General features: G+C 37.3%; 1 protein-coding gene across 6 annotated transcripts; it reads right to left on the bottom strand.

Moving 5' to 3' along the window:
* Window positions 1-4,053: 4,053 nt before the first annotated feature.
* Window positions 4,054-431,980, bottom strand: CNTN1 (contactin 1). 6 transcript variants are annotated; one of them, XM_088836972.1, is made up of 26 exons: window positions 431,848-431,980; window positions 310,371-310,418; window positions 187,425-187,562; window positions 185,347-185,379; window positions 182,733-182,783; window positions 176,833-176,965; window positions 173,060-173,232; window positions 170,409-170,504; window positions 161,112-161,318; window positions 158,475-158,574; window positions 158,148-158,329; window positions 155,141-155,265; window positions 154,378-154,495; window positions 149,628-149,778; window positions 146,270-146,397; window positions 145,787-145,962; window positions 121,815-121,935; window positions 98,756-98,914; window positions 85,889-86,038; window positions 74,631-74,701; window positions 67,913-68,147; window positions 65,205-65,308; window positions 56,958-57,144; window positions 52,588-52,700; window positions 51,636-51,792; window positions 4,054-7,717 (listed from the first exon to the last, which is right to left on the bottom strand). In XM_088836972.1, the coding sequence occupies exons 7-26, from the start codon at window positions 173,223-173,225 to the stop codon at window positions 7,641-7,643; spliced, it is 2,823 nt and encodes a 940-aa protein (XP_088693098.1). In that variant the 5' UTR covers window positions 173,226-173,232; window positions 176,833-176,965; window positions 182,733-182,783; window positions 185,347-185,379; window positions 187,425-187,562; window positions 310,371-310,418; window positions 431,848-431,980; the 3' UTR covers window positions 4,054-7,640. The 6 variants fall into 6 exon arrangements, with proteins under 6 accessions (XP_088693098.1, XP_055250021.2, XP_055250019.2 ...); XM_055394046.2 differs by lacking the exon at window positions 182,733-182,783 and adding an exon at window positions 262,203-262,304; XM_055394044.2 differs by lacking the exon at window positions 182,733-182,783.
* Window positions 431,981-576,716: the final 144,736 nt, after the last annotated feature.

Genomic DNA, 576,716 nt, shown 5'->3' on the forward strand with positions numbered 1-576,716 from the left:
GAATGAGCATCGGTAGCGTGAAAGATATACTTATGCAGTCTTTTAAGAAATGATGCATTTACAAATACCACCAAAGAATAATATTTTGTGGCAAAATACAAATATCAATTACTCAGAGTTTAAGATTGGTTTAGATGAATTATTTTCTGAATATGGAAATATTTAAGACTATATTACACTATTTCTTTTGTACATAGTTTCTTTCTTGTGTGTGCATGAGAATCACGTCATAAGCATTTTGTTTAAATAAATATTTCTATAAATATACAAGTCTATATGATAAACATTGTATTATAGTTTAATTACAGGTATTTTTTCTTTCTTGATGGTAAAATTAGCGGCCTTTGAACCAATGGGATTTGGTAAATATACGTGATAGATTGCATCGTTTGGTTCCAACTTATCAGTATTCCTTTTATCCACACCCTTTGCCTGTAACTTTAAGGTGTCCACCCACCTATGTGGGTGACCTGCCCTGCTCCTTGACTCTGAGCTTTATAATATAACTTGATTCAGTTAATGAGATATTAGTAGTCATGGGGCAAGCAAAGGCTTGAAAGAGTACATGCACATTTCCATTTGATTTCTTCTACCTCTGCCATTTGTCATGACAACATGCCAGAACTAGGCTGCTGGAGGATGACAGAAAAGTGGAGCAGATCCAAGTTGCCCTAAGGGCGCCAGCTATAACAGCTGATAGTCAGCCTGCTCTCAAGTGTGTGAGAAAGTCAAGCTCACATTAGCAGGGCCACATTTCTGATCCACTGCTGATCTTATGTGTGAGCAATTAATGTTTACTGTTATATGTTACTAAGGTTTTGTGACTGTGTTTCTGCAGCATTATTATGGTGATAAATAACTAATATAGTTCACTTTAAATGGTATATGTGTTTTCACCACCTTAATGTGCTATGCCCCTTCCCATTGATTCATTGGATAAGTGGATAAGATTTTCCAAAGAAGTTCTCAAGTCCCTTGGAAACTTGTAATATGCCTGGATATGCACATCATTCTTAGAAATAATGAAAAAAGTATAGGCAGGACTGCTTGACAATGTTTTCCCCCCACTCCTCATTATTGAAAATGTTATCCATTTCAAATGAAATAAAAGGAAGTTTTCAGAGCCATCAGACCCTTGGCCCTGTTCTTTTATATTCTGCTGTTGCATTCACTGGGGCTTTCCTGGTGGCACTAGTGGTAAAGAACCCACTTGCCAAAGCAGGAGACATAGAGATGGGTTTGATCCCTGGGTCTGGAAGATCCCCTGGAGGAGGGCATTACAACCCACTCCAGTATTCTTGCCTGGAGAATCCCATGGACAGAGGAGTCTGGCATACTACAGTCCATAGTGTAGCAAAGAGTCGGACATGACTGAAGTGACTTGACAGGATTGCATTCATTTCAACTAAACCAGCTCTGCCTTACCAAGGATAGCAGATCTTGATTTGACTGTGAATGCTAAGCTCTAGCTATTCAATCACCTGAATTAAGAATTTTAGAAGTCCTATATGTTAATATGCATACATATGGTGAAAAGTTATGGTGGGAGGGGAAATTTAAGATTTTGGGGGTATTTATTATACACTAGGCATTTTAACTCTATCATATATTTAACACATAGAATTTTAGGAAGAACAAGTGGAGTGGAGACTGTTTTTGCTAGTCCAACACCCTCCTTTTTTAATAGCACCTGGTATCCCATTTAAGGGAATCATCCTTTTCCATTTCATGTGGTTCTGGTGAAACTTCTCACAGTGCTTTTGCCACCATCCAGTTATCTAGAAAGACAGTCAGGGGTCCCATGACAGCCCATGATGGCCAGCCTCCTGGGGATAATATGAGTTTTTAATGAGCTTTTATACCTGTAATAAGTAGGAAAAAGAATCTCTAGTGCTTTGGGGCTACCAATCAGTAGAATGTAGGGTTGGACCAGTCAGCATCCATGATTCCTGCCACAAGGAGAAAGCCTGTCTATGAATGAAACATGTGCATAGGGAGAACCAGAATCATCAGATGGAGAGATGGTTCTCTGAGAACACTATTTAAGCCCTTACAGCCAGCTCTTGTATCTCATAGGTGCAATTATTTGAGTCAACAAAGTCCTTGTTTGTCTTAAACTTATTTGAGTGTTTGTCACTTGCAGCTGAAAGGATTCTAAATGATGCAAAAGTATTATTCTCACTTTATGGTAAAGGAAACTATCTTCCAAATGTCAACTTACTCATCCAAGTTTTCACAAGGTATCTCACAAGGTAATAAAAGAGTTAGAATATGATCACAGGTCTGTCCAACATCCATGATCTTTGCATAACTACATTATAAAAATTTCTAAAGGGTACATACAGTAAAACTCACTTTTTTGTTGTATAGTTTTATGAGTTTTGATAAGTAGATTTGAGTCATGCCATCAGTTTTGGCACCCTTGAGAAGCTCCCTCCATGTTGTCCCTTTTAGGTCAAACTCTCCTCCTTACTCTTAACACTTTATCACCACTGACTTGTTCTCTGTCCCTAGAATTTTGCCTTTTCCAGAATGTCATAAAAATGGAATCACACAGTCTTTTCAATCTGGCTTTTTCTCACTTAGCATAATGTATTCTGTCCCATACTGTTGTATATTATCAACATAAATGTTTTATGAAAGCGTGCCTAGAGTAGTTTTTCAGTCTAATCCTCATTAGCATGAGTGGGGTGTGTGTGTGTGTGTGTGTGTGTGTGTTCAGTTGCTCAGTTGTGTCTGACTTTTTCCAATCCCATGAACTACAGACTGCCAGGCTTCTCTGTTCATGGAATTCTCCAGGCAAGAATACTGGAATGGGTTGCCATTTCCTATTCCAGGGGATCTTCCCGACCAAGGTGGGAAACCCACGTGTCTTGTATCTCCTCTATTGACAGGCAGATTCTTTACCACTGCAACTGGGAAGTCTGAGTGGGGATATACAGGTTTTAAAAAGAGGAAAAGAGACATATACTGGGGTGAATAGTATTCTAGATTTATATTCAGCTGGAATCTATGAATGTGACCATTTTTGGAAATGGGAACTTTTTAGATGTAATCAAATTAAGATGATGTCAAATTGGATTAGGGTGGGCCCTAATCCAATGACTGGTGTTTTTATGAGAAGAGAGAAAATTATTCCTTTATTTATATTTTTAAAACTTTTTTATTTTGTATTGAGGTATAGCTGATTAGCAAACAGTGCTGTGATAGTTTCAGGTAAACAACTATGGGATTCACCCTATATATACATGTATCCATTCTCCCCCAAACTCCCCTCCCATTCAGGTTGCCACACATCTCAAACTCTGTAATTATCCCTTCCTCCTGTCCTTCACCCCAGCAACCATAAAATGAGAGAAATTTAGATACAAAGGGAGAATGTCACGTGACAACAGAAGCAGAGATTGGAGACATGCAGCTGCAAACTGAGAAACACCAAGGATTGCCTCAAACCACAAGAAGCTACAAGAAAGGCACAGAACAGATGCTCCCTTAGAATCTCCACATGAAACCAATCTTGCTGACACCTTGAATTCCAACTTCCAGCTTCCAGAAATGTAAGAGATAGATTTCTGTTGTTTGAAGCCACTCAGTTTGTGGTCATTTGTTGTGGAAAACCTAGGAAACTAATACAAGAAGGTATGAAAGTTAGGGGATTGCTTTTAAGGCAGCTTTCATAAAGCAAAAGAGCCTGACTGAGGCCATAGGATAGATTAAGACCAAGTTTCTTCACTTCACAGTTTTGCCTTAGGATATGCCCAATTGAATTCAAGAGTCAAATAGTAATAGCATCATGGGTACTGATGCATATAATTTCCCCAAGCATCAAATTTAGTAGTAGTAATTGAAAATGAAATCTGTTTTTAAAATGTGATATACAATGTAGAAACTAAATTTGGCCTCCCTACCCACGAATTTTGAAGACAACTCTCTCATAATCACTCATGTTTCAATTGTGAAAAAAAAAAATGCTCAAGTTGGGGAAGGGGCACCTTTCAACAATCTTGATATTAGCCGTCTCCAGAAAATTAAGAGACTCAGGAAATTAGGTATCAAAATTTAATTAACTTTCCAAGTTACAAAAGAGAAAAGAAAAAAAAATAAAATCCACATTCCTCTAGAGAGAAAACCTGAAATGCATTTCAGTCTGTTGCATGGATTTTAGACACAAACAAATTAGGGGATAATTTTAACAGACAAAAAGTATATAGCATTTTGACACTTAAGAGATAGAACCAAAAGACAACAAATGAACAAATTAACATTTTAGATAAACCAAGAAAATGGATTTTTAAGAGAATTTAAATTATGTATCCATGATGTTTATATTGTTGATTCAATTTAAAATATCAATTAATCTAACTTGTAATAATGATGAAAACCTGTGATTCTCAAACCTGGATCCCTTTCAGACTCTCATGAACAACCTAAAAAGATATAGATCCCTATGCCTCACTGCCCAATTTTGATTTGGTAAGCCTGACTTTGGCCTTGGAAATCTATTTTGCTTTTTCAAATTCTCCAGGTTGTCCTGAAGGACAACCAGGTTTGAGAACAACTAACAGGGAAAATGCACTCACAGAAAGAAGCTTTGATCTCCCAAAGCCTGGAGAATTAGAGATGGGGTCAGTCCTGGGTCAAATACCAAAAGTAAAATATTAGAATGGAAGTAATATAATACTTAGGGTCAAGAAACAGAGGCGGGGTCCAAAAGGGGAACCAGGGTGCAGTGTGGAAGCAAACCTCATGAAACAGGAAGAGAGGTCAGAATGCCAGTGAGAAATCACAATCAGAACACGGGGGAGGATGTAAGGCAGAAGGCAGAAAGCTCTGGGAGTCAGCATTTGAGGTTCGGTCTGGCTCAGGACTCAGAGAAGGCTTCACCTGCACTAGATTCCTGTTTGCACAGCTATGCTTTTAAGTAAATTCCTCTGTTAAGGGTATCAGCTCATTCAGGGTCCGTCTTAGTTTTTCAGTATCTAACAGCTTGCATTAGTGTCTAGCCTAAGACTGAGTGAGATGCACTGACCTCTCCATAAATTGAAGTCATCTCCCACGTATGTCACTGTAATGCCTGTGTCTGCACGTATATGTTTATATGTATATTTTTTTGTAGAAGCTTCAAACATTGAACTGTTGTTTAACATGTAATATTTTTTCCATGTTATTAAATTTTTTAATGAAAATCCTCTAAAAATGAATTTTCAACTTCAGGTAAATTGAAAGGACAGTTGTTATTTCTTGGGTAACAGTAAGACATTTATTTCTTTATAATTTTTTCATTCATAAAAAGGTCAAAGCACAGTCTTATGCTACTCCATTGAAAAAAATGATAAAAAATAACTAAAAAATCAATTCAATATTTATCAGTATCAAATAAAACTACTACCACCTTTCCTTGAAATACAAAGAAACAACAGATGTATCTATCGCTATATAAAGTTTAATTAAGAATCTTGTGTCTTAAAGCAGATGATGCATTAGTTAGCTTGACAACAGTTTAAACCTGATGGTCCCAGTCAAATTTGTACACATGTATGAGGAAATGAAAGCTTGAATTATCAGTGTTTGAGACATTTTACTCTATTTTATCTCTGTCACAAATTTAAAATTAAACAAATGACCTTCAAAGTCTGTTTTCTTCTTATCTGTCAGAACCATTTCATGCAAAATCTAACCAGTTTTGCTCTTTATTACCATACATAAGAAAATAAAAGGCAAGCATGCATTTGGCAAAATATTTAGTTGTTGATTATATAAAAATGCCCAACATGGGTCACATTGCAAAAGGAAAACCCCAAAGTGTAACAGTGAAAACACAAACATTTGTACAGAAGGCTCACAGAGTATTTGTTTCCCGAAAGTATGAAGAGATTTTGTTTCTTTTTCAAATAATTAAATATTTTATGAAATCTGGCAATGATCTCAGACCGTTGACATACGTCTACTGGGGAATCATCCCTTTCACTTGTTTTTAAAAAGTTTCATTTTATAACAAAGAGTTAAATGTAAACTAATGAAATATTTATTGGTATTTTCATAATGAAAGCTCTAAACATTTACACATAGATATATAGTACAAAAATTATACAAATTAAAGAAAAGGGGGTAAAATAGTAATAGATCTATTTTGCTTCCTGTAGATATTTTTATGAACCTATAAGGTAGCCTTTCTAAAAAGATAAACTCTATCTCTAATTAGCTAGCAAGTTTGTGCTAATAAAATAGGATTATACCTCTTGAAGCATCAGACATTGCACTATTTCATTAGCTAGCTAATCCTTTATTACTCGACTTCTTTCACATCCACACTCAAACACATGTCCGTGCACACCATGGAGAATGAAGAAATGTGCATCTTCCTTTTCAGGACTTATACAAACCTAAAATACCAACACTTGGGAGATACCACTGCACAGGCAAGCTATTTGTCTCCTCCCAGCCTTCTAGTTTTGGATACTCTTCAAAGTACCATTAACAAACCTTGATTTGGTATTTTTAGCCAGTTTTCAGTATTACATTGAAGCAGGAAATGAATTTAAAACTAAATTTAAAAAATAATGGGGAATACTGTAGTTTTTCCAAGCTACAGGTGATTTCTTGATCCCGCACATTTAATAAAGAAAGGTTTTACTTATAATGAAGCACAAAAACAAAGACACTAGAATATTAGATAATTCTGATATTCACTTAACTGACATTTATTCCTAGCTATGTAAAGCCTGTCACATCTCAATTTAAAAAATGGGAGCTCTCTACTTTTTACAATTGATCATTTTACATATGAATAAATACAGCAACATGATGATACTCTACCACAAGAGCTATGATTTTTGAGGTTTGAAATTGATAATAAGAAAAGCATAAAAGAACATCAGAGTAGAATACAAAAGTAAAAAAAAAAACTTCATACAGTATGTTAATTTTACTATTAAAAAACTAACTTAAAAGAATTACTGATTCTGAAAACCAAATGTTTAGAAAATTACTTGCTTCCAAAATAGGAATACTGATCATAAGTTCTAGAATTTGGTTTTCAATATTCAAAATTTTCCAACTTATTCAATAAAATGATTTGGTATTGGAAATTATGTCTAATTCTTCAGTTCTATTTTTTTTTCTAAGAAAACTCAAAATGTCAAGAATGATAGGGGCCATTCAAAAATATGCAGGACCCAAAACAGAGAGGATAGTACAAGAGACTATAGTACTCTTACATTTACCACATACGATCAACACTTCAACCTCTATTATATTTCACAACTTGTTATTAAATTTAAAGCACCTGTGTATGGTGATTTCACTTTCACTCTACAGCCTATAGTATTGAATTGAACACTGTAACTTGTCCCATTGGATTAAATCATGCAACTGTCACAGAATCAGTTTAAGTGGTTTATAAGGCATATTGGAACGAGTTAAAAATCATTTTATATTCATTTAAAAGTTTATTCTTTTGGATGAAGGGGTTCCTGAATGCCTCAGTCATAACATATGTTGTAAATCAGTTGGATAGTTTGTTAAATTATGATTTATTTGGCTTAGCGTGGAGCCGCAGGGATTGGAAGGAACTGTAGTCATCATAGGGATGAAGGGTGTTCTCTGAGCTGGGCTGGGAAAAGCAGGTTGTCACACCACATTCAGAATTCCAAGTAGACAAGGATGCCAAGGGCAGGCAGCAGGAAGCCGAGAAGACATGGTGATAGGAAGGATGCACCTATAATGCAAATCAAACACGTGCTTATTAGTTCATTGATAACAGTCACTATTGCTCATTTCCCCTGCTTTGGGGAAGACCATATTATGTAACCCTGAAAAACATGTGTTTCCTTTGAAAAAAATACCAGTTTCTCTTAGTCTTAAGTGACTTAGTAAAAATAAAAATGGTTGATCAAGGATTTTGTGTGTGAAAGTGTATGGACTATTTATACCACGAGTTCATATAAATCATTTAAGATAATAAGATCACAAATGTTTCTATTTTTCCTATGATCCAGCAGTCCTAAACTTCTACTAGAAGGCACTAGGTCAAGAAACATACATAAATAAGTGAAAAATCATCAGTTGTGACACAATAAGATGAAGAGACGCAACAAAAATGCTAATAATGTTAAACCTGGGGCAATGACATTGAGGAGGAGAAGGGGACAACAGGGGATGAGATGGTGGGATGACACCACCGACTCGATGGACATGAGTTTGAGCAAGCTCTGGGAGCTGGTGATGGACAGGGAAGCCTGGCATGCTGCAGTCCATGATGTCACAGAGTCAGACATGCTAAGCAACTGAACTGAATGACATCATATGTATACTGGAAGATATTGCATGATTTCATATCCCATATATCAATAGTTTTAAAAAATTTAGGGACTTATACACAATGATTTGATAAATGTATTTTTGATACTAATAATCAATTCAAATTTGTATGTAAAGAAACAATTGTCCTGAAATATTAATGCTGTGATTTAAGAATAAAAATGATGTGATTTTCTATATATTTAAAATACATTTTGAGTGCCATCTAGAAGGGCTCTTCCTGTCCTAAGGAAATTTATGGGTCTAAGTCCAGCATCACTGGAATTCTTGAGAAAGGGTTGAAAAGTGGGATCAAAAATGTATAATCTTCCTTTCAACTCTCCACAATTATTAAGTACTCTTTTCAATGAACACATTGCTGGGAAGAGTGGCAGGCTAAAAATACAGTCAACAGATTGCAAGTATGATAGATTTGTGCCTATTTGTGTAAATATAATAGATTTTTGGAAGTTCTTTAAATTTGAAACTTTAAGTCATCGTTATCAACTATATCAACAGCTGTCTAAATATTCCTTTCTTTGGAATATTCTCCTTACATTTTGAAAGACTCAAGATTGAAAAGAAGAGACTTTTCAATTTGGTCATTGGAAGCACAGTCATACTCCTGGTAAGGTGGACAATGATTGTGTCTACTACATTCCGCTATTGCACTGTTAGCAGCATTTTGTGCTGCATGGAAAATGTAAGAGAGAAAACATTATGAGACACGCATAAAGAGGTTCTTAGAAGTGAGCAGGGCAGTGAGGGTAAAAGTGAGGGCAGAACAGTAGGCACAATAAACAGCCCTCATGTAGCTGTCTCATTATGGAGATGCTGCGTAACAGCACTACCAGTAGCAATGATGACACTAATAATAACTATGATAGCTGCTATTCACTGCTCTATAATTACAAGACAGACACCACACTAGCCATTTATGTGCATTGTGATATTTATACAGTAGCCTAAGATGGTAAAACTTTTTATCCTGACTCTATAGACTGATGCTGTTCAGTCACTCAATCATGTCCAACTTTGCGACACCATGGACTGCAGCATGCCCGGCTTCCCTGTCCTTCACTATCTCCCGAAGTTTGTTCAAAGTCATGTCCATTGAATTGGTGATGCCATACAACCATTTCATCAACTGTCACCTCCTTCTCCTGTCCTCAATCTTTCCCAGCATCAGGGTCTTTTCCAACGAGTTGGCTGTTTGCATTAGGTGGCAAAGTATTGGAGCTTCAGCTTCAGCATCAGTCCTTCCAATGAATATTCAGGGTTGCTTTCCTTTAGAATTGACTGGTTTGATCTCCTTGAAGTCCAAGGGACTCTCAAGAGTCTTCTCCAGCACAGTGTGAAAGCCTCAATTCTTCAGAGCTCAGCCTTTTTTTGTGATCCAACTCTCATATCCATACATGCTGCTGCTGCTGCTGCTAAGTCACTTCAGTCGTGTCCGACTCTGTGTGACCCCATAGATGGAAGCCCACCAGGCTCCCCTGTCCCTGGGATTCTCCAGGCAAGAACACTGGAGTGGGTTGCCATTTCCTTCTCCAATGTGTGAAAGTGAAAGTGAAGTCGCTCAGTCGTGTCCGACCCTTAGCGACCCCACGGACTGCAGCCTACCAGGCTCCTCCATCCACGGGATTTTCTAGGCAAGAGTACTGGAGTGGGGTGCCATTGCCTTCTCTGCATATCCATACATGACTACTAGAAAAACCATAGCTTTCACTACATAGACCTTTGCCGGCAAAGTGATGTCTCTGCTTTTTAAAATGCTGTCTAAGTTTGTGACATAGCTTTTCTTCCAAGGAGCAAGTGTCTCTTAATTTCATGCCTGCACTTTATAGATTATGTAACTCAGATTCAGATAAAATTACTGCTTAAGACCAGTAGCCAGTAGAAGGCAGAGCCAGGATTAGATCTCAGACCAGCCTGTCTCCAAAGTCCATCCTCTTTCTACAGATCACTTTGGAAAGGAACCAGGTCTAGAAAAGCACTAGAATGCTACATCGTGCACTTCAAGTGTCAAGGCAAAAGCACTGAAGGAAAATAAATGGCACAGGGGAAAGTAGAGCACCTAAGCTGTTTCCAAGGGTATTTGCTCTTGTAGTTTTCCTTCTCTTTTTCTACATAGATATTTTAAAACTATGCCTCAGCACACATATTTTATTCAATACGATGACCAATAATAAACCTCAATCACACAGAAAAATATTAGCTTTCAATGTTTGACCTAATTTAAATGATCTTTCCTATTGACCTTTGTCTGAGAATGACAGCAGGGTCTCTGAAATGCTCTGTCCTTTGACCACAAATTACATTAGTGATGGGTACAAGTTCATGTATTTGCCTGAATATGTGGGTTGTCTCAGTACAAACTGTGGCGACAGAAAGAAGGTTAGTCAACTGTGAATGTCATTTTGAAGTTTTGGTATTAGTATGAAAACCAAATATAATTTCATAACTTGTGGCTACAACATCAGGATATTTGATTTATCTAAAATAAACTCTTCAAGTTTATGTGTGTTATATTTAATTTCTCTAATGGCTCAAGCCTATGTAATTGTGGTCTTCATCTTCAATTCTCTTCCACATTCCAAACACAAATTACAGACCTCACTGAATTGCTATTTAAAGTCATTTTAAATGTGGGATCCCCATATTCTTGAGGGGTTTTAAACATATATTCTTTTTTTACCCTACAAGATGTATATAATATTGCTATCAAGAATAATTTCAATACTTACATGGTTTGTTGTAAACATGTATTTTGCATCAATGCAAGGAGACCTGGATTCAATCCCTGGGTTGGGATGATCCCCTGGAGAAGGGAAAGCCTACCCACTCCAGTATTCTGGCCTGGAGAATTCCATGGACTGTATAGTCCATGGGGTTGCAAAGAGCTGGACACAACTGACCAACTTTCACTGAATATCAAACATGAACAAATCATCAATATGGTTAATTACTTTTGCCTATAAGAACTCATGTAAAGCCTATTTAGAATACTATGTCACTGGGTTTCTGGATTTTTTTTACCCTAAACTGCCTAGTTACACATTGAAAAGAGAAATTTAAGTAAAAAACAAGCAGTACTTAACAATCTTTTCAAGTTTTATGGTAAGTAGATGGTCACTCTAGGCTGCCTTGGTGGCTCAGTCATAAAGAATCCACCTGCCAATGCAGGAGATGAGGGTTTGATTAGTGGGTGGGGAAGATCCCCTGGAGAAGAAAATGGCAACCCACTCCAGTATTCTTTCCTGGGAAATCCCATGGACAGAGGAGCCTGGTGGGTTACAGTCCATGGGGTCACAAAAGAGGCAGACATGACTGAGCGACTGAGCGCTGAGCACGAGCACGACAGTCACTCTAGTCATCTTTTAATATGTCTTTTCTGATGCTTGAGTTTGGACACGCTTCGGCCCAAATTGCTGGCGTTTGTTATAATTTTCTCCTTGTGGTGTCATGTTACATGTTCCCAATTTTTAACATCTCTAGATTGTGAACAACTTCAGGACAGGGATTAGATCCAAATTATAGTTTCAGCTGCATTGTCTAATACCAAGCCCAACATATAGTAATTTAACTATAAAGTTATGATATAAATAATTCTTACAGTTAAAAGCCCTGAATCTTTCCTGATTGAGGAGTACAAGGTCGGAAAGACAGGAAAGGGGTAAGACATGCGGGTTTAAAGAAGAAGAGAAAGACAACCACTGTGGCCTGCATCTCTCATCAGAGAAACAGTATTAAAAATCTGCAACATCAGAGAGCCCACGCTTTACTCCTCAGCCCAAAGCATTCTCCAACTTGTCTTGGTAGGATGCTACTTTGGATTCCTTCAGAGTCTAATCCTTGGCCTTGGGCTGGCGGAAGAAAGTCTTTTGATAAGACGATTTATCCCCCATCTTCATATATATTAGGTGTGTTAGGTATACATCAGTGTGTGTTTGTGTTGAATTCAATAAAACTCCCTCTGGGATAGCAGCAAGTTTGGAGAACATAAAAATCTGTCTGGGATTGACAGTAAAAATCAGCTCAGAGGGGAAAAAAAACCCAACAAAGTGACCTATCTTTATTCAGGCTAGTAGAATGAGAGACAAAGATAATGCCAACTGTGAAACATTTCTAAGATCATGCAGCAACTAGAAAATTCAAGAACGACCCCACCATTGAATGGCTAGTGTTGACTTACCAATACTATTCCATACCTTCTTTACTCTTCCTATCTTTTACTCAGAACATGCAGCTGGTAAAGTACTCTCCCCTGGCATGCTAACCCTAACCCTAACCCTAATTTCCAGACTGGATGGTGTCACTTTAGTCACGTCCAGCTCTTTATGACCCCATGGACTGTAGCCCACCAGAGTCCTCTGTCCATGAGATTCTCCAGGCAAGAATACTGGAGTGGGTTGCCATTTCCTTTTCCAGGGGATCTTCCCAACCCAGAGATTGAACCCATATCTCCTGCATTGGCAGGTGGGTTCTTTACCACTAGCACCACCTGGGAAGCCCCATGATGGGTCCCAACACTAGTTAATTCCTGATACTCCTGGCCTTATCTCAGAAACAGCAAATGACTCAGAACTGATTGCTTCTTCCCTTAGACCCTCCTCTGGATTATTCAGCAAGAACTCAAATCTTACATAAGATGTTTCTCCTTCATACTTGAGTGGTGCTCCATGACTGTGTTGAGGTGTGTTTCCTTGTTACATCTAGTTGATTACAGATGGTCTGATTGCCTGTCAGAGTATGACTTTGTACTTGGTCTTTGGATGTTTAGATTTTGAGAACAAATAGGCAAATATGAAGATCTGTAAGCAGGCCACTGTCCTGCTGGGAAATGTAAGGGTGTACTAAGAATAGTGTCATGGGGTTCTAGAGCCAAGCAAGGACAAGAAGTCCACATTCTGCCTCTGCTTTCAACTGGCTAGGTAATCCTGAGCATATTCTTTAATCTTTTATGTCCTAGTTCCTTCAAGTAAGAATCAGGGATAATATATCTTATGTCTTTATTGTGAGAAGACATGGAGAAGATGTGTATTGATGGTTCTTACATGTGTTTTAGCAGCATAACCTTTCTTCAGAAGCAATCACATGTGGAAGCTCTTTAACTGAACAAGGAAGGAGAGGGGATGCTTTATTTAAGCATCCTGGGGCAGGGGACCACAGATATTTTTTACCACCTCTACATTCATGCTGATTCCTGTACTCCCCCAAGCCCATCACTCCAGTAAATGAGTGGCGCTTTGCTTATCACAGTTTGAAAATAGTTGTTTTCTGTACAGCAATTCAAAAAATGCATGGCTGATAGAAAACTCCCATAAATGACAGTGATTCACACATTTGATGTTGTTCATCTCTTTATATAATCCTACATTATATTTTTGAAAAATAGTTGGATAAAAACAAAGGAAAACAAGAGAGAAAGCAGGTGTGCCCCCTGCACACAACTTGCATTGAAAACCTATATGCCTACTTCAGTTCAGTTCAGTTCAGTCGCTCAGTCGTGTCCGACTCTTTGCGACCCCATGAATCACAGCACGCCAGGCCTCCCTGTCCATCACCAACTCCCAGAGTTCACTCAAACTCATGTCCATCGGGTCAGTGATGCCATCCAGCCATCTCACTCTCTGTTGTCCCCTTCTCCTCCCGCCCCCAATCCCTCCCAGCATCTGCTCCCCAATCACATATTGTGTCCTGTTAGATCACGAACATCCCTGAAATGTCCTTTTACATATCAACACTAGGAATATTGCACTTTTCTGAAGTAGTCTAGCTCAAGGTGACCTCCTCTGTGACATGGTAGTTGGGGATTCTTTGTTTTAATTCACTGGAACTCAATGAAGAAAAAGCTAATTTTGCACTGCTTTGGGACAACTAGAGCAAGTTAACTGAACATTTGTGTCTGCCACGGTTTTGGCTTTTATCTCTTCTTGCTTCACAGATTGCCTCACATTCTCAGACTGACTCCTCAAGATAGACCAGAGTGTGAAGCTCACAATTATACACTCCTAAAAGCAAAGAGATGATTTTTTTAAATGCCAACTCCAGTGAGAAAACTCTCAAGGAAAGATTTTTATTTGAGAAGTCTGAGTCATATACCTACTGTCAGACCAATATTGTGGCTAAATTAGTGGATTTGTGTGATTGAACTAGATTAGAGCAGGAGCCCATCCCATCCCTCCGTCAATCACTCTGGCCAAGAAGAAGGATCACTTCAGTTCAGTTCAGTTCAGTCGCTCAGTCGTGTCCGACTCTTTGCGACCCCATGAATCACAGCATGCCAGGCCTCCTTGTCCATCACCAACTCCCGGAGTTCACTCAAACTCATGTCCATCGAGTCGGTGATACCATCCAGCCATCTCATTCTCTGTCGTCCCCTTCTCCTCCCGCCCCCAATCCTTCCCAGCATCAGAGTCTTTTCCAGTGAGTCAACTCGTCGCATGAGGTGGCCAAAGGATCACTTAAGATGACAACCTTTCTGATCTCAGGTACTAATTAAGAGCTTTGTTTTTGGAGTTAGCTTAACCAGTTGGGCCTCCTGAGTCTATCACTCCTTGGCTGTGTACACTTTAGAAAATATTTTGTGTCTGTTTGCCAATTAGATGTTGTGAGGATTAAGTGAGAAAATGGCATTTATTTTCCTAAATTTTGTGACAGAGATGGATGAAAACAAAGTTAAAGGAGGAAAAGCTGTTTCTTACTTTGAAAACCTGACACATAATTTAATGTATGAATGAATTTTCTGACCAAGAGACCAAGATCATTTTTTTTAAATATCACAAATGCCCCAGGATGCTTAACACGAAGGATTTGAAGTTTTTTGAGGTCCCCCCCCAAAAAAAACAACTATTTAAAATTTGTCTTGACTACTTGGATTTTATTAAATGTCTGAGACAAAACAATTATAGATTTGTTATTGGAAAATTAATTTCTGGGCTTTCCATTTTATACGTCTCTTCTCCCTTTCATATTCACTCTTACATTTCTAAAGAAGTAGGTAAACCAGTTTTAAAAGTCCTCATAATTATAGCCTCATCTTCCCCAAAAATCATATCTAAATTAAGTTACTTAGCATGTGCTTGTTGGCCAATAATAGACCATATATTTATATTTCCCAGCAAATAACTAGACATCACCCTATGTGCTTGCTCCTTTCTCAAGGAGGAAGTGCATTCTTGCAGTTTAGCATTTCCTGACAGGGGAAGGACCAGAGTCAACAGTAAGGAAAGTATACAACTGCCAGGATAAATAGCTGGCAAACCATATACCCTTCTTCCGGCCCTTTTCCTGATTCCCACCACTTTTTTTTTTTTGGCTGACAAATCAAGGGATTTTATTGGGAAAGGGTGCCTGGGCAGAGAGCAGGAGGGAAAGGAAACCCAGGACTGCTGTGCCACATGGTTCGCAGTCTCAGTATTTTATGGTGATAGGATTAGTTTCCTGGTTGTCTCTGGCCAATTACTCTGACTCACGCATGCATTGCTCAACCAAGATGGATGCCAAGGAGGATTCTGGGAGGTGGTAGTATACGTGGAGTCTCCTTTTGACCTTTCCTGGATTCTTCCAGTTAGTCCACCCTATTTTTTATCCTTGCCTAGAATCTGGTAAAGAATTTTCAATAAAACTCCTGTGACTAGTGAGGTTAACCTTAAAATTTACTCTGGGCCATATACCAGAACAGCTATTTTTATAAATTATTTAAGAAGAATTAAAAGAGATATCTTTTTAAAAGTTAGTTCACTCTGTTAACTCTTGGGGGAAATGTTGAGAAAGTTTTCAATGTTATCTCAATTATTGTAAGCATAAATACCTGCCTTTGATAAAATGGAATAATCTAATCTATTTTTAAGAGTTTCTGGAAAAGAAAAACAAAAAAAATAAAAAATTAAAATGGATTTTTTTCTTTGAGATACTGTAGACTTTTTATATATTTGATGATTTTTTTTTTTGCTTTGAGATCTATTTTATTATAGTGCCTATGTTGTATCAGTTTGCTTATTTTGTGTTTTATAATTTTTTCTCTTTATGTCTCTTTCAGATAGCAAAACATGAAGCTGTGTGAAGAAGAAAAAAAGACAATTTAAGACCTATTTACAGTCCTGTCAATAGCTGGTTGTGTAACTTTGAGAAAAGAGAATATTTGGACTCAAAATATGGCTCTGAGGCTGGCATGATATTTGGGCATTTTACTTATCAAGGCTATGGATTTTCCTTCTGTAAAATGATAGGGTTCAATATTATAAGTCCTTGGGTTCTTAGTATGGCTATTAGTCTGTGATTCCATGCAAACAATGATTAATTTAAGAATGTCAAAGATTGAGCCATAAATTTTGTAAAGATATTTATTATACTTCTCCTTATCTATGGTAATCTAAGTTGATATTTGCTTATATATACATTAAAAGCTTGATTATGTAAGTGATAGTGGTTATGACGGTTTTTTAAAACTGGTGAAACCCACTAATCTTGCTACTCCTATTTGTTTGGCAATTATAAACCCATATGTCAAGCAAAATGGTGTTGTTTTTGGCAAGGGTATATGATTTGCTGGCAGCTTATTCCGGTAGTTGTATACTTTTCTTACTGTTGACTCTGGTCCTTTCCCTGTCAGGAAATGCTAGATCGCAAGGATGCATTTCCTCTTTGAGAAAGGAGAAGTATTTCTAATAGAGTGATGACTGGTTATTTGCTGGGAAATGTAAACATCAGTTCAGTTCAGTTTAGTTGCTCAGTCGTGTCTGACTCTTTGCGACTCCATGAATCACAGCATGCCAGGACTCCCTGTCTATCACCAACTCCCAGAGTTCACTCAAACTCATGTCCATTGAGTCAGTGATGCCACCAGCCATCTCATTCTCTGTCATCCCCTTCTCCTCCTGCCCCCAATCCCTCCCAGCATCAGAGTCTTGTCCAGTGAGTCAACTCGTCGCATGAGGTGGCCAAAGTATTGGAGTTTCAGCTTTAGCATCAGTCTTTCTAATGAACACCCAGGACTGATCTCCTTTAGAATGGACTGGTTGGATCTGCTTGCAGTCCAAGGGACTCTCAAGAGTGTTCTCCAACACCACAGTTCAAAAGCATCAATTTTTCAGTGATCATTGGCCAACAGTTCAGTTCAGTTCAGTCGCTCAATCGTGTCTGACTCCTTGCGACCCCATGGACTGTAGCACACCAGGCTTCCCTGTTCATCACCAACTCCTGGAGCTTACTCAAACTCTTGTCCATTGAGTCGGTGATGCCATCCAACCATCTCATCCTCTGTCATCCCCTTCTCCTCCTGCCTTCAATCTTTCCCAGCATCAGGGTCTTTTCAAATGAGTCAGTTCTTCCTATCAGGTGGCCAAGGTATTGCAGTTTCAGCTTCAACATCAGTCCTTCCAATGAATATTCAGGACTGATTTCCTTTAGGATGGACTGGTTGGATCTCCTTGCTGGTTAGGATTAGGGATAATAATCACATGGTACATAACCTAATTTTGATATGACTTTTGGGTAAGATGAGGCTATAAGGATGTGAGAGTTGGACTGTGAAGAAAGCTGATCGCCGAAGAATTGATGCTTTTGAACTGTGGTGTTGGAGAAGACTCTTGAGAGTCCCTTGGACTGCAAGGAGATCCAACCAGTCCATTCTAAAGGAGATCAATCCTGGGTGTTCATTGGAAGGACTGATGCTAAAGCTGAAACTCCAATACTTTGGCCACCTCATGCGATGAGTTGACTCACTGGAAAAGACTCTGATGCTAGGAAAGGTTTGGGGGGGGGCGGAGAAGGGGATGACCGAGAATGAGATGGCTGGATTGCATCACCGACTCTGTGGACATGAGTTTGAGTGAACTCCGGGAGTTGGTGATGGACAGGGAGGCCTGGTGTGCTGTGATTCATGGGGTCGCGGAGAGTCAGACACGACTGAGCGACTGAACTAAACTGAACTGAACTGAACTGAGGCTATAATGCTGAGGACTTTCCAAACTGGTTTACCTACTTCTTTAGAAACATAAGGTGAGGCTTTCACTAAAGCATGAGACTTGGCATTAAGAAAAATTCCACTTGAATACTGTTATCCTCACTTGAGTGTGTAACCTCCTGCAAGGTAATCTCTCAGAGTCTCCATATCTTTATCAGCAAAATGGGGAATACTTCCATAGCACAGTATTCATGATAATTAAATGAAAAAAAAATTAAAAAATACATAGTAAGCACCATCTGATAATTATGAATTTGAAATATGACATTTGGTACATTCATTTAAAAATTACTACTTAGTGAATATGTATGAGAATAAACTGAGCATGGGATGAGACCAAAGAGACTCAGCGCTCTCTTCTCTTCTATGCTATAAATTGTTTGACGTACATATGATGGATTTCAGGGGGTTAATTTTTTCCTCAAAATCCTTAACAAATAACCTTCAAGCTTTTGCTTTTTTTCATCACAAACAACCAGAGCCAGCTTACAGGATCACCTTTGCTTTGGGGCCTAGAAATAGCTCAGTGGCAGAATATTCTAGTATGGATAGCCCTGAAATAAAACTAAGTGGTCATGAAAGTCAATTTTTCTTACACTTATCAGTGTATATAATCAAAGAAATTCAAATGAAGAAATCCAAAAAAGGGAAGTAGGTAGATACATCTTACTACAAAGCCCACTGAATTTGTTTTAGTTCTTTTTTAAAATAAATTTGAGTAAATAACCGGTTGCTGATTTTAATACTCACACTTACGGTCATGATAGGCAAAATGTTTGCTTAAAGGTGAGATCATGGAACAAAAAAGCTTAGTCATGCTCCTAGACATCATGACTATTTATTCATAGAGGATCTATTCTGTTTCAGTTCAGTTCAGTTCAGTCGCTCAGTCGTGTCCGACTCTTTGCGACCCCATGAATCACAGCACGCCAGGCCTCCCTGTCCATCACCAACTCCCGGAGTTCACTCAAACTCATGTCCATCAAGTCGGTGATGCCATCCAGCCATCTCATTCTAGGTCGTCCCCGTCTCCTCCCACCCCCAATCCCTCCCAGCATCAGACTCTTTTCCAGTGAGTCAACTCGTTGCATGAGGTGGTCAAAGTATTGGAGTTTCAGCTTTAGCATCAGTCCTTCCAATGAACACCCAGGATTGATCTCCTTTAGAATGGACTGGTTGGATCTCCTTGCAGTCCAAGGAACTCTCAAGAGTCTTCTCCAGCATCGTTAAAATTATAAGACAGATAATCTATTTTTAGCAGATACATATTTGCATGCCTATTTATGGTACTAATATTTATGGGACAAGTCATCCCCCAGTTGTAGGAAAGGTTAGGCATTTTGCCTTTTAAATTTGCTTAGAAAGTAGAGTTTTCAAGAGAAGAGTGCTGAGTATGACATAGAAAATCCTCCGTCAACTGGCACTGTGATCCCTATAATGGGAACTCTTTCAGTCTTATGTAACTGCTTTGTAGGACCCTAACTAGGCAGCCGTCTTTCATCTGGCTGCCTACCTGGGGGTGGTTTCAAATTCACGTGTCAGGTTTCAACAAAGAATAGATGCAGGTTAATTTAAATTTAAGTATTACCTCTGCTTTTCTTTTCAAATCAAATCTTCACCTAACAATGAGAAAAACTCCAAAATTTAAATATACAGATAGTGGTAATATAAGAATAAAAATGACTTCTTTAAAATTTATTTATTCATAAGTTTTCTTAAAACTGGCCCAAGTAACAATATTTGTCATTAAAAATATTTGTTGAAAGGATTATTTTTATTTAATTTACTAAGTGCCTGCTCTGTCCAGGAAACTTTTGCAACATGTTATTTTGTTTAATTCTTATAATACGTTAAATTATGTCTCATTATCCTCATTTGCAGGTGAAAGGTCTAAGGGTCAGATTTGTCCACCTAGCAAAAGGCAAAATTGGTTTTTGAACTGAAACCTGGTCCCAATGTTATTTTCTCTACTCCAAAAATGCTACACGAATGCTTCCTTCCATAATGTAATGATTTGAAGGTTAGAAAATATTACCAGTATCCAAACATCTCCATGCCACAGCAGTCAAAGACCCTAGTCCCCTCCTGGTGAATGTGGTGGTTCAGAGTCACAAATATTTAGACACTTTCCCAGGGCAAAACCAGAAAAAATTCTATTTGATTTTTCTTTGCTTTGGGGCTATGACAAACAAGTGACTCACCTGTTTGAGGTGGTATTTTTATTTAAGATTTTCCTTTTTAATTTGATCCTGAACTGATATGTTTGTCAGACCTTGGGGCCTTACTGCAGGATTCAGTGTCACCCATCTATCATCAAGGATTAATGGGTGCCTCGCTGTTTTTCCACATAACATGAAGTTCTTATAAGAAATTGTCTGAATTCATTGAACCTTCACAATTATTAAAAGGCTCATAATCAATTGAAACTTCTTTTTGTACCTTCACAGAAGAAACAATTTCTCAGATATCTTAACAACAGTCTGAAACATCTAAGGAGTTACTGGCTGAAATCAGCACTAATTACTCTAAAGGATTTAAAAGTGTTTGTGCTCGTTCAGTAGAAGATATAAAAAAATTCAATAACTTTGGATGACATCTACATGGAAGTTTTGTTCTGTTTATATATTTTTCAGAGTGGTTCCCCTGCCCCCTCCCCCCAGAAGGCTCATTCTTAGTTATGTTTCATGGTGCTAAGCCCTGAAATTTTAAGCTCTTCTAAATTCTTTTTAAAGGTTCACAAAGGACAGGGAAGCCTGGCATACTGCATCCATGGAGTCACAAAGTGTTGGATAAGACTTAATGACTGCACAACAACAAAGTGGAAGAAAAGAAGATTGAATTTCATCACGTGCATGAGGAGTTTATTTTAAAAGTCAACCTAGTAGTTACTCCTTGCTAACCAACAGGAATTCTGGGAAATGCCTTAAGGAACCATTTTGTTTATACTGAACAAGTCAAATTCTTATACAGTGAGTGGAAATTGAAGTTCTTTTGTCAACATTATTTTTCTAACCAGTATTCTTCCAGTCACTTTATTACAAAATATCTGGAGTAATTATTGACTTTTTCTCCACAAGACTTGTGTCTTGTGTCTTTATGCTTCATGAGAGTGTATTTGTTTTGTGACAGTGTATTCTATACAAAGGCACTGTTAGATGTTGATTAATGATGATATATGAATATGCTTAAAATAACATATGGAGAAGGAAATGGCAACCCACTTCAGTATTCTTGCCTGGAGAATCCCATGGATTGTAGCCTGTCAGGCTCCTCTGTCTATGGGGTCGCAAGAGTTGGACGTGGCTTAGTGAATAAGGTTCAAATAAATAACAAAATAACATAACCGTCAAAATATTAAGAGAAATATTATAAAATCTAGAAAGAGGTGTGAGCCTACTAATTTGCTCTGATATTTATTTCACCTGGCCTGTCCTTCCTCTTGCTCCCTTTCCCTGGCTTTTCCATGCTAGGTTCCACATAGGAGCACCGCCACTCTTGTCCTCTACATTATCTGCTCTGACATTAGTCTTTCTGCATCCTTCTGAATTACTTAGCTCAGTTCATCATTTGCCATTCATTTTTAATTACTCAGAATGGAAAACACAGGATCATTTTCAAAGTGCTTTTCTCTCTTACTTGCATACACCATCTTGGTCACCACATATAACTGATTCCATCTCTAAGAGAGCTCTAGACTCTCTCTGCTCCACTGTCTCTCCAGCTTGTCCTATAGTTATCCAGGACTTCATCACCTCTCACTTAAACACAAGAAAAAGTGAACAGATGAAAAAAAACAATCTACCTCCTTTTCAGTCTGTCTATAACCTATACTGTATTTACCTTCATCTACTTATGGAATCCTCCTTAAAGATACACTGAATGAGATGCCATTTTTATGTGTGCTCAGAGTCAACACTTGTTTCCTCAAACTGAAGTGCTATTTTACCTCCTTTTATACCTGGAAAACACTCACTGATCATAAAAGAGTCATCAAAGTATCATTCTTTTAAATAATTGTGCCTGGATTTAATTATTTCCTCCTAGGTGTTTGCTGGTGGCTCAGATAGTAAATAATCCACATGCAATGAGGAGACCTGGATTCGATCCCAGGGTTGGAAAGATCCCCTGGCAACCCACTCCAGTGTTCTTGCCTGGAGAATGCCCATGGACAGAGGAGTCTGGTGAGCTACAGTCCATGAGTAGAGATTATCAAGCCTCCTGTCTGCAAAGAGTCAAATAGTACTGAGCAACTAAGCACAGAGCAGAGCTTGCTTCTACAACACTTAATACATTGTGCTGAAAATTATTTTCTCACCTATCTTATTTTTCTAAGACTTTATGTTTCTTTAAGAACAGAGACCATATTCTTATTCATCTTCCAACTTCTAGGGACAAAGTCCTACCTAATAAACATTTGATGTTCAGTACATTTTGAATGAGTTGAATGAGTTACACTAATGGTCCTGCTTTAGAGTGCCCCTGCCCCACCACTGTAGTTCTACCCATGATCTCTCTCTCTCTAGATATATCTGAGAAAGACCACTCCTGAGAAGATATGGTATAACAAATTAGTTTCCCTATAAAGTCTCCATCTGTTTGTAGACACAAAATCAAGCAATCATGCCATTTAACCTATGCAATAAAGGGCTAAAAATGTGTATATGAACAAACAAGATCTTTCACTGATAGTCCATTTTCTGAGAATAACCGCTAGCCAGAAGACTGTTAGCACTATTTTATAATTTGGATTAAAAAGGTAATAGAATTCACCAATATAACTTAGCTACACAGTAAAACTTTACTATTTTTCCCTCTTGTGATAGTTCTCCTAATGAAGTTGTGAGATTTTTGTGTTAATATCTTTCTTGCTTCCTATAGTGTTTTGGTCATTTTTAAGTTGTGAATATATTTTTAATATAATCTTGGACCAGGAAAGGAAGACTGTTTCTTTAAAGGAACATATTTAAATATTTTAATTTGCATAATTTGTGTTTTAAGAATTTTACCTTTAAATCAAATGAATTTCCACATGGAATCTAAATAATTAAAACAATTTGAGTTTATTTACTTCTTCAATGATTATTTAGATACTGTCTCATTAGATAATGGTAAAGACTGTGAAGGTCGTTTCTATATAAATAACAAAATATGGTTTGGATTTGGCTGCTGGAAATCTCACTTCTTTCTCTGGTATTTACTACTTGTTCTGCAATGAAGAATTACTTATGGAAAGACCTAGATGTTTCTGTGTGTCTTCGTTTTTCCTCCACTGTGCCACGCAATTTCCCAGAATCAGGATCTTGTTAAAAATTGCCACATGAAATTAACCTCCTCTGGATGTAATATAGAGACCAAGAACACATGTAGAAAAGCTAAATCATCTGAACCCTGAACCCTGAACTTGATTTTTGGCAAGTTACTTAAACTCTCTGATCTCAGTTATTTCATCAGTCAAATGAGGATAGCTACATTTATCTACTTGAGTCTTACAACAATTAAAGGTACAGAAAGTACATTGCAATTATAGAGAAATACTACACAGTCGGTAGTTTTTCCTACTGCAATTACTAGAAAGTTCTTTTCCTGATCTGCTCCATTTGTCAAAGAAGAGATTGCCACTCATCTGTGGTCTCTGCTGGTCACATTCCACAAAAAGTTTTTACTGGACTCAGGAAGGAAAAGACACTGGGCCAAGTCCAAACTGTAAGGCATTTGCTAGGTAACAACTAAGATTTAGGAAACCATTCAAGACAAGCCAAGGAGGATCACACTCTTCTGACTACAATTTAACCACTCTGGATTTCCAAAGTTGTACAAACTTGAATCCGGGCCTGGGTACAGAAGTGAGGAGACCCAAGGCTGTAATGTCCCAACTAGAAGCCAAGAAGACAGAAAAGGAAGTCACTGCTGAGAAAGTTACACAGGCACGATCTACCTTGTAGACAGAGTTACTGGATATTTTAGCGAAGTAAGCAGTAGACATCTGGATGTGGTTAAAATTTAACCTAATAAATTCTGCTTTTTTAAAAAGATAGGTCTCTAAGTTTTCATGAATTCAGTTTACACACAATGAGAACCTACTACTATTCTACCTAGTGCTAGTGCAGAAACAGCCATTCTGCCCCCTAGAGATCACAGCTGAATCACAAGTCAACCACGCTGTACTGTTTGTTGCACTCAGAATGCCTAAGACCATGGGAGCAAAAAGTGGGAGGCTGCAGGTGGTGGCCCAAAAGGAGTTTCTGGGAGGAAAAGGGGCACAAGCTAAGAAAGAAGAGTTGGGACAAAATATATGTGTGTGGTTCACAAATGCCCTTTGTGATAATAAAATATTTACCAATAAATGTATACTAAAAAAATCTAATGAAAAATAATCCTTGATAATCAAAAGGAAATAAAGTCTTATTCTAAGCCGTGGCTTTATTACAATCTAATTTAAAGTTCTAATAAATCCCCTAAGCAATATCAACTTCCATAATTAATCCATAGAACAGTCCAAAATAATGAAAGCATGCAAAAGCTTTAAAATTTAAGGAGATAGTTTATCATGATCTTTTTTTATCATAAATGTAATATAAATATACATTCTGTTAGACTGTATTTCAAATATAGTTGTTCAATGTCAGAGAAGTTATTAACCTAGGAAAATAGCCACAACAAAAATGTCTTAGTTGGAATAATGAGTAACCTTTAGTTTTAAAACCTGAAATGTTGCATGCTACCTACTTAAAAATGGCTGAGTATAGCCACAGAAGATATACTCTTCACGGACCACATAGCATATTTATAAAAAAAATATATTGGTGCAACATATTCATTTTAAAATGTCATGAGACATCATATTTTAAAATGAATACATATAAATAGGAATTTATCAAATTTTCACAAATGCATCCTTAGACATGATAATCTCTACGTATAAATGTACTTGTATATGAATATATTTAGTTCATTTAGTAAATAAAAATTAATATTTTCCTGTAAAGCACACTATCCATGTGATGGATTGTTGTGTTCAATGGTGACTGCTAAAGATTAAATAAAATTATTAAGCAATTGCTATACACTCTGATAAGTACTTTTGCCTATATAATAGGTTAATTTTAAAGATAAGAAATTTGTACAAATTTAAAGTAAGAAGACATATTATTTTGTTCCTTGCCAAAGCAAAAACTGTCTAATCACATTCTCACTGTGATTTTCCATCTTTTGTCTAGCTAAACTTGCCTCATATATCTGATGTAATGGATACCAAGAATTGACAACAATCTCTAATTTACAGAGAAATGCTTATAATAAAACATGCCCCAGGAAATACTTAAAATAATGAATTTAATATTGCCTGAAAAATATATGGCTTATTTTTCTTTCTGATATCAATGCTGTAATTCTTAGCATTATTTATTACTCATATTATTAATCTCAAATTTTAGTAAAATAAACATTCATCCAGAAAGAATAACAAAATATTTTAAAATATAATTCCAAATGATCATCCAATAATAAAAAGCATCCTTGTTTTCATTTTAGTTTCTTTGAGAACAATGTAAATTTCCCCATCTCCAAGTTAGGGAACTATTTTTAAGAAATTCAGATATAGAATATTTTAAAAATTTCTTTCGTGAAAGTCTCTCAGTTATACCCAACTCTTTGTCATCCCATGGACTATACAGTCCATAGAATTCTCCATGCCAGAATACTGGAGTGGGTAGCTGTTCCTTTCTCCAGGGGATCTTCCTAACCCAGGGACTGAACCCAGGTCTCCCACATTGCAGGCAGATTCTTTACCAGTTGAGCCATTTTATGTGACATAAAATACTGATTTTTAAACAAAATTCTCTGAATATAATTAATAGTTTAATAGTTGTGACTATAATTAATAGAAACTATTTCTAGAAGATTAGAAAATAATAAGACAATAGAGTTATGGGGCTCTAAATTTAGTGATAAATTATATTTAATTGATGAATGGGCAAAAAAAAATTAAAAATCAGAACAAGAAAATTTTATGTTAAATGATCTTCCTATTTTTTAACTGAACCCAATGTTCAACAAAAGTGTAATAACAACAAATATAAGAGTATCTTTTTTGTAATATTATTTTAATATATCAATAATCAGCTAAAATTTATTGATAAAGACAATTTTTTAATCCTAACAAAATAATATGTGGCTTCAGAGAACTGCAAAAATATGTGTTCAATTGTCAAAAATATCCAAATAAAGGGAAAAGTTATGCACAAAATCATAAAATAATTAGAATTCCTCAGAAATGAGCAATCTTTTAAACGACCAACTCTATGTTGCCAACAGAAAAATATATTCAGTGAAAGCACAAGAGGCAGAAGCCAAAAAACTTATCTGTGCAGTACTTCATTCTTTACATTAAATTCATATTGGATGTCAGGCACCTGTGTCAGTGTATTTATATGCTTGGAGTGTTGTTGTTGCTGTTGTTTAGTTGTTATGTCCAAATTTTGCCACCCCATGGATTGTCGGCCACCAGGCCCCTCTGTCCAAGGTATTCCCAGACAAGAATACTGGAGTGGGTTGCCATTCCCTTCTCCAGGGGACCTTCCCCACCCATGATCAAACCTGCATCTCCTGTATTACAGGTGTATTCTTTACTGCTAAGCCACTGGGGAAGCCCTGTTTGGAGGATTAGGGAGCCTCTTATGGTGACAGTATAAAAAGAAAGAACATCTTTACATTTATAAAAACTAAAGATTTCTTAAAAACCTCAGAATGCATAATGGTACTAAATTACTTGAGGTACTTGGAAGAATATAAGAATTTGACTATTCATAAGAATATTAAAATTTTGACTATATAAGAAATATGGCTATATATTTTTAATGTGATGGCATATTTTTTATGCTTCCAATCTTTTTTACTTTTAAATTTGTTTGCTTTATGTTTGGAATTGCTCCTTGGTTTACGGTCTCTGAAATTTAAGAATCCCATGTGCCAGGTCTCCATTGTCCATGAAAATTATTATACTAATAACACAAGCAATTTTAAATTGTGTCCATTTTTCTTCATTTTAAGCTTTTTTTTCTTTAGATTTCATAGGTTCTCACATTTTAGAATACATTGTTTATGACTTTAGGCGTACATGTATGCTCAGTCGCTTCAGTCATGTCCGACTCTTTGTGACCCTAAGGACTATAGCCCAGCCAGGCTCCTCAGTCCATGGAATTCTCCAGGCAAGAATACTGAAATGGGTTGAGATGCCTTCTTCCAGGGCATCTTCCTGATCCAGGGGTCAAACTAGCATCTCCTGCATTGCAGGTGGATTCTATACTGCTGAGCTACTGGGGAAGCCTTTCAGTTCGGTTCAGTTGCTCAGTCGTCTCCAACTTTTTGCGACCCTATGGACTGCAGCACGCCAGTCTTCCCTGTCCATCACCAACCCCCAGAGCTTTCTCAAGATCATGTCCATCGAGTCCGTGATGCCACCTTCTGTCGTCCCCTTCTCCTCCTGCCTTCAATCTTTCCCAGCATCAGGGTTTTTTCAAATGAGTCAGTTCTTTGCATCAGGTGGCCAAAGTATCAATGTTTCAGCTTCAGCATAATCCTTCCAATGAATATTCAGGACTGATCTCCTTTAGGATGGACTGGTTGATCTCCTTGCAGCCCAAGGGACTCTCAAGAGTCTTCTCCAACAGCACAGTTCAAAAGCATCAATTCTTTGGTGCTCAGCTTTGTTTGTAGTCCAAATCCCACATCCATACATGATTACTGAAAAAACCATAGCTTTGACTAGATGGACCTTTGCTGGCAAAGTAATGTCTCTGCTTTTTAATATGCTGTCTAGATTGGTCAAAGCTTTTTTTCCAAGGAGCAAGCCAGGGTTCTGGCCAGGGAATGCAAATAGAGAAGTAGCTCAGTCATTAAGTTTATTATCCTAAAGATACAAACAAGTACTGTGCTCAAGAAAAGTGTCTTATTTCTAGGCATTAGACCAGAGAAATGATGCTAGTTAAGGGATAGGCTAGCAGGGCAGTACCTGGGGTAAAGGATGCTATTCAGTACTGGAAATGCAACAAATTAAGAAAGCACATTTATTGGAAGTGTTGATTTTCTTCTCTCCTACCTATCACCCCTAGACCTTCAAAAGGAGAGTACTGTGTTGAAGGAATATATTGATAACCTATTTAGAGCGTGTTTGTGTGAAGAACAAGTTTCTATTAAAAGTGCCCCAATAAGTAATAAAATGGCAGCCTACTCCAGTGTTCTTGCCTGGAGAATCCCAGGGATGGGGGAGCCTGGTGGGCTTCCGTCTATGGGGTCACACAGAGTCGGACACGACTGAAGTGACTTAGCAGCAGCAGCAGCAGCAAGCTGCATACAGAGTAGAATGGATTTATTTAACTGTAACAATTTTGTGTGTGTGAAGCAGAGGGTGTCCTGAGGAGATAAAATTTTCTAGAAATTTAAACAGAAGTGGACTTCTTTCATTTCTTTCCTCCGATGAGATCTCATCTTCTCTATTAAACTATATATAAAAATTGTTTAAATAATGATTTAATATTAAGTATCAGATATTTTATTTAAGCATTTATTTATTGGCCTGATCTATTGTGTTCACTTCTCTAGGTTCAGCCTCACCTGATAAAACTTTCAAACAATAAAAGGAGGACTACAGTACATAAACAGATATGTGGTGTTTCTAAAGTATTAAAATTTCATGAGCGGCAACAGCTGCCAAGGGGAAAAAAAGCTGTGTAAAAAGGTTTATCAGGGAGACAATAGTGAAAAAGGTTGAGAAACACTGATATAGACTATTATCTCTCCCAATTATTCTTCTGTTTGGAATTGGGTGGCAAAGATGTAAGGTACATGAAGACTGGTTTTAATTTATTCATTTATTATTCACAATAATAGTGAATAAGTACATATTCATCATTTACTACTCACAATAATAGAAGGTAATAATTTACTCATCATTTATTACTCACATAAAAGGTAGACGCTATTGTTCCCATTCTACACGTAAAGTACAGAATATACCTATGTTAAATGATGATGCCATATAAATAACAAAAATATATACAAATCTAAAGGAATACGATAGGTATCTTGATTAGAGGAATCAAATTTTCAAATCTGTAGAACATTAGAAAGTCAATTTAAAATCTCACAGAAATAGATTTTTTTTTTATGAATTAGAGTGTTAAGGTCAGCATGGTTGACAAATAATAAATATGAATATGATGGATTTCTGAAAAGGTGGAAAGTCATTGGAAGTTTTTGCACAGATGAGACCTGATATAATTTTAAATGATCCCTGTGGTCATTCTGCTGAGAATGAATTGTAGGGTTGTTCACACAAAGTCAGACACGACTGAAGTGACTTAGCAGCAGCAGCAGCAGCAGCTAAGCACAAAGCAGAGAAAACAGTTAGATGACTAATCTATAATCCCGGAGAGAAAGCATGAAGCCTGGACCATGATGACAGGTCCAGCAGAGGTGGACATTTCTGGATATATTTTAGTGGTAAAACCAATAGGATTTCTTGATGAAATGAAACAAACATATAAGAGGAAAAAGGAAGTCAAAGATGATTTCCAGGAGATGCATTGTTGAGACAGGCAAAACTGTAGGAAAAGCAAAGAAATAAAAAAGTTTAACTTAGGTATCCAAGTGGAGATAGCAGTTAAACAGTTGGATAAATCAGAGATATATATTTGAGAGTTTTTAGCATTTATAGCCTTGACACAATAAGATTGCTTAGGGACTAACAAGGACAGAGCTATTGAAGTACTGAGTTATTGTCCATTTTTAAAATTTAGAGGTTGGAAGGATTATCAGGAACCAGTAAAAGACTGAGAATAGCATCCTATGAAGGAGGAGGAAAATCTAGACTGGTGCCCAGAAAACCAAGAAGGAGAAAGTGATCAACAGTATTCACATAGTTAAGAAATGGAGTAGGAGAGAAGCACTTAACTCCTGCATTGGAAACATGAAGGTCATTGGTGATCTTGACAAGAGCTATTTTGATAAAGTGTTGGGATGGCAGCACTGTGGGCCCAATGACATAGCATAAATTCAAAGGAGTCAATCTTAATTTGGGGTATTTTTCTCTAGCCACTGTTAGCTGTGAAAGTGTAGGTTTGGAATAAGTGGACAGTTAGATTTAATCTACAATTTATCCAAGTGAGTATGATGAAGTGAGAGAAGTAAAAGAGTATCAATGTCTATGCTAAGGAGTAATGATAATTTATGACTGTGGGATTCCAGTTGGATATGTAGAGACTGAGAAAAGTAGGAGACGTAGGAAAAGTGGTAAGATAAAGAAAGGGCTTGTGGTTTCTGGTGGGTCAAAAATTTTCAGAAATCTGAGTACTAGAAAAAGTGAGAAGAAAGATGGGTGGAGGAGAGAGACGAGAATATTTGAAATTAAGGAAGCAAAAACAATAGAGTAAAAGTGGAACCATGGGAAGGACAACATAAATTGGAGGAAGTGTTTCAAAGAATTGAGAGGACAAGGTAATGTAAGGATCATTGACATGTATATGGAAATCATCAGAAGGTACGAGAGAAGTAGTGTTGGAGAGAGTGACTGATCTGGGCATCAAAATCTTCAAGGAACTCGTAGCAAACCTCAGGAAGATAAAATGAGTCAGAGAGGCAGATGACATGAGGTTCTAAGCAGGGAACTTGGGGCAAGAAAGAAGAAGAGTACAGTGGAAGCAGCAACAGAAAGGAAGAGCACCTATCCTGCCATGGGGTCCGGTGTTCAAGGCATACGAATAGACTATAGGAGATGAAACGTCACTGGGATCGAGGGGTGGGGTTTCAGATAAATAAAGAAGGTGCAGGAAACATTCAGTCAGTGCAGAGATGGACATTATAGGAGACTACCAATGACTGCCAATAATTCCAGAGGCAGAGTAGGAAGGTTTAAGAATTAAGTTTGGAGACGAATGACGCCTTAAAATGGGGCACACAAAGTGGTGCTTATCCGTTAGACCTGAGGGTCTCCAGGTAGTGCTGGGGAGGTGGTGATTGTTAGTAATGGTGATTGAAGAGGAGACTCTGGTGGCAACACAGGGAGCTCTGCTCCTATACAGGCAAAAAATATGCAGAAAGCTTTTTTGAATAAAAATTTGGATATGACCATGTGAGGAGCATAAAGAAAGAGTGAGACAAGGTACAGATAAGGCAGTGGTTTTAATTATGAACTATGGAATCTGAGCTCTTTAAGGACATAACTGAGGACATGAAGGAGAATGAGAGAGAAGAAAAACAAGAAAAAAAATAGCAGTAGGTTTGGGGTGGGAGTGGGAGAACTGTTGGAGTTGGAAGGAGATTTGAAGGAATAAATTGGAAAGATAAGAGTGGTCAGAGAATAAAAGCTTAAAATTTTAATCTTTTGTATCAGTAATGTCAGGATTTGCAAAGACTTTTAATTACATTATATGTCATAGATACCTTGGCATTCTGTGAATCTCTGAGAACACTGAAAATAATGCTTTTATATACATAAAATACAATACACAGAGTGAAAAGGAAATACATTATATTAAAATGATTTTTAAAATATCAGAAAAACAAATATATGCTTATTAACATATAAGTAGTTTGCTTATATGAACTGTACGGTCCATTGGGTTGCAAAGAGTCAGACATAACCGAGCAACTTTCACTTTCAGTGTGCTTATAACATTACATAAAAAACCAGGATATGGTCTAATAAATATCATATTTTTTGAAGAAGTGATATGGCAACAGGTGAAATATTAAATGAGAATACTTGGGATTGTTACTGGTGACAGATTTGTTACTTAAATTCATATTTGAGAAATAACACATTTTAGTTAAAAATTAGTAAAAATTACAATGTACGTTCTTCTCTGTCAAGTTTCAGCAACCACTCAACTTCTAATTCATATGCAAGTTTGTGAAGCCCTGTCTAGATGTAATCATGGCTGGGTGGCTGAGCCAGACAGAGGGCAAGATCATCAGGAAAGAGGAATTAAGAGGCTAGGATATCAGAAAGAATATCTCTGGATCATCTCCAGAGGGATTGATATCTAAAGATTTCAAAACTTCCAGCTATTAATATATTTGGACTTTGAGGCAATACCTATGCACTAAGCATCTTGTTGAGCTGCTCCTCTGTAATCTACAATATCCTTGATTCTTCCTGAGTCCTCTGTAACCGATGACAAACAGTCTTCCCTCTACCAGCTTCTCATGGCCATGTGACCAAGGCTGGTGACGTGCTTTAAAGACTCAGGGTCTGTTTTGGAGTGATAGGCTATAGAAGAAAGACTACAGGATGGAAAAATTGAATATCTTGGAATATGTCCTAAATGATTTATTTTCTCTTTGTCTGGCTCATCTTTCAGAAGGTATTCAAAGAAAGTGCCTCTGGACCACCGTTTGCTTCATTGCATTACTTTCATACTGTGAATAATCTAGCAAGGAACCTGGTTTCTAGCCTTACTCAACTATGAGAAGTACTTTGAGACCTCAACATTGTTTCATCAATCAGTAAAGTTGGTCCTTAATGTAGTATCAAACGGATCATTTTAATATGTTGACATAAAACATTCCAGTTTAAGTGCTATATTCCCTCTTATCAGAGCATTAAAGTTTTCTAGTTCTATTTGTGAAAATTTGCAGGGTTTTGTTTTCAACAATGACAAATATTTTCTTTTCTAAATGGTTTTCAAATTTATATTACAGTGAGTATCAAACCTCAGGAGAGAAAATTAAAAACCCAACTTTCTTTCTCACCACAGACAACTGTCTCTATATCTTCCTAAGAACATCACAAATTTCAACAGAGCATATAATTTTTCATAGGAAAATTAATTCCAAAATGGTATTTTAATGGTTGATGTATATATCAGTTTAAGACAATATAATTATTTTAATTAAATTAGTTGTTGCTCTTAATTCAAGAGAGAATAGGAAGTAATAGCCAGTGATTTGAAAGGAGGACATTTATCCTAATATTCTCACCTTAGGATCATAGGATATCTCCAAATCATCTGTGTGTACAGAATATATACCTTAATGTAACATTTTATGCCACTAATTTTTTAAATTTTTATTTAATAAATGGTACAAAGCACAATGCCAAAAACATTAACAGTTAAAATTTCACCAAATGAAAAAAATACTATAGAATACACAGTTGTAAAAAGCTACATTAAATTATTTTACAACTGCCTCAGGCTGCCAAAAGGAAAAAAACCCAACGCCATACCTAAGTTATCCCTCTCTCAAAATAATGCCATTTATGTTATAAACCATGAGCACCCCATCAAAAGACGGGAACTGCTTTTGTTAATTCATATATATATATATGACTGTATCATTTTGCTATACACCTGAAACAAACACAACACTGTAAATGAAATATAGTACAATATAAAAAAAAAATAAGTAATAGACCTTTGGGGCTTTACACAGAGTGAGAGATCCTATCAGAGGGATAACAGCACCACAGCCGTACTGAATCCTCATGAAGGAGGCACACGAATGACTGGATTACAAGAGTTACAGGAATGAGAGCTGCTCACTTCCCAGAAACTACAGTTCACAGAAAACCGACAAAGGCACGAGATACAGACCATTTACTGATGAATGTGTAAAGCTCAAGAGAGTCCACATTATTCCTACAAATGTTGAAAAGTGCTTCAGAATTCACACAATACTAATTTTCTTTTGGTTCTGGTTAAATTATATATACCAGTTTATCACAAATGATAAAGTCTGTAACTCTGTTGAAAGTTGATCTATGCCACTAATATATCAACATTCATAACATGCAAAATTGAGTTTACTAAAAATTAAAATTATATATTTAAGATAGACCATTGCACAAGATAATCCATTTTATGACTAATTTATTGATGTATAATCTTATGACCCATCATAATATCTATTGAAACTTTATTATATTCCACAAAGCTTGGTATTATGCAAATATGATAAAATAAACAGATTAATATTTACTAAAACTGTAGTTTTGCTGATACTCAAAATTTTAAAAAAAGACCATTCTGAATGGACCATTGGTTCATTTTTTGCAACTTCTTCAATGCACTTATATTCTTCAAAAATGTTTAATTCCTTAATTTGCAACTCTGTTTTGGAAAGCACTGACTATATAAGGAAACCTCTTGCAAACTAGGTTCCAATTTTAGTTACATCAACAATATTCTTTCCAGATTCCACTCTCCTAATATAATTTTCTAAGTTTAGAAAACTTCGCTAAATGCAACTCCTGAGGGGAAGGGTTTGTCTCACAGATTTGAGTAGGGTGGAGTATCTAATCTAAGATGCGAAACAAAGTAGACATTTATAACTCTTCTGTGACAGTAATGACTTAAGCTGTTCCTTTAAACATGCCTATTTACCTACTTGAAAGTGTGTATTAGTCGCTCAGTCAGGTCCGACTCTTTGCAAACCCATAGACTGAAGCTTACCAGGCTCCTCTCTCCATGGAATTCTCCAGGCAAGATTACCGTAGTGAGCAGCTATTGCTTTCTCCAGGGGAATTTTCCTTATCCAGGGATCAAACTTGGGTCTCCTGCATTGCAGGTGGATTCTTTACCATCTAAGCCACCAGGGAAGCCCATTTACCTACTTCAGTTCAGTTCAGTTCAGTTGCTCAGTCCTGTTCGACTCTTTGCTACCCCATGAACCACAGCACACCAGGACTCCCTGTCCATCACCAATCTCAGAGTTCACCCAAAATTACGTCCATTGAGTCGGTGATGCCATCCAACCATCTCATCCTTGGTCATCCCCTTCTCCTCCTGCCTTCAATCTTTCCTAGAATCAGGGTCTTTTCAAATGAGTCAGCTCTTCACATCAGGTGGCCAAAATATTCAACATCAGTCCTTCCAATGAACACCCAGGACTTATCTCCTTTAGGATGGACTGGTTGGATCTTCTTGCAGTTCAAGGGATTCTCAAGAGTCTTCTCCAACACCACAGTTCAAAAGCATCGATTCTCCCGTGCTCAGCTTTCTTTATAGTCCAATCCTCACATCCATACGTGACCACGGGAAAAACTGTAGCCTTGACTAGACGGCTTTGTTGGCAAAGTAATGTCTCTGCTTTTTAATATTCTGGCTAGGTTAGTCATAACTTTCCTTCCAAGGAGTAAGCATCTTTTAATTTCATGATGGCAATCGCCATCTGCAGTGATTTTGGAGCCCCAAAAAATAAAGTCAGCCACTGTTTCCACATCTATTTACCATGAAGTTATGGGACCGGATGCCATGATCTTAGTTTTCTGAATGTTGAGCTTTAAGCCAACTTTTTCACTCTTTTCACACTTTTTCACTCTCCTCTTTCACTTTCATCAAGAGGCTTCTTAGTTCCTCTTCACTTTCTGCCATAAGGGTGGTGTCATCTGCATATCTCAGGTTATTGATATTTCTCCCGGCAATCTTGATTTCACTTGTGCTTCTTCTAGCCCAGCGTTCCTCACAATGTACTCTGCATATAAGTTAAACAAGCAGGGTGACAATATACAGCCTTGACATACTCCTTTTCCAATTTGGAACCAGTCTGTTGTTCCATGTCCAGTTTTAACTCTTGCTTCCTGACCTGCATACAGGTTTCTCAAGAGGCAGGTCAGGTGGTCTGAGATTTCCATCTCTTTCAGAATTTTCCACAGCTTATTGTGATCCACACAATCAAAGACTTTGGCATAGTCAATAAAGTAGAAATGGATGTTTTTCTGGAACTCTCTTGCTTTTTCAACGATCCAGCGGATGTTGGCAATTTGATCTCTGGTTCCTCTGCCTTTTCTAAAACCAGCTTGAACATCTGGAAGTTCACAGTTCATGTATTGTTGAAGCCTGGCTTGGAGAATTTTGAGCATGACTTTACTAGTGTGTGAGATGAGTGCAATTGTGTGGTAGTTTGAGCATTCTTTGGCATTGCCTTCCTTTGGGATTGGAATGAAAACTGACTTTTCCCAGTGCTGTGGCCACTGATGAGTTTTCCAAATTTGCTGACATATTGAGGGCAGCACTTTCACAGCATCATCTTTTAGGATTTGAAATAGCTCAACTGGAATTCCATCACCTCCACTATCTTTGTTCATAGTGATGCTTCCTAAGGCCCACTTGACTTGGCATTCCAGGATGTCTGGCTCTAGGTGAGCAATCATACCATCATAATTATCTGGGTTGTGAAGATCTCTTTCTGTGTATTCTTCCCACCTCTTCTTAATATCTTCTGCTTCTGTTAGGTCTATACCATTACTGTCCTTTACTGAGCCCATCTTTGCATGAAATTTTCCCTTGGTATCTCTAATTTTCTTGAATATATCCCCAGTCTTTCCCATTGTGTTCTTTTCCTCTATTTCTTTACATTGATCGCTGAGGAAGGCTTTCTTATCTCTCCTCGCTATTCTTTGGAACTCTGTATTCAAATGGGTATATCTTTCTTTTTCTCCTTTGCTTTTCACTTCTCTTCTTTTCACAGCTATTTGTAAGGCATCCTCAGACAGCCATTTTGCCTTTCTGTATTTCTTTTTCTTCAGGATGGTCTTGATCCCTGTCTCCTGAACAATGTCCCAAAACTCTGTCCATAGTTCATCAGTCATTCTGTCTACCAGATCTAATCTCTTAAATCTATTTCTCACTTCCACTGTATAATCATAAGGGATTTGATTTAGGTCAGTTTCCTTAAGAGCGGTAGTGCCACATATATAATTTTGAGAGTAAACGTGTTTACCAACTTTGGATTAGAGTTCTCTCAGTTTATTGACATACTCTTCAGCTACTTGTTTCACATCCTAAATCCTTGTTTAAGTCTCAGGATCCTTGTTGGTGAAGTCTCATTATTATTTCAATTAAAAAAAATAATCTTGCCTAAATTTTCTGCTTTTGAATCTAAATTTCTATCCTTCCTGTAACTTTCCTTTCTCTTTTTCTGCATTTTTATGAAGTGGTTCTTTGACTTAGTTTCCTCTTCTTCCTGTCCTTATTTCCATGTATATTTACCTTGTTAGTTAACTTTGAAAAGTAAGCAGAAATCTCTTTGCTTCCTTGTCAACACATTTCCATGTTTTGTTCAGATGTTCACCCCTCAAAGAAGATATTTTTTATCCCCAGATGTGTGGTAAACTTTTTATCACAGTGAGCAATCATGAAAAAGCCATTTTATTAGTTTAAAGGCAGATTTGTGACCCAGTTCTAGACAATATGGAAAGATTTTCTGAGGTTCTTTGGGGAAAGATCCTTTCTTTTAAAAATGAGTTTCAAAAGAAACAGAACTCTTCTTTATTGGAGGTCATCAGGTCTGTATGAAATAATTCCTAGCACTGTGGCAGCCATCATGCAACCACAGAGAGTCTTAGATGAGCTTTAGAATGAACCTAATTCTGAGACCTCCCAAGAAGACAAATCTGCGAGATTGGGGTGACTGGCCCTTGATTATATGTTTGAGACACTGATGTCACAAAGGTGGAAGGCCTACCTATCTCTCAAGCAATTTTGAGTTGAGAGTTTGCTTCTGACAGCTGAAAATATCCTAATAGATATGAACACTCTGTCCAGCTATTTAAATTCTTCTTTAACTAGAAGTAATACACCCTTGTTTCCCTTGATCTCCTATTACCATGCAATGCACCAGCTTTGGGCAACACCAACAACTCTCTGCTATCTCTATTTCTGTATCAGGCTGGTATGGGCTATAGACACTTACACAATTGTGCCAATTGATTTTCTGACAAATTTGTTATCTGACCTCAGCTAGTTTCTGTTTGGCTAGATAATTGCTTTAAAATCTATATACCTGGATGTCTAATAGACATAACATAAACTAAGATGTCAAAATTTGAACTCCTAATTATTTTCTCCAATTATCTATTTTCAGTAGTTGTTTTTGTTGGCCATTTCAGTAGATGATTCCATTGGTTAACCTAAATTCTTAAGAGTTATGCCAATTCTTCTTTCACCCTCCCTCTCATCAGAAAATATTGTTGGGTCTTCTTCCAAATAAATCCTGAGTATAGCCATTTCTCACTTCTTTTACTGTGACCATACTAGTCAAATTGTGTGGCTCAGATGGTAAGGATGCCATGTGCAATGTAAGGGACCCAGATTCAATCCTTGGGTTGGGAAGATCCTCTGGAGAAGCAAATGGCAATCCACTCCAGTATTCTTACCTGGGAAATTCCATGGACAGAGGAGCCTCGCAGATTACAGTCCATGGGGTCACAAACAGTTGGACATGACAGAGGGATTAACACACACACACACACAAAGTCAAAGCTGACATCATCTCTTGCTTAGACTCTCACCTTTAGGCTGCTATTTCCTGCCCTCCTTATTTCCTGATATTACAGAGATTTCCTCCATATTTCACAAAATTTCTACCTCTTTCCAAAGAATTGAAAAAGTAAAACTTGTAAAACATAAATTTAATCATGTCAGTCCACATCTTAAAATGCTTCAATGGTTTCTTGTCACATTTAGAGTAAATTCCAATGTCCTCAACCAAGATCCATAAATCGAGTTATGACTCAGGTCCTATCTAACTCTCCAGACTTGTTGTGTCCACTCTCCCCATAAATTGCTCAGCCCCAGGCATGTTGATCTTGCTTGCCCTTGAGCTATCAAGTATACCTTCTTGCTTGAGGCTTTTTATCGTTACTGTAGAAATACTTTTCCGGCATGGACCATTAATTCATTTCCTCACTTCTTTTGATCATTTTTTCCACTGTTACCCTGTCAGAGCCCATTAATTGCATGGATCAGTTCCTCACTTCATTTGATTATTTTTTCCACTGTTACCCTATCAGAGCAGACTTTTCCTGCCACGCCCCATTGAAAAACATGGTTCAAAAGGAAACATGTACCACCATGTTCACTGCAGCACTGTTTACAATAGCCAAGACATGGAAGCAATCTAAACGTCCATCAGCAGATGGATGGCTAAAGAATATGTGGTACATACATACAGTGGAATATTACTCAGACATTAAAATGAATGGAATAAGGCCATTTGCAGCAACATGACTGGACCTAGAGATTACTGCACTAAGTGAAGCAAGTCAGAGAAAGACAAACATCAGATGATATCACTTATATGCATAATCTTAAGAAAAATATTATCAATAAAATTATTTACAAAACAGAAACACTCACAGACTGAGAACAAACTTATAGTTATACCAGGGGAGAATGGAGGTTGTAGATTGGGAGTTTGGGATTGAAAATAAAAGCAAGAAAACATAGGCCCTAGCCCTAGCCCTCTTCCACCTTACCACCTGCTTCTGCTTTTGCCACCTTTCTTTAGAATGTAAGTTCTGTGTAGATTGCTCAGAGAAATAACACTTTCACACATGCTATCTTATGGAGGCTTTCCTCTTGAAATAACAGTGATTTTTTTATGGACTGGATTTTACTACTAAAAATTCATATCCTGAAGCCTTAATCCCTAGTACCTCAGACTATGACTATATTTGGATATGGCGTTCTTCAAGAGGTAATTAAGCTAAATAGGATTATGTTATTAGGGTGGGGTCTTGTCTAATATAATTGGTATTATTATAAGAAAGGGAATTTAGGACACAGATATATACAGAGGGAAGACCATGACGATGCAGCAGAAGATGGCCATCTACAAGTCAAAGAGAGAGGCCTCCAAAAAGTCAGACCTGTCAACACATTCACCTCAGATTTCAGAGTTGAAAGAAAATACATTTCTATTATTTAAGTCACTCAGTCTGTGGTACTTTGTTATGGCATCCCTAACTAACTAATATAGACCTATAAAATACCAAATGCAATAATCTTTAGCTGTGCCAAAACTCTTTTTAGTTTTACAACTTTGAAATAAATTATGTAAATTAATATTTTTAAAAAATGCTTTTTAGAAAAAGCAAAAAATGTATGTATACCTATCAGTAGGCAAATAAATAGCATTGTCATCATTCTATAAACCTCTTTTGATTGCCCTTTGAAGCACTGTGCTGAATTTTGTGCTAATCAATCTCTTTGGGGGGAAGTTTTACACATATACCTTTTTAAAAATTGCTTTATTATATTCTTTCTGAATTTCATATAAGTAGATATACATATATTATTCTATTACTTCTTGTTCATGTACACTAAATATTTGAGAATTTTTATAATAGCAATTAATTATTTTGTTCAAAAATAAAACACCAATCTAGTGTTAATAATATTTAAATACAAAGGTCCGTCTAGTCGAAGGTTTTTCCAGTAGTCATGTATGGATGTGAGAGTTGGACTATAAAGAAAGCTGAGCACCAAATAATTGATGCTTTTGAAATGTGGTGTTGGAGAAGACTCTTGAGAGTCCCTTGGACTACAAGGAGATCCACCCAGTTCATCCTAAAGGATAGAGTCCTGAATATTCATTGGAAGGACTTCTTTAAGTTTTAAAAAAACTTCTTTAATGAAGAAATGAAACTTCTTTAATGAAATGTGGGCATTACTATTTGGGTAGCAATTTGACAATTGTCAAGTAGGGGCCACCAAGTCTTTGAAAGATCCTTCCCTTTAATTCTGTATTTCCATTTCTGGAATCTTTTCTAATAAACACATGGAAATTAAAAATAAAAAAAAATCTGTATACAATTATTTCCATTATGATACTATCATAATACTGTAAAAGAAAATATGGGCGTGACTAAATATGGTAGCCTCATTGTTATTTCTGAATCTTAGTGATCAAATGATATTAATCATTATTTTCCATATCTTGGGCAAATCTCCCTTTTAGATATTTTCAGATACAGCTTCAATATCTGCAGGTTTACTTATCCTATAATTTTAATGGTTTCGATAATATGAATTTCTATACCATGAAAGCATTTTAGAATTAAAACATATTTATTTTTTTTAAATTTAATTTTAATTTAATTTAACATTTCCAAAAAACCATATTTAACATAAGGACTGGGATAACCATGATGGTGTGGTCACTCAACTAGAGACAGACATTCGGGAGTGTGATTTCAAGTGGCCTCTAGGAAGTATTACTATGAATAAAGCTAGTGAGGTGATGGAATTCCAGTTGAGCTATTTCAAATCCTGAAAGATGATGCTGTGAAAGTGCTGCCCTCAATATGCCAGCAAATTTGGAAAACTCAGTAGAGGCTACAGGATTCAAAAATGTCAGTTTTCATTCCAATCCCAAAGAAAGGCAATGCCAAAGAATGCTCAAACTACCACACAATTACACTCATCTCACAGGCTAGCAAAGTACTGCTCAAAATTCCCTTAGCTAAGCTTCAACAGTACATGAAACAAGAATTTCCAGATGTTCAAGATGGACTTAGAAAAGGCAAAGGAACCAGAGATCAAATTGCCAACATCTGCTGGATCATGGAAAAAGCAAGAGAGTTCCGGAAAAACATCTATTTCTGCTTCATTGACTATGTCAAAGCCTTTGACTGTGTGGATCACAATCAACTGTGGAAAATTCTGAAAGAGATGGGAATACCAGACCACCTGACTTGCCTCTTGAGAAACCTGTATGCAGGTCAGGAAGCAACAGTTAGGACTGGACATGGAACAACAGACTGGTTCCAAATAGGAAAAGGAGTATGTCAAGGCTGTATATTGTCACCCTGCTTATTTAACTTATATGCAGAGTACATCATGAGGAACGCTGGGCTGGAAGAAGCACAAGCTGGAATCAAGATTGCCAGGAGAAATATCAATAACCTCAGATATGCAGATGACACCACCCTCATGGCAGAAAGTGAAGAGGAACTCAAAAGCCTCTTGATGAAAGTTTAAGAGGAGAGTGAAAAGGTTGGCTTGAAGCTTAACATTCAGAAAGCTAAGATCATGGCAACTGGTCCCATTACTTCATGGGAAATAGATGGGGAAACAGTGGAAACAGTGTCAGACTTTATTTCTTTGGGCTCCAAAATCACTGCAGATGGTGCCTGCAGCCATGAAATTAAAAGATGCTTACTCCTTGGAAGGAAAGTTATGACCAACCTAGAAGCATATTAAAAAGCAGAGACATTACTTTGTCAACAAAGGTCTGTCTAGTCAAGGCTATGGTTTTTCCACTGGTCATGTATGGATGTGAGAGATGGACTATTAACGAAAGCTGAGTGCATAAGAATTGATGCTTTTGAACTGTGGTGTTGGAGAAGGCTCTTGAGAGTCCCTTGGACTGCAAGGAGATCCAACCAGTCCATTCTAAAGAAGATCAGTCCTAGGTGTTCTTTGGAAGGACTGATGCTAAAACTGAAACTCCAATACTTTGGCCACCTCATGCAAAGAGATGACTCACTGGAAAAGACTCTGATGCTGGGAGGTATTGAGGGCAGGAGGATAAGGGCACTACAGAGAGTGAGATGGCTGGATGGCATCACCGACTCAATGGACATGAGTTTGGGTAAACTCTGGGAGCTGGTGATGGACAGGGAGTCCTGGCGTGCTGTGGCTCATGTGGTCACAAAGAGTCGGACATGACTGAGCAACTGAACTGAAATGAACTGATTATCTATATTAGCTTGTCATTTTTTCCTTATGGGCCTTAATAAATCTATATCTAGATAAACGTTATTATTTGTCCTTAGTGCTTTATTTTCCTGATATCTGTTAGCATCCTTATTTTCATAAATTGATTTACAATGTTATGTTAGTTTCTGGTATACAATAAAGTGATTCAGTTATGTATATACATGTACACACATACATGTTTTATATTCTTTCCCATTATAGTTTATTGTAAGATATTGAATATAGTTTCCAGTGCTATACAGTAAGTCCTTGTTGTTTATCTGTGTTACATATAAGTAGTGTGTATCTGTTAATCCCAAACACCTAATTTATTCCTTTCTCATTCGCTTTCCCCTTTGGTAACCATAAGTTTGTTTTCTGTGTCTGCAGGTCTTTTTATGTTTTGTAAATAAGTTCACTTGTGTCATATTTTAGAATCCACATATAAATAAAGTCATAAAATGTTTGTCTTTCTCTGTCTGACTTATTTTGCTTAATATGATAATCTACAGGTCTATGCAAGTTGCTGCATGCAAGCTTCAGAAGGTCTTGCAAATTGTTGAAACCAGTAACCTAGCAATTGCCTGACATAGTGCAAGTGTTCAGTAGATGTTCATTTAATGAATCAGTTTTCTGCAGAGCAAATGTGTTATACAAATATGGAATTGATTCGAGAGTAAATTTTATCAGAGGATAAAATTATTTTCACATTATAACACTAAAGTATAGCTTCAGAGACCAAGACCAAATTTCATAAACTAAAATTATTTTGGTAGTAAGTAAATATTGGAGGCAAAATGGTTGTCTGAGGAGGCCTTACAAATAGCTGTGAAAAGAAGAGAAACAAAATGCAAAGGAGAGAAGGAAAGATATACCCATTTGGATGCAGAGTTCCAAAGAATAGCAAGGAGAGATAAGAAAGCCTTCCTCAGTGATCAGCGCAAAGAAACAGAGGAAAACAGCAGAATGGGAAAGACTAGGGATATCTTCAAGAAAATTAGAGATACCATTTCATGCAAAGATGGGCACAATAAAGGACAGAAATGGTATGGACCTAACAGAAGCAGACAATATTGAGAAGAGATAGCAAGAATATGTGATCACTCACCTAGAGCCAGGCATCCTGGAATGTGAAGTCAAGTGGGCCTTAGGAAGCATCACTACGAACAAAGCTAGTGGAGGTGATAGAATTCCAATTGAGCTATTTCAAATCCTAAAAGATGATGCTGTGAAAGTGGTGCCCTTAATACGTCAGCAAATTTGGAAAACTCAGCAGTGACCATAGGACTGGAAAAGGTCAGTTTTCATTACAGTTCCAAAGAAAGGAAATGCCAAAGAATGATCAAACTACCACACAATTACACTCATCTCACATGTTAGCAAAGTAATGATCAAAATTCTCCAAGTCAGGTTTCAACAGTACATGAACCAGGAACTTCCAGATGTTCAAGCTGGATTTAGAAAAGGCAGAAGAACCAGAGATCAAATTGCCAACATCCGCTGGATTAGTTAAAAAGCAAGAGGGTTCCAAAAATACATCTACTTCTGCTTTATTGACTATGCCAGTCTTTGACTGTGTGGATCACAACTGTGGAAAATTCTTAAAGAGATGGGAATACCAAACCTGCCTGAGACTTCTGTATGCAGGCCAAGAAGCAACAGTAAGAACTGGACATGGAACAAGAGACTTGTTCCAAATCAGGAAAGGAGTACGTCAAGGCTATATATTGTAACCCTGCTTATGTAACTTATATGCAGAGTACATCATGAGAAATGCTGGGCTGGATGAAGCACAGCTGGAATCAAGATTGCCGGGAGAAATAACAATAACCTGAGATATGCAGATGACACAGCCCTTATTGTAGAAAGCCAAAGAACTAAAGAGCCTCTTGATGAAAGTAAAAGAGAAGAGTTAAAAAGTTAGCTTAAATCTCAATATTCAGAAAACTAAAATCATGGTATCTGGTTCCATCAGTTCATGACAAGTAGATGGGGAAACAATGGAAACAGTGACAGACTTTATTTTTGGGGGCTCCAAAAATCACTGCAGATGGTGACTGTAGCCATTAAATTAACAGATGCTCCCTCCTTGGAAGAAAAGTTATGACCAATGTAGATAGCATATTAAAAAGCAAAGACATTACTTTTCTAACAAAAGTTCATCTAGTAACTAAAAATAAAATAAATAAAAATCCTTGGGGAAGATTCCAGATTAGTTTAGATGTAGAGATGGTCTGAAAAAGTGACAAATACTGCTCCTAGAATTACTGCCCAAAGCTTCTGAAAGGTAAGTAAAACTCTGAGAACTTCTTTACTGGGAGTCCCTAACCCTGTCCATCAACTGCGGAAAAAAAACATGGATCATTCATACATTGACAATGATCAGGGCACTGAATCAATCTCCAAATCAAATATAAAGATGTGAGAAAGTATTACTTTGTTCAGATACCTTCTCATTTATTTTATACCTATTACAAAACTAGGAGTGTCAAGCACTGCAATAGAGTCAGAAAACATTTGAAGTGGGTAGTCATGACTGAATGATAATAAAAGGTATATTTTAGAGGTAATTTTAAATGCAAGATATTTGTCAGTCTAGAAATACACAGGTTGAATTCACCCTCTTGCATCCCACACAAAATGTAGCAAAGGAAAACAAAATATTTGATTATTTCAAAATGGTTTGAGTGATAGCATTTCTTGAATGACAATATTTGATTGTTTCATAGTCACAAATATGAAACTTTAAAGTTATGATGATGAACCTATAAAAATGGCATTCAACTATAACTTTATTGTGATATAATATACTATTTCAAAATTTTAGGCTAGTAGCTAATTTATTTATTGAAATTTATTTTCCAAATGATACAGAACATTTACAAGCTTACAGATATGGAGATCACTTAAGTATATGGCATCTTGTCATTAAATAAGACAGGATAAATTAAGCCTTAGACCACCATGTATATACAGGCTATTGTATAAAATTAGACACCCAGACTATTTTTGGTTTGAAAATGCTTACCAAGATGACGAATTTTAATTTCATGAAGTAGGAATTAAACAGACAGTGGAGAAGGGAGCATGTGAGTAACACAGTCAGACATCTGACTAACGGTTTCACTAGAGAACGGTTTCTTAGCCCTTTAACTTCTGCTATTGGGAAGAGAACAAACCGAAAAAACAAAATGTGTTTTTCATCAGTGTTGAAGTCAGTGGCTTTGGTTATGTAGTTTAACTTAATAGCTTGGAGTTACCAAAAGTAGTAGGTTAAATGTTTAGATCATATCATCTATGGTAACATCAGGATAAATTGCAGATTTATTAGAAGACATAAAGTCAACAAAATAAATATATAGTAACTTTAAATCAAGCAGAAAAGATGTCTTGTTCTTTTAGAACCTACCCTAGACTTTACCACTGCCTTCTTTACAATCCAGACCATCATATTAATCATTCTATGATAACCTTGTAATTCATCTCCTTATATCTTAGCTCTCCTACTGTATATATTTTCCACAAACAACAAAGTAATTTTTCAAGTGCAAATATCTGGTCATATTACTACCACTTTAAAGGGTTCAATGACTACTTCTTTTTATTTTAAGTAGTTCAAACTCTAAAATGTCCTTGAAAGTCTTGATTTGACTAAGATGGCTTTAGTGTGTTTAAAACTAAAAGAAAAATAAAAGCTCAAAATATACACATTGACAAATCAATAATGAAATACTGCTTCTCTGTGGATATGTATTGTCAATTTATATTCTGAAATTTTATAAGTGTATATTTCATGAAGAAGTGAAGTGAAGTGAAGTCACTCAGTCCTGTCCAACTCTTTGTGACCCCATGGACTGTAGCCTACCAGTCCAATCCATCCATGGGATTTTCCAGGCAAGAATACTGGAGTGGGTAGCCATTAAGATAAATTACTTTGTATTAAAATTTATAGTTAAATTTCACCTAATTCTTAATTTCATTAACAATTATCTATAAAAACAAAGGATTCTTAAATGACAATATAGAATATATCGGATATAGTATGCTTGTGATGAAACATTTGCAGTGTTATATTTGCCTCTATGTGAACTATAAGCAATCTGATAGGGAATAATTTATTAAGATAGCAGATGACAGTGTTCAGGTCAGAGATAAGTAGAGTTACAGATTACCATGTCTGATAAAATTTCTAGAATATCTCTAATACAAAGTCTTGATCTTTGTAAGAATCAAATTTGTAGATTAGCATGGCATAAATCATGTGCCCAATAGGATAGCATATCAACATTCTAGATATCTAAATTACAGTTTAAGTTGCTCCAATTATTCTTATAACTAAATCTTCCTCTATACAGAAACCATGAATTAATTAAACAATTATTTGTTAATACCCTGTTATGTGCCAGATATGTCCCTTGAGTTCTAAGGATTTAAGGATTGAACAAGGCAGGCAAGAACTTGCTCCCACAGAGCTTAGATACAAGTAAGGATACAGACAATAAACAGTATAAATTAATAAATAATTCTAATAGCTATAAATACTAATAAATTGAAAAAATGATGTGATATGAAAAGCACTACAGTAGGGGGCTATGTTATATTGATGGACATATAATAATTCTTCCTTGAGAAGGTGACATCTGAGCAGAAACAAAAATGACAGAAATAACCAGCAGTGCCAAAATCCACAGAATTCCAGACAGCAGAAAGAGCAAGTACAGAGGTTTAAAGGTTGAATAATGTTTAAAGGTTGAATAATGCTGGTATGTTCAAGAAGCAGAAAGTTAAAGGAGCACAGGTGAAATCAATTGAGGGAAGAGTGTTTGGGAGGACCAGGTTACACAGGCCAGTGGTGAGGGATTTTGATTTTATTCTATGGGATGTTTTTCTAAGAGGAAAGCTATATGATTTGAGTTATGTTTGGAAGGATCAGTCTGGCTGTTATACAGAGAATGGACTATATACAGGAAGCCAAAATTGGAAGTCAAGACAAATTTTAGAATTAGAGTAGAGCCAGAAGGGGATGATTGTGATGTAGACTCCAAAGCATGTGGAAATATATAAATGGTAAAACATTTTAAGTATGTAAATTATGCCTGAAGTATTTTAGGCATTTAATGTATATTTTTGAATGAGAAAATGAATGAATAGCATGATGCATATAGACATGAAAATGTAGCAATGTATTATATTCATAGATACATATTTTAGGCACAAAAACTGAAACAAAGGAAAGTACTGGGAGTCTTTTAAACTTAATGAAAAGTCTAACGTTTTCATATGTATTCAAATGCTTTTCCCATTACAAATAATTTGAAAATAATAAATGAGAAAACTCTAGAATGGTGCATTCATAAAATATCTGATATTTCTTAAAATTAATTCTACAGGTTTTGGAGGGTTTTTTGGTACAGCTCTGACCAAATTAAGAGATAAATAATAGAAATTCTGCATTAATAAAACATTTTCCATTGTTTAGCAATAAAAGGAAACTATTCTGAGTATATTTCAAGTCTCTAAAAAATCATACTCTGTATCTTCTGCACATGGGCTATTTACACCCTGAAATCAGACTATAAACTTGGTGTGCTGCAGCTGGTCCCTACTACCTGCCAAAAGGTGACTGTTACATTTTAAGGAAATTTGTGAGTGGGTTGTTAAAAATGCTGTTATTAAAATTGAAACTATGTAAATTTATTAGTTAATTGAAAAAAATTAGAACAAAGATAGTAAATACTCAGCTTCATCACTTTGGTTGGTTTTAATCAGTAAGTCATGTTCAACTCTTGCGACCCCATGGGCTGTAGCATACTAGGCTCTTCTGTCTGAGGGACTGCCCAGGCAAGAATACTGGAGTGGGTTGCTACTTCTTTTGCCAGGGGATCTTCCCAAACCAGGAATCGAACCCCGGGTCTTGGGCATTGCAGGCAGATTCTATACCAACTGAGGTAGGAGGCAATCCCTTCCCTGGGTTTCCCTGGTAGCTCAGCTGGTAAAGAGTCTGCCTGCAATGCAGCAGACCTTGGTTTGATTCTTGGGTGGGGAAGATCCCCTGGAGAAGGGATAGGCTACCCATTCCAGTATTCTCGGGCTTTCCTGGTGGCTCAGTTGGTAAAGAATCTGCCAGCAATGTGGGTTACACTTTCACTGCTTTAGTGCGGTTCATCTTCATCAATGCTCATGAGTTTATGCCTATTGCATCTTGATGGTGACAATCCTATCACAGTGTGCTCCTGAGCTTGTTGTTTAGTCGCCAAGTGTCCAACTCTTTGTGACCCCATTGACTGTAGCCCTCCAGGCTCCTCTGTCCATGGGATTTCCCAGGCAAGAAGACTGGAGTGGGTTGCCATTTCCTTTCCCAGGGAATCTTTTCCACCCAGAGACTGAACCTACATCTCCTATACTGTAGGAAGATTTTTTTACCATTGAACCACTAGGGAAACTTGTGCTCCTGAGCACCTCCTTGCAACTACACGTTTAGGGACATCATGTAGCAAGCTTGAAATCATACACGATGAAAATATTTACATCACAAAAATTGGCAAACACTATACACCAGAGCTTCCTCCCACCTTCAGAGGGTCAACTGTTTAACATTTACCAGAACATCACAAGTTACAACTCTACTGATGCTACTGTCACTGCAATAGCCTTTGTCACTTCTACAAGCTTCTGTAGTTTAAATCCCAGAAACTACCTTTTGCTTCACATTAGGAACACATCAAGGGTAAAAATGAAGAGAACAACAGTATGCCACTATATGGCTTCTAGAGAGGGAAGGTCAGTTTTCAAAAGTAACTTACTCAGGTTTTTTTGCATTTTATCACACTCAAAATAATTTCCTTTTGAGAAACAGCCTTTCTAAGTGTAAAACTATTGAATCTGTGTGCTATCCAAGTTTGAAATTTAGAAAACATTTCAAAAATACAAAGATGCCATGTTCTCCTATCAAAATAGTGATGACTTAAAAGATAGAGACTAATGTTGGAGTGGTGCAGTAGAAAATGCACTCATACACAATAATAATAGGAACATAAGTTGATACATATTTTAAAAGAAAATTTGAAATATAGAAGTAAAACTCTTTAACTCATTGTTTGAATTTAACCTTCAGGAAGATTATTTAAATTTAACCTGCAGAAAGATTTATAAAAATGCAGTGAAAATAGTATTATTATATGATAGAAAAAACTGACATGGGTAGATAATTTTGCACATTTGTTTGAGAGAATAGTAGTAGCTGCAGCGTTAGTCACTCAGTCGTGTCCGACTCTTTGTGACCTCACGGACTATAGCCCACAAGGCTCTTCTGTCCGTAGGATTCTCCAGGCAAGAATACTGGACTGGATTGCCATTCCCTTCTCTAGAAGACCTTCCAGACTCAGGGATTGAACCCAGGTCTACTGCAATGAAGGCAGATTCTTTACCGTTTGAGTTAGAGATTTAAAATAAAATTCATGAATTTTTCAATGTTCATGAAACATAATTGATAAAATTTGGATATGACAGGATATATTCAATAAAGGCCAACACATGAAATTATAAATGTGTATAGGGTAACTTAAAGCAAATTCCACTGAACATTAGTTAAGCAGTTAGAATGTTTGGAATATGACTATTTATTTTATTTTCCTTTCATTTTTTGGAATTTGTAAATTTTTAAAAAGACATAATAACAATGTCTAAACTAAAATTGTTTTTAATGTAAATAATTTAAATTCGTATGAAAACCTAAAATTTCCATTTGTATTCATATGCTTTTCTCATTGCAAATAATTTAAATAATTTGCAAATAAATGCAAACTTATTTTTTTAAAGTCTCAAATTGTACTATTTACCTAACATCTGACATTTCATGTTAATTCAACAGTTTCTTTTCTTTGTATAGTTATGTTTGGACAAAAAATGCTGGCATTGTTTTAAAGGACTTTTTATTAGGTTAATGTATAACATATTCATCTATTTAACTATATATCATCAAATTTTCTTCTAAATCAGTTACTTCATCTTTGATTTAGCATCTTCTAGAATTTCATAGTCTCATAAAATTCTCAAAATAACATTGATTTTAATCCAGTATAAACTAAACCATGTGTACAGAGTAAGAGAAAAGCAATAAAATTTTAAAAATTAGTAGAATTTTACAAATCCAAATAGAGGAAAAAATCACTGCCTTACATATCTATTTCAAATTAACCAATGCTGTGAAAATAGAGTTTTCAGAAAAGGAATAGCTGTACTGAGACAAATAGATATGTTGGTAAAGGAAGGAGTTGTCATCTACGGTCTTTCTGATCTTCAGTTCAGTTCAGTTCAGTTTAGTCGCTCAGTCGTGTCCAACTCACTGTGACCCCATGAATCACAGCTTGCCTTTTCATACCGTTCATGGGGTTCTCAAGGCAAGTATACTGAAGTGGTTTGCCATTCCCTTCTCCAGTGGACCACAATCTGTCAGACCTCTCCACCGTGACCCGCCCGTTATGCTAATATGTGTAAGGTAAAGAAACAGTGTTTAGGAAAATATTTATAGTAGTCCAATGAATTTTCTTTTGATATTAGAGAAGTTTGGATATTGTTATCTTTGGATAATATTATTTGTGTCAGTTTAGATATTATTATTTGTTATTTTAATAAATACCATTGTATTTTGATGTTCAGATAATAATCAGTAAGTATCTGCTATGTTGCCAATGTACTTTTGTGACACATAAGGGGACAAATAACATCTTTGCCCTTTGTTAAAGGGCATCTTTAACATTTCAAATCTACTTACAAATAATACTGATATTAGTGGGAGTATCAGTCCCACATTTATACTTGGGATCCCATATGGGCCTAGAAATTTATATGAGTACTTAATTAAAATGTGTCTTAAATGATTGGCTTACCTGAAATTTTGACTTGAGATACCACTCCATCTCCTCCATCACTGTGTGCACGAACCTCTACAACATATTCTCCATCCCTGGGGATTGGGACTTCTATGGAGTGTTTATGAGTTGAATACAGCTTGCCATCATGCTGGCCATCAGGTCTATAGAGTACCTTTAAAAGTTTCAGAATATGACTACTTAATAAATGGGTAATAGTGAACCAATTCCCTAATACTAAATTTGAATAAAGATGCTTATATTTATAATAATTAAAAAAGTATTAGGGAGCTATGTGTAAACTAGCTGAAAAATCCATATTATTTTTAAATCACATAGTTAGATTTTATTTATTTTAGGCTAATCCAAGAGGACACATCGTAAGCATCTGAATTTCACTTTTTGAAACTAGAAATAGAAATAGAAAATAGAGATAAAAATGTATTTTTTAATGAAAAAGGTATAAAATGAGGGCTCTTTCAATATATTGAAATAGTCTAAAAAACTACCTCACAATTAGAATTTTTTACACTATTCCAAAAATTTGGTATCCATTGAAAAATGTGATAGTGATATAAGGAATTTATAGAAATAGTCTTTTTTTTCCATTTTTGTTCAGTTACAGATGGTGCCTCAATACATCAAAGAATTCACTATGTGCCTGGAAACACTATCTTAATCACTGCCAAGCAAAAATCGATTCTTTCTTCCTTAAACACTAATTATTCTAACAATTCTATTCATTAAAGTAGTTATTCTATCTTGTTCACTTGACATTGTATTTTCCTGGAATTCACTGAAGATCTTTTCTCATTTCAAAATTTATCATAGCACTATGTCATCTGATTCCACTACATAACTAGAATAAGAGCTGCATGGGTTTTGACAAAACAACAATAAAAAAAAATATTAATCACTCTTTGTAAGAATGAAGCTTGTATAGGAAATAATCTAGTAATCTTTTATATACCTTATATCCCGTCACTGTAGATTCATTTGACAGTGCAACCACATGATCCCAGGTGATGATATAGCGTGAACCAGACCTTATGGAACTGATAATCCGCGGAGGCTGGCTTGGAGCTGTGAAAGTAATAATATGCTACTGATGGTAACCACATGCAACTTCAGTTCTGCAAGCTGCATCACATCAGGAATTATAATACTGAAAGTCATGTGGCAATAAAAATAGCTAATTTTGATGTCTGTACTACATGCCTGGCCCTATGGTCTGCATCCATGGTTTCATTTAATGTACCTCGTGGCCCTGGGAGGTAAGGCAATATAATGATCTCTTACTCTCTTCTCATCAACCTTCAGTTGATTTCCATCACTCTTTAGAAACTGCTATTCTCAAGGTCATCACTCACCTCCAGTTGGCCGAATCTTATGTCACTTTTTTATTCTTTTCAAATTGAACATCTTCACGGCATTTCACAGAATTAACCTTCTAATTCCTTCTTGAATATCTTTTCTTAAATTCATAATCTCTTATTATCTTTCCTCCTGTCTCTCAGGTTGCTCCTTCTCATTAATCATTCTTTGCTAGCTCCAGGATCTCTGCCAAGTTTCCCAGTGTTGGGATGACTTAGGACTTGATCCTGAGCACTCTTCTCTCCTCTATGTATAAATCTCCCCAAACCTTACATCTGGGCCTATGGCTTTAAATACATACAATTCTGTCTCAAGGTAATCTTTCAAGTTGTACAGATATGTGTCCAACTTCCTATATCCTCCTCAATGTCTAAAGGGTTTCCCAAATGCAATATAATCAAGACAGAACATTTACTATGTACCCTTCAAATTTGTCTTTCTCTATTTCCCAAATTTATTAAATGGCACAACCAAACTCCCAATGTTGCAAGCCAAAATCTATTCAATCTTCTGTTTCATTCATTGCCAACATACAAATTAGCTGAAAACTGTCAACTCTGCCTGCAGAAAATTTTCTGCTTCTTTCTATCTCTGGTCACCATCAGTTCTTCCTTTAATATTAAAAAAGGCCTCCTAGTTGGCTATACAGCTCTCACTCTTATTCTACCATGTTCCTTGTTTACCCAGAAGGCAGAAAATTATATATATATATATGATATCACTCTCTGCCTTAAAATTGTCCAGTGATTTCTTATGACACTTAGAAAGAATTTACACTCCTATGATCTGTAAGACCCTGCTTCATATGACTCCTCCACAATTCAGAGCTGGAACCATTGTCTTTTCTACACTTAAAACACACCAAACTCCTCTCAAGTAAAGGCTTTGTACTGGTTATTTTCTCTGCCTGATAGAATCTCCTCAGCAAAGTCCTCCTTCTTATTATTCATATCCTAGGTCAAATAGGATCTTCTCTAAAAGGACATTCCCAACTATCCGATTAGAATTTGGCTCCCACCCAAGTCATTTTAAATGTTCATATTTGGTTATTTCTTGGATTTTATATATTACTGATCTTTAATTGAATTGTAATTGATTTACCATATTAGTTTTAGGTGTAAAACAGTGATTCATATTTTTTATTATACCACTTTAAAATTTATAAAATAACAGCCATGTAATTGTATATCAATGTCATACAATATATCCTTGTAGCTTATTTATTTTATATATAGCAGCTTGTACCTCAGAATCCTGTAACCCTAGTCCCTTTTAGTTTCCATTTGCATGAAATATCTTTGCCATTTCCTCACTTTCAGTATATGTGTGTCTTTAGCTCTAAAGTGAGTCTCTGGAAAGTATCAAATACATGGGACTTCTTTCCTACTTAATCAACCACTCTATGCCTTTTTTTTTTTTTTCACTCTATGTCTTTTGATTAGAACATTTGAAGTGATTATTGATAGAAATGTACTTAATGCCATTCGGTTACTTGTTTTCTGGTTGTTTTTGTAGTTCTCTGTTCTTTTAGTTTCTTCCCTTGTGGTTTGGTGATTTTCTTTATTTGCGTGCTTGTGTTCCTTTCTCTCTAGTTTTTCTGTGTGTATAATTGTGGGTTTTGATTTGTACTTACCATGGAGTTCATATATGTTGACCTATAACTACATCTACCTGTCTTAAACTGATAGTCATTTAAGTTCAAACACATTCTAAGAGATCTACTTTTTAAATCTCTTCTGCAAGTTTTGTGTTTTGATGTCATATTTCACTTCTGCATATTTAACCCTTAATAGTCTATTGCGGTTATAGTTAATTTTATAATTTCTTTTTTTTTAATCTTCATAGTTGCTTATTCAAGTGCTCAATCCACAGCCTTTACTATGTATTTGACTTTACTAGTAGGATTTTTTTCTTTTCTATCAACTCTTACTACTTGTTGTAGACTTCTCTTTTCCACTTGGAAAAGATTCTTTAAAAATTTTTGTAAGGTTGGTTTAGTATTGATAAACTCAGTTTTTGCTTATTTTATCTTTCATTCAATTCTGATTGATAACCATATTGAATAGAGTATCCTAGTTTGTAGGTTTTTCCCTTTTAGCACTTTAAATATATTAGGTCACTCCCATCTGGCCTGCAGTTTCTGCAAAAATGTCAGGTAATAGTCTGATGTAGGTACCCTTGTATGTGATTTTTTAATTTTTCTCTTACTGACTTTATAATTCTCTCTTTAACTTTTGCCATTTTCCTTATAATATGTCTTAGGTTTCTTTGGGTTCATCATGTTTGGAATCCTCTGTGATTCCTGTATCTGGATATCTCTTTCCTTTGGAAATTTCCTTTGGACATTTTCAGCCATAATTTCATCAAATATATTTTGGCCCCGTTCTCTTTTCTTATTCTGGAACCCTCTATAATAAAAATGTTGTTATGCTTGATGTTGTCACAAAGGTCCCTTAAACTAGTCCCTTAAAATCTGTTTTTCTTTTGCTGTTCCGATTGGGTTATTTCCATTATTCTGTCTTCCAGATCTTTTGTATCACATAGTTTGCTGTTAATTCCATCTAGTTTTCATTTCAGTCATTGCATTCTCCAGTTGTGACTTATTCCTTTCTAGATCTTCTAATTCCAGTCCTGTGGCTACTGCTGAGTTTTCCAAATTTGCTGGTATATTAAGTGCAGCACTTTACTAGTGTCATCTTTTAGTATTTGAAATAGCTCAACTGTAATTCTATCCAGTTCTTGAAGGTGTGTTCCTATGTTGTAGTGGCTCTATCAGTCAGTGTATGCCCAGTGGCTTTGGTGGGAGAGCTGGATCTATAATTAACACAGGTTACATATTTTCCTAGGGCATGCTGGTGGGATATGGGGCTGGAAATGGAGGGGCTCTATCCAAAGGTAGATGGGAGCTGGAACTTTTCCTATGTTCAATGGCCATCACTATTCTATTGGGTGTAGTTTTGGGTGGCAAGGTGCTGGAGCAGAAGCCTTGAGGGTCAAGTTTCAGCTGGTTTCATTCCCTTTAAATGTGCTCTTCCTCTCCCCCCAGCAATGGCATCTTTGCCCCCAGGGCTAAGCAAGGGAATTCCAGAAAAAATATTTACTTCTTCCTTGACTATATGGAACAATGGACTGGATCAAAATTGGGACAGGGGTAGGTCAAGGCTGTTTATTGTCATCCTGCTTATTTAACTTCTATGCAGAGTACATCATTAGAAGTGCTGGGCTGGATGTGTAAGTGATAGAGACAAATTTGAAATCCCTCTCTGATACCCAAGTCTGGATCCTACCTCCATGCTCTGTTATACCATTAGGACTATCTTTTCACCCAAATAAATTTCCAAACTCTAATGGTAATAATGTCTTCAAATTCTTGTGAAACTTCCCAGGATTCTGAATATAAACTTCTTCTATTTGTTCAACTTAATTTCAAGAAGGAGCTATCATAGTGAAGCCAGGGAGATGAGAATGAGCAGAAAATGTGCGCAGGGCAGGAGGTCTTATTATATTAACAATGAGAACATAGAGTAATAAGAGAGTGAAGATAACTCTTCAACATTTAACTTACATTTGCATTGTACAATGATGACATAAATCAAAGCATAATAAAATTAGATAATTTTCATTTTCTCATGCTGTTGATGCATTCTTATAAAACCAAGTTTAAAATAATAAACTAATTATCTAATGATGCAAGATTTTATGGATAGTCTTTAGAAAAGGAGGTTCTGCAATTTTATTTCTGAAATGGATATTATGTGAAAGTATTTGCCATGTTTTTTCATCTACAATAGCTAACAATATTTTTGTTTGTTTTTGTTGTATTTTAAAACTTGTGTGATTTTAAAGGCTAAAATTGAAAACCAAATGTGCTCAGATTGCTAGGTAGTAAATTTCTCTCACCTGTACCTGTATCATTCAATCAACTGGGAATTTTGGCAAGTATATAATGCAAATATTGAGACTCACGTGCTTTCTTGGTGAAGGTTTCAATCATATCACTGGGAGGTCCACACCCTGCACTATTGCAGGCCCTGACTTCCACAAAATACTGGGTGTCAGGCAGAAGGTTCTCCAGCCTGGCCGAGTATTCTTGGCTAGCAACTTGAACTCTATGTGCAGCTGCTTCTTTGTCATGGGAAGCCCAGTACCGAATCTGCAAACGTGCAAGTTGAGTAAAGTTTTTTCATGATTCAAACACTTCAGTTGTAAAAAATTCTTTTCAATTTGTTATGACACCATTGATGATGGCTGGGCATCAGATTCTCAAATGTTACTTACTGTTTCATTTCTGTCAGTCTTAGACTATGGCAAAGCATACAATGAAGATCTGATTAAAGATGTCAAAAGCAAATTAAAGCCTCACATCAAGGCCTGAAATAGCCATACACAGATGAAAAAAGAGAAAAAACCAAAAAACTTTGCATAAGGTTTGCTCTCAAAACATAAAACTGGTCTCTGTTTAGAAGCATTTGACACAATAATTTATGTTATTGGTTTTCTGCTTTATTTCTGTTTATATGATTGCAAATTTGTTAAGGGTCACTGATAAAAACAACCATGTGGTCTAAAACAGGCTAGCATAATTATTTTCTGCTAGCTTATTTCAGAAACATGTAAAAGTATCTTCTTTGAACCTAGACAGAGACCAGATATCAAAGAAATATTACACCTAATAACTGGTTGCAGAAATTATTTTTCTTTAAAATGTTTTTAAAATTTTCATTCATGTTGTGATTAAAAATGATTACTTTTATCATCTAGCATATCAATGATAGCCTTCATAGTCTCTTAAATTTTAAGTTAAAGCCATGAATTATAATTTTCATTCCTCAAATAAATTTTTGGTTAAAAAATCTATAATTATATCTAAGTTATAAATAAAAATAAAAGCTTGTTTATAAATTTACCTCTATTTTATATTTTAAATGTCCTATATATAAAACAATGAGATTCTAATTTCATAATTAACCAAAATACTAGAAGATAATATTTAATATTGATATAATTCTGAAATTTTTTTACATAAACATATATGAAGCCATTATTAAATGGAACTGGACAGCTCAGATTTCCATAGTAACAAAATGGGGTTTATATGCAGAATGAGAACATTTTTTAAAAAAAGGCTAGTTACTAATTTCTGATTGGTTTCCTTTGATTTATTTTTATCTTGTTGACTAGTGCTCATTTTTTCTGATGCCAATACATTTTTTCCAAAGAGTTTTGATAGAATCTCTTTGGCTTTTCTGCTCTCTGACCAAGGATGGCTCAGAACTGAGGAAATAGAATTATACCAAGTGGTTCCAAAGTCAGATAGCAGAGAAAGATTTATGAAGGTAGGAGTATCCTTGTGAAGGCATGAGTTTCCTCATGCTGGGAGCATTCAGGCAGTGGCTACTATAATCTGGGAAGGAGGAAGACAGCCTACATTTTAGTGGGCATTTGAACCGTGTGACATGTAAGGCCTCTTCCACTGCTTGGCTGAAGAGAAATAAAATGTGCATTTATATTCCAATGAAATGCCAGGTACTAAAGTAGGATCATTCACGTGTATTATTTTCTCAACAAGTCTGGAATGGTAGCATTTACCTTGTTTAATGCTGCAGTCCATGGGGTCACAAAGAGTTGGACACAACTTAGTGACTGAAGAACAACACCTTGTTATATAGCAATCAAAACTGAAGCCCCTGAGCTTCAGGTACTTTTATATGGATGCCTGTTGACTGAGACCACCTTTTACAATCTTCATTCCAATATCACAACTTTTCTATACAGTTTAAAGAGGAGAAACTTTTTTTTTAGGCATTGTAGATTTATATTATTGTGACAACCTGCTGTACATCAAAGTGACTCAGTTGCATACATATGTACATTATTTTTTTATATTCTTTTCCATATAGGAAAAGAGAAGATTTTTAACTAGATATTTCTAACATACTAAGCACTAAAATGAGGACTTAAAGGTGACAAATTTTTTGACATTTAACCCAAAATTCCATGAGGCGTTTTGACAATAGAGAAGGAAAGAACAAAATTTAATTTACTTTTTGCATCTATATCCTAAGTGTCTAATTACTATATTATTTGATTTTGACACAGATCTATGTTACACGGTCTCCACTGAAATTCCTAATAAACTTAAGAATTGTTTTAGTTATACTGTGGTAACTAGGGAACCCAGAGAGTTTTTAAGTGTGCAAAATAATCTCTGATTTCCTTATTTTATAATATGAGATTTGAATGACACTTTTACAGTATTTCAAGCATTTACTAATTAAAGCATCTGATATAAAATTACTTTGGTTGAATAAGCTCTCTCCTTAACTCAAATCATGCATTTACATATAAATTGCAATATTTTCAAACAATTCTAAATTAAACAGTCTATATAAAATATGGCATTGCTATATTTTTATCTGAACTAGCCATTGGCCATGCACTTAAAGATAATTTCCAAATAGACAGTTTGGGCAACTGCATTTTGATCCTTGCAGTGAGTTTCCCATTGAGGTGAAGAACCAACTTTAACCTGACAGAAAATTGCTTGGAATGAAGTGAACCCGTAGTAATGGAGCAGAACAAATGCTTGGTTTTGACTAGTCACTAAGGAGACTGAAAGACAGACTAAATGAACTAGTGTAAAAATAAATAAATAAATGAAGCAGATTTTGCTTTAAGGACAGTAGACCATAAATTCATTTTCACATGCTAGAGCAACATATGGCATATTTATTTCTATTGCATGCTGTGGTAGTATATAAATTTAACTCTTTATTTACATATTCCTAAAATCTGCACAACACTCCATGTCTAGTGTTAACTTATCTTAGTGTTTATTAAACAATTATGGAATTACATCATTACTGGTCTCTACTATTACTAGATTATAAATTGCTTGAGAATGAATATTAATTATTTTGAACACAATGTACAGAGGACTGCATTTGATATATGGCACTCATTCATTCATTGAATAAATATTTATTGTGTATATACATTGTACCAGCTACTGTGCTAGGTGCTGGGAATATAATAGTGAACCAAGCAAACATGTTTCTGCCTTCATAGATCTTTAAAGAAAGAAATCAAAATGTTTAAGTCCACATAGATTACTAACATCTTTGATGGAATAATCTAAGTGTATAATTTTACCCCAAGAAAATTTATTCTTTGTAACAATATTGGAAAGCTGAAAAGAAAAGCCTCAGAAAAAGGACTAACTCATACTTTAAATAAATAATAATTATACTTTCCATACATTTATGAGCTACAACAACACCACTTTTGAATAAAGATAGTAGTTATATTCCTTTCAAGGGAAATGTAATAAATTTTAATAAATAAATATATAAAGACCTAGATGTTACAATTATGGTAGTGCTTAAAAACATTTAGCACTTTTGAAAATTAGAATTGATCCATTGTTATTTTCTACTTCAGTAGTAAACTTTTGTTGCAGATTTCCAAATTCTCTCCTTCAAATTCTAAATTTTCTGAAAAAAATATATCTGATAACTGAATATTCTTCTGTTATAGATTTAATGGGCTTTCCTGATTAGATCAGTTGGTAAAGAATCCGCCTGCAATGCAGGAGATCCCGGTTCAATTCCTGGGTTGGGAAGATCTTCTGGAAAAGGGGTAGATTACCCACTCCAATATTCCTGGGATTCCCTTGGGGCTCAGCTGGTAAAGAACCTACCTGCAATGTGGGAGACCTGGGTTCAATCCCTGGGTTGGGAAGATCCCCTGAAGAAGGGAAAAGCTACCCACTCCAGTATTCTGGCCCGGAGAATTCATGGATGGTATCACAAAGATTTGGACATGACAACTGAATGTTCTTTTGTTATGGATTTAATAGTTTTCCAGAAAATAATCTAAATGTGGTTACTTAAATAAAAACTGAAGTTCTGCAACAAAAAGTTCAACCTCTAAAAAGATGTTATATAATAGCTTGATATCATCCAGATCTCAGACTAAGTCGTGTATTAGTACATTCTATGGCAACCCACTCCAGTACTCTTGCCTGGAAAATCCCATGGAGAATCCTGGTAGGCTACAGTCCATGGGGTTACAAAGAGTCAGACACGACTGAGCGACTTCACTTCACTTCATGGGTTAAGAAGAGCAGTAATATAAATTTTTCAAAATCTGTATTCTTACACCTCTTGGAAGCTATTCAAAGTTCATTTTTATTCTAACCATTGGTGCAGGAACTAAACGGTCCTATGCAGGCTTCAACCAGTTTCCCATAAGTACTACCTGCATTTTTCCTCTGCTATTTCCACTAAACTCTCACTTCCTGTCTTGGATCATTCTTGATGCTGCAGTGTGAACTTTGCCCTGCAGTTCAGCCGGGGAGGGGAGATGGTGCCCCTGGGGCCATTCTTAACCTGTGGGCAATTACAGTGGTTGAAAGCTTCCCCTTTCATCCCATGTGGGTCAGTTCTGAACCACATTTATGATGTTCCTCAAAGATCCCAAGGGATGGAGTATCAGTTGCCCACAGTGGTTGCCAACATGGTAAAGCATTTTTCTAACCAAGCTTCTCCCTCTTCTGTTCATTCTGCTTTTTCCTCTTATTTACTCCCTGGGATAATATTTAAAACAAATAAATAAGCAACAATCAGTTCAGTTCAGTTCAGTTCAGTCGCTCAGTCGTGTCCGACTCTCTGCGACCCCATGAATCACAGCACGCCAGGCCTCCCTGTCCATCACCAACTCCTGGAGTACACTCAAATAACAACAGCAAAATCACTTTTTCTACACCTGTGCGTGACTTTCCTTTAAGGAGATCAGATGAAGATACATGCCTTCTCCAAATAAGAAAATACCACACTTCCTAACATGAGCTTCTGCTCTCCACAATAATTTGAGTTTTTAAGACATCTGAGTAAACTACTGAGGACTGATAAACTTTTAAGAATAATCAATCATCTTCATTAACTTCTGATTCAGCTGCTAAGAGGCTTTCTGTTATTCCTGATAGCACACAGTGCTTGTTTTCACTAAGGGAATTCTTTACCTGCTGGGTAAGTAAACTAAGTCTTTTGTGGATTACTGGGCAGGATCCCAAAGTTCTAATACGCCTTTGATAAGAAACACTTCTTGAATTCTTCTAGTTCACCTACACCGCAGGAAATTAAGATCAAGGTTACAAGCGGTGAGCTCTTTAACTAGCCGAGGTGGGGTGGATGGAAGCAGGGAGGAAAATAAAACTTGAAATTTCTACAAGATAAACTTAAAACCACAAGGGTTTATTTTTAAATCCAACTGCCTACAATTCTCACTTAAATCTCAGGAAATTAACCTTGAGATGGGGGTCAATCACACAGCTTTTTATTTATCTTATTAACTTGCTTTTTTTCTGCTTCTTTATAATTTAGACCCATAGTATATTTTCATGGGAAGTGCAGTGGAGTATTAGCTTTCATGATCATCTGTCTTGTTAAATCATTGACTTTTTCCTTCATATTTTAAAACAGAAACAATAACCATATTGAAAAGCCAAGCTTTTCCCCCATAAAGAACATTTTCTTAGAGGAGAATAAATGTTATGAATTGTCTCTTTTAAACTGTCGTGCTTGACTCTTTGATATTCAAGGCTCTGTGTGAAAAACTTAAAGGCTTTTTAAGAAGGAACAAATGGCTATAATAATTTTGTGATTTACTTCCACCACTTTTAACTATTCTCTGGAGAGGCAAGACCTAGGTTCAAGTCAGGATATACCAATTATTACTCACATAAATGTTTTTAAACCTCCAAGTTCTTCATCTTTAAAATGGAAAAAAAAAATAGTATTTATCCTCTGTGATTGTGTGGATTCAATACGATGAGCTTAATTAAATGTTTAATAGAATAAGGATTAACAAATATTATCATCAATTATCATTATTAACATCATCATTGTCTTTTTCAAATGTCCAATGACATAAAACAGGGAATGACATTAAGTGCAGGTTATTTAATTTCTTCCACACGATGGAAGGATATGAGGCAGTGATTACTCTCAGCTTTGTAGGTGAGGAAATTAGGGCTCAGACAATTTGAATAAATTTTCCACAAAATTCCTAAGTGACAGAGCTGAGAGATTAAACCCATGTCTGCTCAGCAACAAAGCTCATAACTTTCTAGTGTGGAGTTGCTAAATACCAGAAATCTATGAAACTAAACTCGCTAGCATACAGTTTTTTATCATTTGAGGAAATCATAGCTGTTAAAGATTATTTGAAGATTATTTTTTGCTGAGTATTTAATTTGGCAATCCTTAATTTAGCTAATTTCCCCATCAAGAGCATATATTCTGATTATTGTCTAAATTCACTGGTGCCAGGGCATCATTGGGCTTCCCTGGTGGCTCAGAGATTAAAGCGTCTGCCTCCACTGCGGGAGACCCGGGTTCGATCCCTGGGTCGGGAAGATCCCCTGGAGAAGGAAATGGTAACCCACTCTAGTATTCTTGCCTGGAGAATCCCATGGACGGAGAAGCCTGGTAGGCTACAGTCCACGGGGTCGCAAAGAGTCGGACACGACTGAGCGACTGAACGGAATGGAACGGAGGGCATCATTTACTATCTTGTATGTCCTTTGTATCTGCATGTCAGAAGTTATAAAATAGTTAATATATAATTATTTGACAAAGACAAGATATATTTCAGTAGCATATTTTTAACAAAGTAAAATATATCTTCAACATTTTGACAATGCATGGGGTATATATTAATCTTTTTTCTCTTATTACTTAGCAATAATATTTTAAAAAAGAAGAAAATCTGTGTCTAAAATATAGCTTGAAAACTCTAAATATTGATGTGTTCTCTCAAGGTACCTTGGACTAGTTTATTACAGGGGCTTGTAACATTTAGTGAATTTCTGTTTCCCATTTCTTTTCTACCAGCTGTAAATGGAAGTTTAATACGTTATGAATATTGGATCTTACAGTCCACTTCTATAACTCCACAGTCTTGATGATATCTTCAGCTAAATGTTTGGAAGAATAATCTGAAAACATTTTGACATCTACCTACCCCAATCATAACCTATGATACCAAGAAAAATCTTCCTGTTAGGTTGTGTGTTTGCAACTTAAAACCTTAGGCTGCTCCTGTGGTTACATGGTCTTGAGAAAGTTAGATTGCAGCATTTTATTTGACCATACTTCGGTATTTCTATCAGCACTCAGTGAATATTTCATTAATGCCTTTGATATGCCCACTGTTCTTGACACTGAGAGCAAAAGAGATAAAATGTTATGCTCATGACATGAATAGTCCACGGATGTATGATGAAGCACAAGAACTGAGGGCAAGTTGACTGGGCAGCTCACCAGCCATGGCTCCAGAAGGTCAGTTACTGTCCACTCACTGAATAAAATAAAGGGAGTCTGCGATTTGGCATAAAGCATAGCACTTGGAATTAGGACATTTGAATTTTAGACAGTCTCTGACATTTTCCCTTGGTGCTAACTAAGACAAGTCATTGAAACACTTTGGCATCCATTTGCTCATTGGCAAAGGTAGGATGATATCAGTTCCTCTTAATTTTCGGTCTTTGTGTTATGAGATGACTTCAATTTTCCTACACAATTGAGTCTAAATTTCATAATGAAGATCCCAACCGAACTAGCTTTAATTTCCCAGGTCTTATTTCCTTTGACTAAAACAAGTCCTCCCCTTTCCTGCTAGCTAATTCCCACTACTCTTTTAAGACTTATTTCAAAGGAAGTTACCTTTGAGATATGTTGAGTTTGCTAATTTTCTGTTTTCATATATAATATAATGGGATACATATTTAGTATATTTAGAAGTGTTTCCTTAGGAGGGTCTTTTGGAAGTGGGACTACTGAATCAAATATGATAAACATTTTAAATTACCAAAATGATTTCCAAAAAAACTTGAGATTTACCAGATGTTATGAGAACATTTGTTTCAAAATATCATGTTTAAGCCTGAGTGTTATTACTTTAGTTTTTATTTTGGTCAATTGTTTACTTATACATAGGACTCTACATCTCTCATAGATAAGTTAGTTGGAAATCTCTGCTCTACTCATAATAATTAATTAATAAATATCCAACATATTGAATACAGAAAATATAGTGTTAGTTGTCACATAAATCAGAAGGACACAGAACATTGAAAGATGCAACATATTTGAAAACATATGCTGATAATTATGAGTAGATGTATTTCAGTTTGATAAAAATTGAACTCACCTGATAGCTTTCTACTATTTTTTCTACAACATGCTCCCAATGAACAGATATCTCAGAAGATGATAAGACTTTTACTCCTACTGCTGTTGGGGCTTCAGTGGGAGCTGAAATTTGATGAGAACATTGCATTCTTACATAAGATGCTTACATTAAGAAACAAATAGCACCATTTGCTGTATGAATGGATGAAACTATATTTTAGTATTTAAAATAGTTTTAATATTTCCAAAATAAATAGTTCAATAATTTTATTACTTCTTCCTCTATTTTTATTTATGTCATGGCCAACAGTATTATACACACACACATATTCATATATATGAATGCTAATATAGAGACACATATTCATACATATGTACACTTACAAAATATGGAAATCTATAAGAATTTCTCTGATATCCTTGAGCAAGAACCATACTAATATTTTATATTTCTTTTAATTAACTTGTTTATGAAAGCTTGTGAATGCAAATCAAAATTTATTATTAATATATTCAACTTATCAACTATATATTATTAAAAACAGGAAATTAGGTATTTCTTACAGAAAATTATTCATTAACAATAATTTTCAACTTTCTTACACTATTTGTATGAGCTAAAGATACACAGCAATACTTTCTTCTTTTTCTTTTATGTTTAAGCTAAGTTTTTTTTTTAAGATCCTTTGAAACAAGTTGTGACATTCACTGCTTCTTGGGCTCAGGAAAGCTTTTATAAGTCTAATCTTCCAACTGGGCATCAAGTCAAATATGTATCAAAAAGGCTTCTGCTCAGTGAAAAAGAGTACTCAATATCCCTTACAAAAATTACACAAAGAAACTAAGGAAATCTTAAGCAGGAATGATCAGGAGTGATCAATTTTTATTGTCTTTTACTAACAAGCCATAATACTCTTTTATGCTAAAGTGTCCTGCATGTGAACACTGTTGTCTTTCCAAAACAAGGTAAATGTGTGGTACTGTGATTGATTTCTTAGCAGTAAAAGAGAAAATGAACATTTATACAAGTTTCGGCACATGCAGGTTTTATGAGGCTTATGAAACATTTAGGAAAGAAATGTAATTAAATACAGATGGCCATAACTAAAGACATGACAAGCATGGTCTTTACCTTATTACTTTAGCATCAAATAAAATATTAAAAATGATACTGGGTGAGAAGATAACTTGTAAAATGTTTTATATTTTCATTTTCTCTGTGAGTTGTACATATGTCATTCAAACTATTAAGACTGAGTCAAGTTATAATATTTCTCCAAATCAGAGCAAGTTTTGAAAATGTAAAATTCATTACCTAGAATTAAAAAGTCCTGAATTGATTATAAAATTTAAAATTTCTACTTGTTTTGCTATGTGTTTAGTCTTTCAGAAAAAGTGTGTGTACATAGATACATATATAAGATAGTTGTTCGTGTTTGTATTGGAAGTAAAGATCATGGAATGATTTGAATATATAAATTTTTAACAAATATGAAAGCTAATAAATCTATGACAAAAGAACATAAACTTTAAGGGATAGCTAAATGTTTCTTGTGGACCAAACATAATGTAAATTGGGTAAACTAACAAATAGTGCTTTTCCTCTAAGAAATCATAAGAATATTTCACATAGCTTAAGTTTTAAAACACATCCATTGTTGCTTGTCACACATGTGGAAAGTGAAACTTATCCAAGCACAAATGTGTTAGGTCAGAAAGCAATGAAAATTTTTATTTTCTCTTTTGTTATTAATTATTTACCTAGTGCACATGAGTACAAAGGTATAATAAGGAAGTATTATCTTTTCAAATAGGAAAATAAATAATAAAAATGTAGTAACTTAAATAGGAAATCATAGAAATTAGTGTAATTATGTTTAAAACTATGTATCATTTATCACAGATAAATAAAGTTCTTCAGGAACATGATCGGTTCAATTAAAGTTTCTAGAAAAACAGAGAACCAGTATCGGTAATTTTATCCCTTTCATATATATTTTATTTCCAAGAAAAAAATTTCAATTGGCCTTCTGACCCCTTTTTCATAGAATTATGCCTAAATTCCCTTTAATAAAATTCCAGGATGCTACTGTTGATAAAGAATCTGCTTGCAATGCTGGAGACCCCGGTTCAATCCCTGGGTAGGGAAGATCCCCTGGAGAAGGGAATGGCAACCCACTCCAGTTTTCTTGCCTGGAGAATTCCATGGACAGAGGAGTCTGGTAGTCTACAGTCCATGGAGTCGCAAAGAGTTGGACACAACTAAGTGACTAACACTAATACTAACGAACATGCTACTGTAATGACAAAAAAAAGTTACATAGATGCTACATTACACATTTTTTAGTTAAATGGAGAAATTTTATCAAAAAATAATATTATTAATTAAATATTATTAGTATATATTAAAGATTTGGTAAACTAGTGAATTTTATGAATGAACAGGCACACTGAGGTTCTCAAATCTAGAGAATTTCTGACTGCAAAATTATAATTAAGAGATCAGGAATAGGGTCTAAGCCAACGATTTTAGTGGCAATTTACTAACTACCATAAACACAATCTAAAGGATGAAAAAGATTTTGGCAACATTCTTGTCATTTAGATAAAGAGACTGACATGCTGATTTGGCTCAAAATAATACTGAAAAGACTGCAAACAAAATGCTTACTAGAGAACCAGGTTTTTAATCCCTCATCATGTCAGTGGGGCCTTTCTTTCACCTACCATCTTGTGCGGAGTGGATGACAGCTGTGAGACTGTAGGGCCCGTCTCCTTTGTTGTTGAAAGCTTTGACTTTGACTTGAAATGCAGTGGAAGGGCGCATGGTCTCATCTTTATGGACATAGCGGCCAGTATCTGGATTAGTAACTGTCACTTTTTTCCATTCTTCCCCATCAAATGGCTTAAATGCCACTATGTAACCAAAATTGTTGCCATAGTGGTATTCTCTTGACAAAGGCTAAATAGAAATTGAAATGTTAAATAGATTTAAGCAATACAGGTAACAGGGAGAAAATCATATGCAAACAAAAATGCTACAGATGGAAGCATGCTTTCTTTAAAAACATTTTTATTTCCTAAGTGAGAGCTGCCTACAAAAATAAGCACGAACGAGCTGCAACACGTGAGGCTTTGTTTACCAAGTTCACTATTTCTGAAACACCCTGGGGGAGGGGTACCTCTCACTCTGGGTCTTTTTACTTTGAGTTTCTTCCTTCAAAGCACCTTCAAGGGTGCTTTCCCTGAGTCAAAAGGCCCTTCCCTCACTTTCTTAAGGTTAGAAAGATTGGAAAAGAAGAAGTAAAACTCTCACTGTTTGCAGATGACATGATCCTCTACATAGAAAACCCTGAAGACTCCACTAGAAAATTACTAGAGCTAATCAATGAAGAGAGTAAAACTGCAGGATATAAAATTAACACACAGAAATCCCTTGCATTTCTATACACTAAAAATGAGAAAACAGAAAGAGAAATTAAGGAAACAATTCCATTCACCATTGCAATGAAAAGAATAAAATACTTAGGAATATATCTATGTAAAGAAACAAAAGACCTATATATAGAAAACTATAAAACACTGATGAAAGAAATCAAAGAGGACACAAATGGATGTAGAAATATACCATGTTCATGACTGGAAGAATCAATATAATGAAAATGAGTATACTATCCAAAGCAATCTATAGATTCAATGCAATCCCTATCAAGCTACCAATGGCATTTTTCAGAGAACTAGAACAAATAATTTCACAATTTGTATGGAAATGCAAAAAACCTTGAATAGCCAAAGCAATCTTGAGAAAGAAGAATGGAACTGGAGGAATCAACCTGCCGGACTTCAGGCTCTACTACAAAGCCACAGTCATCAACACAGTATGGTACTGGCACAACGACAGAAATATAGATCAATAGAACAAAATAGAAAGCCCAGAGATAAATCCATGCACCTATGGACACCTTATCTTCGACAAAGGAGACAAGAATATACCATGGAGAAAAGACAATCTCTTTAACAAGTGGTGCTGGGAAAATTGGTCAACCACTTGTAAAAGAATGAAAATAGAACACTTTCTAACACCATACACAAAAATAAACTCAAAATGGATTAAAGATCTAAATGTAAGACCAGAAACTGTAAAACTCCTAGAAGAAGACATAGGCAAAACATTCTCTGACATAAATCACAGCAGGATCCTCTATGACCCACCTCCCAGAGTATTGGAAATAAAAGCAAAAATAAACAAATGGGACCTAATTAAACATCAAAGCTTCTGCACAACAAAGGAAACTATAAGCAACTATATTTTCAGAATGGGAGAAAATAATAGCAAAGGAAGCAACTGACAAAGAATTAATCTCAAAAATATACAAGCAACTCCTGCAGCTCAATTCCAGAAAAATAAAGGACCCAGTCAAAAAATGGGCCAAAGAACTAAACAGACATTTCTCCAAAGAAGACATACAGATGGCTAACAAACACATGAAAAGATGCTCAACATCACTCATTATCAGTTCAGTTCAGTTCAGTCGCTCAGTCATGTCCGACTCTCTGCGACCCCATGAATCACAGCACACCAGGCCTCCCTGTCTATCACCAACTCCTGGAGTTCACTCAAACTCATGTCCACAGAGTCGGTGATGCCATCCAGCCATCTCATTCTCTGTCGTCCCCTTCTCCTCCCGCCCCCAACCTTTCCCAGCATCAGAGTCTTTTCCAGTGAGTCAACTCGTCTCATGAGGTGGCCAAAGTATTGGAGTTTCAGCTTTAGCATCAGTCCTTCCAATGAACACCCAGGATTGATCTCCTTTAGAATGGACTGGTTGGATCTCCTTGCAGTCCAAGGGACTCTCAAGAGTCTTCTCCAGCACCACAGTTCAAAAGCATCAATTCTTCGGCAATCAGCTTTCTTCACAGTCCAACTCTCACGTCCATACATGACCACGGGAAAAACCATAGCCTTGACTAGACAAAATCAGTCATTACCAGAGAAAAGCAAATCAAAACCACAATGAGGTACCATTTCCCTCCAGTCAGAATGGCTGCTATCCAAAAGTCTACAAGCAATAAATCCTGGAGAGGGTGTGGAGAAAAGGGAACCCTCTTACACTGTTGGTGGGAATGCAAACTAGTACTTCCACTATGGAGAACAGTGTGGAGATTCCTTAAAAAACTGGAAATAGAACTGCCATATGACCCAGAAATCCCACTGCTGGGCATACACACCGAGGAAACCAGAAGTTCAAGAGACACATGTACCCCAGTGTTCATTGCAGCACTGTTTATGATAGCCAGGACATGGAAGCAACCTAGATGTCCATCAGCAGATGAATGGAGAAGAAAACTGTGGTACATATACACAATGGCATATTACTCAGCCATTAAAAAGAATAGATTTGAATCAGTTCTAATGAAGATTTGAATCAGTTCTAATGAGGTGGATGAAACCGGAGCCTGTTATACAGAGTGAAGTAAGCCAGAAAGAAAAACCCCAATACAGTATACTAACGCATATATATGGAATTTAGAAAGGTGGTAATGATAAACCCACATGTGAGTCAGCAAAAGAGACACAGATGTATAGAACAGTCTTTTGGACTCTGTGGGAGAAGGCAAGGGTGGGATGATTTGGGAGAATGGCATTGAAATGTGTATATTATCATATGTGAACGTCAGTCCAAGTTCAATGCATGAGACAAGGTGCTCAGGGCTGGTGCTCTGGGATGACCCAGAGGGATGGGATGGGGAGGGAGGTGGGAGGGGGGTTTAGGATGGGGAACGCATGTACACCCAGGGCAGATTCATGTCAATGTATGGCAAAACTGCTACAATATTGTAAAGTAATTAGCCTCCAATTAAAATACATAAATTTATATTTAAAATAAATAAATAAAAAGTTGATGTTTTCCCTGGCCACAGGATCTGCCATTTTAAGACTCTTTGTACAATAATCCATATAAAACATCCCGTTATTTTTCCTACTTTAACACTATTATGACCTACACTATATATTTACTTATTGTCTACTTTATTGTCTTTCTTGCCTAGTGAACATAAGTTTCATGAGAACAAGGTTATTGATAGTTTCATTTACCTCTTTATCCCTAAAACCTAAACAAAGTCTCAAGCAGTATTTATTCAATGGATAAGTTAATTAATTTCTTTAGAGTTGAAAGACTATAGTAAGAAAGTTAACTATACACTGGAATATCTATACTGTTCGTATCTATACGAACAGTAGAAACTGGTCACAGAAAAAGAAAGAAGGAGAAAGAAGAAAAGGATAGCATTGCCTCCATCTGCAGGTGACTGGCTAGGCACTCTCTCTGACTCTAATACTGAAAAAAGACCTCTGTTTTACATTTTCTTAGAGCTATTATTACATGTCAATTACTCAATAAGTATGTCCATGTCAGCCCTAAATTCTGACTTAAATTCTCCCAGAATATTGGAAATAAAAGCAAAAATAAACAAATGGGACCTAATTAAAATCAAAAGCTTCTGCACAGCAAAGGAAACTCTAAGCAAGGTGAGAAGACAACCTTCAGAATGGGAGACAATAATAGCAAATGAAGCAACTGATAAAGGATTAATCTCCAAATTATACAAGCAGCTCCTGCAGCTTAATTCCAGAAAACTAAGTGACCCAATCAAAAAATGGGCCAAAGAACTAAACAGACATTTCTCCAAAGAAGACATAAAGATGGCTAATAAACACATGAAAAAATGCTCAACATCCCTCATCATCAGAGAAATGCAAATCAAAACCACAATGAGATACCATTTCACACCAGTCAGAATGGCTGCTATCCAAAAGTCTACATGCAATAAGTGCTGGAGAGGGTGTGGAGAGAAGGGAACCCTCTTACACTGTTGGTGGGAATGCAAACTAGTACAGCCACTATGGAGAACAGTGTGGAGATTCCTCAGAAAACTGGAAATAGAACTGCCATATGATCCAGCGATCGCACTCCTGGGCATACACACCGAGGAAACCAGAATTGAAAGAGACACATGTACTCCAATGTTCATTGCAGCACTGTTTATAATAGCCAGGACATGGAAGCAACCTAGATGTCCATCTGCAGATGAATGGATAAGAAAGCTTTGGTACATATACACAATGGAGTATTTCTCAGCCATCAAAAAGAATGCATTTGAATCAGTTTTAATGAGGTGGATGAAATTGGAGCCAATTATACAGAGTGAAGTAAGCCAGAAAGAAGAACATCAATACCGTATATTAACGCATATATATGGAATTTAGAAAAATGGTAACCTGAACCCTGTATAAGAGACTGCAAAAGAGACATAGGCATTTAGAACAGTCTTTGGGACTCTGTGGGAGAGGGTGAAGGTGGAATGATTGGAGAGAATGGAATTGTAGCATGTATATTATCATAAGTGACCAGTCCAGGTTCGACGCATAAATTTTCCTCTGTTCATTTCAAAAAAAAAAAAAAAAACCTTTTTTGTTAAAGACATTTTCAAACATAAGAAAAAGTAAAGAGAGTAGTATAATAAGATGAATCCACGTCATCCTGCTTCAAAAACCATCATCTTGTATCATTGATATCCCCACTTACTTTCCCCCCTATGCAAATACCAAATCCCAGACACTGGGATTTCATTTCATCCTTAAGTGTTTTTGTATACATCTCTAAAGCATAAGAAAATAAAAAATTACTTAAAAAAAAATTCTACTGGGTATTCATCATTTAATCTTTTTTAGCCATTATATATTTGCTTTTTACACAGGAATATCACAAAGTGTCTTGAAGGAAAACCTTTAACTAAGTACAACATAGTAGCTTGAATATTCTTATGTTAAACAAGGATGCATGTAAATGTACAAAGTTCAAAGGAAGAAGAAGTTGTTCTTGGTTGCACAATATAGAAATTGTAAAGCATGATCACAAGGAGGTACCTAATGTAATTTTACATTATTAACAGAATAGCCTAACATTCCCACCAGAGTTTAAACATTTCTTTTTCTTATTGATAGTTCTATACTTAATTTTTGCAATTTAGTATATCAGAATTGGGCTTCCCTGGTGGCTCAGATGGTAAAGAATCTGCCTGTAATGTGGGAGACCCAGGTTTGATCCTTGGTCTGGGAAGATCCCCTGGAGAAGTGAATGGCAACCTATTCCAGTATTCTTGCCTGGTAAATTCCATGGACAGAGGAGCATGGCAGGCTACAGTTCATGGTATCGCAAAGAGTCAGACATGACTGAGCGGCTAACATATCAGAATTAGCTATGAAGATTTCAGAATGTAGTGACTCTCTGGTCCTATTCTCAGAGATTTATTTCAAATTTATGGAAAATGAGTTCCAATCTGAATGTTTTGACAAGCTTCTCATCTTATTGTGAGGCAGATATCTACACATGTTGAGAAAATAAAACCCAAAGAAGTAAAATGTTCAAATTTTCTAATATCCTCACTTTTTGTGTATCATACTGTCACTAAAACTTACAAATCATTTGAGATTCAAATGAAGAAGAGGCAATCTTTTCCTAAATCCTACTTTAAAATATGATGTAATGCCAAGTATAAAATATGACTACATAATACAGAGTGAAGTCAACTTTGGCTAAATATCCATTTATTGTATAAATTAATTTGACTCTCATAAAGAATAAAACCTGTTCATTAATTCGGTAGTTTTCAGAATTATTTGGAGTCCTAATTATGTTCTTTGACCATCAGCAGAGATTAAATACTAAAAGTATTTAATGGATACAATAGAGCTATATAAAGCATGTTATCTACGTAAATGCCAGATGTCTAATTCAGACACATTTATGATACCAAAGTTTTCCCCACACCCAATATCTCTGTCACTTCAAAAATCCAGCTAAGATGCATTATTTTCCAAACATTATAATCTCTGATATAGAGCTCCTTTTGGGTTGTAAAATTTTAATAAAATGTTTTGGATACCTTAATAACAAGTCATTTATGGGGATTTCTAAGACTGACCTATAATAATAAATTACACGTGCTGATCAAAGTAAGTTTCAAGTCAGAAAGCAAGGGCCAATTTAAAAACAGATGCTGATACAAAAGATTTTTTAACCTAATCTTTGAAATTTTGAAAGCCCAAAGCAAAAATTATGAATTGCAATTGGGTTACCAGGCCACAGTGAGTACAGAGTACATTCATCTCTGGAATAAAAAATTGAATGTTTATTTAATCTTTTAGGCCTAGGCCTATAGATACTATAGCATCAATAATTTATTTTTGCATAGGAATGGCGCACTAAACCATAGTAAATTAGGCAAATCTGGCATGCATTAGAGAAAAAAATTAATTTTAGTAATTTCTTCTTATTTGTTTTTGAGGCATTGTCTTTTATTTTATTTCAGGAAACAAAATGGGTTTGAAACTAAGTGTAGGTAAATCAACAAATAACATAAGCAACTTTTTAACACTTACCGCCCATGTTATGGTCAGTTCTCTGTTGCTTCCACCCCCACCTCCTACATCTGAAGGAGCCACATTAGGTGCTGAAACAAACAAACAAAACCACAAAAGAGAGGCCATGTAATTTTTTTCTGATGTTAGATTTCTTATACACTTAGAAACCATACACATTTTTTTTCTTTTATTAGAAAAGACAAGCTGCACACAATATATTCAATTATAATGACAATGCCCCAGGTTGCTGTAATAATCTGATTTTCTGCCAAGATAAAAATTAATTCAGTGCTACAGCAAATGTGCTGGTTTCCTTCAGCAAAAGGTAGTGAAGCAAATTTGCCTTCCCTTTTTAAATTTTTTCTGTGTCCTTTCATTTAACATGATTTTGAAAGACTGGACACATTTTGTTGGGAAAATATTTCACAGCTCTTGTTTTGAACTCTATAAACTTCTAACAGCATACTGTTGGGTTAGTTTCATGCCTCAGTCTACAAATAACTGTTAAGAAATGGTATATGCACATTAACATAGGATTGTGCTTCCCAAAGATATTCGGAAACATTACAAATCTAATACTGTTCTGTGTTCTCATTTTCAATGCCTAAATATCTTCGGGAACCCTGTCCTGTCAGGGTTCTCCCTTATTTCTATCTTTTTATAACATCCAGCTATAAAACTTCAGTTCTCCATTATTTCATTTTATGACATCATTTGATTTTTCAGTCTCTCTGCTGTAGTGACTATAGTTTGTAATCTCTCAGCCTTAAAAATCATCCTATAATACTGCTTTACGCTTAATCTCCAAGCCATTTTACCCTTTCCTGTCACTGAGGTGCAAAGGAGAAAATATGACTATTTTTGTACTTCACTCTATAATTACTTTTTAACGATGCATAATCTGTTTTCCATGTCTTCGTATTACTGAAATCACTCTTTCAAAAATCACAAAATTGATTTTAACTACCAAGGCCAATGGCTTCTTTGTTTATCTCCAAGTTATTCTCTCTCCTTGGAAGTCCTTCAGGGTGTGTGCTATATATCATCAGATTTGTAGGTGGCTCATTAGTAAAGAATCTGCCTACAATGCAGAAGATGTGGATTCAATCCCTAGGTTGGGAAGATCCCCTGAAGAAGTAAACGGCAACCCACTTCAGTATTTTTGTCTGGGAAATCTCATGGACAAAATGAATGTGCTGGTTTACTTCAACAAAAGGTAGTGAAGAAGAGTTGCCTTCCTATGTTTTATTTATTTGAAAATCTATAGTCCATAGATTACAAAAAAGTTGAATACAACTAAAAAATAAGATTAAATACTGTATATTACTGTAGGCTACATCTTATTGGATTTGCAATTGGAGTTGTACAGATAAATAGTAAAACAGTTTATTCCTGTACTCCAAGCACTTGGAGACCAGCTACCCAGCTGCATGAAAGGAGACTGTGCCTTTACTGGGAACACACATTTTCCCACACAACTGCTATGACTCAATCTGAGATATTATTCCCAGTTCTCTTGACATTTTAAAGAACAGATGAAATGTCATTTCTTCCTTGGCTTTCCAAACAGTCCTCTCAAAAGGAAACAGCAACACCTTGAAGAGAGTATTTATTTACAGATCCTAATGTAACATTTCATGCAAAGAAAGTTATGACCAACCAAAGATTGGACACATGCTCACGACCAAGATAATCACGATGGTGTGATCACTCACCTGGAGCCAGACATCTTGGAATGTGAAGTCAAGTGGGCTTTAGAAAGCATCACTATGAACAAAGCTAGTAGAGGTGATGGAATTCCAGTTGAGCTATTTCAAATCCTGAAAGATGATGCTGTGAATGTGCTGCACTCAATATGCCAGCAAATTTGGAAAACTCAGCAGTGGCCACAGGACTGGAAAAGGTCAGTCTTCATTCCAATCCCAAAGAAAGGCAATGCCAAAGAATGCTCAAACTACCACACAATTGCACTCATCTCACACGCTAGTAAAGTCATGCTCAAAATTCTCCAAGCCAGGTTTCAGCAATATGTGAACAGTAATCTTCCAGATGTTCAAGCAGGTTTTAGAAAAGGCAGAGGCACCAGAGATCAAATTGCCAACATCCGCTGGATCATGGAGAAAGCAAGAGAGTTTCAGAAAAACATATATTTCTGCTTCATTGACTATGCCAAAGCCTTTGACTGTGTGGATCACAATCAACTGTGGAACATTCTGAAAGAAATGGGAATACCAGACCACCTGACCTGCCTCTTGAGAAACCTGTATGCAGGTCAGGAAGCAACAGTTAGAACTGGACATGGAACAACAGACTGGTTCCAAATAAGAAAAGGAGTGTGTCAAGGTTGTATATTATCACCCTGCTTATTTAACTTATATGCAGAGTACATCATGAGGAAGGCTGGGCTGGAAGAAGCACAAGCTGGAATCAAGATTGCCGGGAGAAATATCAATAACCTCAGATATGCAGATGACACCACCCTTATGGCAGAAAGTGAAGAGGAACTCAAAAGCCTCTTGATGAAAGTGAAAGAGGAGTGAAAAGGTTGGCTTGAAGCTCAACATTCAGAAAACAAAGATCATGGCATCTGGTCCCATCACTTCATGGGAAATAGATGGGGAAACAGTGTCAGACTTTGTTTTTTTGGGCTCCAAAATCACTGCAGATGCTGATTGCAGCCATGAAATTAAAAGACACTTACTCCTTGGAAGGAAAGTTATGACCAACCTAGATAGTACTGTGCCAACAAAGGTCTGTCTAGTCAAGGCTATGGTTTTTCCTGTGGTCATGTATGGATGAGAGCTGGACTGTGAAGAAAGCTGATCGCCGAAGAATTGATGCTTTTGAACTGTGGTGTTGGAGAAGACTCTTGAGAGTCCCTTGGACTGCAAGGAGATCCAACCAGTCCATTCTAAAGGAGATCGGTCCTGGGTGTTCATTGGAAGGACTGATGCTAAAGCTGAAACTCCAATACTTTGGCCACCTCTTGCAAAGAGTTGACTCACTGGAAAAGACTCTGATGCTGGGAAGGATTGGGGGCATGAGGAGAAGGGGACGACAGAGAATGAGATGGCTGGATGGTATCACCGACTCAATGGACATGAGTTTGAGTGAACTCTGGGAGTTGGTGATGGACAGGGAGGCCTGGCGTGCTGTGATTCATGGGGTCGCAAAGAGTCGGACATGACTGAGCGACTGAACGGAACTGAACTGAATGTAACTGTGATTCTCAAATACTTCAAAATTTCCTCTATGTTAGTCATAAAAATTATTTGCTGAACTATGTATAGTATTATACAGAAACAAACAAAATGGAAGCTATATTTTATATCTATAAAATTGTATGGTTTACTTTCCAGATTAAGAAATTAATGTTAAGTTTGAGAGACTTTTTTTATTCAACTGTCACAGCATGAGAGTTAGAAATTAAATTTAGTGCATGGGGTGTTAAAAGTTAATTTACTTTGTAGCACTTTATATGAAATACATATTGAAGGAGTCCTCAGGACTAGAAAAGAAGATAATGACCTCATGGGCCTTTGCTGAACCACCTGACTTCCGGGATGACAAAACTAATATTTAAGTCCCACCCTGATATGCAGGGCAGATTGCATCAGCCTGGGACCCCCCACCCCACACCCACTCCCCCTCCCCTTTTTATCTGCAAACTGCTATCTCAGCTAAAGATTACCCAGAACGCCATGCCTGACTAAATCTTCCAGAATCACTTCTGCAAAATCTTCCCTTACACATGAAGCCTCCCTAATCCCGCATGCGCTCAGCCTGGTCGTTAGACCATTACCCCTCCTTGCCTGATAAAGGTAACCTGTCTCCGTCGAGGCTGCTTCCTTTCTTCATTGCCTCGTCTGGAATTATACCTTACACATACTGAAGGCTGAAACATTAGAATACTCTTGGAAATTCTTTAAACTCCATAACGCATGTTATGAAGCCTAAACTCTATGTGCTATAGAGAAACAAAAAGTATGTTGTCTTGTAATCAATGAATAAATCAAATTTTGTGTGTTTAAGTATAAATATTGTGGTGACAGGCAAATAATTTCAAAAGTAACTGTTTGCCAAAGTATTTCACTATCATCCTTTTTATTATAATCAATATGAACCCTTCTTATTTAGAAAAGATCTAAAAATAGTCTTCTTATGTTACAGTGAATGTTTTTCCCATTTCATAACACTTATTTTAAAGATAATTTTGCTCTTCAAAGATCATCCATTGAGTTCATTATGCTGAAAACAAGACAAACAAAGACTCAGAAATAAAGGTAGCTGTATCTCTTAACAGAGTCTTATATTTACTTGGAATAATAACTGATTTAATTTCCTTCTTTGAGCTTTGAATGTTTAGTTGTAAATTTAGCAGCTAAAGGACATTTTTTTCACAAGGGAATTGGACATAGAGCCTATATATCTGACATGAATCTGAGCAACTAGCTGTTCTGTATTTGTATTTAGTCCTGCAGAAACAGGAGGACTTGGCCAAATAGTGATTCCGTTCAAGGAAGTAAATTACCCCGAGCACAAGGAAGTTTATTTAAATTTAGGCTCCAGGGCATCTAACAGTGAGCAAACTAGACGTTCTCTTAATGATAAATCATTAAAAATAATTTAAACAAATATTTTGGAAAAATACAAAGTTCTTGAATTAATCACAAATAAATAATTAAAAGTAGTGAGGTTTTTTAACTCATGCTTTTGCCATGATTTCAGTCTAATAGTGATTCCTTAATGATGTTTATAGGACAGCTCTTGAATTTTAGTTGTAGATCTGCTGCTGCTGCTGCTAAGTCACTTCAGTCGTGTCCGACTCTGTGTGACCCCATAGACGGAAGCCCACCAGGCTCCCCCATCCCTGGGATTCTCGAGGCAAGAACACTGGAGTGGGTTGCCATTTCCTTCTCCAATGTGTGAAAGTGAAAAGTGAAAGTGAAGTCGCTCAGTCGTGTCCGACCCTTAGCGACCCCACGGACTGCAGCCTACCAGGCTCCTTCATCCATGGGATTTTCTAGGCAAGAGTACTGGAGTGGCTTGCCATTGCCTTCTCCGAGTTGTAGATCTAGAAAATATTTAAAAATAAAATCAAGCCAATAGCATGATTCATCTTTCCTATGATATGAAACTAATGCTGTCAATTTTACTTTTAGATTTAGTGCTTAAATAATTTGCATAGAAGTACCTTTTATTTAAGAATATGTGAATCACCTTGGGACATATTCTAAATTATAAAAATCATGGAGTAGAGGCTCTTGACTTAGGATATATTGATTACTCAGTTCTTGTTAATTATTGCTTTAAATTAAATAGCTATTTTTACAGAGATAAAGTTATCATGGATATATTGGGTTGATCAAAGATTTTTCCATAATATCCAGAAAAACTTGAATAAATGTCCTGGCTAACCCAGTAGCTTCTTATTTTAATTTGCATCAGAATTTCTTTGTGATTTAAAACAAATTTTTTAGTAAGAAATTAAAAATGGGAAGTAAAGAGTCTAGATAAACAAAGGGATTAAAGTCTTACATTTGCTTATTCTTTATCTATAAATATGCTTTCTTTCTGAAGAGATTAATAAAATTAATAAAATCAAATGAACTGCATATTTGGATATTCAAATGAATTGCCCATAACTCATGATATACTGCTCTGATGGTGGAGCATATTACTAACAATTTTAATGCATCTACCATGTTAAATTGATGCTTTTTTTTCAGGTGAGGAAGATCCCCTGGGGGAGGGCATGGTGACCCAGTCTAGTATTCTTGTCTGGAGAATCCCATGACAGAGAAGCCTGGCAGGCTATGGTCCATAGCACTGCAAAGAGTCTGACAAAACTGAAACAATCTAGCACACACACATCAGATAAAAGAGATATAGGGTCTGAGATAGTTCACAAAATTATTAATGTCTTTAGGGCTCATCAGGCCAAATTTGTTGTTTGCTTATTAATCTAAATTTTGCTCTCAAACAGGAAATTTAAAAGCATGTAGCAGAGTAAATTTGTTAATTTCTCAGAGGAATGTTAATCTAAAAACAAGTAATCTGGGGAAAGTTCAGATGGGCAGAAAAGAATGCTACAAACTGAAATAATCATAATAAATAATAAATTTATTATTAATATAAAGATCTCAGACCAATTATGGATATTTCATTTAAGTGAAAGAATGAACACTTCCCAGTTTATCTCACTGTATTAAAAACAAAAGCATCTAATGCATATGTTAACTTTATTTTGAATAAAACAAATTAAATTTATTAATGGATTTGTCTACATTTTAATACACAATTATCACTGTAGCTTTGATCACTACTTTTCTTTTCATTATCCTCTATTACAATTTCCAGAATGATCCTCTTTTCCTTCTTATTTCTCTCTTTTCCTACAAATAATTTTAAGTACCAGTTATAGATACTATGCTGTACTAAGCACTAAAGTTACAATATGGATAAAATCTGATTTCACTCCTGAAGATGCTAATATAGTACAAGCTAAGTATGTACAACTAGTTTTAATTCATATGCTAAATATCTACAATGTATTAAAAAAATCCCCAGTAACAGTTCGCTGGATGAATGTATGAAGTGAAAGTCGCTCAGTCGTGTCCGACTCTGTGAACCCATGGACTATACAGTCCATGGAATTCTCCAGACCAGAATACTGGAGTAAGTAGACTTTTCCTTCTCCAGGGGATCGTCCCAACCCAGGGATCCCACATTGCAGGTGGATTCTTAACCAGCTGAGCCACAAGGAAAGCCCAAGAATACTGGAGTGGGTAGCCTATCCTTTCTACAACTGGGGTCTCCTGAGTTGCAGACAGATTCTTTACCAACTGAGGTATGAGGGAAGGACTAGATGAAATATGGATGAATGTAAGAAAGTCCAGCGTATTAAGACTCATCTAGAACTTCAAAAGGATTTTTACATATCACACCTAACTGGATACTCAGGTTAGCACTTTCAAGAAAAGATTTTTCTATTGTATTATTAGTGCCAGCTACTGAATTTAATATAGCATCTTACTGGCTATTAAATATGTTCTTGATACCATTCTTCTCCTTTATCAAACATATCTAAAAAATAAAAGTATGGGAAAGAGCAGAATAGCTATATTGGACATGAAATTAAAGTTCTATACAATAGAAAGCCCAGAGATAAATCCACCCACCTATGGACACCTTATCTTTGACAAAGGAGGTAAGAATATAAAATGGAGAAAAGACAATCTCTTTAACAATTGGTGCTGGGAAAACTGGTCAGCCACTTGTAAAAGAATGAAACTAGAACACTTCCTAACACCATACACCAAAATAAACTCAAAATGGATTAGAGAGCTAAATGTAAGACCAGAAACCATAAAACTCCTAGAGGAGAATGTACGAAAAACACTCTCTTACATAAATCACAGCAGGATCCTCCAAGAGCCACCTCCCAGAATATTGGAAATAAAAGCAAAAATAAACAAATGGGACCTAATTAAAATCAAAAGCTTCTGCACAGCAAAGGAAACTATAAGCTAGGTGAAAAGACAGCCTTCAGAATGGGAGAAAATAATAGCAAATGAAGCAACCGATAAAGGATTAATCTCCAAAATATACAAGCAGCTCCTGCAGCTCAATTCCAGAAAAATAAATGACCCAATCAAAAAATGGGCCAAAGAACTAAACAGACATTTCTCCAAAGAAGACATAAAGATGGCTAACAAACACATAAAAAAATGCTCAACATCCCTCATAATCAGAGAAATGCAAATCAAAACCACAATGAGATACCATTTCACACCAGTCAGAACGGCTGCTATCCAAAAGTCTACATGCAATAAATGCTGGAGAGGGTGTGGAGAGAAGGGAACCCTCTTACACTGTTGGTGGGAATGCAAACTAGTATAGCCACTATGGAGAACAGTGTGGAGATTCCTCAAAACTGGAAATAGAACTGCCATATGATCCAGCAATCGCACTCCTGAGCATACACACTGAGGAAACCAGAATTGAAAAGACACATGGACTCCAATGTTCATTGCAGCACTGTTTATAATAGCCAGGACATGGAAGCAACCTAGATGTCCATCTGCAGACGAATGGATAAGAAAGCTTTGGTACATATACACAGTGGAGTATTACTCAGCCATTAAAAAGAATGCATTTGAACCAGTTCTTATGAGATGGATAAAACTAGAGCCTATTATACAGAGTGAAGTAAGCCAGAAAGAAAAACACCAATACAATATACTAATGCATATATATGGAATTTAGAAAGATGCAAATGATAACCCTGTATATGAGACAGCAAAAGAGACACAGATGTATAGAACAGTCTTTGGGACTCTGTGGGAGAGGGTGAGGGTGGGATGGTTTGGGAGAATGGCATTGAAACATGTATATTATCATATGTGAAACGAATCGCCAGTTCAGGGTCAATGCATGTTACAGGATACTCGGGGCTGGTGCACAGGGATGACCCAGAGGGAGGATAAGGGGAGGAGGGAGGTGGGAGGGGGGTTCGGGAGGGGGAACTCATGTACACCCGGGGCAGATTCATGTCAATGTATGGCAAAACCAACCAATATAATATTGTAAAATAATTAGCCTCCAATAAAAATAAAAAAATAATAATAAAGTTCTATACATGGTATGAAAGCGTCGATTCCAGTGTTACAGTATTTTTTCTCTTTTCCTTCTTAGTTGTGTCTGGTAAACAAATGGCAAAAGCTTTTAAAGCAAACCTGAGTATACCATTTTAGGATACTGACTTGCCAACTGTACCTGCAGAGCTATTAACCATGAGGGTTTGGTCTTACAATGACACATCACTTTGAAGGATGCTTTTGTTATCTCTCATTTACAGTCAAAATTAAATGGGTCACAAACGCATCTTCTAATTCTTCATTTGGGACCATCCATTTTATAATGCACTTGTCTGAAACCAAAGAATATACCCAACTGTGCCTTGTGATCTTAACATTAAGTAATTGGACAGATAAGGGTGTATGCTGCACTAGATAATGTCCTGTCTTTCAGTCAGCATAATGAGGCACACAGTACCCTTCCCATCAAATGGGAACTAGCCTTTATCTCATATAACAAATGTTGGCATCTCTTAGAGACTTGATATAATGGTACATGACAAGACAAATAACCCCCTGTTTCAGAAAATATTTTTTGTAAGGGTAAAAAATATAAATGTCTAATTTTATGAATACTCAATTTTCCACTTGTATTATTATTTCTAAGATCATGGCATTCAGCCCCATTACTTCATGACAAATAGAAGGGGAAAAGGTGGAAGCAATGACAAATTTCCTCTATTTTGGCTTTAAAATCACTGTGGCCAGTGACCACAGCCATGAAATCAGAAGACAACTGCTTCTTGGCAGGAAAGGTATGACAGACAGACCTAGACAGTGTGTTGAAAAGCAGAGAAATCACTCTCAGACAAAGGTCAGTATAGTCAAGGCTATGGTCTTCCTAGTGGTCATGTAGGGTTGTGAGAGCTGGACTGTAAAGAAGGCAGAGGGCCAAAGAATTGATGCCTTTGAACTGTGGTGCTGGAGAAGACTCCTGAGTGTTCCTTGGACAGCAAGGAGATCAAACCAGTCAATCTTAAAGGAAATCAACCCTGAATATTCATTAGAAAGACTGATGCTGAAGCTGAAGCTCTTATTTTGGTCAACTAAGGTGAACAGCTGAATCATTGGAAAAGTCCCTGCTGCTGGGAAAGCTTGAGAGGAGAAGGAAAAGAGGGCCTCAGAGGATGAAATGGTTGAATGACATCTCTGATCAAATGGACATGAAGTTGGGCAAACTCCAGGAGATGGTGAGGGACAGGGAAGCCTGATGTGCAGCTGTCCATGGGGTTGCAAAGAGTCAGACACAACTGGGCGACTAAACAATAACAACAATATAATACCTACCTCAAAATATTATTAGGAGGATTTACTGAAATGTCTGTGAAAATACTCAGCACAGATCAGTATTTTAGTGTTTCTATTCTTCTTTTCTTATAGAATCATCTATTTCATTTGGTAAATTACATGAAGTTACATGAAACTTTAAGAGAGAGTTTACTGATGGCAGTCTTCGTGAATAATTTAGCTTTAAAAACTAAAGACAGTACAATTCATAATTGTATTTAGAAGTTAGGCCAAGGGATTGATGTAGCCAGAAATGTGGATAAATGTTATTAAGATAACACAGCAGAATTTTAATGGCGTTCTGTCATCCATTTAAAATATTTTTCCCCAAATAAAGCACTGAAGTTTGGCAAGGCATAGTAAAAATAAACAAACTCAGAGAGTCTACAAAACATTTTCTTTTTCATAGACAAGGAATAATAAAGAAAAGTTATTATTAGAATCAGAACAATATTTTTGCCCAGAAATGAAAGGGAGAAGGAAAACAGAGTGGAATATTTCTTGTATGAATGATTATTAAAATGGAGTTGGTGTTCAGCATAAAAACTGAACCTAAATTGGAAGAATAGTTATGGTTGAGCTGAAAAGAGCACACTTAGAGTGACACCTAATACTCAAAAGAACACGTTATAACTATTTCTAAGGTGCTCTGACTCCCCAGGTGTACAGATCTGAGAGTCTCCTTCACTTTCTCTCCACAGCCTGCTCATCCTACTCTCCTGCCCATACTTCCATCCATGTGACCATTCAATTATAAATGTCTCTGAAAGACAGAAAAAACTGTGAGTCTTCTAGATCATGGAAACTGTTTATGTGACTCTGCCTGGTTAAGATTCACAATTTACATTAAAATTTATATTCTAAATGGGCTTCCCTGGTGGCTCAGATGGTAAAGAATCTGACTGCAATGTGGGAGACCAGGATTTGATCCCTGGGTAGGGAAGATCCCCTGGAGAAGGGAATGGCAACCCACTCCAGCATTCTTACTTGGGGAATTCCATGGACAGAGGAGACTGATGGGCTACAGTCCATGGGATCACAAACAGTCAGACATGACTGAGAGACTAACACTTTCACGTATATTCTAAACCCCAAATTCATTTAAGTAGTGTTTAGAGGATCACAGACTTGCCTCTATTTACCTCTTTCCCATTAATTACGTAAAAATATTTTAAAGCTTTATATCCTCTTTTGATTTTTGACATCTTGGCACATAATGTGTACACAGGTGTGAAATACATATATATGTACGTTTTTAATCACTTACTTCACAGCATTATTTCCAAATATGTATTAAAGTGTCACTGAATTTATAAAACTTTTAAATTTTAAAATGTTTCTTCTACATACCAGCACCATCTGTTTTAATTTTGTTTGATGGTATACTGGGCTCTCCTATACCCAGTGTATTGGTTGCTACCACACGAAATTCATATTCCATCCATGGGATTAAATCCACTGCTCTTGCTGCCTCCATGTTTCCTTCAATAATTGGGGGATCTAAATAAAACAAATATTAAATAGAAAATATTAGTTGAGTAACATCACTCATAATTCCCTATTTTTATTTTATTCTTTTGAGAAAATGGCACATATTCCACTAAGTCAAATAAAAATAAAAACTAGGATCACAAAATTTTAACTACATTTAAAGAAGTAAGAAGAGAGGACCTTAAGAAAATCTTATACCTTGAAAGACAGACGCATATGTATCATTTATTTAGTAAGTATAGGTCGGGAGCACTGCAATTCTGCTCTTCTAACTGACTCCCAGTTCAGGTCTTTGCTGCTAGTCCACCGGCTACACTCTGAACACTGAGAATATGTATTTTGAAGACAGAATCCAGAAAAATTCTTGACACGAGAGTATGATACAGGAAGTAAAAATTTTTCTGGACTCATACTGATATAGTGTATGGGTAGCAAATGATTGATTAGTACAGTACCTATATGTTTATTCCCTTTTGTTGTTAGCTTTTTAGATTTTAACACAAATCATTTGGGGAAGTTATTAATAAATGTTAAAATAATTCATTCAGATTTATTTACCATTCAGAATTTATGCTACTAGATATTAACAGGAAAATTATACCTTAGGGGTAAGATATGCTTTAAGATTGCTTATTTAGTTGAGGTATTAGAAAACATACAACCAAGGCAGGACCATACATTATTTTAAGTTAGTTCTCCTAAAATATTTTTAGGGCTTCCCTGGTAGCTCAACAGTAAAGATTCTGCCTGTCAATATGGGTTCAAACCCTGGATTGGGAAGATCCCTTGGAGAATGAAAAGGCAATCCACTCCAGTATTCTTGCCTGGGAAATCCCATAGATAAGGATTATTTATTTATTTATCTATTAATATTTATTTATTATTTATCTATTATTTATTTATTTATTAATCCAGGTGAGCAATAGTTTGTTGGACATGGCTTAGCCACTGAACAACAACAACAACAGAATACTTTCACATGTCTTTAATAATCAACCTACATATACGTATGCATATAAAACAGCTGTATATCATTGATTTGAAAAATGTGTTCCCTTAGGCTTGCATATGACTCATTATCTCCTTACTTAGGGAATTCTGAAATTTTTATCTAACACTGCAGACCATGAATATGTAGCTTTTTAAGATACTGTACCAATTGCCACAATAAATGCTAAGCATCACAGTGTCAGTTTCTACTTTTGGACAAATTCCTCTATGGCTCAGCCTATCCCATGTGTCACGATGCCACATGTGGCAGAACTCTCCTAGACACTAATTTTACCATCCAATGTCTTATTTTGTTAAGGACTTGACATATACATGTCAAATATATATTTGACATATTTTTAACATTATGAATAAAACTTTGGTTTTGCTTTTGCCTTTATTTTAATACTGCCTCTTTATCTTCTGTATCCTCCACCATACCCTCACACCATATCAGAATCTGTTTGTCTTATTTCATACACATAAGAACTAATTTTAGGTAATTGGAAGAGGGAAGATGAAGTTTTGAATGTGCAGAACTCTTCACAGAGAAAGGGAAAACACAGGGCTCATTGTTATGACACTGGGTAGAGTCTTCCTCACTAGATGCCTTTTAATGATTTTGAGCTTCCATGATTTGAATGGTGATTGTCCCTCCCCTGCCAAAAGATATGTCTATGTTCAAATCACCAGAACCTTGACTGTGACTTTGTTTTGCAAAGAATTTATTGACCATTTTAATTTTAAGACTAAAATCAGTTAAAAATCTTTGGCTAAATCATCCTGGATTATCTAGATGGATCCTAAATCCAATGACCAATGTTCTTATAAGAGAAACACAACAAGGAAACACAGAGAAGAGGAGGGTGAAATGTGACCACAAAGGAAAAAACTGAAGTGAAGCAGCCACATGCCAAGGAGTATGTAGAGCCTCTGGAAGCTGGGATAGGCAAGGAAAGGGTCGTTCCCTGAGATCCTTGGAGACGGTACAGCCCTGCCAACACCATGATTTTATACTTCGGTTGCTGTAAACCACCAAATCTGTGGTAACATGTTATGACAGCTGCTGCTGCTGCTACTGCTAAGTCGCTTCAGTTGTGTCTGACTCTGTGCAACCCCATAGATGGCAGCCCACCAGGCTCCCCCATCCCTGGGATTCTCCAGGCAAGAACAATGGAGTGGGTTGCCATTTCCTTCTCCAATGAATGAAAGTGAAAAGTGAAAGTGAAGTCTCTCAGTCGTGTCCAACTCTTAGCGACCCCATAGACTGCAGCCCACCAGGCTCCTCGGTCCATGGAATTTTCCAGGCAAGAGTACTGGAGTGGGGTGCCATTGCCTTCTCCGTTATGACAGCCCTAGGGAATTAGTACAGAGATTTAGAGGCAGAGACTGATGGAAATATCTGTGCGTTTGTGAGTCTGGAAAGTACAAGTTACAAAGTGTAACAGAAGGGTCAAGGAGGCAGTTGGATACTCTCCTCTGCTACTTATGCTGCAAAACCCGAGCCCTATTTAAATGTCTGAAGAATGGAAATGTTGAAACTGTTCTAAAGGGCCAATTCTTGGCAAGGGCATGGTGCTCTTAAGATAGTAAAACCTACACTGGGACTTTTCCAAGCAGCTGGGCAGTCAATAGGTAGGGGCAGGTGAAGTCTGGGTCAGAACAGGAATACCCTGATGGATGTGCAGTAAAAACTGCAGCTGATAAACTGACTCCAAACATGCATGAAGGTCCAATACTACAATATCTCCAAACAAATGGAAGCTCAGGAGTATGTCCTGAGTAGAAAGTCATACTTGACTACAGAAAATATTTGGAAGAATGGTGAGAGATAAAGAAAAATCAAATGGAGTCATTTTAGGGTACGTTTTAGATTCCAGATGAAGATGTAAGATCTGTGACTAAAGATCTGAAGTCTGAGGTGAAAAAAAGTACAACCCTGAGAAGACAGGCCTCAGTGGGAAACCCTTGGCCCAGTGATGCAAATGACCTTCAAACAGAAAAATGGGAGTAGATGTTAGGAAAATAGACTTTCAAGATGTACCTTATGAATAATTAAAGATGGAATGTGATATCAATAAGCTAATAATATATCTATAAATATATCTAAAGGTATAAAATCTCCTCTTTTTAAGAACAAAACCAGTCATGATCATTCTTATTGATATACACTAACATTAGCACCTATGAGATGTTAAGTATCTAAAACAAAAAAGGTTTTGGCATATCTTTACAATACCCCCTGTATAAAACCATTTATATAAGTAGTAGGGCTAATCTGGCAAAAATGACTAATACCAATCATTTTAGAAAAATGTATCTAGAATTAAATGTGGTTCTGTATATGGCCTGCTTTCCTTCCCCAGAAGGGATCAGGACTCTTGACTCATCACAAGAACAGGATTTAAAAGTTTGCTTTCTTATTTTTTTTTTTCCTGTCCAGTCTTGAACTAAGCAGCCCATAGCATCATTTTACAATTAGAACCTCAAGATTGGCTATGTCCATACCAGGCCATACTCATAATATATCTCTATGTCCCACTTATTTACTCCTATTTCTCATTTGTGTATATATCTATATATCCATATATATGTTTGTGCTGGGGCCACTCAGGGCCTCGTATACCTAGTATGATGTCTTGTAGGTAAAAGTACTTGATAAATATTTGTAGAAATCGTAAATAAAATACAAATACAGAAGTTGTGCTTATCTAGCGTCTACAATGTCTCAGCACAACCGTGTGTACAACAATCACTTTATTTTCTCCTTCAACCCTGAATCAGGCAGGCTACTGGTAGTAGAAAAGAGGGCATTACATTACTTGAACCCTCCAAAAAATATCCACGCTTTATGGCTTTTATATCTATATTCAACTCATAAATTATTCTACCTGTCTAAAGCAGAGGATAAAGCTCATCTCCATCCTCTTAAGCTCTCTCCCATTCTCTTTAACTCTGAATTGGTCCTTTCTGACTTCTCTCCTCCACTGCTACTGTGTTTTACCTCATTTTTATTTATTTTATTCACAGCCCGAAATGTTCCTATAAAAGGATTTGTACCTCTTGTAATTTTATCCAATCCTTTTAGCCTTGGTAGAAGCTACTGGATGTATTTTATTTTTCCAAAACCACCCACACAGATAAGTTGGAAGCACAGGTCATCTTTCCTTTGGAAAGAGTTTCAAGCTCCAAGCCAAATGGGCAATAATCAGGAGCAGAGGGACTTTGTGTCTCCTTTCTTCAGCCAAGTCTCTTGCAACCTGTTTGCTATTTCTGGAGTCAGAAAGAGAGGTGAGTACTTTGCATAATAGGGGCAAGTACCCGGAATTAGGACTGAGAGCTCAAGTTCCTGAGTTTCAACTGAGTCAGTTCTGAGTCAGGTCACATTTTACAGATATCAGGGTAAAAATCAGATTTTTAACTGTAAAAGGTCAGAGGCTTCTCTCTGTTAAAAAAAATAATAATAAGGTAAAATGTTGTATATTAATCTGACAGGTATTTAGATTGGTTGCAAAGGGATATAGAATAGGAGACATAAATCTTACTTTAATACTCAGATCAAAAGACCTTTCTTTAGGAGGGCTTATTTTGAAAACCAGCCCTAGCAGTAACATAGTGATATATTTTCAAATAATTTTAGCCCATAATGCTCAGAATTAAAAAAAAAAAAAACAAATTCCAACTGTTCTTTGGAGGAAAAGAGAAGCAAGTCTTATGGGTATCCCAAGGCCAAAAGTTACAAGGTTTTGCTTTGTGGTGCTTTGTCATATGCTTTGTATTGCTGTGCCTTCTAAACCACATTGACTAATTCTTTGAGCAGCTCAGAAACACACAGACTAAGAAAAAGTAGATGTTTCAAAAATAACTCCAGGCAACATAATCACCTGCTCTAGATTCTCCAATGCTGCCATAGTAAGTGCTGCTATTTCCTCAGGATTTAAATACAATCCAAATCCTCAGGATCTTCCATTTCAATCTAAAACACAAGTTTTTGAAAGTACCTGGAAACAATTACCCACTTAGGAATTCTAGCTGAAAAAGCTAGTCCATCGTTTGAAAATGAAAATGGGCATTTAAAGGCCTCTCTCTGGAGAAGGCAATGGCACCCCACTCCAGTACTCTGGCCTGGAAAGTCCCATGGACGGAGGAGCCTGGTAGGCTGCAGTCCATGGGGTCGCTAAGAGTCGACATGACTGAGAGACTTCATTTTCACTTTCACTTTCATGCATTGGAGAAGGAAATGACGACCCACTCCAGTGTTCTTGCCTGGAGAATCCCAGAGACGGGGAAGCCTGGTGGGCTGCCGTCTATGGGGTCGCATAGAGTCGGACACGACTGAAGTCATTTAGCAGCAGCAGCAGCAGCTGGCACTGACACAACTACTCTGTGTGATGTTAGAGGCTCTAGACCCAACACATAGACCATTTGGCAGGACTCAGGAAGGAGCCAGAGGTGTGAAAAAGTTCCTTGAAGAGAAAAAGAAGTAGACTGTGCTTTGGCATCCCAGAGTGTATGATTCATTGATTCTTCTCTAGGGAAAATTTGCATGTAGCCTCATAAAAACCCAGAAATTTATATTTGAAATGAGAACAACAAAAGTGAAGCTACAGAAAGGCAAACAAGAAAACAGTAAATTTTAAAATGCAAATCTCCTACAAGGAGCCTAATTCTTTTTTCATTTTTTAAACTATTTGGCAAAGATTAAAAAAAATAATACTAAATACTAAGTAGACATATGGTAGAAGAGAAACTCATATACTGGTGGTAGAAATAAAAACTTATACCTTTCAACAGTGTAATGTTGCAGTATAACTCATGAGCTTAAGCATGCTTACACTCAACAATTTAACTTATGAATGTTTCTTCTGAGGAAATAATCGAAAATTCAGAGAAACATTTATGTACTGAGACGATAATTAAGAGATTTATAACAATTCTAGTCTTCCACATGATAGAACTTTAAACATAAAGACATTTTTCTTCCTTTTCTTTTTTTTTTTTTTTGAGAACATATCCAGGGTTCTCTCAATTGTTCCTTGTAGCACAGTTCCCAGGCCCATTTTATGTTCTGGCCAACATTTCTCTTCCACACAAACATACACACCATCACCAGCAGTATTCTATAATTTTTCCTCTGAAAGCAGTAGCATAACATTCTAAATCTGACCTTAGCATCTTGAGGAACTCTAGGAATGGTATCAAATTTATGCCATTCATCCCCAAAAATGTTTGAGAGAAGTAATACAGTAGCTTGTTTTAAAGATGTTCTTTCCATTATTTCATGTCATTATTCTAAATTTAATCTTTAGAATTCTGAAAGCTGGTATCTTAAAATACCTAATGGACACCTAAAATAATTACCTTCATAAAACTGAATTTAATTTGGAACCTCCTTTCTTCAGTAGACACCACTATAAATAAAAACCATGTGATTTTTATTTCTGCTTTGGTTGCAAAAATTATTTTTCACTTTCACTTAGTGAAGGAGGAAACAGAATAGGCTCCATCTTGAAAGCAGACTCCATCTTGGGTTGGACTGTGGACTTTGAGCTATATGCCCAGTATCTGTGGAAACGACATACCAACTGGAAAACCAGACCCCTGGATGGGAGAGCCCCAGGGCTCGTACCTAGACTATCCATCGCCTAAAAGAATACCCTAATTATCTGTGTAACTGAATAGAATCATTAATTCTATTTTACTTATTGGGGTATGACCACAGGTCTATTGATAATTGTCCACTGTTAACTACCTAGGCTTAAGGCATACGAATCACGGGTTTAAAGCATACGAATCACGGGTTAACTTTGACTGTATCTTTCTTTTCCTTTGTTCAGACTAGTTTCAGAGAATGGGGGAGGTCGGTTTGAGCATGTACACTTAGGGTATATAAGGTTTTCACAAAAACTGGTCAGGGTCCTTAGCTAAGAGGAGACTCTGCCTTGGGCCCGCCGGTATAATAAACTGCACTCCACTATCTTCATTGTCCTTCCGAATGAGTTTGTTTCCCGGAATGTGTGGCTACAGCATTAGGACACAATCACAAGAGAACAATACTGATACAACTAACAAGAAGAACATATAAAATAATGTAAATAATAAATAGTTTTTGCAGAGCCCATCAGAGGGTTAAAATTGTGAATAAATCTAATGAACTAAATCATCATTGATAGAGTCATGGGGAAGAGGAGGAAGTATTCACAAATGTTCATAAGAAAAACTCAGTTTAACTTTTCATAGATATTTAAAGACAGAGTGGATGCTGGCATGACTTTTTTGAATCCCTGGGAGTTAAAGGAGAGTCTTTTCCTGTTGACCAGTTCTTTTTTGTAGGCTTCACCAGATGTATTCAAAGTTTGGAAGCAGAAGAGTGCTGAGACCACCTTCAAAGGCATTTGTTTCTATATCTCACTGATATTGTTGGTAAAAATATGAAGATAATTCTGATAAACTCAGGTAAATCAGGTAACCTCTAGAGTAATCATTAAGTTTTTATATTTAGAGAATTTCATTACATTAAATTTTTATGCTAGAAAATATTCATCATACAAAAGAAAGCAATAAAGAAGGAATCAGTTCAGTTCAGTTCAGTCGCTCAGTCGTGTCCGACTCTTAGCGACCCCATGAACCACAGCACGCCAGGCCTCCCTGTCCATCACCAACTCCCGGAGTTCACTCAAACTCATGTCCATCGAGTCGGTGATGCCATCCAGCCACCTCATTCTCTGTCTTCCCCGTCTCCTCCTACCCCCAATCGCTCCCAGCATCAGAGTCTTTTCCAGTGAGTCAACTCATCGCATGAGGTGGCCAAAGTATTGGAGCTTCAGCTTTAGCATAAGTCCTTCCAATGAACACCCAGGATTAATCTCCTCTAGAATGGACTGGTTGGATCTCCTTGCAGTCCAAGGGACTCTCAGAGTCTTCTCCAACACCACAGTTCAAAAGCATCAATTCTTCGGCGATCAGCCTTCCTCACAGTCCAACTCTCATATCCATACATGACCACGGGAAAAACCATAGCCTTGACTAGACGGACCTTGGTTGGCAAGGTAATGTCCTTGCTCTTTAATATGCTATCTAGGCTGGTCATAACTTTCCTTCCAAGGAGCAAGCGTCTTTTAATTTCATGGCTGCAAATCAGCATCCGCAGTGATTTTGGAGCCAAAAAAAATACAGTCTGACACGGTTTCCACTGTTTCCCCATCTATTTCCCATGAAGTGATGGGACCAGATGCCATGATCTTCGTTTTCTGAATGTTGAGCTTCAAGCCAAACTTTTCACTCTCCTCTTTCACTTTCATCAAGAGGCCCCTTAGTTCCTCTTCACTTTCTGCCATAAGGGTGGTGTCATCTGCATATCTGAGGTTATTGATATTTCTCCCGGCAATCTTGATTCCAGCTTGTACTTCTTCCAGCTCAGCGTTCCTCATGATGTACTCTGCATACAAATTAAATAAGCAGGGTGACAATATACAACCTTGACGTACTCCTTTTCCTATTTGGAACCAGTCTGTTGTTCCATGTCCAGTTCTAACTGTAGCTTCCTGACCTGCATACAGGTTTCTCAAGAAGCATGTCAGGTGGTCTGGTATTCCCATCTCTTTCAGAATGTTCCACAGTTTATTGTGATCCACACAGTCAAAGGCCTTGGCATAGTCAATGAAGCAGAAATAGATGTTTTTCTGGTACTCTCTTGCTTTCTCCATAATCCAGCGGATGTTGGCAATTTGATCTCTGGTGCCTCTGCATTTTCTAAAACCTGCTTGAACATCTGGAAGTTCACGATTCACATATTGCTGAAGCCTAGCTTGGAGAATTTTGAGCATGACTTTACTAGCGTATAAACATGAAATATTTAGAAGGCAAAAATATCAGGCAAATATAAATCCAACTACACCAGTGATAATATCAAATGTTAATGGATTACTCTAATCAAAAGGCAGAGATTATAGGGCTAGATATAAAATAAGATCCAACTATATGCTGTCAACAGAAAATATACTTTAGGTTTAAAGATACAAATAGGTTGGCAATTGTAAAAGATATATAACACGAAAACAGGAACCATAACAAATAGAAGGGGCTATGCTAATATCAGAAGCACCCTATTCAAATGCAACTTTTGCTTCCCTATCTCCCTTCTCTGTTGTTTTTCTTTAGAACTAAACACCATGTGACTTACTTCACATTTTAGTTAGTTGCTTACTACAATCTCCCCTAGTAGAATGTAAGCTCTTTAAAGATATGGCTATGGCTTTTGGCTTTGGGTTTGTTTTTTTTTTTTTTGCTTTTTTTTTCCTGTCTCATTTACTCACAGTTGGTCAATTATGAATCCAGCATCTAGGACAGGTTCAGGCACACAATGGGAGCTCAATATGTATGCATTTAATGAATGAACTCTATGAGCCCTAATTAGTTGCTACAGATAGAATAGTGAATCAAACAAAAGTCTTCCATCTCATGAAACATAATTTATAATAGAAAAATTTTTTTAGTGAGAAGCATATTTTATTGAGCTACACAGTAAGCATACACAATTAATGGAGATGAATGATTGCAATTATTATTCCTTTCTCAAAGCCAAACCAAATTTTAAACAGGTGTGTATTTCATTTGCTCTCCAGTATCTGTAATTAACATCAATTTGACTGGATATCGAAGATCATCTACTGTTTCATCACTGTCATCCATTTTCATCTATTTGGAAAAGCAGAAACTGCTTGTACATTATTTTATCAAATATCTAAATGGTTTAAAAAATTGTTTTTCAAATGGCTGGATTTTGCCAAGTATGTTTATAGATAATTCTTATACTCACAAGCACAATGTAATAGAAATGTTTCACTTGTTTCTAATTCATTTGAGCTTCATAGACTTATGAAGAGCTTCGTAGACTTATGAAGAACTTCGTAGATTCTTCATACAGAATTGCTCAGTTGTGTTCAACTTTTTGTGACCCCATGGACTGCAGCACACCAGGCTTCACTGTCATTCACCATCTCCCAGAGTTTGCTCATACTCATTTCCATTGAGTCGGTGGTATCATCCAATCCTCTCTTCCTCTGTCCTCCCCTTCCCTCCTACCTTCAATCTTTCCCAACTTCAGGGTATTTTCCAATGAGTCAGCTCTTTGCATCAGGTGGCTAGAGTATTGGAACTTCAACTTCAGCATCAGTCCTTCCAGTGAATAGTCAGGCTTAATTTCCTTTAGGGTTGACTGGTTTGGTCTTCATGCAGTCCAAGGGATTCTCAGGCGTCTTCTCCAACACCACAGTCTGAAAGCATCAATTCTTTGGCATTCAGCCTTCTTTATGGTCCAACTCTTACATCCATACATGATTACTGGAAAAACCATAGCTTAGACTAGATGGACTTTTGTCAACAAAATGATGTCTCTGCTTTTTAATCCTCTGTCTAGATTTTTCACAGCTTTTCTTTCAAGGAGAGTCTTTTAATTTCTTGGCTACAGTCACCATCAACGGTGATTTTGGAGCCCAAGAAAATAAAGTCTGTAACTGTTTTCATTGTTTCTCCATTTATTTGCCGTGAAGTAATGGAGTTGGATGCCATGATCTTTGCTTGAATGTTGAGTTTTAAGTGAGCTTTTTCACTCTCTCCTCTTTCACCTTCATCAAGAGGCTCTTTAATTCCTCTTTGCTTTCTAACATTAGGGTGGTGTCATCTGCATATCTGAGGTTACTGATATTTCTCCCCAGCAATCTTGATTTCAGCTTGTGCTTCATCTAGCCCGGTATTTTTCATGATGTATTCTGCATAGAAGTTAAATAAGCAGGGTGACAATATACAACCTTGATGTACTCCTTTACTAATTTTGACCAGTCAGTTTTTCCATGTCCAGTTCTAACTATTGCTTCTTGAACTGCATACAGGTTTCTCAGAAGGCAGTTTACGTGGTCTGGTATTCCCATCTCTTGAGGAATTTTCCACAATTTGTTGTGATCCACATAGTAAAAGGCTTTAGTGTAATCAATGAAGCAGAAGTAGATGGTTTTTCTGGAATTCTCTTGCTTTTTCTATGATCCAATCAGTGTTGACAATTTGATCTCTGGTTCCTCTGTCATTTCTAAAATCAGCTTGTACAGCTGGAAGTTCTCGGTTCAGGTATTGTTGAAGCCTAGCTTAGAGGATTTTGAGCATGACCTTGCTAGCATGTAAAATGAGTACAATTGTGTGATAGTTTTAATGTTCTTTAGCATTGCTTTTCTTTGGGATTGGAATGAAAACTGACCTTTTCCAGTCCTGTGGCAACTGCTGAGTTTTCTAAATTTTCTTTCTTCAGACTTAAATTGAAAAAAGTAGGGAAAACCACTAGGCCATTCAGGTACTGTAGAGAATTGTTTAATACTAAAATATATCCTGTGCTGTGCTTAGTTGCTCAGTTGTGTCCAACACCTTGCAACCCCATGGATTGTAGCCCACCAGGCTCCACTGTCCATGGGGATTCTCCAGGCAAGAATACTGGCATGGGCTGCCATGCCCTTCTCCATAGGATCTTCCCAATTCAGGGATCAAATCCATGTCTCCCATATTTCAGGCAGATTCTTTATTGTCTGAGCCACCAGTGAAGCCCAAGAATACGGAAGTGAGTAGCCTATCTCTTCTCCAGAGGATCTTCTCAATCCAGGAATCGAACCAGGGTCTCCTGCATTGCAAGTCAATCCTTTACCAGCTGAGCTACCTGAAAAGTCCTAAAATGTATCCTAAACCCTTGTTATAGATTTCAAATTTATATTTCATTAAGTTCCCATGATAAGACATTATCCTAAAAAGATGAATTTAAATTAAAACTTCTCAGGGAGCAATACAAATAAATTCCATTATGTAAAAATTAAAATGAGTAGGTTTAAGTTATGCTGGGACTAATTCTTGTTTTTTTTGGGTTTTTTTTTTTTTTAAAGGAGCATTCTATTCACTTTTGTCTTTTTTTCTCCCCTTTGTGACAACAAAGGCCATATTTTATGCCTCTTCCTTATGCATCTAAAATAAATTCTGATAGCTACAAGTTTAGTTAGAAATATTGTCAACAATGACAAAAATTAACAGGCTATTTTTATCAAAACAATCTTCTATCTTCTTTGATATCTATGAGAAAATAAGCTAACATGTGATATTGAAGACTAGTGATAACAAATGACAATGGTAATAACTTCTACACGAGGGAAAGTACCCACTTACTCTTAGAAGTTATCTTTTTCTTTTAGAAAATCTGAATAAAATATGAGGGGAAAAACAGTTGAGGTACTAAACTTCTTTTAAAACCTGTTTTGAGGAAATTCAAGCCAGACATGAGCATACTTGGAGTTATGGTAGTAAGATTTAAGTGTTTAATCTTTATGATCAACTGTGTCTTTTTTTTTTAATGCAGAACTATAGTACCTATGTAATTGTAAAAAAAGGGTAATAAATAATGTTATAGATACCATTTGCCAAAAAAAAACCTCCTCTATACTTATTTCCTAATACATCTTAGACTTATATATAGCTCAAATAAGAAACCCAGGAGGCCTCTCTTTGCTCCCCCATTATATTAACAGATTAGACAGGCTGCTTCTTCCCTTATAGCTTTAAAACATTTAGTTTGTTGTGGTTTTGTTTACTACCAAAGTGTGGGTTTACTAAAAAAATTTTTTTTAAAGAAAATTTTCAGGGTAGATAGTAAAAGAAAAAAGAATTCATCTCAAAGCATGCACAGATTAATCAAACAAATAAACGCACCTGTCTTTGCATCTTTCCAATCATCTGAAAGAATAGTCTTCGTCTGGATAGTGTACTTAGATATAGGGCTATGATTGTCTGAACCACGGCTCCAAGTAAGTGCCACAGAAGTGGCTCTAATGTCTTCTATTCGCAGACCACCTGGAGGGCCTGGAGGGCCTGGAATGAAAATTTGGGTAATGAATCAGTGAATCTATCCAGTGAACTGAGTGCATATTGGAATACAAAATTTCATTCCTTGCAATTAATCTAAATAATATTTAGTCAATGAAATCAGTGTTGCCACATTCCTTTTAAGCATAAACTATAAGAAGCAATACTAATGGTATTTATAGCTTTTACTAAATGATTTCATGATGTCTTTTTTATGAAAAGAGATAAATGCCATCCTTTAAAAATGGCATTATTTTTCAGTCTATATATGGTAATCTTTGACTCATAAAATACAATTGACATCAAGGAACCTAACAGATTTGAACCATAGTGAAATTTAATGAAATTTTGCTGAATAAATGAATCACCGCAGATAACACTGTCTAGATATGAGGGTAGTTAGTCGTAGTTTCATTCTGCCTCCCCAAAATAAAACAAATACTTTATAATAATTCTAAATGTTATAGTTAATTTATTTTACTTGGAGTAGAAATTTCTGAAAATTACGGTATGTACCATTTTGGTAATACATTATATGTTAGTTAAAGTAATAGAAATAATATTAAAAAATTTCTATGTATATAAAAGGTAGAAAACAACTATTAATTCAGGCATACCAGGAATGATCTAAAAACATCAAATAATATACTGAAGAAACTTAGGTAAGAAGAATTACTGCATAAGACAGTGTTAAAAATAGGATTTCACAGATGCTTAATAACACAGTATTAATATTCATTTATTCTCTAAACTGAGAACACTGTGTTGAGTGGTAGAAATGAAATGATAAATGAGACATAACTTTCAGGCTTTGAACAGATCTTTGTCATGAAAAGGGTGAAACAGCACAGTAAATAAGTAACTGTAAAAGACAGGAGCGAATGCCAGGATTATGTTTTACAACATACTTATACTTTGCATCATGATTTCTTCTTTTTAAAACTGTGAGAAAAAGTTCTTTAGATGGTAATGTAGTGTCTATCACTTACAATGCTAAACAAGGCTCTGTTGCCAGAGAACTCCTAAAATAGACATTTCAGACAATGACATCACTTGTTTTCTTTGCATCAGAAAGGAGTCCATCCCCAATTGAATTAGACACAGTGAACAAAATAATCAACAATGTTAGTAAAGTGGCAAATTTTTTAAGTGTTAAATAAAACACATGTTTTTATCTTTTAGGTGAAAGCAAATACAAAAAGAAATCTCGAGAGCAGCTAGAGAAAATGGGCACATTATTTAAGTGCCTTCCGGTTTAAATGTCAGATCAGCTGCTTTATCTACAGGGCCTTGTTCTCCACATGGGCTTTGGTGTTTATAGAAGTATAGATAACACTCCAAATTTGCACCAATTTGTAATTGGTCCCAAAGAGAAAAATGTGTATAGAACAACACAGTTGCATTACTGCTGCTGCTGCTGCTAAGTCACTTCAGTCGTGTCCGACTCTGTGTGACCCCATAGACGGAAGCCCACCAGGCTCTCCCGTCCCTGGGATTCTCCAGGCAAGAACACTGGAGTGGGTTGCCATTTCCTTCTCCAATGTGTGAAAGTGAAAAGTGAAAGTGAAGTCGCTCAGTCGTGTCCAACCCTTAGCGACCCCATGGACTGCAGCCTACCAGGCTCCTCCATCCATGGGATTTTCTAGGCAACAGTTGCATTACTACTAACAGTAAAATAACACAAGACACAGCCTATTTATGATAGTAAATTTTATTTGGAAACACAAAATATAAGGCAATAAGGGCAAATAGATTCTTATAAATATATAATATGTAATAGTATTTTTATACTTACTGATGTTAATTAAAAGTAACAATAATATGCCATCCAAAATTAATGAAAATAGCCACATAAATTATATGAAACACAATTGATATTCAGAAAGAACATGTTGCATTTTCCATATGTAAAGACCACATTGAAAAACAATACATATTCTTGATCAGAACCACAATGTTCTTACTTCACATAAAGCATCAGCCCAAGTCAATTACTGAGTGGAATATTTCAGAGTATTAAAATTAAAAATTAGAAATTAAAAATTAAAAACTATATTTTTTTAAAAAAAGAGAAAGTCTTATAGTGCAAGCATTCATACACTTTTTCTGAGCATAAGGAAAATGTTAAAGGGAATTTAAGGCAAAATTGCCGTAGGTTAGTCTTTTATCATTAAGGTGTAAATCATTTCCCCACTGTTACTCTCTGAAATTTTTGGATGGCAAATGAATGACTTTTGGAAAGGTCAGGTTAAAGCTGCATATTAATAATGTATTAATTGGGACACTATATGCATAATAATTTATCCCATTCACTGAGGAACAATATTTTGCAAAAGGCTATAATTATATTTATGCATTTCTTTCTCTGATATATGCCTTGCCTATACTGACCCTTGTTAATAAATATTTGGTGAATACATAAATAAATTTATCACCTTGACCTTCAGAGCTCTGTAAACATAACAGTTATACACAATACAACCTCCATTCTTTCATTTGCTCTGAAATACTGTATCACATTAGAAGGTGAAATTGAGAAAATAAATGGAAAGGAGTTGGCTGATAACCCCAAAACCATAGGGTGGCAATATAACTTGGTAGTAATTTACCAAGTAGATTTTTTTCCATGTAGTAATTAAATGCATATATCCCCTAGGAAATACCTGAAAGGAAATATACTACTAAAGAACAGAGATTTTAGAGTTAAAAAAGGCTTGACTTTAAATTCAATGTCTTGATTTATCTTGGGCAAGTTTATCAAATAAAATGAAAGTTTATAAACTTTCATTTTCTCATATATAAAATAGGAGTAATAGCAATTGACCAGATTGTTGTTAGGATTAAAATAAAAATCTTTAAGGAATGTAGTGTAGGCCTGGTCTACAGAAAGCCCTTAGTAAATTTTAGCTTTAATACTATCATTATTACACCTGAAAGAGCTTTCTGCACATCTGAGCTGTTGGACAGGATTAATACTTGTATAATAATTAACAAGGATCTGTTTATCAGATTGTTCCCGTAAACAACAGTTCTTTCCACTCCAAATTAAGGTGTTTCTGGTAAATTTTTTGGAGATAAGGAAAACTGGTCATGTGAAGGCCCTCTAGTGTGTACAAAAGAACCAGGATGCAGCAAAACTAGACTGGTGCTGTGTAGAGAAACACCGCCAGCCTTGCACTGTCTCCCAGGAGAAAGGTTTTCTAAGCAGTGTAGCTCATGTTACTCGCTCTGTTTTTCTGTTCAAAATGGAGAGAAAATAGCTGTGGCAGAAAATAAAATAATGCAGCCACTAGTTCCTCAGCACAAAGGCAGGCATTTAGAAACTGACCATCCTTCTGGACATAGCCAGAGTGGTTATGAACCACCTTCTGTGGTTCAGTGAAATCTCATTGGCCACATCCATATTCACTTTTCTGAAATTTGTGTAGGTTCTCAATGTATTTACTATTAAATCACTGACTACAGGCAAAAAAAATAATATATTTTAGTAAGTCCTTATTATATCTGAGTCTTTTATCAGTTCTTACAAATAACCCTAAAATGTAAGCACATTATTTTCACTCCTTAATAGATGAGTAAATCCAGACATGAATAGATTAAATAAAATAACCACAGTCATTCAGCTAGCAAATGCTAAAGCTAAGATTTGAACACAACTGATTAGCCATGAGGCTTTTCATTGACTATAGTGAAAACAATCATTTAAAAACAATATTACCAGATTCAAATTGAAAAATGGCCTTTACAGCTTTCCTTAGAGACCTTTTCTGTTGTGGAAAATATTAATTACTTGGGCATTAGTGTTTATTTTTGGAAAATGATAAAAACTGTGATATATTGATTACAGCTTTTTATATCTTTCTTGCGATCTGTTACCTCAGATAAATGAAGATAAATACATCACATAAATACATCATATAAATTCCTACTGTATTACATCCTAAGGTTTTGTTTTTATTATTGTAAAAATATTTGTTAATCTTTCCTGAAATTTACTAATTTTTTATTAAAAAAAAAACCTATGTATGAGCAAAATACAGATGTGATTTCCACTCGATCTCTTTCATATACAAAACAATTGGAAGGAAAAAATGAACAGAAATATAATTATTTCTCAATTCCATCATTTCTTCTTTAGGAATGTAGTAATACTCTGTGAAATCGTTTTTAGACATTTGAGGAAAAATAGAGGAAAAATTTTTTTCAAAATGATTATTCACACATTATAAGCTGACTATATTTTCTCCATCAATAAATTTTTATTTATTTTTAATTGAAGGATAATTGCTTTACAGACTTTTGTTGTTTTCTGTCAAACCTCAACATGAATCAACCATAGCTATACATAATTCCACTCCCTTTTGAACCTTCGTCCCATCACCCTCCCCATCCCACCCCTCTAGGTTGATACAGAGCCCCTGTTTGAGTTTCCTGAGCCATACAGCAAATTCCTGTTGGCTATCTATGTTACATATGGTAGTGTAAGTTTCCATGTTACTCTTTCCATATAATCACCTTTTCCTCCCCTCTCCTCATGTCCATAAGTCCATTTTCTATATCTGTTTTTCTCTTGCTGCCCTGTAAATAAATTCTTCAGTACAATTTTTCTAGATTTCGTGTTAGAATATAGTATTTATCTTTCTCTTTCTGATTTACTTCACTCTGTATAATAGGTTCTAGGTTCATCCACCTCATTAGAACTGACTCAAAGGTATTCCTTTTTATGCCCGAGTAATATTCCATTGTGTATGTGTACCATAACTTCTTTATCCATTCATCTGTTAGTGGACATCTAGGTTGCTTCCATGTTCTAGCTATTGTAAATTGAAAAAGACACATGTATCCCATTATTCATTCCATCAATAATTGAGACTCATTTTCCCTTAAGTCAAGTGGCATGTAAGATTTGAAACTGGGATCCTCCAAGATTAATCAGGATGCATAGTAGTCAAGCGTCATGAGTCAGTGACAATACTTAGCCAATAACCTTAACGCACTTTCTTCTTCTTAAACACTGACTGACTTTCTAAACAACTGTGGTTGGAATTGGATCCAACACAGTGTTGGTCCTTCTGGGATTCCACTCCACATGCTGCTGCTAAGTCGCTTCGGTCATGTCCGACTCTGTGCGACCCCATAGACGGCAGCCCACCAGGCTCCTCCGTCCCTGGGATTCTCCAGGTAAGAGCACTGGAGTGGGTTGGCATTTCCTTCTCCAATGCATGAAAGTGAAGAGTGAAAGTGAAGTAGTTCAGTCGTGTTGGACTCTTCGCGATCCCATGGACTGTAACCTACCAGGCTCCTCTGTCCATGGGATTTTCCAGGCAAGAGTACTGGAGTGGGTTGCCATTGCCTATATAAGCCTTGACACTAAACAGGAAACACAACCCAATGTCATCCTATTTCCACTTGTAATTACTCAATAAGCAATTAAGAACAAACCATCACATATAATATCCTATCCAGTGGTTCACTGTTTATTTTTACTAAAATAGTAAATCTTAATGAAAGGTTTGATTGTTAAATGTCAATGAAAAGCATAATGAAAAGTTCAGTGTAAATCATTGTCCCTTTTAAAATAAAATAATCTGAAAGTAACAATGCTGAAAGAACATCAGTTATATTAAGGAAGGTGGTCTCTTCTTTACAAAAATACATCAACTCAAGTCCCTTTTTTACTACAAGCCTGTTCTTGCTCTGAAAATTAGTTAAGACAACTGTTTTATCATAAGGTAATATAACACAAATTGATGTGTGGTGTTGTTGAAGCATAGGCTGTTAGTAAGATAAAGCTGAATATCAAATGGGAATATGGTAGTTTTTAACCTCTACCAATGGTATATTAACCTTCTACCTGATAAAAATGAACTTAGATCCCCATTAGAAATGAGAATGAGGTTAAAGGCAGGTAAATGAATCTATGTAATTCTAGTTGATATTGATACAGTTTATCTAAAGAAACTGGAGAAGGAAAGCATTCTTTTTTTCCTGGCACTTTTCATACTTGTCATGTGGTTTCCTTTCTAATTTTTATTGATCCTTTCCCAAACTATATTCATATCTGATGGTATATATTGCTGATATACTTTCACTTAGGGATCACTTAAGGTGCCCACATGCTGATTCATATACATCTCCATGGCAATAATTATGGATACATGACAATCTCAAATTATTTTTAAAAATCTTATTAAAATGACAATTGCCCTAGATCTCCAGTCTATATTCTAGGATGCTTCTTTCTGTGACAATAATTGAGACTAGAAAATGAGAAGGAAAAAATGATGCAAATAAGTAACATTTTGAGCCAGAGATATGCATTCCTTTAAGATGACTGATCAATTATTTTTTAATTACATAAATATTTGGGATCCACATATATTTCTCTCAAAACTTCCCAAGAGTTCTTCCAACCACAGATGGGAATGGTACAGTTACTAAAGGAGATGTTCACATAATATCCCATGCCTAAGAGTAAGCCTGTTTAAGAAGAGCAAAAGTATTTCTTGTGAAGAAATAAGAATGTGAAGCATGTTTGTTTGACCAAAGAGGGGAAAGGAAAATATTTTCAAATAATGACATTTAAGCATTCCAATATTACTGCCTCATTTCTACCCATGTCCTTCCAAAAAGTCTTGACCTTCCTTTCAAAATAAAGATCCCAGAAGGCTGATGCTAGGAGTTAACAATTAAATATGTATACATGCTGTTAATCACTTTGTTATCTTCACTTAAATCTAGCTACTGAGATGACAGTTTTCTCCACATGCTGTCCAATTTCACTTCCCAATTCCAGGAATTGTTCCAAAAACCCTACAGGGCCATGAGCAGGCTTCAGTTTCTTCTTGCTGCTTACGTCTTTTCTTGCCAAATTATATATATGGAACCAGGGTACAGAAGGCCACTGGAATAATGCCCCTTAGCTTACATCCTAATTAAGATGACTCATTAGTGAATTTGACAACAGGATTGTTCATTACCTGCTTGGGTAAATCAAACAGTCCATTCAGTGGCAATACTCTTGTATTATAATTCACCAATTCTTCATATTTTTTTCATATAATAAGCTAATTTCTAAGATATGTAATTTCAAAGAAAGGACATGAAAACACAAAACTTTTACTTGGCTATCATATGATGTACTGGGTTAGTTCAGCAGACAGTTTTCAGATATTAGTAAAGCTATATAATTATTTTCAAGTATCTTTCTGTTCAAAGTATGTTTAGGTGTTCAAAAGAAAAAATCCTCTAGGAATTGGATTTTGGCAGGGGGAACTTCAGATGCTACAATATTGAATTAATTAGTAAAATCTAGTATAATGTGTTAAAAAAAAAAAAGTTTTCACACAAATAGTGAGTGTCAGCGATCACCAGGTTGGAGGCAGGCTCGCACAGACGGGGAGAAAAGGATCCACCATGTTTTTCTCTCCATCTTTTCTGTTTTTACCTGCAAGAGGAAAGATCAAGGCTGAAGGGCAAGTGTCGATGCCCATTTAGGAGCAGGAAGCCATGTACTTTGAAAATTTGTCATATATCCTTAATTGGTAAGTTGAAATACGAACAAAGAACAACTTCTAGACATTGTGGATGAGAGTCCAAAAAGGAGAAGCCTGAAGAGACAAGCTTTGGCCCATTCAACCTGTTTCCCTCAGAAATAGTGACTGACTTTCTAAAGAATAAGAGTTGTAACTGAATCCCCGCTTCCCCTCTATAAACAAATGAAACAAAACAAAAAACTCCTAAAGCCTTTGTAATTTCACTCCACATAGAACAAGTCTACCTATGCAAAATATGTTTGTGCCTTCAAGACTTCTAATTAAGAAAAAAAGCCTGAGGGTAAATTTAAGCTGTGACTTAAAAAATTTAATCAGAGATTGCGACTGGAAGTTGTAGGAACCTGTGTCTTGAGAAATATATTTACTATTTATGTCTATATGGACATTATGGCAAAAGGGGAGGGAAGTAAAAGAAAATGTTTATAAAATGTCATCATGGGCAACACGTGAACTGGAGTTGCTATTATTCTCTTACATAAATATGGCCTCTGAGACCTACAAGACCACAGGTTATTCAGCAGGTGAAGTGCTTTTTTAATCTATGTTCACATAATACCAAAAGCCAGACCATTCCCTTTGCATCACGTGGATCTTTATAACTATACCATTATAGAAAATCATGACATTAACAAGATGGTCATCCTGCTATGTTTCCTTACTATAACTAGGGATAGTTTGATTATTATAATTATAACCACTAGTATCATCCTAGTTATAATTATTTAAATAGGAGTGATAGTGTATAGAAAAACTTGCTAGGAAAATTGCTGACTACTTGTTGCACATTTAGTCCTATGATAAATGGTAACAAAGGTTATATAATGCATTTGTCACTTCTATGTGTCTTTCAAATGTTAGCGATTTCCAAGTCTTTTGATGAGAGCTGAAGTTGATAATTTTTGAGATATTCTTTTTTCTCCCTTTCAAATGAAGTCTTGGTATTTTTGCAGAGAGAGAGGGGGTTGTGAACAGTCACACAGGAAGCCTCCCTAAACAGTTGCACATTAGACTGCTATTTCTTGAATTAGTAACAGTAGCTTTCAGCCTTTGAAGGAATATATCAAATAGTGGTCCGCCAAGTTGTTTAAACCGCAATCAGAAGCACCTGGTGTGTTCTATTCAAGAACAGTCCCTTGCCCCTGAAGAAATTCTCAGAGATGTGCAGGGGGCTCAAACACTGGCTGTGGAGGCCCTGAAGAATGTAGTGAGTAGGTGCTCAGGAGTATATTCCTCAGTGTGACAGAGTCCAGCCTACTCTGTGACACACCTACATTCTAGGGGGTCACACATTATTTGCTGCTAAGAATACTGAAAATTCATAATTCTGTACATTAATTTTTTGTAAAATTGAAGCAGATTCAAGTATATCCTTTTAATTTTGCTAGCTTTTGCTTACCTTCACCCCAATGTACTTTCAGATAAAGGGGTTGGTGTTCCAGCAGTGTCCTGGGAAATGGACCAAGTTCCTCAAGTTCCTCACCTCATCCTATGTCCACAGAATGACTATTACTAGCATTGGACAATTAGAAATCAAAATGACATTTTACTTTTTTGGAAAAAAAAATATTTTGGATTTATTCCAGAATCTGCATTCACTCATGAGTGTATCGGTCAGTTAAACATTATAATGGAAAAGTGTTTGGCAGAGAGAGCGTCTCATTGTACTGATCTAATGAGATATCCTAAGCCAGATTTAAACACATGTATGGCATCACCGACTCGATGGACATGAGTTTGAGTGAACTCCGGGAGTTGGTGATGGACAGGGAGGCCTGGCGTGCTGTGATTCATGGGGTTGCAAAGAGTTGGACACGACTGAGCAGCTGGATTGAACTGAACTGAACTGAACTGATGGGGGTTCTAGCACACAAGGACTGGATCATGTAGTCACCTTTAAGGAGGAAATAGGGAAGGTGTAAACCATGAAATAGCTGGCTTTGTAGAATACCAGAGGAGATTCACAGTAGGTTGGATTACCCTTTCAACATCTCTGCCCTTCTCTTTGAGTCTATCTCACTTAACCCCCGTGATGATGGTAGTCAGATGAGCTACGTGATAGGAATTCAGAAGGAAAAAAATCCCCTCTCTGCAGCTTCTTAAACTGACCACAGGTTTAGAGGGTAAAGGTTTTCTATGATTTCCTTCATTTTCTTTTCCTTAGGTGTAAAAAATTCTGTGATCCAGTCAAACTCCCAGGTTAGTAAGGCTGGCTGGTGGGAAGATGGGGTGACAGGAAGCCAGTCCGCAAAAGGTACCATGAGGAAATAATTGCACATTTCTGAGACTTGAAATGGCAGATTTCACAAAAATCATACCAAAAAAATAGTATTGCTTAAAAGGAATTATATGTTATTGAGTCTTCTGTTGATTATTTTTTCAATAATGAAGCTCAGCCATTTTCTATTCTTTTTTAAATAAAATGAACCAAGAAGAGAAGACATTAAGAAATTCTAATTTCAAGTAACTTAAAAATTTACTCTGTAAATTAACTTCTAATTATCAATGCCTGTTTGGGTGGACAATTTAACTAATTTGATAAAATAAACCATGTATCAACAGTAAAAAAGGATGCACAATAAAAATTATCTGATCTGATTTTATATCTGGGGAAGTTAAATATTAAAGAGAAGTGAGAAAGATAAGTCCTTGCACTTCTAACACACAGCAGTTTTGTTAGGATGACTTGAAAAAATTTATATGACAGTTCTGTAGACACATACATTTTAATCTGAAACATTTAAACATTTTGAGTGAACTATTTTTAAGGCCAAAAAGCACATTGTAAAAATCAAGTTTAAAACTATCTATTATGATTTATTTACTCTTTTTGCTATTGTAATTATAATTTATAATGTTGATAGAGGAAAAAAATATTATAGCTTTCTTTTGTCATCAGACCTATCATAAATACATTATAGGCAAAAATAAAATTGCAACATTTGCATCAGTAACTTTTTATAAAATGAACATTTCTTATCAAAAAAAGCCCTACATTTTAACTTTTCACATTGATTACTTTATCTCTGAATATATTTGAATTAGTGGTTAATTACATTACCTTTCAGCAATGAACTGGGCATTATATGTGAAGCTTGACTGCCTATATTCAAATCTTATCTTTTTGCTTAGTAGTTGAATGACCTTACGCAAGTAACAGCCTTTCTGGGACTCAATTTCCTCATGTCTAAAATAGGGATAATAACAGTATCCATCTCTTAAAATAGTGGCTGGTAAAAGTAAATCTTTAGTAAATACTATATATCCTTGCACAATATAATAAATGTATACTTGTAATATGTATTTTATTATTATATATAGTGTATGATTTGTCATATATTATACATTAAATTATATAAAAACAGATATTTTTATTTTATATTAAAATATATGTTTTACACAGCATAAAGATTGGAGCTATAAACATATTTTGCCAACATAAATTAAAATTAATTTTTAAAATATGAACCAATTGCCATTTATTCATGCTCATAAAGACTTGTGTATGTCACTGATTATCTGTACCCCTCTTGTGATTTGACATAATTGTCAGTTTAATTTGGCATTACTGTCTGATAAATATACATTAATGTATTAAGATCATTATGGACCAGTGAAATAAAATGTTTAACAACATGCCAGGCTATGAAGTTCTGTAAGGCTTTCCTGCTTTCTCTCCTGGAATCAGAGTGAGGAGAAGCAAGTTTGTTGATTGTTTTTTTAAGGGAGCCCTGGATATAAACCCATTGTAGCAAAGAATAAACTCCAGTTTGCCAATACCTGAACAGTTAGCTTATTAGACAAAGAGAACAATTAATTGAAGAAAAGAAGAAATCCCACAATGAAACTTCTCTCACTGTACTTCAATGAGGAAAAAAAAAAGTAATTAAATTTATATCAGTGCATCCTATATAGTGTCATCTACTAGTTTATAATCCTCATATTGTTATGTTTCAATTTTTGAATTTGTAAAATGAAGGGTTAAACTAAATCACTTCCAAGATCCATCTTAAAGTTTAAAATATCGTAACTCATTCTGAAAGAACTACATACTTTGTTGATATAATTGAACATTTCCTTGAATTTATGTCAATATACATTGAACTGACATTGAAAAATACAATTTCAAATTATTACTGTACTTTGTAACTTTAGCAGTAATTAGGAGAGCTGCTATTTTAACTAAAGCTTTAATAAATAGAACTACTAATAAGTTCTAGTTTTGAAACAATCAAGCTACTTCTAAATTCTGCATTATTATAAACAAATACGCATTTCAGCTTATTATTTCAGCTTTAGCATTTAACAGTTATGGAGAACTGTCCCTTAGTAGCTTGTGAATTAGTTGATTCTCAATGGAAATGAGAAAGCTTAATTTCTGGGCAATCTTCGCTATTAATAGATGTATTACTGTGGTGGAGAGCCAAGTGGGGTTAGGATGCCTCTGAATGGCGCCCGGCCAGTCGTTGTTCAAGCCAATGTGGGCAGGGAGGGTCATTTTCCTGTCTCAGTCTACAAGGACTGATGAGATGGAATCTTTAGTCTGTCTCTGTGGCAAATTTTCTTGGCCAAAGTAAGTGGGAAGCAAAGGCTATTATCCAAGAATCTGAGGTAAATGTGTGTTTTTCTGACCCAAATACTTGAAAAACTACCTCAACTATTCTCCTTGATTTGGCAATGATGATCTGGACATATCTTTCTGCATATATAAGTGAATCTCCTTTCTGGATGCTTTAATCAAGAGTGAGTGTGTTAGTGGGTGAAGGGTGGTAAGGTGCATGCATACTTTTATGTCTGTCTAACCCCTTGTACTGCAAGGAGATCCAACCAGTCCATTCTAAGGGAGATCAATCCTGCGTGTTTACTGGAAGGACTGATGCTAAAGCTGAAACTGCAATACTTTGGCCACCTCATGAGACGAGTTGACTCACTGGAAAAGACTCTGATGCTGGGAAAGGGTGGGGGCAGGAGGAGAAGGGGACAACTGAGAATGAGATGGCTGGATGGCATCACTGACTCTGTGGACATGAGTTTGAGTGAACTCCGGGAGTTGGTGATGGACAGGGAGTCCTGGCGTGCTGTGATTCATGGGGTCGCTAAGAGTCGGACACAACTGAGCGACTGAACTGAACTGAACTGAACTGAACTTTGTGTGTATACCACATGAAACTTTTTCATCTGTCCTTCCTAATTTTATAGTTATTAAATTGATTAATGTAAAAGTTCTTTTGAATTAATTAAGGCATGCCATGCTTAAATAATAATTTTGAATATAAATCCACATTTGGTTATTTAATAATTTGAATATAGGAATTCTTGAACACAGTGTGAATATTTACGCCAGATACTGCAGAAGTCTAAATTCTGATTAAACACCGAGAGTTCCACTAACTTTTAACATAATGGCAGTCTCATTGTCCTTCTGCTTTCACAAAAAGCTAAGGTGCCTGAGTTAACCATACAAATACAACACTAAATAACCCAAGAGGAGGTAATTCAACCTTTTAAAATAAATGTCTTTGGCTTTATTTTTCCCTTGATGTTTAAAATTCCAGCCACTATTTATTAGCATGTGCTGGACAATAATGGGAAAGTGAGGAGAGCAGAACTGCAATCAGTAACTTTCGTAGCAGCGATTCTACAACAGACTTGGTAGTCTTCTGGCTATTACACCAAATTAACTATTGAACATTTTAGAGTATTAAAGTATTAAAATTTTAAAGCCTTGGGTACAAAAGTTTTAGAAATTAACTATAGATTTTATTTATTCCTACTGTCTGAAAGACATCTATTATCAGAAAATTGAATTGAGGTTTCAAGATAATTGTCACAAAATACATGGGTAATTCAAAGCAAGTCTCTCTCAAAATCTAAATTTTGTAGTAAAAAGGGATGGGAACTGTCTAGATGACCTGTAGGACTAACTCTAGATTTGAAATTGTATATTCCAGCTTTAAGATAAACGCAGATATTTCATGTAGCTACTCTGAAGAAGTTAGAAGGGAAAAAAATGTAATTTTAGTGCATGATTTTCCAACAACAGGGCCATTAGAGCCCTTTTATCTCAGACAAAGAAAATGTTTATTTCATATTTTTTTAAGAAAGAGTGCTAATGAATCTGGAACAACATCTCCAAGTAAATGGTTCAAAATTAAGTTTGTCTGGATAGCAAAGAGAGTATGCTTTGGATACGAACTCTGCTAACAGAACATCTGGAAATAATAAATACCCAAGGGCATTTTCTATAGAAAAGACTTAGCCAACTATTATGATTGTTTAAAATACAGCAGTATTATTCAGACTAAAAATTATATTGACAGCTTCCAGTAGGTTATTTATTTGACCATATTAGCTTAACTTAACCAACACAGAATTTAAAAGTGAGTTAGTCATCAACCAAAATGACCTCCTTAAGAAAGAATCTGGTAACCGTGTCATTAGGCCAAGTAATAAAAACTTCAGGGGATTACATCAAATACAGATGACATCTTACTTACATCCATTTCCATTCTTCAACTGTATTTTGGCATTAGAAATAAAGCAAAAATATGCACACACATAATATACTTGTCTAAATAAAAATCTACATAAAACTATGCATGTAAGCTTCTAATATAACAATACAAACTTGATTTGGGGATGCAATGGTCTGCATAGTTTTGTATTATCCACTTTAACTTCAGTTATTCTTTTTCCAAAACATTTCCAAATTTCATATAGCATAGGTTAGTATTGAGAATCAGACTAAAAGTTTCAGAGAATCAAAGTCTTTTTATCTTTTGTTTGTTTTTTAATCTCAGCCTTGTATTAAGAAATGTTGTTTAATATGGTATTTAAGATATAAAAGTGGGGGGGCAGATATGAAAAGAATAATCATGACTGCATTTTCTATTTTTGCAATTTTGGTGACAAACATTATGTTTAGCCAGGTGTCAGGAGGGTGCTAACCATTGGTAGCACTACCAAGGATATTTATAATACAGTAGAAATGCTACAGAAAGTAGTAGAACACAGATGTCAAAGCCTAATTTCTTGCTTTTATGGCCTAATTTTATGGTCCATTTTTGAATATTGTCCAAAAGTGGACTCATAAAAGAGAATTTAAATTTGGCAAGCTACATAAATCTTCCCAAAAGTGCTGTCAAATTAATCCTGAGAAACCTTTCCTTATAAATGACACTTTATTCTTTTAACTGAAAAGCATAAAGTCCTCTAGAAACATATTTTGCTAAAAACAACAGGGCTGTTGATATGCACCAAAACTTACTTGATGAAGCAAACTGAATTACATTCTTATGGGACCTATTAAGTACAACCTTTATTATAAAACAACAACAAAATGGAAATTTAAATCAATCATCTTGATTTGGTTTCTTATATAAGAAGCCTTAAAATATTTGAAGTCTAATAGTTGTTTCTTTTTTTTGTTTGTTTAACTAAAAATAATTTTAGACTATAAAGGTCTTTTAGCTATTAAACAATTTGTAGTTTTTTGAGTTCTAAATCCCCTTGGCTATATCATACATGCCTGTGTTTTAAAGTTTTATTCTGAAATTCCCTCTTTCATTAATACAATATCATTTTAAATTGAGGTCAGTGTGTGCTCTAATAGAAAAAGAATTCACTAAAATTATCTACAAATTACTTTGTCATAATACCAAGAATGGTATTACAATCTCTTATAAAAGTTATCTTCATTTTTATATTAGTTTTAGCAAGCCACTCCAGTACTCTTGCCTAGAAAATCGCATGGACAGAGGAGCCTCGTAGGCTGCAGTCCATGGGGTTGCTACTAGTCGGACACGACTGAGTGACTTCACTTTCACTTTTTACTTTCACACATTGGAGAAGGAAATGGCAACCCACTCCAGCGTTCTTGCCTGGAGAATCCCAGGGACCGCGGAGCCTGGTTGGCTGCCGTCTATGGGGTCGCACAGAGTCGGACACGACTGAAGCGACCTAGCAGCAGCAGAAGCAGCAGCAGCTGGGGAATATTTCATCTTATTTTGTATCTATTTTTTTACTTACTGTTGATACATAGGTTGAGTGGTTCTTGATTAACTTTAGAGTTTTTGAAACTGATTATCTTCCTTGGTGTGATTTAGTGCTTAAAGTGCAGTTGTGCTAAAACTATATAAGGGTGAGGGAAAACCACCTGGAGTTAACTCTTTTCTCACCACCTGAATTGCCTTCTATCATTCCCATAACATTCCTGTCCTTACATCAGATCTCCCTTCCTTGACATATGGCCCAAAATTCATAACTGTTTTTTCAATTATTTGTTGAAACTTCTATTTGGTTTGCACAGGATAAACTGGAGGATCTTACTATCTTTCTGAAACACATTTCTAATGTTCTTTATCCATTCTATAAACAAAACAATATGACTTTCAAACCATTTTCCATGAATTCTCTAGAACAATAATTTCTGAAAACCATTTAAAGACCACTTCATCACAAGCATTGTGTGGCTTTATTAAAAAAAAAGAGACTTGCCAACTTAGGACAGTTTAAACATTTGGCTACTCTGGAATGGTATAATTTGATGCCCTCCATAATGACATTCTTTAAAAATATATCCAATACTTATTTGAAAAGAATACAGTAATGCATAGAAGAAAAGAGTGAAGGAGGGTTCTGGATAAAGAAGCAGGCAACACATTCTCCTCTACTGCCTTTGGTAATTCAACCCTGGTCCCAAAGCTGCAGCCCCACTCGGTCCTTCCCAGTCTTGGATCAACTTCCTCAGAGGGCAGTTTAGTAGCTGCCACTGTTCAAACATTACTTCTGGGTATGCCGTGATCTACGTTTCCTAGTAATATAATGCTATTTTTGAAAAAAGAGCCAACATGTACATATTTTCTTTATATTTTCAGTGTATTTTACGTTTATTGATTTTTTTTGTTAAAAATGTTTGGAGATAATTACAGATTCACAGGCAATTAATGAAGGAAGGTCCTGAATATCCTTCATTCTCACCATAGCAGTTTGCTTAACTAAATAAACTAACACAACCAGAAAATTGACATTGATATTATCCATCAAACTTATAGTACAGATCTCACTAGTTTGTGTGTCTGTGTGCTTGTTTATTTCTAAGAAACTTTTAGTTTTATCACATGTGTAGACTTCAGTGACCATGACCACAGTTAAGATACAGAACAATCTCATTATAAGGATTCCCTGCACTACATTTTTATGGCTACAGCTACTCCCCTTCTTCTAATCTCTTTAAGTCATAACAACTGATAATCTAGTCTCCATCTCTATAATTTTCATTTCAAAAATGCTAAATAAATGGAATCATAGAGTATGCAAATTGGCTGCTTTCCATGCAGCATTCACTTGAGATAAATCCAAATGGCACACATTAATAGATTATTATTCTTATTTCTAAATAGTATTCCACAGTACTAGTATACCACAGTTTGTTTAACCACTCTTGTGTTTAAGAGTATTTGTTTCCAGTGTTGGACTATCATGAAGAAAACTGCTTTGAACATTGTCCCTAATCATTTCTTAATTTGTCTGTTCAGTTCAGTTCAGTTCAGTTGCTCAGTCGTGTCCGACTCTCCGCGACCCCATGAACTACAGCACGCCAGGCCTCCCTGTCCATCACCGACTCCCGGAGTACACTCAAACTCATGTCCACAGAGTCGGTGATGCCATCCAGCCATCTCATTCTCTGTCGTCCCCTTCTCCTCCCGCCCCCAACCTTTCCCAGCATCAGAGTCTTTTCCAGTGAGTCAACTCGTCGAATGAGGTGGCCAAAGTATTGCAGTTTCAGCCCCAGCATCAGTCCCTCCGATGAACATCCAGGATTGATATCCTTTAGAATGGACTGGTTGGATCTCCTTGCAGTATAAGGGACTCTCAAGAGTCTTCTCCAACACCACAGTTCAAAAACATCGATTCTTCGGCGATCAGCTTTCTTCCCAGTCCAACTCTCACATCCATACATGACCACGGGAAAAACCATAGCCTTGACTAGACGGACCTTGGTTGGCAAAGTAATGTCTCTGCTTTTTAATATACTATCAAGGTTGGTCATAACTTTCCTTCCAAGGAGTAAGTGTCTTTTAATTTCATGGCTGCAATCAGCATCTGCAGTGATTTTGGAGCCCAAAAAAATAAAGTCTGACACTGTTTCCACTGTTCTTCCATCTATTTCCCATGAAGTGATGGGACCAGATGCCATGATCTTTGCTTTCTGAATGTTGAGCTTCAAGCCAATTTGTCTGTAATTGTTATTTAACCCATCCAATGATTTATTTTAAATTTCCAATGATTGTTTATTGTTTGTAGTTCTTTTTTTTCCCCCAAACTGCTTCATTTCATAGTATCTTATTTCCAACTCATTTTTATAATTTCCTCTTATTTGTCTAAAGATTTAGTCATGATTATTTTTATTCTTATTCTGATGATTAGAGTACCTGATGGACTCTAGACTTTATTGTTTTGTTTTTAATCCTCCCTGATTATAGAAATACTAAGAGAAATATTTCCAAACTGGAAGGATAGAACTAGTATAAAATGCAGTTTTGGACATCAAAAGTGAAAATTACATGGCCAGTACTACCTCATAACTTGAAATTGTTTGTATAACTGGAGAAATATTCAACGTGTGTCACTTTTATTGTCTCTTTTCCTTGAGTATCTGTGGACCTAACTAGTGGGTAAAGCAATTGACTTTCTACAGGTTTTTATGTGTAAACACTTATGACTGCTACAAAATGACAATGGCTTATATTTGATTATTGGGCCATATTCTAGAAATTGTTTTCAGTTGACAACAATTGCTATTGTCTTCTTTATTTCTCAGTTCTACCAAACATTAAATGGATAAGTGGGGAAGTGAGTTATCTCTGGGTAAAAAACGTCCTACAAAAACAGATCTAATGTTACATTTTCTTTCAGCTATGTGTTTTTCTATATTGAATTTCAGTTTTATATTTAGAAACATTCATATTTAACTAATTCACTGCTTCCATTCTACACTCAATTTAAAAATGATGATGAAAGGCACAAGCTTAAAATACATTTTTCACTCTTATTCAAATTACTTTCATCAGGCTTTACCTGCACAACCACCCATCCAAGCTTGCAAATAAACGCACGCACACACACACACACGGAATATAAGGGGGATACAAAATTCTGTGTATTCATTTACTGCAAGAGAACATAGGCTAAAAGATCCACATTGTCCAAATTATCCCTGAATATTTCTACTTTTGTTTAAGCCTTCTGATAAGGTATAATAGTTTATGTACTAAGATGGATATATTGTCAAATTTTTTTCTCAGTGATCATAAGAAGAAATTACTTTCCCCTCTAATCTGTTCACTGTCCCTCTCACAGCACTGACATTCTCATAATTTTAGAAACTTCAATCAGATCACTGATATCTGACTGTGAACTAGCACTGTGTGTGTGCATTAGTCACTTGGTTGTGTCCAACTCTGAGACCCCATAGGCGGTGGCCCACCAGGCTCTTCTGTCCATGAAATTCCCCAGGCAAAATGCTTGAGTGGGTAGTCAGTTCCTTCTCCAAGGGATCTTCCTGACCAAGGGATCAAACCAGGGTTTCCTGCATTGCTGACAGATTCTTTACCATCTAAGCTGTTGGGCATTAATTTACCTGAGATTTAGCAAGCTTTTGTATATTGTCTAATATATAGCATGGTTAATATATTTATAGACAGATATATTCTTGAAAAGTTGAGAGAAAACTGATTGAAAGCAATTTATAAGCTAAATGTGCTATTAGACCTCACTACATAAAATTCATTAGTTTTTTACTAGCATGAGGTGAAAAATAATCCCTTATGTTTTATTTTTTTGAGACTCTTGGTCTAGATGGGGTAAAAAGAATAATAGATTAAATTCCTTGGTCTTTTAGCTAAAAATGGCCTTTGGGATCTTTGCTGGTTGTGGAAATTTAATGAAAGTGATAAATTCTCTTCCCAGGACAATCTAGATACTCATGGAATTTTCCATTTAATTTCAGGAGATCCATAGGCCACTTGAAGCCTATCCATAGATTCCAGGTTATGATTTCCTAGATTAATAAAAAAACATAATGAGGTGGGTAAACAATATTACTAAAGTCATACTATGTCATTACTCATCATTACTATAAGAAATAAGGAAAACCTTAATTTTATATTCCATGATATAAATATATATATTATATTTGAAGGTCTGCTGCTACTGCTAAGTCACTTCAGTTGTGTCCGACTCTGTGTGACCCCATAGACGGAAGCCCACCGGGCTCCCCCTTCCCTGGGATTCTCCAGGCAAGAACACTGGAGTGGGTTGCCATTTCCTTCTCCAATTTGAAGGTCTACTTTATATATATTTTTGACACAAAATGCAGAAATGCATCTTGCTATTTGAATTTCAGATTTTTAGTGATGTAAAATGAATATCTTATATTATTAGAAATAAAACTTGGAGAATGATTATAGCTTAGACGTTCATCAGTGCTAAGCAATACTTTTTATCTGTGCTGTGCTGTGCTGTGCTTAGTTGCTCAGTTGTGTCTGACTCTTTGCAACCCATGGACTGTAACCCACCAGGCTATAGTTTTTTCAACATTCTGTTACAGTGCAGGAACTCAGTTTCCATTGTTTTATTTTTCTTAGGACTAAAAGGCTTTAGAAGTAAAAACTTATATTTTCACATAATAACTGCTATACATTTTTATACTGGTTTTTACTTTTATAAAAAATACACACTATGATCATTATTAATTACTTAGTATGAGTGGTCAAGATTATTAATATTCTTTGACTATATCTGCAAAACTTATTCTTCCCTCTGCATACCAGGAGTTTACTGCAATGTTGATGACTCATCTATAAAGAATCCGCCTGTCAATTCAGGAGACAGGGGTTTGATCTCTGGGTTAGAAAGACGCCTGGGTCAGGAAGAATCCCCGGAGGAGAGCCTGGCAACCCACTCCAGTATTCTTGCCTGGAGAATCCCATGGACAGAGTGTAGTCTGCAGTGCAGTGGCAGGCTGAAGTCCATAGGGTCACAAAGAGTTGGACACAAGGGAAGTGTCTTAGCACACCTATTGCAATGCTAATAATAATCATTTAACATGCAAACAAAGTCAGTTAGATGCAAACATAGGCTATCCTTGGAAGTGGCTTAGCAGAAAGTGGTCTCACTACAAAAAACGGTGAATAATTCCTCTCACAGATAACTCTCAGACAGATGTCCAAGAAAACAAAATACTCTTAATGGAAATATTGAACCTAAATAAACTTTATTTAATTTAACATTTTGTAGCCTTGGAGTTTAATTAATTTTCAATAAGGGTTGTGTGTAATAAATACCTAGGTTTATTTGAATAAAGAAATTTCAGCTAGACTTCTAATACTTACCTGGAATAAATTTTTTCAATATTTTCTGAGTGAGAATGGGTGACTCCATACTACCTTTGCTCTAGAGGAAAATGCGGGATATGTATGAGATCGAGTGAGATTATATTTTTGATGTGGATTTAGTATGGGTAATAATACAAACCATGTGTACCGTCTCACTTACTAACAATTTATCTGATTATGCAAAAACTGATGAAAAGTACAATAAAAATGGTCAATAAATATTTTAGTACGTAAGGTGTGAAAAAATAAAAATTTTAACATGCCATTGAGACAGAGGGAAAAAGAGAACTATGAAGCTATAAAATATAATTCTTCAGCTCACTAAATATTATTAATAATAAAAATGCATATGTGAATTTCACAGCTTAGTAGAGGAGATAACTCATATGCACAAATTGCTATAAAACTCATTAGGGAAAATAGTTATTGTTATAGAGTTTAGAAAAGAGGGCTATATTTGGAACATCAAAAAAATGACATGAGTTTTGTACTTTTGAGCCAGTCTTTGAAGGATGGAGGGCTTCCCTTGTGGTTCAGCTGGTAAAGAATCTGCCTGCAATGTGGGAGACCTGGGTTCAATCCCTGGGTTGGGAAGATCCCCTGGAGAAGGGAAAGGCCACCCATTCCAGTATTCTGGCCTGGAGAATTTCATGGACTGTATAGTCCATGGGGTCGCAAAGACACCTTGAAGGATGGATAAGACTTGGGCAAAAAGCAATGAAAACAGGATGTGGAAGGAATGTTGTGAACCAAGGAACAGAGGTAAAAATCTTAGGATATTTCTGTGGACTAGTTGGTCAGCAGCAATGGTGAGAGATTAAAGCTAAACAGGCCGAGGTCACCACACAGTATGGAACTTCTCAGGTGCTTAGCTAAAAGGAATGGTTTTCATTCTTTAGACAGTGAGTGAAGAGCAGATGAATGATTTTAAATAAAGTGAGGCATGTTTCGAGCTGGCCTCACAGCTATACAGCAGAGATCAGTAGCAAAGTGGTGGGATTTTCAATAAGCATATATCCAAGCACATTCTCAATCATTTATAAAAACAAAAGCACAGGTCTGAAAATCAGCAACAAATAGAAACATGATACCTGTACAAATCATTTTTTATTCTAAGATGATAGTGGCAAATGTATTAACAATTGAGGTTATATATTATACAGAGTGAAGTAAATCAGAAGAAAAACACCAATTCAGTATACTAATGCATATATATGGAATTTAGAAAAATGGTAACGATGACCCTATATGCGAGACAGCAAAAGAGACACAGATGTAAAGAACAGTCTTTTGGACTCTGTGGGAGAAGGCAAGGGTGGGATGATCAGAGAGAATAGCATTGAAACATGTATATTATCATATGTGAAACATATCACCAGCCCAGGTTCAATGCATGAGACAGGGTGCTCAGGGCTGGTGCACTGGGATGACCCTGAGGGATGGGATGGGGAGGGAGGTGGGAGGAGGGTTCAGGATGGGGGACACATGTACACCCATGGCTGATTCATGTCAGTGTATGGCAAAAACCACTACAATATTGTAAAGTAATTAGCCTCCAATTAAAACAAATTAATTTAAAAAATTGAGGTTATAGAAAACATCATCAGTATATTTTTTTTCCATAAAAGATTAAAAAAGGAAACATGCTGCTCAAACACGAAAAGTATTAGCAGAAACTGAGAACTTCTGGTAAGTACTAGGTTTAAAAGCACAAACATTTAGTAGGAGGTATGTGGTATAAGTTTCTAGAAGACATGTAGTTAGTAAAACAAACAAAATCAGTTTTGTTTACTACTTGTCTGGCATAAATCAGTCTTAGGCATGGGTGAAGAGCTGTTCTCAAAAATCGAGACTCTAAATATATAAGAATTCGTACCAGAGTTACCAGAAAATTATACATATTTATGCAAGTCAGATAGCTTTGGTTTTATGATTCTAAAATGTTGAAACTCTTACCTCGCACAACAAGGTCAGCAGAGGCTGAAGAATTGTCTACAATTGTCTGAGCAGTGCACGTGTACCTCCCAGCGTGTTTCAGCTGGGCATTTCGGATGAGCAGCTCCCCATTGGAATCCAACTGTCGGCAAAAACAGCAGTCATTCAAATCAGTAACTTTTTCACCAATATGTGGTATTTAGGATATGAGAGGTACATTTTCCCCTAACAAAATGAAACCATTTTCATTAAAAGGCATCTGTTTTGGATGTGCTGACTGTGTTCTTATGTTACTTAAACTCTGGGCTTCAGTATCTGAAGCGAAAAATAGAGTGCATTACTTAAGGTCCATTTTAGCTCTAATGTCGTTAGCATCCCATTATTCTTATAATCAGAGGTCCTTTTGAGAAAACCCACAGGATGAAACTTGATATTGATGTTGAATATCAATAAGGATACATACATGCTCTTTGGCTATGAAGAATTATTAATTTCAAGATGTGTCACAGTTCATTTTACAATGATAATGAAAGTGTGTAGAAAATGTTAAAATGGGCAATTCTACTAACATGTTCCATTTGGGCCAAAATATAAGCTCCATGTGGGGAAGGCTTTTGGTCTCGTTCACTGCTCTACGCCCAGTGCTTAGAATAGTGTTTAACATATATTTTTTGAAAGAGGCTTAAAAAAATTTTGCTTGTGAATGACAAGGTACCATTTCAATGCAATTTCTAAAAGTAGCTAATATTTATCAAAAGTCTCCTCTGTACAGTTTTTCTCATTCCATTCTCTTCTGTGGACAGTTCTATGAGATGAGTCCTAATTTGTACATTTTATTAAAGATAAAAGTGAAACAAACTATAGTTACTTTGTTTGTTTGGTAGGAGAGCATAACAGTCCATGCTTATTATCTCCAAATATCCTCTTAAGAGAAAAATATAGAAAATTCAATTTTTAAACAGACATTTGGTTTTCCCATGAATCAAAAATATCGATTTACTATTGTGATCATAGATATCCAGATAGATAAAAGGATGAAAAATTAATGGTTAAGTCAATTTTTCATGAAGGCATTGTTTCTTTTATATGACATACTTGGTAATTTTAAATTTTGATTATTTAATGGCTGTATGTAAAATGAATGCTCTGCTTCACCATTGGTTCTGCCAGTGGGCCCTTTACATATTAAATTTCCTGCTGGTCTTAGAAAGTACTTGGGTTGCAATCCTTGCTTGATTAATAAGATTAATTAAGAATTTAGGTATAATCTGAACAGATTGATTCAGTTAATTGTAACAGAATACTACTATCTCCATATAAATATCTGGTCAGTGGCCACACACCTTATTCCTTCCTGTTAGCCAGTTTTAGTAAAAACACAGCTAGAGATAATACAATTTCATGTTAGTTGTAGATCTTCCTGCCCCTGGAGGTCTAAATTGGGTAAAAATCCAGATTTCAAGATTTCTGTGCATTCCTAAGGTAGGGGGTTTCTTTCCCTCTGTTCTCTTGTCCATCTATTTTTTGCCATACTAAGGAGCCTCGGCCCAGCCCTTTCTCTATTTTGCCTTGAAATCTACTAACACAAAGTGTCCCCTAGGAAAGCAGGTTTACAGGAGAGTTGAAATTCAGGGAATTGGTTGTATCCCACAAAGTAGAACAATTATCATCCAATACATATTTCTATTCTTAAAAGTCCTATAGGTCATACTTTTATTAAGGATTTCTCAGTGGCCTTTACTTCTCCCAGTTCCCTGCCATCTTGTTGGTGTTTGTTCCCAGTCCCATATCTTACCTCTCACTGCACTTTCTTGTTTCCTCTAGAAACAATTATGTTAAGCTGTTAATTCTTGTATGATTGCCTGCATCCTGACCATACCTAATTGTCAAAACCTGACTTTCTGTTTTTAGCTTTTGCCATTTATTTACCTCTTACTCCTCGATCCATTTCAAGCTGGTTCCTGCTTCTTAAACTTATTTTGCATAATTTCTGATAGCATTTGACCTTCCGTCCCCCAAAACTCAACTTTTCTTGTCATCTGTGACAGCACATTTTCCAGAAACTTTGAGAAAACTCTCAACCCTTTCTCTTCTTCAGTTTCAATTCCATCATATGAATTATTGAATTTATCCCTTTCTCTTCATCACCATTCTTCTGCCTTTGTCCAAGCTACTAATATCTGTCACTGAACTGCTATACCCTATTTGGTCATGACCTCCACCATGGTCCCATCAATTCTCTTCTCCACTTGGCACCGATGGTGACCTTTTAAAAATGCAAATATGATCAAATCATCCCTTTCTACAAAAACAAACAAAAACCTTTAAAAATATTCCCCTTCTTGGAATAAAAGCTGTAAATTGTGTGATGGTCAACCTGGATCCATTCTCTATATTCTGTCCAATATTCCAGCTCTCCAAGTGCCACCATTTCACTTACACTCTGCTTTCCAGAACATTCCCTTTTTAGGGCTTAATATATCTTGTTATCTCTTATTACTTCTTCTCCAAAGTGTTTCCTCTCCTGGATTTGGTCCCCTTATATCCTACCCTCTCCCCACCTTCACCAAAATAACATTTACCCTCCCCCACCAGAATCAGTTCAAGTCATTTCTCTAAGGGAGTCTTTCCACTTTCTGTTGTTATGTTTTGCCATAGCACAATTTACTTAATGTGAAATTATATATCTCATTTCAGTAAAATATTTATACAATTATATGATTAAAGTTGGTTTCCCTGAAGGAAAAACCTTTCCTATTTTATTCAGCTTTGTATCCCTGTGTTTCTCACGTACAGCTGTATGTCCTATATCTCTAGGACCAGCACAGCAGTGCCAGGAACATAAGACCAAAAGTACATCATCTCAATGAACAAGTCAACATGCTTATTAAGACTTCTGACATCAGATCTTGAGATAATATGTACTTACTTTTTAGCTACAAGCAGAGTTAGGATAGCAAATTCATACAGTCCATCACAATTGCAGCATTTTGTAAACACATGATGAGACTTATTTTGGTGTCAGGATGAAGTTCACATTCTTGCTACTTCCTTTCCCACTTCCTGCACCCCAGTAACTTACACTTTACTATGTGTTCCCTTTTCTGCAGACCTTTGTTTACATATCGTTTCCATTGCCTGGATTCTCTCATTTCCCACTTCTATCACTTGGTTAGCTTCAAGTTGTTAGCTGCTCCTTTCTCCTCTGGAATCCAAAGTCCCAGTTAGGGAGTTGTCCCTTGTATATTTTCATTGTAACTATTCCTTTCTGCTCTAATTGTTTAGCTTTTAATTTCTTCTATTAGATTGTAATTCTTTGAGAAAGAATTTAGGACATTTATTACTATATACAAATTACATATTGTGATATTTGACATACAAGAGGAATTCAGCAAATAAATATTGCATAAATGAATTAAAAGAATTATCTACAATGTTTTTAATAAATTCTTTTAGTAATTTCATGTGACTTTTCAGGTAAGATAATGATCATATTATAAGATAAATTAGCTGAATTAAGAACAACTGTTGCTGTCCATATATATGAGACCAACTGTCAATTAATATTATATTTCAAATTATTTGTAAACTAATTTCATGAGTAAATATAAACATTTTAGGAATGATATGTAAATTTATAGAGAAAAGAATGCAGTTGACATATAAGAAAATGGACACCTCTAAGTTTTACAACCACCTGTATCTGTGGTAGGGGCTTCCCTGGTGGCACACTGGCAAAGAATTTGCCTGTATTGCAGGAGACGTGGGTTCAATTCCTGAGTGTGGAAGATCCCCTGGAGAAGGAAATGGCAACCTATTCCATTATTCTTGCCTGGAAAATCTGGTGGACAGAGGAGGCTGGCAGGCTGTAGTACATGGGGTCTAAAGAGTCAGACACAACTTAACAATTAGACAGCAATGACAATATCTGTTGTAAAGAATTACGCCTACCAAAAAAAAAAAATAAGCCTTTACAGATTCAAAATTTGTAATGCAAATCACAAATTTACAAAGAGAGGTTTGCCTTTCTCTCAGCTTCTGGAAGGTAATCTCTAGTATCTTTCTTTGCCTGGTTACCTTGGGTCATACTAAACAGTTCTAATCATGTGATTTAGGGTGGCCATTAGCTGTAACTGTTTAGTTTTAGAGTAGGGGCTGGTCATGCCCAAAAGATGAATATTGTGACTTCTAGTAGCGGCTTTGCTGCTGCTGCTGCTGCTAAGTCGCTTCAGTCATGTCCGACTCTGTGCAACCCTATAGACAGCAGCCCATCAGGCTATCCCGTCCCTGGGATTCTCCAGGCAAGATCACTGGAGTGGGTTGCCATTTCCTTCTCCAATGCTTGAAAGTGAAAAGTGAAAGTGAGGTCGCTCAGTGGTGTCCGACTCTTAGCAACCCCACAGACTGCAGCCTACCAGGCTCCTCTGTCCATGGGATTTTCCAGGCAAGATGGAATGGGTTTCCATTTCCTTCTCCAAGTAAAAGCTTTGAGTCATGTATTAACCATCAACCTAGAGACTGAGATTAACTATTATATTTGGGCAATCGATCAATGCCGATATGATTAAGCCCCAACTAAGTCTCTGGACATCAAAGCTCAAGAAAGACTCCATGGCTGGCAATACTCTGCATACTGCCACACACCAAAGCGATACTGTACAGTAACGCATCTTGACTCCATGGGGAGAGAACAATGGAAGCTCTATATTTGGTACGTCTCCTGGACTTTCCTGGTAGCTCAGACGGTAAAGGGTCTACCTACAATAAGGGAGACCCGGGTTTGATCCTTGGGTCGGAAAGATCCCCTCGAGAAGAAAATGGCAACCCACTCCAGTATTCTTGCCTGGAAAAATCCCATGGACTGAGGAGTCTGGTAGTCTACAGTCCATGGGGTCGCAAAGAGTCGGACACGACTAAGCAACTTCACTCCACTCCTCCTCTGGACTCTACTCCATGCACTTCTTCCCTTGGCTGATTTTAATCTGCATGTTATTCCATGGGATGGCAAAGAGTCGGACACAGCTTAGTGACTAAACAGTAGCAGCAGCATTCAGCTAATAAATTGTAATCATGAGCATAATAGCTTTCAGGGAATTCTAGAAAATCAAAGCTGAGTGTGGTTTTGGCAACCTTTGGAACTTGTAGTTGGTTTCAGAACTGAAGATGGTCTTGGGTACTTGCCTAACTTTGTAGTTGGCCAATTCCTCATAACCAACTCCTCATATTCCTACTAAGTAGGATTCATCTAAGAGAGAAAGTAAATAAATATTATTTTATTATTTATAACTCTTTTAAAAAATAATTGAAGTAAGTACAGAGTAAAATTGTGTATATGGGAAAGATAATAATAGAAGATTTTTTCTTGAGCCTTCATAGAGGCTAACTGACACATATTTTTCAAGAAAATTCTAGCAAGAAAAAATAATGTAACTATAGTAAAATAAAAATAATCAATCACTATGTATTTCTAAAGTAGACTGATGTACTTTTATATCCTTAATAGACTGAATTTTGACACTAAATATTCAGTAATGAAAAGATATTAAATAAAACAGTTTAACACTATTATGACACAAGATAATAGCTATATTTGAGAAAATAATGTTTGCATGAAGTGAAAAGCACTTAGCTCTATTATATGCTTTTATTATGTGAACTCACTACTTTGGTTGCTTCATGTATCTAATGAAAGATAATCCTGTTGTTAAACTCTGGTTATTTCAATGAGCTATGTGATTAGATTGGAATAAAAAAAAAACACTTCAGAAATTAATTGTTTTAAAAATTCAACCTTATAATAAAAAAATGAGGTCAAAAATAATTTTAAAAAATTGTAGAATTATAACTACCCTTTGTAAAATACTTGAATGCTATATACCTAATAATCTTCTTTTAATGAAATTGCTATAATTTCCTCCCCAAATCTCAGTTGGAAGCATATTGCTTCTTTATATTCACTTACTTAATTCTGACAGGAATAATGTGGTCATATTTTTTTATACTTTTCACACGCAATGAAAAACACAAATTATTTTATGTCTTAAAATATCATATTAAAGTTATACTTACTGAATCTTCAGAATTAACACCTTAAAAACTTTTAATTAAACTAGTCTAAAAGTTTAATACTAAACTCATTTTAAATGTCAGCCCTGTTTTAAACATTAGGACTTAGGTAGCTAATGATAGGTCTACTCACATAAAGCAATAATAAGGTACTTTAACATTTATTCTCATTTGGTCTATTTTTGGTGAAGGTGTGGCATTGAAACACCTCAAAAGGAAAGCAAAGAAAAAATATACTATATCACTTCCAATAGAGTTGTATATGTTCAAAAGCTTTGCTGAAGTTTTTATAAATGGTGCTGGCACTTTCCATACCTCAGGAGAAGTGGAGGTTCTCAGTGGTTGACAGAACGCTTACAAAGCAAGCAAAGATCATGGATCTCAGCACATTCTAGCCGCAAATTAGATACAAATGCTCTCTATATTTTCACTACAAACCACTGCTTGGCTGAATTACAAAATGCTTCCCTTCATATGAGGAGGGTTGAATCACATACTGGAAATTGTGATAGCACAGCTCAGGGATGTTCCAAAGTGTATCTGTGGTTTACCACTGAGAAATTTTCCAAGTTTAAGTCAAAAGACTTCCAAAATATAAATGCCCATTCCTTCCTTCCCCCTCTCCCATGAACTAACTTCAAAAAATCATTCCTGTAGTATAAATGAATCTGAATTACTAAGCTGTATTAACAAATTCAATTAACCATAATACAAGGTCGGAATAAAGCTTAGAACTCACAATGTCTCTATAGAAACATCTCTTTTGATCCATTGAAGTTCAGAATGAAGAGACAAATATAGAAGTTTGGACAAAAGCATAGCCTTTAAAGAGAATATTTTAGAAATCTATAAGGAAAATTAATAAATATGTATGAAACATGCTATATATATGAAAAATATTTTTCTTTTTTACTTTTGACTTGTTGGGTTAAAGAAGGGATAACTCTAGCAAATTCATCAGATGCAACTGCAAACTTTAACATCACCATCATCAACCCAACAACAAATATTCAGTAAGGGTTTTATAGGTGCCAGAGGCTAATACAAATACTTTGCATGTGCAAATTCATTCACAACCACCACTGTGGGAGAGAGGTACTATTCTTTATTTTAGAGATGAGGACACAACAGTACTGTTATTACAACTGCTACTACTGTTGCTGTTAATAGGATATTACTTCTGCTGCTACTAATACCACTATTAAGAATGCTAGTACAACTTCTGCTATTGTTACTGCCATTGCTGTTGCCACTGTGAACTATTAATATTTGATCTAACTTATTAAAGGCTCTTTAGATGCTTGGCTTAGTGGTAAAGAATCTGCCTGCCAATGCGGGAGATGCAGGAAACTCAGGTTCATTCCCCAGGCCAGGAAGTTCCCCTGGAGGAGGAAATGACAACCCACTCCAGTATCCTTGCCTGGAGAATGCCATGGACAGAGCAGCCCAGTGGTCTACAGTCTATAGAGTCACAAAGAGTCAGACATGACTGAGCACACACACACATACTAGGCTAGATGCTTGGCAATGTACTAGCTACTTTAAATATATTTTCTTATTTTTTGTATAATGTTTAGGAAGATATAGTTAATCTATTTTATGGATGAGGAATTTGAGATTTTAATTTAAGCTCCTGGTAGAAGGCTTCCCAGGTGGCTCAGTGGTAAAGAATCCGCCTGCTGAGCAGAAGACCCCAGGTTCATTCCCTGGGTTGGGAAGATCCCCTGAAGAAGGAAATGGCAACCTATTCTGGTATTCTTGCCTGGGAAATCCCATGTACAGAGAATGTAGCCCTCGTGGGCTACAGTCCATGGAGTCACAAAAGAGTCGGACACAACTTAATGACCAGACAACAACAACAAAGAAGGCTCGATAGTTAACCTATTTGCACCAAGTTAAACTGCTACCAAAGCAGTACTTCATGGATCAAATATTTGAATTTAGGTTCACAGTTTAGTAGGTAAAAGTGGATATTTTCTCACAACAGGAAAAATACAACATGTTATTATTTTTTTATTTAAATTTTAACCTATTTAAACACTCAAGCATAAGAAAGTAGAATAGTACAATGGCCACCCATATACTAACCAATTAGATTCAACAATTACAAATTTCTTGCCATATTTGCTTTTATCTATGTATCAAGTTATGCATCTATCTAGTGTTGAACCCTTAAAAAATAACTATTGATACTATACTTCATTTCTTAAAACATTAAATTGAATCTCCAAAAAAGTAAGGCCATTATCTTAATCACAAAATCATTTTCACACATGGCATAATTAACATATTCAAGTTGGTGTTATTTTAAGTAATGTATCAGCTCTAAATTTGCTTGACTGTTAAAAAAAAAACTTGATAAGATAGGACTTACAAAAGATCTATGAAAATGAGTATTGTCATAGCAAATAGACACACTTAAATATATTAGGGAAATCATTTAGGACAACTACTAAGATATTGCTCAGTACTTATAGGATCAATGGAACATTGACTGTCCCTAAATTTGGCTATTCTGATGGCTGAAGTGTTCAATTTTGATCAACTGGGTCATTTTAAATTAAAATTCACAAGGAAGGAAATGTCTACTAAGCATTACAAATGATGGCCAAAACCATGAAAGCCTTAGGTTTAGCACCCATATTTTAGAGTTGAAAGAAAACATGGAACATTGCTTAATCTGTATGGTTTTTGAATTGATTTCCATTAGCCTTAGGGTTCCAAAACCTTCATGGATTGCTTGGTAGAAAGAAGGGATCAGAACAAGATGTGTTTTGGGATAAGAAGATGTGAGAGACCCTACATTTAGGTCTTTGGGCTCCTACAAATGTGAAATCCTCACAAACAGATGCTCAGAAATTATGCATACAATTTCTTCAGTCAGAGAAATTTTAACTTCACCTTGGACACTAATTTGAGTTCTAATTTAAATTTAACTTTTCTTTGGGAAAAGAATTCTGCTGCTAAAAGCCTTATGTTGCTGTTTTTCAAAATTTCTGCTGTGGCCCAACTTCCTCATATGACAGATGAGAAGCCTGAGGCTCAGAGTGACTGCTTTGTTGAAGGTCATATAATTTGTCAAGGGCAAAAACAGAAAAGAATTCTAGATCTTTAGATAATGTTCTGTTTTTAAAATCTAGATTTTTAAAAAAGTTCTATTTTGGGGGAATATGATAGCTAATGACAAAATAGTATATGTCTAGTGTGATATAATAAATAAAACATCAAAATCAACAACATGAAATTATAAAATAAAATTCCTAAGACACCGAAAGTTTATGCTTATTTTCCCTTTTATTTTATATATTTCTGTATACACACTATATTTTGCAAGCATAAAGAACCAGAATAATTACTCTAGTGATTGTTAAGGAGTTTTACATAAAACAAATGAGACTTTAATATTGAATGAATTTTTGGAAATTTTCCCAAGCCAATGCATTTCTGAAGAATAAAGACTTGCAGCCATATATGCTTAATTCTATTTATTACTTTGCCAACAAAGGTCCATCTAGTCAAAGCTATGGTTTTTCCAGTAGTTATGTATGGATATGAGAAAGCTGAGCACCAAAGAATTGATGCTTTTGAACTGCAGTGTTAGAGAAGACTCTTGAGAGTCTCTTGGACTGCAAGGAGATCAAACCAGTCCATCCTAAAGGAGATCAGTCCTGAATATTCATTGGAAGGACTGATGCAGAAGCTGAAGCGCCAATACTTTGGCCCACCTGATGCGAAGAAATGACTCATTAGAAAAGTCCCTGATGCTGGGAAACATTGAAGGCAGGAGGAGAAGGGGACAACAGAGGATGAGATGGTTGGATGGCATCACTGACTCAACGGACATGAGATTAAGTTCCGGGAGTTGGTGATGGACAGGGAAGCCAGGCGTGCTGCAGTCCAAGAGGTTGCAAAGAGTTGGGCACGACTGAGCAATGAACTGAACTGAGTATGATCTTCAACAAATGCTTCCTAAAGACTAGACGGTGGAACTCTCTGTTAGAGAATAACTTTAGTTGGCATGATCTCTACCCTGGAAGTGTGATGATACAAAAAGCCAACCTAAGTATAGATACATCTAGTAAGCATAGGAACCTATCTACCTCCATGTTTACTGGGGGGAAATGGCAAAATGTAAAACATGGTATAAGTAGGCTTTATAGGGTAGTGAAATGGAGTTTGAGAAAATTCATACAGGATGAGGTATGATAGAATTCTCTTTTCCAATTAATTAATGTTAGTAGAGAAACAATTTGGGCAGAGGTAACTGACACTTTGAGTTGTTTGTAGGTCATAGAATTATGTCAGGGGAATTTTTACATATTTCTTTCTGCCACCATTCACCAGAATTTCACAGTCTTAAATTCACAAAATACAATCTATTTTGAAAGATGATTTATATCTATCTTTATATATCTTACAATTCTTTGGTCTTCAGCACTGTCATCTGTTCAAAATATGATGACTTCTCCTTGTTTCCAACATACCATGCTTAAGACTTTTCAGTCCTTTTATTGTGCTTTTGTTTTTTTTTAAATCTCCCTTGAGAACAGCATTTCTCAACTTTGACCCGACGGACAGTCTGGTCGAGATAATTTTCTGTTCTGGATTGTCCTCATCATTATGGGACATTTAGCAGAACCCATGCTAGATAGGTGCCAATAATATACCACCTCCCCTCAGTTGTGACAACCAAAAATGTCCCCAGTTCAGTTCAGTTCACTCGCTCAGTCGTGTCCGACTCTCCGCGACCCCATGAATCACAGCACGCCAGGCCTCCCTGTCCATCACCAACTCCCGGAGTACACTCAAACTCATGTCCATCGAGTCGGTGATGCCATCCAGCCATCTCATTCTCTGTCGTCCCCATCTCCTCGCACCCCCAATCCCGCCCAGCATAAGACTCTTTTCCAGTGAGTCAACTCGTTGCATGAGGTGGCCAAAGTACTGGAGTTTCAGCTTCAGCATCAGTCCTTCCAATGAACACCCAGGATTCATCTCCTTTAGAATGGACTGGTTGGATGTCCTTGCAGTCCAAGGGACTCTCAATAGTCTTCTCCAACACCACAGTTCAAAAGCATCAGTTCTTCGGCGATCAGCTTTCTTCACAGTCCAACTCTCACATCCATACATGACCACGGGAAAAACCATAGCCTTGACTAGACAGACCTTGGTTGGCAAAGTAATGTCTCTGCTTTTTAATATACTATCTAGGTTGCTCATAACTTTCCTTCCAAGGAGTAAGCGTCTTTTACTTTCATGGCTGCAATCAGCATCTGCAGTGATTTTGGAGCCCCCCAAAATAAAGTGTGACACTGTTTCCACTGTTTCCCAATCTATTTCCCAAGAAGTGATGGGACCAGATGCCATGATCTTTGTTTTCTGAATGTTGAGCTTCAAGCCAAACTTTTCACTCTCCTCTTTCACCTTCATCAAGAGGCCTTTGAGTTCCTCTTCACTTTCTGCCATAAGGGTGGTGTCATCTGCATATCTGAGGTTATTGGTATTTCTCCCTGCAATCTTTATTCCAGCTGGTGCTTCTTCCAGCCCAGCACTCCTCATGATGTACTCTGCATATAAATTAAATAAGCAGGGTGACAATATACAACCTTGACACACTCCTTTTCCTATTTGGAACCAGTTTGTTGTTCCATGTTCAGTTCTAACTGTTGCTTCCTGACCTGCATACAGGTTTCTCAAGAGGCAGGTCAGGTGGTCTGGGATTCCCATCTCTTTCAGAATGTTCCACAGTTTATTGTGATCCACACAGTCAAAGGCTTTGTCATAGTCAATGAAGCAGAAATAGATGTTTTTCTGGAACTCTCTTGCTTTCTCCATGATCCAGTGGATGTTGGCAATTTGATCTCTGGTGCCTCTGCCTTTTCTAAAACCTGCTTGAACATCTGGAAGATTACGGTTCACATATTGCTGAAACCTGGCTTGGAGAATTTTGAGCATGACTTTACTAGCGTGTGAGATGAGTGCAATTGTGCGGTAGTTTGAGCATTCTTTGGCATTGCCTTTCTTTGGGATTGGAATGAAGACTGACCTTTTCCAGTCCTGTGGCCACTGCTGAGTTTTCCAAATTTGCTGGCATATTGAGTGTAGCACTTTCACAGCATCATCTTTCAGGATTTGAAATATCTCAATTGGAATTCCATCACCTCCACTAGCTTTGTTCGTAGTGATGCTCTCTAAGGCCCACTTGACTTCACATGTTTCCAGGTGAGTGATCACGTCATCGTGATTATCTTCATCGTGAAGATATTTTTTGTACAGTTCTTCTGTGTACTCTTGCCACCTCTTCTTAATATCTTCTGCTTCTGTTAGGTCCATAACATTTCTGTCCTTTATCGAGCCCATCTTTGCATGAAATGTTCCCTTGGAATCTCTAATTTTCTTGAAGAGATGTCTTGTTTTTCCTAGTCTGTTGTTTTCCTCTATTTCTTTGCATTGATCGCTGAGGAAGGCTTTCTTCTCTCCTTGCTATTCTCTGGAACTCTGCATTCAGATGCTTATATCTTTCCTTTTCTCCTTTGCTTTTTGCCTCTCTTCTTTTCACAGCTATTTGTAAGGCCTCCTCAGAGAGCCATTTTGCTTTTTTGCATTTCTTTTCCATGGGGATGGTCTTGGTCCCTGTCTCCTGTACAATGTCACGAACCTCCGTCCAGAGTTCATCAGGCACTCTATCTATCAGATCTAGTCCCTTAAATCTATTTCTTACTTCCATTGTATAATCATAAAGGATTTGATTCATATCTGAATGGTCTCGTAGTTTTCCCTACTTTCTTCAATTTCAGTCTGAATTTGGCAATAAGGAGTTCATGATCTGAGCCACAGTCAGCTCCTGGTCTTGTTTTTGCTAACTGTGTAGAGCTTCTCCATCTTTGGCTGCAAAGAATATAATCAATCTGATTTCGGTGTTGACCATCTGGTGATGTTCATGTGTAGAGTCTTCTCTTGTGTTGTTGGAAGATGGTGTTTGCTATGACCAGCGCATTCTCTTGGCAAAACTTTATTAGCCTTTGCCCTGCTTCATTCCGTGCTCCAAGGCCAAATTTGCCTGTTACTCCAGGTGTTTCTTGACTTCCTACTTTTGCATTCCAGTCCCCTATAATGAAAAGGACATCTTTTTTGGGTGTTAGTTCTAAAAGGTCTTGTAGGTCTTCATAGAACCATTCAACTTCGGCTTCTTCAGCGTTACTGGTTGGGGCGTAGACTTGGATTACTGTAATATTGAATAGTTTGCCTTGGAAACGAACAGAAATCATTCTGTCGTTTTTAAGATTGCATCCGAGTACTGCATTTCGGACTCTTTTGTTGACCATGATGGCTACTCCATTTCTTCTAAGGGATTCCTTCCCACAGTAGTAGATATAATGGTTATCTGAGTTAAATTCACCCATTCCAGTCCATTTTAGTTCACTGATACCTAGAATGTCGACGTTCACTCTTGTCATCTCATGTTTGACCACTTCCAATTTGCCTTGATTCATGGACCTAACCAAATATGACCAAATTTCCCTGGGGAGAAAAATTGTTCCTGGTTTAGAACCATCATTATAGAGCTCACATCATCTCACTGTGCCTGCTTGGTCTTCTGCTCTGTTTCTTCAGGTCTAATTTGATTTATTTGCCTGGATTGTGGCCTAATGCTCTTTTTCCATAGATATCTGTTGCCCGATTACTCTGCACAATGATTACCTTCTTGCTTGACAATGACAGAGAACCAATGAAATTAAAAGAAAAGTAATGACTTCCTTTTTATTATTGTTACTCTCTTTTCACACACCAAGAAGCAAAATATCTGTTCAAATTCATAATACTTTCTAGTATGAGATATATGGGTTTCAAATTTAAACACATTTTTCAGTAGAGGTTAAAACCTTAGGGTAAAAATCTATCTTTTTTGAACATTGTCTATGCAGTCAGAACAAATGCGTGGCCGCATACGTGCAAACACACATATAACCTATCTTGCTAAAGGAGATCATTAAGAACTGCCTGAAACTCTGTAGACTTGATTTACTATGTACAAAAAGTTTGCTAAAAGTGTAGGGAGAATAAAGTAATTTGGATAATTTTGAGTGAACATAAAAATTTCATTAAGACTTCCCTGTTATTACAGTGGATAAGAATCTGCCTGCCAATGCAGGGAACAAGTGTTTGATCCTGGTCTGGAAGATTCCATTGTGCCATGGGGAAAATAAACAGTTACCGAGCAAATGCTCTAGAGCACCCAAGCCACACCTACTGAAGTCTCTACGCCTAAATCCTGTGCTTCACAACTAGAGAAGCCACTGCAGTGAGAAGTGCATGTATCGCAATGAAGAGTAGCCCCACCACCCCACCACCTGAACTAGAGGAAGCTTGCACACATCAAAGACCCAGCACAACCAAAAGTGAATGAAATTTTTACAAAGTTCATTAAACAAGATATAGAATAAGTTAGGAGCAGAACTGCTGTTCAACTGCTGTCTAATAGTGTTGCAAATAATGGGAGGGAGATTATTTAAATATAGACATGAGTACCAGCCAGTGGATTGGAAACTGAAGTGGTGAGGACCACAGGGTCTACAATCAAGCCATCTTGGTTTCAAATCTTCTACCACCAGCAAGTTATATGACTTTGGATAAGCTCCTTGACCTTTCAAATGCTATTTCCTCATCTTGGAAATTGAGACAATCACAATAATATATGCTCCATAGAGAACTGCTATGAAGATCGACTGAGAAATACAAGAAAAACATTAGGCCCAATGCTTGCCAAACAGGCACTCAATAAAATGTTGACTATTTATCACCTCTCCACTGTCCTCAGCAAAAGAAATACCTAGAATCTTTTATCTCAGACTAGGTATTCAGTACAGCAAGCAGTGCAAAATATAAATCATGAAAAATGAGATCTGTAACCAGATAAAACTATCTTTCAAAATCTTCTGGAATTTTCAATGAAGAATGATTGCTCTACAATAAAAAGTATTAGTAATAAACCTGTGGCAGTGGCCACAGGACTGGAAGAGGTCAGTCTTCATTCCAATCCCAAAGAAAGGCAATGCCAAAGAATGCTCAAACTACCGCACAATTGCACTCATCTCACACGCTAGTAAAGTCATGCTCAAAATTCTCCAAGCCAGGCTTCAGCAGTATGTAAACCGTGAACTCCCAGATGTTCAAGCAGGTTTTAGAAAAGGCAGAGACACCAGAGATCAAATTGCCAACATCCGCTGGATCATGAGGAAAGCAAGAGAGTTTCAGAAAAACATCTATTTCTGCTTCATTGACTATGCCAAAGCCTTTGACTGTGTGGATCACAATAAACTGTGGAACATTCTGAAAGAGATGGGAATCCCAGACCACCTGACCTGCCTCTTGAGAAACCTGTATGCAGGTCAGGAAGCAACAGTTAGAACCGGTCATGGAACAACAGACTGGTTCCAAATAGGAAAAGGAGTGCGTCAAGGTTGTATATTGTCACCTTGCTTATTTAACTTATATGCAGAGTACATCATGAGGAACGCTGGGCTGGAAGAAGCACAAGCTGGAATCAAGATTGCTGGGAGAAATATCAATAACCTCAGATATGCAGATGACACTACCCTTATGGCAGAAAGTGAAGAGGAACTCAAAAGCCTCTTGATGAAAGTGAAAGAGGAGAGTGAAAAGGTTGGCTTGAAGCTCAACATTCAGAAAACAAAGATCATGGCATCTGGTCCCATCACTTCATGGGAAATAGATGAAAAAACAGTGGAAACAGTGTCAGACTTTGTTTTTTTGGGCTCCAAAATCACTGCAGATGCTGATTGCAGCCATGAAATTAAAAGATGTTTGCTCCTTGGAAGGAAAGTTATGACCAACCTTGATAGTATATTAAAAAGCAGAGACATTACTTTGCCGACCAAGGTCCGTCTAGTCAAGGCAATGGTTTTTCCCGTGGTCATGTATGGATGTGAGAGTTGGACTGTGAAGAAAGCTGATCGCCGAAGAATCGATGCTTTTGAACTGTGGTGTTGGAGAAGACTCTTGAGAGTCCCTTATACTGCAAGGAGATCCAACCAGTCCATTCTAAAGGAGATCAATCCTGGATGTTCATTGGAGGGACTGATGCTAAAGCTGAAACTCCAATACTTTGGCCACCTCATGAGACGAGTTGACTCACTGGAAAAGACTCTGATGCTGGGAAAGGTTGGGGGCGGGAGGAGAAGGGGACGACGGAGAATGAGATGGCTGGATGGCATCACCGACTCTGTGGACATGAGTTTGAGTGAAGTCCGGGAGTTGGTGATGGACAGGGAGGCCTGGCGTGCTGTGATTCATGGGGTCGCGGAGAGTCGGACACGACTGAGCGACTGAACTGAACTGAACTGAACTGAATAAACCACTTAAAATTTGCCAGATCTTGTGCCGAGCTCTTTATAGGCATTCTCTCATTGAATTCTCACAAAAATACTATGAAGTAACCTATGTTGCAAACCCAATGAAGTAACTAATGAAGTAGGTGAATTATTAATAAAATTTTACCAAGGAGGAAATATGAAACTTAGAGAGGCTTAATCACTGACTCAGAGTCACAGAATAAGAAATGAAAAAAAATTGAGCCTGGAGCTCCAGTTGTGGCAAAGTCTCTGAACAATTTATATGATAGGAATTCATAACAGGTATGTAAAATGTTCTACCTGAATTGTAATTTTAACTTTTATTTTTAATTAGAAAAAGAGCTAAGTTATTTCAGCAGCAATACCAGAATTAGAAGTTAAAGAAACTGAAACTTAGATATTGGCTTTGACAGGGAAAATTGATGAATAGTTGACAGAAAATGACTCAAAGTTGATGTCAAAAGTTCTTGAAAAATAAAAAAATCTGCATATCAGGTATCACCATGGTAGAGGCAAAAAATGATATATTACAAATACATATTTTTTGGTAAAGTGTCTCAGGTCTTTTCTAGAGCAAAAGGGGTTAAAAATTAAATTACTAAGTAAAATGACGCTGCTTTTTTATTTCCTCTAAAGGAGAAGTAGCTATTGGATTGGAAAATAAAAATAAAAATCATTTTATATTTGGACTTGAAAAATTTATGTATTTGACATACAATTTTAACAGAATAAAAGAATGCCATATAAACTAATTATAAGCTTATTGTATCAAAGTTCCAAAGTTATGACATTTACAATTCATACATATGTATAAATATAAGAATACTTAACATCAATGCATAAATTCAAGTTCAAATGAAACATTTACTGACCCTGATTACATAGCCATACAATACTCAGTGAATATTTATTTGACTGCTAAGTCGCTTCAGTTGTGTCGACTCTGTGTGACCCCAGAGACGGCACCCCACCAGACTCCCCCGTCCCTGGGATTCTCCAGGCAAGAACACTGGAGTGGGTTGCCACTTTCTTCTCCAATGCATGAAAGTGAAAAGTGAAAGTGAAGTCGCTCAGTCGTGTCTGACTCTTAGCGACCCCACGGACTGCAGCCTATCAGGCTCCTCCATCCATGGGATTTTCCACCCTAGAGTACTGGAGTGGGGTGCCATTGCCTTCTCTGTTTATTTGACTGGTGACAGGATAAATAACATGACAGGTAAATTATGCAGTTAACTTTTAAGTCTTTTTCTATAATCAGTATTGTTTACTTACAGCTTTAAAATTAATAGCTTCATTTTAAAATTAACTAATTCAAAAGAGTTTTACATAAGCAAGATTATAAATGTAATAGAAATGCTATTTATATTTTTAAATTTTATAGGTCACTATAAATTCTTAAAGGAAATGCACATCTTCAAAAATATAGTTACTGTTCCCCTGATAATTACATGAATATAATTGGAAGAAGTATAAAGAAAACAATTAAATCATACATCTTAGATATAAGAATATATATTTGTTTAGTTTTATGAAACTTCAAGTTCCATGAGTCCATGGTGTGAAATTTGAAACCTTATGTAAGGTTGCCACATAGTGGCCAGATCAAGGATAGCAAGCTAAATCAATAATGCTTTATTATTGAATATAATATATTATTGAAATCAAACTAGAAAATACGAACAGATTCTTAGAATTAAAAGTTTAAATTTTGATGTCTATATTCTTCATGAATTAGTTTGTTATTAATTTTTAGCAATTTAAATGATTTAAATATGATGATGATGATAATTTTGTTAACTGATAACTACCCAGCCTGTTTTGTCCAAATTATTTATATTTGAATTTTAAACTCATAAGGAGCTAGGATTTTAGATCAGTGCCTGTGTTTGTCTTTTTTTTCTGCAAAAAGTGTAAAAGGCTTTCTTTTATTATGTGTAATGTAATATAGGTAAAATTATCTGTCAATAAATTTTTTAGTAATTTCACATGTTCTGATTCCTTGCATAGTTAGTTAGTTACTCCAATGTCTGAGTCATAATCTTGATGATAGCCTTTTAAAAATTAATTTTTGCTGAACCTACAGTTGTCATGTCAGTCAGTCCACAATTTTTTAGTTGGGCTTCTTTGACCTCCAATGGAATATGGACACACTTCAAAATGTTACAGTCTAACAGGTATTTCTGTAAGTGAAGGAAACTGTATAGTTAACTCAAGGCATTTCCAGTGACGTAGGTTTACAGACAAAGCCCCATCAAAACAGATCTCAGTGGTGCCTGCATTTGTCTTATTCAGTGTTTTCTTTCCTCTACTGTGTATCACTCTTTCTGCTGTAGTATGGGATCAATACTATATTTTTAAGTGAACACATGATATTTAATAACTAAAAGTTGGCAGAATTAAATAAAACATAAAAACATGATTTAAAAATCTCCAACATTATATATTGATGTATTTGATAGTGTAACTTGAATAACAGACAAATGCAGGCAGCTGTGATCCTTTCCTCACATTTGCTTTCCCCATACCTGCCATCACTGTTATGTGTTCATTAACTCACTACCCTTATGGCAGAAAGTGAAGAGGAACTCAAAAGCCTCTTGATGAAAGTGAAAGAGGAGAGTGAAAAGGTTGGCTTGAAGCTCAACATTTAGAAAACAAAGATCATGGCATCTGGTCCCATCACTTCATGGGAAATAGATGGAAAAACAGTGGAAACAGTGTCAGACTTTATTTTTTTGGGCTCCAAAATCACTGCAGATGCTGATTGTAGCCATGAAATTAAAAGACGCTTGCTCCTTGGAAGGAAAGTTATGACCAACCTTGATAGTATATTAAAAAGCAGAGACATTACTTTGCCAACCAAGGTCCGTCTAGTCAAGGCTATGGTTTTTCCCGTGGTCATGTATGGATGTGAGAGTTGGACTGTGAAGAAGGCTGATCGCCGAAGAACTGATGCTTTTGAACTGTGGTGTTGGAGAAGACTCTTGAGAGTCCCTTATACTGCAAGGAGATCCAACCAGTCCATTCTAAAGGAGATCAATCCTGGGTGTTCATTGGAGGGACTGATGCTAAAGCTGAAACTGCAATACTTTGGCCACCTCATGCGACGAGTTGACTCACTGGAAAAGACTCTGATGCTGGGAAAGGTTGGGGGCGGGAGGAGAAGGGGACGACAGAGAATGAGATGGCTGGATGGCATCACCGACTCTGTGGACATGAGTTTGAGTGTACTCCGGGAGTTGGTGATGGACAGGGAGGCCTGGCGTGCTGTGATTCATGGGGTCGCGGAGAGTCGGACACAACTGAGCGACTGAACTGAACTGAACTGAACTGAGTTTTAGATTGGAAGAGCCTCTTCTGAGAGTGGTCTATTAGTAACCTCAGAAGCAATTGCTAGTCATTAGGACTATCTTACAAAAGGTGGATCAGAAACATTTAGCAGTGAAGTGTGACTTTGAAATTTGCTTTGAAAGAGAAAGGAAGATGCAAGGGAAAGTGTTACAGGTCTTTTTTAGGTTCAAAAGACTGATTTAAGTTTGACAATTTATTTTAAAATACATTTCTTTTCTGGTTTTTAAAATTATTTACATAATTAAATTGACTTGTCCATCTACAAAATCCTAAAAATGTGCCTTTGCTTTTACTCCTTGGAAGAAAAGTTAGGACCAACCTAGACAGCATATCAAAAAGCAGAGACATCATTTTGCCAACAAAGGTCTGTCTAGTTAAGGCTATGGTTTTTCCAGGAATCATGTATGGATGTGAGAGTTGGACTTTAGAAAGCTGAGCACCAAAGAATTGATAATTTTCTACTGTGGTGTTGGAAAAGACTCTTGAGAGTCCCGTGGCCTTCAAGGAGATCCAACCAGTCCATCCAAAAGGAGACCAGTCCTGAGTGTTCATTGGAAGGACTGATGTTGAAGCTGAAACTCCAAAACTTTGGCCACCTGTTGCGAAGAGCTGACTTATTTGAAAAGACCCTGATGCTGGGAAAGATTGAAGGCAGGAGGAGAAGGGGAGGACAGAGGATGAGGAGGTTGGATAGCATCACTGACTCAACGGACATCAGTTTGTAAACTCCGGGAACTGGCGATCGACCACTTCAGTACTCTTGCCTTGAGAACCCCATGAACAGTATGAAAAGGCAAAAAGATAGGACACTGAAGGATGAACTTTGCAGGTCAGTAGGTGCCCAATATGCTCACCAACTCAGTGAACATGGGTTTGGGTAGACTCCGGCAATTGGTGATGGACAGGGAGGCCTGGTGTGCTGCGGTTCATGGGGTCGCCAAGAGTCGGACACGACTGAGCGACAAACTGAAGTGAAGGGAGGCTTGGCCTGCTGCAGTCCATGGGGTCACAAAGAGTCGGACATGACTGAGCAACTGAATTGAACTGAACTGAAGTTGCATATTTAGCCAGTGAGTATGTTTTCTGACACTGATTATTATTATACTCCTTACTTGGCGAAATGAAACTGAAACTAAGTCTCTGAGGTCAGAGCATTGGCCTGCAGTTAGGGTCTGCTCTGGCTTCTCTGAGGGGAAAGCATGAACCTCTGTGGTTAACATCCAGAAGGAAGGAGTACAGTGAATGAATGATGATCAAAGACTTACATCATTCAGTTCGTTCAGTTCAGTTCAGTCGCTCAGTCCTGTCTGACTCTTTGCAACCCCATGGACTGTACCACACCAGGCCTCCCTGTCCATCACCAAATCCTGGAGCCTACTCAGACTCATGGCCACTGAGTTGGTGATGCCATCCAACCATCTAATCCTCTGTCGTCTCCTTCTCCTCCCGCATTCACTATTTCCCAGCATTAGGGTCTTTTCAAATGAGTCAGTTCTTTGCATCAGGTGGCCAAAGTATTGGAGTTTCAGCTTCAAAATCAGTCCTTTCAATGAATATTCAGGACTGATTTCCATTAGGATGGACTGGTTGGATCTCCTTGAAGGCCACGGGACTTTCCAAAGACTTCTCCAACACCACAGTTTAAAATCATTAATTCTTCGGTGCTCAGCTTTCTAAAAGTCCAACTCTTACATCCATACATGACTCTTGGAAAAACCATAGCCTTAACTAGACGGACCTTTGTTGGCAAAGTGATGTCTCTGCTTTTTAATATGCTGTCTAGGTTGGTCATAACTTTTCTTCCAAGGAGTAAGCATCTTTTAATTTCATGGCTACAATAACCATCTGCAGTGATTTTGGAGCCCAAAAACACAAAGTCAGCCACTGTTTCCACTGTTTCTCCATCTATTTGCCATGATGTGATGGGACCAGATTCCATGATCTTAGTTTTCTGAATGTTGAGCTTTAAGCCAACTTTTACATCATTATCAGCCAATTTAATATTAATTTCTTAATTAGCATGGGATCGCGGAGAGTCAGACACGACTGAGCGACTGAACTGAACTGAACTGAATTAGTATTTCAGTTATTTCTTCATGAGCCTCTTTTCTTCTTTTTTTTCTCTCCTCTCCCCCAACTTCTCTCTCTTTCTCTTCATTCCTTCCTCTCTCCTTCTCTCCCTTCCTTCCTCCTTTAATTTCTTTCTTTTGAAATGTTTATTTGAATCAATCAACAAAAAGAAACTATTATTTTAAAGAAAATAGAGGCTTGACATATGAAGTTTCAGCTTAATGTGGGCAATTTAGAACTGCCAATTTATTTTTATAGACTCCACTGCAGCTAAAAGTAAGCACTTATATAAATTATACTTGCTGCATTTTAGACATTATTCGTATATAACACCAAAGAACTAAAATTCAAAAGTCTACTTTTTTTAAAAAAAAGAAAAAAATCTCTATTTTGTTTACTTATTTTTTCTTCAAATGAATGAAAACTGAGTGATATTTGCTTTTCTTGCGAGACAAAACATAATGTGAAGAAATTATCGAAGACAATGGTACAAAATTAACTAATGTTGGGCATGCTTATGATTAAGCACATCAAAATAGATGTATAAGGAAAAAATATCAAAATATCATGTACTGTTAAAATTGTCTTCTATAAATTCCCAGTTGTTTAGTTTTAAAGTGTAAATTTGGTTCAGAAACTGAAAGACAGTAGATTCTCTGTATATGCACAGTTGTACCTAGATCTGTTAGAATAAAAAGAAAGAAACTGGAATTACAGCGGACATATGGAAGGCATTAATATTGATACTGTGTTGATTATTGTTTTATGCATCTATCCAATAAAAAATTAAGAATAAGTGTTTCCAGCCTGTTAAAATCAATCTCAACCTGACTGAATGCTTGTTTTGGCTTTTTAAAATAAGATGCTCTAGATGAATTTTTTAAGGATAGTTAGACAATTTGAATGTAGAAGGAAATGGCAACCCACTTCAGCATTCTTGCCTAGAGAATCCTGTGGACAGAGGAGCCTGGTGGGCTGCCGTCTATGGGGGTCACAAAGAGTCGGACAAGACTGAAGCAACTTAGCATCCCTGCATGCATTGGAGAAGGAAATGGCAACCCACTCCAGTATTCTTGCCTGGAGAATCCCAGGACAGAGGAGCCTGTGGGCTGCCATCTATGGGGTTGCACAGAATTGGACACGACTGAAGTGACTTAGCAGCAGCAGCAGCAGACAATTTGAAAGTATAATATTATAATAGGTATGTATCAAACCTCAGATTTCATAGGACTTGAAAATCTTAAATACTATACTGAGTTAATTCAAACTTATTATAATTGACTTCTAAAAGAATTAAAGTTTTCTTAACTAAGCATATAGTCTAGATAGATTTTTAGGCTCCTCAACGATTGCCTTCCTAGAGAACAGACTGACAGGAGCAGTGATAAATTTGCACTTTAAATTCATCACAATTTAAGGAGCCTTATCAGTGCAACCAAGGGTGTTCCTACAGAAGTTGTTATTCCTGCATTACTTCCCCCTCCTTTTCCTCTGTTTTCTTTATTTCTATACAATGACATCACCATGCTTCCTATTCTTAAAATACAGCCATTTAGACCTTTAAAAATCACATGAAGTACTTCTCCAAACCTTTCCATGTATATATTTTGTCTATTTCTTACCCTCAACGAAAAAAAATAAATGACTTAAAATCATCATTATAACAAAGGATAAGTTCTGTGCTCTTACCTCATTTGAAATGAAGTCACTTAGAACCTAAAGTATAGATATAATGAGGTAGAGTGCACATGAGTATAAAAATTGTATTACAATAAAGAGAAAATGGACATAATGAGGGCTTTCCTGGTGGTCAGCTGGTAAAGAATCTGCCTGCAATGCAGGAGACCACAATTCAATTCCTGGGTCAGGAAGATTCACTGAAGAAGGGATAGGCTACCCACTCCAGTATTGTTGGGCTTCCCTAGTGGCTCACTACCAAAATCCTCAGGGGTAATCATTTTTAGAAAGCTTCAGGATTACTACGATTAATTTAAGGAGGCCATGAAAAAAATATTGCCTGTTTTTCAGTCTCAGGTATATGATTTAGTAATAAAAATTCCAATGCAGACACATGGGGGTTGTCAGAATGTTAATAAGATGAAAATAAGGACATGCCATAAATAAAACACGTACCATAAAATTCCGCTGGTAATGAATGTTCTCTTTGTTAAAGTCGATCACATAACCATTGAAGGACCAAACAAATGTCAGATCCAGGGCAGGATCAAAGGAAGCGGCACACTGCATGGTGGCATTTTCTCCAACAGTGATATCAGCGTTAATTGGGGCCAATATAATTCGTGTGGGATCTAAATATTTTTAAATAAAGGAATAAAGCACAATTCAAAAAATTAGGAGACACCATATTATCCAGTATATTACAAAATGAAAATCAATATAATTGAAATCCCTGGGCAAAGGAGTAAGATGTCTACAAATCAAACTCCAGGAACAGTTTTATCAAGCAAGAGATTTGCCCAGAAGGCTTTAGAAATGGAAGCATCAATACATGAATTGTCTTATAAACTTAGTACAGAATCACAAGTCTTATGGCACATTAGAAACTAAGCATTGTTAAACTTTAAAAAAATGTAAAATTAATCAAATATTTCTTACCTGTGATAACAAGAGTCCCAGTGCTATTAGCCTTCCCTTTATTATTTTCCACAAAGCACGTATAGACACCTCCATCACTCCTTGTAATGTTATTGATTTCCAAGCTGCCATCTTCCCAAATGAGTATTCTATGAAATGAAAAAATAACACATACTTCACAAAATTAATTTAATGAAATATGCTATTATTCTACGTATTAGATTAAAACCACTAACGTCTTTGTATCATTAACGTTTTATATAAATTGCTTGACAGAGACTTTTTAAAGATCAAACAGTCTAGCCCTTGTTTAGAACATTCTTTCCCAACATCAAATTGTTTTGGAAAGCGATCTTCATCTTTTTCCTGGACTATCACAGTAATCCTGTTTTCCTGCAGCCATCCTTGTCTCTCCACAGTCTCCTTTCCCACATGTCAGCCAGACATGAAGATATATGTCATATAACTAATACCACATCACTCTCTGGCTCACTGATGTCACTCTACAGCTCAGGACCCTCCAGTGACTTTTCCACCTCATGCATAGTAAGGGCCATAGTCCTCAGATTGTCCTTTCAGGCCCAATACAATTTCACAGTTCGTTTCCTACATTCTTCAGGGTTTTCTACAGTGGCACCTTCAGTAAAGCTTTGCCTGATAATTCTAGATATTAAGACATTCACACAGGCACACATGGCTCTGCTACTGTCCTGGCATTCCTCATGCCATCCCTGTTCCCAGAATTTTTCTTCCTAATTCGTCAGAAAAGTACTTCAGTTTTACTTATTAATCTTTGCATTAGATGTCGGGAATTTTTATCTGCTTTGTTTTTAGCCCTGTCTCCAACTAGGTAACATATCGATTAACGTATATATTCATTAGGAAAAAACAAAACAAAAAATTACTATTTTCCAGATAAGGAGGGAGACATGGAACAATGAAGAGGCACTCAAACAACCTGATTTTGAATGTATGAACTACATGGAGTCTGACTGAAGCAGTGGCTGTCTACACACCACTGTAAAATGATTTTTAAACCACTGTGAGATAGACCAGTCACAAGCCTGAAAGATATGAGTCCAGATCTTCTAGGAATGTGACCTCTGGACTTCAGACTTGGAAGTTAGAACAGACTGTTATTTCCACAGTTACAGAGAAATACAGACATATTTCATTTTTAGAAACTTTCAAACAAAGATATTCCCTTAGTAAAAGCTTCTGTATAAATTACTACTTAGGAAATTCTTCTATGAATGTAAACTAAATCTTTCACACTAACAGAACTTAAATCTATTCCCTCTGCCAATCTGCCTCTTCCTTAGAGCCAGGAGATCAAAAACTCATTTCTTATAACTTTTACATCTAATTCATATATTAATATCATATATGATGATATATCATACATGATTTATATTACATATGTTAATACTTTATATATTATTATGTAACTTTATTATATAATGTTTGCACTTAGAGTCATTACTGGATTGTCTGTCCCTGGATTTTTACTTTTATAAACCTTTAAAATTGTTTTCCATTATGGTTTATTACAGGATATTGACTATTCTGTGCTTGACAGTAAGACCTTGTTGTTTATCCAGTCTGCATATAATAGTTTGCATCTACTAATGCCAAACTCCCAACCCAACCCTCCTCCAACCTCCTCCTACTTGGCAACCACAAGTCTCTTCTCTATGTCTATGAGCCTGTTTCTGTTTTATAAATAAATTCACTTGTGTCATAGTTTAGATTTCACATACAAGTGAAATATATATCTTATTTTCAGAAAATATAATATAAACAGTCACAGAAGCCAGGAACCACATGGTCTTTAATAAATTAGTCACTTGTTGCCAAAAGTATCTCAGTATAATCCAGAAGCATGGTTCTGAGAAATCCATGGTTGCAGAGGCCTATGACATGAGTCCTCATAGGAATCAGAGCAAGATTTTTTCATTAAGGAGAGAGAGCTAATGGTGCAGCAAGTAGGGAACGCCATGCCCCAGGCTCTTGTAGTAGTAAATACCTGAGAATGGAACTACCTTTTGATTACAGTCTGTATCATTTGTTATCTGACTGCTAAAGTTTCAATGCTATATTGCACAAATTGACTTTTCCTTTAACACTAATTCTTCAGGAATCATTTTGTTAAAGTCTTAATAACTCTTAGTCAAACATATTAACTATAAAAGTTAATGTGTTCTGGGAAACAGCTGCTGTCCCCACATACACATTCCCACTCCATTTCGGTCATATACACAGTCATACCTGCGATTATCCTAACAAGAGAAATATGTTCATTCCATATCAACATGGCACAAGTTCAAAGTTAGAGATCATTTGACATATTTTTAGAAAGTTATTTAAACCTTTCCAGGCTTTAGGTGTATAAAAATAGAGAGGGTAGTACCCATCTTACATTTTTTATTGGATTATTATAAGAAGATTTATATTTTACACTTTTTCCAGAATATTTTTTAAAGCAAAAGCTACTTTTTTCCTCCTTTATTTAAGCCTTTAGACAGATTTCCATTACTTGTAGATGAAGCCAAGTCCCTCAGCACAAAAACCATTGCTGATCATCGGGCTTAAGTGTCATCCCTTAACACTCTTCATTTTACTCTAAAGACAGCCACACTGATTTTAGTTCTTACAATCTTTATACATCCTCTGCCCTCTGCCTTAGGGCCTATGCACATACTACACTCCCCTGACTGAAATATTTCTTGCTCCTCAACCTTCATATCCTACTTCTCTTCTTTCCCAACGTGACTTGCTTCTCCCCATACTTTAGTACTCAATATAATCATAACTTCTTCTGGGAAACTTATAAAAACCATTCAGTTTGGCTTTTATGCAAATAATCTAGGCAAGTCATATGCTTTATGTTTTATCCCAGAGCCTCTAAAATACTGACAGGTAGTTAGGAAGATTAGAAGTTCTTGTTCACTTTGGAAGATGGGAAGAGGTGACTTGTACTTTGAAATCACCTTTTATTTCCCCACTGAAATGTTTAATAGACCAATTGCATAAAATTAAATTAAATCAAATTAAATTAAATCAAATATGAATGGCTATAGATGTTCTTGTTAAGGAAAAAATTAGATTCTGTTTTATTTCCCATTGTTAATTACTTTTGAAGCCTTGGGCAGTTTATCACAAATCTCTGGGCCTCACTTTTAAAATATCCTTATAAATTGTAGATGTTTAAATGTTTATAATAGATAGGGACAGTGATGGGTAAATATTTCGGTTTCCCTTAGAACTGTGATATCATCTGTAGAGAAAACTTAGAACAAAAACATTTACATTATGAATGTGAAAACAGGCTCTTTACAAAGTAAACTTTTCCAAATACTGAACTGCATTCTGGACTAACCTGCTGCTGTTGACAAGCCGCTCTGTGCCTTTACTCCATAAAAATTTTGGTTTGGGTGCAGCTTTAGGTTTGCATTCAATTATAACCCGTCCTCCTTTAGCAGCCAGGATCTTTTTCTTCATAGGATTCATTTCAAAAGTTGGAGCCAAAGCTAAAAAGAAAGAACTAGTTATTTTCTTTTTTTGTGAAAAAAAAAAAAATTCTTCTACAATTTAGCACTTTTTATTTCCTTTTGATTATTAATCAATAAAAAGGATTGTTGCTGTTGGTCATTGTGTCTGATATTCTGCAACCCTGTAGACTGTAGCCCACCAGCATTCTCTGTCCATGGGGTTTCCCAGGCAAGAATGCTGGAGTGGGTTGCCATTTCCTTCTTCAGGGAATCTTCCCAACCCACGGATCAAACTTGGGTCTCCTGCATTGGCAGGTGGATTCTTTACCGCTGAGTCACTTGGGAAGCCAGGAAAGATTAATCTCACCAAATATTATCCACTATGGCCAACAGACATCCCATACATAACACTAGTAGTTTTTCTTTCCTTTAATAACTTCACCAAGGTATTTTATTTATCAAATATTGCCCATTTTAAATATGCAATTCTTGGTGATAACTGGATTATTATAAATTTAGTTGCAGTCAAATGCTGTATAATTTTTAAGGTAACATCTAATTCAATTTTCTTGATTCAATTGCACAAGGGAAGTTAAGTGAAAGGCTGGAGGAAATGGAGCATCATTATTAATACTGACAGATATTTATAATTAGTATTCTTTAACCACACTTTGGACAGTCTCTAGTTTACAAATGAGAAGGCTAACATCTATTAAGATTATGTAACTTGCCAACGGTGCCACAGGCAGAAGGTTATCAGGTGGGGGTTACATTTGAATCTAGTTCATCTGATTCACAAGCATGCTCTTTTCAGTAAACTATATGACTCCTCCTTTATTACACAAACATTTACTGAGCACCAACTATGTGCAGACACTATGAGATGCCTTAATAAACAGAGATCCCTGCCTTTAAGACTAACCTACAAACAGCTATGAATTGAATGATGTTTTCAATTAACTGAGGAGTACATGATACATCTCCCTACCTCAAAGTATAGAACAATAATTATGAAAACAGGTTAGAGCCTAGAATCACTTACTTAATGATATCTCACTTTCTTTAGTGTCCCCACATCTAGCTCATTTCTCAATCTCTTCATCCTCCCCCAGACTCTGGGGGAATTCCTTCTTTCTATTTCCACATATTCCAATCGTATGTAACTGTCCTTACTACAGCTTTTTCTGAGTCTAAGTATATCTTTATCCAGGTCTTGGTACTTCATCATCTAGTTCCATGATTCTCAAATTTTATCTGAGCATCAGAACCATCAGAGGATCTCGATAAAAATGCTACTGAGATCTCAGTAGGTCTGGGGTGAACCTGAAATTCAGCACTTCTAGGAAGTGAGGAACATACTCTAAGGAACACATTTCTTATGGAAAAGATTAAGGTTGTTCCATTGTTCTTTTAATTTGTGTTTTATAAATGGCAATGAATATATAAGTAAACAACCTACTTGTATTGTATACCTAACACAGTATGTGGTATTCTGTCTAGGTTCAATATATATTATGGGCAACATATTATTTGTAAAATGAGAGAAAAACATAATAGAATTATATTTTAACAGCCTAAATTCATCTATAAAATGAGAATTTTTCTTGAATCAGTTTCAGTTCAGTTCAGTTCAGTCGCTCAGTCACGTCCGACTCTTTGCAACCACATGAATCACAGCACGCCAGGCCTCCCTGTCTATCACCAACTCCCAGAGTTCACTCAAACTCATGTCCATCGAGTCGGTGATGCCATCCAGCCATCTCATTCTCTGTCATCCCCTTCTCCTCCTGCCTCCAATCCCTTCCAGCATCAGAGTCTTTTCCAATGAGTCAACTCGTCTCATGAGGTGGCCAAAGTATTGGAGTTTCAGCTTTAGCATCAGTCCTTCCAGTGTACACCCAGGATTGATCTCCTTTAGAATGGACTGGTTGGATCTCCTTGCAGTCCAAGGGACTCTCAAGAGTCTTCTCCAACACCACAGTTCAAAAGCATTAATTCTTTGGTGATCAGCTTTCTTCACAGTCCAACTCTCACATCCATACATGACCACTGGAAAAACCATAGCCTTGACTAGACGGACCTTGGTTGGCAAAGTAATGTCTCTGCTTTTTAATATGCTATCTAGGTTGGTCATGACATTCGTTCCAAGGAGTAAGCGTCTTCTAATTTCATGGCTTTAGTATTAATAAAATAGTTGCTTTTGTCCAGTCATTAGAATGACTTCATGCTTATGTAATATTTGAATTTCTAGTGACAGAATCTAGACTATGTCCATATATATGTGTAAATATACATATATATATATATGTTTGTATGTATATTCTCTTTGCTCTTTATTGAGCTTATTCTAGACTAATATATGGTACAGCAAAAGTACTCAATAATCATTTGGTAGATAAATAAGAGTTAACTAAATAACTCAGGAAAGAAGAACGAGAAACACCATTTCTACAGGCAATAAACATAAAAATAGATTGAAACAAATATAAAGATGCCCAGGAATTGATCTCAATCTCAAAGTGCTCAGTTTGCTTAATTACTACATTAATAGACATTAAATGATTGGAAGATTTTAGGCTTGAAGACAAAGAGATCTTTCAATCCGAACTGTTGCATTTTCTTATCATTTTGTAATGTATAACAATTACGGTCACCAAAAACTGGTGCTCTGGGAAAACCCAGAGGGATAGGATGGAGGGCGAGGTGGGAGGGGGACTCAGGCTGGGGGGTGCACATGTATGCCAATTTATGTTTATGTGTTGCAAAGTAATTGTCTTCCAATTAAAAAAATAAACTAATTTTTTAAAAAAGAAAAATTTACAACAGAAAACAAAAGAGTTTACATTTGGGAAAGAATTGAAACTCACCTCATATCTTCTCTAAAAGTCAAAATGATTTCTTTGTACTTTTCACCAAAGTGATACAGTATGAAGACTAAGCCTAAACATCTGCTTGATACCCAAAGAAGCTAGATTGAATATTAGCAAGGAATTTTGGTTTTAAGGGGGAGAAATGGAATATGATCCTTAAAATTTAAGAAGAATCAGGGAGAGTTAAAATTAAGAAGGCCTCAACTCCTTTAAAAGATAGCTTTCTTTTATACTTTCTTATTATTATTTCACTGCCTTTCACGTTCTTTTAGTGTCACTAAATTTGTAGTGGTACAACTGTTTTAAAGAACTACCCTTTGGTGTAGCAAAAATCAAGTAGGCTGCACTGAGTTATTGCTTTATCTTTTCAGTAATCATATCCAGAAGAGGAAGCCTGCCCATCTGGATTAATTACTTAAAATATAACTAAACTCAATGATAGCCACTTCAAGTAGTATGAAAAAGGCGTGATATAGTAAGGTGTTATTTAAGGTAGCTGTAATGAAAATAAGAATGTAAAAAAACTCTCAGAAAGATTTATAGGGTAAAAATGAGAAATTTAATAGATGCAATAGGGGAAAGGATGTAATGGATTGTTTCATTCTTTAGAACAGTAAATATTTCAAGAGGAAAAGGTGTGGATAAATGAGAAATAATGACTTTAATTTCAGACATGCTAAGGTTTGGATATCTTGAATTTACCCAGATGACCATTTCTGCTAAGAAGTTTTTCATACTGAGATAGAAGCTGAGGATAAAATTCTGACCCAGAAATATACATTAAGGGGTCATTGATAGTTAATGGGAGAAGAAGATATCATCCAGGATAATTTTAATTTTAAAATAATAATAATTCAGGAATAATATAGAATATGTGAAAGAATGAGAAAGAAAATGGAATGCAGCCAGAGGAATGGAACTCTGGAAGAAGGCAAGATTTCCAACTGAGCAAAGGGAGGGATGAAAAGGAGAAAATGAAGTGATCAAGAAGAAATAATACAGGAAGTATCAGCATTGAGTCACTAAACACAAAGGAGAGGAGAATTCAAGAGGAAAACATGCCCAGAAAGCGAGGCATCTTGAGAGATATGCACACACACATTTACACACTCACACACACACACAAAGAGAAGGGGTGTGTGTTGAGTACAGAGGAAAAAGTATTATTTTTGGACAGGAGGACATATACATCATCCTCTGGATAAAGAGTATCTAAAGGACAAGTGTAGTAAAGATTCAGGTAGTTTTGAATGAGGGATAGGAAGTTGAAACATTTTATCTCCATGATTTTCAATTTTCATGAAGAAGAAACTCAGTGTGGGGTAAGGGGACTGAGGAATGTGCTGAAGGATTTGAACAGCAACTGTAGGATATGAAACCCAGGGACTGATAAAGCTACTAAGTGCCAAAGACTCTCTGAGGCTGCCTCACAGGCATTGAGGGAGCAGCTGTACTATGTGATGTTCTGGCAGTGTTTAGTTGCCCAGACATAGAAGAAACCAAGACTTGTAAAAATTGTCATGTGTAAAGTTTACTTTATCATTAAAAACATTTTTAAAACCTTTATACTCTATATTGTTTCCAATTTATTTACTATTCTTCAATGAAAGGAAAATAATACCATTCTAATACAAACCACATTTTAGAAATGCTTAATTTTTAATTCAAGAAAGTAATATGAAATTAAATATAATCTAGATAACCCAAGATACTTTTTAATGTGTTGCTTTCTTGTTGATTGTTGACAGAAACAAAAAGTGATACTGACCCAAGATCTTCAACTCGGCATTTGCATAAATTGCTCCATGTGTGTTTTCAGCTATGCACTGGTACATGCCAGCATTTTCAAAGGTCACGTCATACAGCCTCAATTCGCCTCTATGATACTGGAAAGAACACAAAGTAAAACATGTCTCCTTGAAAAACTTTAACAGAAATGCTTTCATTTGGGTTTGGGCTTGATTGTCTTCCAATTTAAGTACATTATTTTTCCCCCACTGTTAACTAAGTCAAGTGGAGTGGGGTTTTCATGGTATGGGGAAGTGAAACCCACTTAGCATGCCCAGTGGCTCTTGTTCTATTCATCCTATAGAGCAGAGAGTTCACCTTTTTCCCTCTCGGCCCAGCTGAGAGATTACAGTGGGAAGGTAGAGAAGGACCCCACTGCTGCTACTTGTCCCCAGGGCTAAAGGTAGGACCTTCACTCTTACCTCTGTTTCTGTGGGGTCAGGGAAACAGTGGTAAGAAAAAGAGGACAATATCAGGTAGTGGAGATGGATGCAAAGGAAGAAGGGGGAAGCGGAACAAAGGAAACAATAAGGAGAGAGAAAGAGAAGGTCGATATAAGATTGCAGAAAACTATTTAAGCTGAAAAAAGACACTTTACGTTCACTTTTTTGTTGTTGTTGTTTTTTAAAGGAAACTTTTATATTTCAGGGCCTACATGCCACTCCTGTTAATTTTTCCTGGGATTATAGGAAATGTTACCTGAACATAGGCTCAAGAACTGCAAAGCACTTGAACACACATACCGAATATCCATTCTTCAGCCATCGGATGGTAGGAATGGGCTTCCCCGTGGCCACACAAGGCCAGTAGAGATCACTGCCTATATCCACCTCTGTGTCATTGATGTGTTCCACCCACTCAGGAAATGCTGAAAAGTAAAGAACATTGTAAATGCAGATGCAAGTCTCAGCATTCATCATCAACTCAAGATGACAAATATTATACTTAGTTGACTTTCTTCTGGAGAATACATCAGATACTCTGAGTCTTAGAATCAATGATAGAATCATTGACGTTATGTATAGGTCTGTAGGTTAACTTTACATTATTAGAGACAAGTTAATTCTAATTCAATTTATAATTGTTTTTCTATTTGTGAACCATGTCTGTTGGAAAGCTAATTCCACTAAATAACACTAAAATAACTAATCTTTTTCATATAAATGATGTTTCAAAATGATATTTAAGGTTTGAAAGAATTATGTTTCTATTTATTGTGTAAGAGGAATAGAGTCCAGGGCAAGAGTGGAGGTGCTGTCCTCAGAGAATAGCTGACTCTAGAGTAAAAAGAGATGGGTGGAGATGCAAGTATTAGTAGAAACAGAACAGAAGTTTGTGAGAGTTCTAATTTAATTACTACCATTTTCTCTGTAAAATAGGAAGCCAAATTATTAGCTGAGAGGAAGGTTGAAGAAGGAGTTACTATGGGTTTAAAGGAAACCATGAAGGCATGATATGGTCATCTAATAAAATGAGAGAGTAAGTTAATCTGGAGAAAAATAGTCTAGTTGTCAGGCAAAATTAAGGGCCTATTTAAAGTTAGTGATGCTGTGATGTTTAACTAGACATAGGTTAATCAATTTAGTAGTGCTCATTTCAAGTCATATTCAAGTTCCTTGGTTCTGACACTAAGGCAGAGAGCCAGTTTTCCAGTATTACTCTTTGCCAAAGTAGCAAGACAAAGTGGAGTGAGATGAGAGAGCTAAGCTGGCGTGCAGGGAAATGATAAAGATTGAACCCAGGTTTAGGAAAGAGATGGCCAAGTTAGGGAAAGTGAGAGGAAGTTAAAACAGAGTAAGACTAATTGATTATAGTTGCTGGTAGATTAAAAGGATTGTAGGAATCTGGGCATTGAAGCTTGAAAGGTGGTGATCAGAGTTTAAACACTTAAACTGGAGATTGTAAAGGGATTGTACTTTTGGTAACAATAAGGTCTGAACCCGTAGCCTTGGGAGTGGATTGCTGAGGAAGACTGTAGAACAAGATCATCGGAAGAGAGGAGTTCAAAGGAAGTGAGACACAAGAGCGTTAGAAAAATCATTATAGTTCACATGATTTTATGTCACCAAGAATGAAGTCATGAGAAGACTTGTAGTGGTGATCATTATTAATAGTGAAAATCTTAGAACAATGGGTTGGGGAGGTGACCTGACATAAGATTATAAACTAGATGATTAAAGGAAAAGAAAGATAGTCTAGCAATGGCAATAAAGAGCAAGGAGGACAAGTGTACAAGTCACACCTGGGGATGAGCGTTGTGAAAGAAAATTCAGTCACTGCTTGAGCGGTCTGCAGTAGAAACAGTGTCAGTTACAGCAAAGACTAAAGGGAATGTGCAAAGAAGTTATGGATATAGGGGATTCTGATAATAATGGACCATGTGTTCTAGAGCATATTATAAGACTTCAGAAGTTAGGAATGAAGAGAATATAACGTCTGAGTAGGAAAGGTGCAGAACTGTGTGGGTATTAAAGTGTAGCCCATAAGACAGCCCTGGGGTCCAAGGGCTTCTTAAGGCAAATGAAATGCAAAGGTGAAAGTTAAAATAATCCTAATCCTAGTGGACGTTATGAGATGGCGGTGATGAGGCTGCATGTGCTGGGTCACTGGAGATGCTTACTTCATTCCTATATAGACAGAGGCTTGGGGTCTAGGGGTAGGAGGTAAGGGTTGGCCTTGACACTGCCACAGTACCCTTTAGTCTACTGGTATTCCAGTTCAGCTCAGGCATCATCTCTAGTTTTTCCTCTCATCCATCCTTTGATGAGACTAAGGTACCCCTTTATCAAATGCTTTATCAGTATCATATGTAATTCTCCACATTGTACTCACAATTTTCTTTATAATTATATACATGTAGGAGTATATATTTATTTGACTGTGTGTGACTATATAAATCTGGAGGTTTTTTATATGGTATGACTAGAATATGAACTCCTCAAGGACAAAACATTTCCTTTATTTAACTCTTCTGGCTCCTACTGTGTCTGCCTCTGAGGATGCACTCTGTGTACATTCATCCTTTCAGTGAATGACCTTGTTGAAGCCTTAGATGTTTGTTCAGGTGTGACCTGCAAATTTCACATTGGAGAACATTGTAGGGAGGATTTCAGTATGTAAAGTTTAAAGCACTGACTGAGAAACTATATTCTCTCCTCCCAAATAAAGCTTATTTCAATTAAATACTTGTATCAAAAAATTGTATCAAAGAAAAACTTTCCTTAGACCAGTGATTCTCTAAGAGTGGCTCCTGGACAAGTAGGATCAACATCTCCCAAGAATTTTTTGTAAATACAAATCTCACACCCCAAATAGACCTTCTAACTCAGAAACTCTTGAGTATGAGAACCAGCGATTTCTGTCTTTAAATAAGCCCTCCAGATGATTTTAAAACATGGTAAAGTTTGTGAATCACTGGCTTAAACTATGTCATAATGCATAGGTTCTTCTACAAATAAAAAAGAGCCTGAAGAAAGTCAACAAGCCATATGAATTGTATTTTCTCAAAATTATCAAGAACACTACTATTTATCCATTTATGTTCCTGTAATACCAGTGGCATAAATTCCTAACTTCTCTACTCATTCTGTGACTTAGTTAGACACAAAGATAAATATTTTATCATTTTTCACAATGTAATACACATTACTATTTTTAAGCTTAATCATTTTATGCTAGTTTTTCAAGTGAGAAAATGGTTTTAAATAAGATATTTATTAAATGTGTGAAAAACGAAAACAATGTATCTACCTTGAACATAAATCCTTGCCTGGTGTTTATCCTTTCCTCTATTGTTCTCAGCCTCGCATTCATATATGCCTTCATCTTCCAGCTGAATATTGAAGATCTTGAGGACAGCTCCAGAGGTGCTGATCTCAGCTGTGCTTGGCATTGGTTCTAGGACTTTTCGCCATCGGATATCAGGAACAGGACTTAAATAGAAGATAACAAGAGCTAATGGTCCACAACACTTAAAAGTCAATTTATTCTATGTTTATAGCTAAACGTTTTTAACATTTCCTAATAATACAAGATTTAAACTCTATATACATTAATGAAAACTGTGAGCATACTCACTTGCCAAGTGCAAAACACTCTAAAGTCACGTTTTGGCCCATCAGTGCATATACATCCTTGAACTGAACTACAATATCAGCAGGATATGGTTTTGTTGTTCCTAATTTAAGAAAAACCAAAATTAGCAAGCAGAGCTGAAAGGCTAAATACACTGCTTAGAATCATAACATGAGTGTGTACTTTATACTGTAGAACACTTAAAGGACAGATGCACAAAGAACTGAAATATAAACCATATTTCATTCAAATAAAAATATATTGATTAATAGTAAATGCTCTAAAAATGTGGTGGCCAAGGAGGATTGTTGGAAATATATAAGGGCTGAGGGAATCTCAGGAAAAGAGGACATTTGAACCAGACCAGTTCAAGTTGAGGAAATCACATATTTTGACACAACTTCAGGAGTGTGCAGGCAGTTGTAAAAGGTCTAGGAATCAAAATGATATTGAAGTATATGTAGTTAAAGATGAGCTTGAATCTACAATATAGGAGGTTTGAAACTGATATTAAAGATTTTGAGATTAATTTCCTCAATGATTAGCTATTAATAGGGTTTGTTAAGAGACAAAATATGAATTTTACCTTTGGTTTAAGTAGAAGATTTGTTGGCGGTTTCAAGGGAAGGAATAAGGAGAAGGAAAATATAGCAGAGAGTCAGAGCTCTAAGTGAGGGCCTGAACAAGGGCAGAGTCACAGTGGGAACAGAAAGGAAAACATAGATCCAAGCTGTGTTTTAGAACCAGAATCAAAAGAACTTCCCCCTTGGATCAATGTTTTCTCAAGATACAGATCAAAAATCCAATTCATTAAAATCACTTGGGATGCTCATAGAACCGAAAGATTCCTGGGTCACATCCTGGGTCTGCTGAACCACTATCTTTGGGTTCCACATTTTCCTCAAACTCCCCAAGTGCTTACATCCTAAATAAGAACTGCTGTATTCACTCTCCTGAGGATGTCAGTGGAAAGGAGTTGATGATTAAAATTCTCTCCTGAGTTACTGGTGAGAAATATGATAGTATTATTCAATGAGATGAAGAACACCAGAAGAGGAGGTTTAGAGAGGAGATGAAAGATATGTTTGGAATATTTCAAATTTAACACTCTTGAGAAGCTTCTGTGTGTCAAGCCCAGGATGTAGATAGGATTAGGGAAAAGTTTTGGAGAAGTGAAACTGGAGTCAGCACATAGGCCTTCTAGTGAAGTAAAGGTGTAAATGAATGAGACTATCTAGAAAAAGATTGGAAAGAAATATTAGAATGAGGAAGATCTGATGAAGGATACTGCATAGAGTTTGTCACCAAGGCAGCTGGGAAATAAGCAGAGGCAGAAATAGTCATAAAAAGTAGGAAAAGAAAGGAGATTTCAAGAGAGGCAGAAGAGATCAACAAGGGTCAAATTTCATACAGAATCAGACCTGAAAATGTCCTTTGGATTTAGCAAATAAGAAGTGGTTTTGATTATTCAAGACTGTTTGCATTGAATACAAAAGAATATGCAGAGGGAAACAAATGGAGGAGAGTTTGAAGATTCAGAAAAGAGAGTGATGCAATTACATCCTTAAATGAAACAAATGGAATATGAATCAGAGCAGCTGGAGCAATTAGCTTGAGCAGCAGGAAAAACACTTTTTCCACTGAGAAAGAAAGTAAGAAGCACTGAATTTTGAGGGAAGAAAATGAGGGAAGCTTTCACATGTTGGTTCCTTTTCACTCCATGAAGTAGTGGTGAAAGTATTTCCTAAGATTTGAGAGGGGGAAAAAAAAGCCAGATAATAAGAAGATGTTTATTGAATACTAACCATGTGACTGCTATCTTAAGAATAATAACAAAATAGAATGTCTGTGATATGATAGACTTGCCACCAGTATTATACAAAACTTAGAGGTAAGACCCAAACTTAAGTCTGCCAATAACAGAACCAGTATTTCCTCAGAAGCTTGAATTCAGTGATATGAGTGTTACAGCAGGACTGAGATAAAAATAACCTGAAGTAAGAAAACATATTGTATTCTGATTTTCGCAGGAAGTGGTATATTAAAAAATGAAATGCAGTTTATATAACTGAAGCCTGAAGAAAGGCCAGTTAAGAGTGTGTTAACTCTTAATTGTCATTCAATATGGTACCACATAGTCATACCCTATACTATTTACAATAGAAAGGTAATTTATATACTTATTTGCCTCATGTAAATAATTTCCTAAAAATAAAAAATGATCTGATTGCCTTTCCTTCTATCCTAATTCTGTAATCACTGCAGCTTGTTTTGATATAATCATTCATTCACCCACTCTCAAAAATTGACTAAGAAGTAAGACTGACCATGAAACAAAAAACAGATGGTCGTGATTCCCATTTATAACCAATATATTGGCATTTTGCTAATAAGTCAATTGGGTTTCTATACATTCACTGAACTGGAGGCAACCAATCCAAACTCAACCACCTTAGGATACTTTATGATGTAAATCTTCTCTAAGTGAAAATCTAAGAAAAACCAAGACTTTCAAAGTATATGTCCTCTGTTTGTTCTGGTGAAGCAGTCAGCTGGTTTGCCCACTGGATATTTCTTTCATTATTATAAGTATGCCATAAGTAGACAACCTTACAAAAACAGAGGCACAAATATACTTACTTTCAGGTAGCGGAATGAGTGGGATAAATTTGCTGAACACACTCTTTGTAATAGAGGGACTGGATACAAAGCAAGAATAGTTGCCTTTGTCGGATGCCTCAACATTAGCAATGTAGAGATTGCCATTTGTCTGAGACACAAATCTTCGTTTATCCATTGTGATAAATACAGGAAATTCATTTAGAAGCCAGCGATAGCTAAGATCATCTAGAAGAAAATATTGTTGACTAAGTATTAAACTCTCTCCAAAAGCAAAGATTTTGTTTTCTAGTAGTAAGCTAGTTCATAACCTAATCTAGGCTTTTAAAATATTATTGACTCAGTTTTAAGTTCTTTTCCAAAAGGAAAACTCTTGTTTTCTAGAAATAAGCTAGTACTTTATCTAATTTAGGCTTTTGTAGAGTAAATGTTGAAAGTAGACCAAGATAAACAGTGCAAATTTTCTAAAAGCTACTGTAGTTTGAACATAAAGTGATGCTGAGCAATAATATCTATTTCTCAATTATACATGAATTACTAATATTCTTTTAATTAATTATGTGCTAAATGCAACTCAGTTTAAATGACTTGCTTAGAATTTCATGACTAAGTAGAATTAGGATTCTGAATCCAGGTCTAATAGTTTCAGTTTCCATCTTCTCTACTGTATTTAAAAGATAAAATCAACTGTACTGTGGCTTTATATCTTTTTATTTTTATACTCCTATTGTACATGACAGATTTAGAAATGAGTTTATGCAGCCTATTCTGGCCACATTAAAAAGTAAAAACTACAGAAAAGGAAAAAGGCATTTTACTTGTTTTCTTAAATATTAGGAAGCAGATCATATGGTAACTTTTAACTGTAGTAAATTCCTTTGGCTAAGTATAACTGGCTGGTTAGGCCAAAAGTTGAAGTTCCTCATTAAATTTCTGCTTTTCCCACAGTTTTCCATTCGGATCTCCCCTTTATGTTTTGAAAGCTGACACTCCAGTAGTCATACACAGCAGTAATGCACGAGAGGGAACTCTGGTTGATACATATTTCTCAGTCTCAAAATCCTAATCCCCTTTAAAACATTATAACCATGTGAAGACAACTGTCACTAAGGATATACCCTCAGGGGGAAAAAATATCCTCAGGGGAATAAAAAAAAAGGTACCTTCAGAAAAAGATCTCTTAGTTCAAGTTAGAAAAGGTTGAGATTCAAGACGGTGGGAAAGCAAGATATTTTAAAAATGAAATAAATAATCATGACCTGACACCATTTTGCTTTATGGAACTCAAGGTGATTGACTAGTAAAGCTGCTAAATGGAGCATGAAAAAGAGCTGAATATGAAAAACTAAAAGAATCGCATACTATATAAATGCAGTATGATTGAAAATAATAGTCCAGGGGAATTCCATCTAAATTAGCTATATAATTTTCTCCAGCAATATACAGTCTCATAAAAGTGAATGAAGATGATTATTCTCTTTTTTCTTCTTAACTTTTTAATTACAGAAGTTTATTTTTTGTTTTAAAAAAATAAAAATACAAAGTTAAATTTGAAAGTAAATTAAGTCACCATATTTCTCCAACTCAGCATTCTTGTTGTTAGCATACATCTTTCTAGACTTTTATATCTGTGAATGATTCTTGTTGCTTAGTCACGTCCAAATCTCTATGGCCCCATGGACTGCAGCATGCCAGGCTTCTCTGTCCGTCAACATCTCTTAGAGCTTGCTCAAACTCAAGTCCATTGAGTCAATGATGCCATCCAACCATCTCGTCCTCTGTTGTCCCCTTCTCCTCTTGCCTTCAATCTTTCCCAGCATCAGGATCTTTTCCAATGAGTTGACTCTTTGCATCAGGTGGCCAAACTATTGGAGCTTCAGCATCAGTTATTCTAATGAAAATTCAGGGTTGATTTCTTTGGGGATTGACTGGTTTGATCTCCTTTCTGTCCAAGTGACTCTCAAAAGTCATCCCCAACACCACAGTTCAAAAACATCAGTTCTTCAGTGCTCAGCCTTCTTTATCGTCCAACTCTCACATCCATACATGACTACTGGATAAATCATAGCTTTGACTATATGGACCTTTGTTGGCAAAGAAATGTCTCTGCTTTTTAATATGCTGACTAGGTTTGTCATAACTTTTCCTCCAAGGAGCAAGCATTTTTTTAATTCCATGGCTGCAGTCACCCTCTGCAGTGATTTTTGGAGCCCAAGAAAATGAAGTCTTTTACTGTTTCCATTGTTTCCCCATCTATTTGCCATGAAGTGAATGATTGTATTAATATTAATTGTTATCCTTATGCTGATTTAAGAAGGTCAGGTAAAAACCACAGAAGAAACAAAATAAGCAGAAACTTTGGAGGCTGCTTAAATTGCTGAAACAAGGTTTTTGGAATTGGGCAACAAATAATTCTATGTTTATAGTATTTAGAAATAACATTTATCATATATTTTAACAGACTGTGAACCAAAATAATATTTATAGTATATTTTAACAGATGTGAGTTTGTCTAGTTTTGAAATAATTTTTGTATTCTCACTTAAAAAGAAAATTAATATTTTTGTAATGATTTCTGGACACAAATTCCAAAGAAATCAGACATAGTCAGGAAAGTACAGATTTCTTACAGATGAATTTTCTTAGCTATACATACCACACAAAAACTAATTCAGAATATTCTGAGTACTCCATCGTTATGTCAATGTGGAGACCTGTATTTTATCTCTAGACTAAATATTAATATGACTTTGGTCAGGGTATTTTAACTACCATATTACTCAGTTTCTTTAAATTCTAAGAAATTTTTCTGTGTACCACTCTGGAAGAAGCACAAGCTGGAATCAAGATTGCTGGGAGAAATATCAATAACCTCAGATATGCAGATGACACTACCCTTATGGCAGAAAGTGAAGAGGAACTCAAAAGCCTCTTGATGAAAGTGAAAGAGGAGAGTGAAAAGGTTGGCTTGAAGCTCAACATTCAGAAAACAAAGATCATGGCATCTGGTCCCATCACTTCATGGGAAATAGATGGAAAAACAGTGGAAACAGTGTCAGACTTTGTTTTTTGGGGCTCCAAAATCACTGCAGATGCTGATTGCAGCCATGAAATTAAAAGACGCTTGCTCCTTGAAAGGAGAGTTATGACCAACCTTGATAGTATATTAAAAAGCAGAGACATTACTTTGCCAACCAAGGCCCGTCTAGTCAAGGCTATGGTTTTTCCCGTGGTCATGTATGGATGTGAGAGTTGGACTGTGAAGAAGGCTGATCGCCGAAGAATCGATGCTTTTGAACTGTGGTGTTGGAGAAGACTCTTGAGAGTCCCTTATACTGCAAGGAGATCCAACCAGTCCATTCTAAAGGAGATCAATCCTGGATGTTCACTGGAGGGACTGACGCTAAAGCTGAAACTGCAATACTTTGGCCACCTCATGCGACGAGTTGACTCACTGGAAAAGACTCTGATGCTGGGAAAGGTTGGGGGCGGGAGGAGAAGGGGATGACGGAGAATGAGATGGCTGGATGGCATCACCGACTCTGTGGACATGAGTTTGAGTGAACTCCGGGAGTTGGTGATGGACAGGGAGGCCTGGCGTGCTGTGATTCATGGGGTCGAGGAGAGTCGGACACGACTGAGTGACTGAACTGAACTGAACTGACCACTCATTAGAGAAGAGGAACAAGATAATGTTTTACTCTTTGAATCTTAAAGGGAGAAAAGTTAGGTCAGAGAAGTTATTGCCGTGATGTTGGTAAAAACATAAATCTTGTACTACAGAATAATTGGTCTGGCTGATTTAAGACCCACTGTGTATTTTCCTAAATATTCAATGTGAAAGTGTTAGTCGCTCAGTTGTGTCCAACTCTTTGCAACACCATGGCCTGTAGCTTGTCAGGCTCTTATGTCCATGGGTTCTTCAGGTTAGAATAGTAGAGTGGGTAGCCCACTCTATAATAGTAGAGAATAGCCATCCCATTTTCCATGGGATCTTCCTGACCAACAGATCAAAACTGGGCCTCCTCTCCCATTTACTGAGTTATCTTCTATGTGCCACTAAACAAGACAAATTTGGTCATTGGCCTTGTGGGACTTGTAATATTAATAATATACATTTATTTAATAGATTTTTGTCTACTGATAAGCCATCTACTTGGACAAAAGAATAATTGAAATATGTTGGATGCCATCATTTCTCACTAAAACAAAGCTAGGCATCACTATTGTCATTTTAAAAGAAGGACACAGAGGTTTAGCTAGGTTGACTCACCCAAGGATGTATAGCAATCAGTTCAGTTCAGTCACTCAGTCGTGTCTTACTCTTTGTGACCCCATGGACTGCAGCACACCAGGCTTCCCTGTCCATCACCAACCCCCGGAGCTTACTCAAACTCATGTCCATCGAGTCAGTGATGCCATCCAACCATATCATCCTCTGTCAACCCTTCTCCTCCTGCCTTCAATCTTTCCCAGCATCAGAATCTTTTCCAATGAGTCAGTTCTTCGGTGGCCAAAGTATTGGAGCTTCATCTTCAGCATTAGTCCTTTCAATGAATATTCAGGGTTGATTGTCCTTAGGATTGACTGATTTGATCTCCTTGCAGTCCAAGGGACTCTCATTTAGCAGTAGGAAGGCAGAACTGATCTCACTTCCTTTTCCACCCCAGAACTACGGAAACTGTTCCACAATTGGTATGGTAGCTGCCCTGCTGATCATACTTAAGAATGAAGCTTAATTTAGGTAATCAAGAGCCAAACTCTGACCCAGTTCTCATGGGCATTCAGTGGATTATCTGTCTTCCCTTACTCCCTGCAAATGGTAAAATTAACCATCTCTGAAGAAGTCAGCACCTATTTTCCTCATAGCCTTGCTGTCTGACTTAAATAATATATTATTATAGAATTATTTTTTTAGGAAGAGTAAATACCAGGACTATTTCAAAAACATTGTTTTTTTTTTTTGATAGGTGTCTGGGATTATTTTTCTTTGCCTCAAGAGGGTCTAGACCATATTACAAGGGGGATTTGTTTTGGCCAATTATAGTGTATTTGATCAGTTTCATTGTATTACTTTGAAATACACAACTTACCCAAGCTTGATAAATAATTTTACATTTCTTCTTGAAATATATTTGAAGTACTTAAGTGCACTCTGTCCACAAACTTTTTTGAAGATGTTTGTACTTTTTGTTGTTGTTGTTGTTAATTAACCTCATTAGAACAGAATGTACCTATACCAATAAAATCACAATAGCTTCTGGCTTTTCTTTGACACCTATAGTAAACTATATATTAAACTCTTTTAGAAAGAAATTTATACCAGGTTATACTGTGGACTCATACATTCCCTACTATGCTCTAGCATGCTTGTCTATTTTTATGCTTACCTTTCTAGTCTATTGAGATTCAGTCAATATCAAATTCAACATAAAATGAGTTTTTTCTCTTAAGAGCATTCCCACTTTCTTATTTATTTAAAAATCCACACCATGTCTATTATTAGATATCCTGTATTTTCTCAATAGTACTCACTCTTCAGATGATGGGCTTTTTTATTATTCTCTTACCGAGTATGAACATATATGATTTATAATTTGTGAGATGTATAACTCAGTTTCTGATGGTTATGAAAATTGGTTGGAATCAAAGAATCATGTTTCCATTTTCTGAGGATCCAGGGGTTTAGAAAGTCTTACACATTAATGAATTGATGCTTCTATTTAATAAAACAAGATCTAAACAGGAAAATTTATCTTTTGCTAAAATTGTAATCACTATGTATCTATCAATTTAATGAACACATTTATTTACTCTTTTACTTTCTCATTCCTCAAATATTTGCTGGACACAAATCCTGTGCTAGGCACTAGGCAATCAGTTGCATATCAAATGTTGTTATAAAATTGAATCAACATTTTTACTGATATAGTTATGTATAAGTATTCCTAATAAATAAACTGGTTCAAATAAGAGTTTTCCTCTTTTCAAGAAACTGTAGAACACCCAAATCCATAGAAAAATGTAGTGATTGTAAATGATGAGATTGTCCCCTAGATCTTTTTCCTGTGCATAAATCAGAGGTGAATTCAATAGTCGTGAATAAAAAAATTCTTAGTGAAGTGAGATGTACTTTATTTGTTTTAACGATGATTCAAAATATAACATTAAATGTATTAAATACATTTTATTTACATTAATAACAATACTTTTAAATTAAATATCCATTTTATAATTTGAAAACATTAAATTTGAATCTCATAACAAGGTCTGTGAAGTAGGTGGCACAAGAATTATTATTCCCAAATTTTAAACAAGCAAACTGAGATGTAGTTATAGCTAAGTTAACTTGACTTAGTAAGGAGTAAATTTTAGGTTATCAGATCACCAAATAGAGCCAAAAAGATTTGACTAATGTAAATAGTTGCATATATAATGTTCTTTGAGGTTCAGAATCCAAAGGCAGGTTTGTTTATACCTTCAACTCCATGAAATATTAACTGCAATATACAAAACCTTAACTGCATATAGTGGAAAGATAGATTTATAACATGGAAATGGTAAAATAGTACACACTATGGTCTTGAAGCATATGTCCATTCTTATATTTGAAGGTGTCATGTCTAACGTTCAAAGAGGTCATTGCTAAGTCACTTCAGTCGTGTCCGACTCTGTGTTACCCCATAGACGGAAGCCCACCAGGCTCCCCCATCCCTGGGATTCTCCAGGCAAGAACACTGGAGTAGGTTGCTATTTCCTTCTCCAGTGTGTGAAAGTGAAAAGTGAAAGTGAAGTCGCTCAATCGTGTCCGACCCTTAGCAACCCCACAGACTGCAGTCCACCAGGCTCCTCCATCCATGGAGTTTTCTAGGCAAGAGTACTGGAGTGGCTTGCCATTGCCTTCTCCGCAAAGAGGTCATAATCCACTAAGAACACAAATGGAGATGATACACTAAGAACACAAATGGAGATGAAGATTTGTTCAGGTTCTATTCTGTGATTAATGATGTTTCTTTGGCTTATTTAAAAGACCTGCCAGTCCTGCCCCTACCCATATAAACATTTGTATTTTTATCAGGATAATACACAAATTTGGCTTAATGATTTGAAGCTTCTACCAGCCTTAGTCTTGGTCCATGAAATTCTTCAGTCAATAAAGTTGTAACGATGCCACAGAGGCTTGAAAACAAGACTCATCTCAGAAAAATCCCATAGCTTGTGTTCCTTGAACCATTCCCCTGTATCTGTCTATACTACTCCCCTAGGTAATCACATGCAGTCCTATGACTTTGAAAACAATTGATATAATGCTGTATTACAAACTGATACTCCTAATTCTGATGTTGCCCCTGGGTTCCATATTCATAGAACTGCCTACTGAACAACTCTTTTTGGAATTTTAAATTAGGTACCTCACTCTTAGGTCCACACCTATTCTTCCAGACAACTCCATTTTCTCTAGAGCCATGACAAATACTTTGATGTCATCTCGACTCCTGTGTTTCTCTTATATCTCACACATAAAGTCTACCAGTCTGTACTCTTACCTCTCCCTTCAAAATATATCTTGAATTTAACTACTTCTTCCTACCTCCAGTTCCCCTGCTCTGGTCCATCATTCATTGCCTACGTGATGGCAATACCTTTAACTGAGCTCCTGGTTTCACTTTTACACTCTGCGGAGTCTTTTCTTACAACAGTAACCAGATTTGCCTTTCTATAACTTAAGTGATGTACTGTGATTCCTCTGCTCAAAGCCCTTTAATGAAAATCTCACTCAAAGCAGATGCCAATGGTTTGTGGGAAACACTATGAACATGAGGGGATTTTTTCATAATTTTGTCAGTTCTTTAAAACAAAGACCACTCCTTCATTGAAAAATATTTTACAACATTTGAATTCATAAATTTCTCCTTTTGTTGTTGTTCAGCCACTAAGTCATGTCAGACTCTTTGCGATCCCATGGACTGCAGCATGCCAGGCTCTTCTGTCCTCCATTGTCTCCCGGAGTCTATTCAGATTCAGGTCTACTGAGTCTCCTATGTATACTAATTATCTTTCTCCCACAGTTATAAGAAAAAAATGATCAACATTTGATTATAAACAGTCTATTATCTATACATAATCAGAATAGTATATATGTATCAGATCAGATCAGATCAGTCGCTCAGTCGTGTCCGACTCTCCGCGACCCCATGAATCACAGCACGCCAGGCCTCCCTGTCCATCACCAACTCCCGGAGCTCACTCAAACTCATGTCCACAGAGTCGGTATATTCCATATTAATATATTCCATATTTATAATAGTCTGTTATGAATTATTCTATATAGAGATAAAGACAACTTTATGACATAAGATTAAAACTATAAGAACCCAGAATACTTTTTTATGAGAGAAAAGTGGTATAAATATATTGTTTGAAGGAAATGTTTGATAAATGAAATGCGTGAAAATATTATATATGCAGTGTTCATCTTTTAATCAATGGCTTTGTCGCTTTCATTTTAGTCATATCAAATTACTGAAAACATGTATTCCAAAGTTGAATCTTGTAACAGATGAACTTCAGTTTAGTCCCTTTCTTGTGTACAGGGATACACTGGCAGCACCTGTGTACCTGTTGTGACAACTCTGAAGACTGCGCATTTCTTAAACTTTGCTTCAGATTTAGGAAGATTCTCTGTAAGAGTATCTGGAAATACAGTGTGCAGAGGCAAACCCAGGGCTTTACCAGAGGAAGTCTGAGGGAGCACTCCAGGGGGGAGAAGGAGTAAGGATGAAGGGCAGAATCCTAGCTGAGGAACGTGAAGGTCAACAGTCTTGCTCTTTATCCAATTCTGGATTTTCCTCAGCTTTTATTTTTTTATTATATGTATTTGGAACTCACATTTTGTTTATGGATTAGAACTCTTAAAGAGATTAATGATTTATTATGTCTCTTTCTTTCTGGTGTTTAATTACAGTTTCTAGTATTTTTAGATGTCAAATTAGTAATAAAAAGATTATTTCCTCTTTGGTACTATTCTATTACAGGAATTATTTATAGAAAATCTACCATATTGTCTCCAGTGTAACAGAACTTTAATAGGAACATAATCCAAATACATATCATTTATAAGCTGAAATAGGCCTTGGGAATTAGGGACAACTGTTTAAAGAATCAAAAAAGCAAGCATCTGTAAGCTCTAGTAAGTGATGTATTCTAAGGTTATACAAATATTGAGTCTTAATTATAGATGGTCCAATATCATTAAGAAATAAAAGTGTTCCCACTTCATTTCCTAAATGCTTATAATCATAGAAGAGCTAAGTTTACCTGGGAAATGGTATGGAGGGTCACAGAGCAGCACCATTCCTTTTCCTTCTTTCACTCTGACCTCAGGACGTTCCTCAGGTGGGAAAGGATCAAGATCTAATCATGAAAGCAAGAAGGAAACATTCATTCTCTGGGCAATAGAAAAATTGATACTCAAAAGTTCCTTTTTCAGCTACTAATTCACTTTTAGATACAACATTTCTCTGTTGGTTTGGTGAAGCTTCAGTTCAGTTCAGTTCAGTTCAGTCGCTCAGTCGTGTCCGACTCTCCGCGACCCCATGAATCACAGCACGCCAGGCCTCCCTGTCCATCACCAACTCCCGGAGTTCACTCAAACTCATGTCCACAGAGTCGGTGATGCCATCCAGCCATCTCATTCTCGGTCGTCCCCTTCTCCTCCCGCCCCCAACCTTTCCCAGCATCAGAGTCTTTTCCAGTGAGTCAGCTCGTCGCATGAGGTGGCCAAAGTATTGCAGCTTCAGCTTTAGCATCAGTCCCTCCAATGAACATCCAGGATTGATCTCCTCTAGAATGGACTGGTTGGATCTCCTTGCAGTATAACAAAAGCTTATTCCAGCCTTTTCAGAGGCTGGAATGTGCACACATTGCAGAAGAATATGGACACTGGCAGCATCTGTATAACTGTTGTGACAACCTGGAAGACTGCATTTTCTAAACTTTGCTTCCGATTTAGGAAAACTCTCTGTAAGAGTACCTGGAAATAGAATGTGCACAGACAAACCCTGGGTTTTACCAGAGAAAGTCTGAGAGAGGACTCCAGTGGGGAGAAGGAGTAAGGTTGAAGGCAGAATCCTAGCTGAGGAACGTGAGGGTCAATAATCTTGCTCTTTCAAATTCTGGACTCTCCTCAGCCTTTCTTTCCTTCACTCTGTTCTGTGTATTTGGAACTCACATTTTGCTTGGCGTCTTTGCTAGTCTGCTACCTGATTCTTCATTTGTGTTACCGGTTCTCATTCTGTTTCAGCCTTGTCTCATCTCCAGTTCCTTACATGTGATCAGTTGGTGTTCAGTCACTAAGTCACGCACGACTCTCTGCGACCCCATGGACTGCAGGGCACCAGGCTTCCCTGTCCTTCACTATCTCCCAGAGTTTGCTCAAACTCATGTCCATTGAGTTGGTGATGCATCTGACCTTCTCATCCTCTGTAGCCCCTTCTCTTTCCATTAATCTTTCTCAGCATCAGGGTCCTTTCCAGTGAGTTGGCTCTTCACATAAGGTGGCCAAAGGATTGGAGCTTCAGGTTCAGTCCTTCTAATGAATATTCAGGGTTCATTTCCTTTAGGGTTGACTGGTTTGATCTCCTTGCTGTCCAAGGGACACTCAAGAGTCTTTCCCAGTACCACAATTTGAAAACATCAGTTCTTCAGCACTCAGCCTTCTTTATGGTCCATCTGTCACATGATTACTAGAAAGACCATAGCTCTGACTAAATGGACCTTTGTCAGCAAAGTAATGTTTCTGCTTTTTAATATGCTGTGATCAGTACTCAAATTATGAAATCTAGTTTTTAAATCGCTTAATATGTTTACGTCTCTGAAAAATTATCATTCCAAAAATTACGTTTTTGCAAAGAACCCTTCAAATCTACTTTTCCTGTCCTGATGCCTCCCTGGAATGCCATTCCTATTCTAAAACTTAGTTGGGGTCTATCTCACTGTGGATAACAATGTCTCCTCTAAATGTGAAGAGACCATTGAGGTACTTCCTTTTATCCTTGAAATTAATCTTAATTACTCCCATTCGGTTTTAAAGAGAGCAAAATGTTTCTGCCCTTTGACTAAACTTTCCTTAAGAAAATATTCAAGGTCTTTTTCCTTCAGTGAATCTGCTGTATATTTCTTCAAGGACTGAGCTCCTCATTTGCACTCTGTCACCACGTGAATTTAATCTGACTGCACTTGCTGATTTTGTCTCACTCCTTTCTGGTAATCACTACCACTTTGGTCCTTTTAAAATGTCACTTTCATCCTATAATTCATTTTGCAAAATATTTAAATGCTGACTTATAAAATCATGTATGGAGAACACCTAGTCTAACTGCTCTCCCAAGACACATTTTTCTTTCATAATAACCTCTCACTTTTAGTTTAGCACAATGTTTCTCAAAGTATTTTCATTATTATTGTCCCTAAAAGGAGAAATTTAATTTAATTTAAACTTGAATCAGTTAACATTTAATTCATTCCTAACAAGAATAATTAAATACTAAGGAATAAGACCATTATGTGTAAAATATAAGATGGTTCCCTCCCTCCAAGAACTGATTTTCACTACCTTGGGAACAATATCATCCCCAGTGAGAATTCAAAGCTTAGCATTTCCATTGAGAGTAATTTTTAGAAGCTTATTCAAGATCTTTCTGAACATGACCTTAGTTTATTTTCCAGTGTTATCTTTCACTACTTTAAGTACATTCATAATACTCCTCATAACACTTTGCTCTCTTGGAATCGTTGTTCTTCTCCACACAATTAAGGCCCACTAATCTTGTAAAACCCACCTCATCTGTAAGTCTTTCTCTCACTTTTCTTTCTCCTCGATTTCCTCTTGCTTGCTTAATTCTTCTGATAATGTCTAAATTTTTCTTCACCTAAATGCACATACCCATTTTAAAGTCACAATTACTTACATCCAAAACTCAGGGTTGCTTCAGTGCTTCTGACCATCCCATAGTTGTTTGATGCTAAACAGTAATATATTCCAGCATCTTTCTGTTTGTCCGGATTGTTGATAACAAGGTTTCCTCCTACCATACTGTACCGATCACTTGTCAGATCGATATCCCCATTATTCATTCTCCATCTATGAAAAAATAAGTAAATGCCATATCAAAGGTCAAGAGGACTAAAATCAGTATACTGGGATAACATTCTTCTAAATTAATATTAGTACAGCTCCATATGAAAGAAGATGATTAAGTAGTTGACTCAGAGTGGTATTTCTTCATATTCTGTAATTCATGTCTCTGAGCTCATGATTTAGTTCAGGCACAGAAAGGTAAATGTTCAAGTATATGAAATATTTCCTTTTTTAGCATGAGGCATTCCAAAGGACAAATATTTCATTGAATTTTGCTACATAAACTGGTTTCTTAGCAGATATACATGGATCATAAATGATAACCATTTATGCAGTAGTTAGATTCATGAATAAATAAATATTAAATAAATATTTAAAATATTACTATAGGAGAAATAAAATATAAGATATAAATACAAGATAACAAAGTATAAGATATAAGATATCAAAATATAAGATATCAATATCAAAGTCATTTTTGAATAAAATTTCATTTTGAATAAAACAAACCAATAGAAATCAGGGTTTTACTCAGCTAATGTCATATTCTGACCACTAGAGGTCGATCACACCATTTGAAAATGGCTAGAGTCAATTGGGTCTTGGTTCCAGGCTACAGATACATTATTGCAGGTATATTGATGGTGATGGTGAATAAATTAACTAGAAACAGGAATCTAGAATCTAAACTAACTAGAATCAGGAAACTTTCATGGTGAGATGATGAGAGGATTGAATCTGTAAAATCATTTTCTATTAAGCTGACCACCTGCATAATTTTATAATCATTCTCTATTGGGGTTAAGGTTTCATGTCTTCTGCAGTGTTCTAAGACAAGAGCTATGTCAACCAGTGGGCTGTGGCCCCATCATTCATGTCCTGGCTGCAGAATTCTGATTAGGGTTAGCATCTTGCCAGAAAGGCCTAATAATTTTATAATATTTTTAATAAGTCAAATTACTAGAACATTTTTAGTTTTAATTTTTACAGTGTGGGAAGTAATTTAAAAGCAAACACAGAAAACCATGCTTTGCTTTTCAAAACCTACCAAATATCAACCCTGTGAATAAATCATCCCCTTCATCCTAGCTGATGGCAATATTGTCCCTGCCTGAACCATCCAATGTTGAGTCACTTAGCATTTGCCAAGGCAGTGGTTTCCCTTGTGAGGCACTCGTTATATCAAAACATAAGATATCAATATAAATTTCTCCCCATTGTGTTCACTCCAAATTTTTATTTCTTGTTTTAACTTCTTCCCAGTAGGTCTGATTCTGCTCTTGATGTAATATAATGTTTAAATTTTGCTGTGATTAGGTAAGTTCACTCATCTATTTAATTTTTCAGAATATTCACCATTGCTATAGTCCCTTTCACACAGCTTTAAATATAATTTTTATTGGAGTTCTTGTTATTGTGGGAGACAGGGCAAGATAGTGAAAGTCTCGAGATTGATAAGTAAAAAAGTTCCCTGTTTTATTTTTCATGATGTTGCCATGAATAACAAATTAGCACAGAACATACCATAAATATAAAAGTACTATGTGAATGACAAATTGCATGATTACCAAGGTTAGTATGGCTTTCCTTGAATATTAGGTAAATTTTCATCATGGCAAGTGTTCTTTTGTCAGACAAGCTACATCATGAGTTGAATAAATTTTTTCTTACGTTGCTGTCAAATGCAGACCATCTTCACAACAATTAAACATCTACGTCTTCCCATCAGTTTTCAATATTACTGTATAGATAATAAGGGCATACTTGCCCTGGGGACTTAAATGCTTCTGCAGTCTGTGGGAGGAAGTTGGTGATATATTTACCAAGCAAAATTTTGCTTCTTATTGTTATTTTTTAAATTGTGGTAAGAAAACTGAATGGGACTGGAGGGAGCCATATGTAAGGGGATGTTAATATATACTATATACACAGATTTAGTGATGTAAAACTTTGCTTCTTACAGTCTCTATCATGGCAGTGGGGCAGCAAAGAGAAGCACACATTCTTAGAACTCTGAGAACAACCTCTTTCTGTTCTTTTATTCTCCATGGGAGCCTGGAGGCTGATTTGCTTAGGTTCCACGTGTATGAACGTCAAGGAAAGAGAATCACAGAATAGCCATCACTGAAATAACTTTTGAAATACTATCAACCGGTCTAGATAGATGAACACTGAAAAAAAAATATGTTTCCTTGAAAGTCATAAAACCTGTGTTTCAGTCTTAGATCTGTGATTTACTAGTTCTGGAGCAAGTCAATTTACTTATATAGGACACAGCTTCCTTTCCTATAAAATTCTGTACTTGAGGTAAAATTCTGTACTTCTCTAGAGCCTGTCATTAGTTATACTATGCCAAGCCCAAGGCTATGTATGTTAACTCCCATCATGAATGACTTAAGGGTAGAAATAAATCTAGTCCATCAAATATTTTCAGAACAAATATGTTATTTATATAATTTATAAAATATCCACTTATTTTGCACTCCAAGATGGTGATTTTGCATATAAATTTATATTTTAAGAAAAATTTTGCAATTATAGTTAGAGGCAAGAGGAAATGAGTTTAAGTATAATGAAATGAAAGGAATGGGTCTTCTTCATGATAATAATTTTTTAATAGCAATGAAAAGTTGTTTTTCTATTGATGAAAAGAAAAATCTACTACTAAAATCAACTTTGTTGAATGACAACCTTCAATTAACTCAGGTAGTATGAACACACGAGAGCCCCAATTTCCCTGTCAATCACTTGCTTTGTCTTCATGGAACCAAAATCCATTGGCGTTTGGTTAATTTTAAAATCTTATCCTTTATATCAGACTAGAAACAGTTAGTATATTTTTCTGAACACTCTGAAGCAAGAAAACTGACTGCTACTTTTTATAAATTTATTTTTGATAGTGTTAATAGGTACTCCAGAAAAAACATGAAGAGATATATAGATTGTCTGATAGGTAGAGTCATTTAAGGAATTTGTTTTGTTGTCTGGAATATAGATTTGAGACTACTGAAAAGTGGTGTTTTCTAGAATAATCTATGTAATATGCTCTTTAAATGTGGTTAATATAGACTATTATCTGTCATCTGTATATATTAGTTATCTAGGCCAATACATGGAGAAGGAAATGGCAACCCACTCCAGTATTCTTGCCTGGAGAATCCCAGGGACAGAGGAACCTGGTGGGCTGCCATCTATGGGGTCACACAGAGTCAGACACAACTGAAATGACTTAGCAGCAGCAGGGCAATAAATACAAAAACAGTTTATCCTCAAGTGCATATATTTAAATTCTGCATATTTTTCATGTAACCATTTTCTTAATAGCATGATCTCCATTAGCCAATTTTTAAGTGATAATGTGAAATGGTACTGGCATTCTCTGTACAGGAAATAGGAAGTGAATTATATACATATGTTTAAGAAAACTATTTCAGTATTAAACAACTTTTTAAAAATTAGCTGTATGACAGTATTTTTTATAATGACCCTAGATTTCATAGAAAGCTTTAGGCCAAAGCTTTCTCTATAGACACAGGATCATAGATGCTGATCTGTAATCTTAACCCAACACTTCATTCTGTAAAGAGCAATGAGGTACGTTACTTGTAAACTGGGAAAGGGCTGGCTCGTGCCCTACAGTTTAGTGAAACTTTTCCTTCTGGTGACTCCTCTGGATAAATGGTATTGATTGGTTGTTCTTCAAAAATTGGTCCAAATCCTTTGTCTTCCTCAGAAACTATAAGAAAAATAAAATTATTTTATATTCCTTTATTTTAGAAATCAAAGAAAATTTGAGTACATTTAAAAAGGTTTTTTTGAAAGAAAGGTCAGAAACCTGGGATCTCCAGTGTCATTTGAACCAAAGATGTTTGCCTCTATAATCTTGAGGAAAATGTTGACGTTTATTCAAAATTCTTTTCTACTTATCTCTCATCATTTTCTGAAAAGCACTCTGTGTTGCCATGCTTAACTAATTAGTGCTTCTCAAACAAGCCATGCTTTCATGCCTCTGAGCTTTTCCTCTTTCTGGAACCACCATCTCATTTCTCTCCTCCCATCAAAATTTGTACAGTCCTTAATGACAGTCATAAAATTAGCTCCTTCAGGAAGCCAACTCTCAACCCCCTTCTAGTTTTAGTAGGTCCACATTCTCATAACTCCCTAGCAGGCTTATGGCACTTAACACAGCTGCTGTGATTCTTGATGCAATTTTCTGTTTTACTAGATGGCAGATGCCTGGGAAAAGGTTTACTAGATTGCAGATGCCATAATTTCTATATCACACTCTCCTCCACAGCTGTTTAGCAGTGTGGAACATAATTGTTTAAAAATTTTTTAACAATAGAATGAATATATTTCTAGAAGTTCTGAGGAAATGGGTCCTTTGGGTCGGTTCTTGTTTTGTTTTTCTCTTTAAACACGTGACCAGCACTGGTAGCATCTAGAACAATCTGTAAATTATTGAACAATCCATGAGTTATCAGTAAATGGATATGGGATCTGGCCAGCTGGTTTAAAATCTACCACAAAAATACAGAGTTGAAGCAGTTGTTCCTGACAGCATATCCTCTCTGGAGAGGAGATGTGACACCTCACAGCAGGATGAGGAAGAGAATCACTCACATGTCATCAGTTTGGAACGTTTTTTATAGAGCCCAGCAAAGAGCCAGATGCTCCAGATGACTTCATACTTTTATATATATATGGCTAGAAAGGGGGAATATTCTTACATGAGATCATTGTAGGTCTCTGCTTAATCAAAAGCTATGGTTCACTTTTCCAATTTATTTTTTTAAGAGCAAGTGTAAGGCAAATGTCATACTGAAAAATTGGCTGTTCTAACATTAAACTTGAAGATAAGAGCTTTCTTCCAGTTTCTCTTAACAAGCAGTTTAATTACATCTTTTAAATCTTGCCTTAGTGAAGTTTATCAGTGCTTTTGGAAAAATTATTTAATATCTCCAAGCCTTGATATCACCGCTTATAAGATGGAGATAATATTAAAACCTACCTCATTTGACTATTGTGAGAATTACATTGAGACAACCCACATTCTCATGAATTTGCCAATCTTTTTAAAATTTAATTTACATGTCTTACATATATCACCATTTAGACTAATTCCAAAAGTTTCAGAAGCCAAATTTTATTCATTCTTCTAATTCTGGTGCCATAAGCATCATGTCGATACACATTTCTGTGTACACAGATGATTATTAAAAAAACCTCAGTCAGAAAGTGTTCTAGTTTCATTCTTTTACAAGTGGTTGACCAGTTTTCCCAGCACCACTTGAAGAGATTGGAGTCTATTATACGGAAAGAAGTAAGCCAGAAAGAAAAACACCAATACAGTACACTAATGCATCTATATGGAATTTAGAAAGAAGGTAACAATAACCCTGTATGCGAGACAGCAAAAGAGAGACAGATGTATTGAACAACACTTTTGGACTCTGTGGGAGAGGGCGAGGGTGGCATGATATGGGAGAATGGCATTGAAACATGTAAAATATCATATGTGAAATGAATCAACAGTCCAGGTTTGATTCATGATACCGGATGCTAGGGGCTGGTGCACGGGGATGACCCAGAGTGATGGGATGGGGAGGGAGGTGGGAGAGGGGTTCAGGATGGGGAACACATGTACATTCATGGCAGATTCAAGTCAATGTATGGCAAAACCAATACAATATTGCAAAGTAAAATAAATTAATTAATTAAAAAAAATCTCAGTTTCTACCAGTATGAAGAGTATTAATTTCCCAGTATTAATTTTTCTAAACTGACCTGAAATATTTCAAAGGGAGAAGCCTCATTTTTAGTTGGAATTTGCTGAAAATGCCATTCAAGAATTTATGGATCTCAGTTACATTATATAGCATCATCCTATTTCAGATCACAGATAAATCACTGAATCAGAACTGGAGGAACTAGAGGAAATGGGATTTAGCTCAACATTGTTTTCCTAGCTGTTGTTTTATACAAGTCATTCATCCCATATGGTATTTACACTTAAAAAGGGAATTGGGGAATGTGCCCTAAGGACTCCATAGGCCTATTGCAACCATAAGTAAGATGATGAATGCAAGGTGTTCAAAGAATTCATTTGCTAATGATTTTTGCAGTCTTGCTCTAAGCTGTTTATTTCCATATACTTGAGACTAAAAACTAGAAATACTATAATGTTTTCTGCTTTGCTTCTAATAATTACCTGATGATGCCCAATGTTTTCTGGCCTTTAGAAAGTAGTAGCATGACAGGGAAAAATGTAATGAATCTCAAATCCTTGATAACAAGACCTTCATTCATATGTAGGTTCCAGATTTTTTGATCTCAGAAAGAAATAGCCTTGGAATTATCTATGATAGAAAGGGCTTCCTGGGTAGCTCAGGTGGTAAAGAATCTGCCTGCAATGCAGGAGACCCCAGTTCGATTTCTGGGTTGGTAAGTTCCCCTGCAGAAGGCTACCCACTCCAGTGTTCTTGGGCTTCTCTGGTCGCTCAGATAGTAAAGAATCCACCCACAATATGGGAGACCTGGGTTTGATCCCTGGGTTGGGAAGATCTCCTGGAGCAGGGCATGGCAACCCATTCCAGTATTCTTGCCTGGAGAGTCCTCATGGACAGAGGAGCCTGGTTGGCTACAGTCCATGGGGTTGCAAAGAGTTTGACACGACTGAGCAACTAAGCACATATCTATAACATAAGTCATGTGATATTTCCTCTCCCACTTGAACAATCTCATGAATGCTTCTTTGAATCTCTGTCAATTGCCCAGCTTTACCAACTGAAGCAATTTAGTAACCCTGCTGCTTTGGAGCTTCTGCTGTTTCTTCACAATTCACACAAAAATGCTTAAAAAGATGAGCTGCTGCTGCTGCTGCTGCTAAGTCACTTCAGTCGTGTCCGACTCTGTGCAACCCCATAGACGGAAGCCCACCAGGCTCCCCCATCCCTGGGATTCTCCAGGCAAGAACACTGGAGTGGGTTGCCATTTCCTTCTCCAATGTGTGAAAGTGAAAAGTGAAAGTGAAGTCGCTCAGTCGTGTCCGACCCTTAGCGACCCCACGGACTGCAGCCTACCAGGCTCCTCCGTCCATGGGATTTTCTAGGCAAAAAGATGAGCAGTGAAGTTCAATTTTATTAACATATTTTGATTCTCTTCTTGAAGGTAAGATGAATATTATTCTAACTTTAACCCTTGATGAATAATGAATACTGTGAAAATTTTGAGCAATTTTAAAAAATTTAAGCACACATTCAGAATATTAAAATAAATACATTTTAGGGGAGTTTAAGCTCATGAATATCTTCTAAATACACTGTATTTATACACAAGCTTGATGATTATGGTATTACCATCATTATCAACAGAAGAGATTATCAAATTTAAAGAGGATGAATGTTTGGTGCAATTATAAAACTTAAACAGAATTCCACTTATCTACACTGGATTAGATCCAGTTTCCACTTGTTACATTAGAGGTAATATAAGAATTTTAAATGGTCTTCTGTGACGCTACAGTTTAATGAACTAGAGGTTTTGGTTGTCCTTAATTTAGTCAATAACTTGATTCAGACCTTGCATATGGTGGAGAATTTTGAGACATAATTTCAAAAGCATGATTCATAAAAGAAAAAAAATGATAAGCTGGACTTTATTCAAGTTTAAAAGTTCTGTTCTGTGAAAGATACTGTTAATAGAATTTTAGGTCTTCAAGATTAGAGATTTTCCTTAGGTACATTTCAACATACATTGGAGAATTTTGGAATAAGCAGCAAATTGGAAATCCTTTCCAGTAATTAAATATATACCTCACTTAAAAATTGTGATCACATACAATTTTACATAATTTGAACTCATCTCAATAGGTGCACAGTTGATTCTTTAACAGTATTGTATTTCCAATGTAGAAATGGCTAATCCTGGCCTGTCTAGCACCTGCTTCTAAAGAGTCCTCTGGTAGTGTCATTATTTCCTTCATTGCAGGTCAATTCTTCACCATCTAAGCCACCAGGGAAGCCTTATAGGGATTATAACAATCCTGAATTCTCAATTTAATTAATAATTTATTAATTTTCTTAACTAGTTTTATCACTGTGAAATAGTTGAGTTTTGTACATTACTAATTGCCTTGATTATTTCAAGTAATGTACGGTGCCTTGAAATACAAAGACAGCTGCACATAAACCATACATCTGTGTGGAGGCAGAGGTTAGTTGCACACTTGCATATCTTCATAAAATGCATGGTTTTAAATGTTTCTTTTGATAGCATATCTTTTGATTTTAAGATATGTGACTTTGAGATAAAAATTCATCAGCTTTTAGAAAACTGAACATATGTTTATAGTTTCTTCATCATGATCATAAGGCATAGCATATTTTTTTCTGGAAAAGATATCAGCAATGGCAATTTCCATTGAAAATAATGGAATGCCACATGTTACTAATGATCAGACTATATCTATTGATCAGCAATCCCTCTACTGCCTGAAGTAAAGATAAAACACTTTGGGGGTGAGTTGTGTTGAAGTTTATAGGCCAAATTGAATATTATCAGTGCCCAGTGCTATTTTATTCTCAACAAGTGCTTTTCCAAAATTATATTCAGGTATTTCCAAGTGCTCCATTTCCATTTGCCCTTTACAGGAAGAGACAATGAATCATTTAAGTGATAAAATATGAAACGAATTTCCAATAAAACACTGAATTTTTCTATTTTGACAAAATATTATATTTAAGATATTTCCTTTTGCCCATTTTAAGAACAAAAGAATATGACACACTTGATATCACATTAGTGTTTCTAGTTAGTATTATTTTATAAATGTTATTTATAAAATGTTAGCATATATTTATAAATTTTATAAATATTTCTTGCTTTTCTAATATTTTCAAGCCTGAATAAAATAATGTATTTCATTAGGTGGTTTACCAATTACAATATGCATTTTATTTTGAGGACATATTTGGGCTCTTGGGAGATAAATTACTCATCACCGGCTTCAAATTGCTTTGGTATGCTCAGTGTTAACTTCTGAATGTAAGCTTCATAACCCCCTTGAAGACTATCCAAGCTCATAGCTCTGTTAGTTGAGCTAGGGCACTCAGATCAAGGAAAAAGAACTTTTAGGGGTAATACAACACAAAGTTCAGCAAAGGATCCATTAATACAAGGATTATAATCTCTGTTAACAAAAATTAAGTTATCCATTGTTTTTCTTCTAGGGCAATGGAAATAATTAGATGACAAATTATCATGCTTTGGAAGTATTATGAGGTTAAAGGGTACAGAAACAAATGGAAAATATGTTAACAAAATAAGGTTGTTTTTAAAACATATGCTCTGTTTTTGTACCAGATATAGTCTTCCAAAAAGGAGCACACAGTTATATAGATAATTTCTCAGAAAGGCAAAAACTGCTGCTTTTTTTCAGTAGCATTCTCAGTCTCACAGTTAATGTAGTCAGTTAGTGTATGATCTTAAATGAAATACTTCACCTCTTGCTATGTAGAGATGATCCACTGTAACCTTGCTATCCTATTTTATCTCTGGAAATTGAAAGTATAATTACAATTTGTGCTTGAGAGTTATTTTTATTCATTTTATATTCAATGAAAGAAATGCTATTTCTCATTCTGTAATATGTCTTCTTAATCTGTTAGTTTTCAAACATAATTTTACATAAGTATGTTTTAATGAGAGTTTCAGGAAGAAAGCAATGAGAACAAAATTTTAGCAGAGTCTAATATTTGAATTTTTACAGTGTTTACAATATTCAGTGGATATGGCCTGGGGAGTGTTGTAAGCCCTCTAAAAATACAGTAAACTCTCTAAATGAGACAATATTTAAATTGGCTCAAAGCACTATTATTATCTCCATTTTCAAACATTCCTCACTGATAAGAGAATAAGGACATTCAGGGCTTAGGCTGTGAATACTCTGGTTCATCAGTTCTTTAGTCTCATGGATAATAGGTAACAGTGCAGCAATATATCATAACTAAAATATAACAAGTTGGTCTTGAGAATGTACAGGAATCCAATTATTAGAAGGAAAATTAAAATCAGGTTATCAGAATGGTTAAGTTGACTACATTTTCCTTGCATGATTTTATTTGCCTAAGAAGAGCCTTTCACATTTATTAATGACAACCACTTCCTTGACCTATGGTGCAACCTCAAAGGTCTAGACACTGTGTTTTGTGTAACAATCTGGGCGTCTGTTGACACCAACTTTATGTCTGCCTGTGTATGCTGCCATAAGCCAAGGAATGTTTTTGGGATGTGTGTGTGTTTAGTCGCTCAGTTGTGTCTGACTGTTTGTGACCCCATGGACTGAAGCCTGCCAGGCTTCTCTGTACATGAAGTTCTCCAGACAAGAATACTGGAGTGGGTTTCCATTCCCTTCTCCAAGGGGTCTTCTTGATCTGGGTCTCATGCATTGTAGGCAGATTCTTTACCAGCTGAGCCACAAAGGAAGCCCAGTGTTTGGGGTACCAGAAGTTGAAAGATGAAAGCAAAGAGCTTTCCCATACACGTTTCAGCAGAAACCTGACTCTGATATCTCTTTTCTTTGAGACATCTCATCTCAGAATGTGAGACAATAAATTTCTGTTGTTCTAAGCCACCCAGTTGGTGGCTTTATTATAGCTATAGCAGTCCTAGGAAACTAATACGTCCATTACTGGTGTGCAGCAGTCCATGGGGTTGCAAAGACTCAGACAGGACTGAGGGACTGAACAAAAACAACACACATAATAATAAACTGTTGAAGTTTAATGAACTAGCCTTTCTCAAATTTATTTGACAATGAAGTCCTACTAACATCCTGCAGAACAAATTCTTTGAATTAGTGACCTAACACAGTCCATATTTACCCACTTTTGTACTTTATTTGTTCTACTTCCTCTAAGAATTATTTCCATTTCTAATAACTGAAATACTTCCAGTTTTCCTTGCCTACTAGCTCCATCATTAAATATTTATTAATTCCTCAATTATTGTAAACAGCCTATCATATTTTTCTTATGAATTTGTTATCCACTTACTTTTATTATTCTTTATTACATGTAAGGTTCTTGAAATCAAACAGCATATATCACTGATCTTTATATGGCCTATATTCATACTATATAGGCTAACTCACAAGGAGGAAACAGAAATAGCTTTGATATGCTTCTTGCTGAGGCTTTCCTTTCTATAAATCCCCTATCAATGGAGATTCTGACTCACTCTGGCATGAAAATCTTGCTTTTGATGGAAGCAATAGCACTGATTACTCACTGGTTCTTCCTAATTACTCATTCTCCTACCACTAAGCTGTGGCCTTCAAAGATGACCAGTTTTACCGTGTTTACTGAGCACCTACTATGTAGGTCACTGTGCTGTAAGTTATCATCACATTGTGTTTTTAGTGTCCACAAGAATCCTGTGATTTTTACATGTTGGAAACTTAAGTCTCATAGAAATTGAATAATTTGCACAAGATCACATAGTGAATACCAGGTTGAATATGTAAGTATGGACCAATCTTATTCTAGACTCTATTTTTTCCAGTCTATATTTCTAGCAAGAACTATTCAGTGGTTGAAATATGATATAAACTATCAGGATTGCTAATTATATTTAATGAAGGATAAACAATACATTTTTCATTATCTGGATTTCTAATTAAACTGAATCTTAAGGTTCCAGGCTTATTAACTTTAATTCTCCTACTTGAAGCAAAGCAGAAGGCTTTCAAAACAAGCTAGAATTTTACAATATTAAAAATATTGCTGCAAAATTAAGTACTATAGGATTATTATAAAACATGAAGGAAAAATATATTGAATATATTTATTGAAATTATTGAATATATTAAATACTTATTGAATATATTCTATCTGCTACAATCCTCCACTTGGATATTTGCTTGTGGTGTATCTATTCATTTATTTTGGTAATCAAATAAGTTGCATGAAGACCTCAGATAAAATATCTACAAAATTTCCAAGTGCTCTAATTGTCACCACTTGCTATAAGTTTGAAAACTTAATAGCTTTAATGTAGGGATGAAATATGGTTTATTTGAAGAAATCTATTTAAAAAGTTACCCTTTCATCAACTTACCTCCATGACCATACCTTCTATGCCATGTAAACTCTAAAAAGAAAAAAAAAAAAAAAGACAAAAAACAGAAAAAAATTAATCCCAAAGCTGCTCTTCAAGGTTTGATTTCAAATGTTGCTAAAACAATGGAGATATTAGTTAATGAAATTAGATTATCAGCTCTTCACCATTAAGGCTGAAGTATGATCATATCTTTGGAAATATTTATTTCTTATCTTTGCATTTTTATAATTACAGCACCAAAATTTTAAAGAATTGGCATGAATTTTCAGTACTAATATCTTTGCTTTATTTTATTCATAAAGGTAGACAGCAATAATAACCTTTCCACAAATTTTTCTTTATTATAGTTAAATGATATATTTGCATATATGCAAATAGTTCTATGTTTGTATGTATGTATAATTACTGTTTATATCATTAAAATTCTTAAGTACTGATAATAAAATTATTGTTTTATTCTTAAGTCATAATAAAAATTACTCCCCAAAGTAAAATAGCATTTTTATTTCCTTAATAATAATTAAGAAATACAATAGGATGCCCATCAAGTTCATTATTTAAAGCAATCAAGGGAGGTTTGTAAGTGAAAATATGAGATCCATCTATATCTTGAACTTAATAGCAACTCAACAAGTGCTGAATTAAGGTAATTGAGACAAATGTATCCGAAAATATTGTTAGAAAACACATTGCTTCAGATAAAAATACAATGTACCTTTAGGAAATATTTTTGAATCTTTCACACATACCTTTGAAAAATAGAAATATAGTGTTTGTTTATCCTAAAACTACAGTACACTTAAAACTGCATTGTTATTCTTTAGTCCTTGAATACATTGTAGACTATTTTTGAATTGTTTTTCAAAAGATTGACCAGCCAATAATAAAAATTAAATTATATTAACATAAAAAATAAAGGTGACAAAAGCTTAAAACCCATTATTTTCTAATATTTTACTATATTTTACTTTTATGTATACTAATGAGGTTAATGGGAAATAGATGGGGAAATAGATGGGGAAACAGTGGAAACAGTGTCAGGCTTTATTTTTTGGGGCTCCAAAATCACTGCAGATGCTGATTGCAGCCAGGAAATTAAAAGAGGCTTACTCCTTGGAAGGAAAGTTATGACCAACCTAGAGAGCATATTAAAAAGCAGAGACATTACTTTGCCAACCAAGGTCTGTCTAGTCAAGGCTATGGTTTTTCCCGTGGTCATGTATGGATGTGAGAGTTGGACTGTGAAGAAAGCTGATTGCCAAAGAATTGATGCTTTTGAACTGTGGTGCTGGAGAAGACTCTTGAGAGTCCCTTGGACTTCAAGGAGATCCAACCAGTCCATTCTAAAGGAGATCAATCCTGGGTGTTCCTTGGAAGGACTGATGCTGAAGCTGAAACTGCAATACTTTGGCCACCTCATGCAACGAGCTGACTCACTGGAAAAGACTCTGATGCTGGGAGGGATTGGGGGCAGGAGGAGAAGGGGACGACAGAGAATGAGATGGCTGGATGGCATCACCGACTCGATGGACATGAGTTTGAGTGAACTCTGGGAGTTGGTGATGGACAGGGAGGCCTGGTGTGCTGTGATTCATGGGGTCGCAAAGAGTCGGACTGAGCGACTGAACTGAACTGAACTGAACTGAACTGAATGAGGTTAAGTTGATTTTACCCCTGTACTGAACATACTGTATAATGGTGTGTTGTTGCATAACTTTTCTCCCACCACCTTAAATGGTTTCAAGTTGAAAATGACAACAGTAAGACAATTTACTATGTAGGAATTGATAAATGCTACAGCAGGGATATTTTTTCCCTCCCAGATATTCAGATTTTAAACATTTACCAGCACATCACTATATAAGATTGATTGACTTAAATCTTATGAAATTTTAATTGAAACTAAAAAGAAAAAAGAACAAAAGTGTCAGCCTTTATATGCATTTACTTGTCTGTAGATGGCAAAAGAATATTAATTCTGAACTTTATACACCAGATTCAATATAGTGAAAAGAATATTAATTACATTGACATAAATTGTGGAAGTTATATGTTATATATAGGATATTTCTTACCTGATAGACAAGTTTTAAAAGATATTATTACAAGGAGACTGAACAGCAACCACATTTTCATCTTGTGTTCAGTAGAATTTAGGTTCAAATTTCAAAAAAAATTATTTAACTTTATAGCAGTTGGATAATATTAAACACCTATATAAAAAGAAGAGAAAAGAGGAAAGATAAGAAAAAGGAAAGAAAGGGAATGGAAAATATTCATCATTTAGAGTCAACAATATTATCAATTCTATTTTATTTAATATTTCTTGTTTGTAGAATAAGTTTTATTTTATTTAAATAGATTTGTAAACATCATATTATAATGAAAAGAGTAGATTCGGTATCAGGGCTTCAGCTTCTTCCCAGTACTGATATTGTAAGAAACATGAGCAAGTCACTGAATTGACATTTTTTTAAGTTTTTAATAATTGAGTATAGTAACATCTTTTTACAAATAGCAGAGTTGTGAACATTTCAATGTCAACTATTTTACCTGAAGATTAAATTGACCTGAAGCTCTGGTAGAAAGATTTAGTGAAATATATATTTGTATAAGAATTTCCCTAGTATCAGTAAAAGAATTCACCTGTAATGCAGGAAACCTGGATTCAATCCCTAGGTAGGGAAGATCCCCTGGCAAAGGAAGTGGCAACCCACTCCAGGATTCTTGCCTGGAAAATCCCATGGCAGAGGAGCCTGGCAGGCTATAGTCCACAGGGTCTCAAGAGCTGGACATGACTTAGAAACTAAATCATCACCACAACCATTTCTGTATAAGAATTTTGTAAATTCATAGACACTATACAGGAGTTATGTGTTAGCATTGCCTGTTGGTGGTTTATGGAAAATTTTTGCCAGAAAAGCTAAATTTTTAAATGTTAAAGTATATTGATTAATAACATGTTTAATGGCTGAATAATACTCCATTGTGTATATGTACCAAAGCTTTCTTATCCATTCGTCTGCAGATGGACATCTAGGTTGCTTCCATGTCCTGGCTATTATAAACAGTGCTGCAATGAACATTGGAGTACACGTGTCTCTTTCAATTCTGGTTTCCTCGGTGTGTATGCCCAGGACATTTGAATCAGTTCTAATGAGGTGGATGAAACTGGAGCCTATTATACAGAGTGAAGTAAGCCAGAAAGAAAAACACCAATACAGTATACTAACATATATATATGGAATTTAGAAAGATGCAAATGATAACCCTGTATACGAGACAGCAAAAGAGACACAGATGTATAGAACAGTCTTTGGGACTCTATGGGAGAGGGTGAGGGTGGGATGATTTGGGAGAATGGCATTGAAACACGTATGTTGTCATATGTGAAACGAATCACTAGTTCAGGGTCAATGCATGTTATAGGATGCTCGGGGCTGACATGCGGGGATGACCCAGAGGGAGGATAAAGGGAGGAGGGAGGTCGGAGGGGGGTTCAGGAGGGGGAACTTATGTAAACCCGGGGCGAATTCATATCAATGTATGGCAAAACCAACCAATATAATATTGTAAAATAATTTGCCTCCAATAAAAAATAAATTAATTACCAAAAAAATAAATAAATGTAAAAAAAAAAAATAACATGTTTATACCCTTTCCCTGCTTTCACTTTTTTCCTTTATTTGTTCAACAAAATGTAAATAATTGTTCCTTACAAGAGAGAAACTAGGTTTTGTGTGTCAAAATCTTTAAAATTTGGAGAGCCATCTTTAAAGATAAGAAGACAAAATTACTAATACAAACTAAGCTACAGAGACTTCCCTGGTGGTCCAGTGTTTAAGAATCCACCTTGCAATTCAGGGGACACAGGTTCAATCCCTGATCAGGGAACTAAGATCACACATGCCATGGAGCAAATAAGCCCACGTGCCATAACTACTGAGTCCACTCACCACAACTAGAGAGTCCATGAGCTGCAATGAAAGATCCTGCACTACGCATGGAAGATCCCACATGTAGCAACTAAGATACAACACAGCCAAATTAAAAAAATACTAAAAAATAAATAAACTATGCTACAAAATTATGCATCAGTCTAAGTAAAATATCTTGCTTTTATAAAATTCTGTAAAAACTTCTGACCACATGATTATATTGGTTTCAAGGCATTGAAATAGCTTCATTTTAGTGAGGGGCTCTTTGACTTAAGCCTCATCGTCATCTTTGTAGATCCATCTGTGACCAAGCATGCAGATAAAAGAATCAAAAAGAAAGACATAGTCTGCTTGCCCTTAAGTTCACAGATCGACAGGAATGCTTATGTGTACACAGATCAGTGCAATGATAGACTTGTTCGGATCTACATATTAAACTTGAAAGCATGTTAATCATTTTATTAAAAACACTGCAAAATATGTCTCAGATGGACCTGGTGGTGGTGGGACTATAACAAATTTTCAAATATTCAGGGCATTTTAAAGAGACTTCTTCAACTGAGACAGAATAGGCTCTTCGAAAACACGTGAAATCATATTTTCAAAGAATATGTAAGAAATAGGATATAAGAATCTCATGACATAGAATTGAAGGTAAAATATAAATTAGAGCATGAAAGCAATTCTGAAAATACCTAATGTCATCGTTATCAACATATAAATATATTTAAATGCTATCTAAAGCAGCCAAAATAAAATGGTACTGATTTCTTGCATCATAATGACATGTAGAGTACAACTTATTTTTTTAAATGTGATGGACTTTAAGACCATATTTACCCCCTTTAATTTGCCAGAATTCCAGCATTTTCTGAGACTGGTAAAAATATTTAGTGTTACTACATGGACCAGGAAAAATATTTTTCCCTTTTGGTGTATAGGTTATTCAGTGAAAAATCATTTATTTCTTGAAAAAAATGAGTTGAATTTTTAGATCAAACATAGTAAAAATGGGTCAGTGGAGCAACAGGAAATTTTTTAAATATCTTTGCAAGAGGAAAAATATTCAACAGATAATTTTTAAATGCCAAGATTGATTTATGATCAATCTATTTCTCTTGGACATTGGTAAGAAGATGAGAATTACACAAATGTATAGATTGTATTAAGTCTAGACTTTTAAATTTTATTTCTTTTACTAAACAGAACTGATTAGAAAGGAAAAGAAACAGGTAAATAAAGGTGAAGAATAAAGATAAATTCCTTCAGGAGGCAGAGGAATCAATTAAATGATCTACAGAAGAATTCAGCTTTTTATTTTGTTATCATTAATATTCAATATAAACCTAAATTAAAAATTTTGAAACCTGTACATATTATTTATATCTTTTAAAGTTTGTCTCCAAAAATGTACATTTCAGCATTTTCTTGGCCCATTGGTTTCTAATTCTTTTCATTGAGTTATACACACTAATTAAGATGAGTTCCTTTAATGAGGAGGAAGGGAGAAAGGCAAACAAAAACTATGCCAGAACTGTCGTGTCTACCAAACAATTTATTTTGTAAAGATCAACTTAGATAATATATTTGCAAACATTTTGCCAATTACAAAGCATGTGCAGTTTAATGAGTCAGTGATTATTGGATTTTAAATAGTTCAAATTTATCGATTAATAAACCTATATTGATAATAATTCTAAATAATAACTAAACCTATATTGATAATAATTCTAAATAATAACTCTACATACTAATAATATTCATCTTAAGAGCAAGGGTGTTGCTGAACTTTTTTATTGACTGTAGAGGAAGCAGTACTGACCAGAGAGAAAAAGAATCAGGTAAAATTAAAGAACAATTACTCTGAAGCGTATCCTTCAGATTATTAATTTTGACAAATTATGTGAGTGAGATCTTGGTCTGTTTACCTTATTAACTATATAGAGAATCTGGGAAAGAATGAGGGCAGGTCTAAAGGAAGAGTAACTATGAGTGAGCGATTTCAAGAAACTAAAAATAAGACACAGAAGAATTTTCTAGGTCAAGGATATTATTTTCTATTTCCTTCTTAGACAACACCCACAGTATATGGGAACCTGAGGTAAGAAATAGTCAAAGGAAATCCAGGAAAGTCAGCCAGATCTTGTCTGAAACTTGGCTCAACCACTCTTTAGCTTGCAACTTTGAGAAAATTACTCAAGTTCTGACTCATGTACAAAATACGAAAAAAAAATGCGCATTTCATAGAACTCTTGCAAGTGTCATATAAGATTATGCATGTGAAATGCTTACTGTGAAAGAAGTAAATAAATATTAACTGTTATTCTGCTAGGCCTTAGGGCCCATCAGGCTACAAGAGACAGTGACATGTTACTTGTTTATTGTTGTGTCTCTAATGCCTGGCACTGAGAAGTCATATGACACATATTTATTGAAGAAACGAGCGGACCATTTCATAACTGTATTTCAAAACTCTTGCCACAAAAAAATTAAAATTTAACTTTACTTCCTTCGAATAAGCATAAAATACTTACAATAGGTAATAAAGAGTATTTTTTACTGGGGCTTTGGTCTCAGTTACGGATTATTGCTGCTTATATTTACACCCTGGAAGAGGATAGTCTAAGTAGCAATATTTTAAAGCATTTTTAATATGTATTTTATTGAGTGTTTTTGAAAGACTGTCTTCCAATTTCAATATTTTCATTCTCATCAGAAGGAGACATTTTTCATTATCTTGAGGCAAACTATCTTTTCCTTCACTCCAAAATATTGCCTATTTCAATAGGACAGTGAGTGATTATCCTGGCAGCATGTATTTTATTTAATGGATTTCTTTCTGTTTCAGTATAAAAGCATCTCTCACATCATTTTCTGCTACTGATTTGTTCTGTTGTGTCACCAGTTATCCCATCACTTGTGACTCCTGATCCCATCCTCTCAGAGTGAAGCAGAGGAGAGCAGGGCAAGGCTGAGCCCACACTTGCTAGTGCAGAAGAAACAACTCTTCTTAATTCTCCCTTAAGGACCTACCACTCAGTAATCCACAGCCAGCTCCCAGCCCCCATAGGCCTGAAAGTGTTATAGCAAGTGAAGTTGCATAAGAAGAAAACAACTCAAAGATGTGCCAATAAAGGAAGTAGACCTTTTCTTCTCAATATCCAAAAGAACAGAATGACCAGAACCTGGGGATGCATTCCGGTCCATATGCCATGCTGTACTAGAAAACAGCTCCCAGGTTTCTCCTATTCTCCCCTAGGCCTTTTCACCAGGTCCTGCAGATGGCTCATCTTACAACTTAACCACAGCTCTATAGTCTAGTGACTGGTGTTTCCCTAACATATATTGGTGCTATAGTATTCTCCAAACAATTTAACATCCTTTACCAAGATACTTACTTATGTATTTAAACAACTACAACAACAAAAATATGATAAGGCAACAGAGGGTGACTGACAGTCTCTATCTCCTTCCTTCATGCTCTCTTCTGTCTTCCCATGTTTTTCTTCCCCCCCCCCTCTCTTTACTTTAGATGATGCTACGGTTCTCCTTTGAGAAATCTGGTCCGCATCTATATATGCATTTTTCTTCTAGACAGACATCATCTAGTTCTTATCTTGTTTTGTTCTGTCATGAGATATTTCATATAAATTATTTAAAAAATCTTCAACTATACATTAGCAAACATTTAGCCACTAACAATTATTCACAAAGTATTTAGTATTGGTATATAATCAGAGTTTGCTCCAACAATACCAATAAATCTAATATTTCATTGAACTGATGCTTATACAAGCATTTACACTGAAAGAGAACAAAATTTAGAAATATGGATAAAACATTAATATATATTAGCAAATGGTGGCATCTCTTTTAGAAAGAAAAAAGATTTGACAGGGTTTCAGGAATCTATTCTGATTGATCCTCAACACAGCTCATAAAAGGTCATGTCAAAAATATTTAACCTAAAATTTTACTTATGATACTCATCGCTCTGCTCTGGTTCTAAGGAACATTTGCCATGAACTTCAGTTTCCAGAAAACAGAGGAAACTTGTTTGTGCTGAGCTCAGATTATCCTAGGTGAAAAGACATCAATATCTCTTATTCTACATTTTAAAATCAGGGAACATTTTGTCCTTAGACTCAATCTGAAAATCAGCCTCTGCTGCACCCATCACTTAACCTTCCTGAGGTGTCAGTTACCCAGTCTGTAGAATGGAAATTCAAGTTCATTCTTCAGAAGATTATTGTGAGGACTAAATTATGCATGGGGCTTCCCAGGTGTCACAGTGGTAAGCAACCCACCTACCAATGCTTCAGACTCAAGAGACGTGGGTTCAATATCTGGGTCAGAAAGATCCCCTGGAGAAGGAAATGGCAACCCACTCCAGTATTCTTGCCTGGAAAATTCTATGGACAGAGAACCCTGGTGGGCTACAGTCCTTGGGGTCACAAAGAGTCATGCACGACTGGGTACACACACACAAATTATGCATGCATATCGATACACATCTGTGTGTGTAAGTAAAAGCCTTTTTACTTACATTGTTGGTTACACTGTTGTTCAGTCACTCAGTCCTGTGACATGTGTACGTAATAGAAGTCAAAACACTGAAGTGAAATTAACTAAAAATCTCCAGAAATAAAGTCAGTATTTTTTTGTTGTTTGGTTTGTTTTTGGCTGTGTGGCATGTGGGATATCATAGTTCTCTGACCAGGGGTGGAATCCACTCCTGCTACAGTGGAAGTGTGGAGTCTTAACCACTGGGCCACTAATTCAAATTAGTTTTGAATTTAAAATATGTGAATGTTTTAGAAAAGGGATATTATATATTTTAAAAGTCTTATCCCTCATAAATGGGATACTGTATACATTATATATTAAGCACTTTCACATCAATATTATACTGTTCCAGTATAATTTTCAGATTATTAAAAACAACTTAAAAATAGACATAACTTCCTCTAGCTACATAATTATATACTTTAGGAGGTCTTCTTCAGCCTCATACTTACTTCTTTAAACTCTATTATCAAATTATTATTGTCTTAGTTTAATAGATTTTCTGCAAAGTTATTAATAGTGTTTTAGCAGCTTACAGCTGTGATTAAGTATATTTAGTAAAAATTTCTGAAGAACATACTGTTCTAAGCCAAATAATAAAGTACTGCTGCTGCTGCTGCTGCTAAGTCACTTCAGTCGTGTCCGACTCTGTGCAACCCCACAGACGGCAGCCGACCAGGCTCTGCCGTCCCTGAGATTCTCAAGGCACGAACACTGGAGTGGGTTGCCATTTCCTTCTCCAATGTGCAAAAGTGAAAAGTGAAGTCGCTCAGTCGTGTCCGACTAGTAGCGACCCGGTGGACTGCAGCCCACCAGGCTCCTCTGTCCATGCGATTTTCTAGGCAAGAGTACTGGAGTGGCTAGCCATTGCCTTCTCCGTAATAAGTACACACCCAAGAAAAACACATTTTTTGAAAATGATTATAAACAGTATCCTTCTCTTCCAGAATAGAGTCAGACACTGTTCAACTAACAGGTAGGATGTGATAGTTTTCAGATTGCAACTGCATTAGCTGCTGAAATACCCTATCACTTGATTGTGTGTGAAGTATAGGTAAAAAGAGGAGCAAAATAATGTTTCAAGCATTTTAATAAATATAAAATAATTGGACTGTGAAATTAATGACTTGGAGGCTGCTGAGGGAAAAAAGAAATCTGAAGGTTTTTTGAAGATATGGGTATTTACTGCGTGTTGACAGCACACCCTGAATTTTACAAAACAACTGATTGCTCATATTTTTAGATAATTGCATTTATGATTAAATTAATTACTTGTTTATTTCCAAAATGATGTAATACCTGCAGAAGGATTTAAAAATAATGCAATCCTGTTCATGATATTTATAACATATAAGATTTTGTCAGCACATTGTGTCATGAAGGACTAATTGATATGAAGGAAGTGTGAAAGTATTAGTCGTTCAGTCATGTCCTAATTGATATGCTTTTTGTTGGGGTAATTTCAAGAAACTGTCACTTTTATATAATAAATAAAGTCCTACAGAATTTTGTCCCCCATTTCAGGAGTATAGCGTGTGTAGCTAGATATCACTTGAAATTCAAGAAAGTACAGAAAGTCCTTGTTGAGTTGAAATTGTCTCCCCAATGAAACTGACATGATGCCAATAATACATACTTATTTTGTTTGAAATTACAAAACTGAGATGGTAATGGAAAATAGAAAGAGAAATAAGCAAATGAGGTGATAAGATTTCTTGATTATTTGCAATTCCCAAATTATTGATTTTGGATGACCAATGAACAAGGGAAGGGTTGGTTTGTCAAGAAAGATTTAAAACTCAAACATATACTTGTGGGATTCCACTCAACCTCTTTCTCATCAGTGTGTTAATAAGAATCAGTTTATGAAGGAGATCAAGATGACAGAGTGGGTGGATGCTAGGCTGACCTCCCACTATGACCACATCAAAATACATCTACATGTGGATCAACTCCTGCTGAAAGCAACCTGGAGACCAGCAAGAAAACTTCTCCTACAACCAAACCTTTAAAGAAAGATCCACAGAAGAGGAATGGGGATATCCCAGGCTCAGGGATCGTCCCCAGGTATTGAATCACATATTAGACACCTCAGTCCTGGATTCAGATCCTGGTAAGATGAGTTCCCTTAACTGGTTTGAAAACCAGTGAAACTTACGAGAGAACTATGAGAAACAGACTTTTCTCAAGAAGCATGCATGCAGATGCTTGCTTACTCCCAGTAACAGTGCAGAAGTTGTAGATTGAAAATTGCCTAATACTCTGACCAGTTTTCTGTGATTGCCCCAGCATGTACATTGGCCCATACCTGGCACTGGCTCCAGCCTTTCTGGCACTGGTGTTGCTCTCCATTAGGATGAAAGCTGCCATTGCCAAGTAGACTTCACACAATTAGAATGAAACCAGCTCAGATACAAACTTCAGGGCTTCTGCTCTAGCACCTTGGGCACCAACTCTGCCTTTGATATTGGGGGATGACTGCCATTGAGCACAAGAGAAACCTTGGTTCAAACCTGTATCTGGCCCTAGCCACTCCTTCTTCTGATCAGTTACTTTAGAAAAATGCAATAACTGAACTAAAAATTACACTAGAAGGAACTAAGCAGAATCGGTGATATAGAAGAATGCATAAATGATCTGAAAGACAAAATAATAAAAATCACCAAATAAGAGCAGAATAAAAACAAATTTTAAGAAATGAGGATAGCTTGGAGGATCTTTGGGGCAACATAAAGTGTACTATCTTGGGCATTATATGGATCCAGGAGAAGACAGAAAGGGGTAGAAAATGTATTTGATAAAGTTATGGCTGAAAACTTCCTGAGGTTGAAGAAGGAAACAGATTTCTAGGTACAGGAATCACTAACAATCCCAAACAAGAGGAACCCAAAGAGACTCATACCAAGACAGGTCATAGTTAAAATGACAAATGTTAAAGATAAAAAGAAAATTGTAAAGGTAGTAAGAGAAAAACAAAAAGTCACTTATAAGTGAATTCCTATAATGCTTCAGGTGATTTTTTCTGCAGAAAAATTTGCAAGCCAGAAGGGAATGACACTATAATTTAAAGTGCTGAAATGAAAAATCTAAAACTTAGGATGCTCTAACCAGTAAAATTATCACTCAGAATTAAAGGTGAAAAATATAACATCTCAAACAAGCAAAAACTAAGAGTTTAGCAATACCAAACTGACCCTAAAAGAAGTGCTAAATGGTAATTTTAATGGGAAAAGAATAGGCTTCAACAAGAATTTATAGGAAAGGTAAAATTCCACTAGTAAAGGTAAATATATAATAAAGTTTGTGGATCAAGAATTCAAATAAGTAAGTATGAAGATTCAGTTCAGTTCAGTTCAGTCACTCAGTCGTGTCCAACTCTCTGCGACCCCATGAATCACAGCACGCCAGGCCTCCCTGTCCATCACCACCTCCCGGAGGTCACTCAAACTCATGTCCACAGAGTCGGTGATGCCATCCAGCCATCTCATTCTCTGTCGTCCCCCCCAACCTTTCCCAGCATCAGAGTCTTTTCCAGTGAGTCAACTCGTCGCATGAGGTGGCCAAAGTATTGCAGTTTCAGCTTTAGCGTCAGTCCTTCCAATGAACACCCAGGATTGATCTCCTCTAGAATGGACTGGTTGGGTATGAATATTAAAAGACAATAAATGTAAAATCTATCTAGCTGCAATAAACATGTAAGGAATAGACATGATGATACAAAATATCAAAAACACAAAGCATGGAGGAGGAGAGTAAAAGTTGTACCTGTTTTAGAATGTGTTTGAAGTTAAGTGACTATCAATAAAACAAATAGAAATCCATGGTAACTGTAAATGAAAAACATACAATAGATTATCAAAAATCAGAGAGAAAGGAATAAGAACATAGCACTAAAGATAATCATCAAACCATAGGGGAAGAGGCTAAAAAAAATGAAAAAAGAGAATAACTACAAAGACAACTGAAACTAAGTAAGAAAAGTACATGTTTTCAGTGATAATTGCATTAAATGTTCAATGGACTAAATACTCCACTCAAAGGCAGAGGTGACTGATCAGATTTAAAACAACAACAACTATATCCTGCCTGCTATCTGCTGTGCACTATGGGGTTGCCACTCCAAGACTCTCTGTATTAGACTTGTAAGTTTTCCTTGTCCCATAAATCTGATACCTCTGTCAAGGAAAAAAAAATGCTATTTGCAGAAGACTCATTTCAGAGCTAAAGACACAGACTGAAAATGAGGGGATGGAAAGTTATATTCTATAAAAAGATAAATTAAAAAAATGTTGGGATAGCAGTACTCATGTCAGACAAAGTAGACTTTAAACTAAAGAAACAAAATGCAAAAGACCAAGAAGGGCATTATATAATGATAGAGGGATCCTAATAAGAACAGGATATAACATTATTTAACATGTATGCACCTAATAGAGGAGTGCTTAAATATATGAATCAACTATTAATAGATAAAAGGAAAATCTGACAACAATACAAAAATAGTAGAAAAGAACATATAACACATATAAAAGAACATATCCAAACATAAAAGCAATAAGGAAAATTACTTTAAAATATACGTCAGACAAGTTGAAATTAATAGATATTAATTTTTTTCTTCTTTTTTGTTCCCCATCTTGAACCCCCCTCCCAGCTCCCTCCCCATATCATCCCTCTGTGTCATCCCAGTGCACTAGCCCCGAGCATAAAAAAAAAAGAAAGATATTAATTAATAGACATAGAACATTTCATCTAAAACCATCAATGAAATGCTTTCCAGGATAGATCACATTCTAGGCCCCAATACCAATCTCAAGAAATTTAGGAGGATAGAAATTACATCAAGCATCTTTTCCAACCAGAAAGGTGAGAAACTAGAAATCAATTACAGGAGGAAAACTGGGGAAAATACAAGCATGTGAAGACTAAATATGCTACTAAAAATCCAATGGTTCAGTAAAGAAATGAAATAAGAAATCAGAAAATATCTCAAGTCAAATAAAACAAAAGCACAACTTTCCAAAATGAATGGGGCACAGCAAAATCAGTTCTAAGTGGGAAGTTTGTAGCAATACAGACCTACCTCAAGAAACAAGAAAAAACTAAAATAAACAACCTAATCTATCATCTAAAGAATTAGAAAAAGAACAAACAAAATCCAAAGTTGGCAGAAGGAAGAAAATAATAGCTATTAGAAAGGAAATAAATAAAATTTTAAAAAGTGTAGAAAAGATCAGTGAAAGTAAGAGCTAGTTTTGGAAAGATAACAAAATTGATAAACCTTTAGCTAGGCTTATTATGAAAAAAGAGAGGGACTCATATAAACAGAATGAGAAATGAGAGGTGAAATATCACAACTGTTATCACAGAGATACAAAAAGTAATAATGAATATTGCAGCCAAAAATAAACAATCTACATAAATGGATAAATTCCTAAACATGCAATCTTCCAAGACTGAATCAGAAAGAAATAGATAATCTGAACAGATCAATCATAATAATGAAGTTGAATCAGTAACCAAAAGACTTCCAGCAAACAAAAGTCCAAGATTAAATCCCTTCATAGAGGAATTCTACAATGAATACTTAATATCTATCCTTCTCAAACTATTCCAAAAATAGAAGAGGAAGGAACACTCCCAAACTCACTCTATGAGGCACATTGTTTCTGATACCTAAACCAAACAAAGGAACTATAAAAAAGAAAATTATAGGCCAATATTTCTGATGCTTATGGATGGAATAAATCCTCATCAAAATATTAGCAAATCAAATTCACCAATATAAAAAGGATTATACAACATGATCAAGTGGAATTATTTCCAGGGATGTAAGGATGGTTCAATATCCACAAAACAATACGATATACCATATTAACAAAACAAAAGTAAATTTCACATGTTCCTCTCAATAACACTGGAAAAGCACTTGACAAAACTCAACATCCATTTGTGATTAAAGCTTTCATCAAAGATGGCACAGAGGGAACAGGATAAGCCATTCAGTCCCTAAGTCATGTCTGAGGTAGCGTACCTTAACAAAATATCATTATGACAAATCCACAGCTACCATCATACTCGATGGTAAAAACTAAAGATTTTCCTCTAAGACCAGGAAGAAAACAAAGATTTTCACTTTTACCATTTCTATTTAACATAGTTTCGGAAGTCCTATCCACAGCAGTTCAGTTCAGTTGCTTAGTCGTGTCCGACTCTTTGCGACTCCATCGAATGCCACACATTAGGCTTCCCTGTTCATCACCAACTCCCAGAGATTGCTCAAACTCATGTCCATCAAGTTGATGATGCCATCCAACCATCTTATTCTCTGTCTTCTGCTTCTCCTCCTGCCTTCAATCTTTCCCAGCACCAGGGTCTTTTCCAATGAGTCAGTTCTTTGCATCAGGTAGCCAAAGGATTGGAGTTTCAGCTTCAGCATCAGTCCTTCCAATGAATATTCAGGACTGATTTTCCTTAAGACTGACTGGTTTGACTTCCTTTCTGTCCAAGGGACTCTCAACAATGGTCTCCAACACAACAGTTCAAAAACAACAGTTTTTCAGTGCTCAGGTTTCTTTATGGTCCAACTCTCACATCCATAGATGACTAATGGAAAAACCATAGCTTTGACTAGATGGACCTTGGCAAAGTTATGTCTCTTCTTTTAAAAATGCTGTCTAGGTTGGTCATAGTTTTTCTTCTAAGGCTCACTAACCATCTTCAGTGATTTTGGAGCCCAAAAAACTAAAGTCTGTCACAGTTTCCATTGTTTCTCCATCTATTTGCCATGAAGAGATGGGACCAAGTGCCATGATCTAAGTTTTCTGAATGCTGAGTTTTAAGCCAACTTTTTCACTCTCCTATTTTACTTTCATCAAGAGGCTCTTGGGTCTCTCCTCACTTTCTGTCATGAGGGTAGTGTCATCTGCATATCTGAGGTTATTGACATTTCTCCGAGCAATCTTGATTCCAGTTTGTGCTTCATCCACCCATCGTTTCACATGACGTACTCTGCATATAAGTTAAATAAACAGAGTGACTATGTACAGCGTTGATGTACTCCTTTCCCAGTTTGGAGCCAGTCCATTGTTTCATGTCTGGTTCTAACTGGCTATGCTTCTTGACCCGCACACAGATTTCTCAGGCAGTAGGTAAGATGGTCTGGTATTCCCATCTCTTTCAGGATTTTCCAGTTCGTTGTGATCCACATAGGCAAAGGCTTTGGCATAGTTGATAAAGCAGAAATAGAAGTTTTTCTGGAACTCTTTTGCTTTTTCCGTAGTCCAACGGATATTCACAATTTGATCTTTGTTTTTTCTGCCTTTTCTAAATCCAGGTTGAACATCTGGAAGTTCTTCATTCATGAACTGCTGAAGCCTAGATTGGAGAATTTTGAGCATTACTTTGTTAGTGTGTGAGATGAGTGCAATTGTGCAGTAGTTTGAACATTCTGTGGCGTTGCCTTTCTTTGGGATTGGAATGAAGACTGACCTTCTCCAGTCCTGTGGCCACTGCTGAGTTTTCCAAATTTGTTAGCATATTGATTGCAGCACTTTCACAGCATCATCTTTTAGGATTTGAAATAGCTCAACTGGGATTCCATCACCTCCACTAGCTTTGTTTGCAGTGATGCTTCCTAAGGCTCACCTGACTTCGCACTTGAGGATGTCTGGCTCTATGTGAGTGATCACACCATCATGGTTATCTGGTCTTTAAGATCGTTCTGTATAGTTCTTCTGTGTATTCTTGCCATCTCTTCTTAATATCTTCTGCCTCTGTTAGGGCCATACAGTTTTTGTCCCATCTTTGCATGACATGTTCCCTTTATATCTCTAATTTTCTTGTAGGGATCTCTGGTCTTTCCAATTCTATTATTTTCCTTTACTTCTTTGCATTTATCACTTAGGAAGTCTTTCTTATCTCCTTTTGCTGTTCTTTGGAACTCTGCATTCTTTCCTTTACTCCTTTGCCTTTCACTTATCTTCTTTTCTCAGCTATTTGTAAGGCACCCTCAGACAACCATTTTGCCTTTTGCTATCCACATTTGTCTGATTGCAATCCACAGCAATCAGATAAAAATAAAAAACATCCAAAAGAAAAGGGTAGATAAAATTATCACTATTTATAAATGACATGATACTTTATATGGGACATACTAAAGTTCTACCAGAAGCTCTCAGAACTAATACAAGAATTATATAAAATTGAAGGATATAATGTTAACATACAAAAATCTATTGCTTCCTATACATCAATAGTGAACTTCAGAAAAGAGAAAGCAGGATAACAATCCTGTTTAAAATAGGAGGTGAAAGACCTAATATCTGAAAACTATAAAACACTGCTTTAGGAAATTGAAGATGATACAAAGAAATGGAAATATATCCCATGTTTATGGATTGGAAGAAATAATATTAAAATGCCCACACTATCCAAAGAAATTTACAGATTTAATGCAATCCTATCCAAATACCAAGGACATTTTTCACAGATATAGAACAAATAGTCCTAAAATTGATAATAGAAGCACAAGAGACTGAATAGTCAAAGCAATCTTGATTAAAAAAATTAAAAGGCTGAAGCTAGAACTACCACATTCCCTGTATTCAGACTATACTACAATGTTCCAGTAATTGAAACAATGTGGTATGAGCATAAAACAGACATATAAATTAATGAAACAGAATAGAGATCCTAGTAATAAGGCCACACATTTATGTTCAATTAATCTACTATAAAGCAGGCAATATAATATACAATGGAGAAAAGATTAATCTTTTCAAGAAGTGGTGCTGGGAAAACTGAAGAGTTGCATCAACATGTACAGACTGCTATATTTTAAAATGGATAACCAACAAGTACGTACTGTACAGCACATGGAACCCTGCTCAATGTTATGTGCCAGCCTTGATGGGAGGGGAGTTTGGGAGAGAATGGATATATGTATACATATGGCTGAGCCCCTCCACTGTTCACCTTAAGCTATCACAAAATTGTTAATTGGCATATCTCAATACAAAATAAAAAATAAACAATGAAATTTAACTTTAATAAAAGGCTAACTTTAAATAAAATTTAAAAAGTTAAACAATGAAATTATAAGACTCCTTCACACCATCTTCAAAAATAAACTCAGAATGGTTTAAAGACCTAAATATAAGACCTGAAACCATACAACTCCTAGGAGAGATGTGAGGTGAAATACTCTTTGACATAAATTGTAGCAGTATTCTCTTGGATAAGTTTCTCAAGGTAAAGTAAATAAAAGCAAAAAACAAATTAGGCATAATTAAACATAAAAGCTTTTTCACTGCAAAGGAAATCATCAACAAAAGGAAGAGATTTCCTACAAAATGCGAGAAAATATTTGTAAATGATGTGACTGGTAAAGGGGTTAATATCCAACACATACAAGAAGTTCATACAATTCAATATCAGAAAGAAAAAAAAATCCAAGCCAAAAATTGCAGATTTGAAAAAAAATTTTTTCAAAGAAGACATATGTATGGCTAAGGGACACATGAAAAGATGTTCAACATGGCTAATCATTAGAGAAATGCAAATCAAAACCACAATAAGATATCACATCATACCTGTCAGAATGGCTATCATCAAAAAAACTACATATAACAAATGGTTGTGGGCTTCCCTGGTAAAGAACTTGCCTACCATGGCAGGAGACATGAGTTAGGTCCCTGGGTCAGGAAGATGCCCTGGAGAAAGAAATGGGAACCCACTCCAGTATTCTTGTCTGGGAAATCCCAAGGACAGAGGAATTGAGTGGGGCTAGAGTCCATGGGGGTCACAAAAGAGTTGGACACAACTTAGAGACTAAACGACAACAAATGATTGCAAGGATGTTGAGTAAATGGAAGCCTTATATACAATTGGTGGAAATGCAAATTGGCAAAGTACTATGGAAAACAGTATGCAGATTCCTCCAAAAACTGAAAATAGAATTACCATATTATCCTGCAGTTCCATTCCTGGGTACATATTCATAAGGAAATGAAAACACTAATGTGTAAAGGTACATGCACTTCAATGTTCATAGCAACATTATTTATAATAGCTAAGATGTAGAGGCAACCTAAGTGTTCCTCAGTAGAGGAATGGATAAAGAAGAAATGGGGCGGGGGTGTGAGTGTGTATAACTTGGTCATTAAAAAATAAAATTTTACCATTTAGAAAAACACTGATGGACCTGAAGGGTACTACAGTTAGTGAAATAAATCAGAGAGAGAAACATATATTAAATGTTATCACTTACACATTGAATCTAAAAGATAAACAAATGAATCTAACAGAACAGAAACAGACTCACATATATACAGAACAAGCTAGCAGTTGCCACTGGGGATAAGCAGTACACAATGCTATATATAAAATAAGATACAAGTCACCGGAAACTATCACAATATTATTAATCAGCTTTATTATTACATAAAATGTTTATAAATAAACTCAAAATCCTTAAAACAACAAATATTAAAAAAGACACAAGGCTACAAGTATTGTACTGCACAGGAATGGGCTACAGTCCATGGTGTCACAATGAGTCAAACACGACTGATTACACACACACATGCACTACACAGGGAATATAGCCAATACTTTGTAATAACTTTAAATGGAGCATAACCTATAAAAATATTGAATCACTATATTGTACACCTGAAACTACTATTTTAAATCAATGATACTAAATATTAAAAGAATCCATTTATTTTTCAACTCCATAACTTATTCTACTTCGAATCCTCAGAATCTAGTGCTGGGTATAGCAAAGAATTGCTCTTCAAAATATCAAATGAATGCTAAATGAAACATAAAGCATAGCAGGTGAATTTTAGTAAGAGAAACGATAATGGGGAGTTGCCCTAATAATCTTTGTGTTGTCAGTGGTTTACATTATGGTTCAGGTTGGAAAGAAATGAATGGAGTCAGGTACATGAATAACAAAACTGAAAGCAACATGGTAACTTCAGACACATGGGAACAATTAAGGAGCAATAATATGTTTATGGGGGCTTTCCTAGTGGCTGCTCAAACAGTAAAGAATCCGCCTGCAATGCAGAAGACCTGGGTTCGATCCGTGGGTTGGGAAGATCCCCTGGAGGAGGGCATGGCAACCCACTCCAGTATTCTTGCCTGGAGCATTCCCATGGATAGAGGGGCCTGGAGGGCTACAACCCATGGGGTCGCAAAGAGGCGAACAAGATTGAATGACTAAGCACAGCACATAGTACAACATGTATTTGTCTAAAAAAAACTTATAAATTCCCAGCCTATATATTGTCTCAGCTTCCCTGGTGGCTCAGAGGTTAAAGCGTCTGCCTCCAGTGTGGGAGAGCCGGGTTCGACCTCTGGCTCAGGAAGATCCCCTGGAGAAGGAAATGGAAACCCACTCCAGTATTCTTGCCTGGAGAATTCCATGGACGGAGGAGCCTGGTAGGCTACAGTCCACGGGGTCGCAAAGAGTCAGACACGACTAAGCGACTTCACTTTCACTTTATATTATCTCATCAGATCTTGCCAAATTTCTGTAAGATTTTGAGAGACAGACCAAGTTCTGAGGATCACCCAAAGATACACAACTAAAAACAGAGCTAAATTTGAATTCTATTCCAGGCAGACTTAAATCCTTTACTTTCTACCATTCAACTTTTTTAGAAGATATTTAGCTGTTCTTGCTCTAAATCATAAATGATATTTTGTACATTCAATGATTAACATATTTTTCAAAATACTGTCAGTGTTTTCCAAAGTATGGTCTAGGAGCCACGTACATTAACAGTATTCAGTGTGCTTGTTAATAAAACAGATTTCTGACAATTCTCAAGAATAATTAGAGTCTCTGAGGGAACAGCTCAGGTATTTGCATTTTAAGCGAGCTTCCCAGGTAATTTGTAGGCATACTAAAGTTCAAGAACTATTGTAGTAAATGAAATAAGTGAAGGTTGGAATATTTCCACCAGTCAGAGAATATGCAAATGGTTTCTGAATTCATTAGGCCCCATCCTTAGCCAGTGCACTCTAAAAATCAAAAGATATGCAACTTAATAACCTATCTCTTAAAATTATGTCTACACTATACTTTGTTGCAGCATTTGGTCTGGGTGAGCACGGCATATCCTTTCTGTCTACATCTGATTTACTTTGCTACATTGTAATGAACAGGCATTTTGATATATTGCTTTGACACCTACCTGGAAGGTTTTCTGCTTTAAAATGAGACCCTCTTGTTGGACTATAATGACATGACTGAATGTTTTATTAACTTCTCTTGTTGCCTAACTGTAGTTCAAAATGATCCGAGATAGCTGTACTACTGCAAAGAAACCTACTCTGTGATACTTTCCCTGTGAATCATATCTAAAGATCCAAAGTAGGATTTAATAAGTCTTTGACAGCAGAAAAAATTTCCCATGCCAGGAAGATAGAACTTTCAACTTCTTTTCCTTTTGCCTTCCCACACATGCACGAAAGGACAAGATCTGTGAAGAAAAGGTGCCAGGTTGAAACGCTCACTCAATTTACACTAGGAGTTTTAAAGACTTCCTGGGCCATAGTCACTCTTTTGTATGGCTTCATTCTTCTGTGTAAATGACTACATATAACAGCAAGGCTTTATTGCTGCTGCCACTCTGCTGTTGAAGCTCCACTCTAAGCCCTTCTATCCAAAGCAGCTGCAAAGGCCCATGATGTGAGAGACTGCTCTGTGCTGCACAGATTTAACTGTATGTCCTGTGTATAAAAGAGCAGACCTTTATTCTACCTCACCAATAAAGATACTAGAATTTCATGCTGTTCTCCCATAATTGACTCATCCATGATTGCAGAATGAAGCTGATGATCTTGTAAATCCTATTGGGTGCTGTTCAGGTTAAGAGAGATGCCACACAGAAGGCACAGACCTCCTGAAATGGCAACAAGTAACCACTGACATTCATTGGAAGGACTGATGCTAAAGCTGAAAACTCCAATACTTTGGCCACCTCATGCGACGAGTTGACTCACTGGAAAAGACTCTGATGCTGGGAAGGATTGGGGGCGGGAGGAGAAGGGGACAACAGAGAATGAGATGGCTGGATGGCATCACCGACTCTATGGAAATGAGTTTGAGTGAACTCTGGGAGTTGGTGATGGACAGGGAGGCCTGGCGTGCTGTGATTCATGGGGTCGCAAAGAGTCGGACACGACTGAGTGACTGAACTTAACTGAACTGAACCACTGACATTTCAAATTAAAAAACAAGGAAAAGTTACTGACTCCTGTCATTGTTTCAGTACTTAAACTTATGACTGATTTTACTCAGATATTTTAGGCCCTTATTTCTAGAAACAGCATAAGAGAATCACTTTTTAAAATGTGCTTCAACTAGAACAATTCAATAAGTATTCATTTTTTGAAACACATGTAAGAGGAGGTCATTGAATGTGTGATTTAATAGACTTGTGTTTTTTTTTATTGAATGCTATTCAAAGACTAAGAAGTTTGTTTCATTTTCTTTGAAGAGCATAAAATAAAATAATCATTTCAAGGTAGCTGGGTGGTAATTTTTAATTATTCATTTTTTCCCATATATATTTATGAAGTATCTATCAAATTGAGACATTTCATAGCAACAGCATAACTATTTGTTAATCAAAGACATATTCAGTGAGGAAATTTTTTGGTTAGAAATGCCTCAATAGAAGCTTGCATTGTTCCTTTTTCAGTGCCCCATATTACCTGATGTGATGTCTTATACATTGAAAATACTTAATTTAATATCTGTTGAATAAACTTAACGAGCTATTACTAAAAGCAAATCACTGGTCTTACTTTTGACTCACAGATCCAAGCAAGCAGGAGGAGGCAACAATACTAAAAGTATACAGTAGGAAAGTATGTGTCAACTCAGAGAACTCTGAGGCATTAATATGACCAGGGCCTACACTCATGGGAGCATTTAATAAGTGAGGGGAAAAATGTTGTCAAATTATAGGCCCTTAAATGTCATGTGTTGAGCTTTTGATTTCTTCCACAGGCAGTGAGTTGTTTCTTTTGCTGAATTGTTCTGAAAGAAAATATAGTCATAATATTTAATCCTAAATACTTTGTTTGATGAACACTGTTCTTTAGGCTCCTCTTCAGTGTTCTGTGACCAGAAGAGATATTGGTGAAACTCCCCAATTTCTGCACTCTAATGCATTCATAGCATCAATGTTTCAGATTGATAGGGATAACATGGTCATGTGCTATACAGAGAAATTTATCCCTTTTTATTCAAATTTATATCAAAGATTAAATTGTAAGGCAAAAGTGGATATCACTCCATTTCTGTGAACTTACAGAACAAATATGTGAATTATTTAAAAACTGAAATATAAAAGTAAAGGATCTATAACTTCTGAAAATAATTTTATTCTTTCTAAATGTAAGTAATGATTTCTTGTGTCATACTCAAGTCTTATCAATCAGCAAATTCTGACTGGGTACCTAATATGTGAAAGGCGCTATACAAGCCACAGTTGCAAACTGAAGTAGAGGCAGTTTTCAACTTCAGAAGCTTTAAGTCTAGTTAGGCTCAAGATTCAGAGCAATCTCAGCGGATATCCCTTTGATCCCTGCTATTAAGAGGAAACTTTACCTATGCATTTACTGTTTTAATGAACATGTATCCAAATATCTGAAACCTAGTGAATAATATTAAAATTGATCTTTAGAAAATTTAACTGACTTACTTTTACTCTCTGCCTCAAAATTTATCAGTGATATAAATTTCAACAAATATCTACTGAGTATCTCTCATATGTGGTACACATTATACAGTAAAGAAATTTGAAAACTCAGTTGTAAGTTTTAGCTTAGTAGTTAAGATAATCACACTCTATCACCTCTCATTTTGTAAGCTAGTCTCTGTTCTAGAAACTTAAGTATTAACTCCAGTAACCTTTACACGAACCAATAATGTAGCTACTACTCTTAACCTCAGTTCATGTATGTCTTACTGTATCTCACTGTGTGCTGAACCCAGGATAGGAAAGGCATGATCAGAGAAGCTGGAAGAAAACTCAAGGAGTTGTAGGAACTGCAGACATGTTTATTTTCTCTAGGCTGGCACAGCAGACGTAGCAGCTACTGACATGCTGTATTCCCTTGAAGTTGACCCAGTGGACACGGCCATGGCACAGCTGCAAGGGCTTTTCAGGTGGACTTTATATAGATTCACAGAGCAAAAGCGGCCCTTGGCCAAGCAGGTACATCGTGAGGCACATGCGCAGTGCTATGAGTGATCTCAGCTGTAACATAACCATGTATTTACTAAACGTGGGGTGAGAGTGAGAGGCCTTGGGGTGACAGAGCCTGACCACCACCATGTTGGTTAATTTGCTCTTTCTCCTACCTTGGATAAGAAAACAAAAACCTTTCCTATATTTTAAAACCTAGATCAAGATTATCTTTATAAGAAAAACTGTCCTCAACAATATCCTTCTATGAGGTCTTGTCCGTTTTCCAAAATCTTGATGTAGTTTTTGACTCACTGATACATCTTTATTATGCTCTTGCTTGTCTTCCAAATGCAAGGCCACTTCCAAATGAACATATGGACATTAGATCATTAAACATTTGAAGACTATTTAAGAGGTGAAGAAAAAAGTATTTTGGATAAGTTGTTTCTTTGTCAAAATCTGATATTTCTGATAGGTCTTAATGGCTTATGAAGATAATAAGTAGAGAAAAATACCTGATTATAAAATTGTCCTGGGAAATCTGTACATATGGTCACAGTATTTCAGATTTTTGTATTATCAAAAGACAGTGAGACAAGAGTATGGATAATATCAGAACTTACTCATATAGTTATTTCATTTGGGGCAAGTTATTCCAGCCTATGTCAATTGTGAGAATCATTTGAAAAATGTACACAAGACATTTGTACATCTGTGTTAATTTTTCATCACTAGAACTAGATTATAAATTAAGGAACAGAATGTGACTTATATATATATATATATATCTTTATATTATTAAGGATTGAATACTTTGCACAGAACTTGTGATTAATATATATGTGTGTGCATGTACACACTGGTGTATGAGTATGTGTGTGTTCAATGCCATAGAAGGTTGCATGTCAGAGAAACAAGCTGATAACTGAGAGAAAAAGCACCACAGTTGTGAATGGCTATGACACTGCCTTCATTTAGAACTTAATCACTGTTAAATAGTTAATCCTGACTTGAGGATAATTCCATGCCTTTATCCATTTGAGAGGAACGATATGATACCATTTCTCTTCCAAGACCTAATGACTTCTCTAATGCAGTGCAGCTGTTAATACAACTTGCAATGTAGGTAGGTAAAATCAGCAATTCAATTAGCAGTACATAGTAGTAGAAGCAGTTGTACAGGTAATTTTATTTGTTTTAAAGTATTTAAGTGACTATCATGTACACTGGGCTAGATCATAGAGATTTAGTAGACACAAAATATGTGGTACTTGACTTCAGGTATGACCAATGAGACATAAAAAATGACTGGAAGTAGAAGATGAGCAAAAGGAAGGAGTTCAGAGATGAGTGCTTATCTGTCAGCTTCCCCATGGTAGTAGAAGATGCTTCCATTTGGCAAAGTGGAGGTGGGGTTTTGGTAGGAAGGAGAATTGACAAAGAATTTACTTTTGAATATGCTAGCTTTGAGTTTCCTATTAGACATCCAAGTGGTGATACCTAGTGAAACATTTGAATAAGTGAGACCAGAATTTGGAGTTAGGGAATAGGTATTGGGAGGGGATTTGCAAAGAGCTAATATTTTTGAAGTTCAGTAATAGGTAGAACATTTTAAATCAATTTGTTTTATGCAGCACAGAAATTAAAGGAAGATAAATTAAACAGCAAAAGTGTACACCTGAGATGAGTTTTTCACTCATCATGGTCTTCCCACTGACTTTAAAATAAAAGAAAAAAGCAGCTACAGTTGTATCTTGGCAGGAACCTTGCAGCTCTTTGTACTCTTGCCAAAATTATTTTCTTTATGAGTTAAAAAAAATATTTTGGCTTTTGTTCAAAATTTCTTGCTGAAGATTTTTTTTAAAAAGACTAAAGAAAACAGTTTCTTGGGTGTTTTGAAGATTTAATAAATGTCACTAGTTTAGTTTCAGTTTATTAGAATAAAGATCTCACAAGTTTTAAAAAGCAGAAATGTGTCCACTCTTGAATTAATTTTGAAAGCACAATATAAGGTTTATTATGACTTTTCAAGGACCTTTAGTCTTAATTACCTTTTGAATTCAATATGTTCATATGTCTGTCCAAAATCTTGAATTACCATTGACATCGTAAGAGATTTTTTATTTCACTTGAAACTCAAATTTCTTACCTGGCTATGATATAATGATCTCCATAGTCAAGGTGAAAAGGAAGAATCTTTTCAGAAAACTTTAGGCAAAATGCAATATTTTTACTTGAATTACCTAAGTGACCCTTCATTCTTTGTTCGTATTTGAACAATATTTGAAATCTTTAATAATAATAATAACCAGAATATTTATGGTTAATTTTTCATAACTTAGTAGGTCTTTCTTTTCCAATTAATAAAAGCATTATGTTTTCAAATCCAACAAGTTTTTCTTTACTCACACTCCAGCTGTTTTCATTTTTGTTCCATTTGCTTTGATTGATGTCTTGAATTTCTGGGAAAGGGTGTTTGTGATGATTTGTATTCTCTTCAACCAAATATCTCTCTCAGCATTCCAGAGAAGCAAAAAATAACATGTGTTGCCCTTTATATTTCTTTTAATATATATTATGAGATATTGGCAAGTTGCCTCACAGACAGGACTGTTAAAACGTTGCAAAATATCAGATTGCAAATATCTTGCCTTTGAAGAAGTGAAGCTTCATTTAAGAAACTATAAGTACACATTGTACAGGAGGCAGTGATCAAGAACATATCCAAGAAAAAGAAATGCAAAAAGGCAAAATGGTTGTCTGAAGAGGCTGAGAAAAGAAGAGAGGCTAAAGGCAAAGGAGAAAAGAGAAGATATACCCATTTGAATACACAGTTCCAAAAAATAGCAAGGAGAGATAAGAAGGCCTTCCTCAGTGATCAAGGCAGAGACATAGTGGAAAACAATAGAATGGGAAAGACCAGAGATCTCTCCAAGAAAATTAGAGATACCAAGGGAGCATTTCATGAAAAGATGGACTCAACAAAGGACAGAAATGGTATGGACCTAACAGAAGATATTAAGAAGAGGTGGCAAGAATACACAGAAGAACTATACAAAAAAGATCTTCATGACCCAGATAACCATGCTGATGTGATCACTCACCTATGTCAGATATCCTGGAATGCAAAGTCAAATGGGCCTTAGAAAGCATCACTATGAACAAAGCTAGTGGAGGTGATGGAATTCCAGTTGAGCTATTTCAAATCCTAAAAGATGATACTGTGAAAGTGCTGCACTCAATATGCCAGCAAATTTGGAAAACTCATCAGTGGCCACAGGACTGGAAGAGGTCAGTTTTTATTCCAATCCCAAGGAAAGGCAATGCTACAGAATATTCCAACTATTGCACATTTGCACTCATCTCACACCCTTGCAAAGTAATGCTCAAAATTCTCTATAGGCTCCAAACGTATGTGAACCATGAAATTCCAGATGTTCAATCTGGATTTAGAAAAGGCAGAGGAACCAGAGATCAAATTGCCAACACCTGTGATCTTTTGGATCATCAAAAAAGCAAAAGAGTTCCAGAAAAACATCTACTTTTACTTTATTGACTACGCCAAAGCCTTTGACTGTGTGGAACATGACAAACTATAGAAAATTCTTAAAGAGATGGGAACACCAGACCACCTTATCTGCCTCTTGAGAAATCCATATGCAGGTCAAGAATCAACGGTTTGGTTGGAACTGGACATGGAACAATAGACTGGTTCCAAATTGGGAAAAGAGTATGTCAAGGCTGTTCATTGTCACCCTGCTTTTTTAACTTATATGCAGAGTACATCTCATGAAATACTGGGCTGGATGGAGCACAAGCTGGAATCAAGATTGCTGGGAGAAGCATCAATAACCTCAGATACGCAGATGACACCACCCTTATGGCAGAAAGTGAAGAAGAACTAAAGAGCCTCTTGATGAAAGTGAAAGAGGAGAGTGAAAAAGTTGGCTTAAAACTCAACATTCAGAAAACTAAGATCATGGCATCTGGTCCCATCCCTTCATGGCAAATAGAATGGGAAACAATGACAGACTTTATTTTCCTGGACTCCAAAATCACTGCAGATGGTGACTGCAGTCAAGAAATTAAAAGACACTTGCTTCTTGGAAAAAAAGTTATGACCAACCTAGACAGAATATTAAAAACAGAGACATTACTCTGCCAACAAAGCTAGACATTACTCTGCCATCTAGTCTATGGTTTTTCCAGTAGTCACGTATGGATGTGAAAGTTGAACCATAAAGAAAGCTGCTCACTGAAGAACTGATGCTTTTGAACTGTGGTGTTGGAGAAGACTCTTGAGAGTCCCTTGGAGTGCAAGGAGATTAATCCAGTCAATCCTGAAGGAAATCAGTCCTGAATATTCATTGGAAGGACTGATGCTGAAAGACCAATACTTTAGCCACCTGATATGAAGAACTGACTTACTGAAAAAGATTGATGGCAGGAGGAGAAGGGGACGACAGAGGATGAGATGGTTGGATGGCATCACCAACTCCATGGATCTGAGTTTGAACAAGCTCAGGCAGTTGGTGATGGACAGGGAAACCTGACGTGCTGCAGTCCATGGGATTGCAAAGAGTCAGACACAACTGAGTGACTGTAATGAACTGAACCGAACAGAATCAAAGTACACAACTGTTGAAAAAATTATGTCACAAAAATGATTAGCATTTCTATAAAAGACAGAAAATATCTCAACTAAATCAGGTGTTACTCCTAAGATACACAAGAAGGTTGGTCAATTATTATAGGTACCCATCCTCAGGTTGTCCTTAAAAATGCCAATAGTAATTATTATTTAGTTATGGTTCCATTTTCTCCTGTTGATGTGTTTCCTTTTCTTGGAGGATGACATTTTGTTTTCTGCAATTAATATTTTTATTTGAATAGGCATCAATATTTAATACAGTCTTTCACAGAAAAATTCTTCATTTGTATACAATGTTTTGCTGAGAACGAAAAACTCCCAATGCACCTGGCAAGTATGTAATCACATAGATTTTGAACCTGAGGTAAGTTCAGTGATATTGTAATGATACTGTTTCTCTCACCTTCTGCTAAGTACATCTAAGCAATATATCCTTCACCTTCAGATAGGCTCGATGCACAGATGCAATTTCTGGGTGGAAGACATTTGTTTGACCTTATTGGCCAGCTGGTTATTTGGCCAGTGCTAAAAGCAAGAGAGTTCCAGAAACATCTATTTCTGCTTCATTGACTATGCCAAAGCCTTTGACTGTGTGGATCACAATAAACTGTGGAAAATTCTGAAAGAGATGGGAATACCAGACCACCTGACCTGCCTCTTGAGAAACCTGTATGCAGGTCAGGAAGTAACAGTTAGAACTGGACATGGAACAACAGACTGGTTCCAAATAGGAAAAGGAGTACGTCAAGGTTGTATATTGTCACCCTGCTTATTTAACTTATATGCATGAGGAACATATGGGCTGGAAGAAGCACAGGCTGGAATCAAGATTGCCGGGAGAAATATCAATAACCTCAGATATGCAGATGACACCACCTTTATGGCAGAAAGTGAAGAGGAAGTAAAAAGCCTCTTGATGAAAGTGAAAGAGGAGAGTGAAAAGTTTGGCTTGAAGCTCAACATTCAGAAAACTAAGATCATGGCATCTGGTCCCATCACTTCATGGGAAATAGATGGGAAAACACTGGAAACAGTGTCAGACTTTATTTTGGGGGGCTCCAAAATCACCCTGGATGCTGATTGCAGCCATGAAATTAAAAGACGCTTACTCCTTGGAAGGAAAGTTATGATCAACCTAGATAGCATATTCTAAAGCAGAGACTGCAAGGAGATCCAACCAGTCCATTCTAGAGGAGATCAATCCTGGGTGTTCATTGGAAGGATTGATGCTAAAACTGAAACTACAATACTTTGGCCACCTCATGCAATGAGTTGACTCACTGGAAAAGACTCTGATGCTGGGAGGGATTGGGGGCGGAAGGAGACGGGGACGACAGAGAATGAGATGGCTGGATGGCATCACCAGCTCGATGGACATGAGTTTGAGTGAACTCTGGGAGTTGGTGATGGACAGGGAGGCCTGGCGTGCTGTGATTCATGGGATCGCAAAGAGTTGGACACGACTGAGCGACTGAACTGAACTGAACTGAAAGCAGAGACATTACTTTGCCAACAAGGGTCCATCTAGTCAAGGCTATGGTTTTTCCAGTGGTCATGTATGGATGTGAGAGTTGGACTGTGAAGAAAGCTGATCACCAAAGAATTGATGCTTTTGAACTGTGGTGTTGGAGAAGACTTTTGAGAGTCCCTTGGACTGCAAGGAGATCTAACCAGTCCATTCTAAAGGAGATCAATCCTGGGTGTTCATTGGAAGGACTAATGCTAAAGCTGAAACTCCAATACTTTGGCCACCTCATGCGACGAGTTGACTCACTGGAAAAGACTCTGATGCTGGGAGGGATTGGGGGCGGAGGAGCAGGGGACGACAGAGAATGAGATGGCTGGATAGCATCACCGACTCGATAGACATGAGTTTGAGTGAACTCTGGGAGTTGGTGATGGACAGGGAGTCCTGGCGTGCTGTGATTCATGGGGTCACAAAGAGTCATACATGACTGAGTGACTGAACTGAACTGAACTTAGCTGAAGCTCTGGAAGGAATGTAACTTTTGAGATATGGCTATGGTATGGAGGAGTTTAGTTTATTCTTTTATTGAATAAATATTTTAGCAAATTTTATCCATGGAGGAAAAGACAGGAGAGATGATTCAGTATTGTCAAGATGTCAGTTCTTCCCAATTTGTTCTATAAATTCAATAAAATCTCAATTCCAGAAAGTTACTTTATATTATTTTGTGTATTGACAGCTGCTTCTGAGGTTTATATTGAAAAGGAAAAGACCCAGAATAGCCAACACAGTATTAAAGGAGAAAAACAACATCAGAGAACTGACACTACTCTTCTTCAAGCCTTGTTCTATAGCTATAGTAATCAAGACACTCTGATATTGGTGAAAAAATAGACAGATGAATAGAATAGAATAGAAAGCCCAGAAATAGACCTATATAAATACAGTCAACTTTGACCAAGGAACAAAGGCAATGTAGGGCAGCAAAGAATCCTTTCAACATACGCTACTATAATAACAAGTCATCCATAGGCAAAAACAATGCACTAGGCAGAAACTATACGCTCTTCACATACTCATAAAAAGATCTCAAAAGAGATCACAGAACAAATGCAAATTATAAAATTCCTGGAAGCTACCATAATGCCTATTTACTCAAGGAGTGCTTAATAAACATAAAAAAAAATCTCTGCATGTATAAATTAACAAATGCCTTGTAAGTCATAATTATTCTATGGCCCTAAAAACAAGCATAATTAGCACAACACCTGAAGGGATAATTTGAAGACTGAAAAGCAATGGCATAGCAACTGCCCTTTTTACTTTCTTCAATCACATTCTAACTGTGTCACTATGTTAAACTATCTTAGTAGTTTTGTTTTGTTTTAAACCGCCCATACGAGCCACAATTTTTGTCTTTTCTGCTTCACATTATGGCCTAAAATTCAGTTAAGGAGGGACAGTGATTTTTATGATTGGCCTAGCTACTTCTCACCAACCTCTTAATAGACATCTCTCCTACATTAAATGGGTAGATAAGAAATACATTTCCTAAGACAAGGTTGAACTCTTACAGAGAATAGCCTGAAAAGGATTTTTTGTATGCTTTAATTTTTTACAACTTCAGTCAAAATACTTTAAAGAAATTTCAAATGACTGGCCCCATGAAGTGAATATCTGCTAGCCCAGGCCTGTGCCCCCACTGAAATGATATTGTGGGATGAATTAAGAGGCATTCAGAGAAGGAAAACTTGTTCTTTGTCCTCATACATTCTCCTCCCATGAAGGTTTTCTCAGTTCAGTTCAGTTCAGTCACTCAATTGTGTTCAGCTCTCTGAGACTCCATGGAGTGCAGCAAGGCAGGCCTCCCTGTCCATCACTAACTCCTGGAGTTTACGCAAATTCATGTCCATTGAGTCGGTGATGCCATCCAACTATCTCATCCTCTGTTGCCTCCCACCTTCAATCTTTCCAAGCATCAGGGTCATTTCAAATGAGTCAGTTCTTTGCATCAGGTAGCCAAATTATTGAAGTTTCAGCTTCAAATCAGTCCTTCTAATGAACATTCAGGATTGATTTCCTTTAGGATGGACTGGTTGGATCTCCTTGTAGGCCATGGGACTCTCAAAAAGTCTTCTCTAACACCACAGTTCAAAACCATCAATTCTTCAGTGCTCAGCTTTCTTTATAGTTCAACTCTCACACTCACACATGACTAATGGCAAAACCATAGCCTTGACTAGAAGGACCTTGGTTGGCAAAGTAATGTCTCTGCTTTTTAATATGCTTTCTAGGTTGGTCATAAATTTCCTTCCAAGAAATAAGTGTCTTTTAATTTCATAGCTGCAGCCAACATCTGCAGTGATTTTGGAGCCCCCCAAAAATAAAGTCTGGCACTGTTTCCACTGTTTCCCCATCTATTTGCCATGAACTGATGGGAACAGATGTCATGATCTTAGTTTTCTGAATGTTGAGCTTCAAGCCAACCTTTTCACTCTCCTCTTTCACTTTCATCAAGTGGCTCTTTATCTCTTCTTCACTTTCTGCCATAAGGGTGGTGTCATCTGCGTATCTAAGGTTATTGATATTTCTCCCGGCAATCTTGATTCCAGCTTGCAATTCATCCAGCCCAGCGTTCCTCATGTTGTACTCTGCATATAAGTTAAATAAGCAGGGTGACAATATATAGTCTTGACATACTCCTTTTCCTATTTGGAACCAGCCTGTTATTCCATGTCCAGTTCTAACCATTGTTTCCTACCCTTCATACAGGTTTCTCAAGAGGCAGGTCAGGTGGTCTGGTATTCCCGTCTCTCAGAATTTTCCACAGTTTGTTGTGATCCACAGTGTCAGAGGATTTGGCATAGTCAATAAAGCAAAAGTAGATGTTTTTCTGTCTCTTGCTTTTTCCATGATCCAACAGATAAATGTTGGCAATTTGATCTCTGGTTCCTCTGTCTTTTCTAAGTCCAGCTTGAACATCTGGATGTTCATGGTCGACGTACTGTTGTAGCCTGCCTTTGAGAATTTTGAGCATTACTTTGTGAGATGTGAGATGAGTGCAATTGTGCCGTAGTTTGCGCATTCTTTCTTTGGGACTGGAATGAAAACTGACCTTTGCCTGTCCTGTGGCCACTGCTGAATCTTGGAAATTTGCTGGCGTATTGAGTGCAGTACTTTCATAGCATCATCTTTTAGGATTTGACATAGCTCAACTGGAATTCCATAATCTTCACTAGCTTTGTTCGTAGTGATGCTTCCTAAGTCCCATTTGAATTCATATTCCAGGATGTCTGGCTCTAGGTGAGTGATCACACCATCATGGTTATCTGGGTCGTGAAGATATTTTTTGTATAGTTCTTCTGTGTATTCTTGCCACCTCTTCTTAATATCTTCTGCTTCTGTTAGGTCCATACCATTTCTGTCTTTTATTGTGCCCGTCTTTGCATGAATTGTTCCCTTGGTATCTCTAGTTTTCTTGAAGCGATCTCTGGTCTTTCCCATTCTATTGTTTTCTTCTATGTCTTTGCATTGGTCACTGAGGGAGGCTTTCTTATCTCTCCTTGTTATTTTTTGGAATTTTGTATTCAGATGGGTATATCTTTCCTTTTCTCCTTTGTCTTTCAAATCTCTTCTTTTCTGAGCTATTTGTAAGGCCTCCTCAGACAATCATTTTGCCTTTTTGCATTTCTTTTTCTTGAGGATGATCTTGATTGCTGCCTCCTGTACAATGTCACAAACCTCTGCCCTCAGTTCTTCAGGCACTCTGGCTATCAGATCTAATCCCTTGAATCTATTTGCCACTTCCATTGTATAATCATAAAGAATTTGATTAAGGTCATACCTGAATGGTCTATTGGTTCCCCCTACTTTCTTCAATTTAAGTCTGAATTTGGTAATAAACAGTTCATGATCTGAGCCACAGCTCCTGGTCTTATTTTTGCTGACTGTATAGAGCTTCTCCATCTTTGGTAACAAAGAATATAATCAATCTGATTTTGGTATTGACCATCTGGTGATGTCCATGTATAGAGTCCTCTCTTCTGTTTTTGAAAGTGGGTGTTTGCTATGATCAGTGTGGTCTCTTGGGAAAACTCTATTAGCCTTTGCCCTGCTTCATTTGGTCCTCCAAGGCCAAATTTTCCTGTTATTCCAGGTATTTCATGATTTCCATTTTTGCATTCCAGTCCCCTATAATGAAAAGAACATTTTTTTGGGTGCTAGTTCTAGAAGGTCTTGTAGGTCTTCATAGAACCTTTCAACTTCAGCTTCTTCAGCATTTCTGGTAGGGGCATAGACTTGGATTACTGTGATATTGAATGGTTTGCCTTGGAAACGAACAGAGATCATTCTGTCATTTTTGAGATTGCATCCAAGTACTACAATTCAGACTCTTTTGTTGACTATAATGGCTACTCCATTTCTTCTAAGGGATTCTTTCCCACAGTAGTAGATATAATGGTCATCTGAGTAATTTCACCCGTTCCAGTCCATTTTAGTTTGCTAATTCCTAAAATGTCGACATTCACTCTTGCCATCTCCTGTTTGACCACCTCTGATTTGTCCTCATTCATGGACCTGACATTCCAGATTCCTATGCAATATTTCTCTTTACAGCATTGGACTTTATTTCCATCACCAGTTATATTCACAACTGTGTGTTCTTTTTGCTTTGGCTATGTCTCTTCAGTATTTCTGGAGTTATTTCTCCACTGATCTCCAGTAGCATATTGGGCACCTACCAACCTGGGGAGTTCATCTTTCAGTGTCCTAATCCTTTTTCCTTTTCATACTGTTCATGGGGTTCTCAAGGAAAGAATACTGACGTGGTTTACCATTCCCTTTTCCAGTGGACCACGTTTTGTCAGAACTCTCCACCAAGGCAAGGAACATACTTAAAAAAAAAAGAGAGAAACAACAATAACTTGAAAACCCCTAGCTAACAACTACTCAGTATTTAGAAAAAATAGCATATGAAGGAATAATACCAAAATATGGTCATTTCTGTATTGTATCATTATGGATAATATTTTCTTCTTTATATTTTCCATATTTCCAAATTTTCCTATGATGAAGGCTATATTACTTTAATAGTCAGGGTGTCATGATTAAAGAAAAGTAAGATAAGTTTATTTTGTATTTATGCATACTTATTTTAAAAGTGATTATTTTGACAAAATATTATTATATGATTACAATTTTATCCTTACACAAAACAAAATACATGGAAGCTTCAGTGCAGCATAAATAAACCAAAATTATTTTCAAAATAAAACTGTTTAAGTGAAACTATAATAGATTCCCTCTGGTTACACTTTAACAGATAATTTCTCTACTTTTTAAATCCACCACACTTTCCTATTATGAGAAGGTACAGCTCAGTAGGGTGTTTCACATTCAAAGTGTGTTTCTTAGCAATACTCTTTAAGCCAGAGTGTCTTTTTAATATCAATCACTTTCTTCTGTGGAAAATTCTTATAAACATTTCTTTCATTCTGTCAATAAACAATGTGAAGCAGGCTAGCAGGCCCCAGTTGCAAAGGGAGAAAAGGAGTATCAATTTTGTAATCACTAGCATTCTCTTTTCACTTTGGTTTACTCTAATGTTTTACATTTGGGGAAATATATTTGAATTTTTCATTCCCAGTTACATAATTTCAGAAACACTATTTTTTTTGTCAAGGATTTGGACTGAAAAAGAACAGAAGCCATAAATATGTCATCGTTTTTTTATCAAGACCTGAAATAGTTACTGACCCTAAAGAGTACATTTCACTTGAAAAACACAGCCTTCTCATTAGCTCACTCACTCTCTCCCTAAAATGCAAGGTAGAATCACTGAAAAATCTTTTGAAATATACCTATGCACTGGTTCAAAACCAAAGTTATTATCTCTGGAGTGGAACTTAAAGTTCTCCAGGTGATATAATATAGTAGAGACTGGATTGAAAACCATTGCATTATTGCAGTGTTCACAGAACCAGTTTTTGTTTCCCTAACACTGTGCAAGAAAGGTAGTAAGTGATGAATAGTTTCTTAAAAAATGAATGAAAGATGATACCTAGGCATATCTCAGGTATTTTATTTTATACATAGATTCGCTACAATTACTCAAATGTAAAATTCAAATAATAAAGTCAAGAGGGACGCAAAATTAAAAAAAATCAATTTCATATGCTAAAAGCAAGCAGGGAATGAATAAACAGTTTTAAAATGTTTTCATTTTACTATAAACTATTTTATTTACACTAAGTATGGAGTCTAAATTCAAAGCATTAAAAAAAAGAGAATGTGTACATGTGTGTTGATATTTATATTGGTATTAGCCAACATAGGAGAAATCTTTGTCATGATAAAAATGTTTTGTGTCTTAACTGTATTAATGTCAATCCTGGTTGTGATACTGTTTTGCAAGATTTTATCATTGGGGGAAACTAGGTAAATAGTCCATAAGATTGCCCCATATTATTTCTTATAATTGCATATAAATTTACAATTACCTCAAAATAAATTTTTAATTTAAAACAAGGCTAAAAATTATTTATCTACAGACTTTATCCCGTGAGATTTTGAATCACTTGATCCATGGAAGTGTGGGCACATGTCCTTTTTAGTTAAGCACCCTGAGGATCCCAGCATACAGATAGGACTGACAATCAGCCTCAGAGCTCCTTTCACTTGCGTGTCCAAGGAGATATATGGTTAGGAGAACTAACTCTTGAATATATTTGTTTCATTTGATTTCTAGCAACATCATGTACTTGCTCTGTAATGTTGACTCAGTTTCCTCACATGTACATGGTATACAATAGTAATACTTAAAAATTGTGAAACTAAATAATTCAATATTTGTAAATTACTTAGTGCCTAAAACCTAATCATCAAAAAAAGTGTTTATATTACTTTCATCATTTTATTATTTCCATAACAGTTTATGAAACAGTAAAATTTGGAAACAAATCTAAATATGTATCAGTAAGAGAATAGATGAAGAAATCTCTTTCATTCATAAAATAGAATACTAGATAGTGAAATTAAATGAGCCAGTACTTTAAATAATAATAATGGTGACTTTCACAAGCATAATATATATCATTAAAAGCTAGAGTACAGAATATAGTTAGTCTTATTCATTATAAAATGAGAAACCATTTTCATATATTGTTTAACAATATATACCCCTTTAGTAATTGGATATAAGCATAAATAAGAAGAATTTAAGAAATTTTAGAAATGGCTACATCTGCAGAGGGTAGCTGCTGCTGCTGCTGCTGTCGCTTCAGTCGTGTCCGACTCTCTGCGACCCCATAGACGGAAGCCCACCCGGCTCCCCCGTCACTGGGATTCTCCAGGCAAGAACACTGGAGTGGGATGCCATTTCCTTCTCCGATGCATGAAAGTGAAAAGTGAAAGTGTAGTCGCTCAGTCGTGTCCGACCTTTCGCAGTACTCTTGCCTAGAAAATCGCATGGACAGAGGAGCCTGGTAGTCTGCAGTCCATCGGGTCGCTACTAGTCAGACACGACTGAGCAACTTCACTTTCACTTTTCACTTTCACACACTGGAGAAGGAAAAGGCAACCCACTCCAGTGTTCTTGCCTGGAGAATCCCAGGGACGGGGGAGCCTGCTTGGCTGCCGTCTATGGGGTCGCACAGAGTCGGACACGACTGAAGCGACTTAGCAGCAGCAGCAGCAGCAGCAGACTTGGGTTTAAATCTTGGACTGGATTCTTATCATTTTAGCCTATTTATCATCCCTCTCACCCTAAGATTATTCATATGTTAAAAAGAGATAATAATTAGTATCAAACTCATGAGGTTGCTTTTGAATATGCAACAAGACAGTGTCTTAGTGCATATAACATGAACTTATCAGAAATGCTCAAGGTAGAATAGAAGCAACATTTCAATTATATTGTGGAAGCATTTATTGGAATCCACATCAATGTATTTAATGGTTCTTCTTAATATCAATTTATTACATTTCATATAAACTGCTGCTGCTGCTAAGTCACTTCAGTCGTGTCCGACTCTGTGCGACCCCATAGACGGAAGCCCACCAGGCTCCCCCGTCCCTGGGATTCTCCCGGCAAGAACACTGGAGTGGGTTGCCATTTCCTTCTCCAATGTGTGAAAGTGGAAAGTGAAAAGTGAAAGTGAAGTCGCCCAGTCGTGTCCGACCCCTAGCGACCCCAAGGACTGCAGCCCACCAGGCTCCTCCCTCCATGGGACTACATGTTTTCAATTTAATAAAAAATTATCATTATTTTTCTATATCACAATAGAGTAAAAAAACAACAGTAAAACCCCACTACAACACAAAAAGATCAAAATCTAGTCTTGACTGAGTAAATGCCTGTGTAACTTTTACCAATTCATTTGGTGTTGATGGGTTAATGCCTTTCTTATCTGTAAAATTAAGAGTCACAGTAGATAATTTCTGAGGTAAACATTAAGAAATGGATCGAAGAAAATTAAAAATACCTTGCTATCATTCCATTTCAAAAATTATCCAACCCCATCAATAAGTGGTGAACAAAGAACAAATATAAATCCACATTGCAAAAAAATGAAAATACCTTTCGTCTACAGAATGCCACTTATGAAACCAGAATTTTTTTGGTATGCCTAAATGTTTTGCTACTCATACATGGCAGAAAACAAAATGTCTGAAATATTTTTGTTAAACAACCACTGCCAACAACTCCAGTCAAAATAATAACTATAATTGATAAACCTTCAAAGTAATTTAGAATGGCGACAGTTGGTATGATTTTCTTCATTAAATTCAGTAATTTTAGCCAAACTGATTCTATCCTGTTTGACAATGTAAAATGCAAAACATAACCTTACATTTTTGTATAAATTATTTTACCCTCTCCTCCCTCACTGGGAATCACTCCTAAGAATGGAGCTATTATTCACTCAGTTGGATCAGGCACAAAACTTAGAGATGATTATTGATTACCTCTTTCCCTTCTTTCATATCTGATATATTAGCAAATCTTTTAGACTCCAGCTTCAGAATATTCCAATGCAATCACTTTGCCTCTCCTATCACTCTAATCCAGAATCCCTAAACCCAAAATTCACCATCTTGTAGGCTGCTCTCTGTAAGATTGCTACAGTGACATTTTAAAAAGGTAATTTATACCCCCCCTACCGAGAGTCATGCAGTGTATGTTCATTGCAGTTGGGCTTCTTACAAGGCTTGTGGAACCCAACATATCTCAGCACAAGTCTACTCCCTAAATGTGTCACATTTTCCTTGTGTTATTACCCTCCAGCTTTGTTTTATCTAACAGATCCAAGTCCTTCCTTACTGTCTTTGTACTAACTTTGTAAATGACTACAAATATATTCAGTATAGAATTGCCTGTACTAAATGACTATTAGTATACAATTCATGGTAGCAGGTAGAAAAATGAAAGGGGCTTAGGTAAGAGTATGTATTTGTACCCTTCTTTATGCTTTTCTGGCTTAACTTCACTATTTCCTCCTGATGGATGTACTGACCAGGAATTTAAGAAACTGCATTTAGTCACTCCTTTGATTCTTTAGCTGCTTGTCTTGTTCTGTGTAACCAAACATGAAAATAGCTTTAAACCCAGAATGTCACAGTTCCCACTGGTCTTTCAACTCAGATCACTCTTTATGATCTGACCATGTACAATGGTATTAAACTTTGTACTTGTGTATGTCTGTGCATGTATAAGTGCATGTGCTCTTGCATGCACATGTGTAGTTTACATAACCAGATAATAAGCTTCTTAACTCAGCAACTGTGTCTCACAAATCTCTGACATTCCTTCACCCACACATATCCCTGCTATAGCATCCACCATAGTAGTTAGTCAATAATTGAATTATCACTAAAACTTGATTTATTAACTCCCTTCAAAAATAATGCCCAGAAATTTTAAAAAATTGGGTTTAGAAATTGAATACTTCTAATCTATCTAGCTGATGTAGATCAACATGCCCCTTACATCAAGAAATGAAAGTTGAAAGTAACTTTATGTTTGGTCTTAGATTGAAAATTAAAATACAGTACATAATTAACTTTTTTGTTCTAAGAATTGAAAAAAATCACCAATAAAATAGCATTTTATACAAGGTGTAATCAGTTTTGCTGTAATAAATGGATTCTGCCTTGAGTAATTACTTTTTTACATAACTTGGTCATTTTATGTTCATTTATTTTTGCCTTCTTCCTTGAATAACTGCAATGGAATATGAATATATGAGAAAAATAATAATTATCTTCCAAGTATATATTTGTATTTGCAATTCAAAATAATTTCAATATCTTGTCCAAGGGACAAAATAATCAATGGCTGTGACAGTTCATTTTTGTTTAGCTTGCAAACCATGAGAGTAATAAGAAATAAAAAACCACTGCAGATTTTTCAATTAACATAAAAATAAGTATCATTTATTGAGAAACTATATATAAAATATTTTCTATGGTCTATAGTTCTTTCTTATTGATTATAAAAATATGCATATATGCAAAAGGAATGCAGCAATGGATTTAATTTCAGATTTTTTGTTATTTAGATTTTCTTTCAGTATTTGAATGTATATTTGAATGTCTCAAGATCAAATCTTATAGAATATTACATAAGTTATTATTGTATTATTTTGTATTTTATTCATTATATAAAATACTCATAAAATATATATAGTATTTTATTCAAGATTATTAGAACATTTTTTTCATTTTTCACACAAATGTTGACCTTAATAGGTTGGAAGGAAAGTAAAATGAATAAAGACAGTAATAGTAAAAATCTCTAAATAGGAAGTAACTATCCTCAAGATCCACAACTCAAGCAAAACTATGAATTTGCCAGAGTTTTATTTCCTTGACACCTTTATTAAAAGAAAAATTAAAAACAGGAGCATGTGCAAACACATCTAGAGGAGCAAAAGGCACAGCGTTTAGGGAGAAGAAAGTAGTTCTAGGAGGTTGGAGCAGTGTACAGGGCTTGTAGGGCCGGGAATTGAGGAGCTAAGAGATGCTACGGCGGAGGTCAGTGTTTGTTTTGAGCATCTTCATATTAACCCTTCTGTAGCTTTTATAGAAGTTGTATGGCTATTGTACCTCAAGCAGGCTAGGCTTTTATTTTAATTCTGAGTCAAATAAAATAGGCACCCCTTCAATCTGAACCTCATGTAACTACACAGATATTCCCAAGATGTGGGATGCGGCCCAAGCAAATACCAGAGATGATTGAAATAGGTCCAAGAGCCAACATGAATATCAAACTTTACTATGGGCTAAACAAAAGTAAAACTTCTTTCACACAAGGTAACAAATTTTTCCTACTGCTGAAGAATTTATGTCACTGTTGGTCTCTTCCCTGTGTACTCATTTCTAATGAAAATATAATGACTTATGGTCTATTCTCCAGAGCTTTGTGGGGATAATGGCTAGTACAATAAATTCATCTGTGCTCTTGTGATAACAGATCATGATGGTGTCAATGGCTACTATTTCCAACTGGCATTGTAAGATCTGAACAGGGGTTTTCAAAAGAATATTACTTGACTAGGAGCAATGCCCCAATAAATATGAAAGGGAAACATAGCTGAAAATCTATATGGGATATGTGATAACCTAAAACAAAAATTCTATTAGGTGAAAAATTGCCTCTTTGCTTTACTATGTCTTATAAACCTTTGAAGGTCAGATATAGTCATATTACTGTGAATAGGTCTCACAGTATCTAGCTCAGTGCTTTACACAAAGATATTTGCAGAATAAATTAATAGGACAAGTTATAAACAGCTACTGACACAATTCAACTTAGATACATTAGTTTAGGAATCACTTAATAAATATCACTTAGTAAATATTGAATAGTCACTGCTAATAAGTATTCATCCTGACTCAAATATCCCAGATAATTAACTTATTTAATCCTTACAGCAAGTGAACATGAAAGTGGATATCCTTTAGAAAATATTAATGCTAAAGATGGAGAAGGTAACAAGAAAACAAATAATACAAACCAGAGAAAAATCTAAAAATTTTACCAGGAAAAATACATGACATATTTATCATTTTATTTACATTTCAGAATTTGATAGATTAAAAAAAGAATCCTACTCTAAGAAATTATACATCTCTTGTAATCGGTTACACAATCCTCAGATTCTCTAGTTTTCACTTACACAGCATTTACAATCTCTCTGAATTATACCCTGACCTACTTTAGAAATTACATTTGAATTACAAATTTTTATTTTAGTGCAGACCAATCTTTGGTTACTTGAATACTCTCCGGTCTATTAATTGGATGAATGAAAATAATAGGTTTCTCAATATTGGGTTATCCTTCCTAATTTTAAGAATTTGAGTTAAATGTGGGTTAGAAATGTTCCACATATTTTGCTTTGATTGACTGATTTGTGGAAATATCTCCATATGTATCAGCATATTTAAGTAATGAAAAGCATACAAATACTGGAATTGATGAATTATTGAAAAATATTTCGAGATGAATGATGTCTTAGCCTATTTGGACTGCTGTAACAGAATATCATAGACTGGGTGGCTTATAAACAACAGAAATTTATTTCTCACAATTCTGGGGGCTGAGAAGTCCAAGATCCAGGCACTGGAAGATTCAGTGTCTGGTAAAGCTCACTTCCTCGCTCATAGCTGGTGGTGTTTTTGTTGGGTCCTCACATGGTGGAAGGGAAAAGAGAGCTTCCTAGTGCCTCCTCTATAAGGGCACTAATTGCATTTGAGAGGACACCAGTGATCAGGACTTAATCACTTTTCAAATGCCTCACCTCCACATACCATCACACTGGGAATTAGATTTCCACACATAAATTTTGAGGGAAGAAGAACATTCAGGTTTTAGCTTGTCACACTTAACATGGGAATAGAAAGTTGTTGTTGTTGTTTTTTTAACATCTTAAATTCTCAATATATAAGCAAATAGAAGGGGAAAAAGTGGAAGTAGTGACAGATTTCCTCTTCTTGTGCTCTAAAATCACTATGAATGGTCACTGCAGCCATGAAATCAGAAAATGATTGCTTCCTGGCAGGAAAGCTATGACAAACCTAGTATTAAAAAGCAGAGATATTACTTTGCCTAGAAAAGTCTGTATAGTCAAGGCTATGGTCTTCTCAGTGGTCATGTATAGTTGTGAGACTTAGACCACAAAGAAGGAAGACCGTCAAAGAATTGCTGTCTTCAAACAGTGGTTCTGGAGAAGACTCATGAAAGTTCCTTGGACAGCAAGGGAATCAAACAAGTCAATTTTAAGAGAAATCAACCCTGAATACTAGCTGGAAGGATTGATGGTGAAGCTGAAGCTCCAGTATTTTGGTCATCTGATGCAAAGAGCCAACTCATTGGAAAAATCCCTGATACTAGGAAAGACTGAGGGCAGAAGGAGAAGAGGGTGTCAGAGGATGAGATGGGGGGATGGCATCACCAATGCAATGGACATGAACTTGGGCAAACTTTGGGAGATGGAGGCAGACAGGGAGGCCTGGTGTCCTGCAGTCCATGGGGTTGCAAAGAGTCAGACACAACTGGGCAACTGGACAATAACAACAATAACAATTTACACACAATACACAAAGGAAATACAGCTTTCCAGTTGATCATGGTTCAGCAAGTCTATGAGAGTTGCTAAAGTCTGTGATTTCACAATAATAGAACTTTACAATGTTTACCTCACTAAGCACCTTTGCATAATCAAGGGGCTCTATGAAACCTAGTACTTTGAAAGGAATATGGGGTAGATAACTTTTAAAGTTTCTTCAAATGACAATAATAATAGAAATATACACACTCTATAATCCCACAAACAAACTGAATAAAAAACTGCTTTGAAGTTTTACTTATGAATTACACATATCTATACCAATTAAAATCTCAATGTCTTCTGTATAGAGAAAAGTTAGAATTCCAATGGCCACCTATATCTAATTAATATAAAAATTCCATGATGATGAATATTTTCATTTATGGAGAAAAAGATATAGTCCACTGGAAGAAAGGAATTACATTTGAAATAAAAACAAACAAACAAAAGAAACAGGAAGCATCACCTCAAGAAAGAATAGGGTGTAAGAAAAAGTCTTAATAAATTGTGGCTTTAGCGCAACAAAATTTTAATTCCTCAAAGCAGATAATTTTTCCAGTAGTTACTGATAAAGGCAAAGCCTTTAATTACAAGTCCCAAAATATTTGAAGTTAAGAAACAATCAAAAGGAGTTTCTATTCACAGTAAACATTAACATACCACCAAAACATCACCAAGAAAAAATTATTATAGTAAATAAATAGCTCTAGGAAGCCCAACTGTATTTTTCTCTCCCTTTACATAAAGGACCCAGCATTAACCCACTTATATTATGAAACATTTAACAAAATGTAGCCGAGCAGGGCCCTATGGATTCCTCGGCATGGAGTCCTTTTTGTCCGCCATTTCTTATAGGCAAGACTCCAGCCTCCATGACCTCCGAGTTCCAAAGGGCAGAACAGTTGCTAATGAAGGGACAAGCATCCATGAATCCACTTTCAGTTCAGTTCAGTTCAGTCTTGTCCAACTCATTGCAACCCCAAGGACTACAACACACCAGGTTTCCCTACCCATCACCAAATCCTGGAGCTTGCTCAAACTCATGTCCATCAAGTCAGTGATACCATCCAACTATCTCATTCTCTGCCATCACCTTCCCCTCCTGCCTTCAATCTCTCCAGGCATCAGATTCTTTTCCAATGAGTCAGTTCTTTGCATCAGGTGGCCAAATTATTGGAGCTTCATCTTCAGCATCAGTGCTTCCAATGAATATTCAAGACTGATTTCCTTTAGGATTGACTGGTTTGATCTCTTTGCAGTCCAAGGGACTCTCAAGAGTCTTCTCCAACACCACAGTTCAAAAGCATCAATTCTTCAGTGCTCAGCTTTCTTTATAGTCCAATTCTCATGTCCATATGTTGTGGGGTGGGTTGTAATTTCCTAGGTTCTCTCTTGCCGCAGCAAAGATTTGAAGTGAGGGATGAATCGGTGTTACAGCTCAATTTTATTAGGAAAAACAAAGGATAATACTCCCTCAAGGAGTGAGGGCAGGCTGACCCAAAAGACAAGAGAAGAGAGGCTCTATCCTTCTAGGCTTCCTCCTTTTATACATTTGTTTCCTCCCCCATGAACTTGCCCTGTGTAAATTGGGTAGCCAGGAGGACTGTTTATTTTACCTGAGGTCCTCACTCCGAGGAAGGTCCGAGGACCTTCCTTTGTCCTATTTTCATGGACTTTTCCCTTGTCTTTTAGCCAGTGGCATTTTGGACTCCTTTTTTCTATTTTATCTACCTAATACATACATGACTATTGGAAAAACCATAGCTTTGACTAGATGGACTTTGTCAGCAAAGTAATGTCTAAGCTTTTTAGTATGCTGTCTAAGTTGATCATAGTTTTTCTTCAAAGGACCAGGAGTCTTTTAATTTCATGGTCGCAGTCACCATCTGCAATGACTTTGGAGGCCAAGAAAACAAGGTCTCTCACTGTTTCCGTTGTTTCCCCATCTATTTGCCAAGAAGTGATGGGACCAGATGCCATGATCTTAGTTTTTGAATGTTGAGTTTTAAGCCAATGTTTTCACTCTCCTTTTTCACTTTCATCAAGAGGCTTTTTAGTTTCTCTTCACTTTATGCCATAAGGATGGTGTCATCTGCATATCTGAGGTTATTGATATTTCTCCCAGTGAAGTGATAAAGGTGATAAGGTGATAAGATATGATAAGGTGATAGGAAACCACCTTCAGGTCAGTTCAGTCGTTCAGTCGTGTCCAACTCTTTGCGACCCCATGAATCACAGCACACCAGCCCTCCCTGTCCATCACCAACTCCTGGAGTTTAACCAAACTCATGTCCATCGAGTTGGTGATGCCATCCAGCCATCTCATTCTCTGTCATCCCCTTCTCCTCCTGCCTCCAATCCCTCAAAACATCAGGATCTTTTCCAATGAGTCAACTCTTTGCATGAGGTGGCCAAAGTATTGGAGTTTCAGCTTCAGCATCAGTCCTTCCAATGAACACCCAGGACTGGTCTCCTTTAGGATGGACTGGTTGGATCTACTTGCAGTCCAAGGGACTCTCAAGAGTCTTCTCCAACACCACAGTTCAAAAGCATCAATTCTTCAGCACTCAGCCTTCTTCCAGTCCAACTCTCACATCCAACATGACCACTGAAAAAACTATAGCCTTGACTAGACGGACGTTTGTTGGCAAAGTAATGTCTCTGCTTTTTAATATACTATCTAGGTTGGTCATAACTTTCCTTCCAAGGAGTAAGTGTCTTTTAATTTAATGGCTGCAGTCAGCATCTGCAGTGATTTTGGAGCCCAAAAAAATAAAGTCTGATACTGTTTCCCTATCTATTTCCCATGAAGTGATGGGACCAGATGCCATGATCTTTGTTTTCTGAATGTTGAGCTTCAAGCCAACCTTTTCACTTTCATGAAGAGGCTTTTGAGTTCCTCTTCACTTTCTGCCATAAGGGTGGTGTCATCTGCTTATCTGAGGTTATTGATATTTCTCCTGGCAATCTTGATTCCAGCTTGTGCTTCTTCCAGCCCAGCGTTCCTCATGATGTACTCTGCATAGAAGTTAAATAAGTAGGGTGACAATATACAACCTTGACGTACTCCTTTTCCTATTTGGAACCCGTCTGTTGTTCCATGTCCAGTTCTAACTGCTGCTTCCTGACCTTCATACAGGTTTCTCAAGAGGCAGGTCAGGTGGTCTGGTATTCCCATCTCTTTCAGAATTTTCCACAGTTTATTGTGATCCACACAGTTAAAGGCTTTGGCATAGTCAATGAAGCAGAAATAGATGTTTTTCTGGAACTCTCTTGCTTTCTCCATGATCCAGCGGATGTTGGCAATTTGAGCTCTGGTGCCTCTGCCTTTCCTAAAACCTGCTTGAACATCTGGAAGTTCATGGTCCACATTTTGCTGAAGCCTGGCTTGGAGAATTTTGAGCATGACTTTACTAGCGTGTGAGATGAGTGCAATTGTGCGGTAGTTTGAGCATTCTTTGGCATTGCCTTTCTTTGGGATTGGAATGAAAACTGACCTTTTCCAGTCCTGTGGCCACTGCTGAGTTTTCCAAATTTGCTAGCATACCTAATCTTATCAGCGCTATTATCCTTTTGAAACTTTGCAGAAGAAAAAAGCAAGACTGTTACTGCTTGATACTCACCACATATCCCTGCCTAACTACGTAACCACAAACCTAAACAGCAGAGAGAGAGAGACAACACTTAGACCATAAAGGTCTGTCTAGTCAAAGCTATGGTTTTTCCAGTAGTCATGGAGAGACTAGGACCATAAAGAAGACTGAGCACTGAAGAATTCATGCTTTTGAATTGTGGTGCTAGAGAAGACTCCTGAGAGTCACTTGGCCAGCAAGGAGATCAAATCAATCCATCCTACAGGAAATCAGTCCTGAATATTCATTGGAAGAACTGATGCTGAAACTGAAGCTCCAGTACTTTGGTGACCTGATGCAAGGAACTGACTCATTGGAAATGACCCTGATGCTGGTGAAATGGGAATCTGAGTTCTTGTTCATGGAGCGAACGAATGAACTTAACAAACACAAACACTCTTGGTTGTAACTGAATAGGATTTATTAAAGAGAAGAGAAGTACAAAGGTCTTAGCACAGATACTGAGAGGGGGTAAAGAGTCTCCCAGAAGTGGGACCTACAGTAGTTTATTTTTAATCTGTACATTTTTTACTGCTCCTAGTCATTTTTAACTAATCAGTTTAAAGGTCAAGGTGTTTAGCATCTTTATGGCTTCTCATGATCCTCGGTTAAAGTTGCCACCCTTTTTCATGCCTCCTGGCCATTTACAAAGGATCAGGCATAAGGGTTTAAGATTAATGATCACCAGTTGTTTTTCCCTCAAGCATATGGAAGTGAAATGAAGTGAAAGTCATTCAGTCTTGTCCAACTCTTTGGGACTTCATGGAATTCTCCAGGCCATAATACTGAAGTAGGTAGCCTTTCCCTTCTCCAGGGGATCTTCCCAACCCAGAAATTGAACCAGGGTCTCCTGCACTGCAGGTGGATTCTCAGGCATATAGAATAGAAGTTAATTAGTGCCCTTCCCTAGATCTGAATGCTAATAATTTATCAAACAGGAATTCGTGACAAAGGATATAGCATTAGGCTAATGGATTGAGATATTTATTGAAAATAAGACTGAGGTCTCAGAGTACTACCCTGAATGCCTAGCAATTTCTACCTCACTGGGAAAGATTGAGGGTAGGAGAAGAAGGGGGCAACAGAGGATGAGATGGTTAGATGACATCACTGACTCAGTGCACCTGAGTTTGAGCAAACTCTGGGAAATAGTGAAGGATAGAGAAGCCTGGCATGCTGCAGTCCATGGTGTGACAATGAGTTGGACACGACTTAACAACTGAATAACAACCATTCCCTGGAGAGGGAGGAACAGTTCTTGAGATGCTAACCGACTGTGTTCCCCCTTTGCATGGCAGAGAAAATAAAGCCAGGCTTCCTTCTCCTCCATAACTCTGTCTCCACATTTTCGTTCAGCTTCGGTGCATAGAGAGCCAAGATTTTGGCAGAAAAATAAAGAGCAAAATAGAAATTAGAGCAAAATAAATTCTGAGTATGCTGATTTTAAATACTAGACCTCTACTAACTACTAATCTTAAGACAGTCACATATTGTTGTATGCTTTAAATTCATTTAAGATTTATAGGATAATTAGATACATTGAGCTGCTATTAAGTTTATATAAGTGATTCATAACTGCACAGTCAAGAAGGTGATTCATTCAGGAGCGACATCACTCTGCCAACAAAGGTCCATAGAGTCAAAGCTATGATTTTTCCAAGAGTCATGTATGGATGTGAGAGTTGGACAATAAAGAAGGCTGAGTGCCAAGGAACTGATACTTTTGAATTGTGCTGTTGGAAAAGACTCTTGAAGAGTCCCTTGGACTGCAAGGAGATCAACCCAGTCAATCCTAAAGGAAATCAGTCCTTGATATTCATTGGAAGGACTGATGCTGAAGCTGAACGTCCAATTCTTGGGCCACATGATATGAAGAGCGGACTCATTAGAAAAGACCCTGATGCTGGGAAAGACTTAAGACAGGATGAGAAGGGGAGGATAGAGGATGAGATGTTTGGATGACATCACTAACTCATTGAACATGGGTTAGAACAAGCTCTGGGAGATAGTGAAGGACAGGGAAGCCTGGAATGCTGCAGTCCATGGATTCGCAGAATTGGACACAACTGAGTGACTGAACAAAAAAACTTTAATTTGAGTTTTTGGTTTAAAATCTGACTATGCCACAAGTATTTTTAGCCTTCTCTATCTAAAAAGACAAGATTCATGTGTCGCTTTCTTTGACTCTGAGAATTAAAACCTGAATTTCTCCAATTCAGTTCAGTTCATTTCAGTCGCTCAGTCGTGTCCGACTCTTTGCGACCCCATGAATCACAGCACGCCAGGCCTCCCTGTCCATCACCAACTCCCGGAGTTCACTCAAACTCATGTCCACCGAGTCAGTGATGCCATCCAGCCATCTCATTCTCTGTCGTCCCCTTCTCCTCCCACCCCCAATCCCTCCCAGCATCAGAGTCTTTTCCAGTGAGTCAACTCGTTGCATGAGGTGGCCAAAGTATTGGAGTTTCAGTTTTAGCATCAGTAGCCTACAGTAAAATGAAGCATTGTGTCTTCTTGTATCCCTCTAGCATTCTGAATTATCTCCTGAGTACTTGTATTTGTATCACCAATATGGCTTATCTTTGCTTTCTAACTTCTTCTATTGTTCTAGGCATGGTATGTATACTGAATAAATTGTTAATAAAAACATTAATTAATGGAGGAATTAGTTGGTACTGTGCTTGATAGTGCTGGAACATGAAAGAAGGCTTTGGTAAAAAAGTAGGTTCATGCTGACTTTATGATGACAAAATCTTTTAATATCTGGCAGAGACTACAAGCACTATTCTTTTGGTCTTCTCTTCTGCATTTATAAGTTTAGAGCCTTATAATTCTTCTGGGTAAGGCCTTTTTCTAAGCCTGGTCCTTAAAATTCTCCAGCCATCTTTTCCCCATAACACAGTGGCCTAAGAGGCCACATATGCCAAATAGCAAAGTAACAGATGTGATGTGAATAAATAAGCCTTTAGGTTGGAACAGATACTAAGATTGTTTATAACTGTTGTATAGTTTAACATATCTGACTAATAAAGAAATTGGTACCTTAAAGTGGGATGCTGCTACCAATTCAAAACTTACCCTAAAGTGTAAGACAAGAGTATATGATCAGATTGTGAGCAGTGGGGAAGCTGATGTTAGATGCTAGAAAGACTTTGATTTATGCTCATTTCAGTTTAGTCTTTCAGTTATGTCCAACACTTTGTGACCCCATGGACTACAGCACTCCAGGCTTCCCTGTCCATCACCAATACTCCCAGAACTTGCTCAAACTCATATCCATCCAGTTGGTGATATCATCCAACCATCTCAACTTCTGTCGTCCCCTTCTCCTCCTGCCTTCAATCTTTCCCAGCATCAGGGGATAAGGATAAGACAAGTATGTCTTCTGCTCTTGTGACTTCTGTTGAATATTTTACTCAAGGGACTAACCAAAACTGATTGTAAAGGAAGAAGTAAAACTATCTCTATTTCTCTATTTGCAATCGACATAATCTTGTACATAGAAAATCTTGAGAAATTCACTAAAAAACTAGAATTAATAAATGAGTAAATCAAGGTTGCAAGATACAAGATAAATATACAAATGTTAATTAAACTTCATGAAAATGAAATTTAAACAATTGCATTTATAATAAATGTAGAAGAATAACATACTTAAGAATAAATTAACAGAAGGGAAAAAATTTTACATTGAAAATTACAAAACATTGTTTAGGAAGCTAAATAAGACCTAAAATAAGGGATGCCCATCTTGTGTTTGTGGATCAGAAGATTTAATGACTTTAAAATGTGATATTCCCCAAAGTGTTCTACAGATTGAATGTGATCTCTTTCAAGATCCCATCTGGCTCTTTTGCAGAATTTAAAAATGAATCCTAAAATTAATATGGAAATCCAAAAGACCCAGAATAGTCAAAAGATAGTGAAAAGAATAAGAAAGTTGAATTAACAGTTCCAAATTTTAAATTTACTATGAAGTGACAGTAATCAATATAGTGTAACCTGGTATAATGATAGAAATATAGAACAATTTAATAGAATTCAGAGTACAGAAATAAACCTTTATGTTCACTTGATTTTGAAAAGTGTTATGGTATTGCATTTTATAAGAAATAAACATTTGGCTTTTCAGATGGCCAAAATATACAGTTCTTGTATCATAACTCCCCAAACGACTGAAATTCCCAAAGTGTTGATTACTGGTGTCTTTTGATACGCTAGTGAGGTGACTTTTTGAAAGCATCTAAGAATGAGGACTGATTGCTGAAGGAGCCAACAATGTGATTAAAGGGCTGGAATCTGATCCTTTCTCAGGGAAAATAGTGCCAAAATTTAGCTGAATTCTTGGATACACACCTGGTGCCTGGAGAACTGCTTGTTTTATAAGATCTATTTCAAATATTTTTAAATAAATAATCATAATAATGGAATCACAATACTCTCCAGACTCTAAGGAATATATTTAGGAGTGAAACAGCAGATTTATTTTAAAATGTCAAAGTTTACAATATGCTGAAAATTACATTTTTGCAACTGTTTAAACTTATGATGAGTTTGTAAGTCATTTCATAAGTATATGAGAGAATATTTAACTTTAAAATATTCTTTAGGGGGTATTTAAGGAAAAAAGTTTGAAAACCACTCATCTAAGCCATTATCTCTCACCAAAGTTACTGCAATATCTTCCAGTATTCTTCCTGCTTGGCAGCCATTCCTCACTCAAAAATATTTTCAAAACATTTCAGCCAGTATGGCAGAAATGACACAATATTATAAAGCAATTACCCTTCAATTAAAATTAAATAAATAAAAAAAAAAGAAAATTGGAGTGAGAATGCTGCTGCTGCTGCTAAGTCGCTTCAGTCGTGTCCAACCCTGTGCAACCCCATAGATGGCAGCCCACCAGGCTCCCCTGTCCCTGGGATTCTCCAGGCGAGAACACTGGAGTGGGTTGCCATTTCCTTCTCCAGGGTATGAAAGTGGAAAGTGAAAGTGAAGTCAGTCGTGTTTGACTCTTAGCGACCCCATGGACTGCAGCCAACCAGGTTCCTCCATCCATGGGAGTTTCCAGGCAAGAGTACTGGAGTGGGTTGCCATTGCCTTCTCCGGAGTCAGAATGATAGTGCTTAAATACAAAAATTCAATCAGGTCACTATTGATACAAGACAGTGGCTTCTCGTTGTCTTTCCTTGTGAGCTTTTCCAGTGGCCGTTGCCACTGCTGCCTTACCACCATCCCATGGAAACTGAACTACAAGACATCTGAGCCTCGTGTCTCTGGGCTCTTTCTCAAGTTCTTTTCCCTTCCTGATTCATTCTCACTCCCTTCCTCCACTTTCCCTCCGTCCACCATCTGCCCTTCTCCTTTTCATAATCAACTCCTAATCATCACTCTGGTCTCAGTTCTGAAATCAGCTGTGTCAGAAAATACTCCTTGGTCCTCCAATTATGAATCAGATATCCCCTTAATGTGTTGGCATACCACATGACTTCAGATTTAGAAACAGAATTTATAATGGAAGCCAAAAGCTTACTTGCTCACCGTTTTGGCTCCTTGAATCCTCATATTTTAAATGGTTAAATGTTTACATGGTGGTATTTTTTGTTTTCTTATTTCTCCAGCTGATTTTTGACCCAAGTTTATAGATATATAAAGGTATCTTTCTAAAACAAGACCAAATATGTAAATCTAGTGATAGGAGAAGATGGGCTAAGGCTAACTCCTAATTATTTCCTCATGCTCTGGCTTGGAAGAAATCCTCACCCTTTAGTATTCAAAATATACCACACTTCCACCAACAGTTTTTCTACTTTCATTTAAATTAGGTGACAACCTACAGGAAAAAGATAGTTATCTATCATTCAGCACTAAGGCTCCAGTGCCTAGCATAGAATCTCATATATAGTGTGTGTTCAATAAATTGATACTAGATGAATGAATAAAATCAGAACAAGACAATAAACACGAGTGATTTCTGATACATTAATTGTTGAAAATAGTTTTGAGGTCATATGTGCCTTGGATTGAGCCTTCAGTTTTCTTTTCACTAACATTTTCTGTGTGGGTAGGGCTATTCAACAAGGACTCAGCCTCAGTTTCTTAGGCTACTCTTCCATTTGCCACTCAAAATGGAACCATTGTTTTGAATCTGAATGAGTGCATTCATTTGGAATCTTATCTAACTCTGCTTTTCCCCTGTTCTAGGATCAGTTGTTTGGACATTTCAATTTTTTTTAAAACCTGACTTTGCTCCTGTTATCCCTTGTAACAAAACACGCAGAAGTTAAGGCAAACACAGAAAAGTTCAGCAAGAAATTCTAAAACTCAATTCTTCACATATATTTTCCCCATTAAGCTGAAAAAGTACTTCAGAGATATCATGAACTACAGGTAAGTTTGAAGACAGAGTAATGTTTACAACAACACAATGGAGAAAAGATACTGCAATGAATCAAGCTGTTATTAAAAAACTTCAGTAACTTCAGCGAAATCACTGAAAAACTGACAGATATTAGATCAAATTCTGTTCAAAAACTACGTGAAAGAAAGTGTTAGTCGCTCAGTTGTGTCCAACTCCTTGCAGTCCCACACACTGTATCCTTCAAGGCTCCTCTGTTCATGGGATTTTTCCAGGCAAGAATACTGGAGTGAATTGCCATTACCTTCTTCATGGGATCTTTCTGACCCAGGGATCAAATCTGGGTCATCACACTACTGGTGGATTCTTTAACATCTGAGCTACCAGGGAAGCTCATGAGAATTATCTTTTCAGGAGGAAACCGAGTGACTTAAAACAAAAAATTTGGAAGGCTATGAAAATTAATAAAGGAAGATTTGACAGTAGTTTGGGAGACTTATAAGAACAGAATTAATGAAATAGTATTTGAATCTTTATATGAAGTTTTTAGGCAAAAGCAGAGAATACTTTTTTCAGTGTGAAAGGAAGCAAAGACATATTACTATGTTACTTAAACACAGGAACACAAAAAACTGCCTTCTGAGTTATTTTACAACATTTATCAATTTAATTTCAAATTTTATAAAAATGTAATTATGACATTAATTTTTGTGGCATCTTAATTTTAACATTATTAAAAAGGGGAAAATGTGCCATTTGGAGATGAAAAAATATTATGCAAAAAAAGATGATGTGATTTACAATATATTAATATTTTTGGATAAAGTGAAACTTAAGAAAATGTGATAAAAAGCTTGAAAACCAAGCAAAAATCCTACCTTATACAGAAAGAACAGTGGTCCCAGATAGAGTTGGCCTAGATTAAAAATTAATATTTCTACCTAGTCTCACGGTGTTTATGAAGCCAACTTTTCTGATCTGTTTCCTCATCTATGAAATAGTAACAAAAATATCTTTCACACCAATCTTAGGAATAGCTGAGAAAGGTGTGTTTATGTGTATGTGTATATATATATGAAATATATATATATATTTATATACACATACACATAACAATTTTACAAATTAAAGCTTAATTCAATTAAAATGAGCATATAGTTCTGTAGCAAGACTAACCCCAGAAAGCATAAGATGTGAAATGTTAAAGTCACGTGTCCTAGGGGGCTCACAAAAGGTTGAACTTCCTTTTTGACTGGTTCTTTCATATGAATATCTGATCTTTTGTAAAATATGATTTAAAGCATTTACACATGCATGCAAATGCACACACACAGGCACTGCACACACACACACACACACACACATATTAGGGCTTTCATCAATAATGCACTGGAAAAGCAAAGAGCATAAGAAGGAAAGAGAAAAGTGGAAAAGAATGCATGCAAATTAAAGACCAAGTCATGTCTATTTCTAAGTCCATTTTTGCAGAAGTATTTGTTGATACAACAGGTACATGCAAGCTCTGTTAGTATATCTTTCACTAAGAGCTTGATCGGAAAAGCTCCAATTTCTACCAGTACTACAAGTCTATTTTTTAAAATTCAAATACAGTTGATTTTCAATACTATATTATCTTTAGGCATACAGCATAGTCATTCGATAGTTTTACAGATTATACTCCATTAAAATTATTACAAAATAATGGTTACGATTTCCTGTGCTTATATACATATATCTTTCTTGCGAATCTATTTTATATATAATAGTTTGTATCTCTTAATCCCATACTCCTATCTTGCTCCTCCTGCCTTCCCTCTCTGCACTAGTAAAAACTTGTTTGATTTTTATAGCTATGAGTCAGTTTCTGTATTCCTATTATTAAAATATTCATTTGTTATTTTTTAGATTCTTCATAAAGTGATATCATACAGCATTTATCTTTCTCTGACATTTCACTAATCATGATATACACTAAGTTCATCCACATTGCCGCAAATGGCAGAATTTCATTATTTTTAAAGGCATAATATTCCATATATACAAGGTTTCCCCAGTGACTCAGTGGGAAGGGATCTGCCTGCAATGCAGGAGACACTGGTTTGATCCCTGGGTCGGGAAGATGCCCTGGAGGAGTTCATGGCAAACCACTCCAGTATTCTCCCCTGGAGAATCCCATGGACAGAGGAAGTGGAAGGGATATAATCGATAGGATCACAAAAGTTGGACACGACTGAAGTAGCTTAGTGCACATTCCATGTATATATGTATATATATATATACATAAACACACACACATATATCCATCCATCTGTCAATGGACACTTGGGTTGTCTCTATATCTTAACTGTAAATAGTACTGTTATGAACACTGGGGTGCGTGTATCATTTCAAATTAGTATTTTTTGTTTGTTTGTTTTCAGGAATTATAGACCCAGAAGTAATATACCCAGAAGTGGAATTGCTTGAACATATAGTTGCTCTATGATTAGTTTTCTGAAAAGCAGTCTATGAAAAGCTTTTGGAAATGACTTTGTAGCAAATCAGTTTCATTGCCTAATAAATACAATCCTAAGCAGAGTTCCAAGTGGAATATTTCCCTCTTATGTTCTACATAAGTGATCTAGATGAATGATGTCGAGATCAATGGTCTAGATATACTTGTTGAAGGCAACTGAAATGGATAAAACCATTAACACTGAGTTTATTATCCTTATGCCAGAAAGAGAGGGTATTTTCAAGCTAAAAATGAAAAATAATAAAATGGGAGACTGGATGATTCATAATTGGTTTTGGTTTGTTGCTGCTGCTGCTAGGTCACTTCAGTCGTGTCCAACTCTGTACGACCCCATAGATGGCAGCCCACCAGGCTCTGACGTCCCTGGGATTTTCCAGGCAAGAACACTGGAGTGGGTTGCCATTTCCTTCTCCAATGCATGAAAATGAAAAGTGAAAGTGAAGTCATTCAGTCATGTCTGACTCTTGGCAACCCCATGGACTGCAGCCTACCAGGCTCCTCCGTCCATGGGATTTTCCAGGCAAGAATACTGGAGTGGGGTGCCATTGCCTTCTCCGTGGTTTTGGTTTAGTGCAGTGATATTGCAAAGATGAGTAGCCTCATCCACTACTCCCATTAACAAATTTGTTTAGTTTTGCTAAGTCATGTCCAACTCTGCAGTCCCATGAACTACAGCCCACCAGACTCCTCATCCATGTGATTTTCCAGGCAAGAATACTGGAGTGAGTTGCCATTTCCTTCTTCAGGGGATCTTCCTGACACAGGGATCAAACCTGAGGCTCTTGTGTCTCCTGCAGTGGCAGGCAGATTCTTTACCACTGAGTAACCAAGGAAATCCCTACTTAACTCCAATTAATAAATACATTCAAATCAATTGGTATATATCTGAACCAACTATAATCTCATAGATCACTGAAAAATGCAAAACTATCTATCTTATTTATTTAGATACGAACCTACTCCAGACAAACTTGTATTCTGATATCATCACTTTGGATAATTTTGATTATGTCAGCTGAAATGGGAACAATAATAGATTCAGACTGTGTTTCTGCATCTTGTGAAAGCTTCTTCTAAAATACAAAGCATAATCAAGGCTTTAACAATTCCATTCTTTTTTATGACTCATAAAGAAGCAAAGCTTTTAGTTACCGTTCACTTCTTTTACCCTCCTTTCACTGCACTCTTTCTAGGGAGCACTGTATGACACTGTTTGAGATATAGCTAATGCAACAGTCAAAGAGTATTGAATCAATTCAGAGAAAAAAATAATTCTGGACAAGTTCTCAGAAACTTTAAGCTGACAGTCTTTTAAAAATAAGAAATGAACAATTAGATGTGTTGTGTGTTGATTTCAAAATGAATAGTATAAGGAAACATATCCACAGAAAGAATGTTCAGAAAAAATGTGCAAATTGTGGGGTGCTTTTGTATAAAATATTATTTAATTTGAATAGAAATCAATGAGCACTTATTTTTTTTAACTTTTAATTTTGTATTGGAGTATAGCCAGTCAACAATGCTGTGATATTTTCAGATGGACAACAAAGAACTCAGCCATACCTGTACATGAATCCATTCTCCCCCAAACTCCCCTCCCCTCTAGTCTGCCACATAACTTTGAGCAGAATTTCCTGTGAAAAAGCAGCACTTATAAAGCTAAAGTTGTTCAGTTCAGTTCAGTTCAGTTGCTCAATTGTGTTTGACTCTGCAGCCCCATGGACTGCAGCATGCCAGGCTTCACTGTCTTATCGTTAACATCCTCTGTCATTCCCTTCTCCTCCTGACTCTTTCCCAGCATTAGGGTCTTTACTAATGAGTCATCCATCAGGTGACCAAAATATTTGAGCTTCAGCTTCATCATAATCCCTTCCAATGAATATTCAGGACTGATCTTTAGGATTGACTGGTTTGATCTCTTTACACTCCAAGGGACTCTCAAGAATCTTCTCCAACACCACAGTTCAAAAGCATCAATTCTTCAGGGCTCAGCTTTCTTTATGGTCCAACTCTCACAGCCATACATGACCACTGGAAAAACCATAGCTTTGACTATATGGGCTTTGTTGGTAAAGTAATGTCTCTGCTTTTAATATGTTGTCTAGGTTTGTCAAAACTTTTCTTTCAAGGAAGAAAATCTGTAAGCATCAACAAATACATAACTTTAAAATCACTCTGCAGAGTTGACTGGTTGATTGACTGATTCTTTACTGATTCATACATATTTCCCACTAAGAGAGTACTCTGTATCTCACAGGGGTAAAAATAGAGATGTTCTTCCTAATTTGAGTTTGTTTTACTTTGATTGTACATGACCTGAAAATCAGTTTGAAAATTTGTTTGAAATTCTTTATTTAATACTACAAATCATCATTAGTATTACAAATCATCAATACTACAAATCATTATTAATAATTATTACAAAAATATTTATAAAGTTACCTCCGTTTCCTTTCATAAATCCCAACAAAGTTTTAATATTAGTACTTGTGGAACAAGAGTATAGATGGATAGATAGCAACTCATAGAAAAAGAAGTGATTTTTCTACTTTATAATTGTCCCTACTGCCTTTCTTCTGTTTCAGATGCTCTAGATTCTGTATGTACTACAAAGCCATGATATAAATATATATAATTCAGTTCAGTACAACTTAAGTAGGAACTTTATCTTTAAGAAGCCCTAAAGATGATTGCCGAAGAATTGATGCTTTTGAACTGTGGTGCTGGAGAAGACTCTTGAGAGCCCCTTGGACTGCAAGGAGATCCAACCAGTCCATTCTAAAGGAGATCAATCTTGGGTGTTCATTGGAAGGACTGATGCTAAAGCTGAAACGCCAATACTTTGGCCACCTCATGCGACGAGTTGACTCTCTGGAAAAGAGTCTGATGCTAGGAGGGATTGGGGGTGGGAGGAGACGGGGATGACAGAGAATGAGATGGCTGGATGGCATCACCAACTCGATGGACATGAGTTTGAGTGAACTCCGGGAGTTGGTGATGGACAGGGAGGCCTGGCGTGCTGTGATTCATGGGGTCGCAAAGAGTCGGACATGACTGAGTGACTGAACTGAACTGAACTGAAAAGACTTACTTGCTACCAGACATGTAATACATCCAGCAAAAGCCTTGAAAAAAATATAGGTTAATCAGAAAACCCTCTTTGAAATAGTCATTCTTCTTTGTGTTATATTTGCATCTCTTTTAAAGAAAACTATGTGTGGTCAGATTAGTGATTTTCATAAATTCCAAAGTAGCATTTTAATCTCTTGACTCAGTCAAAACTGAATGAGGTGAGGTCTATATGCTAACTCTCATAATTTATTCACATATTTATTTGTTCATCATATATGCTTTGGTACTTCCAAAAGGACTTTGTTACAGCTTATACTGACTGTATATGAAGATTTTAGCACAATGATAGAAGAATGAGATCCCAATATGAAGAATGTCATGTAAACTTGCTTAGAGGACATTACTTATTAATTGAATGGTATTATAATGCAGAATAAACAAAAAGTAAAATCTCTAACATTGAACAATAGGAAAAATTTTGATGTTACAGAAATGTCATTGTGAAAAAAATAATTTAAAAGAATATCAGATGCATTCTTCATATACAAATTCTTATCTTAAATTCTGACATCAAATTGCAGCTGTATGAATTCATTCTATCAGGCACAAAGCTTTCTTCTCCAATGACAATATATCTGTTGAGTTGAGAAGTTTAGAAGCTCTGGAGGAACAGCTCACTCCTTCATGCTATAATTCTACTGCTCCCTTTTTAGGAATGTTCCTGTGACATGAATAGTAAGATATAATTCTAGTTGTTATTCACATTATTAAATCACTGATTTAAATTTTTCCCTAAGATCTTTGAGAACATTAAAACTGAAATGATTTTTAGTTCACATTTTTAGCTGGCATAAATAATAAGTCAGTCAATGCTTGAAAGTGACACAGATGAAAGATGGAGTAGCCACTAGTCAATTCAGTTTTCATTATGAAATATGCATGTAGAAAACAAAAGTGAGAGCTTTAGCAGATCTAAATTACTTTGTTAGAAATATTGAAAAACAAAAACAAACTGCTCTGTGGGGTGATGATACATAGGAAGAAAGCAAGTGAATATTTAAATTTATAAGGAAACAATTGGAAGCATTTGAACTTGAGTTGTTAACATTCTCACTCCCAATCTTTGCCATCTTTTCCTTTTTTTTGGTCAATTATTGGTAGATTCGCTCTAACTCTTTTTATATTAATTATAAATGTCTATATGTTTTTCTAACTTCTATTTCAGTGCCAGTGCTAAAGTAATCTCTTCTATCATCTATAAAGTGGATCTTTTCCATTGATTTATTTGCTGAATTCTTGTTATTTAGATAAGGCTCTAAAATTATCACATAATTCAGTTTCCCCAGTTAACTCAATCTGTATAGAATTATTTTGACTGGCTATTTGGAATACTTGATTTCCATTTTACTCAAATGCATTTTTGATGTGTTTTTTAGAACTTAAACTTAACCACTCTATTCTTAACAAAGTAATAAATAGGTAGCTATATTTCTTTGTAATTTGTCTCATACACAATTATGCATTGCACAAAGACTCAATATTAAGTTTTTTTAAAAAAACTAATCACTTATATTGACACATATATGAGAAAGATGTAATTTTTATGCAAAAATAAAATGTTGGGTTTTATTAACACATTTTAAATATTTATTGTTATTCCAGTGATAACATTTAAATCAATGTGCATGTTGGTATACCCATTTCTCTTAAGTTATATTTTATTCTGTCAACAAAACACATTAAAAAAGTAATTTTGCTTTAAAACTGGTAGCAATATCTAAAGGCAATTTTAACAAATTTGTGCTCTTTATTCTCCCTATTTTACTAATTGTTAGGCACTATGATTGTCATTATTTTTCTCCATGTAGCATCTATTACATTTCTATATTTTCCTGGGCCAATTTAATCCTAACCAGCCTCTCATATGAGCAATAGAAATTCATACAACCTCTATTTCAACTTTAAAACATTTACTCCTGTTTCTTCCTAAGTCATAAACTATGGAAAATTCTGTTTTAAAATCATGTAAGCAAAACATTTATTTTCAGCACATCGATTGATGCATGACTAGCTCTTTTAAGGAAGAATTAAGTTGATATTGATATTTAGCATGTCTTATTTCCTTGTCAATGCTAATGAATGATATCTTGCAACATTATAGCTCTGTGGCTAAGAGCTAAGAGTTTGACATGCTTTGAATCACAGAGAAGTAGTTTTCTTTCGTTGAAATTTATTTTCTTAAGAATCATTCTTTAGATAGATAAAGATGCAAAAGCAATTCATTAAAAAGATTTCCACTGAGCTAAGAAATTAATTACATGAGGAACATTATATCTGAATTAAGAATTCTACAATTAAGGGGAAAGTTGCTGCAAGTTTTTAAAATTATTTTTGAATTTTTAACCATGCATGCTTTGAAGTTTGTTTTTCTATAGGTAGGTATGTCTGAATAGAAGACTGTTAAACTGTAAAATTCAATCATTAGAAACTCAGTTTTCAGCTGCAAAAATTAAGGATTAGTCACAATTTTTATATGAACTCTTCTATAATTTCATGTTATCTTAGATGACGGACAAGACAGATAAATTCTAAATAATCTCCCTCTTGGATTACTAGAAATATTTTCCTCATTACTGCATGAAGCATCTATTTAAGTTGAATCTAAATAAAAAGAGGCATTAATCTATAGGCGTTAACATTTCCATAGGTGAGGGCTATATCCTACTGCAATAAAAAAAGAGAAAATTGCTAGATTTATTATTTTTTGCATTTAGCAACTTCAGAATAATCACTGTGCCAAAGAATTTTCTTTTTGCTACAGAAATGATTAAAATATGTCATTTATTTAAAAATCAACAGTATTTGGCATTCATGCTCTTCTGCAAAGGTCTCATCTAAATATATCCATGTAAACATTTGGCCATGTTTTCTCTCTTCTAGCTGAGTGTTCTGGCACAAATAACCAGTTCTCTCAATATCTTTATTATTATTTCTGCTTAGTCCTACTCCCCTCAAGAATTTTCTTAAGTACTCAACATCTTAAGTTCCAAAGAAAAATGCACAATTTCAGGTCATCTTTAATAAATGATATAAATCCAGAGTCAGCAAGACACATTCTTTTTGGCTTGGATCTCTGGTTATGTTGTAGGTCCCTTATTTCTAAATATACAGTTTTATATGTTTTGTCATTTATTATAGCTCAGTCACTGAGTCGTGTCAGACTCTTTGTGACCCCATGTATTGTGGTCCTCTAGGCTCCTCTGTCCATGGGATTTTCCAGGCAAGAATACTGAAGTGGGTTGCCATTTCCTCCTTAGGGGATCTTTCTGACCCAAGGATTGAGCCCTAATTGCCTGCATCTCTTTCCCACTGAGCCAACTGGGAAGCCATGGTGGCTATATTATCATAGCTATTAACATTATAATAGCTAAAATACGTTTATATAGCTATGAATATGTAAAAGCATGGAATCCACTCACTGATGTTTTAAATATGCAATGTGGGAGACCTGGGTTCTATCCCTGGGTTGGGAAGATCCCCTGGAGGAGAGCATGGCAACCCTCTCTAATACTTTTGCCTGGAGAATCCCAGTGGACAGAAAGAGCCTGGCAGGCTACAGTCCATGCAGTCACAAGGAGTCGGACATGACTGAGTGACTAAGCACAGAAAACAACATTTCTACTGTCTCACTATAGTCCATTTCACTATTACTATTATGAATTAATTATGTGAGTGAAAAAGACCTTATTATCAATATATTAATGACAAATATTCACCAACTATTCACAATATATTAGGCAATGTGCTAAATGCTAGGGATATGGACATAATCAAAGCAATTGTTCCCACAGAGTCTGAAAATATGTTGAATATTATTTAAAGTAACAAAATATTTTCATTATTTTTATGCCTACTGTCTACATAACAGCATCTGCATAAGACATAATTTTTCTTTTCTTAAAATAGCCACAGCACATTTGCTGGACAGAATATTTGCTGAAGTTTTAAATCATCAAATATTTTTACATTAATTTTCTAATTAATAATGAAAAAAAAAACCCAACTCTGTTCATTCCAATCACCTGAACTTGCCATCTCAACACAATCTTTGTAAAAAATTAGTATAAAATACACTCATTGATTGGTAGAAGTGGTAAGGAAGGGGCTGCAAGTTGGAAAGATAACTAAATCTTAGTAGCCAGACATGTTCCCTAAGGCATATATCAAAGTTGATCTCTCTGAGAGATTGGCATTTTTGACATGACAATCAGATCTCCAGGTACAGTCATACTTTAGATCCAGCTACATCCCAACTCATCCTTCCCATCATTTACTTGTACAGCCTTGAGTCACATGATATCATATCCTTCCAAAAAATCTCCCCCTTTTCTTAACTAGTTTGAGATATTTGACACTATTTTGCAATAACTTTAAGTGAACTTTTCACATGAGTAATGAAGTTATTAAATGAATAATCTATAAAAATATCACTATGTTTTACTCCTGAAGCTAGTATATTATAAATCAACCGAAATTCAAAGTAAAGAAGAAAATATCTATTACTACAGGATTCATCTTGCATTTGATATGTACAATTAACATAACAAACACTCTACCCAAAGTCTATTCATTTGATAGTGTGACTTAACAATAGTGTCTTAGAACTAATAAAATGTGGTAACATTAATTCATGTAAATATTAATTATATACAGACTTATTGAACACATACTTTGTTCATGGCACCATGCTAGAAACTGGGAATGCATGTGCCTTTTCTATTTTTCAATCATATACAGAAGACTACCCTGGTTAATATCAGTTTTCCTCCTGAAGGAAGTAAGGAGAAAAAGATTCTAAAAGCATATCTCCCAACAAAAGAATTTTAAAATTACTCTTATCGTTAATTCATATTTTAGAGAAATAAATAATGAACTAATTAATATAAATTTATTGAAAACATTCATCATCAGACTATTCAGTAAAAAGCTGAGTACATGTATTGGATGTCTTGTAAAATTTATGTATTTCTTCAAGTAGCATTTTTTTCTTTATCCATTAGTCAGATTTTGCATACTTGAGCAAAGTTACCTTTTTAAACTTAAATTATATTTACAGATTCTTTTTCAAATTAAACTTGATTTTATTCTATTATTAATAAATCAAAATTATAATTAATTTTCAATTTTGCACTGCTTCCATTATGCCCATTTTAATTGAAAGAAAGATGAACAAACCTATGAACATAGAGGTTCAAAATGTCATTGATTATATACAAGTATTGACTTTTGAAGATTCCTTCAGAGTGCCAAGAAAAGTTAGTAAAATTATGAGGATATAGAGGAGAAGCTTTAATCCCCTATTCCTGAAACTAGAGTTTTAGTAACCTCCAACTCCCAGTTTTCCCATCTTCAAAGTGAGGATCTCATAGTCTTCTAGAGAGGATTAAATGACATTATTTATTTAAGCATGATCTCAGCACAAACCTTTTCTTTTAAAGTTGTGTTTATTAACTATCTATCCCTTTTCAGTGTGGACCTCTGAAGTTTACAATCACCATTTGTTTCACAACTGCACTCAAAAAAAACATTTTACAAATATTTTTAAACTTTTTAAAGTATCCTTTTCCTGACTCATTAAGGAAGTTATCCTTGATGCTCACCCCTAATTTTGCTAGAGCCTGATTTATATGCACTTATTATACCTGCTTGTTGCTGTTGTTCAGTAGCTAAGTTGTGTCTGACTCTTTGTGACCCCATAAACTGCAGTACACCAGGCTTCTCTGTCCTTCACTGTCTCCTAGAGTTTGCTCAAACTCATGTCAAATGAGTCAGTGATGCCATTCAACCATCTCATCCTCTGTCACCTGCTTCTCCTATTGCCCTAAATTTTTCCCAGCATCAGGGTCTTTTCCAAAGAGTACTTATATCTTTACAAGTATTAACTTTGTCCAGTAAACTTTCTGTTATCTTTTCTCCTCCTTTTAATAGACAATTTTGTTCACGGCAACAAGCAATATATTTCCCTTTGTATAGCTCATATAGAAGGGACTTAACAAACATTTGCTGAATTAATAAATGTGGTCCCTGACCTCAACAGATTCACAATCATGTAGGGTGATATACATGTCTATTACACATGAATATAACATTGGTCCATCAGTTAGATTGTACCATAGTATCTGGTATATATAAATCTATTTATTCTACATGAACATAAACTCTTTGATGGGAGGGTTCCTGTTATACTCATCTTTGTATCCCTTAAGTCCAGCATAGTGGCTAACATATGTGCAAAATCTGCCAAATATGCTTCTTCAGTTCAAGAGAATTCTGTGTGTTTGTACACACACACACACACACACACACAAAGTGGGCACCTAGAACTTAGGAAGATACTGCTACTAGGTTTGGACTCAAATTAATTCAAGGGATTAAAGTGGCAACTAAATGTATCACTTGAATATTCATACAGTCCAGACAACCATTGATAAATGACCCTTGTTTCTGTGAGGGGATTAATTGAAATTAAAATATTTTATAAATAATTATGCTGGAAATAAACATAAAAGATTTAGGCACAATGGCATAGGGTTTACTCATATTTGATGAGAAAAATAGAGAGCAATAAATTGGCCTTAGAAATATAGCTGATATATCAGAAAAAAATAAATTTATAGGTTAGATTGAAGAACAAAGGCAAGACTAGAGTTAATTCATGTTTAAAAACATGTCAAATGATGAGAGAATAGCATTGAAACATGTATATTACCATATGTGAAATAGATCACTAGTCCAGGTTCGATGCATGAGACAGGGCGCTCAGGGCCAGTGCACTGGGATGACAATGAGGGATGGGACAGGGAGGGAGGTGGGAGGATGTTCAGAATCAGGGGACACACGTACACCCATGGCTGATCCATGTCAATGTATGGCAAAAAACACGACAATATTGTAAAGTAATTAGTCTCCAATTAAAATAAATTAATTAATTTAAAAAACACACCGGGATCTATATTCAATATCTTGTAATAACCTATAGTGAAAAAGAATCTGAAAAAGAATATCTAAATCTATCAATCACCTATCTGTATATACAAAACTGAATCACTTTGTGATACACCTGAAACACTGTAAGTCAACTCTACTTCAATAAAAAATAATGATTAAAATGAACAAACAAAAAAAGAACATGTCAAATGATACTGTCTCTCCATGTAGAACCCATGTATCTATCTGAAAATCAATCAAGATAGCCATAAAGTCAAGATTCTCATCCAATGTTACTATGTACTGCACTTATGTTAATACATAATGACAAATATAATTTTAAATTACCTATTTTACATAATTTTATCAAGCATTTTGAAGCATGAATAATTGTCCAAGAATATAGTGATTTGAGGATAGATTAAATTCAAAGATGAAGAAGAGATCAAATGGCTTTCAATTATCTTTTTTATGTTCACTGAAACAGAGGTACTGTCACTTTCAACAGACAAGGACAACACAAGATATTTTTCCCAAAGATAATATTATGCTCGGATTTTCCATAGTCTGACAAATCCTCTTTTTGATAGGGATTAAAGTTCTTATTCTCTACTTGTATTACCTCTCTGTATTATTTTCCAACAGAATCCTCCAAGGTAAGGCCCAAATTCAAATAATAGAAAACACAAAACTGGGAAATAATAAATAAATTTTATGTTCATGATAATTTCACAGAATACATTTCCTCAGTAGTAAGCACCTCTGAATTTCCTCCTAAAATTATCCCTCCACAGATGATCATTGTTCATCATGATATCAAAGCATTTTAAAAATTATAATAAAAGTTAATTCCTGGGTTCAAGTAAAAGGAAAATCTGTAGTTTTCTATATTCTTACCTATCTATTCTGTAGCTTGGGTGCCTCTTACTGATTTACTTAGCTTAAGTCCACTTAATTCACCTCTTGGTTGCCTACTCACCCAGTTCTTCAATAGGTTTCTCTGTTTGTCACCCAGCTTCTCTTGTTGCCAACTAATATATCATCTTCCATCTGTTTAAATTTCTATGTTCTTTCTGGCACATCTCCGCCTCCAGATTCCCTTCCAGCCACCTACCTTGCTGCCCTTCCATCTGCTAGCATGACTAGTGTCTTATTAACCTGTTCCCAACCTAAACTGTCTCCAAATTTCTATTAAATTTCATCAAAAGTTTATCTCTTAAAGGATTTTGTGATGGCAATAATTATTTATAATCATACAATCTTGGAGCAGAAAGGGAAGTTAAAAGCCAAAACTTTCAAACGTGCATTTAACGTTTTAATTCTTTTACCTGTTAAATTCATTTACTGTTCTCAGTTTCTTTCAATGATAATGTTTTGAAGGAATAATGCGCACCATGTATGGATGTGAGAGTTGGACTGTGAAGAAGGCTGATCGCCGAAGAATTGATGCTTTTGAACTGTGGTGTTGGAGAAGACTCTTGAGAGTCCCTTGGACTGCAAGGAGATCCAACCAGTCCATTCTAAAGGAGATCAGTCCTGGGTGTTCATTGGAAGGACTGATGCTAAAGCTGAAACTGCAATACTTTGGCCACCTCATGCGACGAGTTGACTCACTGGAAAAGACTCTGATGCTGGGAAAGGTTAGGGGCAGGAGGAGAAGGGGACGACAGAGAATGAGATGGCTGGATGGCATCACCGACTCTGTGGACGAGTTTGAGTGAACTCCGGGAGTTGGTGATGGACAGGGAGGCCTGGCGTGCTGTGATTCATGGGGTCGCGGAGAGTCGGACACGACTGAGCGACTGAACTGAACTGAACTGAATGAAATATATCACAAATGTCTTTTCATATATATTCTTCTGCACACTGTTTCTGTATAGCTCAATTCTTCTTAGTCTGTGGTTAAGTGCACTTGTTGCTATTCCAAAGATTTGCACTCACTGATTACTAGCAACCTTTTCTTAAAGACCACATTCTCAAGACAGTTCAGTTCAATATTTTAGGTTTAATGTAGCAGAAATATTTTTGTTTAGGATGAGATATAGCTGCCTACTGCATGTCAAAGATGTTATGTAAACAACACTAGCATTGGATAATTACAGTTTCAGAATTTGATATTTAAGGAGCATAAGGTGGCATTTCCCAATGATATTGATTTAGCTGCTTGATGTGTGTGTGTGTGTGCGCGCGCGCGTGCACTCAGTCCCTTCAGTCATGTCCAACTCTTTGTGACCCTGTGCAATACAGCCTGCTGGACTTCTCATCTATGAGATTCTCCAAGAAAGATTATTGGAGTGAGTTGTCACACCCTTCTCCAGGGGAATCTTCTTGATCCAGAGAACAAAGCACCATCTCCTGCATTTAGTGCACCGCAGGCGAATTCTTTACCCACTGAGACACTTGTACTTATTTTAATGTAGCAGATATAACATACTACAAGTTACAAATACCTGAGAAAAGAAGTGAAAGGCAAAGGAGAAAGGGAAAGGTATACCTAACTGAATGCAGAGATCCAAATAGCAAGGACGGACTAAAAAAGCTTTCTTAAGTGAACAATGCAAAGAAATAGAGGAAAATAATAGAATAGGAAAGACTAGAGATTTCTTCAAGAAAATTAGAGATACCATTAGGGAACATGTCATGCAAAGATGGGTACAATAAAGGACAGAAACTGTAAGACTCTGACAGAAGTAGAAGATATTAAGAAGTGGCAAGTGTACACAGAAGAACTATACAAAAAAAGTTTTAATGACTTAGATAACCTAGATGGTATGGCCACACACCTAGAGTCAGACATCCTGGAGTGTGAAGTCAAGTGGGCCTCAGGAAGCATCACTATGTACAAAGCTAGTGGAAGTGATGGAATTCCAACTGAGCTATTACAAATCCTAAAAGCTGATGCTGTGAAGTGCTGCACTCAATATGTATGCCAGCAAATTTGGAAACGTCAGCAGTGGCCACAGGACTGGAAAAGGTCAGTTTTCATTCCAATCCCAAAGAAAGGCTATGCCAAAGAATGTTCAAATAACTGCAAGTATGCTTGTTTCACATGCTAGCAAGGTAATGCTCAAAATCCTTCAAGCTAGACTTCAACGGTATGTGAACTGAGAATTTCCAGATGTATAAGCTAGATTTAGAAAAGGCAAGGAACCAGAGATCAAATTGGCAACATTCGATTGATCATAGAAAAAGCATAAGAATCAGAGAAAAAACATCTACTTCCGATTCACTGACTTTGCTAAAGCCTTTGACTGTGTGGATCATAACAAACTGTGGAAAATTCTTAAAGAGATGGGAATACCAGACCATCTTATCTGCCTCCTGAGGAACCAGTCTACAGGTCAAGAAGCAACAGTTAGACCCAGATATGGAACAATGGAGTGGTTCCAATTTGGGAAAGGAGTATGTCAAGGCTGTATATTGTCACCCTACTTATTTATCTTCTCTGCAGAATATATCATCCGAAATGCCAGGTTGGATGAATCACAAGCTGGAATCAAGATTGCTGGGAGAAGTATAAACAACCTCAGATATGCAGGTGATACCACCAACATAATGATAGAAGAGGAGCCTCTTGATGAAGGTGAAAAGGAGGGTGAAAAAGCTGGCTTAAAACTCAATATTCATAAAACAAAGATCATGGCATGCAATCGCTTCACTTCATGGCAAATAGATGGGGAAAAAAATGGAAACAGTAACAGATCTTATTTTCTTGGTTTCCAAAATCCCTGTGGATGGTGACCGCAGCTATGAAATTAGAAGATGCTTGCTCCTTGGAAGAGAAGCTATGACAAATCTAGACAGCATATTAAAAAGCAGTTAAATCACTTTGCCAACAAAGGTCCATCTAGTCAAAGCGATGGTTTTTCCAGTAGTCATGTACAGACATGAGAGTTGAACCATGAAGAAGGTTGAGTACTGAAGAATTGATGCTTTCAAACTGGTGTGTGAGAAGACTCTTGAGAGTCTCTTGCACAGCAAGGAAATCAAACTGGTCAATTCTAAAGAAAATCAACCCTGAATATTCATTGGAAGGACTGATGCTGAAGCTGAAGCTTCTATACCTTGGCCATCTGATGTGAAGAGCCCAGCTCTTTGGAAAAGACCCTGATGTTGGAAAACATTGAAGGCAGGAGGAGAAGAGGATGACAGAGGATGAGATGGTTGGATGACTTCACTGACTTAATGGACATGAGTTTTAGCAAACTCCAGGAGACAGTGAAGGACAGGGAAACCTGGCATGCTGCAATCCATGGGGTCACAAAGACTTGGACACTACTTAGTGACTGAACAGAAACAAGTTAAAGCAGACTCAGGAAAATATTTAAAACTTTAGACCTGTACACTTTGTTACGAGACTAAAAACTAATTGTCCACTTACATTTCTAGAATAATATCCTTCCCCTTCTAACCACATCTTAGAAGAGAATTGAGCTTGTACTTACAGGAGGTTCACTGAGAAATTTCCCTTAAATTAAATAATATTGTAATGGAGCAGGATGTATAGGATCTTTCAGGACAGACATTCCCGCATATCCTCTGCTTTAGCTCCTCTCTGAAGTACCCTTAGATTACAGTATCTGATGCACATTTCCTGAGTTGTTTTACCCCTCCCTGTCCCCATTATATAGAAGATGTTAACTACTTGATGACCATGGACACATAACCCCCATGCCTATCGGAGCCTAGGATTGATGATGTTCACTCCTGTGATACTGCCCTGTGATTAATACCTCACTATCAGCAAATCAGAGAATTGTGCATGGGTTGATCACATCCCTATAATCCCCCTCCCTCCTCTGGCTTTTGAAAATGCTTTGCTACTCACTGTTGCTGCCTTCAAAATGGAGGAAGGACAGCCTCCAGAAGCTGAGAACAGCCTTCAACTGACAGCTAGTAAAGAAAACGGGACCTTAAGTCTAGAGCTGGAACAGAATTCTGCCAACATCTTGCATGAACTTGGCAGCAGATTCACCTTATAGTCTCCAGAAATGAATGAAGTCCAGCCAACACCTTGATTTAAGCCTTATAACACTCAAGCAGAGAATCAGATGAGCCAGCTGTGCCTGAACTTCCAACTACAGAACTATAAGCTAATATATTTGTGATATTTGAAAAAAAATGTTTCATTGAACCCTTCAGGGAGTTATAGATTTGGGGGAACATAAATCACCTGTTCCCTTTCATGGCCCTGCAATAAACCTTTCTCTGCTCCAAACTCCAACATTTTGGTTTGTTTGGTTTCACTGTGCATTGGGCACACAAACTTGCTCTAACAATATAGAATTTTAATAAAAAGGTAATGATTTGAGAAAGACTTGTATGATTTATTTTAAACACTAGGAGTACAATACTTCTATAGATGTCAATTAACATTAAAGATGTTCAGTTTTTCAAGTTTGTTTTAATATGTTTTATTATTACCTAGGTATGGTAAAGTCAACAGATCAGGTGATGATAATCATTGAAAAAAATAGCTTGTTACACTTACAAATCCCGAGAAGGCAGCTTATGCCTGGGGACATACAGGGAATTGTGGGAATAATGAGGGTTTGGTCAGAAGGCAGTGGGAGAAGGGCAACAGTGAGCATGAGCCTTTATAGTATTATGCTTTTCTTAGTAAGAGTGCAAGATAAAAGTGGATTTGGGATTGGCCAGTTTGAATTATTTCAGGGAGCCCTGGGGCATTGTGCACTTCCCTTGTGGCTCAGCTGGCAAAGAATCCACCTGCAATGTGGGAGACCTGGGTTCGATCCCTGGGTTGGGAAGATCTCCTGGAGAGGGGAAAGGCTACACACTCCAGTATTCTTGCCAGGAGAATTCCATGGACTGTATAGTCCATGGGGTCACAAAGAGTTGGACATGACTGAGTAACTTTCACTTTCACTAGGGCATTGTGGCTGTACTTAGTGATCTGGTACTCCTCCCTGGAGCAACTAGGAAGGAAGAAGTGGCTAGATGTGAGAACGCTAATAAAGAGGGTGGTTGAAAGCAGGGCTTTAAATGATGCGTTTGTACTTGAAAAGGGAATTTGAGGGCCAATGGATTACTAAATCCCATTATTGGCTCACTTTGGGAGGCACAGCCCCTCCAGGGTCAACAAGGCAAAGCATTAGAATACAGAAAAAAATGTACGGTTAATGTAATATTTAATTCAGGATTAGCAACCATTAATAAGAAAAGTTGAGAATTCATCTGATTCAGAGGTTTAGAAATATCTTTAGCATTGAATGCCTCCAGTATGATTCAATAATGTCTGTGAGTGTCCTGCCCAATGACTGTTAGGTCTACGTCTAAACTTTTTATTCTGCTGGTTAAAGTCTTAATAACTGGCTCCCACCTTGTTTATTCTCAGTTCCACCTATCCAATTCCTCTATTTCAGTCCTGACACAAGAATGTAGAGTATTAATTTTCATTTCCATATGTTTATGGATATTATTCTCTTGGACTCCATTTAAAAATTCTGGGCCTAGTTCCTCCTTTCTCCTGTGACACTGAAATATTTAACGAAATATTTTTGGGTTGGTGCTATGCTATACTTTTTTCCCTGCATTTGAATTATTTGTTTTACTGAAAGCATAGCCCTTCATCTTTTTCTGCATCTAAAGCGAGTATTGAGCAAAACCACACAAGAAGACTTTAATAAATGCTTCTTCATTGCACTGAGTTGTCTTGTAAGGTTAAAAGTGATTAAGAAACAATAAATAATGGGGTAAATGGGTAAAATGTTTATTTATAATCAGAGGAAATAAATTGGTGAGACATGCGTCAAACTATGTTAAAATGACACAACCATTGGAGTCAGCTCCTAAAAGCATATATAAAAAGAAAGTGCTTCATAAGCTATTATTTCTTAGGGAAAATATTTTCAGGAGGAACTAATTTTATCATTTTCTCTAATGGAAAAGAAAAGAATATAAAATATCTTGGTATCATTCTTTGTTATAAATTTATATTTGAAAAACTTTTCTGTGCATTAAAAGTTATTAATACCTCTATAGGTATTAAAGAAACCTACAGAGGATTCAGTTCAGTTCAGTTCATTCGCTCAGTCATGCCCAACTCTTTGCGACCCCACGAACTGCAGCACGCCAGGCCTCCCTGTCCATCACCAACTCCCGGAGTCCACCCAAACCCATGTCCATTGAGTCGGTGATGCCATCCAACCATCTCATCCTCTGTTGTCCTCTTCTCCTCCTGTCCTCAATCTTTCCCAGCATCAGAGTTTTTTCCAATGAGTCAGCTCTTCTCATCAGGTGGCCAAAGTATTGGAGTTTCAGCTTCAAAATCAGTCCTACCAATAAACACCCAGGACTGATCTCCTTTAGGATGGACTAGTTGGATCTCCTTGCAGTTCAAGGGACTCTCAAGAGTCTTCTCCAACACCACAGTTCAAAAGCATCAATTTTTTGGTGCTCAGCTTTCTTCACAGTCCAACTCTCACATCCATACATGACTGCTGGAAAAACCATAGCCTTGACTAGACGGACCTTTGTTCCAAAGTAATGTCTCTGCTTTTTAATACGCTGTCTAGGTTGGTCATAACTTTCCTTCCAAGGAGTAAATGTCTTTTAATTTCATGGCTGCAATTACCATCTGCAGGGATTTTGGAGCCCAGAAAAATAAAGTCAGCCACTGTTTCCACTGTTTCCCCATCTATTTGCCATGAAGTGATGGGACCGGATGCCATGATCTTAGTTTTCTGAATGTTGAGCTTTAAGCCAACTTTTTTACTCTCCTCTTTCACTTTCATCAAGAGGGTCTTTAGTTCTTCTTTACTTTCTGCCATAAGGGTGGTGTCATCTGCATATCTGAGGTTATTGATATTTCTCCCAGCAATCTTTATTCTAGCTTGTGCTTCCTCCAGCACAGCGTTTCTCATGATGTACCATATAAATATTAACTCAGATTTAATCAATTTGTATGTGTGTTTTAGACTTGGAAAATGGACCTATCATCTCTCATTTTTCACTCTTCCACTCTTCCATAAAGGATTCATAACTTTTCTACAATCTTAGTCAATACTGAATATAGTATAGATAGATGGATACAGTTTTCTCCTTAGATTTATTATGATGTACATGTCAACATTCCTTACTAATATATTTATTTATTCCCTATAACAAAATTGTCTGCTTATCATTTTAAAATATTCTTCTCAACTGATTTCTTAGTTTCCTAAGTCACCTTTAAAGTTCTTTTTTTAAGCTAAATTACAAAATTTTATATTAGTGAACCACAATATTTCAGAAATCTTATAAATTGATTTTTAGAGGTATTAATAAATATATCAATTATGAATTAAATTTATTTTTTTCAAAAAGTTTACATTTGATGCTTCACATTCCATTTTCTCTCTTTCCTTTTTATTATATCCTTTTTATATCTTCAATCTCCTTTCCAGTCGAATTTAATATGATTATACTTTGCCATGCATTCATGGTATTTTACATCATATGTTGTGGTTGATTTTCAAATATTCTCATTAATCTCTTGCTGCTGCTGCTGCTGCTAAGTCACTTCAGTCGTGTCCGACTCTGTGTGACCCCATAGATGGAAGCCCACCAGGCTCCCCTGTCCCTGGGATTCTCCAGGCAAGAACACTGGAGTGGGTTGCCATTTCCTTCTCCAATCTCTTGCTAGTTTCTCCCAATTGGTAACCTATAAAAATTATTTGCAGCTAATGTGGAAATTGGGAACTGAGCACATCTCATTCTAGAGTCCCCTCACATGACCTAGGGAATATTCTTTATTGAAACCATCAGATATTTTCAGTGAGACTGAATAATGGCTTGAGTTGAGACTAGAACAATGACAAAGAGGCTTAGATAAGTACAAGTGAAGTGCCACATGGACCCCTTTGTCTATACAATTGTCCCATCTTGGCTCATTAATTTTACTGCTATGGTCTTGTCACCCAGCATGGAGGCTTTTCTTCTACTGTCACTTCAACAAGCTCCAACAAGTAGCATTGCCATTATATTCTTTACTCAGAATTTAGTATGTCAATGCAATAAATACATTATTAAATACATTTATTATTATAAATACATTAAGTTTCTGTCCCCTCCATTCTTCCTCATTTTATTTCAGATTTCATTTTACTAGCTCTTGGGGGACCTCACCCAGAAGGCATTTAAACAGAACTGAGTACCATGACTCAGCACTGGGAGACACCTCTCCTTCCTTTCTTCTTCTCCCTAAGGAAAAGCTTCACTCCATGTGTGAGTGTACTTATGTACCTAAACTAGATGATGTTGGAAGATTTAAACACATTGTACAGTCCTGGGAACCAAGTGCCACACCACCACCAGACAGTTGACAGGAAACCCAAGTAAAAATGTAACACTGTAGCAAAATTGAAATGCACTGTGAAATGCTTGAAGGGATTTTTCCTGTGATCTTACTGTCAGTGCTCTATATTTCCTTTTAATTTTTAAGAAATAATCCTTATCTTAGCAAAAATAGTTGGCCTTATCTGATATTTTTTAAATTTAAGGTTCTATTTTATTGATTTACTTTTTTGCCATGCCATGTGGCATGTAGGATCTTAGTTCCCCAGCCAAGGAAGGAGCCCATGCCACCTGCAGTGGAAGTTTGGAGTCCTAACCACTGGACCACCAGGGAAGTCCCTATCACTCGTTCTTCATAGATTTTTAGAAAACACATTTTTAAAAACTTAACATTAATTAACATACTTGAGTAGATAATGTTATATTATCTACTTTATATGATGTACATGTTATATGGCATATATATTATGTTTTATAAATTATATACTGTGTGTACATATGTGTGCATATATTCCTATGTGTGTATATATATATACTATAGTATAAATGTTATTGAAAACCATCTTTTAAAAATGTTATATAGCTAGAGTTTCTTACTGAATATTTGTTAATGATACTTTCCCACCCTAAAGAAAGGTTTAAAAATTTATTTCCTAGTGCACATAACTTGCATTTTTATTCATTATTTTCATGGTATTTAAACAAGCAGCTTTAATTCACAAAGACTGGCAAATATAGCAGAATACAGAGCTATGGTTTTCAGTTTTACAGAGTTTTTGTAAATTTTATTGGCTTTTATATAATGAGTTCTGCAATCATAGAAGCTTAATTTTTTAAAGACCAAGAAAGAAATAAAACTTTTTTTTTTTTTTGTCATGGAAGGGGAGCATACATTTTGAAATCTGTCATCTATATACTCTTTTTGGAGTAGGGCATTCTGGACAAGAGGGAAAAAAGAGAACACCACAGGTAGAAGTCAGACTGTTTTGTTTCTGACAACAAGGTCTTCCTTCAAGGACAAGCTATTCCAAATTATTTTAATTCCATCTGTTCCATTTGTATGCAACACAGTACCTCAGTGCTTTCCCTCTGCTTCTGGGGAAAGGAGTGAACATTTTTGGTGTTTATCAACATTTTTTACCATAATTTGAAAATACTGACATTAAGGAAACAATAAGAGCCAAGGAATACCACAGCCCTGCTAAAACTTCTCCACAGGAGGTAATTTTTATTGATTCCACTCATTTTCTCGGTGCCGCCCCTCCCCAATTCGTAGGTTTCGGTCTATCTGAGACACACACATCTGAGCTCTGGTACAGTCTTGAAAAGCTTTTGCGTGCAAAATAAAATACCTTGCGGCATAGATACTGTCAAAATTATAGAATAAAATCAGCCTTCAATTAACATAACAATTGAGAATCCCGACACTGCATCGCAATACTGAGGTGTAAGTCAGTCCTACTAACACTGCATCATCCTTATCCGAATTCAGCACATTTTCGCTTGCAATTTTCTAACCTAGAGGAAAACCTCGGACTTACCTCATATGTTGAATTATCTGTCGTTCTGAGTATAGTATTTATTGCAAACTGTCCATTTGAATGAATCCAGCGACAGTTACACCACAGTACGCTTCTCTCCTGCTGCAGAAAGCAAGTTAAAAGGACTTCAAGCTGTGACCTCAGAGGCAGGCACAGCCGCTCCCATCCTTCAGCCAACCTTCTGGGGAGAGCAGGTTAGATGACAGTAAAGCTGGCTCGCTACATAGCAATACTTTCAAATAAAGCATTCTGTGCTGGGAGCTGGGGGATTTACATCCAAATTCAGCTGGCTAGAGTCAATGCTGCTTCTATGCCTGAAAATATTAAGCATTTCACTGCAGTCACTTAATGCAAGAAACTATCTGAGGCGACTTCACAAACCCTGTCATTCTGTTCAGAGACTAAAGAATGAGCACCGCATGCATAATTCATGTATTAAAATCTTCAATGCACTTCCTGTAGTCGCTGTTCTATCCAGTAATGGGCTATTGATCACCTCATCGCTAAGACAATTGGAGCTCCGCGATTGGTTTATTTCCACAAATAAAATTACAACCTAAATCACAGGCAGAAACCTCCAACCCTGCAGCATCCACCGGGGTAAAACACTCACATAGCCGGGATGGTATTTGCATATTGCAGAATGTTTAAACTGGACTCTTCTGAGGAAATGCTATAACATCTGTTTACTTTTATTCAAAACACATCATTTCTGAAGATTTAGGCTGAATATTTTATATTAGAAGTCATACATAGAGTTGATTTTTCCCTACGATTTCTGGAAAGTCAACCGGGCTAAACTGAAAATTAAGAAAAAAGAATAATGACAAATTGCTATAAATCATACTCTAGGAGATTTTTATATGGGCTCATTTGAATAACATTTCTTAGCAGATTTTAAGTTAAAATAATTAATTTTTTTCAATAATATGGAAGAGGATTCCTTTTTAAAAAAGCATCATAGTGAGTACATCATTGTTCATCACCACTGACTATTTTGAATTCTGAGCACCTGTGCACTGGGTGTGTCAGTTGTTCTGAGAGTCCTTTCTCTCAGAATTTAAGCTCCTAAGAACATGCCATGATTTCAACTAGTCTTTTTACATTGCCTAAAAAAACAAGTAAGCTTTAAAACTAATTATGCTTTTTATTATGCTAGTACTCATCAAGAGAAAACACAGGTAGCATTTTGAAATATCACAGTAGTATTTGGAAAAATTACCATAATGAGAGATCCATGTAAAATGAAATGGCAAATGCATTTAATGTACAATAAATGTTTGTCTATTTCACAAAATATCTTCATTGTAAAAACTAATTAAGCTTTATCCACCAAAGAGGACAGATGTTATTAAGATTATTTAGAAGCCTAATGCCATATCTTTCCAAAGTCTTTTCATACATGTATATATATATATATATATACTATATATATCTTATATTTTGTATATACACAGGTACCGCATACACAAAAAGGCAGTATTTCTATCTCACCACACCTTGCCATTTGTAAGACCAGAGTGAAACCTTCAAATTCATGCTCAGGACTGGAGTAGAGAATAACTCTCAGAGTATAATCAAGGTTTCCCATCTAAAGATTACACTAAAGAGAGCAATTCACTCTTGGAGGAGGCATGATCAAGGTGATTTTCAGTCAATAAACCAGTTAAAATTTATACCAGCCTGAGAGGGCAGTAGGAGCCATGATGGCAACAGCGATGGAGTTTCGGAATCGTCAGGGAGATAGTTTTTCCTTCCAATAAGAGCATAATCCTTGTTAGGCCAGTGAAAAAATTGGTATATTCAGCTGATAAAGATTATGCTAAAATATTCTAAACGAGTTTGAGAAATTAACTCTCCAATTACTACATACATTATATCTTCCATACTCCTTAATGTTCTGTTGTATCCAACTCAGATTCTATTTGTACATTTAAAAATACCTATTGCTTCTAACATAAAAAATTCATTAACTACAAGTAGACTTTATTTTATACTATTTAATTGAGTGATATTTTCTATTCTTTATACAAAAGATCTCTAACACTTAAAAGTTTTAGAAGTTATTGTTAAGGATACATTTCCTGCCAATGACAGGGATGGAATAAAGGGACAAAGTAGGTAATTAAATAGTTGATAAATAGCTAATTCCGCTAGGGGATTGTAAGCTATATATATACATACATATATATATATATATATATATATATATATATATGAGATCCCTGTTAGTTAATGAGTACTCAAGAAAGCATGTTTTCTTAACTACAAAACAAGAAGGCTTGCTTAGCAACAAAACCATGAGACAGAAGCATGAGACATGCTCCCAAACAATAAACCAATGGTGGCATGATATCTATATCCTGCCCAGTGAGGTCAGTAAGTTAATGATCCCTAGGACACACTCTCTACACACACACCAAAAAAACAGTAATTTGTGGACCTAGCTTGACCATACATGGACAGGGACATGTCAGGGACAAGGAAACTCCCCTGCTCAAGCTGAAGGAGGAGCTGATGATGGAAGCATGATGTCTACTCAAGAAAGATATAGAAGTTCTTCTTCCCCTCCCTGTTTTCCTTTGATTAGAAAACTGTAGCCCAGTAAGTTCTCAAGGCATGGCACCCTCTTGCCTGCCCACTTGTAAACATCACAAGCATCCTATTCTAATAAATCACTTATTATCTTTCACTGTGCCTCTTACTGAATCTTTTCTGTCCTGAGACGTAAAGAACTATGGTACCAGAGTTCTTCAGAGCCCCCCAAAATAACACCAAACAGTTTCACCAAGAGTTTTATCAATTTAATCATCTAGAAGCAATTTTGTATGAAGATAATGTCTAATTTAAAACTAGTAGAAAAATCACAAACTTTGAAATTTAGCTTATCATGTATAAGGATACAGTGTACAAGCATTTAGGAGATATAAATTGCTGACTAAACAAAAAATAATTACAAACATAAACATTGGAAATTTAAATTATCTGAATTGACATGATTCAATAGTGTATAACCAGGTGGATAGGAATAGCATTAGCTTTGTCCTTCTCTCCTTCTACAGTGAGTGAGAGGAAAGTCAATATTTTTCCCGCTACAAATTTCCAAGACCCAGATCTAAAATGATGATGATTACTTTGGACCTACTTGGTGAATTTTCAGATTCAACTGTTTTAAATGTGGGGAGAGAACACACACACACACAAACACCTCATCAACCTAGAGTAGACCAAGATTAGATTCAGCAGAGAAAAATATGGCATAAGAAAAGCTATGGAGATGGTAAGTCCCTAGGAGATCAGGGTAGGGGAAACCCTGCGGGGAAACACATGAGTGAAACAACCAATTGTACTCCCAGATAAGAAAAAGCCTGAGGAAGTAACAAGAACCAATTTCTATTTTCCAGAAGGCTGACTATGCCTAAGAAACACACTTAACCTATCTTTTTAAGTGTATCGAAAACAGAGGTGCCTCTTTTAGATGAATTTGATCTCTTTGCAGATCCAGAGGCTTTCCAATATTTTGAATTTATAATACATATAAAATATGGAGCAAACTCTTTAATGTACAATAGGCTCAATAAATTGAATCAAAAGTTGTGAATAAATCAAAACATATTTAGTCAGCTAAATTTGCAATATCTATTAAGATATATACATAACCTATCATTTGGAAAAATGCATAATTTATATTCATTTTAAGAATACATAATGCCATGTAGAATTAAGAAAATAATTTAGTCTGCCAAAGTTTCTATTCTTGAGCTCAAGGGAAGTGGGAGAAGCTGCATTTATTTTCCAAGATTTAAGACATTATTTCCCCTTTTCTCAAGTTGTCCTAACTATAATATAGTCATCCCCTAATTATAACACATTTATTCAATCAAAGATATTTATTATGTACTTTCTATATGAAACGGATTGTGCTACATGCTAGGAAGACAAATATGTATAATGACTGCTCCCAAGGTATTCATACTTTAGTAAGAAAAACACGTAAAGACATAGATGCTGGATGATGACTATAATCACTTCTGATATGTGTTAAGGTATGCAAATGAGATAACTACTAAAGCATGCTGTGACTGCATGCTCAGTAACGGATAGATAAGTGTTTACATGAGGCAGAGCAGTAGAAGAAATTGTGTATTCACCACCTGCTCATGGGGCATTAGGAAATGATTCATGGAGAGGTGATATTTAAAGAATCTGAGTCGTAAATAAAACTAACATGGGTTACAATGTTTCACAAATCTGAAATTAAATTCAAACTTTTTGAATCTGTTACCCAGCAGAACTTGAGTCTTCTTGCCCTGCAGAGTAAATCCAAGGATAACACTGAGATGCTGTGAAGAAAAGTTCAGCATCTATTGTAAGTTACCAGACAAGGAGTCTGGGGCAGCTAATGCTCAAAAATCTTACATTCCCTGATGAGTTTCAGGGAGCATTTTTAAAGGCAAACTGAGGGAGAGGAGTCCCAGGGTATGTGATCAGCTTATGCACAATTCTCTGATTGGTTGTTGGAAAGGTAACAGGCAATGTCACTGGTTAACATTATCAATCCTTAGGTTCCCATGGATCATGGGCATCAAGTAGTTAACTTCTCCCATTTGGTGGGATTTTAGCATCTGTTTAAAAACTTAGGAATTATATCTGAGATACTGTTACCTAGGTTGCTTAGGGAAGAACCAAAGATTCTGTGACTGCCATATGGCTGATTTATTATTTAAATTGTTACCACTTCTCCTGGCTCAGTGGTAAAGAATTCACCTGCTAATGCAGAAGACATAGGAAACACGGATTCGATCCCTGGGTCGGAAGATTCCCTGCAGGAGGAAATGACAACCCACTCCAGTATTCTTACCTGTAAAATCCTATGGACAGAGGAACCTGGAGAGCTATAGTCCATAGGGTCTCAAAGACATGACTAAGCATGCATGCACTCCTGCTTAACTGCTACTTTTGTCACTATGCTGCTGCTGCTGCTGCTAAGTCACTTCAGTCGTGTCCGACTCTGTATGACCCCATAGACGGAACCCCACCAGGCTCCCCCGTCCTTGAGATTCTCCAGGCAAGAACACTGGAGTGGGTTGCCATTTCCTTCTCCAATGTGTGAAAGTGAAGTCGCTCAGTCGTGTCCGACCCTTAGTGACCCCACGGACTGCAGCCCACCAGGCTCCTCCATCCATGGGATTTTCTAGGCAATACTATTGGAGTGGCTTGCCATTGCCTTCTCCATTTGTCACTATATATTCATATATTTGATGCTGGGAAAGATTGAAAGCAGGAGGAGAAGGGGACGACAGAGGATAAGATGGTTGGATGGCATCACCGACTCAATGGACATGAGTTTGAGTAAATTCTGGGAGTTGGTGATGGACAGGGAGGCCTGGCGTGCTGCAGTCGATGGGGTTGCAAAGAGTCGGACACTTCTGAGCAACTGAACTGAACTGATTCACATCTTTTCCATCATTAATTCTTGAGCCAGGCTTTTATAACTCAGGAGGGATCTGGGAAAATACAGCTTTTCTACAAACAGAAGGCAGGCTGAGAACCTGGGTAGCTATCTGCTGCAGGAAGGTGCCATAGGGTCCTATTGGGTTACAAATTTATGTGACCATGGCATGATACCCATACTCCATGAACATGAGTTTTATCATGTAGAAATCAAGTTAAACCTCTATCTCTTTATCTTTTTGTAAGAATTAAATAAGTGGCTTAGACTACAATAATTAAAAATACATTTTTTGTAGTCATGCAGATGAGAGTTTAAATCCTATCTTGATTTCCTCATGTCTAACTAGGAACTTCATTGACATCACGGAGTTCTTAGCAAATTCAAATATTGCAATGTCTTTATGTCACTTAACACAGTTCTGACACAGTAAGGACTTTAGAAATATTAATTTATTTCCTTCCAAATCTGTCTTAAAGGGAAAGTCATTTTTAGTAAGGAGAAAAGTGTGCATTTGTAGAGAAACAGGACATTGCATGACATGCTTGAGAACCTTAAGTATCTATTTTATAATTTTGGATATAATACATATATTTTCAGGCGATGACACAAGATTATACAAAATCTGATAGCAAAAATGTTTAAAAATCATGATTATATACAACATTTTAAATACTGTCAAGGAGTTTGAAGCTATTCAACAGAGAAAGAGATATTTAAAGATTTCACCAAGAGAGTAATATGACTAGGTTTTGTGACTGGAGGATAAATTGGATTGGATGCAGTAACAGATTAAAAGAATGTGCTTAAAGAATACCATTTTAGTCCATCAGAAGTGATGAGAGCCTCCACAAAGCAGAAATAGAGATATTCTAGAACTATTTACACATTAAAATGGTAAGACTAAGTAGGATTAAAAGACAGGGAGAAATCATGAAAGACTTTAAGACTTGGGCCACTCAGTTTCCTCCTCCTTTCACTTCTATCCAAAAAAAAAAAAAAAGAAAAGAAGAACCACTGATGTTATGAGAAGATGGTGAGGTAATTAGATTATAACATTGAATGTAACAAAACAGAGGTATACCAGGAAACAAGATGAAGAGTTGGTAAAGAATTGGATACTTATAGAACTTTCATTGGACACTTGGCTGAAGAAGCTGCTGCTGCTGCTGCGTCGCTTCAGTCGTGTCCGACTCTGTGCGACCCCATAGACGGCAGCCGACCAGGCTCCGCCATCCCTGGGATTCTCCAGGCAAGAACACTGGAGTGGGTTGCCATTTCCTTCCCCAATGTGTGAAAGTGAAAAGTGAAAGTGAAGTCGCTCAGTCGTGTCCGACTAGTAGCTACCCCATGGACTGCAGCCTACCAGGCTCCTCTGTCCATGCGATTTTCTAGGCAAGAGTACTGGAGTGGCTTGCCATTGCCTTCTCTGGCTGAAGAAGCTACACTTCACTAAATAGGTTTGGGAGTGGTCAGAACTGTTTAAGCTATGGAAGTGGAGAGGACAACTTAGGTTTGAAAGTGTGTAGCGAAAAGAAGGTGGAGGAAGAAACACTGAGATGTAGACAAGAAAATGTACACAAAAGCTTTAAATTAAAGAAATATCTTGACATCATTAGTAAGTTGACTACAACAGGGAAAACTGTTAATATGTGTTAAACACATACAATAAGGCTAGAACACACTTAGTACTTTTAATACACTGATTTAATTTGATCATCGCAAAGCTCTTGTGAGACAAGTAGCATTTACCTCCACTTACCAATGAAGCCTCCCACTCAAAGTAAGATTAAGAGACTTGATCAGGTCACATGACTAAGGAACAAGTGATCCTGATTTCACATCTAGATTTTCCAAGTATATAATTCACAACCCTTCAACCATATAAAGCCACTGAACCACTTCCAAGAACTGTCTCTGCTCTTGTGTGTCCCAGAAGACCAACAAATAGTTTTGTATTAAAAGTATGTCTGGCTGCTGCTGCTGCTGCTGTCACCTCAGTCGTGTCCGACTCTGTGCAACCCCATGGATGGCAGCCCACTAGGCTCCCCCATCCCTGGGATTCTCCAGGCAAGAATACTGGAGTGGGTTGCCATTTCCTTCTCCAATGCATGAGAGTGAAAAGTGAAAGTGAAGTTGCTCAGTCATATCTGACTCTTAGCGACCCCATGGACTACAGCCTACCAGGCTCCTCCGTCCATGGGATTTTCCAGGCAAGAGTACTGGAGTGGGCTGCCCACTACTTATTTTAAAGTAAAAGAAAAATTAAAATATGGAAAAGAAAATATCATTTTTTATTTTTCCAAATACATAATATTTTATATATCTATATACTTATCTCCAAATGCACATTTTACAATTATGTCTAAAATAATTTATAAAGACATTACAATCCCTTTTGGTAGATAAGAAAACAGGCTGAGACAGTTTTAAGTAACTTTCACAAGGGTAGAACGATATAAAGAATAACACAGAATTAAAATTCCACATGACCAAAGCCCAGATTTATTACACTGTAATTTCCTTTAACAATATTATTTTAAATTAACCAAGAAATGAAAAAAACAAAGCTACAACTATCAACATAGATGGAGCTTGCATGCTTAATGCTAGGGGAAAATGCAGAACTCATATATCATAATTCCTGTTACATAAAATTTAAGAATAAGCAAAATGATACTATATTATATTTTGCCTAAAGGTATACGTATATGAGATACATGAAATTAAAGGTCTGGATATAAATATCAAATTCTGGATTGTGCTTACTGCTAAGAAGAGGAAGAAGGTTATTATTGGGGAAGAGGAATACAGAGAAGTTTATTTGCATACACTTTTATTTATTAAGCTGGTAGTGGGCACACATCTTTCAGTTAAGGAAAAAAAATAGCTATAGGGAACAGGTATCCTAACATGTCCCCAAATTTGAGTGACATTGTCCATGCAACATAAAGAGTTCTAATTCAATTAATATATCTCAATATTTCAGTGAGCTTGCAAAACTTAATATACTCAAATGATTCCCAAGGTCTCATACAAATTACCCAACTGTAGTTCAATCAGAATGAACTACAGTTCATATAGAATGAAACTACTAAGAATTCTGCTAATGCTAACAGGTATAATTGAAAAATAGAAAACTTTTTAAGTCTATGAAATGTATAACTCCCAGATAATCATAATAATTCTTATTTAATTATATTTACTTTAAATTATCAGTTTTCCTTTTTAAGGGATTAAATACTCTAGAAGGAAGACACATTTAACTTTAATTCAGAGATACCAGCATTCAGGTCTGTCCCATGAGATTCACCAAACAGCTCTGTGTACATGCCAGTGTGTATCTCTACATATCCCTTAGAAAATAATTTTTAAAGTATAACCCTTTTTGTTTTCTCTCGTAACAAATTTCAATGTTTGCAAAATAGTCTGGTGTAAATAAATTTCTAGTGTCAAGATAATTTACTTTTACTTCATTATGTCTCAATTTCTTTTATTCAAAAAAGTATGTAGACTTTTAGGTCTTTAAGATTTCTGAGCTTTTTGAAAAGAATGATTTGACCCATAAGTAACACCTTAGACAGAAATTTTATTCACATTCTTTCCATTCTTATTTAACCATAGGTTCAATGTAAAGTGTGACAGTTATATTTTTATTTAATAAGGCGATTTTGTATAAGTTCTTTTTCATATGAATACTTCACAATGCATTTTATTTTTCTACCAAAAACCTGGCTTCATAGCTAGATATTAATATTTCAGTAAGTTCTCTTGTAAAATATTTGCTTCATAGAATTATTACATAAGGCTTTGCTTCTTCATGAGTTCTATCTTTAGTCTTGCAACTGTAATTTCCTGGAAAAGACTTTATCACACGTATTTGTCCTATGAAATTGGAGAGGCATTCATAAAGTATCTTAAAAACATAGTTAATATTTTAGCTGTAGGAAGTGGATGTAGGGGTCTTTCTGAATGAAGCGATACTTCACTGAAATATACAAGAGTTTAAATTAAAAGTAGAAAATTGACTGAATGTAAGAATTGAAAGTCTTTGTATAAGAGTAACATATATTTTAGACTGACCCTTGGTACAAAATCGTCAGATGCAAACTTCTTGTCCAGCCAGTAATAATTATGTTTGAAAAATAATGCTTATGAACTATATAGAGTAAAACAGGTATATGAATTAGAAGGGAGAAAAGTCTGGCTTGGGAAATGCAGGTGTGAATGCAAAGAACACCTATCTTTCTTTCAATCCAGTTGACATTGACTTGAGCATTTTTTTTCCCAAAAATATTCACTGACATGGCAAATATTCACTGACATGGGCTATAGGTCAAAACGTAACTTGGTGCCAGGAATCTGAACATCATTATCTCCAGTAACTTAGAATCAGTGGTCTGTTGGAGTCAGCCCATTTTTAGAGATCATTTTAAATATCAGAAATTTTGCAAGACAGTTGTTAAAGACAATCATCATTAATAATTAACTAATATAACCATTACCTTGTGTACTTTAATAACTTGACAGTAATGCATACTGAATTTAAACTTTATCTCCAGCCAAAATCTTTTTTTCTGAACCCCAGACCCAGCAGGGTAGTTCTGCTCTTGATGTTTACATTGGTGTATCTCAGGCAGTTCACAAATAAACTCCACTTTCTTTCTCTAAATTTGGTTTTTCTTTCTCTCCTCAGTGCTAGGAAATGTTACCATCAATCATCTATTTATTCCAGAAATGGAGATATAATCTTTTTCTACTTGAAAGATTACCTATATGTTGATGAACTCAAAATTGTCTCTAGGCAAGATATCTTTTCTGAAATCCAACACATCAACTCCACAGTTCTACTTGGTTGTATCTCACTCTTAGATAACTGAATTCTCAGTATTTCTCTCAAATCTGATCTTGTCCATTTCTTCCTATGCTAGTAAATGACATCTCTCTACATCATCCTGTTTATGCCTAGAGTCTATGGCTTCAACTCCTTTTGTTACCACCTTATTATATATTGTATCCATCTATTTTTTCTGTATTCATCGTCAATAGCAACGTTCCAGCTGTAATCACCTCTTGCTTAAACTACTGAAACAGTCTTAAAGGTGAGCTCTCCATATCCACTCTGCTGCGGGCTAATCCATACCAAATACATAGTGAGATCACCTAAAAGGATTTTTTAATATGCCAATGTCATCATATTGTTTACTGGCATAAAGTGTTCAGTGTTTCCTGAACTAAAATTAAGATGATATTCAAAATCTTCGACACAGCATATAATGTCCTGTGGCCTCTAGCTAATCCTACAACTTCATTGTGTTCTCTTTTCCCCCTTCTTCACTGTATTCTAGTTACTTTGGCCATCTCCCTGTTTTTCCTAACCTTAAGACTTTATTTTTCCTCTGTCAGTAATTTTTTCCTAAATATTTTCTTGGCTAATTGACTCATCTTTCAGGTTATACAATTTTCTCTAGCAATTTATAAACTAGGATTGTTCCTTCTATAATTCATTCTTGCAATACTCAGTAACTTTCCTTTATAGCTGATCAAAATTATAATTAAAAACATGCTTTTGTAATTATTTAGCTAATGTCTAACTTTTCTATTACATTATAATTTTCACTACAGCAAAGACCATATTTGTTTCATTTGCCTTACATTTATCAAAGGTATAATGTGCATCACTGTGATTGCTATAAGGGTACGAAATATGTGCCGAATGCACGGAAGAATGAATTGATACACAGTGTGTGCTTGTTTTAGAGGGTTTGATTCTTAAGGTTTGAATTATCAGGCACTGTGATAGAGTTGATCACATAGAATGAGATGCTTACTTTTAAATAAATGTTTTATTTATTTTAGATCTTTGACTAAAGACTCTCATATATTAAGCTTCTACCTAAAAATCCGTACATACTACTTATCTCTGTTCCAGGATACCAGTCAGAAGACTTTGAACTTTTGTCACCCATGCTTGACAGTCTGCTCTGATTTTGTGTCCAAACTCATTTATCCTTAAGTGGGAAAGTTTTATTACCCCCACAATCTCTGCTTTGCCCCTGACCTACTTGAATTCTCTGTTGTCTTATATATCCACATTGGTTCAGCTAAACAGAACACTGATTAACTTCTATTAATTCTAACAACTTCAGCTGTTGTTTCAACTTTGCTTTCTTTAGGGAGATTGTCCTCAGCCCTTTGATAATTTTCTTAGCTGGCTCTTAAATGTCTAGTAGTTTAAGGATGATGTGTTCAAATCTGGTGTGGAGATAAATGCCAGAGAAGTTGATTTGATGGCTTTAACTAATCTAACTTCTGGTTTTCAGGGAGTGAGCTGATCTATTTCTGTACTCTCACCAAATAAATTATCTCTTTCCTTCTTTATTAAAACTGGGAAAACTCTAGCTGCTGAAGATGCTCACTATTAGTTTTTTGTATTTAATAAGTTCACAGGTACTATTTAATAGTAGAGTATGCAGGAGGAGAAGGGGACGACAGAGAATGAGATGGCTGGATGGCATCACCGACTCGATGGACATGAGTTTGAGTGAACTCTGGGAGTTGGTGGTGGACAGGGAGGCCTGGAGTGTTGTGATTCATGGGGTCGCAAAGAGTTGGACACGATGGAGCGACTGAACTGAACTGAACTGATGTTGTCTAAACAAAGAAAAACTAAAGAGCATTTTTTTCTCCTAACTTGTTTGTTCATTTTTTTAAAAAAATATTTTTCTTGCCTTTCCAATGAGTTATAAAGAGAGAGTCAGTGGATCTAATAGTTGAAAGCATAAGATCTCATTTCTTATACCCTGTAGCTTAGTATTTTACACTTGCTGTTTGTTCATAGCCAAGTTACTTAAGCCCCTTGCATTACAGTATTTTATTTGTTAAATGCAAATGACAAAAACAAAAATACTGCCTCCATAATAGGAATACTGTGAGATTTAATTAAATGAAAGCACATTAAAAAAAATAAAACTTACCTCATACAGTGCCTCAACATAGTGAGTGTTAAAATTTTGTTAGTTACTTTTATCACATAAGCTCTTTGCAAGCTAGCACCATATTTTATGTTGCTGAATAATAGGCATCTAGCACAGAGCTTGCAAAGAACAGGTTTGTGACAAATGCTTATTGATTGATTGATGAATTCAACCAAATTTTCTTTCTGAGTCCTTTTGCTTTATCAGGTTACAATGACTCAGATGATTCTATCTCAGGAAAAGGACATCATTCAGATTTGAGAGATAAAAACTAGTTTTACAGAAAACAAAAGCTGGAAATGTTCATTGCTACTAAGTAAGGCTTACAAGAATGTTAAAGAGACTTCTCTAAGTAGAAAAGACAAGACTATGACTAGAAATACAAAAATTATGAAAGGAAAAATCTTTGATAAAGGCACATATATGCCCAGGTGGTGCGAGTGATAAAGAACCTGCCTGACAATGCAGGAGACATAAGAGACATGGGTTCAATCCCTGAATCAGGAAGATCCCCTGAAGGAGGGGAACCCACTCCAGTATTCTTGCCTGGGAAATTCCATGGAGAGAGGAGCCTGACAAGCTATACTGCATGGGTCACAAAGAGTCAGACAGGACTGAAGCAACTTAGCATGCAGCATGTACAAACCATTTATAAAGCTATACAAAAATCTTTTGCTTTTCTACCCATTCCTATTTAGTCTCCTTTGCCAGTGCAACATTTTTATTACCATCCCTTAAAGATTGAAAGATAGATCTCTTCTCATTTCATTTTCTCTTACAAGTCATTCTCATCCACTCTAATAACTTGACCTACCATGTATAATGAAGCCAAACTTACAACTTCAGACAGTGTCTTCAGAGCTCGAGACCATTATCTGCTGCAAGACTGAGCACACATATTCACACCAGAAACCTAGATTTGATATTTTATATTTCCTTCGTTGTTTTGTACTTGATAAATATATATTGATTTTGTCTTCTTCTTTCTTTCCTCACTGCCGTTAACATATTCTGAGTCGTCATCAGAGTTTCCTGAATTAGTATGGTAATCTAAAAGTTTTCCCTGTGTTATTGTTGCTGTTCAGTTGCTCAGTGGTGTCCAACACTTTGCAACCTAATGGACTGTGGGATGCCAGGCTTCCCTGTTCATCAATATCTCCCAGAGTTTGCTGTCACTATTTCCATTTTTTCCCATCTGTTTTCCGTGCGTGATGGAACTGGATGCCATGATCTTATTTTTTTGAAAGTTGAGTTTAAGCCACCTTTTACACTCTACCCTCTCAACTTCATTACGAGGAACTTTAGTTCCTACTCACTTTCTACCATGAGGGTTGTGTCATCTGCGTATCTGAGATTATTTATATTTCTCCTGGCAATCTTGATTTCAGCTTGTGAGTCACCAAGCCCAGTATTCACATGATACAATCTGCATGGAAGCTAAATAAGCAGGGTGACAATATACAGCCTTGATGTCCTTCTTTCCCAATTTTGAACCAGTCTATTTTTCCATGTAAGTTCTAACTGTTGCTTCTTGCCCTCCATACATGTTTCTCAGGAGGTAGGTAAGGTGGTCTGCATTCCCATGTCTTTAAGACTCTTCCACAGTTTGTTGTGATCCACACAAAGACTTTAGTGTAACAAATGAAGCAGAAGTAGATGTTTTTCTGGAATTCTCTTGCTTTTTATATGATCCAACAGATTCATACAAAGGAGTTAAGTTAAATATCTAAACTGGTTCCTCTTTCTTTTCTAAATCTACCTTGTACATCTGGAAGTTCTCAGTTCACATACTATTGGAGTCAAAATTGAAGGATTTTGAGCATGGCCTTGCTAGCATGTGAAATGAGTGTAATGGCTCAGTAGTTTGAATATTCCTTGGCATTGCCCTTCTTTGGGACTGGAATGAAAACTGACCTCTTCAAGTCCTGTGGCCACTGCTGAGTTTTCCAAATTTGCGATCATGTTGAGTGTAGCACTTTCACAGCATCATCTTTTCAGTTCAGTTCAGTTCAGCTCAGTTCAGTTGCTCAGTCATGTCTGGCTCTTTGTGACCCCATGAATCACAGCACACCAGGCCTCCCTGTCCATCACCAATTCCCGGAGTTCACTCAAACTCATGTCCATCGAGTCGGTGATGCCATCCAGCCATCTCATTCTCTGTCGTCCCCGTCTCCTCCTGCCCCCAATCCCTCCCAGCATTAGACTCTTTTCCAGTGAGTCAACTCATTGCATGAGGTGGCCAAAGTATTGGAGTTTCAGCTTTAGCATCCGTCCTTCCAATGAACACCCAGGATTGATCTCCTTTAGAATGAACTGGTTGGATCTCCTTGCAGTACAAAGGACTCTCAAGAGTCTTCTCCAACACCACAGTTCAAAAGCATCAATTCTTCAGTGATCAGCTTTCTTCACAGTCCAACTCTCACATTCATACATGACCACTGGAAAAACCATAGCCTTGACTAGATGGACCTTTGTTGGCAAAGCAATGTCTCTGCTTTTAAATATACTATCTAGGTTGGTCATAGCTTTCCTTCCAAGGAGTAAGCGTCTTTTAATTTCATGGCTGCAATCAGCATCTGCAGTGATTTTGGAGCCCAAAAAAATAAAGTCTGACACTGTTTCCACTGTTTCCCCATCTATTTCCCATGCATCATCTTTTAGGATTTGAAATAGCTCAACTGGAATTCCATCACTTCCACTAGCTTTGTTCATAGTGATGCTTCCTAAGGGCCACTTGACTTTGCATTCCACGATGTCTGGGTTCTAGGTAAGTGATCACACCATCGTGGTTATCTGGGTTACAAAGATATTTTTTGTATAGTTCTGTGTATTCTTGCACCTCTTCTTAATATCTTCTGCTTCTGTTAGGTCTATACCATTTCTGTCATTTACTGTCCCCATCTTTGCTTGAAATGTTCACTTGATATCTTTAATTTTCTTGAAGATATCTCTAGTCTTTCCTATTCTGTTGTTTTCCTCTATTTCTTTGCATTGTTTGCCTAAGAAGCCTTTCTTATCTCTCCTTGATATTCTTTGGAACTCTGCATTCCGCTGTGTACATCTTTCCCTTTCTCCTTTTTGTCTTTCACATCTTTTCTCAACTATTTGTAAGGACTCCTCAAGCAACCATTTTTCCTTGTTGCATTTCTTTTTATTAGGGATAGTTTTGGTCACTGCCTCCTGTACAGTGTTACAAACCCCTCTCAATAGTTTTTCAGGCTCTCTGTCTATTAGATCTAATCCCTTGAATCTATTTGTCACTTCCACTGTATAATTATAAGGGGTTTGATTTAGGTCATACCTGAATGGTCTAATGGTTTTCCCTACTTTCTTCAAGTTAAGTCTGAATTTTGCATTAAGGAGTTCTTCACAATCTGAGCCACCGTCAGATCCAAGTCTTGTTTTTGCTGATTATATAGAGCTTCTTCATCTTCAACTCCAAAAAATATAATCAATCTGATCTTGGTAGTGACTATCTAGTGATGTCCATGTGTAGGATCTTCTCTTGTATTGTTGGAAGAAGATTATTACTATGACCAGTGCATTCTCTGGCAAAACTCTGTTAGCCTTTGCCCTGCTTTATTTTGTACTCCAAGGCCAAACTTGCCTGTTATTCCAGGGATCTCTTGACACCCTACTTTGGCATTTCAGTCCCCTATGATGAAAACATCTCTATTTTTGGTGTTAGTTCTACAAGGTCTTGTAGGTTTCCATAGAACTGTTTAACTTCAGATTCTTTGGCTTAGTGGTTGGGTCATAGACTTGAATTACTGTGATCTGTATAAAATACTTTATCATATTACCTAGAACAATATGTTTTTTTTTAACACAAATGTCATTATATTATTTACTAGCTTAAAACTGTCCTGTGTTTTTCTACTACAATTAGGATGTTATTATGTTATTAAATTCTTCAGTAGGGTATGACAGGTTCTGTATCACACTATTGTCATCTTGTGCATTCTCCCTGCATTCACTACCTTCTAGTCACCCTGGCCATCCTAACTTTTCCCCCAGACTCCATACACGCTGCATTCGTGGCCTAGAGTGCCCTTCCCCCAAATCAAGTCTTAATCAACTTTATCTCATCTTTGAGTTTATAACCTAAAATTTACTTCTTCAGGGAAACATTCCTGGTCCTTCCACCCTTCCTCTTTGCAGGCTGGTTAAGTATCCTGTAATTCATTCTTATAATACCTGTAATTTTTCTGGGTAATACTTAGAGCAATCATAATTAAGTGCTTGTATAATATTTTTTAATTAAATACCTGACTCCTCTGATGGCAAAGACCACATTTGTCTCACTTAACTTTTTATCTCTGTCGTTTACCACTGCGTTTGACATGCAGAGAGTGCCATGCAGAGAGTGCCATGCAGAGAGTGGCAAACATGGTTTTTGGACTCACAGTGGCACGATTTGTGATTGCATTGCCTATTAACAAGACTTAATTCTTTAGGATGAAAAATTGGCAACATTAACGGAGTTGGCATAGTACATCTGAACTTTCTGCTACCAAATAAACAGTTCATACTCAAGTTCAGACCTTTGGTTATAGATTTTTACATCTTTCGATTCATTCTAAAATAGCTGTTCTTTGGTCCCAGGATTTTTGCCTCCTCAGCTTACCACATCTTCCCTAATCTTTAACTCTGCTTTGATCCTTGATGCATATCACCCTGACCACTTTCATTTATGCTATGGTTCCACTTTCACACATTGGAGAAGGAAATGGCAACCCACTCCAGTGTTCTTGCCTGGAGAATCCCAGGGACGGGGGAGCCTGGTGGGCTTCCGTCTATGGGGTCACACAGAGTCGGACATGACTGAAGTGACTTAGCAGCAGCAGCAACCTAGATCTAGAGAAGGCAATGGCACCCCACTCCAGTACTCTTGCCTGGAAAATCCCATGGATGGAGGAGCCTGGTGAGCTGCAGTCCGTGGGGTCGCTATGGGTCAGACACGACTGAGCAACTTCACTTTCACTTTTCACTTTCACACATTGGAGAAGGAAGTGGCAAACCACTCCAGTGTTCTTGCCTGGAGAATCCCAGAGATGGGGGAGCCTGGTGGGCTTCCGTCTATGGGGTCACACAGAGTCGGACACGACTGAAGTGACTTCGCAGCAGCAACCTAGATCTGATAGATAGAGTGCCTGATGAACTCTGGACGGAGGTTCATGACATGGTACAGGAGACAGGGACCAAGACCATCCCCATAGAAAAGAAATGCAAAAAAGCAAAATGGCTGTCTGAGGAGGCCTTACAAATAGCTGTGAAAAGAAGAGAAGCGAAAAGCAAAGGAGAAAAGGAAAGATATAAGCATCTGAATGCAGAGTTCCAAAGAATAGCAAGGAGAGATAAGAAAGCCTTCTTCATTGATCAACGCAAAGAAATAGAGGAAAACAACAGAATAGGAAAAACAAGAGATCTCTTCAAGAAAATTAGAGATTCCAAGGGAACATTTCATGAAAAGATGGGCTCGATAAAGGACAGAAATGGTATGGACCTAACAGAAGCAGAAGATATTAAGAAGAGGTGTCAAGAATACACAGAAGAACTGTACAAAAAAAATCTTCATGACCAAGATAGTCACGATAACGTGATCACTGACCTAGCGCCAGACATCTTGGAATGTGAAGTCAAGTGGGCCTTAGAAAGAATCAAGACGAACAAAGCTAGTGGAGGTGATGGAATTCCAGTTGAGCTATTTCAAATCTTGAAAGATGATGCTGTGAAAGTGCTGCACTCAATATGCCAGCAAATTTGGAAAACTCAGCAGTGGCCACAGGACTGGAAAAGGTCAGTCTTCATTCCAATCCCAAAGAAAGGCAATGCCAAAGAATGCTCAAACTACTGCACAATTGCACTCATTTCACACACTAGTAAAGTCATGCTCAAAATTCTCCAAGCCAGGCTTCAGCAATATGTGAACCGTGAACTCCCAGATGTTCAAGCAGGTTTTAGAAAAGGCAGACGCACCAGAGATCAAATTGCCAACGTCCACTGGATCATGGAGAAAGCAAGAGAGTTCCAGAAAACCATCTATTTCTGCTTCATTGACTATGCCAAAGCCTTTGACTGTGTGGATCACAATCAACTGTGGAACATTCTGAAACAGATGGGAATACCAGACCACCTGACCTGCCTCTTGAGAAACCTGTGTGCAGGTCAAGAAGCAACAGTCAGAACTGTACATGGAACAACAGACTGTTTCCAAATAGGAAAAGGAGTATGTCAAGGCTGTATATTGTCACCTTGCTTATTTAACTTCTATGCAGAGTACATCATGAGGAACACTGGGCTGGAAGAAGCACAAGCTGGAATCAAGATTGCCGGGAGAAATATCAATCACCTCAGATATGCAGATGACACTACCCTTATGGCAGAAAGTGAAGAGGAACTCAAAAGCCTCTTGATGAAAGTGAAAGAGGAGAGTGAAAAGGTTGGCTTGAAGCTCAACATTCAGAAAACAAAGATCATGGCATCTGGTCCCATCACTTCATGGGAAATAGATGGAAAAACAGTGGAAACAGTGTCAGACTTTATTTTTTTGGGCTCCAAAATCACTGCAGATGCTGACTGCAGCCAGGAAATTAAAAGACGCTTACTCCTTGGAAGGAAAGTTATGACCAACCTTGATAGTATATCAAAAAGCAGAGACATTACTTTGCCAACAAAGGTCCATCTAGTCAAGGCTATGGTTTTTCCCGTGGTCATGTATGGATGTGAGAGTTGGACTGTGAAGAAAGCTGATCGCCGAAGAGTTGATGCTTTTGAACTGTGGTGTTGGGGAAGACTGTTGAGAGTCCCTTGTACTGCAAGGATATCCAACCAGTCCATTCTAAAGGAGATCAATCCTGGGTGTTCATGGAAGGACTATAGCTGAAACTGCAATACTTTGGCCACCTCATGCGACGAGTTGACTCACTGGAAAAGACTCTGATGCTGGGAAAGGTTGGGGGCGGGAGGAGAAGGGGACGACGGAGAATGAGATGGCTGGATGGCATCACCGACTCTCTGGACGTGAGTTTGAGTGAACTCCAGGAGTTGGTGATGGACATGGAGGCCTGGCGTGCTGTGATTCATGGGTTCGCGGAGAGTCGGACACGACTGAGCAACTAAACTGAAGTGAACTGATTGCTGTAGAGAAATGTTTTTTGAACTTTACATGCCATGGATCACTCAGTAAACTCTTTTAAAATACAAATCACGAGGCCTCAATCTAAGAAATTCTCATGTAAATAATCTGGGTTAGAGTTCCCAGATTTGCATTTCTAATAAACTCCTGGGTCAGGCTGATGTTAATAATCTTAAAATCACACTTTGAATAGCACTATTGTTATAGTATAAATCAAGTATTTTAAAACTGGTAGAAAGTGTTGTCTGAAGTTGCGCTTTTCGTAGATCTGGTAATCATGATCTAAGCTACTTCCCTGTTTTCACTTTGTAAGCCTTCTACCACCCATGAAGTCTTCTTGAGGGTCCTTTCCTATAACAAATATAACTGTTCATGTTTCCTTTTATGAATACTTCAGTTCAGTTCAGTTCAGTTGCTCAGTCATGTCCAACTCTCTGCTACCCCATGAATCACAGCACGCCAGGCCTCCCTGTCCATCACCAACTCCCGGAGGTCACTCAAACTCACATCCACAGAGTCGGTGATGCCATCCAGCCATCTCATTCTCCGTCATCCCCTTCTCCTCCCGCTCCCAACCTTTCCCAGCATCAGAGTTTTTTCCAGTGAGTCAACTCTTCACATGAGGTGGCCAAAGTATTGCAGTTTCAGCTTTAGCATCAGTCCTTCCAATGAACACCCAGGATTGATCTCCTTTAGAATGGACTGGTTGGATATCCTTGCAGTACTAGGGATTCTCAAGAGTCTTCTCCAGCAGCAGAGTTCAAAAGCATCAACTCTTCGGCGATCAGCTTTCTTCACAGTCCAACTCTCACATCCATACATGACCACGGGAAAAACCATAGCCTTGACTAGACGGACCTTGGTTGGCAAAGTAATGTCTCTGCTTTTTGATATACTATCAAGGTTGGTCATAACTTTCCTTCCAAGGAGTAAGAATCTTTTAATTTCCTGGCTGCAATCAGCATCTGCAGTGATTTTGGAGCCCAAAAAAATAAAGTCTGACACTGTTTCCACTGTTTTTCCATCTATTTCCCATGAAGTGATGGGACCAGATGCCATGATCTTTGTTTTCTGAATGTTGAGCTTCAAGCCAACCTTTTCACTCTCCTCTTTCATAGAAACATAGTTTATTCTGTTCACCTGTCATTGACCATAGTCTGTTTAGGAGAAGATGTGTATTTTAACGGCTAAATACACAACATTTCATGAGCTGTAGCCTGCCGTTTGGTCCTGATTCTCACATATATTAGCTGTAAATTCAGTTTATTCATTTCTAAAATTAGAAATATAATAGTAGCCTTATTATTAACATCAATCTCATAGGAATGTTGCATTGATTGATCAAATGAATGAATTTGGAGAAAAAAGAAACCCAGCAGTTCCTGCCATTAAGGAGTGCAAAATGTTACTAAAAATGATACTTTATTTTATGCTTCTTTTTCCTCAATGGTATGTAGCATAAAGTGAGAGTTAAAGTCACTCAGTTGTGTCCAACTCTTTGCGACCCCATGGATTTATAGTCCATGGAATCCTACAGGCCAGAATACTGGAGTGTGCAGCCGTTCCCTTCTCCAGGGAATCTTCCCAACCCAGGGATCAAACCCAGGTCTCCCATATTGCAGGTGGATTCTTTACCAGTTGAACCACCAGGGAAGCACAAGAATACTGGAGTGTGTAGCCTATCTCTTCTCCAGCAGATCTTCCTCACCCAGGACTCGAACCAGTGTCTCGGCTGCATTGCAGGTGGATTCTTTACCAGCTGAGCTACCAGGGAAGCCCTAAACCTTGCACAAATTAATGTTCAGTAAAAGTTTAAAATTACAAGACTTAATTCTGTCATAAAATTTATAAACATAGATTTGTTTAGAACTTGCGAAAATTATTGATTCAGTCAGGATGCTCCAATATAATATGTGTGTATGTATAACACAGAGAATATACGTATAACATATAGAATATACATGTATAGTATATAGGATATATATGTGTTTATAGATAAAGGTGTTTATTCCAAGGTATTGGCTCAGATGGTTGGGCTGTGTGGGGATGGCAAATAAGAAATCCCTAGAGTAGCAAAAAGGTTGAAAAGCTGGCAGGAGTTGATGCTACAGACTTAAGGCAGAATTTGTTCTTGTCTGGGAAACTTCAGTATTTTCTCTTAAAGCCTTCAAGTGATTAGCTGAGGCCCTTCCTCCTTATGGAGACTGATGTGCTTATTTAAATCCAACTGATTTTAGATGCTAACAACGTCTACAAAATATCTTCACAGCAAAACCAAATTCGTGTTTGATTAAATGACTGCATATATAGCCTAGTCAACTGAAACATAAAATTAGCCATCATAACTCCTTTATATCTACAGAACAAAAATCAAATTCTCTCTTCATGTTTAAAAATCTCCATGATCCAATTCTCTTCTAATTTCTCCCTCCTCAATAGTGAAACTCCTTTTTCAAGTTCCATTGCTTCCAATTATTCATCTCCATGGGAAGTACTTTCTCATAGTCATTGTAACTTGTTATCATTCTGTATTATCACCCTCTGGACCTAATAATTTTTTTTTCTATTTGTTAAATCTCCCTGATTGTGGGGACTATGCTTTCTTTTTATGTCTATCCCCTACAGAGAATTTTCACCATGGCACTCAAAGGATATGATGAATTTATTATCTCTCAGCAAAAAGTTTCAAATAATGGCATTATCAATGATTTAAAACTTATTTCACTTCATTTGAAGGAACATTTCAAAAATGTAACCTATTGGCAAATTGTCCATCCTTTGTTTTAATAATGATAAACTACTAAAATATAATATTTAATAAATAAGATGCTTAATATTTTGGTAATATATTGGGTGGATAAAATACCAGGTGCACATATTTTTAATGACAATATTATGAGCTGAATTTTATTGAAATTATATATTTTCTCACTACCCATTCAGAAAAAAAAGAGACCATTTATTCATTTTTCAAATTCAAGGGGCAGGGAATAAAACAGCAGGAACTCAGGCAATTCAGCAATCCATCTATCTTGAGAGGAATAAAACACTATTCCACTCTGTACTGGCTGGCACAGCTCTTCACCAACAATCCCCCATTTAGATATAAAAACAAACTGGCCTTTGTGTTTTGTTTATGCTGTCACCAGGGCATTACTCTCAAAGCACTTCAGCAACACAAAAATAAAGTTGCTCTCTCTTACAGGAATAGCTAAAAAATATTCATGAAAAGTGCTACTCGAAGAGAGTATTTATCTCAGTTCGTTTTCTCATCCTGCAACAAGAGATATTTGACTAAACTCCTTATTTCATCAAGATCCCAAATACTTGCTCCTTTTACATACTTCTAGGTAAAATCCTGAACTGTGGGACATTTAAGACCTTTTAGAACTAACACCCAAAAAAGATGTCCTTTTCATTATAGGGGACTGGAATGCAAAAGTAGGAAGTCAAGAAACACCTGGAGTAACTGGCAAATTTGGCCTTGGAGCACGGAATGAAGCAGGGCAAAGGCTAATAGAGTTTTGTCAAGAGAATGCACTGGTCATAGCAAACACCCTCTTCCAACAACACAAGAGAAGACTCTACACATGGACATCACCAGATGGTCAACACCGAAATCAGATTGATTATATTCTTTGCAACCAAAGATGGAGAAGCTGTATACAGTTAGCGAAAACAAGACCAGGAGCTGACTGTGGCTCAGATCACGAACTCCTTATTGCGAAATTCAGACTTAAATTGAAGAAAGTAGGGAAAACCACTAGACCATTCAGATATGACCTCAATCAAATCCCTTATGATTATACAGTGGAAGTAAGAAATAGATTTAAGGGACTAGATCTGATTGATAGAGTGCCTGATGAACTCTGGACGGAGGTTTGTGACATTGTACAGGAGACAGGGACCAAGACCATCCCCATGGAAAAGAAATGCAGAAGAGCGAAATGGCTGTCTGAGGAGGCCATACAAATAGCTGTGAAAAGAAGAGAGGCGAAAAGCAAAGGAGAAAAGGAAAGATATAAGCATCTGAATGCAGAGTTCCAAAGAATAGCAAGGAGAGATAAGAAAGACTTCCTCAGTGATCAATGCAAAGAAATAGAGGAAAACAACAGAATGGGAAAAACAAGAGACCTCTTCAAGAAAATTAGAGATTCCAAGGGAACATTTCATGCAAAGATGGGCTCAATAAAGGACAGAAATGGTATGGACCTAACAGAAGCAGAAGATATTAAGAAGAGGTGGCAGGAATACACAGAAGAACTGTACAAAAAAGATCTTCACGACAAAGATAGTCACGATAACATGATCACTGACCTAGAGCCAGACATCTTGGAATGTGAAGTCAAGTGGGCCTTAGAAAGCATCACTACTAACAAAGCTAGTGGAGGTGATGGAATTCCAGTTGAGCTATTTCAAGTCTTGAAAGATGATGCTGTGAAAGTGCTACACTCAATATGCCAGCAGATTTGGAAAACTCAGCAGTGGCCACAGGACTGGAAGAGGTCAGTCTTCATTCCAATCCCAAAGAAAGGCAATGCCAAAGAATGCTCAAACTACTGCACAATTGCACTCATCTCACACGCTAGTAAAGTCATGCTCAAAATTCTCCAAGCCAGGCTTCAGCAGTATGTAAACCGTGAACTCCCAGATGTTCAAGCAGGTTTTAGAAAAGGCATAGGCACCAGAGATCAAATTGCCAACATCCGCTGGATCATGGAGAAAGCAAGAGAGTTTCAGAAAAACATCTATTTCTGCTTCATTGACTATGCCAAAGCTTTTGACTGTGTCGATCACAATAAACTGTGGAACATTCTGAAAGAGATGGGAATCCCAGACCACCTGACCTGCCTCTTGAGAAACCTGTATGCAGGTCAGGAAGCAACAGTTAGAACTGGACATGGAACAACAGACTGGTTCCAAATAGGAAAAGGTGTACGTCAAGGCTGTATATTGTCACCTTGCTTATTTAACTTCTATGCAGAGTACATCATGAGGAACGCTGGGCTGGAAGAAGCCCAAGCTGGAATCAAGATTGCTGGGAGAAATATCAATAACCTCAGATGTGCAGATGACACTACCCTTATGGCAGAAAGTGAAGAGGAACTAAAAAGCCTCTTGATGAAAGTGAAAGAGGAGAGTGAAAAGGTTGGCTTGAAGCTCAACATTCAGAAAACAAAGATCATGGCATCTGGTCCCATCACTTCATGGGAAATAGATGGAAAAACAGTGGAAACAGTGTCAGACTTTGTTTTTTTGGGCTCCAAAATCACTGCAGATGCTGATTGCAGCCAGGAAATTAAAAGACGCTTGCTCCTTGGAAGGAAAGTTATGACCAACCTTGATAGTATATCAAAAAGCAGAGACATTACTTTGCCAACCAAGGTCCGTCTAGTCAAGGCAATGGTTTTTCCTGTGGTCATGTATGGATGTGAGAGTTGGACTGTAAAGAAAGCTGATCGCCGAAGAATCGATGCTTTTGAACTGTGGTGTTGGAGAAGACTCTTGAGAGTCCCTTATACTGCAAGAAGATCCAACCAGTCCATTCTAAAGGAGATCAATCCTGGATGTTCATTGGAAGGACTGATGCTAAAGCTGAAACTGCAATACTTTGGCCACCTCATGCGACGAGTTGACTCATTGGAAAAGACTCTGATGCTGGGAAAGGTTGGGGGCAGGAGGAGAAGGGGATGACGGAGAATGAGATGGCTGGATGGCATCACCGACTCTGTGGACATGAGTTTGAGTGACCTCCGGGAGTTGGTGATGGACAGGGAGGCCTGGCGTGCTGTGATTCATGGGGTCGCCGAGAGTAGGACACGACTGAGCGACTGAACTGAACTGAACTGAACTGTGGGACATTTAATAGATATGTATAAGAGAACTGATACAAATTTACTGACATGAGCTTCCTCCTTATCTCCACCTCCACCTAGTATTCAAATTTCCAATCTAATAAAGAGAGAAGTGAACAGCCAGATGCCATAATGTTATCGGTGAACTGATAAAAATAATCACCAAATTTAGAGGAAAGAGAAAGGATAGGCTGGCTACTCTCCTTGAGATAGGAAAGCAGGTCAGGAAAGTTTCATTCAGTTAAGTGTTAGAAAAGGGTAAGCATTTTCTAGATGGATAAGGTGGCAGACAAAGGTCTTATTCCAGACAAAGGGAGTCACATAAAAGAAGTGCTTCATTCTGATTGAAGAATGGTAGAGAATGAGGCGTAACTTGGAGTGGAAGAGAAACACAAGCATTATTTTCCATCTCATGAGTATCGTAATTTGATTTCCAAGGTCAACAAGCTTCAGGATTATGTTTTGGGTTTTCTACACAACCTGATTTTATTCACAGAACAGATGCAGAACAAATAGTTACTTAATGCATATACATGTAATTAACATTTCTTGAGTTTCTATATGCAACAAACTTTGCCAGGGTTTATGGAGAACACAAACAAATATAACTAAAAACTAAACATGAAAGCAAAACTGGCCAAGATCACATAGCTAAATAATAAATATGGCAATTAACTGTAAATCAAGATAGTAATATAGAAAAAAGTCTTTGAAAATCAAGAATATATATGGTTTCCATCTCTACACCTACTCTGTGGATTCCTACTTTAGTATTTTGGTTTACAATATTTTCTCTCCTCTGCCTTTTTCAATGTTTTAATTTCTTTCCTTTACGTGCCCTGATTTTACCTATTTCAAAGAGAAGAGAGGAAACAGAAGTGATAATGATTAAATGTCTTGTTTTGGCCAAGCATTCTGAGTATTTTATATAAAACATCTTATTGATTCTTACAACAACTTTTAAATTAAGGAAAGTAAGCACTGTGCTTGTGTCACTACTACAAGAACAGCCAAGTATGACTCGAAGAAGTTAGTAATATTCCCAGGAAAATGTAAACAGTTAGTGGAGGAGCTGAGCAACCAGATCATCTTTATCCCCAAAGCTCTGCTCATGTGTTATTTCTCTCAGAACCATCCTCTTAGGTCATCAATCTCTACTGCCCTCTCCTTTCTATGTATTTTTATGATCAGCATTTCACACCCTAACATTTCAGTTCAGTTCAGTTCAGTCGCTCAGTCTTCTCTGACTCTCTGCGACCCCATGAATCACAGCACGCCAGGCCTCCCTGTCCATCACCAACTCCCGGAGGTCACTCAAACTCATGTCCACATGTTGGTGATGCCATCCAGCCATCTCATTCTCTGTCGTCCCCTTCTCCTCCCGCCCCCAACCTTTCCCAGCATCAGAGTCTTTTCCAGGGAGTCAACTCATCGCATGAGGTGGTCAAAGTATTGCAGTTTCAGCTTTAGCATCAGTCCTTCCAATGAACATCCAGGATTGATCTCCTTTAGAATGGACTGCTTGGATCTCCTTGCAGTACTAGGGACTCTCAAGAGTCTTCTCTAGCACCACAGTTCAAAAGCATCAATTCTTCGGCGATCAGCTTTCTTCACAGTCCAACTCTCACATCCATACATGACTACCGGAAAAACCAATGCCTTGACTAGACGGACCTTGGTTGGCAAAGAAATGTCTCTGCTTTTTTATATACTATCTAGGTTGGTCATAACTTTCTTTCAAAGGAGTAAGCGTCTTTTAATTTCATGGCTGCAATCAGCATCCGCAGTGATTTTGGAGCCCCAAAAAATAAAGTCTGACACTGTTTCCACTGTTTTTCCATCTATTTCCCATGAAGTGATGGGACCAGATGCCATGATCTTTGTTTTCTGAATGTTGAGCTTCAAGCCAACCTTTTCACTCTCCTCTTTCACTTACATCAAGAGGCTTTTGAGTTCCTCTTCACTTTCTGCCATAAGGGTAGTGTCATCTGCATATCTGAGGTGATTGATATTTCTCCCGGCAATCTTGATTCCAGCTTGTGCTTCTTCCAGCCCAGCGTTCCTCATGATGTACTCTGCATAGAAGTTAAATAAGCAAGGTGACAATATACAGCCTTGACGTACATCTTTTCCTATTTGGAACCAGTCTGTTGTTCCATGTACAGTTCTGACTGTTGCATCCTGACCTGCATACAGGTTCCTCAAGAGGCAGGTCAGGTGGTCTGGTATTCCCATCTGTTTCAGAATGTTCCACAGTTGATTGTGATCCACACAGTCAAAGGCTTTAGCATAGTCAATGAAGCAGAAATAGATGTTTTTCTGGAACTCTCTTGTTTTCTCCAAGACCCAGTGGATGTTGGCAATTTGATCCCTAACATTTAACTTTTTTCTAATAATTCTTCAGGTTAATTTCATGTCCACACATGGATTATTAGACCTTTGATGGACAGAACCACAGTTTATGTTTTTTTTGAATCACCCATTAAATGCCAAACAGTGCTGATTACTTAGCGGCTCCCTTGAAACATCTCTGGACTGATCAGGCTGCATCTTCAGGAGTTTTATCCCTTGTTTCTCTTCAGCATAACCCTCTCTCCCCAGGGATGAATCATCAGTCATTGACAGTGATCATGGGAAAGATGTAAGTAGGTTATTTTCTCATATGGTGTGTATCTTCATTTTTTGTATATCCTAACAAAGGATATCTATATTACCTTGTAGTTTTACTACCAATAATCTGTGAATCTGGACAAGCTACCTACTTCCCAGGTATTTTGTGAAGGTTTAAAATGATTATGTACATAAATGAATGTTTTAGATTCTAGAGTAATGAAATATAGGTATATGACTACAATATTTAAAGAAATAGTCTACATTCTAGATTATTTATTTATAAATGATCCATATTTCTGAGTTCTTAAGAAATTTATCCTTGAGGCTATCATATTGATACAATTTGATTGAATCAATGTCTTTGCTTCAAAAGAAAAAAAAAATCAATGCCCATGTATACTTTAACTGCCCTGCTAGGGAAAATGGTCCAGCTTTGATCACAAACAGCATTACTAAATGGAACATTAGGAATTTCAGACCATAGCAGAGAATTTGGGATGTATTGAGTGGTAAAAGAGATTGAGCACTACTGCCCGCTGTCCTTATTGCTGCTGCTAAGTCACTTCAGTCGTGTCCGACTCTGTACAACCCCATAGATGGCAGCCCACTGGGGTCCCCCCGCCTCTGGGATTCTCCAGGCAAGAACACTGGAGTGGATTGCCATTTCCTTCTCCAATGCATGAAAATGAAAAGTGAAAGTGAAGTCGCTCAGTCGAGTCCGACTCTTCGCGACGCCTTGCAGCTCACCAGGCTCCTCTGCCCAAGGGATTTTCCAGGCAAGAGCACTGGAGTGGGTTGCCATTGTCTTCTCCTTCCTTATTGATAGAACAAGGTAATAAACCAGGAGTAATACAGTGACATGTCTTAAGCGAAACCAAAGATAAACTGATGACATTTTAAAAGTGTTCATCTTTACATTGGTTTAAATGTAAGCAGTAACTGAGTGATAAACTATATATGTGTCATGTACATTAATCTGTATAATAATTCTAAATTCATCCACTGCAGCACTTAAAAGGGAAGTTTTAACTGCATAGTAATAAAAATGATTACAACATATAATAAAGAACTTGAGGAAAGTGCTCATTAACCTCAGCCATAGAGTAGTGGAAAGCATCTGCTACTAGCTGTTTCTGAAACGTAAAGGCAGGGTTCAATCCTGGCAATCCTCAGCGGGCTGAGAATAAAGGCTCTACCCTTAACTGCTGCAAAGGAGCCTCCCTCAAGTTTGGATCAAGGTCATAATTCCTTGGGAAACAAACAGAACTGATTTTCTATGATATTTTAACATAGACGTGATGTTAAAAGAAGGTTCAGAAAGAGAGCTGGAAAGAAGAATGTATGGAGAAATATAGATTCACACTGGTTCCCCTGCCCCCTCTGTTGGGTGATGGTAGTGTGTAGGAGAGGTGGGCAGAAAACCCTTCCTTGAGATTTGGATGTGATTTTGAACGCAGGGTGCTGGTTTTCCTTCCTGCTTGAAGGTTACTGAGCACACAATACCAGATGTTTCCAGCGCTATCAGGGCCTGGGGACCTGGAGAGCTGGGAGATGACCACAAGGCATAGACACGGAGAAGGGAGCCAAGCCCACTCTGCTTTCCTGTGGGACTCCGTGATGCATGGTGAGAACTGTGAGTTTCCTATTAGTTTAGGTAGTCCATGACCACGTTTGGAAGCTCTGACCTAGGGATCAGTCTTGTAAGAGGTATACTGGTAGAATGAAGTGACAGTATCACAGAGAGTGGGAACAGCTCCCTGAGGGAATGTGGTTTCCTATCCATAAGACTGCCCATCTCAGGAAGCTGCGAGGAGAGCTCACTGACTCCTAAACTTCCTCTATGTAACCCTCGAGAGGCAGCTAAGGGTATCAGCTGGATAAAACAAGGGCCGAAGACCAATTGGATATAAGATTTAACAGCAGTAGGCATACATATTTGTATCAGTCTCATGTACTAGAACTTACTGCTGGAAAGAATCTCAGAAACATGGTGAGAAAAGGACTATCCTTCTTCTGATTTATCAGCACAAGTTATATCAGCAGCTTCTGTGCTTTATTGGTGCATATACTTGTGGTCCTTCTAAAATGTACAATTATTTATTTCCTATGGATTGGTATCCAGTCAGATTCCTTCAGTTCAGTTCAGTTCAGTTCAGTTCAGTTCATTCACTCAGTCGTGTCCGACTCTTTGTGACCCCATGAATCACAGCACGCCAGGCCTTCCTGTCCATCATCAACTCCCGGAGTTCACTCAGACTCACGTCCATCGAGTCGGTGATGCCATCCAGCCATCTCATTCTCTGTCATCCCCTTCTCCTCCCACCCCCAATCCCTCCCAGCATCAGAGTCTTTTCCAGTGAGTCAACAATTTGCATGAGGTGGCCAAAGTATTGGAGCTTCAGCTTCATCATCAGTCATTCCAATGAACACCCAGGGCTGATCTCCTTTAGAATGGACTGGTTGGATCTCCTTGCAGTCCAAGGGACTCTCAAGAGTCTTCTCCAACACCACAGTTCAAAAGCATCAATTCTTCGGCAATCAGCTTTCTTTACAGTCCAACTCTCACATTCATACATGACCACTGGCTTACCATCTCCTATTTATAAAATTATATTTTCAAATATAAAAAGAAAAAAGGTTGTATGTATGTCTAAAATATTTTATCTTGTTGGTTTGAGCTTAGTGTTCAATTTATTGATGCAATAAATTGAATACTGATCCTATTTTCCAAAGTATTGGCTACTGGGGCTAAATTATGGCAAACTGTTATTATATTTAAGTTTAATTTTCCCATGTTTGCACTGAACTCTGTAGAATATGATTTAGTCTACCACCTTCACTGTATATACCTAGAAATACAACTCTGTTGCCAAACTTAACAAGCACAGCACAGAAAGGAGAAAATATAGATGTGGTTTTAAGTGCTAGATAATAAATAAAATCCTAGCAAATCAAATGAATTAAAAGAATATTCTGGGTAGAAGAACAGTTTGATGCTGGGAAATCTATGAATTATTATAGAAAAGTGAAAGTGAAGTTGCTCAGTCATGTCTGACTGTTTGTGACCCCACGGACTATAGCCTACCAGGTTCCTCTGTCCATGGGATTTCCCAGGCAAGAATATTGGGTTGAGTTGCCATCTTCTCCAGGGGATATTCCCAACCCAGGGATCGAACCCAGGTTTCCCTCATTGCAGGCAGACTCTTTACCATCTGAGACACCAGGGAATCCCTTGAATTATTATGACACTGTAAAAAGATAGATTCAGTGCGGACTGTAGAAAGGGGAGAATAATTAAGCTGAGTGAGAGAGGGGCATGCAGCCACTAGACTCACTCAGTAGTGAAGTGAGTGATGTTAACACTAGCCCAGGGCAGCACAGATGTGTGAGCATCAGTAAAATAAATAACAGATTTGTATAAGTCATGGGTCTGCAGAGGTATTTTAAGATGAAACAGATCAAGGAATGTTAAAGTAACAAGTAGGAAGGGTGTAAGTCTAAAATGTAAGAATCTTACAAATGGTCATAAAGATGAATATAAGAATCTTGAAAGGATGTTAAAACAAAATTATTTTTAAGTGAAATATTAGGAAAGAAATTTGTATAACCATGAGATATGGCCAAATTATATAATGCAAAATATAAAAATATTACTTTGAAGAATTTGTGATATAAAAATTTCAAAATTCAAAACACTATAAGATGAAGTAAAAAATAGAATATTAAAATTAATGTATCTATGACTTCAGAATATCTCAAGATATTAACAAAAGTTTATATCTGAGATGCAAGACTATGTTATTTCTCTTATTCTCCATTTTTTTTCAAAATAAGCATGCATTTTTTTAAATTAAAGGACTCCTGTTATAGGGCACTTACATAATTATTTCCTCTGATCATTCTAATAATTGCTTCATTGTTAACCTTTGTGCCATAGGAGGCACATTGAATGGCTTGCCTATACTCTTACAGGTATCATTAGAGACCTAGAATTCAAATTTAAGTTTCTTTTGGTTTTCTTCACTGTAACACATACACATGTATTCTTTTCTAACCATTTTGAAAAGGAAAGACACCCATCATTTCAACTGTTCATGAAAATTTCTAAGCAATTCAAGTGTTATTGACTAATAGATGATTTAGTAATCAAAATGAAAATATATATGTTAGAATTTCATATCCTTTCCATGTCAAGTTTTTGCTCAGAATAATAATTTAACATTTGTATGACAGCAGAATAACATAACAATAATTTAAAAAGCAGATTATATTATCTAAAGATGGAAAAATAAGCTTCAGAGCAATAATTAAATCAGTAATTACATAGCAAATAATGTTTTCCTGTAAGGCATTATGCTGAGGCTTAAAAAATGTACAAGACATAACTCTCTTCCTTTACAGGTTTTATAATCTCACTTAGAAAATATATGTGAAAAATCAAAATAACAATAAAGGGTTAAACTAAAAATTAAGAATATAAAACAAAGGATAAAATCAGAATGTTTTAAGTGTTTGCTAAATAGTGGGCACTGAGAGGAACTTGCTACATATCATCTCATTAATTCCTGAAGCAACAGGATGTACGATGTCTGGTGAGGCAGAACCTAATAGTAGGAAATCCAGAAAGAATTTCTTTTGTAAAAAGTCATTTTATTTGTCCTCAGTAACCTAATAGGTACCTGTTTTCCTGGGGAAAGATAATAATAGTACTTTTTATGACCTGTTAAATTATGGCTCACCTCCCCCAAGAGCAGGTCACTGAATAAATTTTCCAAGAGGTTGAGTGAAAGTTGTTCAGTCATGTCTGACTCTTTGCGATCCCATGAATTCCCCAAGGAATTCTCCAGGCCAGAATACTTTTGGCCTGAGTAGCCTTTCCCTTCAGAGTAGCTTTTCCCTTCCTCAGGGGATCTTCCCAACCCAGGGATCGAACCCAGGTATCCAGCATTGCAGGTGGATTCTTTACCAGCTGAGCCACAAAGGAAGCCTTCCAAGAGGTTATTTAGGGTTAAAGAAGGTCCTTTTGTGATTTATATTATTTAAACTTTAAAGGATATCTGTTTCTCATTGAGGTTGTAGACAGGAGACAACAAAATCATTCTCTGGCAAGGGAGCACAGGACACTGACCCAAGCTCAGAACCATGATTTAGAAATTTCTTTCTTTTTTTTTTTTTACAGAAAAATGTTTTATTTTTTAAATGCCAATAAGTACAACATGTGTACAGTATGATAACAAAAGCTCCCCTCAAATATCCCAATCCCTTCCCCAAATATACACACCATGCCTCCCTCCTTGCTGATAACAGCAGTTAGCAAATGTGGAGCGTATTTTACAGACTTTTATCTATGCATCTACAAACATACACACACATACACAACTGTAATGGAGGATAGTGTTTTTGAATAAGATTATACAATGGCAAGCCACTCCAGTACTCTTTTTTTTTTTTTTGAACAGAGGAAAATTTATGCGTCGAACCTGGACTGGTCACTTATGATAATATACATGCTACAATTCCATTCTCCCCAATCATTCCACCTTCACCCTCTCCCACAGAGTCCCAAAGACTGTTCTAAATGCCTATGTCTCTTTTGCAGTCTCTTATACAGGGTTCAGGTTACCATTTTTCTAAATTCCATAGGAAAGGCTGAGGCTGGCACCCTTTTGGTCCTGGACATGGACAGAATGTTCAGGATGTTATGAGGATGGACATTGCAGGAAGGATAGCTGAGCTTCTAGACAACAGGTAGAATTATTAAGCCCACATTTTGAAGGGATCAGTTCAGACAGGATTTTTTTTTTTTTCCCTATAGAAGTGCAAAATCACTAAGTGGAATGTGCTGGGGAACCAGTTTTCCATAGCAGCTCTGTGTGTGCTGATGGAAAGCAACGGATGGATTCCCAAGTTTTCTCTCTGCTTGGGATTTGGTTGCAGGGCAGACAGCATTAGATGGAGTTATCCTCTGGAATATTCGGCAGTGGGTGTGAGGGTAGAGAGGACCTCAAGAGAGAGTCATTGGACTTTCTGCTAAAATGGGCATGCCAAATTTCAAGTTATGGGAAAAATAAAAGACATATGTCTGCAGTGACTGTATTTGAGTCAGCTGTTTATATTTATCATGAAAGGAAGGCTCAAAAATGATTAGTTTGCCTAAGGAGTCACAGCTAGTAATTTGCAAAGCTAGAATTCAAACCATTTCTGTTTGACACTAATCCTCTATCCTCTACAAAAGAGTTGTCACAAGACATTATATGCTGTCTAGATAAAATTATACATCTAACAGAATTTAGTAAATGATTATTCACTAGTAATTAGTAAAATGTTTCTTAAACTATAGATGAATGCCATTGGGCAATTCTGGGAGAAAATAAAGCTTATTTTTGCTTTACAAAAAGTTCTCAGTCATTTTGTTTTATTCTTCATTAAATCTCAGGCACTAAATGCCCTGTGCCTCCCTGGATTTTCTTTTATTGAATATTGTTTTGATGAAATGGAGTAAAAAGTCATGTGATTTTCTTACATTCAGTTCAGTTCAGTTCATTTCAGTCGCTCGGTCGTGTCCAACTCTTTGCGACCCCATGAATCACAGCACGCCAGGCCTCTCTGTTCATCACCAACTCCCGGAGTTCACTCAAACTCATGTCCATCGAGTCGGTGATGCCATCCAGCCATCTCATTCTCTGTTGTCCCCGTCTCCTCCCACCCCCAATCCTTCCTAGCATCAGACTCTTTTCCAGTGAGTCAACTCTTTGCGCGAGGTGGCCAAAGTATTGCAGTTTCAGCTTTAGCATCAGTCCTTCCAATGAACACCTAGGATTGATCTCCTTTAGAATGGACTGATTAGGCATGCTCAAAAATAAAGCCATAAAGCCATGACTTTTAATATCCATTCAATAATTAATTATGATATAATTTATTAAACATCTAAAATAATTCAGTAACAAGGTGGAGAGTCTGCCAAAGTTCACTATAATAAATAGTCTTTAAAGGCACTGAAAAATACACTGGGGCTACAGTGCTTTTCCCATTGTTCCCAAAAGTGCCAAGTATAAGAGTGAGCACACATTTGGTGCTAAACAAATTATTTTTGATTGATGATAGCTGCCAAGTCCTGAGTAAACTGGAGCATTTAGAAGAGTGCATGGAATTGTTGAAAATCATATAAAAGATATAGAGACATCAAGGTTTATAACTGACAGGCAAATGAGAAGAGTTACCTTGTAAATAAGACAGGTGTGACTTAACACTTAAAATTTCTAATTTATGAATGCATGCTAAGTCACTTCAGTCATGTCCAACTCTTTGAGACCCTTTGGACTGTAGACCACCAAGTTCCTTGTCCATGTAGTTTCTTCAGGAAGGAACACTAGAGTGGGTTTCCATTTCCTCCTCCAGGGGATCTTCCCAACCCAGGAACTGAACCCACTTATCTTACATCTCCTCCATTGTCAGCTGGGTTCTTTATCACTAGCACCACCCGCGAAGCCCATGAAAGACTGATATAAATAGATAACTTGACAGGGACAGATTTTTTTTTAATATCCCCAATGCCTAGAATAGAATCTGCTTTACAGTGAGCATCACAGGGAGCTGATAATGAATATTTGTTGAATAAATTGATATTATTTTGTTATGCATTTTTATGCTCATATTTGTAAGATATTAGAAATATCTGACAATATTTAAAGGTTGAGTGAAGATATACAAATAAGACTTTCACCATAGCACCCATAAATGGAAGACAGAGGTGAGTCACATGAAGTAGGGGCTGATCTGATAGATCTCATAGCCCTGTAACTCTGGCCTCCATTTTAGCTATTCAGAAGTGGCCCACTAGTCTAATTACTTAGTGGTGCTGCTCTTGTTTCACTGGCTGCTTCCAGTTCTTCCTTTAAAGCTGATATTCTGCAGTTTCATTTTTATGTTTTACTTGTAAACTTTCCTATACTTTATCCTCTCTCAGATTCCTTAGGCTTCCAAGATCTGAAGAATAAGTATTTTTCAACAATTCTGGAAAGTTCTCTGCTGTTACTTCTTTAACTATTTCTTCCTCTTCCTTAATTCTATTTTATGATTTTAGAACACTAATTACATGTTTTATATTTTTTCATTCTGTTCATCATTTGTTGCATAGTCAATAGTCTCTCTGGTAATTTGAACTTTTTTTAAAATGATATTTCTCTCTTTAATAATTATTTCTTTGGATCACAAATTTTGCTGGGTGAATTCTGTTAAACTGCTCTTTCAGTTTATAATTTTCTATTACAATATGTTTCATTTCTATTCTTTTTCAAAACTGCTTTTAATTTTTACAGTGTCTGGTTCCTTGCTCATATTTTCAGACTTTTTTTTTTTCTTTAAATATATTTTTGGCAGTTAGAATAATGCCCCTTCTTCCCCTCCCAGGATACCTATGATCTAAACTTCAGAACTTGAAGATATATTTCCTTATATGCAAAAGGGGATTACTTGGATATTCCCAATCCAAATACATGACTTCTTAAAAACAGAATAGGAAAGCAGAAGAATGGGTCAAGAGATGCAATGTGAAAAGGACTTAGCCCTCTGTTGCTGGCTGTAGAAAGGTAAGGAAAAGGCCATAAATCAAGAAAGGCAGCAGCCTCTGGAACCTGGGAACAACTTTCAGTTTATAGTCAGTGTGAAAATGGGGACCCTAGTCCTATAACCACAAGGAATTTAACTCAGTAATTTGAATGGGCAGAAAATTGATCTGTCTTAGAGCCACCAGGAAGGAACATATCTGCCACCCTTAATTTTAGTCCAATGAGAACTGTTTTGATTTGTTCCACAGAACAATAAAATGATTAATTTATATTCTAAGCCATTAAGTTTATAATAATTTGTTAGCAACAACAGCAAATTAATATATATTTTATTATCAGAATTGAGGTGTGGTACATATCTAAATATCTGTAATAAATATCTAAATATGTGGAATTGATTTTGGTATCAAATTTTGGGTATAGGATGGGAGAATTTTAAGAAGCACAGAAGAAAAAGCCTAGATTTCTTTGAGTAGATTATTAGCAAAAATATGGAAATTAAAGACTGTCTATAAGGGCTCAGAAAGAAATAAAAACATTACTGAGAAATCCTAAATTGCCTCATAGAAAATATAAATGGTATGAACAACTATTAACAGGAATATGAATTTTAAGGAAGCTGCTATTGAGGGCTCAGAAATAAATGAGAATCTTATTGGAAACCAGAGAAAAAGGGATTTTTGTTATATTGAAAGAGGAGAGTGAAATTTGACTTAAAGCTCAACATTCAGAAAACTAAGATCATGGCATCTGGTCCCATCACTTCATGGGGAAACAGTGGAAACAGTGGCTGACTTTATTTTTCTGGGTTCCAAAATCACTGCAGGTGGTGACTGCAGCCATGACTAAAAGACGCTTACTCCTTGGAAGGATAAGTTATGACCAGTGTAGACAGCATATTAAAAAGCAGAGACGTTACTTTGCCAACCAAGGTCCATCTAGTCAAGGCTATGATTTTTTCAGTGGTCATGTATGGATGTGAGAGTTGGACTATAAAGAAAGCTGAGTGCAGAAGAATTGATGCATTTCAACTGTGGTGCTGAAGACTCTTGAGAGTCCCTTGGACTACAAGGAGATCCAACCAGTCCATCCTAAAGGAGGTCAGTCCTGGGTGTTCATTAGAACAACTGATGTTGAAGCTGAAACTCCAATACTTTGGCCACCTGATGCGAAGAGCTGACTCATTGGAAAAGACCCTGATGCTGGGAAAGATTGAGGGCAGGAGGAGAAGGGGACAACAAAGGATAAGATGGATGGATGGCATCACCGTCTCAATGGACATGGGTTTGGGTGAACTCTGGGAGTTGGTGTGGACAGGGAGGCCTGGAGTTCTGCGGTTCATGGGTTTGCAAAGAATTGGACACAACTGAGCAACTGAACTGAACTGAAGCAGGATTGTGACATGCAGTTATGTAGAAAGCAGAGCTAGCTTATAAGTAATGAACTTGGATATTTAGGTGAGTAGTTTTACAAGTAAAGTGTTGAATGTGCAGATTGATTTCTTCAGTCTGTAAGTGCAAGAGGAAAGAGATAAACTGATAGAGGAACTGTTAAACGAAAAGAAACCAGGACTTGATGATTTTGGAACTTCTCATTCTATCACAAAATGCTAAAATTAAGATATTTGTATAAATTTAATTTAAAATAAAGAGATTATCTTTCTGAGCTATATCAGAAAGATCAAAAGGCCAAAGTAATCAGTAGCAAAAAATGACAAAAAATTAAGGAACTTATCATAAATCCCATCAGTCATCTCAGCAGAAGTCAAAATTAGAAGAGATTTTCTTGGAAAGATATGTACATGAGCCTCTTGTCTAATGTACTGAATTCTTCGATATATGGAAAATCCACCAAGTTCTTGTGAATCTTATACAAGCAGAGACACTGATAACTTGGACTGAAGGGGTCAGAGAGATAGGATGTAAGAAGGTCTCAACCTATCATTGCTGGCTTTGAAAATAAAAACGGGTCCAAAATTAAGGCATGTGGCAGCATCTGGAAACTGGGAGAAACCTTTAACCAATAGCCAACAAGACAAGGAGCTTAGTCCTATGACCACAAAGAACTGACTTGTGTCAAAAACCCAAATGAATAAGAAACTAATTTGATTCTCTCTTGGAACTTCCATGGACAGAGAAGACTGGCAGACTAGTCCATGGGTTCCAAAGAGTTGGACATGACTGAGTGACTAACACTTTTAGAGCTTCCAGAATTAATTGAATCCTTCCTATACTTTGCATGAAACGTTCCCTTGATATCTCTAATTTTCTTGAAGAGATCTCTTGTTTTTCCTATTCTGTTGTTTTCCTCTATTTCTTTGCATTGATCGCTGAGGAAGGCTTTCTTATCTCTCCTTGCTATTCTTTGGAACTCTGCATTCAGATGCTTATATCTTTCCTTTTCTCCTTTGCTTTTCGCTTCTCTTCTTTTCACAGCTATTTGTAAGGTCTCCTCAGACAGTCATTTTGCTTTGTCCCTGTCTCCTGTACAATGTCACGAACCTCCGTCCATATTTCATCAAGCACTCTATCTATCAGATCTAGTCCCTTAAATCTGTTTCTCACTTCCACTGTATAATCATAAGGGATTTGATTTAGGTCATATCTGAATGGTCTAGTGGTTTTCCCTACTTTCTTCAATTTCAGTCTGAATTTGGCAATAAGGAGTTCATGATCGGAGCCACAGTCAGCTCCTGGTCTTGTTTTTGCTATCTGTATAGAGCTTCTCCATCTTTGGCTGCAAAGAACATAATCAATCTGATTTCGGTGTTGACCATCTGGTGATGTCCATGTGTAGAGTCTTCTCTTGTGTTGTTGGAAGAGGATGTTTGCTATGACCACTGCGTTCTCTTGGCAAAACTCTATTAGCCTTTGCATGCAAAGATAGACTCGATAAAGGACAGAAATGGTATGGACCTAAAAGAAGTAGAAGATATTAAGAAGAGGTGGCAAGAATACACAAAAGAACTGTACAAAAAAGATCTTCACGACCAAGATAATCACGATGGCATGGTCACTCACCTGGAGCCAGACATCTTAGAATGTGAAATCAAGTGGGCCTTAGAGAGCATCACTACGAACAAAGCTAGTGGAGGTGATGGAATTCCAGTTGAGCTATTTCAAATCCTGAAAGATGATGCTGTGAAAGTGCTACATTCAATATGCCAGCAAATTTGGAAAACTCAGCAGGGGCCACAGGACTGGAAAAGGTCATCTTCATTCCAATCCCAGAGAAAGGCAATGCCAAAGAATGCTCAAACTACTGCACAATTGCACTCATCTCACACGCTAGTAAAGTCATGCTCAAAATTCTCCAAGCCAGGCTTCAGCAATATGTGAACCGTGAACTCCCAGATAGTCAAACAAGTTTTAGAAAAGGCAGAGGCACCAGAGATCAAATTGCCAACATCTGCTGGATCATGGAGAAAGCAAGAGAGTTTCAGAAAAACATCTATTTCTGCTTCATTGACTATGCCAAAGCTTTTGACTGTGTCGATCACAATAAACTGTGGAACATTCTGAAAGAGATGGGAATCCCAGACCACCTGACCTGCCTCTTGAGAAACCTGTATGCAGGTCAGGAAGCAACAGTCAGAACTGTACATGGAACAGACTGGTTCCAAATAGGAAAAGATGTACGTCAAGGCTGTATATTGTCACCTTGCTTATTTAACTTCTATGCAGAGTACATCATGAGGAACGCTGGGCTGGAAGAAGCACAAGCTGGAGTCAAGATTGCCAGGAGAAATATCAATAACTTCAGATATGCAGATGACACTACCCTTATGGCAGAAAGTGAAGAGGAACTCAAAAGCCTCTTGATGAAAGTGAAAGAGGAGAGTGAAAAGGTTGGCTTGAAGCTCAACATTCAGAAAACAAAGATCATGGCATCTGATCCCATCACTTCATGGGAAATAGATGGAAAAACAGTAGAAGCAGTGTCAGACTTTATTTTTTTGGGCTCCAAAATCACTGCGGATGCTGATTGCAGCCAGGAAATTGAAAGACGCTTACTCCTTGGAAGGAAAGTTATGACCAACCTAGATAGCATATTAAAAAGCAGAGACATTACTTTGCCAACCAAGGTCTGTCTAGTCAAGGGTATGATTTTTCCTTTGGTCATGTATGGATGTGAGAGTTGGACTGTGAAGAAAGCTGATCACTGAAGAATTGATGCTTTTGAACTGTGGTGCTGGAGAAGACTCTTGAGAGTCCCTTGGACTGCAAGGAGATCCAACCAGTCCATTCTAGAGGAGATCAGTCCTGGATGTTCATTGGAAGGACTGATGCTAAAGCTGAAACTCCAATACTTTGGCCACTTCATGCGACGAGTTGACTCACTGGAAAAGACTCTGATGCTGGGAAGGATTGGGGGCGGGAGGAGAAAGGGACGGCAGAGAATGAGATGGCTGGATGGCATCACCGACTCGATGAACATGAGTTTGAGTGAACTCCGGGAGTTGGTGATGGACAGGGAGGCCTGGCGTGCTGTGATTCATGGGGTCCCAAAGAATCGGACTCGACTGATCGACTGAACTGAACTGAACTCAACTTCATATACTTTGATTTTCAATGGAGACACTTGTGCAATATGTTGTTTTATGACACTGTGTGGTAATTTGTTATAGAAAATAAAAATAGAAGATTGATTTCACATTTATTTTTAGAATATTAAATATACTTCTTTTCTAATGTTTTGAATATTAAATATACTTTCTAAATAATTATTCCAATACATCTTTGCAAGACTATATCTTTTGTTATCATTTTCTTTAACCTTCTCTCACCTCTAATTTATTCTTTATCCTTGGTAATTTTTAAATTGGTAACTAATTATTTTAGAAATTTGTCTAAACATTGAATTTGGATTCACACTTCAAATAGTTTATTTGCTTGTACTCACAATGTGAATCTGGAACCACTCTAAATTGTTGGCTAAAATTTACTGGATCACAAAGGTAAATTCTGTTCAGCAAATCTTAGAGAAAGCCATCTATTATTTCTGAGTTCTAAGGGCAAGTTTGTGTTCTTCCACCCAGTGCAAAGTCTAGATAGGCTTGTTTCTTTGATACAGTTTCTTGGTGGTAGTTTTATTTTGAATAGACTCACTCTTAGTGTGATGTCCTTATACGCACCCTGGTTCTCTGAGAGAAACACTTCAGATTCCACTAGGGCTAGCACTATGCTTCGGAGAAGGCAATGACACCCCACTCCAGTACTCTTGCCTGGAAAATCCCATGGACAGAGGAGCCTGGTAGGCTGCAGTCCATCGGGTCACTAAGAGTCAGACACAACTGAGTGACTTCACTTTCACGCACTGGAGAAGGAAATGGCAACCCACTCCAGTGTTCTTGCCTGAAGAATCCCAGGGACGGGGGAGCCTGGTAGGAGACTGTCTATTGGGTCGCACAGAGTCAGACATGACTGAAGTGACTCAGCAGCAGCAGCAGTAGCACTATGCTTCATCTTCTGTCCCAGTTTTGCCTTTGCTTACCTCTTGGGTTGCTGTTTTTCTTTTTTTGGTCCCCTTTCAAATCTTTTCTTTCTTAACTTTTAAGAAAAGCATTTTAAAAGAAGTATTTGGTAGTCATATTTTTAGACTTTTTCATTTAACAGCTGCCAGAAAAGGAATGCTCCAAAAATTATTTTTAAGCATAGTAAAATTTATTTATAAAAAATTGAAGTAATGTATTTCATTGCCTGTATAAGAGTTTTACTACCTTAAGCAAAACTATTAGCAAAATGATAATTTTTCCATTAACTTCTTGATGCATTTAACAAGTACACTTCCTGATGGTACTAATGTCAAGAAAAATAAGTAACAGACCACAGGCAATATGTTTCACATTTTAAATCCCTACTTTCTAAATATATGTTGCTGGCACTATATAAAGACTCTGCTTCAGACTCCAAATGAAGAAAAAAAGAAGTGTTTGAGAATCAAATTCTAAGAAATTCAATTAGTCCTTATACTGCTTTTATGGCAGCCCACTCCAGTGTTCTTGCCTGGAGAATCCCAGGGACAGGGGAGTCCGGGGGGCTGCCGTCTATGGGGTCACACAGTCGGACACGACTGAAGCAACTTAGCAGCAGCAGCAACTACTTTTATATTTTAAATAAACATAAAGCTCATTCTGTATTTAGAAAGTATATTTACTTCTTGGTTTGTAAACCAAAGATCTACATTTCCTTGATAATATTAATGAGCAATTCTGTTCCACTCAATCACAAGTAATCCAAACCTTTGTCTTTCCATAACAAAGGATTACTTTATCTCCCAAAGTGTAGGACACGACTGAGTGACTGAACTGAACTGAACATTATGCTGTAATAATTTGTTTATATATATGTATATACACCAAACCATGAGCATCTTAAAAAGATGCTTTAACCTCTGAGCCACCAGGGAAGCCCATCTTGAAAAGAGAAACCATAAATACTAAAAGTATTGTAGTAGTCCCAGAATTTAGGACTAGACATAGGTACTAAATAAATATTTGATGAATTTAATCTATGAGTGAGTATGTTTAGTAGGATGTAAGAAGTTTATAATTCTGTATCATATTATTTTAACCTATATTTTAAACTAATACTAGGAAAATTTGTTTTAGTATTATTAGAAATATTATAGAATTGTAATAATATTTCTAATAATACTAAAAGAAATTTTTCTAGTATTAGCCAGCATTAGTGAGAGACATAACTTTAAATGAAGCAATTTACACTCCCAGTAGTTTCCTGTCTTTTTCTTTTCTAATTTATCGTCTAATTCACATATTTTTTGCACAAAGAATGAATGAGCATTTAGATTCTTAAATAAAAGTAAGTTTAAATTGTATTTGCCTAAAGCATTGTTAACAGGATAATGACAATGCCCAAAGAAAGAAAATGCTTAGTAAGGGAAGCAGTATTGCCAACATTTAAAATAAATGTTTTCCAGAGCTGACTTTGAAGTAATTTACATTACTTCTTTTTAAAAAAGAAAACTACACTGCCAAACAGAAATAAACAAATCTCAAACAAATAAAACCTTTTAGAAGTTAGAGTTATACATCGAAGGCAAGACATACAAGTTGCATCTTCTCACATATATTTTTCAAGCTTACATAGTTATATTTTGCTTTTAAAATGTTCGACTGAAAATAGTGTTTAGGCATGAGCCCCATGTGCTTCTATTTTTATACCAATCCTTCCATAAAAATCACCTCCTCTAAAATAATAAATGCATTTAATGGAATTGGGATCCAATCTTCTTCACTTTTCTTCATTAACTTCTTGTCTTTGACTTGTACAAACTGTGAATGTGGGTCCCCTTTGATATTTCAGATGCAGAATAGAGAAACCAAACTTACTCTGTTCTCTAAGAAAACAGTTTATATCTCTTTTCTATAATTTTTGAAAGTTTTCCTTTTTTGGCCATGGGAATAAACTTAAAACCCTCGCTGGTCTCCTTGTCCTTTATTCCTTTAATCTAATCTATCATAAAGAACTATCATATTTGTTTGCTTCCACATCTTCAGATCTCTATCAGAATTAGCACATCATTTCATGGCTTGACAGGAATAGATAATTTTCCAAAATCCCTTCTGATTCAGTATTTTATTTTATTTTTTTAACTGATCACCCTGACTAGAATGTGGATTCTTGTACTAAACTCCAGCAGTAATAATCCCATTTAATAGTTTGTAAGTCAAGTATTCTGGAGGTGAAACTGGGACAATCATTTAACATTATCCATCAAAGTATGTTCATAATCTTGGTTCTCTGGCTATATACATTTTATTACATTTTCCTCAAATGTTCTTCATTCCAACATGTTGCTCTAGGACAATGCATATTTACAGGATCTTTCAGGCCTTTTTAGTGGTCTTCATACCACAGCACATCCCCTTCTCATTGTCTACTCAGTAGAAAATTCTCAAGATTGGTTTAACTTTTCCAGGTAACTTGATAGGAAACCAAAACTTGAGTGTTAGTTAGGCCTCAGCTTGTAAGTATGCAATTTACTAGCTATGTAACCATCAGCCTCAGATTTCTCAATGTCAAATGAGATTAACTATAGTATTAAGAGTGAAGAAGAATAAATGAAGAGAAAGAGCAGAAGCATAAAGAATGAAGAAATGCATAAAACAGAAGAGACAGAGCCAAAGCAAAAATGCCCATTTGTGGATGTGAGTGGTGATGGAAGTAAATCTGATGCTGTAAAGAACAATATCTCAAAGGAACCTGGGATGTTTGGTCCATGAATCAAGGTAAATTGGAAGTGGTCAAATAAGATAAGGCAAGAGTGAACATCGGCATTTTAGGAATCAGAAAACTAAAATGGAACAGAATGGGTGAATTTAATCCAGATGACCATTATATCTACTACTGTGGGCAAGAATCCCTTAGAAGAAATGGAGTAGCCCTCGTAGTCAACAAAAGGGTCCAAAATGCGGTACTTGGGTGAAACCTCACAAAAGACAGAATGTTCTCTGTTCCTTTTCAAGGAAAACCATTCAGTATCACAGTAATCCAAGCCTATGCCTCAACCACTAATGCCAAAGAGGATGAAGTTGAACAGTTCTATGAAGACCTACTAGACCTTCTAGATCTAACACCAAAAAAAGATATATTTTTCATCATAAAGGACTGGAAAGCAAAAGTAGGAAGTCAAAAGATACTTGGAGTAACAGGCAAGTTTGACCTTGGAGTACAAATGAGGCAGGGCAAAGGCTAACAGAATTTTGCCAAGAGAATGCACTGGTCATAGCATACACTTTCTTCCAACAACACGATAGATGACTTTAAACACAGACATCACTAGATGGTCAATGCCGAAATCAGATTGATTATATTCTTTGCATTTGAGGATGGAAAAGTTCTATACAGTCAGCAAAAACAAGACTGGAAGCTGATTGTGACTCAGATCATGAACTCCTTATTGCCAAATTCAGACGTAAGTTGGAGAAAACATGGAAAATCACTAGACCACTCAAGTATGACATAAAACAAACACCTTACAATTATACAGTGGAAGTGAGAAATAGATTCAAGGGATTTGATCTGATAGACAGAGTGCCTGAATATCTATGGATGGAGGTACATGACATTGTACAGAAAAGAACAAGACTATCCCCAAGAAAAAGAAATGCAAAAATGCAAAATGGTGGTCTGAGGAGACCTTACAAATAGCTGAGAAAAGAAGAGAAGCAAAAGGCAAAGAGAGAAGGAAAGAAACACCCATCTGAATGCAGAATGCCAAAGAATAGTAAGGAGAGATAACAAAGCCTTCCTAAGTAATCAATGCAAAGAAATAGAGGAGGGCAATGGAATGGGAAAGACTAGAGACCTTTTCAAGAAAATTAGAGATACCAAGGGAACATTTCATGCAAAGATGAGCACAATAAAGGACAGAAAAGGTATGGACCTAACAGAAGCAGAGGAGATTAAGGAGAGGTAGCAAGAATACACAGAAGAACTTTTTAAAATGGATCTTAATGACCCAGATAACCATGATGGTGTGATCACTCACCTAGAGGCAGACATTCTGGAATGCGAAGTCAAGGGGGCCTTAGGAAGCATCACTACAAACAAAGATAGTAGAGGTGATGGAGTTCCAGTTGAAATATATCAAGTTCTAAAAGCTGATGTTGTTAATGTTCTGCATTCAATATGCCAGAAAATTTGGAAAACTCAGCAGTGGCCACAGGATTGAAAGAGGTCAGTTTTCATTCCAATCCCAAAGAAAGGCAATGCCAAATAATGTTCAAACTACCACACAATTATACTCATTTCACATGCTAGCTAAGTAATGTTAAAAATTCTCCAAGATAGACCTCAACAGTACATGAACCAAGAACTTCCAGATGTTCAAGCCGGATTTATAAAAGGCAGAGGAACCAGAAATCAAATTGTCAACATCTGCTGGATCATAGAAAAAGCAAGAGAGTTCCAGAAAAGCATCTACTTCTGCTTTATTGACTATGCCAAAGACTTTGACTGTGTGGATCACAACGAGCTGTGGAAAATTCTTCAAGAGAGGGAATACCAGACCACCTTACCTGCCTCCTGAGAAATTTGTATGAATGTAAAGAAGCAACAGTTAGATCTGGACATGAGACAACAGACTGGTTCCAAATTGGGAAAGGAGTACATCAAGGCTGTATATTGTCACCTTGCTTATTTAACTTCTATGCAGAGGATATCATGCAAAATGCCAGGCTGGATAAAGCACAAGCTTGAATCAAGATTGCTGGGGGAAATACAAATAACCTCAGATATGCAGATGACACCACCCTCATGGCAGAAAATGAAGAGGAACTAAAGAGTCTCTTGATGAAGGTGAAAGAAGAGAGTGGAAAAGCTGGCTTAAAATTCAACATTCTTAAAACAAAGATCAAGGTATCCAGTTCCATCCCTTCATGGCAAATAGATGGGGAAACAGTGGAAACAGTGATAGACTTTATTTTCTTGGGCTCCAAAATCACTGCATATGGTGACCACAACCATGAAATTAAAAGATGCTTGCTGCTTGGAAGAGAAGCTACGATCAACCTAGACAGCATATTCTTTACTAACAACATCCGTCTAGTCAAAGCTATGGTTTTTCCAGTAGTCATGTATGGATGTGAGAGTTGGACCATAAAGAAAGCTGAGTGCTGAAGAATTGATGCTTTTGAACTGTGATGTTAGAGAAGACTCTTGAGAATCTCTTGGACTGCAAGGAGATCAAACCAGTCAATTCGAAGGGAAATCAGTGTTGAATATTCATTGGAAGGAATGATGCTGAAGCTGAAGCTCCAATACTTTGACCACCAGTTGCAAAGAACTGACCCATTGGAAAAGATCCCCAAAGCTGGGAAAGATTGAAGGTAGGAGGAGAAGGGGACTTCAGAGGACGAGATGGTCCAAAGTTTGAGCAAGCTCTGGGAGTTGGTGATGGACATGGAAGCCTGGTGTGCTGTAGTCCACGAGGTCACAAAGAGTCAGACACAACTCAGCAGCTATCAGAACTAATTGTAATAGGAATTATAATTTTGCTTTGTAAAACTGTGAGGATTGTAAAAGCTAAAGCAGATAAAGTGCTTAGTAGAGTGCCTCCGATATAACATTAACTAAATAGTATTATTATTGATGGTAGTGTTACTAATATTATTGCTTTTATTATTAATTCCAAGACATTTCCCCAATTATCCAGCCCATTTTTGATAACTCATTTCAACCTCTATTAACTCAGCAATATTGAGCACTATACTATGCAGTATTAATTATCCTTTATTTGTTTTATGTATTTGCACAGTGATTTACTTTTATGAGTATTTTCCAAGAGGGTACTGACAGGACACTTAATATTAATAAGTAGTCATTAAAGAATTTATCATCTGTTTTGATATTTTTGAACTTGAGAATTCTATAAAAGAAAAAAACAGAACCAACATCATTGAGTGTTTATCGTGAATTGGAAAAATTTTCAAAGCGCAGTTACTATAAATACATCTGAATATTCTATTACACACAATTTTGTCATATAATTTCATTCTTTAATACTAAAATAGACATATATATCCCCCAAGTAAACAGCTTACCTTAAAATTGTTTCAATTTTTGCTTCAGAAATAATCCAAAGCCGATATCTACAAATCAATAGTATGAAACTACAGTCAGTTAGCCTGAAGATAAAGATGTTTTTACTTTTAGCGATGATTTTTATATTTTCTATAAAGAACAGTAGCGTTTTCATCCTTCAGAAGTTTTTGTTTATTGCTTTGACCACTAGTGTTTTAGAATACTTGTAAAGTATATTCTGAAAATACATAAATGCTTTTAAGCTAAAGGAATTTATTTTACTTTTCTTACTTATTTTACTGTTCATAAAGCATATTGATGGGTTATAGCCCAAGCATGATATTATTCAGCATTATTGAAGTTTATTAAAAGTAACATTTTAAATAAAATTATAATAACATTACTGCTGAATGTGTCCCATTTCACAATACTGAACCCTAGACTAAAATATATCTTAGGAAGAATGTATATATACCATACATACCCTACATACACGATATGTATGTATTTGTGTTTTCAAAATGTATGTACACATATGCAGGGGTCCCCAAACCCTGGGTAACAGACTGGTACTGGTCTATGACCTGTTAGTAACTGGGCCAAGGCCAGGAGGTGAAAGGCAGGAGAGTGAGTGAAACTTCATCTATATTTACAGTTACTCCCCATCACTCACGTTACTTGAGATCTGTCCCCCTGCCAGATGGTGGCATTAGATTCTCATAGTAGTGCAAACCCTACTGTGAACTGTGGATGCAGGGGATTTAGGTGATATGCTCCTTAGGAGAATCTAATGCCTGGTGATCTGAGGTGGAGCTGAAGCAGTGATGCTAGCCTTGGGGAACAGCTGATAATACACATTATCATTAGCACAATGAATGTGATGCACTTGAATCATCCTGAAACCACCCCCAACCCTGATCCGTGGAAAAGTTGTTTTCCACAAACTGGTCACTGACACCAAAAGAGTTGGGGACTTTACTTCATAGCTGCATATTGATAGATATAATGGTATTACACACATACACAACATGTATAAATTTAAGGGGAAAAAAAACACAAATAGACCTAAATCATTTGGGAGAAGAAACCAAGTATTTGGGTGCAATCAAATGGATCAAACTCAACCAAGCTCAAGTGTTTCGATAAACTGATATTTTAGTGATATTAATAATAACAGCAACAAAAATCATGTTTTGAGTTTAATAGTTCATAGGACACTTTTCCACATTCTTGTTCAGGTCTTCAATAACCATCATGATCATGAGTATGTTTCTTCCCAAATGCTATTATGGTAAGCTTGGTCTGAATTAACACAGAGACAGTTATACAGGAAGCAAAGTCCCTTCAAAGACCGATTCTGAGATCAGCCTTTACATTTAAAATACAAACTATGTCATGTTTCCTCATAAATGAAACACAATTGTGAAGTTTATTTTTTCATGTGGCCAAAGCTCCTCCCTTCGATCTTGTCTCAAACACTCCTTGCTCAGAATGATGGCAGATACTAACCAAATAATGGCCCAGATCAACACATAACTATTAAAATAGGCTATATTAAATGTCATGAAGAAGGTTCATATAGTACTTTGAGTATAATGAGGATCCTGATTTATTCTGGAGGGATTAGGGGAGACTTCCATGAAAAATAAAATTTAAATTGAGAATTATCAGGCAAAGACAGAGCAATAAAGGGAAAGAAGGGCCATTTTGAAGGACTGGCAGGTGCAAAGTGCTGAGGCGTGAGGGAATAAGGCATAGGGGAAGGGAATAAGGAAGGGGAAGAAGATCATAAGGCTAAAGCACAGACAGGGAGGAGTGAGTATGTGTGCATAGAGCTAGAGAGCCTAGCCAGGATCATGCCAGGCTATGAAGATTTATTTTTATATTACATAGTAGGAGGTCATTGAAAGGGCTTCTGTAGATGAGTAAAGTAATAAAGCTTCCTTGAAGATAAGGAGGAGAAAAAAGTGGAGGAAGAGTCAATGTAGGAACCCAGTGAGGGGTTATTGCAGTAGTTCAGGAAAGAGAGGTCATGGCTTTAACTTGAGAGTTTGCAAAAGATTGAAAAATGGGTTTGTTTTAATAACTTTGGGGTGATAGAATATAGTCTCTCTCCCTAACTTGATTATAAGTTCTATGAGGGCAGAGACTCTATCTTTTAATGATATCTCTTTTATATCCTCTGCCATTATATGCTCCGCACATAGCTGAATTGCCCCCCTCAAAAAATTTAATGAATGAATGGCAGGAAAGGAAGAGAAAGTTGGAAAGTATAAGGAACTTCATGAAAGTTTACTATTTTCTGTGATAGGAATTACTAGAAAAGATCAAATTTGCAAGTGAAATCATAAGTTTAGATTTAAATACTGTAATTCATTGTTTATTAGACATCCAAGTAGAGATACGAAGTAGGAAATTTTAAGTGTCTAAAGCTCAGAAAAGAGATCTTGATAAGAGATATTAATTCGGAAGTTACATATCAGTAATCTTGAAGCTATGGGAGTGGGTGTAATATCTACAGGGAGGAAATAGATTAATAATGGTAACTGAAAATTTGTAGGCACTTACTGTGTATTAGGTACAGGTCTAAGGATTGGAAGAAAAGTTATGACCAATCTAGACAGGATATTAAAAAGCAGAGACATTACTTTGCCAACAAAGGACTGTCTAGTCAAAGCTATGGTTTTTCCAGTAGTCATGTATGAATGTGACAGCTGGACTATAAAGAAAGCTGAGCACCGAAGAACTGATGCTTTTGAACTGTGGTGTTGGAAAAGACTCTTGAGAGTCCCTTGGATTGTAAGGAGATCCAACCAATCAATCCTAAAGGAAATAAGTTCTGAATATTCATTAGAAGGACGGATGCTGAAGCTGAAGCTCCAGTAGTCTGGCTACCTGATGCAAAGAACTACTCACTAGAAAAGACCTTGATGCTGGGAAATATTGAAGGCGGGAGAAAAAAGGGACAACAGAGGATGAGATGGTTGGATGGCATCACCAACTCAATGCACATGAGTTTGAGCAAGCTCCGGGAGTTGGTGATGGACAGGGAAGCCTGATGTGCTGCAGTCCAAGGGGTCACAAAGAGTCAGAACGACTGAGTAACTGAACTGAACTGAACTAAAGATGCTACATATATCAGTCCCATTAATGCTCAAAATAACTCCATAAAGGTTATTTTATTTATTATCCCTCTTTAAAGATGAAAAAACCAAGGTACAGAGAAATTATATAACTTGCCTAAATTCACACAGCTAATAGATGGCAGAACTAGAGGTGATAGGCACAATTCTATGATGGTCTGTCATTCCCAACCCCTGGTGTACATATCTGTACACACAATTTCCTCTCCCATGCAGAGCAGAAGCTGTAGATGTCATGGGATACAATCCCTACTGATTAGTTATTAATCAGTTGACTTTGAGTTAATCAAAACCAAAAGGGAGATAATACAGGCTTGCATAATCAGTTCAACCTATAAAACGACGTCAGATTGGCACTATGAGAGGATCTATGTAGGGGGCCACGTGGCAGAGAATCATAGGTAGCTTCTAAGAACTGAGAACAGGCCCTGGTCAACAGCCATCAAGAATATAGGGATGTCAGTCCTATAATCACAAGAAATTAAACGCTGCCAACATTAGTGAGCTTGGAAGAAAACTCAAGGTGCTCAGATGAGCTTTAGCTTTAGCCTCCAGATAGATTTCAGCTTGTTGAGACCTTGAGCAGAGGACCCAAATGAACTCCACCTAGACTTCTGTTTTACAAAACTGAAATGCTAGATGAGTGTTGTTTTAAGCCACAAAATTGTGGCAACAGGCTACACAGCAATAGGAAACTAATTTACAGGAATAAATGTAGTTAGTATCTTTATGTGGCCTGAGCTGTTAAAGATTTAGCTGTACTTTATAAAGTAGGAGAGTTGGGAAGTGAGAAGAGTGGCTAGTGCCAATAGAGCCCTGCAGAATACAGACATTTAAAGATTACACAGGGGTAAATGAACCAGCAAAGAAAACTGAAGAGAAACAAAGAAACTCAAGAAAATCCAGTAGAATGTGGCATGATGGAAGACACAAAGAAGAAAGGCCTTTGGAATGAGGGATGCTGACTGGTCAAGAGTGTGTAGTCTGTGGAGAACAAGTCTGATGAGGACTGAAGTATGTTCGCTGGATTCAGTAAGTTAGAGAAGGCTGTTACGGGCTTTCCTCTGGTCAGCTGAAAAGTGGAGTTGGTGTTTCGAATGCCTCCCCCTGTTGCCCCCCCCACTTTTTAATTATGGGGAAAAATCATGTGAGGGGCTGGGGAGAAAAATCTTTTCCAGACATACTTTCATTACTCAATATTTTCTTACAAGAGAATTACAGACTTCTTCCTTGAAAATTAGACACATTTTGTTAATTATAACAGACTTGAAAAGTAAATCAATTGAAATGCTGTTTTGTCACAAAATTTAACTTCCAAGATTCACAATTTTTTAAGTGACAAGGCAAAATTACATCCAATTTGTATTCTAAAGAAAATTTAATCTCCCAAGATGACTAATGAAAAACAGTAGAAAGAAGAGAACAGAAATGAGAGCACTTGGTTTCTGAAGATTGGTTACTCTGATCACTTATGCTGCTTCTCTAAGGGAAAGCTGTTCTGTTCTCCTAAAAGAATGTGAAACAAGGTGAAGGAACCAAAATATAAGCAGACATTAAATAAATCAATAAGGATCCACTTTGACTGTAGCAGAGTACAACTGAGAAGACACACTGCACAACCAGACATAATGAAAAATATGGCCTTTTAGCTGCTTATGGGTGTGACAGTTCTTACTAACAGAAGCAACCTAATAAGTGGGTATGTGATTACAGTCTAGTGTAAGACAAAGCCTGATTCATTAATGAGTCATACATTTTCATTTAAAGAAATAGACTTCTGTCATCCTTCCATAAAATTATTTAAAAAAGAAAGTCTACCCTTTAGTGCAACGGATCATTCCAGGAAACAAGCTCTGAACCTCTAACTAAAACAAGAGTTTTGAGCAGAGTGCCTTGACATTTCCTTAAAGTCCTTCTATTTTAATAGATGGAATTTTCAGGTGGACTTTAAAATGAGGTTTGATTTTGTTTTCCTCAAAAATACAGTCTATAAAAATATGAAACAAAGAAAGCATGAGAAAAAATTTTTAATTTCATTTTCTACGTTGGATATCCTAGAACTGTATTGTAGTTTCCCACAGTACTGACAACTAAATAAATTCTTGGCTGATGTTTTAGATCTCTCATCTCAAATATACCAGATCCCTAATTGCCTTGAAATTTAAAGCCTAATCATTCAGATGATTCTTTCTCCTCTTATTACACAAACAAATATGAAAATATGAAGCTTCTTATGGTCATATTGTCCAACTATAGTTTTTGTCTTAGACAATGTATATTCACTATGCATAAATATCCCATATTTGTTTCCAGTTACTTGAGTAAACTGATTGTTTCAGTGAGCAGCACTCCTTGTATAATAGATTGCAGAATATTTCTTTCCCATCCCTGTACTGAGCTACCATCTGCAAAGGAGATAGAAGTTTTGTAGGGCCATAGTCTAGAACACAATAGAAAATATAGACTACATTTTGTCTTTTTTCAAAAGACACATACATGGTCCAAAAGATCTTCAGTTCAGTTCAGTTCAGTTCAGTCGCTCAGTTGTGTCTGACTCTTTGCAACCCCATGGATGGTAGGCTTCCCTACCATCACCAACTCCAGAGCCCGCTAAAACTCATGTCCATTGAGTTGGTGATGCCCTCCAACCATTTCCTCCTCTGTTGTCCTCTTCTCCTCCTGCCTTCAATCTTTCCCAGCATCAGGGTCTTTTCCAGTGAGTCAGTTCTTTGCATTAGGTGGCCAAAGGATTGGAGCCTTAGCTTCAGTCCTTCCAATGAACATTCAGGACTGATTTCCTAGAGGATTTCCATGATCTTCTTGCTGTCCAAGGGACTCTCAAGAGTCTTCTCCAACACCACAGTTCAAAAGCATCAATTCTTCAGCACTCAACTTTCTTTATGGTCCAATTCTCACATCTATACATGACTACTGGAAAAACCATAGCTTTGACTATATGAACTTTTGTTGGTAAAGTAAGGTCTCTGCTTTTAATATGCTGTCTAGGTTTGTCCTAGCTTTTATCCAAGGAGCAAGCATCTTGTAATTTCATGGCTGCAGTCACCATATGCAGTGATTTTGGAGCCCAAGAAAATAAAGTCTGACACTGTTTCCATTGTTTCCCCATCTATTTGCCATAAAGTGATGGGACTGGATGCCATGATCATTTTTCGAATATTGAGTTTTAAGCCAGCTTTTTCACTCTCCTCTTTCACTTTCATCAAGAGTCTCTTTAGTTCCTTCTAGCTTTCTGCCATAAGGGTGGTGTCATCTGCATATCTTAGGTTACTGATATTTCTCCCGGCAATCTTGATTACAGCTTGTGCTTTATCCAGTCTGGCATTTTGCATGATGTACTCTGCATGTAAGTTAAAAAATCAAGGTGACATATACAGCCTTGATGTACTCTTTTCCCAATTTGGAACCAGTCTGTTTCATGTCTGGTTCTAACTGCTGTTACTTGACCTGCACACAGGCTTCTCAGGAGACAAGTAAAATGGTCTGGTATTAGAATAAGCGTCTGCCTCCAATGCGGGAGACCCGGGTTCGATCCCTGGGTCGGGAAGATCCCCTGGAGAAGGAAACGGTAACCCACTCCAGTATTCTTGCCTGGAGAATCCCATGGACGGAGAAGCCTGGTAGGATACAGTCCACGGGGTTGCATAGAGTCGGACAAGACTGAGCGACGGAATGGAAGTTTCCATAATTTGTTGTGATCCACACAGTCAAAGGCTTTGGCATAGACAATGAAGCAGAAGTAGATGTTCTTCCAGAATTCTCATGCTTTTCTATGATGCAATGGATGTTGGAATTTGATCTCTGGTTCCTCTGTCTTTTCTTAATCCAGCTTGAACATCCGGAAGTTCTGGGTTCACGTACTGTTGAAGCCTAGCTTGGAGAATTTTCAGCATTACTTTGCTAGCACGTAAGATGAGTGCAATTATGCAGGAGTTTGAACATTTTTTGACACTTCCTATTTAGGGAATGGAGTGAAAACTGACCTTTGCCAGTCCTGTGGCCACTGCTGAGTTTTCCAAATTTGCTGGCATATTAAGTACAGCACTTTCACATTGGCCATTAGGACTTGAAATAGCTCAACTGGAATTGCATCACTTCAACTAACTTTGTTTGTAGTGATGCTTCCTAAGGCCCACTTGACTTCACGTTCCAGGATGTCTGGCTCTAGGTGAGTGATCACACCATCATGGTTATCTGGGTCATGAAGATCATTTCTGTATAATTCTTCTGTGTACTCTTGCCACCCCTTCTCAGTCTCTTCTGCTTCAGTTAGGTCCATACTGTTTCTTTTACTGTGACTGTCTTTGCATGAAATGTTCCCTTGGTATTTCTAATTTTCTTGAAGAGATCTCTAGTCCTTCTCATTCTATTGTTATCCTCTGTTTCTTGGTTTTGATCACTGAGGATGGCATTCTTATCTCTCTTGCTATTCTTTAGAACTCTGCATGTGGATGGATATATCTTTCCTTTTCTCCTTCGCTTTTACTTCTTGTTTTCTCAGCTATTTGTAAGGCCTCCTCAGACAACCATTTTGCCTTTCTGCATTTCATTATATTGGCGATGATCTTGGTCACCACCTCCTGTACAATGTCACAAACCTTCATCCATAGCTCTTCAGGCACTCTGTCTATCAGATCTAATCTCATGAATCCTTTTGTCACTTCCACTGTATAATCATAAGATATTTGATTTATGTCATACCTTAATGGCCTATTAGTTTTCCCTACTTTCTTCGGCAATTTAAGTCTGAGTTTGGTTACAAGTTCACAATCTGACTCACAGTCAGCTCCTGGTCTTGTTTTTGCTGACTATGTAGATAGTCTCCAGTTTTCGCTGCAAAGAATGTAATCAATCTGATTTCAGTATTGACCATCTGGTGATGTCCACGTGTCGAGTTATCTTTTGTGTTGTTGGAAGAGGGTGTTTGCTATGACCAGTGCATTCTCTTGGCCAAACTCTGCTAGCCTTTGCCCTGCTTCATTTTGTACTCCAAGACCAAACCTGCCTGTAACTCCAGGTATCTCTTGACTTCCTGCTTTGCCTTCTAGTGATGAAAAGGACATCTTTTTTGGGTGTTAGTTCTAGAAGGTCTTGTAGGTCTTCATAGAACTGTTCAACTTCAGCTTCTTCAAAACTAGTGGTTGTGGCATAGGCTTGGATTACTCTGATACTGAATGGGTGCCTTGGAAATGAAGAGGTCATTCTCTCTTTTATGAGATTGCACTCAAGTACTGCATTTCACAATCTTTTGTTGACTGGGGCTACTCTATTTCTTCTCAAGGATTCTTGCCCACAGTAGTAGATATAAGGTTCATCTGCATTAAATTCACCCATTCCAGTCCGTTTTAGTTCACTGATTCCTAAAATGTCAATGTTCATTCTTGCCCTATCCTGTTTGACCACTTACAGAAGCAGAAACTCCAACAGTTGGCCTCCTGGTGTGAAGAACTGACTAATTGGAAAAGACTCTGATGCTGAGAAAGATTGAAGGCAGGAGGAGAAGGGAACCACAGAGGATGAGATGGTTGGATGGCATCACTGACTGGATGGACTTGAGTTTGAGTGAACTCTGGGAGTTGGTGATGGACAGGGAGGCCTGGCGTGCTGAGATTCATGGGGTTGCAAAGAGTCGGACATGACTGAGTGACTGAACTGAACTGAAATGAATTTATTTTGATTCATGCACCTAACATTCCCAGTTCCTAGGCAGATTGTTTTTACAGCATCGTATTTTACTTCCATCAACACAACTGGGCATTGTTTTCACTTTGGCTCACCCTTTTCTTTCTTTCTGGAGCTGTTTCTCCACTCTTCTCCAGTGGGCACCACTGACCTAGGGATTTCTTCTTAGATTTTAGGAATACAGACTAAATTCTAAACCTCAAAGTCCTTATATTTACTCCAGGAACAAGAGTGACTTTATGTAAATTTATATTTCCGGCTCAAATGAGTCTTTATAACAATGGAAGGAGCAGGAACATTAACTAGATTGCATTGAACTATACTTGCCTATGAATATCTTTTATGAGCTAGCCAATATCCATCTTATTGTACTTTGTACATTTATTTTCATATCAGTGGAAGTGCTACTTTTGTAATCAATTTCTTCTTTTAAAAATAGATTTTATTTCTACTACCAACTTTATTTAACTTTGAAGATTTTCTATTTTGAATCATAAAATATCTCTTAACTGTTCATAGCTAAAATAGGAATACTTAACTTTCATGATTTGACTCTAAAACACACTACAAATAATGTATTAAATGACAGCAAACTTCTTGGAGGATGTGCATATTATTAAGGTCTAATTCTTAGGAAATTGAAAATCCTGATAAAAACTAAATCTCTTCCATCTTGCTGTGTATATCCTTGCGCCCAAACTCATTATACCTTTAGGTGTATCTACACACCCAAATGATACCAGACAAGTAGACTTTAAATTATAAATCTCTTTTGTAGAATTCTTTTAAGATACAGATGAAAAAAAGTTGAGGAGTGCTAAATTCGTATTCATTTTTAAAAATGAGAAGTAGCACACAGAAGGAACTGCTAAATAATTCAAAACAAACAGACGGGGAATTGAGTGTTAAGTAGACTTTTTGAAGGATATGTTGAATTAATTTGAAACATTTTATTTAATAAACTTAATATTTAGAGTAAATATAATTGCTACCATCAAGAGACTATTATTCACCAAGCTTTTAACATAGATTATTTTGTTAAATCTTGCAAAATAGGAATTGTTTTCCCATGTGAAAAGTATGGTTTCAACTACTATGAACAAAATAATTAATCAAGAATTCCCTGAATTTCAATCAAAAATAATTTCCACTAAGCAATTAATTCCATGAATGTGTCATCAAATTCATGGCTCTTCTGACTATTAAATGGACATGTCACCAACTATCCCTTTTTAATATTAAAAGAAAGGAAAAGATCAGTTGTTGAAAAGCTTCTTACTAGAAACGTTTTCTAGAAAATTCTAATACAAATCTGATGAAAAGAAACAGGCTGTTCTTTCTTAAGGGGTTTTTGTTGGCATTGTTTTGTTTAAAAAAAACAACTAGTAATTGTACATGTTTACAGCAGCATGCAGAAATCAGCTTTTCATTATTTTTTAAAATTATTTTCTTTTAATTGGAGGATAATTATTCTACAATATTGTGATACTTTTTGCCATACATAAATATGAATCAGCCATGGGTATACATGTGTCTTCATTTTTAATGCAGCATACAGAAACTAGCTTTCCATTGTTGATCTATAAGATATACTTTGGAAGGAAAAATAAGACTCATCATACTCCAGATTAATGCAGTCTTTGTTTTCTCTTATGTATAAAATTGGGAAAAATGGAAGTTCAAGTGAATATTTTTAAAGTGATCGAAAAGGTAGGGATCAGCAAACTTTCTAGGATAAGGGCCAGATAGTAAGTATTCTATGTCACAGCTCTCTGTGACAACTATTCAATTCTACCATTGTGGTGGGAAAACAGTCTAGATAATGCATATATAAATATGTGTGGCTGTGTTCCAATAAAACTTTATTTATCAAAATAGCACATAGGCTGGATAAGGCCCATGACCTGTAGTTTGCTGACCTTAAAATAAGAGAGTGATAAATATAATCATAACATAGAAATGAAAAAAACAGTATACTTTCTTGTAGTATGTTTAAAGCCTCCTCATCATTTGTCCAAATTACTAACAGTAACTTTCAGTATAAGCCTTAGGCTCTGGACTATACCTTTAGTTATTAGAAAAATGGGACAAATGTTCTCCTATTGTTTTTAATGTCCTCAATGAAACTTTTCTCAGAGAAAATTTTAATGCTATTTGGTAAGCTGTTAAAAGCAACAAGATTTTCTTCTATTCTTTACGTTAGTGTAAGAACGTCCACTATCTGGCATCTTGTACTATTGGAGCAGTAGATGGAGAACACATTCAGGTAAATTTGAAGTTGTTAATTTTAATATATATATATATATATATATATACACACATATATACATACACACATATATTTTCTTTATTTTCCCTTGCTAAAAACTCTGGAAGAGATAGTAGTATTAGTCACATTTGTTAGGTCATGAATCTGAAGTTTAAGTAATTAAGTATATTACCAATATTACGTAGCTATAGGACCAGAATTTGAACAATGGAGATCCACACAGTGCTATCATGTACTGTTCCACAATTGCTGCACTCGTTAGAATGCAGAATATAAGGGCAAATATAAGGGCATAGGTGAGGTTGTTATTGTTGTTCAGTCACTCAGTTGTGTCCAATTCTTTGTGACCCCGTGGATTGCAGCACGCCAGACTTCCCTGTCCTTCACTATCTCCTGGAGTTTGCTCAGACTTATGTTCATTGAGTCAATGATGCCATCCAACCCTCTGTCACCCCCTTCTCCTCCTGCCCTCAAAAACTAGGTGAGGTATATTTGTATATTTATTACTGAAAACTTCCCACAGGGGCAATAAAGTTTACTTGTCTTACAAAATCAATATCATGACTATTTTTAATAGCAAGATCTATGTATTACTAGGATTCTTTTTCTAACACTCCAGTCCTGGCCTGATTCTAAAGACATTGTTCTTTCACATTTTGCTGAACATTGTGTCAGGACAGCATCCTGGGTTATTACAAAAAGTAAGGTGTTGAAAGAATTCCTAGACCATATATATAAAACAGTCATTTCTCTGCCTAAAGTCCTGGAAATAGTTTATTACCATGAAAATAGAAAAACGTTTTATGTAATATGAAAAAATTTTCAGTTACGTGACAATACCTGGTAACTGACTGGATATAGAGGATAAAAAGGAGAGGAATTAGAGATAATATAAATATTATAAGGTGGTTGAATAGATGCATGAATATATTATTAATTAAGAATAGGAGATAAAGTTTGGGGGAAAAGAAAAGATGCTTTTTTTTTTAAGTTCAGTATGAGATGATAGGATAATCAAAAAGAAAGTGGAAAAATGTACGTAAAACAAGCAGTAAGTACAGGTAGAGCTAGGGATTTGAGTAACATTTTTATACAGGTGTGACAGCTAACACCAAGAGAATGAGAGCACAGAGGTGGGAAGAGTCTAGAACTGGGAGAGGGAGGGACCTACAAGATGAGGCAAAAAAAGAAATAACACTGCAGAACTCTAATTAGAGAGGGATATGACAAGTTAAACATAGCATCACAGAAATAAAAAACAAACAAACGTGTTAATGAGAAGAGATTCCCAAGAATGTCCCTTACTTCACAGAGTTCCAGGAAGATGCGAAATGTATGGAAATCACTACATCTGGAAATCTCAGAATAACTAGTGATTCTGCAAAGTCAGTCTTAATCCAATAGTAAAGTGAGGGGCCAGAAAAGGGTGAGATGTAGAAATAGAGTGTGCAGACTAACTTTTTTAAAATCTAAAATGTAGGAGAAGGCAGAAAAGGAGGGAAGAAGGACAAGAAAGATTAGGTTTGTTTCATATTCAATTTTATGAATGGAAACTGATTGGACATTTTTAAAGGTGGAAAACTATCCGGAGAAAAGGAGAAATTTAAGGTGAAAAAAAGGATAACTGATATTACTGTATTTCACTCTGTAAATCCAAAGTCACAAATCAATAGTAGCTTCAAGTGACATCTTGTCCTGCTTATATCTTTTCTTTTAAGGACTTAATATCATTTGCACATCATAAAGTCAGCACGTTTTAAGTGTACAATTCAATGAATTTCAGTATTTTTTTTACAAGGGTTTAAGGCTATGGTTTTTCCCATGGTCATGTATGGATGTGAGAGTTGGACTGTGAAGAAAGCTGAGCGCCGAAGAATTGATGCTTTTGAACTGTGGTGCTGGAGAAGACTCTTGAGAGTCCCTTGGACTGCAAGGAGATCCAACTAGTCCATTCTAAAGGAGATCCATCCAGGGTGTTCATTGGAAGGACTGATGCTAAAGCTGAAACTGCAATACTTTGGCCACCTCATGCGACGAGTTGACTCACTGGAAAAGACTCTGATACTAGGAAAGGTTGGGGCGGGAGGAGAAGGGGACGACAGAGAATGAGATGGCTGGATGGCATCACCGACTCTGTGGACATGAGTTTGAGTGAACTCCGGGAGTTGGTGATGGACAGGGAGGCCTGGTGTGCTGTGATTCATGGGGTCGTGGAGAGTTGGACAGGACTGAGCGACTGAACTGAACTGAACTGAACTTTTCTCTTATGTGTCCAATATTTGGCATAGCTGTAAGAACACTTAATCTTATCTGTCTTATAATATTGCAGATTCTCCCAACTTAATCATGATAATAGAAATATAAAACAAAAGAATAACAGAAATGTCAGTGCTATGACCTGCATCAGAATTACAGGCCATCATGAAGCAAATGACGCAAATAGTTTCATTTGTAGTTTTCACAAATAAACTTTTGTTTTCTACCACTAAGATTTGTAATTGACCCCTAAAGTAATGTACACAGTAAGGTACTACTTATGGTACATTTTTGACTTATATTGACATCTAAGGTTTGCTTTTGTTTGTTTGCTGGCTTTTTTGGGCCTTAATTCCCAGGGCTGCTGCTGCTGCTGCTAAGAAATTTCAGTCATGTCCAACTCTGTGCCACCCCATAGACGGCAGACCACCAGGCTTCCTCGTCCCTGGGATTCTCCAGGCAAGAACACTGGAATGGGTTGCCATTTCCTTCTCCAGTGCATGAAAGTGAAAAGTGAAAGTGAAGTCGCTCAGTCGTGTCCGACTTTTCGCGACCCCATGGACTGCAGCCTACGAGGCTCCTCCGCCCACGGTATTTTCCAGGCAAGAGTACTGGAGTGGGGTGCCATCGCCTTCTCCGAATTCCCAGGGCAATTTTGTATAATTTCAAGTTGCCATTGTGATAATTCTTGCTTAATCTTGATCTTAGGTTGTGAAAACTTGCTAATGTGTACAAATAACAAAACATTATATAACTCTCTCTGTAGTCTTTCATGAAATTCATGGATGTAGATATTTTCCTGAATGATGATTTCTAGACCTAAGCTCATTGCTTTGCCTGAAACTGGGAAGAAAGTTTCTTCAAATAAAATGAAAACAGTACCAAAAAAGTGAACTATGGCTTATTCATAATATACCTCTATATATTACTCCTATCAGGATATCAGAGTTAAAGAGAGAGGTTTTTTCCCAGGTTCTAAAACTTTTATTTGCCTATTTAAAATTGTGCAAATAATTAAAAATAATTGGAAGAACAAAAAATGACATTCTAAATAAACTGCATTTGTCAGCCTATAGGACACCGTATAGGACAGCAGGAGACCCGGGTTCGATCCCTGGGTTGGGAAGATCCCCTGGAGAAGGAAATGGCAACCCACTCCAGTATCCTCGCCTGGAAAATCTCGTGGACACAGGAGTCTGGTGGGCTGCAGTCCATGGGGTTGCAAAGAGTTGGGCATGACTGACCGACTAACACTTAGGACACCTTGAGCCAACTTGATTTTTATTTTGTACTCAAAAATGTAACAAAGAAAAGAATCATACAGCTAAAGCTATATCATACACCCAAGCTTCTAGAGTTATACTTCATATTTTAAAATTTCCCCAATTTAAGAGCTACTGAAGAAAACTTACCTAAAGAAACATGCATTATATTGAAAAATTAATTGAACTCTCTATTTGAATATGTTAGCTCTTCTTCAAATACAGTATGTAAAGTTATTAAAACAAATATTTCTCTTTTTAATAGATAAAGAAAAATAACCATTTTCCTATTAAACATTAAAAATATTTAAGACTGACTTTGGTCTAATTTATTTCTCAAAGATTTTAGTAACTTTGATTTTTAAAAACCTAAAGATTTAAAAATTTTAGAAGTAGAATAGAAATAAAATTTAAATGTTCTTTTATCATAGTGAAAAGAGATTAAATAATAATTTTGTACTCTGAGATGTCTTGTGTGACATTTCTGTAGGAATTTGTAAAATTTGACTTGGTAGGAAAGGGTGAAATGCTTTTTTGAAGTACAGACTTTATCACCTTGAGTTTGTTTGTTAACATTTTCACAAAAGATGATAATCACCATTAGTTTTTTTCACTTTGGGAGGAGATTACTACTAACTCAAATGCATTTGGTATAATTGTTATTCAACTATATGTTGTCTTGTGAGATTGCAAATTTTTCCTCTCATGGATGGTAGAGCTACTGTTTTCAGTCTCTGTCATGTCCAACTCTTTGCAACCCCATGGATTGCACCAACCAGGCTTCCCTATCCTTCACTATCTCCAGGAGTTTGCTCAAACTCATGTCCATTTAGTCAATGATGCCATCCAACCTCTATCAGTCCCTTCTCGGCAGGTCCCTTTTCTCCTGCCCTCAATGGATAGATCCATTTCTTCACTTTGTCATCGAAAAACAGAATTCTCTTGATACTATAATTGTTACTGCCTTCTTAGAATGCTATTCCAACCACACTAAATGGCAATCCACTCCAGTACTACTGCCTCGAAATCTCATGGACAGAGGAGCCTGGTAGGCTACAGTCCATGGGGTCGCAAAGAGTCGGACATGACTGAGCGACTTCACTTTCACTTTCTTTTTCATGTCTATATACTACTTTAGAATTTTCCAAGCAAGTTCTTCAAATGTGAGACCCCTTCTAACAACAATCCTTCTTTTGATCCTAATTTGAAAGTAATTCTCCTATGTCTAATTTTGTCTTCATCTCTTTTCACTGATGAACTCAGACCACTTCCATCAAGCTATTACTTTACTTTACAGTCTTATTGGTTTGCAGTCCCATGTTTTTCCTCACGAGAGTCTCCCTGTCTTCTGCAAAACATTATCAATACATGAGGGAGAAATCATAGCTTTCAAAACAAAGAAGAAAAAAAAAAACAAAAATATGGAAGTTTGAGTTGATAATGTTGAATATGAATCAATACTGTAATCAGAATGCATGATAAAGTTGCATCCATAACCACAGAAGTAATAATTTATGTTGTGTGTGTGTGCATTCTCAGTCACCTCCAACTCTTTGTGAGCCCATGGACTGTACCCATCAGGCTCCTCTGTCCATGGAGTTTTCCAGGCAAGAATACTGGAATGGGTTGTCTTTTCTTCCTCCAGGGGATCTTCCTGACCCAGGGACTGAACTTGCATTTCCTACATCTCCTGCATTGGCACGTGGAATCTTTACCACTGAGCCACCTGGGAAGTTCTTAATAATTTATGTTAAAGTAATAAAAATCACCAACAGAAGTTTATTGAGCTCATTTTATGTGCCAGGAACTTGCAAACAATAATCAATGAGAACAAGTCATTGTTCCCAATGAGGTTAAATTTTAGAGAAGGGAGATGCTAATTTTGCTGATAAAAATAAGTTCTATGAAGACTGTATTTGATTAGACTATATCTGGACTCCTGTGAAAAAGTGAGTGTTAATCTCTCAATTGTGTTCGACTCTGTGATGCCATGGACTATATAGCATGCCAGGCTCCTCTGTCCATGGAATTCTCTAGCCAAGAATACTGGAGTGGGTAGCCATTCCCTTCTGTAGGAGATCTTGCTGACCCAGGGATCAAATCCTACATTGCAGGCCGCTTCTTTACTATCTGAACCACAGTGGAGTCCTACGTTCTATTCTAAACATATGCTTTTAACAATGATAAATAATGCCAACTAATGCTGAAACTGCAGAACTTTGGCCACCTCATGCGACGAGCTGACTCACTGGAAAAGACTTTGATGCTGGGAAATGTTGGGGGCGGGAGGAGAAGGGGACGAAGGAGAATGAGATGGCTGGATGGCATCACAGACTCTGTGGACGTGAGTTTGAGTGAACTCTGGGAGTTGGTGATGGACAGGGAGGTCTGGCGTGCTGTGATTCATGGGGTTGCACAGAGTCGGACATGACTGAGTGACTGAACTGAACTGAACTGAATGTTTTGCTGATATATTGGTTTGAGATTTTCCTCCATCATTTTGCAGAATATGTGTCTTAAGAACAGGGGTCATATCTAAGACTTGCTACAAAGTATTTAGAATAGCAACATGAACAAAGCAGAGATCAGAATTTTTTTTTTTTTGGAATGCTGAGCACCATCATAAAACTAATATTTTATTTTCATTTTTGTTTTGGTTTTTGAAGTCTCTTTCTCTCCCTATGTTCACAACAGAACAAATTGGACATACAAAAGTCAATAATATTATGTATACTTAAATCATTCCCTAGGTTTGTATATCCACTTTTATATTTAAAAAAATAAATACGGCTTTTGAATATTTGAAAGTATGGTAAAATGCCTGAATCTGCACTGATGTGGAGGATGAATGTAAAAGTAAAAATTAAATGCATTTAACCATATTGCCATTTTCTCAAGTGGAAAGTGCCAAGACAGTGCAGAAAAGGAATAGGCTATAGACTTACATAGAATGTTTTATCAGCAGTTTGTTTCATATAACAGATCTAGAATTCAGTTTTATTTAATTCTGGTATTAATTTTCATGGAGCTAAAATTTATTGAAGGTGCTATTTTATACAAATATTAATATCAGAGTCAAGAGAGATATAACGGCTACAGTGTATTGAGTAGAATCTTTACAAGGGATAATATATCAGCCAAAGTTTTATTTATGCATATTTGCCTATAAAAGACCAAGTATGGAAAGTGTGTATAAATACACACATGTAGATAGTTGGATAGATATTGGTATGTGTAAAGATAAAGACACACATAGATATAGGACTTTGTTGTCAAATATAGTTAGTACTACTCTTTGATAATACATATATTTTATCCTGAAGGAAGATGAATTACTTAAAGTACAACAATATATTTTGACACTTTTAAATTATTATAAGCTACATAATTAATTTTGGTAAACTATGTAGTTCAAAATTCTATGAAAAGAGTACTTTTAAAACCTTCTGTGATATCTTAGGTGGAGGAAAGACAAAATATTCTGGCCTGCTTTGAATAGCAGGAATATAAGGAAAGTGAAAAATTAACAATATGATAGGAGGGATTATGTTAAAACTGGGATTTGTGGGCTTTTAGAAAAAATGACTCACAATAACGCTTCTTCTCTTTCCTGTTCACAACTCTGAATAACACTGTAAACCAAAACACAACAAACCACACACAGTTAGTGCTTTGAACCTGGCCTTTATCCACAGTCACTCCATATACCAGACATCACTTTGGGGGGAAGTTTGGGGAATATAATATAACGGTGTAAACCTATAGCCCTGTTTCATCAACCAAAACCAAATTTTTGAAAAGGATCTTGCACTCTTGGCTTCTATTTGAATCTTACATCACTTTCCTCAACCCTTATTCACTTCTCTAACATACTAGCTAGCTCCAAGAGTTCAGTTTCCACCCACTTCTTAACACTGCAGATGGCTCCCTCCTACTTTCCTCCCCTGAAATTTCTTTCATCAAGGTCAGTGGCCTAATTAAAAGAAATTTGAAATGTCCATAAAATTTTCGTTCTGATCTTTGACCTTTATTATCTGTGTCACCCTTAGTTCTTCCTTCAGCAGCACCATACTCCTCTTATTTCATCTACACTCCCTAAATTACTCCTAGGTTTCTTTTGTGAGCTCCTTTGCCCATTCTTTAGTATTGAAATTCCTCAGACATCTATCTTTCCTTCTATTTCTTTAGTATTGAAATTCCTCAGACATCTATCTTTCCGTTTTCTTGTTATAAGGCAATTTTATTTCTTTCCATGGTTTTAATAAACATGGTTAAGCACATGCTGATAAAGCCCATATCTCAATGTTGCAGGTCCAAATCTCTTTTCTCAGATCTGCTTATTGATCATCTTTACTTGGATGGTTAACAGACATATCAAATTTAACAAATCTAATCTAAAATCACTTCGGATGCTGATTGCAGCCATGAAATTAAAAGATGCTTGCTCCTTGGAAGGAAAGTTATGACCAGCTTAGATAGCATATTAAAAAGCAGAGACATTACTTTGCCAACAAAGGTCTGTCTAGTCAAGGCTATGGTTTTTCCCGTGGTCATGTATGGATGTGAGAGTTGGACTATGAAGAAAGCTGATCGCCGAAGAATTGATGCTTTTGAACTGTGGTGCTGGAGAAGACTCTTGAGAGTCCCTTGGACTGCAAGGAGATCTAAAGGAGATCAGTCCTGGGTGTTCATTGGAAGGACTGATGCTAAATTGAAACTCCAATACTTTGGCCACCTCATGCAACGAGTTGACTCACTGGAAAAGAGTCTGATGCTAGGAGGGATTGGGGGTAGGAGGATACGGGGACGGCAGAGAATGAGATGGCTGGATGGCATCACCGACTCTATGGACATGAGTTTGAGTGAACTCCGGGAGTTGGTGATGGACAGGGAGGCCTAGCGTGCTGTGGTTCATGGGATCGCAAAGAGTCCGACACGACTGAGCGACTGAACTGAACTGAACTGAATGCAATTTTAACTCATTATCATGTTATTACCTATTTCCCAATTAATCCCTTTTAAATTCTCTTCATTTAGTTGTTGATACCAAATTTCATCCTACTGCTCAAGCCAGGAACCTGAGCACCATCCCAGCCTCCTCCCTCCCTTACCTCATACTTCTGATAGCCAAGTTCTAATGATTCATCAACTCAAACATCTCTCAAATTCATCCCCTTACCTTTATTCTCATTTTAATAATCATGGTCAATTTCTTCTACAGCTCTCACCTATTTTTCTGCGAGAGCCTGGTTGTTTACAATTACTCCCAGAGCAAATCCTTATTTCAGACAGAGTGACCTCTCTAAAATATTATCCTAGTCATTTCATTCTTCTGTTCAAAACTCACTACTTTTTCATTCATTTCCTGAACTCCTGTTTCATTTAAAGACTGTATATTGTGCCAGGTACTTTGCTGAGGACCAGGGCTACAGGGAACACAAGATATTACCCAGCAAGACACTGTTTCTTTCCTGCAACAAGATAAAGGTTCTTCTTTTAAACCCAGGACCCAGATTTGCAATATCAGAATTCTGTAATGATCATGATCATTCATTCGCCTTTTTTTGAATCTTAGTGAGTGATGTTATTCAGAATTCTTCATCTCATAAATGTTGTTATTCAGTTGCTAAGTCATGTCTGACTCTTGGCAACCTAATGGACTGCAGCACCCTAGGCTTCCCTGTCCTTTACTATCTCCTGGAGTTTACTCAGACTTACGTCCATTGAGTCAGTGACTCCATCTAAACATCTCATCTTCTATTACCCTGTACCCCCCCACCCCCCGCCCTCAATCTTTCTCAGTATCAGGGTCTTCCCAATTAGTTGGTTCTTGGTATCAGGTGGCCAAAGGATTGGAACTTCAGCTTCAGCATCAGTCCTTCCAATGAATATTCAGGGTTGATTTCCTTTAGGATGGACTGTTTTAATTTTCTGCTGTCCAAGGGACCCTCAAGAGTCTTCTCAGTTCAGTTCAGCTCAGTCGCTCAGTCGTGTCCGACTCTTTGTGACCCCATGAATTGCAGCACACCAGGCGTCCCTGTCCATTACCAATTCCCAGAGTTTACCCAAACTCATGTCCATCGAGTCAGTGATGCTATCCAGCCATCTCATCCTCTGTCGTTCCCTTCTCCTCCTGCCCCGAATCCCTCCCAGCATCAGGGTCTTTTTCCAATGATTTAACTCTTTGCATGAGGTGGCCAAAGTATTGGAGTTTCAGATTCAGACAGTCTTCTGCTGATATTTATTTTCCTGCTGTGCTTCTGCTTCACCTCTCATCCCTTCCAGACTGAATCTGGTCCAATTTTCTCTAAGTCCAGTAATTAAACAGTTTGAATGCCTCAACTTGATTATATTTTCCAATGACAATCACAGAAATTTCCCACATTGCATTTTCAACAAGATCCTCTTCTCAAAAATGTTGTTTGGATTTAGAGCTGCTATATCCTGGCCAAGTCTTTGAATTGCTGACTTTTCTCACAAAAGACCATAAATTTGTTCTGCTTTTCTCAAAAAAAAAAAAAAATGTAATCACCAATTACTTTCTACTTTCAAAATATAAAACTTAGTCTTAATCCTTCTTATTTTCTCTAAAGCATATATTGCTATTGTTCAATTTTTCCTTTTGAAAAACTCTCTTCTTTCTGGTTTTTATAATAAAGCATTATTTTGGACATTCCACTAGCTCTCTGTTGACTCGTCTTTCTTCATCACCTGCTTTTGTGTGTGTGTGTGTGTTTTCACACCCAATAAAAGTAACAGACTTTAACCAAAATTTGGACCAGCATTTTCTTATCTTTTTCCTCTGATCAAACATTAGTTGTCTAATGTATTTTCAATTTTTTAATGATCATTTCTAGATTTTTCATAGATTTTCCAGAATCATGATGCTTAATTCCTGAATTTCCAAATTCTGCTAGAGATTTTAGGGTTGGAAACTCATGGTGCCCCCCTTTGCTAATCCCCTTCATAACTTCTTTCTTTTCCCGTGGACTGTATTTCTGTTATAGATCGATGATATAATGTGTGTAAGTGGCATGCTGTGGATGGCATATAGTAAGGATCAGTTCAGTTTAGTTCAGCTGCTCAGTCATGTCCGACTCTTTGCCACCCCATGGACAGCAGCATACCAGGCTTTCCTGTCCCTCACCAACTCACAGAGCCTACTCAAACTTATGTCCATTGCATCGGTGATGCCATCCAACCATCTCATCCTCTGTCGTCCCCTTCTCCTCCCACCTTCAATCTCTCCCAGCATCATGGTTTTTTCAAATGAGTCAGTTCTTCGCATTAGGTGGCCAAAGTATTGGAGTTTCAGCTTCAGCATCAATACTTCCAATGACTATCCAGGACTGATTTCCTTTAGGATTGACTGGTTTGATCTCCTTGCAGTCCAAGGGACTCTCTAGAGTATTCTCCAACACCACAGTTCAAAAGCATCAATTCTTTGGTGTTCAGCTTTCTTTATGATCAAACTCGCACATCCATACATGACTACTGGAGGCTCAGTATTCATTAATCCCTTCTTCCTCACTATCTTGAAACAGTACATTTTACTTCTATTACTCTTCGAAGGTAAGTGCTTCTAAGTGGCAATTTTAATGGAGTCTACACATCTTTAGATCATGAACACCTTATCAAAAAATTTAGATTTAAATTGAAGAAAGTAGGGAAAACCATGAGGTCATTCAGGTATGCTGCTGCTGTTAAGTCGCTTCAGTTGCGTCCGACTCTGTGAGACCACATAGATGGCAGCCCACCAGGCTCCTCTGTTCACAGGATTTTCTAGGCAAGAATACTGGAGTGGGTTGCCATTTCCTTCTCCAGGTATGACCTAAATCAAATCCCTTATGATTCTACAGTAGAAGTGACAAAAGATTCAAGGGAGTAGGTCTGATAGAGTGTCCAAAGAACTATGGACAGTGGTTCATAACATCGTACAGAAGGAAGTGGTCAGAACCACTCCCAAGAAAAAGAAATGCGAGATGTGAGAGTTGGACCATAAAGAAGGCTGAGTACTGAAGAACTGATGCTTTTGAACTGTGATGCTGGAGAAGAATCTTGACAGGAGAAGACTCTTGACAGAATAAGACAGATGCAAAAACATCAAAGCAGTCAATCCTAAGGAAAATCAACTCTGACTATTCATTGGAAGGACTGATGCTGAAAATGAAGCTCCAATACTTTGGCCACTTAATTTGAAGAACAAGCTCATTATAAAGACCCTGATTCTGGGAAGGATTGAGGGCAGGAGTAAAAGGGGATGACAGAGGGTGAGATAGTTGGATAGTATCACCGACTCAATGGACATGAGTTTGATCAAATTCAGGGAGGCAGTGAAGGACAGGGACAACTGGCATGCTGCAGTCCATTGGGTTGCAAATAGTTGGATAGGAGTTAGTGATTGAACAACAGCCTTTTAGTCTCACTGTCCTGCTCTAATAAAGTCATTCATTCTGCTGTTTAGATAATCACAACAACTTTATTCCACATTTTCTGGCACACTGATTCCAGATAAAATTCCTATGTAACAGCCTTAATCACATGATTGATCTGTTCAGATACATTCAGTGGCTTCCCAATATCTGCTGAACATTCACTTTGAGCTTGAAGGTATGGAAGGATACTCACACCATTTTTGGTGATCATAAATATTCAACTTGATGTATACTACAGGTATAAAGTTAATCTTCAAAATATATAGCACTTGAACAAGTATTAAATGTCTGCCTTATATTTTGCTTCTTTCCTAATGTTAATTCCAGATTAGATTTTAGTTGTTTATTTTCTGGCTTTCAACTTCTCATATTATAATTAAAATTCCTGTTCCAGATACTTGCTTATGTAATTCATCTGTCATAAAGTGAATGCAACAGAGATTATGATTATAAACCCACAGATATGATTGTTTCAATCAAGGAGGAACATATTCTCCTTGCTTTTACTTATACAATACACATAAAAGACATTTATCTTTAAGGATAAGAAAGCAGTTTAGAAACTCAGAATCACTTGAATATTCACTGTTCTATATAACATCTACATTATATTACTTTACAGATAAAATATAAATATGAGAAAAAGAAGTGAAGCCAAAATTAATATTCCAACTTGTGCTATCCAGGTTTCTCCCAAGCAAACTCACTTTAACATGTAAAGGTACAAGATGTTTTCCTGAGAAATCTGAGGCAACAGCAGCCCTTGAGACTTAGGTTCTAACCATCCTCTGCCATTTGCCATGTAACTCCATCCAAATTGCTATGTGTATACCCCATATGTCCTTATTTACAAAGCAGCCTACTCTTTCAGCATTACAACAGAAGTTTTGAGAAAATTAATGGAATCCATACAGCATAATCTAAGATGAAGGATAAAGACCTCAAATGAAGAAGAAAATATGTATTTATTTTCCAATGGAATTTTATTTTTTTCCTCACTGCTACCCTATGCTCTCTTGGTGCTATAGAGGCCACTTACAAAGGGAAGGAAAAACACTCCCCCACCACCTCCACATTCACATCTTTCCTTTAATAGATAACAGTTGGGGTGGACGGAGGAGATAAGAAACATCTACATTGTTTTTGCAACAACTAAAACTCTTTATAAAATTGGCATACTTAAATAATTAGTATTGTTAAATAAAAAAACATATTCTGTATTCTATTTTCAGTCACTTATGTTAGAGCTCCACTACCCACCCTAAGACAATTTTGATTTTAAAATTGGCCATTATCCTCCTAGGGTAGTGCTCTAACCAGGGATAACAACCTCTGGGATCTAATACTTGATGATATGAGGTGAAGGTGATGTAATAATAATAGAAAAAAAAAGTACATGATAAATGTAATGCAATTTAATCATCCATCTTGGAAAAATGAACTTCCAAGAAAAGGGTCCCTAGTGCCCAAAAGGTTGGGAACTGCTCTCTAGGCAACTTTAGCCCATAGTTGCCCATTCCGCTTGTTAATACTGCAGAACAGATAATCATCAAACAGCAATGCAAACCTTTCTCACTTATTACAGTTACATTAATTGATCACAAATTAATGACTTTCTGTAGCAACATAGATTAAATATTCTTACATTTCCTATTTCTGAGCTATCTAAACTCTATAACCTCTTAAATTTATAGATTTTCCCATCTTTAGCAGACTATGTAGAAGAAGAGTATCAGAAAAGAAATAACACTTGACATCTACATTTGCTTAGTTGAAAATTAAGCTGCTCAGTTAACTATATTCTCAGTACAGTTCAGTTCAGTTGCTCAGTTGTTACCGACTCTATGGAACCCATGGACTGCAGGCCTCCCTGTTCATCAGCAACTCCCACAGTCTACTCAAACTCATGTCCATTGAGTCAGTGATGATATCCAACCATCTTATCCTCTGCTGTCCCCTTCTCCTACTGTCTTCAATCTTTCTCAACATCAGGGGCTTTCCCAATGAGTTGCTTCTTCTCGTCTGGTGGCCAAAGTATTGGAGTTTCAGCTTCGGCATCAGTCCTTCAAATGAATATTCAGGATTGATTTCCTAGAGGATTGACTGGTTGGATTTCCATGCAGTCCAAGGGACTCTCAAGAGTCTTCTCCAACACGACAGTTCAAAGGCATCAATTCTTCGGCACTCAGCTTTCTTTATGGTCAAACTCTCACATCCATACATGACTACTGGAAAAATCATAGCCTTGACTAGATGGACCTTTGTTGGCAAAGTAATGTCTCTGCTTTTTAACATGCTGTCTAGGTTGGTTATAACTTTTCTTTCAAGGAGCAAGTGTCTTTTAATTTCATGGCTGCAGACACCATCTGCAGTGATTTTGGAGTCGAAAAAAGTAGTCTCTCAATGTTTCCACTGTTTCCCCATCTATTTGCCATGAAGCGATGGGACCAGATGCCATGATCTTAGTTTCCTGAATGTTGAGCTTTAAGACAACTTTTTCACTTTCCTCTTTCACTTTCATCAAGAGGCTCTTTAGTTCTTTCTTGCTTTCTGCCATAAGGGTGGTGTCATCTGCATATCTGAGGTTAATTGATATTTCTCCCAGCAATCTTGATTCCAGCTTGTGCTTCATCCAGCCCAGCGTTCCTCATGATATACTCTGAATATAAGTTTAAAAAGCAGGGTGACAATATACAGATGACACACTCCTTTCATAATTTGGAACCAGTCTGTTGTTCCATGTTCAGATCTAACTGTTGCTTCCTGACTTGCATGCAGATTTCTAAAGAGTCATGTTAGATGCTCTGGTTTCCCATCTCTTTAAGAATATTACAGTGTGTTGTGATCCACACAGTCAAAGGCTTTGGCACAGTCAATAAAGCAGAAGTAGATATTTATCTTTAACTCCCTTGCTTTTTTGATGATCAAACAGATGTTGGCAATTTGATCTCTGGTTCCTCTGCCTTTTCTAAATCCAGCTTGAACATCTGGAAATTAACAGTTCACATACTGTTGAAGCCTGGCTTGGAGAATTCTGAGCATTACTTTACTAGCGTGTGAGATGAGTGCAACTGTGTGGTAGTTTGAACATTCTTTGGTATTGCCTTTCTTTGGGATTGGATTGAAAACTGACATTTGCCAGTTCTGTGGTCACTGTTGACTTTCCCAAATTTGCAGGCATATTGAGTGCAGAACTTTTACATCTTTTAGATTTGAAATAGCTCAACTGGAATTCCATCACCTCCACTAGCTTTGTTCATAGTGATGTTTCCTAAGGCACACTTGACTTTGCATTCCAGAATGTCTGGCTCTAGGTGAGTGATCACACCATCATGATTATCTGGGTCATACTTTTTTGTATAGTTCTTCTGTGTATTCTTGCCACCTATACTTAACATCATCTGCTTCTATTATGTCCATACCTTTTCTGTCCTTTATTGTGTCCAACTTTGCATGAAATGTTCCCTAGGTATCTCCAATTTTTTTCAAGAGATCTCTAGTCTTTCCCTAACTATTTCTTTCCTCTATTTCTTTGCATTGATCACTGAGGAAGACTTTCTTATCTCTCCTTGCTATTCTCTGGAACTCTGCATTCAAATGGGTATATCTTTCCTTTTCTCCTTTGCCTTTAGCTTCTCTTTTTTTCACAGCTATTTGTAAGCTCCTCAGACAATTATTTTGCGTTTTTGCATTTCTTTTTCTTTGGATGGTCTTGATCCCTGCCTCCTCTACAATGTCACAAACCTCTGTCCATAGTTACCAGGCACTTTGTCTATGAGATCTAATTCCATGAAGCTATTTCTCACTTCCACTGTATAATCATAAGGGATTTGATTTAGGTCATACCAAAATGGTCTGGTGGTTTTCCCAACTTTCTTCAATTTAAGTCTGAATTTGACAATAAGGAGTTCATGATCTGAGCCACAGTCAGCTCCTGGTCTTGTTTTTGATGACTGTATAGAGCTTCTCCACCTTTCGCTGCAAGGAATATGATCAATTTGACTTCGATATTGACCATCTGGTGATGTCCACGTGTAAAGTCTTCTCTTGTGTTGTTGGAAGAGGGTGTTTGCTATGATCAGTTCATTCTCTTGGCAAAATATAACCCTTTGCCCTGCTTCATTCAGTCCTCCAAGACAAAACTTGCTTGTTATCCCAGGTATTTCTTGACTTTCTACTTCTGCATTCCAGTCCCCTCTAATGAAAAGGACATCTTTTATGGGTGTTAGTTCTAGAAGGTCTTGTAGGTCTTCATAGAACCATTCAACTTCAGCTTCTTCACCATTACTAGTTGGGCCATACAATTGGCTTACTGTAATATTGAATGGTTTGCCTTGAAAAAGAACAGAGACCATTCTGTCGTTTTGAGATTGCATCCAAGTACTGCATTTCAGACTCTTTTGTTGACCATGATGGCTACTCCATTTCTTCTATGGGATTCTTGCTTACAGTAGTAAATACAATGGTTATCTGAGTTACATTCACCCTTTCCAGACCATTATAGTTCGTTGATTCCTAAAATGTTGATGCTCACTCTTGTCATCTCCTGTTTGACCACTTCCAATTTGCCTTGATTCACGGACCTAACATTCCAGGTTCCTATGCAATATTGCTCTTTACAGCATCAGACTTTACTTCCATCACCAGTCACATTCACAACTGGGTGTTGTTTTTGCTTTGGCTCCTTCTCTTCATTCTTTCTGGAGTTATTTCTCCACTGATTTCCAATAGGATATTGGGCACCTACAGACCTGGTGAGTTCATCTTTCAGTGTCCTATCTTTTTGTGTTTTCATACTGTTCATGGGGCTCTCAAGGCAAGGATACTGAGGCAACTATATTTTAGCCAATGTGAAAAATGTGAGTACTGATCACTGAAGAAAAGACTACAACGAGTCAAACTGGTGAAGAGGAAAATCTTGTAGCATTTAATCCAGAAGAAATGGTTTTAGCACAGTTTCTAATGTGCTTTAACTGTGATTTTGAGTAAGTAAACAAGCTTTCACAGGGATCATTTTTTAAAAAAACTATAGTACATGGAGATTTATTTCAAATATGATTTACTTTTGAAATGCATACCAGTCTAAGGGTTTCACCAGATCATACTGGATTTCTTTTCTGGGTTTCCCTTGGAGCAGGTTTCTCAGCTTGTCACACAATATTTTATCAACAAATGAAAATGCACTGAGATTTCTGACTTGATATGCAAAATAAGATTTAACTCATGAGACTGGAAAACAATTAATTAAAATTGAAATCCTAGTAAGGAAGTTTCATATCATTTGTTTCATAATGCACTTGCCTCAGCTTATTTCACTGTCACTCAGTTCAGTTCAGTTCAGTCGCTCAGTCGTGTCCGACTCTTTGTGACCCCATGAATCACAGCACGCCAGGCCTCCCTGTCCATCACCAACTCCCGGAGTTCACTCAAACTCATGCCCATCAGGTCAGTGATGCCATTCAGCCATCTCATTCTCTGTCGTCCCCTTCTCCTCCTGCTCACAATCCCTCCCAGCATCAGAGTCTTTTCCAGTGAGTCAACTCTTCACATGAGGTGGCCAAAGTATTGCAGTTTCAGCTTTAGCATCAGTCCTTCCAATGAACACCCAGGATTGATCTCCTTTAGAATGGACTGGTTGGATCTCCTTGCAGTCCAAGGGACTCTCAAGAGTCTTCTGCAGCACCTCAGTTCAGAAGCATCAATTCTTCGGCGATCAGCTTTCTTCACAGTCCAACTCTCACATCCATACATGACCACTGGAAATACCATAGCCTTGACTAGATGGACCTTGGTTGGCAAAGTAATGTCTCTGCTTTTTAATATGCTACCTCGGTTGGTCATAGCTTTCCTTCCAAGGAGTAAGCGTCTTTTAATTTCATGGCTGCAATCAGCATCCGCAGTGATTTTGGAGCCCCCAAAAATAAAGTCTGACACTGTTTCTCCATCTATTTCCCATGAAGTGATGGAACCAGATGCCATGATCTTTGTTTTCTGAATGTTGAGCTTCAAGCCAACCTTTTCACTCTCCTCTTTCACTTTCATCAAGAGGCTTTTTAGTTCCTCTTCACTTTCTGCCATAAAGGTGGTGTCATCTGCATATCTGAGGTTATTGATATTTATCCTGGCAATCTTGATTCCAGCTTGTGCTTCTTCCAGCCCAGCATTCCTCATGATGTACTCTGCATATAAATTAAATAAGCAGCGTGACAATATACAACCTTGACGTACTCCTTTTCCTATTTGGAACCTGTTGTTCCATGTCCAGTTCTAACTGTTGCTTCCTGACCTGCATACAGGTTTCTCAAGAGGCCGGTCAGATTGTCTGGTATTCTCATCTCTTTCAGAATTTTCCACAGCTTATTGTGATCCACACAGTCAAAGGCTTTGGCATAGTCAATGAAGCAGAAATAGATGTTTTTCTGGAACGCTCTTGCTTTTTCCATGATCCAACGGATGTTGGCAATTTGATCTCTGGTTCCTCTGCCTTTTCTAAAACCAGCTTGAACATCTGGAAGTTCATGGTTCACGTATTGCTGAAGCCTGGCTTGGAGAATTTTGAGCATGACTTTACCAGCGTTTGAGATGAGTGGAATTGTGTGGTAGTTTGAGCATTCTTTGGCATTGCCTTTCTTTGGGATTGGAATGAAAACTGACCTTTTCCAGTCCTGTGGCCACTGCTGAGTTTTCCAAATTTTCAGGCATATTGAGTGCAGCATTTTCACAGCATCAGCTTTCAGGATTTGAAATAGCTCAACTGGAATTCCATCACCTCCGCTAGCTTTGTTCATAGTGATGCTTTCTAAGACCCACTTGACTTCACATTTCAAGATGTCTGGTTCTAGGTGAGTGATCACACCATCGTGATTATCTTGGTCATGAAGATCTTTTTTTGTACAGTTCTTCTGTGTATTCTTGCCACCTCTTCTTAATATCTTCTGCGTCTGTTAGGTCCATACCATTTCTGTCCTTTATTGAGCCCATCTTTGCATGAAATGTTCCCTTGGTAGCTCTGTAGCTCTAATTTTCTTGAAGAGAGCTCTTGTCTCTCCTATTCTGTTGTTTTCCTCTATTTCTTTGCATTGATTGCTTCCCATTTTTGTTTTGCACATAGCACATGCTTAGATTATCCAGTATATCTCAAGTAATGTAAAAAACACTAAGTAAGCCAGGCAGTCTCAGTTTCTTTTGCATAATCTCTGATAATCTCTTTTTACACACAAATTTTATAATTTTTAATGATTTTATTTTTGTTAATTATATCTTTCTGTTAAGCCTTCTGTACTCTTCATGGGCTAAAATGCTAGTTTTAACTTTGAAATGCAAATTGGCATAAACTATATTAAAAATTATTTTCATGGCCTTGATATCCAAAATTCTGACTGCATACAGATGAACAGTTAATAAATCTAACGGCAATTTTTTTTTTTAAATGAGATAGAAAATTTCTGGGTTTTATATATTATTTTAGTACAAATTATTCTAGCACTAGTTTTCTTTCCATTTTCAAATGTCACACCTAAATTGCTATTTAGAAAAGGTTAAAATGAATTGTAATTCCTCTAAAAATTTTCTCAAAAAGACTAGGACAGAGAGCTATTCTTTTTCTAGACATCAGACTTGGTGAATCTGCCCCTCCAGAATATTTTGGGGCTATGAAAACTGCCAGTGTATTCCACCAGGGACCCTCTCTCCAGGTAAATTGACATTATTTTAGGTGCTAAGGTAACCTGATTGCTTTGAAAATAATGATTTGATAATATTATTGAAATACAAAGGGCTGTCCTGGTGGCTCAGGTGTAAAGAATTTGCCTGCCACTGCAGCAGATACAAGTTTGATCTTTGGATCTGAAAGATCCTTTGGGAAGGAAATGGCAACCCACTCCAATATTATTGCCTAAAAAATCCCACAGACAGAAGAGCCTGGTGGGATATAGTCCATGGGGTTGCAAGAGTCGGACATGACTTAGCGACTAAATAGCAACAACAATTGAAATACTAAGCTTGGCATACCTAAGGCCATAGGATTTCTCCAAACATGACAAGGTTAAGGTTTCAGTTTCATGACCTCTAAAAAGAAGTGTACCAGATTGCAAAATAATCTGGCAGTCTCTCTCTTCTCATTTCTCTGCAGTACAGTTCTAAAGCCCTTGTGTCTTATTCTCTCAATATACACTTCTCTTTTTTCTTCCTACTACTATTATGCCAAAAAGATATTCACAGACAACTAGTTAACAGGCTAAGGAGAAACCCTTCCTAGAGGTATATTTCTACAAATATTAAAATTCATTATTGTCTTAAAAATATCTGAAAACAGTCTAAGGCCAGGACCACAGTGACAAAAATTAAGGCATTGCCCCAGTGCAAAATATAAGAGGAACGTTCCAAAATTAGCAATCAAAATAAGTAACATTTTAATGTAATATTTTAAAACATCAAAATTAATGTAAAAATCCATGATGAAGAAAAAATTAAAATTTTAAATAAAGATCTTATGAACTATATCTAGCTAAAAAAGTCCTTATACTTGTGACTTGTTTCACTTTAACTGGTTAAGTATACAGTAGTTACAGTAATTCATAAAAGTTGGTACAAATATTGTTAAACACTAAGTCTACAATTTCATTGTTTGTCCTCCTTATAAACAGAATTTTAATTATTGGCCATGGGCAAATGTGAGATGCACTTTATATTCTGCTGCTGTTCCCACAAGAAACATAATTCTTTGTAATATTGAGGAGGATTAAAATCAAAGTTTACTAGGAGATCCAATTTAGTATAACGAAATTAAAAGACGCTTGCTCCTTGGAAGAAAAGCTATGACCAACCTAGAGAGCATATTAAAAAGTAGAGACGTTACTTTACCAACAAAGTTCTGTCTAGTCAAAGCTATGGTTTTTCCATAGTCATGTATGGATGTGAGAGTTGTACTATAAAGAAAGCTGATCTCTGAAGAATTGATGCCTTTGAACTGTGGAGTTGGAGAAGACTCTTGAGAGTCCGTTGGAGTGCAAGGAGATCCAACCTGTCAATCCTAAAGGAAATCAGTCCTGAATATTCATTGGAAGGACTGATGCTGAAGCTGAAACTCCAATACTTTGGCCACCAGATGAGAAGAAGCGATTCATTGAAAAAGCCCCTGATGCTGGGAAAGATTGAAGGTGGGAGGACAAGGGGACTACAGAGGATGAGATGGTTGGATGGCATCACTGACACAATGGATATGAGTTTGAGAAGGCTCTGGGAGTTGGTGATGGACAGGGAAGCCTGGGGTGATGCAGTCCATGGGGTCGCAAAGAATTGGACATGAGTGAATGAATGAACTGACCTGATTCTTCTCTCATTATTAATAATAATCAAATTGCTCATGTGCTTGAGATAAAGATATAATTTTAATTACAGAATTTCACTTTGATAGACTTATTACACTTAAGATTTTTTAACAAACATATTGAGTCCACAAATAAAAATAATAAATTTTTTATACTTCCACACAGAAGTACTATAGTAAGTATAACTGTAATTTACAAATATGTCACAACTACAGGACACCGACATGATTTCAGATGCTTTATTGATGCTGCTTTTGGAAGAGTGTCTCACACTGACCATCACATTGCACTGTTTCAGAGAAGACCACCAGAGCCTGTAAGAGTTACTATAAATAACAGTCCCAAAGACTGTTCTAAATGCCTATGTCTCTTTTGCAGTCTCTTATACAGGGTTCAGGTTACCATCTTTCTAAATTCCATATATATGCGTTAATATACAGTATTGATGTTCTTCTTTCTGGCTTACCTCACTCTGTATAATTTAGAAAGATGGTAACCTGAACCCTGTATAAGAGACTGCAAAAGAGACATAGGCATTTAGAACAGTCTTTGGGACTCTGTGGGAGAGGGTGAAGGTGGAATGATTGGAGAGAATGGAGTTGTGGCATGTATGTTATCATAAGTGACCAGTCCAGGTTCGACGCATAAATTTTCCTCTGTTCATTTCTTTGCATTTGTGCTTTTTTAATAAAATTCTTTTTTAGAAATAAAAAAAAAATCTTATGTATAATAATATCAAAGTAGATAGCCCTTGATAGTAACAGCCATAAAAGCTTCATTTATATAAAATTTGAGAAAAAGGTAGACAAAGGAGACCATAGAGATAATTTCTTGCTGAAGATCCACTTTCTTGTCTAAATTTCTCATTTTGCTGTGAATTGAGAGGGCAGTCTTTCAATTAACATAATGAAGACACTGTGGCAAAAATGAGAAGCCAACCTGTGTGCAATTGCAATTCAGACAGAAAGAATGCTAATTCTTGGCTTTGATGCTTTCTTTAATAAAGTTATTCAGGTCTTTCTGTAGCACAGAACACTGTGATCAGCCAGGAACTGCTGGAGATGAAAATAATCTTTCTTTGTTATAACTCAAAAAATGTACTCATTTCAATCTCATAGGAGACTCTTGTACCTCCTTAAAAATAAAAATGTCAGGGGTGGGGTGGGATGGTGGAATTAATCATTTCATAGCCATTTTCTTTAAAGTATATGGTTTTATAACTTCATATGTGTTCACAAGGGATTTGGAAGTGCAACACAAGCAAATGCTTTGACAATGCACATAATATTTTGAAATTGCTCAGGTGTAGTCAAAGAACTCTGGACATAGAGGACAAGGAGCTGATCTGAGGGCTCTCTCTACCCTTATGAGCTGTAAAACATTAGGTTCTCACTTGAAGTATCCTTTTCCATAAAATAGCATTACTAGTTCCTATGTCACCAAGTTGAAGTCAAAAATAACATAGCAACTACAGATAATTTGTAAATTATGAGATGTTACACAAATGTCATGAGAAATTTAAAACATAACAAAATAGAATAAGAATATGAAGTAAGGTTGTAAAGCCAATTTCCATTTGTATTAGAAAGAGAATTAATTTTAAAATCATTGTCATCAATCTACAGTAGTAAAAAATGATAAGATGTGGTAATGAAATAATTTCTTACATTAAGATTTTTACTGTTGGGACCCTGAATTCAAAGTTTGAAGAGATAATAATCATCCCTATAATTTCCTGGGTTAAGAAAGTCAATTTATTAAAAACATTTTAAAAATTATTTTTAGTTAAAAAAAGGAAAAATTAGAAAAGTGATTGGAAAATTATCTTAGTTTAATAACTTTCCAAGTAATATTTAAGTAACATGAAAAGAATAGACACTAAAACAACTCCGTTATTAAGGAATAATTGAAGAGTAAACATTTTACATCATAATATTATTTGACCACTAGTAAGTGCCAGATTAGATATTATGTAAAATAAAGTGGAAATTTTCAATACTCTGATTGAGTATATTAAAAATATACAGTTCCTTGCATCACTACATTTTCTTTCCTTAAGACAACTTTAATAAATACAGCCAAGTTTTATATGACAAAAGAATTTTGAATAAAGCACATAAAATTTTACTTTTTATCTTGATTGTCTTTTCTCTTCATTCTACTAATTATTCCTGAGAAATACTACCTACTTTGGGTTTTCATTAATATCAGCATATGTTTTTCAACTCTACTTTCATTCCCAATATATTCTGAAGTCCACATTCTGAATTTCTTTTTTTAATATTCCATAGTGTATGCTTTTTTAAAATTTTTATTTATTTTTAATTTATTTAAATTGGAGGCTAATTACTTTATTGTATTGGTTTTGCCATACATTGACATGAATCTGCCCCGGGTGTACATGTGTTCCCCATCTTGAACCCCTCTCCCACCTCCCTCCAAACTTCGATATGTCCCACAAACCCTTTAGCCTGTTCCAAAACAAACTCATTATCTCTCACTTGATGGCATCTGCTTCTGTCCCTATATTTCTCTCTGATTGGAAAGAACTACTACCCACACAGTGATTCATGTCTAAATTGTGGCAGTCACAATCTTGCTTTACCTCAGACGCATTATATACATCATCAGATTAAGTGGATTCTACTTCTAAAACATTTGTCATATTGGATTTCATTCCCAATTTCCAACTACCGATACTCTCAGCCATGTAGCATACTCTACTATGGTGTTTCTCTGTTTAGAAAAGCTCTGTTGGCATTTGCTGAATAAGCTGAGCAGGGAAATCCACTCAAAGATTCCAGGAAATTTAGTATCATTACCTTCTACCAAATGCTTGTAACACCCTATAGTCATTGGCATGAGCAACCTCCCCATCACACACGTTTCTACATATCGCCAAAGATGATAGTAGAGTTTTCTAAATATTCTATTAAAGGCCTTGCCTCAGCCTTTAAAACTTTCTCATCAGTGCCTCTTCCTCTGCACACTGGCCACAGTGACCTTCTTTCTATTCTCCTTATACACTATGCTCCTTTCTTCCACATAACATTTGCTCTTACTATTTTTTCCCATCCTGGAATATTCTTAGCTGCATGACATCTTCATTAACTAAATTTCTACTAAACTTTCAGATTGCACTTAAATACCTCTATTAGTAAAGTCTTTGTTAATCTTCAGTTCACTCAAGGTTAAGGTTCCTTTAATATGCAGCTTTAAATCTGATCTTATTTGCCTTCAGACCACGCATCTCATTATTTAACTACTTATTTTCATTATTATGTGATTAATCTGTCTCATCCACTAAACAGAAACCACAGAAGAAAAAGGATCATGTATGATTTTACTCACTGTTGTCCCTCCAGACCTTTCACATGGAAAGGTTCTCTGTCAGTTCTTATACATGAAGAATGAAGGCTCAAACTGAGCTAGTTATACACAAGTCTATTCTTCTTCTCACTATTATATGCAGTAGAGTTTTTACCCTTGGACACTATATAAGGAGGACTACATTTTACCTTTGTTTTACTTTTAATCCATGTTCAGTTTTTGTGATTGTACATATTATTCATCTCAAATATTTCAGATAAATTTTCTGCTTAAGTATGATTTTATGTTGGATAAACTCTGATCAATTTTTTGAATTTTCAAGATCATTTTAAATTCTAAACTGTCCTCTAACATGATAGTCTCTACTGTGTGCTCACTGACCAATTCTTTTCTCTCTCATCCTAATTACTACCTACAAAGTTAAAGTGTATACTTAGTAATCCGTCTCTGATGACTGAATTCCATAAAATGTCAAGAGATGGCTCTCAATCTCTCTTGTGTGATAGTTTAAATGAATTTCCTCCTCTTTGGAAATTGTAGATGGTTAACTTGAGAGTCCCTTGGACTGCAAGGAGATCCAACCAGTCCATTCTAAAGGAGATCAATCCTGGGTGTTCATTGGAAGAACTGATGCTAAAGCTGAAACACCAATACTTTGGCCACCTCATGAGAAGAGTTGACTCACTGGAAAAGTGTCTGATGCTGGGAGGGATTGGGGGCGGGAGGAGAAGGGGACGACAGAGAATGAGGTGGCTGGATGGCATCACCGACCCGATGGACATGAGTTTGAGTGAACTCTGGGAGTCGGCGATGGACAGGGAGGCCTGGCGTGCTGTGATTCATGGGGTCGCGAAGAGTCAAACACGACTGAGTGACTGAACTGAACTGAACTGAACTTAGGAGTGATTTTTTTTTGTATTTACAAAAGTAAAATCCATAATGTAAGTACTCAGTATTCCATTCCTTTCAAAGTAAAAGAAAGTCTAGTTTAAGTTAAATATATGCTTAGTCATAGTAACCAAAGGGTGATACAATTGAGCTTGATTATGAATTAAAAAGGAATCAAAGGTGTACAGTCTGGAGTGCGGATATCTTGTGATGTCCATGCTCGCCAAGGTTCACAGTAACAACTGGCACTATAAAACAGAGCAATCAGCTACCCGCATGCCACTCTGCTTACACTAAAATTCTGCTGTTAATTTGAAAGGGTGATTAATCTCAGCAATTCAGCATTTTCAAAACAACACTCTATTTTCTCTATGATTCTAGCTTATAATGATTATTCATTGACAACACAAAGAGCTCCCTAAATTCAAATGAACAAAAAAACTGGAAAAAATATTCTAGCTAATGTAAAAATGATTTCTGAAATCAAATACATTTGTGAAATACAAGTATTCTTTTCTGAAGAAAAAGGCTACATATAACCTTCTCGGAGTATTATAATGCAAGTTTTCAACAAACCTGTTTAATTAGACAAATCTAGATTTTTTTTCTCGATTTATTTTAAAGAGTAAGTATTTTTCCAAAGAAACGTGTCAACGTGTTGTAGCACATAGTTTGGGTAAAGTTTAATTTGGGGAAGCCAGTACATCCTTAGCCTTTGACCATAAGATCAAAGAGGAAATACTGTGTAACATACCTCTAATTAGAGCTAATAAAATTCTGATTGTATTGGCCAAAGCTGACTCCATGTGGCAAACCATAAGTTAATGACTATTAACTGAATAATTTGAACTGTAACTCATTTATATTCTTATAAAATAAAAACAAAACAGAACAAATACCAAAAACTACAATTTTCAATCATATTCTGAAAAAAAAAGAAATGGAAAAGATTTGAAATTATGTTTTGAAAGTTCATACTACATACTTTGGAAGTGGAGTCTTTACTGTCTGAACCACCAGGGAAGATATTGGAAATAATTTACTTCACATCAAAACGTATGTGGTAAAATTATCAGAATTAAAAAGAAAAAAACTGGGGGAAGGGGCATCCATATACAATGATCAAATAATTTAGAGAAAGTAACCTACTAATATATATATAAAATAACAATATATTTGATTTTCAAGATCAAACAAAACATATTTATCCTGTTCTGTCAACTGAAATACAAACAAAAAAACAATAATCAACTCAGGAGCAATAAAGTTCCCTAGCAGCAAAATTGGAGACTTAAAGTAGTACAGGAATCATAGAGCTTGGAGACAAGATTGACTCCAGATCTGGGGCAAATTGTAAGGTAAAGAGAAACCCACATTCACCTTGAGTTGATAGCTGTTGAAACTGGGTCATGTGAGCATAAGTGTTCATTCTTTCCTGTCTAGCTTTTTCCATATAAAAACTGTTTTCATAAAAAAACCACCAAACCTCAGATCTCACAGTCTGTTTGGATGTAAAATCTTACAGTGTAGAGTGTCCATAAGTGTTTCATAATCTATAGAAAATATAATTTTGAATTATAAAGAGCCACATTCCAACAGGAAATATAAATAGTAGTAACCTCTGGCAACTATAATCTAACTGAGGGGACTTAGGTGTACCTATGGCTGATTCTCGTTGATGTATGACAGAAACCCACAAAATTCTGTAAAGCAAATATCCTTCAATTTAAAAAAAAAGTGGAAAAAAGTAGTGTGTTTCTTAATTTAAGGTCCTTTCTGACAGAATTATGTCCCCCAAATTTATGTGTTGAAGCCCTATTTCCCAAAGTGATGGTATTGGGGATGGTATTTGGGAGATTACTAGATTTAGGTCTTTGGGGATGAGGTCATGAGGGTGGAACCCTCAAGATGGGATTTTAATGTCCTTATAGGAGGAGATACCAGAGAGTTTGTTCTCTTCCTGCCCTGTCATGTCTGAAGACACCATGAGAAAGTGGCTGTCTGCAAAGCAGAGTCCTCACCAGAACCCAATCATAATGTTTGACTTCTCAGTCAGCAGAACTGTGACAAATAACTTTTCAGTTGCTTAAACTATCCAGTTTGTGGTATTTCACTATGGCAGCCTAAGCTGACTGCACTTTTCATTTGGTAGGTGCTCAACAAATGGCAGCAGAATTGAAAGTGGCAGCAAATTTCTCTTTCAGTAGCCTATAAAATATTCAGAACAAAAAAAGAACACTGCTTTGAACTCAAAATATTCTGAGTACATAAACATAAGTCAACTTTCTATGTAAAATATTCATAATAACAGAGGCTTAAAACGTAAATGATTAGAAACATTAAATCACTGATGTGATTACAGAATGACATTTTATAAAAATGGGGCAGCAACAATTAGAATCATGCTACATAATAACCACTGACAATGTGGAAAAAAATTCTTTCCTTGAGCATCAAATTAAGGTGCATAATTTTATTTTCTGTAAGAAGATAAATAACATGTATTTGGTATGTTAAAAAGAAAAGAGAGGGAAATTAATTCACATTTTTTATCCTAGTTAATCCTTGACAACAAAAAAGGCTCATTCAACTATACCATTCTCTTTCTAACTTATTATATATAAACTAAATAGGATGTTATTTCAATATCACAGTAATCCATTTCTATGCCCCAACCATTAATGCCGAAGAAGCTGAAGTTAAGCAGTTCTATGAAGACCCACAGACCTTTTAGAACTAACAGTAAAAAAAGAAAAAAAATGTCATTTTCATCATAGGGGACTGGAATGCAAAAGTAGGAATTCAAGAGATACCTGGAGTAAGAGGAAGGTTTGGTCTTGGAGTACAAAATGAAGAAGGGCAAAGGCTAATAGAGTTTGGCCAAGAGAACACACTGGTTGTAGAAAACCTCCTCTTCCAACAGCACAAGAGATGACTCTGCACATGGACATCACCAATGGTCAATACCAAAATCAGACTGATCATATTCTTTGTAGCTGAAAATGGAGAAGTTCTATACAGTCAGCAAAAACTAGACGGGGAGCTACTGTGGTTCAGATCATGAACTCCATATTGCCAAATTCAGACTTACAGTGAAGAAAGCAGGGAAAACCACTAGGCCATTCAGGTATGACCTAAAGCAAATCCCTTGCAATTATACAGTGTAAGTGATAAATAGATTCAAGAAATTAGATAGAATGCCTGAAGAACTATGGATGGAGGTTCATAACATTGTATAGGAGGCAGTGATCAAGACCACCCCAAGAAAAAGAAATACAAAATGGCAAAACAGTTGTCTGAGGAGGCCTTACAAATAGCTGAGAAAAGAGAAACTAAAGGCAAAGGAGAATAGGAAATGTATACCCATCTGAATGCAGAATTCCAAAAAGTTGCAAGGAGAAATAAGAAAGCTTTCTAAAGTGAACAATGCAAATAGAGGAAAACATGAGAATGGGAAAGACTAGAGATCTTTTCAAGAAAATTAGAGATACTAAGAGAATGTTTTATGCAAAGATGGGCACAATAAAGGACAGAAACAGTATGGACCTAACAGAAACAAAAGAGACAAAGAAGAGGTGGCAAGAATACACAGAAGAACTGTATCAAAAAGTCTTGATGACCTGCATAACCATGACGGTGTGATCCCTCACCTAGAGCTAGACATCTTGCAGTGTGAAGTCAAAGTGCCGTAGGAAGCATCACTATGAAATAAAGCTAGCAGAGGTGATGGAATTCTAGCTGAGCTATTTCAAATCCTTAAAAATCATATTGTGAAAGTGCTGCACTCAATATGCCTGCAAGTTTGGAAAACTCAGCTGTGCCACCGAACTGGAAAAGGTAAGTTTTCAACCCAATCCCAAAGAAGGGCAATGCCAAAGAATGTTCAGACTATTGCACAACTGCACTCATTTCACATGCTAACAAGGTAATGCTCAAAATTCTTCCAGCTAGGCTTCAACAGTACTTGAGTCAAGAGATTCCAGCTATTCAAGACGGATTTAGAAAAGTGGAGTAACCAGAGATCAAATTGCCAACATCTGTTGGATCATAGAAAAAGCAAGAGAATTAAAAAAAAAAAAATACCTCCTTTGCTTCATTGACTACACTAAAGCCTTTGATTGTGTGAATCACAACAAACTGTGTAAAATTCTTAAAGAGCTGGGAATACCAGACTACCTTAATTGCCTCCTGAGAAAGCTGTATGCAGATCAAGAAGCAACAGTAGAACCAGACATGGAACAATGGACTGGTTCAAAACTGGGAAAGGAGTACATCAAAGCAGTATATTGTCACCCTGCTTATTTAACTTATATGCAGTGTATATCACGCAAAATGACAAGCTGGATGAAACACAAGCTGGAATTACAGTTGCGGGGAGAAATATCAATAACCTCAGATATGCAGATGACACCACCCTTATGGCAGAAAGGAAAGAGGAACTAAAGAGCCTCTTGATGAAGGTGAAAGATGAGAGTGAAAAAGCTGGCTTAAAACTCGACATTCAGTAATGGAAATAAAAAGAAAAATAAACAACTGGGACCTAATTAAACTTAAAACCTTTTGCACTACGAAGGAAATTATAAGCAAGGTGAAAAGGCAGCCTTAAGAATTTGAGAAAATAATAGCAAATGACACAACTGACAAAGAATTAACCTCCAACATGTACAAGCTGCTCATGTAACTCAATACCAGAAAAACGAACAACGCAATTAAAAAGTGGGCCAAAGAACTAAACAGACCTTACTCCAAAAAAGACATACAGATGGCTAATAAACACACGAAAGTTGTCCAACATCACTCATTATTAGAGAAATGCAAATCAAAACCCCATTGAGATATCATCTCATGCCGTTCAGAATGACTGCCATCAAAAAGTCTATGAACAATAAATGCTGGAGAAGGTGTGGAGTAAAACACTTAGTTAGTGAGAATGCAAGCTTGTAGAGCCACTATGGAGAACAGTGTGGAGATTCCTTAAAAACCTGGAAACAGTACTGCCATATGACCCAGCAATCCCACTGCTGGGCATACCACCGAGGAAATCAGAATTGAAAACAGACATGCGTACCCCAATGTTCATTGCAGCACTATTGACAATATCTAGGATATGGAAGCAACCTAGATGTCCATCAGCAGAAGAATGGATAAGGAAATTGTGGTACATATACATAATGAAATATTCAGTTCAGTTCAGTTCAGTCGCTCAGTCATGTCCGACTCTCCACGAACCCATGAAACACAGCACGCCAGGCCTCCCTGTCCATCACCAACTCCCGGAGTTCACTCAAACTCATGTCCACAGAGTGGGTGATGCCATCCAGCCATCTCATTCTCTGTCCTCCCCTTCTCCTCCTGCCCCCAACCTTTCCCAGCATCAGAGTCTTTTCCAGTGAGTCAACTCGTCGCATGAGGTGGCCAAAGTACTGCAGTTTCAGCTTTAGCATCAGTCCTTCCAATGAACACCCAGGATTGATCTCCTTTAGAATGGACTGGTTGGATCTCCTTGCAGTCCAAGGGACTCTCCCAGAGTCTTCTCCAACACCACAGTTCAAAAGCATCAATTCTTCGGTGATCAGCTTTCTTCACAGTCCAACTCTCACATCCATACATGACCATGGGAAAAACCATAGCTTTGACTAGACGGACCTTTGTTGGCAAAGTAATGTCTCTGCTTTTTAATATACTATCAAGGTTGTTCATAACTTTCCTTCCAAGGAGTAAGCCTCTTTTAATTTCCTGGCTGCAGTCAGCATCTGCAGTGATTTTGGAGCCCAAAAAAATAAAGTCTGACACTGTTTCCACTGTTTTTCCATCTATTTCCCATGAAGTGATGGGACCAGATGCCATGATCTTAGTTTTCTGAATGTTGAGCTTCAAGCCAACCTTTTCACTCTCCTCTTTCACTTTCATCAAGAGGCCCCTTAGTTCCTCTTCACTTTCTGCCATAAGGGTAGTGTCATCTGCATATCTGAGGTTATTGATATTTCTCCCAGCAATCTTGATTCCAGCTTGTGCTTCTTCCAGCCCAGCGTTCCTCATGATGTACTCTGCATATAAGTTAAATAAGCAAGGTGACAATATACAGCCTTGACGTACTCCTTTTCCTATTTGGAACCAGTCTGTTGTTCCATGTACAGTTCTGACTATTGCTTCCTGACCTGCAGACAGGTTTCTCAAGAGGCAGGTCAGGTGGTCTGGTATTCCCATCTCTTTCAGAATTTTCCACAGTTTATTGTGATCCACACAGTCAAAGGCTTTGGCATAACTCGGATATAAAAAGGAACACATTTGAGATAGTTCTAATGAGGTAGATAACACTAGAGCCTATTATACAGAGTGAAGTAAGTCAGAAAGATAAACACTAATACTGTATATTATCGCGTATATATGGATTTTAGAAAGACAGTAATGACAATCCTATATGCAAGGCAGCAAAAGCAAGAAAAGACTTTTGGACTCTGTGGGAGAAGGCAAGAGTGGGATGATTTGAGAGAATAACATTGAAACATATATATTACCACATGTAAAATAGATGACCAGGGCAAGTTCAGTGTATGAAGCAGGGCACTCAAAGCTGGTGCTCTGGGACAACCCACAGGGATATGGTGAGGAGGGAGTTGGGAAGGGGAGTTCAGGATAGGGGGACACATGTGCACCCATGGCTGATTCATGTCTATGTATGGCAAAAACCATCATATAATTGTAAAGTAATCATCCTCCAATTAAAATAAATTAGTTAGAAAAATGAAAAACTATCATGGCATCCATTCCCATCACTTCATGGCAAATAGATGGGGAAGCAATGGAAACAGTGACAGACTTTATTTTCTTGAGCTCCAAAATCACTGCAAACAGTGACTGCATCCATGAAATTAAAAGACGCTTACTCCTTGGAAGAAAAGCTATGATAAACATAGACAGTATGTTAAAAAGCAGATGCATCACTTTCCAGACAAAGGTCCATATAGTCAAAGCTATGGTTTTTCCAGTAGTCATGTACAGACGTGAGATTTGGATCATAAAGAAGGTTGAATGCCGAAGAATTGACACTTTCAATCTGTGGTGTTTTAGAAGACTTTTGAGAGTCCCTTGGACTTCAAGGAGATCAAACCAGTCAGTCCTAAAATAAATAAACACTGCATATTCATTGGTAGGACTGATCCTGAAGTTGAAGCTCCAATATTTGGCCACCTGATGCAAAGAGTCGATTCTTTGGAAAAAACCCTGATTCTGGGAAAGATTGAAGGCAGGAGGAGAAGGGGATGGCAGAGGACAAGATGGTTGGATGGTATCACTGACTCAATGGACCTGTGTTTGAGCAAACTCCAGGAGATGGTGCAGGACAGAGAAGACTGGCAGCTGCATCCATGGGGTTGCAAAGAATTAGACACAACTGAACAACAACAAATAAGATGCTAATTAATTACCTAATATTTCTACTTATAGTCAAAACATAAGAATACAAGTTTATCTCAGTATTTATCACAAAAATATAAAGATATTTAGATTTTAGTATAAAGAAAGAACAAGTGAAGATAAATAAATGGATTTTCTTCTTTTTTTCTGACTAATAAGATTTTCAATTCATCTTTCTGATTTCCAAAAATTGTGAACAGAATGTACAGTCATATTAAAAGGAGCATCCAGTTTACAATTGCTAAACTTTGGGCAGCTGTTTGCTAAACATAACTGTATAGTGATAGTTGAAAACAATAAATCAGAAGGTAACTATACTTCAAGTTCATTATCCAACTGGTGAGTTTTTCTTGAAGTAATGAGTGACAATATCTTTGAGTCCTAACTTGAAAACCATCACAAGGCAAACGGAGCAAGCTTACTGTTAACCTTTTCTTCAGTCAGTTCAGTTCAGTTCAGTGGCTCAGTTGTGTCCGACTCTTTGTGACCCCATGAATCACAGCACACCAGGCCTCCCTGTCCATCACCAATTCCTGGAGTTCACGCAAACCCATTCCATCGAGTCAGTGATGCCATCCAGCCATCTCATTCTCTGTCGTCCCCTTCTCCTCCTGCCCCCAATCCCTCCCAGCATCATTTGTATCTAATTAATCTTTCTTGAGCAGAGAGCTCTAAATAGGAACTTTTACAAAAATAAATGCTCTGAGTTGGAAGATGGCTTTAAGAAACCATATTTGGATTCAGGGAGAAGTTACAAGAAAGTGGGAGAGACTAACCCTATGTATGTCCATCAATTCATTCAACAACTAATTACTGGCTGTCTGCTATGTGCCAGAAACCCTGTCTGGGATATTAGCCACAACCAAGATAAACAAAATCTGTGTTTTCAAAATATTTATATTCTATAAGAGAACCAGTGTATAAAAAAGAACTAAATAAACAAGACATTTTCCATTAGTCATCAGTTCAGTTCAGTTCAGTTCAGTCGCTCAGTCGTGTCCGACTCTCCGCGACCCCATGAATCACAGCACGCCAGGCCTCCCTGTCCATCACCAACTCCCGGAGTTCACTCAGACTCATGTCCACAGAGTCAGTGATGCCATCCAGCCATCTCATTCTCTGTCGTCCCCTTCTCCTCCCACCCCCAACCTTTCCCAGCATCAGAGTCTTTTCCAGTGAGTCAACTCGTCGCATGAGGTGGCCAGAGTATTGGAGTTTCAGCTTTAGCATCAGTCCTTCCAATGAACACCCAGGGTTGATCTCCTTTAGAATGGACTGGTTGGATCTCCTTGCAGTCCAAGGGACTCTCAAGAGTCTTCTCCAACACCACAGTTCAAAAGCATCATAAATGGCATTAAATAATAAAAACAAGTAAATGCAAAGTAGAGCACACCTTGATGGACTATTTTAGATTAGAGAATGGGGCAAAACCTCTTAATTAACGTGTACATCCTCAGTCTCTTAAGTTGTATCCAACTCTTTGCAACTTCATGGACTGTGACCCCTCAGTCGCCTCTGTCCATGGGACTTTCCCTGCAAGAATACTGGAGTGAGTTGCCATTTCCTTCTTCACAGGATCCTCCTGACCCAGGGATTGAACCCACACCTCCTGCATTGGCAGTTGGATTTTTACCACTGAACCTCCTGGGAAACCCTCTTACATGAGTGAGAAGGAGCAAACTATTGGGAGATCTGGGGGAAATAGTTTACACATAGGAACTATCTAGTGAGCTAGGTCTCCCTAACAATGCTCAGATTTAATCTCATGATATTAAGTTACCCATCCATCTAGAACCCTTGCTTAGTAAGGTCAGGTACCAATTTCTCAGAAATCTCAGCTCATTGTCACTATCTTCAACACTAATCTCATTTCAGTTTTTGGTTGCTTTACTATCTATACCTATAACTCCTTCAAAATGCAGGCTTCTGGGTTTCTTGATTTCCACTCTTTTAGTGATCAGCACTACTTCTGGTCCTCTGGTCATACCAATGAAAACAAAACAAAACAAACAAACCAACAGTCTCAATTTACAGCATCACACTTCCTGACTATCACCTTCTTTCTTCCCAGTGCACTCACTCTAAGCACGCTGACTCCAGTGATTGCCCTACCCCACCAGGACCTACAATCTATGGAGTTACAGAGTGAAGAATAAGAAAATAAATAGTTTTTTTTTTTTTTCTGGAAGGATAAATGAACAAACAGCAAGAATAACAAAACAATTTGAATAACTTACAGAATTTATTAAGAAACATTATATTAAATGTATTAGAACCTACTATAAAACAATAATATAAAAGCAGTAGCACTAAAAATAGGAACATATTTTTAATGAACTAGAGGTACATAAACAGACCTAACGTTCAGTTCAGTTCAGTTCAGTCGCTCAGTCGTGTCCAACTCTCTGCGACCCCATGAATCACAGCACGCCAGGCCTCCCTGTCCGTCACCAACTCCTGGAGTTCACTCAAACTCATGTCCACAGAGTCGGTGATGCCATCCAGCCATCTCATTCTCTGTCCTCCCCTTCTCCTCCCGCCCCCAACCTTTCCCAACATCAGAGTCTTTTCCAGTGAGTCAACTTGTCGCATGAGGTGGCTAAAGTATTGCAGTTTCAGCTTTAGCATCAGATGTAATAATTATGGCATTTCAAAACAAAAAGAAAGTAAGTAGATTGCTTTTTAAAAACTATGAAAATAGTAAAGATGTGGGTGAAATTTGCAGCATAATTAATAGAAAAAGGACAATATCACTAAAATAGAAATACATTTTGCAGATTATTTCTCAAAAGAAAATAATTGAGTGATACATACAATTAAGAATTTGAAAAGAAGATATAGAGATAGCCAGTAACACATGAAAAATATTTTTACCAATATTTAATAATACAAAATAAAACAATAATTAAAATAAAAAATAAAATGAGATGCCATCATTGCTTTATGTTTAATATATTTAAATTTATATATTGTACTTTATTATATATACACCTACATGCATACACACACTTACACAACATATATACATGGTGGACACACACTTATGTATCCATAAATATAATATATCCAATATTGTGAAACATACAAGGAAGTAAGGATTCTCATACTAGTTGGGATATCAACCGATAACTTCCTAAAGGTAACCTGTCAATACAAATCAAAATTTAAAATTACGGTTATTTTATAACAACAAAAAATTAAAAACAATATAAATTTTCAACAATATTTTAAATAAATTATAACATATCCTTATGTTACCCTGAGGATGTGCTGGAACAATTAAAAATATTATCTTGAAGAAAATGTAAGGCTAGCTAATGTTGCTTCAGGTAGGGAGTCAAATCTAAATGGAGATTACAAAACAGTATCATTATAAATTGTCTAATTTTTCTAATAAAATGCCTTACAGTATTCATTATAAATAATACACCAAAAGATGTAAAGCAAAGTATTGAGTATCTGGTGGAGCTATGAGCAATTATAATTTTATTTAGTATTTTCAACCTTTTTCATAGAAGTATATTCAGTACATAGAAGTATACAGCAGTTGATAAATCAACAAATATTGTAGATAAAGATTTTTAAAAGGAAAGAGGCAAGTTGGTAAGGAGAGTCAAGTTTTCTTCTCTTTACTCAATTTAGTGGGAATTGGTAGGATCATTTCCAGTCACATTTTAGCCCTGCACAGGATAAACTAGCTTTTTATCACTCATTCTATCCTCACCACCACTACCACCACCAGATACTTTGCTATTAAAACCACCAAAGGCAATAACACATACTGTAGTTGTGTAATCTAGGCTCACATTCCAAACATGTAGCTAGGCAGTCATAGAATGTTTCTGAATTTAAGTTCTTATTTGCCTATGTGTTAATATGGAAGAGACTAAAGGAAAGCAGCATTATTATTTTTATAAATCAGATGTTATGTATCTTAAAAGATTCTAAAGCATTCTAGAGGTTAAAATGCTACACTTCAAATTTCTTTTTTAACTTTTGGAATGTCATTTTAAAAGATGAAGTAATAGCATATTAAAAAGCAGAGACATTACTTTGCCAACCAAGGTCCGTCTAGTCAAGGCTATGGTTTTTCCCGTGGTCATGTATGGATGGGAGAGTTGGACTGTGAAGAAAGCTGATCGCCGAAGAATTGATGCTTTTGAACTGTGGTGCTGGAGAAGACTCTTGAGAGTCTCTTGGACTGCAAGGAGATCCAACCAGTCCGTTCTAGAGGAGATCAGTCCTGGGTGTTCATTGGAAGGACTGATGCTAAAGCTGAAACTCCAATACTTTGGCCACCTCATGCGACAATTTGACTCACTGGAAAAAGACTCTGATGCTAGGAGGGATTGGGGGTGGGAGGAGATAGGGACGACAGAGAATGAGATGGCTGGATGGCATCACTGACTCGATGGACATGAGTTTGAGTGAAATCCGGGAGCTGATGATGGACAGGGAGGCATGGCGTACTGTGATTCATGGGGTCGCAAAGAGTTGGACATGACTGAGTGACTGAACTGAACTGAATAGTCTCAAACTTATTGGAAAGTCCCAATAATATAGGTTAGAATTATAAACAATTTAATATATCATGGAATTATCTTATTTGGAATTAAAGAAAATAATCTACAAATTGTTATCCACTTAGATAACATTCAGTAATGCTTGCACCAAAAGGGAAAATGAGAAATGAGCCTCATCCTGTACAGATTACATGCTTATTTTTCAAAATTGTATCAGATAAGGATAATATTTTCATCGTTTGAAATATTTTAATGTCTACATATTTTCAGAAATTTAACAGGAGTTTCTCGAACCTAAAGAAAAGACCCTTAACAGTCCTAAATTTATAATCTCTTAACTCAAGCAAGAGAGTATTATCATAGGACAATGAATGTACTTACACATGTTGTAGCTCTGAAACAGTGAATTTAGGACAAATTCAATTACACCAAAGCATGGGCTAATAAACATCAGACAAAGCAGTAATTGTATGCTAAGGCTCATCTATTATAACATGTGATCACACAAGGCATAATAAAGTCTTTGTTTTTATATTAGTGCACAGTTGTCAAAGGGAATAATATATTCTAAATTTATTCTGTTAACTTGCTCATAATAAAAAAGTTTTATAAATGTAAACATATTTGACAAATATAAAAAACATTAAAATATTAAAGATATTTTACTTCAATTATAGTCAAATAAATAAAAATAATGATTATAAAGATTAAAGAACCACTAAATAGAGATCAGAAGATTTGCAGATGTGCCTTGTCAATTACCATTTTCTTATGACAAAAATGTATCAGGCTCTTTAGAGAACCTATACTCTCATTTAACCAATGTAAGAACACCTTGCAATTGAACTGATACCACTAATTTACACTGAAGCAGCCACAAGTCTCTTTCCTCTTTTTTATAACTAGCTAAGTGTGGGGCTAAAACCACAATCTTCTGAAACCTATTATATTGTTCTCACTGAGCCATTGTTTTTCTGTACACAATCCTTGTTCATGTAAATGTCATAAGCTGAAAATACATATTGTCTTTTCTTTTTCTTTTTTTTTTGTAATTTATAGGCGCTTCCTCTTGTGATGAAGAGTACCCCACACACTTTGTGTAGTCCCCTTCACTATGTCATGACCTGGAACCACCTCTTTTTCCTCTCTCCCCTTTGACTCTTTCTCCTAACATAAAATTTTAAAATGCTCAAGGCTCCTAGGCTAAAAGAAATAACCTAAGTTACAATGTAGGATTTGAGAACTAAGTTTTTATCACTTCTGTTCACAATGTCTGCTTGTTCAAGGATCCCTTGGATGATTTCTGGCACAGAGGAGATACTTGGTAAATTTTTATCAAAATGTAAATAATCCCTGAATACCATTTCACTTTAAGCTGCTGCTGCTGCTGCTGCTAAGTCACTTCAGTAGTGTTCGACTCTGTGTGACCCCATAGACGGAAGCCCACCAGGCTCCCCCTTACCTGGGATTCTCCAGGCAAGAACACTGGAGTGGGTTGCCATTTCCTTCTCCAGTGTGTGAAAGTGAAAAGTGAAAGTGAAGTCACTCAGTCGTGTCTGACCCTTAGCGACCCCACTGACTGCAGCCTACCAGGCTCCTCCATCCATGGGATTTTCTAGGCAAGAGTACTAGAGTGGCTTGCCATTGCCTTCTCCATCACTTTAAGCTACTAACCTCTAAAGATATTTCCTTCAACAGTCACGGCCACATATGATGAAGCTTGTCAATCTTTACAAAATAGCACATGCATGTCCAACTCTTTGTGACGCCATGGATTGCAGCATGCCAGGTGATTTGGTATTTCCATCTCTTTAAGAATTTTCCACAGTTTGTTGTGATCCACATAGTCAAAGATTTTAGCACAGTCAATGAAGCAGAAGTATATGTTTTTTCTGGAATTCTCTTGATGTTTTCTATATCCAACATAGAAATGTTGGCAATTTGATTTCTAATTCCTCTGCCTTTTCTAAATTCAGCTTGCAAATCTGGAAGTTCTCAGTACACATACTGTTGAAACCTAGCTTGGAGAATTTTGAGCATTACTTTGCTAGCATGTGAGATGAGTGCAGTTCTGCAGTAATTTGAACATTCTTTGGCATTGCCTTTCTTTGGGATTGGAATGAAAACTGACCTTTTCCAGTCCTGTCGCCACTGCTGATGTTTCCAAATTTGCTGGCATATGACTGCAGCATTTTGAACTGTGGTATTGGAGAAGACTCTTGAGAGTCCCTTGGACTGCAAGGAGATCCAACCAGTCCATCCTAAAGGAAATCAGTCCTGAATATTCATTAAGGACTGATGCTGAAGTTGAAACTCTAATACTTTGGCCACCTGATGCGAAGAATTGACTCACTAGAAAAGACCCTGATGCTGGGAAATACTGAAGGCAGGAGGGGAAGGGGATGACAGAGGATGGATGGAATCACCAACTCGATGGATATGAGTTTGAATAAGCCCCAGGAGTTGGTGATAGACAGGGAAGCCTGATATGCTGCAGTCCATGGGGTCACAAATAGTCAGACACAATTGAGCGGCTAAACTGAACTGAACTGAGTATGGCGTTTTAACAGCATCATTTTTTAGGTTTTGAATAGTTCAGTTGGAATTCCATCACCTCCATTAGCCTTGTTTGTAGTGATGCTTCCTAAGGCCCACTTGACTTTACACTCCAGGATGACTGGTTCTAGGTGAGTGATCACACCATGGTGGTTATCTGGACCATTAAGATCTCTTTTTTATAGTTCTTCTGTGTATTCTTGCCACCTTTTCTTAATATCTTCTGCATCTGTTAGGGCCATACTGTTTCTGTCCTTTATTGTGCCTATCTTTGCATGAAATATTCCCTTGGTATTTCTAATTTTCTTGAAGAGATCTCTAGTCTTTCCCATTCTATTTTTTCCTCTATTTCTTTGCACTGATCACTGAGGATGGCTTTCTTACCTCTCCTTGCTATTCTTTGGATATCTGCATTCAGAAGGGTGTGTCTTTCCTTTTCTCCTTTGCCTTTTGCTTCTCTTCTTTTCTCAGCTATTTGTAAGGCCTCCTCAGACAGTCATTTTGACTATTTGCATTTCTTCTTCTTGGGTATGGTTTTGATCACCACCTCCTGTACAATGTTACAAATCTGTGTCCATAGTTCTTTAGGCACTTTATCTATCAGATCTAATCCCTTGAATCACTTCCACTGTATAATTGTAAGGGATTTGATTTAGGTCATATCTGAATGGTCTAGTGGTTTGCCTACTTTCTTCAATTTAAGTCTGAATTTGGCAATAAAGAATTCATGATCTGAGTCACAGTCAGCTCCTGGTCTTGTTTTTGCTGACTGTATAGAGCTTTTCCATCTTTGGCTCAGAGAATATGATCAATCCGATTTCAATATTAACCATCAGGTGAAGTCCATTTGTAAAGTCGTCTCTTCTGTTGTTGGAAGAGAGTGTTTGCTATGACCAGTGCTTTCTCTTGGCAAACCTCTGTTAGCCTTTGCCTTGCTTCATTCTGTATTCCAAGGCCAAACCTGCCTGTTATTCCAGGTATCTCTTGACTTCCTACTTTTGCATTCCAGTCCCTTACAATGTGAAGGACATCTTTTTTTTGTGTTAGTTCTAGATGGTCTTTTAGGTCTTCATAGAACCATTTACCTTCAGCTTCTTCAACATTAGTGGTTGGGGCATAGACCTGAATTATGGTAATATTGAATTATTTGCCTTGGAAATGATCAGAGATCATTCTGTTGTTTTTGAGACTGCATTCAAATACTGGATTTTGGACTCTTTTGTTGACCATGAGGGATACTCTATTTCTTCTAAAGGATTCTTGTCCATAGTAGTAGATATTATGGTCAGCTGAATTAAATTAATCCATTCCAGTCCATTTTAGTTCACTGATTCCTAAAAAGTTGATGTTAACTCTTCCTTCTCCTATTTAACCACTTCCAATTTATCTTGATTCATGGACCTAATATTCCAGGTTCATATGTAATATTGTTCTTTACAGCATCAGACTTTACTTCCATCACCAGTCACATCCACAGGTGGGTATTGTTTTTGCTTTGACTCCATCTCTTCATTCTTTCTGGAGTTATTTCTCCACTCTTCTCCATAGCGTATTGGGCATCTACCGACCTGGTGAGTTCATCTTTCAGTTTCCTATCTTTTCGCCTTTCCATACTGTTCATGGGGTTCTCAAGGCAAGAATACTGAAGTGGTTTGCCATTCTGTTCTCCAGTGGACCATGTTTTGTCAGAACTCTCCACCGTTACCTGTCCATCTTGGCTGGCCATACATGGCATGGCTCATAGTTTCGTAGAATTAGACAAGGATGTGATCCAAATTATCAGTTTGGTTAGCTTTCTATAACTGTGGTTTTGATTATTTTTCTATAATTGTGGTTTTAATTCTGTCTGCCCTCTGATAGGTAAGGGTAAGAGGCTTGTGGAAGCTTCCTGATGGGAGGGACTGGCTGTGGAGAATCTGGGTCTTCCTCTCTCTCATGGCCTAGCCAAGGTCAGTAAATCTTTAATCCAATTTTCTGTTTATGTGGGACTGTGTTATTTCCCTGTAGTTTGGCCTGAGGTCAAACTATGGTAGGGGTAAGTCCTTCAAAAGGACTTATGCTAGGACTGTTGTATTCAGTGCCCCAACCCCATGGCAGGCCACTGTTGACCCACACCTCCATTAGAGATTCCCAGATACTCACAGGCAAGTCTGGCTCTGTCTCTTGTGGGGTCACTGCTCCTTTCTCCTAGGTTCTGGTGCACACAAGGTTTTGTTTATGCCTTCCAAGTGAAAGTGTTAGTTCTGACTCTTTGTTACAGTTTGGGTTGTAGCCTTCCAGGCTCCTCTGTCCATGGAATCCTCCAGACAAGAATACTGGAGTGGGTAGCCATTCCCTTCTCCAGGGGGTCTTCTTGACCCAGGGATTGAACCTAGGTCTCCTACATCGCAAGCAGATTCTGTACCATGACAGCCACCAGGGAAGCCCACCCAAATTCTACCTAAGCTAATCCCGCCTATCTATTTGGAATTCATCCATACCTTCTGGCTCCTCAAAGACAGTACTCCAGAATATCATCCTGCCAGTTGCCGTCTTGATTTTCCTCTTTTCTGGATGATTCCCATCATCATGCAAACTTGATTTAAGGAACTTTTTCTTCTTTAAAATGACAACAAACCTTCCCTAATGCACATTCCTGTCCAACTACTATTCCTTTTCTCTGCTTTCTTTTATAGCAAAACTCAAAAAAGCTACTAATACTAACCCCCTTCCTTTTCTTCTGTTCTCTTGAACCAGTTTGATCAGGCTTATCATCTCATCAATCCACAATAGCTCTCCTCAAGGCTCTAGAGATGTCTACATCATCAGATTAATGGTCAATCCTCTGTTCTCATTTTATAAGAACCAATAGACGTACTTAATATAGTACTTCATTCCTTCCTTCTCAAGGCAGTTTCAAGACTTCCCTATTTAAGTATGAAAAAACAGTGAAATCCTATCCCTAACACCCTAGTCCCCAAAGCCCCTTCTGTATATTATCTCTCTCCTTTAACCAGCTTTACTGAAATTCTTCATAGTACCTGTTACTACCTGACATATATTTACTTTTTGTGAAATGTGAGCTCAATGAGAGTAAGGAGTGTGTGTTTACACCAGTCTCCAGCCCACATTAGGCACTCACTAAATATCATTTATACGATTTATTTTTACTGTTTAGACCAACACGTTAATTAATGAATTTATTTCAGACCCTCCTAATTCTTATCTGCACTGTATCATGTAACTACAAATATATATTTCTGTATCAGTTTTTCTTTCCTTTAAATCTACTTACCATACTATTATCTTTCCAAAGTTTGGATCAAATTATACAGTGAATAAGTCTACAACAATGGTAACATGCTAAGGAAAAAGAACATCAATGTAATATCTTGCTTGGCTTAACCAAAATTTAGGAAAATTCTTATTTTATCATACATTTGCATTAGCCAATTGACATATTTTTAAAATGTTTTAAAAATATAGTAATTAGGAGCACTTTATGCACTCAAGGTCATATACACTTGGATTATAATTGTGGCTCTCCCATCTCATGTTTTTGGTCATGTTATTTAACCTCTAAACTTCATTTTTATTATCCATGAAAATGGAGTGATCATTAGCAAGATCAGGTTTCCGAGGTTCTTGGGAGAATTAAATGAACTAATGTAATTATTACTTTTGCTATTATATACTCTTTTTGTTCAGTGTTCACTCAGGACCTCACACCTACCATTTAAAATGAAAATAATTATTGCACTGATCTTATATTATGGTTCTTAGACACCCAACAGAAGCCTTACTTCTTTCACTGAAAATTATCTCAGTTAGTATTAACATAATTCACAATGCTATTTGTAAAAACATGTATAAAATTAAGCATAACAATCAAAAGAAATATTTTTCAGTCAAAAATATCCTTGAAAGGTGAACAGTGAAGATATAGGCTGTCTACTTTACATATACTGTGTACCTACTTTGCTATAATATATAGTTCACTGTGTGAGATCAATTAATATTAATTTATGGTGATTTATGTTAAATATTTTAAAAAGGACAGTTCTGTACAATTATTATGTAGTTCAGACTCTGAACTGTTCTTACAAAATGGAATAGAATTCCAGAGAGATAAAGTATTAGTGCTCTTTAGATGCAACTAAGAAGACAGCAACCAAGTTCATCATTTCTATAATAATTAAAATAATTAAATTGAAATAATTCATTAATATTAAAGAATTCTATGGTATAAGACTTTATTTTTTGGGGCTCCAAAATCACTGCAGCCATGACTGCAAAACCACTGCATGGTGACTGCAGCCATGAAATTAAAAGATGCTTACTCCTTGGAAGGAAAGTTATGACCAATCTAGACAGCATATTAAAAAACGAAGACTACTTTGCCAACAAAGGTCCGTCTAGTCAAGGCTATGGTTTTTCCCGTGGTCATGTATGGATGTGAGAGTTGGACTGTGAAGAAAACTGAGCGCCAACGAATTGATACTTTTGAACTGTGGTGCTGGAGAAGACTCTTGAGAGTCCCCTGGACTGCAAGGAGGTCCAATCAGTCCATCCTAAAGGAGATCAGTCCTGGGTGTTCATTGGAAAGACTGATGCTGAAGGTGAAACGCCAATACTTTGGCCACCACATGAGAACAGTTGACTCACTGGAAAAGACCCTGATGCTGGGAGGGATTGGGGGCAGGAAGAGAAGGGGACGACAGAGGATGAGATGGCTGGATGGCATCACCGACACGATGGACATGAGTTTGAGTAACTCCGGGAGTTGGTGATGGACAGGGAGGCCTGGCGTGCTGTGATTCATGGGGTCGCAAAGAATCAGACACGACTGAGCGACTGAACTGAACTGATGGTATAAGACCAAGTATAAGAAACTAAAGTGTGTTTTACCTGTTTTCAGGTTTAACATATTTTAATATTAACTTGGCAAGAAAAGATAGATTACAAATAAATATCACATCTATAATTTTTAAACTATTTTAAATTATGAGTTTAGACTTACTGTAAAAACATTTTATCTTCTACTAAATTGTTTCCTCAATTTGATCCTTTGACTTTATTCTACTTTTTTATTTGCTTGTCGGAGTTGTCACAGTTGATTAAATCAATAAGGAAGCAGATATAATAAAACATATAAGAGATTAGAAACCAACATATTAAAATCATTTTTGTGATTAAATGAAAATAATGAGAATAAAAGTCAAAGTTCTATTTAAATACAGTCTTGATTTATTTAATACCTGGAGTACACCACCAGAGTATTTTTAAAAGAGCACAGCAGGTATCAAGTAAAACATATACCATGGGAATAAATATCTTGAAAACAGAGTACAATATACATACATAATCAATCTTTAGAAATTTAAATTATTTCAGAGCATTTTGAGACAGTGTTATATAATTTACCTTGGTTTAAACATCCCAACGGACACTCATTAGCTATGAGAACTTGGCAAACTACTATGCCTTTAGCACCTCAGTTTCTTCCTCTGTAAAATAAGAATACTGCCTACTATACCAGTTTCTTGAGGGATTAAATGTGATATGTATCTTTTATGTAAACTTGAAGTTACCTTTCATACTTCCTTCTCCTTTAACCCATTACATCAATTCTTTCCTTCCATTGTCTCTCACTTAACAATAAAGACTAAACCTGACCTCTCCCAGATGCTCACCTCTTATCCATCCCTCCAGATACTTTTCTCCCTAGTAGATCCTCTTGCATCTAATGTTGTTATTGTTTAGTTGCTAAGTAAAGTCTCTTTTGTGACTCCATGGACTGTAGCCCACCAGACTCCTCTGTTCATGGGATTTCCCAGGCAAAATACTGGAGTGGATTGCTATTTCCTTCTCCAGGGGATATTCCTGATTCAGGGATTAAACCCATGTCTCCTGCATTGTAGGAGATTCTTGACTACCGACACAAGAAGGAAGTCCCGACAGCTTCTTAAAATACTAAAAACCACTGCCAAATCAAATTGTCTAAAGCACCAAATTGCACACTGCATTGTCCTCTTCAGATATCTGTAGTTGTTTTTGCTACCTGCAGAAGGAAGTACTAATTCCTAAACTTGTATTTTATGCCCTCCACTATCTGGATTTCTTGCTTACACAGCTTTATTGCCTAATATTCTTCTTCCTAGAAATTTCATTTCACTCAACCAGGACTACTCATTGGCCAGAAAGAGGAAATGCAGATTCAAACCTCTTTTACCGAAATAGTTTTCCATCGCCTATAATGAATTTGTCCCTTTTTTTGTATCGCATATTCCTATTAAGGAGCATTTCTTCAACAGTAAGTCAAAGTTGAGTCCATTGGCATTATGACTTATTTTTTCTCACAATTTCTTTGTATTGTTATTTATGCTATTATTTTACAGCAATAACCTCTAACTCCATTATCTCTCCTTTTGACCTCTGCAATTCATTCTCCACACAGCAACCAAGATGATGTTTTAAAATGCAAATCATATCAGGTCTCAACTCTGCTGAAAACTCCAGTGTGTTGCTATACTTAGAAGAAAAGACAAAAGCATCAAACATCACCTTGTACCTGCCCACACTGCCTCTATTTCATGTTTCAGTCCTCTATATTCTATTGGGAACTGAATGTACCAGTTTTCTTGAAAAGATGTACAAAAGTGTTAACAGTAATTCCTTCAACTACTTCTGACCTGTGGGGTTTCATGTGACCGTATCTGTTTCTCAAGCTGGAAAACTTAAGAGATAACTTCATTTCTTTCTTTCTCTCTCCTATTAGGAATAACCAGTCACCAATTACATGTTATTTTACACTAGAAATCCCCTTAATTTGATGCATCTTCACTCTCATTTAATTGATGCATTCATCTATGGTGGTCTTTGTTTCCCAAACACTAATTCTAAATATTTAACCTATATTCTCTCACTTAATCTTTACACCCATCATATACATCAGCCCTCTTTTATAGACAAACTGACACACAAAAAGGATAAGCAATTTGTTAACATAGCTATTAAGAGGCAAACCTGGTGTCCTTAACTATTGTAACATTCTTTCTTTATGTCACTTCTAATAATTTTTTAAAATATTTTCCCCCATTGCCCAGTTTGTAACAATTCAAACTCATTTGTGTTTCAAAAAAAGCTCTTGGAAGTACAGAACAAGGGTAATTGTCCAAGCACATCTCTTAACTCTCCCTAACCCACCCCATGTCTTTCTGCCAAACTGAACAGATAGACTAAGGACTTGCAGGGTCCTTTCCCAATCCCATTGGTTTATGAATGCCTCAACGTGTCTCTCCCAAAAACAGTCCACAAAATATGACACAAATTCTCTTCTTCAACAAAGCCTCCCTTCCCTCTGTCAGCACCCTGCAGAGTAACTTGTCCTACTCTCCACATTTTCATAACACTGTACTCGTATATCTTACACATAATCTATTGCAAGGCTGCTGCTGCTGCGTCACTTCAGTCATGTCCAACTCTGTGTGACCCCATTGATGGAAGCCCACCAGGCTCCCCCATCCCTGGGATTCTCCAGGCAAGAACACTGGAGTGGGTTGCCATTTCCTTCTCCATATTGCAAGGCAATAGAATTTAATTACTGGCTAATCTAGCTTTCTCACTAAAGGATAATCTCCTCCAGAGTAGGGGCTGGGTCTTAGTCATCATTGTATCATTTTTCTTCCAGTAATATTAGTTGAATATCCAGCACACACTAATGTTAAAATCAATACCTGCCATAACAGACCTTTGATAAATGATTGATATGGGAAATTATCAGAGTACCGCATTATAAAGCAAATATTCATGGAAAGAGTAGTTCTTATCAGACAGTCTTCATGTTTAGGGAGACTTAGAATTAGTAATGAACCCTGAACTGTCTCTAGGGATATAAGTCAAAGGACATGAAAGAGGATGAGATACAGAAGTGACAGGAGTCAAAAAGCAGCAAAGACAAACTTTACTCCCTGGAAAATTTTGTCATTTCTGAAGTATTAAGTAATCAAATGCAAGTTAATTTGGACAGAATTCTCTGCTACAAACACAAAGTAATTTCCTTTTTTGTGTAAACTCTTGGATCAGCTATTAAGCCACAGAGCTGCTATGGTGAAATACCACTCTACCAAATGTTTTTAGTTTTAGACCATTTAAGCTATTGTGAAACTCAACTTGGCAGTCATCTTGCTGCATAGTGAAAGAGCAGGATAAATGAAACTTCCCTGAAGTTCTTTTTGTCACCAAACAGTAGGAGAACGTTATTGGCTCCCTCCAGTTGTGGCTAGGTTACACAGGTTCTATTTTAAACATTTTAAGCCAAATTCTCATTGTAATGTGATATTCTTGGGCCAGTTTGTCTAACTTAAGAGAAAGGCCTATTATAGTAGAAACAGATCTGTTCCACTTCTTAAAAGTATACATAAAACTCTGGAAAAGTTTAGAAATCTCAATTTTTTCCCATCTAAAATGAAAGGAAAAAAGAAATTCTGCCTCTTCAAGCAAATTTAAAAATATAATAAGTAAATTCAAATGCAATTAATTAGTAATGATAATATATTATGACTCCATTTCTAGAATTTTAAAACTTTCTCTATTAAAATTTAATTCATGTGGTATTATTTATTTTATACCTCTATCACAGAAGATAAAAACAGGATCATACTTGTAATCAGGAAAAATAAAGTCTGAGGTAAAATGAATTGGTCTACTTTTTTTCTCTGACAGTTGACATTCACTATTTGTTACATTGAACAACTTACTTCACCATTCAATCTCATATTCCCTCACTTGTGAAGTAAAATGAAAAAATAGAGAAAGGGGAGGCAGAGGATGATATGGTTGGATAGTATCACCAACTCTACGGACATGAATTTGAGTAAACTCCAGGAGACAGTGGACAGAGGAACTGGCATGCTACAGTCCAGGGCTTCACAGAGCTGGGTATGACTTAGCAACTGAACAAAACAAAGTAAAAATAATATGTGGTGCAAAGGTTGTTTCAAGTATTCCACTAACATTTATAATGTCTGGTACAAATAAGTAATTAATTAAGTATATTAAAGTAATCAAACTCAAAGTCTTATTGAGAAGATTGGTAAATAGGCTTCAATTAAAGCTGAAAGGTCAGAATGTGATTTATTCATTTATTTTATGTATAAATTTAACTGAATTCAACAACTAAAATTATGAAAACTTTATAAGTAAAATAAAGAAACATATGTTAGGATACAGCCAATAAAACTAGAAATATGATGTCCAGCTTCCTATTCCAGGAATTTTAGTGTTAGCTTGCCTGCTTGGTTAGTTGTTTGAGATATCACTTGTCTGGGCATCTGTGTTGTATATTTTACTGAAAGGATTCCAATTGATATTTAACAAGCCACTTCAATACTTATTAACCATCAATTATGTATACAGTATACTGGGAACCAAGTGCAAAAAGATAAATGAAATTTGTCTGGAGGAGTACATTAAGTAATGTAAAGAATGGAATATAATTTAAAAATTCCAAGATTCGCTCATGAGCTCTTAAATAGACACAGGGAGATATCCAGAGATGGTACACTTAGTCCATCCACTGGCGAGGTCAGGTATAGTAGCTGATTTGATTTTTTAGATAAATAAAAATTAGCCAGGTGAAACGAGTTGAAAAGAAATTCCAGGCAGTGAGAAATACTCCTGTGTGTGAGAGGAGATGGGAAGAACTTTCTGAGTTATGTGAGTGCTAAAGACAAGACTATTTCAAATCCTGAAAGATGATGCTGTGAAAGTGCTGCACTTAATATGCCAGCAAATTTGGAAAACTCAGCAGTGGCCACAGGACTGGAAAAGGTCACTCTTCATTCCAATCCCAAAGAAAGGGAATGCCAAAGAATGCTCAAACTACCGCTAAATTGCACTCATCTCACACGCTAGTAAAGTCATGCTCAAAATTCTCCAAGCCAGGCTTCAGCAATACGTGAACCGTGAACTCCCAGATGTTCAAGCAGGTTTTAGAAAAGGCAGAGGCACCAGAGATCAAATTGCCAACATCCGCTGGATCATGGAGAAAGCAAGAGAATTCCAGAAAAACATCTATTTCTGCTTCATTGACTATGACAAAGCCTTTGACTGTGTGGATCACAATAAACTGTGGAACATTCTGAAAGAGATAAGAATCCCAGACCACCTGACCTGCCTCTTGAGAAACCTGCATGCAGGTCAGGAAGCAACAGTTAGAACTGGACATGGAACAACAGACTGGTTCCAAATAGGAAAAGGAGTACGTCAAGGTTGCATATTGTCATCCTGCTTATTTAACTTCTATGCAGAGTACATCATCAGGAACGCTGGGCTGGAAGAAGCACAAGCTGGAATCAAGATTGCTGGGAGAAATATCAATAACCTCAGATATGCAGATGACACCACCCTTATGGCAGAAAGTGAAGAGGAACTAAGGGGCCTCTTGATGAAAGTGAAAGAGGAGAGTGAAAAGGTTGGCTTGAAGCTCAACATTCAGAAAACAAAGATCATGGCATCTGGTCCAATCACTTCATGGGAAATAGATGGGGAAACAGTGGAAGCAGTGTCAGACTTTATTTTTGGGGGCTCCAAAATCACTGCAGATGCTGATTGCAGCCATGAAATTAAAAGACGCTTACTCCTCGGAAGGAAAGTTATGACCAACCTTGACAGCATATTAAAAAGCAGAGACATTACTTTGCCAACAATGGTCCGTCTAGTCAAGGCTATGGTTTTTCCCGTGGTCATGTATGGATGTGAGAGTTGGACTGTGAAGAAAGCTGATCGCCAAAGAATTGATGCTTTTGAACTGTGGTGTTGGAGAAGACTCTTCAGAGTCCCTTGGACTGCAAGGAGATCCAATCAGTACATTCTAAAGGAGATCAATCCTGGGTGTGTTCATTGGAAGGACTGATGCTAAAGCTGAAACCGCAATACTTTGGCCACCTAATGCGACGAGTTGACTCACTGGAAAAGACTCTGATGCTGGGAGGGATTAGGGGCAGGAGGAGACGGGGATGACAGAGAATGAGATGCCTGGATGGCATCACTGACTCTGTGGACATGGGTTTGAGTGAACTCCGGGTGTTGGTGATGGGACACGGAGGCCTGGTGTGCTGTGGTTCATGGGGTCGCAAAGAGTCGGACACGACTGAGCAACTGAACTGAATTGAACTGAAAGACAACATTGAAGAGGTAAGGCTGGGTCCTAGAGTGTCCTTCATTCCATGCTAATATGATTACACTAGTATGTAATGAATAGCCTACTTTATGTAAGGAAGTTAACACACTATTATGTGCATTTGCAAAAGATCATTTTAACTGAGGTGGAACAAAAGAGCTAAAGACTTGCAAGTATTAAGGACAGTTAAAGAGCTACTGCAATTTTCAGATAAAAGGTAACAAAGAGCTGAACTGGACAAAAATTTTTAAAGATTAAAACAATAGCAAAGATTCAAAAATATACTTTGAACAGAAAGGCCCCACTGTATAGCACAGGGAACTATATCCAATCTCTTAGGATAAACCACAATGGAAAAGAATATTTGAAAATAAGAATGTATATATCTGTGAAACTGAGTCACTCTGCCGTACATCAGAGATTGATATAACATTGTAAATCAACTATACTTCAATAAAAATGTAAAATATATATTACATATACAGATATATATGATATACATATTGTGAGTAAATCCATATTATGCAATGATTGTCACAATTTTATTTCTATAGCCTTCCAGTGTGTTAAAACAGGATATACTTCTGCTTAAATATAATTTTGATATGTATTATATGATATTTTTACATAGCACTCATTTTAGCAACAGTAGATTTATATTTTATTACAATGTTGGCATATTGCCTTTATTATTCATCATGTCAGATTTATCTGGCAGTTCTTACAAATGTGTTTATCCTTATGAAGTTTAGAATTTACTATATTGTCTAGTTCTCAAAAATGTGTATTGAGTCTTTCTTAGAAGTATTCGTTAAATCTGTTAATTCACATAGAATCCACAGGTTTCTTGACATCATAAGTCTTCCTGCACAATAACAAAATACAGTACTTTTTAAATCAATGCATATCTTCCTAACCCTCAACAGTTCAGTATGTTTTCTTCAAATGGGTCTTAGACATTTACTGATAAGTTTATACCAAGTTAGCGTCTCCTTTGTGTTGTTAAATATCAAGGAAGTCTGTTCATTCATTATATTTAAAATTACTTTTACAATAGTAAAAAGGGTTACAAAATTGATATGCCTGTATTAAACATGAAGTTCTAGCAAATTCTAATATTAGATTATCCTTGCTTCTGATTTTCCATAAAGAGGTCAAACATCACAGATATGATTGGAACCTCTGTGCACTCCTCTAGACCATCTCCCAAGTGGCATTCCTATATAAAATTCAGGACTCTTCATTAAACTTGAATTCGAGATAAACAATGACTTAATTTTTATTATAGCTCATGTGATCTGCAATTTGAATGTATTTTTATTTGCTAAATCTGACAAGCTAACTGAATTTGTTTTGTATCATTCTTAAAGATTTCAAAGTTTTACCGCTATGCATTTTGTGATCTTAAGCACTTCACAGCATTGTTTTACATGTCTTTAAATCATATAAATGGTTTAAACATGTTTCCACTGGCTCATATAAAAGATTGCTGCTTTTTCTCTTTAGCATACTCAGTTTGAACATTTGTATATAGCTGGGTATGTCTGAGACACACGACTACATATGTCTCTGTCAGGATCTTTGGAAACCCTTGATTGATATTTACTGTATTTGACAACGTGTGTGCTAAATCTCTTCAATCGTGTCCGACTCTTCATGACTCCATGAACTGTAGACTGGCAGGCTCCTCTGTCCATGGCATTCTCCAGGCAAGAGTGTTGGAGTGGGCTGCCATACCTTCCTCTAGGGGATCTTCCCGACCCAGGGATTGAATCCATATCTCTTTTGTCTCCTGTATTGGCAGGCAGGTTCTTTACCACTAGTACCACCTTGGAAGCTTCTTAAATTGTGATTCAAGAGTACAGATATTCCTAGTTTTGTTAAAAACATGGTTTATATTTTTTTCTTTTAATAAGAGTAGAAAAAGGGAAAGTGTCTCTGCTCTTTCTTTTTACAATTGAAATCCCTTTGCTTCTGAAAATTATTTGTGCCTTTGGTTGCATTATAACAAATGGAATCAGAATCTTCAGGTGTGAAAGTGGTAAGTCACTTAGTTGTGTCTAACTCTTTGTGACCCCACAGACTGTAGCCTGTCATGATCCTCTGTCCATGGAATTCTCCAGGCAAGAATACTGGAATGAGTAGCTATTCCCTTCTCGAGGGGATCTTCCTGATGTGAGGATTGAACCCAGGTCTCCACACTGCAGGCAGATTCTTTTACCTTCTGACACACCAAGGAAGCCCCAGAATCTTTAAGGGTCAGTTCAAAGCTGTGTAAACTGACAAATACCACAGGTGATTCTGCTGCAGGAGAGAGACTCATGCCTCGATAGACCCATGCCTCTATCAAAGATAGAGGTGTTTAATATTATTTAAAAGATTCTACTTGTGTCCTTTCTTTGTATGAACTATATGTACATTTTTAAGCATTTTGTCACATATTTTTAAGATTCTTGCTGCTTCTAGAAAAATGGTATTTAGTCGACTTCCATAAAACCTAGCACTTCTAATACAAGTTTATAAAAGGCTTTAATTATTAAATAGAGGCTAACTGAGATTTTGTAGAAAAGTTCAGTCTGTTTTGGTTCTGTTGGACTTTCTGATATTGGAATATTTTGGCCTGCAAAAAGTAATCAAAATATCCTTTGGAACTTTAAACAATCTATTGATGATTTAAATATATTAAACTCAACAATATTTAGCCAGCATTTCTTTGAAGAATAATCTTCTTTTGTTCTATTACAAAATCTTATGCTCCAGTAAAATGAATACTTTACTATTCCTCAATTATACATCGTGCTTTTTCTGCTGCATCATTTTGCTCATACTCTTCAACTAAAGAGTTGAATACCTTTTAAATAGGTGAGATACCCTCACCTTAATTGATAAACATTACCTATCTTTCTAAAGAACAGTACCCAAATCAACTTCCCCTCCTCTTCCAAGATTTTCAAGCCCAGATGTTGGTTCTGTATTTCTGAATCCTAAGGACAATCTGTTCATATATTTTTTCTTAGCATTCATATTGTATTATTATATTATACTGTAACAATTTGTGTACTTGGCATTACACTTAGTAGCAGATTGCGATAATAATAGTTAGAATTATAATATATGATAATTATTTTGCATTTGCTAAATGCCAGGCAGTGGATAAAGGTCATCATTTGGTTTAATCAAACAAATATATTAAAATAGACATACGTGTATGTGTGTACCCAGTCACTAAGTTGTGTCCAAAATTTGCAACCCCATGGACTGTAGCCCACCTGGCTCCTCTGTCCATAGAATTTTCCAGGCAAGAATACTGGAACAGGATACCATTTCCTACTCCAGGGGGTCTTCCTGACCCAGAGATAGAATAAATAAGGATATAAGATATGTGATTGTTTTTATGAGGGCAGAATAAAGTTGAGTAGTGCTTCCAAAATCACACAACTAGCAAAGGGCCGATACTTAAGCATGTCTCACTGTAGAGGCAGCATTCTTAACCACAAAACTCTGTAATGCCATAGATGATCTACTACCTTTATAGCATCTTGTTCAGTAACATTCACATGGCAAACCTAGAATATTTATTACATTGACTCTCATTTAACTCCTACCACCAGTTTGATCTTATTTAGGCTGACTTACATAATTATAAATATGTGAATCTCAAGTCAACATTTTTGAATGGTTCTGTTTTTCCATTATACTTCAGAATTTTAATGAGAATATGTTCCCAGCTAGAGAACATGACCTAACCACTAGGTCTTCTGCCTTCCCCTCCATTTTAGCAGACTCCAATTGTTTTGTAGATCTGAACTGACAGCCATTACATAAAGCAGCCAGAAGATGATTAACTTGGAAAACTGAATTTTGTCAAGTTAATTACCAGTGATAAATACAGACTTTGATTCATGAGTATGGCTTTTAGCAGAGCTCTTAAAGTGAGATGTTAATCAGTAAACACTAATTTTTTATAGTTTAATGGAAATGTCAAAAGGGGGGTTTCAGGGAAAGCCCAGGCAAGAAAAACCCTGGTGTGCACTGAAAGAATCACTAAATAGAAAAGAAGCATTCATTTTAGAGAAGTGTTTTCAAGCTACTTGATCATGAAATGAACATGCCTTTAACTGCTGGAGTTGCAATCAGATCAATCATCAGTGCTCTTCACAAACACAGAGATCAATTGAGAGGTTGTATTCTATCAGGCACAAACTTTCCAAATTAAATGGAGCTACTTGGCATTAAAGGTGAATGCAAAAAGTCAGGACAAAGAATGAAATATATTCCTATTAAATATAAATTTTTAAATGTATTATATATGGTATTTTATCAAATTGGAAATATTCTGCAAATGTTCTTCCTATTTCAATAATGAACAAATACTTTTGGAAATAAAGACTTTTTCACACATGGTCAATCTAAGTCATTCATGCTGCTTTTTAAGCTTGTTGGCTTTCTTTGTGTCATGGTGTCAAAATCTCAAAATTCTTCCTCTCAGGAAAAAGATCTCTCTATCAGAACACTTCTGAAAATGATGGCATCATAGGAAAATATAACCCTTGTGTTTTGCTGCCAAATACTGCCACTATATATATTTTAATACCTGGAAAAAAAATCTGACTTTTATAGCATATAAAGAATTCAAGCTTTGAATGTATATTTCAGATATCATTTTTAAGCTATTTATTAATGACTGGGAAAAAACAGAACCAGAAAATCAATGGAGCCTCATTTGCGTTTATAAACTCTTTGTTACTGGGCAACATTGCATTCCTGAAACTCTGTGTTTTGTGTCTCAAAAAATGAAAATTAAATATGACATCAGTCACAAAATATTATGACCAAATGCGTGTACTTATAATATTCATAAATATCCTCTCCCGGTCTACCTATTTCCCTCAAAGCCCAAGTTCATACCCAGATAGTGCATCTTTTTTATAAATAGAATGCAAAGACTGTGCCTCTAATTCCTCTATAGGTTACCAAATCTATGACTGAAAAAATATGCTTTCTAGTAAAAATAACAAAACAGTTGTAATTTTGTGTCTAATTAAAAGATACCAAATATACATATACACACACCAACTCTATGAGTAAGGGCAGATAATGATACAAAATTCCTGCATCATTTATTAATTTATGTGGGCAAAAATTAGTATTTTTATATTTAAGGGGACTATCAAAGAAAGTTACTGGACTGGGAGGTTTACATCAGCAAAATTATTTGAAAGAAAGGGATTTTCTGGAATTAACTCCTGTTAGTTTATCCAAACACGATCAAAAAATATTTGCAAGCAAATCATTAACAATTCAATGCTTTTCTTTGCTTTTCCTCAATAGAAGCACTAATAGAATTTCTGAGCAAATGTGGATTTCAATCTTCTTTTGCAGTTAAGACCATCAGAGTCAGTGATTCTGTTTGACATTTTTTATCTTAGAGAAAATGAGTGCTGAAATACAGTTTTCCTGGCAGGCCATGAGCCTAGTCTACAAAACTGTGATACGTCTTTCAGGACATCATTTTTAAAATCTGAGAATTTGAATACTGAATCAGTGAAACGTATTTGATGCAATTTCATATACCACTGGAGAAGGAAATGGCAACCCACTCCAGTATTCTCGCCTAGAGAATACTGTGGACAGAGGAGCCTGGTAGGCTGCTGTCCATAGGGTCCCACAGACTCAGACACGACTGACGTGACTTAGCATACACCATGCATTGGAGAGCAAAAGGCAACCCACTCCAGTATTTTTGTCTGGAGAATCCCAGGGACAGAAAAGCCTGATGGGCTGCTGTCTATGGGGTCACACGGAGTCAGACATGACTGAAGTGACTTAGCAGCAGCAGCAGCAGCATATACCATTATGGTTATAGATTCAAATGCTATGTTACCATTCTATTCTGAACTGTGGGGCAGAAATTTTTCTCTTGAGATTGTATACCTCCATTTATCATTGATGTTTTCATTATTTCCCACATCAAATTATATTTGTGAAACTTAATTGGATGTTTTCAAAGATAACCATAAAGTCAATATAAAATCTCATAACAGCCCCATATCAGATGCTACACATATGGAATCCATTAAGGAAAAATAATTGCCTAAATTGACCCATGATAGGCTCAAAATTGCCTTAACCCTTCCATATGGTGAGGCAAATAATTTAAGAAGCAATTTTCATAGCTCTCCTCATTTGCAATTTAAAGTCTTTTATAGTATAAATTCTTTCAGTCATTGATTCAACAAATATTTGTAGAACTCACCCTGAACCAGGAATGTAATAATTACCAAAATCAAATATCCATCCCCCAAGAGTGCATAGTTTAGTACAACATTACAAAGTAATATATGCATGTTATTTGCTCATTTTGTTCATTTATCAGAATTAATTAGACAATTAAAACCACTAATAATCTCCCTAACTCCGAGATAGCCACAGTTGAAACCTGGGGGTTTATAAATATGCATTTGTGTATTTATTAGTTTGGAGCATAAAAATCTCTGGTTTTGTAGAGAAGAAATTGTCAATAACACCAATATCATAAAATTAAATCTATTAATACATTTGCATGTATGAGCCACAATCCTTTATATTTGTATATTTATTTTTTCATTATTTTTCTATAGTAAATAATGGTAATGAATAGCTGCTGCTGCTGCTGCTAAGGAGCTTCAGTCATGTCCGACTCTGTGCGACCCCATAGACGGCAGCCCACCAGGCTCCACCGTCCCTGGGATTCTCCAGGCAAGAACACTGGAGTTGGGTGCCATTTCCTTCTCCAATGCATGAAAGTGAAAAGTGAAAGTGAAGTCGCTGAGTTGTGTCCAACCCTCATTGATCCCATGGACTGCAGCCTTCTAGGCTCCTCAGTCCATGGGATTTTCCAGGCAAGAGTACTGGAGTGGGTTGCCATTGCCTTCTCCAGTAACAAATAGCACCACATTGCATATCTAGTCACATAAATCTACATATATGCCTCATTCGCCCCTCAAGAAAAATCCCTGTAGGCAAAATTCTAATATAGAGGATATGTACTTTATTTTAAATTTTTAAATTTACTTTTAAATCAGTGCTTCCATTTCCACTAGACTTGCATTGTTTTGAAACTAAGTTACTATTTCAACCATTTTCCCCATGCTATCCTATTATCTATAGGATCAATTTTGGTCATTTGCCTTTTACTAAAACACTTTCACTTCATCAAATTTTTGGCTTTTCTTAACAAATGACCGTCACAGTATTTTCTTTATCCTGAAGGAGAAAAACCAAAATATGTTGTCATACCCTCTCTATCATTCCTAACATAACATATTGCCTTTCTCCCTTGTTTCCCTATACATTTTGCCCAAGGGTTGGTCTATTTTACCAGCCTTGTAAAGAACAAATATTGGATTATTTTAACAATGGCATTTCCCCTCCTCATTTTTTTTTTCAAATTTATAAGTGTCAACTTTTGCTTTCCATGATTTTTTCTTCTTCATTTTCCTTAAGCATTTTTTCTTAATATTTTTCTTGATTAACTCAACACTAAGTTCACTTATTTTCAGTTTTTATTGTATAATTTTTCTGAATATAGCTTAGGCCTATTGCCTAATTTTATACATTTTTTCTCTGCTATTTTGAAGCATCATATAATTGTAGAACTGGATCTCTACTTTCATCAGGGTTAAGAAAAGTATTTATCTCAAATGTGAAAATGTTCAGTTTGCCAAATGCAATGGATGTTTAGAGTCACCCCAAATCCTTCTCACCTGACCTCCTTTCCTACAAGAATGTAGACAGCTGAAAGTTTCAATAACTATGGATGAATATGTGACCTACTTTTAACAATGATATGTTCACTGAAGTCACTGGGTAGTACTACTGGGAAAGCTAAGGGTTTTTTCCCAACAGAGCTTGTGTGTATATATATATATGTGTGTGTGTGTGTGTATTTAATAGGAGAATAATTACGATGTTGTGTTGGTTTCTTATGTACAGAGGAAGGTGATGAATGATAAATGATAAATAATAAAGTAAAGGCTAAAGTTTTGTGTATATGACCATATTAGAGGCAGGAACAAGGGAAAGGGAGGAGGACTGAAGGGACAAGACAGTCAATATACAAGCTCTGCCTTACAACAAAATGAATGAGCTATGAATATGTGCTTGTATACTGCCTGGAATGTGGTCATATGCACAAAGCTTTAGCAGCCATCTTGAACATAAGGATGAAACCACACACTAAGCAGGACACCATAACAACGGAGAAAGGATACAGATCCTTAAGGAAGTCCTGGAGCCACTCACAGGTCTAAACTGCCTATCTCTGACTCCTTGATTCATGAGAAAGATAAAGCCTTTACTTTGTTTAAACCACTTTCATCAGATTTTCTCTTTCTTGCAATCAAAATTAGTTTTAACAGAAAACATGTCTGTAGTCCGTCTAGTCAAGGCTATGGTTTTTCCAGTAGTCATGTATGGATGTGAGAGTTGAACTATAAAGAAAGCTGAGCACAGAAGAATTGATGCTTTTGAACTGTGGTATTGGAGAAGACTCTTGAGAGTCCTTTGGACTGCAAGGAGATCCAACCAGTCCTTCCTAAAAGAGATCAGTCCTGGGTGTTCATTGGAAGGACTGATGTTGAAGCTGAAACTCCAATACTTTGGCCACCTGATGCGGAGAGTGGACTCATTTGAAAAGATCCTGATGCTGGGAAAGATTGAGGGTAGGAGGAGAAGGGGACGACAGGATTAGATTGTTGGATGGCATCACTGACACAATGGACATAGGTTTGGGTGGACTCTGGGAGTTGGTGATGGACAGGGAGGACTGGTGTACTGTGGTTTATCGGGTCGCAAAGAGTAGGACACAACTGAGCAACTGAACTGAACTGAATGTCTGTAGTACATGTTGCCGGCCCCCTTCAGGTTTCCTTTGCTGGTCAGTACATATGTTCCCCAGCTACTGTGAATTCATGGCTATAGTTTCTCTGGAAAACTGTCCTGGACTAAGAAGAGCTGCTTTGGGAATGGACCACAGTCAATAGTTATTCCTATATTTGTTATTATTATTATTACTATTATCATTAGATGCTTATTAAATACCTACTGAATCTCAAAGATCTGACTTTGATGTGTCAAAGTAAAATTATACTGGAAAAATTTAAACAGGCAAGGAAGACTTTATTAGAACTATTGTAATAAGAAAAAAGACTGAACTCAGTTCCATTGAAACAAGTGGTAGGAGAGTTTTTACATCAGGGGTGAGCTAGTAGAACATGTACTAGTAGACATGGAACAATAGACTGGTTTCAAATAGGGAAAGGAGCACATCAAGGCTGTATATAAAGACATTCCTGGATTATAAAACTGGGTAGAAGCTGAGGAATAATTTATATACATTTCACAGGGGCAGAGAAAGAATTTTCAATAAGTTTTTTAAAGTAAATCCTTCAAGAAAAGGAAATTAGAGAGACCTATAGTCAGGAAAATCCCCTCAAAAATTAGTCAAGCTGAGGGGAACTTTAAGGCTATTTTGGTCACACTTCCTTTGTCTTTTGTTACTTTGACCTCATACTTTTTCCAAGTTCAAGGAGAATTTCTTAAATATGTCATTTACATTACTGATCTTGTGAAATGCCATCAGTGGTCTCTATTTTTATTCAAGTTTTAATTTGGCAATTGTGTTTTACATTCCATTTTCTTATTTCAGATCATTCTCTCATTATGATTTTGCACCACTGTAAACTGCAATGGTTTGATTTATTTCTTTGATTAAAATCAAAATTTATCAGTCAACCTAACATATGCTAAAATTTTCTACTGTGTTGTAGTAACAAATGCACAAGAATATACTCTATCTTTGTTTCAAATGTCACGGTCTTTTGAATCAGAGCGTTGTGTTTGTTGTGCTCACAGAGAAGAGTATGCTTTTTAAATACTCAACATTGACACAGGTTCTGGAAAAAAAAAAAAAAAAACTTGAGGATCTATTTCCAAATCTTTCCAGTACAAATAAAAGGGTAAGGGAGTAGTTTTCAATTATGTTACTTTCATTATGCTAACAAGAGATCCAGGAGCCTGGGATGATAGTACAGAGAAACTAAGTTGATCTGGAGGAAGTCAGGACAGGATGTGCCAGTATAATTTGAAGATGAGTTTTCTTTTTCTTTATTGAAAGAACATTAGTTGGCTGGGTCACGCTCCTATTTTATGCCTGTTAAATTTTCTTGTAGAAATCAATGTGTTGCATTTTAACAAAAAGGTTTGGTGAATTTCTATCAGCATCAAGGATACCATTTATCCATGAGAGGTACAGCAGGCACAATGCCTATGGTCCATGTTACTTTTAGGAGTTCACAAAATTGTTTTAATTTTAATTTGCTTTGAAAGAAGAGAAAACACATAATATTAATAAATATATAACAATAAATCAGCTTGGATTATACTTATCTTAAATGGTTGGAAAATATCATTTGCAATTATTTTTTTATCAGAAAGGGGCCCATAAAGGTAGAAGTGCCTGGGGTTCATGAAAATCACAATATGGTCCCACTACCATCTCTTCCACTTTCCCTTTTTAGTGAGTCTTTTCTAACACACACAGGGCTTCTTGGTCATGTTAGTAGTTCCTTCATTCTAGTAAGATTTAACTACATCTAGCAAAGACATATCAAAATTTCTATTATGAATATCATCCCTTGCCATATTTACCACCCAAACTCCAATTTTGTAGCTTATTATTGCTCATTTCAATGAGATTCTTACAGGATAAAGGATATGATCACCTTATGAGTATATTTAATGGCTTAGCTATAAAACTTGACTCATCAAGAGTAAACAACACATCAAGTATTTCATGAGACAAAACATTTTGTAGTTCCAATTCCCTCTGCTTCATGGAAAAGTTAAAACTAAGTCACATGTTAGTCAGTTGAGCACTTCCAATAATAAACATGAGTAAATAGCATGCTAAGAAAGCTTCTTCATTAGATAATTGCTTTGATTATTAGATATGAAATCTTAAAAAGATTATGAAAAAAATTATCCTATAGAAGGAAAACCTAACACGCAATGAAAACAACTCTCTTGAGTAACTAAGAATGAATTATATAGAATTCCATAGCATAAGAATAACTTTAGTCACTGGGCCTAGGTAAGAAAACTTCATAATAAGCAGCATAAGTGTGCTTCTTATGTGTTAGGCATCTTCCAATATATGCATCACATGATGCAATTCTCCCACAGTTCTATGTGGTAGCTGCTGTTATTATTATTTTCAGTTCAGTTCAGTTGCTCAATCATGTCCAACTCATTGCAACCCCATGGAATCCAGCATGAGAGGCTTTTCTGTCCATCACCAACTCCTGGAGTTGCTCAAACTGATGTCCATCGAATAGGTGATGCCATCCAACCATCTCATCCTCTGTTATCCCCTTCTCCTCCTGCCTTCAATCCTCCTGCCCCGCAACAGAGTCTTTCCCAATGTTTGATCTCCTTACTGTCCAAGGGACTCTCAGGAGTCTTCTACACCACAGTTTAAAAGCATCAATTCTTCAGCTCTCAGCTTTCTTTATAGTCCAATTCTTCACACCCATACATGACTAATGGAAAAAACATAATTTTGACTATACAGAGCTTTTCTGGTAATGTCTCTGCTTTTTAATATGCATCTAGGTTTGTCATAGCTTTTCTTGCAAGGAGCAAGCATTTTTTAATTAATTGGCTGCAGTCACCATCTGCAGTGATTTTAGAGCCCAAGAAGATAAAGTCTGTCACTGTTTCCATTGTTTTCCATCTCTTTGCCATGAAGTGATAGGACATTATGACATGATCTTTGTGTTTTGAATTTTGAGTTTTAAGCCAGCTTTTTCACTCTCCTCTTTCACTTTCATCAAGAGGTCCTTTAGCTCCTCTTTGCTTTCTGCCATAAGGGTGGTGCCATTTGCATATCAGATGTTATTGATATTTCTCCTCGAAATCTTGATTCTAGCTTGTGCTTCATCTAGTCTGGTATTTTGCATGATGTACTCTGCATATAATTTACATAAGCAAGGTGACAATATATAGCCTTGACGTGCTGCTTTCCCAATTTACAACCAGTCCATTGTTCCATGTCCAGTTCTAACTGTTGCTCTTTGACCTGCATACAGATTTCTCAGGAGGTAGGTTAGGTGGTCTGGTAGTCCCATCTCTTGGAGAATTTTCCACATAAATAAATTCTTGAAGAATTTGTTGTGATCCATACAGTCAAAGGGTTTAGTGTAGTCAATAAAGCAGAAGTAGATGTTTTTCTGGAACTCTCTTGCTTTTTCTATGATCCAAAGGATGTTGGCAATTTGATCTCTGTTTTCTCTGCCTTTTCTAAATCCAACTTGAACATCTAGAAGTTCAAAATTCATGTACTGTTGAAGCTTTCAGAGAATTTTGAGCATTACTTTGCTAGCCTGTGAGATGAGTGCAATTGTGTGGTAGTATGGACATTCTTTGGCATTGCCTTTCTTTGGGATTGGAATGAAAACTGAACTTTTCCAGTCCTGTGGCCATGGCTGAGGTTTCCAAATTGGATGGCATATTGAGTGCAACACTTTCACAGCATCATCTTTTAGGATTTGAAATAGCTCAGCTAGAATTCCATCACTTCCACTAACTTTGTTCATAGAGATCCTTCCTAAGGCCCACTTGACTTCACACTCCAGTATGTCTGACTCTAGGTGAGTGATCACACCATCATGGTTATCTGTGTCATTAAGATCTTTTTTGTATAGTTCTTCTCTGTATTCTTGCCACCTCTTCTTATTTTCTGCTTCTGTCAGGTCCATACCATTTCTGTCCTTTATTGTGCCCATCTTTGCATAAAATATTCCCTTGGTATCTCTAATTTTCTTGAAGAGCTCTCTAGTCTTTCCCATTCTATTTTTTTCCTCTATTTCTCTCCACTGATCACTGAGGAAGCCTTTCTTATATCTCCTTGCTATTCTTTGGAACTCTGGATTCAGATGGGTATATCTTTCCTTTTCTCCTTTGCCTTTCACTTCTCTTGTTTTCTCAGCTATTTGTAAGGCCTCCTCAGACAGACATTTTGAGTTTTTGCATTTCTTCTTGGGGATGGTTTTGACCACCATCTCCTATACAGTGTTATCAACCTGTGTCCATAGTTCTTCAGGCACTCTATGTATCAGATCTAATCCTTTGAATCTATTTGTCACTTACACTGTATAATCATAAAGGATTTGATTTAGGTCATACCTGAATGGTCTAGTAGTTTTTTTCTACTTTCTTCAATTTAAGTCTGAATTTTACAATAAGAAGTTCATGATCTGAGCCACAGTCAGCTCCTGGTCTTGTTTTTGCTAACTGTATAGAGCTTTTTCATCTTTGGTTGCAAAGAATATAATCAATTTTATTTTGGTATTGACCATATGATGACATCCATGACCATCAGATGATGTCCAAATTTCATGGGACCAGATATGTTTTGAATTAAAATATTTCTGGAGTTTTTGGAATTTTGGAAGAGTATATACCTGTCTTGGACACAGGAGCCTGGGGGGCTACAGTCCATGGGGTTGTAAGTGTTGAACATGACTTAGCATCTACACTACCACCACCATGTATCTGTCTGGCATAGTAACATATAATCAAAAATATCAATATTTCTTTAGGAAAAATTGTTCATATTCACTTCAGATAGAATAAATAAGACAGAAATCATCTCAGATTAGTTCAGAACAGATTTGCTACCAAATACGTTCTGGTCAAAAGCAGGTTTTATCACCAATGCTGTATGTCTCAAGCTTTTTTGAATTACAAAATTATAAGAAAGGAAATGTTGACCTGCATTTTTTTTTTTGTACTGGGTGTAGCCCAACCATGAGGTACCTATTAGTTGATGGATAAGTCTGTTGTTCCCAACAGCTCAAATTTATGTTAACATGCCTCAATAGCAATCAGAACCTTTTGACAATAAATTACAGAGGGTACGTTAAGAACTAGAACTGAGTACCAAAGTCAAATTGGCATTTCTCTTTGTCAATGAAGATAAGATATTTTAGAGTTCTTTACATAACATAAAGACTTTTAAAACTTAGAAAAAAGATCCATAAGAGATCTTAAGAGAGTGAAAATAAGAGAGAACCATAAGAGACAAAGTAGGAGCTTGTCCTGAGTGCTTTTATAGCCATCACCCATGTAGCTTATTTCATTGGCTTTTGGGGGCAGGGGATGTGATGGGAAAAGTGAAAAGTTGAGCACTGGAGATACTCAAGGAGGACTGCGATACAAAGCACTGCATTCTTTATGTGGGCATAACTATCTTAATTCTGATAAATGAGGACATCTTGATGAACTGTGATGCTTGGTGTTTGGAAAGAGAAGAGGATCAATTAATAAAGTTCTCTCAAAAGGCAAAAATGTATTTTCCTGGTTTTATATTTGATACAACAATCATAGCTGGTCTTCAACTTAAATAATCTGACAAGATTATTTTTAAAAATGTTGAATTACATAAAAAACTACTTGATTACAGCTAATTTTTCAAAGGGATTTATAATAGGATTCATATATCTGGCAACCCTTGGCATTTCAAATAAAATTCAATTTTCAAAAACACAAAACAGCCATACAAACTAAATGTCACTTGACTGTGTGTCATAATATTCTTATACTGCTCTACACTCATGCATGCATACACACACAGAGGCACACACACAAAACTTTTGAAATGGGTATCTAGTACTTAGACTCACATCTATCTATAGTACTGAAACATACTCTGAATTAAATCTTTGAAAGACAATGAAGAAGCTAGAACTTAAAAAATAAGCTCAGTTCAGTCATTCAGTCATGTCCAACTCTTTGCGACCCTATGGACTGCAGCACACCAGGCTTCCCTGTCCACGACCAGCCCCCGGAGCTTGCTCAAACTCATCAAGTTTGTGATGCCATCAATGTCCATCGAGTTGGTGATGTCATCCAACCATCTCATCCTCTTAAAAGATCAAATTACTGCTAATAAGTATGTTCCTTTCAACTCTTTTCTTTGACTTCAACATTCTTTAGAGATAAACTTGAGTAAAGAATATAGAGAGTAGATTCATAAGTAGATTAGTCTAAGCACATAGTTGAATGTCAGGATCAGGACCAGCAAGGCAGATCTTTTAATAGAATTCTACTCTTTTTAATTTTAGCATGATGCTGTGCTGTGCTGTACTTAGTCACTCAGTTGTGTCCAATTCTTTTTGACCCCATGGACAATAGCCTGCCAGGCTCCTCTGTTCATGGCAATTCTCTAGACAAGATTACTGGAGTGGGGTGCCATGCCCTCCTCCAGGGGATCTTCCCCATCCAGGGATTGAACCCAGTTGCCCACACTGCAGGTGGATTCTTTACCATCTGAACCACCAGGGAACTCCAAGAATACTAGAGTGGGTAGCCTATCCCTTCTCCAGGACATCTTACGGACCCAGGAATAGAACCAGGGTCTCTTGCATTGCAGGCAGATTCTTTACCAGCTGAGCTACCAGGGAAGCCCTAGCATGCTAACACATGGTAAGTACTTAATAAATACTTTCTTCGCTGCCTAAGAGTCTCGGCAGTTACATAACTAGTGTATTATATACTTCCTCTGAAGCATGAAAGAATACATTAAGCAAATAAGAATGATTTATTTTCTTGACCTCAAAACACATTGAGATAAGGTGAGTTCCACAATTCCACATGAAATATAGTAAGTTTCTGGTCCTGATTCAAAGTTGAATGCTCTTTTATAAAAGTTACTGCTTCCTTTCTTTTAGCTGATATATTTAGTATCTGTATTTTGTTTGCCAGATGATCAGGTTAAGAAGGTCTGGTACTTGGAAGTTGCTTATAAAATAGCTTAGAAATTATATAGCAAATTCTTGGATTAAAGGAATTTTGTGGTGGCTAAATGATTGGGTCTATATATAAAGCTTCTTTAAATACTATACTCTGAAAATATAACTAACCTCAATTTTAAATCAAAGTGACTATTATTTCATCTTCCCATTGGGTTCACATATTACTGATTTATTTAGCATGCTCTATTATTACAAAAGACTATCCATAAATATGCATTATCTCATGTGATGAATCAGCAACTGTTAAATTTTCTATCTTGAGTACATTATTTCCAGCTGAATGAACAACCCTTCTGTCCTCAAAGGACAGATAACTTTATAATTAACTTTAATTGTTCAATGTTTAAAAAGTTTTGAGCAGTAGTAACATTCAGGTAATCAGATAATGGTGATTTCAAAAAGCATCTCTTAAAAGATTTAATCCCCCCATACCATGAAGGAAAATAAAATTCAATGAAACTATCTTCCTAAGGGCACCTTTGTAAAATATGCTTTGATTGAAAGAAATGCCAAATTTTTATCAGATGGGTTACCAGGGCCTAGAAATACACAAGCCAGTCAGTTCAGATAAAGAGAACAGCAGAGCCTAGGAAAACTTTGAAAGATAGGTACAAAGTTAATCAGATCTGAGTCTAAATACAACCTGTGACTTGTAGCGCTAAACATGTAATCTCTAGTGGCCTCAGTTTCTTCATCTGTAAAGAGGGGATCATTTCTGCCCCATAGTGCCACATAAGTACTCTGTTCAATCACATTGCTCCAGCATGCTGAGGAGGGACAGAGCACTTCAGCCCCTTCCCCAGAGGCCTGAATTCATTAAAGTCAACATTTTATTTATTGGGCTCTATAGACAAGCCTGAATTCATTCAAGCCAACTCCTAGTGTTGACTGGAAAGCTCCAGTTTCCTTACCAGAGAAGGCACTGAAAAACCTTTCATAACACTTGGGACCACCTTTAAATCTATCCAGCGAGTTCTTGGTTTCAAATGAGAATATACATTGCTTTAAAAAGAGATATCCATCAGATGGAATGAAAGAAACATTATAAAGGCTGAATTTCACACAAAAACATAATTTTAAAAACAGAGGAAAAAGTTAAACCATAATCTACTGCACTTATAAGCCAGTCAATAAAAAATTTAGAATCTGTCTTCCTGAAAGATAAAATATTTATTGTTGTCATTTAGTCACTAAGTTGTGTCTGACTCTAGTGTAACTTTGTGGACTATAGCTTGCCAGGCTTCTCTATCCATGGGATTTCCCAGAAAGGAACACTGGAGTGGGTTGCCATTTCCTTCTCCGAGGGAACTTTCCCACCTAGCGATTGAACCCGTGTCTCCTGCTTTGACAAGTGGATTCTTTATCACTGAGCCACCTGGGAAGCCTATAGATAATATTTACAACCAAAGAAATCCCATTTTACTTAGTGTCTTTAAACCTGATTAAAGAATGAATAATACAGAGCTAGATATGAAAAATCTAATTTTACAAAAATTCATAAATACAATTACTTACAAGAGGCCCCCATTTTGCTTAAGAAATACTAAAGAGCTACCTCCAATTACTAAGTACATTGTGCTTACAGGAGTGATTTTATCCAATGGTGATTTTAATACTAAATTTCAACCTAAACCAATGCAAGAAAAACAAAACCATATTTTTAACAGCGAGCTATGAAACTATTTTCTTGTGAAGTTATAATGCTCCCTCAAGGAAACAACAGAATTGAGTAGAAGAAATGAAGTATATTTGAAGATGATTTTATATTTGCTAGTGTTGACACTCAGCTGATGAGCAGAAATTCACTCATTTTAAATGTTAATTTACATGACTAGTTGATGTCAAAGAGCTTATTCCAGAATTTACAGCAAGAAAACGTCTTTAAGTTGGAAAGTCAATATATGCAAAAAATATATTAATAGTGACCATACTATATGATAGACATTGTTCTAAGCTCTTTACAGGAAAAGTAGCATGAGGTTCATTTCAGTTAAGTTTAATGAATTATTTTAGTTTAGTGAATAGACTTTATTGATTTATTGTTCCTATAATCATGGGAATAGATCATAGTTGGTTTCAACCATAATTACAGCAGTAATTACTTTGTAGCTAGACTATCTGCCTACATTTGGATGTCCTTTGCACTGCAGGTTAAGCCTATGAGTTCCAGACATGCATGGGAAATGTAGATAGTGTTCCTACCTCCAGACATACATATTTACCCACATCAAAGAGCAAGGTACTATGTTACCATATGTACTGAGTATATATTCTAAAGGATACATTGCTTCTCATAGGGTGCTACCTTTCAGCATTTGTTAGAGTTCATTTTTTATTCCAGGATATTTAGATTTGTAGTTTTAAAAAAGGACAAATACAGGGGAAGAGAGAGGGGAAGGAAAAAAGGAAGCAAGGAGGGATGGAGGAAGGGAAGAAAGAAAGAGAGAGGCATCTAGTAAACTTGGAAGGAAAGAAGAATGGACATTGGAGCCACTTCGACCTAGGTTCCAATGACCAGTCTCCCACTTGAGACCATAACAGGTTTATCTCTCAAAAGCAACAGGAATATAAATATTTTCTCCAACATGAGAATTATCAGATCAGGCCATAAAATATTACTTTTGCTATTTTTGGATAGCAAGGGAAAAAATGTGTGGGTAATGTTAAATCAAGGCAAAGAATCCTGCTAACTCAGCATCATCCTTTATAATTAACTAAGCTGTTTTGTTATTTTCTTCCATTAGCTAATACTGTTGGTGTGATTATCATTTTCTGAAGGCAAGTGTTACCAGTTAACAAAGGATTGGTACCAAAGGATATTAGAGCAATACCCAGAGTGATTCTTGAGAAGGCAGCCTCAGCATCACCCGAGAGCTTGTTAAGATACAAATGATTAGGCTCCACTTCAGACTACTGAATCAGAAGCTTTGAGAATATGTTTTAACAAGCTTTTCCAGTGATACTTATTTTCATGCTTCAGAATCATAGGCTTAAAGGATATCTAAAGCAAATGAAATTCAGTTCATAATCTATGGTGTTATAAATCATACTCTCATTCCTTTCTATATCTATTTTTCCTTTGTTCCATAAAAATGCTTACAAAATAATTTCCATGTAGAGGGAATTTCTTCAGTCAGCTGCAGAATGACCAGGAGGACTTGAGGTTCTGATTTGAAAGGATCAATATTTACCTTTTTATGAGAAACAAAATGCTTGCAGTCCATTTTTGAGTGAGTGGATTGAATATAGAACATAAAATTTAACATTAAAGTCATATTCCATTTCAGCAGGTTCTGAAAAAGTCAATTTCTTGGGAACTAGAGTGTATAAAAATTCAAAAGTTGCACAAACTGCAGAATGTTAATATGATATATGCATTTTTATCTCACTGAATTAAACCTTGAATTTTGGTTGTTTGAATGCCTTTATATGTGTTTATGAAACAATATATATTAGAGTTCCTGACAACTTACATCTTATAAGGTCACCAGCTCAGAATTGAATAAATTGTAGAATTGAAAAGTCTACAGGAAAGGTAATTCAAAGTGTCATTTCTTAAAAAGTATAATATATAACATAATCTGCCAACATTTATTTATGAGAAGATACAAGAAATGTGAGGCTTCCCAGGTAGCACAGTAGTAAAGAATCTGCCTGCCAATGCAGGAGACATGAAAGACATGGGTTCAGTCCCTGTGTTGGGAACAGCCTTGGAGTAACAACGGCAACCCATTCCAGTATTCTTGCCTGGAAAAGTCCATGGACAGAGGAGCCTGACAGGCTACAGTCCATGGGGTTGCAAAGAGTCAGACACGACTGAGCACATTCACGTGTGCACACACACACACACACACACACACACACACACACACAAGAGATGAGAGCATTCTAATAATGAAGAATTAGCAATTACATATGCTACTATATCTTTTCACCTTCTAATAAAGATGGATATAATAGCATCATTAATCAACATTTTAATAATGGACAGACGGAAGTGGTTATAATTCGATAATATGTGACACTAAATAAAATTTTACAATTGCTACTTCCTAAACTTTGGCCACCTCATGCGACGAGTAGAATCACTGGAAAAGACTCTGATGCCGGGAGGTACTGGGGGCAGGAGGAGAAGGGGACGACAGAGAATGAGATGGCTGGATGGCATCACCGACTCGATGGACATGAGTTTGAGTGAACTCTGGGAGTTGGTGATGGACAGGGAGGCCTGGCATGCTGTGATTCATGGGGTCGCAAAGAGTCGGACACGACTGAGTGACTGAACTGAACTGAATTGAAACTACTAACTCCAGAAATGACCCATACTAAGACTCTCTGAAGTCTGTTCCATTTTTGTATTTGTGCCAAAATTGCAGAAACTTCCTGGGTTTACTAATGGTTAAAATGAACATATAGTGTTTAAAATGCTGAAAATCTTTAATATGCCTATTGGTGGAGAATTTTCAAACAAACAAGATGCTTAAGTCAACTCTCCATTATTTTTATAATGAGAGAAGAGCGATTATGTGGATAATTCAATAAAAAATCTAACAATTTTAAACTTTTATATTGATTTTAGATTTATATTCATATGTGGTCAAACCTGGTGGCTTCCCTGGTGACTCAGATGATAAGGCATCTGCCTGCAATGTAAAAGACCTGGGTTCAATCCCTGGGTTGGGAAGATCCCTTGAAGAAGGAAATGGCAACCCACTCGAGCACTCCTGCCTAGAAAATTCCATGGATGGATGAGCCTGGTAGGCTACAGTCCATGGGATTGCAGAGTCGGGCACGACTGAGCAACTTCACTGGTGGTCAAGCCCGAAATTTTTTCAGTTAGTACTCCAAATTCTAACAACAGAATAGAATGAGGACATAATTAATCAAGCCATCTCTTACCATCTAGGTAGTCAAGGAGAAAGAGAATCAGAAGAATTCCAATTACTACCCAGGGAGGGCATTTGACCTCATCTAGTTTCTCTTAGCAGGGAGAAATGGAGCAGAGTATAATTTGAAAATATCAGAAAAAAACAAAACAGTATGATGCTGCCATTTATTTTATTTTTTTTTATTGGAGGCTAATTATTTTACAATATTATATTGGTTGGTTTTGCCATACATTGACATGAATCCGCCCCGGGTGCACATGAGTTTCCCCTCCTGAACCCCTCTCCCACCTCCGTCCTCCCTTTATCCTCCCTCTGGGTCATCTCCGCACACCAGCCCCGAGCATCCTGTAACATGCATTGACCCTGAACTGGTGATTCGTTTCACATATGACAACATACATGTTTCAATGCCATTCTCCCAAATCATCCCACCCTGGAAACAGAACTGCCATATGATCCAGCAATCGCACTCCTGGGCATACACACCGAGGAAACCAGAATTGAAAGTGACACATGTACTCCAATGTTCACTGCAGCACTGTTTATAATAGACAGGATATGGAGCAACCTAGATGTCCATCTGCAGACGAATGGATAAGAAAGCTTTTGTACATATATACAATGGAGTTATTACTCAGCCATTAAAAAGAATGCATTTGAATCAGTTCTAATGAGGTGGATGAAACTAGAGCCTATTATACAGAGTGAAATAAGCCAGAAAGAAAAACACCAATACAGTATACTAATGCATATATATGGAATTTAGAAAGATGCAAATGATAACCCTGTATATGAGACAGCAAAAGATGCTGCCATTTAATATAGTTTAAACCAAAAGACTAAATATGGGAAAGACATATAAATTTACTTATCAGTGGTTGGTAAGGTAACAAAGCAAAAGCATTTTTTGTTGGACATTTTGCTTACTTTTTTACTGATTTTATTATGTATATTGAGAGTTCCTCAGTATTCTCCCTGAATAATAATTTTCTTCTCTGCCTTCATAATACTTTTTCGTTAACATGGTAGAACCTGAAAAGCATAATATCTTCAGCATGACCTCCCCAGAACTTCTAATATCAAATGCTTCTTTTGTAAGAAACTATGCTAAAAAATTTACATCTGTTAAGCCATTTCATAAAACCTTAGGAAAAGACTTCATAGAAAAACTTACCTAGTATCAGAAAATTACTAGAGCTAATTAGTGAATTTAGCAAAGTTTCAGGACACAAAATCAATACACAGAAATCACTTGCACATCTATACACTAACAATGAAAAATCAGAAAGAGAAATTAAGAAATCAATTCCATTTACCATCTAAACAACAAGAATTAAATATCTAGGAATAAACTTACCTACGGAGACAAAAGAACTGAACACAGAAAATTATCAGACACTAATGAAAGAAATAAAAAATGATAGAAACAGAAACGGAGGGATATTCCATGTTCCTGGGTAGGAAGAATCAATATTGTGAAAACGACTATACTACCAAATGCAATCTACGGGTTCAGTGTGACTCTATGAAATTACCAATGGCATCTGTCACAAAACTAGAACAAAAATTTTCACAGTTCATATGGAAACACAAAAGACCCTGAATAGCCAAAGCAGTCTTGAGAAAGAATGCAGCTGGAAGAATTAACCTTCCTGAAATCAGATTATACTACAAAGCTACAGTTATCAAGAAAGTACAGTACTGGCACAAAAATAGAAATATAGACCAATGGAACAAGATAGAAAGCCCAGAAATAAACATGCTCCTATGGGTACCTTATTTTTGACAAAGGAGGCAAGAATATACAGTGGGGCAAAGACAGCCTCTTCAATAAATGGTGCTGGGAAAACTGGATAGCTACATGTAAAAGAATGAAATTAGAACACTCCCTAGAACCATACACAAAGATAAACTCAAAATGGATTAAAGACCTAAATGTAGGACAAGAAAATATAAAACTCTTAGAGGAAAATATAGGAAGAACACTTGATGACATAAATCAAAGCAAGATCCTCTATGACCCACCTCCTAGAGTAAAGGAAATAAAAACAAAAGTAAAGAAGGGTGACCTGATTAAACATAAAAGCTTTTGCACAGCAAAGGAAACTATAAGCAAGGTGAAAAGACAACCCTCAGAATGGAAGAAAATAATAGCAAATGAAACAACTGACAAAGGATTAATTTCTAAAATATAATATACAAAATTAATTTCCAAAATGCCAAACAAACAACCGAATCAAAAAGTGGGGAAAAGACCTAAACAGACATTTCTCTAAAGAAGACATACAGATGGCTAAAAAACACATGAAGAGATGCTCAACATTGCTCATTATTAGAGAAATGCAAATGAAAACTACAATGAGATATCACCTCACACTGGTCAGAATGGCCATCATCAAAAAGTCTGCAAACAATAAATGCTGGAGAGGGTGTGGAGAAAAGGGAATGCTCTTGCACTGTTGGCAGGAATGTAAATTGATGCATCCACTATGGAAGACGGTATGGAGATTCCTTAAAAAACTAAGAATAAAACCACCATACGACCCAGCAATCCCACTCCTATGCCGATACCCTGAGGAAACCAAAACATAAAGATACATCTATCCCATTGTTCATTGCAGCACTATTTACAATAGCTAAAACATGGAAGCAACCTAGATGCCCACCTAGATGCCCATCAACAGATGAATGGATAAAGAAGTTGTGGTACGTATATACAATGGACTATTATTCAGCCATAAAAAGAACACATTTGAGTCAGTCCTAATGAGGTGGATGAGCCTAGAACCTATTATACAAAATGAAGTAAGTCAGAAAAAGAAAGATAAATATCATATTGCAATGCATATATACAGAATCTAGAAAAACAGTACTGAAGAATTTGTTTACAGGGCACCAATGGAGAAATGCAGAGTACATCATGAGGAATGCTGGGCTGGAAGAAGCACAAGCTGGAATCAAGATTGCCGGGAGAAATATCAATAACCTCAGATATGCAAATGACACCACCCTTATGGCAGAAAGTGAAGAGGAACTAAAAAGCCTCTTGATGAAACTGAAAGAGGAGAGTGAAAAAGTTGGTTTGAAGCTCAACATTCAGAAAACAAAGATCATGGCATCTGGTCCCATCACTTCATGGAAAATAGATGGGGAAACAGTGGAAACAGTGTCAGACTTTATTTTGGGGGACTCCAAAATCACTGCGGATGCTGATTGCAGCCATGAAATTAAAAGACGCTTATTCCTTGGAAGGAAAGTTATGACCAACCTAGATAGCATATTAAAAAGCAGAGACATTACTTTGCCAACAAAGGTCCGTCTAGTCAAAGCTATGGTTTTTCCAGTGGTCATGTATGGATGTGAGAGTTGGACTGTGAAGAAAGCTGAGCGCCGAAGAATTGATGCTTTTGAACTGTTGTGTTGGAGAAGACTTTTGATAGTCCCTTGGACTGCAAGGAGATCCAACCAGTCCATTCTAAAGGAGATCAGTCCTGGGTGTTCATTGGAAGGACTGATGCTAAAGCTGAAACTCCAGTACTTTGGCCATCTCATGAGAAGGGTTGACTCACTGGAAAAGACTCTGATGCTGGGAGAGACTGGGGGCAGGAGGAGACGGGGACGACAGAGAATGAGATGGCTGGATGGCATCACCGACTTGATGGACATGAGTCTGAGTGAACTCCGGGAGTTGTTGATGGACAGCTTGGCGTGCTGTGATTCATGGGGTCGCAAAGAGTCGGACATGACTGAGCGACTGAACTGAACTGAACTGAATGGAGAAACAGACATAGAGAACAGACTTATGGACATGGGGAGAGGGGAGGAGAGGGTGAGATGTATGGAAAGAGTAACAAGGAAACTTGCATTACCATATGTAAAATAGAGAGCCAACGGGAATTTGCTGTATGTCTCAGGAAACTCAAACAGGGGCTCTGTATCAACCTAGAGGGGTGGGATGGGGAGAGAGATGGGAGGGAGGTTCAAAAGGAAGGGGATATATGTATACCTATGGCTGATGTTAAGGTTTGACAGAAAAGAACAAAATTTTGTAAAACAATTTTCCTTCAATAAAATTAATTAATTTTAAAAAAGTACCTAAAATAAGTAGGTAATCCACTCCAGAAATTATTAATCCAGAAATTATTAACATAAAGAAATAGAAATTATTGAGTAACTCTATCCTACATTTCACATACTTAAGTTCTAATAAATGAGTATGATGGAGACCTTAATATCTAACCTTGAGGCTACAGCTTTGATTTGGCTAACTTTATTTATAGACTTCGCTGTATGGATGTGAGAGTTGGACTGTGAAGAAAGCTGATCGCCGAAGAATCGATGCTTTTGAACTGTGGTGTTGGAGAAGACTCTTGAGAGTCCCTTATACTGCAAGGAGATCCAACCAGTCCATTCTAAAGGAGATCAATCCTGGATGTTCATTGGAGGGACTGATGCTGAAGCTGAAACTCCAATACTTTGGCCACCTCATGAGACGAGTTGACTCACTGGAAAAGACTCTGATGCTGGGAAAGGTTGGGGGCGGGAGGAGAAGGGGACGACAGAGAATGAGATGGCTGGATGGCATCACCAACTCTGTGGACATGAGTTTGGGTGTACTCCGGGAGTTGGTGATGGACAGGGAGGCCTGGCGTGCTGTGATTCATGGGGTCGCGGAGAGTCGGACACGACTGAGCGACTGAACTGAACTGAACTGAACTGAACTGGTGGCTCAGTGGTGAAGATCAAACTTGGGTTTGATCCCTGGGTCTGGAAGATCCCCTGGAGAAGGAAATTGCAACACACTCCAGTCTTCTTGCCTAGGAAATCCCATAGACAGAAGAGCTTGGTGGGCTAGAGTCCATGGGGTCACAAAAGAGTCTGGACATGACTTAGCAACTAAACAAAAACAATGACTTTATTTTAAATTACTTAATAACATAAATAATTAAATTCTTAAGATTATTTCAACATTAAATAAATCTATGATTTAAGGGGGAGAAATATTCTCTAAATGATATGTTACTTTAATGATATTTTTGAGAGGGCAGTGAAAGCAATAGAAGGAGTTAAAAATAAAATAGTTCACATCAACTTTTCAATAAAATGTACTTTGTGTTGAAATTGACACAAAAGAGTCTGGCCACACAATTGTGTTCAAGACACAGCTGAAGAAACTTGAACATGAAAATATTATATAATATACACAAATTATATGTGAGGAATATTTCACTTCCATAAGTGTGAAAGCTTCCTTAAATTAAGATCAGTGCCTTAAAAGCAATTTTCAAAAAAATTTAGTTGATATGATTAGAAAAATAAAATACTATAGGTGTTTAAGAAATTACCACTGTCTTTAGAAATAGTTTGAGAATCTCTTAAAGTCCTAAGCTTTAAATGAAGTGCATCTGGGAAGGAGAGAATTTGGATATATGTGGAAGCAGTTACCATTATTTAAAATAAATAGCATGAACAAAGACACAACATCCATAATGTGGGTTATTTGTGTGGAAGATAGATCGCAAAAAAAAAAAAAAATTCTTCTGAGGAAAGAGACAGTTATTGTTCAATAGATAATATGTATATGCAGTACAACACCTTGAAAAGGACAGTCTGGTCCTTAAATTTAGATTTTAAACAAGCAGCCCAGAAAATTATATAAGTAGGCCCACAGTATACAGCCACTGGTCTTCCCCGGTAGCTCAGCTGTTGAAGAATCTGCCTGAAGTGTAGGAGACCCTGGTTCAATTCCTGGGTCAGGAAGCCTCCCTGGAAAAGGGATAAGCTACCTACTCCAGTATTCTAGGGCTTCCCTGGTGGCTCAGATGGTAAAGAATCTGCCTGCAATGTGGGAGACCTGGATTCGATCCCTAAGTTTGGAAGATCCCCTGGAAGAGGGAATGGCAACCCATTCCAGTATTCTTTCCTGGAGAATCCCCATCAACAGAGGAGCCTGGCGGGCTACCGTCCATAGGGTTGCAAAGAGTATGACATGACTCAGTGATTAAGCACATGCAGCCACTTGCATGAGGCAGATTTGCATTTGAACTGTTTCAGTTCCATACTAGCTATTGATATTAGGTTATTTTATTTAAATGGGCTTCATGTCTCTCATCTGAAGGGATAATAATATACAACCCAAGAGCTGTTGCAACAAGTCAGATATCTAAAGGCATAAAGCAAAAATGCAATGACTCATAACCTCTATACTAATTTTTATAAAGTTGATAGTACATAACTGTTTTAATTTGATGCCCTCTCAACCAGTCCATTCTAAAGGAGATCAATCCTGGGTGTTCATTGGAAGGACTGATGCTAAAGCTGAAACTCCAATACTTTGGCCACCTCATGCAAGGAGTTGACTCACTGGAAAAAACTCTGATGCTGGGAAAGGTTAGGGGTGGGAGAAGGGGACGACAGAGGATGAGATGGCTGGATGGCATCACCGACTCTGTGGACATGAGTTTGAGTGAACTCTGGGAGTTGGTGATGGACAGGGAGGCCTGGCGTGCTGTGATTCATGGGATCGCGGAGAGTCAGACATGACTGAGCGACTGAACTGAACTGAACTGAGGTTCAGTATGAAATATATTGTGGAGCAGAAGCACTGTGTTCAGGAAACAGAGTTTAGTGTGCTTGTGAATCACCGAGTAAAGATATCCAATGCATTTTTTACAAGATGGGTCTAATGTATAGGCCAAATTGAAGCTAATGATTTAGAAGTTATCAGCATATAGATAGCATTCAAAACCATCCCTGGAAATAAGACCTTGCAGTAGTTTATTCAAACTGAGGTAATGGTTTTAGGGCAGAAGCCTCCGGAAGAAAAGACTACAGAGGCTACGAAAGTTTATGAGGCTTAAAAAATAAGAAAAAAAAAAACAGAAAATGGCTTCATGAAAATCAAGGAATATAGTTATATCAGTTAGGTATTGCCCAAAAATGCTGCAAAATAAACATCCAAAATATACAATATTTTTTCTCTTGCACAAGAGTCCAGAGTTTGACTGGGTCGATCATGCTTTAGGTTGTAGAGTAACTGGGCCTGGCTTTGAGCTTTGTATTGACCTTATGTTTGCTCACATGTTTCCACATTCACTTTGGATCAGCAGATTCTCAGCATATGTACTTCTTAATGCAGATGACAGGGTATAAGAACCAAGCCAAACTCAGGCGCATAATCTTTGCTTAGTTTAGATCTATTACTATTTATTGGGCAAAGCATGACATCTAACTGAACATAACATCAACTGGTGTAGCTGTATGCTCTATCAACAATGGGAATGGAAGAGAAATAAATATTTGCTTAAAAATAAATGCAAACTATGAAAAGACCTTACTAAGTAGGAAAATTTAACAGTGTTGATTTCTGTTGAAAGGTCAAGTAGGTGATATCATGTGACGAGTTGACTCACTGGAAAAGACTCTGATGCTGGGAAAGGTTGGGGGCGGGAGGAGAAGGGGACGACAGAGAATGAGATGGCTGGATGGCATCACCGACTCTGTGGACATGAGTTTGAGTGAACTCCGGGAGTTGGTGATGGACAGGGAGGCCTGGCGTGCTGTGATTCATGGGGTCACGGAGAGTCGGACACGACTGAGTGACTGAACTGAACTGAACTGAACTGAACCCATAGAATTTAAGAACTAAAGGGTATTTTGGGTATTTAATGAAACTGGTCTTATTAAAATGTCTGGCATAAAACCCAGGTTTCAGACATTAGAGAGAATTAAAAGCAAAAAAATGGTAAAGCAAACATAAATAAAGGTTCAAAGAAATTTGGCTGTGAAAGAGAAAAGGGGGAAATGACTACAGTAGTTTGTGGTAAGCAAGAGGTGGAAGAGGTTTTGTTTAGAATGGCACTGAAACACATATGTTGTCATATGTGAAACGAATCACTAGTTCAGGGTCAATGCATGTTATAGGATGCTCGGGGCTGGCATGCGGGGATGACCCAGAGGGAGGATAAAGGGAGGAGGGAGGTGGGAGGGGGGTTCAGGAGGGGGAACTTATGTAAACCCGGGGCGAATTCATGTCAATGTATGGCAAAACCAACCAATATAATATTGTAAAATAATTTGCCTCCAATAAAAAATTAATTATCAAAAAATAAAATAAAATGAAAGAGGATTAAGTTTGCGTAAATGTTGGCATCAGGAAGCCAGTAGAGATCAAAGTTGAAGATCCAAGAAAGAGGTGGTAATGTGGTGAGGACCCTAAAAAAGATAAGAGGGTGTAATCCAGGGCCCAGGAAGAGAAAGAAGATTTAAGGAGAAACTGACTTTCTTCCTCCATTGCACTGAATCAGAAGAATGGAAGCAGAGTGTTACTCTAGCAGAGGTCATATTTAGAAACTATGCACTAATAATTCTGGAAGAGACAAGAGGAAACACGAAAATTTTTAAATGATCTAGAACTTAGGAGAAAAACACCTAAAATGTTTGAAGGCAGGGGGAAATTAGGGAGTTAAGAGAAAGACTGGCATTTCAGAGGAGGAAATATATGAGTATAATAAATTTTCTCTCATGTTGTACAAAACTGAGATCCAGAATAAAAGTAGAATTAGAATTAAGAAAGGGAAGGGATCCTCCTCCCTCATAGGTTTAAAAGGTAACACTAGAGGTGAAGACATTGAATGAAGCAACATTTAATTAATAAGGCATTCCACTTCACAATGATATTTTTAGTAACATAAATATTAATGTCATCTTCCAGAATGTATCCCAGAAAAAATGGAGGAAGGCTTAATTTAAAATTAAAAAGAGAAGCAACTAGGTTATATATGAATTGCACTAAGAAATCTAAAAAGATAAATAATTGCTGAGTCCAGTATTACAGTCTCTTTACCATCTCCTTAGCAAGAATCCAAAGAAAGTCCTTTATTTTGCAGGATTGTTCTTAAAAATAGAAGGCAATATGAAAAACATGATTTGTGGTAATATCTGTATCATTGTTTCTCAGTTGGTTCTACAGAAATATTCTAATTTACTAGTAGTCATTATACTTATATCTACTACCTCAGACCAGGTAACATGCAATGGGACATTTTCAGCATACTGCTGGAAACCAACAGGGATTAGAAAATGTGAAGAAAAAATTTTACCAATAAAATTTTTATTTCCAAAATAAAAGCATAGCCATGAGTAATATACCATATTTTCTCTATAATTTAAAATCAAATATTGGAAGTAAACAAGACTAAAAATTCTAATACATACTACAATTTACATTGGAAAGAAGTACCCAGGAGTAAAAAGCCACTGAAAGACTTAATATTATAAAATAACGCATCCACTTTTTGACATGTATATTAGAATTAGAGAAAGGGATATTTGCTCTTTGCTCTGTTTATAAATAGATACTCATTTTGCACAACCATTTTGAGAATTTGATAGGCTTCAAAAATCTTATTTTTATATTCTTAGCAATCCAACAACCATCCCTCCAAAAGTCACCAAGGAAACTGAAGACTCCAAAATACTGTTATGAATTCACCTTCACACACACACAAAAAAACTTTTTAGAGATAAATCAGTCACCATGATTAGGCATCAAAAATATGCATGGCCAAGCACAACAGAAGACACAAAAATTATATCATTTTATGCGCTGAAATAATCTAATATTTCACGTGAAAGAAAGAAAAGGATGACCTGACTGGTTAGTGATGTTTGTAAAAAGTCATGTTTTGATAGCAAACAAAAAAGAAAATAGAAAAAGAAGAAAGAAAGAAAAACAGTGAACAGAGCAATAGAAAGAAATAATGACTCTGACATTGTAGTAAAGTGAGGCATTTAAAAACAATCATTTAGGCACAATCCAAACAGGTTTCTGCGTGTGTGTGTGTGTGTGTATCTATATATGTAGATATTACTGGGGTATAAGCATTAGCTCCATCTAGGTGACCAAATTTTTTATTTCTCAAATGTTTGAGGAACACCAGAGTTTCTATTAGAATTGTAGACTTCTGTATTATATTCCAGATTTACTGAATCGGATTCTGTAGTTGGAAGTCAGGACTCCTCATTTTTAACAAATAATCTCAGGTAATTCTTTTGACCTCTAAAGTCTGATAACCATGAACCTATAGTACATCAGTTGTAGGACAAATGTAGGACTATAATTATCTACAAATATGGAGAAAATCCTGTTTTCTGGCATCTGCTAATAAATTGATGGTTTCTCTCTGGCATTTTCAGAGTATGGAACATTATTGCAAAAGAACATTTCTAAAATAGTTGCCTCAAAAAAGAAAGACAGACATACATTGAATGTTGAGTACCCCTACATATGAGAGACAATGTTCTAAGAACTTAAGATTTTTTCGGGCTTCCCTTGTGGCTCAGACAGTAAAGCGTCTGCCTACAATGTGGGAGACCCGGGATCGATCCCTGGGTCGGGAAGTTCCCTGGAGAAGGAAATGGCAACCCACTCCAGTATTCTTGCCTGGAAAATCCCATGGACGGAGAAGCCCAGTAGGCTACAGTCCATGGGGTCGCAAAGAGTCGGACACGACTGGCGACTTGACTTCACAGTCGAGTTAAGGAAAGCAAACATAGTTATAAGCATTGATGGTGAAGGGGTTATGGAAGAACCTTGTAAAGGTTACCTGGGGACACAAAAAGGAAGGTGTCAATCTAACTGGGAGAAGTCAAGCTAGGAGAAGCTTCCTGAATTAAGTGGAACAGAATAATCTTTAAAAATGAGCAGATGTTTGACAGATATACAATGCAGACATAAGCAAAGCTTTCTATCTAATTAAAACACCAAAGATACTATTAAAAATAGATGTTGTTTTTGCTCAGAATTCAGCTTGAAGCCCATTACTAAAGAACTTTTGAGAAAAATTATGACCTGACATTTAGGAAATATTTTTTCATTACTATTCATCATCTACAACACCTCAAACATGAGCAAGTGTAGAATGAATAAACAGATAAGTATATGAAAGCTGCTTTAGGAAGTATCACTATGAACAAATCTAGTGGAGGTGATGGAATTCCAGTTGAGCTATTTCAAATCCTAAAAGATGATGTTGTGAAAGTGCTGCACTCAATATGTCAGCAAATTTGGAAACCTCAGCAATGGTCACAGGACTGCAAAAGGTCAGTTTTCGTTCCAGTGAATGAAAGGCAATGCCAAAGAATGTCAAACTATCACACAATTCCACTCATCTCACACGCTAGCATAGTAATGCTCGAAATTCTTCAAGCCAGGCTTCAACAGTATGTGAACCCAGAACTTCCAGATGTTCAAGCTAGATTTAGAAAAGGCAGAGAAACCAGAGATCAAATTACCAACATTCATTGGATCATAGCAAAAGCAAGAAAATTCCAGAAAACATCTACTTCTGGTGGCTCAGATGGCAAAGGATCTGACTACAATATGGGAGACCCAGGTTTGATCCCTGGGTTGGGAAGATCCCCTGGAGAAGGAAATGACAACCCACTCCAACACTCTTGCCTGGAAAATCCCATGGACAGAGGAGCACGGTAGGCTACAGTCCATGAGGTCGCAAAGAGTCGGACATGACTGAGCGACTTTACTTTCATTTCTTTCTTCCTTGACTTTGAAGTCAATTTGCTTCATTGACTATGCTAAAGCCTTTAATTTTGTGAATTACAACAACCTGGCAAATTCTTCAAGAGATGGGAATAGCAGACCACCTGACCTGCCTCCTGAGAAAACTATATGCAGGTCAAAAAGCAACAGCTAGAACCACATATCAAATAAAAGACTGATTCCAAGCTAAGAAAGGAGTACACCACGGCTGCATATTGTCACTCTGCTTATTTAACTTATATACAATACAAGTACATTATGTGAAATGCTAGGTTGGTTGAAGCACAAGCTGGAATCAAGATTGGCAAGAGAAATATCAATAACCTCAGATATGCAGATGACATCACCCTTATGGCAGAAAGCAAAGAACTAAAGAGCCTCTTGATAAAAGTGAAAGAGGAGAGTGAAAAAGTTGGCTTAAAACTCAACATTCAATAAACTAATATCATGGCATCCAGTCCCATCTCTTCATGGCAAATAGTTGGGGAAACAATGGAAACAGTGACAGACTTTATTTTGGGGGGCTCCAAAATCACTGCAAATGGTGACTGCAGCCATGAAATTAAAAGATGCTTGCTCCTTGGAAGAAAACCTATGACCAACTCAGACAGCAATTATTAAAAAGCAGAGACATATCATTGCCAACAAAGATCTGTATAGTCAAAGCTATGGTTTTTCCAGTAGTCATGTATGGATGTGAGAATAGGACCATAAAGAAGGCTGAGAGCCAAAGAATTTATGCTTTTGAACTGTGGTATTGGAGAAGATCCTTGAGAGTCCCTGGACTGCAAGGAGATCACACCAATCTATCCTAAAGGAAATCAGTCCTGAATGTTCATTGGAAGGAGTGATGCTATTGCTGAAGCTCCAATACTTTGGTTACCTGATGTGAAGAACTGACTCACTGAAAAAGACCCTGATGCTTGGATACTGAAGGCAGGATGAGAAGGGGACAACAGAGGATGAGATGGTTGGATGGCATCACCAACTCAATGGACATGAGTTTGAGCAAGCTTCAGGAGTTGGTGATGGACAGAGAAGCCTGGTGTGGTGCAGTCCATGGGGTAGCAAAGAGTCAGACATGACTGGGCAACCTAACTGAACTGAACTGATATGAAAGCTGAGCAGAAGCTTTAATGAATCAAATAATAGACAATAACCGGCTTTAAAAATTACATTTTCACATATTCAAAAATGACCAATATTGTCATACACTTGAGCAAAAATACTTCCTTGAACAACAGCAGCACTAAAAGGAGACAGAAAGTAAAGAAAGAAAGAAATTATGCACACTTGCTATATGTCAGTTATTCGTTGCGACTTCTCAATATTCATTCAGTGAACTACCAGAAATATAGGAATTTCTATTGCAACTGTAACCTTTCAAATGACAAGGATTAAAATTTGAGCACATTTTTACTATGACCAATAAAATCATTTAAACAAGATGGCTGGATGGCATCACCGACTCGATGGACATGAGTTTGAGTGAACTCCGGGAGTTGGTGATGGACAGGGAAGCCTGGCGTGCTGTGATTCATGGGGTCGCGAAGAGTCGGACACGACTGAGCGACTGAACTGAACTGAACTGAATGGCAAGCTCCTCTTTACAATTGGTCACTTTGCTACAGTAAAAATGAATTTAAAAATTCTGTCTCTTGATGTCAGACATAGGAAGCATTTTATAAAAACCTTCTATTTCAAATATCCCTAAAAATCACAGTACTAATAGACAACATTTTTGGTGATTTGGTCATGCTTTAAATGACTATTCTATAATGCAAATAGGAAACCACCTGTGTTTATGAAATAAGCATGGTGGTATTCTCCACCATGGGTTAATGACATCCAAAGTCCAGTGAACTTCTATGAACTCCCATGAATTTATATGGCTTTTTTTTTTTTACAAGATATTTATGTCTTAGCAGAAATCTAGCTCTCGAAGAACCTATGAAAAGATTGAGATGAAAACATATATTTAACTTTCTCTCCTTAATTACTTAAAGGGAGTTTTTATATAACACTAATAGCAAAATGAAGTCAAAATGAAATTATTATGAGAGATTTTAAAAGATGATTTGGAGAGTACAATCCTGCCAATTTGTAGCAATATTTCTTATCAGCCATTATCTAGACATAATGTTTCAAATCTAGATAATTTCTACATTTTTGAAATTACAAAGTCTTCTCATACCTAATATTTTGACTTCATTAAATTCTCACAACACATTTAAAAATATTCAATTAAATCACTGTCTTTCTTGGAACCACTACTTCTAAGGAAAAATACAAAGTAGAGCTTCTTGATCTACTATTTTCTCCTCTTTGGCCATATGTTTTGCTACTTTATGGGCTTCCCAGGTAGCACTAGCGGTAAAGAACCTGCCTGTCCAATGCAGGAGACCTAGTATATACTCTGTCGTACATTAGATTTCTCTCAGTTACTTAAACCAGTCATACTCTTGTAAATGTCCCTGGCACACAGTATTCAATTAATATTGAATCTACTTGTATAAAAGCACTCATCACACAAGTTGGGGTTATCTTTTCATCTATTTTCCCCAGTTATATTAGAAGCCTCTTGAAGGAAGGAAAAGTCTGATTTATTTACTCTACAAAGCTCACCACACAGGAGATGTGTTTCTGTTCTTTCTCCCTCTCTCTCTCCTGTCTTTCTTCTTTCCTCCCACTGACAAATACAATATATAATAAATGAAGGAAAAGTTATTAACACATTATTTCTCTCCACTTCTAGCAGAAGATCTACTTTTAGCTCAACTTCATAAATCGTTTATGCGAAACAGTCCTTTTTCATATCTGGAAACTGTTTTCCTTGAAGAACAAGTAACATTGACAGGGCCATAATTAGGCAAGTGAAAGAGAAAAGGCCCTGTCTGACTAGCTTAATCATTTAAATTACACCTAGAAAATAGATGACAGGCAATATAGCAAACTTACTTTCATACGTATTTTCCTCAATTTAGGAAATGACGCCACTCAGAGTTATAAGAATTGAGTAGATTTCTCAGGAATACATATCTACTGAGTGCCAGAATTTAGATTTAAATCTATGTCTACATATACCTATGGCATATTCATGTTGATATATGCCAGAAATCAACACAATATTGTAAAGCAATTATCCTCCAATTAAAAATAAATACATTTTTTTACAGAGTTAAAATAGAGTTACCATATGACCCTACAATTCTACTCTCAGGTATATACCCAAAAGAACTAAAAATATATATTCATTCAAAAATGTGTATATATACATTCATGACACTATTCACTGTAGCCAGAAAGTGGGAACAACCTAAATGCCCTTCAACTGATAAACAAATAAATGAAATGTAGTATATCCATACAATTAAATATTATTCAGCAATAAAAAGCAATGATATATGCTAAAACATGGATGGACCTTGAAAGCATTATGCTTAGTGAAAGAAGCCAGCTAGAAAAGGACACATTATATGATTCCATTTCTATGAACTGTCCACTATAGGCAAGTCATAGAGACAGACTATTTCTTAACTAGTGGTTAAGAAATGGGAGGAACAATTAAGAGTTGTATTTTGGAGTGATGAAATTGTTCTAGAATTTGGTAAAGATGATGGTTGCACAGATAATGAGTACAATAAAAACAACAAAAAAGACTGTATACTTTTAAAAGATTAATTTTATCATATGATATTGCTTATATGTGGAATCTAAAAAAATAATCAAATGAAATTGCAAAACAGTATTAGAGTCACAGATGTAGAAAACAAACTTGTAGTTACAAGTCAGGGGAAACAATGGAGGGATAAATTGAGAGACTGAGTTTGATATATACATACTACTATATATAAAATAGATAATAGAAAGGACCTACTGTTAGCAGAGGGAACTCTACTCAAGACTCAGTAATGACCTATAAGGAAAAGGGATCTAAAAAGACTGAATATATGTACATGTATAACTGATACACTTTGCTGTACAGCAGAAACTAATACAACTATATTGTAAATCAACTATACTCCAATAAAAATTTATTTTTAAGAAGATGAATTTTCTGTAATAAATATTTTTCAATTTTTTAAAACCTATGTTATTGAACATTTAGTACTATATTCCTTCCTGCACAAGCAGACATGTAATATATTATATTGAAAAGCTATAACAAACAATGAAAGCAAGAGAGTTTGTTAGCACTTAAATTTTATAAAAACAACTAAGTGCCAAATTTAATTGAAATATTTTACAATCTCAATAATAGCCAAAAATATTTTATGTATAAAGTAAAAAGTCTATAGGGAAATATCAAATTTATATTATATGATATCATCGGTGCATAGTTGCAATTCACTTATATTATTATTTTAGTAGTGGTTTCATTTAGAAAGAAAAACATCTTCTAAAAGTATTTGAAATATTGATAATATTCAGTACAAGGGAAGATGAAAAGAAAACAAAAATATTAGATGCTCAGTCACATTTGACTCTTTTTTACACCATGGACTGACTGTGGCCCACCAGTTTCCTCTGATCATGGAATTCTCCAAGCAAGAATACTGGAATGGGTAGCCATCCCGTTTCTCCAAGGGATTTTTCCAACGCAGGGATCAACCCGGTCTCCTGCATTGCAGGAGGATTCTTTACTTTCCGAGCCACTTAAGGGAAGCCCGCAAGGGAGGATATGCAAGAGAAAACATCCTTATTCATGTTACTAAGATTATAAATTGCTATAATGTCTTTGAAAAACAATTTGGAAATACTGATAATCTACAAAAGATGTAACTCTTTGCTAGAAATTTCACTCTAGAAATGTAACAGCGAAATATTCTAAGGAATATACAAAAGTACATGTAGATTGGTATTCTTTTGGCATTCTTTATGTGAAAGTGTTTCAAGATTAGGCCAGAAAATTTGGAAAACTCAGCAGTGGCCACAGGACTAGAAAAGGTCAGTTTTCATTCCAATCCCAAAAAAGGCAATGCCAAAGAATGCTCAAACTACCGCATAATTGCAATCATCTCACACGCTAGTAAAGTAATGCTCAAAATTCTCCAAGCCAGGCTTCAGCAATACATGAACCATGAACTTCCAGATGTTCAAGCTGGTTTTAGAAAAGGCAGAGGAACCAGAAATCAAATGGCCAACATTCAATGGATCATGGAAAAAGCAAGAGAATTCAAGAAAAACATCTATTTCTGCTTTATTGACTATGCCAAAGCCTTTGACTGTGAACCACAATAAACTGTGGAAAATTCTGAAAGAGATGGGAATACCAGACCACCTGACCTACCTCTTGAGAAACCTGTATGCAGGTCAGGAAGCAACAGTTAGAACTGTACATGGAACAACAGACTGGTTCCAAATAGGAAAAGGAGTACGTCAAGGCTGTGTATTCTCACCCTGCTTATTTAACTTACATGCAGAGTACATCATGAGAAACGCAGGGCTGGAGGAAGCACAAGCTGGAATCAAGATTGCCAGGAGAAATATCAGTAACCTCAGATATGCAGATGACACTACCCTTATGGCAGAAAGTGAAGAGGAACTAAAGAGCCTCTTGATGAAAGTGCAAGAGGAGAGTGAAAAAGTTGGCTTGAAGCTTAACATTCAGAAAATGAAGATCATGGCATCTGGTCCATTCACTTCATGGGATATAGATGGGAAACAGTGGAAACAGTGTCAGACTTTAATTTTTGGGCTCTAAAATCACTGCAGATGCTGATTGCAGCCATGAAATTAAAAGACGCTTACTCCTTGGAAGGAAAGTTATGACCAACCTAGATAGCATATTAAAAAGCAGAGACATTACTTTGCCAACAAAGGTCCGTCTAGTCAAGGCTATGGTTTTTCCCATGGTCATGTATGGATGTGAGAGTTGGACTATGAAGAAAGCTGATCGCTGAAGAATTGATGCTTTTGAACTGTGGTGCTGGAGAAGACTCTTGAGAGTCCCTTGGACTGCAAGGAGATCCAACCAGTCCATCCTAAAGGAGATCAGTCCTGGGTATTCATTGGAAGGACTGATGCTAAAGCTGAAACTCCAATACTTTGGCCACCTCATGCAAAGAGTTGGCTTATTGGAAAAGACTCTGATGCTGGGAGGGATTGGGGGCAGGAGGAGAAGGGGACAACAGAGGATGAGATGGCTGGATGGCATCACCAACTTGATGCATGAGTTTGGGTGAACTCTGGGAGTTGGTGATGGACAGGGAGGCCTGGCGTGCTGAGATTCATGGGGTTGCAAAGAGTCAGACATCACTGAGCAACTGAACTGAACTGAAGTGAAAAATAATTACAAATAAAGCAAAGATCCAATAAGGGTGACATAAATGAGCTGTTCCATGCAGAGGGACTGCATGCAAATACTAAAAAAGATGTGTTAGCACTACAATGTGTGAAAATAAAAATTGGCCATGATAAAAAATGTGATAGAGCACTATACATAATATGATGCATTTTGAAATCTTTTAAAATATGTATAAAATGTTAAGAATAGTCCGCTGTCAGTGGATTTAAAAGAATGAAAAGAGAATCATCATTAACAATCATATACATATTAAAAAGATAGTATGAAATTATTTTTAAGAACAATGTCCAATACATTTGACAATTTAGGGAGACAAACTCCTAGAAAAGTCCAACTCACAGAAAAGATTAAATAATACATAGAAAATATGAATAGACATAAAGTAACTGAATTTTTCATAATACATAAAGTAACTGAACTTTTAGCTTAAAATATTGCCAGAGAAAAATTCCTAGTGCCAAATGTCTTCACTAGTTGATTCTACAGATAATTAAAATGTATCGTTCACAAACTCTTACCAGAATAAAAAGAGTTAACATATCTCATCTCATGAGTCCAACCAACATACATTTGATAACAAAGTATGATGAAATAATATTACAAAAATTGAAAATAGAACAAAAATACTAAATAAATTATCAACACTAAATCAGTAATGCACATAGCAGGTAATAAATGCATCATGAACAAGTTAAATTTATTCTAGGTGAGAATTCTAGTTTAACATTTGAAAATCAACCAATGTAATATGTTTCTTTAACAAACAAGATAAAAATCATATGATCATTGGAATACATTTAAAGTTATTAAAAATATTTTAAATTTTAATGACTAAAAATAGGAGGGATCTTCCTTAGCCTGACAAAAGTTAGCTATTAAAAAATCTGATACTTAAAGATGAACTTTTGAGAAATTTTCTTATGAGATAAAGAATGAGTTAATTAACACCATTTCTACTCAGCACTGCCCTAGAGCTCTTAGTCAGCACAATAATTGAAGATGTTTGATAAGTTACAAAGAATGGATAAGAGAAAAATAAACTCATTATTCTCAAATGAATTATTCTCAAAAGAGTCTCTCAGACTCTTTGTCACATGAGCCACCAGGGAAAAGATTTGTAAATATTTTCTAAGCACTCAAATTCAAAATATATTGATATAAGGAACCACTTATGAATGAATAAGTAAAACACAGATAGCAGTGAAGTGGACAAAATCTTTGAATGGTACTTTAAAACATCATTGCCTTCCCAGGTGGCTCAGTGGCAAAGAGTCTCCCTGACAATGCAGGAGACAAAGATTCAATCACTCTGTAAGGAAGGTCCCTGGAAAAGAAAATAGCAACCTACTCCAGTATTCTTTCTTGGGAAACCCCATAGACAGAGAAGTCTGACAGGATTACAGCCCATAGGGTCTAAAAGAAGAGGACATGACTTAGTGACTAAAAACCAACAAAACCAAACCACATATTCAAACAGCCTATATACATATATATAAAGGTGTTTAATAACATATTAATGAAAAATGCAAATTAAAACCATAGTGAGACATTCGTCTCCACACATTCCCACTTCTATAATAGTTTAAGTTAAAAAGACTATTAAAACCAACTGAAGGCAAAGCTAATGAGTAACTTGAAATCTCACACACCAAAGGTTGAACTTGATATTGGCTCAATCCCTTGGGAAAATCTAGGAATTTCTACTAAGCATTAGTCATTGATTCAGTAAGTTAACCTTAAGTTCAGTTCAGTTGCTGAGTCATGTCCAACACTTTGCGCCCCCATGGACTGCAGCACACCAGGCATCCCTGTCCATCGCCAACTCCCAGAGTTTACTCACTCATGTCCATTGAGTCGGTGACGCTACCCAATCATTTCATCCTCTGTCATCGCCTTCTCCTCCTGCCTTCAATCTTTCCCAGCATCAAGGTCTTTTCTAGAGAGTCAGTTCTCATCAGGTGGCCAAAGTATTGCAGCTTCAGCTTCAGTATCAGTTCTTCCAATGAATATTCAACACTGATTTCCTCTAGGATGGACTGGTTGGTCCTCCTTGCAGTGCAAAGGACTCTTAAGAGTCATCTTCAACACCACAGTTCAAAAGCATCAATTTTTTGGCGCTCATCTATCATTATAGTCCAACTCTCACATCCATATATGACTACTGCATAAATGCTTTCACTACACAGACCTTTGTTGACAAAGTATTGTCTCCTGTTTTTAATACACTGTCTCAGTTCAGTTCAGTTCAGTCACTCAGTCGTGACCGACTCTTTGCGACCCCATGAATCACAGCACGCCAGGCCTCCCTGTCCATCACCAACTCCCAGAGTTCACTCAGACTCATGTCCATTGAGTCGGTGATGCCATCCAGCCATCTCATTCTCTGTCGTTCCCTTCTCCTCCCGCCCCCAACCTTTCCCAGCATCAGAGTCTTTTCCAGTGAGTCAACTCGTCGCATGAGGTGGCCAAAGTACTGCAGTTTCAGCTTTAGCATCAGTCCTTCCAATGAACACCCAGGATTGATCTCCTTTAGAATGGACTGGTTGGATCTCCTTGCAGTCCAAGGGACTCTCAATAGTCTTCTCCAACACCACAGTTCAAAAGCATCAGTTCTTTGGCGATCAGCTTTCTTCACAGTCCAACTCTCACATCCATACATGACCATGGGATAAACCATAGCCTTGACTAGACGGACCTTTGTTGGCAAAGTAATGTCTCTGCTTTTTAATATGCTATCTAGGTTGGTCATAACTTTCCTTCCAAGGAGTAAGCGTCTTTTAATTTGCTGGCTGCAATCAGCATCTGCAGTGATTTTGGAGCCCAAAAAAATAAAGTCTGACACTGTTTCACCATCTATTTCCCATGAAGTGATGGGACCAGATGCCATGATCTTTGTTTTCTGAATGTTGATCTTCAAGCCAACCTTTTCACTCTCCTCTTTCACTTTCATCAAGAGGCCTTTGAGTTCCTCTTCACTTTCTGCCATAAGGGTGATGTCATCTGCAGTGATCTTGGAGCCCCCAAAATAAAGTCTGCCACTGTTTCTACTGTATTCCCATCTATTTGCCATGAAGTGATGGGACCAGATGCCACGATCTTAGTTTCTGAATGTTGAGTTTTAAGCCAACTTTTTCACTCTCCTCTTTCACTTTCATCAAGAGGCTCTTTAGTTCTTCTTTGCTTTCTGCCATAAGCGTGGTGTCATCCACATATCTGAGGTTATTGATATTTCTTAATCTTGATTCCAGCTTGGGCTTCATCCAGTCCAGCATTTCACATGATGTACTCTGCATATAAGTAAAATAAGCAGGGTGACAATAAACAGCCTTGACATACTCCTTTCCCAATTAGTAACCAGTCTGTTCTTCCATGTCCAGTTCTAACTGTTCCTTCTTGACCTGCATACAGATTTCTCAATAGGAGGTAAGGTGTTCTGCTATTCCCATCTCTTGAAGAATTTCCATAGTTTGTTGTGATCCACACAGTCAAAAGCTTTGACATAGTCAGTAAAGCAGAAGTAGATGTTTTTCTAGAACTCTCTTGGCTTTTCAGTTAACCAACAGATGTTGGCAATTTGATCTCTGGTTCCCCTACCTTTTCTAAATCCAGCTTGAATACCTGAAAGTTCAAAGTTCATGTACTGTTGAAGCCTGCCTTGGAGAATTTTGAGCATTTCTTTGCTAGTACGTGAGGTAAGTGCAATTGTGTGGTGGTTTGAACATTCTTTGGCATTGCCTTTCTTTGGGATTTGAATGAAAACTGACCTTTTCCAGTCCTGTGGCCATAGCTGAAGTTTCCAAATGTGCTGGCATATTGAGTGCAGTACTTTCACTGCATCATCTTTCAGGGTTTTAAATAACTGAACTGGAATTCCATTACCTCCACCCGCTTTGTTCATAGTGATGTTTCCTAAGGCCCACTTGATTTTGCATAGCAGGATATCTGGCTCTAGGTTGGTGATCACACCATCATGATTTTCTGGGACATGAAGATCTTTTCTGTATAGTTCCTCTGTGTATTCTGGCCACTTCTTAATATCTTCTGCTTCTGTTAGGCCTATACCATTTTTGTCCTTTATTGTGCCCATCTTTGCCTGAAGTGTTCCCTTGGTATCTCTAATTTCCTTGTAGAGCTCTCTAGTCTTTCCCATTCTATTGTTTCCCTCAGTTTCTTTACATGGATCACTGAGGAAGGCTTTCTTCTCTCTCCTTGCTATTCTTTGGAACTCTGCATTCAAATGGGTATATCTTTCCTTTTCCCCTTTGTCTTTGAAATCTCTTCTATTCACAGCTATTTGTAAGGCCTCCTCAGACAATCATTTTGTCTTTTTGCATTTCTTTTCCTTGGGGATGGTCTTGATCCCTGCCTCCTGACAATGTCACAAACCTCTGTCCATAGTTCTTCAGGCACTCTATCAGATCTAATCCCTTCAATCTATTTGTCACTTCCACTGTATATCATAAGGGATTTGATTTAGGTCATACCTGAATGGTCTGGTGGCTTCCCCTACTTTCTTCAATTTAAGTCTGAATTTGGCAATAAAGAGTCATGGTCTGTGCCACAGTCAGCTCCTGGTCTTGATTTTGCTGACTCTATGGAACTTCTCCATCTTTGGCTGCAAAGAATATAATCAGTCTGATTTTGGTATTGACCATCTGGTGATGTCCACATGTAGAGTCTTCTCTTCTGTTGTTGAAAGAGGGTGTTTGCTATGATCAGTGCATTCTCTTGGAAAAACTCTATTAGCCGTTGACCTGCTTTGTTTCGTACTCCAAGGCCAAATTTGCCTGTTTCTCTAGATATCTCTTGACCTCCTACTTTTGCATGCCAGTCCCCTATAATGAAAAGGACATCTATTTTGGGTGTTAGTTCTAGAAGGTCTTGTAGCTCTTCATAGAACCATTCCACTCCAACTTCTTCAGCATTACTGGTTGGGGCACAGACTTGGATTGCTCTGATATTGAATGGTTTGCCTTGGAAATGAACAGAGATCACGCCATTGTTTTTGAGATTGCATCCAAGTACTGCAGTTTGGACTCTTGTTGACTATGATGGCTACTCCATTTCTTCTAAGGGATTCTTGCTGACAGTAGTATATATAATGGTCATCTGAGTTAAATTCACCCATTCTAGTGCATCTTAGTTCACTGAATCCTAAAATGTCAATGTTCACTCTTGCCATCCCCTGTTTGACTACTTCCAATTTGCCTTGATTCATTGACCTAGCATTCCAGTTTCCTGTGCAATATTGCTCTTTACAGCATCGGACTTTACTTCCATCACCAGGCACAGCCACAATTGGGTGTTGTTTTTTAGCTGGCTCCATCTCTTTGTTTTTTCTGAAATTATTTCTCCACTGATCTCCAGTAGCATATTGGGCATTTACTGACCTGGTGAGTTCATCTTTCAGTGTCCTATCTTTTTGCCTTTTCATACTGTTCATGGGGTTCTCAAGGCAAGAATACTGAAGTGGTTTGCCATCCCCTTCTCCAGTTTACCACATTTTATCAGAACTCTCCACCATGACCTGTCCATCTTGGGTTTTTTAGAGTTTCCTTTGCTGGGTCTTTCTGACTGCCACCCCCATTGGTGCATAAAACTGATAGACAAAGAAAGGAAGCTGAGTGAAAAAAAGTCTGTTGAGGCACAGGCTGTGCGGCGGCTGTGTGCAGCAGAAGCGGCTTTGGGGAGATACCCCATGTCCAAGGGAAGAGAAGCCCCAGGAAGATGGTAGGCTCTGGAGCAGCGGTTGCATCGCACTCAAGCAACTGTGAGGAGATTCCCTACATCCAAGAACAAAGGAGACGCCCCAGAAAGGTTGTAGGAGGGGCGAAATCATGTTCAGAATCAAACCCCATACCAGCTAGAAACTCTCAGAGGGCTCAAACAAACCTTGTGCGCACCAAGACCCAGAGGTCCACAGACACTGAGTCAGAACTGGGTTTGAGCATTTCCTGTGGAGGTTCAGGTGAGCAGTGGACTGCCACAGGGACAGGGGCTCTGGGTGCAGCAGACCTGGGTATGGCATAAGCCTTCTTGGAGGAGGTCGCCATTAACCCCACCATAGACCCGCCAGAACTTACACAGGACTGGGAAATAGTCTCTTGGAGGGAACAAACAAAACCTGGTGTGCAGCAGGACTCAGTAGAAAAGAATAGTGACCCCCCAAAAGACTGACCCAGACTTGCCCATAAGTGTCCAGGAGTCTCTGGCAGAGGCATGGGTCAGTGATGGCCTGATGTGGGTGGGGGCACTGAGTGTAGCGGTGCGTGCATGGGACCTTTTGAAGGAGGTTGCCATTATCTTCACTACCTCCACCATAGTTTGGCCCCAGGTAAATAACAGGGAGGGAACACAGTTCCATCCATCAACAGAAATTGCATTAAAGATTTACTGAACATGGCCCCCGCCCATCAGAACAAGACCCAATTTCCCCCTCAGTCAGTCTCTCCCATCAGGAAGCTTCCATAAGCCTCTTACTTTTCTCCATCAGAAAGCAGACAGACTGAAAATCACAATCACAGGAAACTAATCTTAGGTATCAGTTCAGTTCAGTTCAGTCGCTCAGTCGTGTCCGACTCTTTGCGACCCCATGAATCACAGCACACCAGGCCTCCCTGTCCATCACCAACTGCCGGAGTTCACTCAAACTCATGTCCATCGAGTCGGTGATGCCATCCAGCCATCTCATTCTCGGTCGTCCCCTTCTCCTCCTGCCCCCAATCCCTCCCAGCATCAGAGTCTTTTCCAGTGAGTCAACTCTTCTCATGAGGTGGCCAAAGTATTGGAGTTTCAGCTTTAGCGTCAGTCCTTCCAACGAACACTCAGGACTGATCTCTTTAGAATGGATTGGCTGGATATCTTAGCAAAAAATGCATATATACACAAGCTTTACAAAAGGCATGTAAAAGAATGTATGATTATAAGAAAACTATTACACAAAACTGAAAACAACCTAAACATCTAACAGGTAGAACAGATAGGTCTGTGTTGGAGTACAATGGAATTTTATAGAACAACAAAAACGAATTATTATTACATTCAAAACGTGGATATATCTTAACAAAAAGACTGAGCAAAAGAAACTTGATACAAAAAAAGTCACATATGGTATGATTCTGTCTATACAAATTTCAAAAACAGGCAAAACAATTCTATGGTCTTAAAGTCAGAATGAGTGGTTACTTTTGTGGAAGAACAAGGTGGTAATGATTGCTGGAGGAGGGGGTTTTGGGTACTGACAAAGTTCTTTATTCAGAACTGAATCTTGATTTCATGACCCTTTTCTGTGTGCTTTTCTATATTTCTGTTACTCTAACCAAGTTTTTTTTTTTTTTAATAAAAGCAATGCAATGTTTTATTAAAAGTAGTTGTCTTAGTTTCATCATCATTCCAAATAATTTGGGGGGAAAAGTGAATTAATTTTCTAGCACCAAAAGAGTTGTTATGAAAGCTAAAAGAAAAATGCAGTAAATCAAACCAGTAGATTTTTAAAAGATTTTTAGTTAAAATATATTGTGTTTAATGCATAAAAATAATATGCAAAGGGGTTTTCACCTGATATAAATTTCTGTTATATTAAATAAGTTGAATTTCAAACTAGAATGTTTCAAATATTGTTTATATTATCTCAGTAGACAACGTTGCCTGTTACAGACAGCAAATCTGTACTTTCAGTAACCATGACAATTAAATACTATCAGATTAGATGTCTCAGATAGAAATACTGTTTATGGTTTATAATGTTAGTAAACAAAATAGGGCTGAAAAGCACAAAAAAATTATGCTACTTAGTGAAAAGTTAAAATGATGGATTATTAAATAGAATATTATAATTGCTTATTTATGTTTTGAAAACTGCCCCATGTAAATCACTTCAGTAGAAGACCATATTGTTTACGAGATATCCATAAATAAAACATATATCGATTCAGAATGACTTAATCTGTTGTGTTGATGTTAAATTCATGTGACAGTCTAGGAATAGATGGTCACCTAAAATGGAGGAAATTTAAACTGTGACTAATTAAAATACTAAAACCATATATCATGCAGAGGCAGAATAGAACACATGAATAAAATCTAGGTTTAGGAGTTAGTTAACCTGGAAATGGCTGTCTGAGGAGGCCTTACAAATAGCTGTGAAAAGAAGAGAGGCGAAAAGCAAAGGAGAAAAGGAACGATATAAGCATCTGAATGCAGAGTTCCAAAGAATAGCAAGGAGAGATAAGAAAGACTTCCTTAGTGATCAATGCAAAGAAATAGAGGAAAACAACAGAATAGGAAAAACAAGAGATCTCTTCAAGAAAATTAGAGATTCCAAGGGAACATTTCATGCAAAGATGGGCTCGATAAAGGACAGAAATGGTATGGACCTAACAGAAGCAGAAGATATTAAGACGAGGTGGCAGGAATACACAGAAGAACTGTACAAAAAAGATCTTCACGACCAAGATAGTCACGATAACGTGATCACTGACCTAGAGCCAGACATCTTGGAATGTGAAGTCAAGTGGGCCTTAGAAAGCATCACTACTAACAAAGCTAGTGGAGGTGATGGAATTCCAGTTGAGCTATTTCAAGTCTTGAAAGATGATGCTGTGAAAGTGCTGCACTCAATATGCCAGCAGATTTGGAAAACTCAGCAGTGGCCACAGGACTGGAAGAGGTCAGTCTTCATTCCAATCCCAAAGAAAGGCAATGCCAAAGAATGCTCAAACTACCGCACAATTGCACTCATCTCACACGCTAGTAAAGTCATGCTCAAAATTCTCCAAGCCAGGCTTCAGCAGTATGTAAACTGTGAACTCCCAGATGTTCAAGCAGGTTTTAGAAAAGGCAGAGGCACCAGAGATCAAATTGCCAACATCCGCTGGATCATGGAGAAAGCAAGAGAGTTCCAGAAAAACATCTATTTCTGCTTCATTGACTATGACAAAGCCTTTGACTGTGTGGATCACAACAAACTGTGGAACATTCTGAAAGAGATGGGAATCCCAGACCAACTGACCTGCCTCTTGAGAAACCTGTATGCAGGTCAGGAAGCAACAGTCAGAACTGGACATGGAACAACAGACTGGTTCCAAATAGGAAAAGGTGTACGTCAAGGTTGTATATTGTCACCTTGCTTATTTAACTTATATGCAGAGTACATCATGAGGAACGCTGGGCTGGAAGAAGCACAAGCTGGAATCAAGATTGCTGGGAGAAATATCAATAACCTCAGATGTGCAGATGACACTACCCTTATGGCAGAAAGTGAAGAGGAACTCAAAAGCCTCTCGATGAAAGTGAAAGAGGAGAGTGAAAAGGTTTTGAAGCTCAACATTCAGAAAACAAAGATCGTGGCATCTGGTCCCATCACTTCATGGGAAATAGATGGAAAAACAGTGGAAACAGTGTCAGACTTTGTTTTTTTGGGCTCCAAAATCACTGCAGAAGCTGATTGCAGCCATGAAATTAAAAGACGCTTGCTCCTTGGAAGGAAAGTTATGACCAACCTTGATAGTATATTAAAAAGCAGAGACATTACTTTGCCAACCAAGGTCCGTCTAGTCAAGGCAATGGTTTTTCCTGTGGTCATGTATGGATGTGAGAGTTGGACTGTGAAGAAGGCTGATCGCCGAAGAATCGATGCTTTTGAACTGTGGTGTTGGAGAAGACTCTTGAGAGTCCCTTGGACTGCAAGGAGATCCAACCAGTCCATTCTAAAGGAGATCAATCCTGGATGTTCATTGGAGGGACTGATGCTAAAGCTGAAGCTGAAATACTTTGGCCACCTCATGCGACGAGTTGACTCACTGGAAAAGACTCTGATGCTGGGAAAGGTTGGGGGCGGGAGGAGAAGGGGACGACGGAGAATGAGATGGCTGGATGGCATCACCGACTCTGTGGACATGAGTTTGAGTGTACTCCGGGAGTTGGTGATGGACAGGGAGGCCTGGCGTGCTGTGGTTCATGGGGTCGCGGAGAGTCGGACACGACTGAGCGACTGAACTGAACTGAACTGACTGAACCTGGATGTGAATTCTAGCTTCTCTAATCATTAGCTTTTTTAATATATCTATTTTTCTCATCCATAAAATGGTTAAAAAATAGAAGTAAAATCCATCTCACTGGGTTTCATTAAGCTATGAGATATCACATGCCACACATTTAAAACAATGACCAGCACACACTGAGCACTCAAAATGGTTGTTGTTAATAACTGAAGTGCAGTTATACAGAAGGCATTGTCTGCATAACTAAATAGAAAAACTGTCTCATAATTCAGTATTTTCAATCTTTAAATTAAACTAGATGAGTGCTCTAGGTAAGTAACCATTCATTTTTCATAAAAATGTTTCAATCCTTGTACTATTTCTGAAAAACATATTTGACTTATCTGATTCTCCAAGATTGTATAGCGTATATGATAAGCCAAACTAAAAAACTGGATATTGTCTACTTAATTAAGAATATCTAGAAAAACCATTTTAATATTCTAATAAAAAAATAAGAGAAAGTTCATCATGCTTGTCACCAAAAATAAAAAGGAATACACTCTGAAGTTTTATATACATAAATACATATATATGTATATAAAATATGTGTGGGCACATGTGTATGTAGTCTAAATGATCAATCAATTAGACAAATACAAAATCTTATGTTGAAAACAAAAATCACTGTCAGTGTGTCACCTCTCAGGTTAATCAAAAACAATGTAACAATTATATATAGATATTAGTGAAGTGAATTTTTACTGGATTGTTCAGGACTCTCAGTGGATTATTAATATCAATCAAGACCAATGTCCTTGACCTGGACAAAATCATGGTCCACGCCTCTCTATGAGATGTTCTGACTAAGCATGATAAAACAAACATGCAAGCATGAATAAGATTACCTTACCCCTTGTCCAGATTTGCTAACATGACTTTAGACAAATTACTTATTTCTCTGAGCTTGTCTCTTCATCTGTAAAAATGAATAACCATACTTTACAAACTAACTTTCAGAATTGTTGCAAAGGAACAAACAAGGTTATGCATTACATCAATGAAAAATGAACTCCCCAGGTTGGTAGGTGCCCAATATGCTACTGGATATCAGTGGAGAAATAACTTCAGAAAGAATAAAGAGACAGAGTCAATGAACAAACAACACACAATTGTGGCTGTGCCTGGTGACGGAAGTAAAGTCCAATGCTGTGAAGAGCAATATTGCACAGGAAACTGGAATGCTAGGTCAATGAATCATGGCAACTTGGAAGTGGTCAAACAGGAGATGGCAAGAGTGAACACTGACAATTGAGGATTCTGTGAACTAAAATGGACTGGATGGATGAATTTAACTCAGATGACCATTATATATACTACTGTCAGCAAGAATCCTTTAGAAGAAATGGAGCAGCCATCATAGTCAACAAGAGTCGAAAATTCAGTACTTGGATGCAATCTCAAAAACAATGGCATGATCTCTGTTCGTTTCCAAGGCAAACCATTCAATATCAGAGCAATCCAAGTCTGTGCCCCAACCAGTAATGCTGAAGAAGTTGGAGTGGAATGGTTCTATGAAGAGCTACAAGACCTTCTAGAACTAACACCCAAAATAGATGTCCTTTTCATTATAGGGGACTGGCATGCAAAAGTAGGAGGTCAAGAGATATCTAGAGAAACAGGCAAATTTGGCCTTGGAGTACGAAACAAAGCAGGTCAACGGCTAATAGAGTTTTTCCAAGAGAATGCACTGATCATAGCAAACACCCTCTTTCAACAACAGAAGAGAAGACTCTACATGTGGACATCACCAGATGGTCAATACCAAAATCAGACTGATTATATTCTTTGCAGCCAAAGATGGAGAAGTTCCATAGAGTCAGCAAAATCAAGACCAGGAGCTGACTGTGGCACAGACCATGACTCTTTATTGCCAAATTCAGACTTAAATTGAAGAAAGTAGGGGAAGCCACCAGACCATTCAGGTATGACCTAAATCAAATCCCTTATGATATACAGTGGAAGTGACAAATAGATTGAAGGGATTAGATCTGATAGAGTGCCTGAAGAACTATGGACAGAGGTTTGTGACATTGTCAGGAGGCAGGGATCAAGACCATCCCCAAGGAAAAGAAATGCAAAAAGACAAAATGATTGTCTGAGGAGGCCTTACAAATAGCTGTGAATAGAAGAGATTTCAAAGACAAAGGGGAAAAGGAAAGATATACCCATTTGAATGCAGAGTTCCAAAGAATAGCAAGGAGAGAGAAGAAAGCCTTCCTCAGTGATCCATGTAAAGAAACTGAGGGAAACAATAGAATGGGAAAGACTAGAGAGCTCTACAAGGAAATTAGAGATACCAAGGGAACACTTCAGGCAAAGATGGGCACAATAAAGGACAAAAATGGTATAGGCCTAACAGAAGCAGAAGATATTAAGAAGTGGCCAGAATACACAGAAGAACTATACAAAAATGATCTTCATGACCCAGATAACCACCATGGTGCGATCACTCACATAGAGCAGATATCCTGGAATACAAAGTCAAGTAGGCCTTAAGAAGCATCACTATGAACAAAGCTAGTAGAGGTGATGGAATTCCAATTGAATTATTTCATATCCTGAAAGATGATGCAGTGAAAGTATACCAGCAAATTTGGAAACCTCAGCAGTGGCCACAGGACTGGAAAAGGTCAGTTTTCATTCCCATCCCAAAGAAAGGCAATGCCAAAGAATGTTCAAACTACCACACAATTGCACTCATCTCACACGCTAGCAAAGTAATGCTCAAAACTCTCTAAGCCAGGCTTCAACTATACGTGAACCACAAACTTCCAGTTGTTCAAGCTGAATTTAGAAAAGGCAGAGAAACTGGAGATCAAATTGCCAATATCTGTTGGATCATCAAAAAAGCAAGAGAGTTACAGAAAAACATCTACTTCTGCTTCATTGACTACACCAAAGGCTTTGACTGTTGATTGTGTGGATCACAACAAACTGTGGAAAATTCTTCAACAGACAGGAATACCAGAACACCTGACCTGCCTCTTGAGAAATCTGTATGCAGGTCAAGAAGGAACAGTTAGAACTGGACATGGAACAACAGACTGGTTACTAATTGGGAAAGGAGTATGTCAAGGCTGTATAATGTCACCCTGCTTATTTAACTTATATGTACAGTACATCTTGCGAAATGTTGGACTGGATGAAGCCCAAGCTGGAATCAAGATTGCTGGGAGAAATATCAATAACCTCAGATATGCAGCTGACACCACCCTTGTCAGAAAGTGAAGACGAATCAAAGAGCTTCTTGATGAAAGTGAAAGAGGAGAGTGAAAATGTTGGCTTAAAACTCAACATTCAGAAAGCTGCTGCTGCTGAGTCACTTCAGTCGTGTCCGACTCTGTGTGACCCCATAGACGGAAGCCCACCAGGCTCCCCCGTCCCTGGGATTCTCCAGGCAAGAACACTGGAGTGGGTTGCCATTTCCTTCTCCAATGTGTGAAAGTGAAGTCTCTCAGTCGTGTCCGACCCCCAGCGACCCCACGGACTGCAGCCCACCAGGCTCCTCCATCCATGGGACTCTCCAGGCAATAGCACTGGAGTGGCTTGCCAGTGCCTTCTCCTTCAGAAAGCTAAGATCATGGTATCTGGTCCCATCACTTCATAGCAAATAGAGGGAGAAACAATGGAAACAGTGAGAAACTTTATTTTGGGGGCTCCAAAATCACTGCAGATTATGATTGCAGCCATGAAATTAAAAGACACTTGCTCCTTAGAAGGAAAGCTATGATCAATCTAGACAGCATATTAAAAAACAGAGACATTACTTTGCCAACAAAGTTCTATCTAGTCAAAGGTATGGTTTTTTCAGTAGTCATGTATGGACGTGAGAGTTGGACTATAAAGAAAGGTGAGTGCCAAAGAATTGATCCTTTTGAACTGTGGTGTTGGAGAAGACTCTTTAGAGTCTATCCAAAAGAAATCAGTTCTGAATATTCATTGGAAGGGCAGATGCTGAGCTGAAACTCCAGTACTTTGGCCAACTGATGAAAAGAACTGACTCACCAGAAAAGACACTGATGCTGGGAAAGATTGAAAGCAGGAGGGGAAGGGTATGACAGAGGGTGAGATGGTTGGATGGCATCACCAACCTGATGGACACGAGTTTGAATAAGCTCTGGGAGTTGGTGATGGACAGGGAAGCCTGGAGTGCTGCAGCCCATGGAATCACAAAGAGTCAGCCATGACTGAGCAACTGAACTGAACTGAACTGATGCTTTACAAACGTCCAGAGTCTATACCAATCAACGGCTTTTTTTAAATGAAGAGAAAGAGAATTCAATTCACCAGTATTTAGTTCAAACACAGCTAAATTTATATATCTACATTATCCATGTAACTATACATTTATTCTTTCTTCTAAAATTGAGAACTAAGAATTACCTACTGATTTAGCATGTTAATTATTCAATGTCCTAAGCATGCCTTATCTTGACAAGCAAGTGAGTGAAAGTTGCTCTGCCATGTCCAACTCTTTGTGACCCCATGGACTATACAGTCCATGGAATTCTCTAGGCCAGAATACTAGAGTGGGTAGCTTTCCCATTCTTCAGGGGATCTTCCTAATCCAGGGATTGAACCCAGGTCTCCCGCATTTTAGGCAGATTCTTTACCAGCTGAGCCACAAAGGAAGCCCCAGAATACTGGAGTGGGTAACCTATCCCTTCTCTAGCAGATCTTCCCAACCCAGGCATCAAACCGCCGTCTCCTGCATTGCAGATGGATTCTTTACCAACTGAGCCATCAGGGAAGCCCTATCTTGACAAATTACTTATTAAAATATTCTTTTATATATGTCTTGCTGTGTAAATCAAAAAAACCAGCAATCATTGAAAAATTAAGAAGATTGGCATAGCTTCTATTTTTATTTCTTATTTCCAAGGTAGAAATATAAATCCGTAATTTTCCAACATCTTAAAAAGGTGCTTAGTCTTAACCTTCTTTAAATTCATTTCTTCAGAAATATAGATCAGTGTCTTCACTGGACCCAAAGAGGAATAAGGCATTGGCCCTGTCCTCAAGGGTTTACAATAGGGGTAACAAGCAAGTAAATAGTCAGTTATAATACACTATTGTAAGTGCAACGGTTAGGATACCCACAGGTTGTTATGAATGCACTGAATAAGAGTTAAAACTTAGCCTGGAAATTTTGGAAAGTCTTCCTTAAGATGGTGGCAGCTGACCTGAGCCTAAAGAGGTGAGGCAGACCAACAAAATGGCAGACAAGGAGACAGAAAATGTCTGGCAGGAAATAGAATATGGAGGGAAAGTGGGGTTTGGGAAAATAGAGGAAGAATATAATAAATAAGGGGAAATGCAAAAAAATTAGTATGATTGGCACTGTGGAATATTGGAGATGGAAGAAACGGGAATGATGAGGAAATGAATTTAGAGAAGTAAACAAGGACCACTTAATAAAGGACATTAGGTCCTTAATTAAGAAAAAGACTTAAAGAACTTCAGGCACTTTGTTATTTAAGAAAGAGAGAGAAAAAACTCTATCAAACATTTTTCAGCAGAGGAGGTACCTGTTGAGATTGGTTCCAGAAAGATAACTGATAGTGCAGAGAATGTGCTTAAGAAGACTACAAGACAGTGGGACTGAAGTAGGGGCTCTGAACTCTGAACACCCTCATAATATCCTCATTTCCTACATGGGGAACAAAGGTTTAAAGAAATTAAGTAACTTGGCCTGAATCACACAGTTTGTAAGTGGCTGAGCTAGGTCTGAAGCAAAGCTCTGAATAATTCTAAAATGTGTGCTCTCAAGGACCTTAGAAATGCCTCTGAGGAAAAGAAATGAACATGACAAACCCTAAGCACATAGAGAATAGCAACAAACAAAACAGTGCAGGAAAAGCATTGACACAGTCAAGTCTACATCATCAAAATCAAGTACAGGGGTGAGCAATTACCCACTGAATTAAGGACCATCTGGATAATCCTGGCAAAAGCAGATTTAGTGTCTGAGTCATTCAGATAATTGTGCAAACAATGTGCCCTTCTCTGGCTGAGTAACCTGGTCATTAATATCTTCCATAGTACATTCTGCCCTGTGGCACTTTTGAAATGGACAACAGTAGCTCAGAAAGAATTAAGGTACTATTCACTTCATGGGAAAGCCACATAAATAATAGTGGGATCTCAACAGACTGTAAGCGTACTTTATACATCCCCATGAGCCATTTCACACAGAGATACATGATATACATAAGCCAAATCCCACTTCAAAGAAGGAAAAAAGTTCAGCAAAAGCACCCTCAAATGCATGTTGTTATATTCAATTCTTTGCAGGTAGCAGAAGTTTTATGGGCCTTAAAGCAATGAAAAATATCACTGCAAATAGATTTATAGATTAAACTACAGTAAGGTTACAAATTTCTGTGTGTTCTACATAAAAAAAGAAAGGGAAAAATAAAAACAGGGTGAGGAAAAATTTCACAGTTTATAACAGATTTGTTATTATATGAAGAAACTATGAATACTCTAATAGAGAAATAGTCAAGTAAAATCAACAAATAAAGAAATACAAAGAGGAAATAAAGGTTTGAGAAATGAAAATATGTGAAACTCATTCAAAATCACAGAGACACAACACAAAGAATGACTAGATATATAATTTAGACTACAAAATAGTCACAGTTGTTTTAACCATAATACCAAGTGTTAATGAGATTACAGCCGATCAGTTTAAACTGAGCATCAATTTGTGCACTTTTTTTTTTTTTGGTAAGAGCAATTTGGGAATTAGCATTAGGAGTCTGGAAATATTTATACATTTGATCCAATAACATCTAAGAAGTTATAGTAAAGAAATGATCTGAAACATAAAGACTAATGAATATCTATGTTTGTTTCCACAAGTGTGAAAAACTGCAAACTATCTAAAGGCTTTGTTACAAAAAAACTGGCAGCCATAAAAGAACATGGTTAGTAAGAATATTAAATGAAATAAATGAATATTTATGGTGTGTTGTTGTGCTAGAAAAAAGCTGAATGCCAAAATGCATATTCAATGTAAATTCAGAACTGTAAATTTAAAATACGTATGCATATTCTTAAAAATAAAACTAGAAGGTTGACAGTAGATCTCTGTGCATGATGGAACTATCTTTTATTTCCAATTTTTCTTGAATGATCCTGTATTTCCTTATAACTATAAAAAGCTATAATTTAATGTTTAAACTTAATACTAAATGAATATTCTTTCAAATACAATTTTATACAGTAAGTCATTCAGATAACCATCGTGAAATAACGCCCTATCCTCTACCTCCTATATTTCCAAGTTCAAACAACTGGTATTTCCTGTTTTAAGGATTTGAACCCACGTATTCTTGCTCCAAAGCCAGTGTTTTTCAAGATACAAAATAGAAGCACAGTGAAATATTCAAAGCAGAGTTGAATCAATAACGAACATTAAAAATACATTATATCAATAATAATATTTGGCATCTCAGATTTAAGCAGAGAAACTTATACACAGGGATATTTGATGGCTGCACTAACAGAGCCATGCAATGACAGATGGAACTGGTATTAAGGAAAACAGAAAAATACAAATTAGATTGAGAATAGAAATGAAATAATTACTGAAAAATGGTGGACATCTGGAAGTAGACAAAAGAAAAAAAAAAAAAAACTGATCACAAATCAGAAAAGCATAGAAAACTGTAGTATCCTTTGCTAAAAGCCAGTTTAAGGATGATGATTATTGATGGTGGAAAAGCAAAAAAAAAAAAAAAAGTTTTCTCTAAGTACATTATCATTACTGTAAACAGTATGTCTTCTTCTAGTAGCTTTTGTCTCAATTTCAAGGAGGAGATGGACAATATGACAGAAATGGCAGATTAAAAGGGAATAAAATGAATGCACCACTAAAAAAAAAATATGAAGACTGGACTTGAGGAAGGACTGACTGATGACTTAGAGAGGATAAGTTCTAGATATGACACAGACCATGGCCAATTTATCGTTAGAAATGGATGGACCTTGTTGATCTCTTTTTTAATAAGGCATGTGGGATGGCATGTTTTGCATGGAGAAATATGAATTATCTATTTTTCAACTTTGTCTCAAGGGGAAGAAGATATCTGAGGATCTATAGAATAACATGTACATCTTCATAACCTCTACTGGAAAATAGAATCATTCTGTGGAAGGATATAGAAATGCCTCACATCATTCATTCCTCCCCATGGAGAGACGAATGGAACCAAAGGAAGTTTCCAAAATTAGTTCCCAACACAGAGCTTTCTATCAATTAATAGATTACCCCAAACCACTGCTACATTCATCCAAACAATTCTTTATGATGATATTTCCTCAACAAGAATCTTTCAGCCTCCTGAGAACTGTGTTCATCTTGATGTATACACAAATATGGCTTATGGTCTTTTTCCAGAAAGTACATACTGCCTAACTAGAAGAAAAATCAGATATACAAATAATAAATAATTAAACCAATAAAATGATACTTAGTGTCTGAATAACTGAATAATCTTGGCCTACACTGTTTTTTCTTTAACTTTTTATTTTATACTGGAGTGTAGTTGATTAACAATGCTGTGATAGTTTCAGGTGGGACAGCAAAGGGACTCAGCTACACATATTCGTGTATCTATTCTCCTGCCAATATCCCCTCCCATCCAACCTTGGTTTATACTGTTAGTGATATCAATATTGATCAAATTTTGTTACCAGGACCAAAAGCCATAGGACACTGAAGTATTCTTTTTGATGGCAAACTGCTATGCAATTAATTCACAGTAGGTTTTCAAATGTTAGGGTTCAAGTAGTGGATTTGGGGAAGATTTTAAACAAATTATTTCTGTCCTCAAAATCTTAGTTATCTCATCTAAGAAAATGGAAAGGTTATCACCAAAATTAATTCCAGGCAATGGGGAAATAAATGCAAAGAAAGTCCACGTAGTCCAAATAGATATGATATAAAACAGCAGCACAAGTTTAAATATCATATCTATAAGTAAAATTTGTACAACAAATATATCAAAATTACCTTCTGAGGTTCTAAAGGTCCCTTAGTTTTATATCCTATAAAATGGGTGGATCAATTCCCCCAGATTTCCAAATACTGTCAACTGCAACTTACCAAATAAATTTACCATCAAACAATCAACATACAGGCACAAGCATCTCAGATACGATTCATATTTATTTGATATGTATGCTACATTTCATGCTGATAAGCTACACTGTGAAGCTGAAAAATGCAGGAAAATGGATGAAGATCAAATAGCATTCCAAGAATGTATTCAAAATAATATTTGGAAATATTGATCTTCATGGGCAACACAAAAATATTATTTCATGCAAGGTTTCCTCAGTCTGAGTGCATCTTCTCTGGCTTTTCCCCCAATAGAGAATTTGATTCCCTCTTTCCCCTCCCACTCAGTGTTTCCAGATTGCTTCAGAAGGCCAAGCCAGCCTGCTCAGCAGCAGGCAAACAGGGCTGGGTGTGCAGGAGCTATATATAGCTCTACCTTGGAGATATGCACACACAAGTATATGTACAAATGCCCATGCTGGATGTGGCATGAATAAATAAGAAGAGGTTACAGCTTCTCCCATCTTTCTTCTTCCCATCACCCGAATGTTTGAGTAATTTTCAAAGCAGCGTGTCATCAGACCCTGAGAGTGATGCAGCGTCCAATTTCTCTGCAATTCTTCTGCTTACTGATTCCAGCAATCTGACTCTAGCAGAAACCGGCGCTGGGCCAACACCTACTACCCAGATGTGGTTACACAGGGAGGCTGCCTTGCAGCCCCTGGGAGCCCATCCTGGCACAATACTTAACTCTCTGGGAATCCCCCAGGATAAACCCATCTTTTAGAAACTAGGATAGACAACGCCACGCTAGGAGAGAAGAGGCCAAGCCTTCCCTGCCTCTCCCCTCCTCAAGTCTGCAGCAGATAGCGGAGAAGGACTTATGTCTTCTCAATGGAGACGTAATTAATTGGAAAATGCCCCTCGAGTTGCATGTTTTTTCCCCCAACCCCCCACTCCCGAAGGGCCAGGGAGAAAGCAAGTCCCTTTTCCTCTCAGCGCAACCATTCCCAGTTTTTCAGGGTTGTGCTAGTCTAGAGGCAAGGTAGGAGAGAGGAAGCGAGCGGGTGCGGACAGGCGTGGGGAGGAGCAGACGCTCGTCTCAGTTTCGGAAGACCTGGTACCGGCTGCTGACATGTCTGCTCCCCCAGACCCTCCCCCGCCCGGTCGACTTGGCACCTCTTGGGCGCATCGCCTGCGGTGTCGGCCGCAGCCTCTGAGAGGAAAGTTGACGACAGGAGACTGGGGCTCGGTCCCCGTTCCCAAGGCACTGCCGCCTGCCCTGCCCGTCACCCCGGGCTCCCGAGCCCGCACCCCTCCTTCCCGGTACGACACTCCCTCCACCCAGCCCTTCCTGCAGTCCTTCTCCACGAGAGCTGCGGAGACCGCAGGAGATCTGGGGGTGACGAGGGCGGGGCGGGGCTGGGGGAAGGGGAAGGCAGGCAACAGCCGCAGGAAAACACGCATTCTTTATTCTGTCTGCAAAGAAGGGAAAGTCCTGCCTCCTACCTGTTCCCTGCTTCTGCTCGCCTCGGCGCGGCACAGCTGGACCATAACCTACAGGTTTCCCACTTCCGCCGCAAACACCTGGGAGCGCATCTCCCCACCCGGCGCCCCTCCTCGCCTCGGCCGAGCCCACCCCAGCTACTTGACAGCAGAAGCCGGGCCTCTTAGAGCGGTTATTGGAGCGGCAAGGATAGCGGGGCGGGCGCTAGAGAGAAAGCCGCGCCTCTGATTGGACAACTGGGATGTCACTCATCCCAGGACCAGGGCTTGCTGCGGAACAGGGTAGCTGCTGCTAGACCCAACCGCAAGGGTCTCTGCAGTCCCTGGAACCAAACCCTGCAGCCACTGGGTCCGTGACCCCTAAGAGGAGGAAACTGGTTTGTTGACTTGTCATCTGAGATCCCAAGAGGGAGGGAGGGACCAGACAGAACCAGACACCCAGTACTTTCCAGGGCTTTCCTGAAGGGACCATCTGCTCTGGGAGATTTGACAGGCCAAAATATTAGGAGCAGTGAGTGCCTAGATAGAGAGGCACGAACTTCTGTAATGAATGAAGCGAAATAGAAAAATACATATAATTATGTGGGAAAAAATCATAAGAAAAGGAAAAATCTTGAAGACTTTGTTTCGAGTTTCTTTTTTTTTTTTTTGCCTAAATGTAACATGGCAGTATTTCGTGAGGGGAAAAAAGATTGAACATCTCATTCTATAGAGCAGGGAGACTCCAAAATATACCCTGGTAGGAACAATGTTTTAGAAGGAAAAATGTTGCAGTAATAAACTCTCAAAAAAAAACTAAAGGAAGGCAATTAAGGTTAAACTGCTTAAGAGACTTGCCTTGGGCAGTTCATTTGATGGAAAAGTTTTCAAACAATTACCACCAGACTGATAATCAATCTGTTCCCTTTCTACTGATTGTGATTCTTTTGTGCTCAAACTCTGAGAAGCAGAGGATGGATAAGCCAACTCAAACCTACATGATCCCAAGTCTGCCTTTTAGGTGAAGGAGGAGCATGGTAAAACCATTTTCCACCCACTTTTATCTCTGCCATTGGTCTAGGTGGAGTCAGAAAGTCCTGGAATTCAAGGGATTGCTTAGATTAGGGATAATCATAGAAAATCACAAGTCAAATTTGGAGTAAGGAGGCATCTTATTCTAATGCCATATAAGGAAAGAGTCTTCTTCACAGCCTGCCTTCTCTCTGCAAAGAGCCAAGTTCTTCATCACCTAAATTAAGTAGTTGTCTTAACTAGTGCAGAGCATGACAGAGCTCTCATTCTCAGAGCTTATGATGGGCATGGGTCACTGGACAACTGTAGAGAAGATGACATTGTTATTAAAATGCTAAGCAAGTGTAGGCTCTTAGCTTCATACTTAAGGTTGTCATCACTGTTAAGCCAGATTCTTCATAAAATGTTCTCTTCATGAAACTGCAGGAATTAAATTAATTTATTTGGAAAGCAGAAGGTATCTTAGACATAATTTATAGTGAACAATAGACAAGATTCTTATGTCAAGAACCGTCTTAACACTAAATAGAAATAACTAAAATTCAATGGCAAATTTCAAGATCCCATCATTCAAATTTCTGCATAATATTCCCATTAGTCTTGTGCCTTCACCTAAGCACCCATACCAATTATGTCATTGAGCTGGACAAATTATTCATGACTTACTGCGTTTACTGAGCACTTAATTTGTGTCACATCCTGTGTTAGGTGTTAGGGAATAAAGTAAGAATAATCCACTGAACATATTAAAGAGGGACTCAGGAAGCAATAAAGATAGTAAAATATTGTAGAAGTGTGCATAGTCAGTACTAACATCTTTTGATCCCTGAGCATATATTGAGTCACAAACAATTCTAGCACATCCTCCTCTGGATTTAAGCAGTGAGAAAGCAGAGTATCAAAGAAAAATACTGAGCACTGAGGTCAGCATGGAAGTTGAAATCGAAAGCGAAAAGATTACTAAAGAATTCTAGTCTATCCTCATTGTTTCAGTCCTTCATTACTTTGATAAATATTACTATTGTAAACATGGCAATGAATGAAATGTGTGCACATACACAATTTGGGAACACTATTAGGTTAAGTCTATTTGGTCACAGGTGCCTCATATATTTTCAGATAAAGCAAATTGTCTCCAGGTTATTGGTTATCATCTCAGAGAATAAAACCTCCATGTCTGTTTCCGGAGTACATGTTTTCCCATGTATGTGAATATATCACAACTATCTGCTACAGTATCTGCTACTTCTGCTTTAATGACTACACCAAAGCCTTTGACTCTGTGGGTCACAACAAACTGTGGAACATTTTTAAAGTGATGGGAGTACCAGAAAACCTTACCTGCATCCTGAGAAGCCTGTATGCAGGTCAAAAAGCAACAGTTAGAACTCAACATGGAACAACGGACTGGTTCCAAATTGGGAAAGGAGCATGTCAAGGCTGTATATTGTCATCTTGCTTTTTTAACTTATATGCAGAATACATCATGAGAAATGCGACTGGATAAAGCACAAGCTGGAATCAAGATTACTGGGAAAAATATCAATAACCTCAGATATGCAGATGACACCACCCTTATGGCAGAAAGAAAAGAAGAACTAAAAGAGCCTCTTAATGAAAGTGAAAGAGGAGAGTGAAAAAAACAGCTGGCTTAAAACTCAGCAATCAAAAAAACTAAGATCATGGCATCCGGTCCCATCACTTTATGGCAAATAGATGGTAAAACAATGGAAGCAGTGACAGACTTTGTTTTCTTGGGCTCCAAAATCACTGCAGGTGATGACTGCAACCATGAAATTAAAAGACACTTGATCCTTGGAAGAGAAGCTATGACCAATCTAGATAGCATATTATAAAGAAGAGACAAAATTTTATCAACAAAGGTCCATCTAGTCAAAGCTGTGGTTTTTCCAGTAGTCATGTATAGCTGTGAGAGTTGGACCATGAAGAAAGCTGATCGCCGAAGAATTGATGCTTTTGAACTGTGGTGTTGAAGAAAACTCTTGAGAGTCCCTTGGATTTCAAGGAGATCAAATCAGTCACTCTTAAAGGAAATCAATCTTGAATATTCATTGGAAGGACTGATGCAGAAGCTGAAACTCCAATACTTTGGCCACCTGTTGCGAAGAGCTGACTCCTTAGAAAAGACCCTGTTGCTGAGAAGGAATAAAGACAGGAGGAGAAGATGACAGAGAATGAGATGGTTGGATGGCGTTACTGAATCGATGGACATGAGTTTGAGCAAACTCCAGGAGTTGGTGATTGACAGGGAATCCTGGCTTGCTGCAGTCCTTGGAGGCACAGTCAGACATGACTGAGCGACTGAACTGAATTGATCTGCTACAGTGCATTTTGCATTTTCCAAATCACTTTCAGATATAATCACTATTTATGTTCTTAACTAAGAAGGCCCATTATTAGCCCAATTTCACAACTGAGGAAATTGAAGTAGCCATGGAAATGTATTACTTTGAAACAAAAGTTAATAAAAAATCTTAGTTGAGAGTATACAATGCTTCATATGTAGGAGATATCCAACATATACTCATTGATGAATATGTGCATTACAAAATATGAAAGTTTAAAGAAACTTAGAAACCATCAATTTCGATCCATTATTCTATGAAGGAGCAATTCAGATATTATAATTTGCCAAAGATCATGTACCTAGTTAGGGACAAAGCTGAGTGTAGAAATCAGTATTTTCCACTTCAATGAACAGTAAATTTTTGGTTATCTAGTCCTGGAGAGTTCACACTCCAAACCACACAATCTATTGAAGCTTTCAGCACTGATACAATGGTGTACTCATCTTCCAACATCTATAAATATATACGAAAGCATGCCACTTTAATTGGAAATTATGTAGGGCATAATCAGTAGTTGAGATTCAGTTTGCTTGTAAATTTGGGGTCTGCCTCACCAGACTGGAATCAGAGTAACTGGGGCTGGTGTTGGGGTATAAAGAAAGCAGATAAAATGGGTGGTCAGCTAGGTCAATGGCCTCTAGCACATATTGTCCCTAAAGTGAGGAAGAATAGAACTGCAGAAACATGTCTCAACCCCCCTTACCTGGCAGCATGGTAGCAAACTTATTTGCAAAGTTTCAAAAGAAACACTAGGAAAATTTGCCTTTTCCCCCCAGTAACTCTGATTCCCTAATCACTGGCAGAGTTCCACAGCACAATTTACTGGGCATTGCATTGCTAATCTCCCCTTGGCCCTATTATTGAATTCTTCTGCCATCCCCTCCTTCTTCCACCCTGCACTGGCTCTCATTCTTGAAACATTCCAATTTTCTCCAACTAGTGATTACATCTCAGTGAGAGGAAAGGAAACTACAGCAACAGCACAGCTTTCCACAGCACGCATTCCCTTTCTTTCTCCTCTGCTCCACCCACTATTTCATCACTTTGAAGCTTCCCAGGAGAACAGTTGCTAACAGCCTGGTATAGGAAAGAGGAGGAAGAGTAAGAAAAAAAAGGCATTTCCAATCAAAATTTCAAGCAAACAATACAGCAGAAACTGGTTTGAAGACAGTCATGCTGATCCCAGCCTGCAGCATCTCAAGGAAAATCACTTCAGCCCACTGACCTAGCTTTTGTAGAGCTGATAGGGAACACAGACCAAGGGACGTGCTTGTGCATGTGTACACACACACGCATGCACACGCACACACTATCAGGACCACATGGTGGGAAGAAGGCTGGGCAGATAATTATCAAGTACTGAAGACTAGAAATATAGTCAACAGTAGCAGCTTGCTGCTCACCCAGAGCGTCTACAATCTTTTTGGAGGTTAAGAGTAAAAATAGACTGTTTTTTGTTTTGTCAGTGACTGCCGTGCAACAAAAGTTGGATTTACAAAAATGTCATATGCTAACATTGCAAGGATATATTCACACAGATTCCATTGTTTCACGAGAGTCCACTATTGTAGATTCTGTAATAGTGCCCATTTTGGTTCATAAGAATCCATGTGCAATATAACAAAAGGGCACGCTACTCTTTAATTCATAGCCAATATGTCTTTTAAATTCCTTCAACTCATGGAACTCACAAGGAGGGGTCAGTTCTCAATTCAGTTATTAAATTGTAACTTCAATCTCTCTTCTCTAAGAGCAGGAGATCAGATACTATATGAACTCTCACTAACAACCTTAATTAGGATGTCCTTTCCCTTCTTTTTAATTGCCATTGTAGATACTGAAAATCCCATTTTAATACTTCCTTGAAATGGCGGACAGTTTCACCATCTGAGGCAGACACAGGGCCAGAGAACAGGGTGTTAGAAGACCTTTGTTCTACTCTAATAACTAACTGAGAGGATAGAGACTGGATTTATGCCTCGGTTTCTAGTGCCATAAGAAGAGGGGCGAAGTGGCACAATACAAAACTATTTGCTAAGAGTATAATATCAGCATCTTTGTAAAAGATCATCTACCCAAACATTATCCTACTCCCAAAACAATCAAAAGAAATAAGAGGAAAAGAACAGAGGAAAAGATTTGTCCATTTCATCCAAATTTATTGGTCTGAAGTTATTCATAATACCCATTATGTGTTCAGCATCTATTAGATTTGTGTATATAATCCATTTTCATTCGCAAGAAATTTTATTTTTCCCTTATTCCAGTGTTTAGAAATTTTATTAACCATTTCAGATATCAGTTCTTGATTATTTTATTCTATTGTATGTTTGTTTTGTAGTCTATTGATTTCTGCTCTTATCTCTATTATTTTCTTCCCCCTCACTCACTTTTAACTTCATGTTCCTCCTTGTTCTTGAGATCCAAGTATATGTCATTGATTTTTCAGCCTTTCTTCTGTTTTAATATTTGCCTTCAATGCTGTAATATTATTTCTAAGTAGTGGTTTAGTATATCTTACAAGTTTTAATGTCTTAGCATATAGTTCAGTTGAAATATTTTCTAATCTCTGTTTTTTTTCTTTTTCTTTTTTTGATCCAAAGTCACCTTAGGTTTTCCTACTTACCTTTCTAAATGTTTAGCTTAATTTTACTGTTGTCAGAAAAATATTCTAAAAGGATTTTAACCTTTGGCAATTTATTGAGGCTTTGCTTATAATGCAAAGTTATAATGCATTTTGGTGAATGTCCCATGTACTCTTAAAAAATAGAAAAGTTCAGCTTCTGGTGATAGAGGAATAGCTATTGTGGAACCATCCTCCATATACATATGTACAAATTATAAGCTGTGGCAAAAAGAAAAAATAAAAACCTGTTTGCGGCCACTGTTAAAAACCAAAAGCAGGCAGAATCTGATGAGGCATCTACTCTATACGTGGGAAAGGGAAATGGTAGAAAATGAGTTTCCCACTTTATACTCTTTGGTCTTGAGGAAAAGTTCCAGTAAGTGCCAAACAGGATGGATAAAACTAAAACAAATAGATACACAAATAAAGAAAACCTTTCTGGCTTGAGGAATCAGAAGACAACATGATAAAAAAAAAAAAAATCTTTCTGGTTTGAAGAAACAGAGGACAGAGTTCTGGATAATGATGGAAGAAAGAAAATGAGAGGAAAATTCCAGAAAGGAGAGATGAAGGGAGAGTCCTCAATTCCGAGTATAAATCAAAGTGTGACTTATACACTGACTTCTGAACTGTGTATATACAGGTCAGACTCCTAGCAGGCCAAATAAGACTAACAGAACTGTAGTAGGCTGAATAATGCTCTTTAATCGCTGGACCCTGTGAATGTTACCTTTTATGGCAAAGTCTTTGCAGATATGATTAAGGATCTTGAGATGGGAAGATTATCTCAGATTATCCTGCTCCATCCTAAATGAAATCACATGTATACTTATAAGAGGGACACAGAGTGAGATTTTACTATGCACAGAGCAGAAGACATGTGAAAGCAGAGCAGAGACAGATTTGAGAATTCTGGCCTCAAAATTTGGAGTATTGCAGCCATTTTCCAAGGAATTCCCACAGCCGCCAGAACTTGGAAGAAGAAAGGAACTTCCCTGCTGCTGCTGCTGAGTCACTTCAGTCATGTCCGACTCTGTGTGACCCCATAGACAGAAGCCCACCAGGCTCCCCCATCCCTGGGATTCTCCAGGCAAGAACACTGGAGTGGGTTGCCATTTCCTTCTCCAATGCACGAAAGTGAAAAGTGAAAGTGAAGTCACTCAGTCGTGTCCGACCCTTAGCGACCCCACGGACTGCAGCCTACCAGGCTCCTCCATCCACGGGATTTTCTAGGCAAGAGTACTGGAGTGGCTTGCCATTGCCTTCTCCGAGATATTCCCTAGAGCCTCTGAAAGGAGGGTGGCTGTGTTGACACATTGATTCTGGCCCAGTGATACTGATTTGGACATTCTGTTCTTCAGAACTGTGAAAAAAATAAATTTTATTGTTTTTAGTGAGAAGATAATTATTGTTTTGTTTTGTTTTGGTGGTAATTTGTTACAACTGCCATAAGGAAACTAATATAAGAACTTACCAGAAATTTCAACTGCTGACTGCCAAAGGGGACACAGAGTTTGAACCTTGCTTGCTGCTAAAGTAACAATCTTCTGACACAAAAAGTGAAACTTTTTAATACTTTTCAAAAACAAACTAAAAATAATCTGCTGCTGCTAAATCACTTCAGTCATATCCGACTGTGTGTGATCCCGTAGACGGCAGCCCACCAGGCTCCGCCATCACTCGGATTCTCCAGGCGAGAACACTGGAGTGGGTTGCCATTTCCTTCTCCAATGCGTGAAAGTGAAAAGTAAAAGTGAAGTCGCTCAGTGGTGTCCGACTAGTAGCGACCCCTGGACTGTAGCCCACCAGTCTCCTCTGTCCATGGAATTTTCTAGGCAAGAGTACTGGAGTGGCTTGCCATTGCCTTCTCCGAAAAATAATCTAGAATCTCCAAAATGTATTGTAACAATGTCCAAAATATAATCTAAAACTAGACAAACTTGAGTGCTTCTGATACCCCTCTTCCAAAAACAAAGCAGGAAAATGTGATTTTACTTAAAAATAAAGGCAGATATTTGAATTAGCAGACAAGGATTTTAAACTGCTATTACAATTATACTCAAGGGGAAAACAAAACAAAATAAAACACGAAGTTGTCTAAATAACATTTACCCCCCCCAAATTTTCTGTATACAAAATTTCATTCTAGAATCTGTTTCCTAAGTGATCTAATACAATGTAATAAATATTTTTATTGTAGAAACTATAAAAATTTAGAAGGCATAAAAGTTGAAAAGAAATCATCTATCCAGAAATTGGCACATTATCACTTGATATTATTAGTTCACTAGATCTGCCTCTTGAGAAACCTGTATGCAGGTCAGGAAGCAACAGTTAGAACTGAACATGGAACAACAGACTGGTTCCAAATAGGAAAAGGAGTACGTCAAGGCTGTGTATTCTCACCCTGCTTATTTAACTTATATGCAGAGTACATCATGAGGAACTCTGGGCTGGAAGAAGCACAAGGTGGAATCAAGATTTCCGGGAGAAATAACAATAATCTCAGATATGCAGATGACACCACCCTTATGGCAGAAAGTGAAGAGGAACTAAAGAGCCTCTTGATGAAAGTGCAAGAGGAGAGTGAAAAAGTTGGCTTGAAGCTCAACATTCAGAAAATGAAGATCATGGTATCTGGTCCCATCACTTCACAAGCAAAACAGGGAAACTGTGGAAACAGTGTCAGACTTTATTTTTTTGGGCTCCAAAATCACTGCAGATGCTGATTGCAGTCATGAAATTAAAAGACGCTTACTCCTTGGAAGGAAAGTTATGACCAACCTAGATAGCATATTAAAAAGCAGAGACATTACTTTGCCAACCAAGGTCCGTCTAGTCAAGGCTATGGTTTTTCCTATGGTCATGTATGGATGTGAGTGTTGGACTGTGAAGAAAGCTGAGCGCCGAAGAATTGATGCTTTTGAACTGTGGTGCTGGAGAAGACTCTTGAGAGTCCCTTGTACTGCAAGGAGATCCAACCAGTCCATTCTAAAGGATATCAGTCCTGGGTGTTCATTGGAAAGACTGATGCTAAAGCTGAAGCTCCAATACTTTGGCCACCTCATGCAACGAGTTGACTCACTGGAAAATACTCTGAGGCTGGGAGGGATTGAGGGTAGGAGGAGAACGGGACGACAGAGAATGAGATGGCTGGATGGCATCACCGACTCAATGGACATGAGTTTGAATGAATTCCAGGAGTTGGTGATGGACAGGGAGGCCTGGCGTGCTGTGAATCATGGGGTTGCAAAGAGTCGGACACGACTGAGTGACTGAACTGAGCTGAACTGAACTGAAGGCTTAAATTGACTCCTTTTTGTCCAGTGTTGTGTGCTCATTTATAGAACAAACAGTCCATGGGACATTATAGGTAGTCAATAAACATTTGTTGCCTGTGAGGGGAAAAAGGGTGAAGAATTAGGAACATATGCACATACAAACACACACACAAACACACAAATAGAGCACCCATAATACTGTGCTTTTTGCTTGACTCTGTCTTCACATCCAGTGTTCTCTTATCCTGGAAACTATTCTTCCCTCTTCCCTACACAGACTGTTTTCACTCAAATAAAGTCTTACGTATTCTCCAAAACTGTGTTAGGTTTTGGTTTTTGTTTGTTTGTTTGTTTAATGAAACTCAAATTTTCCTCTCAAACCCACACTCAGATACAGTTACTTTCATTTTTGTACATCTGTTTCTTACAAATAAATTTATCGTGATGCTACAACATTTTATTGTAGTCATTTGCTGATATATCTCTCTTCATTACAAATGAAAAGCAAAGGCGTTATTTGGTTGACTAGGAATACGGATAAGAACTAAAGGAAAAAGAGCTAATCCCTTCTACCTTCTGTTACATGTTATCTGAGAAGACTTTAAAGAAGATGGGAAATGCACTAGAGCTTTAATGACCAATTTAAATTAAATAGATGGGTGAGGAATAACACTGATATCATTTTATAGTTTAAAATTGTGATTTTTTTTTTAGATTGCTTATTTTTTAAATGCAAAACATTTTTCTAGGATCATGTTAATAGTTACTACGAAAAGAACATCTAAATCATGTTTTGTTTTAGTGAACTATTACCTTGAATGTTAATTATGAGAAATACAGCAATTTGCTGATAAAAGAACCTAAAAAATATAAATCCATCCAAACAAACAGAGAATGTGTAAGATTTATATTTTAGGATTCTTAATTCTTGTTTATTTTTGAAGAAATTTAATTCAGAAATGCCATTTCATTTGTTCTATTACCCTTCCTCTAAGTATTCAGTCCTATTCAGTAGTAACATGAGGAACATATAGCAAAAGTACCTCAGTAAACAAAAAAGTACCAAGCGTAGCTTAAGAAGAAAGCATTACCTACTACTGGGAAATCTCAGAATTTTGCTGCCATCCAATTATCAAATGAGAATCTGCTCAAAAGAAATTTTACTTTAACGTTTATATGGATATAATTATTCTTTTTCCCAAAAATTTGTACCATTTGACACTGAAAAAATTTAGCTCAGAGCCTGGACTCCTCTCTAATAGGTTTTCTATCTGGAGGGGAGGGGAGTTTATATCTATCTATATTATATTTTAGACATATATGTATACATGTGACATATTTCATATATTTCAAATACACATGTTTATGTTAAACATATGACTAGAAGCCATTTAATCTACTTTTCCAGTTTACCTGAATGTCTGAACTTTTTCTATGTTGTCATTTCTTTTTACCATCTTATTAGTCATCCCTGGTTAAATAAATAGTTCTTATACTATCAAGAATTCCTTGGTTGACTAGCAGATTTCTAGTACGAACTCAAAGAATTAAGGTATAGATTAAGTCATTTACAAAAGAAAAATGACGCTGCAGAGGCTCATTTGGACTATGGGCTTAAAAATATGAGTAGGGTTGAGGTTGTTTTATATATTCCACAATTCTTTGAAAAGGATGTTCAGAAGAGTCAACAGAGTTAATGGGAGATCCAGGGCTGCTGGAGATAGATTCTTTCACTGGAGGATGGTCCTCACATTTTTACATTCCCCTCACATTTAAGTCCTCCCTCATTTCAAAGTCTCCAATGGCTTGGCATCACATTTTGAATGTCCATTTTTTTTCCCCATTATGATCTGGCTCACCTCTACCTCTCTGATATCTCAAATCACTGTTTTTTGCTTAATATGTTCCAGTCATACTGACTGTTCCTTAAATGAGCCAAATTTAGTTGCTGTTCCTTCTTTCTAAGAGGCTTTCTAGTTCTTCATATGATTGGCTTTCTATGAGTTTTCAAGACCAATCTTAAATATCATCTCTCAGAGAAGACTCCTGTGATAACGCTCCTAAAGGATATCCCCTAATTCAGATTCTCTATTATATCACACTGTTGTGTTACCTTCACAACACTTTAATATAGAAAATAATATCTGGTATTTAAATCTTTATTTGTTTATCTTGTTTCTTTCTCTCTATAGGATATATGCTACATAAGGACAGGGACCGGGTCTGTTTTATTCACTGCCGTCCTTCCCACTGCTAGAACAATGCATGGCACTTAGTCCATGCTCAACAGATATTTTAGGGTTAAGTAAACAACCATCATGACACCAAGACTTTTTGGGTTTTTTTGTAATATCCCAGGCAGGCAATAAAATAATCAATGAATACTGCTGGTGAGCACTCAGCTAATCGCAGACTGACAGCTCTCCCTGGATGCACTGTCCTGTAGAGCCGTCCATCTGGTGTCCTGAGAGCAGGCTGCCTGGATCTGATCCTTTGGCAGCTGGTAGGCTCAGGAGAGTCAGCACTACTGATACAGAATCCATCTAAGAAAAGCTTTCTGACACTTTTATATTAAATAACCTTGTGTTTTATTTCCTAATGATAGTGACTTACTAATTCCTTCAAATAATTGAAATACCCTCATAATTTCTGCTTACGTAGTCAAACTTTCACTACCCTACCATACACTAAATTTCCTTAAACTTTGAGTAAATGTAAGCTTAATTTATGGGAAGGGAGGAAAGGAAGAGCTGAGAAATGATTCAGACAAATCATAAACAGACCAGATTAAGTTCTGTTGTGCATTTATGAAAAACAGTTCTTGAAACATACTAGCTTATGCAGAGAAAGATAACTATCAAAGTCCAAGAAAGTTCTCATTGCTCCTACACACCTGCAGGTGTGGAAAATAAGAGATTCCTTGAAAAGAGAGGCAGAGTACATAGATGAAAAAGTGTTCAATATTAATTACCTAAATATTGGAAATTCATTGCACCAACCAAGGACAAGGCACTTAAAACTGAGGTAGGAGATTTAGGGAAAAACTCCTTCTGCAGGAGAAAAGTAAATTGAGAAAAAAAATGGTACATTTTGGGACGATAAGGTAGTAAAGGGAAAGGAAGGGGTAATGAGAAGGGAAGTAACTATCTTATAGAAACAGAAAGGGGCAAAAATAAAACATCTTGTCATCCTCTAGCATTACCAAAAGAAAAAAGCATATCCATTAACTAATCTATATTTTGATGAATTGAAAGAGGTAACACTCAAACCAAAAATCTTGTCCATTAAAAATTCAGGAGTACAAAAAAATAAAACAAACTTCATACAAAGCTATTAAAAGGGAAGCAAAAAAAAAGTGAATCAAAATTTTCAGTTAAGAAAATTTATCCTCAAAAAATAAAAAATAAAACACACAAACAGGATAAAACTACAACACATTTTAATTGGAAGTTTAAATACTCCAACAAAAATTTGAAGATTTGTTTTAATCAAGAATCAAAAATTTAAAAAGTAAAAACAATTGGCGTAAAAATAGCAACCAAAAAAATCCTCACAGGAAGAACACAACCAGAGTTTAGTGAACTCAGGAAAGATATTTAAGAAAAAAGATAAGCCAGCTTTGAAAATAATAAATTGCAAAATGATTAAGAGATAATAAATTCAAGAGAAAATTTAACAAGGGACATTGAAGAAAGAAAAAGAAAATCAAGAAAATTAAGTCATATAAGGAAATAAAAGTGGTTAGAGAGATACTGAATGGAGCAGAGAGTAAGGAAAGAAGGCCCAGCATGCAGATAAGTAGTTTCAGAAGAAGAAAAACAAAACAATCTAACAGAAGTAGTATTTAAAACTGTAACCAAAAAAAACTTTCAAAAAAGTACTAAATGTACGTACTGTAAGGGTCTATTGTATACCTGAAGAAACTGACCCAGAACAATAAACTCTGAGGCAAATCCTATTAAAACTATTAGGCTTAAAATATAAAAGCAAAATTATTAGGGTTCCTGGACAAAAACATCAAATTAAAAGAACAAAACCGCTGTACTGTGCCAGACTTTTCAAGAACAACACGAAAATCAAGGTCATAGCAGCATTTTTAAAAGTCTAAGGAAAGTGTGAACCAAGGATTTTATATCCAGTCAAGCAATCCTCCAAGTATTAAGCTTATAATAATAAAGAACTTTGAATGAGAAGGAACTCACTATATACTGTAACCATCAACTCTCTTCATGGGGATTCCTCTACTAGATGAACTTTGTCAAAATAAATAATGACTGCAGAGGCTTCTACAAAAGGACAGAAGATGAGTGTTTAATATATTTAATTGTAGAACTGTTAACACAGGGTTAGATATAGGCTTAGGTACATGAGTGAAAAAAATAGTTTGTAAACATATACTCTGAAAAAATACAAATACTGCAACTAATGAATAGAAGGAAGAAAGAATAAAAAAGGAAAAGCAGAGTAAGATCATTGACTATTGTAAAAGTAAATAGTTGGGAAGCAAAGTATACCATTTAAATTTCAAAAACTGCAGAGTGAAATATTAAGTAAGAGATAAGGTGATTGAGGAGAAGGCAATGGCACCCCACTCCAGTATTCTTGCCTGGAAAATCCCATGGACGGAGGAGCCTGGTAGGCTGCAATCCATGGGGTCACTAAGAATTGGACACGACTGAGCAACTTCACTTTCACTTTTCACTTTCATGCATTGGAGAAGGAAATGGCAACCCACTCCAGTGTTCTTGCCTGGAGAATCCCAGGGACGGCAGAGCCTGGTGGGCTTCCGTCTATGGGGTCACACAGAGTCGGACATGACTGAAGTGAAGCAGCAGCAGCAGCAAGGTGATTGAAGATACTATAAAAGTTACACTTGAATAGGCAATAGAATATAAAACTTACAAAAATTCTATAGAAAATGTGGCAAAAGATATGAACTTAGAAGTCATGAAAAGTATATGATCCCTAAACACATGAAATGCTGTTCAATGCCACTTAAAGAAAATGCAAAATTAAAACTATACTTGTTTCTCACTATTGGGTTAGTAAAAGTTCAAAAGCTTAATAATGCACTCTGCTTGACAAGGCTGTGGAAAAATAGACGGTCTCACATATTGCTTTGGGAGTGCAAAACTGCAAAATCCTTCTGAATAATTTGGCAATATTTAACAAAATTATACATGCATTTACACTTTTTACCAGAAATCTCACTTTTAGAAAGTTACCATGAAGATATATTTAGAACACTATGAAAACATGACCTGTATATTATTTGTAATGGCAAATATTGAAAGCTATGTAAATGTCCGAATATTGGGATTGGTTGGATAAACTACTATACATTCATACAATGGCAAACTATGAGCTTTAAAAAGAATCAGGAAAATTTATATGAATAGATATGAAGTGATTTTTAAGTTATAATAATGAAAAAGTGCATATCAGTACATGATATACCGTGTGTGTGTCCTTCAGTTCAGTTCAGTTCAGTCACTCAGTCGTGTCCGACTCTCCGCGACCCCATGAATCACAGCACGCCAGGCCTCCCTGTCCATCACCAACTCCCGGAGTTCACTCAAACTCATGTCCACAGAGTCGGTGATGCCATCCAGCCATCTCATTCTCCGTCGTCCCCTTCTCCTCCCGCCCCCAACCCTTCCCAGCACAGAGTCTTTTCCAGTGAGTCAACTCTTTGCATGAGGTGGCCAAAGTATTGGAGTTTCAGCTTTAGCATCAGTCCTTCCAATGAACACCCAGGATCGATCTCCCTTAGAATGGACTGGTTGGATCTCCTTGCAGTACAAGGGACTCTCAAGAGTTTTCTCCAACACCACAGTTCAAAAGCATCAATCCTTCGGCGATCAGCTTTCTTCACAGTCCAAAACTCACATCCATACATGGCCACACCGACTGGTTCCAAATAGGAAAAGGAGTGCATCAAGGCTGTATATTGTCACCTTGCTTATTTAACTTATATGCAGAGTACATCATTAGGAATGCTGGGCTGGAAGAAGCACAAGCTGGAATCAAGATTGCTGGGAGAAATATCAATAATCTCAGATATGCAGATGACACTACCCTTATGGCAGAAAGTGAAGAGGAACTCAAAAGCCTCTCGATGAAAGTGAAAGAGGAGAGTGAAAAGGTTGGCTTGAAGCTCAACATTCAGAAAACTAAGATCATGGCATCTGGTCCCATCACTTCATGGGAAATAGATGGAAAAACAGTGGAAACAGTGTCAGACTTTATTTTTGGGGGGCTCCAAAATCACTGCAGATGCTGATTGCAGCCATGAAATTAAAAGACGCTTACTCCTTGGAAGGAAAGTTATGACCAACCTTGATAATATATTAAAAAGCAGAGACATTACTTTGCCAACAAAGGTCCGTCTAGTCAAGGCTATGGTTTTTCCTGTGGCCATGTATGGATGTGTGTGTCCTTACTTTTGCAAAAATAAACAGGAAGAATAAGCCAAAATATAATGAAATCAATTACTTGCAAGGAGTAGTGCAGAGTAAGAAGCCAGGAGAAGTTTCATAGCTGATAATAATACTTCTTTAGCTTAATTTTTATACAGTTTTCAACTTTAAAATAATATTTCCCTTTTAAAGTATTAAAATTAAATAAAAACTGAGAAAAAACACTAGAATTGCATTCAATGAAAATAAATGAATTCAGATTAATAATATGAACACACTCAAGTAGTGTGGGGAGATCTAACTTTTAAACAGAATGGTTTAACTATAAACAAAATCTAGGAAAAAAGAAAGAAACTATATCACATCTTAAAGACATTTTAGTATGTATGATTTTCACACCTGTATGAATTCTGATTCTATACTAGAAGTATTGTAGGATTGCCCAAATAAAAAAATCGGGTGACACTCACTGTCAGCTCTGTACTATGAAAGAGGAAATACAAGAATGTGATGGAGGAAAGGCAAGAATAACCATATGGTGTGGCACTGAAGTTAGAAATATCATTACAAATTTGTGATTTTTTTCTCTTGGTCCTAGAATCAGTGAAGTTCTTACAGCAATCCAGGACGAGATCTAACATACAGAAAACAGGTGATGAGTTAGAGGAGAGAAATAAAGGGGATTCTAGGGTCAGTGTAAAAAAGAACAAGGAACCCAGCTGTGCAGTAAGCTAATGTAGTACAAAATCTTGATTGAAGTTTCGCAACAGAGGGCTCCAGAAGAAATTCCCATGCAAAAAAAAAAAAAAAAATCATGTAAATAAATAATATAAATATAATATAAAAATATGGCATGCAAATATAATGTATCCATATAAATATATCACAAACATATAATATGTTTTAATTTCAGAGGAAAAAAAATGTTATTTAGCCAATAAAATGTCAGCATAGAACACAGCAGAGACTCAAGGGATTCTTGAAGGGCACATACAAAACCTGTGCCTACCAGGACCTAGGAGAAAGGAGCAGTTACCCCACAGGAGACTAAGCCAGTCTTGTCTGTGAGTGTTCAGAAGTCTCTGGTGGAGGCATGAGTTGACAGTGGCCTGTTGAGGACTCAGGGGCACTGACTGCAGCAGCCCTGGGACTTGAGGCATGCTGGCCTAGTCATTTTGGAGGAGGTCTCCATTACCCCCACCACAGTTTAGCCTCAGGCAAAACCATAGGGAGGAACATAGCCCCATCCATCAGCAGAAAATTGGATTAAAGATTTACTGAACATGGACTTGCCCACCAGAGCAAGACCCAGTTTTCCCCATAGCCAGTCCCTCCCATCAGGAAACTTCCACAAGCCTCTTATACTTACTCATCAGATGGCAGACAGAATGAAAACCACAGTCATAGAAAACTAACCACACTGATCATATGGATCACAGCCTTGTCTAACTCAATGAAACAATGAACCAAGTCATGTAGGGCGACCCAAGCTGGATGGGTCATGGTGGAGAGTTCTGACAAAACATGGTCCACTGGAGAAGGCAATGGCAAGCCACTTCAGCATTCTTGCCTTGAGAACCCTATGAACAGTATGAAAGGCAAAAGAATATTAAAGATAAACTGAAAGATAAACTTCCCAGGTCAATAGGTGCCAAATATGCTACTGGAGAAGAGTACAGAAAGAGCTCCAGAAGGAATCAATGTGTTGAACCAAGGCAGGAACATATCCCAGTTGTAGTTATGAAGGAGGTGAAAATAAAGTCTGAAGCTGTAGAGAATAATATTGCATAGGAACCTGGAATGAATAAAAGTCCATGAATAAAAGTAAACTGGAAGTTGTCAAAGAGGAGATGCCAAGAGTGAACATCAACATTTTAGGAATTAGTAAACTAAAATGAACTGGAATGGGCGAATTTAATTCAGATGACCATTGTATCTACTACTGTGGGCAATAATCCCTTAAAAGAAATGGATTAGCCCTCGTAGTCAGCAAAAGAGTCAAAATTCAGTACTTGGATGCAATTTCAAAAATGTCAGAATGATCTTGGCTTGTTTCTAAGGCAAACCATTCAATATCACAGTAATCCAAGTCTTCTTGAAGAAGCTGAAGGCTAACAGTTCTATGAAGACCCACAAAACATTAGAACTAACATCAAAAGAGTAATCCTTTTCATCATAGGGGATTGGAATGCAAAAGTAGGAAGTCAAGAGTTTTCAAGGATAACTGGCAAGTTTGACCTTGGAGTACAAAATGAAAGAGGGACAAGGTTAACAAAGTTTTGCCAAGAAAATACCCTGCTCATAGCAAACACCCTCTTCCAACAACGAAAGAGAAGACTCTACACATGGACATCACCTGACAGTCAGTATCAAAATAGGATTGATCATATTTGCAGCTGAATGTGGAGAATCTCTATGCAGTCAGCAAAAACAAGATCTGGAGCTAACTGTGGCTCAGATCATGAGCTCTTTATTGCAAATTCAGGCTTTAATTGAAGAAAGTGGGGAAAACCACTAGACCATTCAAGTATGACATCAATCCTTTATGATTATACAGTGGAAGTGACAAATAGATTCAAGGGATTCATTCTGATAGAGTGCCTGAAGTACTATGGACATAGGTTTATAACATTGTATGGGAGGCAGGGATTTAAACCATCTGCAAGAAAAAGAAATACAGAAGGGCAAAATGGTTGTCTGAGGTGTTGTTACAAATAGCTGAGAAAACAGAAGTGAAAGTCAAAGGAGAAAAGGATATACCCATGTGAATGCAGACTTCCAAAGTATAGCAAAGAGAGATAAGAAAGCCTTCTGAAGTAAAAAACACAAGGAAATAGAGGAAAACAATAGAGTGGGAAAGATTAGAGATTTCTTCCAGAAAATTAGAGATATCAAGGGAACATTTCATGCAAAAATGGGCACTTTAAGGAACAGAAATTGTATGAAATTAACAGCAGCAGAGGAGATTAAGAAGAGGTGGCAAAAATACACAGAACTAACAAAGCTAGTGGAGGTGATGGAATGCCAGCTGAGCTATTTCAATTCCTAAAAGATGATGCTGTTAAAGTGCTGCCCTCAGTATGCCAGGAAATTTTGAAAACTTAGTATTGGCCACAGGACTGAAAAATGTCAGTTTTCATTCTAATCCCAAAGAAGGACAATGCGAAAGAATGTTAAAACTAGTACACAATTGCCCTCATTTCACATGCTAGCAAGATAATTCTCAAAAATCTTCAAGTTAGGCTTCAACAGTATGCGAACCAAGAACTTCCAGATATGAAAGCTGGATTTAGAAAAAGCAGAGGAACAAAAGGTCAAATTGCCAACATCCATTTGATCATAGAAAAATAAGAGAATTTCAGCAACATGTCTACTTCTGTTTCATTGACTATGCTAAAGCCTTTGTGTGGATCACAACAAACTGGAAAATTCTTAGAGATGGGAATACCTTACTTGCTCCTGAAAAACCTGTATTCAGGTCAAAAAGCAACAGCTGGAACTAGCCATGTACCAACAGACTGGTTCAAAATTGGGAAAGAAGTATATTAAGACTATATATTGTCACCTTGCTTATTTAATTTCTATGCATAATACATCATGCAAGATGCTGGACTGGATGAATTCCAAGCTGGAGTCAAAACTGCTGGGAGAAATATCCATAGGTCTGATATGTAGATGACAAACCACCCTTATGGCAGAAAGCAAAGAGGAACTAAAGAGCCTCTTCATGAAGGTGAAAGAGGAGAGTGAAGAAATTTGACTTAAAACTCAACGTCTTCAAAAAATGAAGATCATGGCATCCAGTCCCATCACTTCATGGCAAATAGATGGGGAAACAATGGAAACTGACAGACTATTTTCTTGAGCTCCAAAATCACTGGGGATTGTTACTGCACCCTGAAATTAAGACACTTGCTCCTGGGAGAAAAAGCTATAACAAAAACAGACAGTATATTTAAAGCAGAGACATTACTTTGCCAACAAAAATCCATATCTTCAAAGCTGTGGTTTTTCCAATAGTCATGTGCAGATGTGAGTTGAACCATAAAGAAGGCTGAGTGCCAAAGAGTTGATACTTTTAAATTGTGGTGTTGGAGAGTCCCTTGGACTGCAAAGAGATCAAACCAGTCCTTCCTAAAGGAAATCAGTTCTGAATATTCATGAAGTACTCATGCTGAAGCCAAACGTCCAGTACTTTAGTACCTGATGAGAAGAGCTGACTCATTGGAAAAGACCCTGATGCTGGGAAAGATTGAAGGCAGGAGGAGAAAGGGATGACAGAGGATTAGATGGTTGGATGGCATCACTGACTCAATGGACATGAGTTTGAGCAAGCTCCAGGAGATGGTGAAGGACAGAGAAGCCTGGCATACTTCAGTCCATGGTATGAAAATGTGTCGACACGACTGTGCGAAGGAACAACACAGAACACAAGCTTCCACTTTGTAAGAATCTTCCTAAATGGCTTTATAAGAAGGGAGAGCAGAAGAATGGAGCAGGTTTGGGATACCTAAAAGAGATTAACCCAAGAGATTTTAATCTTCATCTTTAGATGTTTTGAAAATGACAAGTAGAAAATACATGGTTTATAGAATAAACCTACAATTTATAATTGTAATAAATAGTAGAAAAAATCATCAAAAGGGTTAAAAAATTTTGCCTCAGAGAAACAGAAGCTGAAAGTTAGACAGAGGAGGTCAGGGGGTGGGGGGTGGCGGGGAGTGGAATTACTTCTATTTTGTAGTATTATTTACCTTTTAAGAGATTGTAGTACTACAAGGGAATTGTTCCTGCAGTGGTGAAATATTTGAAGAGCTAGTTTAGAGACTATGACACATGCTTATAGAGGTATCATTCTAAAAATATTCTCTGGAAGATCAAAAAAAAGTCAAGGATATCTATTATTGCCACTTTTCTTCAACATAGTTTTGGAAGTCCTAACCCAGCTATCAGAGAAGAAAAAGAAATAAAATGAATACAAACTGCAAAAGAAGTAAAACTGTCACTGTTTGCAGATGACAAGATACTATACATAGAAAACTGTAAAGACACTACTGGAAAACTGCTAAAGCTCATCAATGAATTCAGTAAAGCAACGGGCTACAAAGCAAATACACAGAACTCTATTGAATTGCTATACTCTACCAACAAAAAATGAGAAAGAAATATTAAGGAGACAATTTCATTTACCATCACATCAAAACTTATAAAATACCTAGGAATAAACCTACCTAAGCAGGTCAGGAAGCAACAGTTAGAACTGGACATGGAACAACAGACTGGTTCCAGATAGGAAAAGGAGTACATCAAGGCTGTATATTGTCACCCTGCTTATTTAACTTACAAGCAGAGTACATCATGAGGAACGCTGGGCTGGAAGAAGCACAAGCTGGAATCAAGATTGCCAGGAGAAATATCAATTACCTCAGATATGCAGATGATACCACCCTTATGGCAGAAAGTGAAGAGGAACTAAAGAGCCTCTTGATGAAAGTGAAAGAGGAGAGTGAAAAAGTTGGCTTAAAGCTCAACATTCAGAAAACTAAGATCATGGCATCTGGTCCCATCACTTCATGGGAAATAGATGGGGAAACAGTGGAAACAGTGTCAGACTTTATTTTTTTGGGCTCCAAAATCACTGTGGATGCTGATTTCAGCCATGAAATTAAAAGATGCTTGCTCCTTGGAAGGAAAGTTCTGACCAACCTAGATAGCATATTAAAAAGCAGAGACTTTACTTTGCCAACAAAGGTCCATCTAGTCAAGGCTATGGTTCTTCCAGTGGTCATGTATGGTTGTGAGAGTTGGACTGTGAAGAAAGCTGATCGCTGAAGAATTGATGCTTCTGAACTGTGGTGCTGGAGAAGACTCTTGAGAGTCCCTTGGACTGCAAGGAGATCCAACCAGTCCATTCTAAAGGAGATCAGTTCTTGGTGTTCATTGGAAGGACTGATGCTAAAGCTAAAACTCCAATACTTTGGCCACCTCATGCGAAGAGTTGACTCACTGGAAAATACTCTGAGGCTGGGAGGGATTGGGGGCAGGAGGAGAAGGGGACGACAGAGAATGAGATGGCTGGAAGGCATCACCGACTCAATGGACGTGAGTTTTGGTGAACTCCGGGAGTTGGTGATGGACAGGGAGGCCTGGTGTGCTATGATTCATGGGGTCACAAAGAGTCGGACCTGATTGAGCGACTGAACTGAACTGAACTGAAGGAGGCAAAATACTCCAAAAACTATAAGACACTGATGAAAGAAATCAAAGATGACACCAACAGATAGAAAGATATGTCACATTCTTGGTTTGGAAGAATTAATATTGTCAAAAGAACTATGCTGTGCAAAACAATATACAGATTCAATGCAGTCCCTGTGAAGTCACCAATGGCATTTTCACAAAACTAGAAAAAAATTTAAAGGTTATATTGCAATACAAAAGGCCCCAAATAACCAAAACAATATTGAAAGAGAGAGAGAGAGAGAGAGAGAAAAAAAAAGGAGCTGGAAGAATCAGGCTCCCTGACTTAAGACTATACTACAAAGTTGCAGTCAAAGAGTATGGAACTGGCATAAAAACAGATTTATAGATCCATGGAACTGGATAGAAAGCCCAGAATAAACCCATGCACCTATGATGAATTAATCTACAACAAAGGAGGCAAGAATATAAAATGGAGAAAAGACATTTTAATAGGTGGTGTTGGGAAAATAGGACAGTTACATGTAACAGAGTGAAATTAGAATATTCTCTACACCACACAAAAAAATAAACTCAAAATGGGTTAAAGACCTAAATGTAAGGCCAAATACTATGATAATATTAGAGGAAAAGAGGCAACACTCTTTGACCTAAATAGCAGCAGTAAATTTTTTTTGATTCCTCTCCTGGTGTAATGGAAACATAAAAAAATTGAACCTAATTAAGTTTAAAAGCTTTTGCACAGGAATGGAAACCATAAACAAAATGAAAGACGATCTACAGAATGGAAGAAAATATTTGCAGTTAGGTACCTGAAAAAGCATTAAATTCCAAAATATACAAAGAGCTCAAATAGCTGAATATGATAAAAGACAAACAATCGAATCCAAAGTTGGGTAGAAAATCTAAACAGACATTTGTTTAAAGAAGATACCTGATAGTTCAGTTGGTAAAGAATCCACCTACAATGCAGGAGACCCCAGTTCATATCTTGGGTCAGGAAGATCCCCTGGAGAAGGCATAGGCTACACACTCCAGTATTTTTGGGCTTCCCTTGTGGCTCAGTTGGTAAAGAATCCACCTGGAATGCGGGAGACCCAGGTTTTATCCCTGGGTTGGGAAGATCCCCTGGAGAAGGGAAAGGCTAACCACTCCAGTATTCTGCCCTGGAGAATTCCATGGACTGAATTGTCCATGCGGTCACAAAGAGTTGGACACAACTGAAGGATTTCACTTTCTAAAGAAGACATATGGATGAGAGTCCCTTGGACTGCAAGGAGGTCCAACTAGTCCATTCTAAAGGAGATCAATCTTGGGTGTTCATTGGAAGGATTGATGCTGAAGCTGAAACTCCAATACCTTGGCCACCTCATGCAACGAGTTGACTCACTGGAAAAGAGTCTGATGCTAGGAGGGATTGGGGGTGGGAGGAGACGGGGACGATAGAGAATGAGATGGCTGGATGGCATCACTGACTCGATGGACATGAGTTTGAGTGAACTCCAGGAGTTGGTGATGGACTGGGAGGCCTGGTGTGCTGTGATTCATGGGGTCGCAAAGAGTCAGACATGACTGAGCGACTGAACTGAAAGGCACATGAAAAGATGTTCAACATCACTAATTATTCAGTTCAGTTCAGTTCACTAATTATTAGAGAAATGAAAATCAAAAAATGTGATATCATCTCACACTGATTAAAGTGGCCATTATAAAAAATCTACAAATAATAAATGCTATAAATAAAAGAGAAAATTTAGAAAAAGGAATCCTCCCACACTGTTGGTGAGAATGTAAATTGGTATGGAAAACAGTATAGACTTCCTTAGAAAAACTAAAAGTAGAGCTAACATGTGATTCTGCATTTATACCCATTTCTGGGTATATATCTACAGAAATAATAATTTGAAAATGTTCATTGCAGCACTATTTACAATAGCCAGGACATAGAAGCAACATAGATGTCCACTGACAGATAAATGGATAAAGAAGATATGGTACATTTATACAATGTAGTATTACTCAGGAGTTGGTGGTGGACAGGGAGGCCTGGCGTGCTGTGATTCATGGGGTCGCAAAGAGTTGGACATGACTGAGTGACTGAACTGAACTGAAAAAAGAATAAATTGAAAAGTGAAAGTGAAGTCGCTCAGTTGTGTCTGACTCTTCGCAATGCCATGGACTGTAGCCTACCAGACTCTTCTGTCCACAGGATTTTCCAGGCAAGAGTACTGGAGTGGAGTGCCATTTCCTTCTCCAGACTGTCTTCCCTACCCAGGGATCGATCCTGGGTCTCCCGCATTGTAAGCAGACATTTTACTGTCTGAGCCATCCAGGAAGTCCAAAAACAAACAAACAAACAAAAAAAATAAAGTAACGCCATTTGCAGAATCATGGATAGACCTAGAGATTATCATGCTAAGTGAAGTAGGTCAGACAGAGAAACACAAACCACTCATATGTGGAATCTTGAAGAAAAATGATTACAAAAGGGGAAAAGTGGAGAGGGGGTAAATTAGAAGTTTGGGATTAACAGATACACACTACTATAAATAAAGTACATAACCAACAAGGACCAACTGTATAGTACAAGAAACAGTGCTCCATATTTTGTAATAACCTATAAAGGAAAAGTGGAGAAGGCAATGGCACTCCACTCCAGTACTCTTGCCTGGGAAATCCCATGGATGGAGGAGCCTGGTGGGCTGCAGTCCATGGGGTCGCTAAGAGATGGACACGAATTCACTTTCACTTTTCATGCGTTGAAGAAGGAAATGGCAAGCCACTGCAGTGTTCTTGCCTGGAGAATCCCAGGGACGGGGGAGCCTGGTGGGCTGCCATCTATGGGGTTGCACAGAGTCGGACATGACTGAAGCGACTTAGCAGCAGCAGCAGTGTAAAGGAAAAGAATATGTGTGTGTGTGTGTGTGTATAACTGAATCATTTTGTTGTACACCTGAAACTACACAATGTTGTGAATCAACTATACTTTAATAAAAATAAATAAAAAATAAAATTAATCTAGTAAAGATAAAAAAATATTCTCCTGGGATGATACTCTCTTCATTCCTCTGGCCTTTTCTCTATTATCGCCCTAAGGTTTTATAGACCAGAACAATTTCTTTGCTACCACTCGATCTTTGTGGATCAAGAAATATGTTTATAAATTTGTCCTCTCTTTTCTTGTCCCAGCTAAGTAAACACACAACACTGGAGATTTCTCAGAGGTATTCAGTGTTAATAACTCCAATGAAACAGGTGTAAAAAACCATTGCACTAGAAATACTTTATGTCTTAAGACTTAATATTGCCAGTCTTGGTCTTAACTGGAATACAAATAAAAGTATCTCATTCGGATACCGAGCTTTTACTGAACTCTTGACTTTCTTCCTGGGAGTCAAATCCACTTTTCCATTTATTTGGAAGGACAAAAAAACAACAACAACAACAACATAATTTTAGAAATGCAAGTCTCATAAAGTATGCCACTGATATATCCTTCCAAGGAAAAAAATGTAAAAGATACTGGTCAAGGAATAAATTAACACACACACACACACAATCAAAAAGGGAAATCAGAGTTAAATGAAGCATCTTCAATCAGGAAGGAGAGGTATAGAAATCAGGTACATCACCTGTTGGTTTGCAAACTCAGGAGCTTCCCAGATGAAAATTTGAAACTGGCCCTCATACACTGAGGGCAACGAAAGATCAAAGAAAGAGGCAGACCACAGAAGATTGGTAGATGCCAGGTTTAATAAGCAAGGAAACTTAAAATGAGACTTGTCTTGGGTGGTCACAAGATGAAACTTCCACCCACCTTGGCACACCAGAAACTTAAAAGTATATATAAAGACCTTAAACTGGGTTCACTCATGTACGCCATCCAGATGGTCTCAGCACCACCTTGCATTCTCAAGACTACATCCTTGAAGTGGCTCCTAGTGCAGCAATGGCAGGCAGAACATACATTCAAAGACCAGGGTTGAGGATGAGGAGCCTCTGATTGCCTGGGTCCAGATCAAGGGTCAACTGGGGGTCATGTCCTCTCAGTGACCTACTGCAGTATCATCTTAGGGGCAGAATAGTAGAAATCTTAGAAATTATAATTCAGTCAGTTCAGTTCAGTTCAGTCGCTCAGTCGTGTCCGACTCTCCGCGACCCCATGAATCACAGCACGCCAGGCCTCCCTGTCCATCACCAATTCCCGGAGTACACTCAAACTCATGTCCACAGAGTCGGTGATGCCATCCAGCCATCTCATTCTCCGTCGTCCCCTTCTCCTCCCGCCCCCAACCTTTCCCAGCATCAGAGTCTTTTCCAGTGAGTCAGCTCGTCGCATGAGGTTGCCAAAGTATTGCAGTTTCAGCTTTAGCATCAGTCCCTCCAATGAACATCCAGGATTGATCTCCTTTAGAATGGACTGGTTGGATCTCCTTGCAGTATAAGGGACTCTCAAGAGTCTTCTCCAACACCACAGTTCAAGGCACCTTCAATTTTATAATAATTATCTGTTTTTAATGATAGTATTCTACTTATTTTGAAAAATCAGTTAAACATATTATGCTCCCCGAATGTATCTGGATGATCACTTTTTTAAAGGTGGAAAAACTGTTCTAAAATATCTGACAGCTACAAAAGATGTCTGGATCAAAACCATCAAATAACAGTAACAAGAGTAGCAGAAGTCAATAGATTTATATGTGGATAATTAAATAAAATTAGCTGAAAGACAATTTTCAAAGTATAGGAACCACCAAAAGAATAAAATAAGATGTATATGATACAAATGCAAATAAGTTTAGGAGAACTTCCCAGAAGAACTGAGAAAAAATACACAGCTCATTCAGTATCCTTCCTTTTAAGCTTATCTTACTTTGGATTTACTTTGCAACATTATTGATAAATAGTTAAGTCAAAACTTTCAAAGATAATGAAATATAGCAAAAGCCAGGCAACTTGGCATAAAAGAACAATGAGTTCTCAGATTCAAGTAGCCTGTGTGCCAGGCTCTTTTTGAGTCAGGATTTGATCATTAATCTTTAATACAGGCATCAGGATACTGAAGCTCAGAGAAAGCAAGTAGCTTGCCCAAGGTCACAATTCTAATGAGTGTCAGGGCTGTTTTTCAAATCCAGATATTTAAATTCTGATTCCACCATTCTCTGAATTACTTTCTGTCTTCACTTCAGCTTACTCAAGTTCAACAGTACTCAAGTTCAGCAAGTCAATATTCATTTCCTCTTTCTTTCTTTGTTATGGTGACTTTTCTGTTCTAATCATTTATGCAAAAAGTCAAATCAACACAATAACATGTGTATTTTGCCTAAGTAAGCAGGATGTTCCCACTTACAAGATGGAGTCAGCCAAATTTGTATTCTATCAAGCCTCAGACATCAATCTCAACAAAAGTGAAAATGAGGGCAACCCTAGCTGCTTCTAAATTTCCCTATCATTCTCGAAAGCTGTGCCAAGTGAAATTCACAGCTTAAACAAAAAAGAAAAAAAATTTTTACATTCAATCTAGTAAGTAAGCACACACAAAATATTATTTATAACTATTTCTAATGGTAGCCAGGAAATTTACCATTTTATTCTTAAAATCTCAGTTTCAAAATTTACATTGTTTGCCGAACTATGAAAACACAAGATAGATATTCATGCCCTTCTCACTTCGGCTTTACTGACTATGCCAAAGCTTTTGACTGTGTGGATGACAACAAACTGGAAAATTCTTCAAGAAATAGGAACACCAGATAACCTGACCTGGTATTCAGGTCAAAAAGGAACAGTTAGAACTGGACATGAAGAACAGATTCATTCCAAATCAGGAAAGGAGTGTGTCAAGGCTTTATATGGTCACCCTGCTTATTTAACTTATATGCAGAGTACACCATGAGAAATGCTGGGCTGGATGAGGCATAAGCTGGAATCAATATTGTTGGGAGAAATATCAATCACCTCAGATAAGCAGATGACACCACCCTTATGCAGAAAGCAAAGAAGAACTAAAGAGCCTCTTGATGAAAGTGAAAGAGGAGGGTGAAAACTTTGGCTTAAAACTCAACATTCAGAAAACTAAGATCTTGGCATCTGGTCCCATCAATTCATGGCAAATAGATAGGAAAACAATGGAAACAGTGACAGACTTTATTTGGGAGGGCTCCAAAAATCACCACATATGGTGACTGCAGCCATGAAATTAAAAGACGCATGCTCCTTGGAAGAAAAGTTATGAACAAACTAGATAGCATATTAAAAAGCAGAGACATTACTTTGCCAACAAAGGCTGGTCTAGACAAAGCTATGATTTTTCCAGTAGTTATGTATGGATGTGAGATTTGGACTATAAAGAAAGTTGAGCGCTGAAGAATTGATGCTTTTGAAGAAATGTGGTGTTGGAGAAGACTCTTGAGAGTCCTTTGGACTGCAAGGAGATCCAACTAGTCCATCCTAAAGGAAATCAGTCCTGACTGTTGAATTGAAGGACTGATGTTGAAGCTGAAACTCCAATACTTTGGTCACCTGATGTGAAGAACTGATCACTAGAAAAGACCCTGATGCTGGGAAAGACTGAGGCTGGATGAGAAGAGGATGACAGAGGGTGAGATGGTTGGATGGCATCACTGACTCGATGGACATGAGTTCAAGCAAGCTCTGGGAGTTGGTGATAGACAGGGAAGCCTGGTGTGCTCAGTCCACGGGGTCGCAAAGAGTCAGACACGTCTGAGCTATTGAACTGAAATGAACTGAACTGAACTCAAAAGGTGAAAAAAGTCAACTGTCAGTATATAGGGAATTCTCTAAGTAGACTCCAAGTTTCTGTGTAGACACTGGTTATAAAGGGACAGAAGAAGCATTCTGGTTTTAATACACTCATCAATCCTCCCTGCCAGTCATCTAAAAAACCTTCCTGAATAAAAGATTAGGGTGTCTGGACAAAACAGGTGTTTAAAGAATTGAGGTACAGATATTTTCCTGTTCAGTTCAGTCACTCAGTCGTGCCCAACTCTCTGCGACCCAGTGGACCGCAGCATGCCAGACTGTGTTGGCAAAGTAATATCTCTGCTTTTTAATACGCTGTTTAGGTTGGTCATAACTTTTCTTCCAAGGAGCAAGCATCTTTTAATTTCATGGCTGCAGTCACCATCTGCAGTGATTTTGGAGCTCCCCCCAAATAAAATCTGTCATTGTTTCCATTGTTTCCTATCTATTTGCCATGAAGTGATGGGACCAGATCCATGATCTTAGTTTTATAAATGTTGAGTTTTAAGCCAACTTTTTCACTTTCCTCTTTCACTTTCATCAAGAGGCTTTTGAGTTCCTCTTCACTTTCTGCCATAAGGGTGGTGTCATCTGCATATCTGAGGTTATTGCTATGTCTCCCGGCAATCTTGATTCCACCTTATGCTTCATCCAGTCTAGCATTTCTAAGGATGTACTCTGGGCTTCCCATGTGGCTCAGCTGGTAAAAAATCCGCCTGCAGTGTGGGAGACCTGGGTTCAATCCCTGGGTTGGGAAGATCCCCCGGAGAAGGGAAAGGCTACCCACTCCAGTATTCTTACCTGGAGAATTCTATGGATGATATAGGCCATGGGGTCACAAAGAGTCGGACACAACTGAGCTCTCAGACATGACTTTCACTACTCTGCACATAAGTTAAATAAGCAAGGTGACAATATACAGCCTTGATGTATTCCTTTCCTGATTTGAAACCAGTCTATTATTCCATGTCCAGTTTTAACTGTTGCTTCTTGACCTGCATACAGATTTCTCTGGAGGCAGGTAAGGTGATCTGGTGTTCCCATCTCCTTAAGAATTTTCCACTGTTTGTTGTCATCCACACAGTCCAAAGCATTGGTGTAGTCAATAAAGCAGAAGCAGATGTTTTTCTGGAACTCTCTTGCTTTTTTGATTATCCAACAGATGTTGGCAATTTGATCTCTGGCTCCTCCACCTTGCCTAAATCCAGCTTGAACATCTGGAAGCACATTGTTCATGTACTGTTGAAGCCTGGCTTGAAGAATTTTTAGCATTACTTTGCTAGCATGTGAGATGAGTGCAATTGTGTGGTAGCTTGAACATTCTTTGGCATTGCCTTTCTTTGGGATTGGAAAGAAAACTGACCTTTGCCAGTCCTGTGGTCACTGCTGAGTTTTCCAAATTTGCTGGCATATTGAGTGCAGCACTTTCACAGCATCATCTCTTAGGATTTGAGATAGTTCAACTGGAATTCCATCACCTTCACTAGTTTTGTTCATAATGAAGCTTACTAAGGACCACTTGACTTTGCATTCCAGGATCTCTGTCTTTAGGTGAGTGATCACACCATCATGGTTATCTGGGTCATGAAGATCTTTTTTGTATAGTTCTTCTGTGTATTCTTGCCACCTGTTCTTAATTTCTTTTGCTTCTGTTAGGTCCATACCTTTTCTGTCCTTTATTGTGCCCATCTTTGCATGAAATATTTCCTTGGTATCTCTAATTTTCTTGAAGATATTTCTAGTCTTTCCCATTCTACTGTTTTCCTCTATTTCTTTGCATTGATCACTGAGGAAGGCTTTCTTATCTCTCTTTGCTATTCTTTGGAAGTCTGCATTCAAATGGGCAAGTCTTTTCTCCTTTGCCTTTTGGTTCCAAATAGGAAAACTTCTTTTCTCAGCTATTTGTGAGGCCTCCTCAGCCAACCATATTGCCTTGTTGTATTTCTTTTTCTTGGGGATGGTCTTGATCACTGCCTTCTGTACAGTGTCATGAACCTCCATCCACAGTTCTTCAGGCCCTCTGTCTCTCAGATCTAATCCCTTGAATCTATTTGTCACTTTCACTGTATAATCATAAGCGATATGATTTAGGTCATACCTGAGTGGTCTAGTGGTTTTCCCTAATTTCTTCAATTTAGGTCTGAATTTGGCAATAAGGAGTTCATGATCTGAGCCACAGTCAGCTCCCAGTCTTGCGTTTGATGACTGTATAGAGCTTCTCTGTCTTTGGCTGCAAAGAATATAATCAATCTGATTTCAGTATTGACCATCCATGACATTCATGATGTCCATGTACAGAGTATTCTCTTGTGCTGTTGGAAGAGGGTGTTTGCATTCTCTTGGCAAAACTCTGTTAGCCTTTGATCTGATTCATTTTGTTCTCCAAGGCCAAATTTGCCTGTTACTCCAGGTATCTCTTGACTTCCTACTTTTGCATTCCAGTCCCCTATGATGAAAAGGACATCTTTGTTGGGTGTTAGTTCTAAAAGGCCTTGTAGGTCTTTATAGAACCATTCAACTCCAAATTCTTCAGCATTACTGGTTGGGGCACAGACTTCGATTACTGTTATATTGAATGGTTTGCCTTGGAAACTAACAAAGATCATTCTGTCGTTTTTGAAATTGTATCCAAGTACTGCAATTTGGACTCTTTTGTTGAATATGATTCCTTCTCCATTTCTTCTAAGGGATTCTTGCCCACAGTAGTACATATAGTGGTCACCTAACTTAAATTCACCCATCTCAGTCCATTTTAGTTTACTGATTCCAATAATGTCAATGTTTACTCTTGCCGTCTCTTGTTTGACCACTTCCAACTTGCCTTGATTCATGGACTTAACATTCCAGGTTCCTATGCAATATTGTTCTTTATAGCATGGGAACAGAATTGCACTCATCTCACACACTAGTACGGAGAAGGCAATGGCAAGCCACTCCAGTACTCTTGCCTAGAAAATCCCATGGATGGAGGAGCCTGGTAGGCTGCAGTCCGTGGAGTCGCTAAGAGTCGGACACGACTGAGCGAATTCACTTTCACACATTGGAGAAGGAGATGGCAACCCACTCCAGTATTCTTGCCTGGAGAATCCCAGGGATGGGGGAGCCTGGTAGGCTGCCATCCATGGGGTCACACAGAGTCGGACACGACTGAAGTGACTTAGCAGCAGCAGCAGCAGCAGCACACACTAGTAAAGTCATGCTCAAAATTCTCCAAGCCAGGCTTCAGCAATACGTGAACCATGAAATTCCAGATGTTCAAGCTGGGTTTAGAAAAGGCAGAAGAACCAGAGATCAAATTGCCAACATCCGCTGGATCATCAAAAAAACAAGAGAGTTCCAGAAAAGCATCTATTTCTGCTTCATTGACTATGCCAAAGCCTTTGACTGTGTGGATCACAATAAACTGTGGAAAATTCTGAAAGAGATGGGTATACCAGACCACCTAACCTGCCTCTTGAGAAACCTGTATGAAGGTCAGGAAGCAACAGTCAGAACTGGACATGGAACAACTGACTGGTTCCAAATAGGAAAAGGAGTATGTCAAGGTTGTATATTGTCATCCTGCTTGTTTAACTTATATGCAGAGTACATCATGAGGAACGCTGGGCTGGAAGAAGCACAACCTGGAATCAAGATTGCCGGGAGAAATATCAATAACCTCAGATATGCAGATGACACCACCCTTATGGCAGAAAGTGAAGAGGAACTCAAAAGCCTCTTGATGAAAGTGAAAGAGGAGAGTGAAAAGGTTGGCTTGAAGCTCAACATTCAGAAAACAAAGATCATGGCATCTGGTCCCATCACTTCATGGGAAATAGATGGAAAAACAGTGGAAACAGTGTCAGACTTTATTTTTTTGGGCTCCAAAATCACTGCAGATGCTGATTGCAGCCATGAAATTAAAAGATGCTTACTCCTTGGAAGGAAAGTTATGACCAGCCTAGATAGCATATTAAAAAGCAGAGACATTACTTTGCCAACCAAGGTCCGTCTAGTCAAGGCTATGGTTTTTCCAGTGGTCATGTATGGATGTGAGAGTTGGACTGTGAAGAAAGCTGATCGCCAAAGAATTGATGCTTTTGAACTGTGGTGTTGGAGAAGACTCTTGAGAATCCCTTGGACCACAAGGAGATCCAACCAGTCCATTCTAAAGGAGATCAATCCTGGGTATTCATTGGAAGGACTAATGCTAAAGCTGAAACTCCAATACTGTGGCCACCTAATGCAAAGAGTTGACTCACTGGAATAGACCCTGATGCTGGGAGGGATTGAGGGCAGGAGGAGAAGGGGACGACAGAGGATGAGATGGCTGGATGGCATCACTGACTCGATGAACAAGAGTTTGTGTGAACTCCCGGAGTTGGTGGTGGACAGGGAGGCCTGGCGTGCTGTGACTCATGGGGTCTCAAAAAGTCGGACACGACTGAGCGACTGAACTGAACTTAGTATCATTGGTCACATATACAACTGGGAGTTGTTTTTCCTTTGGCTGTTTCTCTTCATTCTTTCTAGAATCATTTCTCCACTGATCTCCAGTTTGTATCCAGTAGCATATTAAAGAATCGAGGTACAGATTTTTTACTGTTGATGAGATTAATTCTGAACTCTTGAGTTATTTGACACCAAAACTTATATACCATACCCTTCTTATATTTGAGAATAGAAAAATCCCTGATAGGTGGGAAGATGGAATTCTGGGGTGGCTCTATGTTAAAGAATACGCTTGCCAATGCAGAAGACCTTGGTTCAGCCCCTGAGTCAGGAAGATCCCCAGGAGAAAGAAATGTTAACCTACTCCTGTATTCTTTCCTGGGAAATCACATGGACAGAGATGCCTGTGGGACTATAGTCCATATGATCACAGAAGAGTCAGACACAACTAAGCCACTAAACAATGTATATATTTAATATCTAAGCAGAGTAATGGTAGTGATATAGTTCTATTTTGTTAATGCTTTTCCATTTATATACTAAAGTGCTTATATTTTAAGAAAACACATGTTTCCCGAGTCAGATATTTACTTACCCAAAGGCAGTACAAATGAGCCTTGTGTGATACACAGGTGTCATATCATTTATCTTTTCATATTGTTCATGTTGTTCTCATGGCAAGGATACTGATGTGGTTTTCCCATACCCTCCTCCAATGGACCACATTTTGTCAGAATTCTCCAGTCTGACTCATCTGTCCCCATGCCCCTGCATGGCATGGCTCATAGCTTCATTGAGTTACACAAGCCCTTTCACTGTGACAAGGCTGTGATCCATGAAGGGATGTGACTGCACTAGGAAAAATAGACAAAAATGAACACATGCATAAACTGTATCTTTATAACTTCATTGACTTTGGTAACTTCTTTAGTGCTAAAGACTCCATTTTTCTCTCTTTTCCTGAAAAACAAGAGGCAAAGAAATGCAAAAGTGATTACTAACAACTGCTCTCAGCCCTTTTGCAGAAACGCTCACTAGTACAACTTTGTGCCCTTTTAAGTATTCCCTTACGTTCAGTTCAGTTCAGTTCATTTGCTCAGTTGTGTCCGACTCTTTGCGACCCCATGAATCACAGCACGCCAGGCCTCCCTGTCCATCACCAACTCCCGGAGTTCCCTCAAACTCATGTCCATCAAGTCGGTGATGCCATCCAGCCATCTCATTCTTTGTCGTCCCCTTCTCCTCCTGCCCCCAATCCCTCCCAGCATCAGAATCTTTTCCAGTGAGTCAACTCGTCGCATGAGGTGGCCAAAGTATTGGAGTTTCAGCTTTAGCATCAGTCCTTCCAATGAACACCCAGGATTGATCTCCTTTAGAATGGACTGGTTGGATTTCCTTGCAGTCCCTTATGTTAGTAATTACCAAATGAGAGAGGACGTAAAGTAATAACTTAAGAGACCAAATTCCAATTTTTATGTAGCTAAAGTTTTTCTCAGGCTAGTTATATACTTTTTGAGAACTGTATCTGAATACAATATATTCTCACTACTAACTTTAGCCCAAGATGCACTCAGTTCTGGCTTGATATGTGCCCCTGGCTAACTGCCTCCTTCTGGCTCTCTGCCATCATTTTCCTACTCAGCAGTAGAAAGAATGATATTTTTAAAATATAAATAGATATGTCATCCTATGCTCAAAAATATAACAACTTTCCAGCTCTCAGAAGAAGAGAATAAACTTTTTTTCCCATGGCCTAAAAGACTCTGACTCATCCGGCCCGGGTCTATCTCTATGTAAATACAAAGAAGAGATGTGCATGACTAGGTGAAAGGCATAGGCCATAAAATTCTCCAAGAAAACTGGCCTATGGAAGAAAGTAGGTATTGTGATTTTGATAGTAAATCTGACATTCTAGAAATAAGGAGGAAAAGAGATGAGTCTATACAGGCTGAGGAGAAAGAAAAGAAAGAAAAATATAAATGTTTTCAGGCAGAAAGAAACATTTTCAAGCAGATATAAGATTAAAAACCTTACTACACACACACACACACACACACACACACAATTCCCTTCATGGAGAAGGGAATGGCAACCCATTCTGATATTCTTGCCTGGAGAATCCCATGGACAGAGAAGAGCCTGGTGGGGTACAATCCGTGGGATCGCAGACTGAATGGCTTTCACTCACTCATACACACACATATATATGTTTCTACATATACAGTTATGTGTATATATGCTTATATATAAGATTTTTATTTCAGTTATGTATAAACGGAGAAGGCAATGGCAAGCCACTCCAGTACTCTTGCCTAGAAAATCCCATGGATGGAGGAGCCTGGCAGGCTGCAGTCCATGGGGTCGCTAAGGGTTGGACACTACTGAGCAACTTCACTTTCACTTTTCACTTTCCTGCATTGGAGAAGGAGATGGCAACCCACTCCAGTGTTCTTGCCTGGAGAATCCCAGGGACGGGGGAGCCTGGTGGGCTTCCGTCTATGGGGTCACACAGAGTCAGATACGACTGAAGTGACTTAGCAGCAGCAGCAGCATACATATAAAACTGAAATAAAGAAATGCTATGTATATTAGTTAAAGGAAAACTAGTTTTATTATTTAGAAATGACTTATTGTGCACAATTTCAATGTAAGCTTACTTGGGCATGTTACACCAAAAAAAAAAAAAATTGTTTTAATTGAAAGAGTTGAAAAGAGTACTAGTATCCTTTTTGCATTTACATTTTCTGTGAGTTTGGCTTTTAATGAAAGTAAAGGAGATATTCCAGAGAATTCTATATCAAAATACAGAAATTAAAACAGTAGTTGAACAATTTTAGAAAATGTAAATATATTTTGAAAGTCCATAAGAGTCTGACTAGTACAAAGCTACCTTCAACACAGCCCAGGAGTACTTTAACAGCTTTGTAAATGTGATTGAATTTAGTTAATTTAATTTCTAGTTAAAAATTTCCAGTGATAAGGAAATTTTACATCTCAGTATTCCTTTCATCATTGTTTCTAGTGAGTGAAAAAATCTTTTTATTGACATATGATTGATTTCCAATGTTATATTAGTTTCATGTGTAAAATATAGAGATTTGATATTATAGATTACATTCCATTTAAAGTTATTATGGGTTTCCCTGGTAGCCCAGCTGGTAAAGAATCCATCTGCAATGCGGGAGACCCCAGTTTGATTCCTGGGTCAGGAAGTTCCCCTGGAGAAAGGGTAGGCTACCCACTCCAGTATTCTTGGGCTTCCCTGGTGGCTCAGATGGTAAAGAATCAGCCTGCAATGCGGGAGACATGGGTTCAGTCCCTGGGTTGGGAATATCCCCTGGAGGAGGTCATGAAGGGCAACCCACTCAGTATTGATTCCTGGAGAATCCCCATGGGCAGAGGAGCCTGGTGGGCTAAAATCCATGAACTTGCAAAGAGTCAGACATGACAAAATGACTAAGCACATAGCAGTCAAAGTTATTATAAAATATTGATTATTTTCTGGGCTGAGTATTGTATCTTTGTATCTTATTTATTTTCCTCTTAGTAGTTTGCACCTTTGCACTTGTTAACCCCCTTCCCCTCTTTTGCCCTTCCCCTCACCTCTTTCCCTATTAGTAGCCACTAGTTTACCCTCTCTATTGTGAGTCCATATCTGTTTATTTTTATATTCATCCATTTGCTTTATTTTTTCACTCTATGATTAACTGAAAATATACCATATTTAGGAGAAGGCAATGGCACCCCACTCCAGTACTCTTGCCTGGAAAATCCCACGGATGGAGGAGCCTGGTGGGCTGCAGTCCATGGGGTTGCTAGGAGTCAGACACGACTGAGCGACTTCACTTTCACTTTTCACTTTCCTGCATTGGAGAAGGAGGTGGCAGCCCACTCCAGTGTTCTTGCCTGGAGAATCCCAGGGACGGGGGTGCCTGGTGGGCTGCTGTCTCTGGGGTCGCACAGAGTCAGACATGACTGAAGTGACTTAGCAGCAGCAGCAGTATACCATATTTATCTGTCTGATTTCACTAAACATAATACCCTCCAAGTCCATCCATATTGTTGCAAATGGTGATATTTCATTCCTTTTTGTGGCTGAGTAATAGTCCATTTTGTCATTGTGTCTTATATACATAATATAATATTATTTTTACATATGTATATTCACAACATCTTAATCTAACCATCTGTTGATGGACACTGGGGTTGCTTTCATATCTTATTATTATAATAGTGGCTATGAACATTGGGGTGCATATATCTTTTCAAATTAGTATTTTCATTTTCCTCAAATGTACACTCAGAGGAGGAATTGAAGAATCATATGGTAATTCTATTCTGAATTTTTTGAGGAAACTCCATACTATTTTCCATATCAACACGACCAGTTTACATTCCCTTCCACAGTGAACTAGAATACCCTTTTCTCCACATCCTCAGCATTTGTCACTTGTGATCTTTTTGATGCTAGTCATTCTAACATGTTTGTGGCAATATCTCATTGTCGTTTTGATTTGTATTTCCCTAATGATTGCAAGGAGATACAACTGGTCCATTCTAAAGGAGATCAGTCCTGGGTGTTCACTGGAAGGAGTGGTGCTAAAGCTGAAACTCCAATACTTTGGCCACCTCATGCGAAGAGTTGACTCATTGGAAAAGACTCTGATCCTCGGGCAGGAGGAGAAGGGGACAACAGAGAATGAGATGTCTGGATGGCATCACCAACTCAATGGACATGAGTTTGAGTGAACTCTGGGAGTTGGTGATAGACAGGGCGGCCTGGCCTGCTGTGATTCATGGGGTCGCAAAGAGTTGGACCCCACTGAGCCACTGAACTGAACTGAACTGAACTGAATGATTGTGATGCTGTGCATCATTTGCAGGTTCTTGTTGACCAAATTTGTCTTCTTTGGGAAAATGGGCTCCCAGTTAAGTTAAACTGGTTGTTTTACTTTTTTGATTTTGAACTGTATGGGCTCTTTGGTATTTTGAATATTAAGCCTTTTTCAGACATTTGCAAATATCTTCTCCTGTTCAGTTAGATAATTTTTTATTTTTGTTCATGGTTTTCTTCACTATACAAAAGGTCTTTTAAATTTAATTAGGTAAAATTTGCTTATTTTTGCTTTCGCTTCCCTTGCTTGACAAGATAGATCCAAAGAAATATGGCTAAAACTTATATTGGGAGTGTAGGTGAAGCAGTGGTAAAAAATTTGCCTTCAATGCACAACACCTGGGTTCAATTCCTGGGTGGGAAATGTACCCTGGAGAAGGAAATGGCAACCCATTCTACTGTTCTTGCCTGGAGAATCACAAAGACACAGGAGCCTGGACTACAGTCCACAGGGTCGTGAAGAGTCAGACACGACTGAGTGACTAACACACACAATGGTCTTTAATCCATTTGAGTTTATTTTTGTATATGGTATTAAAAATGTTCTAATTTCATTCTTTTAGCTCTCTAATTTTCCTGATATTGCTTATTGAAGAGACATTCTTGCATATTTTTACCTTCTTTAAGTAACTGATAATTATTTTACAATATATGCATGATTTGTTTCTGGGTTCTCTATTCTTTTCCATTCATCTATCTGATTTTGTGCCCTCCAGCTCTTTCTCCTTTTCCTCAAGATTGCTTGGCTGTTTGGGGTCTTCTATGCTTCCACTCAAATTTTAGAATTATTTTTCCTAAACATGTGAAAATGTTATGAACATTTTGATAAGGATAGAATTAAATCTGTAGATTGTGTTGGGTAGTAGACATATTTTAGCATATTAATTCTTCCAATCCATGGACATGAGATATCTCCACATTAATTTGAATCATATTTAATTTCCTTCATTAATATCATTTTTTGGAGCATAGGTCTTTTACTTCCTTAACAAGTTTATTTCTAAGTATTTTATTCTTTTTAATGTAATTGTTAATGGGGTTGTTTCCTTGCTTTCTTATTTTGATAATTCACTATTAGTGTATAGAAAAGCAACAGATATTTGTATAATAATCTGGTATTTTGCAGCTTCAGTGAATTTATTATTAGTTTTTTTTAGAGTCGGGGTTTTCTATATATCATATCATTTGTTGTTGTTCACTCAGTCATATTCAACTCCTTGTGACCCCATGAACTGCAGCATGGCAGGCTCCCTGTCCTTTGCCATCTCCCAGACCTTGCTCGAATTCATGTCCATAGAGTTGGTGATGCCATCCAACTACCTCATCCTCTGTTGTGCTCTTCTTCTGCCTTCAATCTTTCCCAGAATAAAGATCTTTTCTAATGAGTTGACTCTTCACATCAGGTGGCCAAAGTCCTAGAGCTTCAATCTCAGCATCAGTCCTTCCCATGAATATTTAAGATTGATCTCCTTTAGGAGTGACTGGTTGGATCTACTTGCAGTCCAAGGGACTCTCAAGAGTCTTTTCCAATACCACAGTTCAAAAGCATCAATTCTTTGGTGCTCAACCTTCTTTATGGTCCAGTTCTCACATCCATACATGACTACTGGAAAATCCATAGCTTTGACTATAGGATCCTTTGTCAGCAAAGTAATGTCTCTGCTTTTTAATACACTGACTAGATTTGTTACAGCTTTTCTTCCAAGGAGCATGTCATCTATCAGTCAGTTCAGTTCAGTTCAGTCGCTCAGTCGTGTCCGACTCTCCGCGACCCCATGAATCACAGCACGCCAGGCCTCCCTGTCCATCACCAACTCCCGGAGGTCACTCAAACTCACGTCCACAGAGTCGGTGATGCCATCCAGCCATCTCATTCTCCGTCGTCCCCTTCTCCTCCCGCCCCCAACCTTGCCCAGCATCAGAGTCTTTTCCAGTGAGTCAACTCGTCGCATGAGGTGGCCAAAGTATTGCAGTTTCAGCTTTAGCATCAGTCCCTCCAATGAACATCCAGGATTGATCTCCTTTAGAATGGACTGGTTGGATCTCCTTGCAGTATAAGGGACTCTCAAGAGTCTTCTATAAAGTGACAATTCTATTTCTTCCTTTTTAATTTGAATGTCATTTATTTCACTTGTGTTATTGCTATGGATGGGACTTCCAAAACTATGTTCAATAGAAACGGTGAATGAAAATTCTTGTCTTCTTCCTAATTTTAGAGGAAAAGTTTTAGCCTTCACCATTGAGTATAAGATTAGCTGTGGATATGTCATGAATGGGCTTTATTATACTGAGGTATGTTTCCTCCATACCAACTTTGTTGAAAGTTTTTAGTCATGAATGCTGCTGAATTTTGTTAAGTGCTTTTTCTGCATCTATTGAGATGATTATGGGATTTTGATCCTTTGTTTTGTTAATGTGGTATATCACATTGATTGATTTGCAGATGCTGAATCATTCTTTCACCCCCGAAATTAACCCCACTTTATCTTGCTATATGATCCTTTCTGTATACTGTTGAATTTAGTGTGCTAATATTTTGTGGAGGACTTTTACATCTATATACTCTAGGAATATTGTGCTGTAATTTTCTTTGTCTGGTTTTCATATAAGACTAATGTTGGCCTCACAGAATGAATTTGGGAGTGCTCTGTCCTTTCCAGTCTTTTAGGATAGTTTGAATGGATAGGGATTAACTCATTTTATGTTTGGTAGGACTCCCCTGTGAAGCAGTCCAGTGCTGGAATTTTGTTTGTTGGAAGCTTTTGATTATTTATTGAATTTCACTAATAAAATCAGTTTGTTCAGATTATCCATTTTTTTCTATTCATCCTTGGAAGATTATCTGTCTCTAGGAATTTATCATTTCTTCTAGATTGTCCAATTTGCTGACACATAACTATTCTCTTATAATTTGTGTTTTTGTGACATTGATTATAATTCTCCATTTTCATTTCTTATGCTGTCTATTTGAGTTCTCTCTCTGTTTTCTTAACGAGTATCAATTTTGCTCATATATATTAAAAAAAAAAGAAAATATAGCTCTTGGGTTTATTCACTTTCTCTCTGTGCTTTATTATTTCCTTCATTCTGTTGACTTTAGGCTTTGTTTATTCTTTTTTTCTAATTCCTTTAGAGGGTAAATTAAGTTGTTTATTAGAGATTTTTCTTTTTCCTTGAGGTAGATTTGTATCACTATAAACTTACTCTTAGAACTGCTTTTGCTGCAGTCCATAGATTTTGGAAAGTTGTGTTTTATTTAAAGATATTTCCTGATTTTGTGTTTGATTTATTCATTAACCCATTGGTCTTTTACTAGCAATTTGTTTAGTCTCCACGTGTATGTGTTTTTCATTTTTTTTCCTAAGATTGATTATTAGTTTCATACCATTATGGTCAAAAAGGATGCTTTATAAAATCTTCTATCCTCTTAAATTTGTTGAGACTTGTTTTGTGCCTAGGATGGGATATATCCTGGAAGATGTTCCATATGGACTTGGAAAGAATGTTTACTCTGCTGTTTTTGGAAGGAATGTCCTATAGACACCTATTCCGTCCAGCTGATCTAATGTATCAATTTAAGCCACTGTTTTCTTATTGATTTTCTATGTGGATGTTCTATCCATTTATGTAAGTGGGTCACTAAAGCTCCCTAATACTATTGTAATATGGTCAATTTCTCTCTTTACATCTGTTAATATTTGCTTTATGTAATACATGCTCCAAGGTACATTTATGTATGCCAACATTATATCCTCTTCTTGTATTGATCCTTTTAAAATTATATAAAGCCTTTCTTGTCTTTCATTATTATCAATGTTTCAAAATATACTTTGTCCAGTATAAGCATTGCTACTGCAAGTTTCTTTTCATTACCATGTTCATGTAATATCTCTTCACTTTCAGTCTCTGTGTATGTCTTTAGCTCTGAAGTAAGTCTTTTGAAGGCATCATATAGATGGACCATATTTTTTTGTTTTTATTCTGTAAGTCATCCTTTGCTTTTGGATGGTGCATCTCATCCATTGATGTTTAATGTGATCATTGACATGTATGTTACATATGTATTTATTTCCATTTTGTTAATTGTTTTCTGATTGTTTTGTAGTTTTTCTATGTTCTTTTCTCTTTCACTTAAAAAGACCCTATAACACTTTCCATAAAAATTCAGTATTGATGAACTCTATTTTTCCTTGAGAAACTCTTTATCTCTCTTTTCATTCTTAGTGGTAACCTTGTTGAGTAGAGTAGACTAGGGAGTAGGTTTTTAACTTTTAGCACTTCTCCCTTTGGTCTGCAAATTTTCTGCTAAAAACTCAGTTGATAGTGTTATAGAAGTTCCCTTGAATGTGACTTTTTGTTTTTCTCTTGGTGCCTTTAGAATTTTTTTTTATCCTGAACTTTTTCAGTTTAATTATATGTTATGGTGTGACTCTCTTTAGGTTCCTGACTCAGATCTGGGTATCTGAGTCTTTCTTCAGGTTCAGGAAGTTTTCAGCCATATAATTTCATTAAATATATTTTCTACCCCTTTTTCTCTTCTCCTTCTGAAGCTCTTATAAAGTGAACATTAATATGCTTGCTGTTGTCTCAGAAGTTCCTTAAACTCTTCTTACATGTGTACTTCTTTTTTCAATTTGTTGTTCTGATTGGGTAATGTCTATTAGTCTATCTTCCAGATTGCTTATGTTTTTCTGTATCTACCAATCTCCTGTTAATTCCCTCTAGTGTATTTTTCACTTCAATTATTGTATTCTTTAACTCTGTTTTCTTTTTTTAAAAAAATTTTTTTTCTCATTCTTTGTTAAAATTCTCACTGCATTAATCTATTCTTTTCCCCAGTTCATTTAGCATTCTTATTATTATTGCTTTGGACTATTTATCAGGTAAATCATTTGTTTATTTACACTTCATTAGAAGTTTTCAGGGATTTTTCCTTATTCTTTCAAATGAAAGATTTTTCTCTGTCTTCTTATTTTAACTTTGTCTCTATGAAATTAAATGAAACAGTTACCTGTCACAGTCTTGAAGGCATTTTCTTAGTGTGGAGCATCCCTGTCAGTCTGCATATGCCCAGTGGCTTTGGTAGGAGAGCTGGATCTGAAGTGAACACAGGCCATGTCTTCCTCTAGGGTATTCTAGCAGCTACTGCCTTGGTGAGAGATAGGGCTGGAGTTGAAAGGGCTAGAGACAAAGCCAGGGCTGTTCTTATGATCAGTGGTCATCATGACCTATAGGGGGCAGAATTAGGGCCCAAAAAGCTAGTGAAAGAGCCCTCAGGGTATTAAGTTTCTCTCAGGCATGATGGAAGTCTCTACCTTCATTTGACATTATCTATTCCCACATATTAGGATATAGTTTATACAAAGAAAAAGGGGGATACTTTTTATTACTTGGAAAGTATCAGTTTTGCACTGATAAATTAGATCAGGGTGCTGAGAAAAACATGTCTCTAAATTATAATTGATCTGATAATTGATTAGCATTCAGTTCAAAACTGAACCGGGCTCTATTGGCACCCATCACAGAGAGGAGAAACAGTCTTACCATAAAAATATCACATACTCTAAAGAGACCATCACTCCACAGACAGAGAAGTTAGCAGGTGAAGTGGGTTGTGCACTAGGCCAGGAGATTCAGAAGCAGCAGCTAGAAGAATAGTGAGTTCTGCACCCAAGCAATAGCCACTGAGTTGGTGCCATCTCTTCTGGCCACTATCTTGCCCCTCACCAGAACCCTCCTAATTAAGCTTTGCAGGAGAGGTGGGAAAGCTATTGTTGGATTTGGAGTCAGTTATATGACCCTGGCTCCAGACTTCAAAGTTTAAACCAGAAACTCCCAGAGTGTAACCTCCCCAAAGAAAGGCTTTTTTTCTCCTTTGATCCTTACTTGTCCCCACAGCCTACATCAAGGCCTGGCACAGAAGATGTACTGATGAGGGTTTGTTGTAGTATTACTTAGGATATCTTCACACTGAATTAACAAGTAAATAATTCTCTTCTATATTTAGAATTTTTCTTATTTCTTCCTATTTCAATCTTCTTTTAAAAATTAAATGACACTGTCATTATTAGTAGCTAAAATTTATTGAATGCTATATGCCAAATACTGGTCTAAGTATTTCACACAAATTAACTCATTTACTTAAGCCAATTTGGTTAAATGTTCATAGCTCTTTTCCTATTCTGTGTTTCACAATCAAAATTTCACTCACAGATGTTATTGCTTTGACAACAAAATATTTTCTCACTGCAAAGTACTTCAATTTGCCCAAATACACATTTAGGGCAAATTCAGTGAGCCCACAATCTGTCAGAGCAGATAGTTCTAGTTCTAACAACTATCTGTCTTTACTGTGTTGATATTGAGTGAGTCATAAAAATTCAAACGATGATCAAAAGAAATCTAATCTGAATAGATTTTGTTTGTAAGTATGTTATTCATACATTTCAGATTTTCAGTATATGAAATGGCTATCCGAAAGAATCATACTTGCTACAGGGTAAATTCCAGATCCTTTAATAATTTATGCAAGGTATATATGATCTGATCTCTGCCTTTTAATCAGCTTCATTCTCTGGCACTTCCTACTCCTGAATGCACCATTCTGCTTCCTGTTCCCATGTTCCTTAGCTATTGTACTGCTCAGGGTGCCTTAAGCTAGAGTCCCTGACATTTCTCCTACACTGTAATGTGTGCTTCATACTCAAACCTTTATCCTTAGTAGGGTAATGTGTGCTTCATACTCCTAAAACTTTATTAGATAAATGAGAGCATGGATAAAGAAGATTAAGTGCCAGAGAATGATGAACTTATTCTACTCTTTTTAGCATGAATGCTACCATCATATTTTAACACATACTATGTAATACATAAAACCTCCTTTACTTCCAACATTGTGGGGTTTTTTTTTTATAAGAATTCTCCAGAGGAAGTTTCAGTTCCATCTTCCAGATATTCTCTCAATTCTCCAAAGACTAAGTCAGTTAAAATGTTCAACATGAAAAACGTTTGAAAAGAAAATGCCCTTGTCTTGAGGCAAATATGTCCTCAAGAACACTTTGTAAATGCCTTCTCCTTTCTCTGCCACCACCCAGCGGAGTCAGCTCTGTGCTTTTAGACTAACTAATCCTGTAGACACTCTGTTTCACACACTCCCTAAACATGGCCAGAGGGACAAAGGGCACCTTTCTTTTTTTCTGCTTCTGTTCATTTTTCATTTGGCTGCTATGTATTTGCAAATATCAGAAATTCCAGGAATAAATTTTATAAACATTTTAAAACATCTGGAGTAGTTTCAGATTAATAACTTATATAAACTAGATAAGCATGAAATGTGGACCCTTAAAGGTCAAACTATTTTTTCTCGCTTGAAATGCATTAATGATTTCTGTATGTCAAATTTCAAGAACAAAGCCCTTGGTATGTCAAATATTTTCCAGACTTTTTATTTTCTTTCTCTATCCTAAAATTACCTTCTCCATACCATGAAAGAGATTGACTTCAGAAGAACAGCCCTGAATATGCCCCTCCTTAGCTAAAAGCTTTTACTAGAACCTTATTATTATGAAATAATGTAGAAGCATTTTGTGTGATCCTCAAAGGCCTCCAAGGTCAGTTCAACTTGTCTTCCTGTCTCATATTCCAAATTCAATTTACATGTACTCGTTTTTCCATATAAATTATTCTTCACGCTGTTCCTAATTCTTCCTTCTTATGCCTGGAATGGCTTTCCTCTGAACTGTCTAATTATTTTCTATCTTTCCTTATTGTGTGTATTACATGTCTGCTTATTTAATAGTCTTTTGTTCATGCATGAGTTGTTGTTATTCAGTTGCTAAGTCATGTCTGACTCTGCGATCTTATGAACTGCAGCATCCCAGGCTTCCCTGTCCGTCACTATCTCCCAGAGTTTGCTCAAACTCATGTCCATTAAGTGAGTGATGCTATTCAACCATCTCATCCTCTGTCGGCTTCTTCTCCTGCCCTCAGTCTTTCCAAGCATCAGGGTCTTTTCCAAGACCCTGCCTGAGGGTGGACAGGTATCAGTTCAGTTCAGTTCACTTCACTTCAGTCGCTAAGTAGTGTCCAAATATTTGCGACCCCATGAATCACAGTACCCCAGGCCTCCCCGTCCATTACCAACTCCTGGAGTTCACTCAAATTCATGTCCATCGAGTCAGTGATGCTATCCAACCATCTCATCCTCTGCCATCCCCTTCTCCTCCTGCCCCCAATCCCTCCCAGCAACAGGGTCTTTTCCAGTGAGTCAACTCGTCGCATGAGGTGGCCAAAGTATTGGAGTTTCAGCTTTAGCATCAGTCCTTCCAACGAACACCCAGGACTGATCTCCTTTAGAATGGACTGGTTGGATCTCCTTGCAGTCCAAGGGACTCTCAAGAGTCTTCTCCAACACCACAATTCAAAAGCATCAATTCTTCTGCGATCAGCTTTCTTCAGAGTCCAATTCTCACATCCATACATGACCACGGGAAAAACCATAGCCTTGACTAGACGGACCTTGGTTGGCAAAGTAATGTCTCTGCTTTTTAATATGCTATATAGGTTGGAGAAGGCAATGGGAAGCCACTCCAGTACTCTTGCCTAGAAAATCCCATGGATGGAGGAGCCGGGTAGGCTGCAGTCCGTGGGGTTGCTAAGGGTCGGACACGACTGAGCAACTTCACTTTCACTTTTCACTTTCACACATTGGAGGAGGAAGTGGCAACCCCTCCATTGTTCTTGCCTGGAGAATCCCAGGGACGGGGGAGCCTGGTGGGCTGCCGTCTATGGGGTCACACAGAGTTGGACATGACTGAAGTGACAGCAGTAGCAGCAGCAGCAGGTTGGTCATAACTTTACTTCCAAGGAGTAAGCGTCTTTCAATTTCCTGGCTGAAATCACCATCTGCAGTGATTTTGGAGCCCCCCCAAAAATAAAGTCTGACACTGTTTCCACATCTATTTCCCATGAAGTGATGGGACCAGATGCCATGATCTTAGTTTTATGGATGTTGAGCTTCAAGCCAACTTTTTCACTCTCCTCTTTCACTTTCATCAAGAGGCTTTTTAGTTCCTCTTCACTTTCTGCCAAAAGGGTGGTGTCATCTGCATATCTGAGGTGATTAATATTTCTCCCAACAATCTTGATTCCAGCTTGTGCTTCTTCCCGCCCAGCGTTCCTCATGATGTACTCTGCATATCAGTTAAATAAGCAGGGTGACAATATACAGCCTTGACGTACTCCTTTTCCTATCTGGAACCAGTCTGTTGTTTCATGTCCAGTTCTAACTGTTGCTTCCTGACCTGCATACAGGTTTCTCAAGTGGCAGGTCAGGTGGTCTGCTATTCCCATCTCTTTCAGAATGTTCTACAGTTTATTGTGATCCACACAGTCAAAGGCTTTGGCATTGTCAATAAAGCAGAAATAGATGTTTTTCTGGAACTCTCTTACTTTTTCCATGATCCAGCAGATGTTGGCAATTTGATCTCTAGTTCCTCTGCCTTTTCTAAAACCAGCTTGAACATCTGGAATTTCATGGTTCACGTATTGTTGAAGCCTGGCTTGGAGAATTTTGAGCATGACTTTACTAGCACATGAGATGAGTACAATTGTGCAGTAGTTTGAGCATTTTTTGGCATTGCCTTTCTTTGGGATTATACACTGTCAATTAAATGTTAGCTTTTTGATGTTTCTTGTTTACAGTCAAAACAATTCAAAACATTGTATATAGTGACTACTCAATAAATGCATTGAATAAATGAGAAGATTATTATTATGTTTTCTAATAAAACCACCATTCAAATTAATTGCAAAGGTTTTTCAGTTCACACTTATGACCAAAACCTCAGTCATATCTGCCTGTTATCCACCAGTTAAAAATTGCAGAAATCTTGCGGGACAAAAGAATCCCCTCTCTTCTGGAAAGTAGCACCATTTTCTGACATGGAATCTTGTCACTGCTGTTCTTTCACATTAACATGGATATCCAAACCCTTAGAAAGGGAAGCATTATTTCCACATATTTTCAAAATTATGTCAATGTAGCAACTAAACAACAGCAGCAAGGACTGTTACAAACTGTACAGCTTGCAAACATGAATGTGAAAGTGCTAGTCACTCAGTGAAATCCGACTGTGACCACATGGACTATAGCCCACCAGGCTCTTCTGTCCATGGAATTCTCAGGCAAGAATATTGGAGTGGGTAGCCATTCCCTTCTCAAGGGTATCTTCTGTACCCAGGGATTGAATCCAGGTCTCCCACACTGTAGGCAGATTCTTTACTGTGTGAGTTACCAGGGAAGCTAAGTGTAAACATAGACTTTGGCGATCTGCTTTCTGCTCCAGAAATTTCCAAATCAAGGCAATTTTAGAAATGTCCAATAGAAAGAATTGGAGATTCAATTCGTGGTAGTCATTTACTCCCTACATTCACACTGATACATCATTTGCATATTTGAAAGTCAGGATCATTCTTAGAGACTTACAAAGTTGTATTCATAAAAATGAGAGAGTGTTAGTCTTATATTTCATACTTTCATTTCTAAAATGTAATTAATTTACTAACTTCTTTTAAATAGTGTTGTCAGGACAAATTGCAACTTTGCCTGTTGTTCTGTGCTGGAAATAGAAGTGATCTTTCATGAAGATTGTTGTGTGTGTATGTGTGTGTGATATGTATTATGATTGGATTTGGATTGGGAAACTCTTTAAGGGGGCCTTTTAGATATACAAGTGTAAATCCAGTTCTATTCCAGAAAGGAATATTTCCATATACTGAAGTACTAAATGTTCTGCCCAGTATCTTTTGAGTTTATATGTCTGGACTCTGGGTGGGAAAGCCCTAATGGAAAGATACATAGTCATGAGTGGTAAGTCTGGGGGTTAGGAGGGTAATGGCAGATCCCTGGTAGAGAGATATGGAACTAGAAACTTCTGTTTACTATCTGATAAAAGAGAACATATGATGAGATTTCTATGATTCCCTTCCCCAAGCTACATTATATTTTTTTCTGATCTCAGTAAAAGTTCTCTGTCCTTTGAGTAAAACTTTCTTAAATAATAAACTTTAAGGATGGATGTGTTCTCAAACTTAGGAGAGCTCCAATCTCCTGGAGGAGTAATATTGACCTAGCAATCTGTGATCTACATAGATGTCCAGACAAGCAGCTGAAATTCAAGACGCCAAGTGACATATCAGAAGCATTAGTGAAACAATAAAATGTTCCTAATTAAAAAGCAGAGACATTACTTTGCCAACAAAGGTCTGTCTAGTCAAGGCTATGGTTTTTCCAGTGGTCATGTATGGATGTGAGAGTTGGACTGTGAAGAAAGCTGATCACTGAAGAATTGATGCTTTTGAACTGTGGTGCTGGAGAAGACTCTTGAGAGTCCCTTGGACTGCAAGGAGATCCAACCAGTCCATTCTAAAGGAGATCAATCCTGGGTGTTCATTGGAAGGACTGATGCTAAAGCTGAAACTCCAATACTTTGGCCACCTCATGCGATGAGTTGACTCACTGGAAAAGACTCTGATGCTGGGAAGGATTGGGGGTGGGAGGAGAAGGGGATGACAGAGAATGAGATGGTTGGATGGCATCACCGATTCGATGGACATGAGTTTGAGTGAACTCTGGGAGTTGGTGATGGACAGGGAGGCCTGGTGTGCTATGATTCATGGGGTCGCAAAGAGTGAGACACAACTGAGCGACTGAACTGAACTGAATTGAAAAGTTACCAAGAAATTTTTAGGGAGGGAATTTGATAAACAACATTATTTTCTGTAAATCAGGCAAGATAGGGGAATGCAAGCTATTGTTATTTGGTTTTTAAAGAGGAGGAGTCACATAGAAGGGTGAAAAATTTAGGGACATCAAGTTCCTATAAAAAAGTCAGATGTAATCGAAATGATTCACAAAGTGTAAGAATTTATGACAAGTAATAATTAATATAATCATTAATGTTTACTGATTTGTTGCTGTTGTTCAGTCACTAAGTCATGTCCAACTCTTTGCAACCGCAAAGACTGCAAGCTCCCTTATCCTTCTCTGTCTCCCAGAGTTTGGGTAAATTCATGTCCATTGAGTCAGTGCTGCCCCTTTCTTTTGCCTTTGATCTTTACCAGCATTAGGGTCTTTTCCAGTGAGTAAGCTCTTCATATAAGGTAGCCAAAATATTGAAGCTTCAGCTTCAACATCAGTCCTTTCAATGAATATTCAGGGTTAATTTCCTTTAGTATCGACTGGTTTGATCTGCTTTCAGTCCAAGGAACTCTCAAGAGTCTTTTCCAACACCACAGTTCAAAAGCATCAATTCTTCAGTGCTCAACCTTCTTTATGGTCCAACTCTCACATCCATACATGACTACTGGAAAAACCATAGCTTTGACTATACAGACCTTTGTCAGCAAAGTGTTGTCTTTGCTTTTTAATATGCTGTTAGGTTTGTCATAGCTTTCCTTCCAAGTAGCAAATATCTTTTAATTTCATGGCTGCAGTCACCGTTTACAGTGATTTTGGAGCCCAAGAAAAGAAAATCTGCCTCAGCTTCCACATTTTCCCTTTCTATTTGCCATGATGGCACTGGATGCCATGATCTTAGTTTTTATTAATGTTGAATTTATTGATTACGTGATATTAATTATATAATTATGTAGTTATTTGAAAGTAATCATTAATGTTTATTTCCAACAGTTCCTTATTATTCAGAGAAATTCATTTTGGCTTTCAGGACTGAACCAAGGTAATTAATGCTTTATCCAGTACATTCTTTGACTCCTGATAGATAGAGGCAGTAGTCCAGGGAAGAATACTTGCTCAGCCAATAACACCCAAACCTGATCATTTTCTTCTCTACTAAACATGTTTTTGTCTCCTACACTGGAAGAGAAACACCTCTTAATTAGCTGTCAAAAAACCAGAAATAGTCAAATAGAAAAAATGAAAAATAGAAATAGTAAAAGATAATTTAGACAACAATGGATTCTATAGAAAACCCATACAGATAATTTTATAATTATAACAAAAATTGGAACACAGGTAAATGGTAAATAATTTTATTATATGTTATAGAAACTATTTGTATTTTATATTCATTTTTCAGTAATGAAATGCTTTATATTTTCACTAACTTAACTGAGGATTCATAACTGATATTTCTTTGACATCTTGAGTTTAGCTCATTTTAAATTAATATTCTATTTGGAGGGAGTACATTTTTACCTGCTACTGACGTGGAAGACAAAAGATAAAGATGGTAAAGAATTTGTTTTTTATCTTTTAATTTTATGTTTTTCAATTGTTGTTTTTTACTGTTATTCTAGGTAGAAATGAATATTGCAATAGCCTCCTGTTCACTCTCCACTGGTATCTTTACCATCTCTAAGCATTCCTGACACACATAAAGAATTCTCCTTTATTCACACATTGAAAAGCTTCCTTCATATCAAACACCTATCTTTCTGAATTTGTATTGACTACTTAATAGACGTGAATTGTTTTTGTCTGTGCAGTTTTCATTCCTTATTCCATAACAGAATTCTTCTTTCCTTTGGGGAACCTATTCTATGGGATTATATGAGTCTGGTCACTCCCCATGAAACACGGACAATGGAATATGATCCAGGACTAGCCAAAGTTCTCCCATCTTCCTGGACCTTGTGATTTGTTCAGGAATACATGTGAAAGACTCAAACCAGACTAAACAGAATCTCATCTGAAGCTTTTCTTCTGGGGCTATCAGAAAAGACTACCTTATTGGAGTTAATAGGTTGATGGGCTATCAGGTGGGGCTGTAGTAAGCCATCTGTCCTTCCATGTGCTGCTGCTGCTGCTAAGTCACTTCAGTTGTGTCCGACTCTGTACGACGCCATAGACGGCAGCCCACCAGGCTCCGCCGTCCCTGGGATTCTCCAGGCAAGAACACTGGAGTGGGTTGCCATTTCCTTCCCCGATGCATGAAAGTGAAAAGTGAAAGTGAAGTCTCTCAGTCGTGTCTGACTCTTAGTGATCCCATGGACTGTAGCCTACCAGGCTCCTCCGTCCATGGGATTTCCCAGGCAAGAGTACTGGAGTGGGGTGCCATTGCCTTCTCCGTCCTACCATGTAGCCTGAGCCTATTCAAGAAGTGAAGAAGAAGACAGAGTACTCACACTCTCATTTAAGTCCTGAATCTGACTGGGACTGAAACTTTAGTGCTCTTAGACTTCTTGGTACATGAACCAGTGTATTGTCTTTTGATAAAGCTTCTTTGAGTTGTGTTTCTGTCATTTACTAGAAGGATTCCTGACTCATAAACTGATTCTTGAATTGCATGGTCTATGCCCCATCCATGTGACAGGATATCCTGTTACTTTATTCCTATACTCCCTTCCCTATGAGACTTGCTTACCTAAACTATGTATCTATTGACTTTTGTCCCATGATATTTCCTTCTTGTTGGACATGATAGCTACTCAGTTTAATAAGCAAGTCGGTCTCCAGAGCCTAGCTCTGGCCCACAGTAAATAATGGTAGGCCATGAACAATGCCAGCTATGTTTGAAAACAGTATTCTTCATAGAACAGAATTAGCAATGGCAAGACTCATTGAATTTCTGTGAACTCCTAGATAGATTAACAAGGTTTTATTTTGTCACTATCAAAGTAAATTACCAGGACATGGTGGATGTTACCATCTCTTTTTTTGCCTAAAATCTTTGATATTTAAAACCTAACTTTGTTTATTCTAAGAAAATGTCTCTTATTTAAACATGTCAGATTAGTATCTTATATGATGCTCATGTAGTTATTCAACAATATTAATTGACATTTACTGTAAGACAGATATTATTCTAGGCATAAGGGACATGTCAAAGAAATGGGCAAGGAATTTAGAATTTATAGTCTAGGAAGATGAGACAGCTAAGAAAAAACTCAACAAAGCAAATGAAGGTGAGATGTGATGCTTCTTAACCCTGAATCAGGGAGGTTTTCTGATGGTTGCAACATAAGTGTAGTGACCTGGACAAAGTGAAGAAGGGAGCCATGAGAAAGTCAGGATAAAAACATTCCAGGTAGAAGAAACTCTGTGTGCAAAACTCCTGAAGTTGCTTCTCAGAACAACAGCAAAACTTGTGCAGCTGAAGTAGAATAAACAGGGAGGGGGAAGTGATAGAAGTCAAGGCTGGAAAGTCAAGAAGAGGAAGGTTGACTTTATAGCCACTACAAAGACTCTGGCTGCTACTCTCAGTGAGTTGGAAAGTCAACAAAGTAATAAGACCTGACCTTACATTTGTGAAAAGGTCTTTCTAGCGGCTTTCTAATAAATAAACCAAATAATGAAATAACTGTAGAAGTAGAAAGACTAGTTAATAGCTTATTGGTATAATGGAAACAATATTACAGTGGCTTGGGCCGTGGTAATAATGGTAGAACTGATGGTAAGTTGTGAGATTCTAGATGCATTTTAAACGAAGATCAAGTTGTTTTAGTTAGTAGGATGAATATGGTGACAGATTGGTATTTAGTTTGGACATGTTAAGTCTAAGATGCCTATTAGACCTTCAAGTAGACATGCTAAATAGACAGTTGATTATATGAGTCTGGAGTTGAGCAGAAACAGCTAGTTTAGATGTATAAACTTGAAAGTTATTAATTTGGCTGAAATCATATAGGGAGTGATGTAAGACATCTGAGAGCTAACTCATGGACCCTCCAATTTAGAGTGAGAGATTGGTGAAGTCACTCCGTCGTGTCCAACTCTTTGCGACCCCATGGACTGTAGCCTACCAGGCTCCTCTGTCCATGGGATTTTCCAGGCAATAGTACTGGAGTGGATTGCCATTTCCAGCAAATGATATTGTGAAGGAGTAGCTAGTAAGGAAAAAGGGTACTGAGAGGGGAGGTAGGAGAGAGACAGAGAGACAAAGAATGAGAAGGACAGAGATATTCCAGAAGGCGAGTGAAGAAAGTCAGAATTCAGAAATGCTCAATATTATTAAATATTCCATGAGAACAGAGAATTGACCATTGTATTTGGCAATGAACAGGTCATTGGAGACCTTGACAAGAGCTGATTCAGTGAATTAAAAGCCCGATTGGCCTGGATTCAGAAAAAGATTAGAAGAGAACAATAGAGGCAGCAAACATTGACAACATTTTTTTAAAGTTTTACTGGAAAGGAGATTGAGAAAGGACAGTTGCAAGAGAGATATAGATTAGAGATATTGCTTATTGGCATGATGTTGGGAAAGATTTGTTAAAAGGGGGAAACTGATGATGCCATAGAGTGTTTTATGGGGGCAAGGTGGCCCAAACCAGAAAACACATCAGAGCTTAAAATAAAAATGAGGAAAGAGGCAAATCCAAAAAAGCAACCAAGATGGAATCGATGATGGGAGGATGCAAAAGATAGAGCAAGGATTCAAAAGATCAGATAAGAGAATGTGGAATGGGGAGAAAGTCAGGTTAGTAATTAAGAGTAGAGCTTGTAAGGGAGAACAACTTGGCATAGGGAACAACATCAGAGACACAGTAGTATAGAAAATTATTGAAATACTGGGATGAAAAACCAGTTACATCTTGTCCAGGAATCCAGAAGTTAATTATAAAGGAGACTGTTTTTCCACAATGGTATTCTTACTTCTCAGAAGATACACTACCCTAATATGTTAAAGGGAAATGACTGTTTCTAATCCAGAACATGGCGGTCATCACAGAGGGATTTCTTCGTCAGCACATTCTAACAATTTGACAGATAGTGAAGTCTCCTTGGATTGCCTTCCGTGGTTTCCCCATGTGGATTCCACTGTTAAAACCCCCTGTACATGATCTGGAGCCAAAAACACAGAGGTCCCTTTGGAGATTCAAGCTCTGAATGGACAATGAGCAGTTCTAGGACTTAAATGCTCTTCACTGAGCAATGATTAGTCATTTAAATGCATGAAGATTAATCTTTATGATTCCAAAGGATGAATTATGAGAGCACAAAAATTGAATGAATTTAACAGTCAAAATGAATTTGAATTCTGGCTTCAGTTTACTTTAGAAATATTTCATGGATCTCAGTTTATCCATACAAATGGGGTAATAATATTTATCTTGAAAGTTATTTTAAGAATTAGATCATGTGGCATATGTGAAATCACCTATCACAGTTTGTAAAGTCCTCAGGAAATGGTTTATTTTCTTTGTTATCCTCTTTCCTTTACTTTTCTTTTTGCTCACTCCATCCTTCCTTCATTCTCAAACAGTCCCTGCCCTTTTCTCCTTTTCATCGTTTCCGTTTTAGGCACTGAATAGCACTTAGATGTTTACTGGGAATATTCTATTTAAATACATTATTTTTTTAATCCCCATCTGTCATTAGAAAGTGTGATAAAGGTCTAAATTCTGTATTTACAAGAAACATAAGTCCACTACTTGTCACAGAATCTTATTGCTTTAATTCTAACTTGCATCTTAAATTACTTAATTATATATATTTCAGAAAATCTCTGCCCCTGAAATTTAGCATGACCTCTCAGAAGGTTTCCCACTGACCCACTTTTGTGAATTTTATTTTGGGTTAGATAGAATAATAATGCATTCCTTACAATTTCCTATGTAGGTAACAGAAGTTTTTTTTTTGTTGTTGTTAAGTAGGTATGGCTATTACATTTTTTGTATATTGCTTTATAAATGTTAAGATCTTAGATATATAAAAATATCTCAAGTCTGGAAAAAATAGCTGTCTTTAAACAATTCCCCTAAAAGCAAATTCAGTCTCCTCTTCCTATCTACATAATACATGTTACTTTTGCTTGGAAAAAAAATTCCTGGACACTTAACAGCCACAGCAGCTTTCCTGTTTGCCTAGCCTTCCATCATCTCAGAAGTGTGATATTTGCTCTAGCAGCCAGATGATTAATGGCCTTTCTTGTTGATTCCTATCTAAATCATCAAATTCTCTCCATTGATAGTTTCTCAATTGTTTCTAATTGGCTTGATTCAAATAATTTTTTATAAGATTGCAGGCCATTTCAGACCTAATTAAGGATTTTGTGTGTGTGTGTGTGTGAAGCAAAGTATTCTAAGTGGTTCTTGTCTTCTTCAGGATGTGAGTGAAGTACAGCTTTGTACTTTCACAAGTATTCTTTAAAAATGAGGTATTGATATTTTACTGCTGCTGCTGCTGCTGCTAAGTCACTTAAGTCGTGTCCGACTCTGTGTGACCCCACAGACGGAAGCCCACCAGGCTCCCCCGTCCCTGGGATTCTCCAGGCAAGAACACTGGAGTGGGTTGCCATTTCCTTCTCCAATGTGTGAAAGTGAAAAAGTGAAGTCGCTCAGTCGTGTCCGACCCTTAGCGACCCCATGGACTGCAGCCTACCAGGCGCCTCCATCCATGGGATTTTCTAGGCAAGAGTACTGGAGTGGCTTGCCATTGCCTTCTCCGTGATATTTTACAGAAGAATATAAAAAATAAATTGTATATAAAACATAGTATTCAGTTCAGTTCAGTTCAGTCGCTCAGTCATGTCTGACTCTCCGGGACCCCATGAATCACAGCACGCCAGGCCTCCCTGTCCATCACCAACTCCCGGAGTTCACTCAAACTCATGTCCAGAGAGTCGGTGATGCCATCCAGCCATCTCATTCTTGGTCATGCCCTTCTCCTCCCGCCCCCAACCGTTCCCAGCATCAGAGACTTTTCCGGTGAGTCAACTAGTTGCATGAGGTGGCCAAAGTATTGGAGTTTCAGCTTTAGCATCAGTCCTTCCAATGAACATCCAGGATTGATCTCCTTTAAAATTGACTGGTTGGATCTCCTTGCAGTACAAGGGACTCTCAAGAGTCTTCTCCAACACCACAGTTCAAAAGCATCAATTTCTTCACAGTCCAACTCTCACATCCATACATGACCACTGGAAAAACCATAGCCTTGACTAGACGGACCTTGGTTGGCAAAGTAATGTCTCTGCTTTTTAATATACTATCAAGGTTGGTCATAACTTTCCTTCCGAGGAGTAAGCGTCTTTTAATTTCATGGCTGCAATCAGCATCTGCAGTGATTTTGGAGCCCAAAAAAATAAAGTCTGACACTGTTTCCACTGTTTTTCCATCTATTTGCCATGAAGTGATGGGACCAGATGCCATGATCTTTGTTTTCTGAATGTTGAGCTTCAAGCCAACCTTTTCACTCTCCTCTTTCACTTTCATCAAGAGGCTTTTGAGTTCCTCTTCACTTTCTGCCATAAGGGTAGTGTCACCTGCATATCTGAGGTTATTGATATTTGTCCCAGCAATCTTGATTCCAGCTTGTGCTTCTTCCAGCCCAGGGTTCCTCATGATGTACTCTGCATATAAGTTAAATAAGCAAGGTGACAATATACAGCCTTGACGTACTCCTTTTCCTATTTGGAACCAGTCTGTTGTTCCATGTCCAGTTCTGACTGTTGCTTCCTGACCTGCATACAGGTTTCTCAAGAGGCAGGTCAGGTGGTCTGGTATTCCCATCTCTTGAAGAATTTTCCACAGTTTATTGTGATCCACATAGTCAAAGGCTTTGGCATAGTCAATGGAGCAGAAATAGATGTTTTTCTGGAACTCTCTTGCTTTCTCCATGATCCAGCGGATGTTGGCAATTTGATCTCTGGTGCCTCTGCCTTTTCTAAAACCTGCTTGAACATCTGGGAGTTCACGGTTCACATATTGCTGAAGTCTGGCTTGGAGAATTTTGAGCATAACTTTACTAGCATGTGAGATGAGTGCAATTGTGCGTAGTTGGAGCGTTCTTTGGCATTGCCTTTCTTTGGGATTGGAATGAAGACTGACCTCTTCCAGTCCTGTGGCCACTGCTGAGTTTTCCAAATTTGCTGGCATATTGAGTGTAGCACTTTCACAGCATCATCTTTCAGGATTTGAAATAGCTCAACTGGAATTCCATCACCTCCACTAGCTTTGTTCATAGTGATGCTTTCTAAGGCCCATTTGACTTCACATTCCAAGATGTCTGGCTCTAGGTCAGTGATCACGTTATCGTGACTATCTTGGTCATGAAGATCTTTTTTGTACAGTTCTTCTGTGTATTCTTTCCACCTCTTCTTAATATCTTCTGCTTCTGTTAGGTCCATACCATTTCTGTCCTTTATCGAGCCCATCTTTGCATGAAATGTTCCCTTGGAATCTCTAATTTTCTTGAAGAGACCTCTTGTTTTTCCTCTTCTGTTTTTTTCCTCTATTTCTTTGCATTGATCACTGAGGAAGTCTTTCTTATCTCTCCTTGCTATTCTTTGGAACTCTGCATTCAGATGCTTATATCTTTCCTTTTCTCCTTTGCTTTTGCTTCTCTTCTTTTCACAGCTATTTGTAAGGCCTCCTCAGACAGCCATCTTGCTCTGTTACATTTCTTTTCCATGGGGATGGTCTTGGTCCCTGTCTCCTGTACAATGTCACGAACCTCCGTCCAGAGTTCATCAGGCACTCTATCTATCAGATCTAGTCCCTTAAATCTATTTCTCACTTCGACTGTATAATCATAAGGGATTTGATTTAGGTCATATCTGAATGGTCTAGTGGTTTTCCCTACTTTCTTCAATTTCAGTCTGAATTTGGCAATAAAGAATTCATGATCTGAGCCACAGTCAACTCCTGGTCTTTTTTTAGCTAACTGTATAGAGCTTCTCCATCTTTGGCTGCATAGAATATAGTCAATCTTATTTCGGTGTTGACCATCTGCTGATGTCCATTTGTAGAGTCTTCTCTTGTGTTGTTGGAAGAGGGTGTTCGCTATGACCAGTGCGTTCTCTTGACAAAACTCTATTGGCCTTTGCCCTGCTTCATTCCGTGTTCCAAGGCCAAATTTACCTGTTACTCCAGGTGTTTCTTGACTTCCTACTGGTTTAGGGAACATCAATTTAATATCAATTTTATTAGAATTGACACTAGAAAATATGAGATCTGTATGTACAAAATTACAGGACAAAGGTCTTGAGTGGGCAGAAACAACTGCAATCTTCTTAAAGGTCCTCATTCAGAGGGCTCTGCTGTTGAAGGCAAGAGAAGGGTGACAAGGAAAATAAAGGAATAAAATGCCAGAAGAAAACTTCTCCCAGTTTCTTTTATGAAAAGGAGGTAAAGATAGGAATGGCCTTTAATCAAGTGATAGAGTTTCATTCTCAGAGTACAGATATGCTCAATCAGGCAAACTGCCCTTTTTTAGAAACCATATGTCTGATTTTAGATTTTAACCATGTACTATACACATTAGCACTGTCTAAGAGTAATCTTTGATGCCAATCTTTTTTAGAACTTCATCATTAGCTCGCCTCTGAAGTTTAAATTGATCATTATTAGAATGATAAAAATATGTTTAAATATGTTAAAATGTGTTTTTTACAAAAATAATATTCCTTTAGGAAGAGAGCAAATTTTTAAAATTCCTGCCATAAGTCCTAAGACTCTCACCTACTAAGAAACATCACCATTATCACAGAAACACAGAAAAATTGTGTATGCCATGTTCCTTCTAGTTTAAACCAGCAACGTTAAACACCGTGTATATGTGCCAATTATCTTGTCTTCAAGCATTCTGTCTAAAATAACTTTGAAAAAGTAACAGTAACTTTAGGGTTTTACAGAAGGTTTTGACATTCTTTTCCCTGAGAGGGCAAACCTTGTCCAAAAACTAGTTATTGAATCTGTTGAAGGAACAGAAAGCATTAGTTTTTGATGTCAACTTACTGTGGATTTGCTTATCCAGTCAATTCATCTGGGAGTTAAAATGGCTAAGAAGCCTGGTGGGGGAGATGAGCTGACATCAGGAAACCTGTCAGTGTTAATTCCCTGGAAGTCATTGGAGGGAGCTTGGCAACAGGATTTGTTTCATCCATGTGTTCTTCTGTGCACAAGAGTCTCTTGGCTCTGCGGTAGTTCTCTCAGATATTGAAGAGAGAGTGGGCCATTGCATTCAGCAGTCCATTTATTTTGGAGAAATAAGTGATTTACTCTAGTATGGGTATATAGCTTAAAATATTTTTGTAGCATGATGATATTTGGCCTGTTTAGCATATTCTCTGAAACCCACAATTTAAAGCCTAATTCTTCTTGAAAACTTTTTTCAACATAAACTCATTAAAACTTCTATGATTGCTTAGAATCCCAGAGATTGCTTAGAGTCCCAAAGATAAAAGCTTATCTTATCTTATCTCTGGGATAAGCTTTAATTTTTGACAAAATATTGACAAGATAAAAAAATGCATGGTCAGTAAGTGTCAGAAAGTCTGGAGTTATTTAGGCAATCAGCCCATTTTTTGGTACTATTTTTTGCTTTTAAATTTATTCTAATTAAACTGTGACTTCAGTCGCTGAGTTCAGTCGCTCAGTCATGTCTGACTCTTTGCGACACCATGAATCACAGTACGCCAGGCCTCCCTGTCCATCACCAACTCCCAGAGTTCACTCAAACTCATGTCCATCGAGTCGGTGATGCCATCCAGCCATCTCATTCTCTGTCATCCCCTTCTCCTCCTGCCCCCAATCCCTCCCAGCATCAGACTCTTTTCCAGTGAGTCAACTCGCATGAGGTGGCCAAAGTATTGGAGTTTCAGTTTCAGCATCAGTCCTTCCAATGAACACCCAGGACTGATCTCCTTTAGAATGGACTGGTTGGATCTCCTTGCAGTCCAAGGGACTCTCAAGAGTCCTCTCCAACACCACAGTTCAAAATCATCAGTTCTTCGGTGATCAGCTTTCTTCACAGTCCAACTCTCACATCCATACATGACCACGGGAAAAACCATAGCCTTGACTAGATGGACCTTGGTTGGTAAAGTAAATCTCTGCTTTTTAATATGCTGTCTAGGTTGGTTATAACTTCCCTTCCAAGGAGCAAGTGTCTTTTAATTTCATGGCTAAAATCAGCACCCACAGTGATTTTGGAGCCCAAAATATAAAGTCTGACACTGTTTCCACTGTTTCTTCATCTATTCCCCATGAAGTGATGGGACCAGATGCCATGATCTTACTAGTCCTGCATTAATTTGGATTCCTAGAGATTTTAAAGTTCTTCATTGATTGAAAATTGGTTTTTTTTAATATATTTTATGATAACTCAGTTGCCAGGTTTATCAGTGTTTGGGCTAGACACCATTATAAAATTTATCCCTGTGTTTAGGTACTAAAATTTCTGCCTCTCACAATCTTCAGTTCAGTTCAGTTCAGTCACTCACTCGTGTTCGACTCTTTGCGACCCCATGAATCACAGTACGCCAGGCCTCCCTGTCCATCACCAACTCCCAGAGTTCACTCAAACTCATGTCCATCGAGTTGGTGATGCCATACAGCCATCTCATTCTCTCTCGTCCCCTTCTCCTCCTGTCCCCAATCCCTCCCAGCATCAGAGTCTTTTCTAGTGAGTCAACTCTTCTCATGAGGTGGCCAAAGTATTGAAGTTTCAGCTTTAGCATCAACCTTCCAATGAACACCCAGGACTGATCTCCCCCAGAATGGACTGGGTGGATCTCCTTGCAGTCCAAGGGACTCTCAAGAGTCTTCTCCAGCACCACAAAAAAAAGCATCCATTCTTCGGCGCTCAGCTTTCTTCACAGTCCAACTCTCACATCCATACATGACCACGGGAAAAACCATAGCCTTGACTAGACGGACATTTGTTGGCAAAGTAATATCTCTGCTTTCTAATATGCTATCTAGGTTGGTCATAACTTTCCTTCCAAGGAGTAAGCGTCTTCTAATTTCATGGCTGCAATCAGCATCCACAGTGATTTTGGAGCCAAAAAAAAAAAATAAAGTCTGACAGTTTCCACTGTTTCTCCATCTATTTTCCATGAAGTGACGGGACCAGAAGCCATGATCTTTGTTTTCTGAATGTTGAGCATCAAGCCAACCTTTTCATGCTCCTCTTTCACTTTCCTCAAGAGGTTTTTTAGTTCCTCTTCACTTTCTGCCATAAGGGTGGTGTCATCTGCATATCTGAGGTTATTGATATTTCTCCCGGCAATCTTGATTCCAGCTTATGCTTCTTCCAGCCCAGCATTTCTCATAATATACTCTGCATATAAGTTAAATAAGCAGGGTGACAATATACAACCTTGACGTACTCCTTTTCCTATTTGTAAAATTTCCTATTGTAAGATTCCTCACAATCTTAATGAGGTGCATATAATAGTCTCTCACAAAGAGAGGCTGTGGTATTTGCTCCCTGTCCCCAGTGCCTCAGGTTTTACTTTTCAATATGTACTTAAACATATTAGACTAAGTAATTGCTAATTTAAAAAAAGTAATTTCAGGGACAGGAAGCTCACTTTTCAAAAGGCAATGCCTGGCACAGATACCTTCTTTACTGGCCACTTGAAATCTTAAATTCTTTTATTCAGTGTCAGTCCTATATAACTGCAAATGTAAAAGATTATTTTTAACCAGATTCATGCTAGTGTAGACAGCACCCTAAGCACACCAAACATACACACCCTCAGATAAACTCTCCCTAAGTAAATAACAGGAATCAATCTCCATTCATGTCTTTTTGTCTGAGAGAGATTTTGTAGGGACAAAGTTTACTCTGATAGGAGAAGTTTGAAACATAAGTTAGAACATGAAAAGCATGAGAGAGATAGGGAGGACTTTCTCCTTTCCTAAGTATTTGAGATTGATTTTCAGCCCTTGAAGAATTAAGACCAAAAGCTTATAACCCTACTCCAAGGGAAGCTGTAAGGCTCTGAGCAAAAAGAGAACTACCTTGGGAGCCCATGTTAAAAAGTGGGGCTCAGGGCTGCATTAGGATTCCCACCCCATGTCAAGATTGTATCTCTATAGAGCCCTGTGTGCTTTGTTTTTTTATTTGTTTTGTTTACCTTTTTATTTTTTATTGGGGAATAGCTGATTAACAATGTTGTGATAGTTTCAGGTGAACATCGAAGGGACTGTCATACACATGTCCATTCTCCCCTAAACACCTCTCAAAAGTAGGCTGCCACATAACGTTGAACAGAGTTCCATGTGCTATACAGTAGGTTCTGTTTGGTTACCCATCTTAAATATAGCAGTGTGTACACATCCATCCCAAACTCCCTAGCTTTGGATACCTGGGTACTGAAAGCTGTGGTAGAGTTCAGTCAATATCCTTGCTGTAGACATTGGGGATCTTATGACGGGCAGTCCTGGCACACTAACGCTTCTATAAAAGATTTGGGATTTTCCTAATATTCCAGAGCAGAGACTGGCAAATTTCTTCAATAAAACACTAGATGGTAAATATTTTTTATTTTCATGCACATGTTATCTGTCACATTGTGTCTCCTCTTCCTGGTCCTCTTCCTACACCTCCTTTTCATTCTTCAAGCAAATCCTTTAAAAGAAAATTTTTAAAATACATTTTTTGTAGTGTAGGCTGTAAAAAAAATAGGCCTTGGCTGTATTGGGCCAACTATCTGTAGTTTCCTAAACTCTGTACTAAAAGGTAAATAGAGAGTGGACAAATGATCTGAAATAAGGGCACTATATTTGTCAAAATGTGCTAACTTCTGTTGCAAACAATTCCCAAACCCCAAGACTTAATGAAATAGTGAACTGTTTTTGATTCCCATCAAGGTCCAATGTGGAGGTAAGTTTGGGTAGAGTCTGTTGTAAGGGGACTCATGTTCCCTGAAAGTCCTTTAGGACTTCTGAGTCTTCTGCTGAACTTTTGCACCTGGCTAATGGAGGAGGGAAGAGTGAGTGAAGGGGGATCTTAATAGGAGATTTTAAGGGCTAGAGTTGTAAACATTGCATTTTACTGAACTCAGTGTGATGGCCATATCTAAGAGAGGGACTGGAAAATGTAATTAGCAGTGGCAGTGGGGAGTAGATATTAGAAACCACTAGCCATCTCTGGGAAGTAGTCACAAGTAGACTGTCAGCAGCAGTATGCAAACTTTTGAGAATAGGGAGTCAGGAATAATGAGGAGAGGTAGGAAAATGTAGAAAGGAGGGGAGTGAAGATAAATCTCTTCCCACTTAATAGAAACCTTAGGAGCTGGTTATGTCTACATGCTGCAAGCAAGGATACAAACTTTGCTAGAAGAATTTAAAATGATAGATGATAGATAGGTAGTAGTCAACTTAGGTGAATATTGAAGTAAAAGATTAGAAAGTAATATTCCCCAACTTGATAATTTTCATTGGCAATCTTTCCAATGCAGAATGAGAGTTGAGGTCGTTAAGATAAAAAATTTTTAATTTTATTTTATTTTTATCAGGACGTAAATGATCTACTAATCACACTTGCCAGTAGTTAGGATAAATTTTTGCAGACTTTGGTTTTGTCATTACACATGAATATTTTAATTTCATCTCATCTTCTCAGTCAGTAGGAAATGACCTTTGTTTGACATTGTTTATTTTTCTGGAAATGGTGCTTAAATAGCTTCCATTGATATCACTGTGGGAAATTCAACCATTATAGCAGAAATTTACACTTGTAAAACCACAGTTAAAGCAGAAAGCTCTATGTAAGCATTTGCTAGTAATGGCACCCCCATAGATCAGTACAATTACATAGGATGTTTAGAAGAAAAAGAGTATGTCAGGAAGCATTTTCGCTGTGTTATATATTTTCCTTAAGATAGAAGTTACTTCTTTTGATTTTCAAGATCCCAGGACATCTTTCTAAGCTAACAAAACTCAGTGGTTTCAAAAGACACTTTGTAAATTTTTCCAATTTTCTATAAACCATTGCAATTATTTGTATTACAAATCTGTCCAAAAGAATTACCATCTTTTTAATTGTAATAGTATAATGTCAAGTTTCCCTAAATTTATTTATAGTTCTAGTGCTATTGCAATTAAGTTATCAAGGTTTGTGTAGGTGTCTATGTGAGTTAGTGAATTGATTCTAAAGTTTAAATGAAATAAAGAAAAAGCTAGGAAAAAACCCTACAAGTATGTCAATTATTTCTCAATAAAACTGAAAAAAAGAAAAAAAGTAAGATAATCATGAAGAATATTAAGCAGAGGACTAACAATTCCAGATACCAAGATTTATGGTAAAACTACAATAATCACAGCCATGTAGTATTGCATAAGGACAGTAAATAAGCCAACGAAATAAAATAGGGATTCCAGAATTCAACACACATATATGCAATCAAAAACAAAAGTGTCACTGACAACCAGGAGAAACGAAGTGATGTTTTGGTTTAATAAATGGTGCTGGGCCAAGCAGCTAATTTATATGAAAAGCAAATATTGACTCTCATAGAATATCATACATGGTAATTAATTAATAAACCTAATTGTCGGAAGGAACAAGATGACGGAGAATAGGATGGCGAGACCACTCTCTCCCCAACAAATTCATCAAAAGAACATTTGAACGCAGAGTAAATTTCACAAAACAACTTCTTAATGCTGGCAGAGGACATCAGGCACCCAGAAAAGCAGCCCATTGTCTTCGAAAGGAGGTAGGAAAAAACAAAAGATAAAAAGAGAGACAAAAGAGGTAAGGATGGAGCTCCGTCCCAGGAAGGGAGGCTTTAAAAAGAGAGAAGTTTCCAAACACCAGGAAACACTCTCACTGATGAGTCTGTGGTGAGCCTTGGAACCTCAGAGGGCCACATAACCGGGAGGAAAAAGAAATGATTAAAACCCACAGATTACCCGCCAAATGGTAACTCCCAGTGGAGAAGCAGAGCAGACGCCTACATACACCATTAGCAAGCGGGGGCTGGGCAGGGAGGAGCCCGCTGAACTGCTTAGAGAGAGGACTGGCCTTGAATGCCATGAGAACAATCTGAGAGAAGTAACTGGGGATAGCAAAGCAGACTGGGATAGCTTCCCCATGAAAAGGCGGAAAGCTCTAACCTAAGACTCTGCCAGCTAAGCGCACAGAACAAAGGGCTGAGCAGAGCGAGCCGGCTGCGGTTGGCCCATCCCCCATTCCCCACCGAGACAAGCAAGGAGATCAGCCAGAGCTGGAGTGGGCAACCGCAGCCCCAGAAAGACATCCAATACAAACTGCAGGCAGGCTTATTGCTAATCAAGACTTCTGGGGCTTGGGCCAGTCGATATCCACCTGAGAAGGTACACCGGTTGTACACCCAGAAAACCGAGTGGCAGGGACTGGGGAGGCAATAAGTTGCAGCGACCGTGCTCGCCAAACACCTGGTCACCTGAGCTGCTTGGACCGGGGAAGGCACAAAACGCAGGCCCAACCAAGTCTGCGCCTTTGTGGAGTACCCGAGAACCTGAACTTGAGCCGCTCAGACCTGGGAAATGCATACAACCCAGCACCGGCCTCGGACAGTTCCCGGCAGAGCAACCTAGAGCCTGTGTAGTGTAGACTGGGACAACACACGTGCTGTGAGCGGGGGCAAACCCAGTGTGGCCGAGACACTGCGAGCACTCCCCACGGACGCCAGAGATATTTGTCTGCAGTATTCCTCCCTTCCCAGAACAGGACTGAACAACTGAACCTTAAAAAGTGTCCATCCGACCCCTAGTATCAGGGTGGAAATTAGACACTGAAAAGACAAGCAAACAGAAGCTAAAAGAGAGGGAACCACCTTGGAAATGATAGATAGAGACGTCTAGAGACTACTCCAAGAATAAGACCAAAAACTAGAGGCAAGAGGCTTAAGCCCAAATCCTGAGAACACCAGAGAACTCCTGACTCCAGGGAACATTAATCGATAGGAGCTCATCAAACGCCTCCACACCTACACTAAAACCAAGCACCACCCAAGGGTCAACAAGTTCCAGAGCAAGATATACCACGCAAATTCTCCAGCAACACAGGAAAATAGCCCTGAGCTTCAATATACAGGCTGCCCAAAGTCACTCCAAACCCACTGACATCTCATAACTCATTACTAGACACTTCATTGCACTCCAGAGAGAAGAAATCCAGCTCCACCCACCAGAACACTGACACAAGCTTCCCTAACCAGGGAACCTTGACAAGTCACCTGTCCAACCCCACACACAGTGAGGAAACTACATAATAAAAAGAACTCCACAAACGGCCAGAAGAGGGAAAGGCCACCCCAAGCAAAGCAATATAAGCAAGATGAAGAGGCAGAGAAATACCCAGCAAGTAAAGGAACAAGATAAATGCCCACCAACACAAACAAAAGAGGAAGATATAGGGAATCTACCTAATAAAGAATTTTGAATTTTGATGGTGAAAATGATTCAAAATCTTGAAAGCAAAATGGAGTTACAGATAAATAACTTGGAGAAAAGGACTGAGAAGATGGAAGAAAGGTTTAATAAGGACTTAGAGGAAATAAAAAAGAGTCAATATACAATGAATAATGCAATAGATGAAATCAGAAACACTACGGAGGGAACAAACAGTAGAATAACAGAGGCAGAAGACAGGATAAGTGAGCTAAGAAGATAGAATTGTAGAAAAAAATGAAACAGAGAGGAAAAAAGAAAAACGAATTAAAAGAAATGAGGACAATATTAGAGACCTCTGGGACAATGTTAAACGCTCCAACATTCGAATCATAGGAGTCCCAGAAGAAGAAGACAAAAAGAAAGACCATGAGAGAATACTTGAGGAGATAATAGTTGAAAACTTCCCTAAAATGGGGAAAGAAATAATCACCCAAGTCCAAGAAACCCAGAGAGTCCCCAACAGGATAAACCCAAGGCGAAATACTCCAAGACACATATTAATCAAATTAACAAAGATCAAACACAAAGAACAAATATTAAAAGCAGCAAGGAAAAGCAGCAAATAACACGCAAGGGGATTCCCATAAGGATAACAGCAGATCTTTCAACAGAAACTCTTCAGGCCAGGAGGGAATGGCAAAGCATACTTAAAGTGATGAAAGAAAATAACCTACAGCCCAGATTACTGTACCCAGCAAGGATCACATTCAAATATGAAGGAGAAATCAAAAGCTTTACAGACAAGCAAAAGCTGAGAGAATTCAGCATCACCAAACCAGCTCTCCAACAAATATTAAAGGATCTTCTCTAGACAGGAAACACAGAAAAAGTGTATAAACTCGAACCCAAAACAATAAAGAAAATGGCAACGGGATCATACTTATCAATAATTACCTTAAACGTAAATGGGTTGAATGCCCCAACCAAAAGACAAAGGATGGCTGATTGGATACAAAAACAAAACCCCCATATATGTTGTCTACAAGAGACCGATCTCAAAACGAGGGACACATACAGACTGAAAGTGAAGGGTTGGAAAAAGTTATTCCACGCAAATAGAGACCAAAAGAAAGCAAGAGTAGCAATAGTCATATCAGATTAAATAGACTTTAAAACAAAGGCTGTAAAAAGATACAAAGAAGGAAACTACATAATGATCAAAGGATCAATCCAAGAAGAAGATATAACAATTATAAATATTTATGCACCCAACATAGGAGCACCGCAATATGTAAGACAATTATTAACAAGTATGAAAGGGGAAATTAACAACAATGCAGTAATAGTGGGAGATTTTAATACCCCACTTACATCTATGGATAGATCAACTAAACAGAAAATTAACAAGGAAACACAAACTTTAAATGATGCAACAGACCAATTAGACCTAATAGATCTCTATAGGACATTTCACCCCAAAACAATGAATTTCACCTTTTTCTCAAGCACACACGGAACCTTTTCCAGGATAGGTCACATCCTGGGCCATAAATCTAGCCTTGGTAAATTCAAAAAAATTGAAATCATTCCAAGTATCTTTTCTGACCACAATGCAGTAAGATTAGATCTCAATTACGGGAGAAAAACTATTAAAAATGCCAACATATGGAGGCTGAACAATACTCTGCTGAATAATGAACAAATCATAGAAGAAATCAAAAGAGAAATAAAAATATGCATAGAAATGAATGAAAATGAAAACACAACAGCCCGAAACCTCCGGGACACTGTAAAAGCAGTGCTAAGGCGGAAGTTCATAGCAATACAGGCACACCTCAAGAAACAAGAAAAAAGTCAACTAAATAATCTTACTCTACATCAACCAAGGTCCGTCTAGTCAAGGCAATGGTTTTTCCCGTGGTGATGTATGGATGTGAGAGTTGGACTGTGAAGAAGGCTGATCGCCGAAGAATCGATGCTTTTGAACTGTGGTGTTGGAGAAGACTCTTAAGAGTCCCTTATACTGCAAGGAGATCCAACCAGTCCATTCTAAAGGAGATCAATCCTGGGTGTTCATTGGAGGAACTGATGCTAAAACTGAAACTGCAATACTTTGGCCACCTCATGCGACGAGTTGACTCACTGGAAAAGACTCTGATGCTGGGAAAGGTTGGGGGCGGGAGGAGAAGGGGATGACGGAGAATGAGATGGCTGGATGGCATCACCGACTCTGTGGACATGAGTTTGAGTGTACTCCGGGAGTTGGTGATGGACAGGGAGGCCTGGCGTGCTGTGATTCATGGGGTCGTGGAGAGTCGGACACGACTGAGCAACTGAACTGAACTGAACTGAACTGAACTGAACATCTAAAGAAACTAGAAAAGGAAGAAATGAAGAACCCCAGGGTCAGTAGAAGGAAAGAAATCGTAAAAATTAGGGCAGAGATAAATGCAAAAGAAACAAAAGAGACCATAGCAAAAATCAACAAAGCCAAAAGCTGGTTCTTTGAGAAGGTAAATAAATTGACAAACCACTAGCCAGACTCATCAAGAAACAAAGAGAGAAGAACCAAATCAATAAAATTAGAAATGAAAATGGAGAGATCACAACTGACAACACAGAAATACAAAATATTATTAGAGAATACTATCAGCAATTATATGGCAATAAAATGAATAACCTGGAAGAAATGGACAAATTCCGAGCCAAAAATTTAGAGAAGAACTAACACCTATTGTACTCAAACTCTTCCAGAAAATTATTGAGAAAGGGAAACTTCCAAACTCATTCTATGAGGCCACCATCACCCTAATCCCAAAACCTGGTAAAGATCCCACAAAAAAAGAAAACTACAGGCCGATATCACTGATGAACATAGATGCAAAAATCCTGAACAAAATTTTAGCAATCAGAATCCAACAACACATTAAGAAGATCGTACATCATGACCAAGTGGGCTTTATCCCAGGAATGCAAGGATTCTTCAATATCCGCAAATCAATCAATGTAATACACCACATTAACAAACAGAAAAATAAAAATCATATGATTATCTCAATAAATGCAGAGAAAGCCTTCGACAAAATTCAACATCCATTTATGATAAAAACCTTCCAGAAAGTGGGAATAGAAGGGATATATTTCAACATAATAAAAGCTATATGTGACAAACCAACCGCAAACATTATCCTCAATGGTGAAAAACATTACCCTTAAAAGCATTACCCCTAAAGTCAGGAACAAGACAAGGGTGCCCACTCTCACCACTACTATTCAACATAGTTCTGGAAGTTTTGGCTACAGCAATCAGAGCAGAAAAAGACATAAAAGGAATACAAATTGGAAAAGAAGAAGTAAAACTTTCACTGTTTGATGATGACATGATCCTCTACACAGAAAACCCTAAAGACTCTACCAGAAAACTACTAGAGCTAATCAATGAATACAGTAAAGTTGCAGGATATAAAATCAACACACAGAAATCACTTGTATTCCTATACACTAATAATGAGAAAATAGAAAGAAAAATTAAGGAAACTATTCCATTCACTGTTGCAACGAAAAGAATTAAATACTTAGGAATATATCTACCTAAGGAAACAAAAGACTTGTACATAGAAAACTATAAAACACTACTGAAAGTAATCAACGAGGACACTAATAGATGGAAAAATATACCGTGTTCGTGGATTGGAAGAATAAACATTGTGAAAATGAGTATAATACCCGAAGTAATTTATACATTCAATGCAATCCCTATCAAGCTACCAAAGACATTTTACACAAAACTAGAACAAATAATCTCACAATTTGTATGGAAATGCAAAAGACCTCGAATAGCCAAAGCAATCTTGAGGAAGAAAAGTGGAACTGGGGGAATCAACCTGCCGGAATTCAGGCTCTACTACAAAGCCACAGTCATCAAGACAGTATTGTACTGGCATAAAGACAGAAATATAGATCAATGGAACAAAATAGAAAGCCCAGAGATAAATCCACGCACCTATGGACACCTTATCTTTGACAAAGGAGGCAAGAATATAAAATGGAGAAAAGACAGTCTCTTTAACAAGTGGTGCTGGGAAAACTGGTCAGCCACTTGTAAAAGAATGAAACTAGAACACTTCCGAACACCATACACAAAAATAAACTCAAAATGGATTAGAGAGCTAAATGTAAGACCAGAAACTATAAAACTCCTAGAGGAGAACGTAGGCAAAACATACTCTGACATAAATCACAGCAGGATCCTCCAAGACCCACCTCCCAGAATATTGGAAATAAAAGCAAAAATAAACAAATGGGACCTAATTAAAATCAAAAACTTCTGCACAGCAAAGGAAACTATAAGTAAGGTGAAAAGACAGCCTTCAGAATGGGAAAAAATAATAGCAAATGAAGCAACTGATAAAGGATTAATCTCCAAAATATACAAGCAGCTCCTGCAGCTCAATTCCAGAAAAATAAATGACCCAATCAAAAAATGGGCCAAAGAACTAAACAGACATTTCTCCCAAGAAGACATAAAGATGGCGAACAAACACATGAAAAAATGCTCAACATCCCTCATAATCAGTTCAGTTCAGTTCAGTTCAGTCACTCAGTCGTGTCCGACTCTCCGCGACCCCATGAATCACAGCACGCCAAGCCTCCCTGTCCATCACCAACTCCCAGAGTTCACTCAAACTCATGTCCACAAAGTCGGTGATGCCATCCAGCCATCTCATTCTCGGTCATCCCCTTCTCCTCCCACCCCCAACCCTTCCCAGCATCAGAGTCTTTTCCAGGGAGTCAACTTGTCGCATGAGGTGGCCAAAGTATTGCAGTTTCAGCTTTAGCATCAGTCCTTCCAATGAACAAACAGGACTGATCTCCTTTAGAATGGACTGGTTGGATCTCCTTGCAGTACAAAGGACTCTCAAGAGTCTTCTCCAACACCACAGTTCAAAGGCATCAATTCTTCGGTGATCAGCTTTCTTCACAGTCCAACTCTCACATCCATACATGACCACTGGAAAAACCATAGCCTTGACTAGACGGACCTTTGTTGGCATAGTAATGTCCCTGCTTTTTAATATACTATCAAGGTTGGACATAACTTTCCTTCCAAGGAGTAAGTGTCTTTTAATTTCATGGCTGCAATCATCATCTGCAGTGAGTTTGGAGCCCAAAAAAATAAAGTCCGACACTGTTTCCACTGTTTTTCCATCTATTTGCCATGAAGTGATAGGACCAGATGCCATGATCTTTGTTTTCTGAATGTTGAGCTTCAAGCCAACCTTTTCACTCTCCTCTTTCACTTTCATCAAGAGGCTTAAAATAATCAGAGAAATGTAAATCAAAACCACAATGAGATACCATTTCGTACCAGTCGGAATGGCTGTTATCCAAAAGTCTACATGCAATAAATGCTGGAGAGGGTGTGGAGAGAAGGGAACCCTCTTACACTGTTGGTGGGAATGCAAGCTAGTACAGCCACTATGGAGAACAGTGTGGAGATTCCTCAAAAAACTGGAAATAGAACTGCCATATGATCCAGCAATCACACTCCTGGGCATACACACTGAGGAAACCAGAATTGAAAGAGACACATGTACTCCAATGTTCATTGCAGCACTCTTTATATTAGCCAGGACATGGAAGCAACCTAGATGTCCATCTGCAGACGAATGGATAAGAAAGCTTTGGTACATATACTCAATGGAGTATTACTCAGCCATTAAAAAGAATGCATTTGAACCAGTTCTAATGAGGTGGATGAAACTAGAGCCTATTATACAGAGTGAAGTAAGCCAGAAAGAAAAACACCAATACAATATACTAACACATATATATGGAATTTAGAAAGATGCAAATCATAACCCAGGATAGGAGACAGCAAAAGAGACCCAGATGTATAGAACAGTCTTTGGGACTCTGTGGGAGAGGGTGAGGGTGGGATGGTTTGGGAGAATGGCATTGAAACATGTATATTATCATATGTGAAACGAATCACCAGTTCAGGGTCGATGCATGTTACAGGATGCTCGGGGCTGGTATGCTGGAATGACCCAGAGGGAGGATACGGGGAGGAGGGAGGTGGGAGGGGGGTTCGGGAGGGGGAACTCATGTTCCCTCCGGGGGGAATTCAGTCAATGTATGACAAAACCAACCAATATAATATTGCAAAATAATTAGCCTCCAATAAAAATTAAAAAAAAGAAAAGTAAAAAAAAGAAAACAACTAATTGTCAAAAGAAATATAAGGTTTTAGAAGAAAACATAGGTAAATAATTTCATGACCAATGGTAAACAAAGATTTCTTCTTCTTTTTTCATTGTCTTTGTTTTATCAGAATGTTGCAATAGCGAATATTTATTATGCTTAACCTCAGATACGCAGATGACACCTCCTTTATGGCAGAAAGCAAAGATGAACTAAAGAGCCTCTTCATGAAAATGAAAGAGGAGAGTGAAAAAGTTGGCTTAAAATTCAACATTCAGAAAGCTAAGTTCATGGTGTCCGGTCCCATCACTTCATGGCAAATTGATGGGGAAATAGTGGAAACAGTGGCAGACTTTAATTTTGGGGCTCCAAAATCGCTGCAGATGGTGAGTGCAGCATTGAAATCAAAAGATGATTGCTCCTTGGAAGAAAAGCTATGACAAACCTATACAGCATATTTAAAAAACAGGGATATTAGTTTACCAACATAGGTCCATCTAGTCAAAGCTATTTTTCCAGTAGTCACATATGGATGTGAGAGTTGGACTATAAAGAAAGATGGGCACCAAAGTATTGATGCTTTTGAACTGTGGTATTCGAGAAGACTCTTGAGAGTCCCTTGTACTGCAAGATCAAACCAGTCAATCCTAAAGGAAATCTATCCTAAATATTCATTGGAAGGAATGATGCTGAAACTGAAACTCCAATACTTTGGCCAACTGATGTGAAGAACTGACTCATTGGAGAAGACCCTGATCCTGGGAAAGATTGAAGGCAGGAGGAGAAGAGGGCCTCAGAGGATGAAATGGTTGGATGGCATCACTGACTAGATGGACATGAGTTTGAGCAATCTCCAGGAGTTGGTGAATGACAGGGAAGCCTGTTGTGCTGCAGTCCATGGAGTTGCAAAGAGTTGGTCACGACTGAGTGACTGAACTGAACTGACCCAGATAACCACAATGATGTGATCACTCAGCTAGAGCCAGATATCTTGGGGTGTGAAGTCAAGTGGGCCATAGAAAGCATTAGTATGAACAAAGTTAGTGGAGGTGATAGAATCCAGTTTAGCTATTTAAAATCCTAACAGATGATGCTGTTAAAGTGTTGCACTCAAAATGAAAGGAAGCTTGGAAAACTCAGCAGTGGCCATGGGACTGGAAAATGTCAGTTTTCATTCTAATCCCAAAGAAGAGCAATGCCAAAGAATGTTCAAACTACTGCACAATTGTTCTCATTTCGCATGCTTGCAAGGTAATCAAAATCCTTCAATCTAGGTTTCAACAGGATGTAAACTGAGAACTACCAGATGTACAAGCTGGATTTAGAAAAGCCAGAGGAACCAGAGATCAAATGGCCAACATCCACTGGATCATTGAAAAAGCAAGAGATTTCCAGAAAAACATCCAATTCTTCCTCATTGACCATGCTAAAGCTTTTGACTGTGTAGATCACAACAAATTGTGGAAAATTTTTAAAGAGATGAGAATACCAGACGACCTATCTGCCTCCTGACAAACCTGTATGCAGATCAAGAAGCAACAATTAGAACCAAACCTGTAACAATGGGCTGGTTCAAAATTAGGAAAAGAGTACGTCAAAGCTGTATATTGTCACCCTGCTTATTTAACTTGTATACAGGTACACCATATGTGAAATGCTGGGCTGGATGAAGCACAAGCTATAATCAAGACTGCCAGGAGAAATATCAGCAACCTCAGATATGTAGATGATACCACCCTAATGGCAGAAAGCAAAGAAGAACTAAGGGGCTTCTTGATGAAAGTGGAAGAGGAGAGTGAAAAAGCTGGCTAAAGATTCAGCATTCAAGAAATGTGGTTCATGGCAACATGTCCAATCACTTCTTGACAAACAGATGTAACAGTGGGAGCAGTGATAGACTTTATTTTCTTAGGCTCCAAAATCACTGCAGATGGTGACAGCAGCCATGAAATTAAATGATGTTTGCTGCTTGGAAGAAACACTATGACAAACCTATCAGCATATTCAAAAGCAGAGACATCACTTAGGTGACAAAGGCCCATATAGTCAAAGCTATGGTTTTTCCAGTAGTCATATACAGATGTGAAAGTTGAACCATTAAGAAGGCTGAGTGCTGAAGAATTGATACTTTTGAACTGTGGTGCTGGTGAAGACTCTTTGAGTCCTTTCAACAGCAAGGAGATCAAACCAGTCAATCATGAGGGAAATCAACCCTGAATATTCACTTGAAGAACTGATACCGAAGCTGAAGCTGCCATACTTTGGCCACATGATGTCATTGGAATAGACCTGATGCTGGAAAAGATTGAGGGCAGGGATAGAACAGGGTGACAGAAGGTGAGATGGTTGGATGGCGCCATCAACTCAACGGACACGAATTTGAACAAACTTACAGAGATAGTGAAGGACAAGGAAACCTGGCCTGCTGCTGTTCATGGGGTGGCAATGAGTCAGACATAAGTGAATGACTAAATAACAAGTATATATTTTCATTCAGATTTTTTCCCTTGCAGATTATTAGAAAATACTGAGTATAATTCCCTGTGTTGGTTATCCATTTTATATGTAATAGTATGTATATGTTAATCCCATACTCCTAATTTATCCCTTCCGCTCCCTTCCCCTTTTGGTAACCACACATTGATTTTCTATGTTTATGGTCTGTTTATGTTTTGTAAATAATTTCATTTGTATCATTTTCTTCAGATTCCACCTATAGGTGATATCATATAATATTTTGTCTTTCCCTGTATGGCTTAAGTCACAAAAATTTCCAAAAAGAACATAAATCACAAACCAAAGAATGAAAGATGTATAAATTGTCCTTCATTAAACTAAGAAATTCTTGCACTTAAAAATACTCTTAGAAAAATGAATGGTGAAATCACTTGTCAGAAGATGATATGTGTATTACACAAAGCTGCAAAATCATTTACAGGCAAAACTTTTTTTACTCAAGAAACTTCAGTTTTGACTTTAAACCCTTTAAATGAATGGATGAGGCCTACTCAGATTATCAAGGATAATCTCCTTAATCTAAAGTCAATGATGACCACTTCTATGAAATATATTCACAGCAATACCTAAATTGGCATTTAATTAACAACTGGGTAGGATATATAGCCAAGTTGACACAGAAAGCTAGCCATCACAGAAGGGGAGGGAGTAAACCACTCAGGAAACTGCTTAACAACATCTATGAAAGCTGATCGTAGCTGTATTTCATGACCTAACTAACAGTTCCAATCATTGGCATATAGCCAACAGAAATAGGTACATATATCTACCAAAAAGCATACACAATAATCTCCCAAAAAACTTTATTAGCCAAAACTAGTAACTAAAACCTAGAAACAGGTCAAATGCCTATCAATAGCATCAAGTTAAATAGCTTGTAGTATATTCATGGCATGTGCCATGCTGTGCTAAGTTTCAATTGCGTCCAACTCAGTATGACCCTGTGGACTGTAACTTTGCCAGGCTCCTCTTGCCTGGCTTCTCAAGGCAAGAATACTAGAGTGGGTTGCCATACCCTCCTCCAGGGGATCTTCCTGACCCAGGGATAGAACCTACGTGTTTTAGTCTCCTGCATTGGCGGGCAGGTCCTTTACAACTAGCATCACCTGTGAAGTCCATTTAATGGCATAATTAACAGAAATTATGCAAAAACTACATGCGAAAACATGAATGGATCTTTCAGATAGAATGTTGATAACAAAGATCAAAACCCAACAAAACTAAAGATAAATATCAGAAAAAAATGTTATCGTGAGGGGCCACTAATAACTGTGAGGGAACATAAGAGAACTATTGGAGGGGCTGATAATAGTCTACATATATAATCAAATTATAAACTTTCAATCTACATACTTCATGGTATATAAGTTCAACAGATGTAAAAGTTCTTGCTTTTGCATTTAATAACTATTTACAGAAGTATATATACTTATATTAATTTTAATTATCATGACCAAATCTTTTAAAATTAATATACTTTACTTTTAGAAAAGTTTTAGATGTATAGAAAAACTGAGTTGAAAGTACGTAGTTTCCATATAACTTACCCTCCCTCCTTGAAACAGTTTCTTCTGTTATTAACATGTTGTCTTAATTTGTAACAGTTGGTGAACTAGTCTTGATATATTAATATAATTATTAACTAAAGTCCATATTTCATATTAGGGCTCACTCTTTGTTTTACAGTTCTATGGGCTTTGAGAAATATAAAATGACACATATCTATGATTAAAGTATCACACAGAATAGTTTCACTGCCTTAAAGATCCCCTGTGCTGCATCTATTAATCCCTCCTTTCTCTTCCCAAAACCTTGTTAACCACTAATAATTTTACTGTCTCTATAGCTTTGCCTTTTACAGAATGTCACATTGTTGGAATCATGTAGTATGTAGCCTTTTCAGACTGTTCTTATTTAGCAATGTACATTTTAAGGCTCCTCCATGTCATTTTGTCACTTGGCAGATGATTTATTTTCATCACTGAATATTATTACATTGTATAGATATATCACAATTTATCTGTTCACCTATTGAAGATCATGTTTGTTGTTTTAATTATTGGGAATAAAGAGTTAGGTGACCCAAAAAAGATGTCCTTTTCATTATAGGGGACTGGAATGCAAAAGTAGGAAGTCAAGAAACACCTGGAGTAACAGGCAAATTTGGCCTTGGAGCACGGAATGACTGAAATCAAACTGATTTTATTCTTTGCAGCCAAAGATGGAGAAGCTCTATACAGTCAGCAAAAACAAGACCAGGAGCTGACTGTGGATCAGATCATGAATTGCCAAATTCAGACTTAAATTGAAGAAAGTGAGGGAAACCACTGAACAGTTATTACCTAAATCAAATCCCTTATGATTATAGAGTAGAAGTGAGAAACAGATTTAAGGGACTAGATCTGACAGACAGAGTGCCTGATGAACTATGGACGGAGGTTCGTGACATTGTACAGGAGACAGGGATCAAGACCATCCCCAAGATAAAGAAATACAAAAGAGCAAAATGGCTGTCTGAGGAGGCCTTATAAATAGCTGTGTAAAGAAGAGAAGAGAAAAGCAAAGGAGAAAAGGAAAGATACACCCATTTGAATGCTGAGTTCCAAAGAATAGCAAGGAGAGATAAGAAAGTCTTCCTCAGTGATCAGTGCAAAGAAATAGAGGAAAACAATAGAATGGGAAAGACTAAATATCTCTTCAAGAAAATTAGAGATACCAAAGGAACATTTCATGCAAAGATGGGCTCAATAAAGGACAGAAATGGTATGGACCTGACAGAAGCAGAAGGTATTGAGAAGAGGTGGCAAAAATACACAGAAAAACTGTACACAAAAGATCTTCATGATCCAGATAATCACAATGGTGTGATCACTCACCTAGAGCCAGATGTCCTGGAATGTGAAGTCAAGTGGGCCTTAGGAAGCATCTCTATGAACAAAGCTAGTGGAGGTGATGGAATCCCAGGTGAGCTATTTCAAATCCTAAAAGATGATACTGTGAAAGTGCTGCATTCAATATGCCAGCAAATTTGGAAAACTCAGCAGTGGCCACAGGACTGGAAAAGGTCAGTTTTCATTCCAATCCCAAAGAAAGTCCATGCCAAAGAATGCTCAAACTACCACACAATTGCGCTCATTTCACACACTAGCAAAGTAATGCTCAAAATTCTCCAAGCCAGAGTTCAACAGTACGTGAACTGTGAACTTCCAGATGTTCAAGCTCTTTTTAGAAAAGACAGAAAACCAGAGATCAAATTGCCAATATCTGTTGGATCATCAAAAAAGCAAGAGAGTTCCAGAAAAACATCTATTTCTGCTTCATTGACTATGCCAAAGCCTTTGACTGTGTGGATCACAATAAACTGTGGAACATTCTGAAAGAGATGGGAATCCCAGACCACCTGATCTGCCTCTTGAGAAACCTGTATGCAGGTCAGGAAGGAACAGTTAGAACCAGACGTGGAACAACAGACCAGTTCCAAATAGGAAAAGGAGTATGTCAGGCTGCATATTGTCACCCTGCTTATTTCACTTATATGCAGAGTACATCATGAGAAACGCTGGGCTGGATGAAGCACAAGCTGGAATCCAGATTGCAGGGAGAAATATCAATAACCTCAGATATGCAGATGACACCACCCTTATGGCAGAAAGTGAAGAAGAATTAAAGAGCTTCTTGACGAAAGTGAAAGAGGAGAGTGAAAAAGTTGGCTTAAAACTCAACATTCAGCAAATGAAGATCATGGCATCCAGTCACATCACTTCATGGCAAATAGATGGGGAAACAGTGGAAACAGTGTCAGACTTTATTTTTTGGGGCTCCAAAATCACTGCAGATGCTGATTGCATCCATGAAATTTAAAGATGCTTACTCCTTGAAAGCAAAGTTATGGCTAACCTAGACAGCATATTGAAGAGCAGAGACACTACTTTGCCAACCAAGGTCCGTCTAGTCAAGGCTATGGTTTTTCCAGTAGTCATGTATGGATGTGAGAGTTGGACTATAAAGAAAGCTGATCGCCAAAGAATTGATGTTTTTGAACTGTGGTGTTGGAGAAGACTCTTGAGAGTCCCTTGGACTGCAAGGAGATCCAACCAGTCCATCCTAAAGGAGATCAATCCTGGGTGTTCATTGGAATGGCTGATGTTGACGTTTAAACTCCAATGCTTTGGCCAACTGGTGCGAAGAGCTGACTTATTTGAAAAGACTCTGATGCTGGGAGGGATTTGGGGCAGGAGGAGAAGGGGATGACAGAGGATGAGATGGCTGTATGGCATCACCGACTCAATGCACATGAGTTAGGTAAACTCTGGGAGTTGGTGATGTACAGGGAGGCCTGGTGTGCTGCAATTCATGGGGTCACAAAGTGTCGGACACAACTGATTTGCTGAACTAAAGGGTGGCTCTCAGCTCAGTATGACTTTAGGTGGCCAACTGCTAATGGGTGAGTCTGTGTTCCCACTCTGCTTATTGTTTGGCCTGAGGCATCCCAGAATCAGAGCCTGAGGTCTGTTGGGTTGGACTAGGTCTCAGTGCCACAATGGTGGACCTCCTGGAGAGCTCACTCAGCAAATATTCCCTGGGGCCAGTGCCACAGGTGCTCTTTCCTCCACTCCCCGACCCCACTGAGCCTCTTTGCATGCTGGCCACTATCCCCTTTATATGGGGATGTGCAAGGGTGACAGCTCATGCAAACTCTTGGATTTATGGAGACAGTGAGCAGCATCAACAGCCTACATGTCTCCAGGACAGCAAGGGCAGTGAACGGTGTCTATTTCTATGTCTCTTAGAGGTGGCAGCCCACACACTTCCAAGACAGCAAGGGAAGCAACCAAATCTTGATTTTAATTCATCCCTTGTTTGTAAGGAATGCCAAGTAGTTTTCTCAATAAGAGTATATTCTTAGCAATATATGTTTTAAGACCTTGGATAATTAAAAATAGCTTTTGTTGAATTCACACAAAGATGAATGGATATACACTTATGTCATAACCAGGGATGCTATTAAGCCAGTGCTTAGTAGTAAGACCATTCCAGGTCAGTGCTACCATTTATCACATTGGTCTATTTCTGTGTAATATAGGTTATTAAATAAATCATTTTTAAAAGCCTCTCTAATGGCTAATTTTTAAAAATTTTTACTCTAAATTTGATTTAAATTTTCCTGTTTGTTTTTTCATTGTAGTTGCCTGGAATTTTGTGAGTACATTCAGTTTAGGACATGCAATTCTTCTTCACCTCAGAAAAACTTCCTATAAGTTAATTGCTTATTATATTCAGTTTCCTTTGGAATGTAAATATTTCTTAGATTGGATCTCTATTTTCAGTTCTCTTTGGATGTCATTTTCCCTTAATTTTTCAACTGGGTCTTTTTTCTCTGTATTCATGAAGAAATACTAGAATTCCTCTATAACACCACTGATTTGATATTTTGCAACTTTATTTTTGTGTTCTTTTTCAAAATTAATTTTTGTTTTGAGATTCTTTGATATTTCTATTTATAACTTTTTACTTCCTCTGTCTCCCTTTGCACTTTTGCCTCCACATCTTCTTACCTCTAGGTTTCTATCATTTTAATCTGCTTCAATCAGATATCTTCTAACAATTTCTGATGTTCTGTTTAGAATGAAAAAAAATGTTCAGAACTATATTGAACTCTCAATCATTAGCATTTTAACAAAACCATAAATTATTTTCTATTTACTAATTTGGAATAGAGAGCAACCAAACTAGGCCTAGCATTTTCTAAAAAAAAAAAAAAAAAAAGAACAAATTTTATGCCATTTATTGTCCATTGGTTGTTGGTAGCACTTCTGTCCAAGTGGAAAGAAACAAAAACTTGAAGTGCTCAATTTGTGAAACCTAGCCATTATGCAGTGTGATTTTGTTGAGTCTAAGGTCAGCTCTTATACTGTCCTAGCCAATATTCCTTACTAAAACTAACATGCACTGCTCACATTGTTATTCATGCTTTCCATTGGGAAAATGGGGATGGGTGTTATTTGTTAGGTAATCAAATATCCTAGAATTCACTTAGACTTTGTTTCTCTTTCCTGGCACATTACCTATTGGCAGCTGTAGTTTTTGACTGATATATATAGAGATAAGCAGTGATCAGACAGTTTTCAGTTGTAGGAAACAGAACCCATTTTATATATATTTTAAGCAGACATTGACTTCGTTTAGGGAATTGAGCTTCCTAAGGCCAAATCTAGTCACTAAGCACAGCTGCTCACCTCTGTATTTGTCTATGGCTTCTTTCACAACAGTAGGAGTTGAGCTGTTGAGACAGAGCTTCTGTGTGGCCTCTTGTTCCAAAAGCATAGCATATATACTATCAAGACCCTTACAAAAGTATACCAACCTCCACTCTAGAACCCAGTTTTAGAAAAAAACAAACAAACCAGCAATTATACAGTGCTGCCTGCCAAAAACAACACCCAGGGCATCAGGGAGACTTCTTCCTTCCATATTGGGCACGGTTCCATCTAAAATAAATCTAAGGGACAGAACTTAACTCTTATCCTCAGCATCAGATTCAAGAGAATTTTAAAGTCATTTTCACTTCCCAACCTTTGCAGAGTAGGAAGCTCATTTTCAGAGAAGGCTGGAGTGAATGAATATGAGTGCCATTTCTCTGAATCCATGAAATCCAATCTCTTTTATAAGTAACATTTATACACACATTTCTTTCTATACTTAACTTTGAACAATAGCAATGGCAACCCAAAATACCCATTGTCAAACATATTTAAATGCAGTCATCCTCTCCCCAAGATGCGAATCAGTCTAATCAGATACTGTAGTCATCTTTGAATGATACTCATTCCTCTTCTGTTCAGCTAAAATGGCATCTTAAACATGTTGTCCCCCCTTTCCCTTCCTCTTTCTACAGGCTGAAATATGGAGGTGAGGTTGGGTTACATTTGGCATGATGGGCAAGGAAGGCATTCTAGCAATGAGAGACTTGACAATGAAAAGATTCCTAATCCCTGGTAATTGCTCAAACTACTGTCCAGTCCTATACCACAAATCTAGAATAATAATGAAAGAAAAGAAATTTTAATCCCAAAACACTAGAGGAGAATAAAATTTACTTAGTAGGTGTAGATATATAAGCAACACAGAGATAAATCATGCATTTCTGTAAGTAGTAACTTGTACAAGTACTCATGAAACCTATGCCATATCCTCTTACTCTCACACAAGATCTTAGATGATTAGTTTTGTATATTTGTTTGGTTTGTCTGGTGGTTTATGTTTTTTGTCTGTAGGTTGATCTGAGTCTTTATTATAATATATCTGGCTCTGTCATGGTCTTGCCTGAATGTTCAATGGTCAATGTAAGTTATTTTACCATCTGATAAACCAGTAGAAAAAGCAACTCAGAAGATACGTTGGCTCCATACCTACTCCTCACTGTAAAAAAAAAACTAGCCCTACTGTTCTTTGGTGATTAGGTAAATCACTGGAAAATGCAGTTATTCTACTCCCATCCCATTTTATATTGCTTTATTTTATTTATTTGGCTTGTTGCAAAAAGAGTCTAAAATGCAGCCACTGCTATATCCCCTGTGGAAGCATTTCTCCTTTTGGTAACTTGAAAAAAGCACTGCTCAAACCTAGTCTGGTATAATCTCACAATCTCTTTCTTCTAAATTGTAATTTCTAATAAAATTGCTTATGTACCGTTGCATACTTTTCTGATGAACTTTAATAAGCACAAAATCTGTTCTGGAAAACTAGTCACCCATCCACCATTTCACTCCAGTTGAGTGTCAGTTAAAAGTCTAATGATCACTAATCAGAAAATCAGCATTTTATCGATTATTTAACAACTCTTTTCACTACAAGTGTCACTGCTGCTGCTGCTGCTGCTAAGTCACTTCAGTCGTGTCCGACTCTGTGTGACCCCATAGACGGAAGCCCACTAGGCTCCCCCATCCCTGGGATTCTCCAGGCAAGAACACTGGAATGGGTTGCCATTTCCTTCTCCAATGTGTGAAAGTGAAGTCGCTCAGTCATGTCCGACCCTTAGCGACCCCACAGACTGCAGCCTACCAGGCTCCTCCATCCATGGGATTTTCTAGGCAATAGTACTGGAGTGGCTTGCCATTGCCTTCTCCGACAAGTGTCACTAGCAAGACATAAACCTTTAAATTGGCCTGCTTGAGTCTCATTCTTTGAACAATTTTGAAATAAAAGTTTGACAAGTCCATGTAGTTAAGTTGTCAGAGTAGTTTTTTTTTTTTTTTTTTCTTTTGGAAGGTGACATTGGTGCAGTGGGTTAGAGCATCACTTTTATTTCCACTCCTTGGTTCCTTCACTTTTATGTTATGGCTACAGAAGAAAAAGTATTGTTAACCATACTTTTCTATTTTGTCTTTTCCTTGTGTTAGGTTATGCCTCTGATTTTGGCCCACTTCTTACAATGACTGCAAACCGGTTTACTTGATAGCGCTTTCTCTTTATTCCCAGTGGTCTCTCAATTCTTTCTTTCTAATGGTATTTAAATTAAGGCCAATTATGGCATGAATCACTACCTAAAATCATATACTACCTTCTCCAAAATAGTCTCATAACCTCACAAGGTAGTACCTTCCAGAAAATGCCATAACTGAGTCTTCAATATACCGTTTCATTACTCAATAAGGATATCTTCTTTGGAATAACAAAAGACATAGTACAATCAGGAAATTTCTCAGACTCTGGTATACTGTCCCGTTTTTCCCCTAGAAAGTGAGTCATTTTATTAGAATCAACATTATGAGGAATTCTGAAACTGTGAGAGAGGTATTCACTAAGTCCATGGATAAATGTCTGTTCCAGGGAGAACAAATCAGTATGATGAGGTTCAAAGTAATAACCTGCCACCATATATTTTCTGGTATCTCTGAAGAATGTGGCGTATTAAGTGCAGCATCAGCCTCTGCTTTAGCAAATGAAACATTTAACAATACTGTTAACCAGATTAACCTCAATGAGGCAAAGCGTAAATTTAAATGTTGTGTCACCCTTGCCACCATGCCAGAGGCTCTTGAGAGTTTGACAGACATGTATGGATCTTATTCACGTGATTTACTTTAAGTTCTCATGTTTGTGATTATATTAAATCAGTTGCTTTACAAAATATTTCAGATGTCACAATGATAATAAATCTAACTTACTGATCTGTGGTTAACTGATAGTTTGATGATCATGTTTTGAAAGGAAGGGAAATGCCAAATCCCTGAAGTAGCAGTTCCATTTCAGCTTAAGAGACAAAGGGGATTCTGTTCCTCAATATTTAAGTAGAGCTAATAAAACAGGAAAAACTTGCTCTCTCCCATCTGAAGAGCTGCTTCAGAAGGAATATATAGTGAGTATAAACTACACTGTTTATAATGTAGCCCTCAACATAGTCGATAAGTGGTAATGCCCCTTTCTTGGACTTAAAAGTTGGAGAGTTTTGGTCTTTTCATTTGTGAGTCTCAAATGTTTAGAGACTTTAGTCAAAATATTTTCTTTCTGGAATTTAGTCTACTTCACAGTCTCTTTTTAAAATTTGAACACAGTACTTTAAGCCAAACATTTATTATTGCTATAATACTAAGCACATACCACATACCCTACTGCAAAGTTTTGTTGTTATTGTTTTTTCATTCATGGAGGTTGTATATCTGAGTGGTGCTAATAAATGTTATACAATATATTGATACATAAGAATTTGTTCACAATTTTATGACTGTTACTCTGTAAAGAAATAATAATTATGACAACATATTAGGATTTCTCTTTCTATGATTTAATAGAAAGCTTTTTTACTAATTTTAACTCTGTGACAGCAAAATCCAAATTTCTTTCATTGCATAAATAATTAATTTTCAAGTAGTTAAAAACCATTATATTTTTTCTGTAGCATTTGAAAGAAAAAAAAAAGAAGTCATACTGTATGTTGAAGGAATTATAGCCAATAGGAAGCAGATAAAATAAAATAAGACATTGTAGAAGCTAATTTATATTCTTTCCCCTTTTGTCAAAGACAAGGTGACCATAGGTGTGTGGGTTTATCTCTAGACTATCTGTCTTGTTCCATTGATTGATATTTATGTTTCTGTTTTAGTACTATACAGTTTTGAATACTCAATGGAATATTACTCAGCCATAAAAAGAACAGAATTGGGTCATTTGTAGTAATGTGGATGGATCTAGAGTATGTCTAGAAGTAAGTCAGAAAGAGTGAAGTAAGTTAGAAAGAGAAAAACAAATATTCTGCAATAATTCATATACATGGCATGTAGAAAAATGGTATTTGCAGGGCAGGAATAGAGACACAGACATAGAAAATAGACATGTAGATACAGCAGGGGATGAGGACAGTGGGACAAATAGGAAGAGTAGCATTGTCACATGTATGCTACTATGTGTAAAATAAATAGCTAGTAGAAAGCTACTGTATAGCATACGGGGTCGGGTTGGTACTCTCCAATGACCTACTAGATGGGTGGGATGGGGAGAGTGCGCGGGAAGCGCAAGAGGCAGGAGATATATGTATACATATAGTTGATTCACACTGGTGTACAGCAGAAACTAATGTAACATTGTAAAACTATTATATCCAAAAAAAAAAAAGAACCAATCTAAAAAAAAAAAAGACCTAATTTATGCCCTCCATCGCGGAGAGTCGGACACGACTGAGCAACTGAACTGAACTGAACTGATCATAGTCACCATGGATGACCACTAGGATGACCTTTCATAGACTTATATCCACTTCTCAGAATAATTTATTTCTTTTTTACTTTGCCTTCCTTCTCTCATTTCCAAACTTTGCTGCATATCATTAGCAATAAATCATTTTAGGTCATCATTATCCAATAGAATGTATGCATCTTGAATAAGTGCCTGCCAAAAAAAAAAAAAACCCACTGATTGAAAAGTGATTTTTTTTTAATATACTATAAGTTTATCACTTAGTAACTTTCTGAAACCTACAATCATTTCAAAAATATGTACTCATGTCTTCTATTCCATGAGTTTAGTTAAAAGCACAAAAATTGTATTTCCATTTCAGACTTTCCCAGAATTCCTTTTTCTTAATAACAAGTTTATTGAGATATAATTCATATAACCTAAAAATCACTCTTTTAAAATATAAGAATTGAGGTTGATTATTTTTAAGAAACAAGATTCAGAAACTCTTTCTTTTTACCTCCCCTTTTAGCTGCCTCAAGAGTCTGTTCCTGGAATAGAGTTATCACTGGAGATGTCCACAAAGAATATGGACTAGGTGTGGTGGGAAAAACTCAGCAGGGTCTAGAAGATCAGAGTCCACTCTGTGCCCCATGGTTTATGCATGATCAGCAAACATTTCTTTTCCAAATATTTGCTTTTCCATTTCCATGTTAGTTGTCTTCCTCCCCTTTGAGATCCCAAATGCTACCTTCAGCATCCTCTTTTATTTTAATCAAAGACAGCATTTCAGGTGAGGGCTTTGGGCATTTTGGTGTGTTAGTTTTCCTGGGTTTCTCTCATGTATACTTGTTATTAAACTGTTGTTTGATTATCTCTTGTAAATCTGACTCATAAATTAATTCTCATATCAGTCAGATGGGTAAAGAGAAATTTCTTTCTCTTAAGGCCACAGTTGACACCTAACCGTGGCCATTTTCTTCCCTAGTCTGCCTTTGTCAAGATATATATGACCCATATTAACCTTGTATTATCTCCATTCAGTCCCTCTGCCATCTGCTGCTGCTATCCATGGTACTGCCTTGCTTTTCAATTACCAATACAATACCACATATTCCTTGTCCCAGCTTAAGGCATGACACCTGTACTTTTTTCAGCCTTCCTCTCTATCATTTTCAAGGGAACATGGGAACCATTCAGATACTCAATCATGAACTCATGAGAGAAGCAGAAAATGGGTAATAGTTTCTCTCTTCCCAGAACTGTACTGTATCCATTATTACTCCATTATGATTGGAGTGCTCTATATAACTCCTTCTTCCTTATAACCCAGATAAAAATAAGACACAGGGCACTCCTGCTCTCCAATGCTAAACCTACCTACTCGAAGGTATCTATCAAGCCCAGATTTTGGCCTTGAGAAAGACAAAAGCAAGGTACCTTTCCTGGCTACCACATAGGAACATTCTTGTTCTTCATTCCCAAATTCCAAGCTCTTTTTCCTGGAACATGAAGAACTTTTATTATTTAGCTGCTGTGCCATTAAAAAGGAAGATGTGTATAGTGAAAAGAATTAGGAACTCTCTTCATCTACACACTTTCCACTCCAGCATTATAATCTCTTCCTTCAAGTTTTATTTCAGGATAGTCAAAGCTTTTATTTTTATATTTACTTATTTACTGTGGAAATCAAAAATTATTTTTTCTTTCCTTGCATTTTAAGATCTTTATTCCTCCTGTTTTTTCTTAGAAATTCGTTGGGATATTTATTTTTTCTTTAGAATTTTTAGTGCCCTCCCGTTTCAGAGGCAATCGAAAGGCTCTTAAGGCAACAAGTACCAGTTACATCAATAGGTAAATGAGTAGGTGAACGAATAAGCAATTACATCTGTGTGATAAATGAGTGGAAATGGCTCCAAATTTTATACCGATCTCCTGATAGTCCTTTCATAAACTCTTCCATGCATGGAAATACTATCCTGCATCCCATGAACTACTGTGGAACATGCGGTTAAAATCCCCACTGGATTCTTCAGGACTCTTGTTTACCCCAATCCAACCTACCCCAACCTACCCATTTACTTGAATTATTGGCATGGGGAGAAAAGGCTGAGAAATCATCTTCTGACCACTCCAAAATAAAAATGAAAATAGCACTGAAATTATTTTCTTTTTTCTGGTTGATACAGAACTTGAAGTGCTAATGAAAAGATAGACCACAGGGGAAGGATGAAAGATTTTGAAACTTTCTTCAAATTGGTGGCTTTCCTTTTTTCCCTTAAAAAATACGGGCACTATATTCCTTGTTTTAAATCCCTTCAAACTTGAAATTAATGGAAATTTCTAAAGTGCCTGGAAGTAGATGATCTGCCAAGGAGTAGATGGTCTGCCAGTCTTTTCTGGGTCTTCTCAGGGTTCTGAGTGTGAGGACGCTACATTGCAAACTACTTGCCATTTTTAAGACTAGGAATATTTTTATAGCAATTTTAGTTTGTTAGTAAAGTTAAAATTCTGGAAACAAAATGATGAGGCAGCCACTCTGAAATAATCTTACTGAAGTAAGCTCTTTTTTTTTCTTGATCTATTCTAATAGCCCTCTTTGTGTTATTTAAATGGAAGTCATCTAACCCTGTCTTTGCACCTGGAAGTAAAAGAATTCAGCATTATGTGAAGGAGAATGCTAGCCATGACCCAGTTCTCATCCTCTACTGCCTAACTTTCTCTCCTGAAAGCCCTGATTGATTTCAAAGAGAATGCTGCAGAGAGATCATCTGCGATGTGAAAAGAATTAGAATTGGACCCAAAGGTACAAGTGTAACTGGTGCTAAAAATAGCTCACACTTTAGAAAGTTGATTAACAGAAAGAAAAGATCTTATTAAAATGTTCAGTTAGAATATCTGCAGCTTGGAGATTCTATTTTTAATTTTTAAGTATTATGTATGCAAAATACAGAAAGATGTGAACTTTAATAAAAATAGGGAAATAAAAAGAGCTGCAAATGCTTCCTTTGAGAAGTAACCACAGAATGAGTCTGGTAGCAGAAATTATTACTGCAAATTTCCCAGTCCAATATACCCATTCATTATTGTAATGAAAACTTCTACAACTTGTATTCCTTTGAAATTTCAGAAAGTCTTTTTAATATGAATTTTAGAAATTCCAAATCCTAGATTTAATGTATCATTACACTCATTCTTATCCTATAATTCTTGATCACATTAAAATATACAGAATCAATGTAATTCTAAAGATTAATTGGTAAATAAAAATCTATTCACTCCTAGAATTAGCAAGATTGCCTGTTCAGGTGCTCAATCTAGAAACTGTGAAGCCTCCCTTAATTGCTTCTTCTCTCTCACTCCTCACTGTTGATCACTGTATCCTGTTAATTTTTCCTCCTAAAGAACAGGTAAATCACTCCACTTCCTCTCTATCCCCATGATGAAGGCCCTTGTAGAATCACAGAAGTCGTTTGTCTAAACTATTACAATAACCTCTTTACACATCCCTAAACCTGCGTTCTCCTCTATTTGTTCCGTGCTTCACAGTCAGAATAATACATCAAAAACACCGTGTCTGGTTATTTAGTCCTCTTCTTAAAAGCTTCTATCATTTCTCCTTACTGTTAGATAAAGTCCAATATCCTCAATAAGGCTTTAAGCAATCTTTACAAACCACTCAGCCTGACTCTCCATCTCATCTGAATGTGGTTCTATCCTCAATCTGGTACCCTGAGTCCTTCCTTTAATATATGTCAGCTTTTAACTGAGGGGTTTCACACATGGTCTATTCTCTGCCTAGAATGTTTGTCACTTTGTCTTTCTAACTTCTATCCATTCCTAGATTCACTCCCTAGGAAAGCGTATATTATATGCAAAAGACTTTTTTTTTAATAGGTCTTCATAGCCTTCATCATACTATAACTGTTGATATAATGTCTCCTTATTCTGCTAACGTCTTTGACAGCAGTGACACAATTGTTATATCTCTTGGCACCCAGTATAGTGCATGGCTAATTAAATAGTTATTATTTGTTATTATAATAAATTATTTACTAGACGAATAATTGAATGATGTGCCATCCCCCCTTATGTGTGTGTGTGTGTGTGTGTATACACAATATTACAGAAATTAAAAGAAGAGGGTCTTTTTGCCTGAAGGGCAGTGAAAGGAAAAAAAGCTCTTCAGAGGAAGTGACATTTGGTATGGATCTTGAAAAATAAGTAGAACTTGTCAGGTAAAAAGAGCTGGTGAATTATTCCCAGAAGTGGGTCTAGCATAAGCAAAAGCACTGAAGTGAAAGAAGTATTTGGGGAATGGTGAGTTTTCCGTGACTAGAGTAGGTGATGCAAAGGGAAATGATTATAGCTACTGTAGGTAAATCTAATTCAGGTTCAAAGCGCCACCTGAAGTAGTTAAATTCTAACAGGGGAGCAAACTGATGATGATAGTTTACTAAATTGTTATCAGTTCTTAGTGAACCTGATGCAACAACATATCATTTCTTATTTTTTTGAGTAAAATTTGTATCAAGTGAATTAATTCATTTCAAATATTAAATGCTTATATCATAATATTCATCATTTATATATTCTATGTTTATTTTAAGATTCTGAGAAAAAATAATTTTTTAGAAAAGGATAACTACCGTTTTAAGTTCAATAAATTTGAAAATTTGAATTTTTCATTTTGAAGATACATTTTTTGGCAGTGGAGTTTTCCAGTTTACTCTAAAAATTGACATAAACAGAAATAAATACTATATGAGGAAACCCACTAATGCTTTGAATATGGTAAACAATCATAATTTAATATTACTCAGTGGGGGCAAAGTAAATAAATAGCCATGCAAGAAGAAACAACTGTTTATTGACATTGGATGGCAGCCTATTTTGCCATTAGACTGTCTCTTCTGGTTTCACTTACAAGCCCCTGTGAAGATAACAGGTCAGCTTTAGAATAACCAATCTACTGTGAACCCCCCTAAATTTTCTCCTTCTGGCATATGGCTTCTCTGACATCCATGGTTCTCAAAATGCTCAATGACCCTACTTCTTTAACCACTGGCAGACGGAATGACAGTAAGATTAATTAATAAAAGATGCAACAGATTCCTTCGATCAAGACAAAGCTGACAAAGAATGCTGGAAGAACTCATGTTACTGAATGTTGTCAACTTGTTGCAGGAAGGGGAACCCCTTATAGGGCCTGATACTGAGCTCTTGTCTAACACTTGGAAATGAATTGCCCAAGGAGACACGTGTGCTGACAGAGCAAGAGATTTTATTGGGAAAGGGCACTTGGATGGAGAGCAGTAGGGTAAGGGAACCCAGGAGAAGAGCACTGTCACATGGCTTGCAGTCTCAGGTTTTATGGTGATGGGATTAGTTTCTGGGTTGTCTTTAGCCAATCATTCTGATGCCTTGTTTAGGCAAGATGGATGCTAGAGAGAAGGATTCTGGGAGGTGGTTGGACATGGGGTGTCCCCTTTTGACCTTTCCCGAACTCTTCCGGTTGGTGGAGGATTATTAGTTCCGTGTTCCTTACCAGGACCTCCTGTCATAAAACAACTCATGCACATGGTTATTATGGTGCCTGGCCAGGTTGGGCGGTTTCAATCAGTGTGTTTCCTGGACCAGACCCAGTGGCCACAACTAGGACCTTTTTTGTCTCTGTTCTCTTCCTGACGTGGACAACAGGTCGAAGTGCCCCAACCAGAAAGGAACAATAGAGTTTATTGACCTCTCTCCCCTTCCCTCTTTCTTTCCTCTCCTTAACTCTTCCTATCCTTCCCCTTTTTTCTAGTCTCTTGGTCCTGGATGCAGGAATCTGGTCAAAGGGCCTCAGCCTGAGCTGAGGATTGGAGAATGATCACCTCCTCCTTGCAGAGAACTTGAATTCTGGTTCTGTTCTGGTTTCTGGTAGGGCCGAATTCCAGTCCTCCTTTCTCTGGAGGTCCAGAGTGAAGTCCCATAATGCCTGGGTATCTGCAGGTGGCAGGAGATGTCTATAAGGCCACCCTCTCCCACCTCCTCCCCCTTCTTCTTTCAACCTGGCTTCCTTTCCTCCCTTTGAAATCTTTGAAGACCTGACATATTTTCATTTACTCTGTTAGTATTTGGATCTGAAGTTCTGTGTCTCTATAGGAGGTTTTCTGAGAGACTGTATTCTTGTATTTAAGGGAGTGTCTGATGAGGACTGCCAGGTTTATATGTGTGTTTTAACTTTGTCTTCTGTGATATTTGATGTCCATTTTGCTTTGTCTGGCCACCATTTGGTTTAGACCTGCCACCATTTTGTTAAAACCTGATTTTCTTTCCCTGTGCCTTGAGACCAGGGCTCTCAGGAACACTTATCTAGACCATCTCTAACTCCTGAGACTGAGGAAAAATGGGAAAAAGCCTTTAAAATTTTTGTTTATTCCAATTGTTTTTTTATAAACTAGTAAATTTTATATTGTAATATCTAATTCATGACTAAACCTAGAAAATGAAGCTAGATCTTCTGTTGTGTCTGTCTAAATATGTCTTTGTCTCTGGATAATATTTTTGAGATTAACTTGTAAATGAACTCTATTTAATTGACTCAAAGAAAGGTAAGTGCTTACAAATTAAATAATTCTAAATTAAACAATAAATTCCAGGTTCATATGAACTGGTAAATATTCAGTATTAAAAACCTAGTATTAATGTTTGTTCGTTGACCTATCTAATATAGACATGTCTTAGTAATTAACATTAAGTAGAATATTTTCATTGTACCTAGGATTAATATCGGAGAAGGCAATGGCACCCCCACTCCAGTGTTCTTGCCTGGAGAATCCCAGGGATGGGGGAGCCTGGTGGGCTTCCGTCTATGGGGTTGCACAGAGTCGGACATGACTGAAGCGACTTAGCACCAGCAGCAGCAGGATTAATATAAGTTAAATATTATCATATCAGTTACAAGTTTGTCAACAAGGAAATTACCTTGAGTGAAGAAACTTCTAAAAAAAATTGTAAATGAGATATGAGCTTTTCAATTCAGTTCAGTTCAGTCGCTCAGTCATGTCGCTCAGACTCTTCGCGACCCCATGAATCACAGCACGCCAGGCCTCCCTGTCCATCACCAACTCCAGGGTTTCACTCAAACTCATGTCCATCGAGTTGGTGATGCCATCCATCCATTTCATTCTCTGCCATCCCCTTCTCCTCCCGCCCCCAATCCCTCCCAGCATCAGAGTCTTTTCCAGTGAGTCAACTTGTCGCATGAGGTGGCCAAAGTATTGGAGTTTCAGCTTTAGCATCAGTCCTTCCAATGAACATGAAGGATTGATCTCCTCTAGAATGGACTGGTTGGATCTCGTTAGATAAGCTCTATTAAGAATAATTATGTTTTAGGAAAATCTGTCTAAAACAGTCTCTCCAGATTGGGGTAATTTTAATTTCTAAATGTTGTGCTATGTGTGTGTGTGTGTGTGTGGCAAAAAAGAATAAAAGAGCTGAATTATTGGGGAAAAAAAAATGTTGTGTTAAACTAAGTGTTGGAAGTTTATTGAATAGTTAGGTCATTTCCACATAAAATAAGATTTTGAAACATTTACTACTAAACACTGATTTCCTTTTACAGAAAAACTAAAGAGATTTGGGACTATAAATGAATAATATTTGGTGCCATCCTAAAATGTTTTAAGAAAGCAAGGGTTTTAGAATTATCTCTGGTATTTATGCTCACCAATCTATAAAATGCTAATATAAAAGTTAATTCTTGGTTGCTAAAGAAAAGTAAGAAGTGTGTTTTCAGTACAAAAAGGTATGAAAAATACTAAAAAGGGTTATGCATGATCAGGGTTTTTTAAAAATTGGATTGCAATTAGTTAGATAAATGGATTTTGTTAGGAATGACACAGCCATAGGAAAACTGGTTAGAGGCAACTAGGTCTAAGACTCACTAGACCTTGACCCCATCGTGATTATATCAACAAGCTAAATGATACACCCATCAACATTGACTAAATCTGACCAAAGGTTCTAAACCCTTTTAACTGATTTTTTTTTTTTTACCAAACTTCCTAAATCGAATTCTTTTGAAGTTCCTTTGACTTCTAGCTAACTTCGGAGTGCTTCAGGAGGCCCTGAAACATCCCAAAGAGAGATATTAAACTGTGTTTATTTGGTTGGTTAAATTACATGAAAAATATTATCAAATGAGTAATAAATCCTCTCATGTTATAATGTATTATAAATATTCCTAATATAAATATCCTAGAAATTATATGGCACTCTTAACAATCTGATATATCCCGGTATTCTAATGAAAAATCTGATGACTTCATAAAAGTTAACAAAGGACTGAATGAACCAGCAAATACACTTATAACTTTTATGGTTTCTATCTGAAAAATTATGGGTTTGAATCTTATGTTTTCTGGGGAGTAGGGAAAACCTTCCTCTCAAACTAATTATGACAATACTTTCTTAAAATTATACGTTATTAACAAAACAGTTATATTTTCTGTCTATCTGACTCCTCCAGAAATTGGAAACTCTTAGTTTTCCAGTAAGGTTATCAAATGAGTAACTTTTGATTTTCACTAACAGGTAGAAAAATCTCAAGGAATTTTTGAGACCTTAAAAAAGGAAGAATTCACCTAGATTTGTTAGGCAAAATCTGTGATAAGCCTTTGGTGTCAGTTTTCCAGCCCTGTTTTATTTTAAAAGTTCAGTCTGAGACTCTACAAATGTCTCAGCAAAATAAAAAGTCTATGATCATGTATGGTTATATAAATCATCAGACCAAAATTAGTGAGAACAGACTTATTTTGCAAACAAACTAGCCTTAATTTGGCTATATTTGATAAAAAAGGGTAATATTAGGGAGAAAAAGATGTTCCAATAACTGTTAAATCCCAGTTTGTTAATGGAGGTCTGCATCTAGTAAGACTCATTTCTTGGATAGTTCTTTGCTGTTTTGTGATATTAATGTAAAATTTAATTGAATTCTTAAGAATACCCATAAGATTATTGCTGAATCTTATTTCAGTAATCTATGAAGATCAGATCCCTCATGACCCGCAGCCAGAACTGGAAAAAAACATAATTTAAGGGGTTGTCTCCAAACTGGATGGAAGGACATTTTTATCAGATACTCTTAACTAGATTCATGCACAATGAAACTGAATGGAAATCAACTCTTAGATTAATTCCCACTTCCAAAGACCCCTACACTGGATTGGTCTATAGAGAAGACAACTGACCTGATCTCACCTTAAAATGATGCTCAAACAGAGGAGAAGCTACAGTACACCAGGATGAGAAGACAATGACATCAGTGGTAGACAGTTTGCCCAAGATGCTGGCCCTGATTTGTATGATCATTTATAATGTTTTCTTGACTTCTTAGACTTTTGCATATAAATCAAATGCTTTTCTGTCATAGGCCTGATCCTATGCTAGTTTTAAAAATCAAGCCAATTGTTGGGTTTGTGGCCAATTACCTGTGTCTAATTCTGGGTAAACTTGGTAAATTTCTCTATTCAGTTCAGTTCAGTCACTCAGTCTTGTCCGACTCTTTGTGACACCATGAATCACAGCACACCAGCCCTCCCTGTCCATCACCAGCTCCCGGAGTTCACTCAAATTCATGTCCATCGAGTCGGTGATGCAATCCAGCCATCTCGTTCTGTCGTCCCCATCTCCTCCTGCCCCCAATCCCTCCAAGCATCAGAGTTTTTTCCAGTGAGTCAACTCGTCGCATGAGGTGGCCAAAGTATTGCAGTTTCAGCTTTAGCATCAGTCCTTCCAATGAACACCCAGGACTGATCTCCTTTAGAATGGACTAGTTGGATCTCCTTGCAGTCCAAGGGACTCTCTTGAGTCTTCTTCAGCACCACAGTTCAAAAGCATCAGTTCTTCAGCAGTCAACTTTCTTCACAGTCCAACTCTCACATCCATACATGACCACGGGAAAAACCATAGCCTTGATTAGACGGACCTTGGTTGGCAAAGTAATGTCTCTGCTTTTTAATATGCTATCTAGGTTGGTCATAACTTTCCTTCCAAGGAGTAAGCGTCTTTTAATTTCATGGCTGATATCAGCATCCACAGTGATTTTGGAGCCCAAAAAATAAAGTCTGACACTGTTTCCCAATCTATTTCCCATGAAGTGATGGGACCAGATGCCATGATCTTAGTTTTCTGAATGTTGAGCTTCAAGCCAACCTTTTCCCTCTCCTCTTTCACTTTCATCAAGAGGCTTTTTAGTTCCTTTTCACTTTCTGCCATAAGGGTGGTGTCATCTGCATATCTAAGGTTATTGATATTTCTCCTAGCAATCTTGATTCCAGCTTGTGTTTCTTCCAGCCCAGCGTTCCTCATGATGTACTCTGCATAGAAGTTAAATAAGCAGGGTGACAATATACAACCTTGACATACTCCTTTTCCTATTTGGAACCAGTCTGCTGTTGTCTCACCACCAACCAATCAAAAAAAACCACAAACCCTGCAGACCTCACCCAAATGTTGCCTCCTGTTTATCGGGACTAGTGATGACTGTAGAATTTAATGCTCCTTTAATGCATTTTTGCTTCTGTACTTTGCTTACTGCTTGCTGCTCACAGAACCAGAATTACTCCATTTTAGAAGTGGACGCTATCTTGGGTAGGGATTCCTGGAAAAACCACAGCCCGGGGAAACTCCCTCCTTAGGGCCAATCAGAGAAAAACAAGAAAGCACAGGACTGAGCAAATTTAAAGAGTACAATCAGAAAGTACCAAGTGCTCTTTAGGCAAAGGTCAACCAATCACTTCTAGACTGATGCAATAGTCGCTAACTCTTGCAGTACTTTTGCACGCAATATACTATATAATCCTCTGTATTTTGAGTGTCAGGGCTCCTATCCAGATCCACTGCGTCAGTGTTGGTGGGGGTCCCTGCTCGAGCTTGAATAAACCGACCCTTGTGCGTTTGCATCGGAAAATGGCTCCTGCGGTGGTTATTGGAGATTGCGTGACTTGGGCACAACAATGACCATCCTGTTAGGTCTCCTGTTTGGCCCCTGTCTATTTCATCTCTGAGAGGAACCAACAGTTTCAAACTAAATTGCTGTTATTACTAGGGTGAATGCTGGTTTCAGGCAAAAAACATCTTGACTTAGATCAGGTAGAGAGAAACTTCTGCTCTGCTAGGCAGGCTGTGGTGTTGGAGAAGATTCTTGAGAGCCCATTGGACTGCAAGGAGATCCAACCAGTCCATTCTAAAGGAGATCAGTCCCGGGTGTTCATTGGAAGGACTGATGCTAAAGCTGAAACTCCAATACTTTGGCCACCTCATGCGAAGAGCTGACTCATTTGAAAAGACCCTGATGCTGGGAGGGACTGGGGGCAGGAGGAGAAGGGGATGACAGAGGATGCTGGATGGCATCACCGACTCGATGGACATGAGTTTGAGTGAACTCCTGAAGCTGGTGATGGATAGGGAGGCGTGGCCTGCTGTGATTCATGGAGTCGCAAAATGTCGGACACGAGTGAGCGACTGAACTGAACTGAACTGAGGCAGGCCTATGCCCATGCACAGCAGGAAGAAGTTACAGAAGAAAGAGACCTCTGCCCCAATTCCCAAGAAGTATCTTGAATATGAATTCTCTTAGGGGGAAGTTGTTAGAGGAAGCACACTGATTGAAACTGCCCAACCTGGCCAGGCACCATAGTAACCATTTCTATGAGTTGTTTCATGACAGGAGGTCCTGGTAAGGAACATAGAACTAATAATCCTCCACCAACCGGAAGAATTCGGGAAAGGTCAATAGGGGACACCTCATGTCTGACCACCTCCCAGAAATCTTCTCTCTAGCATCCATCTTGGCTGAACAAGGCATCAGAATGATTGGCTAAAGACAACCCAGAAACTAATCCCATCACCATAAAACCTGAGACTGTGAGCCATGTGACAGAGCTATTCTCCTGGGTTTCCTTACCCTACTGCTCTCCACCCAGGTGCCCTTTCCTAATAAAATCTCTTGCTTTGTCAGAACATGTGTCTCCTTGGACAATTCATTTCCGAGTGTTAAACAAGAGCCCAGTTTTGGGCCCTGGAAGGGGTGCCCCTTCCTGCAACAAACCCAGGATTCGTTGGAAATTACCCCTGCCCAAAGAAGCTTCTGTGTCCATCTTCTCAAATGTTCTTTCACACAAACAAATGAGGCTTTTTGATCACTTGGAAACTATTACATTTAATCTTTCATTTTAAGAAATGTTTGAGATACTTTAGTAAACAAGAAAATCACGGAGCCTACATTGTAGTGACAATAATGAAAGGTTCTTGTTGAGCTGTTAAAGATGCTGGGATTCTTGGCCTCTGGAGTAAAGGAATTCGATCCGGGGCCAGTGACGAGGCTTGATCGCTCAGAGCTTTTGTGTAATAAAGTTTTATTAAATATAAAAGAGATGGAGAAAGCTTCTGACATAGACATCAGAAGGGGGCAAAAAGAGTGCCCTGTTGCTAGTTTTTAGCAAGAAGTTATACACTTATATGCAGGCTGCTAATAGGAGAAAGAAAATGTCTCAAAACTCAGAGAGTGGCACCAGGCTCCTCACCCACAACATGCATTTTGAGATAACATTAGCACAAGGTGAGTCATCTGAGGCCATAAAACAACTGACACAATTCTTGAAGAAACGAAGGTTTCCAAGCAAATACATAGTGTCATTAACATAGCTTAAGAGAACATTTGTATGAGTAAAACATACTGGTTTGTTGAGCCATTATCAGTTCTGAGTCTTAGGTGGAAGTGACTTGAGGACAGAGTCTAGGGTAAATGCATAGTTCATTAACATAGCTTAAAAAAAAAAAAAACATTTCCATAAGAAAAACACATTGGTTAGCTCAAGGTTCAAGAAAAGTTAAGTGCAGGTGGAACTAGGGGTGTCACCATGGCAACACAGAATTTTAAAAGAAGTCTCCTTTTAATTTTGTATAGAGAAGGGAAAAAAATCTGACAATTGTAGTTTGTTTCTTCCTGACACTTAAGAGAGAGATTAAAAAAAAATCTGATACCTGCAGCATATTTCCCCCATTTGGAGATTCCTAGCCTTCCTCCCTGCTACCCTCTCAGTAACATGGCGGGGTGGGGTGGGGTGGGGAATTGACAAATAAATTACCATTTTTAATTTGTAATGACAGTTTCAAAGAAAACAAGTGTGGAGTATAATATCAAATGAGGCCCTACATTAAGGTGGTCAGGGAGAACCTCATGAGGATATAACATTGAAGTCTAAAGAAAGAGAATGAACTACTCATATAGAAATTTGGGATAAGTGCATTTCAAAAGATCGGAGAAGGCAATGGCAAGCCACTCCAGTACTATTGCCTAGAAAATCCCATGGATGGAGGAGCCTGGTGGGCTGTAGTCCATGGGGTAGCTAGGGGTAGGACACGACTGAGCGACTTCACTTTCACTTTTCACTTTCACACATTGGAGAAGGAAATGGCAACCCACTCCAGTGTTCTTGCCTGGAGAATCCCAGGGACGGGGGAGCCTGGTGGGCTTCCGTCTGTGGGGTCACACAGAGTCGGACACGACTGAAGTGACTTAGCAGCAGCAGCAGCAGCATTTCAAAAGATAGCACATGTAACACTAATGAGATAGGAGAGAGCTTGAAATGTTCAGTACATAGAGGATATTAAGTATGGTGGGGTGGGAAGGGTAGGGAAACCTAGGCTAGATAATTCAGGGTCTTTAGGCCACTGAAAGGTTTTAGGATTTTATTATGTGTTCAGTGGAGGGAAAAAAAAAAAAACACTGGGAAGGTTTAATCAAGAGAAATTATGTGGTACAATTTATATTTTAAGTTACTCAATTCTGTCTGTGTTGTAAGGGGATGGAAATGAAAGGAAGAAAATGAGCTGGTCAGTCTCCCAAGGCAGTATAAACAATTGGGGACCGAATCAAACTTAGAAGATTTTGCAGAGCAAAGGAAACCATAAATGGAACAAAAAGACAGCTTACAGAATGATAGAACATATTTGCAAACAATACAACTTCAAGGGCTTAATCTCTAAAATATACGAAGAGCGCATACAACTTCTAATGGTAAAGAATCCACCTGCAATGCAGGAGACCCGGATTCGATCCCTGGGTTGGGAAGATTCCCCTGGAATAAGAAAGGGAAACCCACTCCAGTATTCTTGCCTGAGAAATCCCATGGACAGAGGAGCCTGGTGGGCTACAGTTCATGGGGTTGTAGAGAGTTGGACACGACTGTTGATGCATATAACTCAACAACAAAAAAACAAACAACTTAATCAAAAAAATGAACAAAAGCACTTAGACATTTCTCCAAAGAAGACACACTGATGGCCCACAAACAAATGAAAAGATACAAATCAAAACTATGACGAGGTACCATCTCACACCAGTCAGAATGGCCATTATTAAGAATTCTACAAATAAATGCTGAAGAGGGAGTGGAGAAAAGGGAATTCTCCTACACTGTTGGTGAGAATGTAAATTTGTGCATCCACTGTGCAAAACAGTATTGGAGGTTCCTCAAAAAGCTAAAAATAGAGTTGCCATCAGTTCAGTTCAGTTGCACAGTCATGTCTGACTCTTTGCAACCCCATGGACCGCAGCATGCCAGGCTTCCTTGTCCATCACCAACTCCCGGAGTTTACTCAAACTCATGTCCATTGAGTCGGTGATGCCATCCAACCATTTCATCCTCTGTTGCCCCCTTCTCCTCCTGCCTTCAATCTTTCCCAGCATCAGAGTCTTTCCAAATGATTCAGATCTTCACATCAGGTGGCTAAAGTACTGGAGTTTCAACTTCAACATCAGTCCTTCCAATGAGTATTCAGGACTGATCTCCTTTAGGATGGACTGATTGGATCTCCTTAGGGTCCAAGGGACTCTCAAGAGTCTTCTCCAACAACACAGTTCAAAGGCATCAATTCTTCGGCTCTCAGCGTTATGATCCAGTAATTCCACTCCTGGGCTTATATCCAGACAAAACTGTAATTCAAAGATACATGCACTCCTGTGTTCATAGCAGCACTGTTCTTGATAGCCAAGAAATGGAAACAAGGTAAATGTCCATCAACAGATGAATAGATAAAGAGGTCCCAGGGATGAGGAATGTAGAATATAAATTATAACACAAATAAAAGTATCTATGAAACAAAATGGACTCACAAACATAGAGAACAGACTTTTGATTGCCAAGAGAGTGGGGGAATAGGAGGGAGATGGAGTGGGATTTTGGAGTTAACAGGTGCATATATGTAGAATGGATAACAACAAAGTCCTACTATATAGCACAGCAAACAATATTCAATATTTTGTGATAAATCATAATGGAAAAGGATTTTTAAAAAGAATATATATGTATAATTCAATCACTTTGCTGTACAGCGGGAAGTACCACATTCTAAATCAACAATACTTCAATAATTTTTTTTTAAAAGAAAATAAGCTAGGAGTTAACTGGAGAAGGGAATGGCAACCCACTCCAGTATTCTTGCTTGGTGAATTCCAACACTGTGATCTAAATAATTGGTGATAGTATCTTGAAGTTTGTGATGTCAATGGATTTTCAGAGAAATGAGTCATGAAATCTTCTGGAAATAAAATCAATAGGATTTAGGTAAGTGAAGAAAAGGAGAGACATTTTGACATAAGCAATTGCCAGGAGAGTGACATTGCTGTTTACTAAAATGAAGAAGAGTAGAAGTGAAAAATTTGTTGCAAGAAAATGTAAGATTTCTGTTTTGAAAACTGTAACTCTGATTCACTCTGGTGGAGACAACATGTGGGCAGAAGTTTATGAAATCATTACTTAGAAGAGAGATCCACACTTGAAATATAAATTCAACTATGACTATAAAAAAGATGTTATTTTAATCTATAATTTAAAATATCATCTAAGGATGTCCATCTGCAGACGAATGGATAAGAAAGCTGTGGTACATATACACAATGGAGTATTACTCAGCAACTAAAAAGAATACATTTGAATCAGTTCTAATGAGGTGGATGAAACTGGAGCCTATTATACAGAGTGAAGTAAGTCAGAAAGAAAAACACCAATACAGTATACTAACGCATATATATGGAATTTAGAAAGATGGTAACGATAAACCTGTATACGAGACAGCAAAAGAGACACAGATGTACAGAACAGTCTTTTGGACTCTGTGGGAGAGGGCGAGGGTGGGATGATTTGGGAGAATGGCATTGAAACATATATATTAGCATATGTGAAACGAATCGCCAGTCCAGGTTCGATGCATGATACAGGATGCTCGGGGCTGGTGCACTGGGATGACCCAGAGGGATGATATGGGGAGGGAGGTGGGAGGGGGTTTCAAGATGGGGAACACATGTACATGTACACCCGGGGCAGATTCATGTCAATGTATAGCAAAACCAATACAATATTGTAAAGTAAAAAAAAAAATTAAAAAATAATCATCTAGGAAGATATATAGCAAAGAAGAAAGGACAAAGCAATACTGCTGGAATAATATCCTGTTTTATTGCCTTAATGCTTTCTTTCTTTCTCCAAAACCACTGTGACCATATAGTATCCCACTCATGTTCTGTCTAAAGTCTCCAGTTCTATGTGTGTCTGCTAAGTCGCTTTAGTCCTATCTGACTCTTTGTGACCCTGTTGATTGTAGCTCACCAGGGGCCTCTGTCCATGGGATTCTCCAGACAAGAATACTGGAATGGGTTGCCATGACCTCTTCTAGGGTTCTTCCTGACCGAGGGATTGAACCCGCATCTCTTAGTCTCTGGCATTGGCAGGTGGGCTCTTTACCACTAGTGCCACCCACTAATGCCACCTGGGAAACACCATACCTAGTGTTTGCTATATCAAACTGAAACACCTATATCTAACTGCATTATCCATTCCAAATACCGGCTTTGACCCCCAGCCTACTTTTAAGAATCTATCAATATCCAGTTCAGCTATCTAGCAATTTTAACTAGATACTCTTTTTACATATCACATTTGCATGCTACTTAACATTTTTCTGCCCGAATGAATACAGATAAGTTGGCTTAAAACATTTTTTTTTCAAGTAAGCAAACAAATCTTAGCAATTGAAAAAGAGCTGAAAGTCAGAATGACTAACATATAATGAAAGAAAATTCTTGGACATTTTTCAAGGACTCTCTCTTTTTTCTGACTTTTGAAAATGTTAGAGTTCAAACACTTTTTGTTTTGTGTAAATTCAAAGCTTGTTATTTCAGGAAAAATCCCTATGGATAATAAATATGAATAAACAAACCCTAACTCTCTTTGTCCATGGTATAAGTGAATGGCACAGAAAATGGAAGAATCACAGAGCAAGCCGATTTTCGGTGGTAGAAAGCAGGTGTGCCTGGAGGCTGTGGAAGATTTGGATCCAATGTGTAATTCTGCTAGGCTACACATCCTTGGCATCTCAATTAATCTCTCTAAGCCTAGGAACAGATCTGTTAAGTGGGGAAACAAAACTTACATGTGATTTTTTGTGAGTATTAAAGATAATGATATAAAACACCTTGCATGTAATAGATGTTCCATAAATTGTATTAAGGCTGATGATTTCCTGGTCAGCATATGTAGGTAAACTAAGCTGAGCATCACTCCAAAGATGTGTCTCTCCACCTTTCAAAGGCAGTCTTTTCATGATTGTATTTGCACTGCACATAAGAAAGATTTACTACCAATTCACTTTGAACCAATTAGACATGACCCAATTTCCTCAAGCCAGATGGCAAAAGCACTTCCGGTGAGGCAGATGGGCCTATTGACTCTCAGTCCCATGAAAACATCAGGCTTGGAAGACACCCTGGGATTCAGATAATGCACCAAGAAGACAGAGGAATGCCTTTGATATTGGCCTGGGTATCATGGAAGCAAAAACCTATCAGAAAGACATGTGCAGTTTTAGACACTCACACAGTATTTGGGGCATGAAATAGAGTATTCAGAGGAAGCCAAGTTGCTTTCATTGGCACTTGGGATATTCAAGAAGCTTCATCAACTAACCCTCTGTGTGAGATTGCAGCAATGCTTCTGAGTACCAGATGTGCTTTCCCTGAAAGGAAATGGACAAACTGGACACATTCATATTCATAAGTTAGGTAATATCAAAGTTAATTTATAAAAGCAGCTATTTGCTGGAATCACACTGGCAACAAACAAAAGAAATATTACCACAATGGAAAGCATGTCAGGAAATATTTTGCCTTTGAAACAGATAAAAATTATATTGAAAATAATAAAAAACCCCAAGTCCAACACTATGAATAGAAACTTGTCTACTTTTGTAGAAGCCTTGGATATAAAATGGAAGACAAATTTGAGTCAATAAAAGAAAGAACTTTGCAATAATCAGGTATCTCTTCAATAGAATTAATTACTTAAAAATTGTCAGTTTCCTACCTCTGAAACTCAAACATGCCTAACACAATATAAAATGAATTATAATAATACATAAGAATATTATAATTATACATCTATTTACAAATCAGTCTTGTAGGCAAGGTTCAGCTAAAATACAAAATTTAGTACACATTGAATCTACAATGTACACTGCCATTTGCCACCTTAAAATACATCCTCTCTTGCTTCTTATTTATTATCAAAACCCCATTTTGTTTAGGACAGAAATAATTACCTCCTGAGTTCATTTGCAGTTAGAAGTAACCTGACAACTCTTTGCAGGATCCGTTCCGTTCCCTTCCGTTCAGTCGCTCAGTCGTGTCCGACTCTTTGCGACCCCGTGGACTGTAGCCTACCAGGCTTCTCCGTCCATGGGATTCTCCAGGCAAGAATACTGGAGTGGGTTACCATTTCCTTCTCCAGGGGATCTTCCTGACCCAGGGATCGAACCCAGGTCTCCCGCATTAGAGGCAGACGCTTTAACCTCTGAGCCACCAGGGCATGCAGGATAAGGATATATAAATGAAAGTGTATTTTATTAGGATTTTGGGGAAAGCTAAATTTCTCCCTTTAAAATGATAACTTTTATTTTATATTTGCATTATGAAGATAATGCATACTAGTTATATAAGCTAGAAATGTAGAAAAATAAAACTAAATACATCTACGGTTCAACTTATACAGATAAACATTGGTAGTTTTTTCTTAAATCACACATTTATTTTATATTTTTAGTGAAATATTGTTGATATACAATATTCTGTTAGTTTCAGGTTGTAACACAGTAATTTGACATTTAAATATATTACAAAATGGTCAGCAAAGTAAGTCTAGCAACCATCTTTTCCCATACAAAGTTATTATAATATTATTGACCATATTTATTGTACTATATATTATACCTTCATGACTTATTTTTTAAAACTGAAAGTTTATACCTCTTAATTATCTTCATCATTTCAGCCAATACCCTCACAGCCCTCCCCTTTGATGACCACTTGTTTCCTGCATCTATGTGTCTGTTGCATTACTTTGTTCACTTGTTTTCTTTTTAATATTCCATGTGTAAGTGAGATCATATGATATCCGTATTTGTCTGACTTATTTCATTTAGCAAAATCACAATCTAGATCCATTTCTGTTTCTCAAATGGCAAGATTCAATTTTTACGGCTGCATGTCAGTCAGTCAGTTCAGTTGCTCAGTTTGTCCCACTCTTTGCAACCCTATGAACTGCAGCAGGCTTCCCTGTCCATCACCAACTCCCAGAGCTTGCTCAAACTCATGTTCATTGAGTTGGTGATGACACCCAACCATTTCATCCTCTGTCATCCCCTACTCCTCCCACCTTCAATCTTTCCCAGGATCAGGGTCTTTTTCAAGGAGTCAGTTCTTTGCATCAGGTGGCCAAAGTGTTGGAGTTTCAACTTCAGCATGAGTCCTTCCAATGAATTATCAGGACTGATCTCCTCTAGGACTGACTGGTTGCAAGAGATCCCCAAGGGACGGTCTCCAAGGGACTATCAAGAGTCTTCTCCAACACCACAGTTCAAAAACATCAATTCTTTGGTGCTCAGCTTTCTTTACAGTCCAACTCTCACATCTGTACATGACTACTGGAAAAACCATAGCTTTGCTAGATGGCAGAGTAATTTCTCTGCTTTTTTAGTATGCTGTCTAGGTTGGTCATAGCTTTTCTTCCAAGGAGCAAGCGTCTTTTAATTTCATGGCTGAAGTCACCATCTGCAGTGATTTTGGAGCCCCCCAGAATAAAGTCTATCATTGTTTCCACTATTTCCCCATATATTTGCCATGAAGTGATAGGACCAGATGCCATGATTTCAGTTTTCTGAATATTGAGTTTTAAGACAGCTTTTTCACACTCTTCTTTCATTTTCATCAAGAGGTTCTTTAGTTCTTCTTCACTTCCTGCCTTAGGGTGGTGTCACCTGCATATCTGAGGTTATTGATATTTCTTCCAGCAATCTTGATTCCAGTTTGTGCGTATATATATATATACACACACACACACACGCATAATAGTGATTGAAGTAACTATTATATTGTGTATTCATAGAATATACAAATAATGTATGCATAGTATATAGTGTATGTACATACATAAACACTATTATAATAGTAATTCCAGCATATGTCTTTGCATGATCTAGACTTTCATGAGCATAAAGATGAGAGTCTCATGCTAAGGATAGGAAATCAGTAAGCTCAAAGGGCCCTAAGTCTTTGATGACTGCATTCAGTCACTGGACCAACCATGGACTACTGATTCTGGACTCATTTATATGTGAGAAAAATAAATGCTTAATTTACAATGTTACCAGGTATCTGTACATGATGAGCAAGAAATAAGTTGTTGAAACTTTCAAGAAAGCATTATTGATCCTCTAAAGATGCAGAAACTTTTTGTGTTTACAGCTTCCAAACAACTCAGTAGATAGGATAAAGGAAATAGAAATGACAAGGCAAATACATAAATGTGATATGTGTACATATGATGGGGCCTCCCAGGTGGCTCAGTGGTAAAATATCTGCCTGTCAATGAAGGAGATGAGGGTTCAATCCCTGGTTCAAGAAGATTCCCTGGAGAAGGAAATGGCAAACCACTCCAGGATTCTTGCCTGGAAAATCTCATGGACAGAGGCACCTGGCAGGCTACAGTCAATGGGGTCACAAAAGAGTTGAACACGACTTACCAACTAAACAAAAATAGCTATATATATGATAAAATATCTTGTGTATATGGATATATATATAGTTGGCTTCACTAGTGGCTCAGATGGTAAAGAATCTGCCTGCAATGCAGGAGATTCAGGTTTGAATCTTAAGTGTGATCCCTAGGTCACGAAGATCCCCTGGAGAAGGAAATGGCTACCCATTCCAGTATTCTTGCCTGGACAATTCCATGGACAGAAAAGCCTGGTGGGCTTCAATCCATACAATTGCAAAGAGTCAGACGTGACTGAGTGACTAATACTTTCACTTTTCATATATAAAGTTATACTGTATATATATATATGTATGAATCAGTCAGTCAGTTTAGTCGCTCAGTCATATCCAACTCTTTGCAACCCTGTAGACTGCAGCATGCCAGGCTTCCCTGTCCATCATCAACTCCCGGAGTTGGTGTATGTATAACTATGTATACATATAACTGTATATACCTATATGTATATGTGTGTATGTACATATGTGTATACATACACATATATTGTATAACAGAATAACTATATACATATACTTATACATACATTTACCTATAACTATACACATGTACATATATACAAACAAATACATATAACCATATGTATACATATAGCTATGTATATGTATGTGTAGCTATATGTATGTAGTTTATTCAGTTATACAAAAAATTTAATTTTGCTGAAAAAGTCTGTTAACCTTCTCATGCAAATTTTATATTATTTTTTAATAAAAATAGCCCAATGGAGTTCATAAATTTTAAAAAGGAATGTTTTGATATATATTCTAGGAACATAGCTCTTTGCTATATATGGGAAGAAGATTCAAGAGTCTGGGCTCACTGAAATCATCCCTATGATATGCTGTTTTCTGTTCAATCACTAGTCGTGTCCAACTCTTTGTGAACCCATGGTCTGCAGCACACAAGGCTCCACTGTCCTTCACTATCTCCTGGAGTTTGCTTAAATTCATGTGCATTGAGTCTGTGATATTATGTAACCATCTCATCCTCTGCCATTGCCTTCTCCCTTTGCCTTCAATCTTTCCCAGCATCAGAGTCTTTTCAATGAGTCGGCTCTTTGCATCACGTGGTCAAAGTATCAGAGCTTCAGCTTCAGCACCAGTCCTTCTAATTAATATTCAAAGTTTATTTCTTTTAAGATTGACTGGTTTGTCTCCATGCAGTCCAAAAGATTCTCAAGAGTATTCTCCAGCAGACTCTTTATGTTGCTCAGTTTTATGGTCAAACCTGCACATTGTACATGACTACTGGAAAAACCATAGCTTTGACTATATGGACCTTTATCAGCAAAGTGATGTATCTCCTTTTTAATGTGCTGTCTAGATATGTCACAGCTTTCCTTCTAAGGAGTAATTATCTTTAAATTTCATTGGTGTGATCACCATCTGCAGTGGTTTTGGAGCCCAAGAAAATAAAATGTCACTTCTTCCACTCTTTTCCCTTCTATTTGTCATGACATGATGGTACTGGATTCTGTGATCTTAACTTTTTAATATTGTTTCAAACCAGCTTTTTAATTACCCTCTTTCATCTTCATCAAGAGGTTCTTTAGTTCCTTTTCACTTTCTGCCATTAGAGTGGTATCATCTACATATTTGAAGTGGTTGATATTTCTCCTCACAATCTTAATTCCAGCTTGTGATTCATCTAGCTTGGCATTTCACATGAAGTACTCTGTATATAGGCTAAATAAGCCGTGTCATACTACTTTCCCAATTTTGAACCAGTCAGTTGTTCCATATATGGTTCTATCTGTTGCTTCTTAACCCACACACAGGTTTCTCAGGAGACAGGTAAGGTCTCTTATCTTCTCTTGTAAGGTAGTCTGGTATGCCTATCACTTTAAGAATTTTCCACAGTTTGTGGTGATCCACACAATCAAAAGATTTAGTATAGTCAATAGAGCAGTTCAGTTCAGTCACTCAGTCATGTCCGACTCTTTGCAACCCCATAGACCACAGCACGCCAGGCTTCCCTGTCCATCACCAACTCCCAGAGCCTATTCAATCTCATCTCCGTTGAGTTGGTGATGCCATCCAACAATCTCATCCTCTGTTGTCCCCTTCTCCTCCTGCCTTCAATCTTTCCCAGCATCAGGGTCTTTTTAAATGAGTCAGTTCTTTGCATCAGGTGGCCAAAATATTGGAGTTTCAGCTTCCACATCAGTCCTTCCAATGAATATTCAGGACTGATCTCCCTTAGGATGGACTGTTTGGATCTCCTTGCAGTCCAAGGGACTCTCAAGAGTCTTCTCCAACACCACAGTTCAAAAGCATCAATTCTTCAGCCCTCAGCTTTCTTTATAGTCCAACTCTCACATCCATACATGACTATTGGAAAAACCGTAGCCTTGACTAGATGGACCTTTGTTGACAAAATAATGTCTCTGCTTTTTAATATGCTGTCTAGGTTGGTCATAATGTTTCTTCCAAGGAGTAAGTGTCTTTTAATTTCATAGCTGCAGTCACCATTTGCAGTGATTTTTGAGCCCCCTAAAATAAAGTCAGCCACTCTTTCCACTGTTTCCCCAGCTATTTCCCATGAAGTGATGGGACCAGATGCCATGATCTTAGTTTTCTGAATGTTGAGCTTTAAGCCAACTTTTTCACTCTCCTCCTTCACTTTCATCAAAAGTCTCTTTAGTTCTTCTTCGCTTTCTGCCATAAGGGTGGAGCAGAAGTGGATGTTTTTCTGGAACTCCCTTGCTTTCTCCATGATCCTAATCCAACAAATGTTGGTAATTTGAACTCTGGTTTCTCTACCTTTTCTAAATCCAGCTTGTACATCTGTAAGTTCTTAGTTCATGTACTGCAGAAGCTTGCTTAAATGATATTGAGTATACTTTGCTAGCATGTGAAATGAGTGCAATTGTATGGTGTTTTGAGCCTTGTTTGGCATTGCCTTTCTTTGGGAATGGAATGAAAGCTGACCTTTACCAATCCTGTAGGCATGCTGAGTCTTCCAAATTTGCTGACATATTGAATGCAGCACTTTAACAGTGTCACCTTTGAGGATTTTAATAGCTCAGCTGGAATTCTATCGCCTCCACTAGCTTTGCTTGTAGTGAAGTGAAGGTCACTCAGTCGTTTCTGACTCTTTGTGACCCCATGGACTATAAAGTCCATGGAATTTTCCAGGCCAGAATACTGGGGTGGGTAGCCTTTCCCTTCTTCAGGGGATCTCCCTAACCCAGAGATTGAACACAGGTCTCCTGCATTGCAGGAGGATCCTTACCAGCTGAATCACCAGGGAAGCCCAAGAATACTGGAGTGAGTAGCCTATCCCTTCTCCAGGGGATCTTCCTGACAGGAATCAAACCAGGGTCTCCTGCATTGCAGGTGGATTCTTTACCAACTGAGCTACTAGGGAAGCCCTTTGTAGTAATGCTTCCTAAAGCCCATTTGACTTCATACTCCAGAATGTTCTTCTCTAGGTAAGGGACCACACCATCGTGATTATCTGGGTCATTAAGACTTTTTCTGTACACTTCTTCTGTGTATTCTTCACACATCTTCTTAATCTCTTCTGCCCCTGTTAGGTTCTTACCTTTTCTGTCCTTTATCTTGCCCATCCTTGCATGAAATGTTCCCTTGATAGCTCTTACCTTCTTGAAGAGATCTCTAGCTTTTCCCGTTCTGTTGTTTCCCTCTACTTCTTTGCATTGTTCATTGTAGAAGGATTTCTTAGGTCTCCTTGCTATTCTCTGGAACTTTGCATTCACATAGGTATATCTTTCCCTTTCTCCCTTTTCACTTCTCTTCTTTCCTGTTATTTGTAAAGTGTCTTCAGACACCCACTTTGCCTTCTTGCACTTCTTTTTCTTGAGGATGTCTTTGGTCATTGCCTCCTGTACAACGTTACAAACCTCCTTTCATAGTCCTTCAGGAACTCTGTCTACCAGATCCAATGCCTTGAATCTATTCATCACCTCTAATGAATATCATAAAGGGTTTGCTTTAGGTCAAATCAAACCCTTTTTCTTACTTGCTTCAGTATAAGCCTGAATTTTGCAATAAGGAGCTGATGATTTGAGACACAGTCAGCTCTAGGTCCTGTTTTAGATGATAGTATAAAACTTCTCCATCTTCAGCTACAAAGAACACAATCAATCTGATTTCAGTATTGATCATCTGGTGATGTCTATTTGTATAGTCATCCTTTGGTTTGTTAGAAAAGGGTGTTTGCTATGACCAGTGCAGTCTTTTGTCAAAACTCTGTTAGCCTTTGCCCTACTTCATTTTGTACTCTAGGGCCAAACCTGCCTGTTATTCCAGATATCTCTTGACTTTTTACTTTTGCACTCCAATCCAGTATATGAAAAGGACATCTTTTTTGGATTTACTTCTAGAAGGTCTTGTAATTCTTCACAGAACTGGTCAACTTTAGCATCAGTGGTTGGGGCATAAACATGGATTACTGTGATGTTGAATGGTTTGCCTTGGAAATGAACTGAGATCATTCTGTCATTTTTGAGATTGCATGCAAGTACTGCATTTTGGACTCTTCTGCTCTCTATGAGGACTACTCCACTTCTACTAAGAGATTCTTGTCCACAGGACACCCGGGGCGGATTCATGTCAATGTATGGCAAAACCAACCAATATAATATTGTAAAATAATTAGCATCCAATAAAAAAATTAAAAAAATAAAGTTTGAGACTCCATAAAAGTCTCAGCAAAAATAAATAAATAAATAAATACAATGATAATGGTGGAACACAGCCTGTGGTGGCAAAGGGGCTTTCACAATTCAATGAAGCTATGAGCCATGACTTGCAAGGCCACCCAAGACACATGAGTCATAATGAAGAGGTCAGACAAAACATGTTCCACTGGAGGAGGAAATAGCAACCCACTCCAGTATTCTTGCTGTGAGTACCCCATGGACATTATGAAACAGCAAAACTATGTGACACTGGAAGATGACCCTCCCCCAGTTGGAAGGTATCTAATATGCTACTCTGAAGAGAAGAGTGATTACTAATAGCTTCAGAAAGAAAGAAGCTACTGGAGCAAGGCAGAAATGATGCTCAGTTATGGATGTGTCTGGCGGTGAAAGTAAAGTCCTGTGCTGTAAAGAACAATATTGTATAGGAACCTGAAAAGTTACGTTCATGAATTAAGGTAAATTGGGCATGGTCAAGCTGGAGATTGCAAGATTTGACATTGACATCTTATGAAACAGTGAGCTAAAATGGATGGGGATAAGAAAGTTTAATTCAGATGATAATTATCTTCCTTTTATGTTCACCTCATTTATCTGGGGCCAGTATCCTGTGATTTAACATCCTGAGTTTCTTCAGGGCTCACCTAAGAAGTGGCTGCAGTTTGATGGTAGCTAAACGTCAGGTGTTCTTTTCTTTTTTGAATTCCCTCTGGGCTCACCAGCTCACCATAAGGTGTGGCTGCAATTGCTGATGACTGTGACATCTTGGTTTACTGGAAATATTCCAATTATTTGTAGACTCAGCAAAAGTAGAGGGTGATATAAACTACTTTAGAGAAGCATTATTTGCAAAACTTCAGCACAACCATTAAGTTCCTGCTAGAATGGAGATTTTTGTTATAAAAGATCGAACAAAATAGGAATCTAAAGAGATTTCATTAGAATGACTTTAGAAATGGGGTGACCTACACAGGCAGAACAAAAATAATGCAGAATTCAGTCAAACAGTGAATCAGATATTGAATCATATTAAGTAGGAATAAGTGTTGATGTATGAAAGAATTGAAAGAGGAGAGTGAAAAAGTTGGCTTAAACGTCAGCATTCAAAAAATTAAGATCATGGCATCCAGTCACATCACTGTCACAGCAAGTAGATGGGGAAACAATGGAAACCGTGACAGACTTTATTTTGGGGGGCTCCAAAATCAGTGCAGATAGTGACTGCAACCATGAAATTAAAAGACACTTCTTCCTTGAAAAAAAAAAGCTATGACGAATCTAGACAGCATATTAAAAATCCTGACACATACTTTGCTGACAAAAGTCAGCAAATCTAGTCAAAGCTATGGTTTCTCCAGTAGTCATGTATGGATGTGAGAGTTGGACCGTAAGGAAAGCTGAGCACCAAAGAATTGATGCTTTTGAACTATGGTATTGGAAAAGACTCTTGAGAGTCCCTTGGATTGCAAGGAGATCAAACCAGTCAATCCTAAATGAAATCAGTCCTGACTATACATTGGAAGGACTGCTGCTGAAGCTGAAGCTCCAAAACTTTGGCCATCTGATGTGAAGAACTGACTCACTGGAAAAGACTATGATGTTGTCATATATAAGGCTGTACACATCAACCTTCACATTAAAGAACCATAAGATGGGGCCTATTAACTCCTGTACATAAGCAGTGCCCATTCTTCAGTTCAGTTCAGTTCATTTCAGTCACTCAGTTGTGTCCGGCTCTTTGCGACCCCATGAATCACAGTATGCCAGGCCTCCCTGTCCATCACCAACTCCCAGAGTTCACTCAAACTCACCTCCATAGAGTCGGTGATGCCATCCAGCCATCTCATTCTCTGTCGTCCCCTTCTCCTCCTACCCCCAATTCCTCCTAGCATCAGAGTCTTTTCCAGTGAGTCACCTCTTCGCATGAGGTGGCCAAAGTATTGGAGCTTCAGCTTTAGCATCAGTCTTTCCAATGAACACCCAGGATTGATCTTCTTTAGAATGGACTGGTTGGATCTCCTTGCAGTCCAAGGGACTCTCAAGAGTCTTCTCCAGCACCACAGTTCAAAAGCATCAACTCTTCGGCGATCAGCTTTCTTCACAGTCCAACTCTCACATCCATACATGACCACGGGAAAAACCATAGCCTTGACTAGACGGACCTTGGTTGGCAAAGTAATGTCTCTGCTTTTTAATTTTCTATCTAGGTTGGTCATAACTTTCCTTCCAAGGAGTAAGCATCTTTTAATTTCATGGCTGCAATCAACATCCGCAGTGATTTTGGAGCCCAAAAAAATAAAGTCCGACACTGTTTCCACTGTTTCCCCATCTATTTCCCATGAAGTAATGGGACCAGATGCCATGATCTTAGTTTTCTGAATGTTGAGCTTCAAGCCATCTTTTTCACTCTCCTCTTTCACTTTCATCAAGAGGCTTTTGAGTTCCTCTTCACTTTCTGCCATAAGGGTGGTGTCATCTGCATATCTGAGGTTATTGATATTTCTCCCGGCAATCTTGATTCCAGCTTGTGCTTCTTCCCACCCAGCGTTCCTCATGATGTACTCTGCATATAAGTTAAATAAGCAAGGTGACAATATACAGCCTTGACGTACTAATTTTTCCTTTTTGGAACCAGTCGATTGTTCTGTGTCCAGTTCTAACTGTTGCTTCCTGACCTGCATACAGGTTTCTCAAGAGGCAGGTCAGGTGGTCTGGTATTCCCATCTCTTTCAGAATGTTCCACAGTTTGTTGTCATCCACACAGTCAAAGGCTTGGCATAGTCAATAAAGCAGAAATAGATGTTTTTCTGGAACTCTTGTTTTTTCCATGATACAGCGGATGTTGGCAATTTGATCTCTGGTTCCTCTGCCTTTTCTAAAATCAGCTTGAACATCTGGAAGTTCACAGTTCACATATTGCTGAAGCCTGGCTAGGAGAATTTTGAGCATGACTTTACTAGTGTGTGAGATGAGTGCAATTATGCGGTAGTTTGAGCATTCTTTGGCATTGCCTGTCTTTGGGATTGGAATGAAGACTGACCTTTTCCAGTCCTGTGGCCCATTCTTCATCCTTACGTTAATCTTCAGACTAATGAGCAATTGTACTAGTAACTTCAGGCTTGCTGAGACTGGAAAATTGTTCAACCAAGTTGTTTCGGTTTCTATCTTTTCAGTCCTGAAAAGATGTGCTGTTACATTTAGAAATGTTGAAATTAATAAAACTCATAATTTGAATAGTTTAATATTAAATATGACAGTAATTTAAATTTTTATTAATCAATGATTTTAAATAAAATTTGATTCAGTTTGTAAACAGAAATAGAAGAGTTTCAAAAACCTGACTTGGTACATTTATAACTTCAACTTTATAAGATGCTTTAATCAATATATAATTTTCAGCATCTTTATGAAATGTAGTAGGTAGAATAGCTACCTTCAAAGGTATCTATGTCCTAGTCCCTGAGACCTATAAGTATGTTATCTTAAATGACAAAAGGGATTTTGCAGGTTTAATAAAGTTAAAGATCTTGAGATGGAGAGATTTATCTTATGTCAGTGTGTTCAATGTGATCACACGTGTTCTTATAAATAAAAGAGGGAACAGAAATCAGAGACGGGGTTCTGACCATGGAAGCAAGAAGTCAGTGATGTGGAGCCATAAGCCAAAAAAGTCAGCAAGCCTCTAGAGTTAAAAAAGGGGGGAAAAATGTCCTAGAGTCTTTAGAAGAAATGTAGCCCCATTTTCTATTATCAATGTAATCAGTTCAGTTCAGTTCAGTCGCTCAGTCGTGTCCGACTCTTTGCAACCCCATGAATCAATGTAATAAATTACCACAAAATTAATGATTTAAAGCAACCCAAATTTATTATCTAGCAGTTGGAACTTAAAATGGATCTTTTAGGACTAAAAGTAAGGTGTTAATAGGGTTGTTTCTTCTCTGAAAGTTCAAAGGGAAAATCTGTTTCCTTACTAGTCATTTCTTACATCATCTATTCTCTAGCTTCTAGAGACTGTCAGCATGTCTTTGTTCTTAGCTAGCCTCTTTCTCCTTCTTCAAATCCAGAAGCAACATCCTCACATTGTCTTCTCTGATTGTGATACTCTTGCTTTCTTATAAGGACTCTTGTGATTACATTGGGCCCATCCATATAATCCAGAATAATCTCCCCATCTCAAAATTCTTAACTAGATTACCTATGCAAAATTCTTTTTGTCATATAAGAAAACAGACTTTCATTGTTGGGATATGGACATCTTTGGGGACCATCATTCAACTACTATATTTCCCTTCCATACCCAGCCCTTAATCTAATTTTATTTCTATGGATTTTTTTTCTGAAACATTTCATATGAATGGAATAAAGCAATATGTGATCATTGTGTTTGGCATCTTTCATCCATACTTTAATATCTCTCCTTTTTATGGCTAATTAGTATTTCATTGTGTAAATATACCATAATTTGATTGCCTGTTTCATGGTTTATGTATATTTTGAATGTTTCACATTTTGGTTATTATAAATATGCTGCAATGACCATCAACATAAAAGCCTTTTTATGGATATATATTTTCATTTTGCTTGGAAGGTATGTAGGAGTAGAATTGCTGAGTCATGTGGTAAGTTTGTATTTAGCTTTTTAAGAAAATGTCTAATTATTTTCCAAAGTGACTTCACCGTTTGTATCTCTACCAACAACGGATGAGTTTTCCAGTTTCTCCATATATTCACCAATACTTGTTATTGTCTTTATCAGTCAGTTCAGTTCTCTTCAGTAGCTCAGTCATGTCCAATTTTTTGTGATCCATGGACTGCAGCACACCAGGCTTCCCTGTCCATCACCAACTCCCAGAGCTTGCTCAACCTCATATTCATCCATGATGCCATCAACCATCTCATCCTCAGTCGTCCCCTTCTCCTCCTGCCTTCAATCATTCCCAGCATCAGGGTCTTTTCCAGTGAGTCAGTTCTTCATATCAGGTGGCCAAAATATTGGAGCTTCAGCTTCAGCATCAGTCCTTCCAGTGATCAAGATTGATTTCATTTAAGAGTAACTGGTTTGATCTCCTTGCAGTCCAAGGGACTCTCAAGAGTCTTCTCCGCACCACAGTTCAAAAACATCAATTCTTCAGTGCTCAGCTTTCCTTATGGTCCAACTCTCACATCCATACATAACTACTGAAAAACCATCGCTTTGTCTAGACATACCTTTGCAGGCAAAGTAGTCTCTGCTTTTTAATAATGTTGTCTAAGTTTGTCATAGCTTTCCTTCTAAGAAGCAAGCGTCTTTTAATTTTGTGGTTGCGGTCACCATCTGCATTGTTTATGGAGCTCCCAAAAATAAAGTCTGTCACTGTTTCCATTGTTTCCTCATCTATTTGCCATGAAGTGATGGGACCAGATGCCACAATCTTAGCTTTTTGAATGCTGAATTTTAAACCAACATGTTCATTCTCCTCTTTCACTTTCATCAAGAGGCTCTTTAGTTTTTCTTCACTCTCTGCCATAAGGGTGGTGTCATCTGAGTAACTGAGGTGTTCGCATGATATATTCTGCATATATGTTAGATTATCACCATTGTTGTGGATGTGAAGTAATATCTCATTGTAGTTTTAATTTGCAGTTCCCTGATGCTAAAGCTGAAACTCCAATACTTTGGCCACCTCATGCGACGAGTTGACTCACTGGAAAAGACTCTGATGCTGGGAGGGATTGGGGGTGGGAGGAGACGGGGACGACAGAGAATGAGATGGCTGGATGACATCACGGACTCGATGGACATGAGTTTGAGTGAACTCTGGGAGTTGGTGATGGACAGGGAGGCCTGGCGTGCTGTGATTCAAGGGGTCGCAAAGAGTCGGACACGACTGAGCAACTGAACTGAACTGAATGTCAGACTTCATTTTGGGGGGCTAAAAGATCACTCCAGATGCTGATTGCAGCAATGAAATTAAAAGACGCTTACTCCTTGGAAGGAAAGTTATGACCAACCTAGATAGTATATTAAAAAGCAGAGACATTACTTTGCCAACCAAGGCCCGTCTAGTCAAGGCTATGGTTTTTCCCGTGGTCATGTATGGATGTGAGAGTTGGACTGTGAAGAAAGCTGATGGCCGAAGAATCGATACTTTTGAACTGTGGTGTTGGAGCAGACTCTTGAGAGTCCCTTGGACTGCAAGTAGATCCAACCAGTCCATTCTAAAGGAGATCAGTCCTGGGTGTTCACTGGAAGGACTGATGCTAAAGCTGAAACTGCAATACTTTGATCAACTCATGCGAAGAGTTGACTCACTGGAAAAGACTCTGATGCTGGGAGGGATTGGGGGCAGGAGGAGACTGGGACGACAGAGAATGAGATGGCTGGATGGCATCACCGACTCGATGGAGGTGAGTTTGAGTGAACTCTGGGAGTTCGTGATGGACAGGGAGGACTGGCGTACTGTGATTCATGGGGTCACAAAGAGTTGGACACGACTGAGTGACTGAACTGAACAGAATGACTAATTATGCTAGACATATTTTCATGTAATTATTCATAAACCTGCTCTGGTGAAATGTCTATTCAAAAATTGGGTAATTTACCTTCTTATTGAGTTATAAAAGTTCTAGGTATTTTGGATACAAGTACTTTGCCAGATGTATGATTTGCAAATATTTTCTTTCTTCTGTGCCTTTTCTTTGTATTTTTTTAAGTGGTGCCTTTTGCAGTACAACGATCTTAACTTACTATTTTTTTTTTTTTAATCACATGTGCTTAGCTTCAGTCAAAAAATTTTACCCTAACCTAAGACCTTGAAGATTTATGTCTATATTTTCTTCTCTGAGTTCATAGTTTTAACTGGTAGAGTTGGGTTTATGGTCTATTTTGAGTTAAATTTTGTGCAGTGTGTGATAAGAATGAGAATTCATCTTTTTGTATATGGAAAGCCATTAGTATCTGGATTCTATTTTGAAAAGATTATTATTTCCCCCATTGAAACTGACCTAGCACTTCTAGCTACAGTCAGTGGGTCATGTATTGATTGTTGTTGTTCAGTCACTAAGTCATGTCCTACTCTTTGTGACCCCATGGACTTCAGCATGCCAGGCTTCCCTGTCCTCCACTAACTCGTCAAGTTTGTTTAACTCATGTACATTGAGTTGATAATGACATTCAATCATCTTGTCCTCTATGGCCCCCTTTTCCTCCTGCCCTCAATCTTTTCCAACATCAACATCAGGGTCATTTTCCAATGTGTTGGTTCTTCACATCATGCAGCCAAAGTATCGGAGCTTCAGCTTCAGCATCAGTTCTTCTAATGAATATTCAGGACTGATTTCCTCTAGGATATTCTGGTTTGATCTCCTTGCAGTCCAAGGGACTCTCAAGAGTCTTCTCCAGCACCACAGTTTGAAAGTATCAATTTTTCAACATTCAGCTTTCTTTATGGTCTAACACATTTGTACATGACTACTGGAAAAACCGTAGTTTTGACTATACAGATCTCTATCAACAAAGTGATATCTCCACTTTTTAATACACTGTCTAGGTTTATCATTGCTTTTTTCCCCAATATACATACATACACATACTTAGAGGTTTACTTTTCGATACTAAATTATTTTATTGATCCATATGTCTATCTTTTGAGCATGACTTTACTAGTGTGTCAGATGAGTGCAATTGTGCAGTAGTTTGAGCATTCTTTGGCATTGCCTTTCTTTGGGATTGGAATGAAAAGTGACCTTTTCCAGTCCTGTGGCCACTGCTGAGTTTTCCAAATTTGCTGGCATATTGAGTGCAGCACTTTCACAGCATCATCTTTCAGGATTTGAAAGAACTCAATTGCAATTCCATCACCTCCACTAGCTTTGTTCGTAGAGATGCCTTCTAAGGCCCACTTGACTTCACATTCCAAGATGTCTGGCTCCAGGTGAGTGATCACACAATCACGATTATCTTGGTCGTGAAGATCTTTTTTGTACAGTTCTTTGTATTCTTGTCACCTCGTCTTAATATCTTCTTCTGTTAGGTCCATACCATTTCTGTCCTTTATCGAGCCCATCTTTGCATGAAATTTTCCCTTGATATCTCTAATTTTCTTGAAGAGACCTCTTGCTTTTCCTATTCTGTTGTTTTCTTCTATTTCTATGCATTGATCTCTGAGGAAGGCTTTCTTATCTCTCCTTGCTATTCTTTGGAACTCTGCATTCAGATGCTTATATCTTTCCTTTTCTCCTTTACTTTTTGCTCCTCTTCTTTACACAGCTATTTGTAAGGCCTCCTCAGACAGCCATTTTGCTTTTTTGCATTTCTTTTCCATGGGAATGGTCTTGGTCCCTGTCTCCTGTACAATATCATGAACCTCTGTCCATAGTTCATCAGGCACTCTATCTATCAGATCTAGTCCCTTAAATCTATTTCTCACTTCCACTGTATAATCATAAGGGATTTGATTTAGGTCATATCTGAATGGTCTAGTGGTTTTTCCTACTTTCTTCAATTTCAGTCTGAATTTGGCAATAAGGAGTTCATGATCTGAGCCACAGTCAGCTCTTGGTCTTGTTTTTGCTAACTGTATACAGCTTCTCCATCTTTGGCTGCAAAGAATATAATCAATCTGATTTCAGTGTTGACTATCTTTTGATGTCCATGTGTAGAGTCTTCTCTTGTGTTGTTGAAAGAGGGTGTTTGCTATGATCAGTGTGTTCTCTTGGCAAAACTCTATTAGCCTTTGGCCTGCTTCATTTCATGCTCCAAGGCCAAATTTGCCTGTTACTCCAGGTGTTTCTTGACTTCCTACTTTTGCATTCCAGTCCCCTATAATGAAAAGGACATCTTTTTTGGGTGTTAGTTCTAAATGAACTTGTAGGTCTTCATAGAATCGTTCAACTTCGCTTCTTCAGTGTTACTGGTTGGGTCATAGTCTTAGATTACTATAATATTGAACAGTTTGCCTTGGAAACGAACAGAAATCATTCTGTCGTTTTTAAGATTGCATCCAAGTACTGCATTTCGGACTCTTTTGTTGACCATGTTGGCTACTCCATTTCTTCTAAGGGATTCCTGCCCACAGTAGTAGACATAATGGTCATCTGAGTTAAATTCACCCATTCCAGTTCATTTTAAGTCATTGACTCCTAGAATGTCTATGTTCACTCTTGCCATCTCCTGTTTGACCACTTCCAATTTGCCTTGATTCATGGACTTAACATTCCATGTTCCTATTCAATATTGCTCTTGAAAGCATCGGACCTTGCTTCTATCACCAGTCACATCCACAACTGGGTATTGGTTTTGCTTTGGCTCCATCCCTTTATTCTTCCTGGAGTTATTTCTCCACTGATCTCCAGCAGCATACTGGGCACGTACTGACCTGGGAAATTCCTCATTCAGTATCCTATCATTTTGACTTTTGATACTGTTCATGGGGTTCTCAAGGCAAGTACACTGAAGTGGTTTGCCATTCCCTTCTCCAGTGAACCATATTCTGTCAGACCTCTCTCAAAATTCTCCAAGCCAGGCTTCAGCAATATGTGAACTGTGAACATCCAGATGTTCACGCAGGTTTTAGAAAAGGCAGAGGCACCAGAGATCAAATTGCCAACATCCGCTGGATCATGGAAAAAGCAAAAAAGTTCCAGAAAAACATCTATTTCTGCTTCATCGACTATGCCAAAACCTTTGACTGTGTGGATCACAATAAACTGTGCAAAATTCTGAAAGAGATGGGAATACCAGACCACCTGACCTGCCTCTTGAGAAACCTGCATGCAGGTCAGGAAGTAACAGTTAGAACTGAACATGGAACAACAGACTGCTTTCAAATAGGAAAAGGAGTACATCAAGGTTGTATATTGTCACTCTGCTTATTTAACTTATATTCCGAGTACCTCATGAGGAATGCTGGGCTGGAAGAAGCACAAGCTGGAATCAAGATTGCCAGGAGAAACATCAATAACCTCAGATATGCAGATGACACCACCCTTATGGCAGAAAGTGAAGAGGAACTCAAAAGCCTCTTGATGAAAGTGAAAGAGGAGAGTGAAAAGGTTGGCTTGAAGCTCAACATTCAGAAAACGAAGATCATGGCATCTGGTTCCATCACTTCATGGCAAATAGTTGGGGAAACAGTGGAAACAGTGTCAGACTTTATTTTTTGGGCTCCAAAATCACTGTGGATGATGATTGCAGCCATGAAATTAAAAGACGCTTACTCCTTGGAAGGAAAGTTATGCCCAACCTAGATAGCATATTAAAAAGCAGAGACATTACTTTGCCAACCAAGGTCCGTCTATTCAAGGCTATGGTTTTTCCCGTGGTCATGTATGGATGTGAGAGTTGGACTGTGAAGAAAGATGATGGCTGAAGAATTGATGCTTTTGAACTGTGGTGCTGGAGAAGACTCTTGAGAGTCCCTTGGACTGCAAGGAGATCCAACCAATCCATTCTAAAGGAGATCAATCCTGGGTGTTCATTGGAAGGACTGATGCTAAAACTGAAACTCCAATACTCTGGTCACCTCATGCGAAGAGTTGACTCACTGGGAAAGACTGATGATGGGAGGGATTGGGGGCGGGAGTAGAAGGGGACGACAGAGAATGAGATGGCTGGATGGCATCACCGACTCAATGGACATGAGTTTGAATGAACTCTGGGAGTTGGTGATGGACAGGGAGGCCTGGCGTGCTGTGATTCATGGGGTCGCAAAGAGTCGGACACGACTGAGCGACTGAACTGAAATGAACTGATGTCTATCTTTATCAGACTGTCTTGTTTACTGTTGCTTTGTAATAACTGAAGTTAGATAGTTTAAGTCCTCCAACTTTGTTCTATTTCTGGAAATTTTTGCTATTCAATGCAAATTTTAGGATCTACTTGTAAATTTTAGCAATATAAGTCAATTGCGAATTTTATCATGTTTATTCTATATTGGAAGATCAAACTTGGGGAGAATTATTATCTTTATAATGTTGAGTGTTCTGATCCATGAATATGGACTTTCTTTTACTTTATTTTGATATTATTTAATATCTTCTAGTAACTTTTTGTAGTTTCTTTCAGCAATGTGTTGTAGTTCAAATATGTTGTATTTTTAAAAACACTTTAAAATGCTCCAGAAAATTTAACTTAAATTAATAAGTGAGGCTTCTTGTTTAAAGGAATTTATTCTGTTCAAATAAAGTTGGTCAAACACTAATCAAAGGAAAATTTAAGAGAATTATCCACATTTTATTTATTTTCATAATGAGATTTATAAACATAGCTCTTAGGCATAAGGGAAAGTTAAGCTATTTTGTGTTTAATAAATTAAATATTGATTTAAATCCTGATAACTGTAAGTAGTATTTCTGTAAACAAAAGGGGCTTTCTAGGTAGCATGAGTGGTGAAGAACTCGCCTGCCAACGCAGAAGACATAAGAGATGAGGGGATTGGGAAGATCCCCTGGAGAAGGAAATGGCAACCCACTCCAGTTCTGCTTAGAGAATCCATGGACAGAGGAGCATGGTGGGCTATAGCCCATGGGGTTGCAAAGAGTTGGACATGACTGAAAGTGACTTAACACTAGCACTATTAACAAAAAGGCAAATGCTTTCCATGCTTGCATTTTTAAAACCACATTGATCCCATCAATCAAAATATTTGCTTTCTAGACTTACCTTGGAGAAGGAAATGGCAACCCACTCCAGTGTTCTTGCTTGGAGAATCCCAGGGACAGGGGAGCCTGGTGGGTTTCCGACTATGGGGTCACACAGAGTTGGACACAACTGAAGTGACTTAGCAGCAGCAGCAGCAGACTTACTTTTTGAGAGTTTATTTTATTGTGTGTGATGGCATCTACTGGTACAAAAGGTGAGTTTAAACATACACATACTCCAAGAAATGTTAAAATAGACACAACATTGACAAAGAAATACCTTAAGAACAAACAACAAACAAGAAATTGCATCTTGCATAGCTGCCTTATTTCCCCTCATCATTCTTGCTCTACTTCCTCCATTAATTTTTTCTATATTCTATGTTTTACCACATTCTATCAAACTTCCCTTAGTCACATCCTGATTTTAAGAGAATTCTTTTATGGGTACCCCTTTTCTTTCTCAGAAATTTTCTTCTTTAAAGTCCTAAGATCTCACACCTAAGAGATGTGCTCAAAGAGAAAAAAAAAAAATATAGTAACCATGGAGAAGTTCAGTGACATACCTAGGGCTGTTCAGAAAACCAGGGGTAATCTTTTCTGTGAGATCTATTCATTTCATATTAGACATGCTTTTGGCAAAACTAATTTTATCAGTTTAGCATCTCTAGAAATGATGTACTACCTATGGTATGCTTAGGGTCAGGCAGAGAATGATCAGATATCAAGAAATGCTAATGATATACTCCAAAGCAATTGTGTGAAAATAAATGTAGGGTAATAGTATTAATAGATTCTGGATGCTTCCCGGGTTCAGTTCAGTTCAGTTCAGTTAAGTTGCTCAGTCGTGTCCTACTCTTTAATTCAGTACAGTTGCTCAGTCGTGTCCGACTCTCCGCGACCCCATGAATCACAGCACGCCAGGCTTTCCTGTCGATCACCAACTCCCGGAGTTCACTCAAATTCATGTCCACAGAGTCGGTGATGCCATCCAGTCATCTCATTCTCGGTCGTCCACTTATCTTCCCGCCCCCAACCTTTCCTAGCATCATAGTCTTTTCCAGTGAGTCAACTCGTCGCATGAGGTGGCCAAAGTATTGGAGTTTCAGCTTTAGCATCAGTCCTTCCAATGAACATCCAGGATTGATCTCCTTTAGAATGGACTGGTTGGATCTTCTTGCAGTCCAAGGGACTCTCAAGAGTCTTCTCCAACACCACAGTTCAAAAGCATCAATTCTTTGGCGATTAGCTTTCTTCACAGTCCAACTCTCACATCCATACATGACCACGGGAAAAACAATAGCCTTGACTAGATGGGCCTTGTTGGCAAAGTAATGTCTCTGCTTTTTAATATACTATCAAGGTTGGTCATAACTTTCCTTCCAAGGAGTAAGCGTCTTTTAATTTCATGGCTGCAATCAGCATCTGCAGTGATTTTGGAGCCCAAAAAAATAAAGTTTGACACTGTTTCCACTGTTTTTCCATCTATTTCCCATGAAGTGATGGGACCAGATGCCATGATCTTTGTTTTCTGAATGTTGAGCTTCAAGCCAACCTTTTCACTCTCCTCTTTCACTTTCATCAAGAGGCTTTTGAGTTCCTCTTCACTTTTTGCCATAAGGGTGGTGTCATCTGCATATCTGAGGTTATTGATGTTTCTCCCGGCAATTTTGATTTCAGCTTGTGCTTCTTCCAGCCCAGCATTCCTCATGATGTACTCTGCATATAAGTTAAATAAGCAAGGTGACAATATACAGCCTTGATGCACTCCTTTTCCTATTTGGAGCCAGTCTGTTGTTCCATGTCCATTTCTGACTGTTGCTTCCTGACCTGCATGCAGGTTTCTCAAGAGGCAGGTCAGGTGGTCTGGTATTCCCATCTCTTTCAGAATGTTCCACAGTTTATTGTGATCCACACAGTCAAAGGTTTTGGCATAGTCAATGAAGCAGAAATAAATATTTTTCTGGAACTTTTTTTCTTTCTCCATGATCCAGCGGATGTTGGCAATTTGATCTCTGGTGCCTCTGCCTTTTCTGAAACCTGCTTGAACATCTGGAAGTTCACGGTTCACATATTGCTGAAGCCTGGTTTGGAGATTTTTGAGCATGACTTTACTAGCGTGTGAGATGAGTGCAATTGTGCAGTAGTTTGAGCATTCTTTGGCATTGCCTTTCTTTGGGATTGGAATGAAGACTGACCTTTTCCAGTCCTGTGGCCACTGATGAGTTTTCCCAATTTGCTGGCTTATTGAGTGCAGCACTTTCACAGCATCTTCTTTCAAGATTTGAAGTACAGCACGCCAGGCCTCCCTTCCATCACCAACTCCCAGAGTGCACTCAGACTCATGCCCATTGAGTCGGTGATGCCATCCAGCCATCTCATTCTCTGTTGTCCCCTTCTCCTCCTGCCCCCAATCGCTCCCAGCATCAGAGTCTTTTCCAGTGAGTCAACTCATCGCATGAGGTGGCCAAAGTATTGGAGAGTTTCAGCTTTAGCATCAGTCCTTCCAATGAACATCCAGGATTGATCGCCGTTAGAATGGACTGGTTGGATCTCCTTGTAGTCCAAGGGACTCTCAAGAGTCTTCTCCAGCACCACTTTCTTCTTTTCTTAATCCTTGAATATGTTTCAATAAATGCCTTTCATTTTCCTTTTTCTGTTTTCTTTCATCATCTTACAATGTTTTCTTTATTTGTCATAAAGTAGACATGAGTACCTAAAAAGAATTGAACTGAACTGAACTGAACATGGTGAAGATGAATGGGCTCCATGACTAGGATTCCTGTGTTTTTTTTCTGGCCTTACTATTTACATCTTTTGTGACTTTTGGCAAGTTGTTAGAATTTTTGAGCTTCAGAATCCTCAACTGTAAAGGAAAAGGATAAAAGTCTTAACAGCTGCCATGGACTAAGTGTGTTCACCTAAATTCATATGTTGAAACCCTAATCCCAGTGTCATGGTATTTGGAGGTGAGGACTTTGGTAGGTAATTGGATCAGGACTGTGAAGCCCTCATAAATGGGATCAGCACCGTAATAAGAATAGGCCAGAGAGCTGGCTGGTGCATGGTAAATAGTGTTCCTGCCAGTTCAGGAGTCTCAAGAGAAATGGATTCAATCCCTTGGTTAGCAAGATGCTCTGGAGTAAGAAATGGCAACCCACTCCAGTATTCTTGCTGGAAAATTTCACGAACAGAGGAACCTTGGGGACTACATACCATGGGGTCACAGAGTCAGACAAGACTGAGCTACTGAGCATGCAAGCACACAGGCTATATTATCTTACCCTTAGAAATATGAATTCAGTTTGAGTTTTTTAAAAAAAAATAGGTTTTTTTGGTCCTGCCGGCTCCAGCGGTGCAGATGCGAGAGACGCCGGCTCCACAGACGCGAGAGACGCCGGCTCTGGAGCAACTGACCACTTGCAGAATCGTGGCCGAGAGGAGCTACCCCAAGCCCAAGGTTAGGGAAGTGGCTGAGAGGAGCTGTCCCACATCCAAGAGGCGGTGGCTGCTTGGGCACAGGAGGGCTGAGAGGAGCTACTCCACATTCAAGGTCAGGAGGGGCGGCCTTGAGGAGATACCCCTCGTCCAAGGTAAGGTACAGCGGCTGCACTTTGCTGGAGCAGCTGTGAAGAGATACTCCATGACCAAGGTAAGTGAAACCCAAATAAGACGGTAGGTATTGGGAGGGGGCATTAGAGGGCAGACACATTGAAATCATAATAACAAAAAACTAGTTGATCTGATCATATGGACCACAGCCCTGTCTAACTCAATGAAACTAAGCCATGCCGTGTGGGGCCACCCAAGACGGACGGGTCATGGTGGAGAGGTCTGACAGAATGTGGTCCACTGGAGAAGGGAATGGCAAACCATTTCAGTATACTTGCCTTAAGAACCCCATGAACAGTATCAAAAGGCAAAATGATAGGATACTGAATGAGGAATTCCCCAGGTCGGTAGGTGCCCAGTATGCTACTGGAGATCAGTGGAGAGATAACTCCAGAAAGAATGAAGGGATGGAGCCAAAGCAAAACCAATACCCAGTTGTGGATGTGACTGGTGATAGAAGCAAGGTCCGATGCTGTAAAGAGGAATATTGCATAGGAACCTGGAATGTTAGGTCCATGAATCAAGGCAAATTGGAAGTGGTCAAACAGGAGATGGAAAGAGTGAACATAGACATTCTAGGAATCAGTGAACTAAAATGGACTGGAATGGGTGAATTTAACTCAGATGACCATTATATCTACTACTGTGGGCAGGAATCCCTTAGAAGAAATGGAGTAGCCAACATGGTCAACAAAAGAGTCCGAAATGCAGTACTTGGATGCAATCTTAAAAACAACAGAATGATTTCTGTTCGTTTCCAAGCCAAATCATTCAATATCACAGTAATCCAAGTCTATGCCCCAACCAGTAATGCTGAAGAAGCCGAAGTTGAACAGTTCTATGAAGACCTACAAGACCTTTTAGAACTAACACCCAAAAAAGATGTCCTTTTCATTATAGTGGACTGGAATGTAAAAGTAGGAAGTCAAGAAACATCTGGAGTAACAGGCAAATTTGGCCTTGGAGCACGAGATGAAGTAGGGCAAAGGCTAATAGAGTTTTGTCAAGAGAACGCACTGGTCATAGCAAACACCCTCTTCCAACAACACAAGAGAAGACTCTACACATGGACATCACCAGATGGTCAACACCGAAATCAGATTGATTATATTCTTTGCAACCAAAGAAGGAAAAGCTGTATACAGTTAGCAAAAACAAGACCAGAAGCTGACTGTGGCTCAGATCATGAACTCCTTATTGACAAATTCAGACTGAAATTGAAGAAAGTAGGAAAAACCACTAGACCATTCAGATATGACCTAAATCAAATCCCTTATGATTATACAGTGGAAGTGAGAAATAGATTTAAGGGTCTAGATCTGACAGATAGAGTGCCTGATGAACTATGGATGGAGATTCGTGACATTGTACAGGAGACAGGGACCAAGACCATCCCCATGGAAAAGAAATGCAAAAGAGCAAGATGGCTGTCTGAGGAGGCCTTACAAATAGCTGTGAAAAGAAGAGAAGTGTAAAGTAAAGGAGGAAAGGAAAGATATAAGCATCTGAATGCAGAGTTCCAAAGAATAGCAAGGAGAGATAAGAAAGCCTTCCTCAGTGATCAATGCAAAGAAATAGAGGAAAACAACAGAACAGGAAAAGCAAGAGGTCTCTTCAAGAAAATTAGAGATATCAAGGGAACATTTCATGCAAAGATGGGCTCGATAAAGGACAGAAATGGTATGGACCTAACAGAAGCAGAAGATATTAAGACGAGGTGGCAAGAATACACAGAAAAACTGTACAAAAAAGATCTTCATGATGAAGATAATCACGATGGCGTGATCACTCACCTGGAACCAGACATCTTGGAATGTGAAGTCAAGTGGGCCTTAGAGAGCATCACTACTAACAAAGCTAGTGGAGGTGATGGAATTCCAATTGAGCTATTTCAAATCCTGAAAGATGATGCTGTGAAAGTGCTGCACTCAATATGCCAGCAAATTTGGAAAACTCAGCAGTGGCCACAGGACTGGAAAAAGTCAGTTTTCATTCCAATCCCAAAGAAAGGCAATGCCAAAGAACGCTCAAACTACCGCACAATTGCACTCATCTCACACGCTAGTAAAGTCATGCTCAAAATTCTCCAAGCCAGGCTTCAGCAATATGTGAATCGTGAACTTCCAGATGTTCAAGCAGGTTTTAGAAAAGGCAGAGGCACCAGAGATCAAATTGCCAACATCCGCTGGATCATGGAGAAAGCAAGAGAGTTCCAGAAAAACATCTATTTCTGCTTCATTGACTATGCCAAGGCCTTTGACTGTGTAGATCACAATAAACTGTGGAAAATTCTGAAAGAGATAGGAATCCCAGACCACCTGACCTTCCTCTTGAGAAACCTGTATGCAGGCCAAGAAGCAACAGTTAGAACTGGACATGGAACAACAGACTGGTTCCAAATAGGAAAAGGAGTACGTCAAGGTTGCATATTGTCATTCTGCTTATTTAACTTATATGCAGAGTACATCATGAGGAATGCTGGGCTGGAAGAAGCACAAGCTGGAATCAAGATTGCCGGGAGGAATATCAATAATCTCAGATATGCAGATGACACCACTCTTATGGCAGAAAGTGAAGAGGAACTAAAGAGCCTCTTGATGAAAGTGAAAGAGGAGAGTGAAAATGTTGGCTTGAAGCTCAACATTCAGAAAGTGAAGATCATGGCATCTGGTCCCATCACTTCATGGGAAATAGATGTGGAAACAGTGGAAACTGTGTCAGACTTCATTTTTTTGGGCTCCAAAATCACTGCAGATGCTGATTGCAGCCATGAAATCAAAAGACGTTACTCCTTAGAAGGAAAGTTATGACCAGCCTAGATAGTATATTAAAAAGCAGAGACATTACTTTGCCAACCAAGGTCTGTCTAGTCAAGGCTATGGTTTTTCCCGTGGTCATGTATGGATGTGAGAGTTGGACTGTGAAGAAAGTTGATCGCCGAAGAATTGATGCTTTTGAACTGTGGTGCTGGAGAAGACTCTTGAGAGTCCCTTGGACTGCAAGGAGATCCAGCCAGTCCATTCTAAAGGAGATCAATCCTGGGTGTTCATTGGAAGGACTGATGCTAAAGCTGAAACTGCAATACTTTGGCCACCTCATGCAAAGTGTTGACTCATTGGAAAAGACTCTGATGCTGGGAGGGATTGGGGGCAGGAGGAGAAGGGGACAACAGAGAATGAGATAGCTGGATGGCATCACCGACTCAATGGACATGAGTTTGAGTGCACTCTGGGAGTTGGTGATGGACAGGGAGGCCTGGTGTGCTGTGGTTCATGGGGCCACTAAGAGTCGGACCTGACTGAGCAACTGAACTGAACTGAACTGAACTGAACTGAAGAGAATACACAGATATAAAAAACTTTAGGATGAGACTATTAGGGGAAATATAACATATACCAGTGAAAGTGAAAGTCACTCAGTTTTGTCCAATGCTTTGCGACCCCACGAACAATACAGTCTATGGAATTCTCCAGGCCAGAAACTGGAGTGGGTAGCCTTTCCCTTCTCCAGATGATCTTCCCAACCCAGGGGTCGAACCCAGGTCTCCCACATTGCAGGTAGATTCTTTACCAGCTGAGCCAGATGCTTATAGTATTTAAAGTAACTGCTCAAATTTATATTCCTTTTGTGAAATAAAAGTGTTTTGATTGTACCAATTCTCACTGCTTCCCCAATTCCTCCGGGAATCTTGGAGGTTAATTTGTGTGATGATTTTCTCATTTTCTACTAAGTTTTCTTTATGTACTACAAAACCTATAGTCATTCCCAAAGCCCCAAATTTAAATGAATCATTGAAATTAATTATTGGACTTCCTCATCTATTCAGTGTTTCCTTTTGGGGCTGGAATGTGCATCTATAAGTCAGTGATAAATTTTAAGCTTCAGGAGAAATCTTCATGTTTGTGATTATTTGACTCAAAACAGACCTGAATACAACAAATACAATACCCCATAATTTGACTTTAATAAATTTAATAAACTTTACTAAGTGTAATAACACTAATAAACCTATGTACATGTTTATATCCATATCTTACACTTGAAAATCTTTCTAGTGAGAGAATATTGACAAAATTTGACAAAACACTTTGCCAATTATAATTCGTAGTTTTCCAGATTTCAATTTGGAATTATAAGTAATTCTCAGTCAAAACTTGATTGTTTTAACAACAGTACATTTGTTTTCCTGACTTGGAATATGAGGAGGCAGTGCTATAGGAGCAGAGTAGTATTAGAAAGGAGTAGACTCTTCATCTCACAGAAATAATCATACCACATTGCAATTATTCTTTTACCTACTTTTTCTCCTTTACTTTCAATCCTAGTGCATTGCCCATCTTTGAATTCCTGCCACACAGCAGAAAATTGGCATACACTATCTTGTCAGTAAGTGTAGAATGAAAATAAAGTGAAATTCTATACTTTCAGTATCATGAGAAAACTGTGTGGCCTTGGGTAAATCACTTAATCTATCCTTACCTGTAATTTACCAGGAAATTTGACAAGATTGTTCCCTAAGAGCCCTTTCATGTAAGAATTCTATAATACAAATTTATATGTACTCAAATTCCACACCCTACCACAGATATTTTCATGATGTTACTATTATTTTTAATTCACAAAACTTTTAACTTTTTATCAGATTATGGCATGAATAACAGATTAGAACATCAGTCTAACTCTGAAACTGACTTGCTTTGCAATATCAGGGAATATTCTAAGCTTATGTTTCAGGAATGATTGTATGATATGGTTAACAATGCCTACCACTATCTTTAAAGTAATAATCTTTTGTTGAAAAGCTCTTTGAAGATGAGCAAAGAAATCTATTATGGGCAACTGAAAATTAATAGTACAGAAGATCTTCTTAGGGATTTCTGTAAATACTCATAGCTGAATAATAAAAATGATATTGAAAAGAAGAAATAAAAGAAACATAAAAGCATGCTTTATTTGTTGTTTTGATATGAATACTTTTAATGAAAGAATTGCTACTAGCATACTATTGGGCTATCCAGGGAAACACATACATTACATGAAACTATATTCAGTTCAGTCACTCATTCATGACCGACTCTTTGCGACCCCATGAATCACAGCACACCAGGCCTCCCTGTCCATCACCAACTCCTGGAGTTCACTCAAACTCATGTCCATAGAGTCGGTGATACCATCCAGCCATCTCATTCTCTGTCGTCCCCTTCTCCTCCCGCCCACAATCCCTCCCAGTATCAGTCTTTTCCAGTGAGTCAACTCTTCACATGAGGTGGCCAAAGTATTGGAGTTTCAGTTTTAGCATCAGTCCTTCCAATGAACACCCAGGATCTAATAAAAACTCCTTAATTGAATTTGAAGATTAAAATATTTCTGAATTAAATCAGATATTAATTGCTACTAGTAAAATATCCCCCCAACGTAGAAAAATTTGGCTTACTCAGCTGCCTCTAATCTGAACCTCTCTTTAATTCTACTATCTTCTACACTAAATACATTTTTTACATGTGGTTACCTGGGCGCTGTTTTCAGAGACCAGCATGCTATCCCAACTCAGCAGTAATGAAATAAACCAGTAACTGTGCAGGGCTCTGAAACACAGTCACTGATTTGCTGGAAACCCTGAGAATCACTAGACCTGTATGCAAGTCAAGAAGCAACGGTTAGAACCAGACATGGAACAATGGATTGGTTCAAAGTTGGAAAAGGAGTATGTCAAAGCTGTATAGTATCACCCTGTTTATTTAACTTATATGCACAGTACATCATGTGAAGTGCCAGGCTGCAATCAAGATTGTCAAGAGAAATATCAATAACCTCAGATATACAAATGATGCCAACTTTGTGGTTGAAAGGAAAGAGAAAATAAAGAGCCTTTTGATGAAGGTGAAAGAGGAGAGTGAAAAAGCTGGTTTAAAACTCAACATTCATAAAACCTAAGAACATGGCACACAGTCCTGTCACTTCATGGCAAATAGATGGGGGAAAAATGAAAACAGTGACAGACTATTTTCTTGGACTTCAAAATCACTTAAGAGAATGACTGCAGCCTTGGAATTAAAAGAAGCTTGCTCTTTGGAAGAAAAGTTATTACAAGCCTAGACAGTGTATTAAAAAACAGAGACATCACTTTGCCAACAAAGGTCCGTATAGTCAAAACTATGGTTTTCCTAGTATGGATGTGAGATTTTGATCATAAAAAATGCTGAGCACAAAGAATTGATGTTTTTGAACTGTGGTTCTGGACCCTTGAACAGCAAGGAGATCACACCAGTCAATCCTAAGGAAATCAGCCCTAAATATTCATTGGAAGGACGGATGCTGAAGCTCCAATACCCTTTGCCACATTATGTGAAGAATCAATTCATTGGAAAGACCATGATGCTGGGAAAGACTGAGGGCAGGAGGAGAAGAGGGCAGCAGAGGATGAGATGGTTGGATGGCATCATCGACTCAATGGCCATAAGTTTGAGACAACTCTGGGAGCTGCTGAAAGATAGGAAAGCTGGATGTGCTGCAGTCCACAGGGGTGCAAACAAATGACTGGGACATGACTGAGCAATTGAACAACTACAAGTTGTTGTCTTTGCTAGTGGTCAGTTATTAAATGAGAACTAGAGATTGCTTTCCTTCGTTTTATGTACTATTGTGTTGTTCAGTCACTAAGATGTGTCTGACTCTTTGCAACAGCATGGACTGTAGCCTTCCAGGCTCTTCTGTCCACTGCCGGTTGCCACTTCCTTCTCCAGAGGATCTTCCCTGACCAGGGATAGAACCCTGTCTCTTGCCTCGCCTGTTTGGCAGGTGTATTCTTTACTACTGCTCCATCTCGGAATCCCTGAGAATATATCTCGGAATCCCAGAGAGTACTATACTCTCTGTTAAAAGTTACTAATAAGCTAAACAAAACAAAACAAAACAAAAAAATAGGAGTAAGGAAAGCGGTAAAGAAAGTGGTCTCTAAAATCAGACAGTTAAAATCCCAACTCTGCCAATTCCCAAATTAATGACATTAAGCAAGCTACTTAGTGTCACTTATCCTGTTTTCCCCATAAAATGGAGGTGATAATAATCACCCTACCTAACAGATTTGTGGTGACGATTAGATGAGCTAGGATGAATGTAATATCCTCAGAGGAGTGTTTGGCTCAGAGCAAGTGTTCTGCAAATAAAAGTTGTTATATTGGCATTATTATTGCCTTCCGTTCTATTCCGTCGCTCAGTCGTGTCCGACTCTATGCCACCCCGTGGACTATAGCATACCAGGCTTCTCTGTCCATGGGATTCTCTAGGCAAGAATACTGGAGTGGGTTACCGTTTCCTTCTCCAGGGGATCTTCCCGACCCAGGGATCAAACCTGGGTCTCCCACATTGGAGGCAGACGCTTTAACCTCTGAGCCACCAGGGAAGCCCATTATTATTGCCTTACATGCTTTGAAAGAGATTGCTATGGACTGAATGAATGTTTGTGCCCTCCCCAAATTCATCTATTGAAGTCCTAACCCACAATGTGTTAGTATTTGGAGGTGGAGCCTCTGAAAAGTAATTAGGTTTAGAGGTCACAAGGGTGAACCACTGGTGATGGGCTTAGTGCCATTATAACCAAAGGAAGAGACAAGAGCCCTTTCTCATTCAGCAAAAAATGTAGCTGCCTGTAAACCAGAAAGAATATCTTCACTAGATACTGAATTTGCTTTCCCCTTGATCTTGGACATTCTAGCCTCCAGAACTGTGAGAAATAAACATTGTTGTTAAAGTCACTCTGTCTATGGTATTTTGTTATAGCAGCCTGAACTAAGAATGAAGATAGAAGAATAAAAAACATAAAATTTCAAAATGAATAACGTAAAAAGATTAGTTGCTTGTGACATAAAATGTTAGCACAATTTGAACCTAGTGAAAATTGCCATTATAAGAGTAGATACATCTGCTTTGGAGACGTTTTTAAACCAGATTTGAGTTACTATGCAGAAACATAACTTTTAATAATGCAGATTAATCCTAATGGTATTCTAAGGTCTGACATTTTGCTTCCAAAAGTAGAATCATATAGTAGGAGAGAGATCATTCTAGGATAACAGAAGTTAAAGTGAGAGTTAACAGTTTCAGAAGAAAGTTTTTTTCTTTTTTTCTGTAATTCTAAAGATTTTGACACAATCTTAATGCAGATTTTTAGAATATGTTAGTTCTAAAATTTTTTCTAGCCAATATAGATTCATAATGCAAAACTATATATTCACATAGGTAAGATAATTTTAAAGCATTTATTTTTTTAATTAAGGGAAAATTTTATTACCAAATCTACTATAAATAATTGCTACACCAGGAATCCAGCAACTCAATTTCAAGTTGTTGTTGATGTTCAATTGCCAAGTCATGTCTGATTCTTTGCCACCCTGTGGACTATAAGCACACCAGGCTCCTCTTTCCTCCACTGTCTCCTAGAGTTTGCTCAAATTCATGTCCATTGAGTCAGTGATGCTATCTAAACATCTCATTCTCTGCCGCCCCCTTCTCCTTTTACCTTCACTCTTACCCAGCATCAGGGTCTTTTCCAGTGAGTTGGCTCTTTACATCACACGGCCAAAGTATTGGAGCTTCAGGGTCAGCATCAGTGCTTCTAATGAATATTCTGGGTTGATTTCCTTTAGCATTGACTTGTTTGATCTCCTTGAAGTCTAAGGGACTCTGAAGAGTATCTCCAGCCCAAAAGCATCAATTCTTTGGTGCTCAGCCTTTATGATCCAAATCTCATATCCGTACATAACTATTGGAGAAACCATAGTTTTGACTAGATGGACTTTTGTCAGCAAAGTGATGTCTCTGCTTTCTAATATGCTGTATACATTTGTCATGGCTTTTCTTCCAAGGAACAAGCATCTTTTAATTTCATGGCTGCAATCACTGTGTGTGATGATTTTGAAGTCCAAGAAAATAAAATCTGTCACTCTTTCTACGTTGTCCCCTTTTATTTGCCATGAGGCGATGGGACCGAATGCCATGATCTTAATTTTTTTGATGTTGCATTTCAAGCTTTTTCATTGTCCTCTTTCCATCTTCACCAAGAGGCTCTTTAGTTCCTCTTCATTTTCTGCCATTAAAGTGGTATCATCTGCATATCTGAGGTTAATGATATTTCTCCTGGCAATCTTGATTCCAGCTTGTGATTCCTCCATCTCAGCATTTTGTTTAATATACACTGCATGTAAGTTAAATAAGCAGGGTGACAGTATACAGCCTTGTTATTGCTATCCCAATTTTGAACCAGTCAGTTCTTCCATGTTCAGTTCTTACTGTTGCTTCTTTACCTACATACAGGTTTCTCAGGTGACAGGTAAGGTACTCTGATCTCTTTAAGAATTTTCCACAGCTTGTTGTAATCCATACATTCAAAGGCTTTAGCATAGTGAATAAAGCAAAACTATATGTTTTTCTGGAACTCGTTTTGCTTCTTCCACAATCCAACAAATGTTGGCAATTTGATCTCTGGCTCTTCTGCATCTTCAAAATCCAACTTGTACATTTAAAAATTCTCAGTTCATGTACTGTTGAAGCCTAGCCTGAAGAATTTTGAGCATAACCTTACTAGCATGTGAAATGAACACAATTGTATGGTAGTTTGAACATTTCTTTGGCATTGTCCTTCTTTGGGATTGAAATAAAAATGACCTTTTCCAGTCCTGTGTCCACTATCGATTTTTCCAGATTTACTGACATATTGAGTGCAGCACTTAAACAGCATCATCTTGGATTTTTAAATAGCTCAGCTGGAACATCTCTACTAACTTTGTTCTTAGTAATTCTTCCTGAGGCCCATCTGACTTCACACTCTAGGTTGACCATGCCATCATGATTATCCAGGTCATTAAGATCTTTCTTGTACAGTTCTTGTATTCTAACCACCTCTTAATCTCTTCTACTTCAGTTAGGTCCTTTCTGTTTCAGTCCTTTACCATGCCCATCCTTTCTTGTAATGTTCTCTTGATATCTCCAGTTTTCTTAAAGAGATCTCTAGTCTTTCCCATTCCATTGTCTTTCTCAATTTCTTTTCACTGTTCATTTAAGAAAGTCTTCTTATCTCTTCTTCTTCTTCTTCTCTGGAACTCTGCATTCAGTCGGGTATATCTTTCCCTTCCCTTTCCCTTTCTCCCTTGTCTTTCACTTCTGTTCTTTCCTCAGCTCTTTATAAAGCCTCCTCTGACAATCACTTTGCCTTCTTGCATTTCTTTTTCATTGGGATGGTTTTGGTCACTGACTCTGGTACCGTGTTATGCACTTCCATCCATAGTTCTTCAATCCAACTCTAGTATAAATAATTGCTACACCTGGAATCCAGTAATTCAGGTTGAGGTTGCATAGTCCATAATAAAAGTATCCACCTAGATCATCTACAGTGAATAGACCTAATATAGCTTTATATGCTTTGCTTTATATCTCACTGAATAACTTGGAAGTAGTCATGTATTGGCTTGAAATGATTTAAAATCCACTTGTTTCTGGTTCTAAAAATGAATTTGTTTTGTTCTAAGACTTTATATTTTTGGGGTCCAAAATCACTGCAGTTGCTGATTGCAGCCATGAAACTAAAAGACGCTTACTCCTTGGAAGGAAAGTTATGACCAACCTAGATAGCATATTAAAAAGCAGAGACATTACTTTGCCAACAAAGGTCCGTCTAGTCAAGGCTATGGTTTTTCCCGTGGTCATGTATGGATGTGAGAGTTGGACTGTGAAGAAAGCTGAGTGCCGAAGAATTAATGCTTTTGAACTGTGGTGCTGGAGAAGACTCTTGAGAGTCCCTTGGACTGCAAGGAGGGCCAACCAGTCCATTCTAAAGGAGATCAATCCTGGGTGTTCATTGGAAGGACTGATGCTAAAGCTGAAACTCCAATACTTTGGCCACCTCATGTGAAGAGTTGACTCATTTGAAAATACCCTGATGCTGGGAGGGACTGGGGGCAGGAGGAGAAGAGGACGACAGAGGATGAGATGTTTGGATGGCATCACTGACTTGATGGACATGAGTTTGTGTAAACTCCAGGAGCTGGTGATGGACAGGGAGGCCTGGCTTGCTGTGATTCATGGGGTTGCAAAGAGTTGGACATGACTGAGCGACTGAACTGAACTTAACTAAATAGCTCTTATGACTAATTAATTCCTTTCCCTGAGACTTCTATTTTTAAAAAATCAGGTTTTTTTTTTTCTAATGGATTGAATTTAAATTTCTTTTAATCTTTTCTCAGAGTGAAAGAATCTGCCTGCCAGTATGAGACATGTGGGTTCAATCCCTGGGGTGGGAAGATCCTCTGGGGAAGGAAGTGACAACCCACTCCAATACTTTTGTCTGGGAAATCCCATTGACAGAGGAACCTGGCGGGCTAGGGTCTATGAAGCCTCAAAAGAGGTGGACGTGACTTAGTAACTACACAATAGCAGCCAGCAACATAACATATAATTTCCATTGGAACCCTTTGTTCATTTTAGGAGATTTAATAGCACTTATGACTAATTAATTCCTTTCCCAGGGAATTCTTTCTATTTAAAAAAATCTTTTTTTTTTTTTCTGATGGATTGAGTTAAAGTTTCTTTTATTCTCTTTAAGAGAAATTGACAAAATTATACATTTTAAAAACATCCTCAATTTCTAGTATATATTTAAGGTTTTAATTTTTTTAGCTTTAGCTATTTTTTAACTTTCTGTTTTGTAGTGGGATACAAAGATTAACAATGTTGTGATAGTTCCAGGTGAACAGCAAAGGAACTCAGCTGTACACCCTTACATGAACTCATTCTGTCCCAAACTCCCACTCCCATTCATACTGCCACATAACGTTGAGCAGACTTCCCCAACGTTGAGCAGACTTCCATGTAATAAACAGCAGGTTCTTGCTGGTTATCCATGAGGCTCTTTCTGTTTTGTAAGTTCATTTGTATCATTTATTTTTAAATTCCAAATATAAGGGATGTTATGTGATATTCTCCCTTCTCTGTCTGACTTACTTCACTCAGTACGACAATCTCTAAGTCCATCCATACTGCTGCAAATGGCATTATTTCATTCTTTTTAATGTTTGGGTAATATTCCACTGTATAAATGCACTGTATCTTCTTCATCCACTCTGCTGTCAATGGACATTTAGGTTGCTTCCATGTCTTGGCTATTGTAAACAGTGCTGCAGTGAATATTAGGGTGAATGTGTCCTTTTGGATCATATTTTTCTCAAGGTATATGCCTAGGAGTAGAATTGCAGAGTCATATGGTAGCTCTATTTTTAGTTTTTTAAGGAACCTACATACTGTCCAGCAAGATGGCTGTACCAATGTATATTTCTGCCAACAGAATAGGAGGGTTCTCTTCTCTTCACATTCTCTCCAGCATTTGTTAGTGATGTTGAACATCTTTTCATGTGCCTCTTGTCCATCTGTGTGTCTTCTTTGGAAAAAAATGTCCATTTAGATCAACTGCACTCATCTCACACGCTAGTAAAGTCATGCTCAAAATTCTCCAAGCCAGGCTTCAGCAATATGTGAACCGTGAACTTCCAGATGTTCAAGCAGGTTTTGGAAAAGGCAGAGGAACCAGAGATCAAATTACCAACATCCGCTGGATCATGGAGAAAGCAAGAGAGTTCCAGAAAAACATCTATTTCTGCTTCATTGACTATGCCAAAGACTTTGACTGTGTGGATCACAATAAACTGTGGAACATTCTGAAAGAGATGGGAATACCAGACCACCTGACCTGCCGCTTGAGAAACCTGTATGCAGGTCAGGAAGCAACAGTCAGAACTGTACATGGAACAACAGACTGGTTCCAAGTAAGAAAAGAAGTACGTCAAGGTTGTATATTGTCACCTTGCTTATTTAACTTATATGCAGAGTACATCATGAGGAACGCTAGGCGGGAAGAAGCACAAGCTGGAATCAAGATTGCTGGGAGAAATATCAATAACCTCAGATATGCAGATGACATCACCCTTATGGCAGAAAGTGAAGAGGAACTCAAAAGCTGCTTGATAAACGTGAAAGAGGAGAGTGAAAAGGTTGGCTTGAAGCTCAACATTCAGAAAGTGAAGATCATGGCATCTGGTCCCATCACTTCATGGGAAATAGATGGGGAAACAGTGGAAACAGTGTCACACTTTATTTTTTGGGGCTCCAAACTCACTGCAGATGTTGATTGCAGCCATGAAATTAAAAGACACTTACTCCTTGGAAGGAAAGTTATGACCAACCTAGATAGCATATTAAAAAGCAGAGACATTACTTTGCCAACCAAGGGCCATCTAGTCAAGGCAATGGTTTTTCCCGTGGTCATGTATGGATGTGAGAGTTGGACTGTGAAGAAAGCTGATCGCCGAAGAATTGATGCTTTTGAACTGTGGTGCTGAAGAAGACTCTTGAGAGTCCCTTGGACTGCAAGGAGATCCAACCAGTCCATTCTAAAGGAGATCAATCCTGGGTGTTCATTGGAAGGACTGATGCTGAAGCTGAAACTGCAATACTTTGGCCACCTCATGCGAAGAATTGACTCACTGGAAAAGACTCTGATGCTGGGAAGGATTGGGGACAGGAGGAGAAGGGGACGACAGAGAATGAGATGGCTGGATGGCATCACCGACTCAATGGACATGAGTTTGAGTGAACTCTGGGAGTTGGTGATGGACAGGGAGGCCTGGCGTGCTGTGATTCATGGGGTCGCAAAGAGTCGGACACGACTGAGCGACTGAACTGAGCTGAACTGAACCCATTTTTTGATTAAGTTGTTTGTTTTAATGCTTTTACCATATTGCAAAAGTTTGCTTCTAATAGCATTTCTTTAAATCAAATCTATCAAATGTTTTGGAAATTCCAGAAACTGAACAATGGCAAATGAATTATAAAGAGCACAACAAAAGTCAAGTAAAATTGAGATTATACAAAACTGAGCCTTTTTAGATAATCTGAGTCAACATTAGATTTTCCCATCACTCTGTTCTAGTTGCTTCTAGATTATCAGTACACAGTATCTGACTATCAAACAATATGAGGCATGGAAACCACCTATGTATATATGCTAAGTGCTCATTACTTTGCATGCTTGAATGAATACCCATATCAACCAAAAGTCTTGTCTGGAATATCTCTAATGTGTTTACTCTCATGAGTGAGAGTTATATCTATCTAATGCATAATAAATTTAGTGTTTGGAGTTTCTTTTCCAGCCTCAGTTTAGAAATTGGTGGGAAGTTTCTAAAGGAAAAGCCAGTTTCATTATGCTTTTTTAGTTATTGTGTGGAAGAGAGAGATGGGCAAGTTATCTGAAAGTTATTTTTATTACCAATATTTTATTAACAAACATTGGCATAAATATTAGTTCCTATATTAGAGATTTAGAGAAATAGTGATTGTCATGTTCTAGTGATTGGATTAGCAAAGATGTTATGGGTATATGGTTGGAGACCCAGGATATTCTCCTCTCTCATAAACCTCTTCTTCTGGGCCCTCATTCTTTGGTTTTTGGAGTGCCCTGGAAATCCAACCTCAAAACTCCTCTAACTAGACTCAGTCTGTAGGTGATCTTGTCCTCTATCATGATTCCAAAGAATATCTATAGCTTGGAAATGACTCCCTATGGTGCATTTCTCGTACAAACCATACCCTGAATATTAGGCTCAGATACCAACTCTCTCTCTGGCATCTCCACTTGGTTGTTAAATGGGCATCTTAAAGTTAACACACACAAAACTCCCCCCACAACACTTTTCTTTTCCCAACATAGCTCACCTCAGAAAATGGATACCACTCGATTATTTAGGTCCAAAGCTTTAGAGTCACATTGCAACTTGTCTATTCCAACTGTGCCACTTCTCACCTTCTCATTGCCGTTGCCACAGACACAGCCAACACCACTGTCTGCCTGAACCATAGCAAAAAATAATTTGTCTTCTTACTTTCTATTCTATAGTCTTCACAGTATAACCCTCACTGTAAGAATTTCTAGTAATCCTTTCAAAATTTAAATTGTCATGTCAGTTTTCTGCTCTCAACTCTTCTTTAGCTTTTCATAACACTTAGGAAAAAAAAAGTCTGTCTCGCCCACAGTTTTTAAAGTCCTATATGATTTGATTTCCTGCTACTGTCTTTTCAGTCAACCCTCTACCCACTCTTGCCCTACTGGAAAGCATCAATCATATTCCCAATTAATTGGGCTTTGAACTTAAGTTTTCATTGCCTAAAATATTTTCCATCAGATACTTATAAGGTATGCTTCCTCATTCACTTTATATACAAATTTAATGATCAATTCCTAGGAGAGGTTTTGTTGAAAGTCTAATCCAAAAAACCTTCTTTTACCCCCTTCAAAAAGAGCTTTAGAGCAGAAAGTGAAGAAGAACTAAACAGCCTCTTGATGAAAGTGAAAGAAGAGAGTGAAAAAACTGGCTTAAAACTCAGTATTTATAAAACTAAAATCATGGCATCTGGTACCATCACTTCGTGGGAAAAAGATGGGGTAACAGTGGAAACGGTGGCTGACTTTATTTTTGAGGGGTCCAAAATCACTGCAGATTGTGATTGCATCCATGAAATTAAAAGATGCTTATTCCTTGGAAGGAAAGTTATGACCAACCTAGACAGCATATTAAAAAAGCAGAGATACTTTGTCAACAAAGGTCCGTCTAGTCAAGGCTCTGGTTTTTCCAGTAGTTATGTATGGATGTGAGAGTTGGACTATAAAGAAAGCTGAGTGCCGAAAAATTGATGTTTTTGAACTGTGGTGTTGGAGAAGACTCTTGAGAATCCCTTAGACTGCAAGGAGATCCAACCAGTCCATCCTAAAGGAGATCAGTCCTGAATATTCATTGGAAGGACTGAAGCTGAAGCTGAAACTCCAATACTTTGGCCACCTGATGTGAAGAGCTGACTCACTTGAAAAGACCCTGAAGTTGGGAAAGATTGAAGGCAGGAGGAGAAGGGGACGACAGAGGATGAGATGGCTGGATGGCATCACCAGCTCAATGGACATGAGTTTGGGTAAACTCTGGGAGTTGTTGATGGACAGGGAGGCCTGGCCTGCTGTGGTTCATGGGGTCACAAAGAGTCGGACACAACTGAGTGACAGAACTGAACTAAAGGAGCTTCTTGGGTGGCTCACTGGTAAAGAATCCGCCTGCCTATTCAAGAGATGCAGGAAATGTGGGTTCAACCCCTGTATTGGGATGATCCCTTGACAGAGGAAATGACAACTCACTCCAATAGTCTTAGCTGGAAAATGCCATGAACAGAGGAGACTTGCAGACTGAAGTCCATGGGGTCGCAAAGAGTTGGACATGATTGAGCATGGGCACACAACTCTGTTTATACTCTGCTCTTTCTTTATTGCTCATATCAGAGCCTAATATTATACTACAATTGTTTGTTTGTTTAGCTAAAGGCAGTTCTCTCCACCATAATATCAGCTCCAAAATGTCATAAACTAGTAATTAAAAGCAATGTTAATTGCCAATACTTAGAACAATGCCTCCCACATAGTAGACAGTAAATATTTGTTGAAAGAATCAGTGAGGTAGATTCCTCAGAGCCCAAACTTCTAATTTAATAATATCAATGCATAACAAATAAAGTGAGCCATCCAAAACCACCTTACATATGAGATATCAGGAACACGTGTGGTTAAGGAAGTTTCCTAAGCAACCATGTTCCAGTGAAAATGTTTATTCAAAGTCACACTTTGCGTATGTAACAGTATTGACATAGCCAAAGGTAAGGCTGGCAAAAGAAGACAGATCATATAGCATGTAGAAAAAAGGAGGAACAGAAACAGAAATCAGTAAGTAGCTAACCGATGTTTATTAGAGATGCAAACTTGGCCAGCGCTTTCAAGTTTCACACTTTCACTGGCAGGTATATTTATGGAAAGAAATAATGATTCAGGATACCTCAACCTGTTTATTTTTGTACTATCCCCCCCAACTAGTGGTTATATAATGGTTTCTCATGGAAATTACTTGTGTTGAGAGATTGCTGATCTCATAAAATTTTATTTCTGAGTGTAAGTTTCTAAGCAGTTTATCATTTCTGGTTCCATTAGCCAAAATTATACTTTATCTTTAGAATATGTTACATGAAGGACCCTTTTGGGTAAAATCTTTAAAAGGCCTTGATGAATCCATTATGTATAAATGATTGTATGATATATGTTCCATGATACATGCTTCATACTTCTATTAATATATATATGAAGCAGAATTTCAAGGAAGTACAAATCCATAAATAAACTATTTCTCTATTATGAATAATCCAAACTATTCATAACTTTAAGTCTCCTATTGTCAATAAGTTGGAACCTGAGATGCTGGAGTGTGAGAGGCATTCTGAAAACCTTAACTG

The sequence above is a fragment of the Moschus berezovskii genome, chromosome 6, assembly GCF_049115385.1.
Source record: "Moschus berezovskii isolate FMDL1 chromosome 6, NW_MosBer_1.0, whole genome shotgun sequence".
Lineage (NCBI taxonomy): Eukaryota > Metazoa > Chordata > Mammalia > Artiodactyla > Moschidae > Moschus > Moschus berezovskii.

What these genes read in the sequence shown, in the direction of transcription:
- CNTN1 (XM_055394045.2), bottom strand. Translation starts at nt 187,485, where the DNA reads ATGAAAATGTGGTTGCTGTTCAGTCTCCTTGTAATAATATCTTTTAAA. An exon ending in GGCAAGGATTTATGTTCAAG is followed by an intron (nt 155,266 to 158,147) that starts GTAGATACATTG and finishes TTTACTTTTCAG; the next exon opens with CATTTCCTGAGTGGGTGGAA. An exon ending in ATCTCAAGTCAAAATTTCAG is followed by an intron (nt 7,718 to 51,635) that starts GTAAGCCAATCA and finishes TTTGCATTATAG; the next exon opens with GTGCATCCTTCCTATCACCA.